General features: G+C 43.1%; 7 protein-coding genes across 10 annotated transcripts in view; 6 read left to right on the plus strand and 1 right to left on the minus strand.

The window, feature by feature from the left end:
- Positions 1-1,731, plus strand: part of LOC127585047 (protein PET100 homolog, mitochondrial) — an 11,979-nt gene extending 10,248 nt beyond the window's left edge. Inside the window, exon 4 of the mRNA XM_052042182.1 lies at positions 156-1,731. Coding sequence (XP_051898142.1) covers positions 156-251 — 96 coding nt within the window. The 3' untranslated portion in view covers positions 252-1,731. The remainder of the gene's footprint in view (positions 1-155) is intronic.
- Positions 1,732-27,586: 25,855 nt separating this feature from the next.
- Positions 27,587-76,674, plus strand: stxbp2 (syntaxin binding protein 2). The gene is made up of 19 exons (XM_052041961.1): positions 27,587-27,667; positions 39,307-39,356; positions 42,306-42,387; positions 43,485-43,561; positions 48,966-49,044; positions 51,244-51,347; positions 51,795-51,943; positions 53,099-53,183; positions 58,737-58,867; positions 59,724-59,831; positions 62,082-62,139; positions 64,924-64,989; positions 66,271-66,351; positions 66,597-66,735; positions 67,838-67,944; positions 68,686-68,784; positions 69,547-69,632; positions 70,193-70,350; positions 72,802-76,674. Exons 1-19 carry the CDS (start codon positions 27,631-27,633, stop codon positions 72,879-72,881), a joined length of 1,776 nt encoding a protein of 591 aa, XP_051897921.1. The 5' UTR covers positions 27,587-27,630; the 3' UTR covers positions 72,882-76,674.
- Positions 76,675-93,903: 17,229 nt separating this feature from the next.
- On the plus strand, positions 93,904-107,371 carry LOC127585068 (Purkinje cell protein 2-like). Of its 2 annotated transcripts, none has more exons than XM_052042218.1 (4): positions 93,904-94,292; positions 100,953-101,094; positions 103,455-103,601; positions 107,019-107,371. In XM_052042218.1, exons 1-4 carry the CDS (start codon positions 94,179-94,181, stop codon positions 107,033-107,035), a joined length of 420 nt encoding a protein of 139 aa, XP_051898178.1. In that variant the 5' UTR covers positions 93,904-94,178; the 3' UTR covers positions 107,036-107,371. The 2 variants fall into 2 exon arrangements, with proteins under 2 accessions (XP_051898178.1, XP_051898179.1); XM_052042219.1 differs by having other exon boundaries at positions 103,458-103,601.
- Positions 107,372-109,345: 1,974 nt separating this feature from the next.
- On the plus strand, positions 109,346-173,860 carry xab2 (XPA binding protein 2). Its single transcript, XM_052041824.1, has 19 exons — positions 109,346-109,458; positions 116,968-117,116; positions 120,440-120,563; positions 121,909-122,106; positions 127,472-127,606; positions 129,499-129,663; positions 133,012-133,156; positions 135,995-136,146; positions 137,642-137,761; positions 138,798-138,929; positions 144,991-145,122; positions 148,892-149,005; positions 158,253-158,415; positions 161,378-161,568; positions 163,027-163,149; positions 166,156-166,327; positions 169,662-169,788; positions 170,663-170,772; positions 173,540-173,860. Exons 1-19 carry the CDS (start codon positions 109,423-109,425, stop codon positions 173,599-173,601), a joined length of 2,550 nt encoding a protein of 849 aa, XP_051897784.1. The 5' UTR covers positions 109,346-109,422; the 3' UTR covers positions 173,602-173,860.
- Positions 173,861-174,145: 285 nt separating this feature from the next.
- Positions 174,146-373,466, minus strand: camsap3 (calmodulin regulated spectrin-associated protein family, member 3). Of its 2 annotated transcripts, XM_052041822.1 has the most exons (19): positions 373,089-373,458; positions 314,645-314,904; positions 242,105-242,266; positions 240,876-240,959; positions 232,816-232,848; positions 227,734-227,781; positions 218,159-218,297; positions 214,385-214,524; positions 211,245-211,338; positions 208,662-208,710; positions 204,223-204,299; positions 201,241-201,316; positions 196,144-198,268; positions 189,989-190,113; positions 187,160-187,362; positions 182,915-183,011; positions 180,291-180,406; positions 179,955-180,073; positions 174,146-177,607 (listed from the first exon to the last, which is right to left on the minus strand). In XM_052041822.1, the coding sequence occupies exons 1-19, from the start codon at positions 373,366-373,368 to the stop codon at positions 177,311-177,313; spliced, it is 4,524 nt and encodes a 1,507-aa protein (XP_051897782.1). In that variant the 5' UTR covers positions 373,369-373,458; the 3' UTR covers positions 174,146-177,310. The 2 variants fall into 2 exon arrangements, with proteins under 2 accessions (XP_051897782.1, XP_051897783.1); XM_052041823.1 differs by lacking the exons at positions 227,734-227,781; positions 232,816-232,848 and having other exon boundaries at positions 373,089-373,466.
- Positions 373,467-405,125: 31,659 nt separating this feature from the next.
- LOC127585085 (dedicator of cytokinesis protein 7-like) lies at positions 405,126-538,428 on the plus strand. 2 transcript variants are annotated; one of them, XM_052042247.1, is made up of 50 exons: positions 405,126-405,196; positions 434,946-435,036; positions 439,863-440,038; positions 441,146-441,214; positions 443,155-443,284; positions 443,827-444,039; positions 448,450-448,535; positions 450,086-450,152; positions 451,268-451,417; positions 451,587-451,667; positions 452,405-452,561; positions 453,641-453,765; positions 455,330-455,423; positions 456,225-456,387; positions 462,064-462,181; positions 465,353-465,423; positions 468,108-468,246; positions 470,049-470,150; positions 471,933-472,019; positions 472,933-473,164; positions 474,879-475,043; positions 478,270-478,445; positions 482,612-482,716; positions 484,281-484,370; positions 485,598-485,693; positions 487,279-487,419; positions 487,695-487,808; positions 489,966-490,136; positions 491,996-492,135; positions 493,431-493,600; positions 494,738-494,892; positions 495,938-496,120; positions 497,636-497,762; positions 499,087-499,171; positions 500,305-500,401; positions 501,040-501,174; positions 501,653-501,805; positions 504,882-505,040; positions 505,803-505,903; positions 506,010-506,202; positions 508,114-508,257; positions 508,872-509,003; positions 514,502-514,516; positions 519,265-519,390; positions 521,533-521,622; positions 526,218-526,454; positions 529,665-529,808; positions 531,816-531,922; positions 532,653-532,820; positions 534,726-538,428. In XM_052042247.1, exons 1-50 carry the CDS (start codon positions 405,150-405,152, stop codon positions 534,766-534,768), a joined length of 6,360 nt encoding a protein of 2,119 aa, XP_051898207.1. In that variant the 5' UTR covers positions 405,126-405,149; the 3' UTR covers positions 534,769-538,428. The 2 variants fall into 2 exon arrangements, with proteins under 2 accessions (XP_051898207.1, XP_051898208.1); XM_052042248.1 differs by lacking the exon at positions 484,281-484,370.
- A 15,343-nt stretch (positions 538,429-553,771) lies between these two features.
- LOC127585086 (KN motif and ankyrin repeat domain-containing protein 2-like) overlaps positions 553,772-576,716 on the plus strand; it is a 142,470-nt gene continuing 119,525 nt past the window's right edge. The window contains exon 1 of the mRNA XM_052042251.1: positions 553,772-553,914. The gene's annotated coding sequence lies outside the window, so the exon portion shown is untranslated. The remainder of the gene's footprint in view (positions 553,915-576,716) is intronic.

Raw genomic sequence — 576,716 nt, forward strand, 5'->3', positions numbered from 1 at the left:
TTTGAGGGAGACTGATATTCAGTGCATCAGTTATAAGTTGTGAAAGCTACGTTTGCCACATCATCATCCACAGGGGATTTTTATATGCCCTTACGTGTACACAAGTGCTGCTCTCCCTCAGGACTGATTCTAACGGAACTTGTTTCTGATCACAGCGAAAAGAACTAGAAGACTTCAAGGAACGGATGAGGAAAAAGCAGGAAGAGAAACTCTTGCGTCAAGCAGAAACCCAGAAGGTTCAGGAACACTAATACAGATTCAATACTGCAAAAGTTGCCAGCACTAGCTAGCATATCTTCAATTAATCCAAGCTGTTGGAACTTTGCAAAATTATTTTTTCTGTCTTCTGGGAAACCTTATCAGCAGTGATTACCTTGCCAGACATTTCTGTTTTGACCTGATCGGTATAAGTTATTTTTTTACTCAATAAAATCACTTAAATATAATTATGATGCAGGAGACAACTGTTTGACAGACTTCTACATATAAGTTGCCCAGGATGATCACCATTTATGCTTGCTTTTGACCAAAAGGTGTTTTTTTTTGGAATTTGCATTGATGCATTAACCTCATTGGCATGTGGCGTGGCAACTTCCTGACCTGGGATAATAATATAAAGACATGGTTGTACTTTGCAGGGCTTTAAACTGTGTTTCTGTCAACCTAGTTTTGGTTCCTGTATTAGTAGGTGTTGCAATATTTAAAGGTTCAAGTTTCCTAGTATTCCTCCAGTTCCAAAGTGAAAGCAAATGTTCCATTAGCTTTATCTTCAGGAGAGCAACAGACCCTGCCAGTGGGAGTTGTTGTCATTTACATAGCTGTGCCACTTTCTGAAGCAATTTACTATTGCAAAACAGTCACAGTTTCTAAATACAGGTTCCTTTTTAATGCTTCTATTTCAAGGATGTCTTTGATCCATAACATTTGTGGCCCATTGCACAGCACAAATGTGTCAGAATCCAAAAAGCCTTATTTCCATAAGCGAGAGCAAAGGATCAAAGAAATAACACCAAGCTCTTATGTAGAAATTTAAAAAAAAGTTGGCTCCAAAGTTCTTTTGATAAAAGCTACTCATTGGGCTTTGATACCAGACTACATTGAATTACTTTTGACATTTAGCTTGGGTAACATGATAGAGGAAAAAAATGATTGAATACACAAATGTTCAGTGGTTGAGCCGTGAGTCAGGTGATGTCCTAAATATTAGAAACATATAGGGAACCAGGAGAGAGCACTGGTGACAGCAACTTGCATTTGTATAATGCCTTTAATATGGTACAATGTTCAAGGGAACGCTATCAAATAAGATTTGACACTAAGCCACATAAGGAGATATTAGGCCAACAAGATATATTTTAAGGTGTGTCTTAAAAAGGAGCAGGGAGAGATGAAAAAGCTTACGGAATTCCAGAGCTTGGGGCCAAGGTAGCTGAAAGCCCAATATGGAGAGACAGAAAAGATTAGGAAGCAGTCACAGAGTAAACAGTAAGAGAAGTCTTATAATTAAAAGTTTCTCGTGTATCTGCATGTGCAGAAACTCATCGAATAATATGAAATGTGGGGAAGAAATTTGTTATTTCAGAACAAATTAACAAAAGCCACTACCACATTGAGGAGACTGAAAAGGAAATGTTGTGGTCTGTATAATAACTAATGTATTTGGTTAATGACTAATTGATCAGGGAAACGTAGAATCAGAACTGGGAGAGCAAAATAAATCTTTGAGTTCAAGTGTGTGCTTACATGTTCTATTTTCACCAAGGTAGCAAAATCATAAGAAATAGTTATTTGTTGTTCCCAAGCTCTTATTATCCAAAAATAACACATTGTGGTTTTGCCAATAGGGATTGCATTTTAAGGAGGTGTAATTACTGTTTTTATCCTTTCTGTTGGAAGTGTTTCATTGACACCTTCTAAACTAAGTGGCACCAAAGGCTTTGCATTCATTCCATTTTCCCCTTCTAACTACATAGAGCATCAAACGTTATCATTGCCTCTGCGGGGTAGTACATCTCTCAGTCTACTAAATGATAATGTGTCCTTTAAAATAATTTGCTTGTTCTGAACCTTTTAAACCAGTGTCTCAATTAAAACAGTACATGAAACATTGCATTAATTATCACTTTCTCTCTGAAAGGCTCAGGAAACATTTCCATATGGAAATGGTAGTTTATTTTTAAACAAGCTGCACTGAGCTATTTGTACAGCCTTTATTGCTGAAATTAATTTTGCAGCAATAACCTGACTGGTTAATCTGCTGGAACAAGCATCACAGGTATGTGATAATAGTTTTCAGCCGTGAAAACCCTTCACAAACACGGCTTACTCTGTGGCCCCTCTCCCCTATATGGTTCTCTTAAGCATTATTCACTGCTCCCTGTCCCCACCAGCCTCCCAATTCCCTTAAATCATAATTATTGTGGGTTACTTCTGTAACAAATATTTGTTAGAATTACAAGAGCAGAAATTTAATAGTATGTCCAAAACAGAAAGTTGAGCAACTTCTCTTTTGACTCCACTCACTTCCTCCACGTAAAAAGTTGCTTAAAAAACTGGGCAGTTAAAATACCTGTTTTGTGAAACATCGAACAGTACAGGAACATGTGGATGTCCTGATTGTGGTTCAACTCAAACTCCAGCCTCATCTTTCTCTGGTACATTGATAACTGTTCCAGTGTCATTTCCTTCTTTGAGAGATCTTTCCTCCAACATCATCGAACAGCCCTTCCCTCTCCACTTCTCCCTCCAAAGTGTTCCCTATGTGATATCCTGGTCTACTTTTCATTTACATTCAGGAGCCCCTCTGCATCCATGCTACATTTGAAAGTGCAGGAGATGCAACAGCTGCCCTTTCTCCTTCCGCTGTCCAGGTGAAACATCAGTTTACATACTGCTTTCAATTTAGCACACTACTTGCAGTTAATGCTACAATCGCGCCCCCCCCCCCCAAGTTTTCGGAACACCTTCATTAAGCTTTAGGTGTGGCTCTGAACTTCCAGTTGCTTATAACATTTATATTTTAAACCAATCTGTTGGTCAAACAAAGCACAAGGAACAGCTTTTTGATTGGTTACTTAAAAGACCTGCAGATTCCATTGGCCCTCAATGATTTCAGAATGGTTGCTGGGAATGATTCTGCTTTTGTTACTTCTGTAGAACATCCTGGAACCTTTTCTCACCCCTCTCGCTTTGCACCAGTGCCCATTTTGCAATCAAATCTCTCTAGTCTTCCACATTGTCGCATATTTTCTCTCTTTTTGAATGTTTACTTGCTTAAAAAAGTTAACTAATTCCTGATCAAAGGAATCATTGTGAAACATTAAGCCTGTTTCTCAACAGATGCTGCCTGACCTATGGAGTATTCCCATTTAAATTACAATATACCAGGACTAAAGAATTTCAAAGTCAAAGTTGAGTTTATTGTCATCTGCACAAGTCCACGTGTGCACAGGTGCAATGAAAAACTTGCAGCAGCATCACAGGCACAGAGCATCAGATAAGCAGCATTCACAAGAAAAACATGAACACAATTTTTACAAGAAAACACAATTAGAACAAAAAGAAAGTTCATTTTAGTGCAAGGTGGTCCATAGTGTTACTAAACTGCAGTGATTAGGGTTGTGCCGGTTGGTTCAAGAACCGAATGGTTGAAGGGAAGTAGCTGTTCTTGAACCTGGTGGTGCTTTTGACACTGCAATGCTAGCATGGCATGTGTTACACCAATGTCGCTGAGATGCCTTAGCAGGGCTCCTAAGAAGCCAAGGATCCAATTTTAAAATATAGAAGGAAAGAGGTTAGATTCTGCTCATAGAATTTCAACCAGAGCTGGATAGTGAAAAACTACACTTCATAAAAATCCTCTTGAAACCCAGCTCCCATCCAAACATACAGAGCTATAAATCCACTGTGCCCATAAAAACAATTCTAGTACACAGCTAATTGTACTTACTTTCAAAGTCAATTAAGACAGGAGATAATGCAGAAATCATTCAATTCGTGATCCAGCTGGGCTTCCAGCCTCAAGTTCCTTCTCCATTAAGAGAGCCATGAAATGCTCTTTGAAAGGCAAGTTGGGTTGGATGATCACGTGATAAGTCTGCAACTTTTTTGAATGAGAAAACAGAGAAAACACATTTTTCTATATAATTAAGGACCCCCATATAATATTGCATTGTGATGCAGGATGTGCACACAGGGGTTCTTGTTGGTTGACTAACTGTGGAGGCAAAATGATTGGCTGGTTTATAGGCAGTCTTTTATTCACTAACAGGAATGTTGCTCCTAAAGAGAGGTTACAAACTTAAATTTGATCATGTGTCACCAGGTTAGTTTTTGAAAGACTGCAGATTGCAGGAAGAATAGGAAAAGGAGGGGTGGAAAGAGGGAAAATTAGAATTAAATAAATCGCAATAATAAAGTATGATTCATTGCTAGAAGTACTTGATGGTCAAAATATTTCTTTTATATTGGTAAAGAAAAAAATAAAACAGTTAAATAAATTATATTTATAAAGCACCGTTGTCCAAGCACTTTAGAAGCAAAGTCATTCCGAAATGTAGTCACTAATGTCAGAAACACCAAAGCCAGCATTTTTCTCAGTGCATTCTCACCTGAGGCAATGAGTAACACAACCAGATAATCTTTTATTTTGTTGTTGATGTTAGTCAAGGAAATGCAAGAGAGAACTTCCCTGCTATTGTTAAAAACAGCTGTGGAAGCTTTTATGGCCATTTGAAAGTGCAGTTAATTTCTCTCATGAACGAGTTTGATCTCAAAAATGATAAAACTGGTAAATTGGTTTGTTATTGTCACATGTACTGAGGTACAGTGAAAATCTGCTTTCCAAACAGATCGATTCATCACATCAGTGCATTGAGGTAGTACAAGGGAAAACAATAACAGAATGCAGAATAAAGTGTTGCAGTTACAGCGAAAGTGCAGTGCAGGCAGACAATAAGGTGCAAGGTCAAAACGAGGTAGATTGTAAGGTCAAGAGTCCATCTTATCATACTAGGGGACTGTTCAATAGTCTTATAAAGCGAGATAGAAGCTGTCCCTGAGCCTGGTGGTACATACTTTCAGACTTTTGTATCGATGGGAGGGGGGAGAAGAAAGAATGTCTGGGGTGAGAGGGATCTTTGATTATTTGGCTGCTTTACCGAGGCAGCGAGAAGTGTAGACAGCCCATGGAGAGCTCCCACAGTGAGGTCCCTTCCTAGCTGATTTACTCCAGGAAAGGGAAATTACTGTTCTGTAATGAGTCAGTGAAAGATGTCAGTGAACTGAAATCCATTCCCAATCAGCAGTACTAAATTTGCTGTCTGGTAGCTTTGTGAATTTAATGCCAGTCCCTGAAATCCACTTCCATTGAAGTCAGAACCAAAGTGTGAAGTGCAACTGCTCTTGGACAGTGTGTTCAATGATACTAAACCAGTATGGATAATTCTTGCCATTAGCTGAGTAAATATATATCTTCTCATAGATGTAAGATGTCAAATATAACTAATTTATAGCTGGTTAAAGATAGCATAAACTGAATACTTTATGAAAAATTACACCAATATTAGTACTTAACCAGCAATGACACATATGGATTGTATTAATTATGCTTTTAATTAGAGTTATTGTTAGACAAAGGCTCTCTGCTATTTGGGTAGTGTAATTTAGCTGTTATGTTCTGTGTTCATTAAATCTATACAACGAAAGATTGAGGAGCGTTGGTTTCAAATGTGTATTGTCAGTATTCACCCAGTGGTCTATCTTTGTTGGCGATGAATTGAGCATTGTGTAAAGCAATTAGGTCTCAAATGAAACCTTTGGTTTTGAAGACTCTGTAATGAGCTTTGTTATCCTTTTGCCCTGCAGCTGTTAGACTCATTGGATTTCTGCACATTGCAATACTGAAAGCAGTTAATTAAAATTCATAAATTATTTTTCTAAAGACTACAGGGCAGCTTGTCATCACAGTTATGAGAGCTGCTGCCTCACAGCTCCAGTGGCCCAGGTTCAATCCTAATTTCCAGCGCTGCCTTTGTGGAGTGTTGACGTTCTCCCTGGATTGTGGGTTTCCTCCAGGTCGTCCACTTTACTCCCACATCCAAGGACCTGTGGGTTGGCCACAGTATATTGCCCTCAATGTGTAGGTGAGGGGTGGAACCTAGGGGGAGTTGATGAAAACGTGGGGAAAATGAGATTACTGTAGAGTTAGTGTAAATGGGTGCAATTGATGTTTGGTGTGGATTTGATGGGCGAAAGAACCTGTTTCCTTGCTGTATGGATCTAATACCATATGACTCCATGACCATTGATCTATAGAATCATAGAGTTATACAGCACGGGAACAGACCCTTCAGCCCATCTCCTCCATGCCAACCAAGATGTCCATTTTTGCTGGCCCCATTTGACCCATATCCCTCTAAACTGTTCCTATGCATGTAACTGACCAAATGTCTTTTAAACATTGTAATTGTTTCTAGAACTTTGTAATTGCGTCTACAGCCTTCTCTGGCAGCTCGTTCCATGTAGCCACCACCCTCTGTGTGAAAAGTTGCCCCTCAGGTCCCTTTTAAAAGTTTCCCCTCTCACCTTAAATCTATGCCCTCTAGTTTTGTACTCCCCTACCCTGGGGAAACGACTGTGACCATCCACCTTATCTATGCCCCTCATGATGTTATAATCCTCTATAAGGTCACCCCTCAGCCTCCGACACTCAAGGGAAAACAGTCCCAGCCTGTCCAGTTTCACCTTATATCTCACAGCCCTCCAGTCTTGGTAACATCCTCGTGATTTTTTCTGCACCGTCTCCACCTTAATAACATTTTCCTACAGCTGGGTGACCAGACCTACACACAAGGATGTCTCTTCACGTAATGTATATGAAGCAAATTTTTTGTCAGGAGAAGCAAAGGGTCTGTTGAAGTCCTTGCATCTTCAATATATATCTACCTCTCTTTCATTTAGAAGCTGATGAGGAAAAACATCAGAGCAAGAGGAGGTTTTGAGGTCCCTTGAACCGAATCTGCCAGCTCCATCCACTGAGTGACTTTGTGGAGTGAATTATAGAATCCTTTCTCCCAACTTTAAGCAATACTTATATAAAAAAATCTTGTCTACTGATCATGAGCAATGGTAAGATTAATTTACAAGCAATGTATGATAGTGGATTGCTTCCTTTTCTGACATATTGTAGACAGTCACTGAGTACAGTCAGGAAATGGGAGCTTTGCTCAGCAAGTCTCTTGCACCTGGTAGTTGGTTCGCATTGGCCTGAGGAAAAGCTCGTGGTCAGTCCTAGGGTAATACAAGCCCATTAGTTCAGTTACACTTCCAGTGAAGCTGAAGGATTTTAGAGCCATAGATTCACACATCATGGAAGCAGAGCCTTCAACCAAACTGGTCCAAGCCGACCAAGATGCTCATCTAAGCTCGTCCCATTTGCCTGCATTTGGCCCATATCCCTCTAAACCTTTCCTATCCATGTACCTGTCCAAGTACCTTTTAAATGTTGTTAATGTACCTGCCTCAACCGCTTCCTCTGGCAGCTCGTTCCATTTACTGACCACCCTCTGGGTGAAAAAATTGCCCTTCAGGTTCCTGTTAAATCTCTGCCCTCTCACCTTAGGTGTATTCTTAATTCCCCAAAAGAGGTATGCATTCACCCTATCTATGCCCCTCATGAGTTAATACACCTCTACAAGGTCACCCCCTCATTCTCCTATGCTCCAATGAATAAAGTCCTAGCCTGCTCAACTTCTATCTATCTCACTTTGTGGAGACAGTGTTGGTGGTATCCTCCTGGTGCCTGCAGCAGGTAGTTTAGGCCTCAGAAGTATATTGGAGGGCAGGGATCATTGCTGCCTGGTAGACCATGCCAGGTCAGCGATCCTGGTCTTCAGGCTTGCTTTTCCTCATCAACCACAGGCTTTTGGGGTATTGAAGTCATTGGTGGATTTCATCATCAATGTCTGCCGTCACTAACAGGTGGCTCCTAAGATATGAGATGCAGTCTGTGTGAAAAATAACTTCCCAAGCATTTAGCTAATGACTGTTTAAAGTGACCTTGCTTATAGCGAGCCAGAGCAGAGATGATTGGGTAATTCCCCTGTCAATCAAGCTTGGTGACTGCCTTGCTATAAGTGATAGAGATTGATTTTATGTGCATAATGTATATGTACCCTCCAACTGCACCATTATTTCTAGAGAAATTATCCACTTTTATTTGGAGAAGTTGCTGTTGTTTCCTTTGTCCTTTAAGGACATTTTGTTTGAGGTGCAAGATGACCTTTGGTGTTTGTTATGTCACATGATCTGCCCACTACCTACATGTTGCCTGTCGCAGTGCTGTCAATGAATAAGCTGCTGCTCAATTCACTTTGGAAGGTGACAATTCAATCTGTATCCACCACCCCTGTAAGAGAGTCCAGGGTTCAATTCCCACTGCTGTCTGTAAGGAGTTTGTACGTTCTCCCCGTGTCTGCATGAGTTTCCTCCGGGTGCTCCGGTTTCCTCCCACATTCCAAAGACATATGGGTTAGGAAGTTGTGGGCATGCTATGTTGGCGCCGGAAGCGTGGTAACACTTGAGGGCTGCTCCCAGAACACTCTCTGCAAAAGATGCATTTCACTGTGTTTCGATGTGCATGTGACTAATAAAGATATCTTATCAAACCCGATGAAGTATTTGACCAATATTTTGATCTTGAATTATTTGGTGATGTTTCTACCTTTGTATTTGTGGGTGGCCAGGTTGACATTACATACCCAAACTTCCAAAAGTATTTGACGAGATTCCACCATATTTTGATACAGGGCTGTGAGATTGATGATCTCTTGAGTTGGTTGACAATTTGATCGCATTCTCAGAGTTAGTTGTTCTTATATAAGTTGCAGTGGTCCTGTGTGGCTACCAGTTACTGCCGGAAATACTCATAGTTCAGTGTAAGCACATTGTTCTTCAGCACCATCAGTAATCAGAAGACACAAGAGACTGCAGTAAAAGACAAACTACTGGAGGAACTCAGTGGGTAGAGGGAAATGGACAGTCGACGTTTCAGGTTGAGACCCTTCATCTGCTAATTAAGAATCTATCTAACCCTGCCATAAAAATATTCAAGAGGCTCCTACTTCTATCGATCCTTGAGGAAGAGAGTCTCAAATTGTCCAACTGAGACATTGGGTGTAGGTTTGATTCTGTGGAAACCAGATGAATAATCCGAACCAAGATACTGAGGAACTACCCATTAGCTCAGAGTTGGTTCAAAAAATTGTGCAGTTTAATTCAATCAGAGGACACCTATGGAGTCACAAGCGACTGCAGATGCTGGAATCTGGAGCAACAAACTATCTGCTGGAGGAACTCAGCGGGTCAAGCAGCATCTGTGGAGAGAAGGGGAATTGTCGACGTTTCAGGTCGAAACCCTGCATCAGGACTGGTGTGGAATTTCAACCCGAAACGCCAACAATTCCTTCTCCCCCACAGATGCTGCTTGACTTGCTGAGTTCCTCCAGCAGATTGCTTGTTACAGCTATGACTAGTCCAGGTGTGATGGACTGAATGTGAAAGTTAACACCTTATGACACAGGCCATGTGGCCCATTGTGTCTTTGCCAATCAGAAAAGTGTTACAGAAAGTGATCCCTAACTCTGCAGATCACAGAGCTTCTGGTACACATCAATTACTTTTTTAAGATTCTATGCTGGTGAGAATATTATTCAAAAGTGTAATAGCAATTATTCTTTAAGCTAATGTGAAGATTGCCCATACACATGACATTTAAACAAAGATCTTTATCAAGAATTGTCTTTTCTCTCTATCTGAATGTCAGCTGTTAACATCAAAGGATAATTTCAAAATTCAGTGTTTTCAAAATGCAGCTTTGAAAAATGTTAATTGATTGCCTAATGCATTCAAGTTTTTAGTCAGTTCTTCGGGTAAATTTTGTTTGTACAATTCGAGCTGAGACTGCAGGTGATATCTGGACAAAGGTTCTTAAAACCAATGGCGTGAAGAAGTGGGTTTAGCATCAGTAAACAATCCCTAATGCACTGTGTTCTAACTCTCTTATCATTTAACTGAACACATCTCTCATACTTCTTTGAGCTTTAACTCTTCACAGATCATGACTCTGATAAAGCCTAAAAGGAACACTAGGGCCTCCAATGAATCTTGCATCAGTCCACATATTTGTTGTCTTTTTGTGGCACTGTTTGTGACCTCAGAGTGTTGCAAAGTGTTTTACAGACAATGAAACATTTTTGAAGTCTAATTACCACTGTAGGAAAAGCAGATAGAAGACACAGGACCATAGATCAAGTCGAGTTTATTGTCATCTGCACAAGTACATGTGTGCACAGATGCAATGAAAAACTTACTTGCAGCAACATCACAGGCACAGAGCATCAGAGACACAACATTCACAACATAAATTAAGCATAAATTACACAAAATTATACAAGAAAGAACATAATTATAACAAAAAAAGTCAGTTGTAGTGCATAGTGGTCAAAGTGGTCATAGTGTTGCTGCACTGAGGTGGTGATTAGGGTTGTGCCGGTTGGTTCAAGGAACAAACGGTTGAAGGGAAGTAGCTGTTCTTGAACCTGGAGGCTTCTGTACCTCCTGCCCAATGGTAGCCGCGAGAAGTTGGCATGGCCCGGATGGTGGTGGTCTTTGATGATAGGTGCTGCCTTCCAACATACGAGTTAGGAACATGAGCAGGCCACTCGGCCCCTCAACCCTCTGCCATTCCATACATTCATGGCTGATCTGATTATAATCTCAATTCCACATTCCGATCTACCTATGGTTACCTTTTACCCCCTTGCTAATTAAGAATCCATCTAACTCTGCCTTAAAACAGACTCCTACTTCTACTGCCCACTGAGAAAGAAAGTCTCAAACTGTCCAACTGTGACATTGGATATGGGTTTGGCTTTGTGGAAATCAGGCGGCGTCTGTAGTCTATGATCCACTGCCAACCAACTCTGGCCACTGGCCACTGCCAACGTTCCCTTGCATCACTGGACATCACTCCGAAAGCATTTACTCCTCATCATTTTTCATCCTGGTCTTGCATCCAGTGTACATTGATTTCTTCAAAACCTTTGACCAGGATTTCCCATTGCAGGAGACTCTGAAAGGTGATATTGGATGACAATTGGTATTGGTATTGGTTTATTATTGTCACTTGTACCGAGGTACAGTGAAAAACTTGTCTTGCATACCGATCGTACAGGTCAATTCATTACACAGTGCAGTTACATTGAGGTAGTACAAGTAAGAACAATAACAGTACAGAGTAAAGTGTCACAGCTACAGAGGAAGTGCAGTGTAGGTAGACAATAAGGTGCAAGGTCACAACAAGGTAAATCGTGAGGTCAGAGTCCATCTCTTCGTATAAGGGAACTGTTCAATAAATCTGTCTGGAAGAATTGAACTGTATTGTGGAGGTTAGTGGTTTCTCAGTATGGTTGTAGGCTATTCCAGTATTGTCACTTTAGCATTTCTTTTTGCACTACTTCAGACTGCACGACAATCTTTGCACCATTCTGCTGTTTTGTGCTTGTCACTGTATTTATTGTATTTATTATTACCATGTACACTGTTTACTCTGTGAGCTCACACGAGCAAGGAATTTCATTGCGCCCTGGTGTATATGATATTAAACTAATCTGAATCTGAATCTGAAGTGGGTTTTAGTGTCTCTTAGTCCTCTGTACTGGAACTCTATGAATAAGAGATGGCACAGCTTATGAAGCTGCTGCCTCACAGCTCCAGTGACCCAGGTTCAATGCTGACCTCAGGTGCTGCCTGTGTGGAGTTCTCCCTGTGACTGTGTGGGTTATCCCTGGGTGTACCAGCTTCCTCCCACATCCCATGTGGTTGGTAGGTTGTAAATTATAAATTCGAATCATTGAGTTATACAACATGATAAGAGAATTAGAACACAGTGCATTAACGATTGTTTACTGATGCTAAACCCATTCCTTGATGACCAAGGTGTCTATCCAAGCTAGTCTCATTTGCCCGTGTTTGGCCCATATCCCTCTCAGCCTTTCCTATCCATGTACCTGTCTAAATGTCTTTTAAACATTATAGTTGTAGCTGCCTCTACAGCTTCCTCTGGCAGCTTGTTCCATAAACCCAGCACCCTCTGTGTGAAAAGGTTGCCCCTCAGGTCCCCTTTTAAATCTTCCCCCTCTCACCTTAAATCTATGTCCTCTAGTTTTAGACTTGCTTCCCCTGGGAAAAGACTGTGATCGCCCACCTTATCTGAGCCTCTCACGATGTTGTAAGGTCATCCCTCAGCCTCCTATGCTCCAGGGATAAAAGTCCCAGCCTACACAGCCTTTCCTCATAACTCAAGCCCTCCAGTCCCAGTAACATCCTCATGGATCATTTCTGCACCCTCTCCAGCTTAATGACATCCTACCTATAGCTGGGCAACCAGAACTGCGCACAGTACTCCAGGTGCGGTCTCACGAACGCCTTGTACAGTTGCAACATGACATCTGAACTCCTGTATTCAGTGCCCCAACCATCAAGGGCAAGCATGTTAACTGCCTTTTTCACCACCCTTCTAGTGTGCAGCTGAGTGGGAGAAGCTGTGGGGAGTTGATGGAATGTGGAAAGAATAAAATGGAACTATTATAGGGTTAGTGTTTGGTTGCCAACATAGATTCAGTGGACCGAAGGGCCTGTTTCCATGCTGAAAGTTTCCATGAATCTAAAACCACTGCCAAAAGTGAAGCAATCAACATGACCAATAGCCTGTCCTGGTCCAACCAAATTGACACCACGGCCAAGAAAGCTCACTAGCACCTTCAGGAAACTAAAGAAATTTGTCATATCACCATTGACCCTCACCAATTTTTATCGATGGACCATAGAAAGCATCCTATCCAGAGGCATCACAGCTTGGTACGGCAACGGCTCCGCCCGTGACCACAAGAAACTGCAGAGAGTTGTGAACACAGCTCAGCACATCATGGAAACCAGCCTCCCCTCCATGGACTCTGTCTGCACTTCTCGCTGCCTCAGTAAAGCAGCCGATATAATCAAACACTCCCTTCTGTCTAAAGTTTGAAAAGATGAGCATAGTTGTCCAAATATAAATTAATGAATTCTCCTTGATGTTCAAAAAACCTTCGAATTTGTATTCACCTTTATATATCATCAAAGCCACTTTAATGGATGTTGTTGTGTAATTCATTAGAAGTTACCTAATCTCCTGTTCTGCTGCATAAGTGAACTGATGTGCATTGTAAGGTAAGATGTTGGGATAAAAGCTTCATCTTTTTAAGTTATGTGACTCATGAAGAAGTTATTGAAATAATAGTTCAAGAGTAGTGGGCCTAAAGGTAGACGAGTCCCCTGGCCCTGATGGGATGCATCCCAGGGTACTGAAAGAAATGGCGGAAGTTATAGTAGAGGCGTTTGTGATAATTTACCAAAATTCTCTGGACTCTGGGCAGGTCCTGTTGGATTGGAAGACAGTGAATGTCACACCACTGTTTAAAAAAGGATGTAGGCAAAAGGCAGGTAACTATAGGCCAGTTAGCTTAATGTCTGTAGTCGGGAAAATGCTTGAAGCTATCATTAAGGAAGAAATAGCGAGACATCTGGATAGAAGTGGTTCCACCAGGCAGACACAGCATGGATTCGGGAAGGGCAGGTCCTGTTTGACAAACTTACTGGAGCTCTTTGAGGATATAATGAGCGCAGTGGATAGAGGGGAACAGGTGGATGTTGTATACTTGGATTTCCAGAAGGCGTTTGATAAGACGCTGCATAAAAGATATCCTAGGAAAAGGATGCATGGAGTCGGGAGTAATGTATTGGCATGGATTAAGGATTGGTTAACCAACAGAAGGCAGGGAGTTGGGATAAATGGGTGTTTCTCTGGTTGGCAATCAGTGGTGAGCGGGGTATTGCAGGCATCAGTGCTGGGCCTGCAACTGTTCACAAGGTAGATTAACAATTTGGAAGAGGGGACCAAGTGTAGCATATCTGATGTAATTAGTAATTGGTAACTGGTTTATTATTGTCACATGTACTGAGATACAGTGAGTCCCTGCCATCCAGACAGGTGATTCTGAACATAAGTACGTCAAGGTAGTTCAAAAGGAAAAACAACACGGTGTGCAGAATATAGTGTTACAGAGAAAGTGCAGTGCAGGTGGACAAATAAAATGCAAGGGCCATGACAAGGTAGACTGAGAGATCAACACATCATTATCATCATATAAGATGTCCTTACAAGAGTCTTATAACAGCAGGATAGAAGCTGTCTTTGAGCCTGTTGGTACATGTCCTCAGGCTTTTGTAACTTCTACCCAAGGGGAGAGGGGAGAAGAGAGAATGTCTGGGGTGGGAGGGGTCTTTGATTATGTTGGCTGCTTTACCGAGGCAGCGAGAAGTGTAGACAGAGTCCATGGAGGGGAGGCTGGTTTCCATGACTACTGATGTCTGGGCTAAACCATCCAAAACCATACAGTTCACACTATATTAAAATGTCTCGTTGAGAGTTTTACACTTCCTGGGGTATAACATTTATTAATTGCTGCTCTTATATATACAGTAACTTCACTGGAGCAGTATTCAAAGATTTGGACCAATGATTCAGACACACAAATCCCATCACAACAGCTTCAGGAATTTAAATATTAGTAACAAAATTAATCTCAAATTAAAATGTCTTCTTTTGACAATGGTGATCAAGAAACTAAAAACAGAGTCACTAATGTATACCTACATCTGCCAATAGATCTGAGGCAGAGATTGATAGATTTTTGATTGGTAAGGGAGTTAAGAGATATGGGGAGAAGGCGGGGCAATAGGGTTGAAAAAATCAGCCATGATTGAATGGCAGAGCAGACTCGATGGGCAGAATGGCCTAATTCTGCTCCTATATCTGATGACTGTATGGTCTTACATAGTTTAGCCTGTATACAGCTCCAGACTCATCATTGTGATTGACTGTACTGTCAAGTCAAGTGGAGTCGAGTTTACTGTCACAAGTACGGTGAGGTACAGGTACAATGAAAAACTTGCTTGCAGCAGCATCACAGGCACATGGATTCAGACAACACACAGAACATAAGTTATACATAAATTATACAAAACAGTGAAGAGAAAAAGACTGTGCAAAACAAGACATTAGTGCAAAAAAAAACTCTATCAGAGACAAGTCCACGGCAGTGCAAGAGGTGGTCCGTAGTGTTCCGTTGCTGAGGTAGGGTTAGGGTTGTGCAGGTCGGTTCAATAACCTGATGGTTGTAGGAAAGTAGCTGTTCCTGAACCTGGTGGTGTGGGACTTCAGGCTTCTGTACCTCCTGCCCGATGGGAGCAGCAAGAAGAGGCCATGACCCGGATGGTGGGGATCCTTGATGATAGATGCTGCCTTCTTGAGGCAGCACCTCCTGTAGATGCTGTCAGTGGTGGGAAGGCCTGTGCTCATGATGGACCGGGCTGTGTCCACTTCTCTCTGCTGCCTCTTGCGTTCCTGTGTGTTGGAATTGATGTACCAGGCCGTGATGCAGCCAGTCAGGATATTTTCAACAGTACATCTATGGAAGTTTGTAAGAGTATTTGGTGATGTGCCAAGTCTTCTTAAGCTTCTAAGATAGTAGAAGCACTGGTGTACCTTCTTCATGATCATGTCTGTGTGCTGGGCCCAGGACAGGTCATCCAAGATGTTGACACTCATGAATTTGAAGCTGCTGAGCCTCTCCACCTCTGACCCACCAACACGGTCTCCCAACTTCCCCTTTCTGAAGACAATGATTCGCTTCTGCGTTTTGTTGATGTTCAGTGTGAGGTTCTGGTTTCAGCGCCACTCAACCAGGTGTTCTACCTCACTCCTGGGATGCTGACTTACCACCTGTGGATGAAGGGACGGGGGAGAGGGAAAAAACTGCTACCTTTACCGGTGATGTTCACTTCTGGTTAACAAGTACAAAACATTTCAGTCATCACATTTGAGATTTTGTTCTGCAACTTGCTTTTTTGCACGTTCTGTGGCTAGATCATAAGCAGAGACTTTCTAAACCTAAGCTGGCAGGGGAGATTACTCACTCTTCATTGCTTTTCAAAAACCCTGCAGCTTAGGAAGGCACTAGTCCACTTTTACCGTTCTTAGATGCAATGTCTGGTTAAGCTTCTTATTGCTTCTAGAGTTTTCATATCCTTTGCAGACCCCAGTGACCCAGTAGAGAAGTAAATAAGGTGAATCCAAGTCAAAACAAGAAATTGAAAAGGGGAAGGAAAAATCAGATTAAGGGAGAGTAAAGGAATTGAAATATAAAGAAAAACATTCAAAATTTTGTTCCAAAAATCTTTCATAACAACGGTTTAAATTGTTCCATTTCTGCACCGAGAGATGAATAGCATCAGAATCAGATTTACTATCACTGACTAGGATGATGTGAAATTTGTTGTTTTGCAGCAGCAGTACAGTGTAAAGATATAAACTTACTATAAATTACAACAATAAATAAATAGTATAAAATAAAAGGAATAACGAGATGGTGTTCATGGGTTCATGAACTGTTCAAAAATCTGATGGTGGAGGGGAAGAAGCTGTTCCTGGATCTTTGAGTGTGGGTCTTCATTCCCCGATGGCAGTAACAAGAAGAGGGCATGTCCCGGATGGTGAGGGTCCTTAGTGATGGATATCACCTTCTTGAGGCACAGCCTCTTGAAGATGTCCTCGATGGTGGGGAGGGTTGTGCCCGTGATGGAGCTGGCTGGGTCTACAACCCTCTGCAGCCTCTTGTGATCCTGTGCATTGGAGCCTCCATACCAGGCGGTGATGCAACTAGTCAGAATGCTCTCCACCATACATCTATAGAAATTTGTAAGTCTTTGTGATATACTGAATATTTGTCTGAAATCATCAAAATGCCTTTATACAGCTAAGTGCCAGCTTTACTTTCTAGACCAGTTTAGTTAGCAATTAATGTGCAAATGTTGGAACTTCATGAAACTCATGCACTGTTCCTTTTTTTTGCAACGTAGTCCAAGTCACCGATTGATTCTTGAAGAATTTCCCCCTCACTGCAAGTCACTGGGCAGCATACACATTGGTGAGCAATGTTAAACAAAAGATTATGCTGACAGTAAAATTTGAATTGTTGTACTTTAATGCTACCTGTCATCATTAAAAGTGAATTCTTAAATATTTTGCAATAGATGCACCAGGAACCAACTCCCAAAAGTGCTTAATGTTCAATCAGGAAAATACTTGACTGTCTAAAATCTCCTTGAAGTGTTAATTTTAATTGAATTTAAGTATCAACTCAGTTGGAAAGTGTCATTATTTAACATGCATCATGCAAATGAAGCCACTGAGATGATTTAGTGGTCGCATATCTATGAAATTGCCAGAAGGGAAAATAATCCACAGACATCATAAAATTAAGACCATTCATTCAAGGAAATCTCTTCAAGTCTGAAGATTCAAAAATCAAAGTGCAATGACATTTAATTAAATTTCCATGTAATTAAATACTTGAGAAGAGAAGGCATTCCGGTGTAACAGTGCTGAACCGCTTCTGACTGTGGATTATTTAATGGGTCTGCTTTATGATCACAGCACAGAAAGAGGCAATTAGGCCCAGCAAGTCCCTGCTGGCTCTTTGAAAGAGTTGACCGATTGCCTACTGTTGCCTGAACGAATGCTCTCCAGTCACAGTTATATGTCAGAAAAAAATAAAAGGCAAGGAGCTACTATCTTGCTAAAAGTAATAAAGAAAAATGAGTCCTATTTTCAATGTCTGGGGACAAGAATCAGTATCCTCTTTTCCATTTTGATCATAAATTGGTAAATTGGTTTATTATTGTCACATGTACTGAGGTACAGTGAAAAACTTTGTTTTGCACGCCATCCATACAGATCATTTCATCACATCAGTGCATTGAGGTAGTACAAGGCAAAACAATAACAGAATGCAGAATAAAGTGTTACAGTTACAGAGAAAGTGCAGTGCAGGCAGACGTGAGGTGTAAGGCCATGACGGGGTAGATTGTGAGTTCAAGAATCCATCTTATTGTACTAGGGAACCGTTCAATAGTCATATAACAGCGGGATAGAAGCTGTCCTTGAGCCTGGTGGTACGTGCTTTCAGGCTTTTGTATCTTCTGCCCGATGGGGGGGGGGGGGAGAAGAGAGAATGTCCGGGGTGGGTTGGGTCTTTGATTATGCTGGCTGCTTTCCCAAGGCAGCGAGAAGTGTAGACAGAGTCCATGGAGGGGAGGCTGGTGTCCGTGATGTGCTGAGCTGCGTCCAGTGGATGATCTCTAATGGATTGGTCAAAGTGGCACAGATCAGCTATCATTTTTTTTTACTTTTCCTTCAGTCGATTCCAATAAGGCAACTATTACATGAATTCTCTGCTAAAGCAACCAAGAAGCTTCCTCACAATTTCAAATACAGAGCACCAATTAGTGGAAGATGAGACATTAGACAGCAGGACCAAGTCTGTTGATGACTTGGAAAGACTGCACCAGCCTTGGAGTGATAGAGTTGTACAGCACAGAGTAAAGAGCATGGAGTAAATGCACGTGGTCATAGGAAGAACATCCAAACTCCACACAATACCCTGATCTCCAGAGCTGTGAGGCAGCAGCACTAACTGCTGCACTAGTGTGTCTATGCTTAACAAAAGTGGACCTAAGATTCCCCCATATCCCTGTTCTCCAGCCACATGCTTGTTAAACATTGTTTCCCCTTGGTTCAAAGAATTTCCCCTAACTGTCCAACAAAGATCACCACATCCCTAAAACTGGTCAGCTCCACAAGATCAATGGTGAATAGTCATTGGCTCAGGAGAAACAGGGTGGTGTTGGCCAGGGGAAGTTTCGTTGATTGGTTGCCTCACCCCCTCCGAAGTCTACGTTATTGTACGGGAGATTGAAGTGCTTGCTTTGCTGGTGCAGTCCTTCCAAATCATCTCCAAACTTTGCCCATGTACACTAATCCCATTTGCCTGCATTAGGGCCATATTCTTCTATGCCTTGTCTTTGTAAGTGTCCAACTGTCTCTTAAACATAGTTGCTTCTGCCAGAGAATGGCTAACTATGTATTTAGTCCGTCATAGGATTCCTTTCTCATTTACAAAGCAAGTCTTCCAGCCTCCGTACAATAACGGGGACTTTGGAGACTTTGCAGAAGGTGAGGCCGGCAACCAATGAAACTTCCTCTGGCCAACACCACCCTGTTTCTCCTGAGCCCATGATTATTCACAATACTTCTTGTGAAACTCATCAGTTTTATAGACATGTGATCTTTGTTGGACAGTTATAGGGAAATGCTTTGACTCAAAGGGAAATGACATTTAACAGGCATCTGGCTGACCACATGAATACACACGCCTGAAGAATCAGAGTCACAATCAGGTTTATTATCACTGACACATGTCATGAAATTTGTTGTTTTGCGGCAGCAGTACAGTACAAGACATAAAAATTACGATAAGTTACCAAAAACAAATAAATAAATAGTACAAAAGAGGAATAACGAGGTAGTGTTCATGGGTTCATGGACCGTTCAGAAATCTGATGACAGAGGGGAAGAAGCTGTTTCTAAGACGTTGCATGTGGGTCTTCAGGCTCCCTGATGGTAGTAACAAGAAGAGGGCATGTCCCGGATGGTGAGGGTCCTTAATGATAGATGCTGCCTTCTTGAGACACCACCTCTTGAAGATGTCCCCGATGGTGGGGAGGGTTCTGCCCATGATGGAGCTGGCTGGGTCTACAACCCTCTGAAGCCTCTTTTGATCCTGCACGTTGGAGCCTCCATACCAGGCGGTGATACAACTTGTCAGAAACCGTACATCTGTAGAAATTTGCAAGAGTCTTTGGTAATATATCAAATCTCCTCAAACCCCTAATGAAGTAGAGTTGCTGGCATGCCTTCTTCGTGATTGTGTCAATGTGTTGGGCCCAGGATAGATCCTCTGAGATGTTGATGCCCGGGAACTTGAAGCTGCTCACCCCTTCCACCGCTGATCCCTCAATGAGGACTGGTGTGTGTTCTCCCGACTTCCCCTTCCTGAAATCCACAATCAATTCCTTGGACTTGCTGACATTGAGTGCCAGGTTGTTATTGCAACACCACTCAACCAGGCGAGCTGTCTCTCCTGTACGCCTGCTCATCGCCATCTGAGACTCTGCCAACAACAGTGATGTCATCTGCGAATTTATAGATGGCGTTTGAGCTGTGCCTAGCCACACAGTCATGAGTGTGGAGAGAGTAGAGCTGGGGGCTAAGCACGGATCCACCTGTGTTGATTGTCAACGAGGAGGAGATGTCACTGCCGATCCACACTGACTGTAGTCTCCCGATGAGGAAGTCGAGGATCCAGTTGCAGAGGGAGGTACAAAGGCTCAGGGTTTGAAGCTTGTTGATTAGTACTGAGGAGATGGTGGTGTAGAACGCCGAGCTGTGATCGATAAACAGCAGCCTGATGTATGTATCGCCGTTGTCTAGGTGCTCCAAAGCAGAGTGAAGAGCCGATGAGATTGTTGTGGCGGTAGGCAAATTGCAGTGGTCCAGATCCTTGCTCAGGCAGGAGTTGATTCTAGCCATTACCAATCTCTGAAAGCACTTCATCACAGTAGATGTGAGTGCTACCGGTCGATAGTCATTGAGGCAGCTCACCCTGCTCTTCTTGGGCATCAGTATGATTGCTGCGCTTTTGAAGCAGGTGGGAACCTCCGACTGCAGCAGTGTGAGGTTGGAGATGCCCTTGAACACTCCAGCCAGTTGGTCGGCACAGATTTTCAGTACCCTGCCAGGTTCACCGTCGGGGCCTGACGCCTTGCGAGGGTTCACCCTCTTGAAGGATGTTCTGATGTCGGCCTCTGAGACAGAGATCACAGGGATGTGGGGTTAAATGTGGACACACGGTGCAGCAGTTAGTGCTGCTGCCTCACAGCTCCAGAGATCCGGGTTCAATCCTGACGCTGGGTACTCTCTGTGTAGAGTTTGCATGTTCTTCCTCTGACTGCGTGCATTTCCCTGGGGTAGTCCGGTTTACTCCCATGTCCCAAAGACATGCATGTTGGTGGGTTAATTGGCTGCTGTGAGTTATCCCTGGTGCAGGTGAGCGGTAGGAGGAGGAGTTGATGAGGATGCAGGGGAAGAAGAGAATTAAAGCAGGTGGATGCTTAATGTTCAGTGTGGACCCAATGCTAGGAAGGGCCTGTTCCTATTCTGTATTACTGTAATTGTCTGAATGGCCTCCTTTTGTAAGTCAATAAAAAGAACACAGACAGGTCCTCCCCAGGTTATGGCAGGGTTCCATTCCAATGAACCATAAGACCAGAAGCTTTAGGAGTAGAATTGGGCCATTTGGCCCATCAAAACTGCTCTGCCATTCAATCACGACCGATTTTTTCTCAACCCCATTCTCCCACCTTCTTCCAGTAAACCTTAACCCCCTCACCAATTAAGAACCTATCAATCTCTGCCTTAAATACACCCAATGACTTGGTCTCCACAGCTGTCTGTGGCAACAAATTCTGCAGATTCACTACCCTCTGGCTGAAGAAATTCCTGCTCATCTCAGTTTTAAAGGGATATCCATTTATTCCGAGGCCTCAGATCCGAGACTCTCCTACTAATGGAAACATCCTCTCCACAACATACATAAAATGCTGGAGGAACTCAGCAGATCAGGCAGCATCTATGGAGGGAAATAAACAGTTAACATTTCATGTCGAGACCCTTCATCGGGACCCTCTCCACATCCACTCTATCCAAGCCTTTCAGTATTCAGTAGGTCTCAATGAGATCCCCCCTCATCCTTCTGAACTCCATTGACTACAGGCCCAGAGACCAAACGCTGCTCATACGTTAAGCCTTTCATTCCCGGCACCATTCTTGTGAACTTACTGTGGACCTTGTCCAGGGCCAACACATCATTCCTAAGATACAGGGCCCAAAATTGCTCAAAATTGGAAACTGTTCATAAGCCAAGTCGGAATGCAGCAGCGAACCAAATTCCCATCCGGCAGAAGATATCTGCAGCACTGCAGCAGCTGGAAAATTCATCCTGCCGGTCTCCCAAATGCTCACTTGTATGTACGGGCTGTACATAGATCGGGCCTTTGTACACAGAGCAACATAGAATATAGAACATTACAGCACAGGTACAGGCCATTCCGCACACGATGTTGTGCTGAATTAAACTAGTAATTAAATGCCTAATTAAACTAATCCTTTCAGCCCACACAATGTCCATATCCCTCCATTCCCTGCACATTCATGTACCTATCTAACAGCCTCCTAAATGCCTCTATCGTACCTGCCTCCACCACCACCCCTGGCCGCACATTCCAGGCACCTACCACCCTCTGTGTAAAAAACTTGCCCTGTACATCTCCTTTAAACTTTCCCCCTCTCACCTGAAGTGCATGCCCACATTTCCACCCTAGGAGAAAGGTACAAGCTGCCTACTCTATCTATGCCTCTCATAATCTTATAAACTTCTATCAGGTCTCCCCTCAGCCTCTGCCGCTCCTGGGGAGGATCTGTAATAGTTTTAGATGATTCATTCTTGGGTTGGACGATCAGAATTTGCTGCCCACCCCTAATTACCCTCATGTCTATCATGTTTCAGCTGGAAAACCCCATCCTAGAGGGCAGAGTATCAGCATGAAAAAACTGTCAGTGTGCTGAGAGTGGAGGCTCTTTCTCTCACATGGCCCTTACACTTGGTGTCCTCCAATCTCCATCTGGGTCCTTTTAACATTACCCACCCTCCACATCGTCCTGGAGTCACCGGGAACTAAATGATAACCTCCTCGAAACACTGCTGTGAACAGTCAATAAAATCTGGCGTTTACTATTCCTATTTATTTAATACATTTTGGAGACAAGGTAAACAGCCTTTTCAGATTCAGATTAGTTCATTGTCAAATACACCAGGGTAGAATGAAATTCCTTGCTTGCTTGAAGCTCGCAGTGAACAGCGTACATGGTAATAATAAATACGGCAATAAATACAGTGACGAGTACAAAGAAACAAAATGGTGCAAAGTATTGTCATGCAAACTGAGGTAGTGCGAAAAGAAATGGAAGTAACTTGTTGGAGGGGCGTAGGTGTTGTATGGTAAAACAGGCAGGCTTTGATCCAACCAGATCAGGAGATGTCAACAGGAGTGTGTGTGTGTGTGTGCGCGCGCGCTGCGTGCATGCGCATGAGTGTGTGTGTGTGTATATATATATATATATATATATATATGGGTATGCGCACAAGTATATGTGTGTTGACATGTATAGGTGTGCATACACGTGTAGGTGTGTTTGTGGTGTGACTGTGTGTGTGTGTGAGTGTGTGTGTGAGTGTGTGTATATACGGAGGTGTTCATGTGGCGTCTGTGTGTGTGTGCATATGTGTTATGTGCAGATGTGTGCGTGTGTTTGTGTATGAACATGTTTGGCTGTGGATATCCATGTGAGAGAGCAGGACAGAGAGACTGTACACAACAGGATCCGACTAATACAAGTAAAATTAGAATCATAAAAATGTTGCAGAAGAGAAGGAGGCCATTCGCCCCATCAACTTCATGCCGGCTCCTGGTAGAGCAACCCCATCACCCCTCTCTTTCCCCGCAACCCGCTGGTCATTCTCTCTCAAGTACCTATTCAATTCCACTTCCCTCCCAAGAAGAGACTGACGACGTTAACCAGTCTCTGGATAACAACGCTTTTCCTCTTACTCCCCCTCTGCTGCAAATTTTCACCTTGTGTTCCCCGGCCCTTGGACCATCCGCTGATGGGAACAGCTTCTCTCTAAACCAGCCCTCCTCCAGTCCACCTCCATGAACTCTCCTCTCAAGAACAGCCTCTTTCACTGGATCAATGTTGGTGGATCTCTAATTATAAACATGTTCAAATATACTGTCTTTTCTCTCAACTTTAAAATGTTATTGAATTTTACCTCCTGGAGCCACCTCCCTCTGGTGGACAGATGTATCATTGTCTGTGAGCCTGCAGTTCACCTTGAAATGTGAAGGACACTTAATAGGTCATTGTTGTAAAAATCATAGAGTGATAAAGATTTTATATTTTTGATTTATACCCAATGCCGTTAAGCATTTGGAGGCAATCTGTCCCTAGCATGCTTCTGTGGAGAAGAATTCCTTTCCTGAGTTCTTTTCCAGCTTCTTTATAATCCTCAAGGGCTCTGTTTGATTTTAGTTTCCTAAACCTTACATACGCTTCCTTTTCCTTCTTGACTAAATTCACCACCCCTCTTGTAATCCAAGCATCCTTTACCTTGCCAGTCCTGTCCTTCCTTCCAACTGAAACATACCTGTCCTGTACTCTGTGCGGTTGGTCTTTAAACACTCTCGAAGGTTGAAATGGTTGAGACACGGTAGCATAGTGGTTAGCACAATGCTTTACAGCGCCAGCGACCCAGGTTCAAATCCAGCCGCTGTCTGTAAGGAGCTTGTTCGTTCTCCCAGTGTCTGAGTGGGTTTCCTCCGGGTGCTCCGGTTTCCTCCCACATTCCAAAGACGTACAGGTTAGGAAGTTGTGGGCATGCTGTGTTGGCGCCGGAAGCGTGGCGACACTTGTGGACTGACCCCCAAAATCACTACGCAAAAGGTGCATTTCACTGTGTGTTTTGATGTACATGTGACTAATAAAGATCTTATCTTATCTTATGTCTAATACTAGAGGGAATGCATTTAAGGTGAGAGGGGGCAAGTTCAAAGGAGATGCGCAGGGCAGGTTTTTTTTACACAGAGAGTGATGGGTGCCTGGAATGTGCTGCCAGGAGTGGTAATGGAGGCAGATGCTATAGAGGCATTTAAGAGACTCTTAAATAGGCAGATGAATGTGCAGAGAATGGAGGGATATGGACATCGTGTTGGCAGAAGGGATCATTTTAGTTCGCCAGTTTAATTAGTTCAGCACAACATCGTAAGTCAAAAGGCCTGTTCCTGTGCTGTAGTGTTCTATGTTCTATGTTCTAATAACGGCTGAGTTACGGTCATTTTGTTCATTTTAACTTCTTGGCATCAATATACTGTACAATTACTGCTTAAACACTGTCATATGCAACTATCAATCAAGTCATGTTAGTAGGTGATGTCCAGTTAGCTTATAAGCACCAGAATAATAGTTTATCATATAACAATATCATAGCAAAATACTTCTGATGTTGTAAATCTAAAACAAAAGCAAAACATTCTGGGAATTGGCAGCAGGTTACTCAGCATCTGTTGTCAGACCTTACATCAGAAATTTTGCTTTAGCGTTGGAACAGTTTTTTATTATTCAACTTCAGGAGATGGACTTCACTAGAAAGGTCGCTATTGTTCTCCCCTGAGAGGGTGGCATGACTCTCTTTGTGAGCTATTACATTGGTTCTTTGTAGCGGGTTGGTAGAATTAAATGGATCACCAGATTAATTAAGCAGGCAGCTCAGAGAGAAAAGGTGGGCCAGATAAGACCAGTAACACACAAAGGAGCTGGAGGAACTCAGTGAGTCAGGCAGCATCTATGGAGAGAAGTGGACAGTCAACATTCTGGGTCAAGACCCTCACCAGTCCTGATGAAGCATCTCAACCTGAAATGTTGACTGTCCATTTTCCTCCATAGATGCTGCCTGACTCGCTGAGTTCCTCCAGCTCCTTAGTGTGTGGCTCCAGATTTCCAGAATCGGAAGTCTCTTGTGTCTCCAGATAAGACCAGTAGGTTTCTTCTCTAATTAAAAACAGAAAATACTGGAAGTACTCAGCAGGCCAGGCAGCATCTGTGGAGAGTCAAACAGAGTTAACATTTCAGGTTAATTGTCAAAACTGGAAAGAATGATAAAACAAGTGCATTTTAAGTTGCAGAGAGGGGGATGGGTGAAGAGGACAAAAGAAGTATCTGTGGTAGCTGGAGACCAAGGTTGTTGCTGGTGACACGGTTGGTTTTGGGTGTTATCTAGTTAATTATTGCCGATCCATCTGGAAGATTGTAAATAGAAGGAGATAAATGAGTGCAGTCGGAGAGAAAGACAAACACGCTGGAACTGTGAGATATGGAATACAGTAGTTGCTGAAATCTGAAGTAAAAGAGAACGCCAGAAATATTCAGCAGATCGGGCAGACACAGAGAACTGCAAACAAGGAAAGGCACGGATTCATTTGATAACCCAGATCAGGGTTCAGTGCATCTACTCCTAGTCATTTACAATTCTTGGCAAAAGGGATCTGTGGAAAACCTTCTGTGTTCAAAGAATGGTTATGATCGGGAACTTGTTGCCTGTATGGGTGAGGGAAACTGGAGCTTTCAAAAGGGAATTGGATCAGCAGTTGAGAGAAGGTTGCAGAGTCACAGGGAAAGAGCAGGAAAATGGAACATTGACTTACTCCGCAAGAAACTGGTGCAGACTGAATGATGTGCACACATATAGCTTACAGTCAGAGAGAAATACACAAAGATCCCTGTGCAATAGTGCATGTTACTAGACGGCGATCTCTCAACCAAGGAACACTATTCCTTCATCTGTCATCATTGGTTAGTGGGATCTTGCTGTTTGGCAATTGGCTGCTTTACTCATGCTCTAGATATCAGTGCCTGCACTTCCAATGGCTGTGAATTTGAAATATGTATGTCCTTGGCATAGGTGTATGTACTTCCTTAGGCGTCTGAGAAGATTCAGCTTGTCCACGAGGATTCTATTGATGTGCTATAGAAAGTATCCTGATGGGTTGCATTTCAGCCTGGTATGGCATCTGCTCATCTGCTCTGCTCTGGACTGACAGAAGCTGCAGAGAGCGGTAAACTCAGGAAGGCTAACTCAGGAAAGCTGACAGTATCATCAAGGATGCCTGCCACCCTGGCCATTCCCTTTTCTCCTTTCTACCTTCTGGGAGAAGATAAATGAGCTTGAAAGTCCGGATGACCAGATTCCAGAACAGCTTCTTCCCCACTGCTGTCAGACTCCTGAACCAATCACCTCTTCCACATCCCATTCCCAGTGGTGCTGTCACGTTCTCCAACCGTTAATTCTACCTCTCCCATTATTGTCACTTTAGCATTTCTTTTTACACTGCTTCAGATTGCACTAACACACAAAATGCTGGAGGAACTCAGCGGGTCGGGCAACACCTACGTAGGGAAGTGGACAGTCGACGTTTCGGGTCGAGACCCTTCTTCAGGACTCGGCCCGAAACGTTGACTGTCCATTTCCCTACGTAGATTCTGCCTGACCCGCTGAGTTCCTCCAGCGTTTTGTGCGTTGCTCCAGATTTCCGGCATCTGCAGTCCTTGCGTCTTCAGATTGCTCTACTATCTTTGCACAATTCTGCCGTTTTGCTTTTGTACTTATTGTTGTAAGTACACTGTTTACCCTGCGAGCTTCACACCAGCAAAGTATTTCATTGTGCCCTGGCGTATTTGACATTAAACTACCCTGAACCTAAATCTGAATGCCCAGGGACGGGCAGGGTGCCATTCCAATTCAATGCCAGGTTGCTCCATCACTCCAGTTGTATCTAGTGACGTCACATCACCCGCACCCATTACCTCATTTCACCAATCGATGACGTCATTCCGTGCGTGCTCGCTGTGTGATGTCATAAAGGGAAGTGACGTGGACTTACTAGAGACGCGGAAAGGCTAAGATGGCGCCGATTGGGCTGAAGGCGGTCGTCGGGGAAAGTGAGTTTCCAGGGCGTTAGATTTTCTCTTTTTTTAGCCACTCTGGGGAAATCCACGGTTTAAATACTTCACTGCAGGAACCGAAAGAGCGGAAAGGATGCGACTGACACCGGGGGTTTTTTTGAACACCCGATTTCCCGACGCGTTTGACAGGGGAGAAGGGAGAGGGTCCGCCCCTTCTCCCGGATTGGTCCTTCGGCCTGTCACTCCCTCCGGTTCTCGCCCCTGATTAGTTGCTGTCGCTGTCAATCGAGCAGCACTCAGCATTTCCTGCTGTTTTTCCGTGCTCTGGGGCTGTGTGAAGCTGCAAGTTCTGGGGTTTAAACAGCTGGGGAAGGGCGTGGCGCCTTGGGCTGCAATCTCTACTTTTACACTGCGCTTTCAAACGTTTTTTTTTAAATTTTATAGCCACTTAATTGAGTTGCATTGCTTTGTTTTGCAAAAAGGGGAAGGGGTTGGATCAATCCTGTGGTCATTCCTGATATGTCGTATGATAATTCTATCGGCTCTCAGTTCGTGAAGTTTCCTGTTTTGCAAAACTTGTGAAATGCAACGCCATTAAATGACACTTAAAAAAACAAATACTGCTTTAAAACAGAATAATCAATTGGGGATTGCAGTGGAAGAATACCTTTCTTTCCTGATGTAAGAGGGAAATGTTTACATCAGCTTTGAAGGCTGTTTTTTTCTTTAATGGGGTGTGGTGCAGTTGAAAGCTGCTCATATCAACCACCGTTTTGTTGAGTGGCTTTTATTTTCATTTGGAAATTCGATAATTAAGATTTCATGTTTAGAAGATAACTTGTCTGCCTCAGAACGTTGATAAAATTACTTGGGTGTAACCTCTTGGATGGAGATTGAATTGGCTGGAAGAACTGAAGAGTTATCCAATGTTTTTAGGGTTAGAAATTGGTTGATAGAGTTGACGCAGAGATCTTTATTCATAAGAATGAAGGACTAAATGAAGTTTATAATGTCCGTAAGGGAGTTCTGGAAGGTTTGCTTTATCATATAGTGGATTGAATGTAGAATTTGTGACCACTACAAGTGTTTGCGATGAAGAGCATAGATGTATTTAAGGGAAAGCTGAGAAAAGATTAGAAATGTGTTATTGGGGAAGGTGAAGAAGGGTGGGTGGGGCTCAATGTAATGCATAAACACTGCCACAATGCTTGTCAGACCAAATTTCAGCTCCTGTACTGCAAATACCCTACAATTTCTGCTCTTAAATTTATGGAGGGAGGCAGTTATTTAAATATTTAATATCAATCCACATCTTTGTCAGTTTACTTCAATCTTTACTGATTTAGAAGAAAGAACATTTTAAATATGCATCTGTATATAGAATGACTGCTTCGTTGAGAACTGAGGCTTTAATAGCAAGGACTTGCCCTTTTGTTGTCAGTGGACTGAAGAGGTGAAGCAAACAGTTTACTGTGGAAATGTGTTCAGGCAGTTAAATAGTCAGTGCTAAACTTGTGTCTGTAAAGTATAGCATCAATTTAGTGTACTGTTTGTTTGCCATTGACAGAATAAATGTGGGGACTGAAGGTGGTACTGATCTGAGTATTTGGTTATTGGAAAGTTCAACACTGAATTGAGAAAAAGAACTCTGATAATTTGGAAATGGTAGAAGGGTCAAAAGAGGGGACTATGAGGTTAATCTGAATTATCAATGACGTCTGAAAATGCCGTATTTTCACATTTTTCTGAGGGGTAGCTTATGGATGAGAAATAGAATGGTCAGATGCTGAAGGTGTGGAACAAAATGGAGTCCATATGTGGCCAGGTTTTACTGCCTTCTAGTTGAGGTTGTTAAAGTTGGATTGGAACTCCCAATCTCTGGCTACACTACTGTACCCACAATAGCAAAAGGAATGGTACAGCTGCAGATAATCTGTTTAAAAATCCTTGCTCTTGTTTTCACATCACTCCTGGGCCTTGGACCATCAAGCCACAGGCTCCTTTGTGACCTTGGATTCCAAATAGTCACATTTTATCCCATGACTAAAGTTTTTGTTATTACTTCCCCAAAACTTTAATCGACTTCAGCTCTTCCGTCTGAAGTCTCCTTAAGATCCCCCTCTCGTTAGTTTTGCTTTATTCTGCTCCTGAGTTCTACTCCGTCTTTTTTCCCTGTATTACTTGAGATATGTCTCCCTTTATGATATTCGGGCACTATTGATGGAATAGATAAACTATTTGTTCATCTATTCCATCAAGAAGTATTTTTAACAAGCTAATCCTTTTGGAGGCAATTAATAAGTTGACAAAGGAAGAATCATTGTTTCTATTGCTCATTAAGTATTATTAATAAAGTGAACAATTCAGGCAAGATAGAGTAGCCCTCCACTTTGTTTTGTGAAACCTTTGCATGTAGCTATTAAACATCTTTGGGATTTGGTCAAAATTCTGCTTTCAATCAATTTAATGCACTCTTGAAATGAGAATGGTAGGATGAGTTTGGTCCCAAGTACATTAAAATGAAGCTGTTCTACAACTGAGGGTAGTTATCCTGCACAACTTGGTCATGAACCTCTGGAGTATATAAAACACATCTGCAGATGATCGATCATTAATGGTTTTCTCAAACCATCAGGTTTGCCGCACTGTCAGAACTTCAAAAATTTGCAGGTCAATGTGTAGAGCTTGTATATTTACAAATATTAGAAGACACTTGTTGAGAGCTTGTGTCCCCACATGTAATCGCACATCTAGGTAGAAAAGCATGTTATAATGGGACCTTGCCACCTAAACCTGATGTTCTGTGGTTTACTTCTGATCGGTGGTGCTTTCTTTAGATTTGAAGAAGCTACATAACAGTTGATCTTCATTTCTATCTTCTACCATTGTGATGTTGTTATACAAGTACATGTGTGCACAGGTGCAATGATAAACTTATTTGCAGCAGCATCACAGGCACATAGCATCAAATAAGCAGCATTCACAAGAAAAAAAATAAATTAAACATAACTTGTACACAATTTTTACAAAGAACACAATTAGAACAAAAAAAGTTCACTTTAGTGTAAAGTGATCAAAGTGGTCATGGTGTTGCTAAACTGTACTTAGAACATAAAACAGCACAGGAACAGGCCCTTCGGACCACGATGTTGTGCTGAACTAATTAAATTAGTAATCAAATGCCCAACTAAACTAATCCCTTCTGCCTAAATAATGTCCATATCCCTCCATTTCCTGCACATTCATCGGCCTATTTATGAGCCTCTTGAATGGCTCTATCCTATTAGCCTCCACCATCCTATTTTGTCCTCTCCTTATAGCACATGCCCTCTAATCCAGGCAACATCCTGGTGCACTCTTCTGCACCCTCTCCAAAGCCTCCACATCCTCCCTGTAATGGGGTGGCCAGAATTGAAGGCAGTACTCCAGATGCTGCCTAACTAGTTCTATAAAGCTGCAACACAACTTCCCGGCTCTTGTAATGATCGGGGTTTTGCCGGTTACTGTTAGCAAAGTGGAGAAAACTTGATGAGTGAGAGATCAGGTTCTGAAGTCTCAGTGGCTTAGTGAGGAATGGTTCACTGATGGAGAGACTTTAATATAGGTGACAGTGTAGGTGAAATGTAGTATAGCTTTTAAACATGATTCATCAGGATGGACTGTAGCCAGATGCCGCCCTTCAATGACATCCTAAACTTTTTCTCTCCTTGCTGTGTCCACTCAGACTGTCATTCTGCTGTCCATTTTTTTATATCTACTTTGTTTGTCAACATTGAACCATTTAATTTCTCAGTTGATCTTTCCAATTTCACACGGTCTCTGCACTTGATCATTTGGTTCTTGATTGCATGAATCACCATTTCTTCAGTTGTTGATAATTAGATTTTGTCAGTCATTTCTATATTGCTTGAACAATAAAAGGATCAGGACGAATCTCTCTTGCATCTACTAGATGTCATGCAGTTGCATGAATGGCAAACATCTGCCTCTTTGGAGTCACTTCCTGGTCCATTTTATGGCTGCTAAAAACCCAATAAGCTATGCTTAAAAAGTCATGCTGAATCCAGGGTAACTGTTACCTATAAAAGTTTCCTTTTATTTGCTTGTGTTCTTACCACTGCAGATAATTTCAACTCACCCGCTCTGTGTACCTACTTGATTTTCCTTCCCTTGTGATTTCTGACTAGATGTTTCACAATATCCTTTAACATTTTATGCAAGAAAATTGCAAGATACTTAACTGATCGTAAAGGCTTTGAAGTATCCTGAAGTCATTTGAGATGTACATTCATTGCACTGAGAGCAATTCTGTGGGAGCCTTGGAGTGCTGAGCCCCAAGGTGAGATAGGTACTGAAGACCAGAGATCTGCCATGGCAGAGGCAGAACATCTTTCAGTCAGTTCACTCTTCATACAAGATCCTTCCTTGAACAAAGGTCTTGAAGTACAACTTGAGAGCATTATAATGTGCTTGTCTATCTTGCAGAGAGGAATGCCTTTACCATGCTAATTGTATCATGAACTTCCTAAGAATGCACCCAAGCTGGATAGCTGTTAGTAGAATCTCAGGATTAGTGATTCTCATGCTTCACTAACTGACTGAAGTTAGCACTTAAGGGTCTTTCTCAATAGCTTAGTATATCAGTGTGGCAAAATACTATTGAAACTAAAGTGCTTTAATATTGTATGGGTTAACTGTAGCATTCTACTTCAAATTACTCCTGTTTGGCACCACAAATCATACACCTATCACCAATAATATTTGCCCCCTCCCTTATGTTCTCTGGACATCAAAATTCCAGATGATCCTTGGAATTAATGTTTTTGCAGTGCAAGTGGATATCTTGAGGCTGCTTCATTATCATTTTGGAAATTTTAGTGACTATGTTAATGTGAATTGTGGGGTAGCTGAACTTAGCAGGTTAAAGAGACAATTTGCTATAAATATTATTATTATTATTTCTTTATTTGTCATTGTACTGTTGCAACAACAACACAACGAGATTACGATGGCACTCCCTTGCCTAGTAAAAACCAAAACAGTAAATTGATAAGAGCAATTATAACTATAAAATAAAACAAACATACTTACACAAATATAAAATATAAAAAAAGGCAGTGTGCAAATGAACCATGATAATAATGATAATCAGCAGCATATCAATATATTAAATAACACCATAATGAGTCCAGCCAGTAAGGGGGGGGGGGGGGGGGGGGAGACATAATATGTGTGTGTATGTATGTATAGGAGGTGTCAGTCCATGTTCAACAATTTAACAGCTTTGGGGGGAAAAAAGCTGTGTTTCAGTCTTGTAGTGTGTGCATGTATTGTCCTGTATTGCCTACCAGAGGGGAGTAGTTTAAAAAGGTGGTGAGCTGGTTCTCGAATGATGTTTAAAGCCCTGCTCCAACATCGAGCCCGATAGATGTCCTCCATTACTGGTAAAAATGATGTTTTGGACCGTCTTGATGACCCTCTGCATATCCCGCAAACGTTTCAGATACTTTGATTCTATGACTATTTGGTTTAAGACAACTATGGAAAAATAAATGGCTAAGGGCATCAAGTGTGCTGCCTATATACTCGTTGACTCTGAGTTGGTGACTTTGCAACTTCTCCCTTCCCGTAATTGCTTATGAATAAGCAGGAGAGAAGAAATATGAACCTGATTCTTTTGTTTACTAATGTCGTAGTAAAGTCTGTCTTCACTAAGTACTTAGTTACTTACACCTGAGCTCAAACTTCTTTTAGTTCAATGTGTGGTTTTCCATTTGTTGTTCCATTTTACTGAATTCTACCAACTTTAAACCACAATTTGAAATTGCTTTCCCAGCTATTTTAATGGAATATTTAAATTGTCTGTTAACATAACTATCTTACAACTTTGTTTAAGATACTGTGCAGATTTATAATGGTTTTGACAATTCTTATCACATGACTTTAATTTTAGAAACACTTCCTGGAGATATTTCAGAGCTCTTGCCATCAATGTTATCATTAAGATCTTGGTGGCAATTGTGTGATGTTTTCATTAAATGTTTGTTTGAACTGCAAAAACACCAACAAGGACATTTGTAAATGTCTGCATTTGTAAACTTAAGAGTTAGCACAAAACATTTAAATTATAGCATTTCACGGATGTTGAATTACCCTCTCTTCCCGAAGCAAGAGATTGATTAAGAAATCCTTCCTGAATTTATCTATTGTTAACTGCCAACAATGAGACGAGCTGGTGGAATTGGCCTGTTAACTTTATCTTCAACCTCCCAGGTGGTCTGGTTCATAACTTTGAATCCTGCTGCCTTTCTTTCATCATCATTGGGTCAAAATCTCAGAATTGGGTGGAATGTATCAGTTCAAAAATTTGGTTTTGCCATGAGCTTATGAAATGGGTATTGGTGATTAGTGCTGGCTTCCTCAATGATACTTGTGTTTCATCAGTGCTTTTTTTTAAAATAAAGACACATTTTGAGGTGGTTCTTGAACATTATTGATGAACGATAGTAGACTGTTAAGGAATTTCAAAGTCAACGTCATTTGAGTTTATTGTCATTATTGAGGAAGATATTTTCAGTGAAATTAGAATAGGATGAAGCAGTTTAGTGAAAATGTTCCACGGCAGATCCTGCATAAAACTTTGCCTTTAATGGAGTAAGTATGGAGGAATGTATAGCTATCCATAGGTGCTTGGTGTTTGCATATTAGCAGATGGGGTTGCAGACCTAGGGTGGGATATTGGCATGGTAAGCTTTGAACTAGGATTTGGAATTTTATTTCATTATTGAAAGTGAGGGTAGGTGTGATAGTGAAGTGGGATTTAGTATAAAATAGGCTACAGCCATGCAGTTATTGAAGTTCACATTGAGTGGATGGTTAAAATGTTCAGCCTTTGTACAGGTACTGAGTTGTTAGAATAAGATGGAAATGTGGAATAGATATGGATGATCAGCTGTGGCATTGAATGGAGATAGGATGGGAACAAGAATTAAGGTAAATTATAATTGAGCTGATTTAAAGTAGCCATCAATTCACTCTTGCTCTTTTTTCCTTATACTGCGAGTTGGTGTTGAGTGTATTGTTTTGTATTGCAAGCATGGAATGTTTATTTCCCCCATCCGCTGATGTCTTTACCACCTGGACTGCTTAGTCCAGTACCAGCGGCTCATTCTTCACTTTGGCTTGGAAAGGAATATTATAAAATAATCTCCTTTGAAAGATGTTCCTTGGACAAAAGATTGTAATATAGCCACATTCCTGTGAAGCACTACTCTTTAATTCTTTTGACTTTACTTTCAAGGCTTGTACCCTCTTGTAATCGGCTTTTAGTAATCTCTCACATGTAATGTCACTAGGATTTTAGTGGAGATAATGGTTGCCTTGAAATATCCTGAATAATTAGAACTGAGACATGCTGGCAAAATGACATTTGTTTTCTATCTTTCCTTATTGAATTGTACCACAATAGTATTCTGGTGTGGTATAGCAGTTCCACTGCTGCCTCTCAGCCCCAGCAATACAAATGCTGTTTATGTGGAGTTTGCACTACTTAGTGATTGTGAAAGTTTATGAAGGGTGTTTTTCTCCTCCCACCCCTCCCCACATCCCAAAGATGTGCTGACTATTAATTTAGAATAAGTGGCAAAGGATTCAAAGCGGAGTTGATGGTCAAGTGAAGGAAGTAAGAATGAATAAGTTGCAGGGCTGGGGGGAGGTAAAAAGGAGTCGACGGGTGGTAGGGCTGATGGGAATTGTTCTGGGAGTTTGCGTGGACTCAATGGATAGAATAACGCTCTCCTCAGTTGTAATAAGTAGGTATTTGGGGTTTATATAAAATGTGAACAAAGGGCTTTCATTTGTATTGCTGGAAGTCTTGAGACTATTAAGAATTGCAAAAGCAGTTTGAAATGAATCATTAAGAATAAAGTACAATATTGAAGGATGTTCACTTTTGTAATTTTTTTTGCTATATAGCTTGTTTTATCATAAACTCTCATGTTTTGATGAAGGGACTTCAACCAGAAGCATGTACTGTTTTTCTTTCCACAGATGATTCCTAAGCTGCTGAGTGTTTCCAGCATTTTCTGAACTCATTTCAGATTTCCAGCATCTGCAGTTTTTTTTCCTTGATTTTTCAACAGCCTATTTTATGTTGTCTGAATTCCAAATTGATTTGTGTTTGGTTAAAAATATTAAGTATTTTAGTTTCTGCAGAAGTGTGATTGTTTAGTCCATTTTTCAAAAATGATCACAAAGAACATTGTGTCCTGGCTAAAGCAAGGAATAGGTACTACTGTCAGTCAATGTGTTAGACATCTAATAATATCTTTATCGTTAGTTTTTGAAGAGCTTTCTTCCACTTCATATTCCCGTCAAAGAAGTGCGGGTGCGTGAGGAAATCGATCTTCCCTGGAGTGCATCTTTTGTGTAGCCTTTTCTGTAAATTCAGTAAAAGTTGTGGTGAAAAGTGCTACTGATTTTGTAGTGGAACTAACTAACCTGTTGCATCAACTACCATTCATTCCCTCCATTGAATTTAATCACCACCTTGAACCACTGCAATCTAGTGAAGGTGTTGGTGGGGAGATTGAGTATTCTATTGATGTAATGATATATTTCCAAATTTATTGCATTTCAGATAGTAAAACATTCCAAGGCCTCAAATTAATGCCTCACCACAAAGGTGGTATAGGGGCAAGTGACCAATTGTGCATGGTCAAAGAGGCAGGATTTAAGCTATAGAAGAAGGTAGGGAGGTTAAGGAAGAGAATTCCAGAGCTTGGGGCTCAGAGCTGAAGGCTGGGCTAGCAATGGCAGGGTAACACAAATCTGAGGCAGTAATGCATCCAAAACTACAGGAACTCTTATCTTTGAGCAGGGTTTGAGAGGGGAGGGCAAGGTGAATGGATATTGAGGCAGAATAGGGGAATCAAAAAAGGAGGGGGTTAGCTTAGGAATGGACAGCTGAGGGTGTTGCTAAAGCTTGTATGTTTGTTTCCAGAAGAATGTGTGTGTGTGTATGGGCCAGAGCAAGTGTAGGCTTATGTCTGTGGGTGTGTACCAAATCTGCACAGCAGAGCTTGGTTCAGGCATCTTGGACTCCTTGTCATTGGACCAAGACCTCGCTCTGTGTAGATAGTGTGATAGCTGATGTGCCATGATCGCTGCATATTATAAGTGACACATTGTCATCTGTCACTCTTCAACCCAGTGGTACTGCCTAAGTAGAAGGTGGTTAAAACTTGTTAAAAGAGAAGGGCTCCAGATCACAATGTGCTTTTGTGCACTGGACTCAATACAGGAAGTTGTACAGTATATCTATTAAATTTTGTACAATAAACTTTAGTTCATTGAGCATACATAACATAGTTTAAAATATTGGCATTTAAGTGTCTGGAGTAGCTTAAAGGATTAATGCGGCACATCTTGAGCAGGAGTAGTCATCAGCTTTTCTTTGTAGCAAATGAACAAGAGCTTATGCAACACTAACATTATATATATTAGATAACAATTGCTAATATTTGCATGTTAACTTGTTATTCAGTTAAGCATTGCAGGATAGTACTGAAATATATTCTAACTTGTTGGAGATGAGTCGTTGCCAACTGTTTAGATATATCCTGCATTTCTTGAGGGTGTTGAAAAACACAGTATCTTGACCTTTAAGTTTGAGGTTTTCTGTTGCTTCTGTGTGTTTTAGATACTGCTGCTATTGACATTCCTATTTAAATAACAAAAGAAATGTCCTCTTGCTGGGTAATGGATGTTTCAAATGATTGAGTTTAGAGATGTTTGATAGAGCGTTCTGAAATCCCCCAGTTATGGCAGTTGTTCTTGATTTAATCTGAATGTCCATCTCATAATTGTCATGAATGTGAATGTTCTGCATTGTGTGCATTCCAGCTATTCATCAGCCTCTCCCAGTCATTTTTAAGGAGTGTGTCACAAGGCATTGTTTAATGATCTCGAGATTGTGACAGCTGAGTGATTGGGGACGACCAAGATGGACATATAGAGTTGGAGATTAGACTAAGGAGGTATTTAAAAGTCGAGGCATTGCTTAACCAGATCAGTAAGGTTAGATTCAGTAGGTCAGGAAGCATGAAAGTGGAGAGAGAATGCGAGTTAGCACACAGGCTACAGAATTTTGGATGAACTCGAATCTGACAATAGAACATGGGAAGAACGCCAAGGATGCATTCGAATAGTCAGTCCTAAAGGTAACAAGTGTCTGAGGGTTTCTGCAGTAAATGATCTGAGGCAGGGACAGCATCAAATGACACGATGAGATGTGATCTTTGCATTAACATAATCCATTGATAATGTTGGGGTTAACTTGGGGAACTCTGAGTCATCAGCACAGAAATGGGCCCTTCGGCCAACTTCATCCAAACCTTTTGTAAATACACATCTACTAGCACTTGGTCCGTAGCCTTCTATATCTTGGTGAATTGTACTCATTCTGATACCTTTTTAAATGTGTGAGAGGACCGACCTCCACCATCCACTCGGGCAGTACGTTCCAAATTGCAATAATCTTCTGAGTGGGGAAAAGTTCCTCCGTTCCCCCCACTAACCCTCTTAGTCTTCACCTTGAACCTATGCCTTCTGGTATTAGATGTCTCTGTATGGGGGGAAATGTTCTTGTACCCACCCTTTCTATGTCCCTCATAATTTGGTATACACTTTTATCTGCCTTTTTCAGATTTGGATTGTTGCTGGACAAGCAGAGTGATTTAGTGGCTCTGGAACTATGATAATAAGGCTTCCTATTTTAACTCGTGTGTTCTGATTTTAAAAAGTTATGGAATCAATTGGGTGATTTAAGGTAGCATCATGTTTTGTAAAGTTTGAGGTTTCTACTATTTCAGATTTGTACTGTAATTTCATTGCAGTAATTTTCCTTTTTGTAGGAATCCTTTTAAAGTGTTTGAGCAGCTTTTTATCAGGGTACAGATTCCCATTTCATACTTTTTAAAAGAAAATACAATGAAGGGGCTCGAGGTTCCTGCTGTTTTTCAAGGATTATTTCTGTGTAATGGCGCTCAAGCTACTGGTCATGCATTTTTCCCCAAGAATGTGGAGACACTATGTAATTTCACCTCTAATTTGACAAATTAACAGTGAAATTTTGGAGTTTTCCATGCATATATTTACTGCTATATTTTCTCCAAACTGGAGAGAAGGCTTTGCAGAGGGGGAATTATATTGTCACAGGAGGAAACTAAATGTTTAATTTGCATCTCCTTTGTACCGTTCAGTGTGACAGCTATGTGTGACTGATTTGTATTGCAGCTAGCAAGAACCTTTTAAGGTTCCACTGTGTGTGCAATACAGATTATATTACGTACAAGTACCAATCTTTGTAAAATAATTGATTCAATTCTAGCTGATTCCGTCCATTAGAAAAATATCTACTCTTCCAGGGGAAAAAAAATTGAGAGGACCTGAATCACAATTTCTTGAGGGTTATTTGAACATTTAAATTCTCTGTATTTTGATTTGTTTGCCAAATGTTTATAATTTGATTTTTTTAAATATAACTTGTCCATGGCCCTCCATTATTGTTTTAATATCACCCATGTCCTTGTTGCATTGCAATGTAACATCAGCAAAATAAAGCCTTTCCCATCTCTTCAATTTTTGGCAGCTTAACTTTTTTTTGTCTCTCATAGAAATTTTAACTGGAGTAATCAAGAATTTGAAGAAGGACGGAGAATGGAAGGTTTGTGACAGTTTGTATCTGAATAATGCAAATGTTTTGACATGGAGAGACTAGCGTTGTCTTTGGGCATTGGGTTTAGTCATTTATTTGAACGTCATTGGTACAAATGTTGCACACTTTGGAACTGGTGCAATAAGAGTCTAAATTTTGTTGGTTATGGTGGACAATTGAATGGCTGTCATTAAATGAAAATGTGTGGGGAAAATATGTGCTTGAATTAGCAATATTTCCGTTGTGATTCTGTGGTTGCATGAATTTGTTTTTGTTTTAAAATGAAAATCTTATTAACTGACCCTCGTGACAAACTGGCTTAGTGTGGACAGCCCATCTTCTGGGCACAACTTTACATTTGTCTCGGAATGTGGCTTTCTAATTTGATAAATGTTCATGTCCAAAGTTGAAATACTTGCTCCCATATCTTGTACCTAAGTGGGAAGATAGTGAAATTTTTCACAATAATATAGAATGCAGAATGTATTAATCTTTGCACACCTCCAGAGGTGTTAGATCACATTCTGCATGATGTGCTGAAATATAAACTTAAGGTTGCCATGATTTAAAAGAAAAACATGTGAATGAGTTGATGCTTAGAAGAGAGGGTAAGGTCCTTGCTAAGAAGCTCAGGACATTTCAAAGGACCCAGAATTTGTGAGCAGGCAGAATTGAAATTAAAGTGCAAGGAATTACATGTTGAAAGAGTGAATGAGGCAAATACATTCAATGAATCAGCTTGAGGTAGATGAAGTGTTGAAAGATCTATAGATATGTGCTTGTTGAAGGAAGTTAAACCAGGGCAGAACTTAAGTAAATGCCAGGGCCCTGGGGAGTGTTGTAGAACAGAGAGACCTAGGAGTACAAGTACATAGGTCCCTGAAAGTGGCGACACAGCATAGACAAAGTGGTGAAGAAAGCTTCTGGCACGCTTGCATTCATCAGACATGGCACTGAGTACAGGAGTTGAGATGTCATGTTACAGCTGTATAGGATGTTGGTTAGACTGTATCTGGAATATTGTATGAAATTATGCTTGCCATACTATTAGAAAGATGTGATTAAGCTAGAGGAGGTGCAGAAGAGATCCACGAGGATATTGCTGGGACTGGAGGGCTTGAGTTATGAGGAGAGACTGGATAGGCTGGGACTGTTTTCCTGGAGTGAAGAAGGCTGAGTGATGACCTTATAGAGGTTTATAAAATCATGAGGGGCATAAATAAGGTGGATGGTCACAGTCTTTTTCCCAGGGTAGGGGAGTCTGAAACTAGAGAGCGTACATTTACGGTGAGAGGGAAGGATTTAACGGGGACCCAAGGGACAAGTTTTTCCACAGAGGGTGGTGGGTACATGGAATGAGCTGCCAGAGGAAGTGGTAAAGGTGGGTACAATTACAACATTTAAAAGACACCAGGACAGATATGTGGATAGGAAAGGTTTATAGGGATATGGGCCAAACGCAGGCAAATGGGATGAGCTCAGGAAGGCACCTTGGTCAGCATGGGCGAGTTGGGCCAAAGGGTCTGTTTCTACCCTGTATAGTTCTATGAATGCACATAAGGCGATATGTGACAAGATTACTGCTGCGTAATATTCTGAAATTCAGCAGACACTGCTGAAATTGACAAGTTTTCTGGTATACCAACAAAGCCTCAGAGTCCAGGAAGTGCTGCACAGAAGCACTTTGTCACGGCAGCCCACATCACTGCCAACTAGACAGTAGTGCAAGTGGACTAATAATGATCCAGAAGCAAACTTTCAGCCTTCGGATGAGGATTCTGAAAGTTCATAAAATACAGAAGAGGAAAAGTTAAATCTATTACACTAAAGTTGAAATTTTAAGTACAGGGCACTGGAACGCGAATACAACTCGTCAAAGGATGCAAATAATCATGAAGCTATTTCATCAAATGGTCAACTGAAGCAAGTTTCTTAATAAAGTGACATTATCCTGAAACATTAACATTTATTCACAGATGCTGCCTGACCTGGTGGGTATTTCCAGCATTTTCTATTTTTATTTCAGATTTCCAGCATCTGCAATTTTTTAATACTCGGTGAATATGTTTGGGATGGTTCTCCATTACTCCCCCACACAGAAGACCCTGTATTGGAAGAATAAACTAGATAAGCCTAATGACCTCCCTCACTTTCACTGATCTTGCTGTTTAAGGTTCATTGTGGCTAATCATGCACAATTTTGCAGTGTTTAAAACTTTTTTTTTGTTAAAAGTTTAGTGAAATTGAAGCTTTTATAGCCAAGAAGGGAAGAATACCTCTTACTAAAGGAGGAAGGCAGCATATTAATGAGGAAAAAGAAATAAAGGGCTTTTCTATTGCTGCTTGATGCTGTAAATTATTCCAAAAATAATCACTAAGCAGCTTCACGGAATTTATTTTGTGAGGTTGTACCCATCTCTCACAAAGGACACTTATTAAAACATCTGCAGATACTGGTAATCTGAAATATAAACAGAAAATGGTGGGAAGACTCAGCAGGTCAGGTGGTATCTGTGGGAAGAAAAATAGACTTAATGATTTAGGTCGATGACCCTTCATTAGGAAAGATTGAAACAAATTGTTTTTCAGTTACAGAGAAGGTGGGGGAAGAATGGGCAAAACAAGGGGGCCATCTCTGACGGGATGAGACCAAATGGATTAATGTGGCAGTTCAAGCATTATATGCTGCTTTGTGTTTGGGACATTGCCGGCAGGCCAGACTTCTACTGATACACGAAAACAAGTTACCTAAAGTTGGAAAATTCAGTATTGAGTCCAGAAAACTTCTGTTTGTTGTCTCCCATTGTCCCATACTTAATTGTAGGCCTTTCACCCACACACCCACACCCCCCTTGGATTTTTGTTTAGATTTCTACTTTTTTTAAAGTAGAAAAAGGTAGATTTTTATTTAAAGTGTCAAAATTAAGTTTGATTTAACTTTGTCTATACTTTTACTAGGTGCTACTAGTGGATCACCTGAGTATGAGGATCTTGTCTTCCTGCTGCAAGATGTCAGACATAATGGCAGAAGGCATAACCAGTAAGTAGAGCAGAGCTACGATATAACTAACCATTGACCTGATTCCATAATCATTGTCTATTGAAAAGCAGTGAATAATCTTGTGATTTAGAGAAGGAACTTTTACAGTCATGACTCACTCTTTAATCACTCTTGGCGTGAAGTACCTGTCACCAAAAGGAAGAGCTATTTCCAGTATAAGCCTGTATTTAACTTGGCAGGTACTCATTTTAGACATTTCATTAACCATTTTTACATCATAAGATAAACATTTTGTAATTTAAATGAAATTAATGAACTATAATTGACTAATTGATTTAAACTTTAGAGACAAATATGGTGCCAACTTCAGAAAGTAATTATTGGCATATCAACATTAAGAGTAGTCAAGTTGCCTTACTTAAAATAGTCACAGATATAACACACAGTCTTAACCAGTAGTAAAATACTAAAATCCATACAATAACAAATAAGGCTGTTATTCAGTTACCATTAATCCTTAAACCATGATTATAGGGAAAGCATCCCCATTGTATGTTGTAGATTACCTCCTGCTTTTTCTCTTTGTGCCAAGTTTCAATGTACATTCCTGAAGGGAACAAACTTATTGAACCACTACTTCCAGCAATAATTAAATAAAGTGAAAGGAATTATAGTGTGAAATAGGAAGGAGAGAAAGCAGACTATTTGCATGTTGCAGTGTTGTATAACGCTATTTAAAGAGAGGCAGATTGATGGAAGTATTAATGCAGTTCCCTGCAGTTTTCAATTTGGGATCTTTTAAAATTAGTATCTAAAATTTTGCAAAATTACGATTAATATTGATATTTTCCCCTCTAGTTTATTTTCAGCAATCTTGTGTGAATTTATTAAAGACAATGTACAGTTTCTGCCAGGATAAGCTCTTTTTGCAAAAGAAGTACTGTATGCTGCTGTGAAAGATTAATACCAAAAGTTCTATCCTTAATCACTGAATATTATTTTCTCCTTGGCTATTGTGTAATAAGAGTCATTAACAATTTCTATGTAAAAAAAAATAAGTTGCCCCCTGCACAATGCAGTGTGAACATACGGTGATACTTAAAACTTTCTTACAACGTTGATCCATTTTGTTCTAGTTGTCGAAGATATCAATAAACGGCGGGAACCGATTCCAAGTTTGGAAGCTATCTACTTGATCACACCATCAGAAAAGGCATGTGCTGAATGCAAGCTGCAAGTGTTAACACTGAGTATTGCCACACAGGCCATTATGGTTATTTCAATGTGTTCTGGGTGTGGCACAGAGCTATTGCAATGTATCTTTTTATAATTGCCTAAGAATAAACCTCCACCCCTCCCAAGAAGAAATGCCACAGTGGTCTCCTAGTAGGGGCGTTGAATAGGTTTGATTTGCACTGCAATTATTTAAATCCAAGAAATTCTGTCTGTGTTGGGTGAAGAAATCCACTTACCACCAGCATGAAATTCATGTCATCTTTAACATGGTAAGCTAGTGCTCAAGACACTTCAGGAGTGATTATCCAGCATATTGAACTGCTAGCCACATTAAGCAGATATTAGGAATGAGATTTTAGGAGCCTCCTGGAGGAGAAATATGTGGATGCAGTTTCATTTTGGGATGAGGCAACCGAGAACGTAATAATCAAAGGTGGGATGAAGAATATCAGGGATGTGGTAGAGGCTAGAATTGGATTGCAACATTTTAAGGTTTGCAGGGTTATGGGAGGAAGTATGTAAGGAGGGAAACAGTCAAGGAAATATTTGAGAGCAAGGATAATTTTACAATTTAGATGTTGTTAAACGCAAAGTTTATGAAACTCAGCACAGTTGATGGGTTGAGATAGAGAACAGGGGTTTTGACTGTGAGTAGGGGAAATCCTCTATGCTGCACCAATTAGAATCAAAGGCATGATTGCTTCATTTCTTGCATAACAACACTCTGCTGCAGTATCCTTACTTTGAGTTTTTCAAAGAAAATGTGAAATAGTAAAAAGTCTGTAACAATGTAGCATGCCATTCTGTCATGTGCATTTCTCCCTTGCTGACTTAACTATGCTGGGAAACTAATTTCAGATTCCTTTTTCAATGCTCAGTTCTGTCCCTTTCTACAGTACTCCCAAACTTGGATAACCCAGTATCTGTTTAAACCAATTACATTTTCTGTGATTCTACAACATCGACCATTCATTTATGTGTTTGTACTGGTTGGATAAAGTGAGCAACCCAGCCTAATCCCACCTTCCAGCACCAGGTCTGTAGCCCTGAAGATTTTACTGAGTCCGAGTACTTTTCGGATGTCATGAGGATGTCTACCTCGACCACACTTCCAGGCTCCCAGCATCCTCTGGCTGCAAAGATCTTCCATTACCATCTCCAGTCTTTCTGGTAATTCCTTTAAATCTATGATACCTGATGATTGACCCCCTTAACTAAGGGAAGTACATTTTTACTATTAATCTAAGCCCCTCTTAAGTTTACTCTGCAAGGTCTCCCTTCTAGTTCCAGAGAAAACAGTCCCAGCTTATCCTATCTTAGTTATGACTCATAGTTCAGACTTTCCAATCCTGGCAATATCCTCGTAAGTCTCTGCTGTACCCTCTCCAACACATCTTTCCTGTAATGTTGTGTTGTGTACAGCTCTAACATAATATCCCTGTATTCTATAAAAATAAAGCAAAATTCCAGCGGCTAGAAATCTGAAATAAAAACAAAGTGTCTGTGGAAAATGAAACAGTTAACATTTCAGCTTGAAGACCTTTCAATAGAACTGGAAAAGATAGATCAAGTTTGAAGATGCAGAGAGGGTGGGGGAAGGATAGTAGGACAAAAGTGAGGCCAGCGTTTTTTGCTGTGTTGATAAAGCCATTTGGTTGATAGATTGAGGAGGGCAGTTAGAAAATGAAAAAATAATCAAATGAATTTGCAAAAGCTATGAAATTGAGGTCAGAGCTGCAAGGATTGCCCAGCAGACAGGCAGTGTCTGGGGAGAGAGGAAAAGCTGAATTGATCTTACAAATAACACTCAGCAGAACTAGCCAGTTCTGATACAACAGCAAAAGCAAGTTACCTGAAATTGTTGAATTTAGTCACTTGCTTTCCCTGTTTATATTGGAATTTTCTTGTTTTCATAAAAAAATAAGGTGCTTAAAGTATTCAGCAGATGGGCAATATTTTATGGAGAGAGGGAGGGACAAGGTTAAACTTTCAGGTCAATGACCCTTCATTGGAACCAGAAGAGTGTTCTTAAGCTGCAGGGAGGGGTTGGAGTGGAAAGAACTAAGGAGGGAGGCCAAGGTTGTCCAGGTGATGCAATGCTTCCGGAATAGTCAAATTAATAGCTGAACAAGGGCAGTGAAAGAGAACGAACAACAAAAGGACTTGGTGGACCTGAGAGACAAACACAACAGTTGCTGGAAATCTGAAACAAAAATGGTGCAAATACCCACCAGGTTAGGCAGCGTCCTTGGAGAGAGGAAAAACTAAATTAAGCTGGACGATCTTGCATCAGACTGGACAGTTCTGACACAAAAATAGGAAAAATGATGACTTGTAATTGAATTAATTATTGAGTTCTGCTGGCTGCAACATGCCAAGGTGAAAATTGAGGTGGTGTTTCAGAAGCCAATACTGGGTTTCATTGGAACACTACAAGATCAGAAGGCAACAGATCCACGTGGGAATGGTTTGGAGAATTAAAGTGGCAAGTGATTGGAGGTTTTCTGCAAAGCATTGACACACATCTGTTTGGTTTCTCTGATGTAGTGAACACCACATCGTGAGCATTGAACGCAGTTCACTGGATTCAACAAAATATAACTGAATTGCTGCTTCACTAGAAGGAAGGTTGAAGTGTCTTCGGTCTGAAACTTTAATTCTTACACTTTCAACACTCACTTCCTGACCTTCTGAGCATCTCCTGTTTTTCTTTTTTAATTTCATATTTCTAGAATCTGAAGTCTTATTTTTCATTTTAGTTTTCAAGTGAAACTTGGTTTCGCTTTTTTTGGTGAAAAAAATCTATGATTTAAAAAATAATTGGCATTGCCCCAGCATGTTCTGGATGAATTATTTTTCTGTTATGAATATGTTGGAGGAAAAATACACAATCTTTAAATAAAGTCTCAGAATGCCAGAAATGGGTTGACTTCTGTGTAAGTGAATCTGGAGCTAGTATATAGTAGTAGTCCTGCTTATAAATAATGCCATCTGAGCCACTATCTGCAACATTCATTTGAAGGGCCAGGTATGCAGTTTGAGTCATGAAGCAATTCAGCACAGATACAGGCCATTCATCCCAAGGAGTCCATGCCAACCATAGTGCTCACTCAGCTAGTCCCAATTTCCTGTGTTCAGCCCATATCCCTGTAAGCACTGCCCCTCCATGTACGTATCCACGTGCTTCTTAAATGATACTATTGTTCCTGTCTCAACCACTTCCTGTGGTAGCTCGTTCCATATACTCACCACCCTCTGCATGAGAAAGTTGCCCCTCAGGTCCCTTTTAAATCTTTCCCCTTGCACCCTAAATCTGTCCTCCTTAGTTTTGGACTCCCCTACCCTGCGGAAGAGACTGTTATCGTCCACTTTATCTATGCACCTATGCCTCTCATAATTTTAAACACTTCTCATTTTCCTACGTTCCAAGGGATAAAGACATAGCCTGGCCAACCTCTCCCTATAACTCGGTCCCTCTAGTCCTGGCAACATCCATGTAAATCTTTTCTGCATTCTTTCCAGTTTAACCACATTTTTCCTATGAGAAGGTGACCAAAACTGTACACAGTATTCCAAGTGTGGCCTCACCAATGTCTTGTACAACTACAACTTTGTGTCGCAATGAGACTTGAGGTTGATTTTTCTCTTCCTTTCATACCTTGTTTCCACCCCCTCCCCTACTTTAAAAGAAGTATAAAAATGCAGTTTCTTGTTGCAAGTCTGCTCTCAATTTTTTTGGTTAAAGCCTTGGAGACAGGCTAGACTGCTATTAGCAGACACAGGCATTTTGCTTTCTGGTTGTGTGGCACCTAGATGTCAGAAGCCAATTTTATTATTAGATGTGCTAAGCAATATAAAAGCAGCTTAAAAGTGCTTGTCATGCTCAATTGTTTGTGGAGTTTGCTGCATCAAGGGTTGTAAATCTCTCAATTAACTTCTTTACAGAAGTTGTGAATAAATATTTGGTGAAGAACAGGTAAGGTTAAATATTACTGTAGAAATTCAAATAGTACACAGCTATAAGCTTCAGGGATCAGTAGGAATTTAAGAAATGCATCTCCTAGTTAAGGCTGAATAACAGATTGTAGGTTTTGATAAGTTGGCGATTTCACTTGTTCAAACTCAATAATAAAGCCATCAACTTTTTTTGAGGTTTTTGAAGGTTTCAGTGCTTCAGCTGCATTCCATGCAACCTTTTAAGCAGTAGATTTGTTTGCTTTGCTCCCACATTTATCTGCTCTGCGTTTCAACTGCATCATTGAAACTTTGGTACTTGTAGGTGAAATACAAAAAAAATAACTCCCTACAATTGGTGGGTTCCATGAAAATGTGGGTCTCCAATTTAATCTGATCTATATTTCCCGATCTTAGTGCGACTGGTGCTTAAATAACTTAGATTGGATAAAATCACAATGTAATCTGTATCCACTTTGGTGGAAGGACCTTAAACTCGGGTGATCTTTACTGATTTTGTTCTGATTTATTGCAGAGTTCTAGATTAATTAATTGCTAGTGTAGTCATGTAGAATGTGTACTTGTCCTGGTAGATTTTTGTCTCAGCGTACAGCAATCTTGTTTTAAGATCTTGATCGGAAGCTGATAAGACTTGTACAGGAATTGATAGCAATCTGTTTGATAAGTTTGTTTTTATACACTGGTGTGTTGTCATATTCTGTTAGTGAGTCTTGAGCCTCTTGATGGAATTTAACTAGTAAATTGCTTTCCTCTTGTTGTAGTGGAGATGCAATTTTCCAAGGTCTGTAGATTTTCCTTCAATTGATTGTCTCAAACGTGGATCTAGTTGCCTTAAAGAGGGACAGTCCTTAGACAAAATATTAAAATAGGAGTGAGAAAGAAGAGTTGAACTCCTGGGCCCCAGTATTAAAGTACTTTGTAAATGAATAACCAAGCTGGGTTTAACTCCTGATCACCTGACTGGAAGCCTACATAATTTCTATGGCTAACTTTGGCAATCTGAAATTCGTCAGAAAATGCAGGAACTATACAGTACCTCTCCTCATCTGTTCTTAGACAAGTTTAGTGTTTTGAATTTGGAATTGAAAGATGAGAGAAATTAAAACAACATGCCAGTTAGCATTGCTAAAAGAACAAATGGATTATGACACATTGGGTCTCAATGCTGTCCTGACGAAAGACATATACCCAACTGTTGTAACCGAGCAAACTTGTTGGACTTTAACGACGGTGTGATGGACATCTTATGGGACCCTATAGGATTTGAATTTGCAACCTTTGTGATACCAGGCTAGTACCATAACCACTAAACTAAGGTGCCCTAATAACTCATGGCCATACACAATACAGTATGTGCAAAGTACACATCTGTCTTTTTGCCCTGAGTTCTATTTCTTTTCTTGTAGTCTGTGCGAGCCTTGATTAATGACTTCAAAGACACTCCAACGTTTATGTACAAAGCAGCCCATGTGTTCTTCACTGACAGTAAGTATTAAAGTTTCTTAGTTGTGTTTCTTAAGCTCGCAGGAGCCAATACCAGTTTAAATATTTGTGCAGCAATGTCTCAACACTTTGTAATATTGAATCTAGAGCACAGGGCTATCTGTGCGAATGGTTTTTAAATATAATACGGTTGAGTTCCTTCTCTTTGGAGGAAGAAGAACGTATGTTTCTCACGCTAATATGTGCTTTTCAGATCCTGGAAATTGTATGTCTTGTTATCTTTTGGTTAATTAGAATGGTTATTACAAATGACTTGATGGAGGGCCTAATATCATTTATAAAGGAAATGAAGTATTTGAAAAGAATACAAAAGTATATGGCAAGAAAAAGTGTATGTATTTAGAGTGAATGACTCCAATTAAAGTGTTTCTACCTGATAAAATAGTTTTGAACAGAAGGTCTCTGTTATTTCTATGCTTAATTAAGATATGCTTTGTATTCAGTATTCAGAATGTAGTCTTGCTTTGACATTTCCTTTCATGTAGAACCTATCTGGCCCAAGTTGCTTTACTCCTGGACTTAATGCAAGTGCAAAGTTCCTCATTTAGACATCTTGTATCTGTAACTACATCTGTGAAAATTGCTTGTCATTGATTTCCTTTTCCCCACCTTCACCATCCTTGCCAAAAACTAGATATACTAACTTCAACTGCTTGAATATTTACACTTATTGGAAATGTTATACAGTAAAACTTTGATAATTCTGTACCCTCAGGACTTTGGTGCTGGGCTAGCAGATTTTCTGGACTCTTTGATGTTGTTCTAATACCCAAACACTTTTATGTCACTTCCTTTATACATGTTACACAGTGGTATAATAAATTTTCCAGTGAGCCCCGTGAGTTTAAAGGGAATGGGAAATATGCCCACACTCACTCCAGCTCTGGCACAAACGTCCCCACATTACTGACCACTGGTGCTCTGGAACCCAGTCCTGGTCCTAATTACACTCTGGACTCACAGTTCTGGCCGCACACCCCACTAGCACTCTGGGCCACTGTCTCTCATTCTGGACTAATGAGCAAGCCAGATGTTGAACCATTAAGATGTCCGAACAATTGGATGCCAGATTATTGGAATTGGTTTATTATTGTCACGTGTACTGAGATACAGTGAAAAGCTTTTGTATGCATGCCATCCAGACAGATCATTCCATGCTAACTATATTGCGGTAGTACAAAGGAAACGATGCAGAATGTAGTGTTGCAGTTACAGAAAAAGTGCAGTGCAGGTAGGTTGGAGTTGTGCTGTACTTGAAGATGAGTGCTGGCATGTTTTGGCACCATTATGCTAAGTAGTTTTTGAAGTATTATTTTTCCTACCAAATTTTTCCTAAAAGCAAAAATTAAGAATGTTTTAACTCCTGATAAGAAGGTGTAGTTGATACTGGTATTGGTTTATTATTGTCACATGTACCGAGGTACAGTGGAAAAACTTGTCTTGCATACCAATCGTACAGGTCAATTCATTACATTGAGTTAGTGCAGAGTCCATTGAGGTAGTATAGGTAGAAACAATAACGGTACAGAGTAAAGTGTCACAGCTACAGAGAAAGTGCAGTGCAGGTGCAATAAGGTGCAAGGTCACAACAAGGTAGATTGTGAGGTCAGAGTCCATCTCATCGTGTAAGGGAACCGTTCAATAGTCTTATCACAGTGGGATAGAAGCTGTCCTTGAGCCTGGTGGTATGTGCCCTCAGGCTCCTGCATCTTCTATCTGATGGAAGAAGAGAGAATGACCCGGGTGGGTGGGGTCTTTGATTATGCTGGCTGCTTCACCAAGGCAGCGAGAGGTAAAGACAGAGTCCAAGGAGGGGAGGCTGGTTTCCGTGACGCGCTGGACTGTGTCCACAACTCTCTGGCTTCCGTATAAACTCATTCTGCAATTGTGCATCGCCCAGAGTAGTGGTTTGTAGGATTGTGAAGAATGAAAAATAAATAAATTCAAATTTTATTGTAAAACATCTGCAAAATCAAACCTTTTATAGTACCAAAGGCAGTTTTTGTTTGTCTGGGCTTTCAATTTTATTAGTTTGGTAGAGGTCACATTTTTTTGTGTACTCTGCGACTGTCCTTTTATTCTGTTATGTCTTTGCATCAGCTGATGTAATCTACCTGAAATATTAGGATAAGCATTAATCAGAATATTTCAGTTTGTCTCAATCTCAATTCTTTATCGCAGCCTGCCCCGGGTCCCTGTTTACAGAGCTTGGAAAATCACGATGCACAAAAGTCATAAAAACCCTCAAAGAAATACATGCGTCTTTTCTTCCTCTTGAATCCCAGGTGAGTAATTGCAGCAAGCCTGCTTGAACTATGCGTCAATTGAATCTTGTACAGTAGTTTTGATGGTACAGTATGTGAGAATGAATGGCAGTCACATTTACCATTAATGTCCTTTCAGTTTGAGGTAAATTAAAAGATACTGTACTCTGAGGAGCTGTCTTTAAAGTTTTTTCTGCAACAAAGTTTAAAAGTGATGCTGATTAACTTGCATCAAGTAATATTTAAGTGCAGCATTAAATAAACTAGAAAAAAGTAACCTGGATATTCTACAGGACTTTTTTTGCTTTAATTTTAATTTAAAAATTTGTTGTATTGTCAAAAGTATACTTTCATACTTCATATTTTTCTTGAATAAAACTGCACTTCACTAATAATTTGAATGCAATATAATGTCTTTGCAGTACTTCTAGTGACTAATCCATGTTCTGTGTGTGTAATCTCCAAAAGGTGTTCTCACTGGATTCAATGGATTCGTTTTATCACCTCTTCAACTCTCACACAGCAAATAGCAACAGTGCCTTGCTGGAGGATATGGCTGAACAGATAGCAACATTATGTGAAACGCTGAAGGAATACCCAGCTGTGAGATACAGGAAGTATGTATTTAAAAAGTTGCCTTGTTTTTGATGTATGTGTTCTCCCATGGCCCAGAGTACAGGACATTATTGTAGAAAGGGTTGTGCAGTTCTGAAATACCCTTTCCCCAAAGAGCTGAGTGGATATTAAATTTCATTTGGTTACCAACCAAGGTAGATAGATGGGTTTGTGGTACAGATCAATCATGCTACAGTATGATTGAATAAGGAAGAAGCTAGAGAGACATAATCGCCTACCATACTCGTTTGTCCCTGTCACCAAGGTTGCAAAGAGCAGGACAGGCAACAAAATAGATAAGGAAGGGGTGATAAGATTACCAACAGCTCGGGTTTAAAAGTCAATTGATTATGCAAAGAAGACCATATCAATGAAAAAAGATGAAACTGTTATGAAGTTCTGGGAAAGTGAATATTCCGAAAGCAATTCAGTAACTTTTTATCTTGAGAGTTTACTGTCATTCCATTGTAAAGTCGAGGAACATGCTTGATAATTTTGGAATATTTTTAACTGATGGAATTTGCACGTTCTCCCTGTGTCTGCGTAGGTGTCTCCTGGGTGTTCTGGTTTCCTCCCACATCCCAAAGATGTGTGAATTGGTAGGTTAATTTGTCACTCTAAATTGCCCCTAGTGAGTGGGTAGGATCTGGGGGGAGATGATGGGAACGTGGAGAGAATAAAACAAAGTGGGATTAATGTAGGGTTACTGTAAATGGGTGGTTGATGGTCAGCATGGCCTTGGTGGGCTGAAGGGCCTGTTTCGGTGCTGTGTGACTCTGACAAGAAAATGGTTGAAAGTGTGTACAGATGTATTGAATGGGGAAGAATGCTTGTTTTGAAGGTTGTAAACAGCATTATATTTCAGATTCTTTCATTTGACTATGTTCGCTGACGGCCAACCAACACTACGATTCAACAATGATATTTGTTTGCATGAGGAGTGCATCAGAATTTTGATCTCTGCCGCTGAAGCATTGTGTAACAAAATGTACTCTAGCCTTTTCAATAACCCCTCTTTTTTTTTAAACCAACTACAAGGTTTGGACAAAAGTTACTCCCTCTTCACCCCTCCAGCCCACAGCCACTCATTTCTTAAAACTAGGAGAAAGCAAATTGCTTGTTGTGATTTTTTTTTTTCTCTTTCTGATTTGTTTTAGGGGCCCAGAAATCAATTCAGCTCTGGCAAATCTAATTCATGATAAACTGAATGCATACAAGGCTGACAATCCCAGCATGGGGGAGGTAAGGACTATCACTTATTTATTCAACTGATCATCCATTCTGTCATCTTAATTTGTACTTGCTGCCTTCTTTAGAAAGCCAACAGCACTTCAAAAGCAGAGGCATATTGATTGTAAAGTATTTTCTACACTATTTTAAAATGTGTACTAGATGAAGCATTTCAGTGGCACTGCAGTGCCTCTACTGATATTAAATGAAGTACAAAGTAAAAAAAAATCACCTCTCAAAGGGAATTCTCGATAACCTTCATAAAGGAGCCTGCTGAGATAACATTGCTGTGCAGTGTGCTGAAACAGCAGCCTAAAGCTATTAACTTGGGGTGTTGTAGCAATTTTTATTAGCTTTTGAGTTCTGTTTCTAAACCAATACTGTTGTCACATCTGCAGTTTCAGCAGCTGCTCCGAGTCAGAGTTACTGGTACTTAATTTTTTAAAAATTAAATCAAACAGTTTTTTTTAATGTGAGCTGAGGTTGCAATTACCAGAGAGCTTCATAATGACCTGGCTACAACTTCTAAATTAGCAGCATTAAGTTTTGCTGACTTATTTGTCAAGTGTATCCATGCCTTTTGAATTTGACATGGAATCACTGGTATTGGTGAAGCAGTTCTCAGAAGCTATGCAGCTGAGTGAGGGAAGTGGGCATAGTGGGTGGGTGGGGGCGAGGGGACGACAGGAGTGTACATCTCCCAATTCCCTGTATTCAAAATGCCCAGTTTAAAACAGTCGTCTTCTTCCTCATGTTTCATTCTCCTTTGCTGCCATCTCAGCCCCTGTCCGTTTCCCTGTGAGTAAAGACCAAGGGGAAGGTACATGGGTAGGCTGCTTGCTAATGTACAATTTCCAGAATTATGGGTGTGGAGGTGGTGCAGTGGTTAAGTTAGTAGATTTGAAATTCAGAGGCCCAAGTTCAAATCTGCCCAGATCGGTTAATAATCCGAAATTGCCAGAAAAAAACATCAGATCTTGGGTTTCAACCCAAAACAACAACAACAACAATTCCTTTCCTCCCACAGACACTGCTGAGTTCCTCCAGCAGACTGTTTGTTGCTCCAGATTATAGCATCTGCGGTCTCTTCTGTCTCCATCAGATCTTCCTAATGCTGTCCACAAAACCAGTGGGTTGTCATTAAAAGCTCACTGATTTGCTACTGCCCTTCAGGGGAAGAAATCTGCCATACTTCCCCATTTTGTATGTGACTCCATATCCATAGCGCCATGGAAAACCCTTAAGATGTCCTCCTGTACAGGCACGGTAGTGTAGCAGTTAGCATAACGCTTTATAGCGCCAGCGACCCGGGTTCAAATCCGGCCACTGTCTGTAAGGAGTTTGTACGTTCTCCCCGTGTCTGCGTGGGTTTCCTCCGGGTGCTCCGGTTTCCTTCCACATTCCAAAGACGTACGGGTTAGGAAGTTGTGGGCATGCTATGTTGGCGCCGGAAGCGTGGTGACACTTGCGGGCTGCCCCCAGAACACTACGCAAAAAGATGTATTTCACTATCTGTTTTGATGTACATGTGACTAACAAAGATAGCCTATAAAAAATGCCCTAGCAAGACGTTATGTTGGGCAGTGACAAGTTGGGTAATAATTGCCACCCATTCCACTGATCTTCATTTTCAGGATGTGAACAATTAAAAATGTGTTTTGAAACATAATGTTTACCTACAAGATTAGGTCAGATGTAATGTTCCCTGTGATTAAGGAGTTTCTCAGTATTTGCCTGTCTAGGCATTCAAATAACAAATGGCCACTTTCCCAGACTATCACCTGGGATACATAGTCTAACCAGTTATTTTCTACTCTCAGGTTTTTTTTTGTGCACAACTGCCTCCTCTGGGCTTTAATTACTGCTTTCAGAAATTTTATTTTGCCTCAGAATGGAAAAGTCCCCAGTATCTTAAAGTGGCAATCATTTGTTTAATAGATAATCAATCATGCTGATTTGAAAATAATTCCAATCTTTGAGAACAAGTATTCCATTTTTTTTTATGTGCACTCTGTGTTCATTAAAGCTTTGATACAGTGAGAAAATGTATAAAATAAAGCAAAGGCATTAACCTGGAACCCAAAAGGGGCAGTTGGCTATAATGACGGATCACCTTCAATTGCCCAGATTTGTTCAAAGAGTATTAAACAATAGTACGCCAGGTTCACAGCTAAACACCAGTCGTGCTGCAGGCTACCTGTCGTGCCTTTTTCTTAAATGGATTTGAATTTAAATGCTGCCTAGAAGTTGATGTATCATTGGGATGGAAATAATGATGAGCTCTCTGGAAAGTCTGTATGGAGTGAACCTAATGGGGTAGGGGCACAGCTTGTGTATCAGCATTGTGTTTCTTTCTTATTCTTTTAAACTCTGTTCTTTCTCATTCCTCTGGCCCATCCTTCCTTGTCCATTCCAGTTTCCGATGTTTTTTCTTCCCGGATGCGAACAATTACTACATTTCAGCTAAGGGTAAATAACTGTGCATTTGTCTGTTTACTGTGTGTCTTTTTGCAGAAGATACAAAGCCAATTCTTGATAGTTTCTGCATGCTTTGCTATTATAAATGAAAGCATCATGGACTTCGCATGCAAAACCCATTCTGTAGAATGATGCCAAACTAAAAGCTGAAGGGAAGGGGAGTTTGTGTCTTGGAAACTACATTCCACAAGAATTTGCAATTTGAAGATTGGATGGTTGCAGTTACCTAAATATGTTGTGCTACTTAATTTTCATTCAAACCACTATTTTGTTTTTTTTCTAACCAATTTGGAAGATTTTTATGACTTGGATAAATACTCAAAGATGGCTAATGAAAGGGAGGTGTGATAATGTTGATAGTCCTGCAAGGGTGCATTGGGTTCCAATACAGAACATGTAATATAGATATAGGATTTGAATTATAAGAAATAACTTGCATTTAGTGTCCATCACTTCCTCGGGATATCGCAAAGAGCTTCAAGAATTATTTTCTATTATTTTCAGAAATGCTTTGCGGGAAGTTTGGTCCCACAAGCCATAATCTGATAAGTGACTTGCTGACATGCAGTGGTATAAGATTAGAAATAAATGTTCTTCGGGGCACTAGGGGAACTTTTTGTGTGTGCCAGATAATGGAAACATTGGATCCATTTCAGGAATGCTTAAAGGAGGTCAAGAAATGGAATGTATTCTCTATGCCATATGACTGTGGAGCTAGATCATTGGGGGTATTTAAAGAGGTAGTAGATATCTTTCTGAAAGATCAGGGAATAGAGAGCAATGGAGAACTGGCACAGAAAAGGAATGAGACTTGGGCCAGGTCAACCATGATCATTTTGAATGGCGGGGCAGGCTTGTGGGATGAAGTGGACAACTCCTGCTCCTATTTCTTTTTGGTGCTGTCCGTGAAGGGTGGCTTCTGGATGGAAAGTGGGAGGACCGGACTTGGATCCTCAGTTGTTTGCTGAGGTAATGTTGCAGAATGGGAAGGGAAGCCATTTCAGGTTATTCCCTGGCTGTGACAAGGTAGATGAGAATGGAACTAGGCAGATGCAGTGCCACCCAGTTGGCAATGGGCAGATGGTATGAGTAACCATGTCAGAGGTTGGGGCTAGGCAGGAAGAGCGAGGAAGGATAATCTATCATTGTCATAGTCACATTAGTTCCCATTTGTGACGTTGGCAAAGAGTGACGAGGATAGGGACAATACCTGATTTGGAGAGAGTTAACTCCAAGTTCTGGTTATGAAGGATATTTTTAAAACAGAATGACCTGGAAGAATAGACGGGGGAAGGAAAAAGTAAATGTCATAAAATAATTAAAGATTCCTACCCAGTCCCGGTACCCCTCCCCAGATTTGATCGAGTCCAGCCATCCACTGAGGGAGGGGGATTTGAATTGCAATTTGAAACTGAAGAATCAGTTCAAATTTTTGGAAATGGCTAATGCAAACCTTCAATTTTGTGTGTGTGATATCTGCAGTACATGGTTATTACTCTACTAACAATACTATTAATTAGAGTAGGCTCCAGGAAATACTATGCAAGTGGAGGACATAGAGTTCAGGTCCTCCTCTTCAGATCTTGCCTAGGGAAATGTTTTGTATCTGTAGAAAACTATAATAATACAAGAGGGCACATCACGTAGATTCCATCTATTTCTGTTACAACATATTGTTTTCTAACTCAACTGTCATATTTATTTCTCTGTAGATCTACTAAGTACAGTATACAGTTTATGTATTTTGTATAGTCTGTTATTACCTCCTGTCACAGACTTTGATATTAAAAAATAAACATGGATTTGCAATCTGGTAGAGCCATTTTATAAAAGAAATATTTCTCAATCATTTTCATTTACTGCTGTCTGGTTACTACCATGTTATCAAAGGCTGAAAGTCGCATCCTATTCCTTTTGGAAAGTATGGTGAATATGTCAGTGTTTATTTTTCCAAACCCTATGAGAATATGGTTAGATGTTAGTAGGCTAGAGAACACCGTTAATAACCTGTAGGAGTGCAGACTGAATCAGCTATTTTCTCTGCATTAGTAAAGGCAATTTTGAGTAAATTGCTGAATGGTGATTGAAGTTTTCCCTCTATGCTCACTGTGCAACAGCACCCTCCACCTGCAGGTTTTGAGTATTGAAAAACTTGGTCATTTCTCCAACTCTTAAGCATAGTCATAACTTGCCACAAACCACCCTCCTACAGCAATAATGTCTCAACAAAAATCTAGACCTGGGCATTGCAGAGGTCTCAGTTTCATTTTGCTCAGTAGTTGTATCCACTTATAGTCTGTAAAGATTTCTTTGGAAGGTGACAGAAAGGAAAAGACTCTACCTGCTTTTACTTTGTCACCTAACAGCATTCCAAACTTCAAAGCAATTCTTGTCTACTTGGACCCATTTGAAATAGTGTCTTAGTTCAGAGGAATTGTCATTTTCCTCTGAGATGCTGCTGCTGAGATATCAGACTGGAATGACAGACCCAGCAAATGGTGCCAACTCAAGCTGCCTCAGAAACCTTCATATATAAACTTGTCTGGTCTGAAATAAAAATGGTAAAGGCTGGAAACCCTCAGCAGGTCAGGCAGCATATGAGGAAAGAGTTAGTATTTCAGATCAGAGACACTTCATCAAAACAGGGAGACGAAGAGTCTTGACACTGAAACGTTAATTGTATTTCTCTTTCTACAGATGCTGTCTGACCTGCATGTTGTTCCAGCATTTTCTATTTTAGTTCAAATTTCCACCATCAGCAGCTGTGTTTTATTTTTCATCAAACTGCTCTGAACTTGGTCAGTTTCTGGAACTGTATCGTCTGTAGTTTGGATATTAAGCAAGTTACAAGTTTGTGGAATTGGGGTGGGGGGAGAGGGAATTTATGGTGATTAAGCTGGTTTACCTCTTGTATTACTTCACTGTGCATTCAATAACTCCCAGCCTAGTGTTGCCTTTGGTAACATTAAAGACAGTCACTGAGGTTTATGAAATATATTTTGGCTTGATGTTGTTGTCTATAATTGAAGATAAATCTTGGTCCTGTATGTACCATGTTGTTTGCTCAAACTGCAACCTTTTGACCAGGGTCCTGAAAAGTCGCGTTCGCAACTGTTGATACTCGACCGGGGTTATGACTGTGTGTCACCAATACTGCATGAGCTTACCCTCCAGGCAATGGCCTATGATCTACTGTCGATTGATCAAGATATATATTCGTAAGTTACCTTTTTAACCACCTTTTTGTTTTTTTAGAGAGATTGTATAGGAATTTTCTATAACTCTCATAATATATCAGAGTCATACAGCACAGAAGCAGGCCCTTCAGTCCAACCGATCTATGCCAACCAAGATGCCCATTTAAGTTGGTCCCATTTGATCCGTATCCCTCTGAACCTTTCCTATCCATGTACCTGTCCAAGTGTTTTAATCTTGTTAATGTATCTGCCTCAACTACTTCCTTTGGCAGCTTGTTCCATATATGAGCCACCCTCTGGGTGGAAAAAGTTACCCCTCAGGTTCCTATTAAATCTCTCTCCTCTCAGCTTAAACCTATGTCCTCCAGTTCTTGATTCCCCAGTCCTTGGAAAAAGACTGTGCATTTACCCTGTCTATGCCCCTCATTATTTTATACACCTCTATAAGATCACCCATCATTCTCCTATGCTTCAATGAATAAAGTCCTAGCCTGCTCAACGTCTCTCTATAACTCAGTCCCTCGAGTCCTGGCAACATCCTCATTACATTGAAGATTGTAAAAGAATGCCTTTTAAAACTGAGGATAACAGTTTACAGTAAATGCCAACTTGAATAGTTTAAAATGTTTTTTTCATTGTGTTTCCTTTGCGATCTTTAGCTCTCCAGGGTTCCATTCTAACTGAGTTTTTCTTCTACCTTTTGTTTTTAATATTCCATCTCTCAGTACCTTAATTCATTAGGAGAGAATGGAAGCTGTTGAAACTCTATTTTGTTTGGTAGTAATGTAGAATGAAGTGAAGTTTCAACAGGATACAACTTAAGGTCTTTCAATTTTTTTGGGTACATGTTTGAAAACTTTGCTGCTTTGCTCGTCAGATATGAAACTGCAGGTGTCGCAGAGTCACGTGTTAAAGAAACTCTTCTGGATGAGGACGATGACCTCTGGCTGAAGCTGCGTCACATGCACATTGCTGATGTCTCCAAGTACGTGCTGGTTGTTTAACAACTTGCCAAATCTGTGACTGAATGGGTCCCTCATAGTGAGTCAACATACTGTTGTGTTGAAGCCTCACTCTTTGATGCTCCAGCATAAAATCTGGAGCAGCACTTAGAGGTGTCACCTTTGTAGGTGAGATGTTAAACCCAGGATCCATCTGCTGTCTCAAGTATATGTAAGGGATCTCGGTTATTTTAAGAGAAACAGAGGAATTGTCCCTGGTGCCCTGGCTAATGTGAACTATATCATTTGGTCATTATTATGTTGGTGTACCTGGGAGCTTGCTATGCGCAAATTGGATACAGTGTTGCCAGCATTTGAATTGCAGCTAAACTTCAAAAGTTCTTCATTTCTTGTGAAATAATGGATGCCTGTGGTGTGAAAGTGAATAATTTGATAACTGGTTTGGGAAAATGTTGTGTATTCTGCCTCGGTTAGTATATTTGCTATTTCCCGTGTATTCCTAATATCTGTCAGAATTTCCACACAAGTTCCATGTCCTTTGCTGTTGGTTACATATTCAGGAAGCTAGCAAAATAATCACACCTGTGTAATTAGCTCACTTCTAGAATAAAAATAATCACTGTATACATACTGTAAAACAATATCTTTGCTTCCTATCTTCCTGTGCTCATCCATTTTGAGTTGCTTACTCCATGCACAATGATAAAGGAATTATAAAATTACAAATCAGTAATTCCCCAATCTAATTTCTTCTGAAAAAAGAGAAAAACTGCAGATGCTGGAAATCTGAAATAAAACACACAATCTGGAAACACTCAGCAGGTCAGGCAGCACTGTAGAAAGAGAAACAGAGTTGATGTTTTAGGTTTAAAACCCTCCATCAGAACACAATTTTTCCTTCCTCGGTCTGTAAAGGATCCAGAGTAATTTACTAATCAGTTCCTTTTATGCCTATAGAAGCTCTTACAATTTGTTTTTGTTTCTTGCTAGCCTACTCCCTTAATCCCTTGGTACTCCTTTGCTGACTTCAGAAAATTTCCCAGACTTTAGTATTATTATTTTTTTTTGGCAGCATTATACGCCTTTTCCTGTGGTCTAAACAATCTTTAAATTTTCTTGATAGTCTCATTTCCTCTAAGTATTTTGTTTTTCTTTTCAAAGGGCTAAATTATGTATTAATTCTTTAAAAGCCAGCCATTGATATTTTATTGTCATACCTCTTTAATGTAGTTTCCCAGACCACCACAGCCAACTAATGCTTGTGTCTGGATAGTTTGCTTTATTCCTATACAAGACCCTGGTTTCAAATTGAACGAAATCACCTTCAATCTTTTCGTAAAATTTCGTCATATTATGATCAAGTTCAAGTTTATTGTTGTCATGGGCACAAATACACAGTGAATAATTGCCATGAAAATTAGCTTTTTGCAGCAGCAGCACAGTACGTTACAAGATGAGGACAAACAGAAGTTCACAAACTTGAATTAACATATTGTACATCTTGCATGTGTGTAAAATAAACATGACACCAGTGCATGATTGAGGGAGAGAAACAAAAATACTCCGAGGTAGTTTTAGGGTTTTTCAAGAACCTAATGGCAATGAGGAAGAAGCTGTTGTTGAACTGTGAGGTGTGGGTCTTCAGGCTCCTGTACCTCCTGCTTGATGGCAGCATCAATGATGTTGGTGCCATCAGCATGACATCACTGGTTGGCATGTTGGTGGCACCATGAAATTACAAATTCATTAGTGAAGGTGCTTTAACATCCCAGTGACGTAGGGACACCCCCAAAGTGCTCTAGCGTTAAAAAAGCCAAGATGTTCTGGGGGGAATTGACTAATAGCTAGGCTTTTGAAGGCAGGGTCTGAAGTAGACAGAGGCACAGTAGGCTCAGAGCATAGGCTTTGCCACTGCTGCTGAGGTGAAGACATGAATGGAGTGCACAAATGACTGGATTTGGAGGATAAAAAGTAATCCAATTACATTGTGTGAATGGTGTGATAACTGTTTGGTTGAAAGACTACTTAAGTCACACCCACAGAGTACTTTTAAAGCAATAATGATGTCTCCACTGCCTAGATGCTCTGTGGACTAAACTGTTGCAACTCTGAGACGTAAGTGTACTTCTGCAAAGATCTTGTGATTTGTGTCTGAATCCTGTGGGGCTGAATTACTAGTACAAGTGCTCTAATGTATTGATTGCTTATTTCTCTCTAAGGCTCTACATACACACTTACACTGCCTTGTGATTTCTTTCCTTCTTCACATACAGGCAAGTGACAGAGTTATTGAAGACATTCTGTGAAAGCAAAAGGATGACAACTGATAAGGTGAGCAGTGGTTTCTTGAATGTTCACAGCAAATGTATATCTTTTTGGTGCAAACCTTAACATCACTCCAGTTCAGTTCTGGTTGCCTCATTATAGGAAGGATGTGGAGGCATTGGAAAGGGTGCAGAGGAGATTTACCAGGATGCTGCCTGCATTAGAGTATGGATTATGAGGGGAGACTAAAGGAGCTCGGGCTTTACTCATTGGAGAGAAGGAGGTTGAGGGGAGACATGATTGAGGTATACAAAATATTAAGAGGAATAGATAGAGTGGACAGTCAGCGCCTCTTTCCCAGGGCACCAATGCTCAATACAAAAGAGGGCATGGCTTTAAGGTAAGGGGTGGGAAGTTCAAGGGAGATGTCAGAGGGAGGTTTTTCACCCAGAGAGTGGTTGGTGCATGGAATGCACTGCCTGAGGTGGTGGTGGAGGCTGACACATTGGACAAGTTCAAGAGATCGTTCAAGAGATTTAAGATAGAGGGATATGTGGGAGGAAGGGGTTAGATAAGTCTTAAGAGTGGTTTGAAGGTCAGCACAACATGGTGGGCTGAAGGGCCTGTATTGTGCTGTATTGTTCTACGGTTCTTTGGTATCACTCACTCACTCAAAAATCCCTCAAATTCATCTTGTTGGGAGAGAGTACGAATTAAGGCAGTAATATTTTTGGGATAACTTTCAAAGGTGGGACCACCAACAAGAGAGTCACCCAGAGTAAAGACACTTACATCTGTACACGATGGCCATGTAATCAAAGGGAATAGAAATATCTGCTGAAAGATTGAGAAGTGATAAATGGAATGGGTGGAGACTTGTTTGAGGTAAAAACAGTACCACAGACCTGTGTTGCATATCCATTTTGTTTGACATCAGAATTTTTTTACCCCCAAATCAGGGTAAAATAACTGAACAACAAATAGTGCTGCTTTTATACCTTGTCATGAGACTGAAAAATTATACCCTATTGATAATGTGTGCTTGTGATAGTAATCCTTGGTATTAGAGTGATTTGGAGATTCAGAATTTTGGCATCCTGTGCAGATGAACAGGATTTGTATTACACGGAAAATTAAGAATGCACTACAAACCAATGTTGGGACATAAAGCATGCTAATATTAAATTTAAATCCCAATCATCATTGTGTCACATCCCTATCCAAAGTTTCAATGAAAGATTCATTTTTATTTTAAAATCCAGTGGTCACTGGGGTTTCCCTTTGGAGACCTGAGACCTTCTCACAGTGTTATTGTCTCTTCATTGGATGTGGACATTTTGATTATAAACGAATACTAAATTCAGATGAGTCCAATATAACTTCATGCATATGCATACTAATCTAATAATTTGTTATGACAAATTCTAATTAGAATTAAAATTGTACTTTTCACATTTTGATTATTGATTTTGTTGTTAGGCCCACAGTGTTTTGGACATCGGTCTGTGTAATTGTCAGTATTGCAAGGTAAAAATAGGGTTGGCTTTTGTTTTAGTATGGGATAGTTATGGAAGTAATTGCAGTAGCTTGAAGTTGAGAAACTTGAGCATTAGTGTCCATTTGTACTGACCTTGAAGAGTAAATGATTATTATACCAAGCTGTTGGACCACTGAATAAGGACACTGTAGAGTATGGTGCCGGGCCAGTAAAAAGAAGGTAGCATCAAGCGGAGCAGCTATTTTGGAGCAGCCAGTGTTAGTGGGGAGCTGAGGCTTTGGTTCAAGAGGCTTCATTGTGAAGAAGCAGAGTGAGCAGAGGCTAAGGTGAGGTTCTGGTAAGGTCTCTTTCTTTCTTATTGCACAGTTAGAGCAGTGGAAAATGGCAGTCAGAGCAGTGGTGTGCTCCTCTTGCAGGATGTGGGAAGTCAGGGAGACCTCCAGTGTCCCTGATGACTACATCCACAAGAAGTGCATCTGGCAGCAACTCCTTGCGGACAGCGTTAGGGAGCTGGGTGAACCCGGGATCAATCGGGGGGCTGAGGGGTTGATAGAGACGACTTGTAGGGAGGCAGTCGCAACTAGGTTGCAAGATGCAGGTTGCTGGGTGCAGGAGAGGGAATGGGAATAGGTAGTCAGTGCAGGGTAGCCCTGTGGCTGTCCCTCTCAATAACAAGAATACCTCTTTGGATACTGATTGGGGGGGGGGGGGAGGTGGGGGGCAAAAACATCAAAGACAAAGACCTCAAATCCAGAACTGAGCTCATTCTCCACTGCTCTCCTGTATCCATTTGAGACGTGAATTCGAGTATAGTAATATTTAAGTGCACTAGTAAGTACCACCAACTCATCCTCTGCAGAGTTCTCCAAATCCATTGGGATGAAGGGTGATTCAGTGCCTTTGTTCCCTCCCAGACCAGCATTGAGACTCTATTCTCAAACAACTTCGATAGGTAGGCCTCGTCATCCAGATGCCTAACAACAGATTCCTCAATCAACCACGCTAATTTGTGCAGTAACACGGTTAGTGATTTCCCAAGACCACCTCAGAAGTATGAATATAACTGTCCAACAAGATAATGAGTGTTTTGAGTCTCTATGAAAGTCAAGGGGAAGGGCCAGGCAAGAACTCAACTAAACGAACCACCCATCTAGTCAAATTCCCCCTGGCCTTCTGGATTAATGAGAAGAATCCAATTTGGCTAAAAGTCCATGTACCCAAAGAACTGACCAATAATCGAACACTTGCTCTTAAAGCTCGTGTGTGAGGGAAGGCTACATGGTCCTCAATATTGAGAAGAGCAAGGGTGGATGTTGGAGTGAAACTGATGACAAAAACTCTCTTTCTTTCAGGCAAATCTGCGGGACCTTTCTCAAATGCTGAAGAAAATGCCGCAATATCAAAAGGAACTCAGCAAAGTAAGTAGTAAGTTTTCCATCTGTCGTAGGATGCAAGGAATAAATGAGCAAATGTATTTGTAATGTAAACTCTAGCAATCTGTCACCACAGCTAAATACTGAATGGAAAAATAACTTTTTTTTAGAATTGCAGGGTATTGGTCAGACCACATCTGGAGTACTGTGCACAGTTTTGTTCTTATTTAAGGAAGGATATGCTAGCATTGGAGGCAATCCAAAGGAGATTCACTAGGCTAATTTCTGGCATGAGATGGTTGTCTTATCACCAGCAGCTTTGGAAATTTGGATCTATAATCTTTGGTGATCAGGGTTATTGAAACATGCAAGATCCTTGGGGGACATGATAGAGTAGATGTTGAGATGTTTCCACTATCGGAAGAATCTCAAATGAAGATTTACAGTTACAAGATTAGGAGGGCAGTTAATTAAAAGTGAGGTGCATAGGAACCTCTTGCAAAGGCTGATGAATCTGTAGAATTCTCTGTGGAAGCTGGATCATTCGATGTATTTAAAGAGGATCTAGATAGATGTTTGAAAGATCAGGGAATTGAGGGCGATGGGGAACTAGCACAGAAGAGGAGGGAAGCTTGGGGTAGATTGAATGGCAGAGCAGACTTGAGCGGCCGGGTGACTTATTCATGCTCCTATTGTCTTGTTCTATAATTATCTCCACTCCACTGAACAAGCTGCACCACCTGCCTTGGCACATGTTTGATAATTAAAAGGACAAGTTCTGAGTGAAACACCCCTACTTAATAAACATACAATACTCAATGGAAGATGTGAATGGGGCAGTGCTGTAGCAAAGAGTCTGAGTGAACCTGAGTGGGCGGCACGGTAGCGTAGCAGTTAGCGCGACGCTATCACAGCACCAGTGATCGGGGTTCGATTCCCATTGCTGTCTGTAAGGAGTTTGTACGTTCTCCCGTGTCTGCTTGCGTTTCCTCCGGGTGCTCCGGTTTCCTCCCACATTGCAAAGATGTACAGGTAGGTTAATTTGGGTTTAAAATGGGAGGCGCGGACTCGTTGAGCCGGAAGGGCCTGTTACCATGCTGTAAATAAAATTTAAAATTTAATTTAAGCTTAAAATTTAAATTTAACCTTGAGCAGTGGGAAAGGAAGCAATTGCAGCACAAAGCTTGTACTTTTTTTTTAACATATAAAGATGTTAAATTTTTGTCCGCCAGACTCCTATATTCTACTATCCTAATGCTTCAGTTATTTGTATCACCTTGATAAGAATAGTTCTTGCAAAAAAAAATGTTTTTCTCCTCCTTCCAGTACTCAACACACTTGCACTTAGTTGAAGACTGTATGAAGCACTTCAAAGGCACAGTGGAGAAGATGTGCAAAGTGGAGCAGGTCAGATCATGGAGAGCACATGCTAATGTAGTTAATATTAATGGTTAAATAGTGCTGGTCATTTTCAGTGACAATAATGGTACCTGAAGTCATTTGGATCTGTGCCTTTCAAAGGGTCTCGTGTTCTGATGACTTGGGATCAATCATCATTTCAATTTACATTGTAGTTTTTCTTTACAATTGCTCTGTGTAATTATACAGAATATTCATAAGATTAATAAAATAAATCTATGGCTTACAAACAGGACCTGGCAATGGGGACTGACTCGGAGGGAGAGAAGGTCAAAGACCCAATGAAGATAATTGTGCCGATTTTACTGGATACAAACATCAAATCCTATGACAAGATCAGGATTATCCTTCTGTATATCTTCCTCAAAAACGGTGCAGTATTTTTTTAGAAAAGAAATTATATTCTGTTCATTTATTCATACTTAATAGAGGTGTATAAAATGGGGGTTTTGGAAGAGTAAATAAGAAACATCCCATCTATAGAATGGTCAAAAAAAGGAGCTTAGATTTACAGTATTGGTAGAAGGATTAGAGGAGTGATGGTGGAATTTTTTTTTTCACCCAGTAAGTGCCAGGGTCCTGGAACATGAGCCTGAAAGGATTCAAGAGGAAGCAACCCTCATCATAGTTACTTGAAGAGATTTGTGCTTTGTTCTGGAAGGTGGGATTGGATTGGGTTGTCTTCAACTGGTGCAGACACAATGGACCATATGGTGGCCGCCTGTGTTATAAGTGTTCTATGTTTGATACTTTGCCTAATGTTACAGGTACAACTTTGATCACCAGTTTTCAACCTTGCACATTAAGTGCTTGGTGTGACCTATCTCTCATGTTGCCTTGTATATGAGATTTAGTAAGATGTTGACATCAGGTAGTTGCTGGTTGTAGCATGTTGGTGAGTGACCTCAATGAAGTGGTTTGACGTTGCACCATCCGGGCCAGGGTTCCACTTAACTTCCAGCCTTCTGGCTAAACATTGCAAACTAAGAGAGGAGAAAGTTAAAAACATTATTTTGTTTTAAAATATCTTTAGTGTAGACTTCTGTTTATCTGATGATTTTTATCTCTGGATATCCCAGTGCACTGTGCAACTACTGAAATAGTTTTGAAGTGTAGTTATTGCTGTAATGTAGGCAATGCAACATCTAAATTAGTAGAGGAAGCTCCCACAAAAAGGGATGTGGTGAAAAACCAGGCCAGCCCTTCTTAGCAGTGTTGATTTGAGATATCAGGGATAACCATTTCCACTCCACTTCAGAACGCTGCTGTGGGATCTATTACACCTAGATGACAAGACTGCACTTATCCAAAAGGTGCACGCCTTCCAAATTACCCTCAAATATTAGTGTAGATCGTTTTACTAAATTAAAGAAAAATCTAGTTGTGGAACCAAGGCCATAATGTTACCTGTTGAGCCATGGCTGGCACTCAGTATATAATTTCTATAACTGAACTTGGTCTTTGTTTATTTCAGGGATCACAGAGGAGAACATAACCAAACTTGTACAGCATGCAAACATCCAGGAAGACAGCAGTATCATCCAAAATGTTCAGAACCTAGGCACTACCATCATAACTGGAGTACGTATTACCCAGGTTGACTAGTTCGGTTTTGTTTCAAGTCATTTTGGGCAACAATACAACCAATAGTTATAGATTTTCTTGAACTAAATTCTTGTTTTGTTCAGTATGTTTTACAAGTATAATTCGGTGTAAGTTAACATTATCAAGTTGTGACATGTTTTTATTATTGTATATATTCAAGTGATAACTGTCCAACTTCATCCCAAGTTCAACCATATTTTGGGTACTTTTAGATGAGTTTACTAGTGTTGTGTTACAAGTTGGGAGCTCTTCTATTTTTCTCTTCACATACGTTAATCTGTGGTGCTTCAGTTATGTGGTAATTGGGAAAGTAATAAATGCTGCATTGTGGAACTTCAGTTTGGAGAAGACTAGAACAGGAATGAGAATTTTCTCCTGGTAAGAATGGAGATAAGTAATGCACAAGTAATCATCACCTTTTATAATGGAAAAGAAATGGTATTTGGAACTCTCTGCCTTTGATTGATGAAGACCTTGGGTATTGCAAAGTCTGATCGAGGACTAAAAGAGATTATCAGTTTCTTGACTGATTTGGAAATGGAAAAGATTCCCAGGTTGGAGGAATACCCATGTGGTAACAATTCATGTTTATCCCTTTCAAAGTGGGCACAACCCTTCAGCAAGGTGATGCGATTTTTGGACATGTAAAAAGATATCAAATGCTAGCTAGCTGTAACTGAGAGAAGCTAACATCCTTTTTTTTAACTTAATTTTAAGACTGGATCACCCTCAAAGTCAAAAGTAGAAAGAAAATTACGAACAGAGTCAACTTACCAGCTCTCCAGGTGGACACCAGTCATTAAAGATATTATGGAGGTATGGTGACACAAGACTGCAAATCTGGAGCAAAAAAAAACAAACTGCTGGAGGAACTCAGTGGCTCAGGCTGCATCTGGAGAGGGAGAGGGACAGTCAACGTTTTGGGTCAAGACCCTTCATCTGGACTGAAAGAGTATAGGGGAGATGGCCAGTATGAAGGGGTGGGGCAGGAGCTGGCAAGTGATGTGGATCCAGGTGAGGGGGTGATAAGCAGATAGAGGAGGGAAGGGTAGAAATAGCAACATCTTTCAGTCCATATTGAAGGGTCTCGACCAGAAACGTCGACTGTCCGTTTCCCTCTACAGATGCTGCCTGACCCACTGAGTCCCTCCAGCAGTTTGTCTTCGCTTAAGGAGCTATGGTGTTTGCAGTGTCAATAAATGTGAATCTGCAATGCATGGGGGAACCACCTACTTGGTATGCCACATATTTGCAGATGGAAAGTGATCAGTATTTCCATGGCATGGCCTTGTGTCACAAAGAAGCCTGGGGTATATGTCTTGACTAGTAGATTAACTAGGCAGACATGGAGCACAAGCAGGAGTGTAATGTGAATCCTTAGAAATGTTGCAGCTGTAACATTTTTGATGAGGATGCTTGTCAATAAAAATGATACCCAATTCATAATATCTGTGTGCTGGATGTTGACCATCCTGATTAATGTAGTTTATTTTGTATCTGAAAGAATAGGTATCCATCCAAATCTGTTGTTTTGCAATTGTGTATGTATTTTTGTGTAACAGCTTGTGGTTTTCACAGGATGCTACAGAAGAAAAGCTTTGCAAAAAGCAGTGGCCGTATGTCTCAGACCCCACTCCAACAACAGCAACTCAGACAGCAGTGAGGTATGTGGTTAATACTGGGTGGGAAACCAGAGTCAGCTGTGGAATTTGTCACACAGATTGAAGACCAGTAAATGGCTCTTTTTTTCCCCAGCAGAGGTGTTGTGTGAAGCTAATTTGATGTAGAGATATCACTGGATTTGTTAACTATAGACCTGAAAATATAATTGTCATAGGCTCAAATATCAGCTTGAGAATTTGTGTTGAAGTATTTAAATTGAAAGCCAATTGTCATGCAGCCAAAGCCTTCACTCGTGTAAGGAAGGTGACGTACCACCCTTGCCCTGTCAGGCCGGTATGTAACTCCAGTCTCAACTTGCATGGGACCCAAGAGGGCTGATATTTTTAATTGGCTTCAGTTGTATCAAATACTTCACTGGACAGTTAAGGGTGGGCAATGAGTGCTGACCATGACGGCCAAAGTGAAGGCTTAAATCTTGCATTGATGAAGATTTAGATTTTGTACATGCATAGTGTCTATATTTCATAATCCTGAAGCAATACTTCCACTTATAGCATCTGGGAAATCCTTAACTAAAGTGAACATTTCTTCCACCTTCAAGCGCCCGCTTCGGTCATTGGCACAAGAGCAAGACTCCAACAGAGTACAGAACTGGACCCCGTCTCATTGTTTTTGTTATCGGAGGCATTGCCATGTCTGAGATGCGCTGTGCCTATGAAGTAACAAAGGCCACTGACAACAAATGGGAGGTGTTAATCGGTAAGCATGGCACAGCTCTGTTTATTTTCTGTGCTGGCTACAGTCATTGCACTTCCTGGGAATGCTTTGAGCATTTGTCCAACTATTGTAGACTCTGACATACCCTATCCGAGTAGAGTATGTGTTGACGCTGTACTGTCAGCTAGTACCTGGAATGTCAGGTGGGAATTGTGGGTTTAATTTACTCAGAAGTTAAGTTCATTGTCATGTGTGCAGGTACAGTGAAAAACTTGCAGCAGCATCACAGGCACGTAGGTACAGACAACGCAGAATATATAAATTGTACATAAAGTTATACCGTACAATGGTGGAAAAAAGAGACTGCAAAAATATGGTGAGAGGTGACATTAGGCAGGCAGTAGAACACTTTGATATTCACGTTCTGAACTTTTAAACCTCAATTCTGCAGCCAGGAGCACTGCAGTAACAAGTAACTCATAAATGGAAGTCTTTTTTTAGTCTATCAAGCTCTTCAGCACTCTTTTAACGTGTAGCTATTGTTTTGTAGCTCGCAAAATATTCTTGCTGTGTAATTCACTCTTGTAGTGTGGGGAAACAACTATCTAATTTGTATGAAGGAAACTCTTAGAAATAGTGTTCTGATAACTTGCCTGCTCTTTGAAATAATGTCATGAAATAAGTTACATCCATCTGGCTGACTGCACCTTGTCTGAAAAACTCCACCTTTGACGGTGAAGACACCAGAGACGGCAGGTGCTGGAATCTGGAACAACAACCAATCTACTGGAGGAACTCAGTGGGTCGAGCAGCATCTGTGGGGATGGCAGGGGAGGAATCGAAACCTTGCACCAGGATTGAGAGGAGAGGGAAGGTGGCCAGTATAAAGAGGAGAGAGGGTGTGGTGAGACAGGAGCCCGAGGTGATTGCTGAACTGGAGAGGAGTGAAAGATGACGGACAAGGTTGTGCCTGGTTAGGGGAGGGAAGTGGGGGTGGAGTTGGGAGATGGTGGCGAGTGGATGGTAGATGGAGGCAGACAGAGAGGGGGAAAAAATGAGGGAGGGTGGAGCGAGGTGGAGGGAGGTGGAGGAAGGTTGGAGGGTGATAAAGCAAGAACACAAAGGGCTACCGGTGATGGAATCTGATGTAAAGGAGGTGATGATGGGAACCATTAGGGGAGAGGTGTATGGCAGATGGAACCAGATAGGGTAGGGATCGGTGGGTGAATTGTGTGTATAGTGGATAGATGGAGCCAGGAAGGGGGAGGGAAAGGGGACAAAATGGAAAGACCAGAGGAGGATCAGAAGGACAGTGGTGACCCAGTCTGCACTCATGCCAGCCAAGATTTTGTACTCCGATCTCTACAGTGGCACTTGAACCACAACCTTCTGTTTCAGGCAAGTAGTTTCCACGTCTGTTGGAGATGGTTACATTACACAAACCATGCGTAAGGTTAGTTCTGTTCAATGACGAGGCAGAATGGCACAGCTAGTGGAGCCACTGCCTCTCACGGCTCCAGAGACCTGAGTTCAACCCTGACCTTGGGTGCTGTCTGCATGGAGTTTGCCTGTTCTCTCTGTGACCATGTACTCTCCTCCGAGTGCTGTAGTTTCGTCACACAACGTGGGTTGGTAGGTTAATTGGCCACTGTAAACTGCCCCTGATGTGTGGGAGAGTGGAGGAGCATGGGAAGCATAAAATGGGGTTGCTGTAATTGGCTTCTTGATGGTTGGCACAGACTCAGTTTGCCAAAGGGCCTGACTCTGACTTATGACGATTTTGTTTCAGGCATGATGAAGAGTTCCCTTTCTCCATCATGGTTGGGATATAACAGTGTTTGCAACCTATTTAAAATGGGTTTGTCCATATACTTTAGCCTCTGATCTAATCTATCCAAATTGAAAGCTGATGTCACCAAATTCTGCATGGCTTCTCCCCCCATTGCCATTCTGCATTGTTTTTTGTTTCCATTTTTGGTCCACTTAATACTTGACTACGTACATGATTCAACGTTGGAAAGATAATGGATGTTGAATAACAAGTGTATTTCTTGACTTGTTGGAATTCAGTGAAAACTTGGAATAAACTGCATGAATCATTTTGGAACCTGAGAGACAGCATTTCTGACTGAGAAGAGACAAGTTTACCAGCTTAGACATCCAGAGTAAGATAGGAACTTAGCCAGAGCTGTTTCACGAAATGGTTTTTAAGCCATGGAACAACTGACTTGTAGTTGGGCAGGAAGTGAGCTGGTATCAGTTGGGTGCATTTGAAAGAGAATGGCTTGAAAGTTACAGCACAACCCTAGTGAAGGTGTTGCACTAATCTATGAAAAAAGGACTGGCTTTCTGCAAAGGCTAAAACCATTATCCCCAAGCTTTCTGTCGGGGACCTTCCTGTAGGAAAGTTTGATCTTTCACTTGGGGCCCAGGCATTTTTTTTTATTTGATCAATGGCAGAACAACATTCTCCCTTTTTTGTCTCCACTGTAGGTTCCACTCACATCCTCACTCCAGAAAAGTTCCTGGACAGTCTGAAGGATTTAGACAAGCCTTTGGAGACCCAAAGCTGAAACAACTGTTGGATGTTCTCGTCCCTTCAACAGCTCATAGTTTTCCAACTGTAATTAAACCCACCAGAAAAGTGAATGTGACTTTAAATCAACTGGTTGTATGTTAAGCTCACAGAGATAGATGTAATTATTTATTTATCCTTCAATTAAAGTTTACAGTTGTATCCTTAATTGTCACACATGGGTACCATCAGTGCTAATTCACTTGCCATTTTGTAAGCTTCCCATTGGTTCTTGTTCTTCCACCTCAACCCCCCCAAAACCACCAACAGAAACAAAATGCCCATGCCACTTGGATTGTGATTCATTAAATGCTGCCAGCCCTCATCCAGTTTGTACACACCCATCCTTGGAATAAAGATCGGTTGTGTTTCTTCAGTAAGTGGCAGGTTAACCCTTAGGTTAAGTTTGTTATGGTGTTATGGTATGTTGGTCAGGGAGCTCCTGGTTTTGATGCCTGACCTACAAAGTATGTGGCCATGTGCTGTCAGTGACTCATGAACAGTCCTATAATTGTCCTGTGGCAAGGAGTGTAGATGCACCCTCGATACTTCCATGGATGGCTCACCTGGCCCTTCCTCCCACTCAATCTTCACTCTGTGCCTCCATATCATAACATGCACAAAGACAACCCTCCCCTCCACCACCCAAACACTCACCTTTGTCGGTAGAACCTTCTCACCAGCAGAAATTATTCCAAAGAACTGCAGCTCACCTCAGTAGAGATAAGAAGGGAGGAGAATGAGTTCCAGCAGTTGGAAAGAGCCAGAAGCTGCAGGTGGAAGTGTGAGCTGCACTGATACTACCTGCTACCTTGTGAAGTGGTTTGATTTTTAAGCTCAGCCAAAGCTAGTAAGCAACTTACTTTCTGGTTAGTTGTTTTACTTCTGTTACCAATAAGGTTGAAAAGCCTTTCTTTTAATGTGTAACTGCAGAGAGTATCTCTGTATCAATGGAAATTGCCTTGTAGACAGTTTTACTGCACTTTTGCATTACTTGTAAACTGGAAGCGGGGATCAAATCATAAAAGATTATATATTTGTAGTGTGTTGCATAATCTTTGACCTTGCCTCTTTGCTTGCACTTGTGTGAACAAGGAATTAAACTTGTGTATTTAATTATTTACATTCCGTAGGTTCAGATGAAGTACTTATCCCTTTTATCTGACCCTTCTAGAATCCCAACAGTACAGCCATCTCATCGTTGCTTTTTATAGGCACACATTATATCTGTTTAACATGTATTGAACTATATATATTTTTAAAAACAAATAATGAAAAATCAAATTTAGGACAATTATGTTTTAAGATCAGTGGGACAGATGTTGAATTTGAACATAATAGCAATAAGCACATCTAATCTGAGACCAAAAAATGTACTGCAGATTATATATACACATTTTATATCCTTAATATTTTCCATCACCAGTAATCTTCCTTAAATTGACAGCCTGTTGGTTGATCTGCTGTTGATGACACCACTGCTGTAACAGGTTCCCTGTGACTAATTCAGGAGCCATTGTGTATATTGTTTGCCCTCTTCGAATTGGGTCCTCGCCATTACCCTGGCCTTCCATGGTGAGTAGGGCATCATATACTAAGGCTATGGAGGCCAGAAAGGAAGGAAGGGGTCAAGGCTGGTTTGCTCCCTGAATTAGCCTGGGTCGAGCTTCTCCTGTTTTATTTATGCTCTTCCCTGCTGCCTCTGCCCCTGTGCCATTAGCACTGCCAAAACTAGTAGCTTTGTGTTGAATCGTGGTATGAGCCTACATCCTATCACAGAATAGCAACATGCATTGTAGATTTTGGCACAGCACAGCGTCCCATTGATGTAAAATAAGAGATGTTGAATTGATTTATCCAGGTTATTTAACCAAGTGAAGCTCGTGTATCCAAAGATATTTTTGTAGCATTTATCTTTACATCTTAAATGCTTAATACCTCAAAAGTAAATTATTATTGAAGTTTTTATTAGAATGAAGGCTTTCCTTTAGGGAGTATTTTAAATTTCTTAGTTAGTAAATTTACTAGAGAATGTGTGACAATTATTTTCTTTACCCAGCCTCAAAGTCAAATCCAACAATAACCAACATCTACAGTTGGTTATCTACATACCCAACTGTAGATGTGTTATGTTCAGTCCAGCTATTACGTAGTGAGCACAGTCCATCCTGTCGCCTGACCTGAACATACTCCAAATTGCAGCAAATGTATTGCCAGATTTCACACCTAAGGGGATCTCGTAATTATTGTAGCACAAGCCTAGTTTTTCAAAGGGTTTTCAAGAACTGCAGCTCTTCAGGAGCTCTTCGGCAGACTGATAATACCCACTGGTCAAGGCGAGGTCTACATAATTGCATGTGTTCACTTTTTGAAGCTTTATTGCACTAACTAAATGCACTGCAGCTACTCTATGAATAAGTTAATTTGTACAGTAAATGGGATTTTTTTCAATGTAGTGGATGTTTGTAAATTTGTTCTAAATCCATGCACTGGGTTTAATTCATCCATCTACATTGAGAATTTCTTTAAGGACATGTCGATAATTTGGGTGAATCCACCTGGTCAGGGATAACATTGCAGTCTAGCCTTTGTTTAAACTATTCACAGGGTAGCTAGCATGCTACTCTTCAAACTCTTTGCCTTAATCCATATGTTCATAACTTGTATCCACGTTGTATTCCAAATGGTGCCACGGTTTAGCTGTTTGATTTCCTTTCCTCACCTCCACCAAAAACCTATCTCACATCACTTGGCTCACTAGATACAAGTTTAATTACAATGAATGCTTGAATTGCAAAGCTCCCCCAACTCTGTACGATCTTAAGAGGGATGTTTAATGGAACGATACTCAATCATTCAGAATACAGTGAAGCTCTGAAATGTCTTTACAATCTGCTCTATATTGGAACATTTAAGAAGTTGACCCTGCAGAAAGCAGTTGTGGTGTCGACGTATATGGTTGAAAGTGCATTTGGGTAAATCTGCGACGAGGCAAATGTGGTAACATTTTTCGGTTTTTGTTGGGAGGGAGTTGACACATTTGGCTTCCAATCACTGCACGATACAAAACATTCGTGGCATTATCCAAGCTGCATTGTGATTTATGCTTGGCTGTAGATTTACTCTTCTGCATGCAGCTTGCCTGTTTAGAAAGATTCTGCAGTGAATTTATTGACACCAGAAACTCTGCACTTTTTAAGCCACGCTACATTAGTATTGTATTCCAAATGGTTCCACGGTTTAGCTGTTTGATTTCCTTTCCTCACCTCCACCAAAAACCTATCTCACATCACTTGGCTCACTAGAGCTCCCAAATTTGTAGTTCCCTGGATTTATTAATGCTGCTCTACTCAGTATAACTACAGTCTTCATATCAGGCAGTTTCTCGACCTGGGTTTCTTCAGCAATCAACTGGGGCTTCTCATTCTTTCTGAAGGTGGAGAGAGGACTAGGGAGGGGTTTGGTATTGCTGGGGAGGAGTGTTGCTATAATCTCAAATTCGCTGCTGTCATGGGGCAGTCAAATCACGTCTTGAAATAGAAGGGGGCTAATTAATTCCATTCTCTGCCCATAGCCACCTTGATGTAATGTGCCTATAGACAAGTTCAATGGATTTAATTGTATTGTGTACACAATTTATCTGGATGGCAAAAGTCAATGTAAATATTTCATCTTTAGTAGTCATAGCCGGAGTTTTTTGTATGTGCATTTAGTAATTACAGTCCTACTTGAGTGGTTTATGTGCTATGTGTGTAATCTGCAAAAGAAGTAATAAATTTGTCCTTTCGTTATTTATTTGAATTTAGTTTTAAATAAATGAAGACAATGCATTTTTTTTATAGCATGACTTTGGGACAAACCAAAGCACTCTTGCAATGTTGACATCCTTAAGTGGAAATGCACAAGTTGGGATGCAAACAGCAGCTAGATGGCCAGATAAGACGCTTTGGATTGTTGAGGTATAAATACAATTTTTATAACATACATGACTTGGAAATACCAGTCATTCCCGCAACTATGCTGGGTCAAAGCCCTACTCAACAGTATTTCACAGCAGAGAAGGCTGATCACCACCCCAAGACTGAGCCCCAGTGATATCCACATTTCATGATAGGATTTATTTTAAGTGACACTAGAAAAGCTTGGTACTTTTTGCCCTTCTCCCAGGTGGTGGAGTTACGAATGTGGAGATGCAGCTGAAGAACTACTGTGAATTTAGTAGATGGCAGGGACTGCAGCTGCTTATTCAGGGAGTGACCATTGAACTTTATAAACCTCAAGAAACCATTAAACCTCTTGGTGTATTATCACGTGGTCTGCTTTGCCCAAGCTGATGTTGAATGGTGTTGGAGTTGTGTTTCATTGAAACAAGTGAAGACATTATATCATGTGTAGATGGTCCAAAGGCTTTCCAGAGAAGTGGGTGACTTGCCAAAGGATTGCCAGCCTCTGGTCTCCTTGTAGCTGCAACACTTTCATGGCTTGGCATGTTTCTGGTCAAAGTGAACCCAGTGGTTGGGGAGCATTGCCAATAATGCTATCAAATGGCAAGGGAAGAGGGAAGGTGCTTACACTTTTTGAAGATGATCTCTACTTCCCATGTACCAGCTTAAGCCTAATATACTTTGGTCTTTCTGCATTTGTCCATTGCCCACTTCATTCTCTGATGAAATGAGAATAGAATTGAACAGTTGCCCATCAGCAAACTCCTCCACTTTTTTTTTAGAAGAGGTTCATTGTTGAATCAGCTAATGATGGTTGGTCCTTGAACATGTCTGATGCCTCATTATATTTCATCTAATGAACCTTTTCATTTTGTGTAATGAGATGTCTTTGTTCCTCAGTCTTTGACCAATTTTCATTTAATTTGACTTTATTTCAATGTCATCTGTTTTTAAATAGCTCCTGATTACATTAACCTACTTGTTGGATTTTTCCTTGTATAGTTCTGCTTTTAAGCCCTCTGAAGCAAGCAGGTATACAAAATATACTTCTAACGTGCTGGGTAAAAACATACTAGTGAAATCCTTGAGTCTTATAGAAACTTGTTCTTCAGCCCACGTATGCTGACCATCTAACTATATCCAGACATTAGTGTGATAGGCTTCGAGAAGATGTGGTTCCTGCAATAGGAAGGGGCACAGCTGGATTTTGTGTGTGTGTGTTGATGTGAAATTGCCTCTGCTATTCTTTAAAATGCCATGGAGTTTTTTGTATCCACCCAAAGGAAAGATGAAACCCTGGAGATGCGGGAGACCGCAGATGCTGGAATCTGAAGCAAAAGGAAAACAAACTGCTGGAGGAACTCAGTGTCAGGCAGCATCTGTGGAGGCAAAGGGACGGTTGATGTTTCAGGTTGAGACCTTCCATCAGGATTGAGCGCGTAGAGGGAAGATGGCCAATATAAAGAGGTGAGAGAGTGGTGAAACAGGAGCTGGCAGGTGGAACCAGATGGTGATAATGGGCAGATGGAGTCAGATGAGGTGGGAGAAGGTGGGGACAGAGGCTGACAGTGAAAGATGAAACCTTGGCTTGCACCTCATTCAAACGACGGGACGTTTGCAGTGCATCGTTTGATTCGGCATCAGAATAACTGGTGACTGACACTGAGTGAAATTTGGTCATCTCTTTAATAATGTGTATTGTAATGGTGTAGACTTTATTCAGAAAGATTCCTTAAAATGTGACATTGCCTCAGTCAGATCACAACTTTGGGTTGGGTACATTGTGAAAACTGTCCAATTGTTTTTTTAAACAGAAATCTGTCATGTACAAAAATGAGCAATAACCCAATTGTATTGAGGGGAAAACTAGCCCTCGTTATTGTACTGCCAAAAAAATGAGCTTGTGCTATGTCACAATGTGAGCAATTGCAGCCTGTTTATTCATATGAAAACCTCTGGAGAAGGTGTAACATATGGCTGTATATTTTATTTTACAATGCGGGGAAAGAAAATGAAATCAGTTTGTATTCGTTTATTTACGTGGCGGCTGCTTGATTACTGTCTTGGTGTGTATGAGTTCTTATTGTTTCAGAGTTGACACCTGCAATAAAGACTTGGATCAATCTTGATCTCACTGAATGGTGAAAGGATGACCTCCTGCCTACAAGGTAGCTGGGGTGTGGTGCTGAGGAAAATGCCCTGTAATTCATTGTTCCAGTTTATTGTTGTCATAGGCAGGCATACATCGGGTAAATGTCATGAAAATTAGCTTTTTACAGCATCAGCACAGCACATTACAAGGCAAGGACAAACATAGTTCACATTAACTTAAATTAACATGAATTATACACAACTTACACATGTGTAAGAACAATTTGCCATTATACATGTACAAAATAAACATAACGATGCTAGTGTAAGATTGCGCTATTGTGCAATGTTTCACGAATGTTAATTGTCCAAAAACCTTTATGCCAGGTGTTCCCAGCCTTTAAAACTGAAAGCCTCATGGGTTTGTACTCAGTACAGCGAGACCCCTTTCCATCTCCATGAACACTGGTAAGATCACACATTTGTTTATTTTTACCTTCTGACTAAATTAATATTATTAGAACTTTGGTACCCCACCTGAAGGAGTTGTGCACCCTAGCCTGGGAACCACTGCCTTCCACTGTTCATAAAGATAACTATCTAGAAAAGAAAGTTATGAAAAGGGGAGAAGCGAGAACCCCCAAATTCTGAATGGGGTCTAAATTCCACACTGGTGAAACTTGTTTCCGTTGCAATCTGTGCGAGTCGATCATTGATCGAAGGTGATTTTTCTTTTCACTTGAACTCATTAGTTTCTAAGTGTCAGGTGCACTGGTTAAGTGCAGCTGATGTTCTTGTGCTTCTGACACTATGTGCTTTGTGTGTGCAACTCGAGGTACCATACCGTCAGTCTACCACGTGGTAAAGCAGAACGTTGACCATGAGAGGCTGGAGATCTGTGAGAAGTTCTACCCAGAAAACCTGAGGAAACGTGATTTGTGTGGCTAACAGGGACAAGAGGCAGTCTCTCTGCATGGTAATTTACTTCAATGCAAGCCATTCTATTAAATGAGTTAAAAATAAATGTTGGAAATACTCAGCAGGTCAGGCAATAATGTAGAGTCATAGAGTTGTACATGCCATGCCATGCCAACTCGTCCATACCAACTCGTCCATGCCAACCAAGTTGCCTAACCGGAGCTAGTCCTACTTGCCTGCATTTGGCTCTAAACCTCTTCTATCTATGAACCTGTCCAAATATCTCTTAAACATAATTGTACCCATCTCTACAGCCTCCTCTGGCAGCTTGTTCCACATACCCACCACCCTCTGTGGGGAGAAACTTGCCCCTCAAGTCCGCTTTAAATCTTTTCCCCTCTCACCTTAAGCCTATGCCCTCTAGATTTAGACTCCCCTACCCTTGGAAAAAGACGGTGACCGTCCAGCTTATTTATGCCCCTCGTCATTTTATAGACCTCCGTAAGGCCACCCCTCAACCTAAATGCTCCAGGGAAAACAGCCTACCCAGAATCTTCTTGTAATTCAAGCCCTCCAGTCCTGGTAATGTCCTTGTGAATCTTTTCTGTACCTTTAATGGTATCCTTACTATAGCTGGGTGGCCAGAACTATACACAAAATGTCTTGTAAGGCCATAATATGGCTTTCCAACTCTTGTACTCGGTGCCCTGATCGATAAAGGCAAGCATGCCAAACGCTGCCTTCACCACCCTGTCTATCTGTGTCATCACTTTTGCCATAATGTATACCCAAGGTGTCTCTATTCTACAACATTCTCCAGGGTCTGCCATTTACTGTGTAAGCCCTGCCTTGGTTTAACTTCCCAAAATATAACACTTTGCACTTATCTGAGTTAAATTCCATCTGCCTCTCCTTGGCCCACTTTCCCAGTTGATCTAGATCCTGTTGTAACCTTGGTTAACCTTTGTCTACCATGCCACCAATTTTATGTCATCCACAAACTTGCTAAACCATGCCAACTACATTCTCATCCAAATCGTTAATGTAGATGACAAACGAGGACCCAGCACCGATCCCTGTGGCACACCACTGGTCACAGGCCTCCGATCTTAGAAACAAGTCCTCAGCTACCACCCTCTGGCTCCTACCACCAAGCCAATTTTGTATCATATTGGCTAGCTTGCCCTGGATCCATGCAGACAAAGCAGAGCAAATGGATATTGGGCAAGGATGGTATTATTCAAGCATTCTATTTAGTTGAATAAGTTGTGGTTAGCAGGTGACCTGAGATGAGCTGTATGGGAGACTACTGGTAGAATCAATATTCAATAGGACCTCCACTGTAATAGCAATTTTTTTTTTGGTTTGCTCTCAATAATCTTGCTTTTTCCAGGGAGGTTATGAAGCCTCACTCCAGTGTCAAGACAAACAAAGAAACATGGATTATAGCGGGGCAGCGAGCTTCTGCAGGCACTGCTATCACCACACTGCCCTCTTCACAAGGTACTCGCACTATGTTGACTGGGTGGAGCAGAGCACTATCTGGACAGGGAGGCCTCCCTTTCCCTTTGGACTTCCTCCCAAACCCACCGTGCCTCGCCACAAAATCGGTCACGCAATCAAACGGAACTCAAGAAAAGGAACCAGCGAGAAAATGGGAGCGGAAGCAGAAGTGGAAGAGGGGTCGTCCACACAACAACATCTTTGAAAGCAACTTATCAAAAGCACCGGGGAACCCATGGCGAATCCTCTGTGCAGTAACCTACCTTGCACAAGTTGCACTGCTAAAGTGAAAGTTGGAATGAGGCAAAGATTATTGAACTGTGAATAATTATTTTGTAACAGTACTGGATGAACAATCAAGTTCAACAAGGCATATTATGAATTGAATTCAGTAAACCTGGACTTTTGTGGGATAGCATCAGATGAAAGGACTTGGAAAGCAGAGCATTTATTGACAATGGTTCAATGAATGGGATTATCCTGAGAGCTAGTATGGACTCAATGGGCCAAATGGCAGCAACCAAAATCCTAGATCTGTCCAGGAAGTTCGAATGCTAAATGCACAGTGTCAAACTGACTGTTCATTTATGGGACAAAGCCAGCAATTATCCTGTCTCTAATTGCTCATGAGAAGTTGGTGAATCAATGCGGTCTGTACTAGAGTAGTTCCAAGGTGCTTTAGGGTAGGGTGTTCCATAACTTAGACCCAGACAATGAAGGAATTGCCATCTATTTCGAAGTCAGTGTGATGTAAGTGATGGAGTTCCCGTGCAATGAGGTCACAAGTTTGAGATGCTGTTCAGTACTGCAGTGGATCTTGTTCTTTAGCTGAATCTGCTAATCCCTTTGATTTAATTTTGTATCTCTGCCCATCATTCAAGACCCCACCATGAGCAAAAACAATCTGCTCCTATCCTTGCTGTCTCATCTTTTCATTATTTTAGTCATAGTCATACAGCCCTTCGGCCCAACTGGTCCATGCCAACCAAGATTCCCATCTCAGCTAGTTCCATTTGGCCCATACCTCTCTAAATCTTTCCTGTCCACATACCTGTCCAAGTACCTTTTTAAATGCTGTTAATAACTTTCATTGTTCTCTATCACCTGATACAATGTGTTACCCAAAAAGTCCCAATTTTAAAAGGTTTTTCGATCTTGATCAGTTGAGAGAGCTTGGTTTATGCAACAGTGAGAAGATGGGACCTCCGACTTGCAGCACTCCCACAGGACTGTGTGGAGAATGTCAGTCCAGATTACCTGCTGAAGTGCCTGAAGTGTGATTCGAGCTCATGACCTTCTGATTGGAAGCCGAGTGTCATTCCTACTATGCATGCCTGCCAATAGTGAGGTAAAGCAGTGTCGGAGAATTGTAATGTACTTGCAAGCTGAGGTGGCCTGTTGGAATGGGAGGAATTTCGGGGGGGGAGGGGGGGGAGTTTGGAAGTGAGAACCCTTTGGAGTTGATGGTGATCTGGTGCAGATCTTACTGCAGGTGGGAACCACTGTGGTTGTACACAAAATTAAAGATACCAATGAAAGTCATTCTTAATGATGATTGGAGGACAATCTGTGGTTGTAGTTAACGAGAAAAATGCATGTTAATAGCATAATTACAACAAGGGTGGTGGTGGAGGCAGATACGATAGAGGCATTTAAGAAGGCCTTAGATAGGCACATGAATGTGCAGAGAATGGAGGGATGTGGACCATATGCAGGCAGAAGGGATTAGTTTAATTAGGCCTCATTAGCTTAGACAGTTCAGCACAACATCTTGGGCTGAAGGGCCTGCTCCTGTACCGTACTGTTCCATGTTAATAGTATGAAATGTAAGTCTTTCATAGATCATAAGTATTCCCAATAAGGATTATGGGCCATAAACTAAAGGAGCAGAATTAGGCCATTCAGCCCATTGCCTGCTCTGCCATTCAATCATGGCTGATATTTTTTTGACCCCATTCTCCCACTTTCTCCCTGTAACCCTTGACTCCTTTACTGATCAAGAACCTATCAATCTCTGCCTTAAGTACATCCAATGACTTGGCCTCCACAGCCCTCTGTGGCAATGACAGATTCACCATCCTCTGGCTGAAGAAATTTCTCCTCATCTCATTCTTAAAGGGACGTAAGTTTATTCTGAGGCTGTGCCCTCAGATCCTAGACTCTCCTACTGTTGGAAACATGGAGTTGTAACCCAGTTCAACTTCCCAGCTATTTGAATCCACCACATAAATAATGCTCCTAATTTAGCTTTAATTAAGCAACCTATTTCAAAAAGACCAGAATGGCAGCTAGCTGGGGATTGAAAGTGGAGGGTGGAAACAGCAGGGCTCCTTCAATTTGGTAAATTAAATGGTACATTCTGGATTAAATTGATTGCAAATGAGAGAAGGTAGAAGTAGCTGCCCCTAATTTACTGCTCCATGGACCAGTTTAGTCTGCCTGCCCCCAACAGTAGTGCTAGGATAATCTGTTTTCTATCCTTACTATTTTAATTGGCATCTTCAGTGCCCATGAACTTTGGAAATTGCTTCTGGTTGGAGACAACAGACTGAGAAAGAAACAGCTATCGAGGTGTGAGAGAGAGATGTACGACTATCAGAATCAGGTTTATTATCACTGACATATGTCGTGAAATTTGTAGTTTTGCGGCAGCAGCACAGTGCAAGACAAAAACACAAAAATTACAAAAGTTACAAAAAGAAATAAATACTGCAAAAGAGGAATAACGAGGTAGAGTTCACGGACTGTTCAGAAATCTGATGGCGGAGGGGAAGAAGCTGTTCCTGAGTCGTTGAGTGTGGGTCTTCAGGCTCCTGTACCTCCTCCCCGATGGTAGTAACGAGAAGAGGGCATGTCCTGGATGGTGAGGGTCTTTAGTGATGGATGCCACCTTCTTGAGGCACTGCCTCTTGAAGATATCCTCGATGGTGGGGAGGGCTGTGCCCGTGATGGAGCTGGCTGAGTCTACAACCCTCTGCAGCCTCTTTCAATCCTACACAATGGAGCCTCCATACCAGGCTGTGACGCAACCAGTCAGAACGCTCTCCACCGTACATCCATAAAAATTTGTAAGAGTCTTTGGTGACGTACCAAATTAAAGCAATTTATTTAAAACATTTTCCAGTTAATTAAGAGAAGGAAGATTGTACACTTGTTTAAATGATCTATTTTTACTTTTGATTGAACAGTAAAGTAGGGTTGTTAACAAAATATAAATGCAGTGGCACATTAATAGTTTAAAATCACAAGAGACTAAGTGAAATGAGGCCTCTCTGATGTTCTTCTAAGTGCTTGGGCAACATCAGTCTAGCTGTATTCCCCGGGAACTGCAATGTGTGGCATATTATTTATTTTAGTTTGGTGGAGTTAATATTGAAGTAGTCCAGACATCAGCTTCCTGGAGTCTAATAGCTGACTCTGCACCAGCTTCAGTGTGTGAGATGGAGCGCAAGGGAACGTGGGACTTCCCTGAACCTTGCGCCAAGCTTGGGTTACTCTTCCCCTGAAATAAAAATGGGCAGCAGGTGAAGAATGAGAGAGAGAGAATGGGGAACAAATGGAAAGTTTGTGATAGGATTTCTCCCTCTTCCCCCTCCCCACTTTGTAACTTCAAGCATGTTTGATTCTAGCATTTCTAAGTTCTGACAAAAAGTAACAACCTGAAACTTTAAATCAAAACAAAACTGCAGATAATGGAAATCTGTAATAAAAACAGAAATGCGGGAAAAGCTCAGCAGGTCAGGCAGCATCTGTGGAAAGTGATCAACGTTTCAAGTCTGTGACCCATTGTCAGAACCAAGAAAGGGAGAGGTACAACGTAGTTAAAGAGAAGGTGGGGTGTGGGTGTGTAGAACAAAGGGAATGTCTGTGATAGGATGAGTTGAAATGGTTTAATGGGCGTAGTTACCAGCACATTAAGTATTTTGCTCTGTGTAAAATAAGATATCTTTATTAGTCACATGTACATCGAAACACACAGTGAAATGCATCTTCTGCGTAGAGTGTTCTGGGGGCAGCCCGCAAGTGTCGCAACGCTTCCGGCGCCAACATAACCTGCCCGCGTGGGGGTGGGGAGAAAGACTGAATGCATTTCAGTAGCAGAGGAGGTTAGGGAGGGAAGGTTAAACACAAGGGAATATCTCTGATAGGGCGAGACCAGATGACTTAATGTGGCCGTTAAGCAGTTAAGGTCGGATTTGGCTTCTTTGTGTAGTGTGTTGCTATTATAAAGGTTGTGGGGCACTCTCAGCAGACAAGACTATTACCAAAAAAATACTGAGCCAAAATAATGATATAGAAATGGCCAGTTCAGATACAGGCAAAGAGAGGGAGTTGCAGAATTCGGTACTGAGTCTGGAAAGCAGCAATGTTCCCAGACAGAAGGTGAAGTGCTGTTGCTCAAGCTTGCTTAGGGTTTTTTTTGTGACAGTCAGGATTGTGGTCATGAAATTCATTCTGAAATCTCATCTGCTGTTCGGAGAAGGGAGCTGCTGTCTTCACCTGGTATGGCCTGTAAGTGACTCCAGGTGCACAAATATGGTTGGCTCTGAGGTGTCCGTCCAGTTCATGCCTGTCTTGCCACCAGTGTCCACATCCTGCAATAAATATTGTAGCACCTGGTCACACTAATCACATTTTGTATTCTCCCCACGTTCCCATAGACACCCCCAGATTCTACCCCTCACCTGTGCACTAGGGGCAATTTACAGCGGCCAATTAATCTACCGACATGCACATCTTTGGGAAGTGGGAGGAAGATGGAGCATGTAGTGGAAATCTACTGCAGGGAGAACATGCCTAACCCTACTTCCGCACAGCAGTGAAGGTCAGGATCGAACCTGGATCACTGGAGCCCTGGGGCTGCAGCTCTGCTTAACTGTGCCAGGTGGGCACTAAACCATGTGAACAATGACCAGGACTTTCTCTTAGGTGTCTGGCCATGGTTCCTCTTTCAATCAACAGCTCTGCAAATGTTTTAACTGGTCTCCCGTCCCATTGGGATTTGTGGGATGCCTCTTGGATTCCCACCTCTGCACGAGGTCACCAGTTCTCCTGCCTGTACTCCCCTGCTATTAGACAGGCATCCTCAAGGAGCCCCAGCTTCCCAAGGAACTTGGAATGGTAGACGATTTGAATATCACTCGAGCAGCCTGGTTTCTCAGCTCCAGTATTGTTCTACCAAAGTAACTGCTGACGGCTTTGTTTCAGCCAATGTTGAAGATGGGGAAGGGTAACATCCGGGATTGTAGCAACTCATTGATTGTTACGTGCAGGTCAACTGCTCAATAAACAGCTACAGAGCAGAGGAAAGAACCTGGAAAGAAAATGCAGTAACCAGGTTGTGGTTCGGTTTTATAAAATATCAGTGAGGGCACAGGTGGAGTACTGTGTGCCGTTCCGGTCACCACACCACAGGAAGGCTGTGGCTGCACTTGAGAGGGTGCAGAGGAGATTCTTTACAACTTTTCCTTTTAGCAAAGGAGTCTGAAACCAAAGGGCAAAGTGGTAAAATAGGGGGTCAGAAGTTTAGAGACGAGAAAGATTTTTTTTTTCCACCACCTTTAAGAAGTATCTAAACGAGTGCTTGTGTCACCAGTGCGTCGAAGGTTACGGACATGGTGCTGGAAAATAGGATGAGTGTCATGGGTACTTGATGGTTAGCATGAACACAGTGGGCCGAATGGCCTGTTTCTGTGCTGTGTGTCTCTAGGGCTCTTTCCCTGTAGAATTAGGGTATTTTCTCCAGGAAATTAGATGTGCAGGAGAGCTGATTCAAAGATGTACATAAAAATCAATCACAGTCATAGACAGTAGATAAGATTGACAGGGAAATTAGCCAATCACACCTACTCATTGCCACTGTGTGCAGCCTTTTGTAAATTTAATGAAATAAGTCCAGAGATTTTTTTTAAAAAGTTAATATCGGTAAGAGTTACCCTGAAATCACCAGACTGTTGTTTAAAAACCCGTCTGTTCAATAATGCCCTTTAGAGAAGGAGATCTGCTGCCCTTACCTGGTCTGGCCTATACGTGACTCCAGACCCACAACTGCCTTTTGAAACTACCTGGCACACCAGTTTGTTTACATGGAGTTAGGGATGGGCAATAACCACTGACCTAATCAGTGATGCCTCTGTCCTGTGAATGAATGTGGAAAGGAAATATTCCTGGTGGATTTAATCTAAGTTTCCCTACTAAACTGTCCGTACTCTGACATCAGGGGAATGTTGGAAAGTTGGTCAGGTTTACCACAGGATGCCTCAAGCACTTCTACAAACAATGAAATATGTTGTGGGAGTGTGATTTTAATGTAAGATCCAGTATGGACACAGCAAACTTTTCACAAGCACAGTGGGAAATGACCGAGTCCTCCACGCTGTGTGTTGGGTAGGGAATGAAAGTGACCCAGGTCACCAGAGGGAGCCCCTGTTCTTCAAACAGTGCAGTTGGATTTACGAAGTATTATCTGGACTTATTAATTTCAATTTGCATAGTTTTATAGATGAGCTCTAAAGAACTCAATGACTTTATTCCCCTAAAGTTGGAAATCTTTGCTCTTAATCCCCAGTGTCACATTTTAAGGAGCACTTTGCAATAATCCTTTCATCAGATGGCAGTGCAGACTCATTAGCCTGTAAATCAAACTCTAGTGTCTCTAGAGCATGTGAAGGAATTTGGTCTTTAGTCCCCTGGTTATGCTGGTCCATATGTTTTCCTTACAGCTAGAGGTGTCTCTCCCATCCTGCAACTTCTGTTGATCAGGACAACAGCAACACTGCAAGGTCTTTCAGGTCACTCATCATCTCAATATAAATTCATCATTTGTTCATCTGTCAGCGTCCTGAAAATTCCCACAGGGCTGCAGTGTGCACCATCTACAAAATGCATTGCAGCCACTTACCAAGGTTACTCTGCCAAACCTATGACTCTACCACCATGGCCAGGAGGTGCGAGGGAATCCCATCACCTGATAGGTTCCCATCCATGTTGCACATCATTCCGATTTGGAAATATATCACTGTTGGATCTAAATCCTGGATCCCCCTACTCAACAGCACTGTGGGAGTATCTTCACTACATGGACAACTGCTGTTTGAGAAGACTGTTCACCACCACCATCTCAAGGATATCTAGGGATTAGCAATAAATGCAGGTCTTGTTGCCAACACTCACATCGTGTAACTGATTAAACTTTTAGAGAAAAACACCATAATGGAAACAACATCAGCACAAAGGAAGAGCCCACCACTGAGGGAATGAGAAGGTGTACAGACTGTATTGATCTGAGAACAACATTAAGTTGTGAGTCTAAATGATGTCAGGTTGGGACCAATGATGGCCTTTTTTGTCCAGGTCAAGATAATCTCGATGGGCAATGGTCGCACAACTGTCTCTTAAGCATCCACTGAATGTGAGCTCAAGATTTGTTCATGTGTGCTGGTGTCAGGAGAGAGAAAGGACAGGCCACGGCTTTCATGGTTCAAGAACGCCTCCACTTCCAGCTCTCTGCCCCAACTCTGACCCTGCCCCCCCCACCCCCCACTCCATTGCCCAACTCTCCAATAGTCAGGGAATGTCTGGACTGACACCTGTGGAGAAGCCACTTGGCTGAAACAACCAAGAGAACCTTTACCCCATCGTATCCAACAGTGGAGGAGAAAAGGGAGGAAGCTGGAAAAAGATATTTCTTTAAATGTAGGCTAAGGCAAGAGCCCAGTGAAGGAGCAATTCCTAGGATGGTTTATTGTTCATAAAAGTCGAGGTTTGTTTTTCACAAGAGTGGAGAACATTAAGTGGGAGCCTCATGGATAGGTAATGAAACATGACAGTAGTGTAGCTAAAGATAATTATTCCAATTTGTCTGGGAATTGGTAGCCAAGGAATACAAGTTTAGGATAAATTTGACCCCACTTCTGACCCTATAAAGAAAGGAAGGTCATTGATGCAACGGCTGAAGATAGTTGGGTCTCGGGCACTGTGGTGAGGAGCTGGTACATCAGTGTACTGGGACTGGAAAGGTTAACCTCCCACAACTACAATCATCTGTTGTGCAAAGTACGACACCAACCATTAGAATGGTTTCCCCTTTACTCCCGTTTACCAGGGCTGCTCGGTGCCAGAATTAGTCAAATGCTACTTAGATGTCAAGGGCTGTCACTCTTGCCCATGCCCGGAGTTCTGCTGGTTATGTTGCTGCCACAATGGGAAACCGCTCCACTGTGCTCGGGATATAAATTTCATTTTTATGTCCTGATAATGTAAGTGCTTCAAAGCCAGGATTTACTGAGCATTTACTTTAAAGCCAGGATTTATTAAATCTAAATACAAAAGTGAGGATTAGCTAAACATAGAATTAAGATGGGATTAATGCATCAGAAGCAGTAGAGTTTACCCAGCAGCTGAATTTCTGTTAATATTGTCATAAGCTTTGATTTGGGATCATCATATATGGTTAACGTCCTCTGTTGTATGAGTAGGTGTTTAACTATAATTTTATATAAATTTGGATTTTTTTTTAGCTGAGTTATCTGGTTGTTTTGAGAGATCTTTTTCTTCTGCCTGCTCTAAAGCCTTGGTGCTCACAGAATGAGGTTAATGCTGAATTAAGATTTGCTGTAATGGGAATTTCTGCCGTTTGTACAGACAAATTTAATTGCTTCATTTTATTTCTTCCCTGGCTAGTTCCCTTCCTCTCCTGAATGTATAAAAATTCTTTAAATCGTGGGACACCTTTCAGGACCAAAACTTGTTCTACATCAAGATTATAAACCACATGCAATGAGGGAAGTTGGCTACTAATTTGCATATCGCAAACTTCTAATAATATGTAATAATGTCCAGGTCATCTATTTAGTGATGTTGATTGTGAGATGATTCCCAGGTTGTCTTTGAAATAGTGTCCATGAGATTGTTGACATTCACCTTAGAAGACAAGCAGGACGAGTATCTCACCTGAAAGATGGTACCCCCCCCAGTTCTGCGCACTCATAGTGGCAGCTTAAATTTTTGTTCCCCGGTTTCTATACGGGACTCGAATCCATGACTTTCCCGCTCAGAATATTCTCCTCTCTACTGGTGATGGGCTCCCATCATAGAAGAAGCAGGAAGTGAGGAAGAAAAAATATAAACTAAGAACTGGAGTTCAACCTGCAGGAATATAATTAAAAACCTGTTCCTGTTGCATTAGACATACACAGTCTTGACTGGAACACCCATGAATTACTGTGAATAAATGTGCTCTCTATATGACTGGAAGAGGTGCAAAAAGACTGATAAAGATAGTGCTAGAATTTAGTTAATAATTAACCAGGTTTCTTTCTCAAGAATAGAGAATGTTGAAGGGTGCACTAAGCACATAGTCACACCTGTGACAGAATGGTAAATTAGAAGTTGCTAAATCCAAGAATAACCTCAAAGGGCGGTCAGAAGGTGGACATACTGACACAGCTGGTGCAAAGAGCAAAGGATGCATTTAAGGGAAAACGAAACACAACCGAAAAGAAAGAACAACGTGGTTCAGGTGGGTAACTAGAATGGAAAAATGAGATGTGGAACACCACAGGTTGGTTGGGCTAAATAAATAGTCTGTTGCTGTGTTGTAGTTGTTAGCCCATCCTATGTAATGAGGACAGATTGCAGTGTTTTTTAATGGGAGGTACAATGATTCCTGCTCAAACTGAACTCCCGTTCTCTGACCCCACTTCAACTGAAGTGTGCATGTGGTCCTGACTCCCAATGTGCAATGCTAACGGGAGGTGAATCGGTAATCAGGAGCTAAGCAATAATCAAGGTTGTTTTGTGTTGCTATTAGAGAGGTAGCAAATCTCCCAGAGCAAACAACAGCTGAACAAGGCGTTGGGACCAGGAAGAAGTGAGAGCTGAGGTGAGGAATGACGTGGTTTAGAGATACAACCATCAGGTTCTTGAACTGATCTGCACAACCTTAACCCTACCTCAGCAACAGAACACTACAGACCACCTCTTGCATGATCATGGACTTATCTCGGTGTCTTTTATTTTTGCACAGTCTTTTGTTTTCTCTCGATCTTCAGTCTTTTATAATTTATGTGTAATTTATATTCTGTGTATTGTCTGTACCTACGTGCCTGTGAAGCTGCTGCAATAAACTCGACTTGACTGCTTCCAGAAGATTTTCGAAAGCAAGGAGGGAAGCAGACTAGTTGGGAGAGAATCCTACAACATCTGGAAAAACTGACCCATTTATTCTACTAAAAATAATTAAGTCCTTATTCCTCTGACCTCACAAGCTGTCAGAACGTGTGTGTGTGTGTGTGAGACACCAGGCTCAGCAACTCTCTCTAAATTTAGCCTCTCTGACCCCTGAACTGTAAAGAGAAGGTGAGGGATTATACAACAACTAAGGAGACCATGTAAATTTTATCAAAAAGGGCACCCATGTACCTTGTATGGAAACTGATTGCCCCTAGTAATGTTATCTCCCAAGGCAAACTTATCTAAAGGTCTTTCATGAATTGACTTTACATCACTTAGACCATTCCTGGTCTAAATCCTTCTACATGGTCTGTCACGTCTGATGAAAGGTCATCAACCTGAAACATAGACTCTCGTTCTTTCTGCACAGATGCTGCCCCACCTGCTGACCGATTCCGGTGTCTCTGCAAATGGAGAAGAAGTACTGCACTGGCTGCCACAGCTCATGTTGTTCTGGGATTGGGAGTCTTGTTCATTGAATATGGGAGCAAGAGGTTGAGTGGTGCACTGTCTGTGATAGACAAGTATTGTCTATTGTGCCCTTCACATTTAAACCACTAAGTACATTAAAGGCTGAGGACTCAGCCCTGGGAGCTTGGTCTTCCTGAATAGAAACAGGAAATGTAGACAAAAATATCCTAAACTTAACTGGGATAGGAACCACTCTCCTTCCTCTGCAACTTAAAACATACTTGTTTTTTTTTCACTTTTCCAATTCTACTGAAAAATCATTAACTTGTATCATTAACTCTGTTTCTCCCTCCTCAGATGCTGCCTGACCTGGTGAATATCTCCAGCATTATCGACTTTTATTTCAGACTTCCAGCATCTGCAGTTATTTTGCTTTCAGTCGACATAAAATGTGTAGCACTGAGTTTTGAAGTCCACTCGAGTCTCTCCTCATTCCCCTGCACGTGACCCTTCCAACATATCCAGCTAGTTCTTTATTTCCATCCCAGTATCTCCTTGAATGCATTGATGCTCTTTGCCTTTGCAACAACCCTTCACTGTGTTCCTGACTTCCACATTATGTGGCTCTCCAAATGAAGAAGTTTCTCCTGAATCATTATTAGATTTGTTAGTGAGTGTCATTCTCTTTCTATCCGGGTGTTTGCCTCCCCCACAGCTGCTTCATCGAACCACTTCCACAAAGGCTACCATCAGGTCTTTTTTGTTTTGAGGGAGAGGTTTGACTTCCCCTGATTGGAATAAGCTCTCAGTTAGAGTCATAGAGTCATACAGCACAGAAACAGACCCTTTGGCCCATCTAGTCTATGCCGACCAAGATGCCTATCCAGGCTAGTCCCATTTGGCCCATATCCTTCTAAGTCTTTCCTATCCATGGACCTGTCCAACTGTCTTAAAAAAGGTTATTATTGTACCTGCCTCAACCACTTGCTCTGACAGCTCGTTCCACATACCCTCCACCCTCTGTGTGTGGGTGTGTGTGTGGGTGTGTGTGTGGGTGTGTGTGTGGGTGTGTGTGGGGGTGTGTGTGGGGGTGTGTGTGGGGGTGTGTGTGTGTGTGTGTGTGTGTGTGTGTGTGTGGGTGGGTGGGTGTGGGTGTGTGTGGGGGTGTGTGTGTGGGTGTGTGTGTGTGTGTGTGGGTGGGTGTGGGTGTGTGTGTGGGTGTGTGTGGGTGGGTGTGTGTGTGGGTGTGGGTGTGTGTGTGTGTGGGTGTGGGTGTGTGTGTGTGGGTGTGTGTGTGGGTGTGTGTGTGTGGGTGTGTGTGTGTGTGGGTGTGTGTGTGGGTGTGTGTGGGTGGGTGTGTGTGTGTGTGTATATATAAAAAAAGTTGCTCCTCAAGTTCCTATTAAATCTCTCCCCTCACCTTAAACCTATGCTCTCTAGTTCTTGATTTCCCAACTCTGTGAAAATAGACTGTGAGCATTCATACTATCTATTCCCTTCATGATTTTATACACCTCTAAAAGATCACCTCTCAGTCTCCCAAGCTCCAAGGGAAAAAGGCCTCACCAACGTCTTGTATAACTGCAACATAATCTCCCAACTTGTATACTCAATGCCCTGACTGATGAAGGTCAGTGTGCCAAACACCTTCTCCATCTGTCTACCTGTGGCTCCACTTTCAGGGAACCATTTCTAGCATCATTCTTGTGAATCTACTTTCCCCTCATTTCCGGGGCCTTTATATTCTTTCTAGAATATTGGAAACCAAATCTGTGCTCACTGTCTATTATACATCTGAAAGAGTTAATCAGGTGCTTATCAAATGTGCGTCAGAGTTAAGCTCCAGATCTCATTAATCTCATTGGGTGTTTACCAGGGATTCCTTGGGCTTGTTATGTGAATATAGGCTGCAGACTGAATTGAGGGAACTGGAGGGTTTATAACCCCACACTAAGCGACCTTCGGATTGAGCCAAGAATGCAGGTTGAAGGATCTGTCCAGGTATTCGTGTGTTCCTGATCCAAGAGCTTGGGTGGCGTGAGCTGCATACTCTCCTTCGTGAAGTGGTGATCAAGTTCCCTAAAAGACAATGACGGAGGTTAACTGAGTGGATAATTGGTGAGGATTTTGAACACAAACTCTGGTCGATTGTGTGAAGGCATTTACAGTGAACAGTGTTCAGTTGTCTCCCAGATATGAGCCATAGGGAATCAACTGAAGACGTTAATAGACTTAACAGTGCTGCATCTGATGAGGAGAAATTGCTTGAGGAACTGCCAAGTGCTGTAGGTGGTGACTGCGAACCTAATGTAAGTATTTAAGTCCCTCAAGTTCTTCCATGGTGTAGTCTTATTGTCCTGCTCCTTTGTTTCTCGCTGATTTTTTTCCTCAATGGTCTTTCTTGCCCCATGTTCAGACCCTGAGTTTCAGAAGGTCACCAACGCTCCTGTCTCTGGATCATCTGCCCTACAGCTCAGCCATTCCCAGGGTCTCTGAGCTCCATCTCCACCCCTCCCAACGACCTCAGCCACCTTGACTGTTCGCAGGGTCCCTATCTTCCTCGTTGGCCGTTCCCAAGGTCTCCAGCCTCTGTCTGACCACTCCTGGGTTCCTCAACTTCCTTAGTTAACAACCTTTCCAAATTACCGCAATTAATAAAAGGTAAATATTACCCCTCAGCTACTGCTGCAAATCAACTGCAATTTTGCAAAGTTCACTTGAGGCATGGCTTTGATTCACATCAGTAAAATGCTTCTGAAAACGTTAAGTTGTCACAGGTTTGAAATACCCGTCTTTCCTCCGACAAGCTTGCTTTCCTGCGTGTGTCTTTCATTAGTATCTGAATCCTCAGATTGTCAATGTGACATTAATGTGTGTTAATATCTCTACTAAATCATTAGAGGTTTTTTATGGGGTCACAAAGCAATTGGCAAATGTACAAGTGTGAACCAGATGCAGTGCCATGTCAGGTTTTACAGTGGCCTCATTATATTGCACTTATTTTAATCAGGATTAATACCCTTAACAAAATGTAATTGCTCGGTATAGTTCAATGCTCTCTGAGGGAGATAGTATTTTGCATGACCTTTCGTGGATAATTTGACTGTCTATCATAGTCAGATAAGAGGTACATTCAGCCTACTTTAGTGTTTTTATTGAAACAACAGGAGTTTGAAATCCAAAAAAATCAAAAACAGAAAATGCTGGAACTACACAGGTCTCAGACGTAAAACATTACTCCCGTTTCTCTCTCCATAGATGCTGACTGACCTGCTAGGTCTTTCCAACATCTCCAAAGTTTGTTTTTATTTGTATCTTTAATATTCTGAAGCACTCCCGGTGTACTTTCCAGCTCTATTTCATCTCCATCAGACTGACAAAGCATTATCGCTGATTGTGTGAGGAACATCTTCATAACAAAAATATTCTGGCCAATATCCTGCCTGTGGATCCATCACAGTTCTGAAAGGAAGACTGTCATTAAGGTAGAGAAAGTGCAAAAAGGATCTACAAGGACGTTGCCGGGACTGGAGGGCTTGAGTTATAAGCAGAGACTGGACAGGCTGGGACTGTTTTCCCTGGAGCGAAGGAGGCTGAGGGGTGACCTTGCAGAGGTTTGTAAAATCATGAGGGGCATAGATAAGTGAATGGTTGCAGTCTTTTTCCCAGGGTAGGGAAGTCTAAAATTAGAGGGTAGAGGTTTAAGGTGAGAGGAGAAAGATTTAAAGAAGACCTGAGGGGCAAGTTTTCTCTCACAGAAGGTGGTGGGTGTATGGAACGAGCTTCCAGAAAAACTGGTAGAGGTGGGTACAATTACAAGGTTTAAAAGACATTTGGACAGAGGGATATGGGCCAAACGTAGGCAAATGGGACTAGCTCTGGTAGGCAACTTGGTCAGCATGGACGAGCTGGGCCAAAGGGCCTGTTTCCATGCTGTATAACTCTGTGACTATTAGACCCAGATAACAGTAGCATATGCCAGAATGCAGTGGCTCGACAGTGCCATATTCCTGGATGTGGCACTGTAGAGCCACTGCCTCACAGCTCCAGTGACCCAGGTTCGATCCTGACCTCGGGCATTGTCTGTGTGGTGTTTGCACCACCGTGGGGGGCTTTCTCCAGGCGCTCTGGTTTCCTCCCACATCCCAAAGATGGTAGGCTGGTAGATTAATTGAACCCTGTAACTTGGTGTAGGTCAACGACAGAAAGAATCAAAGGGGAGTGGATGGGCAACGTGCGAGAGGGAATAAGCTGCAGAGTGCAGGAAGACTAACTGGGACTGATGGGGTTGCTCTCCTGAGAGCCAGCATGGACTGAGTGGGCTGAATTACCTCCTTTGTTGTTATAAGCATAAGGTTTAAAAGATCCTGTGGTTGTCATTTTGAAAGAGTCGTCGAGCTTCCCCCACTGACTCAGACAACATTTATCCTTCATTCAACATCACTGGACTGTTTCCCTGCTGATTATCACACTGTGGGAGATTGCTGTGCACTAATCAGCTGCTGTGTTTCCTGCCTGAGACTTCAGAAGGAGCCAAAAAATTGAAAATAATAATAAAAAAACAAAGCTGAGAATACCCACCGGACCAGGCAGCATCCATGGAGAGAGACAGTGTTAATGTTTCGGATTGATGATCACCCATCAGAATGCTCTCATTCTTCAGGCCCTCAGTGGCTGTGGAGTTTCTCAGGACATTCTGAGGTGCGATGCATTGGAGATGAGAGTTCTTTACTTGTCAATCTGCTTGTCGGTCCAGACAGCCTTTTTGTTTGCACAGTCCAAAGCAAATCCCACTGACTGTGCCCTGTGGACAAGGAAGCTCATGAAAAGGTTTTGGGAACAGCAAGAGACATCCAGAAGGAACGGAGCTACAAAGGTGGGATTGGAAAAAAGAGGAACAATGCAACGTGTGGGGACAATAAAATGGGTTCGGGTAGGATTAGTGTAAAGGGAGTGCTGATGGGCCTGTTTCCATGCTATACGTCTCTATGAATCTATGATTCCGACAATGCAAAGACCTAAGATGTACGCATAGAGAAAGAAAGACACAGGAAGACAGAACCAAAGAGAGTTAAAAGGCAGTCTGTATTTTCATGAGCAACTCCACAGGAGATCGAGGAGAATCACTCATTGTTGCACAGAGCGTGCAGCATCAGGAGGTATTCCAACCTAATTGGGCAGTGAGTTAATTCAATCGTCCACAATGTCGGAGGGCTCAGAGTGACGCTGGACATCCACGTGACCGTGTTCAAAGCTGGGAAGGCTTACAAGGAGAGAATGAAGAATTACGACCAGATGCAAGGAAGATGAAAGGGGAAGTGGACTGAGAATGGGTGAAAGGCTTTCAAATGGTGACTGAAGCAGAGCCAACGGAGAAGGATGGTTTCTGGAGAGGGTGGCAAAGAACTTTGTAGAATGGGGGCAGAGCAGGGCAGAGGGGACAGAGGATCAGAGAGTAGAATTCTAGGGCTAGGACTGGTTCAGCTCATGGAGAGAGGACATAATGTCCCTCACCATCCACCCTGCTGGCCAATACAACGAGCCACAGGTCCCAAAAACATCTCCTCAAATTCCAAATGCAATCCCACAGAGATGCAGCCAATCAGTGTCTTAAAGACTATTTCTTATATTTCTCATATCTCCTTGCGAATAGAGGAGGCCATTCTGCCCATTGACTCTATGCTGGCTCTCTGTATCCTCATTCCTCCACTTATTTCCCTGGTTATTCTCTCCCGTGCCCGTCATCAACCCCCCCCCCCCCCAACTCTCCAACAACCCACCTACACTACAAGTAATTCACAACGGCCAAATAACCCACCGACCCGCACGTCGTTTGGATGTGGGAGGAGTCCGGAGCAGCCGGGGGAAACCCATGTGGTCACAGGGAGAAGGTGCAAACTCCACACACAGACGCAACCGGAGATTGGGATCAAACCTGGGTCACTGGAGCTGTGAGGCAGCAGCACTACCTGCTGCACCACCGTGCCACCTGGTCTTATGTGCAGAACCCCAGGATGATCTAATAACTACAGAAAGGCTGACAGTCAAAGGCAAAGGTGAGTTTATTGTCATATGCACAAGTACATTTATGCACAGATGCAATTAAAAACCTGCTATGCACCTGTAATGCTGTTGCAAGTATCAGATAAGCAGCATTCACAAGAAAAACGTGAATTAAACACAAATTTTACATGGAAGAACACAATTAGTACAAAAAAACATTCTATAGTAGTGCAAAGTGGTTATAGTGTTGTTATACTGAGGTAGTGATTATGGTTGTGCCGGCTGGTTCAAGAACTGAATGGTTGAAGGGAAGTAGCTGTTCTTGAACCTGGTGGTGTGGGACTTCAGGCTTCTGTACCTCCTGCCCAATGGTAGCTGTGAGAAGATGGCATGGCCTGGATGATGGGAATCTTTGATGATAGATGCTGCCTTCATGAGGCAGTGCAATATATACTTTCAATACATACATACACCATACTTTCGATGATGGGGAGAGATGTGCCCAGTAGGCTGAGTCCCATACTCTCTGCAGCTTTTTGCATTCCTGTGCATTCAGATTGCTGTACCAGACTATGATGCAACCAGTCAGGATCTGTAGAGTCAGGGAGAAGTTGAGATGAATTAGGGAGAGCATGTTATAAAATATCGGGGGTGTGGTTAGAAGAAGAGAAGGGAATGGAGATGTGGAGGTCATACAGTTTTGAAGAGCTGAGATGGTGTAATGAGCAGAAACTGTGGCTCTCTGTGTACTTGGAGATTATGAGGAAAGAGGCAAGAAACTTTGGAGGACTAGTGACCATGGAAACAAGTTCCATTTGTGAAGCAGCTTTCAGGGATCCCACCAGTATATGTAGCCAATGAACAGCTTTTGAAAGGCAGTCACTGTTACCAGAGTCCCAGGGATAAGAAATAAGAGCAGGAGTCAACTACGTGGCTCCTCAGGTCTGCTACCCCACATATCGTGGCTCATCTGACCTGTGACCTTGTCAGGTTCCCCACTTGATCATTCCCCCCAGATCTCCCCAAAAGTTGAAGTCTGTATCTCAGCATCCACAGTTCTCCAGGTGAGAGCAATTCCTCCTCATCTCAGTCCCGACCTCTTGTCCTGAAATTATGCCCCTTGTGATCCTAAACTCTTCCTGGCAGGAAGAAAAATCCTTTTAGCATCTCCTCTGTCAAACCCCCTCAGAATCTTCAATGAGATCAGCTCTCGTTCATCTAAACCTCAGATACTACAGGCCAAACTTGCTCAAACCTTCTTCATAAGACAGTCCCCTTCATGCCAGGAATGAACCTTCCCAATGCCAACTTAAAGACAAATATCTCCCTCCTTTAGAAAGGGGTCAATGCACAGCAAGATCCCTAAAAAAGGCAAACAAATTATTCATTTTGGTTTTGGAGGAACTGAAAGAACGTTGGCCAGGTTATTAGTAGGGTGTCCTGCTCTTCAGAGAATCGTACAGGGTCTTTGTTCAGCGGATGCAATCTTACTCTAACAACTAACAATTTGCATTCAAGTATTGCAGCATCTGTTCAATAGCGTACTGAAAATTTACTCTAAATGATGTGCTCTATGCTGAAGTGGGCCTTGAACCCACAACCACTGGACACAAACCAAGAGGGCTATCAACGGCATCCCTCATTCTTCTAAACTCCAGAGAGTACAGCCCACTGCTTGGATGATAACCTCTCATGCCAGGTGTCAATCCAACGAATCTTCACTTCACCATCACTAAGGCAAGTATATCCTTCCATACCAACTCAGGACTATAAACTTGAGGACCTCTTGACAAGGTATTGTGAACACTTGGTTGCATCACAGCCTGGTACAGCAATTCCAATGCACAGAAATGCAAGAGGTTGCAGAGAGTATGGACATAGCCAGGTCCATCACAGGCATAGTCCTCCCCACCACTGATGGCATCTACAGGAGGTGCTGCCTCAAGAAGGTGGCATCTAACATCAAGGATCCCCACCATCTGGATCATGCCATCTTCTCGCTGCCACCGTCAGGCAGGAGGTACAGAAGCCCAAAGTCCCACACCACCAGGTTCAGGAACAGCTACTTTCCTACAGTCATCAAGTTCTTGAACCGACCTGTACAACCCTAACCCTACCTCAGCAACGGAACACTACCATGGACTTGTCTCTGTATCTTTATTTTTTTGCACTAAGGTCTTGCATTTGCAGTCTTTTTTTCTTTTTCACTGTCTGGTACAACTTATGTATAATTTATTTTCTGTGTGTTGTCTGTACCTATGTGCCTGTGATGTTGCTGCAAGCACATTTTTCATTGTACCTGTACCTCACTGTACTTGTGCGCATGACAATAAACTTGATTTGACTTCAACTGGCAAATCACCTTAAGGCAAAATTGACCGAATAATCAAGCTGCTGGAGATACTCAGCAGGTTGAGCAGCATCCATGGAGGAGAAAGGAAGGAATTGTCAGGTCTGGGCTGAGGCAGGGCCTCAACACAAAATGTCGACCATTCCTTCCCAACCCCCTCTCCCCACCCCCCCTCCGATGCTGCTTGACCCGTTGAGTTTCTCCAGCAGTTTGTTTGTTGCTTCAGATTCCAACATCTGCTCTCTCCTGTGGAACCAAATAACCAACAGACTATGGTCAATGCATGCAGCATTTTCTGATTTTTAAATCTGAGCAGTGGGATTCTCTAGGGAAGCAGGGGTAAATACCCTCACCCCCTTTGAGGCAGTGAATTTCAGATCAAAACGATATAATCGTCTGCAAGGTGGATATGTCAGTAGACAGAGCAACAGGTCTGTGGCATGTGTCAAGAATTCTTGGAGGAAATGCACTTTGCCAATGCTCAGTATTGTTGTCTAGGGAAGCGGTCAAAGGGATTTAACTTGCAGTGGGAGCAGATTGGAGAGGTTGACTCTCCTAGTCTTGTCAGTCCCAGATCTGTGCGATGAATTATTGGCTTCTGTTCTATTCACTCTAGGAAAGTGAAGCAAATGATGCAGAAAATGAAGGGTTCTTTAACATGCTGAGCCATGTGCAGAGGAACCGCATGGACGACCAGCGATGCATTCTCGGAGATAATGAGGTGCCCTCCAACAAATCGACACTCATCGAGGCCAGTGGTGAGTACAATGGCAATACTGTAACTGCAAATGTCACGCAGTGAGCAGGAGACTTCCAGGATGATGCACTGGGTCTGCTCTGAATCCAGCCCATTGGCAAATGAAGTGTTTTTTTCTCTTTACAATGTCAAGAGTTGTACTGAATGGATTACAGCGTGTTCTCAGTTAGATTGACAAGGCTCCACAATGCAAAACAGCTGGTGGTTATGCAGTATTGTGTGTGTGTGTGTGTGTGTGTGTGTTTGTCTGCTGGGTGTGTGTGTGTGTGTGTGTGTGCGTGTGTATGTATATGTGTACATGTCTCTGTGTGTGTGTGTTGGAGGGGTTGCACTTTCTCTTAACTTGGATTTGATTGTGCATTCAAAATAAATTCCTTTGAAGTTCTTTAAACTCTGTTGTAATCTTGTTTATGATTACCCATGGGTATATACTCTTGAAATTCTCCCACTGATTACTGCACTTGATCAACATTGGTTATTCTACAACAGTGGACATTGTACAATGGAAGGGAAGATGCCTAAAACAGCAACTGTTGGAAACACCCAACTAGTGGCGAGAAGGAAAGTTATTAGTCTGCTTCATCAAACCTGATTACAGGTCATTGACCAGACATGTTAACTCTGCTCCTTTCTCCACGGATGCTGCCTGACATAGGACAGGAACAGGTCATGCAGTCCATGATGTTGTGCAGAACTAATTAAACTAGTAATTAAATGTTTAACTAAACTAATCCCTTCTGCCTGCACAATGTCCATCTCCCTCCATTCTCTGCACATTTATGTGCCTTAAGAACCTCTTAAACGCCTCTATCGTAACTGCTTCCACCACCACCCCTGGCAGCACATTCCACCCCTCTCTGTGTAAAACAAAAACTTGCCCCGCACATCTCCTTTGAACTTACTGCCTCTCACCTTAAATACATGGCCTTTAGTGTTAGACATTTCAACTCCTCGGGGGGAAAAGATACCGGCTGTCTACTCCTCATAGCACATGCCCTCTAATCCAGACAGCATCCTGGTGAACCTCTTCTGCACCCTCTCCAAAGCCTCCACATCCTTCCTGTAATGGGGCAACTAGAATTGAATGCCACCTGCTGAGTATCTCCAGCATATTCTGTTTTATTGGTCTTTGGATAAAGGCATTTCTCCAGAATTTCCTATTAGTGTATTTTATATTTCTGCCCCCCTTGTTCTCGCCTTGCCTACAAGTAGAAGGATCTTATATCCACTTGGTCAAACTCTTTCTTACTTCAAAGGCAAAGTCCAGAGAAAGTCAGGTTTAATACTTAGGTCAATGACCTGTCACAGATGCCGTCTGAGAGATTGAACACTTCTAGCCTTTTCTGGAGCAACACAAACAAAATGCTGGAGGAACTCAGCAGGTCAGGCAGCATCTGTGGCGGGAAATAAACAGTCGACGTTTCCAGTCGAGACCCTACGTCAGCATCTGCAGAATTTCTTGTGTCTCCAGCCTTTTCTGGTTTTATTTAAGATTTCCAGCATCCAGTATTTTGCTTTTGTAACAGGATCTTGAATATGACAGACACTTCCAATCTACTTTCCCAACAGTGCAATGGCTCAATAGTTTGACAGTGCTGAGTCTGTGAATGGAATTTTATTCCACCTAACTTTACATATCTGTCAAAGCCAGGATTCAAGTCCCATCCATCAATTCAAGTTTCCAACATAACTCACTGGGAGCCCAGAACAGATTGAGGAACACCTCTGTGATGTTGCTGATCTCCCTGTATACACAGAGTTGTATATTCACCTTTCTTAAACATCATGCCAGAGGTTTGAGTACCTGAAATACTGTGTATAGGTCTGGTCTTCCTTCCCAAGTAGGGATATACTTGTAAAAGAGGGAGTGGGTCAAAGGTTCTGGATGGTTTGTTCTAAGCTGACTGGGCCTAAACTCCCTTAAGTTTAGAAAAAATCATAATAGTCTTGACAAAATTTATGTGGTTATGATTTTTTTTCCCTGACTGGGATGTCTAGGCCACTGTGATCTAAGATAACAGGTTGGACGTACAGGATAAAGATGAGAAGAAATCTCTTCACCTAGAGAGTGGTGAACCTTTGGAATTATGTCCAAAAACGCTGTAGAGATTCACTTGCTGAATATACTCAAGGCAATGATTGATATGTTTTTGTATATGAAGGGAATTAAGAAGCTAGTTCAGGAAAGTGACACTGAAGTAAGGGGTCAGCCATGATCTTACTGAAAGGCAGAGCAGCCTCAAGTGGCCAAATGACCTAATCCTCTTCCTAATTTTTATGAGCTCATGTTCTTTTGAAACTATATTGTATTATTATTAGCATTCATCTTGTGATTAAATGAGCCCTTCACTTTCTATGAAGCAGATAGCAGCTCTGATCGACCAATTAATGAACTCCTAGACATGCTAGCTGACAAACAAGGGCAGCGATTGGACGATCAACGGGTTACCTGTGACAACTTACCAGGCCTCCAACTATCTGAGTGTTACATGCAGTCCACTGACAAAGGTGAGAAGAGTTTTCAATGCTACATAGACTACCATGTTTCTCTTAATCTCGGGTCTGCCAAAGGGTCCCTCAACTGAAACATTGATAGTTTCTTTTTTCATAGGTGCCGCCTAATTTGCTTAGTTTACCAGCATTCACCATTTTCATTTTTATATCATGTTGACTCTGTTTTTCTATCCCACCCTTGTAAGTCTTGCCTACCGGGTTGGTAGGACCTGCCTACCATTATCAATGTATTACACAGACATACTGCCATTAAGCCATTTCAATTTGTCCTATCACAGACATTCCCTTTGTTCTACACATCCCTCCCCCACCTTCTCTCCTACTGAAAACTAACTTGTATCTCTCTTTCCAAGTTCTGGGAAGGGTCACAGACCAGGAACATTGACTGTTTCTCTTTCCACAGATGCTGCTTGGCCTGTTGAGTTTTCTGTTTTTATTTCAGATTTCCAGTATCTGCAGTTTTATTTTGATTTTCAATGTGGTGATTAATTTTCAGACCCATCAGTTCCTTCTCTGTCAATCAGTTATGTGTGACAAAAGAGGCATCAGGTTTGGCCACTGCACCCAATTCCAGTCAGAGGATGGTCTGAAATGAGATTCCTACAATAGACAACTAGTATAATGGAATTGCTCAGCACAGAAAGAAGCCATTCAGCCCATTGGGACTGAACTATCAAATAACATCACCTCTCAGTTCAGTTATTGGACTAGAAGCCTATGTTCTGGGATCATTGCTCCAGAGGAAGGCTGAGAAACCTGGTCTTGGTATTGTTGACTATGAAAGTAGTGGATTTTCATAAAACCTCATCTGGTCCATTCATGTCCTTTAAAGGAAGATCTTACCAGTCTTCCAAATGTGATTCCAGGTTGACCAATGTAGCTGAGTCTTAACTGCCTCCTCAGTTCTTGGGTTCTGGGGTCATTGGAGATGGGCAAGAAGGCAGCATTACCAGTGAATTCCACATCCAGTAACCAAGGGAAGAGTCCCATTCCCTCCCATTCCCCTTAGCCCTACCAGTGTTTTCTTTATCCAAATACCTTTCGAAGGTTCTTATTACACTTGTTTCCACAACCCTTTCCAGAAGCAATTCTGGTCACAAACACCTGCTACCCCATCTCATTTTTGTTCATTTTGTCAAATTCTCTTTAAACTCTGTCCTCTGGTTACCAACCCTCCTGTTAATGGAAACAGTTTTTCCTTATTTAATCTTATCAAAATCCTCCATTGGATCCCTTGTACTTTCTCTGTTAGAACATAGAGTATAAAACAGAGAACAGTACAGCACAGGAACAGGCCCTTCGGCCCACCATGTCTGTGCTAGCCATGATGCTATTTTTTTAAACTAATCCAATCTGCCTGCACATGGTCCATATCCCTCCATTCCCTGCCTGTCATGTACCTGTCTAAATGTCTCTTAAACATTACTATTGGAATTGGTTTATTATGGTCACATGTACTGAGGTACAGTGAAAAACTTGTCTTGCATACCATTCATACAGATCAATTCATTACACAGTGCATTGAGGTAAAACAATACAGACTGCAGAATAAAGTGTCACTGGCACAGAGAAAATGCAGTGCAGGTAGACAATAAGGTGCAAGGTCATAACGAGGTAGATTGTGAGGTCAAGAGTCTATCTTGTTGTACTAGGGAACCGTTCAATAGTCTTATAACAGCAGGATAGAAGCTATTATAAGACTATTGAATAGTACCCCTAGTATGATAAGGTGGACTCTTGACTTCACAATCTACCTTGTTATGACCTTGCATCCATGGAGGATGCTTCCCTTGGCTGAGGAGTCTAGAGCCAGAGATCTCAGTCGCAGAGTAAGGGTTAGGTTACTAAGGGCTAAGGTGAAGAGAATGCTCTTCCTTCAAAGGGTAGTGAATCTCTGGAATTCTCTAACCCAGAGAACCATGGAGCTTCGGGCATTGAGTTTATTCAAAACAAAGGTCAATAAATTTCTGGATAGTAAGGGAATCAAGGAATATGGGATGGTGAAGGAAAATGGTGATGAGGAGGGAAATCTTGATGAATGGTAGACCAGGCTTGAAGGGTTGGATGGTTACTCCTGCATCTGTTTCTTACCTTTTTACGTTCTGACACCTAATTAGCTCCATTCGCTTTTGGCCTTGTGTTTATTATGCTCAATAGTCATATTTTCCCTTGTTGTAAACAGAGGTGCAGTAAAACTCCCATAATCCGGCATCTTCAGAACTTTGGTGGTGGCAGATTGGCAAATTTTCTGGACTATTGGATGCTATTCATAATTACACCAACATATTTTGGATTCACTTTTTTAAAAAGTTACGTGGTATTATAACACCTAAAATTTCCCGGTAAACCAGGAAAGTTGGAAGGAGCTCAGGAAACCAGATCCTGGTCAGTTGAAAGAGGGCAGTGCAGACACTCCTGCTTATGTCAAAGGTGCTGAGATTGAGAGGGTTGAAAGCTTCAAATTCCTAGGAGTGAACATCACCAAATAGCTTGTCCTGGTCCAAACATGTAGATGCCACGGCCAAGAAAATGCACCAGCACCTCTACTTCCTCAGGAAGCTAAAGAAATTTGGCATATCCCCATTGACCCTCACCAATTTTCATCGATGCACCATAGAAAGCATCCTATCCAGATGCATCACGGCTTGGTACGGCAACTGCTCTGCCTGAGACCTGCAAGAAACTGCAAAGAGTTGTGGACACAGCTCAGCACATCCCAGAAACAAGCCTCTCCTCCATGGACTCTGTCTACACTTCTCGCTGCCTCGGTAAATCAGCCAGCATAATGAAAGACCCCACCCACCCCGGACATTCTCTCTTCTCCCCTCTCTCATTGGGCATGAGATACAAAAGCCTGAAAGCACGTATCACCAGGCTCAGGGACAGCTTCTATCCCGCTGTTATAAGACTATTGAAAGCTTGTACAATAAGATGGACCCTTGACCTCACAATCTACATTGTTATGACCTTACACCTTAATGTCTGCCTGCACTGCACTTTCTCTGTAACTGTAACATTTTATTCTGCATTCCGTTATGGTTTTCCCTTGTACTACCTCAAGGCACTGATGTGATGAAATGATCTGTATCAATGGCATGCGAAACAAAGTTTTTCTGTGTACCTCTGTACATGTGACAATAGTAAACCAATTTACTTTACCAATTTACCTCAAATTGATTCAAACTGAGTTTCCAGATTTAAAAGCTCCCTCTATAATCAGAGATTGTTTGCATTGTTCCCCAGCAGCCTCAGCCAACACTCAGCACCAATTCAATACCTATTTTTCACTCACTGAAGCATTTCTTGCCCACTGTGTTTAACCTAGCTAATGCTCTCCAGGGCCATGTACATTTTGTTCCAGTTAATATCATTTGACTTATAAATGAATTATTTATTTCTATTTTGTTTCAGAGCCCGAGATTGAATAGACATGTCCCCAGCCAGGATCTGTTGGGCCAGATGAAAATGCTGTTGATTTGTTTCGTCGTCAAACAGCGAGAGGAAACACTACTGCAGCAGCATTTCTTTTACATATTCTTTGTGAACTTGTTTTCATTTGAGAAGAACCCGTCTGCTCTTTGTTACGGTTTTATGACCCAGATAACTGAACATGGACGTTGGTTATTTTAGCCTGGTTGTTCGTGCAGCAATGCACCTTCCCAACATGTCCAAGCCTCTTTGAGAATTGCCTCAATGCACTTAGAACCATCATACAATAATATCTGACATCACTCGTTAACAGTTGTTGAAACAAAATGCATCGCATTGACTGTGTTTTCAATTAAAATGATACAAAAATATTAATAAATATCTAAATGTTATGGTACTTGATTTACTGATCTACCTTTGCACATTTTCCATCTGATCCAATCACTTGGGATCAGTTTATGGGGATCAGTTTATGATGAATTCCGATATAGAATAGACTGGTTTAAGTTGACTCCAACGTGGAGCATCTCTGAATTCAGTTGGCAGCCATAGTTTCAGTTCTCAACGTCCTAAACTCTGCAACTTCTCCACCTCCAGGTTTCTCCTCCTTTTGGACACTTCTGATTCTTTGACTAGGCTTTTGGTTATATGTCTTTGTGTGGTTTCTTTTATTCCTTCAAGCTCCTGTCAACACTTGGGATGTTTTAGATGCCATGAGAATGCAATTAAAGAAATAGGCATATAGCACAGAAACAGGCACTTCAGTCCATTATGTCCATGCCAATCAGCAATATCCCATTTACAGGTTCTCCCCAAGTTACAAGCGCCTGACCTATGGACACCCTGTACATACAAATGAGTGCTTGGGGGACCCGCAGGATGGATGCAGGTGGATTTAGAGTCATAGTCTGAGTCATACAGCATGGAAGCAGGCCCATCAGCCCAACTCACCCATGCTGACCAAGGTGCCCAACTAAGATAAGATTTCTTTATTAGTCACATGTACATCGCAACACACTGTGAAATGCATCTTGTGCGTAGAGTGTTCTGGGGGCAGCCCGCATCTAAGCCAGTTCCATTTGCCTGTGTTTGGTCCATATCCCTCTAAACCTTTGCTATCCATGTACTTATCCAAATGTCATTTAAATATCATTATTGCACCCGTTTCAACTACTTTTTCTGTCAGATTGTTCCATATACCCACCACCCTGTGCATGAAGAAATTCCATCAGGTCCCTTTCAAATCTTTCCCTTCTCACCTTAAACCTTACTGCAGGTTTAATCTTGGTAGGTAAGCCTTGCTGCAGTGCTGCAGGCATCTTCTGCCCGGTAGAAACAGGGCATTTTGCCGTACCTTCCCTCTCCCTTCCTGAGCCACAACAAATGGGTGCTGGGTCAAGCCGAACAGAGCTGGGAGCACTGAGCAGCCTCGCTCGCTCAGTGAGGCTGGCTGGCGGCAACTCTTCCTGTCACTCTCCCGTCATGGCCGTTTCTGTGATCCTCTCCCACAATGTTGTTGTTTGTTTATCTCTGATTTACAGACAGGTTACGAACAGATCTGGGGAATGTAACCTGGGGGCTGTACCAACATTTGGTTCATAGCATTCTATGCCTTGGTGGTTCAAGTGTTTGTCTAGATACCTTTAAAATGGCATAAAAATATGAGTAAAGGTATTTAAGTCTTGCAGAACCTGATCTATTGAACTTTACTTGCACACTTTCCATCTGAACCACCAGCTTCAAGAACAATCACTTCCCTTCAACCGTTCCGTTCTTGAACCAACTGGCAAAACCCTAATCACAATCCAGCAACGCTATGGCCACTTTAATCACTTTTCACTAAAACGGACTTATTTTTATTCTAATTGCGTTCTTTAAAGTTAAAAATTGTGCATGATGCTGCAAGTAAGTTTTTCATTGCACCTGTGCCTACAGGTACTTGTGCATGAGACAATAAACGCGACTTCCACTTGATCCACTCACTTGGGCTCAGTTTATAACGAGTTCCAATATAGAATAGACCGGTTTAAGTTAATTCCGAAGTTAAGAAACTTTCAGTCGCTTTGACCAATAAACATTGAAGGAAGAAAAACTATGGCCATCATTATCCAATCAAAAACAGGCAGAAGGACTCAATCAAGAGCTAGCATTGATGTTACGTCACGACCGTAGTCGCCAATGGTGTCAAAGGAAGAAGATAATTGGTTTATATGGACGTCAATCATATCGATTATCCAATCAATGTGCATGAGTGGTGGAATTATGTGACGTTAGGCCAGCGGGAGTCCGGGCACCCACCAATCAGTGAGGCGAGGGGGCGGGAGCTGGGCGGCGGGGCGGCGGCGAGGCGGCGCTGGAAGCGGCGGCACCGGCACCGGCGGCCGAGATGCCCGACCTGTCGCAGAAACCCGACGTGGTGTTTGTAAGTAAAGTTATAGCCGTGGGCTCACGGCTCCAACGCGGCGTCGACGACAGGCGCTGGCCGTCTTTGTGTGTGTGTGGTGGGTAGGCCCCGACTGGAGCCTCGGGCTCAAGTTGTCACCCAGCCGGCTGCTGCGTGAGACCTGTCCCGGGAGTGACCGTGGGGAGAATCAGGCCATTCAGCCCATCGAGTCTGCTCCGCCATTCAATCATGGCTGATTATTTTCCAGCCCCATTCTCCCTTAACCCTCTTTACCAATCAACAACCCATCAGTCTCTGCCTTAAGTACACCCAGTGACTTGGGCTCCACCGCCCTCTGTGGCAACGAATCCCACAGATTCACCACCCTCTGGCTGAAGAAATTCCTCCTCATCTCAGTTCTAAAGGGACGTCCCTTTATTCTGAGGCTGTGCCCTCAGATCCCAGACTCCCAAAGGTACTGGTATTGGTTTATTATTGTCACTTGTACTGAGGTCCAGTGAAAAACTTGTCTTACAAACCGATTGTACAGGTCAATTCATTACACAGTGCAGTTACATTGGGTTAGTACAGAGTGCATTGAGGCAGTACAGGTAAAAACAATAACAGTACAAAGTGTCACAGCTACAGAGGAAGTGCAGTGCAATAAGGTGCAAGGTCACAACAAGGTAGATCGTGAGGTCAGACTCCATCTCATTGTATAAGGGAACCGTTCGATAGTCTTATCACAGTGGGATAGAAGCTGTCCTTGAGTCTGGTGGTACGTGCCCTCAGGCTCCTGTATCTTCTACCCGATGGAAGATGAGAGAACAGGGTCACACAGCATGGAAACAGGCCCTTCAGCCCAACCGGTCCATGCCAAGCAATATGCCTAGCTAAGCTGGTCTGCGTTTGGCCCATATCCTTCTAAATCTTTCCTATCCATGTGCCTGTCCAAGTGCCTTTTAAATGTACCTGAACCACTTCCTCTGGTAACTCGTTCCATGTACGGGCCACCCTCTAGGTGAAAAAGTTGACCCTCAGGATCCTACTAAATCTCTCCTCTCTCATTTTAAACCCTCCAGTCCTTGATTCCCCAACCCTGGGGAAAAAGAGTGTGCGCGTTGACTCTAATCTATACCCCTCATGACTTTATATCCTCTGTAAGATTACATCTTGTTCTTCTATACTGCAATGGAAAAAAATTCCAACCTGCTCAACCTCTCTCCATAACTCAGTCTGCCAAGTTCTACGTCTCCATTTCCACTTTACCTGGGCCTTTCAGTATTCGGTAGGTTTCAGTGAGATTCAGCCCCTCCCCATCCTTCTGAACTCCAAGTACAGGCCCAGAGAACTCTCCTTGTACATTAAACCTTTCATTCTTGTGAACCTCCTCTGGACCGCCTCCAGGGCCAGCACATTTTTCCTTAGATAAGGGGCCCAGAATTGCTCACAATATGGGAATGGGTGTTGTTTTCTCAAGTCAACCCAACTATTTTGAGTTAATGCAGTAAACCAGCACTGGGTGAGGTGTCAAACTCAGGGCCAGCCCTATTTATATCCAGCGGCAGGGAGAGTGTGAGGCCCTTGTTCCAGCACAGTGTAACTGGGCTCCTATCACAGCAGGGTTGGTGTGTCTTAGGTCCGAGGGCACAGCCTCAAGTAAAGGGACGTCACTTTAGAACTAAGATGAGGAGGAATTTCTTAAGTCAGAGGGTGGTGAATCTGTGGAATTCATTGCCACAGAGGACTGTGGAGGCCAAGTTATTGCGTGTATTTAAGGCAGACATTGATAGGTTCCTGACTGGTAAAGGGGGTTAAGGATTACTGGGAGAAAGGAGGAAAATGGGGTTGAGAAAAATAAATCAGGCTTGATTGAGTGGCAGAGCAGGCTCGATGGGCCAAATGGCCTAATTCTGCTCCTATATTTTATGGTGTGAGATGCAAGACTACAGATGCTGGAATCTGGAGCATGTAACACAACAGTAGCAGTTCAGCAATGCTGTTGTGTTGCTGCTGCTTCTGGCATGAGGTCCCAGGTACCTGACGTAGAATGACATAGAACATTACAGCACAGGAACAGGCCCTTCAGCCCACCATATCTGTGCTGACCACAATGCCAAATTAAACTAAGTCTCTCCTGCCTCCTCGTGATCCATATCCCTCCATTCCATGCATATTCAAAGCCTTCACAGTCTCATCTATGTGTGGGGAAAAAAATCTCTCTGTTCCCTGCCTATTGACATATGTACAACAATGATTAGTGAAAATGAGGACGAGGTCCAAGGAGAGACAACAGATGCTGGAATCTGGAGCAAAAAACGAGCTGCTGGAGGAACTCAGCAGGTCAGGCAGCGTCTGTGGAGGCAGAGGGAAGGTCGATGTTTCGAGTTGAGACCCTGCATCAGGACGTGGTCCAGGGTTTTGATCCAGAGTGTTGACCACCCCTCTGCCTCAGATGCTGCCTGACCTGCTGAGTTCCTCCAACAGTTTGTTCTCGTTGCTCCAAATTCCGGTGTCTGCAGCCTCTTGTGTCTCATTGAACCTCATCCTCGTTTTCCTGTTTTTACTAATCATTGTTGTGTTCACATAAACAGGCAGAAACGGAGGGATGCTGATTGTGTGCAGGCAGATTAGTTTAATCTGGCATCTTGATCGGTGCAGACATGATGGGCTGAAGGGCCTGGTCCTGTGTTCTATGCTGGGGATCTCAGTGGGTTAAGCAGCATCTGTAGAGGCAAAGAGATGGTGATATTTTGGGCTGTGACGCTGCATTGGGGTTGGTGTGAGGCATTCTCTGACTAGCAAAGTGAGAGAATCTTTGCTGCTTTCAGGTGGTTAGACAGCGAGCTGATTCCAACACACAAAGCACCGGAGGTACTCAGCAGATCAGGCAGCATCTATGGAGGGAAGTGGAGAGTCAATATCAAGGGTTTCCACCCTAAACGTCGACTGTCCACTTGTCTCCACACATGCTGCTTGACCTGCTACGTTCCTCCAGCACTTTGTGTGTTGCTCCAGATTCCAGCATCTGCAGTCCCTTGTGTCTCCAGTGAGCTGATTCCTCTGCCAAAGTGATTTTTCATCTAGCATCTCCACATTCATTGAGTGTAGAAGATCATGCCACGGGTAGACATACCAACCTGATAAAGTTACAACTGGGGGTCGTGTGGGCTGAACATAAGGACCGGGAATTGGCCATTCAGTCTCTCATGCCTGCTGCACCATTCTACAAGGTCATGGCAAATCTTCTACCTCAAATGCAATTTTCCCCCTTCCACACATCCCTTAATTCTGGTCTGGTGAATCTTTGTTTGCAGTCCCTCTAAAGCAAGTACAGTACAACTTTGATAATCCAGTATCCGATGGTCTGGGATATGAGCAGAGGGTCCAGAGTGCGAGCAGAATGTGTGGCCAGACCCAGGTGCCTGGAGTGTGGCTGGGACCAGGGTCCGGACTGTGGGCCAGGACTGGGGTCTAGAGCACCAGGGATTAGGAACATGGGTTGCTTCGTGGCCGGAGCTGGGCTCCGGAGTGCTTATATTTTTCCCGCTCCCTTTAAACTCAGTGGGTTCACTGGAAAATTTATTACGCTACGCTGTAACGTGAAATAAATGTGTGTTTGGGTATTAATAGCAGTAACAGCCAACAGAAAACCAGTCCACCAAATTCCCAAAGGTGCCAGATTATCGGAGTTTTACTGCATATTGTATTTTAGGTGTGGGGGATGCTACAGGCAGAGCTAAATAAAGGCACAGTGTGTGGATCAGATCTGAGTTCCGCAAGCTGCCACATTCACTGATGAATGGTGGTGGATAGCAGGAGGAGAATCTGTGCACATCCTCGTGATGACAAGAACCTAATCTGTGAGTGCAAAAGGCTTATGCAGTCATGTTCAGCTGGAAGTGTCAAGTGGATGAAGCATCTCAGCTTCCCTGGAGATTCCTACCATCACAGAAGGCACTCTCCAGCAATTTTCATTCATTTGATGTGATGTCAAAAATCAAATGGGTGGACAGAATACAGCAAAGCCAAGGGGCTTGCCAGCACCTTGCCCATGGTGTTGAAGATTTGTTCTGCAGTGCTAGCTTTACTTGGCAACCTGGCTCACTGCAGCTTCCCTGTTGACATCTTCCTGACAATGTGGAAGATTGTGATGAGAAAAAGCTGGACACATCCATTCCAGTTTATCACTGTTTTGTTGGTCATCACCAATGGAAGTTGTGTCAAAATGGTAAAAAGTAGCACTCGCTGTTACCCTGATCGTTCCTGCTCAATTTGGATTTTGCTACCACCAGTCAGGACCATATCTTCATACAGACTTGGTATTGGTATGGATGGTGGATCTAAGCTCGAGGAAAGGTGGGCTTGAATTCAAGGGAGCATTTTACCGATTGCAGCATCAAAGAGACCTGGAGAAGAAGGAAATGCTGAACTAGCTTAAGTTTTATTATCACAAAGCAGGTAGTTGTGGTTCTTGGAATCCAATCTTCTCAGCCCCAGAATATAGCTGCAATAGTTCCTTTGTAGAATTATAAGTAATACAGCAAGGAAACAGGCCCTTTGGCTCAACTGGCCCTGCTAGTCCCAGTTGCCCCTGTTCAGCCCATAACCTTCCAAGTCCCTCCCCTCCATGTACCTATCCAAATGCCTCCTAAATGTTGCAATTGTACCAGCCTTGACCACTTCCTCTGACAGCTCATTCCAGGCACTCACCACCCTCTGCGTAAAGAAGTTATCTCTCAGGTTTCTTTTAAATCACTCCCTTCTTATCTTGTATCTGTGCCCTCTAGTTATGGACACCCCAACCCTGGGGAAAAGATTATGACCCTCCACCTCATCCATTCCCCTCATGATTTTATAAACTTCTATGAAGTCACCCCTCATTCTCCTACACTCCAAGGAATAAAGATCCAACCTCTCCCTATAACTCAGGCTGTCTAGTCCAGGTAACACCTTTCTAAATCTCTTCTGCACTCTCTTCAGCTTGACAATGTTTTTCCTATAACAGGGTAACCAAAACTGCACAATACTCCAAGTGTAGCCTCACCAATGACTTGTATAACTACAACGTAATGTCCCTGTTCCTCAACTCGATGCCCTGACTGATTCCTTAGAATAGTATCCTAGCCCCTCATCTCCTGAAATCTCATCTCCTGACATTCCAAAATCTTTCTGTCATCTACAAGATGCATCAGGAATATTCTTCACTTGACTGGATGAGAGCAACTCCAAAACCAGTCGAGTGTCTCAACACCATTTAGAACAAAACAACCTGTTTGATTTCTGTCCTATCCAAAACTTTCCCCCTCCAGTACTGGCATATTTTGGCTGCACTGCGCACCACTAACAAAATGCACTGCAGACATTGGCAGGTCTTCTTTGGCATTCTCCATACCCATGACCTCTACTGCTAAGGACAAGAACAGCATGTGTGCACCGTCACCTGCAAGTCTTCCCCAACATCATTAAATGGAAGTAAACAACCGTTCCTTTATCAGCACAGGCAAAGTCCCGGAACTACCTGCCCGACACCACGATGGGAGTGCCTTCACCTCAAGCACTGCAAGGTTTCTCGAGGTTGAACCTCACCATCACCTTTACTCGGGCAGCTGGGGATAAACAGCAGTTTGTCATGATGACAAGATTGCTCAAGTACAGCCCAGGACAATAACACTTGCTTTTGCCTCATTTCTTAGCTTTATGTCCTTCGATTAAGACCCAGCTTTAGAATAAATGAGAATTGAGGACATTTGGGATGGTGGTATAACTTTGGTCGACACCAACTTGCAGGAGGTGCTGGATGCGTTTATTATCTGCTTCATCTCCTTAAATTGCATTTGTTATCTTGTGTTGAGAGTTCCTTCTATGACACCATTAGCAAAAGAAGGTGTAGTACTTGATGGAATTTGTCCTATATCCTTTTGTCTTTGTGATTTAAACCAATTATAACTAACAGCAGCTATAAGCATCTAAAGAGGAAAAAAGCGACTGAGCTAACCAATGTGCAGAGATAAATCATGTGCCTCATGAGTTGCCAAACATTGCAATCAGGTTATCTCAGTACAGGAAACATATTAGGTGGGCATCGGGCATCCTTTTCTCAGATGTACATAAGGCTAGCTGTTCATTGATCTTCTGTCTTCTAGGTTGTTTTATCATAGAAATCTTTGGGTATGTTGTGCATATTTTTGAATAGCTAGTGAGCTTAGACCCAAATGTTATACACAATGTTGGTAAAGTTTCGCTTCCTGAGTGAAATCGTAATAACATGAAAACCAGAAGCAAGGGTAGGCCACTCAGTCCCTTAGCCTGTGCTCCAACACTTAATAAGATTGTGGCTGAGTTGACTGTAACCTCAACGCCATAATCCTGGCCACCCTAGTAACCTTTCACCTCCTTACATATCAAGAATCTCTACCTCTGCCTTAAAAATATTCAGACTCTGCTTCTGTCACCTTTTTTAGGAAGAGAGTTTCAAATGCTCAAGCAACAAACAACCTGTTGAACAATTCAGGACAAAACCCCTTTCGATCCAAAACGTCGACAGTTCCTTTCCTCCCACAGATGCTGCTCGACTCGCTGAGTTCTTCCAGCAGACTGCTTGTTGCTCCAGAATCCACTTCTCTTTTGTCTCCAAAGGCTCAAGGGATATGGGGAAAAGGCAGGGAATTGGGGCTAGATGGGAGAATAGTTTAGCTCATGGTGAAGTGACGGAGCAGACTCAATGGGCCGAATGGCCTACTTCTGTTCCTTTGTCTCGTGATCTTGTGACCTGGTGAGAGAAAATTCAGCCCCATCAATCTTAAATGGATGACCCGTTTTTTGAACTGTGACCCTAGTTCTACAGTCTCTCATAAGACACAACATCATATCCACTCTGTCAAATCACCTCAGGAACCTACATGTTTTAGTCAAATCTCCTCTTGTTCTTCTAAACCAGTGGATACAACACTGGCCTGGTCTACATTTCCTCATAAGACAATCTGTCCATTCCAGGTATTCGTCTGATAAATCTCTGAACTGCTTCCAACACATGTGCATCCTTCATTAAATAAGGAACACAGGATGTCAGCTGTGCTCTCACTAATATTCTATATAACTGAAATATAATCTCCCTACTTTTGTGTTCAATTTCCCTTGCAATAAATTGTAACGTCTTGTTAGCCTGTCTAATTACTCATTGTACCTGTATTCTAACCACTAGCAAATCATGCATAAGACACCCAGATTCCTCTGCAATGTGTCACCATTTAGGGAATTTTCTTTTTTGTTTAATGCCCAAAGCAAATACTAAGAAGTCTTTGGAAAGAAGGTTTTGAAAAAGCTCTTCACAGGTAAATTGATACCCCATGGTATAATTTTGTTTTGTGAATTTGCAGTGCTTTCATGCTGTTGGTTCGGAGATGTATTGACAAGATCAGATGTTCATTATATTCCAGTGTACAACATTTTTATACCCCAGAACTTACTGGTTCCAAATAGATTTGTGACTGTTTTGAGGGATCTTTATCTTCTGTCATTTCTCTCACCTGAACCTGATCTTCACAGGAAGAAGATGATCTGCCTTATGAAGAAGAGATCATTCGCAACCCCTACTCTGTCAAATGCTGGATCCGTTACATAGAGTACAAACATTCTGCTCCCAAACATGTGGTGAACATGATCTATGAACGAGCACTCAAAGAACTTCCTGGCAGGTATTATGAAAACTTCTCTTTTAATTACATGGCAAAATGGAGGCAGTTAAATTAAAAATAAGTCACTTGCATTCTTAAAGAAAAATTGTCATTTTATATAAATGTTAACGTTAGCATCCATCACACACCAGATTCACAGTTAGTTTGAAGAAAGTAATCCTTGATCTCGGCATATGATATTTCCAAGCAGTTCAAATGGTCCCCAAAGCAGTTAAAGAGTTACAGAATTTTTAGAGCATAGAAGGAGGCCATTTGGCCGATCAAGTTCATGCCCATTCCTTATTGAGTACCTATTCAGCCCCATTCACCCTAGTTCTAAAAAAATTCCTTTTTAGAGCATAGAACATTACAGCACAGTACAGGCCCTTTGGCCCACAATGTTGTGCCGACATTTTATCCTGCTCTAATATCTACTTAACTCTTCCCTCCCAAATAGCCCCCCATTTCTCTATCATTCATGTGTCTATCTAAGAGTCTTTAAATGTCCCTAATGAATCTGCCCCCACAACCTCTGCAGGCAGTGCGTTTCATGCACCCACCACTCTCTGTGTAAAAAAAAACTTACCCCTGACAACCCCTTATACCTTCCTTCAATGACCTTAAAATTATATCCCCTCATGTTAGCCATTGTCACCCTGGGAAAAAGTCTTTGACTGTCCGCTTGATCTATGCCCCTTATCATCTTGTACACCTCTATCAAGTCACCTCTCATCCTCCTTCTCTCCAAAGAGAAAAGCACTAGCTCACTCAACCTATCCTCATAAGACACGCTCTGCAATTCAGGCAACATCCTGGTAAATCTCCTCTGCACCCCCTCTAAAGCTTCCACATCCTTCCTATAATGAGGTGACCAGAACTGAACACAATACTCCAAGTGTGGTCTAACTACAGAGCTGCAACATCACTTTGCGGCTCTTGAACTCAATAACCCGACTAATGAAGGCCAACACACCATACGCCTTCTTAACAACCCTATTGACCTGTGCGGCAACCTTGAGGGATCTATGGAGGACATTTTCCCTTTAATGCCTTTTCTGTTCCTTTTTCTTAAAGATCTAATTGACTCTATATCCATCACTCTTCCAGGCAAAGCAAATTCCAAATCACAACCACTCTGTGCTTATAAAAATAAAGGTGATCTTCCCTGCACTGCTAGCTGTATCTTTTCTGCATCATTTTAAATCCGTCTGCCTTGCTCATCGAACTATCAGCTGATGGGAACAGCCTCACTTTGTCTACCCAATAATCAATTGACCTTTCCTACTTGAAGCTGTTGCTTCAAGGTGTGCAGTCTGACTGGTGAAGCAGCATTCTCAAAACCTAACACAATCTGCGGTCAACTGCCATGAACCGTCTAACCCACTAGGAGTCAACAGTTACAGGAGAGAAGAAAGTTGGAAAATGTTAATTGAAGCCTGAAGCTTCCTTGTACCTTGTCCCTGTAGTATCAGGTTCCACATTCTAACCATTCTTTGGGTGAATTCTTTATTGGATTTATTAACAACTATTTTATATTTTCATTTTGTAGTTTTGCCCTCCCCCCCTTGTCTTTGCATCTCTTTTCTGACGTATTATCAATGGAGCAAAAAAGGGGAAGAAAAATAGCACAATGGGGATCTGAAATTAAAGAGGAGAATATATAGAATAACTGTCCAGCAAGTTAGTACACAATCGAGAAAGATCCTAGTTCGATATTTTAACGTGTTAGCAGCACAGATGGAATTGACTTTAAATTGATTTATTATTGTCACATTTGCCGAGGCACAATGGAAAACTTTGTTTTGTATGCCATCCATACGGATCATTTCATTATATCAGTGCATTGAGGTAGTACAAGGGAAAACAATAATTGAATGCAGAATAAAGTGTTATAGTTACAGAGAAAGTACAGTGCAGGCAGACAATAAGGTGCAAGGCCATAACAAGGTAGATTGTGAGGTCCATCTTATCGTACTAGGGGACCATTCATAGTCCTATAACAGTGGGATAGAAACTGTCCTTGAGCCTGGTGGTACGTGCTTTCAGACTTTTGTATCTTCTGCCTGACGGAAGGGTGGAGAAGATAGAATGGCTTGGACGTTTCTGAGATCTATGTTCAAAGTATTAGCCTTGACTAGAAGAAAGGCTATCATAAGATTACTCTCATTCCCCAGGCACATTAATTTTTCACTTTAATTAATGGTCCTTTTGATTTTTGTTTTTGTGCATTGTGAAACACTTCTCAATTCTCTCTCTTGCATTTTCAACTGCATTTAAATGCTCAATTTTCTTATCCTAATCTCATTTGTAGCCTGTTACTCTCACTGCCTTTGAATTTCTACTTTGTGAAAATGTGGCTATTTTGCTTATCAGCACTATCTCCAGATCATTTGCAAAGATATTAAACAAAATCTATGGGAGAACGGCAGGGAACGCCTAACTAACTGGAAGTCACACTTGCAGGAAGAGAGGAAGAAAGTTGGCAGATGTTGTTTGAAACTTGCAGCTTTCTTGTATCTTTCCCAGTAATAATGGTAACTGGTTTATTATTGTCACATGTACCGCGATACAGTGGAAAAACTTTGTTTTGCATTATTCCATGCAGATCATTTAACAACATAAGTGCATAGAGATAGTACAAAGGGGAAAGCAATAAGAGAATGCAGAATCTAGTGTTACAGTTTCAGAGAAAGTGCAGTGCAGGCAGACGAGGAGGTGCAAGGGCCATGATGAGGTAGATTGTGAAGTCAAGAGTTGATCTTTATCATTTGAGTTTGTTAACAATGGGATAAAAGCTGTCCTCGAGCCTGGTGAAATGTTTTCAAACTTTTGTACCTTCTGTCCGATGGGGGGAGGGAGAGAGAATGTCCGGAGTGGGTGGTGTCCTTGATTATGTTGGCTGCTTTCCTGAGGCAATGAAAGTGCAGGTGAAGTCCATGGAGGGGAGGCTGGTCTTCGTGATGGACTGAGCTGTGTCCACAACTGTCTGCAAATTCCCGTGGTTTTGGGCAGAGCAGTTGCCGTACCAAGCTCTGATGAATCCAGATCGGATGCTTTCTATGATGCATCTATAAAAATTGTTGAGGGTCAATAGGGACATGCTGAATTTCCTTAACCTTGAGGAAGTAGAGCTGCTGGTCTGCTTTCTTAGCCATAGTGTCTACGTGGTTGGAACAGGACCAGCTATTGCTGATGTTTACGCCGAGTAACTTGAAGCTCTCCACTACCTCACCTCAGCACCATTGGTGCATACAGGAGCATGTGCTCCGCTTCCTGAAGTCAATGACCAGCTCTTTTGTTTTCTAATAAATTCTAATATGTTAATTCCGCTCATTCTTTCCCAGTTACAAGCTATGGTACAATTATCTGAAGCAGCGACGGAAACAGGTGAAGGGGAAGTGCATCACAGACCCTGGGTATGAGGAGGTTAACAACTGTCATGAGCGAGCCCTGGTTTTCATGCACAAGGTATTTATGTATTGGCTTGCCCCAATCAGCAATACTTACTATTTTGTGAATCGAATCCATTACTTTATTTAATAGAATCCATTATTTAACTTTTTTTATTAGTCAGTTGCAGTCATTAATAAGTGAAACTAATGCACATGTTGTGCAGATAGTTCCTTCAACAGCATCGAAAGATTCGTAACTTGGAGTTAGTCCATCAGCAAAGTGACATCTTTCTGTCTACATACCCGTTATCATCTCTGATACGAAATCAATCTCCACGCACACTTCTGCCTCTGCTTCTCTAATGATTATTCTAATGCACACTTCATGCTGCAGGTATATATTCAGAGTGCTGATGAAATGTAAATGAGGGGAGTTGTGGCCACTGAGGGACTAATGGTTTGAGATTTGAGTTTAAATCCCAGCTGGGCAGTTGGGGAATTTAAACTCAGTTAATTAAAGAACCTGAAATTTAAAAAAAAGAAATAAAAATTTAATCTGCTTTGAAGTCTTCACCCTGAGTATGTTTTCAGCAGCTTGTTGGATGTGTTATAGAACAGCTTAAGATTTCCCGTTATCTTGGTAGAAGATGCCAACCTGCAGTAAACTTTACCGATGCTAATCTCAGTCAAGGAGGTTCTTGTGGTAAACTTGATGTTGTTGCCACTGGGCTGGACATGAAGAGGAGGGGAACGAAAGCCGCTTGGGTTCTTCCACCAGTGCCTCTCAGTTGACATGTTGTGCCTGTCCACAGGCTCTGCACAGGATCAGAAGCAGATTTATTTTCACTGACTTAGATGATGTGAAATGTGTTGTTTTACGGCAGCAGTACAGTGCAAAGACATAAAATTACTATAAATTACAAAAATAAACAAATAGTGCAAAACAAGGAATAATGAGGTAGTGTTCATGGACCGTTGAAATCTGATGGCGGAGGGGAAGAAGCTGTTCCTGAATCGTTGACATTGAGGCTCCTGTACCTCTGCCCAATGGTAGTAACGAGAAGAGGGCAGGTCCCGGATGGTGCCACCAAGGTCTTGCTGCCTGTTTGGTAACATTTATATATCCTGTTGAAGTGCATATGGAGGAGCTCCTCATTGAGTGATACAGCACGGAAACCAGTCCTTCGCCACACCTAGTCTGCACCGATCATTAAGCACTCATTTTTACACTAATCCCATTTCATTCTCCCCACATTGTCATCAACACCCCCCCCAGATTCTACACATAGGGGCAGTTTACAGTGGCCAATTAACCTACCAACCCTGGGTAGCAACTCTTCAGAATGTTACTAGATGAGTTAGCAACTCCAGAAGAGGTGAGATGGTAAATAGTCACCTTGTGTATTTCCTTTCATTTTCAGATGCCACGAATTTGGTTAGACTACTGTCAGTTCCAGGTCGATCAGTGTAAGATAACGAGAACCCGCCGCACCTTTGACCGCGCCTTGCGGGCCCTCCCCGTCACACAGCACTATCGCATTTGGCCAATGTACCTGAAGTTTGTGCGCCAGTTTCCAGTGTCCGAGACAGCGATCCGGGTCTACAGGCGTTATCTGAAGGTACGAGAGTGAATGAGGCACATATTAGAGCCTCGTACTGCAGCGTGTATTGGAGTGGATGGCACAGTAGCGGTTAGTGTAACGCTTTATAGCGCCAGCGACCCGGGTTCAATTCCAGCCATTGTTTGTAAGGAGTTTGTGCGTTCTCCCCGTGACTGCATGGGTTCCTCCCACGTTCCAAAGACATACGGGTTAGGAAGTTGCGGGCATGCTATGTTGGCGCCAGAAGAGTGGCGACACTTGCGGGCTGCCCCCAGAACTCTCTATGCAAAGTGATGCATTTCACTGTGTGTTTCGATGTTCATGTGACTAATAAAAATAAGGTACCTTATTAGTCTTATAAATATATTTATTTTTATCTTATTAGTCTTATAAATATCTTATTTTCTCTAGTATTTTACTGGCTGGTTCATTACCTATTGATCCTCAGAGCTGCTGGTCAGAGCAGTGTGTGTTGGAGTGCTCATTCTTTGTTTTCAGGAGGTTGGTGACACTGGCGAAGCCGTGTTTATTGCTGCCGCCCTGTTGTCCTGTGAAGGTGGTGTCGGGTCTTCAGCCTGAATTGTTGCACTGTGAGCATACATCAGCTGCCCTTGTCCTTAGTTGGTGGAGGTGCTGTCAAATAAACTTGATCTGCTCAAGGGTGAGATTGTTGGGCACCGAGGGAATTGGAAGACATTAGGATAGAGGAAGAAAGTGGAGCTGAGGCAGAAGATAATTCGTCTTGAATCACATCTTTCGGGTTGAGTCAGTAGTAAAGAAGGCAAATGCAATGTTAGCGTTCATTTTGGGAGGTCTATATTATAAAATCAAGGATGTACTGCTGAAGCTTTATAAGGCGTTGGTTAGACCACATTTGGAATATTGTAAGCAATTTTGTATTGAAGGAAGAATGTATTTTGTATTGAAGGAAGGTTGTATTTTGTATTGGCCCTGGAGAGGAGCCAGAGGATGACCAGAGGTTCACAAGAATGATCCCAGAAATGAAAGGCTTAACATATGAGAAGCGATTGATGTCTCTGTGCTTGTATTGGATGGAGTTCAGAAAGATGAGGGGGGATCTCATTAAAACCGACTGGATACTGAAAGGCCTGGATAGAGTGGATGTGGAGAGAATGTTCCCATTAGTTGGAGGGTCTAGGATCCAAAGACTCAAAGGGACATCCCTTTAAAACAGAGATGCAGAGGGATTTCTTCAGCCAGAAGGTGGTGAATCTGTGCAATTTGTTGCCAAGGAGGGCTGTGGAGACCAAGTCATTGGGCGTATTTACAGCAGAGATTGATAGATTCTTGATTAGTAAGGGGGTTAAGGGTTATGGAGAGAAGGCGGGCGAATGGGGTTTAAATAAAAATCAGCCACGATTAAATGGCAGAAGACTCGATGAGCTGAATAGCCTAATTCTGCTACATCTTATGGTCTTATAGAATGACTGACGTAAGGGACTGGTGTTTCCCTCTGTTCCTGTATTTTTTATGCACTTACCCATTCAATGAAACGCAGCCAAATCCACATCTGCACATCCAATAACAGAATACATTGGGGATCCTTGAATACTTTGATCAGCTTATAACCTGGAGCAGGTGTATGGAATTCCTAGAATTATAGAGACTTACAGCAAGTAAACAGGCCCTTCGGACCACTGAGTTCATGCTGACCAACCAACCATTTACACTAATCCAATTTTTAAGTGGCCAATTAACCAGTGCCATGCGTCTTTGGATGTGGGAGGAAACTGGGGCATCTGGGAGAAGCCCATGTGGTTGCGGAGAACGTGCAAACTCCACACACACAGTACCCAAGGTCAGGATTGGATTTGAGCTACTGGACCGGTGAGCTAGCAGATCTACTAGCTGCACTAATACGTTTACTTAATAGGACTTAAACTCCTCAAAAAGAGGGCGATGGGTTTACTATCCAGTTTTTTTAATATAATGCTGGCTAAGTTGAATCATTGCCATATGTTGGCACATGTGCAGTTGGTATATTGGTTTATTATTGACATGTATAGATGCACAGTGAAAAATTTGTCTTGCATACTGTTCACACGGATCAATTCATTACAACAGTACATTTAGTACAAGGTAAAACAATAACAGAATGCAGAATAAAGTGTTACAGTTACAGAGAAAGTGCAGTGCAGGCAGACAATAAGGTGCGATGTCATAACAAGGTTGATTGTGAGGTCAAGAGTCCATCTTATTATACTAGGGAACCGTTCAATCATCTTATTATATCGGGATTATAGAAGCTCTCCTTGAGCTTGGTGGTACGTGCTTTCAGGCTTCTGTATCTGCTACTCAATGGGAAGGGGGAGGAGAGGATGTCCGGGGTGGGTGGGGTCTTTGATTATGTTGGCTGCTTTACTGAGGAAGTGAGAAGTGTAGACAGATTCCATGGAGGGGAGGCTGGTTTCCATAATTGCTGAGCTGTGTCCACAGCTCTCTGTGGTTTCTTGCGGTCATGGGCTGAGCAGTTGAGGTACCAAGCCGTGACGTATCCGGATAGAATGCTTTCTGTGGTGCATCATTTAAAAATTGGTGAGGATCAAAGGGGCCATGCCAAATTTCTTTAGCCCCCTGAGGAAGTAGAGGCGCTGGTGAGCTTTCTTGATTGCAGTGTCTTCGTGGTCTGACCAGGACGGGGTATTGATGATGTTCACTTATTGGAACTTGAAGCTCTCAACCCTCTCGACCTCAGCAGCGTTGATGTAAACAGACCGTGTGCACTGCCCCGCTTCCTGAAGTCAATGACCATCTCTTTTGTTTTGCTGACATTGAGGGAAAGGTTGTTGTTGTGACACCATGTCACTAGACTCCCTATCTCCTTCCTGTACTCTTGACATCATTATTTGAGATCCAGCCCACTATAGTGGTATCATCTGCAAACTTGTAGATGGAGTTAGAGCAGAATCTGGCCATGCAGTGAGTGTACAGGGAGTAAAGTAGGGGGCTGAGGATGCAGCCTTGTGGGGCACCAGTGTTGAGAATAATTGTGGTGGAGAAATTGCTGTCTATCCTCACTGATTGCAGTCTGTTGGTCAGGAAGTCAAGGATTGAGTTGCAAAGAGAGGTGTTGAGTCCCAGGTCTAGGAATTTGGAGATAAGTTTGCCTGGAATTATAGTATTGAAGGTGGAGCTGTAGTCAATAAACAATGGTCTAACATAGGTGTCTTTACTATCCAGATGCTCCAGAGCTGAGTGTAGGGCCAGGGAGATGGCGTCCGCGGTAGACCTGTTTCAGCAGTAGGCGATTTGCAGTGGTTGGAGGTTATCTGGGAGGCTGGAGTTAATGTGTGTCATGACCAGTCTCTTTAAGCACTTCATGACGTTCGCTGAGCTTTTTAATGTCCTCTGTTGTAAATTCTTGATTTCTCTACATAAAGGGAAAGCTGCTTCTAAGTGAGAGGCATAAATCAACTGTAGTAAACAAAAGAAAATGCAAGAAACATTCACCAGGTCAGGCAGCATTCGTAGAATGAGAAACAGGACCCTTCATTAGAACTGGGAAAGAGAGGAAACAGATTGGTTTTGAGTTGCAGAGAAGGTGATGGAGGGATGAAGATGGAGTACCGTTAAAGTAGCGTTCCAGAATCCAGAGGCTTGGACCATCGACCTAAAGGCACAAGTTCTCTTCCCATCATCAGAGATAAGGAATGTAAATTCAAATTTGTAAATGAGTACAGGAAATGGAATGTGTAGAACAAAGGGAATGTCTGTGATAGGACGAATTGCAATGGCTTAACAGGGGTGGTTACCAGCATATTAAGCATTTTGCTCTGTGTAATACGTTGTTAATGGTAAGGTAGTGGAACTTGCCTGGCAGGCCAGGCTTATACAACAGGGTAAGAAAAACTGAGTCAATATGAAATATAAAAAGAGAAAATGAAAAATATAAGCAGGTCAGTCAGCACCTGTAGATAGAGACTGCAGATGCTGCCTGACCAGCTGAGTGTTTTCAACATTCTCTAATTCTTATTTCTGATTCCCAGCAGCTGCTGCTTTTTCCTTTTTGATTACATTTTCCAGAGCTGACCACAGGAATCTGAGTTCGCAACGTCAAGACAGAATGGTAGGGCGCTGGGGAGTGTAATGGAACAGAGGGACCTAGGAGTACAACTGCATAGTTCATTGAAAGCAGCGTCGCAGGTAGACAGGGTGGTGAAAAAGGCATCTGGCATGCTGGCCTTCATCAGTCAGGTCACTGAGTATAGGAGTTGGGGAGTTATGTTGCAGTTGTATAAGTTGTTGATGAGGCTGCACTTGGAGTCCTGTGTACAGTTTTGGTCACTGTGTTGTAGGAAAGACATGGTTAAACTGGAAAGAGTGCAGAAAAGATTTACAAGGTCATTGCCATGACTAGAGGGCCTGAGTTATATGGAGAGGTTGGCCAGGCTGGGTCTTTATTCCTTGGAGCGTAGCAGAATGAGGGACGACCTTATAGAAGTGTTTAAAATTATAAGAGGCATAGATAAGGTGGATGATAACAGTCTTTTCCCCAGGGTAGGGGAGTCCAAAACTAGGGGGATAGGTTTAGGGTGAGAGGGGATAGATTTAAAAGGGACCTGAGGGGCAACTTTTTCACACAAGAGGTTGCGGAGTATATGGAACGAGTTGCCAGAAGTTGTTGTTGAGGCAAGTACAAAAGTATCATTTAAGAAGCACTTGGATAGGTACATGGAGGGGTGGGGCTTGGAGGGATATGGGCCAAATGCAGGAAATTGGGACTAGCTGGGTGGACAATGTGATTGGCATGGACTGGTTGGGCCGAAGGGCCTGTCTCCATGCTATATTGCTCTATGACTCTATAATACTGTGACATGATGGTTTAGTTAGCGTTCCAGAATGTTGATCCAAAGACAAGATCTCTTCCCATCATGGTAGATGAATGTAAGTTCAAGTTTGTAAATCAGTAATAAGAACAGAAAATGCTGGAAACACTCGGCATGTCAGGGAGCATCAGTGGAAAGAGAAATATTTAACATTTCAGGTCCAGGATCCTTCATCAGAATTCATAGAGGAAACGGGTTAGTTTTCAGTAGCAGAGAAGATTAGGGTTGAACAATGGAAATATCTCTGATAGGGGGAGACCAGATTACTTAATGTGGCTGTTAAAAGCAGCTTATGCTGCTATTTATAATGTGTTGCTAAAAGCAGGGCTGTGGGACATATCTGGAGTATACTAATTTCATATTTCCAGCATCTGCAGCTTTTTTAATTTTCATAAACCAGCTTTAGTCACTTGAATCTAATATCAGCCAATGGTGTAGGCTAGCAGCCTGTTAGCCCAATCCTTCTCTCTTTTCCCCTCCATTTCTGACGGAAAACTTATTCCTTCACATTACTAAAAGTCATTTAATATTTATAGCTGTCCCCTGAAAATGCAGAAGAATACATTGATTATCTTCACTCAATCGACCGGCTGGATGAGGCTGCTGTCCGGCTTGCTGCCATTGTCAATGATGAATCATTTGTCTCAAAAGAAGGGAAATCAAATTATCAAGTAAGTCAGTTTGCAATTGGTCTGCTTTTTGTTTGGGGATGAAGCTGACCCAAGGTCTGCTGGAAGTAAAATCTGCATCTTTGTTTCTTCATGTACAAGCACAGCCGATGTTAGAATGGGAATTGTTCTAATGCTCAGAGTAAAAATTTATCCAAAATATTGTGTTTTGATGGTATCAGCTACCTTGCATTTTTGGTTAAGTCAGCCGTTGGTCTCCACTGTGACAAGTAACAGGTTTCACATGTTTGCCCTGACATTTGGTTAGCTTTTCGCCTGTCCTTCTGAAGAAGCTAAATGTTGCTGGTTCTTAGGCCCCTGTGGGCTTTCGATACCTTAATTACGTAGTCATTTGTCATGTGCGTGTGTTGAGACATTTGACTTTAAACCAGATATTCAGTGGGATCACATCTGGGCTGATTTCGTTCTGTATCCGAGTTTACTTTTTGGTAAGGTTCATAGCCATAGAGCACAGGCCCTTCAGCCCACCTTGTCCATTGCTAACCATTGTACTTGTACTGGTTCTATTTTCCCACATTTGGTCTGTAGCCTTCTATAACTTGGTGAATAAAATGCATGTCTAGATGCCTCCTGTGTTGTGAAGTGTTGTGAGAATACTTGTCGCTACCATCACCTCCTCAGGCAGCACATGCCAGATTCCAACCACCCTGAGAGAAAATACCTCTCAGATCCCCTCTAAACCTCATACCTATGCCCTCTTGTTTTGGACACTCCCACCAACATTCTCAATATCTACCCTATGTATCATATTCCTAACTCTCGTGGAACATACAACAGTACAGTACAGGAACAGGCCCTTTGGCCCACGCTGTCTGTGCCGAAACTGACGCCAAATTAAACTAAAGCACTTCTGCCAGCATGTGATCCATATCCCTCCATTCCCTGCATGTTTATGTGTCTGTCTAAAAGCCTCTTAAACACCAATATTGTATCTGCTTCCACCCCTGACAGCAAATTCCATGCACCTACTACTTGCCGTGTAAAATAAAACTTGCCCCACACATATCCCTTAAACTATCCCCCTCTCACCTTAAATCCATGTCCTCTTGTTTTTGACATTTCTACCCTGGGAAAAGGATTCTATCGACCCCATCTATGCCTTTCATAATTTTATAAATCTCTATCAGGTCTCCCCTCAGCCCCCAGTGCTCCAGAGAAAACAACCCAAGCTTGTCCAACCCCTCCTTATAGCTCATACCCTCTAATCCAAGCAGCATCCTGGTAAACCTCTTCTGTACCCTTTCCAAAGCGTCCACGTCCTTCCTGTAATGGAGTGACCAGAATTGCACACTTGGGCAAAGTTAGCTAACTTTGTACCAACGAGAGTCTAAGTTTGGAATTTATATTGCCCATCATTGTGTAAGCCATCATTCTGTATCTGTTTCTTTCAGCTTATTTTCCTCCTAAGTTCTAGTCCACCTCCTCTTTCTTCATTTGACAGGTTCCATTGTGGAATTGACATCTTGTTGCTTGAGTTAGTTCCGTTTATCAAATTTTGATAATTTTTAGAAAGTGAAGTTTGAACTTAATTTTTGTTTAGAGCTTGTGATGGTGCAGGAATACAAGGTTGACATAAAGGGCTGATTGGCATCTCAGGAGTATTGGCAGAAAGCCCAGTATGCTTAAAGTTCCAAAGAAACCCGTCCTCTAATTAGGTGCCGTACATTTTCCATTTGCAATTTGTCACATATCAATGGAAAGATAACTAGGCAACTCTCAATTTTGGAACACACTCGAAGCTTGGGAGAATGAGAACAAAAGTGTACCCGTCTCCCCTTCCCCCACCAACCTGTATGAGTGCCTTTTTGGGAGAGCAGTGGAGGTCTGTTCCCTTCATTTGAGAGAAAAGTAATAAGGTATTTCTTTTTCCACAGCTGTGGCATGAACTTTGCCATCTCATTTCCACAAACCCAGATAAAGTGAAGTCCCTGAACGTTGGGGCTATTATCCGGGGAGGTCTCACTCGCTTTACTGACCAACTAGGGAAGCTCTGGTGTTCCTTAGCTGACTACTACATTCGAAGTGGCCACTTTGAAAAGGTAGGAGTTCCTTATCAAGCAAGACTCTACTTTAAAACATTTAACGAATCTGTAGAACCATTTTCAACAGCAAATTAATTTTGTTTTTTTTTGTTGAGTGTTATATATATAATTTGTGTAATGACAATTCTGGCATAATTCCAGAATTGAGGTGTTTATGCAGTAGCAGACGGGCAAGTAATTAAGAACCTTGGCACAGAGTTCACTATCCCACATTACCTTGTTGGCTAAATCCTGCAGTTAAGAGTTCTATTTTTGTCATACTTAGTAGTTCACAGTAATGCTTCTAATGACCCACCAGACTGCCTGACAACCTGTTACGTAAAATGTACAGTGCAGAACTAGGCCATTTGGCCCAACTGAATTATGCTAACACTCGCTCCAATCACCATAAATTTTCTATTTCCTCATATAGTTGTTTTGCTTTCCTTCAAAGAAATCAGTGCTATTTATCTTGCTTATTTCCACATTGGAGCAAATTGCATTTTCTCACCTCTTGGGATAAAGAAGTTCAAGTTTATTGCCATGGGCAGACATACTGAGGGTATAAATGCCATGAAAATTAGCTTTTTGCAGCACAGTACATTACACACATGGCAAACGTAAATTATATTAAATTAACATAAATTATACATAACTTGCACAACACAATAAACAAAAAATAAACATAATGACGTTAGTACAAGTTGAGGGAAGCATAGTCTGAGTTAGTGCTGGGGTTTCTCAGGTTGGTTCAAGAACCTGATGGCAGTGGGGAAGAAGCTGTTGTTGAACCGTGAGGTGTGGGTCTTCGGGCTCCTGTACCTCCTTCCTGACGGCAGCAATGAGAAGAGGGCATGGCGCAGATGGTGGGGGTCCTTGATGATGGATGTTACCTTCCTGAGACATCACCTCTTGTAGATGTCCTTGATGGTGGGGAGAGCTGTACCCATGATGGAACTTGCTGAGTTCACCACTCTCTGTCGCCTCTTGCGTTCTTGTGCATTGGAGTTCCCATACCATCCGAATTGCTGGTTATTGGATTTCTGAGCATCCTCCTTGTATTTATTGCTTCTGTATCTTTTCTACATCTAACTTTCAAACTCATTCATAATTTTAAAGATTTCTATCAGGTCACCCTCTTAGCCTTTTATTTTCCAGCAAATAGAACCCCAGACTGTTCAACCTTTTCTGCTGGTTTTAAGCTGGGCTTTGCACTGGTTGGAGTTATGATTGCAGCACATATCCAGCAGTGCAGTGAGAGTACCACCTCCAGAAGGGTGGTAGCGTTGCAAGCAGGTGGATCATCATAGCCTTTTCGAGGCCTGCAAATTAATGTTGGAAGAAATGTGAATTGCAATAGGTTGAAAAGGGAAATTAAAAAGCAAAGAACTACAGGTGCTGGAAATCTGACATAAAGCAGAAGATGTTAGAAGTACTCAGCAGATCTGGCAGCATCTGTGGGGAGGGAAACAGCGATAACTTTTCTTCAGAACTAGGAAATGTTAGGTACGAGAGAAGTTTAAAGTTGCAGAGAAGGAGGGAAGGCAGAGAGAAAGGAAAGGAAATATCTGTGATTGAGTCAAGTTTATTGTCATATGCACAAGTACAGGTGCAATGCAAAACTTGCTTGCAGCAGCATCGCGGGTACATAGAGTTAGAGACACAACATTCACACAAGAAACATAAATTATACAAAATTATACAAGAAAGAACACAGTTTGAACAAAAATAAAAAAAGTCCATTGTAGTGCAAAGTGGTCATAGTGTTCCAGAACTGAGGTAGTGATTAGGGTTGTGCAGGTTGGTTCAAGAACCGAACGGTTGAAGGAAAGTAGCTGTTCCTGAACCTGGTGGTGTGGGACTTCAGGCTTCTGTACCTCCTGCCTGATGGTAGCTGCGAGAAAATGGCATGGCCCGGATGATGGGGACCTTTGATGATAGATGCTGCCTCCTTGAGGAAGTGCCTCATAAGGATACTTTTGATAGTGGGGAGAGCTGTGCCTGTGATGTATTGAGTTGAGTCCACTGTTGTCTGCAGCTACTAGACCATGATGCAACCCATCAGGATGCTTTCAACAGTATACCTGTACAAGTTTGTTGGAGTGAAGACTAAGAAATTAAATGACACAGAGTGTGATGGAATTGACTGAGAGAAGGTGGTGAAGGCATGAAGATGATCCCTCTGGAGGATGGTGACAGAGAAAAATAAAAATGTTCAAATTTGTGGGATATAAAACACTACAGTTGTTGGAAAACGGAACAAGAGCAAATTCTGTAAATACAGCAGGTCAGTCAGCATTCACAAGAAACTAAGTTAATATTATGTTACAACCTAGCTAGTTGTGAAGCAAACTGGAAAGGCTAGTTATCTGAATTTGTTGAATTCAGTGCTGAGAACTGTCATATGTCCAGTCACAGAATGAGATGCTCAAATTGATCGGCATAGTGTGATAGGTCAGAGTGGGACTGAGATGGAGAATTCCAGTGGTAGGCAACTAGAAACTCATTGTCACCCTTACTGAGCAGAGGTGCTCTTCAAAGCAGTCACCCAGTCTACCTTTGGTTTCTCCAGTAGATCGGCATAAGTATTCCTATCTGTTCATGTTAATTCTGGAACCCATACACACTAGGAGTACGAATACGTAGTTCCCTGAAAGTGGCATCACAGGTAGACAGGGTGGTGAAGGTGTTTGGCACACTGGCCTTCAGTCAGGGCATTGAGTACAGGAGTTGGGACATTATGTCGTTATACAAAACGTTGGCGAGGCTGCACCTAGAATGTGTGTACAGTTTTGGTTACCCTGTTATAGGAAAGATCTCATTAAGCTGCAAAGGGTGTAAAGAAGGTTTACAGGAAAGTTGCCAGGGCTCGAGGGCCTGAGTTATAGGGAGAGGTTGGGCAGGCTCAGACTTTATTCCTTTAAACGTAGGAGATTGAGGGGTGACCTGACAGAGGTGTATAAAATCATGAAGGGTGAATGCTCAGAGTGTTTTTCCCAAGGAAAGGGAACCAAAAACCTATGCCCTCTATAGGTTAAAAGTGAGAGGGGAAAGGTTTAAAAAGGGACCTGAGGAGCAACTTCTTCATGCAGAAGGTGGTCCTTGTATGGAATGAGCTGCCTGAGGAAGTGGTTAACGCAGGTACAATAACAGCATTTAAAAGACACTTGGACAGGTACTTCCATCCTTTATTTCAGCCCTGGGTGTGTGCACATGACTTAGTTCTTACTTTCTTTTATACATTCCTTAATCTTGGTCCCGGGCAGACACGGGCACCTCTCCATTCCTTCACCCTCATTGTGTTGAGTTGCATCTTTTTTTTACTTAAATGCAGATACAATGGAGATGCTTCTGTTATCTTTATAGGCTAGAGACGTGTATGAGGAGGCGATTCAGACCGTGATGACTGTCCGAGATTTCACTCAGGTGTTTGACAGTTATGCCCAATTTGAAGAGAGCATGATTGCAGCTAAAATGGAAACTACTGCAGAAATGGGACAAACTGAGGAAGGTGAGGTTCATTTTTCTTGATATTTTTCTACTTAAAATATTTAGTCTCTTGAGTATGAATGCAGGCACTGGCTTGTGCTAATTCAAGACTCCAAAGACACCCAGCATGATGCTAATTCCTCTAATTTGGCTTTTATTTGGCTTGAAACTCGGAAAGCAGGAGCAGAAATCCTGGCTGATTTTACTTTCCCTTTTTTTTATATAGCCCAGGAAATTGAAGCCATTCAAATGACAGGATGAGTTGATGCAGAAGGTGTCTATTCACTTCACTGCATCTATGAAAGAGCTGTCCAATTGATCTCAGTCCCTGCTCAGTTTTTTTTCCCCTTTACAGTTGCAATTCTTCTTCAGACTTCTAAATCTGCTCAGAATCAGAATCGAGTTTATTGTGACTGACACATGTCATGAAATTTGTTGTTTTGCAGCACCAGTACAGTGCAAGACATAAAGATGTAAAAATTACCATAAGTTACAAAAATAAATAAATAGTGCAAAAAAGCAATAACGAGGTAGTGTTTATGGGTTCGTGGACTGTTCAAAGATCTGATGGCGGAGGGGAAGAGGCTGTCCTGAAATGTTGATTATGGGTCTTCAGGCTCCTGTACCTCCTCTCTGATGGTGGTAACGTAAAGAGGGCATGTCCCGGGTGGTGAGGGTCCTTAATGATGGATGCAGCCTTCTTGAGGCACCGCCTCTTGAAGATGTCCTCGATGGTGGGAGGGGTTGTGTCTGTGATGGAGCTGGCTGAGTCTACAACCCTCTGCAGCCTCTTTCGATCCTGCGCATTGGAGCCTCCATACCAGGCGGTGATGCAACCAGTCAGAATGCTCTCCATCGTACATCTGTAGAAACTTGCAAGGGTCTTTGGTGACATACCAAATCTCCTCAAACTCCTAACAAAGTAGAGCAGCTGGTGTGCCTTCTGTGTGATTGCATCAATGTGTTGGGCCCAGGATAGATTGTCTGAGATGTTGACGCCCAGGAACTTGAAGCTGCTCACCCTTTCCACCGCTGACCCCTCAATGAGGACTGGTGTGTGTTCTCCCAACTCCCCCTTCCTGAAGTCCACAATCAATTCCTCGGTCTTGCTGATGTTGAGTGCAAGGTTGTTGTTGCAACAACACTCAACCAGCCGATCTGTCTCACTCCTGTACGCCTCCTCATCACCATCTGAGATTCTACCAACAACAGTGATGTTATCGGCAAATTTATAGACGGTGTTTTAGCTGTGCTAGCCACACAGTCATGAGTGTAGAGAGAGTAGAGCTGGGGGCTAAGCATGCATCCTTAAGGTGCACCTGTGTTGATTGTCAGCGAGGAGGGGATGTTACTACCGATCTGCACTGACTGTGCTCCCAATAAGGAAGTTGAGGATCCAGTTGCAGATGGAGGTACAGAGGCCCAGGTTTTGAAGCTTGTTGATTAGTACTGAGGGGATGATGGTGTAGAACGCCAAGCTGTAATGGACAGCAGCCTCACGTATGTTTTGCTATTGTGTAGGTGCTCCAAAGCCGAGTGGAGAGCCAGTGAGATTGCGTCCGCTGCAGACCTGTTGTGGCAGTAGGCAAATTGCAGTGGGTCCAGGTGCTTGCTCAGGCAGGAGTTGATACTAGCCATGACCAAACTCTCAAAGCATCACAGTAGGTGTGAGTGCTACCGGGCAATAGTCATTGAGGCAGCTCACCCTGCTCTTCTTGATGACCTTTTGAAGCAGTTGGGAACCTCCGACTGCGGCAGTGAGAGGTCGAAGATGCCCTTGAACAGCCAGTTGGTCTGCACAGATTTTCAGTACCCTGTCAGGTACACCGTCGGGACCTGATGCCTTGTGTGGGTTCACTCTCTTGAAGGATGTTCTGATGTCAGCCTTGGAGACAGAGATCAGAGGTCGCCAGATGCTGTGGGTATTGACACAGGTGTAGTGTTATTCTCCCTTTCAAAGCATGCATAAAAGGTGTTGAGCTCATCAGGGAGTGAGACATCACGGCCATTTATGGTGTGAGGTTTCGCCTTAGGAAGTAATGGCATGTAAACCCTGCCACAGCTGTCATGTGTCCGACTTCTCACTGAATTGCCTTTTCACTCTCACGATGACCTTCCGTAGGTTGTACCTGGACTTCTTTTAGGGTTCTGGATCACACCACAGATCTAGACCTCATGAGACTGTGTATCTCCTGGTTCATCCAGGGCTTCTGGTTTGGGAAAACTCGGTATGTTCTCGATGGCACACACTCATCCACACAGCTCACCGCTTCTCTCAGGTAGTGCATTGCATCTCATAGTAACGAGTTTAAAAAAAAATTTCGAAGACTTCTTTTTGGATTTTCCCTAAGAGTTTCAAAACTTGCTCAACACAGAACTACGTTTGAAGCCACTACCTTCCTGGTCATTGCTCCTGGTTCATCAATAAAATTTGACTCAACATTATTTGTAAACACTAGGCTATATTTCTATTAGTTTAACAAGTATTATAGACTATTGAATGGTTTTCCTGCAGGACTGCTTACTTCCTCAAATGAGATTGGCATCAAAGTGACCATTATATTATAGCATTAAGATCTCCTGGATGAAACAAAAGAAAGAACACTTTTTCTCTTCCCACTTTGTAGACATAAGTGTTTCATTGTGGTTATCCAAATTATCATTGCACACACTGTAAAGTCACAGTTCAGACTTTTCCAAAGGCAACTAAACGACCAAAGGCCACTTGCACTTTTTTGTGTAACTTGTATGTTGATCTGAATCTGGGATGCCTTTCATTAAAGGGGTTTCCTTGTGCTAACATTGATGATGAGACGACTAGACATAACTCACATTTCTATCTGTCCTTTGGTTCTAACAGATGATATTGACCTGGAGTTGCGACTGGCTAGGTTTGAGCAGCTGATTACCAGGCGTCCCCTCCTTTTGAACAGTGTACTCCTTCGCCAGAATCCTCATAACGTACATGAGTGGCATAAGCGGGTTAAACTGTATGAAGGAAAGCCACGAGAGGTGAGGAATGTTTCTCACGTTAACCTAAACCCTGTGGTATTAAGTGCAACATGTAAAACAGTACCTGTTAAAGGTGTTTCTCTCTTGTACTGATAAATCTAAGTCCTACACCTTCTTTTCCAGTGGCTGTTTCCTTTTATTTTTCTCAGTGTTGAAATGTCTCACCTGCCTGTTTATCCCTTATACCTATGTTGGACAACTTACTAAACTTGGCATCACAACATAATTCGTTTTGTCTTTTTTTGTTTTGGGCCTTGGCTACTTACTCTGCCTTAACAAAGAAGGTTTGTAATGTAGATGCAGATCAGAAAAGGCAGTAATTGTTTCCAATTTTAAAGGGGTGTTTTGTTAAGTTTATAATTAGTCTGCTGTGATCAGAAACACAATATGCTGTCATTTGAGTTAGAGCTGCTTTTATTCCTTGCAAGAGCTTGTACATGGACTTGTTGCCAAACATTGCTGGATCCCAGTGACGCCCAGTTGTTAAAGACGGCCCACAATTTGCCTTGCCCTTGGGGTCTGTTTTTCAATATTATCTACATGTCCAGCTTCAGTAGGGGTCTGGTAAAGCTAAGATCAGATGTAGATAAATTGATGGTTGTCAGCTGTAATATAACCACAAAGGTAGACCAGGTATCAGCTCATGGTGACAGTCAGTGTCACATAGGGGTCATCTACCAGGCGACGGGTGGCTTCATAGAAACAAGGAGTCAAGACCGGACGCTTCATCCTGTTCTGCCCTTCAGTAAATTTGTGGCTAATGCATTTTCTACTCCCCCCGTCTAATTACCACTTCATGCTGGATTTAAGAATACAGCACAAGAACAGGCCCTTTGGCCCACCATGTCTGTGCTGACCATGATGCCAGTCTAATCTCATTTGCCTTCACGTGGTCTTTATCCCTCCATTCCCTGCCTGATCATGTGTCTGTCTAAATGCCTCTTAACTGTTACTATTGTATCTGCCTCCATCACCTCCGTAAATTGCTAAATCTCTTTTAAACTTTCCCCTCTCACCTTAAACCTATGCCCTGTAGTATTTAACATTTCCACCCTCTGTAAAAGAATGACTGTCTACCCAATCTACACCTCTTATAATTTTATATACTTATATCAGGTCACCCCCTCAGCCTCTGACGATCCAGAGAAAACAGTCCAAGTTTGTCCATTCTCCTTATAGCTAATACTCTCTAATCCATGCAACATCCTAGTGAACCTCTTCTGCACCCTCTCCAGAGGCTCCACATCCTTCCTGTAATGCAGAGACCTGAACTGCGCACAATACTCCAAATGTGGCCTGTCCAAAGTTTTATACAGGTGTAACATGACTTCCTGATTTCCTTTGATACACCTGATCTTGGGGGCATCTTGTCAGTTGTGACACTGCTTTAAGATTTCATACCTGTTCAGACCACATCATTTTCTTTGTAACTGGTGGGATATGAAGCTTTGGAAGATGAATTGTATTTTTAATCATTGTTTTTTCTGTATTGTAGATCATAAACACTTACACAGAAGCTGTGCAGACAGTTGATCCATTGAAAGCCACTGGAAAACCACATTCATTATGGGTTTCATTTGCAAAGTTTTATGAAGAAAACGGACAAATTCAGGATGTAAGTTGAACCTTGGTTGTATCCTAAGAAAACTTTGGAGGGGCTGCATAGTGCAGTGGTTCAATACTGCCCATTCATCAGTGCTGAGATTAATATGGAAGGGTGGCCATTGGTTGGTGTGGACATGTTGGGCTGAATGATTCTATGACTCTATCTCTCAGACAAGGGTAGAAATATGGTTGAGACTGATGGAGTCCTTTGTGAATTGAGTTGCAATCAGATTCTGCAATGGGTGTGCAGTTCACTGCAAAACTGGCCTGATTGGCAGTCCAACAGAGGGTTCAGTAGATGTAGTAAGGGGTGTGTTTCTGAGGATCCATAGCTCAGACTCTAAAGGGGCAGGGTAGAGAGGGAGCTTTACCTCACCTGGAAGTAAGGCCTGGTGCTGACTATGGTTAAATGGGAAGACTTCAAATTTTCAGCAATAATAAGCTTGTAGTGAACACTGGTTTAAATAAAGGGTGAAATATGGCAGTGGTGGTAAAGATATTCTAGCATCCTTACTTCAGACACGTTCTATGAAGCTTGAACCATTCTGGAGGAAGTGGAGTGGAGATATGATGTGATTTTTGTATGCTGAGAGTTCTGAAGAACTTCATAACATTTCGTATGTGCTTTGTACTTTCTCTTCATCTGAGAAAGATGCTGAACTTTTACTGGTCTTGTTTTGAGTGGGACCACTTGATCCCAGGTGTCTGAATCTGGTAAACCCATCCTGTCACAGTTGGTAGATCATTAAAGGTTGCTGTAACCTTGTCTTATCCTTGTCTAACATTCAAACAGACTTTCTCCCTCTTTCGCTGGCTCCCCTGCTCACTTGCTATTTTGCTCATTCATCGTTAAATAATAGTCTTTTATTTTGTTTTTCATTTGTCTCTTTGCTTCCTAAGGCCAGTTAAAGCAAGCTGCTAACTCCACAAGAACAGAACCTCGCAGCTTCCAGTTTACGTTGTCACATGATGGTGCCATTACCCACTTGGAGCTCCTGTGGCAAGGGAACGAACTTGTTAATAGGCGTTTTCATTTTCTGTTTCAGGCCCGGACTATATTTGAAAAAGCCACAAAAGTAAATTTCAAGCATGTTGATGATTTGGCTGGTGTTTGGTGTGAATATGGGGAAATGGAGCTAAGGCATGAAAACTACGACGAGGCACTTCGATTATTGAGGGTATGTTGTTGAGTGTTGTAATTATTCTTCAAAATTGTTTCCTACCCAGTTTAGCCTCTGGAAACTACGTCCTAGTGGTTATATCGAGTCTGGTGATGCTGGAGACTTCACAGTAGCTGCACCTCACGGTGGTATCACTGCACCAGCCCCGCAGTCACACTTATCTCTTGCTGTGGTCATTCTACAAGGAGAGTGGGCTGTGGGCCACAAATTGGCTGCAGTTAGCACAAACCTGGGCTATCCTGATGTCCTTCTGATAGCTCACCCTTACCACAGGCCTTTTCACTGTTTCCAAATCTCTCTGATGACCTGAAACAGTTGAAGTAAATATTAATTAAAAAATAAATGTGCTAAAATGCCCTCTCACTTCAAACCTATGCCCTCTAGTTTTTGGTTCCTTTGACCTGGGAAATGACTGTGCATTCTGTGAGGGGAAAACATCTAAAGGAGACCTGAGGGGCACGTCTTTCACAGAGTGCGGTGGGTATGTGGAACGAGCTGCCAGAGGAAGTGGCAGATGTGGGTGCATTTACAACTTTTAAATGACATTTGGACAGGTACACGGATAGGAAAGGTTTAGATGGATGTGGGCCAAATGTGGGCAAGTTGGACTAGCTCAGGTTGGCAACTTTGTCGGTATGGATGAGTTGGGCTGAAGCAACTACTTCTGTGCTGTATAGCGCTGTCTCTAAGTTATTATGAGTCTGGTATATATTTCAGCCCCCGAAAAGACTGGTTTCTCATTCCAAAACTAGGCATTGCCAACCTGAGATGCATTTGGCATTGGAAAATAGATGCTTTAGTACGTCTCCTACCCCACCCATCCTCCTGTTGGGACTTAGATTGTGATGCATTACACTGGAGCCACCAGGTGGCAACATTGAACTAGCTGGAAGCATTCCTGCTGGAAATGGATCATAGACACTTCATTCCACTGAGATTATACTGATCGTCAGGCAACATTTACACCAATCCCATTCTTTTTACTTTCCATCCACTCCCATCAACTCCCTCCAGATTCTACTGTATACTTACACCACCAGGGTTAACTTACAGTGGCCAGTTTAGCTGTCAACCCGCATGTCTTTGGGATGTGGAGGGAAACACAGTCAAGAGGAAATCTCCCACAGACAGCACCGGAGGTTAGGATCACACCTGGGCCACTAGAGCTGTGAGGTTAGCAGCTCTACGAATTATCCACCCCACCAGCTTGCTAACTCGTTGGTCCTTTTTCAAGCTGCTGATTGTTTTTTCAACCAGTGGTTTCTATATAGGATATTTTCGCCTGAGGTGGGCAAACAAGCCTCCAAAGTTTGTCTTTCGGTCAAATTCTAAGTATTTTTTTTAAAGTAAATCTTATTTGATTAAAAGCCAGGAGATAAAGGAAAGGCTACAAAAGTGGTTTATTGGTATTAGTTTATTATTGTCACTTGTACTGAGGTACAGTGAAAAACTTGTCTTGCGTACCGATCGTACAGATCAATTCATTACACAGTGCATCGAGGTAGTACAGGGTAAAAACAGGAGTAGAATACAGAGTAAAGTGTCACAGCTGCAAGGAAGTGCATTGCAGGTAAACAGTAAGGTGCAAGGTCATAACAAGGTAGATTATGAGGTCAAGAGTCCATCTCATCGTATAAGGGAACCGTTCAATCGTCTTATCACTGTGGGATAGATGCTGTCCTTGAGGCTGGTGGGAGAGGAGAGAAGAGAGAATGACCCGGGTGGGTGGGGTCTTTGATTATGCTGGCTGCTTCACCAAGGCAGCGAGAGGTATAGACAGAGTCCATGGAAGGAATGCTGGTTTCCGTGATGTGCTGGGCTGTGTCCACAACTCTGTAGTTTCTTGCAGTCCTGGGCAGATCAGTTGCCATACCAAGCCATGATGCATCCAGATAGGATGTTTTCTTGCTTTCTATGGTGCATCGATAAAAATTGGTGAATGTCAAAGGGGACATGCCAAATTTCTTTAGCCTCCTGAGGAAGTAGAGGTGTTGGTGAGCTTTCTTGGCTGTGGCATCTATGTGGTTGGACCAGGACAGGTTATTGGTGATGTTCACTCTTAGGAACTTGAAGCTCCACCTGAAATATTTCACTGCCCCCATTGTTTTTCTTGTAATCTGAAGCTTTCAGCTGCTATACCACTGGAGCTGCTCCCTCACAGCTCCAGCGACCCAGGTTTGATGCCGACCTCCAATGCTGTCTTTGTGCAGTTTGCACATTCTCGCTGTGGCTCTGCAGGTTTCCTCCCACATCCCCAAGGCGTGCTGGTTGGTAGGTCAGTCGCCTGCTGTAAAGTAGGCATTGTGTTGGCGGGTGTTAGGAGTTAATGGACGTGAGAAAGAATAGGTTATCGGCAAGTAAGTGGGAGAATGGATGGATGGAGTTGGGGTGGAGTTGCTGGGCCAAATGATGGCCAAATGAATGGAGCAAACTGCTAAAGGAAGTGGTAGAGGCAGGTACAGTTACACTGTCTAAAAGACATTTGGACAGGTACATGGATAGGAAAGGTTTAGAGGGATATGGGCCACATGCAGGCAAATGGGACTAGCTCAGGATGGGCCGAAGGGTCTGTTTCCGTGATGTACAAGTCTATGACTCTAAGTTATTGTGGGTCTGATTTCTACTTCAGTCCCCGAAAAGATTTTGTAAGGAAAATTATACAATTACTTCGTGGTATCTTTTCATCGCTGGCAAAGTGGGAATGTATTGTGCATGCTCTGAACTGGATGGCTTTATAGGCCACTTCAAAAGGCAGTTTGGAGTTAACCACATTGTTGGATCTGGAGACAAGCAGAGCCAAGACTGGATAGGCAGGCATGATAGGTTTTCCTCCATGGAGGGTATTGATGAATGGCTTTTACAACCATCGGCTATTTCAGGGATACTTTTACATTCTGGAATAACGCAGGTACTTGAATTTAATTTCCTCGATTGCTATGTTGGAATTTGAACTTGAGTGGATCAGTAGTCCAGGTCATGGGTTAGTTATCCAGTAACTTAAACACTTTGCGTGCTGTACCTGGATTTGTTAACAAATCTGGTAACTTACAAGATCATATTTTCTTTAGATGGCATCAACTCCCCAATTATCCATAAAATCTGTTTCAAGGGTCAGCTTTTTAGATTTGCCAAACTATGAGTGGTGTGTCTGGGAGCTGACCAGGTCAGTCCCAGACATTGACACACCAGACACGCCATGCTGCCGGGGTGGTGATAGAGGCAAATACGATGGAGACCTTTAAGAGTCTCTTAGATAGGCACATGAATGTGCAGAGAATGGAGGGATATGGACATTATGTGGGCAGAAGGGATAAGTTTAGGTAGGCATCTAATTACAAGTTTAATTAGTTCAGCACAACATCATGGACCCAAGGTCTTGTTCCTGTGCTGTACTGTTTTATGTTCTATGTTCAGATTCTGCTCCAAGACTCCAAGAACTACACTACCGAGCCCTCCACCGAGCTGCTCTGGCCTCAAATGGGCACCCTGGTTGGCGTAGGCTGGTTGGGCTGAAGGCCCTGTATCTGTGCTGTATTGCTCTGTGACTCTCTAGGGCTCTAAATATGTAGCTCTCAGTCTACTTTGCAAATAAATTACAGATATTTTCCTACATTTCATTCAGCTTTAAAGCATTTTACTGTCCTAAAATTGCAAGTCTTCTACAGTGTTTTGTCAGATTGGGCTGACTGTTTGCTATGTGTCTGTAAATATTTACATAAAATTTACATACTTTTACATTTTTTTTCTATCCATTTCCACCTCGTACATAACCTAGCTCCACTTTGTATATCTCTGCACTTTGCTTCAGTTGCTTCATACAGTAACAGCCTTAATTTACTCGCTGGGTGAAGAATTTTCTCCTGAATTCTCTCTTGGGTTTATTAGTGACTCCAGCTTTGTGCTCTGCACACAAGAGGCACTATCATCTCTGTGACTATCCCATCAAACACACTCACATGTTTATGACTGCAATCTTTTCCAGTGCTCCCTGTCCTTTCTTAAAATAATTATCAGGTTTAACAGCTTCAACCTCAATAATCTATGTGTAAATTATTCCATGTTTTACTAAATTCTTTGTGAAGAAAATTTAACTGCTCTCGTCACTCTCTTTATGATGGCTTTAAATTGATGATCCTTGTTGTCCTGAAGCAAATATTACATTAGATTCATTATTTCTGCAATCACTTGCTCATTGAGTGTGCAAGTTACTCAGGGGTGCAGTGCTGCACACAAATAGGAGATGGTCACTAATCCAGATACCTGGACCATCATTCGAGAGGCCTGGGTTCAAACCACATCCAGACAGCAAATTTAGAATTTAAATTTAAGTAATACTCTGTAATTTGCAGCTAAAAATCAACTAATCTTAGTAGTGATGTCCACATAAGCTACCAGATTGTCATTAAAAAAACACATCTGGTCAATACTCTGTAGTTAATACTCCGTAATTTTGTAAATAAAAATCAACTAGTCTTAGTAATGATGTCCATAAACACATCTGGTTCACTAATGTCTTTCAGGGTAAGAAATCTGCCATTGATGTGTGGTCTGATATGTGACCCCAGACCCATCCCATGTAGTTGACACTTAAATGCCCTATGAAAAGGCCTAACAAGCCGCTCAGCTGTATCGTTGCTGCTGTGTTCAAATAGAAATAAAATTGGACAAGCCACCTAGCATTTGACTGCAGTGGTTCAGGAAAGTGACTCATCACCATATTCTCAAGGGCATTTGGGGTTGGACATTGTCTGTTGGCCTTTTCAGTGATGTCACACTCTGAACAAATAGAAACAAAAATAAACATATCCCAGCAGCCTCCAAAACTTGGCAGGTCGCAGTTGTCTCTTTCCACCAGGACTTGAGATCTATTATTGAGTCATAGATGGTCACAATGATATGGTTAAGAAAGATGCACCACATCCCGTTGGTCAAGCAGCATGCAACAGATGAACAGGTGAGTCTGCTTGCAGCTGTGCAATGAAGAAAAACCTGTGCATTTATGTGGTATCTTTCAGGACCCCTGGATCATCCCAGAGTGCTTTGTAGCAAGTGAATTACTTTAGAAGTGTAGTCATTGTTGTAATGTAGGAAACACAGCAGCCAGTTTGTACACTGCAAGCTCCTACAAGCAACAGCACCATTAGGACCAGGTAACCTGATTTGCTTGAGGCATAAATATAGGCCAGGAGGGAGACATGCAGAGGTGCTTAGACCAGACATTACAAAGTAGAATGAATTTTTCATGTATTGAGATACTTGGCTCTTTAGGAAACGAGGTTACAGGGTGGCATGGTAGGTAAGGACAGTATAGGGCCAAGTGTAAAATGTAAATGATATTGCACTGTCTAACTTTCATTTTCTCTATGTACATCTGCTAATGTACAAGTGTAGAGCGAGACAATGCGATGTGCAGATTCTGACTTTATTTTACAAGACATCTTCACTAATAAGTACAGAAATTCTGAAGTTACTTTCACTGCTGCCATATAATGTCATTGTGTGAAGATCGACACAGTCTTCGAAATAAACTTAATCTCTGTATGGGGCAGTGCAGTGGCACAGCTAGTCGAGTGCTGCCTCACAGCTCCAGTGACCAGGGTTCAATCCTGACCTCCGATGCTGTCTGTGAGGAGTTTGCATGTTCTCCCTGTGACTGTATGGGTTTCCTCTGGGTGCCCTGGTTTCTTCCCACATCCCAAAAACATGCAGGTCAGTGGGTTAATTGGCCACTGTAAATTGTCCCTAGTGTGTACGATCTGGGAGAAATTAATGGGGATGAGGGGAGAATAAAATGGGATTAGAGTAGGATTAGTGTAAATGGGTGGTTGATGGTCGGCGCGGACTTGGTGGGTTTCCGTGGAATGTGACTGTATTGACGAAGCACTGCCATCATGTGCATGCGTGTGCGCACGTGTATGTGTGTGAAATTTACTGCATGTATGATTACTTGTGCCTTCCTGCATGTTTCTATCTGTGCCCGGTTCTGGCTTTGTGTATATAAACATGTAAAGAGCAGAGGGGTAACAATAGTCTTTATTCTTTCGTTTTACCTCCACAGAGAGCAACTGCAGTACCAGCAAAGAAGGCTGAGTACTTCGATTCGACAGAACCCGTCCAGAACAGAATCTACAAGTCGCTGAAAGTCTGGTCCATGTTAGCAGATCTGGAGGAGAGTCTTGGCACTTTCAAGGTGATTTATGAAAAAGTTCTTCCTTGGATGCAATTATTTTTTGCTTTCCGTGCAAATGTGTTTCTGATGGGAGAGTGCTTAAATGTGACTTTTAATCGTGTGGTTTATTACTTTGTTTTAATTTGTCACTGGTGTTAATACAATGGGATTCAGTTTATAGGCATTAGCTCAATGTATTCAGGATAGGCCACTCAGAGTTTACATTCCCTTTTATCAAATTCCAGCCCCTTTTTCTTGTGCATGGAAAGAGGCTATTCGATTCACTGAGTCTATGTTTGATCTCATCAAAACAACTCCAGTGGTCCCTCCTAATTTTCCAATAGCCCTGCATCTTGTTCTCTCTCACATGCTGATCAACTTTCCTTCGATTCTTTTGCTACTTAAGCTAAGGAGTAATTTACTGCAGCCATCTTGATTGGTACACTATCCACCACCTTAATATTTCACTCCCTCCACCACCAGCTGCAATGCATACCGTCTGTAAAATGCCCTGCATTTACTGGCCCAGGCCGCTCTGACAGCACCCTCCCAAACTGGTGACTTTGACCATCAAGAAGGACGTGGGCAGCAGACTTGTGGGACACCACCAACTGCAGGTTTCCATCCAAGTCGCACACCATCCTGTCTTACAAGTATATCACGGTTCCTTCATCATCACGGGATCTAAATCCTTGGAATTCCTTTCCAACAGCGCTATAGGAGAACCTTCACCTGAAGGACTGCGGTGGTTCTATAAGGCAGCTCAGGTTGGGCAATCGATGTTGGCCTTGCCGGGAATGCCCAGATCTCAAAAATCAATTTAAGAGAAACTGTCCTGACCAGGTGTTTCAGTGATGGTTTGTGCACACTATCAGTATCTGGGATTGTTAATTTGCTGCTTTTTCATGGACAACACATATCTTTGGGATGTCTCCTGCTATGTTGCATATAGCTTTTAGCACTTACTAATTCATAACCAAATTTAGAGTTGGTATCAATGTAATCAAGGCCAAGATCTGTTTCCATCTTGCTTACACGTCAGTTTATGAAACAGGTTCAGGTGGAAACAGTGACAATGTGGAGTTTAATCCGAGCAAGGCTGAGGTGTTGCATTTTGGGAGGTTAAATGTGAGGGGAAAGTATACAGTTAACAGCATTGTTGTACAGAGGGATCTTGGGGTCAAAGTCCATAGCTCACTGAAAGTGGCCACGTAAGTAGATAGGATGGTAAATAAGGTATATAGTATGCTTGCCTTCATTGCTCGGGGCATTGAGTAGAAGAGTAAAGAAGTCATGTTGCAGTTGTATAAAGCTGGTTAGGACATACTGATAGTATCGTGTGCAATTCTGGTTACCCCATTACAGGAAGGATATGGAGGCTTTGGAAAGGATATAAAAGAGCTTCACCAGGATGCTGCTGGATTAGAGGGTATGAGCTATAAGGAGAGGTTGGACAAACTTGGATTGTTTTCTCTGGAGCATCGGAGGCTGAGGGGAGACTTGATATAAATTTATAAAATTACGAGAGGCATAGATAGGGTAGACAGTCACATGCCCTCTTCTCATTACTACCATCGGGGAGGAGGTACAGGAGCCTGAAGACCCACACTCACCAATTCAGGAACAGCTTCTTCCCCTCCGCCATCAGATTTCTGAACAGTCCATGAACACTATCTCAATATTCCCTTTTGTTTTGCACTATTTATTTATTTTGTAATTTATAGTAATTTTATGTCTTTGCACTGTACTGCTGCCACAAAACAGCAAATTTCATGTCATATAAGTCAGTGATAATAAACCTGATTCTGAATCTTTTTTGTAGGGTGGAAGTATCTAATACCAGAGGACATGCATTTAAGGTGAAAGGGGGAAAGTTTAAAGGAGATGTGCAGGGCAAGTTTTTAACACGGAGCGGTGGGTGCCTGGAACGGGCTGCCAGGGATGGTGGTGAAAGCAAATACACTGGTGGTGTTTAAGAAGCTGTTAGATAGACACGTGAATATGCAGGGAATGGAGGGACATGAATCGTGTCCAGGTAGAAGAGAATTAGTTGAATTTGGCTTTGTGTTCGGTACAGACATTGTGGGCCGAAGGGCCTGTTCCTGTGCTGTACTGTTCTGTATGTTCTTTCTTGGCTTCCACATTATATTCAGATGAACCCGTGTATTAGATGTTAAAGAAATCTACCATTTAGGAAGTAATGAAAAGGTTTAAAGTGAATTAATGCAAAGGGGTTGGAGATGTTACCGGCTGCTAATGACACCAACAGGTGTGGTTTTGGTTTTTCTATGTTTAGTTCATTCTGTGGATTCTGACAAAGAGAGGCCTGTATTGCCAGTTTCAGGAGGGTGGAGCTGCAGTCTGTTGTCCAGTCAACCCCTTGAGGTACCAGGGTTTTAGTTACACTAATTCAATTTTGCATCTCCTGTTGCCAGAGTGCTGTTACATGCACTGGCTGTGGATAGTCGGGTGGGGAGAGGGAATAAAAGACGTGGAAAAACTAGATTTCCATGCTGTGAAATCCTCTCCTAAAATTAAACACGTGTCACTTATGCAAAGTGCCGTGGCAATTTAATATGTGAGATGCATGTCTTTTAAAAGGGTGCGGTTATCGAATGAATATCCCTGCTGCAGCACAAAGTGGGTCATCTGCTCGCCATGTAAATGATATGCAGCTCCTGTACTACAGTGGCACACAGCTCCTGTACTTGCCTGCATACTAATGCCTGGCTTTGCACCTGATGTGCATTGTGGCTGCTATCAGAGGCTTTTTTTTCCAGGAAATAAATGGAAGTGAAATTTGAATGAAAATTAGTTTCATACCACTTTTATCTGTCATTTTAAAATCGTGGACAAAGAACTTTAAGACTTTATCATTATAAATAGTGGGAACCTAGAGTTCAAAATCAGATTTATTATCACTGACTTATATGACATGAAATTCATTTTGCTGCAGCAGTACAGTGCAAAGACATAAAATGACTATAATTACAGAAATAAACAAATAGTACAAAATAAAGGAATAATGAGGTAGTGTTTGTTCATGGGTTCATGAACCGTTCAGAAATCTGATGGCAGAGGGGAAGAAGCTGTTCCTAAATCGTTGAGTGTGGGTCTTCGGGCTCCTGTACCACCTCCCCGATGGTAGTACTGAGAAGCAGGCATGTCCCGGATGGTGAGGGTCCTTAGCGATGGATGCCGCCTTCTTGAGGCACTGCCTTTTGAAGATGTCCTTGATGGTGAGGAGGGTTGTGCTCACGATGGAGCTGGCTGACTCTACAACCCTCTGCAGTCTCTTGTGATCCTGCCCCTCAAGCCTGTTCAGATAAGATCTTTATTAGTCACATGTACATCAAAACGAGTCAACAGCATTGTGACTGCAAGAGACACCATGGTTCAGGGACCCTGCCAGACAAGTTAAGAACTAGGGCTATTCAAATGATAGGACTGCTGCACTTCTGCTGTCAGAGACAACCCTGTGGTATGAAGTAGGATCCATCACCATTGTGTAAGAGTAACGGTCTTTGTTCTGACTGCAGATCAGTGATGTGTATCACAAGGGGGGGGGCTTTAGGTTAAGTTTAAAAAGTAATTGTGAAATAGAAGATGAAGGCAAAAAAAACCCCACTGACCTATAGGCAGTTGAAATGAAGGTAGCCAGAAGCAGGGTAAATCTCTCCGCAAAATAATTTGCGGTATCTGGCAATAGAATGCATTTTAAAATAAGAGGATATTTTTTAAGAGTCATTTTTATAATCTATTCATATTTATAAATTTTATTTTCATTTAGTCCACGAAGGCAGTGTACGACAGGATTATAGATCTCCGAATTGCCACACCTCAAATCATCATCAATTATGCAATGTTCCTGACAGAGCACAACTACTTTGAAGAAAGTTTCAAGGTGAGTCACTGTTTTTTGTTAATCTGATTGGCACTCTTGCACCATTGAGAGGCACTGAGGTTTTGTTCTTATGGTCTAGTTAGGTCTGTAATGATTGATATGTAAAAGAAAATTCTGTGAAGGATTGCATCTTTGAAAATTCAAACACCACTGGTTTATAGTCCAGTGAAATACAGCAGCATTGTTGATACAGTAAAGTAAAGGCTCTAAGACCCATGATCTCCCATCATCCTTTATTTCCCCCACACCCCTTTGGATAGAAATAGCCTCAGTCTTGAGACCCACCAGACGTGGAGTCCTGGTGATAGTTAGAAACACAGACCACTTACATGGTGGTGATGATCTTTCATGGTGACTAGTTTGGCAACACAGTAATACAGAGCATCACGGGACTCTATAATAGTCCAAGTGAGTGCTTTCATGAAATGAGGGAGAGAATTAGACCAATACTGCAGCACATTCAAAGCAGTTGGGTTGTAATAATTGTGTTAAATATCACTATTTCTTGACTATTGGATTTGGTGCTTCTGTTAAAACATTATTTTACAAATGACTCATAGCTTGAGTCTAAGTCCTGCAAGTCTGAGTGAACTACCTTTGTCAGGCTATAAATAGAACACTATACGTGCAGACTTCCAAATAAATGCCACCCAGCTTATGAGCCAAGGAGCTATGTAGGTGGGTGTAACCAACATTCATTGCAGATTCACTTCAACTTTCTGCAGGTACTTTTCAGACATAGAATTATGATGTACCAAATTGCATTTTAAATGTCAATAAATGTGATTCAGAAAGTGGCAAAAGCAGATTTATTTCTACGTGTCTCCAATATTAAATGTCGCCTCTTTCCCTTGTGCAAAATTTTATTACTGTATCTTAGCAACCCTATTTAAATCAAATCAATAATATTTTAATGATGCCTAATTTATCATGAATTTCAGTTTCATGATAGATGAATCCTCTGATTATATTTCTTGCTCCATGGTGTGTTGTGTTTTCAAAAGGTGAAGAAAAAGGGAGAATTTCACATTGAAACTGTACACACCCCATTCTTACTCACGCAGTTCACAGATGTGTTGCCAATGTTAAACTAAACCAGTCAGTGCAGAAAGACCCCACCTCAGTACATGCATCACACACTTAAAGCCCACTTCACCCAGTGCTTTGCTGTGAAAGTTGGTGTCAATGCCTCTTTCATAACACAGTGCTGCACAGGGAATGTAGCTTGAACCAACTAACTAAGAGGGGCAATAGACTGGGTTGCTGTGCAAGGAGTTGGCATAAACTCGATGGGCCAAACCCCTTCCCTCTTTACAGTACAATTCTGTGTGCTGTCTACGACACCACAGCCAATGGAAACTGCAGTCTCTTATTTCAAGGTTACTCAACTTAAATTATCTGATATTTCAATTAGTCATAGAGTAACACAGCACAGAAACAGGTCCTTTAGCCCAACATGTATCTGCCAACCAAGATGTCTATCTGAGCTAGAGCCATTTGCCTGCATTTGGCCTATATCCTTCTAAACTTTTCCTATACGTCTACCTTTCCAAATTAATTTTAAACATTGTACTTGTACCCACCTCGACAGCTTCCTCTGGCAGCTCATCCCATGTACCAACTACCCTCTTTGTGGCAAAAGTTGCCCCTCGGGTCTCTTTTAAATCTTACCCCTCTCACCTTAAATCTATTCCTTCTAGTTTTATTCTTCCCTATCCTGGGAAAAAGACTGACTATTCGCCATATCTACACCCCTCATGATTTTATAAACCTCTATAAGGTCACCCCTCAGCCTCCTTTGCTCCAGGGGAAAACAGTCCCAGCCTATCCAGCCTCTCCTTATAACTCAAGCCCTCCAGTCCCAATAACATCCTTGTGAATCTTTTCTGTGCCCTTGTCCATTTTTGTCATTAAATTCCCAAGTTATTATTTTATTGAATTGTTTGATTCAAATTATTGTACATTTTAGGAAAACACTCTTTAGTTATCTCAAAGAAGAGGCCATGTATTTTATTGTTTTATTTCCCCTTTGAATTGCAGCCATTAATCTTGTGCACATCATCCTAATTGCAACTACGTTAACCCACAATGATTAGTCGGTTCAGAACTTTTTGTATTTCTACACTCTCAAACTTGCAAATTCATTTGCCTTTTGAAAAAGACAGCTTCTTTCTTTGCCTAATCAGAAGATAAATCGTAGATCAGAGCAGTCTGATAGCATCATTAATTTAAGACATTGACAAATCAATGGGCACATCAGTTGTATGTGTGACCCCCTGACATTTGTGATGCATAACATATGAGTTAAGATTGCTCTTTTTTAAAAAAAAGCCTTCATTTATCACAGCTCGGATAATGATGTTAATTCTACGGCTGACATTAAGGTTAGTAAGGGTAAAATAACTTGAGCAGCCCCTCCTGTTCCCACCCCATTGAATTGTGCATGTGTTTACAGCCAGTAAATACAGTATGGGGCTCAGTTTGGATTCACCCTCTGACAACCTATGAATGTATGTCTAAGCTCAAATTTGAAAGAATGCCTCTTGTTTTTTAATTGAACATTAGCTTTCTTTGGACTTGGGCATGCTGGAAAGGCATCACTTATTGTCCAGCCTTAGTTATCTTTGAGAAGGTGGTGTTCCGGTACCTTGAATCGTGGCAGTCCTTCTAGTGAAGTTACTCCCACAGAACTGTTGTGGAGGAAGATCTAGAATTCAGACCCAGTGACTATGAAGGATTGGTGATATATTTCCAAATCAAGATAGTATCGTAGAACATAGAACAGTACAGCGCAGGAACAGGCCCTTCAATCCACGGTGTCTGTGCCGACCATGATGCCAAACTAAACTAACCTATCATGTGATCTGTATCCCTCCATTCCCTGCATGTTCATGTGGCAGTCTAAATGCCTCTTTCTATTGTGTCTGCTTGCACCACCACTCCTAGCAGCCATTCCAGACACCTACCACTCCTGTGTGTTTTAAAAAACACTTACCTCTCACATCTCCTTTAAACTTTTCCCCTCTAACCTTAAAGCTATGCCCTCTTGTATTTGACATTTCCACTCTGACAAAAAGGACTCTGAATATCTACCCTATCTATGCCTCTTATAATTTTATAAACCTCTATCAGATCTCCCCTCAGCCTCTGACGCGCCAGAGAAAACATTATAGCTAATACTCTCTAATCCAGGTAACATCCTGGTGAGCCTCTTCCGCACTCTCTCCAAAGCCTCCACATCCGTCCTGTAATGCAGAGACCAGAACTGCACACAATACTCCAAATGTGGCCTGACCAGTTTTAAACAACTTGGATGGGAACCCTTGTACTTGGCAGTAGAGGTTTAGGGTTTGAGAGCTGCTGCTGGCGGGTAACGGCTGTGCACTTTGTAGATGGTGCACACTGTAGCCATTGTGTGCCAATAGTGGTTGGGAAATAAATGTTTAAGATGGTGGATGGGGTACCAATCATGCAGGTGGTGTGAAGCTTCTTGAGTGCTGGAGTTTAGAGTTTTGTATTGCACAGTAGTGCAGCTAGCAGAGCTGCTACCTCACAGTTTCAGTGACCCAGGTTCAATCCTCTGGAACAGTCTAGGTGCAATTTGCATGTCTTGCCTCTGACCGTGTGGGTTCCCTCCGGGTGCTCTGGTTTCCTTCCACATCCTAAAGATGCTCATAATATGTGTATGAGGGGTAGAATTTGGGGCGAGTTGATGGGAATGTGGGAAGAATTTTTTAAAAAATGGGGTTGGTGTAGGATTGTTATAAAATTGTTATACTTGATAGTCGGAGCAAACATGGTGAGCTGAAAGACCTGTTTCTGTGCTGGATGACTCGATATTTATAATATTTCATCACATTTGACTTGTGCCTTCTCGATTTTGTAAAGGCTTTGTGGTGAGTCACTCACTGCAGGATATCCAGCCTCTCAATGCTTTTGTGGCCACACTATTTATGTGGCTTATCCATTTGAGCTTCTGGTCAGTGGTGGACCCCAGGATCTTGATGCAATCAGCTTGCTGATGGAAGTACCATTCATTTTCCGGTTGGGTTCTGCCTTGTTGGAGTTGGTCATTGTCTGGCACCTTGGTGGCACGGATGTTCCTTGCCACTCATCAGCCCATGCCCTGATGTTGTCTAGGTTTGCTGCTTGTAGACGTGCCTGCTTTGTTCAATGAGGAGTAGTGAGTGCAATTGAGCATTGTGCAACTATCAGCAAACATCCTGATCTTACAACAGAAGAGTGGTCATTAATGAATCAACTGAAGATGGTTGGACCTAGGACACTGCACTGAGGAACTCTTGTTGTGATATTTTGGAACTGGATGATTGACTTCCAACATCCACACCCATCTTCCTTTGTGCAAGGTGTGACAACAGCCATTATAGTGACACACAAAGGAGCTGGAGGAACTCAGCGGGTCAGGCAGCATCTATGGAGGGAAATGGACAGTTGACATTTCAGGTTGAGACCCTTCATCAGGACTGGAAAGAAGGAGGGGAGATAACCCATATAAAACGGTGGGGGGAAGGGATGGAACAAGAGCTGGCAGGTGATAGGTGGATCCACCTCACCTCTGGAATTTGGCATCTTGGTCCATGGTTGGACCAAGGCTGCAATGATGTCCAGAGCCAGGTCATCCTGGTGGAACCCATGCTGGGCATTGGTGACCAGGTTATCAGGGTGCAAGTGCTGCCTGACAGCCCCACTGATGACACCTTCCGTTACTTTGATTACATGTAGATTGATTGGCTGGTAGTTGCTTTTTGTGCATTGGACAAACTGGGGCAATTTGCTGCATTTTCTTGAATAAGATACTGAAAGGCTTTGAACGATACCCAGCAGTGCATCGATGTCTTTGGAGGGGAAAATGAAAGAGGCTAACTAAATATACAGCAAAGTTGCTCCTATCCAGTCTGTAGGGTTTGGAATCCTCCCTGCTGTTAGTCAGTGTCTCTGCTTCTGCCTTCATTGATTTGGGATGTTTAAATACAGATTAGTGATTCAAACACTTGCCTTTATCCCCATTGTCATTGACACACCAGATGACTGTAAATAGTGCATACGGCCTTTAGGTAGCTACACCTGTCATAAACCATACAGATTGTTCTTGTTTCATGTATTTACGAACATTTATTTCTAAACATTAGTCTGTTAGCACAAGCTACCTTTTTGGTTTTGCTCCCGTTTATCGAGATACAAATAAGCAACTTAGAGTCATAGAGTAATACAGAACGGAAACAGGCCCTTCGGTCCAACTGATCCATGCCGACCACAGCATCCTCCCTGATAGTCCCAGTTGCCTGCCTTCGGTCCATATCCCTCCAAGCCACTCCCCTCCATGTACCTATCCAAATGTCTCTTAAATGTTGCAATTGTACTGGCCTCGACCACTTCTTCTGGCAGCTCATTCCAAGCATTCACCACCCTCTGGGTAAAGACCTAACTATTTATTACCCTCATTTCTCTGGCATCCATGATATTCTCCTTAGTAATCACACAGGAGAAATGAACATTAAAAATCTTGGCCGTTTCCTACGGCTCCACACATGGTCCTCTTAAAGACCATCAGAGCCAACTTAGTCTCTCCCTAGTCACCCTTTTATTGTTTATATAATTGAAGAACCTCTTGGGATTATCTTTAACCCTGCCTGCCAAATCCATCTCATACCCTTCTTTTGCCCTCCTGATATCTCTCTTAAGCCTGGTCTTAAACTTTTTATGTTTGTCAAGTGATTCATTTGTGCCTAACTGCCTAAACCCGATGTAGGCTTCCTTTTTCCTGACCAGAGTCTCAATATCTCTCATCAGTCAGGGTTCCCTGAACTTGATATGTCTACCCTTCACCCTAACAGGAACATGTTGCCCCTGGACTCTTGATATGACTCTTTTAAAAGCCTCCCAATTGCCAACTGTTCCTTTGCCTTTAAATAGAGTCACCTAGTTGACCCCAGCTAGATCCTGCCTAATGCTCTCAAAGTTGGCCCTGCTCCAGTTCAGGACTTTAACCTGTGGACCTGTTTAACTTGTTGACTTTCTAGTAGCTGTCTGCCACTCAGTTTGATGTCGAGTGTGAAAAGCAAGAACGTGTATGGCAGTCCAGTTCATTGTCGCCGTATGAGGAGGTGGTGGAGGTACATACAATGTTTAAAAGGCATTTGGACAGGTACTTGGATAGGAAAGATGCAGAGAGATAGAGGCCTAATGCGGGCAAGTGGGATTAGCAATGGGATTAGCAATGGGATTAGCATTGATCAGCATCGTGGTTGACATGGACAAATTGGTTGTACAACTATGTCTGTAAGATGATGCTCACTAATGATTACTTGTACCAATGGTGCTATCACTAATCGAGAAGAATTAGATTGAAAAATTGTTTCAATTCCCGTTGTGTTCTTACTTGATCCATTTTGATCCCTTACAAAAATGTTTTAAGATCAACAGTACATAGTTCCAAAGTTTCAAACTAGGTTTCTGACTTGACCTATGATGCCATTCATGTGCTGACAGTGTAAAATAGGTCTCTGGAAAGTGGTTCTGTCAAATGTCCACCACAGCTGGCTGGACCAGATCCGAACATCATTGTGAAAGGATGAGTGGAGTTGGACTGTCACATCAGGTAAACTGATACTCCTGGTGCTTGGCAAAAACTTGAACATGTCTTTTACACCATGGTTGGGAACACTAACCTCCCATGCGATGTGTTTTATTTAACTAGGCTGCTGAAATTTAGCTAGGTAACCTGATAAGAGAAAGAATCCAATAGTTGCTACAGAAATGAGAATAAATTACAGTCAGTTTTACAAGGCAAATCATCTAAATGGATTCAGGTCGAACAACTCAAATGCAAACTTTGAATAATATCTAAATATCCTGACTCCCTGAGGTTATTTTACAGTCTAGAAGTCACACCCTGGCAATTGGTACCTAGATTTTATTTTAATGAATGGCTTCTTTCATAGGAAGTACATTTATGTTTTTGGTTTGTGCTGTTGCTGGCACCAGCTACCTTTCCACTGAATTCTCTGTACTCAACCTGGTGGTAACATAGACAGGTGGTATGCAGTTTATTAAGGGAATGTAATCAAGGAGAACATGCAAAGCTATTTAAAAGGTGGGAGGGTTCGGGTCAAAGAGACAAAACCTTAACATTTAAACTAGGTCATTCAGGGTGAAGTTAGGAAATGCTTCATACAAACAGTACTGGAACTCTTGAGTCCCACCACCACTGTGTGCCTAGCCCCACACCTGTTGACACTGGGGATCTTTCTTTCTTATTCTAACCATTCGCTCAAACAGGATCATGCTGACTTTCAGGGGAGTGATTCCATCAGTCCCATTTTGCCTCCTTATTTCCCTGTAGTCCTGCAACCTAGAGCATGGAAACAGGTCCTTTGGCCCAACTCATCCATGCAGACTGTGTTGCCCAGTGAGCTAGTCCCATCTGCCTGCGTTTGGCCCATAGCCCTCTCAACCTCTCCTAACGACATACTTATCTAGATGGCTTTTGAATATTGCTAATGTGCCCACCTCAACTGCTATTTCTGGCAGCTCATTCTAAATACGCACCACCCTTTGCGAGAAGAAGCTGAGAAACATATTCTTTCTCACATGCCCATCAATTCCCTTTTGATTATTTTGCCACTTAACTATATTAAGAGGTTAATTAGCTACTGTAAGTTACCCATCAGCAGATCTTTGGGACATGGGAGGAAACAGGAGCACCCAGAGGAAACCTATGCGGTCATGTAACTTGAAACTTCATACAAACATCCAAGGGCAGGATCAAACCTAGGTCACTGGAGGTGTGTGGCAGCAGTGCTTACTGCCTTGCCCAGTCAACTGAAACTGAAGGGTGGGGATACTGAGGGCTAAATGGGTAATCACTGATAAATCCAAAGGAAAATTCGGGAGGATCATCTTTACCTAGAGAGTGGTTGTAATTTGGAGCCATGAACACAGGAACTGGTTGAGGTGACTAGTATAGGTATATTTAAGGGGGGGGGGGGAAACTAGATTAACACAGGAACAAAGGAGTGAATGCTAAGTAAGATGAAGAGGGGTAAGAGGAGACTTGCACAGAGAATGAACTCCTCTCTGGATTTCTGCTAGCTCTCACCACAGTCACTTACTCCCCTCTGAATTTGGCAGGACCTCTCACTTCTTTATGACTCCCTGGTCCACTCTTCCATCCCCATGGCACCTTCCCATGCAACCGGAGGAGATAGAACACCTGTCCACTCACCTCTCCCCTTCCCTCCATCCCGGGACCCAGATAGTATTGCAGGTGAAGCAGCGGTTCACTTGCACTGCTTCCAACATAGTGTACTGCATTCAGTGTTCACAACGTAGGCTCCTCTACGTTGGAGAAACCAAATGCAGATTGGTAATCACTTTGTGGAGGACCTCTGCTCAGTCCACAGAGGTGAACCTGTTGCATGTCACTTTAATTCTCAATCTCACTCCCTTTCTGACCTGTCTGCCTGCAGTCTCCTCACTGCCATAGTGAGCCCCAACATAAACTAGAAGAACAACTTCTTATCTTTCGTCTTGGTACTTTAAACTTCTGCTATGAACATTGAATTTTCCAGTTTAAGGGAAACTCCCCATCATTTCCCATCATCGTGGTTTTATCCCTTTCTGATGTTCAGTACTCCTACTTCTCACCTGCTCTGTCTTCGCCTATCTCCATGTAGTCTTTTGTTTAACACATCTCCCTCTCCCCCTTACCTCTGCTTTGAAAACTGTAACCCTCCACTCTCTCCCCTTCGCCCCAGTTCTACGGAGGGGTAATTGACCTGAAACTTTAGCTGGTTTCTCTCTCCATAGATGCTGTTTAACTGGCTGAGTTCTTCCAGCATTTCTGTCTTAGTTACCTTTCTGAATCATTTGGGCAATTAGCTTGTTTGCTGGACATTTTGTGCAGTTCTGTGTTTCAGCCTGAATGATGAACTTTGGTAGGCTTGCAACTGAGGCAGAAGGCAGTGGGTCCGACCCTAGAGTGTCCTGGAGGGATGCTGTCATTGGAAAGCTTGGGTACAGAAAGACTTTTCTAGTTAGGCAGCCGAGGGGTTAGCTAAGGTGCTCCATCTGCCAGATCAGCTAAGATCAATTACTTCAGTACCAAACAGGAATTAAGCCTAAAACACGATTGCTTTTTCTGGCTCAGTCGCAAACAGTTCATCAATTAAGCCAGCAGGTTGGAAGGGTTTCGTCCTATTTAATTAATTGTGCTTTCTTGTTGCAGGCTTACGAGCGAGGGATTGCCCTGTTTAAATGGCCCAATGTGTATGATATTTGGAACACTTACCTAACCAAGTTCATCGATCGGTACGGAGGGAAGAAACTCGAGAGGGCGCGGGACCTGTTCGAGCAGGCTCTTGATGGATGTCCACCAAAGTTTGCTAAAAGTCAGTGCTTGCAACCCTGTTGTTGTAATTCTATTCTAGTTTAAACTCCATTGCCTATTGAAGCCCTGCCAAATGAAGCAACTCCCATTTACAATGAATGATGCAAGCCTCCACAAAAACAGTTTCCAGAAGATAGCAGTAAAATGTTTTTTATCTTTTGCCTATAGGTTCTGCTGCATGTGACAGTTTTTGTTTTGGATGTGACTACATTTTTATGGGTTTCAATCAAACTTCCTTGGGCATTTTCCATTTTGTGCAGTGACTGACTTTTAATTGTATGAACTATGGGCAGGTAGTAATAAGGCTTGGTTTATTACATGATGTGGTCTATTCCTTCTCACATATAGTGACACTTTCCCTACATTCTCAGGAGGGAAGAAACTTGCTTTAGATTTCAGTAAATTGAATAAGAAATGTGCATGGTTTGTACTGTTCATTTTCTAAGCTTTGGCATGCCTTCACCAGGAAGTTGTGGATAGTTATCTTCCTCAGAGACCCGGGTTCGATCCCAACCATGGGTGCTGTCTGTGTGGAGTTTACATGTTCTCCCTATGATGGGATGGGTTTCTCCAGGTGCACCAGGTTCCCCTGACATGGCAAAGATGTGATGGCTGATTGATTAATTGATCACTGTAGTGTAGGTTAGTGGCAGGAAAATTGGGGTGGTGGGGGAATGGAATGGGGGGAAGTAGAGGAAAAACGGGATCAGAGCAGTTAGGTGCTTGATGGTTGGCTCAGACATGATGGGCCAATTTCCCTGCTGCGTGGCTTTATGATACATTGTGCCTACATTTTGCCTTTCAGAAGGATGGTGGGGGTGGGGGGGGAGAAGAGAATCAGAAGGCACAGTCTCAGAATAGATGGATGTCCCTTTAGAACTAGTCCCTTTACCCTGTCTAGACCCCTGGGAATCTTACGTGTTTCAATAAAATTCAACTCCAATGAGTAATGTCCCAACCCTCATAAGACGATCACTCCATATCTGGGATCCACCTGCTCTAATGAAATAATATCTTTCCTTAAATAATGGTGCAAAATTGTTCTCAGTGCTCTAGATGTTGTCTCACTAGTGCCTTGTAAAGTTGTCCCTTCTCTTTAGATTCTTACCCCCTTGAAATAAGGGCCAGCATTTCATTACCTTCCTCTAATGCCTACTGTACTTATGTACTAGCATTCAGTGTTTCATACACAGGGAGCCCCAAATCCTTTAGTGCTGCAGTTTTCTGCAATTTTACTTGATTTAAATAATACTCTGTTCTTTTGTTCTTCCTTCCAAAGTAAACAACTTCACTTTGTCCCACATTATACTCTCAATGTCAACTTGCCCACTCACTGAACCTATCAATATCTCTTTGATGGCTGTTTGTATCCTCCTCTCAACTTCCTGTTATTTCTGTGTCGTCTGCAACTTCGGCTATTTTACATTTGCCTCCTTCTTCCGAGACACACACATTTATTGCAATCCTTGCAATCACATTATTGTGGTATAACTGTGGTTCCCCATTGGTTGTAGGTTGCCAACCTGAAAATGGCCCCTTTATCCCTGCTTGCTGCTTCCAGCCCATTACGTAATCCTCTTTCCATATTCCAGTATGTTACCTCCAACACCATGGGCTCTTGTCTTGTGACTTAATCTTTTGTGGGGCACCTTGTCAAATACTTTCTGTAAGTCCAAATACATTTATGAGTTCCCTTATGTTCATCTGGTCTTTAAGATTGTCTTTATACTGAATTTACTCATCTGTTCCTCCTAACATGGAAATATAGCCGGCAGTAATTAAAAACAAAGTCCATTTGCATTGCTGCAGCACAGTTCTATTTCTGTAGCTCATGTCCTAACCGTGTGAAACATTTCTGTTCATTTATCACTCTTGATGAGCTACTGTGCCCCAGACAGCATTTCCATTCCATTTGTGATCCGATAGTTCAAAAGCAGGTGTCCATTCATTCCAACAGCAATTTGCATTTATATACCTTTTTAATGTAGAAAGTATCTTGACATTTTAGCAAACAAAATTTGAAAGCTATTGGGAATCTTTATACCACTCAGGGAGATGAGCTTCTGATTGTGAGTACACAATTTGGTATTTAAATCTGAACTATTCTGCACATGGATCAGATGCACTTATAGGTACCTGTGGGCTAAATTGGTGCTGGTGTAGCTACTTCTCGTTATCAGTACTCTGGGGCTGTATTATTGCATCCAATTCAATCAGTCTGCCAGTTGAGGGTTGCTAATGTATTCATTAATCAGTGAGAAATGTGTACCCTGCCCTCTAGTATCCCAGTCCAATTCTCTCTCTGCTTGCAACCTAATGGTATCCATAATATAACGAGCTGGGAGGTTGGAAAAGGAAAGTGTGTTTTCTAAGCCTTGGTTCCTGTGTCTCCAAAGCAAGAACAAAGTTACCTGTTGCTGTTCCATTCCATGGAGACACGAGACTGCAGATGCTGGAATCTGGAGCAACACACAAGGCGCTGGAGGAACTCAGCAGGCCAGGACAGTCCTGGACATCTGGACAGTCCATGAAGGGTCTCGACCCGAAGCGTCAACTGTCCATTTCCCTCCATAAATGCTACCTGACCTCAGGAGTTCCTCCAGCGCTTTGTGTTCTGTTCATTTCTATGACTGAAAACATTTATGTGGATGATAAACATGCTTCTGATCAAGTAAAAAATCACCGGAGCTATTCAGCGGATTAATGGCATCATTGAAACTTGTTCCAAAAATTGCATCATGAAATGAGGCCATCTGGTTCTGTGTAACATGCCTCCATACCACACATATCTGTGCCTTCCCTCTTGGATGCTGGTCATGTCTGTTGTTTTTAATTGCTGATGAATTTTCAGCATTTATTTTCCTACATCCACTGTGTAAGCTCACTTGTTTTGTCAGAGATGAAATAATAACAGACACTATTAATCAGTCACCATTATTTGGCTTCAATCTTATCTCTTGCAGCTCTGTACCTGCTGTATGCCAAGCTGGAGGAGGAGTACGGGTTAGCTCGACATGCCATGGCTGTGTATGAACGAGCAACCAAGGCAGTGGAGCCATTGGAACAATACGAGATGTACAACATCTACATTAAGAGAGCAGCTGAAATTTATGGAGTTACCCACACACGGGGCATCTACGAGAAGGCAATTGAGGTACATCACATTGCACAGTCAAAAGTCTGCCCTATGCCTCAGTTCTTGTACTGCTGCTGAGAGCTTGGGTTGAACCAGAACTATTTTAATGTCACAGTAATGGATGAGCACATGGGATCCTTCAGCTGATAGGGGTGCTCCAGTGAGAGGTCTGTGGAAAGGTTTTCTGCTGAAACCTTAATAACTGAATATTGTAGAATGGGCTGCATTGTGGAAATTTGTGGAGAACATACAATGGTCTGTTACAAAGAATTACATTTTATTCCGATTGCTAAATGAATTGGGCCCCGTATCTAAGGAAAGATGTGTGGGCCCTGGAGAGGTCCAGAGGAGGTTCACAAGAATGATCCCAGGAATGGAAGGCTTCACGCTTGATGTCTCTGGGCCTGTACTCGATGGAGTTCAGGTGGACGAGGGGGGATCTCATTGAAACTGACCAGATACTGAAAAGCCTGGATAAAGTGGATGTGGAGAGGATGTCTCCATTAATAGGAGAGTCTAGGATCTGAGGGCACAGCTTCAGAATAAAGGGACGTCCCTTTAGAACTGAGGTGAGGAGGAATTTCTTCAGCCAGAGGGTGGTGAATCTGTGGACTTTGTTGCCACAGGGGGCTGTGGAGGCCAAGTCATTAGGTGTACTTAAGGCAGAGATTGGTAGGTTCTTGATTGGTAAGGGGGGAGAAGGCAGGAGAATAGGGTTTAAAAAAAACAGCCATGATTAAATGACAAAGCAGACTCGATGGGCTGAATGGCCACATTCTGCTTCTATATTTTATGGTATGGTTAAAAAAGTGAAACAGTTTGGGGGAGGGGATGGGACATCTGGTAGTTCCAAGCACAAAACCCTGGTATCTGAGCTCACTCCTGCCTCCTTTACTTTGATATTTGAAACTCAGTTCTGCTTAAACTTTGTCGTTACATGTACCCTCCATTCTGACCTTTGTATCGTTTACGTGTTTTTCAACTGGCACAAGGCATGGTGTGCAACATCTCCAAAGGTGGCAATGATAGGGTTGAAGAATTGGAGTGAGTAACTGCACACTACAAAATCCCTGTTCATTTGTGGCAAGGTCAAAGTCAAGTTTATTGTCACATACACAAGTCCATGTGTGCACAAGTGCAATGAAAAACACACTTGCAGCAGCATCACAGGCACAGAGCATCAGAGACGCAACGTTCACAAGAAAAATATAAATTAAACAAATTTTACAAAAAGAACACAATTAGAACAAAAAAAATCAATTTTAGTGCAAAATGATCAAAGTGCTAAACTGTAGTGATGAGGGTGTGCAGGTTGGTTCAAGAACTGAATGGTTGAAGGAAAGTAGCTATTTTTGAGCCTAGTGGTGTGGGACTTCAGGCTTCTGTACCTCCTGCCCGGTGGTGGCTGCGAGAGGAGAAGTAATGATTTTGAAATGGTGATTGCAAGTGTATTTGCAAATATTTGTTTTGTTCTAGGTGCTGCCAGACGAGCCCGCCCGAGATATGTGCCTGCGATTCGCTGATATGGAATGCAAGCTGGGGGAGATCGATCGGGCAAGATCCATTTACTCCTACTGCTCTCAGCTATGTGATCCAAGGGTAGGTCCCCTGAGCTGGCATCTAGCTGTTGTCTGGACCATTGACAGCTTTGTATTTAATCCACACTATTATTTCATATTTTTTGACATTAAGGGAATCGACTACAATAAACGTAGAATGTGGAACAGTGCAGCATAGGAACAGGCCCTTCGGCCCACAATGTCTGTGCCAAACACCATACCAAATTAAACTGAATCTCTTCTGCCAGTACATGATCCATATCCCTCCATATTCATGTGTCTATCTAACACCACTATCGTATCTGCCTCCACCACCACCCCTGGCAGCCCGTTCCAGGCACCCACCACTCTCTGTGTAAAGAAAAAACTTTGCTCCACACATCTCCTTTATTCTTTCCCCCTCTCACCTTAACTTGCAGGCCCTCTAGTACTTGACACTTCTACCCTGGGAAAAAGATCCTGACCATCAACCCTATCTATGCCTCTCATAATCTTATAAATTTCTACCAGTTCTCCCCTCAGCCTCTGACACCAGAGAAAACAACCCAAGTTAAAAGATAAAAGATCAACAGAGATCTTACTGAATGCTGGAGAAGGCATGAGGGGCTGAATGGCCTACTCCTGCTTCTGTTCCAGATGTTCAATGAATTTATTCTGTGCAGGAGGAGTATTGTTTACAGAACTAGCTTTCTCTTACTCTCCCCTTTTGCTGTTCCAAAAGAGCGGTTTTGCTGCCTCAGTGAAATAGGATTTCTTCTTTATAACTTACTTATTCTTTTGCTAGTTCAGGGCATTGCTGATGAGGTCAATGCTTATTGCCCATCATTGCCTGGTGGTCTAGTGGTTAGGATTCAGCGCTCTCACCACCACAGCCCGGGTTTGATTCCTGGCCAGGGAAGTGTGTTTTGATAGGGTTGTTAAGAAGGCGTACAGTATGTGTCCTTCATTAGTCGGGGAATTGAGCTCAAGAGCTGCGAGGTGATGTTGCAGCTCTATAGAACTCTGGTTAGACCACACTTCAGAGTATTGTGTTCAGTTCTGGTCACTTCATTATAGGACGGATGTGGAAACTTTAGAGAGGGTGCAGAGGAGATTTACCAGGATGCTGCCTAGATTAGAGAACATGTCTTAGGGAGGCTGAGCAAGCTCAGGCTTTTCTCTTTGGAGTGACGCAGGATGAGAGGCGACTTGATAGAGGTGTCTAAGATTATGAGAGGCACAGATAGAGTGGACAGCCAGCACCTTTTCCCCAGGGCGGCAGTGGCCAATACCAGAGGACATTAGTTTAAAGTCAGAGGAAGAAAGTTTAGGGGAGATGTCAGAGGTAGGTTTTTTTTTACACAGAGAGTGGTGGGTGCCTGGAATGCACTGCCGGGGGTGGTGTAGAGGCTGATACAATAGGGGCATTTAAAGGACTCTTACATGGATGTAAGTAAAATGGAGGGTTATGGGCTGTGTAGAGGGAAGGGTTAGATTGATCATAGAGTAGGTTTTTATAGGTTGGCACAACATCGTGGGCCGAAGGGCCTGTACTGTGTCTATGTTACAATTGGCCTTGAGAACATGGTGACGAGCCATGGCCTTGTACATCTGGTGAAAGTTATGGGAGGGAGTTTCAGGATTTAAACCCAGTGACAGTGAAGGAACAGGGATGTATTTCCAACTTAGGACAGTGTGTGACTTGGAGAGGAACCTGCAGGTGGTGGTGTTCCTGTGTCCCTGCTGCCCTCCTGCTGCAGGTTCCATGTTTGGGAGGTGGGGAGCACCTTCTCAAACCACTCATTGATGCAGTGGAGCAGCTATCCAAGCTGTTTCAGGAGATGCAGTCAGATCACCATCGACCTGAATGAACCTAGTTCAGGACCGTGAAATGAGATTCTCTGTCTAAGATATTGCAGGGTTGATTTTATCTCTAGTGCTCTAGTCAGACTGTAGAAATAAACGTTAAATTCAACAAGGGTGCACACCCTGGATGAAGCCCCACATAATGAAGCTCAAGACAGACATAGACCCAAATTCTACAGGCTTTTAATAAAAATAAGAATGATTTAATACACTGGAATTTTTTTTAGGTCAAGAACTTTCATTTATTTAATGCCGTTCACACACTGAGGTCGTAAAAAGTGCTTCACAGCCAGCGCAGTGAGACACTGTTGTAATGTAGGGAACAGTAGCCATTTTGTGCATAGTGAGCTCCACTAAGGATATTGCAATAACGACCAGGTAATGTTTTCATTTTGCGTGAAAAGACCAGGGAGAGTTCCCCTACTTTTCTTCAAAATATTGCCTTGATGCCTTTTTGCCACTTGAGGAAGCAGAGAGAGCCTTGGTTCAATCTCCCATCCAAAGGTTGGGTCCACCAACAGTGCGATGTGCAGAGAGAGCCTTGGTTCAATCTCCCATCCAGAAGTTGGGTCCACCAAAAGTGCGATGTGCACCCAAGCTCTGGACTGAAACTTGAACCCACAGCCTTCTGAATCGTTGCCGCCACCCACTCGTCCCTCCTCTCTCACCACCACCCCCACCTTCCTTCCATTTGAGGAATACGAACATAGAATAGTATAGCACAGAAACGGGCCCTTCGGCCCACAAAGTCTCTGCCAACCATGATGCCAAATTACACTAAATCTTTTTTGCCTGTACATGATCCATATCCCTCCATTCCCTGCATATGCATGTGTCCATCTAACAGGCACCCACCACTCTCTCTGTTTAAAACAAAACTTGGCTCGCACATCTCCTTTAAACTCTCCGCTTCTCACCTTCAATGCATGTCCTTTAGTATTTGACATTTTGACCCAGGAAAAAAAAGACTCTTGACTATCTACCCTATCTATGCCTTGTATAATTATATAAACTATATCACCCCTCGATCTTCCAGAGAAAACAGCTCAAGCTTGTCCAACCTCTCCTTACAGCTCATACCCTCTAATCCAGGCATCATCTTGGTGAACATCTTCTGCACCCTCTCCAAAGCCTTCACATGCCATCTGTAAGGGGGTGACCATATTTTTAATGTATTTCCTGTATACCTGTCTAATTTCAGATAACACCATCATTCTGGCAAACCTGGAAGGAATTTGAGATCCGGCACGGTAACGAGGACACGATTCGGGAGATGTTGCGGATTAAGCGTAGTGTGCAGGCCACGTACAACACCCAGGTCAATTTCATGTCCTCGCAGATGTTGAAAGCCTCCACCAATGCAACAGGCACAGGTAAACGATGCTGGTCGAGGTTGATTTTAGATCTGAAGCTCATCTGGTTAATCCAGCACTGTTTGTCCACCAAACCAGTCTGGAGATTCCTTGACCAGCTACAATGTTGGCGCAGTAGTTAAGTGACCAGACCAGTAATCCAGAGACCTGGACTATCAATCTATGTTTCTGAGTTCAAATCCCACCATGGCAGCTGGGAGTTTAAATTTAGTTAATCACCTGGGACTTGGCACAAATAATGTTAGTAATGTTGACTGTAAAAACTACAGACTGTCATAAATATCCCAGCTGTTTCACCAGTGTCCTTGAGGAGAGGGAATCTGCTGTCCTTAGCTGATCTGGCTTGTATGTGACTTCAGACCTATCTGAATGGTTGACTACTAGATGCCCTTTGAAATGGTTCTGTAAGCTACATAGTTAAGGCAAGTAGGGTTTGCCAGTGATTTTCTGATACCAAAAAAAGTATCGGTTTGCAGAGAGGGTTCTTGGATAAGCTCTGTTGTCAAAGCTGCTACTGTCTCTGGAAGACAACCGCACTGAGGATGTGTTCATTGAAAATAATAAAAAACAGATGCTGGAAATCTGAAATAAAACAAAGTTCTGGAAACACTCATCAGGTCAGGCAGTGTCTGTGGGGAAAGAAACAGTTAGCGTTTCAGATCGATGACTCAAAAGCAGGATGTATTCATTGTCCTGCCCTGTACAGGTGGTTGCTGATTTGGGGGCCTCTGATGTCTTCCTTGTACTTATGTTCAGTGGAGTCAGTGTGGCACCTGGTGCAATGAATGGGTGAGGTTTCATGTTTCCCTTAAGGTTTGATAGATGGGATTCAATCAATAGCAAGGGTGGGTACATGTTAGCAAAATGCTGCAGCACCTCAAGACCCAAGATGAAGGCCTGGTTGTTTGCTGCACAGTCTCCCTGGGGCTTTCAGCTACTTTTACAGAAAGGTGTTTACGTCATATAAGGTTCTGAAGGAATTACACTGCTCTTCCTTTGCTCTGGATCTTACCAGTACATTTGTTTTTACGTGTGATTTTATGAAAGAGCTAGTACAGGCTTTAGAGAGGGAAAGGCTCATCTGTGTTGTTGGATATTAGGTGTTATATGGTAGCCAAGTGACTGAAGTACCAACGATAAGCTGACACTGTCAGTGTTCAGAAACCAAAGTAACTATACGTGATTCGGACCCACTATTCTTCCTGAATGGGTTTACAGCCCCCATATTGTTGTACCCCATGCTGGTTCTTTAATGTTGCCATAGTTTTTGTTTCTGTCATTAACCAATCAGGAGCCCATTCCCTGCACTGATCATTTCTTACATAAAGAACTTTCTGATGTTAGTCCTAAATTTGCCTCTAACTATGGCTCTTCATATTGAATAATTTTCTGGATTTACTGTTGTAAAAAATCTATGGGCATCTCCTTCCAAAAATAAAAAGTTCCCAAGTTTTGTGAGTTTTTATAACTTTGCTGTCTAATACCAGAGCTCTCTACACTCTCTGTAGACCTTTAATGTTCGAGACACAAGAGACTGCAGATACTGGAATCTGGAGAAAAAAAAACTGCTGGAGGAACACAGCAGGTCAGGCAGCATCTGCGGAGGGAAATGGGCAGGTTGACTCACTGAGTTCCTCCAGCAGTTAGTTTTTTTTTCCGTTTATTGCCCTTGAACAGGACTGAACACAGGAGAGTGTGCTGATTCCATTTGTTAAAGTTGGGGAAGATTAATGGTCAGGATAAATAATTTTCATTTTTAAATCTTTTGCTTCTATATTCATTATTTCCGGCTTTGTGCCTCTTTCCTACCTCATTTCCAATCCTTGTTCTTTAGCTTGGCCTCTCTATGTCTGTCATTTTCACCTTATTTTTTTTCTATTTTTGTTATTTGTTATTTTTCCCCCAATTGCTTCTACTTTCTGTTGAATGTGCCCCACTGTGATGAGGTTTTTCCTCTTTCGCTGAGTCCATTTCCACATTCTTTCTTTGCGGTAGCTGTGTGAACCCTGTACAACGTCATCCAAACTGGTTATAACATGTACCAGATGTGTGTTTCCTGCAAAATAGGTGGATCTGTGTGCATTAGGATTTCCTGGACTACTGGAGGCACTGTGGTTGATCTTTCCTTGGCATAGTAGGCAATGATGCCACCCCTTTTACTGCTCCATGTAAAATCAGCACCCCACACAGGCCGGGAATTGAATTGGATGTTCCTCCTCAGTTTATTTTAGAGATCATGGTTGATACCGAATACTGAGGGGCCTGGATAGAGTGGACGTGGAGAGGATGTCTCCATCAGTAGGAGAGTCTGGAATCCGAGGGCACAGCCTCAGAATAAAGGGACATCCCTTCAGAACTGAGATGAGGAGGAATTTCTTCAGTCAGAGGGTGGCAGATCTGTTGAATTCATTGCCACAGAGGGCTGTGGAGGCCAAGACATTGGGTGAACTTAAGACAGAGATTGATGGGTTCTTGATTGGTAAGGGGGTTAGGAGCTGCAGAGAGGAGGCGGGAGAATGGGTGTAAAAAAAAGAGAAAAATTAATTCAGCCATGAGTGAATAGCGGAGTAGTCTTGATGGGCCGAATGCTGCTCCTATATCTTATGTGACGCCAGATATACCAATGTGGTTGACTCTTAACCACCTCCTCGGTTCAGTCAATTAGGGATGGACAATGAATGCTGGCAATTAGGGATGGAGAATAAATGCTGGCAATGTTCACATCCCATGAACAAATTATAAAAGTTTCCCCTTTACTCTTGAAATCTTTGGAAGCCTTGGCACGGTGTAACCACTATTTCTTGATTTGTATCCAACACCTCTCTTTCATTCTTGGATGTGTTTCCTGCACAGCCGTGGCCCTTCACCTAGATATTTTAATGAATACAATCTACCCAGACTGTGGCAGTGTTGGCCAGAGGTAGCCCTGGGGAGCAAGTCTGGCCAGGGTTTTACCAAACATGCTGCTAGCCTGATGTTTTATTTTCAAAGCTGTGACTCATTAGGAATAAGCTGGAAATAAGCCTGAGTATACTTGCTTAATAAACTGAAATCATGTAAAACATTCTGCCAACAACTCTCACCTGTGTCCTGAAGCACAGGAATAAGAAAAAAATTCTTGCTTGTGATGGTGTGAAATAGTAATTTTTGTAATGTTTTTAAAAAAAATTAAAGAAACATTTTTTCTGTAAAAGGTAATTCATTTGCCTGATAGGATATCAGTATACCCTTGGTGAAAGCTGCATCTGAGGGAAATTTAATAAACCCAGGACCATCTGATAGTCCAGAGTGACACATTCAATAAACTTGCCTGTTTATCTTGCATTTATTGCAGTGTCTGATTTGGCACCTGGACAAAGTGGAATGGATGATATGAAGTTACTGGAGCAGAAAGCACAACAGATAGCCGAAGAAGTCGAGAGGGAAAGACCCAAACCTAAAGGCAAAATTCTGTTTGTCAGGTACTTTGTGACTCGGGCAGAATCTGAATTAACATTGACAGACTTCTTCTATGCTAGCCATCTGGAACCTTATCATGTTGGGCAGATGGCCCTTTGCCATCTCCTTTGCTTCTGTGGTTCAAGAGGTGGTGTGCAGTCTGCCTCTGACCTGAACCCTTCGCTTGACCTCTTCCCACCTAATTTCCTTTCTGCCTAAACTGTTGATTCTTCTAGAACAGTTGAAGTTTTGGACTTGAGTTGGTTCTTAATGCCAAGGTGGTGGTGGTAAAGTGCAGTTTGAACACAGCCTTATTGAAATGGGCTGAGATTGAGTGGCTGAAGTTCCCAATACAGTAAAACTCCGATAATCTGCTGTCCAACTATTCAGAAATCCTGGAAATTCGGCGTCTGGCTCACCAGGTAATGTTGGGCGCATTCCCCATGTTGCTAACCTGGGCCCCAGTTCCTGTGCTCCCTTGAAAGTTACTGGGTTAAATATCACTGTATAACATCTTTTAAAATAGTGAATTACAACTGTGTTGGAGTATTATCTGCTAGTCTAGAAAATCTGGTAATCCAGTACCAGTAAAACCCAGAGCATGCCAGATTAACAGTTTTACTGCACACAGATGGCTTCTTGCTAAAAGGAAGTTTGCCCACGTCGTCTCTTGTCAGAAGTCCTCTAGAAGTGGCCACAACAGCTGTAAGAGTGTTTTTCCAAACACAACCTCTACCACAACATTTGTCCTTTTTATTTGTGAATAAATTTGATGGGTTGCAACCTTGTTACCTTTACTGTAAAATAAAAATCACTCAGGATATTTGGGGTCAATGTTGTAAAGGTTAAAGAGGTCTATGTACCCCCTCTCCTTCTCACATACATTCTCATCTGCAGGAGTGATGCGTCTCGCGACGAGCTCGCAGAGCTTACTAAACAGGCGAATCCGGATGAGATTGACATTGATGATGGTGATGATGATGATGATGATGGTGAAGAACCAGATGGTATGTGGCATTTACAGACTTCAAGCATGAGAGGATATGGTGGATCCACTTTTGACATGTCCTTATTAAAACCTTTCATAGAACATTACAGCACAGTACAGGCCCTTCAGCCCATGATGTTGTGCCGACATTTTATCCTGCTCTAAGATCTAACCCTTCCCTTCCACATAACCCTCAGTTTGTCTCATTCACGTGTCTATCGTGAACTTCCTAAACCCCCTTCTACCTTGGAAGCCCCTCATCTCGCCTTCAACCTCTTACTTTTACCTTCTGCTATGTTCCCTAACTTGTTATCTCTCTTCTTGCTTGCTCTGAAGTCTTTAAGATGTCAGCACATTAAAACCACAATGCAATAAGATCCTGGTAGTTTCTGCATAAGAATGTTGGTGATAGATTTTAAATTAGCTGGTATGTCTAAATGGATTAACTGTGTAATGATGCATGGATACTATCTAATTAAGGGTCTCCATGGAGTTTTCAAAAGAAACAGTGGTGTGTATAATACTGTGTCCTGTTCTGGTGACTTAACTGATCTTGCTGAGGCAGCATTATGGCCACATTATTGGTCCTGAATGACTGCAGAATTGGAGGCAGCCACCCACTTAACCGGTATCCAGTGTGATATCAAGTACAGAAAGATAGTGATTGAAAGCAGTAAGGTGTCATGGCTCCCTGCCCAATTATTGGAGATGGAAGTTCGGCAGTGTCTGCAGACCTATCGCAGTGGAATGGCTATGTCAAGAAATTTAAGGGAATAAAAGGTTTAAAAGGACTATCAATCAAAAAAGATGGGTTGCGTTTTAGTTTAAATGAGCTATTCTTTACGTGGGATTGGCTTGAAGGAAATATTCCAATGGAGCCAACACAGTAACATTGACAGAGGCTTCCTTAGTTTATTGTGTGTGAAGCCATTTCCTTACACCATCACACAGACTCATTGGAAATACCGGTCCTGTACTCCTTACGGTTACTTTCCCAATACAGGAGACCAGTATAGACTCCAAAAGCCAAATGATGTTCTGTTTAAAGGTTGGAACATTTTTGTGACAATACACATGCTGGTATGGTTCTAGGAATTAGGAACGAGGATAGGGAAAAGGTCTGCTATTTCCTCTCCCTCCCAGTTGGGAGACTGCCCCAGTTGTCCACAGCAGCAGAGCTACAGTATTGTGTGCAGGGGAGGTTTTGTGTATTTGGCCATGCCATTCCATAAAAGTAATGCTCAGGCCTCATCTCAAAGCTGAAGGAGTTAGACTAGAAAACTCTGGTTAAACCATACAGAGTACTGTGTCCAATTTCTGGTCAGCTCATTATAGGAAGGATGTTGGAGAGGGTGCAGAGGAGATTTACCAGGATGCTGCCTGGATTGGAGAGTATGGATTATGAGGAGAGACTAAGGGAGCTAGGGCTTTACTCTTTGGAGAAAAGGAGGATGAGAGGAGACATGATCGAGGTATACAAAATATTAAGAGGAATAGATAGAGTAGACAGCCAGCACCTCTTTCCCAGGGCACCAATGCTCAATATAAGAGTGGGGGCAGGTACGTTGGTCAGGTTCAAGAGATTGTTAGATAAGCATATGGTGGAATTTAAAATAGGGGGATATGTGGGAGGAAGGGGTTAGATAGTCTTAGGCGTGGTTTAAAGGTCGGCACAACATGGTGGGCTGAAGGGCCTGTATTGTGCTGAACAGAAGATAAAAAAAATTAAGTGGATATAACAGAAAAAGCACAAGTGCTAAGAGCCTCTGAAGATAATATATACTGGTACCCTGCAGTGATAATTCATTATAAACAGTCTTGCTCCTGGAGTTTCAAGATGCACAGGTACACATCCCTATAGTTTTTTTAAAACAAAAGCTTGTGCTCAGGCTGTGCACTACGGTGCTAGGAACCCATTGAAATTCCTGCACAGTACATTGAGGATGGACCATTTACTGGGGTCCAGTTGCACCTGCTTCATATGTTGATCCTTCATCCTCTCTCACCTCCTTGTGTTGGAAGCTATTGGAGATTTCTCTGTGATAACAAACTCAACTCGTACCCACCACGTAGCTGAGGAAAGGGGAGGGGGAAAGACAGTGTTAATTAAGCAGGATAGTAGTGTACAACAGTGTTTTTAACATTTATGTTGATGATATCGATACTTACACCAAGCTTTAACATTGTAGAAAACCAGATATGTCAGGTTGGTAGTTGTTGCTACAATAGAATATCTGAACTGAAAATTTGCAAAACTGGGATTCCACTGGCCAGCTAAGATGCCTTGCATTGGAACTTTGATTATAAACACTTGTACCCCTCCAGGCCTGGTAACATAAGGAGAAGCTTGATAGGCTGGGACTTTTTCTCCCCTGGAACATAGTAGGCTGAGGAATGACCTTAGCGAGATATTAATATCATGAGGGAAGTAGATAAGGTGAATGGTCACAGTTCTTTTCCCAGGGTGGGGGAATCTAAAACCAGAGGGCATGGACTTAGGTCCCTTTTAAATCTTTCCCCTCTCACTGAGGGGCAACTTTTTCCACGCAGAGGGTGGTGGGTGTATGGAACGAGCTGCCAGAGGAAGAGGTGGGTACAACTGCAATGGTTAGAAGACATTCGGACAGGCGCACGGATAGGAAAGGTTCAAGGGATATGGGCCAAACGAGACTCACCTGGATGGACATCCGATTGGCCTGAAGACCCTGTTTGTGTGCTGTACAACTCTGACTCGAAATAATTTCCATCACCAGTAATTAACCTATTGTTTTGGTTATCTATTGCAGAGGTACCACTTGAGCAGAAAGTAGTCCCCACAGCAGTGTTCGGAGGTTTGAAGGATGACTGAGCCACAGCTCCCATGCAAAGTGCTGACTTACCGTCTGCCCTAGTCTTCAATAGCTGCAAAGGGTGCATATTGACAGAAGCTGCCATGTGTTATTTAAGGTACCAAGTTGAACTGATGCAAAGACTTACAACATATTCCAGGTTACCTTGACTTGTACCAATGAATTACCAGGCACCAATTTTACTTCTGTTGCAGGATTCTGTTTACATCTGCAGCAGGATTCTTAGTCATTTAAATAAAGCTAAAATCTTCAAAAATAGCCTAAGATGGGTATTTTCTGGTTAGGATAGATTACCATGGCAACTGCTATAACAAATTTTTACTAACTTTGTACTTCCTCCTCCATGTATTTTGTACAGTACACTTATTTTCAACTAAATATCAATCAATACTGCCAACAATGCATGATCCTAGCTCACAAGGGAGAATAATCCACAATCTCACCACAGATGATCGACATCAAAGTTATACGAAATATACCGTTAAGGTCAGGCTCTTCCCTTCAGTCTGAGTTAGAACAGAATTCAGGCAAAGACAAACTACATTTGTGTAAATTGTTTATTAAATTTCAAGATTTTTCTCATGTTATTCCTTCTAGTAATACAGATCCCAAGTCCTACAGCTGTAGACACATACACCAGAGCTCAAATCTTGTACGGTACCATATGCAATGTTACATTTTTAAACTTTGTTTGGCCCCCATACCCAATAAGGTCTAACTTTCAGCCCAGGCTTATGTGTGGATTGTTCACTGCACTTCTCCCCAAAGGGACTCATTAACACCTCATTGGACGACCACAGTACCTCTTCTTCAGCTGTTTCCAGTTTTTTTTAAATCTCTTGATAGTCTGCTAGATTGTTCACAGTTTCGAAGATATCCATGAAAAACAGGCACTGCCAGCAAATCCCATGCAAACATCTACTTTTTCCATCTCTATAATTGACGCAGAGCTTATTAGGAGCTCCACCAACCTCTGGTCCATTGTCAATATATTCCACGGATCCTGCAGCAAATCGCCATCTATCCTCACTGCTGTCTCTGGGGTTTGTATCCTGATAATTGGTGAATACTGAATCCACAGTGAAAGTACAATGGCAGTGGACAATGCAAATACTAAAAACCAAAGTGGGGGGGGGGGGGTGGTGGGGAGACATGTTTGCTAATTACTAAAGATGGTGTCAAGATTAAACATTGTGCATTTGAAATGCTCTCGGATTTGTTCAGATCCCTTGACTCTACTCCTGTCTGGTAACACACAAATACACACACACTCGGACAACCATTCTTACCAGATGGTAGGTCATATTTTGGCAGTGACATATAGAGGTGGGCAAGATTACTAGCAGCCTCTTGCTCTTGTTCAAAACTGCAGACACTTTGCAGCAGAGCTACAGCAGCTCAACCACTGCTACCCCGAGCAGAATTGGGCATGACATATGGTTAATAATCATGTAGGACCTTAAATAAAGAAAAAATACACAATCCTTCCATCTGTTGGAATGTTACGAGCAGAACGAAGATCCAGATACTTGGTTGGAGATATGAAATAATTTCAACACAGGACTAAAAGCTAACTGTTCACAATGCAATTCCTAGAGGGTTCCAGTTCACCTTTTCAAGAGAATTGTGCCAAAATAGAAATTTTAACTTAAATAAAAGTGCATAATTAGTTCAGCAATTCATGATTCTCAATAAACACAAGTGTACAAACTCTCTCCTCCCATTTGCTCAGCACACCTCAATTCCCCTCCCCCCCAATCTGATCATCCAGTTCACACCCCAGGCCACCTCACAAGTCTGTGCTTTCTTGACAAAGCAGCCACGTGTACAACCAAGCAGCCAGGCAAGAGGGCTGGAAGCTGGAAGATTGTGACAGATAACCAGGCCTTCACTGAAAGCGATGCAAGCAGGGGGTATAGGAAGACACCAACTCCAGGAGGTCACAAATTCCATCCAAGTGGCTTTTCCACTGATTTTCTGTCACACTGGAATTGGCAGGATTGACAAGTTTTGGCAAGGTTTCAATGAAATGTCACAGAATAGAAGAGCACATGTTATTTTTACCTTGCTGGTGGGCGGGGGGATGTTGGTGGTAGGTGGAAAGATGAGGGATACTGGTGGTATGTAAAAATCCCAAACAAGTTCACTGAACAGTACTCAGTGACACTGTAATGACCAAGGCAGCTCAGACTACCTGCTGGTACACATTCCCTCACGCTGCAGCTATATACATTTTCACAGGGAAGAGAACCAAGTTTAAGAATTCTAAAGAAATAAATAACATTTAAAAAATAATCATAGATATGGTTTTCTACATTGATGTTCTAAAAGACAACAGAACTGCTGCAGAGACCACCACATCGTTGAATGATGTTGCAATGGATTGGACACCATAGTCGGACTCATTCCAGACTGGATGTTGTGTCAATGCAAACCTGAGCCTCTTGCATGGAATACTCAGCAGACCCAAGACTTCCACATGGTGCAGATACAACGTTACATGGAATCCGAGCTTAAATTCCAGACTGATGCCGGGCTGGATTTGAACTGAGTCAATCCATTAGGAAAGCTACATTGAAACATTGCCAGCTTATTCAGAAACCCTTTCTCTGACAGCAAAGCAACACAGCTGACATCTGAACAATTGACTGGTCAACATCCAACCCTCCCAAAGACATCTTAAGAGGGTCAGAAGAAGGAATTCACAAGGGGTAGCTTCCCAGGATTGAATGCACTGGCCTCCATGTGAACTGGTTTCATCAGCTCAAACCCTACAATAGGAAGCGACCTGCACGTTTAAATGCTAAAGCAATGCAAACTGAAGACCTAACAATCCAGCCAAATTAAAAAATTTAGACACAGCCCTGGTCAATCCTGGACAAATTCAAGCATTGATGCAACTACATAATGTGCACAGCTTGAACTTAAAATTCAACCATGGGGCTATCCTGACATTCACCATCATCTGTTGAGATAGTTTAGGTCTGACAACATAGAGCTTATCAAGCTAGCGATTAAAGATACTTAGTTCATTCTTCCAACAAAGCAGGCAGGTAGGAATGGTTTCATTGATTATTTGAATAATAAAACCTCAACAGCACTTAGTTTTATACACCAAATACTGCAACAAGTTATGTACAGTAACTTGCAAACTTATCATTTTCAACACCCAACCATTCTTTCCAATAAGCAGAACCTTAAATATTTCATCTATACAAACAGCCAAATCATTTAAATAGATCTAATATATATACAGACAATATTTCAGTCGTCAGTAGTAATCATCAGGAATCAAGCTTCAAAAAAAAATTATACATCTAGATTGTTTTTAAAAAACATTTTTGACCTTTTTAAAGTTCTTACCAAATCTTTAGTGCTTATAGTTTTGGATAATATCCTCCAGTGCTCCCACCTCCATCGTTTTGTGAATCCTTTGGGACAAATCTCTACAGGTGCCACGATGTCAAACTTGTAAACCCCCTTAATCCAGGTGATACAAACATCGACTCGCTTGTTCGAACGGTGTCAGGTGAATGGAAACAGCATGCAGAAACGGTGAGAGGACACTGCCCCAGCAATCCATGAGAAATAGTAGAAAAGGGTAGGGAGGGCAAGGAGGAAGAAAAAGCAAATGGTCGGTTGGCAAATTAAGACCTAAAAGTTTTTTCTCGTCCGTCTGTACAGAAGAGGGGATGAGGAAAGAGTCCATCATTTGGATGGCTTTTTGGGAGTACCCGGCCTCTTGGTCTGCCACAGGTGCCCTTGGATGGTAACTGCGTCAACACTGGCGGACAGCGTCTTGCTGGGGATCTGGGTGAATTGCTTCCGGTCAGAGTTGTACTTGTAGATCCCCTCGATCATGTTTTTGGTGATGATCTTGGGTCCAACTCCAGCCACACGATGCATCTCCTCGGACTCTGGGGGGAACGTGTACACTGCCCGAAACTGGCAGCTGTTATCGCGGAACAGGATCAGATAGTGATTGGATTTGCTCTTGTCAATCTCCTGTCAAGAAACAGAAAGTGGTAGGTGAAGAATCTTTCTGCAGTACCCCCAATGGAGAATTTGCCATGAAGTTGGGACACATGTTACTTCCCAACAAACTAAATACCACCTTTAAATGCAGAGTTGCTTTCAATCAGACTAGAACCTATAAGTCCAGTTATTGATGTCCAAATTTACTGTCAAGGTAAGATCCAAAGCTAATTATTGTTGTTTAGGGAAGTGTGTTTGCAGGGTCACCAACTCTTCAACTTCAAGAGACACCAAATTAATAAGTTCAGCAGAAAACAAGTGTTTCTACTTTTACACGATCAGTAAATTGGTTTATTATTGCCACATGTACCGAGGTACAGTGAAAACTTTGCTTTGCATGCCATCCATACAGATCGTTTCATTACATCAGTATATTGAGGTAGTACAAGGGAAAACAATAACAATGCAGAATAGAGTGTTAGAGCTACAGAGAAAGTGCAGTGTAGGCAGACAATAAGGTACAAGGCCATGTGAGGTCAAAAGTCCATCTTATCGTACTAGGGGACCATTCAACAGCGGGATAGAAGCCGTCCTTGAACCTGATAGTACGTGCTTTCAGGCTTTTGTATCTTCTGCCCATGGGGGGGGGTGAAAGAGAAGAAAGAATGTCTGGAGTAGGTGGGGTCTTTACATTGGCTGCTTTACCGAGGCAGCGAGAAGTGTAGACAGGGTCCATTGCTGCCAGTGCCGAGGGAAAGGTCACCAGGAATACATGTCTAAGAGTCAGGGAAGTACAAAGGTTCTGCAGGGGGGTAGAGAGCCGGAAATAATGAGGTAGAGGGGAGAGATTTTAACACAAAGGTGAAAAATTTAAAGCGGAGATGCTCTTGCACCAGGGGCTAACGTAGGACAGAGAGCAGAGGGGTGAACAGGACTTGGTGCGACTTGGGACAAGGGCACCAGAGTCTGGATGAGCTAACAGAAGATGAAACTTGTCCAAACTCTGCTGCCTGTGACTTCCTCTCACTCTCCAGAGCAGCTAGTGAAGACTGAATGTTGTAATCTTGTATCGTGGGTGGCCCTAGATGGTATGGGAGTGCATAAACTTAAACGGGGAGCAAATTCAGAAATCAGAGCTGCAAGGGGACTTGGGAGTCCTAGTGCAGGATTCCCTAAAGGTTAACTTGCAGGTTGAGTTGGTAGTAAGGAAGGCAAATGCAACGTCAGCATTCATTTCAAGAGGACTGGAATATAAACGCAAGGATGTAATGCTAAGGTTTATAAGGGTTGGTCAGACCACATTTGGAGTATTCTGAGCAGTTCTGGGCCCCATATCTAGGGAAGGGTGTGCTGGCATTGGATAGGGTCCAGAGGAGGTTTACAAGAATGATCCTGGGAATGAAAGGGTTAACATATGAGGAGCGTTTGATGTCTCTGGGCCTGTACTCAATGGAGTTTAGAAGGATGAGGGAGGATCTCATTGAAACCTACTGAATATTGAAAGGCCTGGATAGAGTGGACGTAGAGAGGATGTTTCCAGTAGTGGGAGAGTCTAGGACCAGAGGGCACAGCCTCAGAACAGAAGGAGGTCCCTTTAGAACTGAAATGAGGAGGAATTTATTTAGCCAAAGGGTGGTGAATCTGCGGAATTCGATGTCACAGACGGCTGTGGAGGCCAAGTCATTGGGTGTATTTAAAGTGGAGGTTGATAGGTTCTTGATTAGTAAGGGTGCCAAAGGTACTGGTATTACCAAGGCACTGTGAAAAACTTGTCTTGCATACTGATCGTACAGTTCAATTCATTACATGGTGCAGTTACATTGGGTTAGTACAGAGTGCATTGATGTAGTACAGGGAGAAGGCAGGAGAATGGGGTTGAGAGGGAAAATTAAATCAGCCATGATCAAACGGTAGAGCAGACTCGATGGGCCGAATGGCCTAATTCTGCTCCTATGTCTTTGGTTATTAACGCCCAGTTTATGCACTTCAATCGGGTGCATACCCAGTCCATTTCTTTGATCTCACTTTTATTTCTCACCCTTCACCTTGCGTCTTCTGGGACTCCATCCCAACCAATCCCAGCGAACGTTTCTGCATCGTTTCCAGTTGTCCACAGGACAGAACCAGCACAAGTGGCACCAGCTGGCCTCGACCTGTGCTGTCTCCTCGAATGGAGCCATCCAATTAACCCTACTTCCACAAGGGCACCGAGAAGTACTGCATCCAGTTCTGTGTGGGAAGTTACTACTCCCACCACCTTGTCATAGGACATTCCGAACTGCAATTACTCACTTGGTTCAAAACCAATTCCCAGCCATCCCTGAGCAGCATGTCTAACTGGTGGCCAGAGGCATGACCGAAAGACAATCAATCTCACCTCCAATATCTTATTCTTCTGGGGCTCGTTCACCTTCCCTGCCAGACAGCAGCGAGTGATTGCATTCTGTATTATATACTTATTTGACTTGGCACTGGGTTCCTTGTAGAGTTTTGGACCTGTGAAGGGAAAGGTAATTTACTTGGGTTAAAATAGTGGAACTTAAGTTCGGTGGAACTGGGCATCAGTATGATGAGGGCATATCATTAGCCCTCCTGAAGCAGCCTATTCTGGACAGAGAAACTAATAATGGGCACTCTATTCTATAAATTACTTTGGGGTCCAAACTTCAGCAGGAATAATGTATGTTTGGGAGAGCTCTCAACGCACGCTCACCTGTATACTCTGGGATCGAGGCTGGCGAGGAGGCTGTTGATGCATTCTCCCAGTCCTTCTCTCCATTGTGGTTACCCAACCGGTTGGGAGACTGGAGCCCAGAGGGGGACTCTGCCCTGTGGGGCAGAATCAATACAAACTTTTGTTTAATAACATAGAAGAGAATTGCTCTGTCAACAGCAATGAAAACAACTACTGACATCAATCTGACAACCTACAGCGCCACAACCTTCTCATTTAAAAGGGAAACAAATAGTTGCGTACATAACAGACCCAGGGGCACAGATCTCCCCAGCATGTGGAACAAAAATTGGATGACTAGCAAAGAAGTTTTGGGAAAACTAGTGTTATTACTAGGTAACCTGGAGGTACAGAACCTTGAAGTCCCACACCACCAGGTTCAAGAACAGCTACTTCCCTTCAACCATTTGGTTCTTGAACCAACCGGCACAACCCTAATCACTGCAGATTAGCAGCACTGTGACCACTTTTCACTAAAATGGATTTTTTTTTTGTTCTACTTGTGTTCTTTCTTGTTAAAAATTGTAGCGTAACGCTATTACAGCGCCAGCGACCGGGGTTCAATTCCGGCCACTGTCTGTAAGGAGTTTGTACGTTCTCCCCGTGTCTGCGTGGGTTTCCTCCCACATTCCAAAGAAGTACAGGTTAGGAAGTTGTGGGCGTGCTATGTTGGCGCCAGAAGCATGGCAACACTTGTAGGCTGCCCCCAGAACACTCTACGCAAAAGATGCATTTCACTGTGTGTTTCAATGTACATGTGACTAATAAAGAAATCTATCTAAAAATCTAATTTATGTTTTTCTTGTGAATGCTGCTTATGATGCCATGTGCCTGTGATGCTGTTGCAAGTAAGTTTTTTTTTATTGCACTTGTACATATGACAATAAAATTGACTTTGATCTTTAGTAACTGTTTCATTGCATTCGTCAGCAGAAAGCATTCAGGATCTGAAGTTTTGACAGACCCTGGTCGGAGATGCCAAGAAATCTTGCACCTTGCCAGTGGTCCTCAAAGGAGGCCAACAGCCTGCTATAAAAGTAACTGAAGCACAAGTTGCTTGGAACTAGCGGCATCCATGATCTTCAGACATCATGCACTTCACAGACAACAAAGTACATTTCGAAGTGTAGTCACTATTGCAATGTAGGAATGTGGAAGCCACTCTGTGCACAACAAGGTCCCACAAACAGCAATGTCGCTTGCATGGAATGAAATACGTACAGGGCCAATATTTATCCAGTTTTAAATCAGTTACTGGATAGCAATCACGCCGACTGATTTATGGTTTCCATCACATTTGCTTTGTGATGACATGGATTGCAGGAGACACCAGAATCTGCAGGTGCTGGGATCGGGATCAAAAAACACAAAACTGCTGGAGGAACTCAGCGGGTCAGGCAGAATCTGCAGAAGCAGAGGGATGGTCGACGTTTCGGGTCAAGATCTTGCGTCAGGACCATCATCGACCATCCCTCTGCCTCCACAGATGCTGCCCGACCAGCTGAGGCTCTCCAGCAGTTTTCCTTGGATCATGGATTCCAGAACTTTGGGGACCACATTCCATGACCGTGCCCACCTTTCCACGAAAAATGCAAACTATTAGCCCAGCAATTAATGGACATAAAATACATCATCATTTTATGTAGAATACAATCACACACAGTTGGTGCAATGAGACCCCACAAAACAGACTACACTACGTGGTAGAACTCGTACTCAGAACACTTCCATAGGTGGGAGGAACAGGAGTGAATGGAAGAATCCGGAATGTACGCAGCATTAAGCAGCTCCTGCCTCGCCTTTGTCTTTCACTAAGCAAACAGCAACTACTTAAAAGCTTTGTAAGCACTCGGATTTTTACCATGTTTTTAAATATACCTATTCAGTCCAACATGTACTGCACTAGAAGAGAAGCAATAGGAAATATTAGACACATAGTATTGCCTGGCTATTAAACTTTGACAAATTATTTGACACAGTGATACAGCACTCAAGTCCACGTTGACACAACCACCCATTTACACTACTCGCATTTTATCCTCCCCCACATTCTCATCAACTCCTCCCCTCTCGGATTCTACCCCTCACCCACACACTAGGGGCAATTTCCAGTGGCCAGTTGACCTACCAACCTGCATGTCTTTGGGATCTGGGAGGGAACAGGAGCACCCGGGTGGAACCCAGGCAGTCGTAGGGAGAAAGCGCAAACTCCACACAGGCAGCACCGGAGGTCGGGATCGAACCGGTGTCTCTGGAGCTGCGAGGCAGCAGCACTACCTGCTGCGCCACGGTGTCGTCATGTTTGATCATCTATCTCCGTGATGCACAAACGTCACGGATTCAAATGTCTGGTAAATCCTTGAGTCACAACAAAACACAATGACAAGTTCTGCAATGGTTGTCCCAACATTTATAGTTTTGCCTTCCCGGGGAATCCAATCACTCACAAGTTGCAGTTTAAAGAAGCAGATAGCCCCAAGACAAATGTACGGACATCCTCAAAGTGACTAATAGCCACAGGGGTGGCGAGTCCATCTCCCCATGACCCCTTACCTCCACACCCACCCTGTGCACAACCCCAAACAGCAGTAGGAAGTTGGTACCTTGGGCTCTTCTTGACAGACAGGCTGTTGGCCGAGTCGTTGACCATGGTCGAGAGTGAGAGCGTGGACCGTGAATACACTTTATTGAGCCTGGAGCCTGAAAGTATAAACAGAAAGGGAGCTGATCATGTGAAGGCATCCAGTAAGAAACTTTAAAAGTGCAAGGGCAACATTGCAGCCTCCACAGCCGGTGTAAGCTGCAACACTCTCTGCCCTCAGCCACTAACTCAGGGCAATTGGAGCGGTGGAGGCTGAGGGGACACCGAAGTTTTGTAAGATTATGAGAGGCATAGCGAGCTGGTGTCTTTTTCCCCAGGGTCAAAGTGTCTAATGAGAGTCACACAGCATGGAAACAGGCCCTTCAGCCCAACTCGACCATGCCAACCATGTAGCCCAGCCAGCTGGTCCCACATTTGGCCCATAGCCCTCTAAACCATGTACTTATCCAGATGGCTTTTAAATATTGCTAATGTGCCCGCCTCAACCACTATTTCTGGCAGCTCAATCCAAATACGCACCACCCTCTGTGTGAAGAAGCTGCCCGATGTCCCTTTTAAATCTCTCGCCTCTGATCTTAAACCTATGCCCTTTTGTTTTTAAGCATCCCCTCCCTGAGAAAAAGACTGGGCTCTCACCCTGTCTATGCCCCTCATGATCTTATATGCCTTTATCAGGTCACCCCTCAATCTCCTACGTTCCAGAGAATAAAGTCCTGGTCTACGCAACCTCTCCTTGCAGAGGACATGCATTTAAGGTGGGAGAGGGCAAGTTCAAAAGGAGATGTGTGGGGAAAGTTTTATTGAGTGGTGGGTGCCTGGAATGTGCTGCCAGGGGTGGTGGTGGAAGCAGATACAATAGAGGTATTTAAGAGGCCCTTCGACAGGCACATGAATGTGCAGAAAATGGAGGGATAGGGACATAGTGCAGGCAGAAGGAATTAGTTTAGTTAGGTTTTTAATGACTAATTTAATTAGTTCAGCACAATATCGTGGGCCATAGGGCCTGTTCCTGTGCTGTACTTGTTCTATGATCTAAATTATTCTGCTGAACCTTGCAAAAAGAAAATCTCATTCAAGTTTTTAAAAACTTCAGTGAACATGGAACCGAGGGCTGCAGTAGGAGGGAAGGGTAGTGTGACGGCAACATCAGCTTTGGAATCTGGGTTCAAACCCAACCAAGGGTTAAGAGGTGCCTGCAGGTTCCTATGCACACAGTAAAAATTCTGGCCCCCCAACTCTGCATTGATCTGGATCCAATGAACCCATAGGTTGTCCAAAGTGAGAAGTGACCAGGCTGTGCTATTGGGACACGTTGTTGTGATTGGGAGAGAGACTGGGAAACGTGACTGGTTACTGCATCAGGTCACACTAAGCATGGGAAGAGTTGAGGGGAATGGATGAATGGAACAAATGGGTTAAAACATACTTATGTGATAACAGTTTGTTAGGATACTAGAAGGAACACACAATTTACTGCTCGATGTTTAAAGTCTCTTCACATCAGTGCAATTTAGTTTATGTTAGAAATTGCACTCAATAAAAGACACTTTTTTTTGGATGAAAGTGCACTCTGCAGACTTGAAACTAAGTCACGGCTCAGGACCCCAAGTATTCATCCGTCATGTTTTACTGCTTTATGGGTCACGCTCCTTATTTGGAATTCTTCTGTCTGACAAGGGCCACCTGCCCCACAGTTGCAGTTGAGGATTTCTGCCACTGGGTGGAGCGCTGAGCAGGTCATTCAACGTGACACTGCAGAGTTGGCAAAAAGCAGTCTCATCTTTACTGCCAGAGGATCACGATAGAGAAAATGCAGCAGCCAATTTGTACACAAGAAGATCCCATAAAGAGGGACAGGACAATGGCCAGAATATCAATTTGAGATCCAAAAGTAAAAGTTGGTTAATTGGTCATTTACATCAATTGTGTTAATATCAACGGTGCTGAGGTCGAGAGGGTTGAGACCTTCAAATGCCTAGGAGTGAATATCACCAATAGCCTGCCCTGGTCCAACCACGTAGAAGCCATGGCCAAGAAATATCACCAGCACCCCTACTTCTTCAGGAGGTTAAAGAAATTTGGCATGTCCCCTTTGACCTTCACCAATTTTTATTGATGCACCATAGAAAGTATCCTATCTGGATGCATCAGGGCGTCGTATGGCAACTGCTCTGCCAGGGACTACAAAAAACTGCAGGGAGTTGTAGACACACATCACAAAAACCAACCTCCCCTCCATGGACTCTCGATGCCTCAGTAAAGCAGCCAGCATAATCAAAGACCCCACCCACCCTGGACATTCTCTCTCCTACCACCACCGCACCCCCCATAAATCAGGCAGAAAACCTGAAAGCAGGTACCACCAGGCTCAGGGAAAGCTTCTATCCCACTGTTATAAGACTATTGAATGATCCCCCAGTATGATAAGATGGACTATTGACCTCACAATTACCTTGTTTATGACCTTGCACCTTATTGTCTACCTGCACTGCACTTTCTCTGTAGCTGTGACACTTTATTCTGCATTCTGTTATTGTTTTTCCCTGTGCTACCTCAGTGCACTGTGTAACGAATTGATCTGTACGATCTGTATGCAAGACAAGTTTTTCACTGTACCTCGATACGTGTGACAATAATAAACCAGTTTACCAAATAGGGATTGGACAATGACAAAGAATATCAATTTGAGATTCAAAAATAAAACACCGCTGACGTGGGCAACCTGCAAACACTCAGCAGGTCGGGCAGCATCCGTGGAGGCAGAGACGGACTTCATGTTTCAGGTTGACGGCCTTTCATTAGAACTGGGCAAAGTTGGAATTCTGATGAAAGGTCGTTGACCTGAGACACTGACTCCGTTTCTTTCTCCGTGGATACCGCCTGACCCACTGAGTGTTTCCAGCATTTTGGTGGTTTCTTTTTAAAGACATTATAGAGTCAGAGTTGTTCAGCACAGAAGCAGCACAGAAGGCGGCCCAGGAGATAGCTACACTACTCATTTGCCCACATTATGATCCTTTGTGCCTTGCCTACTTAAGTGTCTGTCCAAATACCAATTAAACACAGCGATTGTATCCGGTTCCACCTGCTCCTCTGGCTGCATGTTTCAGATATCAACCATTCTGTGTAAAATAACAGATCCCCTTTTGAAACTCCTCCTTCTCACCTTAAACCTACACCCTCTTGTTTTTGCTACCAAGGGAAACAAAAGATTTTGACCATTTACCCTATCTATGCCTCTTATAGTTTTATGCCTCTCAGGTCACCCCTCGGCCTCCTCCGCTCTGGGGAAAATAAGCCCAGCCTGTCCAGTCTCTCCCCATAACTGAGGTCGTCCAATCCAGGCAACATCCTGGTGAGTCTCCTCTGTACTCTCTCTAACACAATCACATCTTCCTTCAGTGTGGTGCCCAGATCTGCTGGCCAAGGCAATAGGAAGAACTCCCCGGCTTGTTGAAAGTGTTGCATCTTTTTCTGTCCTCCTGAAGCATCTCATCCAATAACACACTCAGAACTGCACAAGGCAGCCTAAATTACTGGAAGCTTTGACCATCTGGAAGTTTAGGCCAAGGATACCAATGGGAAATTACTTTGGAACGGCAGTGGTAGACCAGCCCTGCCAGTCTCCTTTCCAAACGGAGGATATTGCCTCTTGTAGATCCATCTTCCTCCCTCTGGATCTCTGGGAGACGATGGAACATAGAACAGTACAGCACAGGAACAGGCCCGTCGGCCCACAATGTTGCGCCGAACCAATTCCACTAGTAATAAAATTCCCAACTAAACTAATCCCTTCTGCCGACACAATGTCCGTATCCTACCATTTCCCTCACATCCATGTGCTTATCTAAGAGCTTCTTGAACACCTCTATGTGTAAAAACTTGCCCCACACATCTCCTTTGAACTTACACCCTCTTACCTTAAATGCATGTCTTCTGGTGTTAGATATTTCAACCCTGGGGAAAAGATACTGGCTATCTACTCTATCTATGCCTCTCATAATCTTATAAACCTCTATCAGATCTCCCCTCAGTCTCTGCCACTCTAGAGAGAACAACCCAAGTTTGTCCAACCTGTCCTCATAGCACATGCCCTCTGATCCAGGCAGCATCCTGGTGAACCTCTTCTGCACCCTCTCCAAAGCCTCCACATCCTTCCTAATATGGGGTGACCAGAACTGAATGCAATACTCCAAGGCCTAACTAAAGTTTTATAATGGGAAGCCATTTGGGGCACTTCACTCACCTAGCAGACCCTTGACGGGACTCCGAGTCAGTACAGAATCATCGCGGAAGACTGAGGATTTGGGACGGGGCTTCCTCCCTCTGCTCGCTGGGGACTTTGCCCTCAGAACCTTGTCCAGGTCTTCCATGACTTTGAGCTGCTGCCGCCGGAGGTATTCCTGTTTGGTGAAGCTCCTCTCTGGTTTCTCTTCCTCCACTTGTTGCCTTAAAGTGAACATCACAAGAATTAACACTCAGATAGGAACTCTGCCAATAACTTTACACCCACTCCCCTAGAAGAGCCTTTGGTTTGTGAATCCACAGAGTACCGTTAAACCACAGGGAACTTCACTGTCATACGACCATAAGATACAGGAGCAGAATCGGACCATTCGGCCCTTCAAGTCTGTTCCACCATCCAATCATGGCCGATTTTTTTTCAATCCCATTCTCCTGCTTTCTCCTCATAACCCTTAACCCCCTTACCAATCAAGAACTTATCAATCTGTCTTAAATACACCCAATGACTTGGTTCCAAGTCTTTCCAAATGACTTGGAATTTTTGTTATTCCAAGGTTGCGAACTGGACTTTTTTTTTTATTTGTAACTGACAGCAAAATGTCTCCATTTGTGAGCTGTAGGGAGATAGTTGATGGTTGGCATGGAATAGATGGGCAGAAGGGCCGAAAATGGACGTGGGGAGAGTGGCCTGTAGGACCCATCAGTCAGACACTTGCAGCCCCTTTTGTCAGAACTCGTGTTGTTGATTATAGGAGCAGAATTAGGCCATTCGGCCCATCGAGTCTGCTCCGCCATTCAATCATGGCTAATTTTTTTTAACCTCCATTCTCCTGCCTTCTCCCCTTAACCAATCAAGAACCTATTAATCTGTCTTAAATCCACCCAATGACTTGGCCTCCACAGCCATCTGTGGCAACGAATTCCACAGATCCACCACCTTTTGGCTAAAGAAATTCCTCCTCATCTCAGTTCTAAAGGGATGTCCCTTTATTCTGAGGCTCTGCCCTCAGATCCCGGACTCTCCTACTGATGGAAACATCCTATCCAGGTCTATTCAGTAGGTTTCAATGAGATCTTCTCCCACATCCTTCTGAACTCCATCGAGTACAGGCCTAGAGACATCAAACGCTCCTCATACATTAAGCCTTTCATTCCCGGGATCAATCTTGTGAACCTCCTCTGGACCCTCTCCAGGGCCAGCACATCTTTCCTTCGATACGGGGCCCAAAATTGCTCACGTTATTCTAAATGCGGTCTGACCAACGCCTTAAAGCCTCAGTCAGTTTTATCCTCACCCACAGAAGTGTCACAGCAGAGGCTATTGAAGCGAGTTCCCTGGTGGGACTTCAATCCAGCAGGACTGCTTATGACCTTACCTAGGGAGAAGGTAGGCAACGTTCAGCCACGGGATCCACTGTCACCAGTGTGGGGCAGACTAAACTTCTGCTTGGCATTTTCCTGTTTTCCGATCTCCTCATTTCCACTTTAGCCTCAGGCAATTCCCCCAGCACAAAACAGAGTCAGAATCAAGGGCTCGTCTCATTCACCAGGGCCCTTAAAAACTGCTTTGCCTGTTGATAACTTAAACCCTGTTATACACAGCTGGCACCATTAAATACTCTAAACGTGCCTGGATGAGTGCAGCCCTAACAACTCTCAAGAAGCTCAACACCATCCAGATTGGCACCCCATCCACTACTCTGAGCATTTCCCTTCCTCTACCACAGTGCATGGTGGCTGCAGCGTGCACCATCCACTGCAGTTACTCACCCACGCTACTCCGACAGCAACACCCAAACCTGCGACTTTTACCACCGAGGAGCACAAAGGCAGACAGGAACACCAGTGAGATGGATTAGTGCAAACAGAGGCGGGCTCACCGGACCAAAGGACGCATGTCCCCGCCAAGTCACACCCCACTGGGTTCCCATCATTGCTGGGTCCAAATTCTGCATCTCCCACCCCAGCAGCACTGTGGGCGCACCTTCACCAGAGGGACTCACCCCCACCTCCTCAAGGACAGTTAGGGATGAGAAATAAAATAGTGGCCTTGGCAGGCTAGGTCCTTGAAATGGATTTTAATACATTACTTATCAATTCAAGGTGACAATGATCAATTAGATATTTAATTAAAAGTTCACATTAGTGATGAATATTTGGGAATGTATAGGTCCTCCCCCAGGTTACAATAGGGTTCCATGCCCGAGAATGGTTTGTAACCCAGACAGGTCACGAGTTGGAAACGTGGCCACGAACCGAGTTCCCACCCGGCAGAGGATACCCCTCAGAAGTCAGCAAATCCATCCCACCGGTCTCCCAAACTCTCACTCATATGTACAGGGTGTACATAAGTGGGCCTCTGTAGGCTGGGGAGGACCTGTAGTTAGAACGTAGTCAGAGACTTTTTCCCGGGGCGATAACGGCTAACACAAGGGGACATAATTTTAAGGTGATTGGAAGAAGATACAAGGGGGATGTCGGGGTAAAAGAGTTTTTTTTTTTACACAGAGTGGTGGGCAGTGCGTTCCACGTACCTGCAGAGGTTGTGGGGGCAGATATATTAGGGACATTTAAGAGACTCTTGGATAGACACATGAATAATAGAAAAATAGGGGGCTATGTGGGAAGGAAGGGTTAGATAGATCTTAGAGCAGGATAAAATGTCAGCACAACATTGTGGGCCGAAGGGCCTGTACTGTAGTGTTCTATGTTCCATATGTTCATACTGGGAACTCGAGTGTTGAAAGCTGTCAGGACCTCATCTGGAACGATGGTCACAGACTTGCTCCAAGCTAACGCAGGCTGGAGCTGGCTGGCAGGGATCCCTCACCTGCTCTGTTCTTTCTCCGCATCCAACCACAGGCGACGCTTCCTAAACTCTTCTGTTCTTTTTTGCTGCTTCTCCATCAAGGCCGCTCGCTTTAAGGCCATCTCCTCTTCTGCCTTGGCCTCATCCTGGGGCAAGTTGGTAGAGAATTGCAAAGCATTTTAGAAATACTTCTACAATAGCTTTAGGCTTCAATTTAAATGTAGCTGATGGCTCAGTATTAGGTCGACTGTGGACCAGCTCAAAGGATGTGAACATAAATGTCTTAGATACAGAGAATGGTGGAAACACTCAGGAGGTCAGGCAGCATCTGTGGAGAGAGAAACTGACTCAATGTTTCAGGTCAATGACCTTGCATGGGAAAGTTGAATGGTTCCAATGAAAGGTCATCAACCTGAAGTGGTAACTGTTTCTCTCTGCACAGACGCTGCCTGACCTGCTGAGTGTTTCCTGCATTTTGTTTTCATTTCAGGTTTCAACGTCTGTAGTTTGTTTTCCAGTAACTGAATATTTTTACAGATATACTGTATAGTATTTGGCTATTGAGTAAATCTATCACATCTAATATAGGTCCCCTATTCAAGAAAGGATATAACAGCACTGAAGACAGCCCAGAAGAGTTTCACTAGGTAATTCCTGGCAGTGATAGGATTGCCTGAAGTCCCACACCACCAGGTTCAGGAACAGCGACTTCCCTTCAATCAGTCGGTTCTTGAACCAACCGGCACAACCCTAATCACCACCTCAGTACAGCAACACTGTGACCACTTTGGTCACTTTACACTAAAATGGATTAAATTTTTTTGTTCTAATTGTGTTCTTACTTGTAAAAATTGTGTATAATTTATGTTTTTCTTGTGAATGCTGCATATCTGATGCTCTGTGCCTGTGATGCTGCTGCAAGTTTTTCATTGCACCTGTGCACACATGGACTTGTGCAGATGACAATAAACTCGACTTTGGCTTTGATTGTCCCATCACAAGTGTCTAAAAAAAAGCTAGATCTGTATTCTTTGGAATTTAGAAGAACGAGAGGTGATCTTACTGAAATATACAAGGTCCCACGGGGTTACAACAGTAGATATTGAGATGTGTCCACTAGTGAGAGAATCTCAAGCAAGGGGACATAGTTATGCATTTAAAACGGTAATAATCTATTATTACTGTATTTAAAATAAAGGCATTCAAGAATTCGTTCCTATTTTTCACCTGGACGGTCTACATTTAGATGGTATGAACATTGAATTCTCCAATTTCACGTAACCAGCTGCCCCTCTGTCCCTTTTCTCTCTCCTCCTGATCTACCCAGCTCCTCTACACCCACCACGCATCCCTCCATCACCCTGTTTCTTTCCCCTTCCCCCACCCACCCCTCCCACTGGGGGTCCTCCCCCAACTGTTACCATCTGCCCTCCCCACCTCCTCCCTTATTCGGTCCCAAGCTCAAACGTCCTCTCCTATCAAATCCCACCATCTGCAGCCCTCTGTCACCTCCACCTCCCAGCCTCTGTCGCTACCTCCACTCTCCTGTCCTCCATCTACCTATCGCCCCTCCTCACCGGGATCCACCTTGCCCTCCCCCTCACCTCTTTACACTGACCATCTCCCCTCTTTCAGTCCAGATGAAGGATCTCGACTTGAAAAGTTGACTGTCCATTTCCCTCCACAGATGCTGCCCGACCCGCCGAGTTCCTCCAGCAGTTTAATCATTGGCTCTGGATTCCAGCATCTTCAGGCTCGCGTTCAATCTGAAAGGAGGCCTCTTTGGAAACAGCAGCAACTTCACCCACCGACGGGCAATCACCGGCCCTTCCTCAACACTGGGTCATAAGTTACCTCACACCGCTGTGGGAGGATGAACTACAGACCCTGTGATGGTGAAAGGAAAAAAAGCCCCATCACCTCAGCCAGTGATGGACAAGTAATGCCTAGCCACAGCACAGCACAGAATGTACACTTCACTGGACAGTCAATTATTTATTATTAAAGAACATGGTTTCTATTCAGAAAACACCTTCCAAAAACAGAGAATCTTTGATCCAAGAATATTTTGGCTAGAGTCATACGGCACGGAAACAGGCCCTTCAGCCCAACTCATCCATGCCAGCTATGTCGCCCAGCGAGCTAATCCCATCTGTCCACGTTTAGCCCGTGGCTCTCTCAACCTCTCCTATCCATGGACTTATCTAGATGGCTTTTAAATGTTGCTAATGTGTCCACCTCAACCACCATTTCGGGCAGTTCATTCCAAATACGCACCACCCTTTGTGTGAAGAAGCTGTCATGATAACGCAACTTAAGAATACCTTTTTCACATCTAGATTTAGTTCCAATAATCAACATTTCTATAGAAAGTCTTTATGAATTTACCACTAGCTTCTATTAGCCAAACACATTGTCCATTTATTCCAAATTAAGCCACATGGGATCCATGAAGACCTGGTAGACTGGATTCAAAGTTGGCTTGACCACAGAAGACGGTGGTGGGGGGGTGTTATACTGACCAGAGGTCCGTGACCAGTGGTGTTCTGCTAACATTGGTGTCGGGACCTCTGTTGTTTGTGACAGAAATGATTTTGATGAAAATGTAGATGGGTCGATTTGCACGTTTGCAGACGGCATGAAAATTGATGGAGTTGTGAGGAAGGTTGTCCAAGGATTCAGCAGGATATGGACCAGTTGGAAATGTGGGCAGAGAAGCGGCAGATGGAGTTTAATCCAGACAAGTGTGAGTGGTTGCACTTTGGGAGATTGAATGCAAGAGGAAAGTATACAGTAAATGACAGGGTACTTAACAGCATTGATGTAGAGGGGTCTTGGGGTGCAAATCCAAAGCTCCCTGAAAGTGGCAACACAAGTAGACAGGGTGGTAAAGAAGGCTTGTGTTCGGTCAGGGTCTTCGGTATAAAAGTTGGGAAGTCACGATGCAGCTGTACAAAACTTTGGTCAGGCCACATTGTGTAGTTCTGGTCACCTCATTATAGGAAGGATGCGGAGGGCTTTGGTGCAGAAGAGGTTCACCAGAACGTTACCTGGATTGGAGAGTATTAGCTACGGCAGGCACGGTAGTGTAGCGGTTAGCGTAACGCTATTACAGCGCCGATGACCCGGGTTCAATTCCGTCCGCTGTCTGTAAGGAGTTTGTACGTTCTCCCCGCGTCTCCGTGGGTTTCCTCCGGGTGCTCCGGTTTCCTCCCACATTCCAAAGACGTACGGGTTAGGAAGTTGTGGGCATGTTATGTTGGCACCGGAAGCGTGGTGACACTTGCGGACTGCCCCAGAACACACTACGCAAAAGGTGTATTTCACTGTGTGTTTCGATGTACATGTAACTAATAAAGATATCTAATCTTATCTTGAGAGGTTGGACAAACTTGAATTGTTTTCTCTGGAGGATGAGGGGTGACCTGATAGAAGTTTATAAAATAAGAGGTATAGATAGGGTAGATTGCTAGAGTCTTTGTCCCCAGGGTGGAGATGTCAAGTACTAGAGGGCATAATTTTAAAGTTTAAACATTTATGGGGCAATTTCTTTTTAATATACACAGAGCGGTGGGTGCCTGGAACGGGCTGCCAGGGGAGGGGGTAGAAGCAGATAAAAAGCAGTGTTTAAGAGGCATTTAGACAGACAGATGAATGGGCAGGGAATGGAGGGATATAGACCACGTGCAGGCAGATGGGATTAGTTTGGATTGGCACTGCAGTCAGCACAGACATTGTGGACCGAAGGGCCTGTTCCTGTGCTGTACAACGTTCTGTGTTCAAACTGTTTACAAATGAAATCCTGTAGAACAGAAACCCCACTGGTGAAATAATTCACCTGCATGTACGTGCGATTGTAATTCAGCCTTGTTTACTAAGTGAGTGGGCGCACATTTAAAGAGATCCAGAGGGGAGGTATGGAGACACATTGAGGCAACAAATTGGTATCAGGAACACAGAGCCTGACATAGATGCAACAGGTCTCTACTGGACCTGCGGCCTGCTTCCAGCACCACCTCCCCTGCCTGGACCTTCCAGGCACCCGTCACTCTGTGTATATTAATTGAAATTTTTGGGGACATTGAATATTAACAAGGGGGAGAAAGAAAACTCAAGGCAAGCCAGGGAGAGGGGCAATCGGTAGTTCTTCCATTGGGTCTGGAAGGACGGACTGCCTTCCCATGTTGTATGGTTCCAAAATAGCACTTTACTTCAGAAAGACATCCATTTGTTTTTCCCTGCACAGGCTATCCCTGTATCCAGTGGAGTTTAGAAGAGGGGGAACTTGACTGAAACATCAAGAGGGGCCACGTTAGGGTGGGTGTGGAGGGGTTTTAAGTAAGATCAGCTGCAGTTTTATTAAACAGCAGATCAGACTCGAGGTGCTGAGTGGCCTATCCTTCTCCTAATTTGTCTGTTCACATGTGAACGTGACAGACACTATATGAATGCAGGATTTTCCTTGACACAAAATAGGTTTAATCAAAAGATCACGGGTAGGAGGAGCAGAAATCTCAAGCCCATGTTGTAATTCTTCAAGATCCATCCCCCTTGCCTCACCCCCAACACACAATTTCTGGAGATTCCAAAAAAAAACACTCCCACATTAATTTCAGGACCGAATATATTTGATAACTGAAGAGGTGCAGATTCCTGGGGGACTGATTCCAGGATTCACTACCCTCTCAGTGAAGAAATTCCTTACCCGAAGTTCCAAACAGCCCCTCAGTATCCACTGTTCAATCCCTTCAGAACAGTGTTTCAATGAGACCAGATCTCATTCTAAACTCTGGAGAATACATTAAATGCCAGCTGATGCTACCATGTCACTGAGCATCTGACGCAAGGAACTCGCAGTTATTTTGCAAGCTTAACAAGATCCATCGAGTATAGTTAATGACAGTTGCAAATAAAGTAATAACATTCCTGGCAGCAGTTTCATTTATTAAAGCCACACTCAGTCATTAATTTTGATCTCACTACCTCAGAGGCAGAACCCATCCCATTAACTGCCTCTCATTATAATCAATGCCATTAATTTAATTTTCTCATCAAGTGTTTCTTGTTGGGCTGTTGTGAACTTCACAGGGTTTTTACGCAGGTTACGGGCACGTACAGCATCACAATTCCCTCTTCACAGGGCAAGAACCCAACAGCAGCCACGGCGAGATCTCTCAACGTTGACCAGGTTCATCCAGTTAAATTAATCTGAAGTATTTCATTCATTTTGGGTCACCCCATTATGGGAAGGATGTGGAGAGGATGCAGAAGAGGTCTACTAGGATACTACACGAATTAGAGGTCGGACAAACTTGGGTTGTTTCCTCTGGAGCATCGGAGATTGAGAGCACAGGGATAACCCAACAGTAGCTTAAGATTATAATTAAATGCTGTTTCTGCAATACTTTGGAGAAGAAACTGTTGAAAACAAAATTTACCCCGGAGAGAGATCTGTGGATAGATAACCAATGGCTTGGTTTGAGGTAGGTTTTTTTTAAAAGAGCTTCTTAAAAGGAGCAAAGCGGACCCTATTCTGACTTTAACACATTCAGAACTGGTCACCTTGCTATAGGAAGGATGTCGAGGCTTTAGAGAGGGTGCAGAGGAGGTTTACTAGGATGCTGCCTGGATTAGAGGGCATGTGCTATCAGGAGAGGCTGACAAACTTAGGCTCTTTTCTCTGGAGTGGCAGAGGCTGAGGGGTGATCTGTTGGAAGTGTATAAAATTATGAGGGGCACAGATAGGGTGGACAAGCAATATCTTTTTCCCCATTGTTGAGCGATCCAATACCAGAGGGCATGCATTTAAGGTGAGAGGGGATAGGTTCAGAAGAGACATGAGGGGTAAGTTTTTTTTAAAACTCAGAGTGGTGGATGCCTGGAATGCGTTGCCTGATAGGGTGGTGGAGGCAAATTCATTGGAGGCTTTTAAGAGGGGCTTGGATGGGCACATGAATGAGAGGAAAATGGAGGGCTATGGGCATTCTGTACATAGAGGAGGGATTAGCTATGTCAGCACAACATTGTGGGCCGATGGGCCTGTTCGGTACTGTACTGTTCTATGTTCTATGTTCAAAAATAACCCTATTCACATCAGAAATGTTTCCAAGCCCCACATTCCCCAGTCTTTTGAGCAGAAGGTAATGCAGCAAGAACCAGAGGAAAGGGTCACCAACCTTGAAGAAGAAGCCAACAGACCTCTGCTCCATGTCCATCTGGTCGTTTGTAGAATCTTCAATGCCCTCTTGGTCATCTTCACCATCGTCGGGACCCTTCAAGGAGGACAGTGGTATCTCGATTAAACTAGTCCTTTTAACAGAGGAGGGATTTTCCTTCTTTCCGACATCAGGCTGGCCATCCGGTTGCTCGGTTGCCTTTTGAGGTACAATCGGTCCTATCGGTCTGAGGTTGCCTTCGCTTTCCAGGTCAAGGGCAGGGCTGACAGGATCCGCCACCGAGGGTTCACTCGCTTGGCTGCCGACCCTCGTCACCGGTCCAACCGGCCTCAGCTTTGGCCTGGCGTCAACGTCTGGCTCCTCTTCCTGATCATCGCCAAAGCAAATGGAAGACTTGGTCTGCACCGTCACCTGGCTCGGGGAGAACTTTCGGAGGTGAGGCAGGGAGTCGACATTCTGCGGAGGGGTAAGGACGCGGGTTAAAGGCGGGATCTTCAGCTCCACGGGACGAGAGTGCCGTGGGCTCTTGGGAGGGGTGGGGTTTGCCTTCTTCTGCCCTGCCTGGGGAGAGCGGGTAGCAGAAGGAACTGGCTTGCGGGAGGGTGATGGGGAAGGGGACGAGAACTCGGCAGACCTGGGGGGCTGGAAGTCGCGCGTTGGCCTCTGTGAAGTCGGCTTGTGGGCAGGGATCACCCACGCCTGTGCGTTTTTCTTCTCCATCAGCATTTCCTGCTGCTGTTGTAGCCTCTGCATGTCGATCTGCAGCGAGGACAAGGCCGAGTTGAGCTTTGCCACGGCGTTGTTGTACTCTCCGATACCCGCATCCGTCTCAGGCTCCTTGGGCGACTCCGGCACATTCAGTTTCACGTGCTTCTCGCTGTGGTTCTTGCCGAGGCTCTCCTCGCCCTTCTCCGCTGCCTTGCCACCTTTCAACTGCCCCGGGCTTTCGCTTTCCTCCTCGTCTTCGATCTTGGACAACCTCTCTTCCAGGGACAGCTTCCTCCTGTCCCCGTCCGCTGAGCTCCCGTTCTCCGACTCCCCGCCGTCCTCCTTCTTCTTCAGCTGCAGGAAGGCGCTCTTCCCCAACCTCTGGCGGTGCTTGGCGAAGATGGCCTCGATCCTCTTCTTCTGTGCCTCGATGGCCCGCCGTTTCTCCTCCAACCGGATGCCCAGCTGGGTCATCTCAGAGGCCAGCGCCTGGTTCCTGCTGGGACTATCATCCGACTTCTGAGCCCAGGAGGCCATGGCCTGGTCATTCAGATCCACGCTGTCGGGTGTCGTCTTCTGTGAGATGGTGGACTTGGGCTCTGCAGGGCTGATCATCTTCATTTTCCTCTCCGCGAAGCTGGTCATCTTCACCCCAGAACCCGAGGAGGCCACGCTCTCCGCCTGTGAGCTCAGAGAGCTAAGACACGATGTGCACTCATCCTTGCTGGTGTAGTCCTTCTCCAGGGCAGGCCTGGAAGAGTCCTCCACATCCGAATCCAGACTGTTGTCTCTCAGGACTGAGTCATCATCCCGCGAAAAATTCCCATCTTCTGATGGGACTTCTCCACTGTTTGCCTGGTACCCACCTGGTGCAGGGATCCCAGAGTCCTTCACTGGGTTGGTGGACTTGTGAGGAGGGTCCAGGTCTAACTTGGACTGGTTCCCCTTGGGCTTCATAAACCCTTCTGTCACACTGGGCCCATGGAGGAAAAAGCCATCCGGTGCTCCTTCAGGACGGAGTCTAGGTTCAAGCTTGTCCGAGTTGTGGATTATCTTTAATGCTTCTTCAATGGTTGGCAACTCCATGTAGTTGCTATGGTCATCAACCACCCCGTTTTCAACGGGCTTCTGGTGCCCTGGATACTCTTTGGCCGACTGCAACAGTTTCTGAGGCGCTATTGGCGACCTCACAAGTCCATTCTCATTTCCCAGGACCTCCTCCTTGCCTGGGTAACCGGCGGTGTCTTCAGCGCAACCGTACGGCGCTCCCGGGAGACTGCTCTGCGACCGGTAGGCGTTGCTGGTCAGGCTGTCAGAGCTGACAGACCTCATTAGGCCGACAGGATTGCCCATGACCACGTCCACGTCGCTGTCCAACCCAAAGGGGATGCTGAAGGAGATGGCTTGTGACAGCGGTCTGCACAGGAGAGAAGGTGATCCCAGTCAGATTAAGTGGGTAGATGCTCGTACACAGGGCAAGTCATGATTGGATGCCCTGGACTTAGTCACTAAACAGCCACTAACAATTGTAGAGGCTACCAGGTGGGGAAAGGAACGGTTGTCACTCTCAGTGAGCTCAGGTGGACCATGTACTGTTTCCATGCCAATGGTTTGGCGTGGAAGGAGGCCATTCGGCCCATCAAGTCCACACTAGCTCCCAAGTAAAGCAATCCCATCTATCCCATTCTCCCCCACCCCCACTAATTATTCTCCCATCCCTATCCAATCGGCCTTTGAAGGCACCGCTTGATTTTAGTCACACCATACCTTTAAGCAGTGATGTCCAACTTATAATTACTCCAAGCGAAAAAAGGTTTTCCTCACATCTGCTTTTGTATCTCTTGTCCAAAATATTCATCGTTCTCCTTGGTCCTTGGAGTATTGGCTAATGGGGAGAGTTTTTCTCCAACCCCCACCTTGCTACTCCATCCACCTCCATCAAATCTCCTCCTAACCTCCTTTGCTCCAAGAACAACCCCAGCTTTTCTCCAGTCTCCAGCACCCCTCGTCGCTTCATCGACCACGTACCGAGGACCTCATGTGCCGATGTCAGCCCATTCCCAAATTAATCTCACCGCCCACACCAGAAGCAAGGATTCCACTTCTGGGATCTTCTCAGCTTCCAGCAAACAACAGGAACACTTACCCTTTCAGCGTTCCCAGCTTCCTACAGCAGATAAACTAACTCGAGAGACTCGCTACTGAATTTCATCTCTTGCTCCTTCGAACAACAGCGATGAATTCAATTCTTGCAGTGAGCAAAAATCTTAATTTAGAAAGCAAAACCAAAATGCCTTTGTCGCTTCAGTGCCCTATTTCCTCAGACATTAAATTAGGCCATTTCTCACAGGGGTAGAGAGATCCTTAACAACCTTCCATAGCAACAGAACATGTTAAATTGGGTACTGCTTCTCTTTTGCTGAGAGTAACAAAACTTCACTTAGAAGGGAATGCAATAACTAGCATTTTGCTGACCTTCAGCTCCTGCACCCACTGTAAGTATTACTGACATTTGACCTTGGCCCCAAGCACACACTCCACCTGTAGATTTTACACCAGTATAATCACTGCACAGTTGCTGGCTCTCAAGAGGAAGCAGAACACTGTCCTTTCATAAATAAGCACACTGTCCTTTAGCTTGTGCTCAAAATGGCTCTTCCATCTGCGGCCATTTCTCTTCTCCCCCCTCCCATTGAGCAGAAGATACAAAAGTCTGAAAACTCATAGCACCAGCCTCAAGGACAGCTTCTATCCCACCGTTATCAGACTATTAAATGGACCTCTTGTATGACAAAATAGACTCTTGACCTCACAATCTACCTCATCATGACCTTGCACCTTATTGTCTGCCTGCACTGCACTTTCTCTGTAACTGTAACACTTTATTCTGCATTGTTATTGTTTTCCCTTGACCTACCTCGATGCACTGATGTGATGAAATGATCTATATGGATGGCATGCAGAACAAAGTGTTTCACTGTACCTCAGTACACATGACAAGAATAAACCAATTGCCAACACAATCACAGCAGCAGGCAACTGCTCTGCCCCTTTCTGATTCAACATAACATGCAATGTTATCATACTTCATAACACTTATTCCTCTAAGATTGGACCGTAGACTTCCAGACCAGCACTTGAATAACTTAGGAACAAAAAGCCACAGGTCTAGTGCTGGAAAATGGTATTGATGAAGATTGGCACAATGGCCAGGATGGACAATGTGGACTGAAGGGCTTGTCTCTGGGACGTGTAGCTCTAATGCTTGGAGAGGATTGGACACACCCATTATTTCCAACCATGGCAACAATGAAAGTACTCACACTTCCATCATCTCATGGAAACCTACCGCATACTGAAAGGCCTGGGTAGAGTGGACGTGGAGAGGATGTTTCCATCAGTGGGAGTGTCTAAGATCCGAGGGCAGAGCCTCAGAATAAAGGGACGTTCCTTTAGAACCGAGATGAGGAGGAATTTCTCCAGCCAGTGGGTGGTGAATCTTTGGAATTCGTTGCTATGGAGGAATGTGGAGGCCAAGTCATTGGGTGTATTTAAGGCAGAGATTGATGGGTTCTTGATTGGTAAAGAGGTTAAGGTGAGAAGACAGGAGAATGGGGGGGGGGGGGGGGTGTAAAAAAAAAGCAATGATCGAATGGCGGAGCAGACTCGACGGGCCGAATGGCCTAACTCTGCTCCTATAATCAACAACACGAGTACTGACCAAAGGGGCTGCAGGTGTCTGACTGATGGGTCCTACAGGCCACCCTCCCCACAGCATTTTAGGCCCTTCTGTCCATCTTGTCCATGCCAGCCATCAACTATCCCCCTACGACTCACAAATGGAGACATTATTTTACTGTCAGTTGTTACAAGTAGAAAAAAAAATCCAGTTAGCAACCTTGGAATAACAAAAACTGAGAGAAAAGTCCTGATCAGCAATTCTCAAGATTAAAGTAAACTTTTAAGGAAAAATATACAAGTGCAGTTCCTATTGCAAGTAGACTTGCCAACATCCACTTGGGCCCAAAACAGTGCTGAACAGTACTGACTTTGTTAACTGGACGAGTTTGGAAGCAATGGCAATCATTGCACTGGACAGTTTTATTACCAAACATTAGAAGAGGAGATTAGACTGAAGAAAAAAATGACTTGTCAACACAAGTCCTTGGCCAAACTGGGCTGGAAAGGAATGGGAATAGAGTCAAGGAGATGCTTCTCAATTCTCAGTGCTGCTTTAGTTAATTAACATCCTCAGTCAATTCCTTGCAGAGCAAAACACAGCAGGTTTAAAAATGAAACACAGTAGAATTCAAGCTGGCCTTGTGTAACAGGCTGAGTTAGTCTGTGTTATAGCTTTTGTTCCCAACATTCACGCCTGGGTATAGTTACCTCTTCAGCTGTTTCTTCGTCCATGCCTTTCCAAAGGAATCGACTTGTGACATTGAGGTAGAGTGATGCAGAGGACCTGGGAAGATAGGCAAAGATTTTCAGGGTTTGCATTTAAAAGATGCACAGAGCTGCTTCTCATTTCTTTTGGTCTAACTACATTTCCTGATTGACTGATAAGAGGAGCCATTAAAACAGACCAATATTTCCCCTTCAGTGAACCACAACCCGTGGAGCAATGTTGAGGGTTGGTCCAACAAGCAAAAGGACCATCTCAAATGGCAGCCACCACCAGGCAAGCATGGAGTGTAGGTGCACGATTGACCATTTTAACACACTGCTTCAAATCAGGGCACATTGCCCATCTTATTCACGCGGCAGCTTTATAAAACTCTAGTCAGGCCGCATCTGGAGTACTGCATTCGATTCTGGTCATCCTATTATCGGAAGGATGTGGAGGCTTTGGAGAGGGCGCAGAAGAGGTTCACCAGGATGCTGCCTGGATTAGAGGGCATGTTCTTACAAGGAGAGGTTGGACAAACTTGGGCTGTTTTCTCTGGAATGGCAGAGGCTGAGGGGAGAACTGATAGAAGTTTATAAAATTATGAGAAGCATAGAGTAGACAGCCGGTATCGTTCCCCCCGCACGGTTGAAGTGTCTAATACTAGAAAGCATGCATTTAAGGTGAGAGGGGAAAGTTCAAAGGAGATATGTGGGGCAAGCTTTTTTCAAAAACACAAAAGACACTTTTTTCTGTTATTTGCCACCTCACAGAGCAGCAAACAGCTGGAATGTGTTGCAGGTGTTTTCTGGTTTTGAACATCAAAAGACTGGGAGATGATTGAAACTGGGGAAACTGCATTTGGCCTCAATGCTTTCTATTCGACTTGAATCTGGAAGATCTGAAGACGTCTTGTTCTTCAGATCTCCAGGATTGCTATATTGTCCCAGAAAAGAATGGAATAACTTCAGGGACAATGTAATTATCGAGGGGACCGGTTTCGGTATCCCAGGTCTTAGCTTAAAGACTACACACATCCCTGAGGAAGAAACGGATCCCATTCATTCAGGCTCATTCAAAATGGCTGACTAGAATTGTGCCAAAGCACACTACGTCTGATTGCGTCTGTTACTGCGTATTGCTTTCTGCAAATAAAACCTTTCATTTCCACAGGATCTCCCACCTGCCTTTCACACCCACAGATCTTCAGTCTGGTTACAATGTGGAAGATGAGGCTTGAGCTCATGTAACATCTCCCTCAGACACCAAAGGGCACAAGAAGCAGTAATCTGCTTCTGTGATTGAGAATAATTATTTCCCTAGGCACAGGGGAATATCTGTCTTGCTCCTAAATATTTCCACCTGAGAGAGCATGTGTGTTTAGGAAGAGGGTGCCTCTAACAGTGTAGCACTCGCCTCAGTACTGCGCTGGGATTTTGTGCCTTCCGAGCTTCCACTGTAAGGCTTGAACATACGACCTTCCAGCTCGTGATGAAAAAGTTCTCCCCGCCAAGCTACGACTGATGCCTTAACCACACATCAAAAGGCAGCCATTAAGAGAAATAATATTTTCCCACATCAACAGCTGAGTTTGCTTCTGTCAAGTTCTCCCTTCTCAATACACTGAGTTTTAGTATTTCACCTTAGAATTGTTGACTTTTAATCCAGTGAAGAACCACCTACCATTTGATATTTTACATCAGTACATTAACTCTTGGATGCCAGGAGAAGTCTGACCCACAGCCGAGCATCAGGAAAACAAAGCTTCACTGAAAACTGTGATGTACTATAATGAATCATAACGTATTTCTTTTATATTGCTCTTATATTTAAAATCTGTCAAATACAACCTGGAAGTCAGCCTAAAAAAATTGAGATTCATAACTTTTTTTTATTACATGTAAAAGTTAATTTTCTGTGATATTTTTCTTGGAAACCAGAGATAAGTCAGTCACTAAAGTAAATCATTGTATCTTAGAGTCACAGGGTTGTACAGCACAGACATGAGCCATTTAGCCCATCATATACATCTGACCCTTTTTGCCCAATTTTATTTGATATTCCCTCTAAAAGAAAATCTAAAGTTTATGCTCAGAACAGGAACAAGTGATGTAAACGTCACACTGTAATTACACACTCCCACCTGTAGAGGTACTACAGATTTTATAGAGGCAGTCGGCACTAGAACGGAACGTACAGGCTGGGCCAGCATCAGGAAGTGGGGACAAATGTTAGGGTGTTTAAATTACATTTTAAGTGATCCAGCATCAAAAATGCACAGATTCTTGACAGTTTAAATAAAGTCATCAGTGCAAGTTTACTCCTTTGCTGTTCATTTGTGAAATATCCCGTGGGTGTGGAGTTCTAACAGCAGGTCATAATTACAGAATAATAGGCAACTAACAGCAAATTGCAAGGAAGTTCAATGGAACTGCTCTAATGACATGCTGCAACCACAAAGCAGCTTATTATCGTGGACGTATGGCGGAGCAGAATTACTGCAGCACACTTAGTGCTTTTAATTTCTTCTACCAAATAAGTTGTTTCAAATGGAATCCTTTTTCTCACTCAGGAGGCAATAATGTCACTATGCAGCTAAGACAATTCACATTGCCTCCAACATTTCCCCACACAAGTTTACTATGTCAGCTATTGCAACATGTTACTTACTGCTGGCTGGAACTAAGGAGAAAGTCAGAGATTCCAACTGCATAGAAAAATACACTGGATGATCGTAAACCTCAATGGATTTTGAGCATTGCCACGGGTAAATTACTGTTACAAATGTCACTGCAATGCAATTATCCAAACTAAGAAAACATCATTAGCCTTGAAGCTGCGCACAGACTGTGCTGCTCACAGCAGTGTTACTGAAATTAATCTTCAATTCCCACACACTCTAGGATAAATCCAAGCAGACGGCACTTTCGATTTTTGGGCCAAATACCTCGAGGGAAAGCAACGGTGACAGAAAGTTCCATTACCTGCGTTGCTCCTTCCCAGAGAAGTCTGTTGGACCACAGGCAGAAATGGTTGCTTCAGCAGGAAGGCAGGAAGATGGCTGAAATAAGCAGATAGGTTAAAAATCAATGAAAGCGATTAGCATTTGTCACGTGGTCCGAGCAGGCTGGGTAAAGGCAGACGATTGCTTTGGGCATCCACTCGCTCTGTGGCTGGGCCAGTTCATTCTAATAAACCCAGCCACTGATGCAACATAGGGGATTGCAGGATACGGGAACTGACCCAAATCCAGGACCTCTGCAACTCATGTTATTCGAGTGCTGTGGATGCAGAAAATGGCTTGAAGCAGGGCACAAGAGTGTTAACAAACAGAACTTGATGGTGAGCCACACAGAATATACGAGCAGCAATATCTTGCTACAAATTTATGAATTATTGGTTAAGCCACAGTTGAAATACTGTCTGCAGTTCTGGCTATTACTCTGTAGGAAGGATGTGACTGCACTAGAGAGGGTGCAGAGGAGATTCACCAGGATGTTGCCTGGGATGGAACGCTTTAGTTACGAGGAGAGACTGAATAGCCTGGGTGTTTTCTTTGAACCAGAGGAGGCTCAGGGAGAACTTGGAGGTGAACAAGTTATGAGACACAAAAACAGGGTAGTGAGACCATAAGATAGAGGAGAATTAGATCATTTGGCTCATTGAGTCTGCTCTACCATTCAATCATGCCTGATTTTTGTTCTCCACCCCTTTCTCCTGCCTTCTCCCCATAACCCTTAAACTCCCTTACCATCAAGGACCTATCAACCTCTGCCATAAATACACCCAATGACTTGGCCTCCTCAGCCCTCTGTGACAAAGAATTCCGCAGATTCACCACCCTCTGGCTGAAGAAATTCCTCCTCATCTCCTTTCTAAAGGGACATCCCTTTCTTGTGAAGCCGTGCCCTCAGGTCGTAGACTCTCCTGCTAATGAAAACATCCTCTGCACCACACATTAGGGAGCTCAGTTAAAGTCACAAGTTCTACAGGATGAGGTTGTTGTTGTTGGTGGTGGTGGTGCCGGCATTTATTGTCCATCCCTAATGACCCCTGATCTGAGGAGGTAACTAAAGGTCAACTGTGTTCATGGGTCTGGAGTCACATATAGTCCAGACAAGGCAAGGATAGATTCCCCTCCCTAAAGGGCATCATTGAAAAATCTAACCGGTTCACTAATGTTCTAGCAGTTTCATTCAACAAGACTGGATTTTAAAATTCATGATTTATTGAATTACTTGAATTTAACCATGGTGGGCTTTGAACTTGCATCTCTGGATCAAGGGTCCAGGATTCTGGCCACTAGTCCAGAGGCAAAACCACTGCACGTCTTAAAAGGAAAAAAAAAGAGATGGAGAGGAGCTTCCAGAATTTAGGACCTGGGCAGTGGGTGGAACGAATTAAAGGGACCGAGATGTTGAGGGTTATAGAAATAGAGGAGGTTGCAAATATTGGGATAACAAATGGATTATAGAGTTTATGATGGCACAGCAGGTAGTTCTGCTGCCTCACAACTCCAGAGACCCGGGTTCGATCCTGACCTCGGACGCCGTCTGTGCAGAGTTTTCACCTTCGCCCCGTGACCATGTGGGTCTCCCTCGGGTGCTCGGATATCCTCACACATCCCAAAGACGTGTTGGTAGGTTCATCAGTTCCTGTAAATAAACCCCTGGCTTCAGTGGATGACAGGAAAGTGGGGCAGGGGAGTTGTTAAGAATCCGAGGGACAACAAATTCAAGGGAAATAAATGGGAGAATGGGATTGATGGGATAGATTTGATGGGCTGAATGTCCTTCTATGGCGTAAGTAAATATGAAATGGGGGTATTGAGGTATTGCTGGAAAAGGAGCCAACATTGGGCTGAGCTCTGAGAAGCCACTGGAACGGAACAGACCACGAGCTGGGACTCGGACAGAGGAAGTTTAGATAGCCTCAACGTTACAAAAGGAGGCTGGCAGAGTAGGTACTGGAACCAGGTTGTGGGAATTCAGGGCAAAGGAGGACATTTGGCCCATTGCTTTCATACCAGCCAAGAACAGAGCAAGTCCATTGTGACTACAGCCCATAGAATCACACCATGGTTCAACACCACCTCACACCTGCACAGCCTCTACCACAGGAGAGGAAATAACAACAATACATGCCGAATCCACTGGCACAGCGTGTCATGAGGAACATAATTCTGATCCTTCATTATCACTGGCTCAGGGTCCCAGAACTGCCTCCTGCGGATACGTCACTACAAAGCCTCCGGTGGTTAAAGCAGTTCACCAACACCTTCTCCAGGTAATACAGAGGGGGATGTATGGCCCCTTGTCCCCATTTCCACACTGTGTTGGCTCAAAAGCCAGTTGATTAATACATTGGATTATTTATAAAACTTTCAAAAAAAGTTCTGGTTTCAGACCTACACTTTGTGCAACTTGTATCCCAGTTCAAATTGTCAGAATCAAACTCAACATGAGGCAGATGTCAGCAAAAGAACACGAAGAGTCAGGCTAGAGTGAGGGGCCAGGTTAGGAAAGGGAGCCTTTTTATGATCCGTGTCTGCTCCAGTAAATGATTAGGCACTTCACATTGTCACCAGCTCTCTCCGCTGAAGTGCAACTTGACAAACATCTGTTTCCACAATAACATTTACATTGCAGAAAGATGCAGGTCAGAGGGGGGTGAGTTACACATTTCCAAAAATCCTACAGGCTGGCAACTGAAAGTAACAGCCCTTGACACCTCCCCGCCTCATCCACACCACCCCCTCCCAATTAACACTACATTCCTTGTCAGGTAAAAATGTTCCACACCTCTCCTCCACCTCCTCCCAATGCACAACACTGACGATCTCTACATTGAAATGCAGGCTGTGCGAGTCAAACCTGGCATTCAGTAAAAGGAGACTGGTTTTTGAAACATTGCCAAGTTGCCCGTCTCCATCCAACCAACAGGACTTCGATCTGCAGCAATGTGATCAATGTTCTGTGATTGAACACTGATTGCACTGGCAGGGATCCAGTTCAGGTTTACATCTTTATTTAAGGGACCTAAACTGGTTTGTAATGGAGCCCCCTCCACTGTTCCCATTCAATAATTCGACAATAGAATATCCCAGGCTGCGAGCTGCAACTTGAACACCTGATGAAGGTCTCAACCCGAAGTGTCAACTGTTCATTTCCCTCCACAGATGCTGCCTGACCCGCTGAGTTCCTCCAGCAGTTTGTGTGTTGCTCCAGATTCCAGCACCTGCAGTCTCCTGTGTCTCCACTTGAACACGGTTGTCTGTGTCGCACATCTTGTAATGGGTGCCACGATTCCACGGTAATTATCCAGACCCCATTCCCAACTCAACCCAGATTGCATGAACCTGTCTTCTTCCTCTCCTTCAATACTCACAACTAAAGGCTAAAGAGTTCCTCCAGCATCATCGTGTTTTTCATCTAGATTCCAGCATCTGCAGTCCTTTGTTTCTCAACTAAACGCTACCGTTCCCCTCTCTCACTTTTAGAGGGAAGCCAACACTTGTTCCTCGGGATTGCCAAAGCAACAGTGCTTTCACCCATACGCAGCCTTTAACACACAGGGTTCAAGACCCAAAACTGAATCAACGTCTTGCATCGACACAGGAAAGGACAGTTGAAAAATTTTGGCTTCAGCCCCAAGTCAAGTCTCCATGTTTCGTCTTCGTAATGCTAAACTTCCGATTTTTTTTAAAATTTAAGGCTATATCTTCTCAGTCATATCAAAACAATATAAAAATGCAACAAAAATTGCTTCACGCAGCGCCAGCGACCCAGGTTCCATCCTGATCTCCGGTGCTGTCTGCGTGGAGTCTGCACATTCTCCCTGTGACTACGTGGTGCTCTGGTTTCCTCCCACATCCCATGGACAAGAGGGTCAGAGGGTTAATCGGCTACTGTAAATTTCCCCTAGCGTCGGTGGGAGGTGGGAGAATTTGGGGCGAGGGGAGGGATGATTTGATGGGCCATGCAAGAGAGAAAAGCTCACAGGAAACTAAGAGGGGAATGGGATTGATGGCACGATGGGCTGAACAGCCTCCCGCATTGCAAGGCGATACAAGAAAAAAAACCAAGGGCACATACCTGTCAATGGGTTTCAATAACTGAAATGCCAGCAAAATTCCGAAAATGCAAGGAATTTCAGGGGAAGGACAGGTGAGGGCAGGACTAGTTGGAAAGTGCTTTCATGGGTGTGGTGGGCGGTGGCAACCTCCTGCAGTGCTGTGCAGTTCCACAGTGGAAACCTCTGGGTTGCCAGCTGTAACTGGGGTCGTTCCCCCAACTATCAGTGCTGCCGAGTGCGTGGTGGCAGACAAGGTGTTCTCCTCACTCCCCCTCCGTGCTATCCCTGGATTTAACGCAACTTGGGAAGTTCTGCTGTGCTGCAAGGACCACCCAGACTGAAGACCTACCTGCTGCTCTCTGCTCCTGTGGGCGTGTTGGGTCCACTTCCTGGCAGTTCTGCAAAGGGAGACATTGGGTTGATTCTCACTACCACACATCGCAGAAGAATCACACAGAACGCAAGCATCACCTTAAGATGAGCGGAGTCAGTTCCCCCATCACGATTCAGAGGGGATTATGTTCCATTGCATCTGCCTCATTATCAGGTTCATGGCAGTCAATGAGTTAGACTGCAGAAGAGTGAAGTGATGCATTTTGGAAAGTCAAACCAGCATAGGACATACTATGAATGGTGGGACACGTCATGGAATAGAGGGACCCAGGAGTACAAGTGTATAATTCATTGAAAATGGTGTCACAGGTAGACACGGTGGTGAAAAAGGCATTTAGCACACTGACCTTCATCAGTCAGGGCATTGAGTATAGGAGTTGGGACATTAATTTTCAGTTGACAGTCATTGGTGAGGCCATACTCTTGAGTACTTAAACTGGAAAGAGTGCAGAAAAGATTTACAAGGTCATTGCCAGGACTAGAGGGCCCAAGTTATAGGGAGAGGTTGGCCAGGCTAGGTCTTTATTCCTTGGAACATAGGAGAATGAGGGGCGACCTTACAGAAATATTTAAAATTATGAGAGGCATAGATAAGGTGGACGGTAACAGTCCTTTTCCCCAGGGTAGGGGAGTCCAAAACTAGGGGGCATAGATTTAGGGTGAGAGGGGAAAGATTTAAAAGGGACCTGAGGGGCAACTTTTTCCATGCAGTGGGTGGTGAGTATATGGAACGAGCTGCCAGAGGAAGTGATTGAGGCAGGTACAACAGTATCACTTAAGAGGCACTTGGATAGGTACATGGAGGGGCAGGGCTTGGAGGGATATGGGCTGAACATAGGAAATTGGGACTAGCTGGGTGGACAACGTGGTCGGCATGGACTGGTTGGGCCAAAGGGCCTGTATCCGTGCTGTATTGTTCTATGACTCTATGAGGACACTGGAGGTTGCTATCCAGAGTTTACCGCAGAGGTGCATCGTTTGCCATCCATATTAACAATTTGGATGGGAGCGTAGGTGACATGATGAGCAAGTTTGCAGATGACACCAAAATTAGTGGTGTGGTGGACAGTGAAGAAAGTTGCCTGCAGTTACAAAAAGATCTCCATCAGCTGGGAAAGTGGGCAGAGCAATGGCAGATGGAATTTAACTCAGACAAGTGTAAAGTGGTGCATTTTGAGAAATTAAACCAGGGCAGGACATACACAGTGAATGGCGGGGCCCTGGAGAGTGTTGTAGAACAGGGAGACCTAAGGGTACAAGTACATAGTTCCCTAAAAGTTGTAACATAGGTAGACGGTGAAAAGGGCGTATGGCACGCTTGCCTTCATCAGATGGGGCATTGAGTACAGGAGTTAGGATGTCATGTTACTGCTGTACAAGGTGTTGGTGACACAGCACCTGGAGTACAGTGGGCAGTTCTGGTCATCATACTATAGGAAGGGTGTGATTAAGCTGGAGCAGGTACAGAAAAGATTCTCAGGGATTTTGCCAGGACTGGAGGGCTCGAGTTATAAGATATCTTTTATTAGTCACATATACATCGAAACACACAGTGAAATGCATCTTTTTTGCGTAGAGTGTTCTGGGGGCAGCCCGCAAGTGTCGCCACGCTTCCGGCGCCAACATAGCATGCCCACAACTTCCCTAACCCGCACGCTAGACTGGATAGGCTGGGACTATTTTCCCTGGAGTGCAGGAACTCGAGGAGCAACTTAATAAAATCATGAGGAGCAAAGACCACAACCATCCACCTTATCTTTTCCCCGGGGTAAAGGAGTCTAAAACAAGAGGGCATAGATTTGTGAGAAGGGGAAGATTTAAAGGGGACCTGATGGGCAACTCTTTCCCACACAGAGTGGTACGTAAATGGAAAAATCGACCAGAGGAGGTGGCAGAGGCAGGTATCATTACAGCATTTAAAAAGACATTTGGACAGGGACATGAATAGGAACAGTTCAGGAGGGACATGGGTCAAACGTGTCTAGATCAGGTAGGGACTCTGGTCGGCATGGACGAGATGGGCCAAAGGGCCAGTTTCTCTGCTCTGTCACTCCATAATTTCATCAGCTGAGGGGGGTTTTGTTGCCGTGTTTGACCTGATACTGTGAGAATATGGAACCTCAAGTCAAACGTGATAGACTCCAAGGGCTACTCCCTTCCACCCTGTACATCACTGCGCCAGCCCTCTGGTGGGTCTGTCCTGCTGCTGGGATGGGTACGGAGAAGGAGTCTGATACCACAAGTAGGATTATGTCAGGTTATCATTCGACAAGTCTGTGGGATAGCTCTCCATGCAGACACCAGTCCCCAGGTGTTTGTCGAGGGGGCTGGGAGCAACTTTGCCGTGTTGGAATTCGGACGCCTGGTGGTCTGTCCTATTTAATTCTCTCTGCTTCAATGTAGTGGTTACAGTATATGTGGAGTGACTTGCTGGGTCATTTCATCTTCCTCAGTGGCTGGAAAGTGCATCTCATAGAACTTCCATTTACCTCCAGTAGGCTAACTAGTTACCATGACAGCCAACGACAACATTGCTTACCTTCCAGATCCGGAACCTCTCTTGGACGGACAAATTCAGGCTTCAGGATTTCGAACCACCAGAACAGCTCAGCCACAAATGTCAAGATGTTAATCTGTGAAGGAAGACAGACACTTGAAATGCATCAGTCCAAACCTCCTAGTCTACTCACAGCACAAGGCAAGGAAGGAGAATGGAAAAAGAGATTAGGTTCCTCTCTCTATGCCATGTACTAGCTACGCACCTTGGGGAGAAGTCATCCACAGACCTCGACTTTTCTCAACCCCCCATCAAATAGGACTCCAGAACATTCAATAATCCTCATCTTAAATTTGGCTTTCTGTCCCCCAGATTATGTCCCCTTCCTCAATACCAGAGAAACCTTGACCCATCTGCCATCCTAAAGAACATCAGTAGATTGCATCTGGTGGGAGTCATTGCAAGAGCTGCAGGTCTTTGGGAAAACTGGAAGAACTTTGCCAGATTACACACACATCGAAGGTGTTACAGTTCAGGTGAAACTTTGGTCCAATGTCTGATCTGGGTGTGCAAGCTGAGGGTAGCGACCTCACAGCACAACTGGGAGGGTGGGGGAGCTGATCTGATTATATCCCCATAGTGATCACTAAAAGCAGATTAACTGGGAAAATCACCCATTTTTCTTGACAGGGATATGAGAACTGGGCCAGACTAGGAGCATCCAAATGGCACCAATGTCTGGGAAAGGTTCTCTCAAGTTAAGAGGTTTGTGAGAACCCCACTGATGGTCGATGAGGTCTGATCCAAATCTGGCTTCCTCTTCCAACCATCTTAAATAACAAGGGGGCCCAGCCCAGCCCTGCAGGTCACAAGCCTGCACCCCAAAGGGGGTAAGCACAGTGACATAGCAAGTAGAGCCGCTTCCTCACAGCTCCAGCGACTGAGGTTCAATTCCGACCTCAGTATTTTGCAACCGCGTGGATTTCCTCTGGATTGCTCCAGTTTTCCACCCACGTCCCAAAGGCGTGCTGATTGATAGGTTAATCAGACACTGCAAATCATACCTAATATTGAGTGGTAGGATTTGGTGGGGTGGGGGGGGGGGGGGGCTGCTGGTTCATGTGGTAGGAGAATGGGATTTCTCTGAGCACCTGTGTAGACTCGATGGGCTGAATGGCCTCCTCTTGTATTGTAAGGAAATATGGGGGTAAAGAAAGCTTTACAGCACCATAGTTACCCAACTTCCCATAGCCACCTACTGGAAGGGCTGTTTACTGGGGCAGGGAAGGGGGTATTGTCACTGGATACTGAAGCTCAGATTTTGCAATGAAAACATTACAAGGGGGGGTCTCCCCACCCCCCAATATTAATCTGCCCCACTGTGCAATGAGGCAGCTGATCTCAATTCTAACCACCTACAGAACAGCAATAGCTTCACTGCAAACATGCACATTGCTTCTAACAAGTCTTGGGTTGTTCTCAGACTGCATTCTACCTACTTATTTTCATTCCATATCCCCTAATGTCCTGCCTAATAGAAATTCAATCGTCAGTTTTCATGCTCTCAGTCAATCCCCAGCCTCAGTTTTCCTTATAAAAAGGGGAGAAAGTTCCAGATTCCCCCACACCCATTGATGAGTGATGCCAGGAAAGATTTCATACAATGGTGAAGTTGTGCCCATTGAAATCCTCCCACTGAGGAAACAATTGCTCTCCATCTACCCTGATCACCCTTAAATCTTCAAGATTCAAGGGAATGCAACAACTGAAATGGCCACCGCACAAACCCTCATCTCTGGGACCATTCCAACACACCTGATCTGCGCTCTGCCAAGGGAAACTGCATGTTGGCAGTCAATGCCGCTGCCTCACAGCTCCAGAAACCCTGACAGTCCCAACCTCAGGTGGTGCGTGGAGTTTGCACCTTCTCCCTATGACTACGTGGGTTTCCCCAGGGTTGTTCCGATCTCTTCCCACATCCCAAAGTTGCACTGGCTGGTAAATTACCCCTAGTGTGTTGTTGGGTTACAGGAGAGTTGGATGGGAGCTGATGAGCATACGACAGAGGATAGGTTGCAGCGAAAGAAGTGGGGGAATGAGGTAGCCCCAGGAGCCAGCACAGACTTGCTGGACCAAAAGGCCTCATTCCATATTACAAGAAACAAATGTTTGAGCAGAGCTCGTCAACCCACACCAGGAACCATCAGACAAACCCTTAATCAATGCCAATGAACAAGCAACTGCATCTGCCACTACCCTACCAGGCAACAGCCTGCACTTTTGTACCACAATTAGCTCAGTAAAATGGGCCAAACTGCTTCACAGTAACACTAAATACCACCAAACACACAGTCAAACACATCTCAAACCAGCTTTTTAAAAGGATGTACGAGAGGAACAAAGTTCAGGGAGGGAATTTCAGGCCCAATCTGTACAAACAACTGGCCCACATTGTAAATGATCTTAAAAGTAATCCACAGTTATTAAAACTTTGGGAAAAATTTGAGGTGATAACATACACAGCTGTTCTTCATTTCTGAGTCAATAATTTGAATAAATTTGGAGCCAAATTGCCTCAAAATTGAAGAAAATTAAGAGAATTACCAAAGTGCAAGTTGGGTAGAAACAAAACCAACCGAGCTCTAAGCAAAGGAGTGAGCAGGCAAAACACAAGCATTGCACAATCCAAAATTATTCGAGCAAGGGAGATTAGACTCCGCAACGCCTCAAAGGCTCAGGACAAAAATAACAGATGTACAAAAATTTATGGAATGAAATTAGGTACCCATCATGCTGTTATATTTCCTTATGACTTAGTAGATCATCATTCGTTCCACTGAATATATGTTGGCTCGCAGAGAAATCCCACCAATCCCATTCCTGAATTATTTCCCTGTAACCTCTACTCTCACACATGCCCATTAACAATCCTTGTTAACCAGGTTTAATTTCTCAGTTCTGGGTGGGGATTACCACTCAGAAGGACAGCAAAGCGGGAGATTCCTGTAAGCCCTGGATCAACCAGCTCAGCCCCGTCCTCATTGACCCAACTGGTTGAAGTGTTGGGTGTGTCACTGTGACACCAACCTCGTGCTGCTCTGCACTATCTAGTGCCCCAGGCTCCACGCCCATCACCAATGCTACCATTGACTGATGTGGCCTTGCGCAGACCGACCCATTACCTTTAACACTGGTGGGGTGTACAGCATGTCCTCCAGACCCAGGTGGCAGCAGCTGCCCAGATACTCCTGCGTGAAGTCCACAATCAGCTGCAGGTTGTAAAGGCTGTCAGCTACAGACATCGTTTCCTTCAAACAAATATCTGCAAAGAGAGAGTGAGAAAGGGGAAGGAGGGGAGGCAGCAAAAACGTTTGAAGAATGGTCATTACAAATACTAACATGCAAGCAGTAATCTACCACCTAGCTCCGAGACAACCAAGTACTAAAGAGACCAGGGAAACCACTGTGCACAGACCTTCAACCAGTGTTCAGTTCTCCCATTTACTTTACCTGACGTTCTTTAATATCAAAAATAAAATTTCATTAAAAAAGGAAATACAATAATCAGCACATCTTTCTTTACAGTCATATGTGCCAAACCTATACAGTCTATCTACCATGCATCGAAGCCACTCATGTTTGAAAGTGTACATCGAGAAAGTGTCTGAGAGAATGCTACACAGAACCCAACCCCTGGATACACACCATTTACAAACCAGGGTCCAAAAACATGGAGGTGGTGTCTGGTAAATTCACAGGGTAATTTGGGCAAAACTTCTTTAACCTGATGATTGTTAGAATGTGAGTGTGTACCACAGGGAGAAGCTTGAGGCAAATCGCATTCAAGGGTAGACCAGATACACAAACAGACACTCAATTGGGTTCTGAAGTGGGAAAGGGGCTTCATAGGAAGATGGAAGTTGACCTATGCAGAAGACCAATTCAGGGTCCAAAAACAACTCAGCTTAAATCATCCCAGGAATTCTAGGCTGTCTGTACTCTTTGGATACTGGTCATTGGCTTCTACTGAGGAGTGAACTATACATTCACTATTAGCTGAACTAATCTGCATCACGATCAAGTATTTGCTCAGTGAACTCAATGGAGCCAAGCTTACTTTTCATATCAACACTTGGGTTCCAAAAACAAAATTTTAGTTCACTGATTTTACCACACAACAGGTTCATGCTGGGGTTTGAACACTGCACCAATCCACTGCCACTCCTCTTCAAAATCCATCCACGTAATCCGTTCTTTTCTCCCTCTCTCTCCGCGCACGTGTTTGGTTTCCTCCCCTTTAAATGCCTCAAGATCTCTCTGTGGTACACAGACTTCCATTCAAACCACTCTCGAGGTAAAGAGGTTTTGCTGAATAACCCAGTAGATTTACAAGAGACCATCTTTTGTGTTTTGAGATGAGGAGAAACTGCTTTCCCCAGACAGTAGTGAATCTGTGGAATTCTCTATCCAGGGAAGCAGTAGAGGCGACCTCATTAAATATATTTAAGACACAGTTAGATAGATTTTTGCATAGTAGGGGAATTAAGGGTTATGGGGGAAAGGCAGGTAGGTGGAGCTGAGTCCACGGCCAGATCAGCTATGATCTTATTGAATGGCAGAGCAGGCTCGGCAGGCCAGATGGCCTCCTCTTGCTTCTATTTCTTATGTTCTTATGTTTTTGGACCCCAAATTGCTCTTCTGCATTGGTCCACTTCCAACTTCCTATGAAGCCCTTTCCCACTTCTGAAGACTCCTATCAAATCTGCCACCTCTCCTGCCACAGATGAATTCCATGCAGTTGGATCTTTCCAAGTCACTACAGAGGGTTTTTACTGCAATATTCTTGTGTTATGTAGAACTCAGGCCTTGTGAAATACAGAATGGTCGTGGGAAAGTCCTGCACTGGAAGGTTTTAGGATTCAGGCCCATTTCATGGATCATGGAGGTGGTGTCAAGAACTTTAGGGGGTGAAGTGGGGTATGGAAAAAAAAACAATCAGGGCTCGGAGGGTAGTGTCTGGGCAAACGTGGAAGGTGAAGAGTTGTCAATAATCTGTTGTCAGGGGAGGTGGGGTTGGATCGGTTACTGTGTGTGGGGTGGCCAGGGTTGGGAAGTCTACATCCCACCCAGTGAAGGGACCCAGCTGAAGCAACCTCCCATCACCAGGCCCCACAATCTAGGACCGCTTTCAGCAGGCGGCATTCTCTAACCATCAATGAAACAGATCTCACTTGCCCTATGAAACCTTTTCTACTGGAGGGTCCTGTGCCCTCCAAATGCATGTGTGTCCACATGTGTTGGATAGCTTTGGACATCCGAACCACTGTATCAGTGCATCAGATGTAGGGAGAACCCAGGGACTTCACGGTCCATGCACCGTTGCCCATTTTCTTTCACAACAGACTTTCCCCTATGGAAAACCACATCCCATGGTGCACGGAATCATCGCGCTTGCTGACAGAATGCAGTGGCGCAGCAGGTAGTGATGCTGCCCCACAGCTCCAGAGACCCAGGTTCAATCCTGACCTCCGGCACTGTCTACGTGGAGTTTGCATGTTCTCACTGTGACCGTGTGGGTTTCCTCCGGGTGCTCCGGTTTCCTCCCACAGCCCCACGTACGTGCGGTTTAGTAGGTTCATTGGCCGCTGTAAGTTGCCCCTGGTGTGTAGTTGGGTGGTAGAATCCGGGAGAGTTGATGGGAACGTGGGGAGAATGGGTTACAGGGAAAATTAGTGGGGCACTCAAATGGGCTGGATGACCTTGTTCTATGTTATAAGGAAACACAAAATATCAAAGGTCAATTAATACTTGTTCTTCTCTTGCGACCTCCACCTCACTGCCTCAATGTCTCCTCTCACCTTTCCATTTCTGAGGAAAGGTCGTCGACCCGAAACATTGACCATTTCTCTCTCAATGGGTGTTATCTCAGCTGCTGTGCCTTTCTAGTATTTCTAACCACCTCCTGCCCAAAACTAGTTCCCTGTAAGACCCCATTGGAAGCGTTCATGATTATTTTGTATTCATGGCCCAAGTTTTGATGTCTTTTCCCCCAAAAATGGAAAGCTTCATGTTCCTGGGCATAAACATCTCAGAGGATCTATCCTGGGCCCAACACATTGATACAAGGCACACCAGCAATTCTACTTCGTTAGGAGTTTGAGGAGATTTAGTATCTCACCAAAGACTCTTGCAAATTTCTATAGATGTACAGTGGAGAGCATTCTGACTGGTTGCATCATAGCCTGGTATGGAGGTTCCAATGCACAGGATCGCAAGAGGCTGCAGTGGGCTGTAGACTCAGCCAGCTCCATCACGGGCACGACCCTCCACAACATCGAGGACATCTGCAATAGGCGGTGCCTTAAGGAGGCAGCATCCATCACCAAGGACCCTCACTATCTGGCACATGCCCTCTCCTCATTACTACTATCAGGGTGGTGGTACAGAAACCTGAAGACCCACACTCAACAATTCAGAAACAGCTTCTAGAGTAGCCGTTAGCGTAACGCTAATACAGCATCAGCAACCCAGGTTCAATTCTGGCCACTGTCTGTAAGGAGTTTGTATGTTCTCCCCGTGCCTGTGTGGGTTTCCTCCAGGTGCTCCGGTTTCCTCCCATATTCCAAAGATGCATAGGTTAGGAAGTTGTGGGCATGCTACGTTGGCACTGGAAGCGTGGCGACACTTGTGGGCTGCCCCCAGAACACTCTACGCAAAAGTTGCATTTCACTGTTTCAATGTACATGTGACTAATAAAGATATCTTCCCCTCCACCAACAGATTGCTAAACGGTCCACGAACACTACCTTGTCGTTCTGTGTCTTTGTACTGTACTGCTGCCGCAAAACCACAAACTTCACTACATCCAAGCTGGTGATAATAAACGCGATTCTGATTCACCTCCACAGTTGGATTTTGCTTAAATCCATTCCCAAGAAGATACAGTGCTCACTCACCTTGCAAACGTAGCACATCAGGACAGTAATGGTGTATCAGCGCTGCTACTGCACATCCATTGGCAAGGTCCTTCAGCTGAGTCACTGAGGGGAAGCAGGGAATCTGTTTGGTCAACACCTTATCCTTCCTATAACGAATCTGGTTAGAAGGGAAACAAAATCTCAGGTTTGGAAACAGACCAGGTGAGGTAGGGTTGGTGGTGGGGTTCAAGAGGGAGACAGCTGCCAGTAACAAGGATTGAAATAGCCACTAGTATAACTTCAGAAATAAGCAATCCAACCGGATAAAACTAGCAATACATTGACAAGCTAAAGGTCCAAGGCTCCAGTCATTAACTCTGTAGAATAATGTGCCTGTAATAAGATCATGAATACTGTCCTAACCTATTAACTGACTGGGAAGTTCATCTCTCTCAAAATGCTGGAAGCTACAACCATTAAAATTAACTTCAACAATCTCCTTTAAATTCTCCCAGTTTATTCAATTGTATTGGGAGCTGGTCTGTGCAACGAGGATGTCCAATGAACTACATAACTAACTTTCTGCTCAAGTCAACCAGTGTTACAGTTGTGCCAAAGCTAAAATGAACAACTTAACACATGTCCAGTGCTGGTGAGAACAGAGAGTCTGCTGCACAAGGGACTTGCTGTATAACTGAAGGTGTAGAAACATTACTAAGCACACTTCAGATGCTCTTAAACTAAATATTTTCAGGGAATCTCTTGCATAAAAGTATAATACATTAGAACTTGGTTAGCAAAAGGAAACCCGCATTAAAAAAATAGTTCTCTTAATCCAAAGCTTCCCATACCACCTCCTAAGACTCTAAAGGTGCACAATTCTGAATAGGTTAGAGGTTTCAGGGGCACTTTGTCCTTTTATACCCATTTTAACCCCTAATTTGGATCAGTGGCACGAAATCTGTCCACTCACACCACCATACACAAACAACCTCCAAAAGGCTGAGGGGTTACAAGCTGAGTGACCTTGAAGCACATACAAAGTTCCTTTACTTCAGCAGATCAGGTGATGCATGTATGGGCAAATGGGAGGCAGAATTCTCTCAAATTACAGGTTTGGCATCCAGACCAGTTGGCTGATTGGCTAAGAACAAGGTGAGAAATCAAGAGAAAAGTTACAGAGAGGCTTAGAACAAATCTCCTGCAACTCATCAGTATTAAAAGTAAGAAGTGACTGTTTGGAGGGGCTGCTTAGCCAAGACTCAAGGATGATACGATCTTCTGTAAATGCAAATATGCAATGAGTAATCATACTGTGATTCACACCGTGATTTTCTGCGGCGTACAATCTGCTTTGGGGCAACTCACTGAAACATTTGCAGGGACATTAGACAAACTGGGTCTAAATCTAAACCCTGACACTCCCTGTCCAGCAATGCTCCGGAAGTATCAATCCCAGATGGACTCCATAAACCAAAGGGCAGTGTTTACCACTATCTTTCCGAAGGGAAAACTGGGAACAGGTAATAACGGACAGTGAGTTCCTTGTTCTGTAAATGAATATTTGAAAGAACATAAAGGAGAAAGGAGCAGGAGGCTATATGAGATATATGGATGTGGAAGCTGACAGTGGTTGGGTTTTAACTTTATTCCTGATCAGACGACAAAGTCAGAGCAGTAAATGCTGATCTTGCTAGCAATACCCACATGGTAGAGTTGAGCTTTCAGCCCAAGGTAGGTAGGAGTCATCCCATCTCTGACTGTGCAGAAGAGGACAGGCACAGACCAATCAACCAAGGGATGCCATCAGCGTGGGGGTGGGAGATGGGAGGGCAAAGTGACAAGAACAAACCCATCAATGGGTGGAGCCAAGGTGATCTTCATCAGCTGGGTAAGTAGGCCGAGGAATGGCAAACTGTGTTCAATCCAGATATGGATGACATGTTACATTTTGGGAAGTCAAACCAGGGTAGGACTTTAACAGTGAATGTTAGGGCCTCAGGGAGGGTGTAAACCAGAGTGACCTAGGAGTACAAGTACATAGTTCCCTGAAAGTGGCATCACAAGTAGACAAGGTGAAGGCAGCTTTTGCATGCTGGCCTTCCCTCAGGGCATTGAGTACAGGAGCTGTGACATTATGTTGCACTTGTACAAGTCATTGTGAGGCTGCACATGTTTACGGTTTTGGTTACCTTGTTATAGGAAAGACTTCATTAAAGCTGGAAGGAGAGCAAAGAATATTTATGAGAATGTTGCCAGGTCTCGAGGGCCTGAGTTATAGGGACAGGTTGGGCAGATTAGGACTTTATCCTTTGGCACGTAGGAGACCGAGGGGTGACTTTATAGAGGTGTGTAAAAAGATTGGGTGAATGCACTCTTTTTCCCAGGGAAAAGGAATCAAAAACTAGAGGGCATAAGTTTAAGATGAAAGGGGAAAGATTTGAAAGGAACCTGAGGGGCAACTTCTTCACACAGAGGGTGGTGATTATATGGAATGAGCTGCCAGAGGAAGTGGTTGAGGCAGGTACAATAACAACATTTAAAAGACACTTGGACAGGTACATGGATAGGAAAGGTTTAGAGGGATATGGGCCAAATGGAACTAGCTTACATGGGCATCTTGGTCAGCATGGATGAGTTGGGCCGAAGGGCCTGTTTCCATGCTGTATTGCTCTATGACTCATGACCCTAACTCTGTGACTATGATATGCTTCCTTTGAACAGGACTTGTTCATCAAGATGTGACGGCAACCAAGCAGCAAGATACCAGGACAACAACATGACCAGGACTACTATTTGACTCCTGTCACTCATTGGGCAACTAACAATCAAAGCAAGTCTTGAAGCTTCAAATACCAAAGCCAAACTTTTCTAAAAATTCAGGTTTTCTGAAAAATCTTGGTGGTTAGTGGGGAAAATTCTTAACTTCACTGAAAAGAAATTTAGGCACCCATTCACATTGAAGTTCCAAAAATGTCACTGATACACGGGGAAAGGAGCAGGAAATGGGGACAAATTAGGGAGCTCTTTCAAGGAGCCGGCTCAGGTAAGAGGGCTAAATGGCTTCCTTCTTTGCTCTGATTTGAGTGAGGGATTTGCTCCTTGCTTCATGTGGTTACAACATGGTGACCATCCAAAGGGGAGATGCCTGGGTAAATCACATTTAGTGACTGCAACAAAGTGATAATTCACTTTAAGTACAAAATTTATATCTCTGTGTCTGTCACTCACTGCGCCTTTCTGGACCAATTCGCTCACTTTCATTGGGACATGCTGCTATCGTTTGTGTTTGCTCTTTAAACTTATCGAAAATTAACCTTGCTCACTGTACTATGAATTGTCTGCAGAATCTCAATTCCACCAGAAACCAGGGTTTGATGAAATGCTGTCAATACCGCTGCTAAAAGTGCATTCAGAAACCAGTTGTTAGATACCCTTGAAGACCTAATTTCACCAAAGGGCCATTTAAGAAATAAACCAATCATAATTTGTTCCAACATGCATTGATTTGTAATGCTGTGGCTTTTTTTTTTGTTCAGAGAAGCACTTTAAGGGAGGACTCGTTTGGTCGAGTCGGTGTACATGTTACAAATAAAGATAGGGGACCAAGAACAGATAAAGATAAGAAAAGGAAATTGATATAAAAATAGAAAAAGCTATCAATACTCCTCAGGCCAGACAGCTGTGTCACCTTTTCACGGATGCTGCCTAGCCTGCCGAGATCATCCAGCCTGTATTTTTTAAGCTTTTAAAGCACAATTTCAGCATAAGCTTTACTTTTTAATTTTAAAGGAAGGAATCTGATTGTTTTTCTGAGCTCTCCAGTTATAGTGGAACAAAAATTGCAGGTTCAAGCTGGTGAAAGGGAAACTTAAGACTAACATGAAGGACTCTGTTAGACTAGAGAAGTTCGGATTGTTCTCTTTGGTGTAAAGAGGAGATTTGTTAGAGGTGGACAAGGTCTTGACAGGTTTAGAGAAGGGGGAACAGAGGGAAGGTAGGAGAGGACTCAAGGACAGGACACAGATTTAACATTGTAGGCAGAAGACACAAGGGCATTTGAGGAGAAAAATTTTAAACTCCCTGTAGAGCCAGTGGAAACGGAAGTTGTGGCTTCAAAAGAGAACTGGACAGACACTGGAAAGACAAAAAAAATGGGATTGACAGGATTTGTCAACCTGGAGATGATCCAATGAACTAGATGGCCATCTTCCCAGCCTTAATTCTATTCTGCATTAAGAATAACCAATTTGGACAAAGAACACAGCCAGGATGCTGCTTAAACACATTAGACGTTTGGACATTCCTACAGATGAGGGGAGAGTGGTGGAGGTCTTTTGATTGAAGCAGCAGAAATGGTAAAGCTATTCTTGTTGGTCACGTTAGCTCAGAAAGATAGTCCAACGTGGTGCAAGGGGAACACATCCATCCATGAAAACAGAAAATGCTGGAAATACTGGGCAGGAATTTATCTGTATGTTTCTCTGTAACTGTAACACTTTATTCTGCATTCTGTTCCTGCTTTCCCTTGTACTACCTCAATGTACTGTTGTAATGAACTGATCTGTATGGATGGCATGCAAAACAAAGTTTTCCCACTATATCTGTGACAATAATAAACCAATTTAAATGTCAATTAAGCTCCCAGAGACTAAACATGTTCAAAAGTAACACCAGTCTCAATTTGAGCAAATTGTAATAAGCATCAATGTGAGAGACGGCTACAAAAATCACTTGTAACCAATTAAAAAAACAAGAGGTTTTCAGAATCAAAATTAGTTCTCTATTCGAACTGAGCACTTGCAAAGATGAGAATGAAATTAATATTGGAGGCCAAACGTTTCTGCTATACAAGTGGCTCTGAACATGGGGGTAAAACACTCCTCCGTTACATTCAATACCAGTGGCTTGGCTGTTTCAAACCTTGCACAGTTCAACAATTTAAACATTAATTCAATACAATGTTCATTTAAAGGTTAGTTGTTTCTTTTTAAAAGGAGGAAAAGCAAAGATATGGTCAATGACACTGCAAGACAGTAGTTACAGCATTCCAAAAAAAAAGATTAAAAATTGAAAGGAACTCTCACATTAACTCCTGGTGTGATAGAGTGAATGGTACATGCATTGGGATGGAAAAGACACTCATGGTCACTCTGCAAGCCTAAAAGGTACTGCATGGGGCACAGAAATAAAATCAAAAAGGATTTGTACATGACATGAAAAAGTAAAAAGATGCCATTCCACGTTGGACTGCATTATTCCTTCGTAAGCTACAGTTGAAAGACACTTTAACAAGTATCAGAAGGCAGCAACTTGGTTCAGAAGAATGCCCAGTTAATCGCTTCTTCTGCTGTAGGTACCACTTTCCCTGAAGTATTTCATTTTGTACGTTCACTTAAATGACCAACTTTATCCACCACAGTGGCCTGGTCACTCAGAATCTCTGAGTGACTCTGCAACCCCCAGTGCACCCTCTACCAGCACGGATATTTGGGTCTAGGAAAGGAGGGAAAATGGAGCCTCCTGCACTGTCCGCCTCAGCAGTTTGGTCTTTTTACACCTCCTGGAATAGTGAGTGCTCAGGTTGGGCAAAACATGGACAGTGAAGTTACACTTGACTTCCATATGTTCCAAAACTCTACTACCAATAAGGTGGCTTTGAAGTGTAGTTGCTATGGCGATACCGAAATTGTAATAACAATCTGCACACAGCAAGCTCCCACAAATGGCAGGGAAGAACCAGCAAATTAATCTGCTTGAGGTGATTTTGGTTGAGGGAGAATCATTTCCAGCACCTTGAGTAGTGCAGCGGGATCTTTGCCTTGAGGTACCACCACAGGGAATTCAGTGTAACATCTCATCTGAAAGACAACATGTCCTGCAAACACACCACCAGGACTTCACTTGGAAAGATTTTGTGCTCAGGTACATAGCGCGAGGCTTTACACCACAAAGTGTTCAACAGACAACCACCACTCACTCAGCCTCCAATGACTGCCTTAGCCCCAACCTTCAACAGTCCTATTGTTGAAGATGAACTCTTGGCCTCACAACCCACCTTGAATGGTACTGTCTCTGTAACTGTAAGAGTAACACTACATTCTGCATTCTGTTACTGATTTTCCCTTGTACTATCTCAAAGAACTTCAGTTTTGAAATGATCTGTCTGGATGGCAAACAAAACTTAAGTTTTTCCACAGTTCCTTGGTACATGTGACAATCATAAACCAGTACCAATACCAACCTGCCAACCACCGAAGTGTTTAGGAGTTTCAGCTGTAGTGTCACATTGTACCCCAGTAGGATTAAGGAACTTCATGCAAAGACTTAAACTTACATAGCAAGTTACTGCTTCGAGAAGACGTTAATATTTTGATTGCCACCTTATGCAGCGATTCAATAGTGCAAATCCCCATAACACGACTGAACAAGCCAGGCGAGCAAACACAAGAAAATCTACCAAAGGGCTAGTTCCTGGATCCGTGGCTATTATCAGTCCCACAGCATTGACAGAATATTTGTTTCCCTCCAGTAAGCCATGACTGTATTGTGCTCTGTGCAATAATGACATTTAACAAGGAGATTTGCTCTATGGCCTACTGCCCACTGATGGATTTGCAGTTGGCTCAATTTTGCTTTCACTTAGAAAGTACAATGAAGGTGGGGGAGGGCGGGGGGTTTAAACCATTAGTTCAGCCCAGAGAGTAAAATTGTACATCCTATACACCCATTATACCACCAAGCCAAATATTACTTCATACTTTTTCCAAATTTGTGTTTTTAAAATATATTTCAAGAACTAAAACCCCACGTATATACTTCCAACACAGCCTCAAGGGGCAAAACCAAGAGCCAAGATTTCATTGCCACCAGGAGGGGATCTGCTGACACAAACCAGTTACAATGCATGAAGCCAGACCACAAATCAGACAATGGGCTCTGGCAGGTTTCCTGAGATCTTCCACCCAGGCAGTCTTCTGGGCTTCCCTCACCTAACCAGGAACCAAAGTTTCCAGAGGGTTGCCCACTGAGCTTCACCCCACTGAAGCACAAATGTTTACCTCTCAAACGTAGAGAGAAATCTGAAAATTAGTGATAGATCCAGATCTTTTCTTCCTTCCTCTAAACTTGACAATCTCTCAGGGTGGGAACTGATGGAATATCACACCCTGACCACAAGTGGGACTGTTCTAGGATCAAGTCTGATGGTCTAAATGGGCTTTTGGTTCTGTATGGTGACCCAGACATTGAGATCCTCGAGGTGAGGGAAAAGTTTACACAACTTGTTCTGTCGCTTTGCTGAAAGCTCAGGGTGCAGGTGACTGGATCACAGGAGAAGATAGTTTGCAGACCACTGCCAGTGGTTGCTTGTTTCATAGACAATCGTTAATGGCCAGTGTAAGAGGATGGGATGGGGGAGTGCACTGATCAACGTGCTAGAGAGGATGCCCAGCCTAATGGTTCTGCCAGTACCACGGCTGTCTGGAGGCAATATCAAACAAGTCAAATGCAGCAGCAAACTGCAAAGAGATGTAGCTTGCAGTCAACATTAGAAAGGTCCTTCAGAATCAGCCTTAAAGAAATGTGAATACTTACTCAAAATGCTCGTAATTTGTTCAAAGTCGTGATCTGGTCAAATGTACAATTATTCACCTTCTTCCCACAGCCTTCCAGGGAGGGGAAGTTTTGGAATTTCGACTGTGGAATGCATTGGATGGTCGGGCAGCTATTTTGCCAAGTCTATTCTGAAGGGGAAGTCAGATAAGCTACAGGCTGGAAGTTGAAAAAAAATTATAAAAATAAAATAAAAGTGATTGTTTGAAACTTCGGATTCAAAACATCAGTGGTCAAAACTGTAATCAGTCCAGAGAAGCTTTGAAAAGCAGGGAGATTCTCCTGACTTCCTCACTGCATTGATTAATTGGCTGTCTCATGGCCACTGGTGGGATGTCATCGCAGTGACGCTGCAGCAATTGTTACACGAACTCATCATGTGTTACTAACATGATAAACTGTGATACAAAGACACACCTTCACCATTTCACCTTGCAACTACTTTCTCTCATAGAATGAATCAAAGCTTTAAAGCTACGTTGAACTCAAAGTTCTACAAGAGAAGGCCATTTACCCCATCAGGTCCATGCCAGCTCACAACAGACCAATCCCATTCCCTCCCTCCTCCTTATTTCCCCTGCACCCCTTCAACTTGTTCTCTCACCCACCCAACAACTCCCCCATGATCATTTTTGCCATTAACCTACACTGAGGAGTAATTTACAGTGACCAATTAACCTACCAGCACCTCTTGACTTGTGGGAGGAAACTGGAAACTCACGTGGTCACAGGGAGAACGTGCAAACTCCATGTAGACAGCACCAGAGGTCAGGATTGACCCTGGATCACTGGAGCTGTGAGGCAGCAGGAACAACCACTTCTGCATCCTTGCCCATAGCAACTGAACAGGCAAAGTTTGGTCATCTACATTTACATTCAACAGATTAAAATTTATTCATCAGGAGAACGAGGCATGAACTGCAGGATTATGTATCGAGGGCAATAAAACGTGAAAACAGACGATATTTGGCTTGTCCCCTATAACTCTCACCAACTTTTACCGATGCACCATATAAAGCATCCTATCTGGATTTATCACGGCTTGGTACGGTAACTGCTCTGCCCAGGACCGTGAGAAACTGCAGAGAGTTGTGGACACAGCCCAGCGCATCACGGACACCAGCCTCCCCTCCTTGGACTCCGTCTTTACCTCTCGCTGCCTTGGTGAAGCAGCCAGCATAATCAAAGACCCCCACCCACCCAGGTCATTCTCTCTTCTCCCCTCTTCAATCGGACAGAAGATACAGGAGCCTGAGAGCATGTTCCACCAGACTTAAGGACAGCTTCTACCCCACTGTGATAAGACTATTGAATGGTTCCCTTATACAATGAGATGGACTCTGACCTCACGATCTACCTTGTTGTGACCTTGCACCTTATTGCACTGCACTTTCTCTGTAGCTGTGACACTTTACTCTGTACTATTACTGTTTTTTACCTGTACTACATCAATGCACTCTGTACTAACTCAATGTAACTGCACTGTGTAATGAATTGACCTGTATGATCGGTATGCAAGACAAGTTTTTCACTGTACCTCGGTACAAGTGACAATAATAAACCAATACCAATTTGGTGACCAAAATTGTGTAAGAATGCCCCAACTAAACCACAATTAAAGCAGCAGGTGGGCACTTCTCAATATTATCACTTTTTAATGGGCTCATATACATTGCGTGCTCCATAGTTTGGCCAAGCAGAGTCACTTTCTCCAAACAAAAATGTAGCCCAGTTGGGAATAAGTACTTCTATACAAGAAAGCTCAACACTGAAGTTTCTGGATCATTAGCGAGTTATTTCTCCGTGGTAAAATTTCTCATCAAGTTTAAGCATGGAAGGTAGATACTTTGGATTGTCCTGAAGCCAACTTGGGCCTGTTGTTTAGGAAGGAATAATGCAGTCTCATTCATACCCATCCTGCTTCAACACCCTCCCTGCAACCACCCACCTCAAAAAAAGAAAATTAAAGACAGATTGATTGAACTAATGAGATACGTTACCATAGGAGGCTTTTTCTCAGACTCCTTCAAACAAAAAGCGATGGCATGCTGAATGCAATGGCAAAAAAAGAAGCATAAACGCATTGTACTAGACTCAGCCACAAGAGAAAGAGCCGAGATCTGTCTGGTGACCAGCATGCAGTCTGTGTTTGGCTAAACAGGGCGAGACAGTGAGGGAACAGACTGGTGTCTCTTAGTGCAGTCCATTAGTGGTGTTGACGTCGAAGGGTCTCACCCTCCGACTCTTCTCAAATTGCACCCAGCAACATCCAATTCATTAGCCTGAGGGTTGACCCTGCTCAAGAGAGGGCAAGTGCAGCAGTTTTCTTCATCATATCAATGCACCCCAACAAAAATACAACCACCCACCTCTCTTCTGAAGGTATTGACTTGATTTCTCAGATCGGTGGCCTTCCACCATCGTCCCAAATTTGGCAAATTCCACGGTTGGGAAATATGTTTGACGGGGGGGGGGGGGGGGGGGGGGGGGATTTTGACTGCCCCTGACCCCACCCGTACCTCATGCTCCCAAGTACTCATCAAAGTCGAAGGAAGAGAATCAAGCCCAGACTGAGGCAGAGCTCTTTGACCCAGTGGTTCGGAGATCAGCTGCTACCCTGATGTCAGAGCAACAGTAGAAGCCAATCAGACTCTGCCCAATTCACCTGGCTTGCATTATAGTCACTGGAATTACAGAGGAGTCAATAAGCAGTTTTCTTCCCCTGATGTATGACTAGCTGATAGGATTGCAGACGACTCCTCAGTAAAACAGAGGGGTGTAGGGGAAGTGGGGCGTTAGCTAGTCATTAAACTAAAGTCCGACATTAATTACATTAATTTCCATGCCTCCCTTTGTTTTTATCTTGTATTGAAGCTGTTATTCATCCCCATTGGATTTGGATTTTGAAGACCCCTTCCCCAGTGTCTCATTTACCCTGGCTCCAATGCTGATAAGGGTGACCCTGACGGGGCATTTGGCTCCGAGGACATTAGGGTTTGGACTTGAATCACACGCAGGCAACCGGTAGTCTCCCCAACAGAAGATTAGTTGGGTCAAGGTGCCTGACCTGAGTATTTCCAGCATTTCCCATTTTTGAACTTGCGATTCCCAATGCGGGAAGTTTTGTGCTTTTCGGGATGCGGTTGCGAATTGCTTTCTTTTTCTAAAATGACAGCGTGGACATTATACACTTCACGGTACCTGACATGGTGAGTCTGGACACTTGCCCCACTTCCAGCCCTATTTCAATGCACTGCCGTATTTCACTAATAAAACACTCATCTTAAAACGGGACTGCAACGTGCGCGCTTATTGGGCATCTCCACTCTTAGTCCCGATGCAGGGTTTTTGACCTGGAACATCGACAATTCCTTTCCCCACACTGATGCTACTTGACCCGCTGAGTTCTTCCAGCACATTGTTGGTGCATGGCAGGATTGTTTTCTTTGTTCAGAGAGTTTTTATTCCCCTCTGCCAATTACAAACAGAGCCGTGACCAGAAAAGAATGTTCTTCGATTGAATTCAGTCCCTAACTTGGCAGAGGAAGTCTGCCCAATCTGCTTACTGGGATAAGCGCTCTAGAACTCCACAGCCCTTCCCGGACAAGGTGCAGGCAAACTTTCAGTCCCAATCTCACAGAGCAGGTTCAGTTCAAGGCAACATCCAATGGAATGGTCTAAGAGACACACCAAACAACTTTAAAATGTATTCAAATCCTAACAAGGACATAAAGTATCATTAGCATTCACTCTCAAAGCAAAGGATTCTGGGATTGCCAACTCTGCTTGCTCAATGCCCACAAATAGATGGCCAGTTTTAAATTGGCTGTCAGAATGGATGACACTAAATGCGACAGGTGTATTTTTGTTCTGTTGTAATAGGTACGCTTAATTACAGTGAAGTTAAAATTCCTTGTTCTTGCTCTGGGGTGCCATCCTGTTGCGTTAAGCAGGAGGCAAAAGCAATGAAGTCTGATGCAGAGAAGCAGCAAATTCTGACAAGCAAATAACTCTACTACACTTTCAAAGTGGCCGTCTTCACCAGAGCGCTGCTCATTAAATCACACTTAACAGTTGCACACTCCCATTTACCAAGAAATTTGGAAAAGGTGTACAGGCCTCTGCACAACTACGTTTTCTACATAACTTCATATACCAATGCGGTAGAAAGCAAGAACCCAACAACAACCTGACTAAATCTGAACTCGCCTACCAATCTGAGATTAGCATTAAATGGGTGCTTGATAGCTGGCATGGACTCAGTGGGCCTCAGGACTCCTTAACTCTCTACACAAGACGTTGGTGAGGCTGCATTGGGAATATTGTGTTCAGTGTTGGTCGCCCTGCTATAGGAAAGATGCCGTTAAGCTGGAAAGAGTGCAGAGGAGATTTACGAGGATATTGCTAAGACTCGAGGGACTGAGTTATGGAGAGAGGTTGAGCAGGTTGGGGCTTTATTCCTTGGAGCGTAGGAGGATGAGGGGTGATCTTATAGAGGTGTATAAGATCATGAGGTGCATCGATAGGGTGAATGCGCAGGTGATTATGAAGTGTCTTTTTCCCCAGGGTTGGGGGAATCAAGAACTAAAGGGCACAGGTTTAGGGAGACAGGGGAGAGGCTTAATAAGAACCAGAGGGTAGTCTGTATATGGAATGAGCTGCCAGAGGAAGTGGTTGAGGCAGGTACATTAACATTTAAAAGACACCTGGACAGGTACTTGGATAGAAAAGGTTTAGGAAGGATATGGGCCAAACGTGGGCAAATGGGACGAGATTAGATGGGCATCTTGGTTGCCATGGACCGGTTGGGCCGAAGGGCCTGTTTCCATGCTGTACGACTCCATAATTGGATTACGACAGGATCTGCCCATCGACAGTAATAGAGATCTCCAGGCTGGGTTAGTGGACAGACTGTGCTGGAGTCAGCTGTGGCAAATTCAAAGCTCAAATTGACCCCAGCTGCTGCAACTATACTAGGGAGCAGAGGATGCATTAATCAGGAATCCTCACAAGGGAATAAATCTTCTCCCTCCAGCCCAGCCATCCTGAATCCCTGGCCAAAACATACATAGAGCAAAGCGAGCTTTGATTGCCAACCCCCAATGGAAGTCCTGCAAGGCTTGTATATGAACGTTAAGTACAGTCACCCTGGCTGAGAAGCCCCTTATGACGATATCCAGGCCAGCAGAGAAGGATAGACCAGAACATCAAGAATCCTCCACCTCAGTTGCAAGTAAAGAGGTCACCAGTGGAAGTAATCGTGGGCAGAGGAAGGAAGATGTTCCATGGAAGGATCAACTGAATTTAGGATCCCTGATTCTAACTGTAGTGTTTCAGAGGGAGACGGAAAAGAGGAGAAAAATGGAATATAGCAAGAGACTGGTACTGGAATAGGTGCTGTCAGCATTGAGTTAGCACAGAACAGCCTTCAGTGCCTAGCTCCCAGAATCTAGAAATTGGACACAAGAAATGACCACAATAGTTTTAGCTTTACACATTTTCACCTGCAATAAAGGTCCCTCTCTATTGCAGGTAAACCCAAGGGGAAGTTGCACCAATGCCCAATTCCCAAGTGCAGCCACGAGTGTAGTTCATTCTGGGGACAACACACTACACAAAATGAGATCATTTATAGCACTCTGGAGCATTCAGAATTGGCCAAAATGAAGAAACATAAATAATTCAGCAGGAGTGGAGCCCCACTGAATCATCACATCCTAGGAAGCAACACTAATGTGAAGATCGTGGAGATATAACTGGATACTAATGTAGCATCAGTAAAGATGTACACCATCAATAATTGTTAATGGAGAACAAATTACAAACCCAATTAGACCATATAATCCTTCATCTTTTAGGTACTTTTCTTCTCTCCTCTTCACAAATTTGTATTGCAATATCATTGGTCCCATTCAATGGTACACACCCGTGCTCAATTTTTGGCTGTAATTATCCCAGTGATTGGGACAACTGGTGCCGTCAATTTTTGGGTTGTTGGTTTTACCCGGTCAAAAAATTATGGGGCAAGAGAGATCGCCTCATTCCATCCTTTTTTTGGTCTTAAGTTCCCTCCGCCAATATGCTGGAGACACTTCAAGTGAACTGCAGGCTCACGAACTGCCCCTCACACAGAGGGGCGACTAAGCGAACAGCCAGCCAAGAGCAACGGGAATCATTTCACGAGCTGCATTGTGTACACACACCCTGCTCGTCTCAGTGTGACTTCTTCCCACTGAAGATACTCCTGGCCACTTCTATCTGCCACAGTAAAATTTGACCAAAACACCTAATGATGGGCTTGTTTTTGGAAACGTTTGCTTGGGGGTTGGGAGTGGAGAAGAATGATGAACAGTCCAACATTTTCCCCCCTGAACTCCCTACCACAAACCTCATGAAGATCGTACACCTTTAACAGGAGATTTTTCTTTCACTGAATGAGGAACCACACAGCCCACCACATCCATGCCCACGAACAAATGGACCAGGTCATTTCCTGTTCCCAGCCCTTCAGGGCTGGGTTCTTGGAGTGTTCACTCAGGCACTGTTATACGTGGGAAAGATTTCTGACTCCATCACCCTGCAAGGCAACAAACTCCAGAACCCCAATACTCAGAGTGAAATAACTTTGTCAGATCCTTATCAATTAATTTAGATCTAAGCTCCCTTGTTATTGAAGTAATGAATTAATTTGTTAATGTGCAGAAGAGATGCCCCATGTAAATCAGCCACTATTCTTCAACAATAACTTGCATGAAGCAACACAGAGTGACACGATTCCACTCTGTGCAAAATTCAAGTTCGTTTTTACTTTTAAAACTGGCACAACCAATCCCAGCTTCCTTTGCTTATCAAGAGTCACGTCATGCAGATTCCCCCATCCCCAAAGGGTCATTAAATCAAAAGGGAGAAAGGTCAACACATACACACACTTTGCAACTCTAACAGTTTTACATTGTCCCGATAAGATTCAGTCAATCAAAGTTGGCTCCTTTCTTTTAAAAAAAGATAAAAGGGACAGGAATTGATGGGGGGGGGTGGGTTTCAGGAGGTGGGATGCAGTAAAAGCTGAGAGGTGGACTTACAGGAACTAGCTTCCAATACCACTTGGTGGGACACTGTTGAGGACAGTGTGTCACGGGGGGGGGGGGGGGGTGGGGGGAGAGAGATCAAAGGGACAAAGAGGGGGGGGAGAAAAAGAACAGAAGCAAGTGAGTTCCTTAACATTAAAAGTGCTTCAGATGTCAAGCAGGTACTACAAAAAATATTAAATACATGTTAAATATTCTGACAGATTCAAAGCTTAAAAACACAAGGTAGGTAGAAGATTCAGATTTCAACGCATGTGAATCAAAATGTACCCATTCCTCTATCCCCCTTAGCTTGTGTAAAGACAACTACAATATTGCACCTCAAGAAATAAAAGTCCAAGTTAGAGATACACAATAGAGGACACTGTGGCATAACTAGTAACGTTACTGGTTGGGTATCCAGTGACCTGATGTAGAGCTGTTGGTTTGAATCCCTCTGATGACAATGAGGGAATTTAACTTGAAGTAACAAGATGCAGAATAGTTTTAAAAGCGTTAGTCTCAGTGGCCTTGAAAGCTACCAGACTCTTGTAAAAGCCCATCTGGTCCAGGAATACGCTTGATATAAAGAAAACAGCCTACGTGCAACTTCTCCACCCAGCAATGTGATCGACTCGTTTGGTCCCTGAGATGGCCTAGCAAGCATCTCCAAGGGCAATTGAGGATAAACAGTAAATGCCAATCTTGCTGATGCCTTTATAGGCAACAAATATATCTTTAAAAAAAAGAGGGCTGGTAAACAACTGAAACACTGAGGTCCATTTCAAAAGGCACAGAATTCAGAAGCAAAAAAGCTATTTTAAACTAATATCCAACCGGATTGGACCTTGTTTGGAGAGAAGCACAGAATTCCGATCCCCGTATCGCTGATGTACAAGGCTGACAGCAGATTTGAGAGTTTACACCAAGCAATAGGTGGTCCCTCCTCATAAACTAAAGGGCAAGGGGATGACTTGATAGGAAACAAAGGTGTCAGATACCCTAGAGATGAAGGAAATGCTTCTGCTTATATGACAAACTCAAAGCTAGGATCTGACTATACAAGAAAATTACTAAATCCAACTGGGATTTCAGGAGAAACTTCTTTAGCTAGGGAGAGATTAGAAATTAGAACGCCGCATCACAAGGAAGTGGTAGGCAGAACAACAGCGATGCATTTAAGAGAAAGGTGACTTTCTTATACCTCACTTCCTCACAGTAGTTCCCCTCTCCCAGAGTTCCACAGCAGAGTAACCCACTGCCAAGTTGTTGGTCACTAGGAGACCCAATGGAGATGGTCCTTAATTAAAGACATTGTTACACAACACAGAACACATCTAAATGATCAATGCCTGTCACCTGACGGGGTGGGCACCTTCCAGTGTCCAATAATGCAGGTAAAAAGACCCATTTAGCTACCCAAACCTCGTGTTCCACTGGGCAAAGCCATTCCATCCCACACCCTGAAGTGAACGCTTCCCCTTGCAACTTGAAGACATGAATGAAAACCAAAAGCCTGCCACATCTCATTGGTCCATCAGATAAACAGTGAATTATCAGTGACAGGTAGTTGGGTTTTGGGGAGACTAGCGGGGGTGGTGGTGGGGAAGGGTTTGGACATTAATCAACAAAAAAAATGGAGAAAGTTATCTGGAAGAAGATGGCAAGCAACTTTGCTGGAGTAATTCATGGTCTCATGTTGGGGCAGAGGTTAGGATTCACATTTAACTGCCACAGGGAAGGGACTACAAGACAACAGTTAGTTTTCAATAGCACCCCTCCAACAGTCCACGAACCAGGTGACTGTAACCGAAACAGACTCCCTCCCAGTAGTGAACATGGAGCATCATTCCCCGATTACGGAGCTTGCCATCACAGTTTCCTCCATTCCTAAGGTTTGGACCCATTGGTTCGTGAACAAACTACAACCCTGACCTATGGCAATCCAGCACTAAGGCACGCAGTAAGAAAGAGGAAAATTACACTAAATTTTTCCACGCATGTGGCCTCAATCCACTGGATTACTAACACTCCTCCCTTCTGTATCCTCCCTTTGTTTTAATTTGAAGCCATCTATCTCCCAGCCAACTACAATCATCCTTGGGACTGGAGAAGCTGGGATGGTTCTCCTTTGTGCACAGTTTGAGAGGAAATTTTGTAGAGGTGGACAGGATTATGACTGGTCAATGGAAGCGTTCCCATTACTGGATGGTTGCAGGACTGGAAGGGGGAGATGGTGGGACACAGAACAATTTTTTGGGTACAAGAGACTGGGGGGGGGGGGTTGGGAAATGGGAGGAGAAATATTTTATATAGCAAGTAGTTAGAATCTGAAATTCCCCATTCAGTGGGGTGGTAGATAGAGATCAAAATCAGGGTTTGAGAAGGGAATTGGATGGGCAGTGGAAGGAGAATAATGTACAGGCTCTGGAGAAAGAGTGGGAAAGGAACTGATGGGATTCCTCTACTAAGAGCTGGCACAGACTTGTTGGGTTGAATGTTCTCCTCAGTTATAAGGATTCTGCAGTGCCATCCCTGACCTACATAGCTTGGCTGTGGTGAATTGAGAGTTGAAGTCCTATAGTCACTGTCCAAACATTTTCCTTATTATTTATTCCGGGACTGTGCACAACATGATGGCAAGCAACTGTTGTCTAACCCCTGATTATGAGCTGCATGGATACAGGTACAAATAGAAGTGGCGTCTTAAGTCCTCTTGGTGCTTATTGCTGAGACAACCTGCCTCATCCCAAGAAAAGGAAATGATCAGGTCCTCCTGAACAAATTTACAAGGTCGTAAGTGCAAATATTGGAGAAAATCCTAAGGGAGCCACAAGCCAAATGGGAAGAACAGAATAATAGGTTGGTTAGCGACTCACCGTCCGAGCAAGCGAACCGGCTCGGCAGTCGGGTCGCGTGTCATCGGAGCGGCGAGGCCCAAGATGGAATTGGGCCTTCGTCTTCCCCAAGCGACGGGGAGAACCCGCACGCGGGAGAAGTTTGATGACGTAGCGCATACGTCATTTCCGTTTTTGGTGGGTGGGAACCGTTCCTCTTAAAAGGCCCGCGCAAGGCGGGAAATAAATCAGTTTTTTTTCTGCAGCCCACTGACTAGTGTCTTGCTTTCACATCGCGGTAGCAGCCGCTACAGTTGGCGATTTAAAATACAAAGTGAAAAAGTGTCTCTAATGACAAAACAATGTTGAAAGAAAATGGAGCCCATAACACCGCACAAAACCTTTTGCATTCAGCCACCCAACTTTCAAAACAAAAATACACACAAAGGGCAGAATAAAAAGTCAGGAAATTTGGCTGCAACAGTACTGGGTGCTGGTGAGATCACACCCGGAAGTACGGCGTACAGGTTTGATTTCTTTAAGGAGGAGATTCACTGGGCTGATTTCTTGGATGAAGGGGTAGCCTTACTAGGAAGGGTTGAGCAAATTGGGCCTGCATTCACTGGAGACTTGAGGAATAAGACATGATCTTATTGAAACTTGCAGGATGTGAGTGGACTTGAAAAGGTTGGTGCCCAGAAGAGGTTTCCCCTGATGGGGAAAATATAGAATTATGAAGCACCATTTCTGAGTAGCAAGTCCACCCATTTAAGATGGAAACAAAGAGGAATTTCTTCTGAGGATTGGGAATTGCTGGGATTCTGTGGAGCCAAAAATCATTGAATATATTCACCAAAATGGAGAGCTTTTGGACTTTGGGGGACTCAAGGATTAAGGGGAACAGAACGATCTTATTGACTGACAGAACAGACACAGGGAAATCCTGTTCTTACTTCTCATTTTCTTAAAATCTCACACTTGGCTTCATGGGATTGAAACAAGTTCAGTAACCCTAGGCTCCCTTTCACTTTTAAAGATAAAAATCTGTCGCTTAACAACAAGGGCGGTGAAACCTGAATGTCCTCAGGGGCAACTTAACCCAGCACACCGTTCTGACCAAGTCACTCATACACATCGTGGGTAAAACTAACATCGATTACAGGGCTGGTCAAAATGGAACCAATGATAAAGCTCCCACTCACAGTTCAGCAGCACATTACTCCCAAATGAACCAAGAGTCAAGTCATATTGAGGAGGACCTCTACACTTCAGTGAAACACAATGGGTATGACAAGAACACTACACGCACACCAGTTACAGGGAACGTCGCTCTGCATGAGTGTATTAAGCTGGCTAAATGGAAGATCGAGGAATTATTGTGCCTGACTCCCCATAACATAAAGGCGACAAGGAGCAGAGAGTTTGTTGGAGGTCTCCACCATCTCTATTCCTATTTGGAAAGCACCTTGGGCTGCTTGAACTCACCGAGTGATCTACTTGTTTTCTCCAGCTGGGATAAAGAAGTTTCTCCTTCCTAAGCAACAGAAGCAACTTGGCACTGAACAGGATTGAGGAGAATACAAAGGTCTCACTATTCGCTTGCTGTATGAGTAATTTGTGTAATGGTCTGGAGATTGTAGAGGGTGAATTAAACAGGAAATCGAACAGTACAGCACAGGAACAGGCCCTTCAGCCCACAACATTGTGCTGAATTAAATGGTAATGAAATGCCCAACTAAACTAGTTCCTTCTGCCTACACAATATCCATATCCCTCCAGTCTCTGCACATTCATGTGCCTAAGAGCCTCTTAAACACCTCTATCGTATCTGCCTCCACCACCAGCCCTGGAAACACATTCCAGGCACCCACCACTCTCGGTGTAAAATAACTTGCCCCGCACATCTCCTTTGAACTCCCCCCGCGCCCCCCCCCGACTTTAAATGCATACTCTCTAGTATTAGACATGTCGACCCTGGGAGAAAGATACCAGTTGTCCACTCTATCTATGCGTCTCATAATCTTATAAATATGAACATGAAAATAAAAACAACTCAGTGGGCCACCATTTGCCAGCCTGATATAACCACTGATCTCAGAGCAGATTCAAACCGATCCTTTTCCCTTCTTGTGGTTACAACTCCTAGTTTTGTTCCTGTAGAACCACCCAGACAGATGTTCTTGTAAGAACAGCATCAACTTCAGACACAGAAGCAGAACTCTTCCCACTACTCCAGTCACGGTATTTTCTGTACCCTCTGGTTCCAGCCTTTCCCTCATTCAGAAAGGAATTTGGCACACTGGCTTTCATCAGTCGGGGCATTGAGTGTAGAAATCGGGACGTTATGCTGCAGTTGTACAAGATGTTCGTGAGGCCGCACTTGGAGTATTGTGTTCAGTTTTGGTTACCCTGCTATAGGAAAAATGCCAGTAAGTTGGGAAGACTGTAGAGGAGATTTACAAGGATGTTGCCAGAACTTGAGGGACTGAGTTATGGAGAGATGCTGAGCAGGTTGGGATTGTTTTCATTGGAGCGAAGGAGACTGAGGGGGTGATCTTATGGAGGTATACAAAATCGTGAGGGGCATAGATAGGGTGAACACACACAGCTTTCTCCCCCCAGGTTTGGGGGATCAAGAACTAGAGGGCATAGGTTTAAGGTGAGAGGAGAGAGATTTAATAGGAACATGAGGGGCAACTTCTTCACCCAGAGAGTGATCAGCATATGGAATGAATGACCAGAGGAAGGGGTTGAGGCAGGTACATTAACAACATTTAAAGGGTAGTTGGACAGTTACATTCATTAGTAAAGGTTTAGAGGGACATGGGCCAAGCATGGGCAACTAGCTTAGATGGACATCTTGGTTGGCATGGACTAGATGGGCTGAAGGGTCTATTTCCGTGCTGTATGACTATTCCAAGTAGGAAGGTCATGGTTCTTAGATCTGTGGCTATTGCTAAGTTTACCCTTCCATGGCCTTAAGCAACTGCTGGCAACAAATAGTCAATAGGCATCACAATGCAAGTTACTGGGGCAAAGTTATCCCACTGTAGGACAGTCTGAGGACTTCCTCAACACTACAGCCAATGAGGCCTCCAGTTGCCTGCCCTCAATGTCTTTTCACGACTAGAGCTGACCTTCCAACTGGGATACGGGCTCTGAGCGGACTTGTGATGCTCACCGTGGTGCAGTAGCCTTCCAGCTGCAAGTAACCAGCTCAGCCTCTAGAAACACACCAAAGAACCAGCTAAGCCCTGCCCAACAGGACTGCCAGCTGTCGAGGGGATTGAATGATTCTAAGTGTCTCTGGCACAAAGTGCAAAAAGAAATTAAGAATAAAAAAAATAAAACAATATAAGACAATTAAAAGCAACTAATCCAACTAAATTAACTCTATTAAGTCATAGAAAGAAGTTACCTCTACTTACCCTTCTGTTTACCAGTACTCCTTCCCATTACAATCAATGGACTGCTCGAGATGCAGCTTACTCAGCCTAACTGCTAGGAAAGCATCTACTTCCACCACATCGATTGTCCTTTTACTTAAAACACTGAGTAGCCGGAGGGAGACCTGGGGCTTGGGTATGATTGCCTGCACCTTTAAGAGGGAGTAGTAAAGGCAGAATAGGCAAGTGAGGGGCAAGGGGTGGTGGGGTGGGGGGGTCTGTGATTCGGGGCTGGATAGAGGAAAGAGGCAGTGAAACTGGGGAAGAGCTTCCCGATCTTCTGGCACGGCGTTCCCGGGTCACGGACCCCACCGACTCATCTGTAGTGGTGAAAGGTGGACAATTCCCAGTCTATTCTTCTCTTGGGTTTCCTAGACATCCCAAAGCATCTGGATCCTGTGAGAAATCCAGTCCTCCTGGATAATGCTGGAAGGATGGTCGGTTTTCCAAAACATATGGGAGGAGAAAGTTGCAGGGGGTTGGAGGAGATGGGGGTAGGTGGGGAGACAGGGGAAGACACGGGGGTTGAGCAGAATTTTAGAAAAAGTTTGCACTCCCCGACAACACTCTGTCCAGTTACAGAGGCAAAAGGTGGCAGTTCCTAGCTGCCTGAAGTGGAATATTCAGTCAATGTCACTGCAGTGCAACACGATCGCATTGGAACTACCCACACAGTTCAGTGGCCATAGTGTTCAATCCCAAGACATCTCCCCATTCTACTCTGATTCACCTCAGAATCATTTACAACTTCCTCGGAAATATTTTGCATTGATTCAGAAGGGCTCTTCTCCGAGCCCAGTTCTCACCCACCTCTACTCAATATCCCTTATGAATACTCAACAACTCGCTTTGCAAAGGCTTTAACAAAGAACAGCAGCTGCTCTACTGATTAACAAAGACAAGAAATGCTGGAAACACTCAGCAGGCTAGGCAGCATCTTCGGAGAGAGGAACAGAGATGACACTTCAGATCCTGTTCTGATGAAGGGTCTCAGACCTGAAACATTAACTCTGTTCCTTTTCCCCCACAGACGCTGCCTGACCTGCTGAGTGTTTCCAGCATTTTCTGCTTCTGTTTCAGATTTCCAGCATCCGCAGGTTGCTTGATCTTCGCTCGTCTCTCCTGATTAAAATTAATATTTCATTTGCGACTGTCACAGAAAAAAAATCTGCCATCCACCAGCTTTGATCTAATGTCTGCACAACCCCAGGGCCCACCCTGCAGACAGAATGACAGGGCATGGAACTGGGTTCACTTCAAACGGGAGAGAGAGCGCGAGAGAGCACCTATATTGAAAGTGGAGTGTGTTTCTTGCAGAAGTAGAATAGGGATTGTTATTTACAAGTTTAAAACTACAAGCTTACAGAAGGCTCAAATGATGCATTGCTTTACAAATGCGTCAAGTATCGTATGGTAAGTCTTCGTCCTGCAGTCTCGAACTCAAAACCTCTTTAAAGCTTTGAAGTGATGATTGTGGTGCTTCATTTACACCTCATCTCTTTTCTCCAAAGCGTTTACTTTTTTGTTTGCAGAGCCAAGTTCAAGCCTCAATCAGACCACCACACATTGGGGACCCGGGTCCTCTTCCGTTGAACTATGGACTCTTTCCCCACCTAGCACCAAATAACAAGAGTCAATATGACAAAAATTCCTTGGGACAGAGGAGACAAAAGCAGGAATTAAACCAAGGCAGAAGTCACCCGAAAAATATCACCAATGGTTTAAAGCACCAAGTCTGAACATCCTAAACATCTGGTGTCAGAGTTCAACCATTTACCACATGAACACTTACCCCTTGGTTGGTTGGATTGTCCACACCAGGCTGCTGCCTGAGCTGGTGCAAGCGTTCAGAGACGTCCTTCAACTTCTGGTTTATCTGAGAAATGAGAGTGGGTAGCCAAAGACAAAGAAAAAGGGGTGAGTGGGGAATGGAAGGGAGGAGAGGAAAAGAGATAGTAGGAGAGAAATGAAAACATTTCTACATTAACGTCACATCAGGTCCTCAATAACCCTCAATTCCTCCACACATCAAAAATCTATTCCATGATTCACAGCTCTGAGGGGTAGAATTCCTAGGGCTCATGTTCTCTTAAAATACTTCATCTATAAGCCAATCCTCTCAAATCTGGAATCATCTATACAAAGCACCTCTGGTTTCTCAATATGCTTTGTACAATATAAAAATCAGGGCAGCACAGTGGCACAGCTGTAAACCTGCTGGCTCACAACTCCAACGGTGAAGGCTCGATCCTGACCTCAGGTGCTGTGTGGGGTTTGTCTGTTCTCCCTGTGATGCATGGGTTCCCCACGGGTGCTCTGGTTTCCTCCTGCATCCCAAAGACACATGGGTTGGTAGGTTAACTGACTGCTGTTGCCGGGACTCAAGGGCCTGAGATATGGAGCGAGATTGAGCAGGTTGGGACTTTATTCATTGCAGCGTAGATGAGGGGTGATATTATAGTGGTGTACAAAGTCATGAGGTGCATAGATAGGGTGAATGTTCATGGTACTTTTCTCCAGGGTTAAGTTTAAGGTGAGGGGGGAAGAGATTTAATCCAAGTTTACCTGAGGTGCAACTTTGTAAGCGAGTGGTAGAGTGATTGCGCTGTGAATTTGCATTTACCTTAACAACTTGCTCCATTTGTTTAAGGAGCAGTACAAACAATATACAGCTCAGAAACTGAACAGACAGGCCCAATGGTGCACACCACCCTCCACTCTCTCGCCCACGCACCCACACCCCACCCCCCAACATCTAACCCAACTAGTACTTGACGTCTCCCAGCTGTGACCACCTCATAACCCCAAGCAGGACCACAGCAGGCCTTCACCTGACCATGGGCTGCATCTGGAAAAGATCAAACGCGCCGGTGATTGGTGCTGGGATACAAACCTGCTCCCAGGGAGGACACGGCACAAGAGAGTCACCTAAAGCATCTGTTCAGGTATTACAGAATAAAAACGCTTCCAACAGCACAGATATGTTCATCAAATCTTTACGTGGTTTTATAAGCTCGTTACCTTGTCAACCCAGAGAAGCAGCCTGAACTCGATGCTGGCTGGCACTTGCTTTGACGGGCTCAGGCTTGCGATCTCCTCCGTACCCGCTGCCAATTTTGCCCCACTCAGCGTTTCCATCATGTAGGCAGTCATGAGGGCATCGATAACAGAGAGGTGGGCGCCCTGTGGGCAGAAGCGGAGGACTGCATTATTCCACTAAAACCAAGAGATTTATCTCACAGATTGACACATGATTCGACTAGCTCAGGGGACAGTAAACCACAAGGAACAATCCTCAGCATCCCGATTTGAAACAGAGCTCTCTAGACCTGCTCTGTGGAAAACTGAAGGTGAAATCTCACATTGAGCTCAATGCATTGAGCAATTTTCAACAATATCTTTAATTCAGCACTGTAGACGATGGAACGTTGGGCACTTTGCTGTTGCTCCTTCTGCCAAGCCAACTCTACTCTGGAAGTGCAAAATCTATACTCGCCTCCAATGACACCTACCACACACTGGCCCCAACCACTACCCAGACACGCACACACAAACCACTACACTCAAATCACCCACAACCATCAGACAAAGCCATCAGCTTCACCTCAGAGAGATCTTCACCTCACCTCCCAAAACCCCACAACTCCCACCAACCACACAAACCCCAAGCAAACTAGCACCTTCACCCAACACCAGCCACCCACAGTCTGCTTGTGTACGAAATTAAACCCTATCCAACACCAACATGAGGACTTGTATTGATTCCCAATCCAACCCAGCACAGGTAGTCACGTCCCATCAGGCTGGGATGGGGTGGCCAGGTTCGAGAGGGAGGGGACGCTGCTGTGGCCGAGGTTCCCGCAGTTCGACAGCTTGTAGTGGGCTTTTCTCCAGCCAAGATCCTCAGGATCCCTTCCCCCAGGGCCATTCCCCTTTCCCCTCTTCACCTGGATCCACCTATTGCCTCACTTCTTTATATTGGCCATTTCCCCTCTACTCTTTCAGTCTATATGAAGGTTCTTGACCAGGAACATCGACCATCCATTTCCCTCCACAGATGTTGCCTGACCCACCGAGTTCCTCCAACAGTTTGTTCTTTTTTGCTCTGGATTCCAGCATCTACAGTCTCCCATGTCCCCCTACCCATCCAAGGGCCACCCCCAGCTTCTACTAGGATCGCCTCCCAGTTTCACCGGTGTACAGAGCCCCTACCCTGGAGACGGTACACACACCAGTAACCAGCAACGAAGGCAAACACCGTCACTTAGTAAAATTTATGATAAACTGGGTCTATCCAAGTCAAATGGTCCTGTCAGGGGCTAGAGTTGGATAGGTAGGCTCCACACCCAACTACCACCACCCCCAACACATAGAATCACTCCACCTCTTCATAGAGATTTTGGTGACAATCCCAAGCAAAGTTTAGCCCAGCTGATGTAGATTTTGCTCCATAACCCATTTTGGTTGATGCACCTGACCAGATCAGCTGACCATTTCATCCTCCACATCAACTAGATCTATTACTGGGGTGGGAAGGTTAGGCTACACGTTGAGATCCAGTAGAATGCCCTTCTGGAATTAAGAACGAGAAGCGTTTTCATTGAAACGCATTCGATTCCCAAAGGGATGCAGAGGTGAGGTGCAGAGATGATCTTTCCCCTGGTCAGAGTATCCAGAACGGAGATCAGTCGAAAGGAGAAAGTCGGTCACGTCTTGGGAGCTGGGGTAGTCATTTAGAAGGAGCAGGAATACGCATATCCACAGGTGCAATGAAAAGCCTACTTGCAGCAGCATCACAGGCACAAAGCATCATACAAGCAGCATTCACAAGAAAAACATAAATTGAACATATTATACATAATTTTCACAAGAAAGAACACAATTAAAACAAAAAGCAATGTCCATTTTAGTGCAAAGTGATCAGTGTTGCTAAACTGTAGTGATTAGGGTTGTGCCGGTCTGTTCAAGGACCAAATGTTTGAAGAGAAGTAGCTGTTCTTGAATGATTTGGGCAGAATCCATGACTCTCTGCAGTTTCTCATGTTCCTACGCATTTGAATCGCCCTACCAGACCACGATGCAATCAGTTGTGAACTTTGGGAATTATCTACCCGAGAGAGTTTCCAAGTGTGGTTAGTGCTAAGGTGAATAAAATGTAGGACACTGAAGGAATGGGGTGGGAAAACAGGTTTGGAGAAGATCAGTCTTGTAGTTAGCCAATTCCCATCACCTGGATTTGAGTTTAATTTTAACCAATGCTGAATCAGACAGCCACTTCCCCAAGTTATGATCACATTTCTGAACATAACCAAAGCGAGAAATGTTATTCAAACATTTAAACTTGGATCTCCCACCAAAACAAACCAGCACGTTCCTCAAAACTATCATGCAATCAGATAGTGGATTTGGATAGGATTCATATGGAAACCTCTTACAAATTTGGCAAAAAGAGTTGAATATACACGTCAGTTGATGTAGAAATGTTATCCAGAGTACAAAGCTCCCTGTCGTTATCTGAACAGTCCAGTGGGACCCTGAATGTCCTGAGACATGCAAGATCAGCGACTGATCTAATTCACAGCAAGTGCGACAATTCAACACTCCAGAGTGCAGGACATCAAACTTCAGTAATGTGGCCCGAACCCAGAATTTCCTCACACACACAAGATGCAAGGATGAGAAAGATTGGTCAGAAACACCAGCTGTCTCATGGCTCCAACAAACCAGGTTCTGTCCTGACCTCCGGCGCTGCCTGTGTGGAGTCTGCACATTCTCCCTGCGACCACCTGGGTTTCCCCCAGAGTACACCAGTTTCCTCCCACATGCCAAAGACATGTTGGTAGGTTACTTGCCATTGTGAATTACCCCCCGGTACAAGTTAAATGGGAAGAAGCATCAAAGTGTTGACCGGCATGTGGGAGAAACATTAAGCTGGAGAACAAGAAATACGAGGAGCAAATGGTACCAACAGGATTGTTCTGCTGGAAGCCAGGATGGAACCAATGGATCGAATAGCCCCCTTCTGTGCTCGAATCAGGTAGGTAGGCTTTAAAGAGCATCTATAAAAGCAGAGGTCAAAAGGCAAAGATGTTTAGGAACCGTGCCCCTCCCAGTCAAGGGCCCAACAACCAGTGGTGGAGGGAGTAAATGAAAGGAAGCACAGAAGACCAGAAATGAAGTGTTGAGCACATCTGTGTCCACTGCACTACCTGGAACACATGGTTAAATGCCTGAGCGCCGTGATCCTCAGAAGGACCCCAGGATGATCCCTATAATTACCATCTTAAGAAACAACCTCAATAATTTAGCACCCATGTGGAGATGACAGTTTCCACCTCCTAAATAAAGATCAGCTGGACAATGGGACACCACTCAGTGAAACATGGTTCTAAATTGCTCAGGTAGTTGACACAGAAATAGAACAGTACAGACCCTTTGGCCCACAATGTTGTACCGACATTTTATCCTGCTCTCAGATCTATCTAACCCTTCCCCCACCACATAGACACATGAATGATAGAGAAATGGGGAACTAACCAAGAGTCTCTTAAATGTCCCTAATGTATCTGCCCCCACAACATCTGCCGGCAGTGCGTTCCACACACCCACCACTCTCTGTGTAAAAAAACTTACCCCTGACATCCCCCTTATAACCTTCCTCCAATCACCTTAAAATTATGTCCCCTCGTGTTAGCCATTGTCGCCCTGGGAAAAAGCCTCTGATTGTCCACTTGATCTATGCCCCTTATCATCTTGTACGCCCCTGTCAAGTCATCTCTCATCCTCCTCCTCTCCAAAGAGAAAAGCCCTAGCTCACTCAACCTATCCTCATAAGACATGCTCTCCAATCCAAGCAACATCCTGGAATTGCACCCAATAAAACCAGCTTCAAGATGTCAAAGCAGTAAGTTTTAAATCAGCTGTGGTGAAACAAACTTTGCACTTGTGTACAGATGATAACCATCACCCCATTTGTCCAGATATCAAACATGCCAACAAGCTGCAGACAGAAGGGATTGCAATGCTCCACCACACGCACAGAATGTGAAAACAGAAAATGCTGATTACAGACATTTCAACAAGCATACACATCCCAGAAATAAAAGCCAGACCGATGGATGGTTTTGAAGGAAAAATTGGATTGAGGTCAGACAGAGAGGACCCTCCCTCATATCGCAAATAACCAGTCGTGTTACTTATCCAGAATGAAATGCAAACTTGGTCTATCCTCTTGCAATGTGGATTGCAAAATAAGGAAATTCTTTTTAAATCTGTTCACAGCTTCTTGCGCAAAGACCTTATGTCATGTGACATGTTCAGTGTTTCATGCAAACCTCTAAACTATGTTAAGTAAATTGGTTTATTATTGTCACATGCACAAGGTACGGTGAAAAACTTTGTTTTGCATACCATCCACACAGATCATTTCATCACATCAGTGCATAGCGATAGTACAAGGGAAAACAACAGCAGAATGCAGAATAAAATGTTACAGTTACAGAGAAAGTGCAGTGCAGGTAGACAATAAGGTGCATGGCCATGACAAGGTAGATTGTGAGGTCAAGACTCTTTTCATACTAAGGGAACCGTTCAATAGTCTTATAACAGCAGGATAGAAGCTGTCCTTGAGCCTGGTGGTTCGTGCTTTCAGGCTTTTGTATCTTCTGCCCGATGGCGGGGTGGGAGAAAGGAGAGACAATGTACATATTGGGAAAATAATTTTAAAATGGATTGGAGAGGGGGTGATTTGGTTGTCTTTTCAAAAAGGGAAAGGCACAGAATTGCCTCAGTTTTTCCCCATGGCAACCACAGTCAAAGGTTTTACCAAGCATAGAAACCAGATGATCCATTCTGCTCTAACTCCATTTACAAGTTTGCAGATGACATCACTGTCATGAGCCAGATCTCAAACAACAATGAGTCAGAGTACAGGAAGGAGATAGAGAGCCCAGTGGCACGGTGACTTGACAACAACCTTTCCCTCAATGTCAGCAAAACAAAAGAGCTGGCCATTAATTTCAGGAAGAGGGGTGGAGTACATGCCCTCAACTGTACCAATGGCGTTGAGGTGGAGATGGTTCAAGTTCACTAACAATTTGTCCTGGTCCAACCAAGTGCATGCTATGGCCAAGAAAGCACACCAATGCTACTTCCACAGAAGGCTAAGAAAATTCAGCATGTCCCCAATGCCTCTCATCAATTTTTATAGATGCACCATAGAAAGCATCCTTTGCAGATGCATCACAGGTTGGTATGGCAACTCCTCTGCCCAGGACCACAAGAAATTGCAGAGGGTTGTAAATGCAGCCCAGTGCATCACGCAAACCAGCCTCCCTTCCACTGACTCCGTCTATACTTCCCGCTGCCTCAGGAAAACAGACCCCTCTCACTCTGGTCACTCTCTCTTTCTCCCCCCTCCCATCGGGCAGAAGATGCAAAAGCTTGAGAACACTTACCACCAGGCTCAAGTTAAGACAAGATAAGATTTCTTTATTAGTCACATGTACATCAAAACACACAGTGAAATATGTCTTTTGTGTGCAGTATTCTCGGGGCAGACCACAAGTATCACCACGTTTCCAGCACCATCTCCAATTTTTATGTATGAGAGCATCCCATCCAGATGCATCAACCTCTACTTTCTCAGGAGGTTAAAGAAATTTAAAGACCATCACCAATTTTTAATTGGTGTACCAAAGAAAGCATCCTATCCAGATGTATCACGGCTTGCTACGGCAAATGCTCTGCTCACAACAGCAAGAAACTGCAGAGAGTTGTGGACACAGATCAGCACATCACAGAAACCAGCCTCCCCTCCATGGATTCTGTCTATACTTCTCATTACCTCAGTAAAGCAGTCAGCATAATCAAAGGCTCCACCACCCACTGCTGCCCCCCCCCACCAACCCAGACATTCTCTCTTCTCCCCCCTCCCATCAGGCAGAAGATACAAAAACCTGAAAGCACATACCACCTAAGGACAGCTTCCATCCCTCCACTATAAGACTATTGAACGGTTCCCTTATACAATAAAATGGACTCTTGACCTCGCAATCTACCTCGTTAAGGCCCTTGCACCTTATTGTCTGCCTGCACTGCACTTTCTCTGTAACTGTAACACTATATTCTGCATTGGTATTGTCTTCCCTTGTACTACCTCAATGCACTGTTGTAATGAAATGATCTGTATGGTTGGCATGCAAAACTAAGTTTTTCACTGTATCCTGCTATATATGACAATAATAAATCAATTGACCAGTAAGCAGAATGGGACCAATGTGGGTTGCTTCGGTGGAAACCAGCAGGGACACAAAATGGGCCAAATGGCCTCCTTCTGTGTCATAAGAATGACAGACCAGCAACAAGAAACAGACATATGAACATGGGCCGAACAAAACAAAATAGAAGCATCATCTCTTGCTCTTTCCCTCAAGTCCTCAAGAACAAGACAAATGCATCGCTCTCAAAATAGAGGGAGCTTGTCACCTTCTGGAAGGCCAGCATTGCAAAACCAAACCTCCAGAATGCAGGTGAGGATGTCACAATGGGTTAGCATCTGCCCTACCAAGTCAACTTTTTTTCTAAATGGATGGAAACCATAAAAACTATTGGGCAGGATATCATGCAAAAAGATTAGCCTCAAACGTTCTTGGTCCTGCCCTTATCCTCCACTGCCCTTGCTTACAAGGCCTCATTCCATAAATGGAGGAAAACAGCAAGGCCAGCATTTATTACCTGCCCCTAATTACCCTTGAGAAGGCGGGGGCAAATGCATGCTCAAGTCCATAGTGTCGACGTGAAAAAAGGGTAGCATGGACGTGATGGACCAAAGGGCCTATTTCTGTGCTGTATGAATAAATCAGTGCAGTCCTCATGGTGAAGGCACACTCATTGTCTTGCTTGGTATGGAGTTCACAGATCTCGACCCTGGGCTCAGAGATAATCCAAATCCTGTTTCAGGTGGTCTTGGCTGCCTTTATTGGTTATTTCAACCGAGTAGTTGTTATGGACACTGGTCTCTGCTGTAGATCTGGTGGAGTCACAGAGGGCAAGGATCGCACACTCTCGAATCACAAACCTTGACGTAGTCTAACCCAGTTTTTCAGGAATCCACAAAACCACAGCGTCTATGCATCTCCTTCCCCTCTACCTTCTTGCTGAGGGCAGCAAGAATCGTTTTACCCCACCCAGTCCCACGTCTCCACAATCCTTGAACAGGCCTAAGAGGCAGACATTTTGTGAAGGAAGTGCAAGCAATGGTACCACTGCTGGGTGAGGTGAAGGCCGCTTCCAGAGTCAGGTGGTGACTCCAAGGTCCACCGCAAAACCTGGAGCCCCAAGTCTAGGCCAACAGTGCACTACACAGGGAATGCCACAGAGGCAGATGTACCGGTTTACACATCGGTATCAACCTGCCCATGGAGGGCGGTAAAGAACAAAAGGGGGGCAGGGGTTGGGGTCAAAATCCAACCCTCACACTCATAATTGGTCGCACCATTTGATATTTCTGGGGTCTTGCTGTGCGCAGGTTGGCTAGAACATTTACTTCAAATAGTGACCAATGCCTTTACTTCAAAAATGTATGTAATTGGCTGTGGTTCCTTGTACTACCATCACCAGACCATGGTGGATCTCTGACCTCAGTACCACTTCACCTGCACCAACCCCATATCCCCAGATTCCCTTAATACCTATAACTTAATCAATTTCTGTCCTGAATACACTCGGTAGCCTCCACAGCCCTCTTGGGCAGAAAATTCCAAGAATTCACCACCTCCTGGTGGAATAAATTTCTCCTCGTGCCTGAATGGTCGACCACTCACTTTGAGAATGTGACCCCACTCCAGCCAAGGGGAACATTCCAAAGAATTTTATATGTTTCAATAAAATCACCTGCCTTTCCTCTAGCAAATATAGGCCTGACCATTTTAGACCATAGGACATAGGAGCAGAATTAGGCTATTCAGCCCATCGAGTCTGCTCCCCCATTCAATCATGGCTGATTTCTTTTTCCGTTTCAACCCCATTTTCCTGCCTTCTCCTCGTAAACTTTGACACCCTTATTAATCAAGAACGTATCAACCTCCGCTTTAAACATACCCAGTGACTTGGCCTCCACAGCCGTCTGTAGCAATGAATTCCAAAGATTCACCACCGCCTGGCTAAAGAAATTCCTCCTCATCCCTGTTCTAAAGGGATGTCTTTCTATTCTGAGGCTGCGCCCTCTGGTCCTAGACTCTCCCACTACTGGAAACGTCCTCTCCACGTCCACTCTATTCAGGCCTTTCAGAGTTTAATCTCTCCTCTTGTGACAAAAGCGCTCCCCTCTCACGTGGGATCCACGGTGAGTTGGTAAATTGGATACAAAATTGGCTTGGTCAGAGGAGACAGAGCAGAGGTGGAGGGGTGTTAGTAAGCTTGCAGCTGACACAATTGTGAGGAAGTTTGTCAAAGGATACAGCAGGATACAGATCAGTTGGAAATCTGGGCAGAGAAATGGCAGATGGAGCTTAATCCAGAAAAAGGAGGAAAGTATACAGTAAATGACAGGACCCCAAGGAGCATTGATATAGAGGGACCTTGGTGCTCCCTGAAAGTGGCAACACAAGTAGACAGAGTGGCCAAGGCAGCCTACAGGATGATTGCCTTCAGTCAGGGTATTGAGTATAAAAGTTGACAAGTCACCTTGCAGATGTACAAAAACCCTGGTAAAGTTACATTTGGTCACATGTACATTGAAACACACAGTGAAATGCATCTTTGCATAATGTTCTGGGGCAGCCCACAAGTGTCGCCACACTTCCGGCGCCAACATAGCATGTCCACAATTTCCTAACCCGTACGTCTTTGAACCGTGGGAAGAAACCAGAGCACCCGGAAGAAACCCATGCAGATACACGGGGAGGACATACAAACTCCTTACAGACAGTGGAGGGAATTGAACCCGGGTCGCTGGTGCTGTAATAGCGTCACAATAACCGCTACACTAACGTGCCACATTACAGGAAGGATGAGGCAGCTTTGGAGAGGGTGCAGAATAGGTTCACTGGGATATTGCCTGAATTAGAGAGTATTAGATATAAAGAGAGTTTGGACAAACTTGGATTGTTTTCTCTGGAGCATTGGAGTCTGAGAGGTGACCTGATAGAGAGTTAAATTATAAGAGGTGGAGATAGGGTAGATGATCTTTTACCAGGGCTGGAAATGTCACAGATCAAAGGGCATAGTTTATCAGTGAGTGGGGACAAGTTTAAAGGAGATTAGTGAGGGAAGTTTTTTCTGAAAGTACATACAACGTGGTCAGTATCTGGAATGGGATGCCTGGGGAGATGGTAGAAGCTGATACAATAGCAATGTTTAAGACGCATTTAGACAGACACATGAATGGGGAACACACGGATACAGACCACATGCAGACAAATGGATTTGTGAGATTGATTAGGTTCTCGATTGGTAAAGGGGTTAACGGTTACAGGGAAAAGGCAGGAGAATGGGGCTGAAAAAAAAATCAGCTATGATTGAATGACGAAGCAGACTCGATGGGCTGAATGGCCTAATTCCACTCCTATATCTTATGGCATCGTGGTGGGCCGAAGGGCCTGTTCCTGTGCTGCACTGTTCTGTGTGTCCCAGGAATTAAGATGGATCTATTACCAGTGGTGCTCCCTGTCAGAGTGTCCACTGAGATTACATGCAGAGAATTTACACAGGCCATTGTCTGACTTAGAGCCAAGGACACTGCCTCCTAAGGCACGATCGAGACAGTAAACAAATGTACATCCACTGACAGTCAGACAGACCGAGCAAGCACCATCCAGATGCTCAGTAACACGATGACGTGGTGTTACAATGTCAAGGGCAGCGCAAGATAGCACAGGTACTTGTAGACAAAACAGGCCGCCTCCGTCAAGTGCCAAGGAACCACAACTGGAGAGCGGATAGGGAAAAAATATTCAATGAAAGGCAAAATCTCAACGAAGGGCTGGAAACAACTTCATCCACACTGGATGCCAAACACAGCCCCCTCAGGATACACATTAAAAAAAAGTTTCATTTGCACAAATCAGTTACAAATGGTTCTCAAATACAAGGATGTGGTTGAAGTGTACAAGGGTCCTCAACTCTGATTGTTCCGCCTTCTGCAGACTAACCTCTCATGTCAATTAAAGCCAACATTTCCAGCTCAAAGTACACAAACCATCTGAAGCAAAGGATCAAAGTCAGCCTTGAGATGAAGAAACATACCATAAAATCCAGTGTATAAGTCACTCCTCGCTTTTGGGGACTTGCATTTTTTTTAAAGCACTTTCTTGGATATAAAATAGAACGTAGAAAATAGAACATGGTTGGCATGGACCCATTGGGCCAAAGGACCTGTATCTGTGCAGTACAGCACAGGAGCAGGCCCTTCAGCCCATAATGTCTGTGCTGAGCACAATGCCAAATTTAACTAATCCCTTCTGCCTGCACATGATCCATATCCCTCATTTCCTACATATTCATATGTCCATCTAAAGGCCTCTTGAATCCCATTTTTCCAATAAGATTTCTTTATTAGTCACATGCATATCGAAACACAGTGAAATGCATCTTTTGCATAGAGTGTTCTGGGGGCAGCCCATAAGTGTCACCACGCTTCCGGCGCCAACATAGCACGCCCACAACTTCCTAACCTGTACGTCTTTGGAATGTGGGAGGAAACCGGAGCACCCGGAGGAAACCCACGCAGACACGAGGAGAACGTACAAACTCCTTATAGACAGCAGCCAGAATTGAACCCAGGTCGATGTCACTGTAATAGCGTTATGCTAACTGCTATACCATCGTGCCTACCATAAAGACCACAAGAGTTAGGAGCAGAATTAGGTCATTCGGCCCATCGAGTCTCCTTGGCCATTCAATCATGGCTGATGTTTTTAATCCAACTCCATTCTCCTGCCTTCTCCCCCTAATCCTTAACCCATTTACCAATCAAGAACCCATCAATCTCTGTCTGAAATACGCCCAATGACTTGGCCTCCACAGCAGTCTGTGGCAACACATTCCACAGATTCACCACCCTCCGGCTGAAGAAATTCCTCCTCATTTCAGTTCTAAAGGGACGTCCTTCTGTTCTGAGGCTGTGCCCTCTGGTCCAAGACTCTCCCACTACTGGAAACATCCTCTCCACGTCCACTCTATCCAGGCCTTTCAGTATTCAGTAGGTTTCAATGAGATTTCCCCCCCTTCATCCTTCTGAACTCCAAGTACAGGCCCTGAGCCATCAAACGCACCTCAAACATCAAGCCTTTCATTCCTGGGACTTGCAGTTAGCTTTTCTGCTACTTATTCCATAATGTTTTACACTGCCATTCATTCAAAACTAGTGAAATAGAAAAAAATGACAATCCAAAATGCAGGCAGTGTTTTGAATAAAGTCATGTTTTGCCAAGCCTGATGTTTCTCATGTGCAAACACTGGTGTACAAGTCACAGCAGTGTTCAGATTTCTCCCTTATCCAATTTCAAACAAATAGCAGACATACACCAGTTTTTACAGTAACTGACCCTTGACCTGTGCTACTCTGGAGAAATAGACTTTCTCCAAACCTCCTCTTCCAACTTTTCCTTCCTCTCATTCCGGAGTCGGAGGGGTGGGAGCAAGAACCAGCAGAGAGCAGAAACAGTAATAGCAACAATAAAGAAAAACATGAATCTAATTCTTGCCGGAATTCACAACCCACTTCCCTGCAGCTCTGTGTTGGAAGTGGGCGAGAGGGAGAACTGAATCTCAAGACTCAAACCCAAAGCAGGCTAAAGGGAAAAAGATACTGCCTTCGAAAACAATCAAGCTTCGAGCTGGGATTTAACAAATTAAGCAAGCAGAGGGGTGGTAATAACATGTAGCACTTCACACGTATTCACAGGCTCAATTATTTAAAGACCTGAGACAGTTGTTTTTGTCATCTTATTTTTGGAAAACAAAGTGTGTTTATTGGAATTGGCTTATTATTGTCACATGTACCGAGGTACAGTGGTAAAACTTACCTTGCGTACCAGCCGTACAGATCAATTCATTATACAGTGCATTGAGTTAGTGCAAGATAAAAGATCTTTATTAGTCACACGTACATCAAAACACACAGTGAAATGCATCTGTTGCGTAGAGTGTTCTGGGGGCAGCCCGCAAGTGTCGCCACGCTTCCGACGCCAACACAGCATGCCCACAACTTCCTAACCCGTACATCTTTGGAATGTGGGAGGAAACCGGAGCACCTGGAGGAAAACCACGCAGACACGGGGAGAACGTACAAACTCCTTACAGACAGCGGTTAGAATTGAATCCGGGTCTCTGGCACTGTAATAGCGTTATGCTAACCACTACACTACCATGCTGCCACAACAACAGACTGAAGAATAACGTGCAACAGCTACAGAGAAAGTGCAGTGCAGGCAGACAGTAAGGTGCAAGGTCATAACTAGGTAGATTGTGAGGAGAAGAGTCCATTTTATCATATTAGGGATTCATTCAATAGTCTCATAACAGCAGGATAGAAGCTATCCTTGAGCCTGGTGGTACATGCTTTCAAGCTTTTGTGTCTTCTGCATGATGGGAGAGGGGAGAAGAGAGAACGTCTGGGGTGGGTGGGGTCTTTGATTATGTTGGCTGCTTTACCGAGGCAGCGAGAAGTGTAGACAGAGTCCATGGAGGGGAGGCTGGTTTCCGTGATGTGCTGAGCTGCGTACACAACTCTCCGCAGTTTCTCATGGACACGGGCAGAGCAGTTGCTGGAGGCCGACATACAATCTCAGTGGATGTTCCCCCGAGAGGAAGCTCCACTAAAAGGGGACCCATCTCGATCGCTGGGGTGAGGATCTTTTTGTCACACGAGGAGGGACTAAGGACCACTGGGCAACAAGCAACCCCAGACTACATATGGCACTGGACTGAAACTGCAGAGAATTGTGGACACAGCCCAGCACGTCACGGAAACCTGCCTCCCCTCCTTGCTCTCGCTGCCTTGGTGAAGCAGCCAGCATAATCTAAGACCCCACCCACCCAGGTCATTCTCTCTTCTCTCCTATTCCATCAGGTAGAAGATACAGGATCCTGAGGGCACGTACCACCAGGCTCAAGGACAGTTTCTACCCCCACTGCGATAAGACTTTTGAAACGTTCCCTTATAAGATGAGATGGATTCTGACCTCATGATCTACCTTGTGACTTTGCATCTTATTGTCTACCTGCACAGCACTTTCTCTACAGCTGTGACACTTCGTACGGTTATTGTTTTTACCTGTACTAACTCAATGTAGCTGCACTGTGTAATGAATTGACCTGTACGATTGGTATGCAAGACAAGTTTTTCCACTGTACCTCAGTACAAGTGACAATAATAAACCAATACCAAATCAAAAACAGAGCCAACCCCAACATATAATTGGGTATAGCCATGCACCCATTTGCAGACTACATCATAGCACTGTGTGCATGTTATATACCAATTCAATCTCAATTTGTCTGATGCGCTGGTTTAAAATATCTGCTTCCAGGGTTCATCTGATCTGCAATAAATTACCTTCCCCTTTAACTGAGAGTCCTGTGATCACATACTTCTGATCTTCCTGCTCAAAGTCCAGGAACTGACAGCAGTTAGCACTGACACCTGCTGAGCTGCTGAGATAACACATTTATTTACATGTTTAACTGGTTTAGATATCAAAGCAAACAAGTAGCTCCAGTAGGGCTGGTAGATCGATTTCCAAGGCTGGACAGGTTAGTATCCCTTCTATTGAGTCCATGGATCAATGGAGGTCATTTAGCAATGGAAATCTCAGAGGTCCCTTTGAACTTAGTGTATTAAATGTCCTATTATTGGACTTAACGCATTCAATCACCAAACGTTGAGGGATGACCAGCTGTGTGGGGAATCTCTCTCTCTCATTTCACCAGTCTGAGCAAAGCACATCCAGAACGGAATTAAAATCACAAAGAATTGGAGGAGGAGTTGGCTCCACAGGTCTGTGAGCTGCTCCGCTGGTCTGATCTTGTTCTCAGTTGCACTTCCCTACCAGTTCTCCTTATCCGTCGACTCCACTGTACACCAAATACATGCCCAACTATCTGAACCTTGATTATATTCAATGACTCCATCTCCCTCCCACAGTTCTCTGGCATAAAGAATCCCACAAGTTAGCAAAAATTAATGTAAACTGCAGATGCTGGAAATCTGAAATAAAACAAAACAGAAAATGCTGGAAAGACTCAGTAGGTCAGGCAGCATCTGTGGAGAGAGAAACCGTTAACACATCAGGCCAGAGACCCTTTTCTGATCGAGTGTCTCAGACCTAAAATGTTAGCCCTTCCTTTTCACAGATGCTGCCTGATCTGCTGAGCATCTTACTAATTAATTCTGATATCTGACAGTCCTCAGAACCAATTCCTCCTCATCTCCACATTTAACTTGTGAACCCTTATCCCAATTCTAGATTCCCCCCCACACAGGGAAAAGATTCAGCATCTACCCTGACAAGCCCCCTGAATGTTGTGCTTCAACAGGTCACCGCTCATCCTTCTTGTGAATCACAAGAAGATGGATGTGATGACAGTCTGCATTCTTCTAAACAGGACTATAGACCCACCCTGTTCAAGTGTGCATCATACAATAATCTGTCAACTCAAGAATCAACATTTGAAACCTTCCTTGAGCTGCTTCTAAACTAAATACATCCTCCTCCTCTCAATAATGCAGCCAAAACTGTACTCCAAATGTGGTCTTGATAACAATGATTTCCCCATTTTCTTTTATTTAAACTCCGTCTTTACAACAAAGGGTAAAATTTCATTTGCCTTCCTAATTAATTGCTGCACGTCACAGACTAACTTTGTTTCATAAACACAAACTTGCAGATCTGTGCGTGGTGGGCTGGTTTAATGGGTCTCCCATACAATTAGAGGATCTGATTCAAGAATAATTTTTTTAAAAAATATCTTCTCATTCAGAAAAAATAAAGCTCACAAGGCTAGTAGCCAATCATGTTCAGTTCTTTGATGTTGCCTGACCCAACCAGAGCAGATGGCAATTAAAATTCTGCAGTTTATCTCATTAATGGGGCATTAATGAGGGAGTTACAATAAACTTTGGCATACAGAACAAAGAAGAGTGGAGTGGGGGGGGGGGGGGGGGGGGGGAGGTGCAGGGTTGGTGGGGAGTAGAAAAACATCCAGAGATCAAGCCACTGGCTGACTGTAAAGGACATCTGTGTGCTGGAATGCACTTGGCCAGGATTCACAGTGGTTGAAAACTCTGCCAAGGCTCAACACAGCGGGAGACATTCAGCTCCTTCGACCTATAGCTGGCTTTCCTGGCACAAGCCGAGGATTTTTTAAAAACTTGCTGACGTTACATTAATCTCACTGGGGGAAGATGATCTTAACTTAAAGCCGCTGCTATAGATTCCACTGTAGTAACACTCAAAGGAGCTGGAGGAACTCAGTGGGTCAGGCAGCATCTATGGAGGGAAATGGACAGTCAATGTTTCAGGTCGAGACCCGCTGAGTTCCTCCAGTCTCCATATTTCGCCCAAATCCTTTTATACCTCTAAGTAATTTTAAATCTGTAGTTATTAGATTGACAATGGACCAAACATGAACTGCTGTTTGTTGTAGTTAAAGGAAAATAAACTTATCTAATGAACCGATATATGTGAATTTAAAACACTAAATTCTTAACAAAGCTAAGTTCAAAATTCACCTCTTCAGCAGGACTAAAATGATTTGGAGAAGTTTGCGTCTGATTATAAAATGAGGTGGAGAGAGAAAGGGCAAGGACGAAGAAAGAAAGAAGAAAATAGTTTTAGGGTGAAAAGTAATTAGAAAGATTTAAACCACGTTAAAACTTTTAAAAAATTCATACTATTTAACTAAGGCATCTTCATAAGCTCTCCCACAATAATGACTCAGGCAACAACAGTGAAAGTTCCAATTGTATGGCTAGCTGCCGGCAGCAAATGCTTGGGGAGTCTCAGCTGGGGCTATTAGTGCTCTGGGACATTAACCTCATTTGAAGAAACTGATGAACTGGCTGCAAGTTTCCATGTCTCTTCATTTCAAGTATTCTGCTGAAGTCACCCCAGTTCCCCCAGCAGGTTGCTGCTTCCTGACTGCCACAGGTCTCCTGAAGTCCTGCAGCAAAGAACTGGTAGATGTTGACACGGGCTTCCTTCTGGAACAGAGTATCACTGCAGGGAACTACGCAGCACATGAGGCTGCATTTGGCCTATTAAGGCTCTGCCAGCTCATGGAAAGAGCTGTTCAATCAGTCCCATTCTCTAACACAAACCCAACATAGTTTATAGGGAGGTTGGGCAGACTAGGACATTATTCACTGGAGCAAAGGAGAATGAGGGGCATTCTTATACAGGGTATAAAATCATAAGGGGCACAGATAAGGTGAACGCATACAGTCTTTTACCCAGGGTTGGGGAATCAGGAACTAGAGGGCATAGGTTTAAGGTGAGAGGGGAGAGATTTAATAGGAACCTGAGGGGCAACTTTTTCACCCAGAGGGTGGTCCATATATGGAACGAGCTGCCAGAGGAAGTGGCACTTTAAAAGGCACTTGGACAGGTACACGGAAAGATTTACAGGGATACGCATCGAACACGAACAAATGGGACTAGCTTTGATGAGCATCTGGGTCATCATGGGCCAGTTAGGCTCATTTTGTTATTACTCTATAACAGTTCACCATTGCAGGGGCTGGAGTGCATCCTGGACAAGAAGGATAATGTTTTAATTCGCAAATGCTGTAAATGAAACTTACATTTTTTAAAAAAAACTAACCAAAATAAAACAAAATGGATGGGGACCTGGGGAATAAAGGTCAAAGGCTGATTAACAACAAAAAGGGGCTGAACATCCACACAAGAGACCAGAGCTTGAAACCTATGCCTTTAAACATAGGTCATTCAGTTAATTAATGTCATGTTAGTAAACCAGATGGATTTTTACAACAATCCAGTTGTTTTATGGTTGAAGTTACAGAGAATAGCATTTTCATCCCAGATTTATTTAATTACATATACTTAAATTCCCAAGTTGTTCTGGTGAGATTTGAACTTTTGCCTCTGGATCACTGATAGAAGCCTCTAGATGCTAATCTAGTGGTTTAACCACTATGCCAACACATCTTTACAGGTGTTTAGGCAAGAGCAAAAAATTTGGGCAATTATATTGGTCAGATGATTCATAAGGTAATTAGTTGATATAGATAACCAATTCCTTTACTTCATAGTTCAGTAACAAATCACTTTGGTATGTGTGGAGTTTATTTATCCAAACCAGAAAGTTCGTATGTCCAAAATAACAGAACAGTACAGCACAGGAACAGGCCCTTCGGCCCACGATGTCCGTGCTGAACATGATGCCAAATTAAACTAATCCCTTCTGCTCGCACGTGATCCACATCCCTCCATTCCCTGCATATTCATGTGCTTATTTAAAAGCCTCTTGAACACCACTATCGTATCTGCTTCCACCACCACCCCTGGCAGCGTGTTCCAGGCACCCACTGCTCTCCGTGTAAAAACAACACTTGCCCCACACATCCACCTTAAACTTTCCCCCCTTACCGTCAAAGCTATGCCCTCTAGTTTTTGACATTTCTACCCTGGAATAAAGATTCTGACTGTCCACTCTATCTATGCCTCTCAATTTTATAAACTTCTATCAGGTCTCCCCTCAGCCTCTGACGCTCCAGAGAAAACAACCCAAGTTTGTCCAATCTCTCCGTATAGCTAATACCCTCTAATCCAGGCAGCATCCTGGTGAACCTCTTCTGCACCCTCTCCAAAGCCTCCAAATCCTTCCTGCACTGGGGTGATCAGAATTACACACAATACTCCAAATGCGGCCTAACCAAAGTTTTATACAGCTGCAATGTGACTTCCTTACTCTTATACTCAATGCCCCGACCAATGAAGGCAAGCATGCCGTACGCCTTCTTTACCACCCTATCTATTTGTGTTGTCACTTTTAGGGAGCTATGGATGCACCTTAATGCTACTAAGGGTCCTGCCATTGACTCTATACGTTCCCATCTGACAGCCCAAATTCCAACACCCCACTAGCCCTGATTAAGCTCCATCTGCCATAACTGTAACTGATCTATATCCTGCTGTATCCTTTGACAACCTTTTTCCACTGTCCACATCTCCACCAATTTGTGTGTCATCTGCAAACTTACTAACCCACCCCTCTACATTTTCATCCAAGTCATTCATATGTATTACAAACAACAGAGGCCCCAGCGCTGATCCCTACAGAACACCACTGGTCACAGAGCTCCCTTCCACCACTACCATAGAATACAAAATATAAGCCATAATTTGTATTACCCCAATTTCCCTTCTTAAACAGGAAGTTCCAAATACAATTGAAAGTGCAAGTGAAGATGGGTCCATGAAGAGCACCTCAAGGCAGGGGGGGAAAAGAACGCAAAAGCGATGATTTTTACCCAGGACTTCAGTAACAGAAAAGGCTCACCTTTGCTTCCTGAGGAAGCATCAAAAGAATTCACAGAGAGACAACCCAACAGTAACATCAGTGGAGTCTTCAATCTCATTTCGTGGCCCCTGTAAATAGCCAAGAGTGTACTACAAACCACCACACACCAGAAAATTAAGCCTTTAAGGTCAAATTTACCTACTCTAAGATTTTATATAAAATACTTTTTAAAGCTGAATCCTGCTTGTATCCTGGTCCTGGTGTTTACTCAAAGTGCTTGACGGTCAGTGTGGACCTAGGTGAGCTGAAGGACCGGTTTCCATGCCGGATTACTATGACAGGATGGTAGAAAGTTAGACCGCCTAGATTGTGAACACATTTATTGGAATGTGCTGCTGTGCAAGTGGTCGGTGTTGTAACCTGCAAAGGTGATCCCACTTTGCTTCGTTTGGTCCCAATCCGCTGGCAATGCCCTGACATTGCAGCATTTGTCAAAACTAGGCTCACTGGAAAATGGGAATGGCTCAGTTCGATCCGCTGTTTTCCAAGATAAGCCCATCCTTCCCAGAGGCATCATGGCCTGGTATGGCAATTGCTCTGCCCGAGACCACAAGAAATTGCGGAGAGTTGTGAACACAGCCCAGTCCATCACACAAATCAGCCTCCCCTCCATTGACTCCATCCACATAATCAAAGACCCTCCCACCCTAAACATTCTCTCCTCTCCCCTCTCCTGCCGGGCAGAAGATACAAGAGCTTGAGAGCACGAACCACCAGGCTCAAGGACAGCTTCTACCCCGCTGTTATAAAGCTCCTGAACGGACCTCTTGTACATTAAGGATGGACTCTTGGTTTCTCAATCTACCTCGTCGTGGCCCTTGCACCTTATTGTCTACCTGCACTTTCTCTGTAACTGTAACACTATATTCTGCATTCTACTTTCCTTTTTACTACTTCATTGTGCTTACGTGTGGCATGATCTTCCTGGATGGCAGACAAAACCCTTCACTGTATCGCAGTACATGTGACAATAATAAACCAAATCTCCCATCTCCCTTCAGGTTAAGACTCCATCATGAATGGCCTTCCTTGCCCCATCCATGCTCCATCCCCACTGACTTGTCCATTAGTCTTCACCACTTCAACTGGATAACACTGACCCTGCATCACCTGAAGGACAGAACACGTTCACTGCACCCATTTCCTGGACTGACCCAGACTAGCAAAGTCTGGATCATTTTCAGCAACTTACTGATCCGACATCCTCCACAGAAGGGAATAGAATTTACAATTTCATCCAAAAATCAACCAACGTATTTATTCCATATGGTACTGATTGTTAAATATTTAAATATGTTTGCATTCAGGTACCATCACGCCACAAAATGATAATCAGCATCAGGCCAATCCATCCAATTATCCCACACTGATGATTCAGTCCTATTCAAGCTCGTTCTCCATCTCTCATCAACCACCCTTCATCCTTCAAATCTCATCAGAATCCAGTCTCCCCTCTTCTTGCCTCCATCTGCCCCTCATCCCCCATCTCACCTGGATACCCCCATCACCCACCAGCCTGCCCCTCCTCCTCGCCTATTTACACTGGCGATCTTCCCTCTACACTGTCAGTACTGATAAAGGGTCTTGACGCAAAACGTCAACTATCCCTTTATTGTCCACATATGCTGCCTGACCCAGAGTTCCTGCAGCAGTTTTGTTTTGCTCTGGCTTCCAGCATCTCCTGTCTTTTGTGTCCCTCCCACTTCCCATTCAATGCATCCTAAAGCTTTTCTTCACAAGTTCCACAGTCTCACTGCTCTCCAGTTGAAGACATTACTTCTAAATTCCACATTTGATTTCTCGCTAACTATCTTCTGATGCTTGGTTATAACACATCGATTGCCTGCCCCCTCTCTCTAAAGTTACTTGAACATAACTTTCCAATCAAAGCCAAGATATCAGGATCATTGGGTTTCCACCTCTCACGTTGACAGGATGAGGGCTCAGTTAATACTTTTAAGTCCAAGATTTCTCCAAACCATTTTTTTCATGTTCCTCAAAACCTTAGTTTTCTCTGGCTGAGGATATTTTGGAAAATGGAGCCAAAGCAAGTGGATTGTTTTGGGATAATAATCCCCCCTCTAAATAAACGATAGAATGGGTTGGGTGGGTCAAATGGCCTTCATGTATACCCATCTACAAATTGCAATTCTCTGCATACAAGCACAGTTCCAGCATTCATCTGGCTAGAGATCCAAATGCGATGGAGGCATCCAATCCCAGAATTCATGGCACTTCGGAAAATGCTCTATTACATAACCTCTGAGGTCTTTAGATACACCTTTGAATTCAGTTTCTTTACCATATTAAATAGGAGGAAGGGAGAAAAGAACAGAGAGACCACACTGCAATTATGTGAATGAAGTGAGCTTTGATTCAGAACTTGAGTCAGTCAGCACATGGGTTCAAACAGTGAAATCCACACCAACACATAAATTTGACACAAAAGGTGCCATGAAACCTTTACAAAACAACAGGGACCTCTGGCCAAAGCTCATCCTCAAAACAGCCCCAGCAAACCCCAAAAATTAGTAATGGGATGTTGCCATGCACAAATTGTCCATTGTGCTTACATGAGACTTCGAAAGACTCTGTACATTTCACCTTAAAGCAGTGAAAGGGGCTCCATAACTATTTCACCCAGATATCCGACAACTCAAGAAAGAGCAACCCATCACTTAGCCCATTGGTCTATCTTGGGTAAGTTAACGTTGCAAAGATTGAGACCCCACTGTAGACAGCTCAATCACCAATTAGCTGCAGCCCAGTACAAAACTTCCAGCTAATCCCATCCTCCCGATCCAGCCATGACCTACAAATCATTGCAGACCAAAAACCACCACCTGCATCATGGCTTGTATGAAAGCCAACAGGGTGAAGCACAGTTCACTCCCAAGGCTAACCTTGGAATAACCTTCCAAGTAATCTTATCGTTACCTTGCGAGTCCCTCTAACACAACGACTGTGAACATACTCCGGCATCCGCCCAAAAAAACAATTAGTGTTCCAAATATAGTAATTCACCACAAATTTATAAGATCCAGAAAGACTTCTAGAAATTGTTCTAGTTAAATCCATTTAAGAGTTGGGAGGCTTGGGAAAGGGGTGAAGCAGTTGGCCTTTGGATGCAACCAATATGGTAACTGAGTTGGAGCTTCCAATTTCCCCTTTGTGACTATGTTGGAAAATACAAGACAACACCAAGAGCATGGAGGGCCAGGTAACATCCCCAGCTTGGCCCTCTCCATACCCAAGTGAGCCTCTATTCCCTTGAGTACAGAAGATCAAGGGATGATGAGAATACTATAAACCATTGGGGGGGGGGGGGGGGGGGTGGACTACATTGAGAAATGTGAAGTAACCATCACCTATAGTGGAGGAAATCAATAACTAGACCCAAAGGTCTGGACCTCCCTGGCAGACGGCAACAATTCCAAAAGTAGTCATCAGAATTTACCCACATCAAGTCTGTCACTGAACACAATGGAGCATAGTTCCTATGCTCTACACATCACAACTGGATCTTGCCAAGATTCCCCAGAGTTTACACTGGGAGAAATAATAAAACAACTTCTTGATCCAACTCCAGGCCACGCCCAGTGCTGGATCTAGGATTTCACTGGATAGTGAGGGTGTGGTGACGAATAGCCAGGAGTGGGCAAGATTCACTTTTCAAAAAAAAAACAACACATCAACTGCTTTATTTAAAAACACGTTTTGAGTGCTTTTGACCAATTTTTAAAATCTTTAACACAAAACTAAATCAAACATTTCTCAATGTCTACTTAGTTCTCCCGACTGCCCCACAATGTTAAACATTTCAGGGAAACACTGACAGGAGCGCAAGAATGGTTTCAAAGCAAACTAGCAGAAAGCAACAAAGATTCACACATCAGCTTGTTCCAGCAGCATTCGGCCCTCGAATAGTGTCAAGTACAGTTTATTGTCACATACACAAGTATGGAGAGGTACACGTGCAATTAAAAACTTGCTTGCAGCAGCATCACAGGCACATTAGTACAGACAACACACAGAATATAACATACATAAAATTATACTGGAGAGAAACAAAGAATGCAAAGACAAGGCCTTAGTGCAAAAAAGACAACAAGAGGCACACAAATCTCTGGAGGAACTCAGTAGGTCAGGCAGTGTCCCCTTTGACACTCACCAACTTTTATCGATGCACCATAGAAAGCATCCTATCTGGATGCATAATGGTTCGGTATGGCAACTGCTCTGCCCAGGACAGCAAGAAACTGCAGAGAGTTGTGGACACAGCCCAGCACATCACAGAAAGCAGCCTTCCCTCCATGGACTCTGTCTATACCTCTCACTGCCTTGGTGAAGCAGCCAGCATAATCAAAGACCCCACCCACCCAGGTCATTCTCTCTTCTCTCCTCTCCCATCAGGCAGAAGATACAGGAACCTGAGGGCACGTACCCACCAGGCTCAAGGACAGCTTCTACCCCACTGTGAAAAGGCTATTGAACGGTTCCCTTATACGATGAGATGGACTCTTGACCTCACAATCTACCTTGCTATGACCTTGCACCTTCTTGTCTACCTGCACTGCACTTCCTTGTAGCTGTGACACTTTACTCTGTATTCTGTTATTGTTTTTACCCTGTACTACCTCAATGCACTGTGTAATGAATTGATCTGTACAAACTGTATACAAGACAAGTTTTTCACTGTACCTTGGTGCAAGCGACAATAATAAACCAATACCAGTCTGTGGAGAGAAATGGACAGTTGACATTTCGGGTCGAGACCCTTCCAGTTCAGATGAAGGGTCTCAACCCAAAATATCTACTTCCCATTTCCCTCCACAGATGCTGCCCAACCCGCTAAGTTCCTCCAATGATTTTTGTGTTGCTCCAGATAGCAGCATCTGCAGTCTCTTGCATCTACAATCAGAGACAAGTCCACTGGAGTGCAAGAGATGGTCCGTCGTGTTCCGTTGCTGAGGTAGGGTTAGGGTTGTGCAGGTCGGTTCAAGAACCTGATGGTTGTAGGAAAGTAGCTGTACCTGAACCTGGTGATATGGGACTTCAGGCTCCTGCACCTCTTGTGTGCAGGCATTAGCAACTTAAAAACCTTTTTGTCTTCAAACATGTTTAAAAACTCTATACACATTTGTATCTAAAAGTAGCAAGGGTTAGTCATTCAAAGATCACCTGACTTCCACGTTGTGTGTGCAGCTAAATTTTAAAAAATACCTCACCCTATACCTATTAATTTTCAGCTTGCAAGCCAGAATTCTTCACATTTCAAGAAAATTACCACACATTATGCAGGGCAATTACTCTGATGCGGTAGGGTTGGCAGGTAACACTCTTCACACCTCTGCTGTCGGAAATTGTAAAAATATCTTGGAAACCAAAAACTAGCAACAAAAATCTCCGCTGGATTGGAAGCAAAACTCAACTAGTTCACCACCAACTTCAGGGAAGGAAATTTATTGACCTTACTGGAGGGTAGTATGACTCAAGAAGAGCAGACAACTACACAGGTCCGCTTGGTGACACAGTAGCGTAGCGGTTAGCGAAATCTATTACAGCACCAGTGACCCAGGTTCATTTCCCGTCGCTGTCTGTAAGGAGCTTGTACGTTCTCCCCATCTCTGCGTGGGTTTCCTCCGGGTGCTCCGGTTTCCTCCCACATTCCAAAGACATACAGGTTAGGAAGTTGTGGGCATGCTACGTTGGCGCCGGAAGCATGGCGACACTTGAGGGCTGCCCCCAGAACACTCTACACAAAAGATGCATTTCACTGTGTGTTTCGATGTACATGTGACTAATAAATAAATAGATAAATAATCTTATCAATAATTAAAGTTCTTCGGATGGATTGGCTCCTTATAAATAGATGTGTGAAGGCTCAGGATTTTTAGAAACAAATGCACCACTTTATATACAAATACACGACTATTAGTGAAGGGTAACTGCAGTGTTAGGGCGAATGGGCACAAGATTGTGATGCGTGCTGGGGCCAGGACTCTGTGCTGATGGTAGGCTGGCGTTTGGATTGGCCGTGGTCAGGACAGTTCGGTTGGTCGCTTTACTGCAAAGCAAGAGCGAAGTCCTGTGTGGGCCAGACGTCAAGGATTCAATATGCAATTGCGCATCAATCCCAGCTGATCTTCAGAGAGATACAGCACAAAAACAGGCCCTTTAGACCACTGAGTCCATCCTGACCTTCAACCACTCATTTACATCAATCCCATTTTAGGTTTAAATTCTCTCCCCACATTCCCATCAACTCAGCCTGGGATTCTACTATGCACTAGGGACAATTTACAGTGGATAATTAATCCAATGTGGGAGGAAACTGGAGCACCCAGAGGAAACCCACGTGGTCTCAGAGAGAACATGCAAGCTCCACATAGACAGCACTGAAAGTCAGGATTGAACTTGGATCCCTGGCACTCAGTCTGTGGCTCTACTCCTACACCACCGTGTCATCCAGAACAGGGGGAACAAACCATTCAACTGCAGCAAATACATGGGGCAACATAGGACAGGCAGATGAATATCAGCCATGAAACTGTTCTCCAGCAGATGTCAGAGCCTCTGGGGGGCCAGAACAGAAAAAGCAATACATCTTGATGGACTGAATGGCCTCGTCCTGTGCAATCATTCTCAAATTCTCCTTAATGCTTAAGGCCTCCAGTAACAATAGCTCTTCCAACATGTTCCAGGGTTGTGAGGCAGCTCGTGATACATCGCTCTTTGCCCAACCCTGAACAATGCCACAGAAAATTCACACCAACAAAACTGGCATCCCTCTGTGCCCATGGGACCTCAGTCAGCCCATTGGGATCACAGATCCTGTAGTAATGGTGGCAATGAGAGAATCTCCTCACAGGAAAGTCATCAAAGAGCAAGGGGTTAAATTTTACTTTCAGATGTGCTGTCAACTGACAGTTCCATGTTGGTTTGGACTCCGAGAAACTCCATTCTTTCCCTATCCTTGCTGCAAATGTTCTCACATACACCGAAGGGAACTGGTGCACCCAACACAGTGGCAACTCGGACACTGCAACCCTCCTCCTCCACCTGCACTGAAGTACAAACCAAGCTCACACCCCCAAATCTCCAGGAGTACAAATTGCAGACACAACCTCCAACACAAGAGGCAGGAGGTGTGACATAAAACAGTAGAAAGAAAGCACTTTATTTTAAGTCAATATTAATGTTCAGTTTGCAGTCCTCAATTTAGCTACCTTTGTTACACCCAACTGATATCTTTAAATGTCACAACAATATGAAAATTAATAGCAAGTAAAGCTTTCTTTTATTGAACGGAAACTAGGCTAGCCGACAGTAAAAGTAATGGGACATTGTGGACATCAAGCATTCTCTAACAACTTCAAGGCTCATCACTTCCTTGCATCCTGTCCATCCTCACAATTTCAGGAAGGCTAATGGTATCATCAAGGACGCCTGCCACTCTGACCGTTCCCTTTTCTCTCTTCTACCTTCTGGGAGAAGATACAGGAGCTCAAAAGTCAGACATCAAGACTCAAGAACAGCTCCTTCCCCACTGCGATCAGACTCCTGAAACAATCACCTCTCTCACATCCCCTTCCCGTCGTGTTGCCAGTTCTCAGACTGTTGATACTACCTCTCTCGGTTATTCCACGATTGTCACTTTAGCATTTCTTTTTGCATAGTTCAGATTGCACTATAATCTTGGCACCATTCTGTTGTAGTTATTCTGTGAGCTTCAATGCAAACAAGGAATATCAGTGCACCATGACGTATATACAATAAACTAATTTAAACTAATCTAAAGGCACTACACATGAAGGATACGACTAGATTTCTCTCCACATATATGTTTTTATTCACTAGCAAGGTCTGGCATCACTGGCAAGGCTAACACATTATTGCCATGGTTAATCAGCCCCGATTACTCAGCGAGATGACAACATTGACTCCTAAAGTTCAAAGCAAAGTTCAGCAAAACACCCAGCCGCTGCTTCAAACGGCACTCAATGCCAAACATTCCCAGCCACGTCCCCCAAAGAATTCCTGGTGACTGACATCAATCATCAACAGAGAATGAGTCATTGTCAACACTCACTCTGCAAGCTCCTGGCTCCCATGTTTGAAAATAAACAGTTGAGGGAATATTTATTAGGCAGATACTTTCAAATTGGAAGATTGTGCAGGCAGGAATTAGGCAAGGGTGTGTTAAACATTCACACCAAGAATAAGATATGACATTTTCATTAGTCACATGTACATCGAAACACCAGTGAAATGCATCTTTTGCATAGAGTACTCCGGGGGCAGCCCGCAAGTGTTGCCACGCCAACATAGCGTGCCCACAACTTCCTAACCTGTAGGTCTTTGGAATGTGGGAGGAAACTGGAGCTCCTTCCCCCCCCACCGCCCCCAACTTCTCTGAAGACACTCGGCTCCTTGTTAGCATATCATGCCTTTGACCCCAGCAACCTGATACACTTTAATTAGCTACACAGGAGCCTCATTCAAGTACTGCTGCAATCACCAATAATTCTGTTAGTCTGTTCCTTCAAGTGGATGTTTGAGAGGTTAAGTCTCAAAGCCTATCCCTATTAAAATCTCAAGTTGTTGGTTGCAAACTTATGGAGATGTGCGCAGGAGAAGGCACAAGATAAATCTGTGTTACACACTCTGGGTTTAAGCAGTGCATTCTGTCCAACGCAGAGAGCCAAACACTACCTAGACCACACGCAGGGGCTCCAGAAACACTTGAGGAAATCTGCCTCAGCTAGACCTTCCATGGTCAGTGCTAGGGGAGATTCACTAGTTGGAAGAAAATTGGCTTGGTTTTTGGTTAATTATTATTGTCACATGTACCAAGGTACAGTGAAAAATTTTGTTTTGCATGCCATCCATACAGAGTATTTCATTACATCAGTGCCTTGAGGTAGTACAGGGGAAAACAATAACAGAATACAGAATAAAGTGTTACAGTTATAGAGAAAGTTCAGTGCAGGCAGACAATAAGGTGCAAGGTCATACCAAGGTAGATTGTGAGGTCAAGAGTCCATCTTATTGTACTAGGGGATGTCCAGTAGTCTTATAACAGCGGGATAGAAGCTGTCCTTGAGCCTGGTGGTACGTGCTCTCAGGCTTTTGTATCTTCTGCCCAATGGGAGTGGGGGGAGAAGAAAGAATGACTAGGGTGGGTGGGGTCTTTGATTACATTGGCTGCTTTCCCAAGGCAGTGAGAAGTGTGGACAGAGTCCATGGAGGGGAGGCTGGTTTCCATGACATGCTGAGCTGTGTCCACAACTCTCTGCCGTTTCTTGCGGTCACGAGCAGAGCAGTTGCCATACCAAGCCACGATGCATCTATAAAAATTGGTGGGGGTCAAAGGGGACATGCCAAATTTCTTTACCTCCTAAGGAATTAGAGACGCTGGTGAATCAGAAGCATACAAGATCAAAAAAGAGACAGACATCCATTAGAAAGACTAAAGATTAAACACTGAGCACTAAACTCCCTCACTTTAGGCAACAACGTGAAGGAACAAAAGCTTTCATTTGAGCTCCTTGTAGTTTACTCGAGCACTTCTAAATACCACTGTGTAATCTGATCTTAAATGATAACTACAATTTTGATTGAGCAAATGATATTGATAAATAACAGGATCTATTGGGGAAACTATAACATTGTGCAGTCCCAGTTCAATCTTCAAGTCTGTGATTTGAGCTCCCACTCGCCAACTGTCCCAGAAATTCTTCAACCCTACCTTTCCTTCTGGATGGACGTTCAAGTAGTGTGATGGAATCTTATAAGTTTATTTCTCATTGACCTCTGAGTCAGGACACAGAGTCAAACGGCAAATATTCACAACTCGCTCCACTTGAACAGCTGGGTACGTTTCTGCTCTGTGACTGGTGATACAATCCACTGTTAGATAAGTTAACTTTACAAAACCTGCAAAGGATGGTGACTGAATTAGGCTGAAACTTGCCCCACATGGCCACCTAATGGCTAAAACCTGCAAATATGCTTGGACAAGGAGCAAAATTCACAGAAAATGGACAGTTACAATGAGACAACAGGAGAAGTGGTTTAGGGGTAGAAAAGATTTGGCAAATGTACTTTAATACAATCTTCCATTGAACAACCTCTCTCTAGACTTGAGAGCGGATCACTCAAACCTTTACTCTTCAGCAGACCTCCTGTCATTTGGGAGTTTAGTTTGGGACCATGCAAGGTCAAGTTCTTTAACAGACTATTATCCAAATGGAGAGAGGTTGCAAGTTATAGAGTCAGAGTTGTACAGCATGAAAACAGGCCCTTTAACCCAACTCCTTCACACCAACTAAAATGTCTGTACAAGCTGGTCTCATTTGCCCACATCCCTCTGAACCTTTTTCATCCATGAACTTCTCCAAGCATCTTTTAAACATTGCAATTGTAACCACCTCTACCACTTCCTCTAGCAACTCGTTCCACCGTGTGTGGGGGAAAAAGGTTGCCCCTCAGGTCCTCTTTAAAATCTTTCCCCTTTCAAGTCTGCTCCCTCTAGTTTTAGACTCCCCTACTCTGGGAAATGAGTTGAGTGCAGAGGGATCTAGATGTTGGTGTGCATAAATCACAATAGGTTAGCAGGCGAGTACAGCAGGGTGGTTAGGAAGGCAAGTAGCACATTGGTCTAGATTGTAAGGAGGTTGGAGTTTAGAATACAAAAGCATTGTTACAACGGTACAGAGCAATGGTGAAGCCATGCCTGGAGCACTGCGTAAAGGTTTGGTGCCCTTGTGGAACGAGCTGCCATCTGACGTGGTAAATGTGGGCTCACTCTTAAGTTTTAAGAATAAATTGGATAGATACATGGACGGGAGAGTTCTGGACGGTTATGGACTGGGTGCAGGTCAATGGGACTAGCAGAATAAAGTTTTGACAGACTAGAAGGGCTGAATGGCCTGTTTTCTGTGCTGTAGTGTTCTATGGTTTAAAGGAAGATTCGCTAGTGTGGGAAGCAGCTGAGTGCTGTCTTCCGGACAAAATCCTGGGATGAGCGAGCTGTCCCATCACGAGCAGCCAAAGGTGGTGGATCTGTATTCTGTGGAATTTAGAGGAATGAGGGGTGATCTTATTGAAACACAGAAGATCCCAAGGTGTTGAGAGGTTTCCACTGGTGGGAGAGTCTCGAACAAGGAGACTTGGTTACAAGATAAGGGAGCCTGTCATTTAAAGTTGAAGTACGCAGGAACAACTTCTCACCAAGGGCGATGAACCTGTGGAATTCACTAACCCAGAGGCTAGATCACTGGAGGCAATTAAAAAGTAAGTAAGCAAATTTCTAGGAAGAAAATAAAATCAGGAAATTGAGGGCCCTATCTCGATACATCACAGCTTGGTAGGGCAACTGCTCTGCACAAGACCACAAGAAATTGCAGATAGTCGTGGAAAACAAGAGTTAAGGAAAGCACGCCAGTATCTTTACTTTCTTAGGAGGTTAAGGAGGTTCGGCTTGTCACCGAACACTCTAACAAACTTCCACAGATGTGCTGTTGAAAGTGTCCTGACTGGTTGCACCATGGTGTCACAGATAGATAGGGTCGTAAAGAAAGCTTTTGGCACTGTGGCCTTCATAAATCAGCGCATTGAGAACAGGAGTTGGGATGTTATGTTGAAGTTGTACAAGATGTTAGTGAGGCTGAATTTGGAGTATTGTGTGCAGTTCTGGTCACCTACCTACAGGAAAGATATCAATAAGCATGAAAGAGTACAGAGAAAACTTACAAGGATGTTGCTGGGACTTGGCCTGAGTTATAGGGAAAGGTTGAATAGGTTAGGACTCAATTCCCTGGAGTGCAGGAGAATGAGGGGAGATCTTATAGAGGTATACAAAATTATGAGGGGTATAAATAGGGTGAATGCATGCAGGCTTTTTCCCCTCACGTTGGGTGAGACTAGAACTAGAGGTCATAGCTTTAGGACGAAAGGTGAAATATTGAAGGGGAATCTGAGGGGGAACCTCTCCACTCAGAGGGTGGACGAGCTGCCAGCGGAAGTGGTAGATGTGGGTTCAATTGTAACATTTAACAGAAGTTTGGATAGGTACATGGATGGGAGGGGTTTGGAGGGATATGGTCCGGGTGCAGGTAGATGGGACTAGGCAGAAGATCAGGTCAGCATGGACTAGATGGGCCGAAGGGTCTATTTCTATGCTGTAATGCTTTATGGTCTGATATACCAAATCAAATGCACAGGAATGCAAGAAGCTGTAGAGAGTAGTGGACTCCGCCCCATACATCACGGGGACATCCCTCCCCACCATCGGGAGTATCTACAGGAGGCGCTGCCTCAAGGCGGCAACATCCATCATCAAAGATCCCCACCGTCAGGACCATGCCATCTTCTCACAGCTACCATCAGGAGGTACAGACGCCTGAAGTCCCACATCAGCAGGTTCATGAACAGCTACTTCCCTTCAACCATTCAGTTCTTGAACCAACTGGCAAAACCCTAATCACTACAGGACAGCAACACTGTGACCACTTTGCACTAAAATGGACTTTGTTTTTGTTGTTCTAATTGTGTTTTCTTGTAAAAATTGTGTATAACTTATGTTTATGTTTTCCTTGTGAATGCTGCTTATCTGATGCTATGTGCCTGTGATGCTGCTGCAAGTAAGTTCCTCGCTGGATCCGTGCACACATGGACCTGTGCACGTGGCAATAAATGTGACTTTGAGAACTCATCACATCACACAAACCAGCCTCCCCTCCATGGACTCTGTCTACACTTCCCGCTGCCTCCATAAAGCAGCCGACATAATCAAAGACCCCACCCACCCCGGACATTCTCTCTTCTCCCCCCTCCCATCGGGCAGAAGATACTAAAGCTTGAAAACACTACCACCAGGATGAAGGACAGCTTCTATCCCACTGTTGTAAGACTCTTGAACAGACCTCTTGTACAATAAAGATGAACTCTTATTCTCTTACTCTACCTCATCATGTCCCTTGCACCTTATTGTCTGCCTGCACTGCACTTTCTCTGTAACTGTAACACAACATTCCACATTCTGTTCTTGCTTTTCCTTTGTACTTCCTCGATGTACTTATGGAGTCTGTATGGATGGCACGCAGTTTTCATTGTACCTTGATACATGTGACAATAATAAACCAATTACCAATAAACCATGCAGAACTGGCACAGAAGAGACAAGGCCAGAGTCAGATCAACCGTGACCATATTGAATGGCAGGATAGGCTTTGAGGGGCCGACTGGCCTACTCCCGCTGTTCTTTGTTGTTCCTTGACTACCTCACTTTTCTACAGGACTCTATACCACGCATCTCACAAAAGAACACTGTGCACAAGCCACTATTGAACGGTTCTCTTATACGATGAGATGGACTCTTGACCTCACAATCTACCTTGTTGTGACCTTGCACCTTATTGTCTACCTGCACTACACTTCCTCTGTAGCTGTGATACTTTACTCTGTACTGTTACTGTTTTTACCTGTACTACATCAATGCACTCTGTACTAACTCAATGTAACTGCACTGTGTAATGAATTGACCTGTACGATCGGTATGCAAGACAAGTTTTTCACTGTACCTCGGTACAAGTGAAAATAATAAATCAATATTTGACTACATTATAAATGATCCAGAAGATGGAGGAGCAGAATTAGGCCATTCAGCCCATCCCGTCTGCTCCACCATTCAATCATGGCTGATTTTTCAGCCACATTGTCCCGTCTTCTCCCCCTAACCCTAAACCCCCTTATCAATCATGAACCTATCAATCTCTGCCTTAAATACACCCAATGACTTGACCTCCACCACCCTCTGTGGCAACAAATCCCACAGATTCACCACCTTCTGGCGGAACAAATTCCTCCTCACCTCAGTTCTAAAGGGATGTCCCTTTATTCTGAGGCTGTGCAACACCAGTGATCCAACATCAGTGTGTTCTGCCAGGCCAACATCTCCAGCCTCTGAGGCCCTTAGTTACACTGAGTTAGCTTCAATGGGCAGCTCATGTTGTTCACATGCCCAACAACCGACTTCCCAAACAGCTCTGCCCCAGATTCCCTGGAGATTGTTAGGTGGCCAGAAGAAAAAATTCACGAATATTCTCAAAGCTCCCTTTAAACGGTGACACACTCCCACCAACTCATGGGAACCCCTGGCCCACAGCTGCTCAAAATGGAGAGGCAGTGTTCGGGATGGCAAGCAGAAGCCCCGTATAAATGGTCCAAGGAGAGCACCACCTCCAAAAGTCCATGGTCCCCCTAGAGTCTCATCAGCCACGGTTCGGCATGGTAGTGTAGTGGTTAGCATAATGCTATTACAGCACCAGTGACCCAGTTTCAATTCTGGCCGCTGTCTGTAAGGAGTTTGTACGTTCTCCTCATGTCTGTGTGGGTTTCCTCCGGGTGCTCTGGTTTCCTCCCACATTCCAAAGACGTACGGGTTAGGAAGTTGTGGGCATGCTATGTTGGCGACACTTGTGGTCTGACCCCAGAACACACTAAGCAAAAGATGCATTTCACTGTGTGTTTCGATGTACACTTGACTAATATAGATATCTTAGAACTCATTAAACCAACATAAAAGCAAGTCATCTTCAACACTCAGGAAGTACCTCAGATGCAAAAGGTATCAGTGCAGTTCTTGGCCATCTTCACCTTTAGTACCAAAGTGCTTCTCAAATGCATGGGCATTCATCCTGCCAAGCAATGGATTCTACATCATTACTGCCCTGTGCATACACAGTAACAACATCTAACATAGTTCAATGTTACACTCAAGCTGGAGCCCATATCTTCTTGCTGTTGGGTTTGAGGTTTTGCTACGAGTTGCTCAGTTTATGCCTGTTCCTTTGAAGGGGAATACCTCAAAACTGCAGCAAAGGGAAAAACTGTAATGGGGCAAAGAGGCACAGTGGTATCTTTGGTCTTGGGTTCCACCAGACAGCACCGAACTGAAACACGACTATTTGTTCAACTCCTTCGAACTTAGCCCATTTAGTTGTCCTGTCCCCTTAAAAGTGAAACCCAGATTCAACCCTGCCCTCTGGTGCTGTCTGTGTGGAGTTTGCAGGTTCTTCCTGTGAGCGCTCAAGTTTCCCTTGGATGTTCCAGTTTCCTCATCTCCGAAAGACATGCAGGTCAGTAGGTTAACGAGGAACTGTAAATTGCCCCTAGCGTGTAGGTGAGTTATAGAAGCTGGGGGGAGGGAAGTTGATGGAAATGTAAGGAGAATAAAACAAACTTGGTGTAGCATTAGTGCAAATAGATGCTTGATGGTCAAGGCCCAGTTCCACATCACATGACTCACTCCTATGCAAGGAGTGCTCTGCAGAACGGGTGGAACCAAAAACGTTGTTTGCGTGGTTAGTTTCAGATGAAACTGCATAAATATTGACTGTCGCAACAATAGGACACCTCAGGGTCTGTCTCTCTCTCACACACACACACACACACCCCCAGCTCAATAAATCCCCAACATCCGTGCATCCTTCTGACAGGAATGGACTGACACAGGATTTTGCGCAGAGCAGGACCCCTCACATTTTCAGCTAATGTCCCTGTCCAAGAACCTTTCTGCAGAAGCACTTTTATGATGCTTATTGAACTTTCACCGTCTCGTGACATCCCGAAATACTTCACAGGCAAAGTATTTCCTAGAATGCAGTTGCTGCTGTCACAAAAGGCAACTGTCAATTTGTGCACAGCAAGCTCCCACAAACAGCAGTGCGATAATGACCAAATCACTTTAGTGTCGCAGTTGGATAAATATTGACCAGGTCACAAGGGAACTCAAAACAGTGTTACTGGAGTATTTGAATTCACTCAAGCGCAGATTTAAAAAAAACAAAATACTGGAGATACTCAGCTGAGTTATTTCCAGCAATTTTTTGTTTTTAATTTCAGTTTCCAGCATCAGGAGGGTTTTTTTTGCTTTTCAAAAGGAAGATAAGGCCTCACTTTAAAATACTTCACTGGAAAGACAACATTTTCAAGAGCGCAGCACTCCCTACGGTAGTGTAGCGTTTGGCGTAATGCAATCACAGCGCCAGCGACCCAGGTTCCATTCCGGCCGCTGTCTGTAAGGAGTTTGTACGTTCTCCCCGTGTCTGTGTGGGTTTCCTCCGGGTGCTCTGGTTTCCTCCCACATTCCAAAGACGTATGGGTGAGGAAGTTGTGGGCATGCCACGTTGGCGTGGGAAGCATGGTGACACTTGCCCCCAGAACACTCTAAGCAAAAGATGCATTTCACTGTGTGTTTCAATGTACATGTGACTGATAAAGATAACTTATAAATTACAAAAATAAATACATAGTGCAAATCAGTATTTTGCATCAGTATTTACTCAGGAAACTGGCATCGTGGATATGGAAGGAAGGGAAACAAGCACTAGTGTCATGGAACATATAGAGATTAAAAAGGAGGTACTTGATGCTTTACAGCGAATAAAGGTAGATAAATCCCCAGGGCCTGACAAGATATTTGCTTGGACCTTGAGAGAGACTAGTGTAGAAATTGCAGGGGCCCTGGCAGATATATTTAAAATGTCCTTAGCCACAGGTGCGGTGCCAGAGGACTGGAGGGTAGCTCATGTTGTTCCATTGTTTAAGAAAGGCTCGAAGAGTAAACCGGGTAATTACAGGCCAGTGAGCCTGACATCAGTAGTGGGTAAATTATTGGAAGGCGTTGTGAGAGATAGGACATATAAGTATTTGGACAGCCAAGGGTTGATTAAGGATAGTCAGCATGGTGGCCTGTTTTCTGTACTGTAGTTTTTCTACGGTTTCTATGGTTTCAAAGAAGGAATAACAAGGTAGTGTTCATGGACCATTCAGAAATCTGATGGCGGAGGGCAAGAAGCCATTCCTAAATCATCAAGTGTGGGTGATTTGTGCGTGGTAGATAGTGTTTAACGAATCCTGTGGTTTTTTTTGAGGAGGTCACTAAGAAAGTAGATGAAGGTAAGGCTGTGGATGTTGTCTACATGGACTTTAGTAAGGCCTTTGACAAGGTCCCACATGGGAGATTAGTTCAGAAGGTTCAGTCAATGGGTATCCATGAAAAGGTTCTAAACTGGATTCGAAATTGGCTGAATGGGAGAATGGGAGAAGACAGAGTGGTTGTGGATGGTTGTTTCTCAGATTGGAGGCCTGTGACTAGTGGTGTGCCTCAGGGATCTGTGTTGGGGCCATTGTTGTTTGTTGTATATATCAATGATCTAGACAATAATGTGGTAAATTGGATTAGTAAGTTTGCGGATGACACTAAGATTGGAGGTGTAGTGGACAGCGAGGAAGGCTTTCAAAGCTTGCAGAGGGATCTGGACCAAATGGAAAAATGGTCCAGAAAATGGCAGATGGAACTTAATGCAGACAAGTGTGAGGTGTTGCATTTTGGAAGGACAAATCAAAGGAGGACATACACAGTAAATGGTAGGGCACTGAGGAGTGCGGAGGAACAAAGGGATCTGGGAGTTCAGATACATAATTCCTTGAAAGTAGAGTCACAGGTAGACAGGGTTGTAAAAAAAGGCTTTTGGAATCCTGGCATTTATAAATCAAAGTATTAAGTATAGGAGTTGGAATGGTTTGGTGAGGTTGTAAAAGTCATTGGTGAGACCAAATTTAGAATATTGTGCGCAGTTCTGGTCGCCAAACTACAGGAAGGATGTCAGCAAGATTGAAAGAGTGCAGAGGAGATTTACAAGAATGTTGCCGGGTCTTCAGGATTTGAGTTATAAGGAAAGATTGAGCATGTTAGGACTTTATTCCTTGGAGCAGAGAAGAATGAGGGGAGATATGATAGAGGTTTATAAAATGATGAGGGGCATAGACAGGGTTAATGCAAGTAGGCTCCTTCCACCTAGATTAGGAGAGAGAAGTACGAGATGACATAGCTTTAGGGTGAAAGGGGAAAGGTTTAGGGGGAACATTAGAGGGAACTTCTTCACTCAAAGGGTGGTGGGAGTGTGGAATGGGCTGCCATCTGATGTGGTAAATGTGGGCTCACTCTTAACTTTTAAGAGTAAATTGGATAGATACATGGACGAGAGGGGTCTGGAGGGGTATGGGCTGGGGGCAGGTAAATGGGACTAGCCAAATAATGTTTCGGCACAGACTAGAAGGGCCGAATGGCCTGTTTTCTGTGCTGTAGTTTTTCTACGGTTTCTATGGTTTCAAAGAAGGAATAACGAGGTAGTGCTCATGGACCATTCAGAAATCTGATGGCGGAGGGCAAGAAGCCATTCCTAAATCACCAAGTGTGGGTCTTCAGGCTCCTGCATCTCCTCCCCAACGACAGTAACAAGAAGAGGGCATGTCAAACCTTCAAATATTCTGTATCACACTGTCAAAATGCCAAGAGTTGCTTGCAAAGTCTGACTGAATGCAAGCAAACAGCACCGGTGCCCCATACATGGCTTTCCAACAGTATCACTTAATCCTTGGTGACAAGCAAAGGCAATCACTGGGTCCACAATGGAGCCCAATCACTCTATAAGCAAATGATTTTGCATTGGAATTTATTCAGGTCAAAGACCCTCAGGTGGGGAACACGACTGCAGGTGGGGAAGGGAAGTTATTCTACAGAAGTTGTTTAGCATCTGGAACTCACCACCTACACAACTGGCAGAAGGAGCGATGATCGAGTAACATACATGAATAACACATTACACAATAACCTCAGCAACGTGTTAGCCAAGGTACGGCACACTGTAGCACCTCATTTAATGCACCACAGGCCTGATGTTTGGTAAAGAGTCTTTTCAAACTTTGCTCCAAATGTTTCCAGATCCAAGAATTGGGTATTCCTGTAGTATGGATTTAAGTCACAGAGTCAGAGTGGCACAGCACAGAAACAGGCCCTTCAGCCCAGTACATCTATGCTGACCTTTTTGTCCATCTACACTAATCCCACTTGCCTGCATTAGGACCGTATCCTTCGACGTCTTGCCTTGATCTCAAATGCAAATCAGATGGGCAATTGATGGAATAAATCCACAGGGATAGAGTGGAGGAAGGGACTGACTGGATTGTTGTACAGAGAGCGAGCAAGGACTCAATGGGCCAAATGTCCTCTTCCTATTCCATACGGAACAAGAATGACAACTTGCATTTATATAGCAGTTTGAATGCAACAAAACATGCCCTCATTCATCGTGGCATTTCAAACATCTCGTTTTCCATTCAGCCCATCGTGATTATGCCAGCTCTCAAAGCCTGCCATTCCCTGCAGCCTGTGCTCTCTCATGTCCATCAACTTCCCCCTCCTCTTCCTTCAGGAGAGACCAACACATAACTGGGGATATCAGCAGCTAGCCTGTGAGCGACAGAGATAGTCGTACGTACTTACCCCAGCTCTCGTAGGCACCTTGGCCAACATGGACAAGTTGTTTCCATGTTGTATTGCCCTAGGACTATGTGTTGCTGTACAAAATCACTGCACCTCAATTAACCTACAAACCCACTCATCTTTGGGATGTGGGAGGAAGCAGGAGTCCAGAGGAGGGGGTGCGGGGGAGTGGGTTCACATGGTCAAAAGGGCAAATATGTGAACACATTTAATACCCAGAGCCCCAGAAAGAGCAGGTCAGATGGTCAATATGTCAGTCAAAGAGGGAGCATCTTTGAACAAGAAAGGGAGGCACAGATTTAGGGAGCAAATCCCAGAATTTAGGGCCAAACTTCTGAAGTTTAGACTCAGCTTTAACCATTATAGTCTGCAGTTGAAAGAAGAGTTTTCATTCTGTATGCTTGTGGGATTGAATTAAAAAAAACACTTTGCAAATGTTATTGACAACTGGCCTGTACAATGGCTTTCATATCCATTGTGGAAGGGGTTCCGTTTCAAATTTAAACAAAATAAACCATTCTGATTCTTAACTCTGTATGACCACGTAAAATATTCATGGTTAAAAAGCTTCTTATACAGGCAAACAAACATAAAAGAAATAAATTAAGAGACTGCAGATGCAGGAATCAGAGCAAAAACAAACTGCTGGAGAAACTCAGCAGGTCAGGCAGCATCTGTGGAGGGAAACGGACAGTCGATGTTTCAAGTCGAGACCCTTCACCTAGATTGAAAGATAGAGGGGAGATGGTCAGTATAAAGATGTGAGTGGGAGGGCTGGAGCAAGGGCTGGCAGGTGATAGGTGGATCCAGGTGAGGAGGGGACATAGGCAGATGGAGGAGGAGAGAGTGGGAAAAGCGACAGAGGCTGGGAGGTGAGAGGGCTGCAGATGGTGGGATCTGATAGGAGAGGAAGGTGGAGCACGGAACCAAATGAGGAAGGTGGCAACAGTGAGAGGAATGTGTGTGTAATGGGCGGATGAGATAAGATTTCTTTGTTAGTCACGTGTACATCGAAACACAGTGAAATGCGTCTTTTGCGTAGAGAGTTCTGCGAGCAGCCCGCAAGTGTCGCCACGTTTCCGGCGCCAACATAGCACGCCCACCACTTCCTAACCCGTACGTCTTTGGAATGTGGGAGGAAACCGGAGCACCCGGCGGAAACCCACGCAGACACGGGGAGAACGTACAAACTCCTTACAGACAGCGGCGGGAATTGAACCCGGGTCGCTGGCGCTGTAAAGCGTTACGCTGACCGCTACACTACCGTGCCTGCTGTGGGTGGAGGAGGGGAAAGAAGAAGGGTGATGGGGGCTGGGATGGGTACAGGAAGTTACCCAGAATTGGGTAAACTCTCCCTGTCCCTTTCTCCTGGGTCTACCCAGTTTCTCCGACACGCTTTCCTTCAGCAGTTTGTTTTTATCTGCCCTAATTGCCGGTTTTAGCTTATCTGGGACTGAAAGGGTGGTGCTCGCTCACTAGTTTAGAAAGTGACACCAAACCTCACGCTAAAATCGCCCAGAGGGAGCAGTTGAGATGAACAGCGTGGTTGCAATGAAGGGGAAGATGGATAACCACCAAGAGGGAAATGAATAGGAAGGAACACTGATAAGGCAAAATGCAGAAGTCATCAACCAGCTGAGGAAAGTGTCCTGTTTCCACACTGCATTCACTGTGCAGTAAATTGCCAGTAAGAATTCTAAAAGTCAGGCTCAACCACAGTCTACAACTCGTCTGAGAACCACAGGTCAAAATTAATTTAATTGCACCTTCCCCTCTTTGAAAGCAGAGGGTGGATAGTGAAAGCTTGAAGCTCCTGAAAAACAGCACCATTACCCTTCCTCCTCCTTCCCACCCTCCTCCCCCCCCACCCCGTTACTGGGCAGACACGGTAGTGTAGCGGTTAGCATGACACTGTTGCAGCACCAGAGACCAGGGTTCAATTCCCGCCGCTGTCTGTAAGGCGTTTGTATGTTCTCCCCGTGTCTGCGTGGGTTTCCTCCCACATTCCAAAGATGTACGGGTTAGGAAGTTGTGGGCATGCTATGTTGGCGCCAGAAGCGTGGCGACACTTGTGGGCTACCCGCAGAACACTCCACGCAAAAGATGCATTTCACTGTGTGTTTCGATGTACATGTGACTAATAAAGAAATCTTATCTTATCTATTGCTATCACCATCTCCACTACGAATAGCTCACCTGGGGAAGGAAAGGACTGTTTATTTTCATTGCACTGAAGTGATGAGAAAAGCCATTGATTTAGGTTTTTACTTAGACAAAGAGGGAGGAAAATTCTTCAAAGCAAGAAAGACAGGTCACTCAGCAGCATTCAAACAGGATAAGTTGTTTTAAAAATAATTGCTATCACACATCAAGTTTGACCTTTGCCATATCCTTGGCTCAAATTACATGCCTTTCTAGGAACACAGATAGAACGAGTTAGCCAACCAGCCCTTCAGGCCTGTTGACTGTGTGATAAGGTCGTGGTGGATCCTCTAACTTGCCACTTTAACATCCGATCCCAACATTGTTTAAAAACGTATTGATCACAGCCTCCAATCTGTGCTCAGTTAGCATCGTTCCTCAACTTCAAACAGCCCAGCAATACTAACTGCTGAACGCGTGCAATGAATAACGCATTACACAATAACCTCAGCAACATGTTAGCCAAGGTAAGACACACTGTAGCACCTCATTTAATGCACCACAAGCCTGATGTTTGGTCACGACTCCTTTCAAACTTTGCTCCAAATGTTTCTGCATGCAAGAATTGGGTATTCCTGTAGTGCAGGTTTAAGTCACAGAGTCAGAGTGGTACAGCACAGAAACAGGCCCTTTTTGTCCATCTACACTAATCCCATTTGCCTGCATTAGGACTGTATCCTTCGATGCCTTGATCCCAAATGGAAATCAGATAGCAAAGTCAAAGTCGAGTTTATTATCATCTGCACAAGTCCATGTACGTACGGGTGCAATGAAAAACCTCCTTGCAGCAGCATCACGGGCACAGAGCATCATAGAAGCAGCATTCACAAGAAATGTGATGGAATAGATCCACATAGATCGAGCGGAGGAAGGAACTGACTGGATTGTTGTACAGAGAGCTGGCAAGGACTCGATGGCCAAATTTCCTCTTCTTTTTAATGACCAACAACAACTTGCATTTATGTAGCAGTTTTAATGTAACAAGACATCCCAACATTCATAATGGCATTTCAAACTTCTCAAATTTCTATTCAGCCCATCGTGATTATGCCAGCTCGCAGCCTGCCATTCACTGTAGCCTGTTCTCTCTCATGCCCATCTACTTCCCCCACCTCTTCCTTCAGAAGAGACCAACACATGACTGCAGACATCAACATCTAGCCCGTGAGTGACAGCATGTACTCATCCCAGCTCAGGTGGCCACCGTGGCCGACATGGACGAGCTGGGCCGAAGGGCGTGTTTCCATGCTGTATAGAGTCATAGACTTGTACAGCATGTAAACAGGCCCTTCGGCCCATCCCATCCATGCTGACCAAGTGGCCAACCTGAGCCAGTCCCGTTTGCCTGCATGTGGCCCATATCCCTCTAAACCTTTCCTATCCATGTACCTATCCAAATGTCTTTTAGACAGTGTAACTGTACCTGCCTCTACCACTTCCTTAGCAGTTTGCTCCATTTATTTGGCCATCATTTGGCCCAGCAACTCCACCCCAACTCCATCCATCCATTCTCCCACTTACTTGCCGATAACCTATTCTTTCTCACGTCCATTAACTCCTAACACCCACCAACACTATGCCTATTTTACAGCAGGCGACTGACCTACCAACCAGCACGTCTTTGGGATGTGGGAGGAGACCTGCAGAGCCACAGGGAGAATGTGCAAACTGCACAAAGGCAGTGTTGGAGGTCGGCATCGAAGCTGGGTTGCTGGAGCTGTGAGGGAGCAGCTCTAGTGATATAGCAGCTGAAAGCTTCATATTGCAAGAACAAACAATGGGGGCAGTGAAATATTTCAGGTGGTGTTTAAGCTAGCAGTGACCCTTGAGAGCTTCAAGTTCCTAGGAGTGAACATCACCAACAGCCTGTCCTGATCCAACCATGTAGACGCCACGGCCAAGAAAGCTCACCAGCGTCTCTACTTCCTCAGGAGGCTAAAGAAATTTGGTATGTCCCCTTTGACACTCACCAACTTTTATCGATGCACCACAGAAAGCATCCTACCTGGATGCATCACAGCTTGGTATGGCAACTGCTCTGCCCAGGACTGCAAGAAACTATAGAGAGTTGTGGACACAGCCCAGCACATCACAGAAACCAGCATCGCCTCCATGGACTCTGTCTATACTTCTCGCTGCCTTGGTGAAGCAGGCAGCATAATCAAAGACCCCACCCACCTGGGTCATTCTCCCTCCTCTCCCCCATCAGGCAGAAGATACAGGAGTCTGAAAGCACCTACCATCAGGCTCAAGGACAGCTTCTACCCCACTGTGATGAGACTATTGAACGGTTCCCTTATATGACGAGATGGACTAACTGTGACTATTTGTCTATGTAACAATTACTGCATCTCAATTAACTATTCCTACTTAAGCGTCTGTCTAAATGCCATTTCAACGTAGCAATTGTATCCGATTCAACCACCTCCTCTGGCAGTGAGTTCCAGATATCAACCACTGTGTAAAATAAACGTGTACTCCTCAGATCCCCAAGTACATAACCAAAAAGTCAAAGCAACTACTTTCAGTATCCACATATCTTGCAGAATCTCTACCAGACAGGAAGGGACAACAGTTCAGACAACAATGGGAGTAAAATGGTCTGGAATAAGCCACCAATTTCTCGTTTTGCAGCCCATTAGTCATTAGGCTACGTTCTCTGTAATAGAATGTGTTTCAGTAACACTGAATGGACAAAAATACATTTTTAAAAAGCGCTTTCTACTCATCGACAATGCAAAATGCCAGCACACAGGCTGTGGAAATTCGTCCTTGAACCTAACGATTTCCTTCCCCAAGGCCTTTTTTAAACCCAAGCCATTAAATTACTGGGCAAGGGGTCCATGGACAGCTCCAGATTTAAATTCTGTGAAATAACCTAGACAAGTTTTTAAAAAAAAAATCTCAGTAATTATGAAACCTTGGAACAAAAACATCGGGTTCCTTCGGGGAAGGGAATCGGACATCCTTGGCTGGTCCGGCCCATGACTCACAGTACTTTGTGGCTGATTCTTAGCAGCCAACACTTCCAACCAGCCATCCAAGTGCATCAGAAATGGCTACTCTGCCCTGCAGTCGTTCAACATCATCTGCGGACAATTACTGATAGCTTTCACCCCGAGAAATGGACGATAAATCTTCTATTGATCAAGTTTTGTATCACCCTACGTCTGATCTTTTCAGTTTCCTCTGGGTGCCATTCAGCCCATCGAATCTTCTCAGGCTCTGAGAACAATTCCATCAACCTTGTTCTCCCACTCATTCCCCTACAACTCTCTCACACACCACCCCCTCTGCTGCTCCCCCCACCCCCCACAATTCTCCGACCACCATTTACACAAGGATCAATTTACAACCGGAATTTAGCCTACCAACCTATGGTTGGGGTATGGGAGGAAATCCATACAGTCGCAGGGAGAAGATGCAAACTCCACACAGACAGCAGCAGAGGTCAGGATTGAACCCAGGTCACTGGAGCTGTAAGACCACAGCACTACCTGCCATCCTAAAGCTGCTTCCTCTGTCAACTTTAGTCTGAGGGCACTCCAACGTTCAAGAGGTCTTAATACATTATCATATTAAACAGGCTCCAAGTAAAAGGGCACTTGATCAACCGTTTGCTGACAAGCGGTGCCCAGGTTTGCAAGTGAAAGGGGAAAAAAAAGTTGGGATCCTGAAGAGTTGCCAAGGAAACAATCCTGAGACAAGGAGCAACAGCTTTAGCAGACAGAGGATAAAAGATGTGAGAATTTGTTGGATAACAGTCGGAAATAAAACATTTGAAAGGCTGAGAAGGAAAACGTAATGACAGACCCCTCTGTCGAGACTAATGCCTTAGAAAGCACTCCCTGGCATCTCTTGTAATTATACATTTTTTGCTGTCAAATTACTGGAGTTAAAGAGTCACAATATTAGTGATTCAACAACCAGCAGTAACAATTAAGCAATAATTTACTAAGCTTTAAGCAGCCAACTACACTGCAGAGAAGTGCGACAACTTTAGTTGGGATCTTTATGTTCAGCCTGTAGGAAGAGCTTGAGCCGCTTGCACTTGATGGAACTAGTAATGGAGCAAAAGAAACTCTTCAACAGAGGCTAGATGCAGATTAGAGGAACAACATCACATTCCATCTTGGGAGTCTCCAACCTGACGGCATCAACATCGATTTCTCTAACTTCCGGTAACCACTTCCCTGTGTTTTCCTTCCCCCCCCACCCCACTTTGTTTTCCCTTATCCCTCTGGCCCCATCACCCCTTCTCTGCCCTCACAACCTGACTATCCCCCACCCCTTCCTCTCTCTGGTTCCCCACCTTCTTCCCCTTTATTCCACCGTCTACTGTCCTCTGCGATCAGATTCCATCTTCTGCAGCCCTCTGCCTCTTCCACCCATCACCTCCCAGCTTCTCGCATCATTCTCACTTCCCCTCCCTCCCCCTCCCCACCTACCTTCCCCCTCTTCACTTGGACTCACCTATCACTCACCAGCTTGTGCTCCTCACCCTCCCTCCCGCCCCCCCACCTTTTTATTCTGGCTTCTGCCCTCTTCCTTTCCAGTCCATCATGAAGGGTCTCGACCCAAAACGTGGACTGTTCATTTCCCTCCACAGATGCTGCCTGACCTGCTGAGTTCCTCCAGCATTTTTTGTGTTGCTCCAGATTTCAGCATCTGCAATCTGTTGCGTCTTCAAGAAAGGGTGGGTGGGGTCTTTACAGGCATTCACAGCTGATGAGTTGTCCTTCCACTACAACCCCAAATACACTTCAAAATAAAAATACTTGGTCTATTGTAAAGTGATTGGTGATTTCTTCTTAAAGCAGGGAGTTGTGGACACAGCTCAGCACATCATGAAAACCAGCCTCCCCTCCATGGACTCTGTCTACACTTCTCGCTGCCTTTGTAAAGCAGCCAAAAGAATCAAAGACCCCACCCACTCCAGACATTCTCTCTTCTCCCCCCTCCCATCGGGCAGAAGATACTAAAGCCTGAAAGCTCGTACCACCAGGCTCAAGGACAGCTTCTATCCTGCTGTTAAGACTATTGAATGGACCTCTTGTATAAGATGAACTCTTGATCTCACAATCTACCCTGTCATGGCCCTTGCACTTTTTGTCTGCCTGCACCGCACCTTCTCTGTAACTGTAACACTATATTCTGCATTCTGTTATTGCTTTTCCCTTGTACTACCTCAATACACTGATTCCAATTTCTTGAGATTGTTAATGCCATTATACAAAAACTCTTCATTTTATATATAATGTACAGCTACTGTTGCTAAGGAACCCAGCAGCCAGTTTGTGCAAAGCAGGACACCACAAACAAACAGCAAGTGGTTAGGTAGTCAACTCAAGTTTATTGTCATGTGCACAAGTACAGTGAGGTACAGGTACAATGAAAAACTTGCTTGCAGCAGCTTCACAAGCACATAGGTACAGACGATACACAGAACCTAAATTATACCAAACAGTGAAGCAAAAACAAGACATCAGTGCAAACTAAGTAATAAGTTAAATGGTAATATCAACGCGTACTTTACCGGACTATTAATCCCAAGTTCTGGACCAGCATTCAAGGCAGAATAGCAGCAGGGAAATATAAATTTCAGATTACTTAATTAACAGAATTTAAACAAAGATGGTCTCAGTAAGAGACCAGTAAATAACAGTACAGAGTAAAGCTGTGACACTTTTCTCTGTACTGTTATTGTTTTTACCTGTACTACATCAATGGACTCTGTACTAACCCAATGTAACTGCACCGTTTAATGAATTGACCTGTACGGTCAGTATGCAAGACAAGTTTTTCACTGTACCTCGGTACAAGTGACAATAATAAACCAATACCAATAACTGAAACTTCTGGATTGCCATGTAACCTCTGGTTCACCAACATCCTTCAGAAAAGGAAGGTGTTCCCAATCTGGACTATGCATCTTCAAACCCACCAATGAGGTCCACTATCTTTGAAATAGCCTTTTGGTATCCTAACTGCACAGTTGTACTGAAACAGAAATAAAAAAATCAAAATTCTGGAAACACTCAGCAGATCAGGAATGGAAAACCGTTAACGTTTCAGGTTGAAGACCTCTGGAAGAAGTGAGAAGTTAGTTTTAAGTAGCAAAGGTGGCAAGGGAGGGAGGGATAGGACAAAGGAAACGTCTCTGATAGGACGAGGCAGGTCTGTTGTGGGAATAAGTTGTAGAGGTCATTGGATTGATGGGTTTATGGGGGCAGTTAGAGAGGAAATGGAACAAAAGCATTACCTCAAGTAAAAAATAAAAACAGAATTCTAGCATCACACTAAGGGCTGGAGGAACTCAGCGGGTCAGGCAGCAACTATAGAGAGAAATGGACAGTCGACATTTCGGGTCAAGACCCTTCATCTGGACTTTTGTCCATTTCCCTCTGTAGATGCTGCCTGACCTGCTGGGTCCCTCCAGTGGTTCGCGTGTTGCTCCAGATTCCAGCATCTGCAGACTCTTGTCTCTCCAGAATTCAAGCATCTTGTGCCAAGGATTTCAGATGACACAAAAATATTAGTGTTGTAGACAGCAAGGAGGACTGTCATAGGCTACAGATTGGTATTTAAGTGCAAAATGATGCATTTTAGAAGATCAAGCATAGTAAATAGTACAGCCTCAGAGTACTGATGAACAGAGGGACTTTGGAATACAAGACCATAGATCCCTAAAGGTGGCAGCACATGTAGATAGGGTGAGAAAGGTGACTTATAGGATGCTTGGTTATGGCATAGAATACAAGATCAGGGATTTATAAACTTTATAAAACATTGGTTACACTGTACTTGATAGTATTGTGTGCACTTATGGTCACCACACTATAGGAAGGAAAGGGTGCAAAGAGATTCACCAGAATGTTGCCTGGATTGAAGCATTTCAGTTATAAGGAGAGATTGCATGTTTTCTCCCTGGAGCGGAGGAGACAGAGATGTGACCTGATAGAAGTATACAAAATTATTAGGGAAGATAGCATGAACCTTTTTTCCTTGGTGAATGTGTCCACAACGAGAGAGGGCATAGGTATTAAGGCGAGGAGGTTTAGAGGGGACCCAAGGGGGACAAGAGTAGTCAGAATCTGCCCAAGGTGATGGAGAGAGGTACTCTCACGACGTTTAAGCAGCATCTTGACAAGCACTTGAATCATCAAGGCATAGAAGGCTATGGACCGGATGCAGGTAAATGGGACTAGTATTAGATAAGTAGTGGTTGGCATGAATGCAATGGGCTGAAGGGCCTGTTTCTGGGCTGTTCGAGTCCAACTTTAATGGGGGAAAAAAAAGACAGCAGAAGAAAGGAGCAAATGTTCACATCACTCCCATACGAGTCAGTACTCACAACCCTGCACAAAACAATTCAGATCAGAGCGTTAATTAACTGCCAGCTGTAAGTGACCATTAGGGTTTTGTTCCTGTTCTCTCATTAGTTTTACAGAGCATAGAAAAGCTGACTGTTCAATGAAAGATGTCCCTTGTAATCATATTTAGCTCAGGAAAGCCTCTCACGGCTATGACTAATGCAGTTGGAACAAATAAATCAATGCGCACAAGAGCCATCAGTGTTATTACTTTGCTCATGTTGCATTGCATGTGCATATTCAATGAACACACTGCAGTAAGCAACAAATTTAAATTTTTTTTTTAATTTTATTTACAGAGTGGTAACAAGCCCTTCCGGCCCAACGAGTCCGTGCCGCCCATTTTAAACCCCAAATTAACCTACCCGTACGTCTTTATAATGTGGGAGGAAACCGGAGCACCCGGAAACCCACGCAGACATGGGAGAACGTACAAACTCCTTACAGACAGCGCCGGGAATCGAACCCCGATCTCTGGCGCTGTAATAGCGTCGCACTAACTGCTACGCTACTATGCCGTAACAAGGGTTAGCCTTACAACACACCTCCATAAACAGAGAAATAACTCCAGATGCAGTGGGTGAAATGCAAATAATTAAACAATTTCTGTTAAATCAACCAGGCAGGCAACAACGGGATCAACTCCATATATGTGTTTTGCTGTCCTTCAGAACTGATTTATTCGGTTTCAGTTTAGTCTTTTCTTCAATAGACAATTGCTGCAATGGTAGAGTGATGGAAGAAGACTTGTTCCCTTAGCAACAGTCTTCCCCTTCCTCCTCCTTGGTCTCCCGTCCACCCCAACCTCCCCATTCTGCACCCACTGCCGAGCACTACCACAGAGCAGAGGTGGGGGAAGCAAAAAGCCGGGATGAACTGGCAGGGAACTAGAATCAAGTCTCTCACGTGGCTGCCAGCAGCCAGTTCAGAGTTAGGTTATCAGGAAACAGGAGCTTGTCCTGAAAAAACATGGATGGACAGAAGCAAAGAAAAACCTCCAGATGTTTGCTGCACGTAGCAGCTCGTTCAACAGGATAGGGAGGGAAGGAGGGACTTGGATTCATACACAAATTTCCTTTTGTGATGATCCAGTTGACTTACCTGCCAATCAAATATATTTAAAATGTAGTCACCACTGTAAAGTAGAAACATTAGCACCCAATTTGTGCAGAGCAAGCTCCAAGTAACAGGTTATCTAAACATCATCACAATGTTTTTTTTAAGAAAGAAAGCGATGTTGATTAAGGGATAAACAATAGCCAGGATACCAGGACAAACACGCCTGCTCTCTCCTTTAATAAAGTACCATGGCATTTGTCCCAGAGGACAGCGATTTAACATGCAACTGAAAGGCAGCTCCTCAAACAATGGAACACTCCTTCAGTGCATCACTGACATGCTGGCCTCCATTTTTGTGCTCAAGTCCCTGGGGTGGGATTTGAACCCATGACCTTCTGACTCAGAAGTAAAATTGGTAAATTGGTTTACTATCATCACATGTACCGAGGTACAGTGAAAAACTTGTCTTGTACACACAATCAGAATCAGGTTTCTCATCACTGACATATGTTGTGAAATTTGTGGTTTTGCAGCAGCATTACAGCGCAAGACATGAAAATTACTATAAGTTACAAAAATAAATAAATAGTGCAAAAGAGGAATAACAAGGTAGTGTTCATGGACCGTTCAGAAATCTGATGGAGGAGGGGAAGAAGCTGTTCCAAGAAACACTGAGTGTGGGTCTTCAGGCTCCTGTACCTTCTTCCCGATGGTAGTAACGAGAAGAGGGCATGTCCCAAATGGTGAGGGTCCTTAATGATGGATGTCACCTTCTTGAGGTACCACCTCTGAACAGATCAATTCATTACAATAGTGTATTGAGGTAGCACAGAGAAAACAATGACAGACTGCAGAATAAAGTGTACCAGCTACAGAGAAAGTGCAGTGCAGGCAGACAATAAGGTGCAAGGTCATAACGAGGTAGATTGTGAGGTCAGAGTCCATTTTATCATGCTAGGGAGCTGTTTAATAGTTTTTAACAATGGGATAGAAGCTGTCCTTGAGCCTGGTGGTACGTACTTCCAGGCATTTGGATCTTCTGCCCGATGGGAGGGGGGAGAAGAGAGAATGTCTGGAGAGGGAGGGGTCTTTGATTATGCTGGCTGCTTTACCGAGACAGTGAGAAGCATAGACAGAGAAGAGCTACCAACCAAGCCACTTTAACTGATAACCAAGATCCAAGAAAGATTAAAGCAAGCTTGCACCTCTCTTTAGATCACCCAGTGTGAACTCAGTAAAGAAAGATGCTGAGTAAAAAAGCTCCCAGCTCCTCCCCATTACCAGAACCTCAAACAGCAGGGACCTGGGGCTAAAACCCAAGAGTAATCAGGAAAATAATCAAAAAAGAAATTTGCATGAATTTACAGCATAACCCTCAACAAGCTACTGACATCAAAATCTTTTGCAGTCCACATAAATTGAAAGAAACTACAGCCCTGAGCACAGATAGGCAGTAGATGAAGGCACTGGGACAATGGTTCAAATCACATGGGTTACAAAGCCAGGTTAATCTGGTGAAACCGCTTTAAAATCATCTGGTAAATTTACATTCATTGCCCTCCCCAATTTTTAAATCTCCGCTCAGCCAACTACACAGCGATGAATGGTTCCTTTCATCATGTTCCTAAGGATTAGGCTTGGGTCTCCTCTTGAACCCTTCTGACTGAAGGATTAAAGTGGTTACATAACTCTGCAGTTGCACTAATTACAAAGATTAAATCAAATTATGGGCAGTCAGTGCTTCCAGTCCCTTCTGCAAGTACGAGGTCACCAAAACCCCGAACACCAATCGCAAGATTAACAGCATGGGCTGGAGCCCAGCTATTGCCCAAGTCTTTGCCAATTCAACTGCTCAGTCACATCAACTGTGGCCCAGTTGTTAGCACTCATCCAGTCAGGGAGCTGGGAATTCACTCTGGTCTTGAGGGAAAACAAAACCTATGCTTTGTGGTACAACTGCACTGTTGGAGACCACCTGTTAGGGAGATATCAAACTCAGGCACCATCTTCTCTCTCAGGGTGTGAGGGGGCATAAACCTCTCCAGGCATTATTTTGAGGAACAGCATGGGAGTGTCCTGGCTAATGTTTATTCCTCAATCACTATCTAAGAGATACTTCACTGAAGAGGGGGTAGGTTCAGAACAGACGTGAGGGGTACGTTTTTCTTTTACTCAGAGTGGCAGATGCCAGGAATGCGTTGTCTGATAGGGTGGTGGAGGAAAATTCACTGGGGACTTTTAAGAGGGGCTTGGATGGGCACATGAATGAGAGGAAAATGGAGGGATATGGGCAATCTGTAGGTAGAGGAGGGATTAGCTATGTTGGCACAACATTGTGGGCTGAAGGGCCTGTTCTGTTCTACGTAGCAGAATATGGTTAGCAGTGAGCTTACTATGCACAAAATGGGTTTCTACATTGCAACACCCACCACATTTCATTGGCCATAACGCACTTTGGGATGTCCCAAGGTTACAAAAGACCCTACAGAAAAGGCAAAATCTATCTATTATCTTTTCCCTAATTCTGCTCTGTGCTTACATATTTGAACTACTTGGGACAGTCAAAGCTGACCGACCTTATTCCTGATCATCTTCTCAAATGCGGCAAGTTGAAGATACAAATCTTGCTTGTGTCAAATTTCCCTCACCTGCCTCACTTTACATTGGTCTGAAGACCAATTACAAAATAATTGAATTTATCACCTGTTGCTCTAAAGTAGGAATGTGGGTCTTTTCTCCAGAAGGTAAATCTGTTTGCTGTTAGAAGAATCTGCACATAGAAACGTTTCCACTTGAGAAAAGACCATAACCAAGGCTCATCTGTACGAAATAGTCACAATAAATCCAATAAAGAATTCAGGAGTGACCACTGTTACAGTGAGTGGGTGAATTGTGAAATTCACTACAAGGAGTAATTGAGGAAACCAGATAACCAAAGGGAGAAAGGGACAGGGACCAATGGAGTTAGGTATGGAAGGGTGGGTGAAGGTTCATGTGTAGTCCAACCACCATCGTGGACCTGCAAGAATGATGGTCCATTGTTATGCTGTAACATTTAGTAGATTCACAGACCCCCTTCTCAGAGAGATCCCATGGTCTGAGTCCTACTCGAGCAATAAAGACGCCAAGCTTGGAGATGATGAGTTCTCGTACCTGCCAAGGAAACCGCAGTGAAGTAGAAAACTCTTCAAAAGCAAACAGCCTCATCAAAATGTCCAGCGGAACCTCCAGTGAAAATTGGTGAAAATGAATCGAAACCATTCCTTATAGATTAAGTTCGAGTTTCAGTGAACACCATAGGAAGGTTATAACTAACTCAAACTCCATAAATGAGCTTTTATCTTCAGTCAATCATCAGATGAGTTTCCAACTGTCCATGACATCACATCTACAAGTTGGCCATTGCTGGTTAAAATGAACTCTGATAAAGGGCAGTGCAGTAACATTACTGGCTCATGGCTCCGGCAACTCCTGATCGATCCCAACCTCTGGTGCTGTCAGTGTGGAGTTTGGATCTTATCCCTGTAATCACGAGAGCAAGTGCAGTATAAGTCCATTGCATTTTCTGCAGCCTGTTTGACTACAATGCTTTAAAATAGTAACATTGTGTGTTCATGCTGTGGATAAATTGATGGTTGCAAGTTTGGACGGGGTACTTACTAGGGTAGATCGGGAAAACTGGAGAGATAGTAAATGCATCCATCTCCAAGACCCAAAAACCATACTGCGGAATGAAAGAAAATTTCCTACAACATCACCTACAAAGCTTCAAACAAGAACCATCATTGACAAAGCTAACCTGAAGTCATAAGATGGTACAATGGAAATGCAGACTTTTAAAAATGTTTTTTTCATATATGCAATGCCTCAGCATAAACAGCTACACAAAGAAAGTTTGCATATAAAAAAAATTCAACACTGCTGCTTAATTTAAATTGGCTCAGTTTCAATATCATCTCAGCCACAAACAAAGATCACATCAGGAAGCCTGCAATTGACTGCTTCCTCCAAAATTCTTGCTGATCATTGGAGTGTGCATATACTAGACTTTTAACTCCCTGCATGCTGAGAACATTTTCTAAAATATTTGTTCCATCCTTACTGTTTAGCAAGGCAATGTAATTACTTCACTTACAACTTAATTTAACTTAATTTTAGCTGGAATACAAATCATCCAGCTATGAGATTCACTATCATTCTAATTGCAGTGGGAGACATTCTATGGGGTTCAAAGTATAGTAGATCAAAACAGAGATTGCATATTCTGCAGGGTGGTATTCCACTGAAAGGGTGGTGTTCAGATAGGTTTTGTGTGGTAGAAGTTTGAGGGTGTCATGGCAAGCGGGGAAGAAAAGGCAGATTTTGAAACGTGCATCTACATTGTGCCTTTCATGACCTCAGGATATCTCATTACATTCCAAAGCATGTACATGCCAATGAAGTTAATTTGAACAATAATCATCATTTCAATGGAGACAAGACTGCAGATGCTGGAATCTGGCGCAACAAACAATCTGCTGGAGGAACGTCGACAATTCCTTTCCTCCCACAGATGCTGCTTGAACCACTGAGTTCCTTCAGCAGATAGTTTGCTGCTATCATTTCAATGCAAGAAACTTGGCAATTTACAGACAGCAAGCTCCATTAACAGCACCCAGACCGACGATTAGGTCATGGTTTTGTGATGTTGGTTAAGCTGCAATCTCGGGATAGCAAACAGGAATAACAACACCCCAGAAATGCAGAAGTGGATCTCTTAAACATCACAGGAGAAGATCAGCCAGCTCAGAGACCAGGACCTGTACCTGGGACCTCTCACCACAAGGGTCAGTACTTTACTGATGCCCTTAGATGAGGTATTGATTATATCAAACTCTCCAGGAATAGAGGACCCACGACAAGAAAAGTGCTGGGACAAACACGAGGGACTGAAATTCTGGGAGTGTGGAGAATAAAGTTCTCTTTCCCCCTTTGGACATTGTGCATTAGTTCTAGAAATATTGGAAACAGGGAAAGGGTTGTGAATGTTTAGGACTTTAGGAGGCACAACAAATTCTCCACAAACAAATCTAGAATGACAATTCTAGTCCTCAGAATCATTTATTATCACTGACTTATACAAAGTGAAATCTGTTGTTTTGCAGCAGTAGTACAGTGCAAGACACAAGATTGCTATAAATTACAAAATAAATTAATAGTGCAAAAAAAGGAGGAATAACGAGGTAGCGTTCATGGGCTCATGGACTGTTCAGAAATCTGATGGTGGAGGGGAAGATGCTATTTTTGAATCGTTGAGTGTGGGTCTTCAGGCTCCTGTACCTCCTCCCCGATGGTAGTAACAAGAAGAGGGCATGTCCAGGATGGTGAGGGTCCTTAGTGATGGATGCCGCCTTCTTGAGACACTGCTTCTAGGAGATGTCCTCAATGGCAGGGAGCATTGTGCCCGTGATGGAGCTGGCTGTGTCTACAACCCTCTGCAGCCTCTTGTGATCGTGTGCATTGGAGCCTTCATACCAGGCGGCGATGCAACTAGTCAGAATGCTCTCCACCATACATCTATAGAAATTTGCAGGATTCTTTGGTGACAATCTTTGTGATTGCATCAATGTGTTGGGCTCAGCATAGATCCTTCGAGATAACAAATTCCGTAAATTTCTCTGGCAACTGTGTGGAGTTTATGTTCTCCTGTGACTCTGTGGGTTTTGCTCGGGTGTCAAAGTTATGCAGCACAGAAAAAGGCCCTTTCACCACCACGTCCATGTGACCAGCAAGTATCTATTGTAGTCCCATTTACCAATACTTGTTCTGTAACCGACAAAGTCTTGGCAATTCAAGTGGTCATCCAGATCTTCTTACGTGTGTGAGAGTCTCTGCCTCTATTATTTCTCAGGTAGTGCATCTCAGATGGCAAGCACAGTCTGTGTGTCTTTGTGTGTCTGTCTGTGTGGGGGGGAAAAAAAGAAAAAACTTCCTCTGATCTCCTCCTACTCACCTTAAACCTCTGCCCTCAGACTTGTGTCTCAGAGCAAAGCTTTTACCCTATCTTTGCCTCTCATAATTACTCTGGTTTCCTTCCACCTCCCAAAGACATGAGCGTCAGTAGGTTTAATTGATCATTGTAAGTTACCCCTAACGTTCAGGTGAGTGGTAGAATCTGGGGTGGGAGGGGAGATAGCGAGAGGAGAATAAAACGGGATTAGCATTGTAAACGAGTGCTTGTATAAATTCTGTTATTAATGTTGTTTATTTATGTTGTTAACTTATGTTTTTCTTTTGAATGTTGGGTCTCCGATGCGATGCGCCTGTGATGCTGCTGCAACTAAGTTTTTCCATTGCACCTGAGCCCTTGACAATAAACTCGACTTTGACGATCTGAAGGGCCCATTCTCATGTTGTAGGACCACAAGTCCATCCCCAAACTTATAAATGCAGCAAAAGCAGTCGCTCATCTGAAGTCATCGACATATCCGCCAACCTTCTAAAGTTGGAGCCAGAAAATTCAGAAAACTTTCCCACGGAAAAACTATCCAGTCAAGCCCTTGGTCTCTTGTAAAGCTATCATATTGCAAAATGATCACTCCCACTCTTAGCAGTGTGGAGGAACAGGGGGATCTTGGGGTCCACGTCTATAGATCCCTCAAGGTTGCCACTCAGGTCGATAGGGTTGTTAAGGTGGCGTGTGGGCCTTCATTAATCAGGGTATTGAATTCAAGAGCCGCGAGGTGATGTTGCAGCTCTATAGAACTCTGGTTAGACCACACTTGGAGTATTGTGTTCAGTTCTGGTCGCCTCATTACAGGAAGGATGTGGAAGCTTTAGAGAGGATGCAGAGGAGATTTACCAGGATGCTGCCTGGATTGGAGAGCATGTCTTAGGAGGATAGGTTGAGTGAACTAGGGCTTTTCTCTTTGGAGAGGAGGAGGATGAGAGGCGACTTGATGGAGGTGTATGAGAGGCATAGATCGAGTGGACAGTCAGAGACTTTTTCCCAGGGTGACAATGGCTAACACGAGGGGACATAATTTTGAGGTAATTGGAGGAAGGTATAAGGGGATGTCAGGGGTAAGTTTTTTACTTACAGAGTGGTGGGTGCGTGGAGCGCACTGCCAGCAGAGGTTGTGGGGGCAGATACATTAGGGACATTTAACAGACTCTTAGACACATGAATGATAGAGAAATGGAGGGAAGGGTTAGATAGGTATTAGAGCAGGATAAAATGTTGGCACAACATCGTGGGCCGAAGGGCCTGTACTGTGCTGAAATGTTCTATGTTCACTCATTCCCACATCCAAAGTCACAGCTTCATAAAATGCAAAATGGTCGCTGAGATTGGTTGTAGTTACAGAGCAAGCCCACAGAAAAGGGCAGAAAAAATATACAGGAATGCAACAAAGTTTAAAAGAGCTTAAGGCAATCAATGCTCCAAAACAGATTTAAACCAAGAGGGTGCTTTTGAACTCCTAAACAGAAGACCTTCAACAAAGCAACTTACACAGAGCAATTAAGGGGCTTAAGTAGAGGCAGCAGAAGAGGGCATTTAACCATCAATCAAACAAGTGCCAGCCCTCCACAGTGGATCATTATTAAGCCAAATCACGCAGTATTTGAGCCAGATTAAGTCAAGTTCACAGACTTGAGCAGAATCAGCCCTCACTTTTGTCTGAAGTAAATTCCTTGCGCAGTTGGACTGCCCAGTCTGTGGAACATTAATCAGGAGAATGGTTAGGTAGATTAATGCTAAGGACAGAGGGTTTAGAAACCGCACAGATTCCAGGACCAAACCAAATCTGCTGTTAAAGAGAAACAGTCATCAGTATCATTTTCCTCAAAATGAGCATAGGAGGGGAACCATATTAACCACACCATGCACAGTGCAAGTTAGCAAGACATAGGTTGCACATTCCAGCCACGGAAAAGGAATACAACAGCCTATATTCCAATAGTTTCCCATATCCCTTACAAATCAAATTCCACGCAATTGTATGCATTTGATATTATCGAAGTGTTCTCAGATATCATTAAGAAATAATTTGGTTTTTCCAAACTCGCATGTACCAGTATCGTGGAGACACAGGGTGTGTGCACATGGTGGGTACAGGGAATTGTGGCCAGACACACGATCTTCCTTTTGGAACTTCGGAATCAGAGAGTCATCCAGCACAGAAACAGGCCCTTTGATGCACTGAGTCTGTGCCAACCACTAACCACCCACTCATGTTAATCCTACACCAACTCCATTTTATTCTCCTCACTTACCTATAAACAACCCCCAGATTCTACCCCTCACTGACACTCTAGGGGCAATTTGCTGTGGCCAATCAATCTACCAATGTACACGTCTTTGGGATGTGGGAGGAAACACAACACTTGGAGAAAACCAATGCATTTCCAGGAGGAATTTGTAAACTCCACACTGAACAGCACCAGAGGTCAGGAGTGAACCTGGGTTGCTGGAGCAGAGAGGTAGTGGCTCTACCAGCTGTGCCAATGAGCTGCTTCACAATGCAGAACGTGGTCCTCCATCTTTTCATCTGATTCCACTGCCTCTCGACTTCAAGACTTAACACAAGCGACTGGCAATTCAGAGAGGAGGACGACGAGACAAAATCTGCCAACCGACCTGCTTTTGTGAACCGGGGTTCCTTCTTTTCAAGGGACAACAATTCTTCTGGAGCTAATCCCAGGAAAACAAGGATATACATTTACCCTAGAATAAAGGGGTCAAGATTTAACAACTAGACAAAGTCCTATTAATGAAGCACAACGCATCAAGCAATGGGCCTTCGTAAGGAAACCAATTTACCCCTGCTAATTATAGTGCCAAAAAATACCTCTGTTATTTGATGCATATGATAATGCCCAAAATAACCAACAGGACAAAGAGAATTTTGGCAACAAAAACGTTACCAAGCAGTTTGAATGAAGCAACTTTGAAATAAGAGGATTCGCCTAATGGGAACACCACGCCGATGTTCCAGAATCTTGTAGGGATGCACAGATTGATGGACTTACACACATTATCGATTCCCCCAAGGAAAATTTTCAATGGAAATTTGTGCAAGACACACTGCATTGCCAGAATGATAAGATAAGAAATTTATTTGTCACAGGTACATCGAAACACACAGCGAAATGCATCTTTTGTGTAGTGTTCTGGGGGCAGCCTGCAAGTGTCGCCACAACTTCCTGACCCGTACACCTTTGGAATGTGGGAGGAAACTGGAGCACCCGGAGGAAACCCACGCAGACATGGGGAGAGCGAGAAGATGGAATATTCAAAATAAGAGTCCATAAATGGAGGGGTGGACTGCAAGGTCTTCTCTGGGTTAGCAATGAGAAGCAGTAACATTCAAGCATTTCAATGAGCTTGCTGATGCATCATCATCAACCGAGGAGATGAATAGACTGCAAGCTGTTCAGCTTCACACAGCAAGGAGCTGGTTATAGTCTTAGTGTGAAGCAGTGAACAGTGACTGACAACATCTTACCACACCAACCCAAACATCAGGGTTTCACATCAAATCCCTTCGAAGTCCTGTGATCTTGGCCAGGTCATGCAAATGAACAATTAAAAAGTTATTTTGGTAATGTTGATTGGTCTGGAAGCACCAATCGCAGTTGAACTGGACCGGCCTGCTCAGAACCTGAGTGGGAGGCGCTGTGGGGAAACCAGGTGCAGTTAACCCAAGCTGGAGGAGGGGGAGCACCAAGTCTCTGCCTGGGGGGCACTAATGATCAGAAGCATATTGCAGTATCTAACTGCCTCTGTAGCCCCACGACTGACTTTGAATATTGATTGAGGGAGAAATGATAACCAGAATCTTGAGGAACTACTCCTCAAACTGTCAGAGTGTCACACGGCACGGAAGCAGGTCCTTTGGCACAACTGGTCCATGCCGACCAAGAGTCCCATTTGCCCCATCCCCCTAAACCTTTCCTATCCATGTACCTGCCCAGGTGCCTTTTAAATGAATGTTTATCGATTACAGCTCAGCATTCAACGCCATCATCCCCTCAGTAATAATCAACAAGCTTCAAAACCTGGGTCTCTGTACCTCCCTCTGCAACTGGATCCTCGACTTCCTCATCAGGAGGCCAGAGTCAGTGCGGGTTGGTAGTAACACCTCCTCCTCGCTGACAATCAACACAGGCGCACCTCAAGGATGCATGCTTGGCCCACTGCTCTAGTCTCATGACTGTGTGGCTAGGCACAGCTCAAATGCCATCGATAAATTCTCCAATGACACCACTGTTGTCAGATGGCGATGAGGCGGCGTACAGGAGTGAGATAGATCAGCTGGTTGAGTGGTGTTGCAACAACCACCTTGCACTCAACGCCGGCAAGACCAAGGAATTGATTGTGGACTTCAGGAAGGGGAAGTTGGGAGAACACACATCAGTCATCAATGAGGGGTCAGCGGTGGAAAGGGTGAGCAGCTTCAAGTTCCTGGGCGTCAACATCTCAGGATCTATCTTGGGCACAACACTGACACAATCACGAAGGCATGCCAGCAACCCCACTTCGTTTGGAATTTGAGGAGATTTGGTATGTTACTAAAGACTCTTGCAAATTTCTATAGATGTACAGTGGAGCGCATTCTGACTGGTTGCATCATAGCCTGGTATGGAGGCTCCAATGTGCAGGATCAAAAGAGGCTGCAGAGGGTTGTAGACTCAGCCAGCTCCATCACGGGCACAACCCTCCCTGCCATCAAGGACATCAAGAGGCGGTACCTCAAGAAGGCAGCATCCATCATTGAGGACCCTCAACACCCAGAACATGCCCTCTTCACGTTACTACCATTGGGGAGGTGGTACAGGAGCCTGAAGACCCACACTCAACGATTCAAAAACAGCTTCTTCCCCTCTGCCATCAGATTTCTGAATGGTCCATGAACACTATCTCATTATTCCTCTTTTGCACTATTTATTTTTGTAACTTATAGTAACTTCTGTGTTTATGTTTTGCACTGTACTGCTGCCGCAAAACTACAAATTTCATGACATACGTCAGTGATAATAAACCTGATTCTGAAATGTTAATGTTCCTGCCTCAACCACTTCCTCTGGCAGCTCATTTCATATACGGACCATCATCTGGGTGAAAAAGTTGCCCTTCAGGTGCCTATTAAATCTCTCCCCTCTCATTTTAAGCCTTTGTCTTCGAGTTCTTGATCCCCCAACCATGGAAAACAGACTGCAAACATTGACCCTGTCTATGCCCCTCGTGATTTTACACACCTCTAGAATATACACCTCATTCTCCTAATGCTCCAATACAAAACAGCCCCAACCTGCTCAACCTCTCTCCATAATTCACTACCTCAAGTCCCTGTGCTGGGGGAATAGTTAAACTCTCGTAAATGGATAAGGTATCTTTATTAGTCACATGTACATCAAAACACACAGTGAAATGCATCTTTTGCATGGAGTATTCTGGGGGCAGCCCACAAGTGTCGCCACGCTTCCAGCGCCAACTTAGCGTGCCCACAACTTCCTAACCTGTACGTCTTTGGAATGTGGGAGGGAACCAGAGCACCCGGAGGAAACCCACGCAGATACAGGGAGAACTTACAAACTCCTTACAGACAAGAGAGGGTGTGACCCACTTTAAACATCTCATACAAAGGACAGCAAACGTTAGACATTGTGGAGCGTGCTGGGTTAGTACAGAATGTGCACTCTAGTGTAGCACATCTATTTCAATGGCTCCTAATATACCTCCACTGCCAGATAAATAAACTTGACTGGTGTGTTTGCAGCACCAAGCTGCCCCATTAACAGGGATCAGCTGCTATGAAGCAGCTGTGTTTCCCATTTTCCCCTCACTGCTCCCAACACTTCATTGTTTTAATGCCAGCATTCGGCTGGCTTCTAACAGCCGGGTGGATTCTAGCTGACAGTTCTTCTGTGGCCTGGAGGCAGTAAGGGATACAGAACTGTACTGTCTCCCACCGTGACTGATCCGGCTCCTGCCGCAGACTGCCCGAGGCCTGAATGGCAGGGACCCAGAACCTGTGCAATACACAGCTGATGCCAGGTCTTATAATCTATATGACAAGTCAAGAGCTCAGATATAAAGAAGTCCTACAGCCCTCCGATCTCCACTCCCCCCCCCCCCACCCCCCATTTCTGGCTGAGTTTGTATTTGCCATTCATTTGCCTCTACAGTTGATGGTTGCATCTTTTGCTATCAACATCCGAAAGCAGAAACCCTTCACCAAATGTTAGTCGCACCCCATCTCTCCACACTCCTCTCTTTCCCCACACAGAACCATTTCACCCAGCGTCTCCTGTCTCACTGATCTTTGCAGAGTGCCACGGATATCACAGGCATTGAATATATTCAAGTGGCTATAATGACTGAAGAGTGAAAGCACATCTTGAACCACAGCTGGTGCTGCAGCCCTTTCTGCTTCTAATGCAACACTTCTGGTTCCAACCTTGAGTGTTTAAAGCAGAGCAGGGGGTGGAGGCAGGAGATTCCATCTTTTACATCTGATGTTAGCTGTACATCGTTCAGGACTCCCCCCACCACTCTCGCCAAGTACACTTATCAGGTACAGAAAATTCAACACCACAACTCTAGCCGCAGCCCAGCTTTGCTCCTCCTACTCTCCAGTCTTGGATTTAATCAAAACCTAGCAACTCTAACTGGATTCATGCCAAATGGAAAATTAACACACACTAGTGCTGGGAATATGCATTAACCCTTGTCTCTCCAACACCTTGAAGTCAAGTAGTATTAAGTTGCCCATTCTCTGCCAGGGTAAACATGTACATAATACAGTACAGCACAGGCCCTTCAGCCCACGATGTTGTGCTGAACTAATTAAGCTAATGATACCCAAACCCTTCTGCCTGCACATGGTCCATCTCCCTCCATTCTCTGCATATTCATGCACCTTTAAGAACCTCTTAAACACCAAGATGTATCAGGTCAACCAACCATGCAGAAGGCCGGAAGCCCACATATGCGAACACAACATACAACTACAACAGAGGATGCTGGAAACACTTGGCACGTCAGGCTACCTTAGTAGAACAAGAAACAGTTAACAATTCAGGTCAAAAGGGAATGATAAAATTGAGATTAGTGTAAGTGGGTGTGGACTCAAGTGGGCCAGAAGGCCCTGTTTCCATCCATTTGACTATGACCTTTCACCAGAACTGGAAAAGGGAAAACCAGTTATTTTATTCCCCTCCATCCTCCCAGTCCCAACAAAACATCATTGACCCGAAACGCCGACACCATTTCCCCTTTCCACAGATGTGGCCCAACTTGACGGGTGTCTCCGTCATTTTATATTTCTCAGCTTCTGCCATTTTTGATTTTCACTACAAATATAACCCTCACTGATCTACCGTGCTCAGGAGTTTCCAACTGTTTCCTGGAATGGATGGAAAATAATGCTGGTTGTAATCCAATAATGATCCAATCCAGGCTTTGTGAAACACCACTGTTGTCAGCTCCAGAGTCGAGGACCCACACATGGTGGAGGGCAGATGAAGCCCACTGCAATATCACAGCAATCCAAATGGACAGGTCCAAACCTTCAACATCAACCATTGTCAAAGGAGTCAGTGGAGCAGTTTTACTTTCATTGGTTTCCCCTTTGAGATTATAGCATTAAACCCATTCACGTTCTGGTGAATCTGCTCATTCATAGCCAAGGTTCATGGACATCACTGGTTATTGGTTAGACAACTGCTCTGCCCGAGATTGCAAGAAACTGCAGAGAGTTGTGGACACAACTCAGAACATCACAGAAACCAGTCTCCCCTCCATGGACTCCGTCTACATTTCTTGCTGCCTCAGTAAAGCAGCCAACATAATCAAAGACCCCCCCCCCCCCCACCCCGGACATTCTCTCTTCTCCCCTGCCAATCGATCAGAAGATATAAAAGCTTGAAAGCACATACCATCAGGCTCAAGCACAGCTTCTATCCTGCTATTAAGACTATTGAATTGTCCTCTAGTACGATAAAATGGACTCTTGACTTCACAATCCACATCATAATGACCTTGCATCTTATTGTCTGCCTGCACTTTCTCTGTAACTGTAACACTTTATATTCTGCATTCTGTTATTGTTTTCCCTTGTACTATAAAATAAAATATATTTTGTTATATTAAATTATATTATTTTATATTAAAAGAAATAAAATATAAAAACTTCTACTTGTACCTCAATGCACTGTTGTAATGAAACGATCTGTATGCATGGCATGCAAAACAAAGTATTTCACTGTACCTCGGTACATGTGACAATAATAAACCAATTTTAACACAATCCATCAATCTCTATTATTCAGGACCCAAACCTCTATTTCTTGCCCCTCATCATCAAAATCTTACCACAGTGAAAGCTTTGCACATTTGTCTAATGGTTTGCATATTGCCATTGGTGACAATCACATCACATAATACTCACTGATGGACTTCCTGCCCTCTTCCTTCAGAAGAAGTTAGCATGTAGCTGGAGATATCAGCAGCTAGCGTGCGAGTGACAAAGATAGTTGTACATTCCTATCCCAGCTCAGGTAGGCACCTTGGCTGCCATGGATGATTTGGGCCTGTTTCCATGCAGTACCACTCTTGGAATCTACGTGTCTATGTAACAACCACTGCAGCTCAAAATGTAGCTCCTGAACTGCTTTGAGAGATTTAGACAATGTGATGACAAGAAAGAAAGAAAGACTGTAATAAAAACATACTATAATATAAAAAGAAAATGCAGAAAGACTCAACAGATCAGGCTACATCTGCGGAAAGAGAAACAGAGTTACAGATCAAAGACCCACCATTAGAACAAGGAAAGAGAAAAACAAGTTAGATTTAAGTTGCAGCTTTGTGGTTCTTAATACTTTTTGTCCCCCGCTCTTCAAATTATTTATATCCATTTAAACTGTTTTGAAATATTTTTCTCCAGGATGATTAGTACCAGAGGCTCCTAAAGGGAGATGAATCAATGGAAGAGTATGGACTGACAAGTGTGGGCAGTGGGCTGCATGGAACATGGTTGGCCCAATGTCAAACACTAACAGAACGTTAAAAGGTCTCAGAACTTCTGTACAAAATCCAACCCTCCTCACTTGTGCCCTGATCTGGTCAATAGCAAATAGTTGTTATTAACCAAGGAACTACCACCCACAATCTAGCAATCTCTATTTGCAATGTACAAAACTTAATTTAACTGCAATTCAGATGCAATTGCTACCATTCATTGGCCTTCAACATCCCACCCTGTCAAACCTTGGTGAAAAAAATCTCTCAGGTATCTTAAATCAGTGCACACATGTGCAATGTCTCTCCACATACGTATGTACATGGAATCACAGGTACACACACACACGTGTGAATTGGAAGGAGCAAAGCAGTGGCAGTGGGGAATCCACCGTGCCCCTCTCCACACTGACAATGAAGGAGCCTCAGGAAGGGTGTGACAACAGAGCAGGGGTTGCAGAGGAAATTTACCAGGACTTTACCAGAAAATGGAGAACTATATATCCAAGGAGAGACTGGTTAAATGGGGATTATTTACTGTGGAACAGAGCAGATGGACAGATGATCTAATTGTGTGTCAAATATTATCAAAGACATTAAGAACCTACTAAGTTCTGTAACTAGGACGTAGGCATTTGTTAATCAGTAGAAAGATTAGAGGCAAGTTGGGAAAGCATTATTTCTCTTGACAGGCAGTGGGGAGGGGTGACTGGGAGTCATTGCCTGGAAGTGCAATGAAGGCAGAAACCCTCTCCATATTTAAAACAGGAAGAGCCATTACCTCCAGGGCTGCTGGGCAAGGACCTAGAAGTGAGATTAACCCAAAGTCCATATCTAGCCAACATCGACAGGATGGGCCAAACAGACTCCATGCCATGCATTTCCATGATTTCACCTGTACCAATATTTGCTCTGCCCCCATAGTTATTAGAGGAATGCAAAACACAGAGAATCGAGGAGGAAGAAGTTTGGCACTTAACGAACAACAGAAAGTCATACTTTAGACCCCAGGTGTCTACACCAAGTTGGAAAAGGAAAAGTCACATTCAGTGCTTTGTTCCAAAAGTTGAGCAAAGAACCATTTGTGAAATTCAAGTTGTTACTGGGGAGGCAGGTGGTTGCAGAGTTTGAAAAATGGCTCAATTCCAGACATAATAACCAAAAAATTTACTCTCAGTAACAGCTCAACTATTTTCCAAACTAACTTTGACATTATTCCAATGTGCCTGCACACTGTCATGTCAGGTTGGCCCAGTCGCATTTAAGATTCCAAATCCTGTATTTGACCTTGGTGAGAACTTTGGTGTAGTACTGAGTGTACATCCTCTTTTGCAACGAGACATTAAATTGAGGACATGCCATGTATTTTGTGCATATTTAAACTTTGAAGAACAGGAAAGTTCACTCATTGTCCATGACATCACTTACCCTACAAATAACAGATATACTGCTCATCCCCCTGCTATTTTGGGATCTTGCTGTGTGCAGATTGGCTACCTTGTTAATACAAAGTGAAAACATTTTTTAAAAAAACTCAGACTGTTGAGCTCTTTAAAGTGCAGTTAAATGAAAGTTTTTCTTCTACGAACTTCAGAATCAGATTTATTATCACTGACATGTTGTGAAATTTATCTTGCGGCAACAGCACAGTGCAAAGAAAAAAAATTACTGTAAGTTACAAAATAAATAACTACTGCAATAAAAAAAAGGAATAACTAAGTACTGTTCATGGTCCATTCAGAAATCTGATGACAGATGGGAAGAAGCTGTTCCTAAGTCATTGAGTGTGGGTCTTCAGACTCCTGTACCTCCTCTCCAATGGTGATGATGAAAAGAGGCCCCCAACATACCACAGCCTGGTACGGAAACGCCAGTGCAGAGGAACGCAAGAGTCTGCGAAGAGTGGTGGACTCACCCAGTTCCATCACGGGTACAGCTCTCCCCACCATTGAGGACATCTACAAGAGGTGATGTCTCAGGAAGGCGACATCCATCATCCAGGACCCCCACCATCCGGGACATGCCCTCTTCTCGATGCTGCCATCAGGTAGGAGGTACAGGATCCTGAAGACCCACACCTCAAGGTTCAACAACAGCTTCTTCCCCACTGCCGTCAGGTTCTTGAACTGACCTGTAAAACCTTAACACTACCACGAACTATATTTCTTTCTCTCTCTCAACTTGTACTGCTGCTGTTATATTTATTTTGTTGTGTAAATTATGTATAATATGTTAATTTAAGTTCGTTAACTTAATGTTTGTAATGTACTGTGTTGTTGTTGCAAAAAGCAAAGTTTCATGGCATTTATACCCTTTGTATGTATGCCTGTGACAATAAACTTGAACACCTCAAGACATTTAAGCTCTAGGTATTATACAACTAAGCCTGTCTTCATACCATTGATAGACATCCTCACAAGTAACTGATTGAGTCACTCTCTCCCCCACCCTCAAAGACCATTAATGAGTCAGGACTCCAGCCATGGTTACTGCATATGCGACAAGCTAATGCCTTGAAATGGTTGCCAGCTCTTTCTAACATCCTTTGTGAAGTGCCAACTTCAACGTTGTAACTGTTGAAACAAGAAACGTCACATTTTGTCTTCAAATATGCTGTGATTTCTCTTTCCTGGGTTGCTCATAGCAACAGCCTGGAGAATATTTACTTCCTGGAGATCTTCAGGCAATCCTGTAGTGTTGGGAATACCGCACCATGGGTGATGTGGCTGGCTGGTGTCACAACCTCACCCTAGGGACTCGACAATGTCAAAAGCTGAATAAAGCAAGTGGCTGCAAGCTTGGCATGACTACACACCAGAGAGACCAAGACTGTCAGCATTGCAGATACTTAAGGACTGACATTTCTGATTAGCAGAAGAGTCACAGACTGCAAGCATATGGAATATGTTAACAACAGTCTACATTAAAGTAGGTCACATTGTTAAAACTGCAGTGAGGGATGGCCCCATCTACAAGCAAGACTTAGCAACCCAAGACTAGTTATCGAGATTCCCTTGACAGATCTGCAAAGATCTCTCTCCAAAGGATGAATAACAGGCTCTTGTTTCCTCTCAATGTCCCAGAAACTAAGGTGCACTTCATCAGCAGTGGGCAGCACAGCTCACAGAACTGCTGCCTCACCATCCCAACAATGTGGATTCAATCCTGACCCTGATGCTGTGTGGAGTTCACACGTTCTCCCTGTAACCATATGGGTTTCCTCCAAGTACTCTGGTTTCCTCTCACATCCAGAGTGTTCAAATTGGTAGGTTAATTGGCCAATAGAAATTGCCCCTAGTGTAGGTGAATGGGAATATGAGAAGGATGGGTGACCAGGAAAATTTACTGGTGGAATGGGATTTCTCTGAGAGCTAACATAAACTCAATGGGCCAAATGGCCTCCTTTAAATCACAAGGAAATTATTTAGTTAGTTAGTCATGTTAGTTTGCTAACACAAGGTGGCATAATTTTAAGATGATTGGAGGAAGGTATAAGGGGGATGTTAGACAAGTTTTTTTTCTACACAGAGAGTCGTGGGTGCGTGGAACGCACTGCCACCAGAGGTTGTGGGGGCAGATACATTAGGGACATTTAAGAGACTCTTAGATAGACACATGAATGACAGAGAAAAGGACGGCTATATGAGAGGGAAGGGTGAGATAGATCTTAGAGCAGGATAAAATGTCGGCACAACATTGTGGGCTGAAAGGCCTGTACTGTGCTGCAGTGTTCTAAAAAAAACAACGTATAGTTAAACTACTCCTCTTCTGAGATCACCTCTGTCATCTGTGAGTTCATGCAAAACATTGAACAAGGATGGTGGGGAAGAGTCAGTCAGACTGCACCACCATGTCAGTCAGTCAGACTGCTTGCATGTGCCACATCACCACCAGCCCCCACTACTTTCTTTTTGCTGACCCCAACAGAAAGAGTTCCTGGCCATACTCCTGCAGCAAGTAGCGCTGCCCAAAGCAAGACAGCCTCTACTTCCCAACCTTCAAATAACTGGCTCCATGAGTAAAATCAGTTCCGCCCTCGAGGCCCAAAACAAAACTATTTTGGTTTCTCTTCAAATTACAATTTGGCAAAAGCACCCAGCCACTGGTTAGGCAATTCTTAAAGCAACAACACCTGACAATCAGATTCAGTGCTCTTGGGTTCAAATTCAACATAACATACAATTCTGATCCATTGCATAGAAATTATATCTTTAATTGGAGTTTTTCCAGGAAACTTTCTTTCACTAAAGATCAGCATAAAGTTTATGTTTGAAGTGACCTCATTCCAAACTTGGAATGCAAGGCACAGATTTAAGTGTGCTTATCAAAGTGATGAGATATCATTGGCAAAGAATCATAGAGTAATGCAGCATGGAAACAGGCCCTTCAGCCCAACTCATCCATACCGACCAAGATGCCCATGTAAACTAGTCCCATTTGCCCACATTTGGCCCATATCCTTCTAAACCCCTTCTATCCATGTACTTATCCAAATGTGTTTTGAATGTTGTTATTGTACCTGCCTCAACCAGTTTCTCTGGCAGCTCGTTCCATATACGTACCACTGTGTGAAAAAGTTGCCCCTGAGATCCCTTTTAAACCTCTCACCTTAAACCTATGCCATCTAGCTTTTGATGCCCTTTCCCTGGGAAAGGGACTGTGTGCATTCACCCTATCCATACCCTTCAATGGGACACGAGGCTCAAAGGGACATTTTTTTCTCCCCAATTCCCTCACTCCTGACCCAAACGTACACAAAAGCCGTCACTTCTGCAACAACAGGTACAAAATCAAAAAACAGCTAACAATTTGAACCATGACAATAAGGAAGATGGTTGGTTTCCCCAGCTTTAAATTGCTGATTCAAATTCAGGAGCAAGGTTGAAATGTCATAGAGCACTACAGCACAGAAACAGGCCTTTCGGCCCATCCAGTCCATGCCGACCTGATCTTCTGCCTAGTCCCATCTACCTGCACCCGGACCATATCCCTCCAAACCCCTCCCATCCATGTACCTATCCAAACTTCTCTTAAATGTTATAATTGAACCCACATCTACCACTTCCGCTGGCAACTCATTCCACACTCGCACCACCCTCTGAGTGAAGAAGTTCCCCCTCAGATTCACCTTACATATTTCATCTTTCACCCTAAACCTATGACCTCTAGTTCTAGTCTCACCCAACGTGAGGGGAAAATGTCTGCATGCATTCACCCTATCTACACCCCTCATAATTTTGTATACCTCTAAGATCTCCCCTCATTCTCCTGCGCTTCAGGAAATAAAGTTCTAACCTGTTCAACCTTTCCCTACAACTCAGGTCCTCAAGTCCCAGCAACATCATTGTAAGTTTTTTCTGCACTCTTTCAAGTTTATTAATCTTTCCTGTAGGTAGGTGACCAGACCTGCACACAATATTTTAAATTCGGCCTCACCAATATCTGGTACAACTTCAACATAACATCCCAACCCCTGTACTCAATGCACTGATTTATGAAGGCCAAAGTGCCAAAAAGCTCTCTTCACAACTCTATCTACCTGTGACACCATTTTCAAGGAACCATGGACCTGTATTCCCAGGTCTCTTTGTTCTACCACACACCTCAGAGCCCTACCATTCACTGGATAATAACCAGGGTTGGAGAGAAGAGTTGGCCAAATCCTCCAACTATAAAGTCTTTCTTTCATCCAATCTGTATCAAGACCAAAAGAACCTAAAACCATGTTCCATCCATTGAGTGTAATTCAAAAAATGTGTCAACGTGAATAAGACTGGAATCCCCACTTGTCAATTTGTGCAGAGGAAACTCCCACAAACAGCAACACGATCAGGCAAGTTCTTTCTCAATGAGACTAGTTGTAGGACGAGTGGCTTGGACATCAGAGAGAAATCCTTGCTTTTCAAAAGTGGCAGCACAGTACCTTTCCCACTGCGCATTGTGGGTGCTCAGACCCTTTCAGGGCACATCCTATTGGGCATGCAGTCAATGAGATGGACATAACGGGTTCAAGTGCTCAAAGTCACAACCAACAGGGTTTAGACAAGGTCAGTGACCTTCCACCTCCAGGCACTGGTCACATTGACTGATCTATTATCAAACGCCTATTACCAGCACATAGATGCAATCACAAGGAAGGCGCGCCAGCATCTTTACTTCCTTAGGAGGTTAAGGAGGTTCGGTTTGTCACCGAACACTCTAACAAACTTCTACAGATGTACTGTTGAAAGTATCCTGACTGGTTGTGTCATGGCGTGGTGCGGCAATTCGAATTCACAGGAATGCAAGAAGCTTCAGAATAGTGGACTCTGCCCAATACATCACGGGCACATCCCTCCCCACCATAAGAAGCATCTACATGAGGCGCTGCCTCAAGAAGACAACATCATAGATCCTGATCATCCAGGTAATGCCATCTTCTCGCAGCTACCATCAGGCAGGAGGTACAGAAGCCACACCACCAGGTTCAGGAACAGCTCCTTCCCTTCAAACATTCAGTTCTTGAACCAACCTGCACAACCCTAATCACTACAGTTTAACAACACTGTGACCACTTTGCACTACAATGAACTTTATTTTTGCTCCAATTGTTTTCTCTTGTGAAAAATTGTGTATAATTTGTTTTTCTTGTGAATGCTGCTTATCTGATGCTATGTGCCTGCGATGCTGCTGCAAGTTTTTCATTGCACCTGTGCACACATGGACTTGTGCAGATGACAGTAAACTGACTTTCTCCTCCAGCTCCCAAGACTAGAATACAGGTCAGGCTCTTTATATCAGCGACTACCAGTGGTGGGGGAAAACCTGTTTTAACAACAACTCCATCCAACATTACATTACCTGCGAGATTATTAATTGGCTCTTCAATGGTTCGGCGGAGGATGCAACTGTTTCACATGGTCAGAGCGTGAGCATTTCAATCTTGTGGTATATGGTACCTGTCCACACAGACACTTTGGAATACGAGTCTTTCGTTTACAAAGCTATTTTTCCCACTATAAAGAGATAGCATGCTACACTCCGCACATTGGAATGCATAAAATATCTATTATCCATTTCACCCAGTATCTTGAGTAAACATTTTGCCTACTGAAACACTTCCAGCAACACACGCACTCGTGAATCAAGGATCTAATGTATCTAATGTTTAAGTTGGGCTGTGATGTCCTTCGTTTTCTCTTTCTATTCATTTGGGTCTGACCAACTGAGTCCCATCTCTCAAAATGCACAGAATCACTGAGGACAAAAGGGGGCCATTCAGCCCAGTGAGATCCTGCTTTCAAGTACAGAATGCTCTCCCTTTCATTGAAACCAAGAACTGAACAGGGTGCCTCATATCTGGTCCAATGGGTTTCTTTGGACAAGGAAGCAGCATCACAGAGACAATCTTACATGCAAGCAAATATAGTACTCAAAAAAAGATGCTTCAGAATCCACTCCAATTTCATTACCTACACTTGACCTCATCCACCAATCCCTTAACAACATTCTCTTCAAAAGAAAAAGCAGCTCCACTAGTTCACACTAAACAACAACATAATAAGAGCCTGTAAAAACATTGATGGATTTCTTCATAATTTAAATTTTAAAATTTTCTAAAATATGCCCATTACAAATTCACACAACTCCCACCGTGGGGAGAACGACATCACAGTGTGGGTGCACTCACACTGTGTCATGGTGAGCACTAATGACTCAGATCAGTTCCACAGCCACCAGAGACCCAGCAGAGTCACCACAGTGACCTGGTCTGGCACGGTTGTTCCATTCCAGTCACTTGGTCTCCACAGCCCTGCACCTCCCCTGACAGACTGAGTACACAGAGAACGTCCTCCCAAGACGGGAATTATTTGTTAACGTTAAGTAAAAGCTCCTAAATCACCCCAGACAATTAATAATCATCCAGAATCCCATCTGCCACCTGCTACCAGCCACCCAATAAACAGCTGCTATTCACTCTACTAATAACCTTTCACCCTTCAGGGGAGAAAAGGGACAAGCAACATTTCTTATTAAAAAATAGGCACCGGGAGCAAGGAAAAAGAATCTACAGTTATTGGACCAAATTAGTTCACAACGTGATTGTAAGAGACTAAGTATATAATACATTCCAGGGGAGGTAATTGTTACTTTGTTCTTAAGTGTAACGCTATATTTTGCATTCAGTTATTGCTTTTCCCTTGTACTGATGTGGTGAAATGATCTGTATGGATGGCAAACAAAACAAGGTTTTTCACTGTACCTCGGTACATGTGACAATAAAAAACCAACACACTTTACAATGGGATTTAAACTCAAAAGCCCATTGCCCCAGCTGGGAGTAAGCAGCCACAAGACTGGGTGGTTTCAAGTCTGAAGTCAGCGCAGCCACCACACTATCAAACCAGGAGCGTTATCAGAGAACACAGTTACTTCTGAGGACAGTTGGGTTAGTGGGGGTGGAAAGGTGAGGGTAAAACAAACAGCCAGAGTTCTTGTATCTATTCTGCGGAAAAGCCCATTTGATAGAGGCAAGAGTTAGAGTACCAAAAGGGAGATTACCAAAAACAGGAGGACAGAGATGAATACAGGGAGGAGGATGAGGGCGAACGAGAAATGGAAAGCAGCGGATAACAATTGACCTAAAGAAGAAAAGATCAGTGGAGATAGTGAGAGACTGCGAGAAAGAGTTATAAGATTGAAGGGAAACACCGCAAGTGGTCAGTCACAGGTCCCAGCATCCTCTCCTATGTCCAACAGTACTTCAGGCAAGGTCATCTTTGGTCACTGGAGCAAAGCAAGTGTATTGGGCACCAGTTGTATTCACCCTATTCAGTTCCACTGATCAGATTGCAACAGTATATTGAGGTAACAGCACAAATAGTGAGTAAGGCACCCCCACATATTCACACCCTGAGCAGCAGTGCAGAGATCCTTCAACATAAAATGACCTGGATCTCTGAAGCAGCTACTGTGCGCATTACAAATTGCCCCAAGGGACACGGGTCCAGTTGACACCTGTCCACGCATTCAACCCTTACCATTTTGATGGGCTTCTTCCGGAGATCAGCCTCCGTCACCACCACCTCTTGGTCCTTCACCTGGAGTCCTCTCCGCAGCAGAGCCTGGAGAACGGCGGTGTTATCCTGTGGTGGGCCGAGCTCATCGCGCGGCAGTGTATGACCACACACCCGGCAGTATATGTCCGAGGAAAGCAGCAGGCGGATGACTGGAGGCTTGATGTGCTCCTGGTCATATTGGTCAGTGTAAAACGGCTCCCTCAGCTCTTCTGGCACATTCTCTGCAAAGAACAAGATAAGGGAACATGAGCACTGCAGTCTCCCACTTTTGCTCTTCTTTCTACATCTACATTCAGCCCAAAGTTGGAGGCTCCAACCCTTTGCTTTAGTCCAATCAGGTGTACGTAATGTTTTGTCGAAATGATTATGGCTCAGTTGGTGCAACACTTGCCATTGCTGGGAGGTTGTGTGTTTAAGTCCCACACCAGATGCACAATCTCAGCTAACCTTCCAATGCAGTATTGAAGAAGTGCTGCCCTGCGTTGTGGTAGGATTGCTCACCAAACCAAGGCTACCCTCTGTAGTCAGAGCAGGTCGAATGGGGGAAAGGCTGGAGATAGCCCCTTTGCCCATCAGCATTCTGACCAATTCTTAATCCCTCAATTACTAGACTAATCTATCTACCTCAGACTATATTTCTTTCTTCTCTCTCTTTCTTGACCTGCACTAACGTCATTATATTTTGTTGTACATGTATAATTTATGTTAACTTAAGTTTGTTAACTTATATTCGACTTTTCTGTACTGTACTATAAAAAGCTAAAATTTTCATGGCATTTATTGGTTTGTATGCCTATGACAATAAACTTGAATCACATTCTCACTTCAGTAATGACCAACTCTGAATCTGTCCAGGGTGACCTGCTGTTGAATCCCTCGACCACACCATCCCTGCCTCCAGCACTGATTAGTCCCCTACACTCCTTCTTCATTCTATTCTCCACAAACTTGACATCACCCAAAACAAACATCACCCAGCCCATGATCTGAACTTAGACTGTCCAATTCACCCATCACCTTGAGCTTACATTGGTTTAGTCATGATATTCTGACCCTCATTTTCAAATCCCTCCATAAACTCGCCCCTCCGTTTCTGCAGCTTCCTCCAATCCTACTACTGTTAACTGCAACCCTCCAATTCAGACCTCATGTATCCCGGAATTTAACTCCAGCACCACTGGGGGTCCTGCCTTCAGCTGCCAAACATCCTTCTCTCCACATCCCTTTCCTCCCATGGTAAAAAAATACGAAGGCAAATTATATTTTTTTAAATAAAAACGATGACAGATTAAGTGCTGTTGGTGTTTAAAAGGGACTTGGGAATCCAGAACACAAATAAAATTAATATGCAGGTACAGCATGTACTTAGGAAAGTAAATGATATGTTGGTCTTTGTAGCAGGAAGGTTTGCATACAAGGTTAAGGACATCTTACTTTAATTATATCGGGGCCCTGTAAAACCACAGCTGGAATATTGTGCGCAGGTCTGGTCTCCCTATGAGGAGGAGGATGAACTCGTATCAGAGAGAGTTAATTCCTGGGGAGGTGGGCATTGTCAGAGGTTGAGTAGACTGACCCCATCCTCCAGTTTGGAAGACCATGAAATGATCTTACTGAAACGAACAAAATACTGACATGGCTTAACAAGATATATGCAGGGACAGACTGGGATGCCGAGAACCAGGAGTTAACAGCCTTAATGCAAGGAGTTAGCCATTTGGGGCCAGAGGTAAAAAAAAAATCACCCAGAGGGTGATGATTCTTTGGAATTCTCCACGCCAAGGCTGGTGAGGCTCATATTCCGACATCAGATTGTTTTATATTAGAGTCTTACAGGAACAGACCCTTCTGCCCACCACATCCATGCTGACCTTTTTGTCCATCTACATCAATCCCATTTAACAAATTAGGACCGTATCCTTCTATGCCTTGCCTACTTAAATATCTGTCTAAACATAGTAATTGTCCTAGGATAGCACAGGTTGGTGGTGCAGAGGTGAAAGATCGTCCAAGATCTTACTGAATGACACATCCTTCCTCCATCTCTTATGCCCTTGAAAATCTTCCCATCTGTTAGACCTCTGTGTGTGACAGCATGAAATTTTCATTTGGCTATGCTCCTGGGCTACTGTGGCTACAGTAAAGAGGGGCTGTGCAAACACAAGTTGCTTCCTGTGTTGCTGCTTTCAGATGGGAAATCGGCTGCCACATTTTGGGACTGTAAGCGTTTGGAGCCCACCAAAGGCTGTAAGAAGCTTCCATGGAAATGCAGGTCTGACTCCACACCCCCTGTAAATCCTTCCCAACAGCCTTGTTGGATTCGACTGTCTTAAGTAGTTTTTGTTTAAACATGTACGGTGTTTAATACGCCTCAAGCGGCTGCATGAGGAATGGCTGCGTCCTAGCTTATTGGTTTGTCCATCAGGTGAATGTGTGTTTTCTCATTGGTTGGTGTTGCCACAGGTTTCCTGATTGGACTATTGTTAGCTAAGGAGTACCTCTTATCTCAGGTATAAGAGACGTCATTTTTTGTTAATCTCTCTCTTGCCCTCTCTCCCGCCCTAGCTCATCTTTAGTTCCTTTTGTCTCAGCTCATCTCCCGGTAGTAAAGTTAGTGCCATGTGCTCTGTGACTGTTTCTTTGTTTTAAACTATTCCAATAAGACTTTGTGAAGCACCAAGTTGTCTTCAACTCATTCTTGGACTCCTGAAAGAACCTGCAGATTTGAAAATATCCAGATCCAACAGCCCCAACTCAGCTGATTCCAACCCAAAGTCAGAAGGTCATTGGTTCAAGTCCCACCTCAGACACATTCACAGAATCACAGCTAGCACACTTGCTGCCAATACTAGGGAAGGCCCATCTCTCAGAAAACATGTCAAACCACCTCCCCTTTGGGTTTAAGTAGGGTTACTTCAAAAACCAGGAAAGTTCTCTCCTGAGCCCTGACCAATATTATTCCCTCAATGAACAACTAAACATGGATGCCACCATCATTGCAACTTGAGGTTTTACTGTCTGACTGGGTTGACAGATTCATACATTGCAGCAGCAATTACCGTACAACAGTACAAAATAGTTTTAACACCCTTCGCAACATCCCAAGAACATAAAGGTGCTACATAAATGCAAGCCCTCCATACCTACTGCCAGGCAGGGAGTTGCCATTCTATAACATGGTGTCATTCAGACCTTAAGCAGAGCCTGGTTTCATTACTGGTTAAGTACTGATGCACAAGCCAATTTTTGGCTTTAAGAGGATAAATTGCAACATGTATGCCCCAAACCAGGGAGCCAGCAACAGCTCAATGTTCAGGCTGAACTTCTCCACTCAGCAAGTCAGAGGGAAAGTTTTAATCCATTTAGGACACCCCAGCTGCTACTGGAGAGCAATAGCAGAGAATCCTGAAACCATGTGTCTATTCCGATCTCCACATTTCCGGTTTGAATCCATGACACCATTGATGGCTGCACCTTCAGGATTCCAAGATATAGAGGGATAGGTTTAAGGGGACTGAAGGAAGAATTCTTTCACCCAGTAGTTGGAATCTGGAACACGCTGCCTAAGGCAACGTGGAGGCTAGTAGTCTCACGATATATCAGTACTGTCTAGATAATCACGTGAATCACAAAGCCAAGTGCCAGTAAATGGAATTAGTACAGATAGGTGCTTGATGGTCAGCATGGAGAGATGGGCTGAAGGGTCTTTTTCTGTGTTGAATAACTATGACCAAGCTTTTAGTGACCTCTTCCGGTATCTCCACCTTCAGCTCACTTTTGCAGTGCTTTGACAAACCAGATGTATATGGCTCCAAACCTCTCACTGACCCTCTCCCACTCTCTACATGCTGAGCATATGTCCTGGTTACACAGTGGGAGCCCAGCACTGTCTGCAATCTACAGGAAGGAGCAGGACACCAGGATCCACTCTCCTTGGGGAGGAGCGCTAGGAAAAGGCCTGTTACAGCATCACAGATCACGTTAATGTGAAACTGAGTCTAGGGTCCTGGCTAACACTTATATCTCAAATAAATAAACACACCTCTGATCATCTACCTCAGTGCTTGAGGGAGCTTCTCATCAGCAAATAGGCTCCCATCTCCAGAAGCATTACATCAACTACAAAGTGCTCTGGGATAGTGCAAGAATGCAACTGGAGTTGCATTGACGCAAACTATTTCTTTCCTTCAGAATTAGTACACCAAGTTATGACAAAGCTACAAGGTGGGGAAGTCAGTTCTGGCTGCAGTCACTGCCAGCATTTCGATCTCCCTCAGCCTGAACCAAACCTACAAAGTCATTAATACCTCAGGGCTCCAAGGCCAACCAAAGCCAATTTATACAGGCTGTCTAACAGCCTCTGAATGTAGTGCAGTTCAAGACTGGGAGATCTTCCCCTGTGGATGCACAGTTGATGTGGAAGAAAGCAGCAATTTATAAATGTTCTAAACACAGAAAATGTTAGAAAACCCAGCGGGTCAGGCGATATCTGTGGAAAGAGAAACAGTCAACATTTCAATACGATTTAATGGCAGCAGTTACCAGCACATCGGTCTGACCAAGAAGCTTAACATTCTGGTAACTGCTGCCATTGAGCCATTTCAACTCATCCTATCATGAACATTCCCTGTGTTCCACACATCCCCACCTCCCCCTCCAATTGAAAGTCTGCATCTCTCCCTTTCTCAGTTCTGACAAAGGGTCACAGACCCTTGGCGTTGGCCATTTCTCTTTCTGCAGATGTTTTCCAGCATTTTCTATTTTTATTTCAGATTTCCTGCATCCGCAGTTATGATCTTCAACTTCTATTGTATACACGTCTTCACAACTATAGCATTTTTCAAGCAATGAAACATCTTCCCAATTCTTCCTCCCTATCCCTTGTACGATAAAGAACTCCTGACCTCACATTTTATCTCGTTATGGCCCTTGCATCTTATTTGGTATTGGTTTATTATTGTCACTTGTACCGAGGTACAATGAAAAAACTTGTCTTGCATACTGTTCGTACAGGTGTTCGTTCATTACACAGTGCAGTTACATTGAGTTAGTACAGAGTGCAGTGAGGTAGTACAGGTAAAAACAATAACAGTACAGAGTAAAGTGTCACAGCTACAGAGCAAGTGCAGTACAGGTAGACAATAAGGTGCAAGGTCACAACAATGTAGATTGTGAGGTCAGAGTCTATCTCATCGTACAAGGGAACCGTTCAATAATCTTATCACCGTGAGACAGAAGCGGTCCTTGAGCCTGGTGCTACATGCCCTCAGGCTCCTGTATCTTCTGCCTGATGGAAGAGGAGAGAAGAGAGAATGACCCGGGTGGGTGGGGTCTTTGATTATGCTGGCTGCTTCACCAAGGCAGCGAGAGGTAAAGACAGAGTCTAAGGGAGGGAAGGCTGGTGTCCGTGATGCACTGGGCTGTGACAACACAACTCTCTGCAGTTTCTTGCGGTCCTGGGCAGAGCAGTTGCCATACCAAGCCAGGATGCATCCAGATAGGATGCTTTCTATGGTGCATCGATAAATGTTGGTGAGTGTCAAAGGGGACATACCAAAGTTCTTTAGCCTCCTGAGGAAGTAGAGGCGCTGGTGAGCTTTCTTGGCCGTGGCATCTACGTGATTTGACCAGGACAGGCTGTTGGTGATGTTCACTCCCAGGAACTTGAAGCTCTCAACCCTCTCAACCTCAGCATCGTTAATGTAGACAGGTGCATGTGCACCACCCCCTTTCCTGAAGTCAATGACCAGCTCTTTTGTTTCGTTGACATTGAGGGAAAGGTTGTTATTTGACTACCTGCAATGCACTCACTCTGGAACTGGAACACCATATTCTGCATCATTATTGTTTTTCCTTCAGTACTAGCTTTATGTAAGGAATGATCTGTCTGAACAGCATGTGAGCAAAATCTTTTCACTGTACCTCACTACATGTGACAATGATAAATCAATTACCCATACACCTCATCTATACTGCCACAAGTGAGGTCCCTGTGTAGGAATATGCCAGAGAGATTGGGGACAACTCAAGAGCTGATACTTTGATGTTAATCTTCTGAATCTGAAGGAAAATAGCAGCAAACAACTGCATTCACGTCCAAGGTCAAGTCCCATTCTGCAACTAGGGCACACGGCTGATTCTCCAATGCAGTACTGATGGGGTGCTGCACAGTCAGAAGTGCTAAATTCAGCTCTGGTGAGAAGATGGGAAGCAGCTTGTGTGAAACATGAAGAGCAAATAAAACCAACTGCTGGATGAACTCAGTGGGTCGAGCAGCATCTACAGAGGGAGATGGACAGTCAACATTTCAAGTCGCGACCCTTCATATTAGCCCAGTCCTGATGAAGGGTCACAAGCTGAAACATCGACTGCCCATCTCCCTCCAGGGAATGTTCATGATAGGACAAGTTGAAATGGCTCCATGGCAGCAGTTACCAGAACGTTAAACTTCTTGGTCAGACCGATGTGCTGATAACTGCTGCCATTAAACCATGTTGAAATGTTGACTGTTTCTCTTTCCACAGATATCGCCTGACCTGCTGGGTTTTCTAACATTTTCCGCCAGCTCCTGGTGTGTTGCTCCAGAGTTCTCCCAACAGTTTTTTTTGCTCCAGATTCCAGCATCTGCAGTCCTGCGTCAGCATCGATCTGTAGGGTCAAGTGGCTCAAGCACATTGGGTAGCCACGAACTAAAATGTATCTTCTCGGTCACAACAGCTTGGGGCAACATCCAACCAACTGATTCACACTTTCACCTGAAGGCAACTGGTGGTCAGGTACAAGTAGTGAGCACGGTCGCTAAACATGTTGTGCAATTACCTGCCTTGAGGTAAACTTCAAACACAAAAGGGAGAGAAAGCCAGTTTCACAACTTGTCAGCACAGAGAATAGGAGGCAGGACAGCAATCAAAGGGTCAAAATGAAATGTTTCCATTGAATAACAAGGCAGGTTAATAAGTAAACAGAGGACAGGCTCTGTACTTATTCCAGGGGCCGACTGCTGGTGTGTGTTTTTTTTTCACAGACTTCTCAAACGTGATTTTTGGCAAACAGTCGATCATTAAAAAAAACTACCAGCCCCAACACAGCAGTGTGTGTGTGTGTGTGTGTGTGTGTGTGTGTGTGTGTGTGTGTGTGTGTGTGTGTGTGTGTGTGTGTGTGTGTGTACACAAAATATTTGCAATAGCTTTAATACTTTGCAAAACAAAACAGCTACAAGAGGAACTCAGTGGGTTGAGCAGAACCTGTAGGGACGAGATAGGAATTGTCAATGTTTCAGGTCGAGACCCTGCATTGGGACTTTTAAAACTCAATCAGCCCGAGGACTTGCACTTCTGTTCATTGATTCCATCCGGGACTGACATGTGGCTTAAACCCTTTGGCTGCGTCAAGGTGACACAAGGCAACTAAAGCTGGAGTTCAAACCCAGAGGAAATTACCTCAAAATTGGAGTTAGGTCATCTCAAGCTGGTTCGTCATACAAGGGCGAGCAGGAATCTGGAACTTGCTTCATCAAAAGAGATGATGTTGAGGCCAGGGAGGGGTTTGCAGGATGTGGGTGGGGAATTGAATTAAAATTGCAAAGCTGAAATTTATAGGCTTTTGTTAATTCATAAAATGTTTGTGAAATCAAAGATACTTTTGTCAGACAAGGTGGTGAAGTGTGACAGGAACTAGGCACGCAGGTGGGGCTAAAGTGCACCTTAACTTGCTTTTCTGATGCAACCAGTCTACTGCAGAGAATCAGGTCCTTACAGCCCACATCAGACACCTATTTACACTGATCCCATTTGTCCATCAACTGCACCCCCTACATTAGTCGACACGCCAGGGACAATTTACTTGGCCTTTTAACTTACCAACCTGTTCAACTTTGGGTTGCCAGAATCAGATTTATATCACTGACTTATAAGATGTGAAATTTGTTGCTTTGGGGCAGCAGTACAGTGCGAAGGCATAAAATTACCATAAGTGACAAAAATAAATGAATAGTGTGAAACAAAGAAGAATAACGAGGTAGTGTTCGTGGGTGTTTCAGAAATCTGACGGCGGAGGGGAAGAAGCGTTTATTGTGGGTCTTCAGGCTCCTGTACCTCCTCCCCGATGGTAGTAATGAGAAGAGGGCATGTCCCAGATGGTGAGGGTCCTTAGTGATGGATGCCGCCTTTTGAAGGCACCCTCAGTGGTGGGGAGGGTCACGCACGAGATGGAAACGTGGGAGGAAGCCAGAGCGCCCAGAGGAAACCCACACAGTCACACAGGGAGAACGTGCAAACTCCATGCAGACAGCACCAGTCGACATCAAACCCATGTTGCTGAAGCTGAGAGGCAGCTGCTCTACTACCTACACCACTGTGCTGCCCTGATAAAATGTTACCAACTTGGAACGTCACCTCTTCTCTCCTTTGCTGCTGCCTGACCCACTGAACATTTCCAGCAGCTTTATTTACTGGGCTACGAAGCTACAGACAGGCTACAGAAAAATGATTCATAGGCCTAAATTTATCTACACGGTTACCATAGGAACATTCACAAATTGCACTCTCTGACAAAACTGGTCACAAAGCTGCTCCTCTGTGGTGTATGCGTATGCACACAAGCACAAATGTGCAGAGTACCTTTAAGAACTGGGAGGAATGATATATTGTTGTACCGAGTCTTAGTGGAATTGCTGCTTTTAATAAATGATGCCATTTACATCTCTACCCATTCAGTAACTGCACACAGAAGCTACAGTGACCCAACCTTGGTCAACGAGGTTGGATTTAAGGAGCATCTTAAAATGGCAGAAAAGGGACAGAGCAACAAAGACATTTAGGAAGGAAATTCCAGAGATTATTTTTACTCATTGATGAGTTGTGGGTGTCCCTGGCAAGGGCAGTATTCATTGCTCAGCTCCCATTGTGGTTTGCCAGCTATTTCCAGAAAGCAGCAAGGAGTTAACCCCATTACTACAGGTTTGGAGTCCCAGAGGCCAGATCTAGTGATGACAGATTCCCTGAGAGACTTCTGTAAACCAGTTACACTTTCACAACAATCTGGCAATTTTACAGCCACTGTTACTAATGGTAGGTTTTTATTCCAGATTTACTTAATTAATTCAAATTCCCAAATACCACAATTGGATTTGAACTCATATCTCTGCATTGTTAGTCGAGGATTCTGGATTTCTAGTCCAGTACGGCTCCCAGACACCAGATGCCAAGGTCATCTTAAAGTTCTTTACAGTCTGTGTGGTACCTAGCCAGATTGTGCACAGTAAGCTCCCATAAACAGCAGTGTGATAATGAACAAATCTGTTTGGTGGTGTGCACCGCGTGATATATTTGGTCAGGGCACAAGAGATACCGCCCAGCCTCCAGGGAATTTTTACATCCATCCAGGGACTGAATTTACAAAATAAATGAGGGGTATTGATAGGAGAAATAAAGGGAAACTTTTCCCATAGCAAGTGTGTCTAAAACTAGAAAGCACAGGTTCAAGGTACTAGACTGGAGGTTTAGAGGGAATCCAAGGAGGATTCTTTTCCACCCAGATGGTGGTTGGAATCTGGAACACAATGCCTACAAAAGGGTGGGTCTCACATTTGAGTACTGAGATGAGCACTTGAATTGCCAAGGCATAGAGGGTGACAGACCAAGTGCTGGTAAATGGGATTGGTATTGAAATGTAGTTGATGGATATGATGGGCTGAAGGGCCCATTTCTGTGCTGTGTGACTCCATCTCATGCTGAAAATGGCACCTCCAATATCTCTCTGTTGGAAAGGGTGCAGAGGAGATTTACCAGGATGCTGCCTGGTTTAGACAGTATGCATTATGAGGAAATACTGAGGGAGCTTGGGCTTTACTCTGGAGAGAAGGAGGATGAGAGGAGACATGATAGAAGTGTACAAAATATTAAGAGGAATAGATAGAGTGGACAGCCAGCACCTCTTTCCCAGGGCACCGATGCTTAATACAAGAGGGCATGGCTTTAAAGTAATGGGTGGGAAGTTCAAGGGAGGTATCAGAGGGATTTTGTTGTTTTACCCAGACAGTGGTTGGGGCATGAAATGTGCTGCCTGGGGTGGTGGTGGAGGCAGGTACATTGGTCAAATTCAAGAGACTGCTAGATAAGCATATGGAGGAATTTAAAATTGAGGGATCTGTGGGAGGAAGGGGTTAGGTAGTCTTCGGCGAGGTTTAAAGGTCGGCACAACATTGTGGGCCGAAGGGCCTGTATTGTGCTGTACTGTTCCATGTTCTATGTTCAACAGCGCAGCCCTCCATCAGCAGTGCACTGGAGGACTAACCTGGAATTTTGTGAGTTAGTCTCTGGAATCCCAAACTTTGACCCACGAAGAGAGAGTGCCACTGCACTTAGCTCACATCAACCTGGTGATTAAAACAGGGGCACCAGAACCAGAGGAACACTGACCTCAGGAAGCTTATCAAGTACAACAGTTGCAAATGGTTTGGTTTGGACTTCACCCACTGACACAGCGAGGTGCAGTTTGTGGCCAGGAAGCGCTGCAGGCAAGGACTGAAGACAATGGTTTCAATTTTCCCCAAAAATTTAAATACGCAAAACAAAAGACAAAAACCCTTTCAGAGAAACAAAAGGTGTACAAAATCATGAGAGATTTAGATAGGGTGAACGCACATGGTAATTTTCCCAGGGAAAGGGAACTCTAGTTTTTGAGGACACAGCTTTAAGGTGAGAGGTGAAAGATTTAAAAAGGGACCCAAGGGGGCAACTTCTTCACGCAGAGGGTGGTGCATATATGGAATGAGCTGCCGGAGAAGGTGACCGAGGCAGATACAATAATAGTTAAAAGGCATTTGGATAAGTACATGGAGGGAGGTGTTTAGAGGGATATGGGCCAAATGGAGGCAAATGGGACTAGCTTGGTGGACACTGTGGTCAGCACAGATGGGTTGGGCTGAAGGTCCTGTTCTCCGATTATGATTGCAGATACTGGAATCTAGATGAAAAACACAATGATGCTGGAGGAACTCAGCAGGCCAGGCAGCATCCGTGGAGAAAAGCAGGCGGTCAACGTTTCGGGTCAGGACCCTTCTTCAGGACCTGAAGTTCGTCCTCCTGAAGAAGGGTCCTGACCAAAACCCCTTCATGTTGAAAGGGCCACAGACAACGTGATCCCGGTCAACAAAAATAAAGGCTATTCACCCTTCCCAACCTTCAGTCACATCAGGTCAAATTCACCTCAACTCCCATCACCCACTTTGGCTTCATAACCTTTGACTTCTTGTCAACAAGTTCAGTTGTAGGATACATGCGTTTGTGGGACAGAAGTCCACGTCCCAAAACTCTGAAAGAAGATCCCTCATTTTCCTTCTATAAAGGCCTTTAAGTAGAAAAGTCTTGTGCTGTATTTGCATCATTGTAATTACAGAATAGGCCATTCAGCCCATTATAGCATGCTAGCTCACAACAGGCATTGGGTTAGCACCACTTTCCAGCTCTGCAAGTTACAGCTCTTCAAGAGTCCATGCAGATGCCTCGACTGCTCTCTCACTTCCACAACCTCACCCCCGCTAAAGCAAAATAAAACTTTCCTAAATTTCCACCACCTCTCTCCAAATCCTTCTGCCAATTAACAAATATGTTCCCTTAGTTACTGACCTCACTGCTATAAGGAAAATAAATCTTCTAGTTTATTCCATCCAGACCATTCAACCATTGTTCATTAACAATGCAACCTGGACATTTGTACTCCATTCCCCCATCAAAAGGCTGAAGTTTCTATATACCTATCCCACCTAATTAATTTAAATTCTTAGATAATCCACAATTTTGTTTTATTTATTCATTCAATTTTCAGGATCTGGGTATCATTGCAAGGCCTGTCCTTAAATGCTCGAGAAGGTGGTGATGAGCCGCCTTAGAATTGTAGAGTCATGTAGTTATGGAAACAGGTCCTTCAGCCCAACTGGTCCATGCTGACCAAGATGCCAATTCAAGTTAGTCCCATCACCTTCTGAACCTTTCCAATCCATGTACCTGTCCAACAGTCTTGTAAATGTTGTTATTGTACCTGCCTCAAACACTTCCTCTGGTAGCTCATTCCATATATGGACCACCCTCTGTGCACAAAGTTTGCACCTCAAGTTCCTATTAAATCTTTCCCCTCTCACTGTAAACCTTTGCCCTCTAGTTCTTGATTTCCCAACTCTGGGGAAAAAGACAGAGTTCATTCACCCTATCTATGCCCCTCATGATTTTATACACCCCACTGTCTCATACTCTCCAAGGAAAGTCATCCTAGCCTTCTTGAACCACTATGGGCCTTCTGGTGAAGGTGCTCCCACAGTGCTGATGGGGAGGCAGTTCTGGGATTTAGATGCATTTATGAAGGGGGTCTGGCGATGTATTTCCGAATCAGGATGGTGTACAACTTGGAGGGGAAGCTGCAGGTGGTGGCGTTCCTGTGCACCCTTCTTGGTGACAGAGGTCACAGGTTATAGAAGCAACTGGAGTGCATCTTGTAGATGATGCACACCATAGCCACTGTGCACCAGAAACAGAGGGAAGGAATATATAGGGTGGTGATGACGTTAGATCAAGTGTGTTGCTTTGTCAGAGTGAGTGGGCAGGCACGGTAGTGTAGCGGTTAGCGTAACGCTATTACAGTGCCAGCGACCTGGGTTCAATTCCAGCCACTGTCTGTAAGGAGTTTGTATGTTCTCCGTGTCTGCGTGGGTTTCCTCCGGGTGCTCCAGTTTCCTCCCACATTCCAAAGGTGTACGGGTTAGGAAGTTGTGGGCATGCTATGTTGGCGCCAGAAGCATGGCGACACTTGCGGGCTGCCCCCAGAACACTCTGCGCTAAAGATGCATTTCATTGTGCGTTTCAAATGTACATGTGACTAAGGTATCTCATCTTATCACAGCACAGAAACAGGCCCTTCGGCCCAACTGCTCTATGCTGACCAAGATGCCCATCTAAGCTAGTCCCATATCCCACTAAACCTTTCCTATTCATTTACCTGCCCACATTGCTTTTAAATGTTGTTATTGTACCTGCCTCAACCACTTCTTCTGGCAGCTCGTTCCATATACGGACCACCCTCTGGGTGAAGTTGCCACCCCTCAGGTCCTTTGTAAATCCCTCCCCTCTCACTTTAAACCTATGCCTTCTAGTTTTTGATTCCCTTTCCCTGGGGGAAAAAAACTGCGAGCATTCACCCTATCCACGCCCCTCATGATTTTATATACTTCTATAATGTCATCCCTCAGTCTCCTATGCTCCAAGGAATAAAGTCCTAGTCTGCCCAACCTCTCCCTATAATAGGCCTCAAGTCCTGGCAGCATCCATTGACCTGGATGGTGTTGAGCTTCAGGAGTTGCCCTCATCCAACCAGTAGAGAAAATTCCATAACTCTCCCGACTTGTGTATTGTAGATGACTTTGAGGTGTCAGGAAGGGAGAAAGTCACTCATCAGAAGATATCTGACCTCTGACAGCCATGGTATTTATGTGGCTGGCACAGCTCTGTAGAACTCTATAGCTCTATAGAACTCTGGTCAGACCACACGGAGTATTGTGTTCAGTTCTGGTCGCCTCATTATAGATGTCAAAGCTTTAGAGAGGGTGCAGAGGAGATTTACCAGGATGTTGCCTGGATTGGAGAGCACATCTTATGAGGATAGGTTGAATGAGCTAGAGGTTTTCTCTCTGGAGAGAAGGATGAGAGGTGACTTGATAGAGGTGTACAAGATGATAAGAGGCATAGATCAAGTGGACAGACAGAGAATTTTTCCCAGGGCGACCATGGCTAACATGAGGGGACATGATTTTAAGGTGATTGGAGGGACATACAAGGGGGATGTCGGGGTAAGTCTTTTTCAAAAAAAAGTGGTGGGTGCCTGGAACACACTGCCAAAGGTTGTGCGGGCAGATACATTAGGGACATGTAAGAGACTCTTAAATAGACACATGAATGATAGAGAAATGGAGGGCTATGTGGGAGGGAAGGGTTAGATAGATCTTAGAGCAGGATCAAATGTCGGCACAACATTGTGGGCTGAAGGGCCTGTACTGTGCTATGTTCTATGTTCAGGCAATGGTGATCACCAGAATCCAGCCCAAGTGTACGTAGCCTCCTCTCATTAATTTAACACTCTCACCCTTGGTGATCATTCTGAAGTTGCACCAGTTCTGACACAAGGTCATTGACCTCAAACCTGAATTCTGCGTCTCTCCCCAGAGGGAGTTTGACAGAATATTTCCAGTATTTGCTGGTTTGTGTAAATCCACCCTCCTAGACACATGGAGCCCAGAGCTGAACACCGTGCTTCTGCTAAAGCTGCACTCCTCCTGCAGTGGGCTGGGTGGATTACATTTGCTGTCTGAAATTTAAACCCAGATAAATAGCTTTCTTCACAGGAAACAAAACAGCATTGTATTCTGACCTGCCCTCCCATTGAATTTGAAACCGCTCACTTCCAGAAAAGGACACCTATCACACAAACTCTGTCAACCCAACTGCATTAGGCAGGGCAAGGTCTTGAGACCTGGTTAATTCCACTGCATTCCCTGTGACACCCTCCCCACACCATGGTAGTGTAGCAGTTAGCATAACGCTATTACAGCACCAGCGACCCAGGTTCAATTCCAGCCACTGTCTGTAAGGATTTTGTACGTTCTCCCCGTGTCTGTGTGGGTTTCCTCCAGGTGCCCTGGTTTCCTCCCACATTCCAAAGACGTACAGGTTAGGAAGTTGTGGGCATGCTATGTTGGTGCCGGAAGCGTGGCGACACTTGCGGGCTGCCCCCAGAACACTCTACGCAAAAGATGCATTTCACTGTGTGTTTCAACGTACGTGTGACTAATAAAGAGATCTTATCTTATTTACAGAGCATCTCCATCCACCACCCTCTCCTTGACAATAATAGCAATGCATCCCCAACAGATTTCCACCCCACCCCAACTTAAAGGTCTGTATGTTCCTTGCGACTCCCCACCACCCCTCGCTGGACAAGTACCAACGCACACACCGTGCAGAGCAACTGGTAGGGTCAATGCCTCACTGCTTCAGTGACCCAGGTTCCATCCTGACCTCAGGCACCCTCTGCATGGAGTTTGCACGTTCTCCCTGTGACCATATCGATTTCCTCCAGGTGCTCCGGTTTCCTCCCACATCGCAAAGGCGGCAGGTTGGTAAGTTGATTGACTGCTGCAAATTTCATCTAGTGTATAGGGATTTGCGGGATGGTGGGAATAAAATGCGTAAATAGATGCAGACTCACTGGACACAAAGGGCTTGTTTCTGTGTTGTATGACCATGCCTAGCCCCTGGCCCTATAAACACCCAGTGTATTTCTGCTGTTCCCCACATCTAAATACTGGAGCACTCTCAAGCACACCCTGCAAGTAAAAATTCTGAGACTCAGTGATGACCCCACCTCCCCCCCCCCCCCCGCCCCACCCAGAAATACTGGTGAGCTCCCAAAATCCTCGGACCTTATTCACGCAACAGCAACCACTGACCACAGGAAAACCAAAACACTCACAGGAAGCATGATCCATGTGTAACAGGAGTAATTGGTACCAGCAAACAGAAGAAACCATCCCAGGTGAGGAATTTGTCATGTGCTTCATAGGTGTTCCAACTCTAGAGCAAGCAGAAATCTGATGACCTCTGAATCTCTCAGGGTCAATGCTCAGCAAAACCACACTGCACAATTGCTAGAGAACTTCTCCAGGGCACTAGCAACTCTTTTATACACCCACATGATATTGTAATAAGTCACCGACCTGCAGCGCTAACCATTTCACTCTCAGCAACCACTCCCTCTGTGCTGAGTAAACTCAACATTATATGTTCTTGCTTCAGGGAGTTTATTTGGTTAAAGAGAAAAGCTGTGTGTAAAGCTCAGGCAACACAATCAGGTTACAAAACATAAACCCGTCAGACTTCAGCAGGTGACGAGCCAAAATTCCACAAGGGCAGTCCTGTTTGTTTCTAATATCAAAGGCACTGTTGTAACCTTAACGCAGAGATTCAGGATAAACAACCATTGCCTCCTGCTAGTTAGTTAACAGATAACAGCTTCAATCTTAACTGGAAGATTTGAACACAGCAGAGTTCAAGGATCGGCTTATTTTTGAGACCCTGGGAATTAATCAAAACCCTCTCTCACTTTGCCCAACAACAACCTTAAAAAAAACTTTGTCTTAGGTCAAATCCTCAGCCTCGACAGGATTCAAATTCTGTTTCTCTCGACGATTAGCTTAATAACAATCATTAATCTGCTGTGGCTGCTGGTAATTGGACCACAACTAGAATTGGTTGGATGAGGCAGGTCTTTCCCTTTCTACCCCAAGAACCCCTTTCATTGCACAATCTCTGCCGGGGTAGATCTTGGCTCCCACCACGACGGCACCTGTTGAAGGCAATGGTTCACTGTCATCTTCAATACCTGATAGAAGCTTAAAAAATTATGAGAAGCATTGATAGTCAGAAATTCTTTACCCAGGGTAAAAATGTCTAGAGGGCTTACATTTAAAAGGTGAGGGGGGGAAGTTTAAAAGGAGATGTGCAGGGCATTTTTTTTTATATAAAGCACAGAGAGAGTGGTGGGTGCCTGAAACAGACTGCCGGGGTGGTGGTGGAAGCAGATACAATAGTGGTGTCTAAAAGCCTCTTAAACAGAGGCATGTATGTGCAGAGAATGGAGGGATATGGATCGTGTACAGGCAGAAGGCATCATGTTCAGCACAAACATGGTGGGCAGAAGGACCTATTCCTGTACTGTTCTATGTTCAGTAACTGCGGTCTCAGCAGCAATAGAAGCATAAATGAACATTAGATATCAGTAATGCTGCGTAAACCCACATCTAAATACAGAGGAAAGGCTGGGACAGGGAGGGTGGGGATGGAAAACATCTCAAAAATTAATCACAGCCAACGATTTTGGGGAAAAAAAAATCTTTGTATTAGAAATAGGAAGATCAAATTTGAAGACAGAATACAAGGTTAATGGCAGGACTCAGCAGTGTGGAGGAACAGGGGGATCTTGGGGTCCACATCCACAGATCCCTCAAGGTTGCCGTGCAGGTCGATAGGGTTGTTAAGGCATCGTATGGTGTGTTGGTCTTCATTAGTTGGGGTATTGAGTTCCAGAGCAGTGAGGTCTTTTTGCAGCTCTACACAACTCTGGTTAGACCACACTTGGAGTATTGTATTCAGTTCTGGTCACCTCACTGTAGGAAGGATGTGGAAGCTTTAGAGAGGGTGCAGAGGAGATCTACCAGGATGCTGCCTGGATTGGAGAGTATGTCTTATGAGGATAGGTTGAGTGAGCTAGGGCTTTGCGCTTTGGAGAGAAGGAAGATGAGAGGTAAGATGAGAGGTGACTTGATAGAGGTGTACCAGATGATAAGAGGCATAGATCGAGTGGACAGTTAGAGACTTTTTCCCCCAGGGAGAAAATGGCTAACACGAGGGGACATAATTTTAGGGTGATTGGAGGAAGGTATTGGGGGGCGGGGGGGGGGATGGTGGTGGATGTCAGAGGTAATTTTTTTTTTTACACAGGGAGTGGTGGGTGCGTGGAACGCACTGCAGGCAGAGGTTGTGGGGGCAGATACATTAGAGACATTTAAGAGACTCTTAGATAGACACATGAATGATAGAAAAATAGGGGGCTATGTGGGAGGGAAGGGTTAGATGGATCTTAGCAGGATAAAATGTCAGCATGACATCTTGGGCCAAAGGGCCTGTACTGTGCTGTAATGTTCTATGTTCTAAATACTTCTATAATGTTGGCACTTGTGCCTGAAATAATCAAAAAGAATTTTCAACTGCTCACACATTCTTCTCAGAAGATGATATATGGGGGGATATAACGGCAGTACTGTTGAATCATTCTGAGAGCTTTGTAAGGAAGCTACCCAGTTTCCCAAGCAATGGAGAGAGAGGCTGCAGCTGCCAAGCACTGGGACTTCAAAAAGGAGTTAACATAATTTATACATTTCAGGGATCCCAAGGGGTTTGGCTGATGTTCTTCGAAGAAATAAATTAACCAAGTCTGCAATGGGTACAAAGCACTCTCTCAACTAGCACCCTCTTCTAAGTCATAGAGCAGCAAAGACAAGTTCTGCTCAGAGGGCCAAGGAACAGAGAGCAAAAGTTCCCAGCGCTGTTTGTGGAACAGCAGCTTTCTACTTTCCAGATCTCCTGCGACCTACCCATTCCGGCTCAGTCAGTATCACTCGAGTAGAGTACCAGCATTGTACATAAAACTGCAAACACAAAATGATGACAATACAAACTCAAATGGTGCAATTTTAAACAGGGCGTGTACAGGGGAACCCTTCAAAGCAGCAGGGCAAGACAGGAAGGGCATGAAAATGGAGCATGGAAAAAATTACACTGCAGTTTTATGAATCGGAGACACAAGAGACTGCAGATGCTGGAATCTGGAGCAGCACACAATCTGTTGGAGGATCTGTGGGGGGAGGGCAGCATTGGGGCGAGGAGAAAGGAAAAAAAAATCCTGATGCAGGGTTTTGACCCGAAATGTCGACAATTCCATCTCCGTATATACACACACACACCCCTCAACCCACTGAGTTCCTCCAACAGATTGTTTTTGCAACTTTCTGAACCCATTAGGTCTCAGTTGGAGGACTGAATCATCAGCCCATAATGAGTCTCAAAAGGGAGGTTGGGAGTTGGTTGAAGAGCAGGGCAGGTTAAGGGGAGATTTGAATCATCATATTCTATGGACTTATTTGTGTTTAATACCTTTACTGAAGAAAAAAAAATCCAGCATGCTTCACAGGGCAACAAACACTGTGGCTCAATAGACCACAAGCACATCCATCCTCACCATCAAAAATGTCTACACGAGGCATTGCCTCAAGAAGGCAACCTCTAGCAAAGATCCCCACCATCCGGGCCACGCCATCTTCTCACAGCTACCGTACAGAAGCCTGAAGTCCCACACCACCAGGTTCAAGAACAGCTACTTCCCTTCAACCATTTGGTTCTTGAACCGACCAGCACAACCCTAATCACTACCTCAGTATAGCAACGCTATGACCACTTTGCACTACAATGGACTTTGTTTTTGTTCTAATTGTTTTTTCTTGTATAATTTGTTTAATTTATGATTTTCTTGTGAATGTTATGTCTCTAATGCCACGTGCCTGTGATGCTGCTGCTGCTGCAAGTAAGTTTTTCATTACACCTATGCACACATGTACTTGGGCACATGGCAATAAACTTGACTTTGAGTTGATGCCAGGACCAGGTAGCCAGAAGTTTGTTCAGGGTGGGCTTTAACGAGTGCCCTAATGTCATAGGGTTTAAGGATGGAATTGCAGTCCAGAAGGCTTGGGTCCCTAGAGGTGAGCTGAGTAGCTTCGGAGATGATCAAGAGCCACACAGGTACCTCAATATTACGGGGCTGGAGGAGACTATAGGAAGGGTTGACGAAGAAGCAAAGGGATTTGAAGACAATGAAGAGAACTTTAAAATTAAGACATTGTTTTGAAGCATAATGATGAACATAATAGGCAGGTTGGGACCCAAACACAGATTTAGGACAATGGGTTAAGAACGTGGGAAGTGTTTTTGGCAGCAAGTTGGGATCTGAACTGGACTGAAAATTCAATGGAAATACTAAAATGTTTGAAATATGTAGAGGAAAAATATATATATAGGTTTAGGAGGAAAACCAGAGCTCTGGAACAAATTAGCTGAAGATCTGGCAGAAAAATACCCGTGGCCAGTTCCAGTATTAGTGTGGTGGTATACCACAGCAGCCTGATATTACCGAACAGCGGGGCTTGTTGTTCCAGTAAGCTAGCCTTTATGTTCAGTGCAGTCACAGGTCCAATTTTGCCCATTTTGGATCTTTAAAAGCACCTCCCACTGCACTTAGAACTTTAAGAATCCCTCCTGACAATACACACTTACCCAACAGGGAGGAACCTAATGACTAAAATTATGTGATGAATTTAGAGTCCACCTCATAACTACCAACATTCTCCATACCAAACGTGGTCCTGCTTGGTACAAAGAGTCTGCCTTCACAAAAATACACAACCACAAAACTTTGTTTAAAGAATTCTTTTGCAGGTAATGGGCACTGTTGGCATGTCCTGCAGACACTATCCTGAGAAGTCGGTGGTGGACATTACCCCAGAAGTGTGTGGTGATTAAACAAATTTCCACAGTGCTGGTGGGAAGCAGCTACAGGGTTCATACCGAGCAAGGAATGGAGATATGGCTCCATCACAACGGTTATTAAGATGGAAAAAGGTGGTGGTCCCATGTACCTCCTGGCCTTACCTTCCTGGGCAGTGAAGGTCATTAGTTTGGGTGGTGGGAAGGTACATTACTCACTGCAGTACCAATGATCACAAGCCCTTCATATTCACCTGTTCTCCCAGTCCAGCCAAATATCATCTACCTTCACCTTCTGCAGTTTTTCGATCAAGAGGCTGCCACAGTGTACAAGTCCCACGTTTGCTTACCTCACTGGCACATTGCCAAGGTAATGGCATTCTTGTCACACTGCCCTTGTCCTACCCCTCCCACGGCCTTGTTGGCAGCAGAGGCAAACCACAGGATCTTCTGATCCAGGTGACCCATGGATATTTATAATGGAGTCATTCATGACAACGCACTTAACAACCGATTCATTCTTTCAAAGTGTAGTCACTTTTATAAAGTTTGAAACACAGCAAGGAATTTACCCACAGCACACTCCTATAAAGAACAATACGATAATAACCCTACCATCTGGTTTTGAGATGCTGACTGTAAGATAAGCAAATCGGTCAGGACAAGGCGAACTCTTCTTTGAGCTAGTATCACGGGATCTCACACCTCCACCCAGGAAAAAGCTTTGGTGGAATGCCTCAGCCAGAAATCTGTACCTTCAATAGTGCAACACTCCCCTCAGCCCAATGTCAGCATGCGCTCCGGGTTCTAGAGTAGAGCTAGCAATTCATGGACTGTTCACACATTGACAGGACCCAACTGATTGTGCTTTAACCACACCGAGTAAAGTCAATGCTATTTTGTTTGCAAAAGATTCAAAACATTTACCACACAAGATAGCCATTTTAGTAAACTGCACTCATTTTGAACAATGCCCCTTTTGAACAAGTTGTAAACGGAGAGGTACCCTGAAGGAAATTCACTAGGAATCCTGTCCATACACAGTGGCAGTATCTAAATATTGACATGCCTTTCCGTTCAGACACCTCCCTTTCAACCCACTTCTTCCTGGATAATATAGTCCAGTCACAGTAGAGTTGTTTGTGCAGAGATCAAGGCCAAAGCAAATCCTCAGCCCACGCGATCCAGAGAACGAAGACCAAGAAACAGAAGCCATGCACAAGAAAAAGCTAACAGGGACGGGCTGACCAGAGACAGCACAGCTATAGGGGGCAGGAGTCCCCCATTCTCTGGGCACTCAGTCACCAGACAGAAGCACATTACTAATGCAGCCCACATCATTAAACTGAGAGCACAACACCAACACTAGTTGTCAGTCAAGAATATACTTTTCTACATCATGTGATATGCACTGGAACTTGTGATTCAGACATTTCTCAAAAGACATTTGTGTCTTACACCAACCTATTGACATTCAAGATGGATTCTGGGGAGTCTCCAATGGATTGGAGGCAGGTCGAGGTCAGATCGGCCCAGAAAAGGTGCAACTGGAGAATGACGAAGACTGGGGTCATTCTCTTTGGAACAAAGGAGAGGCATAATTGAGATGTAGAGAATAACCAAGGAGCTCTTGTCCTCCTTATATATATATATATATAGGTGCAACATCTAATGGGGGGTCCAGAAGAAACCCTCTCTACACATGTACCACTAGATGAGTCCTTGAAGAGCTGTGACCTGCAGGGCTTACAGAGCAAAAGCTGGGAGATGGGATTAGCCCAAGAACACAGGAAAATAGGAGGAGTTGGCCACTCGGCCCCTCAAGCCTGCCCCACCATTCAATACAATCATGGCTGATCTACGCTGGCCTCAACTCCTCTTCTGTGCCAGTCCCCCACAACCCAAATCTTTCAAATATTTATCAATCTAATAATTTGGCCTCCACCTCCCTCAGGGACAGAATTCCAGAGATTTATCAACCTCAAAAGAAACCCAAAGTCTCTAGTGGTCCAGCATGTACACAACAGGCTGAATAATCTTTGTGCCATGAATGTCTATCTTTCCAAATACTGATATCACACTGCTGTTCTCTGAACAAAGCTATCAGATGTCATCCCATACACTACGTGCTCTGCAGTTAGCCCCAATATCCTTGCGCCAAGGGAGACAACAATATAATAAATTCCATTCCCAACTGCCGGATACCTCCGTGCTCCCCTCAAATCGAGTCATTAAAAGGTGCTTTCACTTTTCTATCACACCCCTTTATAAAAAGTTTTTGTTTCCCCACCAAACTAGTTTTACTCATTCCCCACAATTTTCAACATACAAATAAAAAGCTGAAAAAAAAAATTTGGAGTTTTGAAATCAACCCCTGGTTAAGAGATTGCAGCTTCAGCCTCTAACGTCAATACAGGGGGTCAAGAAAGTGACCCTAAAAGGTGAACACTCAGGCAAACAAGTTAATATGGTCATATTTGAACAAGATACGGATTAAGGGAGGTCTTGGCATTGAATCACTGGAATTTGAAGCTAAAAGCAAGTGAGATCTGGATTGCAAGTGGGTTTCCATGGTTACCACAGTACCACACATACCACTTGAGTGCATCTCCTAATAGAAACTCAATGGTACCGTTGGCCATTGTTGTCTCAAAACAAGAGGGGTGGGGGAGAGAGAAAAGGCAGGAGAAAATAGTTGAAAATATTGACTCATCCATATCAGCTCTGTGGATTTCAGTTCTCATTGGGTTTTAAAGCTGCCTCACAGCCCAAATCATCCATCACTGTTCAGCCAATGGTTGCAAACACAATATCCTTTAATAACCTTCCCCACCAGAACACTCTGTCCAATTACCACACCCAAGAGTGATGCTCACTGCAGTCCCACTCGGAGATAACCAGTTTTATGTACACCAAGATAGCGAGCAATTCGTGCAGACAGATCACACCCTACCTACCATCCAGTAACCAACAGGAACAGGACCATGTTCACTTCTCTTCACATCCATCAACACCCACAAAAATGCTGGAGGAACTCAGCAGGTCAGGCAGCATCTACAGAGGGAAATAAACAGTCAACGTTTCGGGTCAAGACCCTTCATCAGGGCTCGGCCCGAAATGTTGACTCTTCATTTCCCTCCATAGGTGCTGCCTGACCTGCTGAGTTCCTCCAGCATCTTGTGTGTGTTGCTCCAGATTCCAGCATCTGCAGAATCTCGTGTCTCAGCCCATCCGTCTCTGCCCCATACGTCCCAGTATCAAATTCGAGATTTACCTGACTGGGCCAGTATTATTTTGTTTGCACAGCTTTCCTTATTAAAGACTTCAGGCCAGTCTCAACAAAATTTACTAATCATCTGCAATAATCCTCAACATTGTGATGAGACAGATGCACAAGGACAGCTTAACGTAAACACTTGCAACAAGTAACCAGCAGTCAGGGGATTTGGGTTTTTTGTGGCGATTGCCATCTGTGTAACCTTAAAATTAAGGAGGGGTAGAGAGCACGGGGCATGCACGAGGGAGAGACATTTCTGCAGCTCATTCTTCACTCAATCACCAGCTACTTTTCTGCAGCAGCAGAATTAAAGGCCAGTGAGCCTTATATCAGTGGTAGGGAAGTTATTGGAGAAGATTCTTAGGGACAGGATTGATTCGCAAATGGAAATGCATGAGCTCATTAAGGATAGTCCGCATAGTTTTGTGTGGGGGAAGCCCACGTCTTACAAACTTGATTAAGTTTTTTTTTTGAGGAGGTGACAGAGATGATGATTGATGGCGGTAGGGCAGTAGATGTTGTATGCATGGACTTTACTAAAGTATTTGACGAGGTCCCTCATGGTAGGTTGATCCAGAAGATTAAGATACATGGGATCCACGGTGATTTAGTAATTTGGATTCAGAATTGGCTTGGCCACAGAAGACAGAGGGTAGTGGTGGAGGGCTGTTATTCTGACTGGAGGTTTGTGATCAGTGGTGTTCTGCAAGGATCAGTGCTGGGATCTCTCCTTTGTGTGACAAAAATGTAGGTGGGCTGAGTCTGTAGACGACACAAATATTGACGGAGATGTGATTAGTGAGGAAGGTCGTCAAAGGATATCATTCAGTTGGAAATATGGGCGAAGAAAAGGCTGATGGAATTTAATCCGGACAAGTGTGAGATGCTGCACTTGGGGAGGTCAAATGCAAGGGGAAAGTATAGCAGCAGGACTAGCAAGATGGCGCCGGAGCGTGGTGACTCATTGCAAGCTGCTCTCTACAGATCTACATTACTTCTATTAGAATCGTTCTACTCTTTAAAATTTAATTTCTGTCTCTATTCTGTTATTGTTTTTACCCTGTACTGCCTCAATGCACTGTGTAATAAATTGACCTGTACGATCTGTATACAAAGACAAGTTTTCCACTGTACCTTGGTACAAGTGACAATAATAAACCAATACCAATAGCTGTACAGAAGGTTCTTGAGGCGCACAGAGAGTGCTGGGTGCCCGGGACACACTGCCAGGGGAGGTGGTGGTGGAAGCAGATAGATAAGATATCTTTATTGGTCACATGTACATCGAAACACAGTGAAGTATATCTTTTGTGTAGAGTGTTCTGGGGGCAGCCCGCAAGTGTCGCCACGCTCCTGGTGCCAACATAGCACGCCCACAACTTCCTAAACCATACGTCTTTGGAAAGTGGGAGGAAACCAGAGCACCCGGAGGAAACCCACACAGATGCAGGGAGAACATACAAACTCCTTACAGGCAGTGGCCAGAATTGAACCTGGGTCGCTGGCATGGTAATAGCGTTATGCTAAGCACTACACATAGCAATGTTTAAGAGCAACTTAGGCACATGAACAGGCAGGGAATGGAGGGATATAGATGGGAGGGACATATGCAAGCAGAAGGGATTAGTTTAAATTGGTGTCATGGTCAGTGCAGACATCATGGACTGATAGAACTGTACAGCACAGGAACAGACCTATGTTCTGACAATATTCATCCACAGGAAGATCCCACAGCAAGATGACAAACCAATTTATTTATTGGCTGAACAACTGAGTGAGGAATAGGCTCCACAAATCCCAAACTTATTCCCAGCTGTGAACCTCCCAAGTTATTTGCACGTTTACAAGTGTGGGACCAGGCTCCGGGGGGGGGGGGGGGGGGGGGGGGGGTTGTGTGGTGGAGAGAATTCTCCAAATGTTCATACAGCTAAGTCATTCAGCATCATAACATGGGGATCCTCTACCACTCTACCAGGCACAGTAACAGACACCAGCTCCCATGCCAACCCATCTATTTACCAAGTCAGACCTCTCAGGAGACGTCAAAACTTTGAAACATCACTTGCTCAAAGATGCAGTATGTCCCACAAGATTTCAAGGCAAACTTAAGGGCCAGTATCTGGTTTTATTTAAGCATAACCATGTATTTCTTGCCTGCCCCTTATTGTTCCAAAGCAATGGGAGACAGAAGGTGCTGGCTGGGTCTTCTCAGGTCAGTCTCCTCACACTGGGGGATCTTTCTGTACCCAGTCAGTAGGGATTTCAGGTTAATGACTCAATGATTTAAAGGACAGCACATTAACATCCAACCCCAGGGTATAACCATTTTCAAATGGCCCAACTACTCCTCCAAGTCATTTAAATACATCACAAACAACAGAGGTGCCTGCACAGATCACCGTGGAACACCACCGGTGCCCACTCAGAGTAACACCCCTCCACCCCTACTCCGTGATCTATGACCAAGCCAGTTTTGAATCTAATCTGCCAAATCTCCATGAATCCCCTGTGCCTTAATCTTCTGGATTAGACAGAGAAGCAAGGTGGTAAATCTCTCCACCTGTTGCCTGGATTGGAGAGCATGATTTATGAGGATAGTTTGAGTGAGCTGGGCTTTTCTCTTTGGAGAGGAGGAGGATGAGAGGTGACTTGACAGAGGTGTACAAGATAAGAGGCATAGATCGAGTGGACAGTAAGACTTTTTCCCAGGGCGACAATGACTAACATGAGGGGGCATAATTTTAAGGTGATTGGAGAAAAGTATAGGGGGGGAATGTCAGAGGTAGGGGTAAGTTTTTCTTTTTACACACAGAGTGGTGGGTTCATGGAATGCACTCCCAGCAGTGGTTTTGAGGGCAGATACATTAGGGACATTTAAGAGACTCTTAGATAGACACATGAATGATAGAGAAATGGGGGGGGCTATGTGGGAGGGAAGTGTTAGATAGATCTTAGAGCAGGATAAAATGTCAGCACGACATTGTGGGCCAAAGCGACTGTACTGTGCTGTAGTGCTCTATGTTCTTTCTACTTCTCTCTGCAAGACTTTATGACCATACCCGTGATCACTTGCCCCAACACCAGGTCCAGCACAACATTCCAATAAAAAACCTGAGGACTTTTTTTTCAAAAAGTGGTGCTATACAACTGCAAGTTCCCTGTAACCTCAGCAAGTTACTGCACACTGATTATACAAAGGTGAACTGGTAATGAATGACTGGGGAGAGAAAAATATAATTGTTTTATTTATGAGGTGAAGGCAGCACTGTTATTCCGTGCACTGTCCACAGTCATCAACCACAGATCCACCATGCACACTATCAGCACAAACCACACAGCAATCAGAGCATTAATTTGGATTTTCCACAGGGATAATCCCAAACATTGCCCCTATCCTGCCCCTCCGGCAAGTCTCCATGGCAACCAAGCTGCTGTGTGGGGCAGACGGTACAGAGAGCCTTGCATTAAATATACAAGTGCAAAGACAGGTAGCCCAAGGCTAACAGCATTGGTTAGGGGCAAGGCTCAGGAGAAGGAGCTCATCAATGCAAACCGTTACAATAAGCACGGTTAGGAGAGAGAACCATCACCCATCTACCCCGCCCAAACTCTCTCCCTGTTATCCCACTGCCAAAAATCAGCTCACATCTTATTCTTAAATTCATCCAAATTTCTCAAGCGATTGATGATATACACGTGACCCTATCGTGCCTTCTCTCACACACCGCAATGCATCCCCAGAATGGGTTTAAATTTATTTTTACATGCTCCTGCAGCTTACAGACAAGACCTGGAGACACACACACACACACACACACACACACACACACACACGCACAGAAATGGTGAAGTGTTGGAAAAGAGAGAGTCTCACACCTTCACTTGCACCACACGCTGCCATGGCAACAGATGTAGTCTGCAAAAAAAAGGGGAGGAAACTAGGGAGGGGACAGCAGTTCCCAGTTGGATACAGGGCAGCTGCACACCCAGACTGTTTATTTAATATTAATTCAAGGATTAATTGCCAATAACCTATCAAAATTGGGTCCAAAACAAAAAGGGGATATACAACAGAGGAGGCAAGAGAAGCCCATTAGATCCACGCCTGCGCCCAGAGGAGTAATCCCGTCAATCCTATTTCTTGCCCTATTTCCCTGAACCCCTCAAACACAACCCTTTCTCCCTCTCCCACACCCACCCGTCAACGAGCTTTAGATTCCTTTTTGCCATTAAGCTGCACTAAGAAACAATTCACAGCAGTCAATCAACCAATGCACACGTCTGTAGGACGTAGGAAGAAACCGGAGCACCCAGAGGAAACCCAGTGGTCACAGGGAGAATGTGCAAACTCCACACCGACAGCGCCAGAGGTCAGGATTAAGCCCTAATCACCAGTGCTGCAAAGCAGCAACACTACCTGCTGCAGTGCTACAGATCCAGTGTTGTTACTAACATTCTGGATTATGGTCTGGGCAATGCCTGGCCTTCAGAACTGCTCGGTCTTCATCTCCAGACAAGCCCAGAAACTGCTGGCAGTGGCATTGTACCAAGACAAAGTGAGAGGGGCTAGACTGGCCCAGGGCAATGGGGATCCCTTCCCAAACCCACTGCACTTTGAAGTAACCCTGCCCTCGCATGGTGGCTATGTAGTTGGACAGACAGAGACCCTCCCATGGGATTTATAGCTGGTTTCAAGCTGGTTTCCTGCCAATGCTGTTGTTGGTAACTTCTGTTTTGCTCTTTGGGGGTACTGCTGGATACAAGTTTATTGCTCTGGTTGTGGTCTGACCACCTTTACACTCAGGAGAGTGCCTGAACTGTGCAAATTGTAACACGGCACAACACATAACTGGGTTTGGGAATCATTGTGTCAGGACTGGAGAGAAGTGCAAAATGCAGGATAGGTTGAAAATACATCATGTAAACGAGGAGAACATTTGGAACTCCTCTGGCAAAGGCAATTGATTAAATCAGTTGTTAAATTTTAAATCTGGGACTTCCAGATTTCCCTTAATCAACCCGAATTGTCAACTATCCATTTTCCTCCACAGATGTTGCCTAACCTGCTGAGTTGCTCTGGCATCTCAACTTCAGACAGTACCCAGTGTCAATGCCCAGAACAGAGACAGGCTTGGCTGACTAGGTGACCATCCCCTTTTCTAAAATTGGAAAGGCCATTCTTCACACCCCCCCCCCCCCCATCTTGTAGAGAGCTCATCCACTTCCAGATGAAGTTACCACCACCATAAAACCAGCTCTGGTGCGAACTCTGCCAAGTCAGACACATTACCGTCCCACTTGTTATTTTAATTGTCAACTATCCACCACCTTGACATCATAGGAACATTTACCTTTAGATCAGAGGGTTCCACTGGTTAAATATTCAGAGGGCAACTTTACTTCATCATTAACCACCTTGGTCATCAGTTGAAACTGATTATTAGTAACAGGTGGGTTATTTCATCAGTTTGTACTGGAATCAGGCCGGCCAATTTTAAGAGAGAGATGTTACTTGGAAATGTTCACATCTGCCAGTAGCTGGTTTTATTTACTAGTGTTTATAAAATTTAATTTTATTCCCTGAATAGCTCATTCACCCACCAAGGTTATAACTAATGTCTAGGGATCAGAGAGTGTTGGGGGTTATAACCAATCCTTTGATGTCAGGACACTGAAAAATTAAGATTCTGTTCTCCGAATTAAACCGAGCCCAAGCACACTTCAGGACAAGATGATCCGGTGCTTCCTTCTCTCTGCTGTCACCTGTCCAACACCACCCCCACCCTCTCGCATTTAACACTTCACTCTCACACAGCTCAAGTGCTCTGGCAGATTGGCCAAGTGCCAGAGAACCAAAGTCTTTCCCGCCCCCACCAAGAATGATACGGTGTCGCCCCAGGGAATCAAGGGAGCAGCCACAACCAGCACTGGAGCACGCTCTGCCCTTCCCCCAACTCCACCCTTCCCCCCTCCCCGCTCTTCCCCCCCCGGTACCACAGTGACAATAATAAATAAACCAATACCCCACGGTGATAAGACTATTGAACGGTTCCCTTACACGATGAGATGGACTCTGACCTCATGATCTACCTTATTGTGATCTTGCACCTTATTGCACTGCACTTTCTCTGTAGCTGTGACACTTTTCTCTGTACTGTTATTGTTTTTACCTGTACTACATCAATGCACTCTGTACTAACTCAATGTAACTGCACTGTGTAATGAATTGACCTGTACGATTGGTCTGCAAGACAAGTTTTTCACTGTACCTCAGTACAAGTGACAATACTAAACCAATACCAAGGTGTCTCCTCTGTATCCTCAATAATATTTAATCCTCAATCAACATTAAAGAGAGATTTGCCATTTAATAATAAAAGAAATGATTGCTGTCAATGCCTCAGGATATTTTTTCCCAATTAAAAAGTGCTAGTTAAACTACAAGTATTTGTTAGCAAATTTTTAATTAAAGATGCTAGTTAAACAAGGTCATCATCACCAGATGTTTAATACATTATCAGTATGTTTGCCCATGATGTGATAAGCCATTATAACAGCACGGAATTCTGTAAAATGGACCCCACAGTACAAGAGCAAGTCACAATGGATGTTTACTGGCTCGGCCACAACTGGGAAATCGTACCCAGGTCTGGATCATTAAATGAAGAAATGAAACCCTTGGAGATGGGTGCAGAAGAGATTTGGAATCGGAATATTATTGTCACATGTACCGAGGTACAGTGAAAAACTTGTCTTGCATACCGTTCATACAGATCAATTCATTACACAGTGCATAGATGTAGTACAAGGTAAAACAATACAGAATGCAGAATAAAGTGTTACAGTTACAGAGAAAGTGCAGTGCAGGTAGACTGTGAGGTCAAGGATCCATCTTATCATACTGGGGACCGTTCAATAGTCTTACAACAGCAGGATAGAAGCTGTCCTTGAGCCTGATGGTACGTGCTTTTAGGCTTTGGTATCTTCTGCCCGATGGGAGGGGGGAGAAGAGAGAACGTCCAGGGTGGGTGGGGTCTTTGATTACATTGATTGCTTTACTGAGGCAGCAAAAAGTGTAGACAAGAGTCCACCAAGGGGAGGTTGGTTTCAGTGACATGCTGAGCTGTGTCCACAACTCTCTGCAGTTTCTTGCGGTCACAGGCAGAGCAGTTGCCGTACCAAGCCGTGATGATTCCACGAATCAGCATTTTCAGTTCTGTGGACGGACTGGGGAAGCTGGGACTGTTCTCCTCAGGGCAGGGATGCCCAGAGAGAATCTGATGCAGTTATCGCTGGGTGTAAGCAGATGCTGCCATTCCCCACATGGACTCCACTGGCTACAGGTCACTCCAAGGAGGGAGTGAAAGATTCGATACAAATGCAACTCATTCTTCAGGGAAGAATTCCCAAGGTGCAAGAAATGCCAAGTCTTTTAGGCCTAGGCCTCTTTGAAGCCTGGACCCATGGAAGAACAGCTTTTCACTCAAACATAGTGCAGCTAAAGATGTGGCCTTGCTAGCACCATGGCCCAAACACCAGTCCTTCCTCAGGCTTTACATCAGGTCATTTTATGGTGTAATTGGTTTACATATAGAGGGAAAAAATGCTTGCAAATCAAAACCACTGAAGGTCAAGGCTCATCATCAGTCCCCCAAGGGAGGAGAAAACTCTTGTGCCTCAATGAGCACTTGGTTTGTGCAACAGGTCTCCAGTTGACTGTATCTACACAGACACCCAGTGCACAGTCACAGAGATATTACAGGCACTTGGACCACTCCAGAGCTCAAACACAGTCCCAAACCAACCATCAACCACCCCCCCCCCCCCCCCCCCCCCCCCACCGACGCACCACACAGGGACAGTACTGTGATGAGCCACTACTGGGCAGTAGTCTCCAGCAAACTTCTCTTCAAAACTGCTGTGAGACGCGGAAATCTTCGGCATTGCCGATGTAGTGTGTGACTGGGTGGCAGAGATATTGTACTATGCCCTTAAGGTTGCTCATTCATTTCTGATCCCCATCCTGTGATCCATCATCCTTTTAGACAGTTCCCGTGGATCCACCAGACTTGACAGTGATTCCTACAGCAGTTGAATAGTCTAGTCTGTTGCAGCCATGAGCAAGGTAGATTTAGCAATAGTACAATCAAACTGGCACAAGTCACTACCTTTAGCTTGCAACTTAAGGTAATTGTCAAAACAAAGTTGTACAAATTCTTGTCTCATCATCCTCAATGACCAAACTTCCACCTTCACGTGCCAGCGGCATTCCCAGGAATGATCCCGTGGTCCGGAGCCATGGCTGGCATTCCCCAAACTTCACCTTCCCCTCTGGAAGGGACTAACATTCTCCCTCAGCTGGGTTCCTTGAGGGTGGCCTGTCCCTTTAAACTCAGGGAAGCTGCAAACAATCAGGAGGCAGCCAAATTAAAGTTGAAGTCCCGGAACCATTGCCAGCTGCCTCCCCCTCAGTGCCTGCGAGAGATCCACACAATTGAAAAACGCTGGCTAGATCCAGAGCCACTCTGGTTGGGGCCAAGGCAGCTATCGGTTGCTTAACACAGAGAGGGACTTCAAATTATATAGCGCCTTTCATCGTCATGACTTCCCAAAGAACTTCGCAGCCACCGACCCAGTTTTGGCCTCATGCTGGAGAACATGGTAGAGGCAGGTACAGTAACAAGTTTTAAAAAGACACTTGGACAGGTACATGGATAGGAAAGGTTCAGAAGGTTATGGGCCAAATGCTTGCAAATGGGACTAGCTTGGAAGGGGTACCTTGGTCGGCATGGCCCAGTTGGGCCGAAGGGCTTGTTTCCATGCTGCATGACTACAAAATGAAGTTCCCATCATATAGCCACACCAGCACCACAATGTCACCCAACACTGCCCTCCCATTACTGAAACCCCTCTCCCTGCCATTGTTACTCTGCATCCAAATAAACTAATGCACTCCAAGCTGGCTTTACCTCACTCTGTCTTGTTGTGGGCAAATTAACCATTGAGGTTGCAGTGGTGCCCATCGGCTACCAATAAAACCTGCTGATTGGTCCGAGAAGGTGAAGATAACATTCCCGCCCACCCACCATCCCCGTGGGCCCCAGGCCCCACCTACCCAGCACTGGGCACCAGGTTAAACCACCTCTCTGTCCACATTTCACAGCCCACCCCCTCCCAGTCCAACCTTGAACCCCACAGACATTTCTTCACTCCTGGAGTGGGAACACCCCATCACTGGTGACCTGGCTTTTAGCAGAGTAGGCTCTATAATTGATACCCTCCCCAACCCCTCACACCACCCCCCCTTTAACAATCTCCCCAAAACCCACTCCTTTGCTTTCTTGTCCAAATCTCTCCTTCCAATAAATTGGATAGATATACTGTATGGAGGGGAGAGGTCTGGAGAGTTATAGACCAAGGGCAGGTCAATGGGACTAGTGGAATAAAGTTTCAGCACAGACTAGAAGGGCTGAATGGCCTGTTTTCTGTGCTGTAGTGTTCTATGGTTCTATTATGTGGTCAGAGGAATGTGACATCATCACATGCCAGGAACTCCTTGACGTTAGAGTTACAATTAACACACTTGTTTGAAGTTCCCATGTCCTGTAACTAGTACTTTAAAGTAGTCGTTACCAGAACGCTAACAGTGTCCAAAATCTGTTTTGAAACATGTTCTACCTATGAAGTGCCTCGGGACATTTTATGACAATGTGGAAATACAAGTTCTTTTCCTTCAAGGTTTGGGAGCTGTGGGTGTGGCTGACAAGGACCGAATTTATTGCCCATCCCCAATCATCTTACAAGGCAAGCCTTCTTGTTGAATCACTAAAGTCCTGGTGAAGGGGCTCCCAGTGCTGTTGGGGAGGGAGTTCCAATAACAATGAAGAAACAGCGATACAGTTCCAAAAACAGGACTGGTGTGCCTGTAGATAACAGTTCCCACCCACCTGTGGCCCACGTCCACTAATGTTGGGTCGAGTTTATTGTCACAAGTGTATGCACAGGTGCAATGAAAATTTACTTCCAATAGCACCACAGGCACATAGCAACAGTCACAAGAAAAACACATTAAACATAATTTAAGAAAGAACACAATTAGAACAAAAAAAAGTCCATTGTAGTGCAAAGTGGTCATGAGGTAGTGATTAGGGTTTTGCCAGTTGGTTCAAGAACCGAATAGCTGAAGAGAAGTAGCTGTTCCTGAACCTGGTGGTGTGGGACTTCAGACTTCTGTACCTCCTGCCCAATGGTAGCTGCAAGAAGGTGGCATGGCCCGGACGGTGGGGATCTTTGATGATGGATGTTGCCTTCTTGAGGCAGCGCCTCCTGTAGATACTACCGATGGCGGGGAGGGATGTGCTTGTGATGTATTGGGCAGAATCCACTATTTCTACATTTCGGAGGTGCAGAGAGAGTGGAACAGGCGAGTGAATGCATGCATTTTTTGATGGCAGGCTGTGCAGCCTATGCACTAGTGATAATCACCCGTGCTGTAGAAGTTATTCACTATGGATTCACCAGGAAAGCTCTCAGGAGCAGCACATCACCAAGTCGCTGCTTCATGTCCGAGTAATACACAGCCTTGATTTGTGGTCGTCCACCCTTGAATGGAACCTCAAGCATGGTGTAGCAATGTTTTAAGAGATAATCAGGCAATGCACCTTCTCCAAAGGAAACAGCAACCAATCAGCCCAAGGCAGCGGTTTACACAGGCTGCTAATGAATACCTCAGAACCTGCAGCAGTCAATTTGCTCAACAACAGGACATGACATCCAGGGGACTTTGATCCTGGGGAGCATCGACTTTACGTCGAGTAACCATCTGGGATTGTTCAATTCCACCCGAAAAGGCAAGGTGGTCTCGGTTCAAGACCTACTCTAGTCACACCTTGAACAATGCCACACTCCCTGAACATCGAGGCGTCAGGCTACATTATTGCAGTCATCTTTCACTGGGCTGGGACTTGAACCCACGACCTCCAAACCAAAAGGGCAAGTGTGCTACCAAACAAGCCAAGGATTTCCATCTTCAGCAGCTCCATTAAGAAGATGCTGTTGCACTCAAAATGCTGCCGAGTTCAATATTTCCAAAGCAGCACTAAAGTGGATATGCCTGTCAAACCAGAAAAGGTGGTTAAGAACATTCACACAAGTTTGACCTCGAAGTATTTTTACTGTGTTAGTGCTGCAGGATTCCAAAGTACAGATCATGAACAAAATGTACGAAGCAAACTTGCAATTACACAGTTCCTCCCATAACCACAGGGAGTCCCAGAGTGTCTAACAACCAAAGTAGTTGGAAAATAGTCACCTTTAATCTCTGGTTAAACCCACAGCCAGAGTCAAGAGTACAAGCATTGAACCACAGCTGACACCAGGTAGAAACAACTAGAGACTCAACTATAACTTTGTCAAAGTTGTACAGCACGGAAACAGGCCCTTCAGGCCACTGGATCCATGCTGACGTTCAAAGACCTATTTACAGCCATCCCATTTTATTCTCCACACATTCCCATCAACCTCCCCTAGACTCAAATCACTCACCTACACACTAGGGGCAATTTACAGTGGCCAACGAACCCACACGTCTTTGGGATGTGGGAGAAAACTCTCACAGCTGCAGAGAGAACGTGCAAACTCCACACAGACAGCACCTGAGGTCGGGATTGAACCCAGGTCTCTGGAGCAGAGGGGCAGCAGCTCCCAATTCTCTTTTTTATTATATATATATTTTGTTAAATCTCCATGGCAGCATCCTGGAATACAAAGATCAGGAAGCCCTGCGATTTTTGGGTTTAAGCAGCCATCGAATGCCTTTGGCTTGAAGGATAATCCACTAAATTTACCACAGAGTGCTGATGTTACTGGAGGAGGATTGGCGGAAATAAATTCAGATGTTTTATTAATTCCTGGAGATCCAATCCAAAGATTCTCCATTCTTTTCAATCAACCTCAGTTTTAGATGGTTGCCAAGGCTCCCAACATCAAACCAAAAAACTGCAGACGCTGGAAGTTTTAAATAGAAGAGAAATTGCTAAGAAATATTCGACAGGTCAAGCAGCATGTGTAGAGAGAAAAACAGAATTCATGCTTAAATCAGAACGCAAAATGTTAACCATTTCTGTCTCTCCACAGATGCTGACCAACCTGCAGAGGGTTTACAGCATTTTCTGCATTTATCTCAACAACACAATTCAAGTTTACGTCCACCTCTTCCAGACTCCTCCACAGAAAGTGACAAATGATCTCTCACACCCATACGTCAAAGCGAAAATTTCAATCTCATCCCCCAATCCAAAACCTAGCACTGGGTATTGTCCTGGAACACACTGGTAAAGAGCCTTGGGATATCTCACTATGTTAAAAGACACTGCAATACAAATGCTGGACTACTGATGTCTGAACTATGGCTTCATCCCCACCATGTGTAGTTCAGGGACAGCATTCAAAAATCCTGAATGCTTGAAACACACCAATCTTTAATCCATAGGTGACACGGAGCTAGAAAATGAATCCTTTAATCTCCTTTCACCAGACTAGCACGACAAAACTAAGTAGACAGATGCTTAACTGAAGTCACCTCAGCAAGGAGCTGCAGGAAATCCCTGACCTTTAACCCATTTCAAAACCTTGGCTATTATATTTGCCCTGTAAAATGTTTTAAATGTAAAAATGTACTTGTCCTTATCCTAACTTAATTACAATGTTCTACCATTTCCTCACTCTCAATATGAAAGCTCTAAAGGCGGTGGAAAAATAATGTTTCCACTCAAGCTTGGCTCTGGATCAAAATCCCAAAGGTCAAAGACATTACCCATTTTACATATTTAAATATTCAGCTCCTTTTCCCTTTGGGCCACACAAGTAACCTTGACTGATCCAAACCTCCACATCACTTGATTCGCTCTCTGGTTAATCATTCACTTCTGCAGCCTGCATTGACCGTCACTGCTACCAGTCACACAAAGACTTCTCCAAGTAAAATTATGGGCTATCCTAAACACAGGAGGCAGCCATTCAGCCTATTGCACAAGTGCCTCCTTTGCAAAAGAGCCACTCTGTCCTTTTCTTCCTCACTTGAAAGTAAATCCATTTCTGTTTTTTGACAATAATTCACTTCAAGGACAAATCAAAAGGTAACAATTCTAATATCAGAAACAGAAACGTCCTACTAATCCAGACCAGGGAGAACATAACGAAAAGATACAAAGTCTTCAACGAAAGGTTAGGGTGGGTTTTAATTATTTATTTCTGAACTGAGAATAAACAACCAGAGTAGAGGAGACACAAGAGGCTGCAGATGCTGGAACCTGGAGCAACAATCCACCAGAGGAACTCAGTGGGTCAGGCAGCATCTGGAAGGATGCAGCAAGGAATTGTGAAAAATCACCCTCCAGTCTTGATGCAGGATTATCAGAAGAGTGGTTATCGGTTTCTCCTCTTCGCTCCTGACCTGGAAGCTCTCTCTGGGACATCGCTCTTTCTCCACCATCCCCGAATCTACCACTTTCTACTACGGTTCACAATGCAAGTTGGGGCTTCTCGTTCCTTGCTGGACAAGGATGCTCCTGTATTACTTCATCCCCCACCCCCAAATACAAAAAGGAATGCATAGTTACCACTTCCATGCTCTCAAAATTCCCTACAGCCTCTGAAGTACTTTTGAAATGTGGTTACCATTGAAACGTGGTAGTCAATTTATACAGACCAAGATCCCATAAAGATAATAACCAGATCATACTTTTTTTTAATTACTTCATCAGTCTGGACTGTCCATTTCCCTCCATAGATGCTGCCTGACCCACTCATGTTCCTCCAGTGTTGTGCGTTGGATGGTAATTAGAAGATTTTTTTTATTATTAGGTAGATAGAAGTCTCACCCAAGGAACAGCATCTCCAAAGAGTTAATGATAGGCACGGTAGTGTAGCGGTTAGCGTAACGCTTTACAGCGCCAGCAACCCGGGTTCAAATCCGGCGACTGTAAGGAGTTTGTACGTTCTCCCCGTGTCTGTGTGGGTTTCCTCCAGGTGCTCTGGTTTCCTCCCATATTCCAAAGACGTACAGGTTAGGAAGTTGTGGGCATGTTATGTTGGCGCCAGAAGCGTGGCGACACTTGCGGGCTGCCCCCCAAATCACTACGCAAAAGATGTATTTCACTGTGTGTTTCAATGTACATGTGACTAATAAAGATATCTCACCTTACGTTAAAGATTTGAATCCATCACATTACCACATTCTCTCTTGGGGAGCTGAAATTTATAAATTAAATGCACGTTTTCTTTTAGAAAACCACCCCACAGTATTTTCCTGCGATAGTGACAAGGAGACAAAGTAGAATATGATACCAGAATTAACAACCTAATCCTAGTCATTACTTCCCCATTCAACCATCATTCATTTGTTAGCTCTCAGTACAATGCCTCCAATAGCCAATGTTACCTGAAGCTTATCATCCAACCCAAATCATTTTTGTGCAAATGGTTCTTTGACGTTCGCTGGTGATTGACTGAAGGAACGATTTGATGCAACAGAAATAAATTGCATTCAGAAAGTGGCATCAGCCCAGGTATGTGGCCCAAGGCTTTTCCACAGAATCAGATTTAGTATCACTGACATACGTGAAATGTTGTTTTGAGACAGCAGTACAATGCAAAGATATAAAAATCTATAAATTACAAAAATAAACAAATAGTGCAACAGAAAAAAAAAGGAATAACGAGGTAGTGTTCATAGACCGTTCAGAAATCTGATGGCGGAGGGGAAGAAGCTGTTCCTGAATCGTTGAGGGTGGATCTTCAGGCTCCTGTACCTCCTCCCCGATGGTAGTAAAGAGAAGAGGGCATGTCCTGGATGGTGAGGGTCCTTAGTGACAGGAGAGGAAATGGACAGAGACCGACACCAAAGCCAAAAGACAGTGGAGATGGGAAGCATGGCTACAGAGGCAGTGAGAGTGATCAACAGACCTAGTCAACTGAAGGCCAGCCTCCAACAGTAAGACAAGGGTGCAGGAGATGTTTAACAAGCCAGAGCTCGAGGAACACTGAGTTCTGGGAAAAGGTTTGCCAGGAAGATAGGGAGGGACGAGGCCATGGAAGGATTCATTACATTGAATTTGCAGGCGAGCAGTAATTTTGTTTTAAATCAGCAGCTTTTGTTTTTCCACTCAAGCTTAGAAAGCAACATCTGCTCAAAACTAATATTCCATACATGGGCAAACAGGGAACAGTTTATCTTCTGAAGGACAGCTATAAATGGTGCTAAGTATTTGATGCAGCAATCTGCACCTACTGAATATAACGTACTGTACAGTTGCATTGTGCAAGACCACTTTGTTCAGTGGCTTAATCAGCGGACCGCATTGTTCACTCCCGACATAGAAACTCCACAGAACATTGACATCACCCACTACAATCCATCCTAAGTCATTAATCACCTACACATTGAACAATTTCTTTTATACAGAAAGGAGATGTGCAACCTCTACCTCCTCCAAGGTCTCAACACATCTTACAGCCAACGTTTTGAAGTGTAATAACGGGGGAAAGAAACCGAAGGTCTGATGTGTGCACAGGAAGCTCCCACCCATCAGTAATCTGTTTCAGCAATGTTGCTGGAGGGACACTGGGAAGAATATGCACATTCTTCAAACTTGGGTCACGCGAATCTGTGCGGACATTTTCTCACCTCAAGCCAGACCATCACAACCTCAAAGGCAGAGACTCCACATATGTTTAGACCAAAATTCTGAAAACGCCGCATTGTCAGAGGTCCCATGGTTAAACTGAGCCCCCATCTGCCCTCTCAAGAGGGAACAAGTCATAGATTCAGTGTTATACAGCATGGAAACAGGCCCTTCGGCCCAACTTGTCCATGCCAACTGAGGTGCTTTCCTGTGCTAGTCCCGTTTGCCTACATTTGGCCCACATCCCACTAAACCTTTTCTCTCCACGAACCTGCCCAAATATCTTTTAACTATTGCAATTGTACCCACCTCTGCCACTTCCTCTGGCAGCTTGTTCCACATACCCACCATTCTGTGTGGGAAAACTTGCCCCTCAGGTTCCCTTCAAATCTCTCCTCTCTCACTTTAAACTTATGGCTTCTCTACAGTGTTAGACCTCCCTACCCTGGAAAAAGACCGACTATATACCCTATCTATCTCCCTCATGATTTTTTAAACCTCTACAAGGTCATCCCTTCAGCCTCCTTTGCTCCAGGGAAAACAGTCCCAGCCCAACCTGCCTTATTGATATTGGTTTATTGTTGTCACTTGTACCGAGGTACAGTGAAAAACTTGTCTTGCATACTGATCGTACCAGATCAATTCATTACACAGTGCATTGAGGTAGTACAGGGTAAAAACAATAACAGAATACAGAGTAAAGTGTTACAGCTACAGGAAAGTGCAGCGCAGGTAGACGATAGGTTGCAAAGTCATAACAAGGTAGATTGGGAGGTCAAAAGTCCATCTCATCGTATAAGGGAACCGTTCAATAATCTTATAACAGTGGGGTAGAAGCTGTCCCTGAGCCTGATGGTATGTGTCCTTAGGCTCCTATATCTTCTGCCTGATGGGAGAGGAGAGAAGAGAGAATGACCCAGGTGGGTGGAGTCCTTGTAATGTTGGCTGCTTCACCAAGGCAGAGAGAGGTATTGACAGTCCATGGAGGGGAGGCTTATAACTCAAGCCCTCCAGTCCTGGCAACATCCTCGTGAAACTTTTCTGCACCCTCTCCAGCTTAATCACATCCTTCCTGTAGTATGTACTTTAAAGTTCAGAGCCAATTCCTCCAGCAATATTTAACCACTCAAAAATGTTACCAAGATCAATTATCTGATTATCACATTGGTGTTTGAGGCATCCTACAATACAGACAGGCTGCTTTGTGTCTCTACGTTACACTAGTAATTCACAGTCAATAAAACTCCTTAAAAGAGGTTATGAAAGGTGTGATGTAAAGGCAAATTCCTTCGTTATTGAAATTAGTGGATTAAGACTTTTGCAAGCACGTTTGCAGTTAACTAGGTGTTATGGTCATATGTGGATAATAGGAAGGTTTTAGGGATAGCTACCTACAATCTTCCAAGGAGATATACATATTTCCCAAATTCTTTATTCATTTTGTTGTCGGACTAACCCCTTGAGGTCAGAAATCTGTGCAAACAATGGTCCCAGCAGAAGGAACATTTAATATATGTTTAGTTATGTGTGAAGGGGTCTGGTCATACTGTGACCTCCACACAAAATCTGACTACACTACATTATCCCAGGATGCCACGAAAAACCAAGGAGACTCTCTAACGAAATTTTAAAAGCAGGTTGTGTACTGGAAAGTTGCAAGCTTGCCTTCCTTCATTGGATCTGGTTTTATCCTGACTGGTTGCATCATGGTCTGGTATGGCCATTCGAATGCACATGAATGCAAGAAGCTGCAGAGAGTAGTGGACTCAGCCCAATACATCATGGGCACATCCCTCCCCACCATCGATAGTATCTACAAGAGGCACTGCCTCAAGGCGGCAACATCCATCGAAGATCCCCACCATCCAGGCCGTGCCATCTTCTCACAGCTACCATCAGACAGGAGGTACAGAAGCCTGAAGTCCCACACCACCAGGTTCAAGAACAGCTACTTCCCTTCAACCATTTGGTTCTTGAACAAACCAGCACAACTCTAATCACTACAGTAATGCAACATTACGACCACTTTGCACTGAAATAGACTTTGTTTTTGTCTGTTCTAATTGTATTCTTTGTTGTAAAAATTGTGTATAATTTATGTTTTTCTTGTGAATGCTGCTTATCTGATGCTATGTGCCTGTGATGCTGCTGCAAGTAAGTTTTTCACTGCACCTGTGGATACACGTACTTGTGCATCTGACAATAAACTCGACTTTGGAAATGTTAATGCTTGAAGCATTGATGAAGTGAAACCCATTCATCAGTTCTCCAAAAATGCTGAGAATCCCAGAAGTTCCTTTGTGTAGAGTGAAACCTCCAACAGAATGACATTTCCTCAAAAGCAATGAACTGGTCCACTAAATTGGTCAACTTGTGGATTCACAACAGGATAAAATGAGGATTCAATCAAAAAAGAGGGAGCTGGGTAAATGGAGTAGCAAAAAAAAAATTAGGTGAATGCAGAAGGAAAGTCACCCAAGATATTTCATAACACAAGGTGCAACTCGTTTTTGAGTCTGTGAACTATTGAACTGCAAATGCAAGACTGACATGGGTATGATGGTGGTTTGAGCCGAATTCTTCTGTTCTCAGTCCAAGGGGTCTTCAGACTTAAACAAGCAGAATATGCAGCAACACAGGAGATGCTGATGGAACTCAGCGGGTCAGGCAGCATACGAGGGAAATGGACAGTTGACATTTCGGGTTGAGACCCTTCATCTGGACTAAAAGATAGAAGGGAGATAGCCGGTATAAAGAGGTAGGTGGGGGAGGGGGGGGCAAGAGCTGGCAGGTGAGAGGTGGATCCAGGTGAGGAGGGGTGATCGGCAGATGGAGGAGGGGAGGGTGGGGACAGTGACAGGGGCTGGGAGGTGAGAGGTGGAGGTGACCGAGGGCTACAGGTGATGGAATCTGATAGGAGAGGAAGGTGAGGCTTGGAACAAAGGGAGGGTGGTGCGGGGGGCAGATGGGAACAGTGGAGGGAGGGGACCCAGTGGGAGGAGTGTGTGTGGGTGACGGGGAGGGGGAGCTGCAGGAAGAACCGAGTAGATTAGGAGAAAGAACAACAGACAAGAAGGGCAGTAGTTTACCAGATGTTGGAGAATTCAATGTTCGCGCTGGTCGGGTTGTAGACAGCCTGAAGGCGGGGTCACGTTTAACTAGCTGGAGGTGGGGAAGCTGGAAGACAGCTGATAAAGGCCAGAGTTCGGTCACAAAATATAGGCTGTCAGTTACAGAGGTTGTGCAGTCAGGAAGGCAATAAACTGCTCAGTCACCAGAAGACAAACACCTTCAGATCAGATCACAGGGGTGTCTACAGTACAGACAGTTCAGGTCACAACTTGAGGGTGTCACAACAGCAATTCTGACAAGTTATTCCAACCTCTCCTGCAGATTATCACAGAAGAAGAAATTCCGGTTTGTCATCATTATATCCTGGAATCGGGCTCCTGTACAGCTGGGAGCTTAATCCCCGCCCACAGAAAACATAGGTCTGTGTGCTGGAGATACCAGTCCTAAAGCAGCTGCCCATGTGTACACAGGGGTTAGGACAAGGGGCTGATTTGAGTCGATGGAACAGGATTACATATCTATGAGGTAATGGAGAGGCTCGGCAGTTATTCATCACATACAGGAGGTCCTTAACCCTTCTGTTCCCTCACTGCCACATGTTAGCAAGCTGGTTGGAGATCCAGAGCCAATGGATGTGCAGTGTGCATGAGTCACGGATCACTCTCCGAATCGTACCCAACAAATATTGACCGACCTCTTTCCTCGCTAGGGTTTCCAAGCTCAGGTGTGGCTGCATGATTGTCCATCAACAGAGAGGAGGCTACCCGTGTTAAAGAGCATCAGTGACCTACTGAGCCACAGGAGACTGCAGACGCTGGAACCTGGAGCAGGGAACAATCTGCTGGAGGAACTCAGTGGGTCGAGCAGCGTCTGGGGGGGGGGGGGGGGGGGGGTGGAGTGGACAGTCGACGTTTCAGGCCAACACCCTTGATCAGGACTGGAGAGAAAGAGGGGAGATAGCCGGTATAAAAAGGTGTGCAGGGAGGGGGGGGCGGTGGGGGGGGTGGGTGAGGGATGGAGCAAGAGCTGGAAGGTGATAGGTAGATCCAGTTGAGGGGAGGTGATAGGCAGATGAGGGGGAGGGGGCGGGGGAAGATTAGAAATGCTGTCAGAAGCTGGGAGGTGATAGGTGGAAGTCACAAAGGGCTGAAGATGATGGAATCTGATAGGAAAGGAAGGTGCAGCATGGAATAAAGGGAGGGAGGTGGGGAGGGGAACCGGTGGGAGGAGTGTGCAAGTGATGGGCAGGTGGAGAGGGAGGGAGAAGACAAGGTGATAGGGACCAGTGGAAATCAGAAGAGAAAAAAGAAAAATGGGAGAAAAACGAAAGGGACAGAGGGGGAGCAGTTACTGGATGTCCCTGCCGTCAGGTTGGAGACTGCCCAGGCGGAATGAGAGGTGCTGTTCCTCTAATTTGCATTTATTGAGTCATGATTGGCTTCAGACCGGATCACACTCTCCACCAACATCCACACACAGTGACCTGGAAGCAAACTTCGCTCAATTAACAGGTGCAAGAAAAGTGGAACTAAACTTCTGGAGGCAATAAGGATGAAGTTACACAGAGGCAGGGCCTTGCACCATCTCAGGACATCCTAGACCCATTTCTACGAGCAATGGGTATGTTCAAAGTGTAGTCACTTGTAATGCAGAGAAGGTAGCAGCCAATTTGTACAGAGCAAGATTCCTAAATGAATAATAGGCCAAATGAAGCAGGGATACAGACAGAGCCACGACTGTCGCTGAGTAACACCAGACCTAATCTACGCCTTGCTTACTCAAGCGTTTGCTGGGCTCCAACTCCACGAGAAAATGGGCTTAGGCCACCAGGACCCTCAAGCCTGCCCCACCATTTAATATATAATACAAAAGCCTGAACAACAGTAGATTGAGGTAGTACAGGGGAAAAACAATAACAGAATGCAGAATGAAGTGTCACAGCTACAGAGAAAGTGCAGTGCAGGCAGATAATAAGGTGCAAGGCCATAAAGAGGCAGATTGCGAGGTCAAGAGTCCATCTTATCGTACTAGGAGACCACTCAATAGTCTGTTATAAGACACTGCACTTTTTCCTGTAACGGTAACACTTTATTCTGCATTCTTTCATTGTCTCCCCTGTACCAGTACTTCCTCAATGCACTGTTGTAATGAAATATCTGTATGGATGGCATGCAAGTTTTTCCACCTTATCTGGTACTTGTGACAATAATAAACCAATACGATCATGGATGATTTACCTGGACCTCAGCTTCTCCTCTGTGCCTGCTCCATACAGCCCTCAATTCAAAAATGCACCTACCTCTGCTTTCAATGCCTCCAAAGCCCTCAGGACTGGAGGATTCCAAATATTTACCACCCTCAGCAACAAGAAATTCTTGCACCACTCAGTATTAAATACTGGGGAGGCGGGGGGCGCGGGTGGTGGGGATGTGGGCAGGGAAGGAACTGTAGACATTTCAAGTCAAAACCCTGCATCAAGTCCTGTATTCAACCCGAAACGTCGACAATTCATTTTCCCACCCCACCAAAGATGCTGCTTCAGCCACTGAGTTTCTCCAGCAGACTGTTGTTTAGGATCATACACATTTCAGTAAGATCACCCCCTCAGAGAACCCAGATTCAACTTCTTGGGCTGCTGGTGATAGGACAACACTCCCACCCCAGGAATTAGCCTTGTGAATCTCTTTTGGACTGTTTGCAACGTTGGTATCTCTTTCCTTAAGGGTACCAAGCCAGCACTCACCAGTACTCTAGCTGCGGCATCACCAACACCCTATAGAGACACCAAATGCCCCAGCTAAGCATCTACTCAGTGGCAAGTTTACAGGCCATGGCAGAAAGAACAGCAAGGTCTTCGCAAGTCCTTTTGCAATCACAACATCCACATTTTCTCTGGAACTGCTGCAAGTGCAGGTCATTACATCTCATCCAAGTCACCTCATTAGTGGCCTCAATGGGCAGGAGACGGGGGAGGATGTAGAACCCTCTACATTTGCCCCTTTGATTGGACACACAACATTCTCTCTCTCACACACACGACTATCAGTTCCCCTTTGATTCTTTTTTTTTACATTTTTAATTTCAAGCAGCCAATTAACATACCAGCTCACCTTTGGGATGCGAGAGGAAACCAGAGCATCTGGAAGAAACTCATGTGGTCATGGGGAGAAAAGGAAAGCTCCACAGAGGTCAGAGTCAGACCTGGTCCTGGCTGGTGTGAGACAGCATAAACTCCTCACCCACTTGATCTCAAACACTGCAAGGGTCCATTTACCTTCCAATCAAAACCGAGGCAATATGCAATAACAGGACGATAGTCAAAAACGTAGAGACGCTAGAAACCTGAAGCAAAATGCTGGAAGCACTCAGGTCAGGCAGCGTCTGTGGAAAGATAGATAATGTTTTGGATCAAACTCTTCATTGGAATCGCAGAGTCTTCAACCCAAGAGGTTCTGGACACAAAACATTAACTATTTCTCTTTCCACAGATGGTAACCAACCTGATGAGCATGTCCTGCTTTAAAATATCAGCAACATGCACATAGCATTGACTGAAGGAGAAAATTCTGCTCAAGTAGGGATTTTAGGATGAGTTCACCCTTCCATTCAAATCAAGGTTTGAGAGACCCGAAGCATCAACTGTCCACTTCCCTCCACAGATGCTGCCTGACCCGCTGAGTTCCTCCAGCAGTTTGGGAGTTGCTTGAGAGATTATTGGTCTAGTCTAAGGCAGGCAGACCAGTGACTTCCTTCCATTGCTGAATCCCTTCCTGCAATTCATCTGCCTTTTCCCCCTTAAGCAGTAACAAACTTGATAATTAATGAAGGTGTGATTGTGACAGTGAAGTTAATTTTTGCATATGATCCATGCAGTAACCATACCAACTGTTCAGAAGCTCAGTCTACATCACATTGCAACATCTAAAATTAAAGAGAGACAAAGAAACTGTTCACTATAAAGAAAATTTCCTTCCTCAGTGTTATAACTATAACATGCACGCACAGGCTCAATGTGTTTGGATGGGGGAGACAAGGTTGAATTCAGAAACTCCACTTGAGACAAAAGAAACTGGGGCTGGTTTCTTTATAACAAAAGGTTACAAGGAGATCATTGTCTAGATGAGGCAAAAAGGACAAATCATTTTTAACCAGTCAGCAACTCATTAACTAGAAGACAAATCTGAAGATCTAATGTAGGATGAGTGAGAGAATATTTTGTTATGGAAACAATTAATATTCCATCACAGTAACAATAAAACACACACCTTTAAAGGAGAGCTGTAAATTCATTTTCAAAAAAGAAACAATTTAAAACAGAAATGGCTAAAGGCTCCAAGTGAACACAGAGCAAAGAGGTCACACAGATGCAGTGATTCTACTAAAATGCAATCAAATTCCCACCCTCAAACTCTGGTTGTGCACAAGATTGCTTAGTGAGGAGGATAAAAGAACCACAATCCATGGGCAGGGACAACTCAAACCACTGAAAAATGCCCGAGAGCACAGACCGTGTATTCAGTTCATGCATGCCAATTCTTCTATTCCTCGAAATTGGTTCCAAGAAAACAGGGGATGACTTGGCCCTGTCAAAATTCATTGAATTAAATCACATGCCGGACCATTGTTACATTTTAGATGCAAGTGGTTGTTGCAACCAATAAGCAGACTTTGAACCGTGTGCAAGAACCCACACTTGTGTTCTGTGTGCAAGATGGGAACAGTCACCTTACACTATCCAAAAACTTGGACATTAATATTCATCCGTTAATACAGATTTCTAATAAGGATATCTGTATCAGGACTCCCAAGATGAAAAATGTCAGTCAACAGTAGTCTAACCAGTGTTTTTTTTAAAATATACAAATGCTTTTAATTTGTTTTTAATGTAACTACTGATTTCTACTCTTGGACTGCTCCCCAAACTCCATGGGTAGAATTCACAGTGAGGGACAAATTCCTGGAATTTAATAGCACTCTTTGATAACTTCTATAGAGAACTGACTTTCTTTCTATACATTCTGTGGGATTATGTTGCTGAATTTCCCCTTTAAGAACACTGTATTACCTCTTTAAGGACACACTAAGCGAGCACACTAATATAGAAAGCTGCCTTGTTTCAACTGTACTCAGCAGTCAAATCACTGTGCAATAAGCAATGAGCAACACTAGGACTTTCAACATCATACTATCGAAGAAAACACAAAAAGAAACCCGAAATAAAAGAAAACAGAAGACAGTGGAAACACTCATCAGGTCAGACGGCACCCATGGAGAGAAATCAGAGTTTAATGTTCCAGGTAAATGACCCATCAAAAATTTGAAAGATTCTGAATAGTGGTCATCAGACCAAAATGTTAACCATCTCTCTCACCGCAGATGCTGCCTGACCTGCTGAGTGTTCCCAGCATTTTGTTTTTTGTTCCCATTTCCACTAGCTGGAGAAAGTGATCAAGGAATACATACAAATACCTACTTCCGAAGGGGTTTCATTCAATCTCATTCCAACTGTTGCATTTTCCCCTCTCCAAACTTCTTACCAAACATACCTCATCACTATACAGGCTGCATCTCTGAAAGTGGGTCCGTGGCTGAACTACAAAGTTGTTTAACATTACGGGGAGGTAACTGGATCTCCGCACTCTGAGCAGAAGAGAACACAGAACTAATCAAAGGCTCAAGCTCAAAACAGCAGCTCATGTACCTTAGAGAAAAAATAAATCCACTGACTTATAGCACTTGGCTTAAAACAGCAAAACCTTTTACCCAAGGATATTTACTCTGATCAGTGAAGCTACTTTCGTGAGTGAACCCAGCCAAAAGCTGCCATACTCTGCATCAACCAATGAAGCCATGAACCAAAAATCAAAACAGTTACAACAATCAGAGATTTTTCATGCACTGCAGTAACTTCAAGCAATACTAACTGTATCAAATAGAGAAGAGGGTCACTCACAGCATTTGAAGTAAATTATCTACTTTGCCTTAATCTGCCCCCATTGACCAGGAGGATTTTATTTTAAAGAAACACTTTTCAATTCAGTATCCTTTTAAAAGTGACAACTCCACTTTGTTTCCAACACGCAGCAGACCCCAGAGTACAAGATGTGCCAGTAAAACTCGAGTCTCTTGTTAACCACCTTTTGGTTATGACCTCTACGTAGTAACGACACCTACATTAGACTATTGTGTATTGACTACAGCTCCACCTTCAATACTATAATTCCAAGCAAACTCATCACCAAACTCCGAGACCTGGGACTGAACACCTCCCTCTGTGACTGGATCCTTGACTTCCTGACCAACAAGAATGCAAGGAGGATAGGCAGTAACACCTCTGCCACAAGTATGCTCAACACTGCTGCCCCACAAGGCTGTGCCCTCAGCGCACTACTCTACTCCCTGTACAGTTGTGACTGTGTGGCCAGATTCTACTCTAACTCCATCTACAAGTTTGCAGATGATACCACCGTAGTGGGCTGTATCTCAAATAATGATAAGTCAGAGTACAGGAAGGAGGTAGAGAGCTTAGTGACATGGTGTCATGACAACAACCTTTCCCTCAATTTCAGCAAAACAAGAGAGCTGGTCATTGACTTCAGGAAGAGGGCGGTGCACATGCTCCTGTCTACATCAACGGTGCTGAGGTCGAGAGAGTTGAGAGCTTCAAGTTCCTAGGAGTGAACATCACCAATAACCTGTCCTGGTCCAACCACATAGATGCCACAGCCAAGAAAGCTCACCAGCACCTCGACGTCCCCAGGAGGCAAAAGAAATTTGGCATGTCTCCATCGACCTCACCAATTTTTTTTAATATAAATCGATGCATCTAGATAGGATGCTCTCTATGGTGCCTCACAGCTTGGTATGGCAACTGCTCTGCCCATGACCAAAAGAAACTGCAGAGAGATGTGCTGAGCTGTGTCCACATCACAGAAACCCACCTCCCCTCCATGGACTCTGTCAACACTTCGCGCTGCCTCGGTAAAGCAGCCAGCGTAATCAAAGACCCCTCCCACCTGGGTCATTCTCTCTTCTCCCCCCTCCCATCAGGCAGAAGATACAAAAGCCTGAAAGCACGTACCACCAGGCTCAAGGACAGCTTTTACCCCACTGTTATAAGACTATTGAATGGTCCCCTAGTACGATAAGATGAACTCTTGACCTCACAATCTACCTCATTGTGACCATGCACCTTATTGTCTACCTACACTGTACTTTCTCTGTAGCTGTAATCATTCTGCGTCCTGTTATTGTTTTACCTTGTATTAGCTTGATGCACTGTGTAATGAATGGATCTGTATGAACAGTATGCAAGACAAGCTTTTCACTGTCTTGGTACATATGACAATGATAAACCAATTCCAATTCCCTTCCTACAGCCCCACAAATAGAAATAGCTCTTCCTCATTTGTCTGCCCTCTCCATTATTTTTTTAATATTTACTCTATCTGTAACCTTCTCTGCTCCAACAGAAACAATCCTGGACACTGAACTTAGATGAAAAGGTCAATATCAGTGGGTCCTCCTGGCTGTTTTGAATAGTATCCCTTTGTGGCACTTTTGATTCTACTTTTTAAAATCCCCTTCAAAATCTGAACAAGTTACTTACCAACATGGGCATTGATAAACAACTAACAAGAATTAGGAATAGATCATTACCTCATGAAATACAATAGTAGACTGATTATGATACAGAATCGGTAACACAGAGGTTCAATATATCCAAGTAGTAGTTTGAGGGCAGCACGGTAGCATAGCGGTTAGCATCATGCTATTACAGCATCAGCGACCTGGGTTCAATTCCTGCTGCTGCCTGTAAGGAATTTGTAGTTATCCCTGTGTCTGCGTGGGTTTCCTCCGGGTGCTCCGGTTTCCTCCCACATTCCAAAGACGTACGGGTTAGGAAGTTGTGGGCATGCTATGTTGGCGCCAGAAGAGTGGTGACACTTGTGGGCTGCCCCCAGCACATTCTTACCAACACAAAAGGACATATTTCACTGTGTGTTTTGATGTACACGTGACTAGTAAATATCTTATCTTAAATATGACCATAGATGTTACTGTATTGTTGGAACTACACAACTAGTTTGTTAACGTCTTTCATACCTCGCCCAGCTTACATGTAGCATCTACTACTCTGATTCCTAATAACATCTGAACAATCTAACAGTCCCCTCACTCAGTCACAATGAACTAAGAGGTCCACATGCAGAGGACAATGGGAATTGGGGAAAGGATGGATCATCACCAGAATATGCCAAACCCCAAAACAAAATAGCCACGTGTCCTTTTGAGGGGTTAACCTGACCCATGCATATTCAGTTCCTTCCAGATCTACCACAGTCACACAGCATGGAAACAGGACCTTCAACCCACCCAAGTACCCATCAGTCAGTGGATAGCATTCTCAACTCAAATCATAAAACTCCTGGTTCAAACCCCATTCCAGAAATGGGAGCATAAAAATTTAAACTGACACGGTCTGGTTCAGTAGTATCTCCCAGGTGTGGTGCCAAGAGAGGCTCTCTGTGCCTTCCTGAGGTGGGGACAAGAGATCCAATGGCCCTACGGTGAGAGCAATAGAGCTTTCACCAGCATCCTGGCAAATATTTCTCTTACACAAGATTTCAAAAACAGCTGATCTAATTATCACATCACTGTTGGTGGGAGCTTGCTGTATACAAACATCATTCCATTTCCCCTCGTTACAACTGTGACTGCACTTCAGTGACTGGAACACTACAAGGGATAGGAAAATTAGAATGGAAATCCCACTATTTTTCCCCCACTTTCCCTTTCTCTGGTTGCTTTGTCATAGAAACTAGACAAGTCTCTAGATATGTAGGTGGTTAGGAGCTAATTCCATTGAAATGCAAAATGTTAAGGGGAGAAGATGAGATTGAAAGAGACAAACTACTTCCACAGATCAGTGAGTGTGGGACAAAGACCATGAGACATAGGAGCAGAATTAGGCCATTCAGCCCATCGAGTCTGCTCCGCCATTCGATCACGGCCGATTTATTTTTCCCTCTCAACCCCATTCTCCTGCCTTCTCCCTGTAATCTTTGACACCCTTACTAATCAAGAACATATCAACTTCCATCTTAAATACACCCAATGACTTGGCCTCCACAGCCATCTGTGGCAATGAATTCCACAGATTCACCACCCTCTGGCTAAAGAAATTCCTCCTCATCTCTGTTCTAAATGGACATCCTTTTATTCTGAGGCTGTGCCCTCTGGTCCTAGACTTTCCCACTGATGGAAACATCCTCTCCACATCCACTATATCCAGGCCTTTCAATATTCATTAGGTTTCAATGAGATTCCCCCCTCATCCTTCCAAACTCCAGCGAGTACAGGCCCAGAGCCATGAAACGCTCCTCATACATTAGCCCTTTCATCCCCAGGATCATTCTGGTAAACCTCCTCTGGACCCTCTCCAATGCCAGCACATCTTCCTTAGATATGGGGCCCAAAACTGCTCACAATACTCCAAATGTAGTCTGAGAAACACCTTATATATCTTCAGCATTACATCCTGGCTTTTATATTCTAGAAATGAATGCTAACATTGCATTTGCCTTCCTTACTACCGACTCAACCTGCAAGTTAACCTTTAGGGAATCCTGCACTAGGACTCCCAAGTCCCTTTACCCAAAGAGACAGAGTCTGGAAATGTGACCCAGGACTCTCAAGATTAACAACGCAAAATATAGTCTGGTAGAACTTAAGCAATCAACAAACAATGAAAAGTCAATTTTCATTTCATAAGACTTTTCAAAAGTCTTAAAATCTGAGATTTTCTTAAAATGAAGGGACACAGAGAAAGGCATGCATCAGCTCCATCTTATGGAATGGTGGCTGAGCTGGGAACAGGGTCAAGGACTTTATGGCCAATTCCTATTCATATCGCAAACACAATCGATGGAATCTGTTGAGATTAACATCCACAGTTTGCATGAGATTGGAGATCTGCCTTTTGCAAGTCCAAATTCTCAATCCAGCTGCATGCATTTGATTAAAACCTTCAGCAATTTGAAAATGTGTACATGAATATCTGTGCCTTTCATACCCATGTCACAGTGACCAGTCTAATGAATTCTTTCTCCTACTTTAAAGACAGACAGATGGGAAATGCATCATAATGACTAACATTATTTGTACTAAATCCCCATCAGTTTCATGGAAGCAATCATTTAGACTGTCCATACACAACTGCTTTGATTCCAATTAATCAACAGATGCAGGGGACTCAAATTCAGAGCCATCTAAATCTGCTGCACAATCACAGGTTTAGCCACAAATTGACTGCATCCAGTGAATTAACCAGAGTTCTAGGCTACTGGAAAAACAAAGGACTGCAGATGCTGGAATCTAGATGAAAAACACAATGATGCTGGAGGAACTCAGCGGGCCAGGCAGCATTTTTTTTTAATTTAAATTTTTATTTACAACGTGGTAACAGGCCCTTCCTGCCCAACAAGTCCGCGCTGCCCATTTTAAACCCAAATTAACCTACCCGTACGTCTTTGCAATATGGGAGGAAACCAGAGCACCTGGAGGAAACCCACGCAGACACGGGAGAACGTACAAACTCCTTTCAGACAGCGACGGGAATCGAACCCCGATCGGTCCTGCTAACCGCTAAGCTACCATACATCCTTGGAGAAAAGCAGGTGGTCAACATTTCGGGTCAGGATCTAACCGGAAACATTGACCGCCTGCTTTTCTTCACAGATGCTGCCCGGCCTGCTGAGTTCCTCCAGCATCATCGTGTTCTAGACTACTGGATCAAGAGATGAAAGTTCAAATCTCACCATGATAGCTGAGAAATTTAAGTTTAATTAAATAAGAATCAGGGTTTAGAAAGAGCTGGCCTTGGTCACAATAACCATCAAACCTCCAGATTGCTGGAAAAACCCATCTAGTTCACCGACCTCCCGCATGGAAGGAAGCCATCAATCTTCGCCCGATCTGGACTTGTGACTCCAGACCCACTACTTGTTGAATTTCAGCCACTTCCTTGGGCCAGTTGGAGAGGGATGATTAACATCAGCATCATCAGTGAACGAATAAATCAAAATGACAGCACTTTAAGAGATTCATTTGCCAATACAGGAATGAGGATTGACCTCACTTTGGAGACTACAATCCATCCTGCCTGACACCCCTCACTCCTCAACCAAACCAAAGGTGGGAAGGAGGGGTTAAGGCACCAAGAAACACATTACCCTACAAAAGGAATGAATCAACTCTTTTCAATTGACTGCTGATACAGAAGTTCAGATTAAATTTTTTTTAAATGGACATTTGAAGTCAAGTCACAGACTTTGAGACTTGGCCCAGTCAAGTATTAGATCTTCCACAGAGAATACCAATTTTATTTGCTTTTGTTGCAATTATTTTCTGAATGTAACTACTGTATAAGCAGCAACTCAGTGCTTCCTGGAAACAATGCTGATAGGACAAGTTTGTGCTGTCAATTACTGATAGTACAAGATTACTTCAACAAATCACGTCAAGTTTAAGACAACTGCAGAAAGTTTGCAACACTGAAGGAGGAACCCATTTATCCCATCATATTCATACTAGTCAAATAAGGTCTACCCCACCCAATCTTAAATGTAATGAGAGTTTCTGCCTTTCAAACCAGGGTCGGGCTGTACAGTGAATGGTAGTGCCCTGGGGAGTGTTGTGCAACAGAGGGACCTAGGAGTACAGGGACATGGTTCGCTGGAAGCGGCATCACCAGTAGACAGGGTGGTAAAGGCAGCGTTTAGTACACTGGCCATCAGTCAGGGCACTGAGTATATGTTGCATTTGTACAAGACGTTGGCGAGGCCACACTTGGAGTATTGTGTTCAGTTTCGGTCACCCTGCTATAGGAAAGACGTCGTCTAACTGGAAGGGTTGCAGAGAAGATTTACAAGAATGGTGCCAGGACTCAAGGGTCTGAGTTATAGGGAGAGGTTAGGCAGGCTAGGACTTTATTCCTTAGAATGTAGGACACTGAGGGGTGACTTTATAGAGGTGTACAAAATGGGACATAGATAGGGTGAATGCAACACAGTTCCTCCCACCCAAGGAAAAGGAACCAAAAAACTAGGGGGCACAGGTTTAAGGTGAGAGGGGAGAGATTTAAAAGGGACCTGAGGGGCAACAACTTCACGAAGAGGGTGGTGGGTATGTGGAACAAGCTGCCAGAGAAAGTATTTGAGGCAGGTACAATAATGACATTTAAAAGACATTTGGATAAGTACATGGATAGGGAAGGTTTAGAGGGATATGGGCCAAATGGGACTAGCTTAGGTAGGCACCTTGGTCAGCATGGACGAGTTGGGCTGAAGGGCCTCTTTCCATACTGTGTCACTCTATGACTCTCCCATCCTTCCAAGCAGAGTCCCAGACCCCCATCAGCCTTTGGGGGAGACAACTTTTCCCTTCATCCACCACTTCCATCAGTTTAAACCTCCACCCGTGATTGTTGACCCGTGAAGGAACAAAGGCCCTTCCCATTTACTTTATCCAGACCCCTCTCCATTTTACACACAGCAGTAACTCTCTCCTCAGCCTCCTCTGTTCCAAGAAGAAAACAGCCAAAGCTCATCCAATCTTTTCCTCACAGCTACAACTTTACAGACCCAGCAACATCCTCGTAAATCTCCACTGCACTTTCTGCAGGGCAGTCATGTCTTTGCTGTCATGTGGTGACCAGAACTGTACTCAGTTCTCACGCTGTGGCCTAATTACTGTCATGGACAGTTCCAACATGACAAAGCTAAATCCCATGCCTCAGCCAGTGAAGCAAAGCATTCCATCTGCCTCATCAAATAGCTTATTGGCCCGTCCTGCTACTTTCCAAGGATCTGTGCACGTATATCCCAAGATCCCTTTGTTCCTGAAGCTGATCAATCTCTTCCCATTCATTGTAGCAATGAGAAAGATTGAGTTCCCTTGCCTCGTCATTCCTCTCTCAATGCAAGATCTCCTGTCTAAATTCCAGTTACCATTTTTCTAGCCAAACTTTCTTTCCCCCTCAACTTTAACCAGTTTTAATAACTGGGTTTACAAATGATAACCATCTTTATTCAGTCATTATAAAAAAGGCCAAATTCAAAACTTTAGTTAAAAAGGTCATGCTCTTGCATTAAAATTTAAATCACAAGACGAGCTTTTTCAGCCAAACCGATAGTCCATTAGAACCCAAACTTCCTGAACATCAGCCCAACTATTTCCTGTCACAGCCTTGAGTACCTTCTGACATCAGTCCAGTTCCCTCACTCGATCACACTTCCTAGTAACCAGTTCCAACTCGTTGGTTACAGTCACACAGCTGGCCCTGTAATCAGCAAGCCGATGAAGCCCAAAACAATCTCCCATCACAGGTTCTCCAGTAGTACTGACTGCCACGGCTTAGTCAATTGCAGGTACGATACTACCCTACAACTCTGTAGGCATGTTTGCTCAGAGCTATACATCAGATAATCATTGGCATCATAGGCCCCAGTTCAATCACTGGTTCAAACCTACAACTTGTAATGAATATTGAAAAGAATGTACTGATGTAGTTATTCAATCTGCATTGTCAGAAGTGCCCCCTTTTCTTAAGTTGCAAGTTTATCAACTTCCAGGCAAGTTGGCATTTTGAGCTCATCCCTAATTACTCAAGTAGGGGGCAAGCCACCTTCTTGAACCACTGCAGTCCTCATGGGAAAGATATTTCTGACGAGCACTGTTGAGTAGTAAGCTCAAGGATTTAGACCCAACTGCAATCCTATCGGGCAGAAGATACAAAAGCCCGAAAGCATGTACCATCAGGCTCAACGACAAGCTTCTATCCCACTGTTACAAGACCCTAGTACGACAAGGTGGACTCTTGACCTCACAATCTACCCTGTTATGATCTTGCACCTTATTGCCTGCCTGCACTTTCTTATGTAACTGTAACACTTTATTCTGCTTCCCTTGTACTACCTCAATGCACTTTTGTAATGAAATGATCTGTATGGATGGCATGCAAAACAATGTTTTTCACTGTACCTCAGTAAATGTTACAATAATAAACCAATATAATATTTCCAAACAAGGACAGAACACAACTGAGAGGGGAACCTGCAGGTGATGGTGTTCCCCTGCACCTGCTGCCCTTGATCTTCTAGGTGGTGGAGGTCATGGTTTGGGAGGTGCTGTTGGAGTGACCACAGCAAGTAACTGCTAGGATTGTACAGGTGACACACACTGCAGCCACAGAGAGCATGGTGGAGTGTGTGAATGGTCAGGGTGGTGGGCATCAAATCAGGTATCTTAATTGCAGATTAATTATCTCAAAAAGGTCTGGCAATTGTGCATTGAGGGACTCCCTCAGGACCAAATCCAGTGATATCCCTCCATCATGAAACTAGAACATTAATTATCTGACAATATTGAACAGGTGTATAAAATTATGAAGGGCCTGGACAGAGTAAATAGGAAAGACTTACTTCCCTTATTGGGAAGCATCAAAAACCAACCAGAGGGCATGGAACTAAAGTTATTTGTGGACAGGTCAGAGGGGAGATGAGGAAAAATGTTTTCACCCAGAGGGTGGTGAGAATCAGGAAGACACTGGAACTCCCACCACATTTAAACTATGCATGGAGAGCTGGGAGTTGAAGGTCTACAGACCCACTATAGAGGTGCGGGCTGCTCTTTTAGGGACTGGCACGAAAATAATGGGCCAAATGTCCTCCCTTCCATTGTTAAGCTTCCTCCCATTCCCAGATGCTATGACTCACCAGGCAGTAAATATTTTAAACATCCTCCATAAATATACAAGGCAATAAAAATACATTGATTTATCATCTGGATTGCGATGCAGTTAAATATAGTAACCTATTTAATTAGGATACAGTGAACTTGTGATCATTTAGAGGCCACTCGGCCTCCAGTTTATGCTAGGATCCGATTGGATCATGGTTAGGTCACCAACTTTTGCCAAACAAATCTGCTGCAATATCACAAATCGATACCAGAACGTCCCCAGCCACCCTGGTCTTGGAGATGCAGCTATGCTCTATCAGCTGACTAGCTGCCTCACTGCTCTCCACTTAAACACCATAGGTTCACATCAAGCATTAACAGCTGGAAGCGATTAAAAAGTATGATCTAATTCAGTGGCCCTGTGACCATTATATAAACCGTATCCAACGCCTCTCTGTTCGAGAGCTGCTGGTGGTTTAGGTTATTCCAAACATCACAGTAGGTGTTATTCAAATAAGGACTGAAGTATTTTTAAGTGATAAATATTTGGAACCAATTTTAAGATTAAACGAAGTGTCCAGTTGACTTGTCACTAGCCAGGTGTAGTTAATTTCCCTCAACCCCAACTGCTTGAGTCACGGTCAAACAATAATTTACATGTGATGTGTTAACAATATGGTGATGTCACGGGGAGGGGAGGGAGCGCGTCAACACAAAAAAAAAGGTCTCCAAACCAGGATTGAAGTGGTTAGTTAATATACGCCACGTTCACTCCCTGAACCGCTTGGAAAAGCCACAATAACGTTCGCCCTGTAAGTGCAACCTGTCAGTTTCACTGAAATTGACAAGGCTCCAATCACCACCCCACTAAACCCCGACATCTTCCTCTGATCAGCGATAGAGGGTCGCCTGTTGGAAGCAAACCCCTTCATCAGTACAAAAAGGACATTTCATTTCACCAAGACCGAGCCGGATTAAAAAAAAATCCCCCAACCCGCCGGAACCTGGACCAGGATTCCTTAATCGCTCTTAATTAACGAATTAACAGATGCACTGGGGCCTTTAACATGTCGTTAAACAAAACACGTTTGTTCTGGGGGGAAAAAGCCATCGTGCAATTAGTGTTTTTCCCTCATTCAACAAACCCAGGTTTGGGTCCATTGTAAGACAATGGCTCGGAGAGAGAAACGAGTGCGTAAATTCATTAAATTAAAAAAAAAGAAACAAGGTCACTGATCCAGCGACGCCTCGACACAGGCAGATAGTATTGGTGAGGAATTATGGTTTGGGTACAATGCGTCTACGCTTTCAATCTGTTCCAGGAGCTTCACATTGCAAAACAGGTTCAATGCCGTTGGCTAGTTTTAATGAGACATCTTCCGGCTGCGCATAGCCTTTCACACACACACACACACGATCACAAAAAGAGCGGGTGTGAGAGAGAGAGACCCTTTGCGATATTATCAGACAATAGGGGCTTCAGTCTGTACCTGATCCGTAGGATCGCGCTATCAGCCACGACAGGCTCCCGGCGATTTTCGCCCTGTAGAAATCGTAATGATCCAAAGGTTTGATCTCCGGGACGAGGAACGTCTTCCTCATTTCATCTACATCTACCATAGCAGGAGGAGAAAGGGGGCCATCCGCAGCGTCGGTGAAAAACAGGGTGCTTGAAGCAAGTCCAAAACCTGGTGTCCCACTCCCTGACCGCCCGCGGCTTCGCTGCTCGTCTGCGCGCCTGCTAGACCATAATGGTCGGGGAGCTTTCATTTAATTGCATCCCTCCCTCTTTCCGCCGGCTTTCGGTGCAGGTACTGCGCTGACTCACGGCGGAGAGTGGGCTGCGCTTTCGCTCGTCATTTTTCCAATGGGCTCAGGTGTCTTTGTTGCGTTCACACACAGCTCCATCTAGAGGAAGCCTCCCCAGATCCCCATGAACAGGCTCCCCGGCCACTTCTCAGCTGATTCACAGTCAGCCGCCTGCTCATGGTGTGGCTGTGCACTCTCACTTAATGATTAACCTGGTTAGTCTCAACGAAACAATTTGCCTATTTGGTCATACAGTACATGAATGCTTAATGCCCAATTTTAGACCATGGGGTAATAAATCTAACTGCACAGAGAACAAAAACTCCTCTGATTTGTTTCAGTTTAGTTCCCCCCCCCCCCAACATATCACTGAGTATCCTTCACATATTCAGTTGCCTTTTGGAAGTTACTCGGGAATCTGATTGAAGGCTACCTCTGGTTCTCTCTCCAGGGCTGCTGCCTGACCTGCTGAGTGTTTCCTGTATTTGCTTCACTATATCTGAGTCCAACATCCTGGCTTAGAAATAAATGCAACAGAGGCTTTGACTAGACACATGAGTATGGAGGGATATGGACCACGTGCAGGCAGAAGTCCTATGTTTGGCACATGTTCTATGTTCTAACTGCCATGGACACAATGGGCCAAGCAGTCTACTTCTATGTTGTGTATTTTCTATGATTCTTCGTAGAAGCAGTGATAATCCTGGTAACTATAGACTGGTGAGTCTCATGTCAGTGGTAGGGAAGTTACTGGAGAGGATTCTTCAGGATAGGATTTATGAGTATTTGGAAAACCCAAAGCCTAATTATGGATAGTCAGCATGGCTTTGTGCAGGGCAAGTCGTATCTTACTAACTTGATCGAGTTTTTTGTGGAGGTGACGAGGGTGATTGATGAAGGTAGAGCTGTGGATGTTGTCTACGTGGATTTTAGTAAGGCGCTTGACAAGGTCCCTCATGGGAGGCTCATCCGGAAGATTAAGATGCATGGGGTCCACAGTGAATTGGCCGTTTGGATTCAGAACTGGCTTTCCCGTAGAAGAGGGTAGTGGTCGATGGGACTTATTCTAGCTGGAGGTCTGTGACTAGTGGTGTTCCTCAGGGATCTGTACTGGGACCTCTGCTGTTTGTGATGTATATAAGTGACCTGGATGAGAATGTACATGTGTGGGTTAGTAAGTTAGCAGATGATTCAAAGATTGGTGGTGTTGTGGATAGTGTAGAAGACCGGCAAAGGATACAGCGGGATATAGATCAGTTGCAGATATGGGCGGAGAAATGGCAGATGGAGTTCAACCCGGCCAAGTGTGAAGTGTTGCACCTTGGGAGATCAAATGTAAAGAGACAGTACACTGTTAATGGCAGGACCCTTAACAGTGCAGATGAGCAGAGGGATCTTGAGGTCCAAATTCATAGCTGCCTGAAAGTGGCTACACAGGTTGATAGGGCGGTAAAGAAGGCATATGGCATGCTTGCCTTCATTAGTCGAAGCACTGAGTTCAAGAGTCAGGAAGTTATGCTGCAGCTTTATAAACCTCTAGTTAGGCCACATCTGGAGTATTGCGTTCAGTTCTGGTCGCCCCATTATAGGAAGGATGTCGAGGTTTTAGGAAGGCTACAGAAGAGGTTTACCCAGATGCCGCCTGGATTAGAGGGCATGTGCTATGAGGATAGGTTGGACAAACTTGGGTCGTTCTCTCTCGAGTGGTGGAGATTGAGGGGAGATCTGATAGAGGTTTATAAGATTATGAGAAGCATAGATAGAATAGACACCCAGGGTTTAAATGTTTAATACCAAAGGGCCTGCATTTAAGGTGAGAGAGGGTAAGTTCAAATGAGATGTGTGGGGCAAGTTTTTTACACAGAGAGGGGGGGTGCCTGGAATGCACTGCCTGGGGTGGTGGTGGAGGCAGATACGATAGGGGTATTCAAGAGGTTCTTAGATAGGCACATGAATGTGCGGGAAATGTAAGGATGTGGATATTTAGGTGGAAGGGATTTGTTTAGTTGGGCATTTGATTACTAATTTACTTAGATTGGCACAACATTGTGGGCCGAAGAGCCTGTTCCTGTGCTATGCTGTTCTATGTCCTACATTGTAAGTGCAGGACACCACCTTCTTAAGGACACTTAGGAATGAGCATAAAATGCTGGCCTTGCCAGTGATGCCCGTCTTGTCAATGAATGAAGGAACCTCCCAATATAGAAACATAGAAGCATAGAAAACCTACACAGCACAGAAACAGGCCCTTCAGCCCAACTCATCCATGCCAACCAAGGTGCCCACTTCAGCTAGTCCCATTTTCCCACATTTGGCCCATATCCCTCTAAACCTTTCCTATCCACGTACTTATCCAAATGTCTCTTAAATGTTGTTAACTACTTTCTCCTGCAGTTCGTTCCGTATACGCACCACCCTCCACGTGAAGAAGTTGCCCCTCAGGTCCCTTTTAAATCTTTCCCCCTCACATTAAACCTATGCCCTCAAGTTTTTGGTTTCCTTTCCCAGGGAAAAAGACTGTGTGCATTTACCTTATCTATACACCTCATGATTTTATACACCTCTATAAGACCACTTCTCAGTCCGCTACGCTCTAAGGAATAAAGTCTTAGCCTGTCCAACCTCTCCCTATAACTCAGTCCTGGCAGCATCCTTGTAAATCTTTTCTGCACTCTTTCCTATAACAGGGCAACCAAAACTGAACACAATACTCCAAGTGCAGCCTCACCAACATCTTGTATAACTGCAAGATCACGTCCTGCACTCAATGCCCTGACTGATGAAGGCCAGCGTGCCAAATGCCTTCTTCACCCGTCCTACCCATGGTGCCAACATCTCAAGAATAAATTAAACCATTTTCTGCTTTGTCAATGAATGGAACAGTGAGCTGAAGGGAGATACAAGGAAGGGTGACCAAAAGCTTAGTCAAGGAGATGGGCTTCAAGGAATGACTATGAGAAGGGAGTGGAGAGGTGCAGATATTCTGGAGGAAATTCACAGGTACAGAAACCAGGAAGGCACAGCTGACAGCGGTTGTGTGGAGGAAATACACAGGAGGTCACACTTAGAGAAACAAAGAGTCTGAGGGAGGGAGGGCTCCAGTGCTGGAGGGGGCAACTCAGCTAGAAAGGATGAAGCTTTGAGGAGGCAGCACCAGGACTTGTATGAGATGAAGTTGAGAGAGAATGAGGTTCAACCATATACCCCCGACTTGGACAGATATCAGTTTGTCCATAACCTGCGGGTATGATTACCAGATGTGGTGACTCAAGTGGGTCCACCATAACCTTTGAAACAGAATAATGACACTATAGTGTAAGTGCGGCATGCACAAGGTAGCTCTGAATGATTTCTGCCTCCAAGCATTTGCAAGGGAGGAGCTGAGTGATATGACCTTCCTAAATTGAGATAATTGCACAGGCTAAGAGGATAAATGGCATGTATTCCCAAACAGAGACAATGAAGGAGAACATTGAGCAACAGCGGGTGATTATGAGGGAGTTGATTGTCAGGATGGAAAGACAATTTGATAAGAAACAAAGAGATGCCATTCACATAAAGTGTAACAACTCAGCTTCAGGAGCAGGCAGCCCCACTGGAGTGAGTACTGGAAGGGCAATGGTTTTGTAATGGGACAAGGGATAGAAATTCTATTGGGTTATGCATCCACATTGGGAGATTTGAAGTTGGAAAATGATTGCTACATGTCATTAACAGTTAATGTGCATGTGCCATGGTTTGGGAGTGTGCCTCAATCCTTCCTACATGTGACATACTAACACATGGAAGTCACTGAACACACAGCAGCAGCAGAACCTGACCTGCAGGGCCCACCAGATGCTGCAGTATTATAGCCATCACTGTGCCTCAGGAACACTCAAAGCCTTCAACAGGATGGAGAAGGTCAGGGGTAAATTAGAAGGTCCATCAGTCTCTGTTGGAGACACAGGAAGACTGCAGCTGCTGGAAACTGGAGGAACACACAATCTGCTGGAGGAACTTAACAGGTCAAGCAGCATCTGTGAGAGGAAAGGTCCTGATGGAGGATTTCGACCCGAAACGTCGCCAATCCTTTCCTCCCACAGATGCTACTTGACCTGCTGGGTTCCTCCAGCCGATGGTTTGTTAATCCCTGTTGGAGAGTTGGTTATCAGTTTTTCTGGGATGGATGTCCCCAGTGTTTGAGGTAAGGCCTGCAACTTTTTTTTGCAGAGAATATGTAGATGGAGAGTGGGGCAAACATTGCTCCAGGGCTCCACCTCCAATGCCGTGGTCCCTTTGTCTATCCAATATGTAGTGTCTATCTTTCAAGGCAAAAGACTGCACTGGTTGCCAATGAGGGAAAAGAGTTATACAGTTATACTCCACAGAAACAGGCCCTTCAGCCCAACTGGTCCATACTGACCAAGTTGCCACCTAAGCTATCCCCATTTGCCCACATTTGGCCCATATCCCTCTAAACCTTTCCTGTCCACATATTTGTCCAAATGTCTATTAATACTGTAACTGTACCTGCCTCTATCATTTCCTCTGACAGCTCGTTCCATATACCCACCACCGTCTGTGTGAAAAACTTGCCCCTCAGATCCCTTTTAAACCTTGGTCAGGAGGAGGAAAGTCCACTGCTGAGTGAGGGAGGTAGAAATGTGGAACTTACTTCGTCAAAAGCCAGTCACCCCTTAGGGAACAATTGGACCTATCAAGGATTGTGTTTGGTGACTGTTTGGGGCAGTAGAATTAAGCCAGGGAGATGAAGGGGGAACAGATCAGGCACACTCTTACTGAGTGCTGGAAAAGGCCCAAAGGACACAATGGTCCCTCCTCTTCCTGTGATCCCCTCACTCACTACTCTCCTAGTTTCAGTTCCAAATGGGTACACTGTGACACTCCTGCCTGTTTCTCACTTTTCCTTCTGGTTCTTCCTTACACCTTTAAGCATTCACCGGTATAAGAAATCTTGGGGATTAGTGGGAGAGAATTGCTGTGGAGGGTGTTTAATTGTCTTTGTGGCTGGTGTAGGTTAGATCCTTTTGATTAGAATTGGGAATACCATTTTGTGGTTTTGCCCATGTGGGTGTTACTCACTTTTGCAGATCTTGCTTCACTCTTACCGACCTCAAGCTTTCTCAAGTCTCCCAGTTGATGGCTTTCATTATAATGAGCTGCCTAATAGCCTCGGGAGCGCCCTCTGCAGTCCAACTGAACCAAAGCAATAATTTGAAACCTCCAAAAGTCTTTGCATAGATGGTAATAGCTGATTTTGCCCACAGGGCCCACAATCCTTACATCTTGTAAAGTATCAGGCCTTCAGGAATAGAGGGTGTGAAGAAAATTAAACTCCCTTTTAACTTGACTGTTCTATAATCCTTTAAAAGAGATAGCGCGACGCTATTACAGCGCCAGCGATCGGGGTTCGATTCCCGTTACTGTCTGTAAGGAGTTTGTACGTTCTCCCGTGTCTGCGTGGGTTTCCTCTGTGTGCTCCGATTTCCTCCCACATTCCAAAGGCGTATGGGTAGGTTAATTTGGGTTTAAAAAGTGGGCGGCGTGGACTCGTTGGGCCGGAAGGGCCTGTTACCACGCTGTAAAAATAAAAAAAAAGTCTTGATTTGAATCTTCGACTTATTTTTACCGAAACATTGAGTGGTTGGGATAGCATTTGGGTAGGAGGCTAACAGAACATATGAACTGAATTCACATGCACACTCCTGGATCACCTCAGATTAATGGTGATCGCTATCAGAACGGTAAGGATTTAGACCCATCACAGTACTGGTATCACAGTGTAAATAAGGAATACCTTCAGAATGTGTTGAGAGAGCTAGAGAGAGAGAGAGAGATTGCTACCTGAGCCACGTGCAAATTGGCACAGGGTCAATAAGATCAGAGAGTTAAATGTGTGGATCAAAGATTGGTGCAGGAGAAGTGGGTTTGAATTCGTGGGACATTGGCACTAATATTGGGGAAGGAGGGAGCTGTTCTAATGGGACGGACTCCACCTGAATCACACTGGGACCAGGGTCCTGGCGAATCGCATAACTAGGGCTGTGGATAGGGCTTTAAACTAAATAGTAGGGGGGTGTGTTCAACAGATTGGAAAAGTATGGATAAAGGGACAGAGGGTGCAGGAGAGGCTACTGAAGTCTCCAGAATAAGACAAAGTTTAGAAAGGGATAAGAACTTCAGGCAACATGGAGAAATTTGAGAAGGGTGGTGAATACAGGACTGAAGGTGCTATTTGAATGCGTGCAGTGTACAAAATAAGGTAGATGAACTTGTAGCACAGTTAGAAATGGGCAGGTATGACGTTGTGGGCATCAAGAGTCATGGCTGAAAGGAGATCACAGCTGGGGGCAAAACCTCCAAGGATACACATCCTATTGAAAAGACAGGCAGATGGGCAGAGGGGGTGGGGTGGCTCTGTGGTTTTAAAAAATGAAATCAAATACTTAGCAAGAAGTGACATAGGATCAGAAAATGTAGAATCCTTATGGGTAGAGTTAAGAAACTGCAAGGGTAAAAAGAGCCTGATGGGAGTTACATAGAGACCTCTGAATAGTAGCCAGGATGTGCAATACAAATTAGAAAAGGCATATAAGAAATGCAATATTACATCGTCATGGGGGACTTCAATATGCAGGTAGACAGGTTAGCACTGGATCCCAAGAAAAGGAATTTGTTGATGGCTTTGAGATGGCTTTTTAGTGCTGAGCCCACTTGGCAAAAGGCAGTTCTGGATTTGGTGTTGTGCAATGAACCAGATTTGATTAGGGAGCTGAAGGTAAAGGAACCCTTGGCAGGCAGTGATCACAATATGATAGAATTCACCCTGCAATTTGAGAGGGAGAAGCTAAAATCGGATGTGTCGGTGCTACAGTTGAATGAAGGTAACTACAGAGGTATGAGAGAGGAGCTGGCCAAAGCTGATTGGAAGGGGACCCTGGCAGGGATGACGGTCGACCAGCAACGGCAGCAGTTTCTGGGAGTAATTCAGAAGACGCAGGATCAGTTCAACCGTGTCTGACAAGGGAAGTCAAAGACAGCATAAAAGCAAAAGAGAGGGCATACAATCTTGCAAAAATTAGCAGGAAGCTAGAGGATTGGGAAGCTTTTTAAAACCAACAGAAAGCAACTAAATAAGCATTAAGGGGAAAAAAGATGAAATATGAAGGCAAGCTAACTAATAATATTAGAGGATACCAAAAGTTTTTTTCAGATATATAAAGAGTGAGAGGCAACAGCGGACATCGGGCCGCTGGAAGATGACACCGGAGAGATAGTAATGGGGAACAAAGAAATGGCGGACAAACTGAATAAGTATTTTGCGTCAGTCTTCACTGTGGAAGACATCAGCAACATGCCAGAAATTCGAGAGAGTCAGGGGGCAGAAGTGAGTGTAGTCGCTATTACTAAGGAGAAGGTGCTTGGAAGCTGGAAGGTCTGAAGGTGGATAAGTCACCTGAACTGGATGGCCTCACCCAGGGTTCTGAAGGAGGTAGCTGAAGAGATTGTGGAGGCATTAGTAGTGATCTTTCAAGAATCACCTGAGTCAGGAATGGTTCCGGTGGACTGGAAAATCGCAAATGTCACTCCACTCTTTAAGAAGGGAGGGAAGCAAAAGACAGGAAATTACAGGCCAGTTGGCCTGACTTCAGTGGTTGGTAAGATGTTAGAGTCCATTATTAAGAATGAGGTTTCGTGGTACTTGGAAGCTCAGGATAAAATAAGCCAAAGTTGGCATGTTTTCTTAAGGGGAGATCTTTCCTGACAAATCTGTTGGAATTCTTTGAGGAAGTAGCAGGCAGGATAGACAAAGGAGAGTCAGTGGATGTTATTTACTTGGATTTACAAGGTGCCACACATGCGACTGCTAAACAAGATAGGAGCCCATGGTATTACAGGAAAGGAACCAGCATGGACAGATGATCGGCTGACTGGCAGAAGGCAAAGAGTGGGAATAAAGGGGGCCTCTTCTGGTTGGCTGCCGGTGATGAATGGTGTTCCCCAGGGGTCGGGGTTGGGTCCGCTACTTTTAACATTATATGTTAATGATCTGGATGACAGAATTGATGGCTTTGTGGTCAAGTTTGCGGATGATACAAAGATAGGTGGAGGGGCAGGTAGTGTTGATAAGAGGCATAGATCGAGTGGTCAGTCAGAGACTTTTTCCCAGGGCGAAAATGGCTAACACAAGGGGGCATAATTTTAAGGTGATTGGAGGAAGGTATAAGGGGGATGTCAGGGGTAAGTTTTTTTTACACCCTACCTTATTGGTATTGGTTTATTATTGTCACTTGTACCGAGGTACAGTGAAAAACTTGTCTTGCATACCAATCATACAGATCAATTCATTACACAGTGCAGTTACATTGTGTTACTACAGAGTGCATTGAGGTAGTACAGAGTGCATTGATGTCTTTAACTGAAAGTAACTTCTAAGCTTTTGTATCGGGAAGTAAAGAGTCAATAATGTTGTTACAATAGGAACCAAATGGTATTGTCAGTTACTGTTGGGAGTATTTTGGAGTATTGTGACCACTTTGATCACTTTGCACTAAAATGGACTTTACTTTTTTTTTGTTCTAATTGTATTCTTTCTTGTAAACATTGTGTATAAGTTGTGTTTAATTTATGCTTTTCTTGTGAATGCTTCTTGTCTGATGCTATGTGTCTGTGACGCTGCTGCGGGTAAGTGTTTCATTGCACCTGTGCACACATGTACTTGTGCATATGACAATAAACTTGACTTTGACTTTGAGACTATTTACATGTTGAGTCTCCGAGCTGTTACTGCAACCTGGATTTGTGTGAAATAGTTGCATTGTTGAGGTTTGCACAGCACATGACTGCTGTCCAGCATAAACACAGCACAGTCACAACAATGCAGCAACTTCTGCCAATGAGGAGGGACTAAGGCTTGTCCCTCTTGAGTTTAGAAGAATGAAAAGTGATCTCAATGAAACAAATTTTTATGAAGCTTCACAGCCTAGAAAAATGGTAAGGGTTATGTTTCTAGGATAATCTTCTTTTTAAAAAAAAATTGATCCGGCAGAAATGTTTAGGAAGGAAATTCCAGAGTTTAGGAATCAGTAGAAGGGAATGTTGGTCCCATGGAAACTAAGAGGGAAGATATCATAAAGGTGAAAAAATATCAAAGACATTAGATAAATATTTTTTGTCTGCCATCATAACTGTGGGAACAAACTGGAAATTCTGGAACCAAGAATCTAATGAGAGTGAGGATCCCTCCCACTTCAGATTGCACTACAATCTTTGCACCATTCTGTTGTTTTGCCCTTGTCACTGTATTTATTATTGCCGTGTACACTGTTTACTCTGTGAACTTCACATGAGCAAGGAATTTCATTGCACCCTGGTGTATTTGACAATAAACTAATCTAATCTTAAATCATTTAATATTGGTGAAGAAGAATACAAGGGCAATTAGTGGGACCAGAAGTCAACAAATCTCCAGGATGCAATGCTAATTCCCCAGAGTTTAAAAGCAGTGGCAGTAGAAGCAGTAAATGCATCAGTTAACCTTCCAAAACATCTTGGGTTCCAGGGCTGACCTGCAGATCGTGTTCTTTCTTGTAAACATTGTGTATAATTTGTGTTTAATTAAATGCCTAACTAAATTAATCCCTTCTGCCTACACAATGTCCATATCCCTCCATTCCCTGCACATTCATGTGACTATCTAAGAGCCTCTTAAATGCCTCTATCGTATCTGCCTCCACCACCACCCCTGGCAGCCCGTTCCAGGCACCCACCACTGTTCTTTAAAACAAAACTTGCCCCTCATATCTCCTTCAAACTTTCCCCCTCATCATAAATGCATGCCCTCTAGTATTAGACATTTCGACCATGGGGAAAAGATACCGGCTGTCTACGCTATCTACACCTCTCATGAACTTCTATCAGGTCTCCCCTCAGCCTCTGCCACTCCAGAGAAAACAGCCCAAGTTTGTCCAACCTCTCCTTGTCGCTCATGTCCTCTAATCCAGGCAGCATCCTGGTAAACCTCTTCTGCACCCTCTCCAAAGCCTCCACATCCTTCCTATAATGGGGCGACCAGAATATTCGAAAGAAAACAGAACGTTGCTTGAAAATACTTGCTGATCTGTGGAGTATTTTCACCACCTTATTAAAATGGAACATTAACTCTGCTTCACTTTCCACAAAGCCATGGATGTAAATGAACCATTTTCAGGATGTCAAAACAGAATGTCATAAGAACTGGTTTTGGGTGTCAGCTATTTACACTTTATATCAATGAGTTGGATGAGGAAGTCAAGTATTACAGCCAAGTTTACTCATGTTACAAAAATAGCTGGAGATAGCTGCTGTGAGAAAGAACCCAAAGGGATAGATTAGTTAGAGGATTAGAGTCATAGAGTTGTACAGCACAGAAACAGGCCCTTCAGAACAATGCATCCATGCCAATCAAGGTACGTACCTGAGCTAATTCCATTCGCCTCATTTGGCCCATGTCCCTCTAAACCTTTCCTATATTCAGATACTTTTAGATGCCTTTTAAACATTGTAATTGTACTCAGCTCTACCACTTCCACTGGCAGCATGTTCCATGTATCCACCACCCTCTGTGTGGAGAAACTTGCCCCTCAGGTTCCCTTTAAATCTTTCTCCTCTGAACTTAATCTTGCGCCCTTTTGTGTTAGACTCCCATACACTGGGGAAAAAAACTGTGACCATCCACCTTATCTATGCCCCTCATGGTTTCAAGAAAATCTCTGAGGTCACCTCTCAGCCTCCTTCGCTCCAGGGAAAACAGTCCCAGCCTATCCAGTCTCTTCTTGTTAGTCAAGCCCTCCAGTCCAGGCAACATCCTTGTGAAGGCAAGAAGGTGGTACATATCTATTATAAACACATTCAGCCCATGCCAGTTCCTAACTGAGCAACCTCTCTCCCACTCTCCTTATTTCTCTGTAGCCCAACAACTTGATCTCTCTTGCATGCCCATCAACTCCCCTTTGATTCTTTTCTGCCCTACCAACACCATCTTTGGGATGTAGGAGAAAATCAGAGCATCCAGGCACAACCTACACAGAGAACTTACAAACTCCACATAGACAGCACCTGCAGTCAGGATTGGGTCCTGGTCGCTGGAGTTGAGACAGCAAAAACAACTGATGTACCACCCTAATTTGTGGAATTAGTGCCTTGGAAGAGTATTCTTTACAAGTTGAGAATAGTGAATGCAGTCTTCCAGAGGGATTGTTCTCCAATCATAGCAGGTTAAATAGCAAGTACAACAGGCAATTACAAAGATAACTAATATATTATTCTTTATTGAACAGAATGGGGGAGTTGCCGGTAGTGTTGAAGAAAAAGGGTAAAATCATCTTGGATTATATTTACTGAGACTACACAAAGGGTACAACACAGTTTTGGTCTCTCAGGAAGACAAGGTGTTTTGGTGGATGGATTTCTAGAATGAGGCTGCTGTAAATGGGGAGACTGAATAGCGTGAGCTCAGAAGAGATGAGATCATCACATCAGCTAACAAGCAGATGCCGCTTCCTCTGGTTGGAGAAGTATAGGACCAGGAGTCAGTCTCCAGATAGGGGGAGCTTTTTTGCAATGCAGGGGTTTGTGAATCTTTAAAATTCTTTACTCCGGAGAGCTGTGGATGCTCAGACATTGAGAGATGATTGGGCTTGAAGGGTATGTGGAGATGGAGATGTGTGGAGGTCAAGAATCGGCCATGATCTCATTGGGCAGGTCATAATGTGGCCTACTCTTGCTTCTGTTTTTTAAAGTTACAATGAACAGTTTTCCTTTCAAAGATGATCACTGCGCCATTCGGGTTTTCAGTTCTGGTTGGATGTTCTCCTGGAACTGTCATCACTTGCCTTCCTACCTCCACTGCCCTGCCCAGTCAGGTCAGCCTCTTATTTTAAACTCTGATACTTTTATGGAAACGTCAAATGGAACTTTTAAGAACACGTACTACAATTTTGAACTATGATTTCTACTTTCCAAGTTGTTAGTAGCAACACCCTAAAGATAAAAGTTTTGCATTAAGGACATCTTCAAGAGGCGGTGCCTCAAGAAGGCGGCATCCATCACTGAGGACCCTCCCCACCCAGGACATGCCCTCTTCTCGTTACTACCGTCGGGGAGGAGGTACAGGACCCTGAAGACCCATACTCAACGATTCAGAAACAGCTTCATCCCCTCCGCCATCAGATTTCTCAACGGTCACTGAACCCATGGACACTACGTCATTATTCTTTTTTGCATTATTTATTTATTTTTGTAATTTATAGTAATTTTATATCTTTGCACTGTACTGCTGCCGCAAACCAACAAATTTCACGTCATCTAAGTCAGTGACAATAAATCTGATTCTAATTCATTGCTGTAGACTCCAGCACAATCCCTGGAGCCAGTTACATTATCCTCTACAATGGCAGAACACATTCCAAGTGACTGGGAGGGAAACTCCTGGAATGAGAGGGATTGTAATGACAGAATTCCCCTCCCCTCCCCTCCCTCAGACGTTGATTGTCCTCACCAGAGCTGTTCAAACCATTCTGGTGAAGAAAGTATGAAGATGGAGTGAGCTACGAGCACATATTCTGAGAATAGGGAAGGAATACAGCAAGAAGGGTTTGCCATTCAGGGCCCTGAGCCCAATCCATACTCAGTTGGATTGTGGTTGACCTGAATCCTAATGGCATTGACCCGGTTCAGAGATCTGCTTGGTACAAAATTAAACCCCAACCTGAAACCCAACCCAACCAATGTCAGCCCAAACCCAACACATCTGGCACAGATCAGGCAGCCGTGCTCCCATTTCTTTCATGCTCTTGTCTAACAAAAATCCATCAATTTTACCTATGAAAATTTCAGCTTTTGAGGAAAATGTGTTCTAGATGATTTACCAGGATGTTGCCTGGACTTGGGGGGCCTGAGTTACAAAGAGAGGTTGCATAGACTAGGACTTTATTCCCTGGAATGTAAGAGATTGAGGGGTGACTAGTGAGGTATATAAGATCATGAGAGGTGTAGACAGGGTGAAAGCACATAGTCTTTCCCCAGGGAGGGGGTGCTTAAAACAGGAGGGTAAAGGTTTAAGATCAGTGGCGAGAGATTTAAAAGGGACATCAGGGGCAGCTTCTTCACACAAAGGGTGGTCCATATTTGGAATGAGCTGCCAGAAATAGTCGTTGAGGTGGGCACATTAGCTACATTTAAAAGCCATCTAGATAAGTCCATGGATAGGAGAGGTTTAGAAGGCTATGGGCCAAACGTGGGCAGATGGGACTAGCTCGCTGGGCAACATAGTTGGCATGGACGAGTTGGGCTGAAGGGCCTGTTTCTGTGTTGTATGGCTCTGTGAACCTGTGTGTGGTGAGGTGCTTCATGTCAACCCTGAACACGACAGCTCTGGTTATAAGGTTACATTTGCTTATTCTGGACAATTCTACAAGAGGAAGTAGCTTCTCTCTATTTACCCTTAAGCACAGTTAGATCACCTTTTCAATGAAGAAAACAAACCTGTGCTGTGCACTCTGCCTTCTGCTATAACCAGCTGGAGAACCGCTCACTCACAGTACAAGGCAAAGATGCTGGCAACACAGAACATGGTACTGTTCTCATAAATGTGTGAGACAAATGTGTCAGCATGGGAGTCCCAGAGAGCGCGGCTGGTCAGCAGGACATCCTCCTGGCACCTCTCGCCCACTGTCACGATGCACACCAGCTTGTACCTGGGCGGCAGTGTCCCCTTGACAAACTCCTTGATTCTGTCGCTCATCTCTATTGCGAGCTTGCCGGCAATGTCAGGACCATAGGACACGTCGTTGAGCTCCCTGGGCAAGTATTCCTCCAAGAACTTCTGAACGGGGAAGGTGGAGAATTTCTGAGGGGGTTTCGAGGAAAAAGGTGGTACCTAGAATTGGAAGAAGCAGTTTGGGGTGGAAATATTTACTGTGTCCTGGCAATTCTGTAATTATATTGGATTCTCTTGCAACAATGTCCTTCTTCACTCTCTCCCACCCTCCCCCCACCCCCGAAAGGATGTTCCCGCCATTGGAGCTTCCAAGCCCAAGATCGATGGATTTTTGTTTGACAATGGTGTCGAGAGATTTGGAACATGGCCAAGGTAGCTGTTCACAGGTCTAGGTGGCGGGCAGTTGAGCCGATTGCCTGCCCCTCTTCCAGTGTTTTGTCCGTGCCCGTGTGTCCCTGGAGAGGGAGCACGCGGTATCCACGGGTACAATTGGGGATTTCCAGGACCAGTGGGCACCACAGGGGCTCAAGTGTGTTCTGAATAGAGATGGCCGTGTGGTAATTTGAAACTATAGCGTGAATCATGAAGCACTGTAATATGGTAATAATGTGATGCTGTAATCACTGGATAAACCTCCTTTGGAAAAGGAAAAATAAGGATTTGGAACAAAGGCAATTAAATAGGGCCGGGGTAAAGGTCAGTTGTGATCTAAATGCAGAGGGGCTCTGAGAGGCTGCACCTCCACCTATCGTGGTTCTGATGTTTCATTTGAGTAGGTGAGTTGATTGGGTTGCTGAGCAATTAAATAATTTCACATTGCCTCTACACTGTTTCATAGGTCAGGTGGCAGGTGGTGCAGCTAGTGGAGCTGCTGTCAGAGATGCAGGTTCGATCCTGACCTCAGGTGCTGCCTGCATGGAGTTTGCACGTTCTCCCTGTGACTACGCGGGTTTCCTCCGGGTGCCCTGGTTTCCTCCCACAATCCAAAGGAGTACGGGTTGGTTAGTTGGCCACTGTAAATTACCCCTGGTGTGTAGGTGAGTGGTGACGATGGTTAACGAGAACATGGAGAGATGGTTAACGAGAACATGGAGAGAATAAAAATATGGGATTAATGTAAATGGGTGGTTGGTGGTCAGCACAGACTTGGTGGGCCAAAGGGCCTGCTTCCATGTTGTATCTCTCTCTGCAACTCTGTGTCAGCCTCACTCAGTACTAGTTAGATTAAATTCAAAATTTTCAGCTCTGTGATGCCCGAGAGCATCCCCAAACTATGTACCATTTCCCAGAGTCAGTGGTGACCCGGTGGATAGCCCTTTTCCCTCTGAATCAACTGGACTCTGGGCTCACCTTCCACCCCAGAGAACTGAGTGGTTAAACCTCAGCTGACACTCCAGTGTGGTACAGAGGGAGTGTTACACTGAAGTCACATCTGCTCTCTCAAGTGAACACAAGCAGCATCTAGACATCACCTAAATTGCTAAAGCATCGAAGGCTAATGCGGGTAAATGGGACTAGCATAGATGGGCGCAACTTTTGGCATGGATATGTGAGCTGAAGGAACTGTTTCTGTGCTGCACTGACTCTATAAGAATTAGGAGCAGGAAGAGGGTCTCTGGCCTTTCAAATCTGACCTGTTCATTTATGATCTTGGTGATGACCGGTTTCTTGGCAGCTATCTTCAAAGCTGTTCTTTCCTTCCAATACAAAAACAGAACTTGGTTATTTATTTCTTCAGTGTAAGCTTCTAATTCTTTACTAATGGAACTAAAATCTTACTCACCTTCAAATTCTTTGTCAGTCTCCGGGCAACGAGAAGTCCACTGATGGTAAAAGAGAGAGGATGTGCTTCATTTAAGATATTTCCCATTGAACTTCTCCCTTTCACTGCTCCAGTCTGCAAATAAAAAGGGAATTAAATGGGCAGCACTAAAAAAGTGATTAGCATAGATAGGTGTAACTGTCAGCATGGGTGTGTGGGCTGAAGGACCTGTTTCTGTGCTGCACTATAACAATTAGGAGCAGGAAAAAGGTCTCTGGCCTTTCAAACCTGACTGGTTCATTTACGATCTTGGTGACAACCAGTTTCTTTGCAGCTATCTTCAGGGCTGAGAAATGGTAGATGGAGTTCAACCTGGATAAGTGTGATGCGATACACTTCGGGAGATTGAATTTGAAGGCAGAATACAAGGTTAATGGCAGGACTCTTAGCAGTGTGGAGGAACAGAGGGATCTTGGGGTCCACGTCCATAGATCCCTCAAGGTTGCTGCACAGATCAATAGGGTTGTTAAGAAGGCATATGGAGTGTTGGCCTCCATTAGTCGGGGTATTGAGTTCAAGAGCTGCGAGGTGATATTACAGCTCTGTAGAACTCTGGTTAGACCACACTTGGAGTATTGTGTTCAGTTCTGGTCACCTCATTATAGGAAGAATGTGGAAGCTTTAGAGAGGGTGCAAAGGAGATTTACCAGGATGCTGCCTGGATTGGAGAGCATGTCTTATAAGGATAGGTTGAGTGAGCTAGGGCTTTTCTCTTTGGAGAGAAGGAGGATGAGAGGTGAGTTGATAGAGGTGCACAAGATGATAAGAGGCATAGATCGAGTGGACAGTCAGAGACTTGTTCTCAGGGCGACAATGGTTAACACGAGGGGGCATAATTTTAAGGTGATTGGAGGAAGGTATAAGGGGGATGTCAGGGGTAAGTTTTTTTTACATAGGCAGAGGTGGGTGCATGGAATGCACTGCCTGCAGAGGTTGTGGGGGCAGATACATCAGGGACATTTAAGAGACTCTTAGATAGACACATGAATGATAGAGAAATGGGGAGTTATGTGGGAGGAAAGGGTTAGATAGATCTTAGAGCAGGATAAATTGTTGGCACAACGTTGTGGGCCAAAGGGCCTGTACCATGCTGTAGTGTTCTATGTTCTAAAGCTGTTCTTTCTTTCCTCTTTCTGGTGAAGAAGCTACAGCCAAAATGTCAATAAAGGAGGCAGCAGTGATATTGAGTAGAATAAAGCGGATTAAAGAGAGGTGATAAAAGTCACCTAGTTCCAAGGGACTATATCCTTGGTTACCAAGGGAAGGATAGGAACTGTGTTGGTCTGCCCATGATGTGCCAAACCTGTCAGACACAGTGTGGTGCCAAAGAAATAGAGGGCCACAAACGTACAGAGAGAATAACTTTAAATGTGCGCCTTCACCACATTATGTTAGTGTTGTACCTACTGTCACATGCTTTACCTCGGGTGCTGTTTTGTCATTGGTTCTTGCTTTAGTGGACGTGAGCACTCTTTTCTCTGTGGCTCTGGCAGTGACCAGACTCTGCCTCCTGCTGTCCATGTTGGGATGTACGGATGGTCAGCGAGACCTTGGCCCAGAGACCTGCTTGTCCCCTGTCCCTGCAGCAGAGAAAGTACCTTCATCATAGGGCAAATGTCTCCATAGGTCCCTGCCTGCTGGCCTTGTTGATCAGTGCTTAAATTAAAAGCAAAAAAAAAGATTCTGGAGGAACTCAGCGGGTCAGGCAGTATCTGTGGAGGGAAATGGACAGTCGACGTTTCGGGCCAAGACCCTGCATCTGCTTAAGTTAGAAAGTTAATTGATTTAAATTACTTTAGATTCAGAATTGTACAGTACAGAAGCAGGCCCTTCAGAACAATGCATCCATGCCAAGCAAGATGCCTCCCTATGCTAATCCCATTTGCCTACATTTGGCCCATATCCCTCTAAACCTCTTCTATCCATGTACCTGTCCAAATGTCTTTTAAACGTTGTAACTGTACCCACCTCTGCCATCTCGTCTGACAGGTTGTTCCATAAACCCACCACCCTCTGTGTGGAAAAACTTTCCCCTCAGGTCCCCTTTAAATCTCTCCCCTCTCACCTTAAACCTATGCCCTCTAGTTTTAGACTTCCCTACCTACCTATCTGTGTGACTATCTACTCTATTTATGTCCCTCATGATTTTATAAACCTCTATAAGGTCACCCCTCAGCCTCCTTCGCTCCAGGGAAATCAGACCCAGCCTGTCCAGTCTCTCCTCATAACTCACGCCCTCCAGTCCCAGCAATATCCTTGTGAATCTTTTCTGCACCCTCTCCAGCTTAATCAGATCCTTCCTACAGCAAAGCAACCAGAACTGCACACAGTACTCCCAGTGTGGCCTAACCAATGATTTGTGCAACGATTTGATGTTGGTAGGATGATACAGACAATTGTGAGATTGTATTATGGAGGGAACAACTTTCTCAAGCAGGAGTTTTGTTTCTGCTGTGGTCCTGGTAGAATTATTTTTTTGCACATTTGTTTCTGGAGTAAGAACTAGGAGGAGGGGTAAACATACAGCTGTTCTAGTCCTGGCCTCAGTTCCACTTTCCTGCCTGTTCCTTCTAACCCCTATAAACTCCTGTGTCACTTGTCCCTCTTGCAATTTTACCCCATCCTTCACTTTTAACTCTTGCTCCTATGTCCTCGGTCACTCACATCTTCAGATCAATGGTTCAGCACTCTTGATGCTAGTCCAGTATGTTAACCATTATTAAGTTTGGTGAATTTCGAGGCACATCATGCCGGTACACACCACAGCCTCGGTGTACGTACAGTGCTGCAGGCAGAGTGGAGTTTTGCACTCTGTAGAGTTCACATGGATAAATTCAGCACAACAGAAATAATTTATAGAATGTGTGTAATCCTATAAAAGATAAAAAGGATTTAATCCTTGTAGAACCTACATATTAAAACAAATGAGTTGGTTGTAATAGCATTGCTGTGTTCAAATTCAACGTTACCAAAGCAACAACACTTCTAAAATACTTTGGGACGTCCAATGTTTATGAAAGGTGTTGCAGAAATGCAAGCCTTTCTTTGACAAAATGACAAATGTAGCAAAGTCTCTCAATCAAAAGAAACAATTAAGTCATACCATTCACTTGTAGCTTCACAATTGAAAATAATAACATTCTGAAAACCTCTACGATTGCTTTAAACCAACAGGCAACAATTACAACACACTCTCTGTGACCTCCCTTGTCCTACCCTACGTCATCCAACTCTGTTGCCTGACTCCTAACACACACCAAAGACAGATGACCCCAGTGTCCTCTGACCCACGAAAGTTCCCAGTGAATTCTCACCTTAATTATAAAATTCTCTTCCTTGTTTTAAAGTTTCCCTGTGGCTGGCTTTAAACTTAGCCCTCTGATCGTGCCCAATTTTCACTGTTAACCATGCTTTCCACTCCCAAGGCCATTTGGCTCCTCTTAAACTCTCTGCCTCTCCATTTCCTAAGATCCTATCTGTTTGACCAAGATTTTGGTGAAGGGACCTTGCATTTCCTTGTGTGGTGCAGTGTCAAGTATTTTGATAGCATTGCTGTAAAACTCCGTGGGAAGTTGTGTTACTTTAAAGGTGCTGTACAAGAAGAACATTGAACGACACATCCACAAATGTTTAAAGGCAGCAGGACAGGTCCACAAGTGGTGAAGCGGTTAGCATAACGCTATTACAGCGCCAGCGACCCGGGTTCAATTCCGTCGCTGTCTGTAAGGAGTTTGTACGTTCTGCCCGTGTCTGCGTGGGTTTCCTCCGGGTGCTCCGGTTTCCTCCCACATTCCAAAGACATACAGGTTAGGAAGTTGTGGGCATGCCATGTTGGCGCCGGAAACGTGGCGACACTTGTGGGCTGCCCCCACTCTACGTAAAAGGTGCATTTCACTGCGTGTTTCAATGTACATGTAACTAATAAAGAAATCTTACCTTATAAAAGCCAGATGGAATTTTTTCTTTTATAGCCCAAGGCACAGAATATAAGACCACGGAGGTTGTGCTAGAAATGTATACACTAGTTACACCACAGTTTGAGTACCGTGTAGAGTTCTGGTCACCACGTAATAGGAAGGATGTGATTGTACTGGAGAGGCTGCAGAGGAGCCTTACAAGAATGTTGTCCGGAATGAGAAATTTTAACTTTTGGGGAAACATTGGACTGGCTAAAATTGTTTTCCTTGGAACAGAAAAGGCTGAGAGGTGACTTAATTCAGGTGTATAAAATTATGGCGGGGTGGAGATCTAAGTAAAATGGACAAGGTTATTTTACTTTCCAAGGAATCAAAAACCATTGATTTAAGGTAATTAGCAGGATTAGAGAAGGGATAAAGAACAATATTTTCACCCAGGAGATGGTAGGAAAAATTTTCTCCATGTTTTAAAAGTACTTAGATGTGTACTTCAAGAGCTGTGACCTACAGAGCTAACGGACTCAGCACTGAAAGGTGGGACTAGACGGTTAAGCTCTTTTGTGACTGGCACAGATATAGTGAGCAGAGTGGCCTCCTGCTGTGTTGTAACTTTTCCATGAACCTGTGATGCTGTGTGTAAGTTGTTCCTGCTACCACACAAAGTTCCCCTGTCCATTACCATTCAGGCTCTGTCTCCTCCACTGTGGTGTAACAAGTGCATACACTACTAGCACAACCTCCGTGGTCTTGTATTCCGCGCCTTGGTTGTAAAAGAAAGAATTCCATCTGCCTTTTTTAACCACTTGTTGACCTGTCCTGCTGCCTTTAAGTGTTTGTGGCTGTGTCGTCCAATGTTCCTCTTGCACCTTTAAAGTAACACAACTTCTCAAGGAGTTTTACAGCAATGCTATCCAAATATTTGACACTGAACCACGCAAGGAAATCTCATTGAGCTTCATTTTAGTTGATGCAGTGGTCGCCTCTGAGGCTATTCTTCTTGTCTGATCCTTCATAGTGCAGCTATTCCACTGTAAGAGCATCACACCCAGGCCTAATTCCGTCCTAACCAACATTCGCTCCTTTTTCCTGCAGAATAGCAATCAGGAGGGCGTAATCTTTCTGAAGTTTCCCGCAGGAAATCTGTGACCAAATGGGGCGTGGAAAGGGGACACCTCAACACAGACCCATGACCTTGGTCTGTAGTGTCCAGGAATTAGGATCCAGAGAGGTCCTTACCGGGATAGAACCCTCACACTCTCCAGTGCTTAGAAATGCTTTGCTCCTTTATTGGCCCCAGATCCCTGGAGTCTAGAACTCTGTGTGGAAGAGCACACCGAGCGCACGGTCACCACACAGAAGGCAGTGACTCCAGCAGTTTACCCACCACCATCCTCACAAAGGCAAAGGGTTGATCAATGTACACTGGGATGTCCACTATTATCCAAAAGAATGATTTCTTTTAAGCTTCCACTTCATAATTCTTACCTGACGCTCCAAAGCAAAGTCCGCCTGACCTGTATCAACTTCAGAATCTTCCACTGTAGAAGGGCAGCTCAAAACTTCAGAAGTCAAGACTAGGAAATTATAATGCTTTTGAGGTTTATTCACTGTACTCAGGGCCAGCGTCACAATGCACCAGCCAGGAACTTTATACAAGATCCCAGACTAGAATGGCAGGTAGGATCTCGGTTCCAGTTGGAGGAAGGTATGGTTAGAAACGGAGGAGGAGAAGGGGGAGGGCCACTCAGTTACACAAGGATACACAAACGAGATCTTAAAGACAATGTTTACTTCGAGTGTTGTTAACAACTGTAATACTTGGAAAGTAATCCATCAGTGGCTGAATAGGATGGGAGAGAAGCCTTGTTGGCATCTGTCAAGCAGTCAGTCCCCAGTCAGAAGTAAATATTTACCCTCTTTGGAAAGCGAAATCATTTCAGTTATTGAGTAGATAAATTTTGAACAATCCAAACATAGAGCAGCCATCTCAGTATTCAGTCAAACCCTTGATTACAGCTGTCATTGACAAGTTCAGCTAAAGGGGACTGACCCCAGGTTCAACAACTGCTCAAAAATTAAATATTGAAACTGAGTAAACATGATACATTTAAATGGAGAGTGTCCTTCCTTGATTAATTGGACCATTGTGGAGGGTATTTATAGTGATTCCTGTACACTTGGTATGTGGTAACTAACGTAAACTCAGCCCAAACCAACAACTATGAAGAACTCACAGACTTCCTGGCACGAAGACTAAGTTTTCAAACATCAGCTCCCCCCCCCCCCCCACCTTGCCTTGCCCTTTCCCCATTTCTTCTAATCTCCCCTCAACCACTCACCTCCGGACTTACCTTTGCCTAGTTTCTGATCTTCCCCAACTTTACCTCATCCTTGACTTCCACCTCCTGCTCCCATATCTACACAGTCCTGCTAAAACTGGCTTGCCCATAGAAGACAGAGGGCAGTGGTGGAGGGATGTTGTTCTGACTGGAGGTCTGTGACCAGTGGTGTTCCGCAGGGATCAGCGCTGGGACCTCTGTTGATTGTGATGTATATAAATGACTTGGATGAGAATGCAGATCAGCTGATTAGTAATTTTGTCGATGACACAAAGATTGGTGGAGTTGCAGACAATGTGAGTGGTGGGTGCCTTGACGGTGCTGCCAGGTGTGGTGGTGGAAGCAGACATGTTGGTGGCATGTAAGAGGCAATTAGACAGACACATGAACATGCAGGGAACGGAGGGATACGGATCAAATGCAGGTTGAAGGGATTAGTGTAATTTGACATCATGTTCAGCACAGACATTGTGGGTTGAAGGCCTATTCCTCTGCTGTACTGTTCTATGTTCTAAAATGAAGACCACTCAGCTTCCATTTCTTCTCCCTACGTGAATTTGCTTTCCTACGTTCGCCTTGCCCTAGACATGGTCACCCTTCCTTTCCAAACTGCAATTGTCATTCTTTTGACAAAAACGTGAAGAGCCCTCAACTCCTCTGTGGCTGTAATCTACGTCTTCATCTTGCCATTTTGTCACCTAATATAAAGGGAGTCATTCAGCCCATCAATCCTATACTGGCTCATAGAGCTATCCCATTCTCCCACTAAATTTCCCAGTAACCAATTCTTCCCACATTCCCATCAACTTCCCCCGAGATTCTACACCCACCTACGCATTAGGGACCATTTAACACAGACAATTAACCAACCAACCAGCATGCCTTTGAGACATGGGAGGAAACCAGAGCACCTTGAGGAAACCCATGGGGTCACAGAAAGAATGTGCAAACTCCACACAGACAGCATCAGAGATCAGGACTGAACCTGGGTTGCTGCAGTGTGGGGCAAGACCACTGCCTGTTGCCACACTGTGCCAGCCCCTTTTCTCTCGAAATTCCTTGACCACTTTGGCACTTTCAAAATCTCCATCCGATACTCCAATTAAACGTTTAACCTCTGCACAACACTATAATGGTTCTACTTAAAGTGACAATATGGAATTCTATGTATTTGGCCAGAGCACATCTCACGTCCATCATTCACCTGACCATGGGCATCATCTGTCCTTGCGTGGCGTGGCTTTCCTCCCACTCCATGCTATCCTCCTCCAGGGCTTCTCCTCGACAGACGACCTCATCGAGACCACCTTCATTTGGATCCCTGCTCAAGTATTCAACCACAGCCAGATCACCTTTGGCACTGGCTTCCTTTTTCACCCATAAATCCCCATCAACAGGCAACTGGTTCAGAACGTGAGCTGCAGATGTGAGATCAGCTTTGATGCATATATCGAGGGCACCCAACTCGAGCTTCCTAGCACATCGCTTGACCATTGGTATCATCAGCCTGCTTATCGTAGTCATACAGTCATTAAGCACAGAAACAGGCCATTCCGCTCACTACATCCATGATGACCATTTTTGCCCATTAATCCCATTTGCCTGCATTAGGACCATATCTTGCCTATTTAAGTATCTGCAATGATTGTATTTGATTCAACCGCCTCCTCTGGCTGCGCATTCCAGATATCAACCACTGTCTGTGTAAAAAAAAATCTTAACCCATCAGATCCCCTTTAAAGCACCGTCTTCTCACCTTAAACCTACGCCCTGTTATTTTTGATCTCCCTATCGTGGGAAGAAAATTTTGACTATCTACCCTATCTTTGCCTCTCATACACTCACTATCAGGTCACCCCTCAACCTCCTCCGCTCCAGGGAAAACAAGCCCAGCCCATCCAATCTCTCCCCATAACTAAGGTCCTCCAATCCAGGTGAACCTCCTTTGCACTCTCTCCATTGCACACAATCCAGAAGGAACTGCTCTTTCCTTCAGCCAAATGTTTATAAACCGGATTCATTGATTCAGCCCCTGTCACAACTTCCAAGTCATTGCCATTGTTCTCAATCCAAGTTTTTGACCCAGCGGACTCCTGACTACAGCCACTGTGTTCCCAATGATCTCTCATACATTCTAATGTCAGGTTGTGCAATTGTTCATGTTTGGGAGGTAGTTGGATATATTCAAACTGTGCGAACAAGATTAGTCTAATCTAGATGAATTGTCTTGGGATGGGCTGTGTAGTTCTGGTTTAAATTAATCTTAAGAAGTTACTAGGCATGAAAGATTGCATCAGTTAGTAGGCACAGTACTACATTTTAATCAAATTTTGTCATGAGATACATACAAAGAAAGTGCTTGCAATAAATAACTATAATTGACATGTTCTTTTATTTGATACTACAACAGTAACTGGCTCTTCAATAGCTGAGAAACGTGGACGTGATACACAGAACGTAGCAAAAAAAAGCTCCGGCCCCAGATATCAAAGCTGTTAAGATTCTTTGTGTAAGAATAGCAGTACAGGTTGACAAGTGTATCGTTTCCTTACTCTCCTCCAGGTCTTTCCCTCTGTAGTCCAATGCAGTGAGACCGCATTCATTAGAATCACCGCTTAAGTATTCAATCATAACTAGAGCGCCTTTGGCACAATACACTTCAATAAATGGTGCTGGTATTTATTCATGGGAATGTTGATTAAGAAGAAAAGTCTAGGCTGGCTTAATTAAGTCGAACAAATGCCAAACCGTGGTTTCCCATTTGATTCTTGAGGGACAGGCACTGCACAAATTTTGGGATGATTGTACAGAAGATTGCATGTCCTTTGGAGGCTCAATGGATGATTGGGAAAGGATTACGCACCACTGCTCTGGATGGAACAGGTTTGCAGGTGGAGTGAGGCCTCAAGAGGTGGACTGGATAGTTTAGATATGACCAAGCTGGAGGAGCAAAGAAGCTCGGAACATTGCTGGTTCATGGGAGATGCCCACCAGTGGACATCGCTCACTTTCATCTAATGAAAGGTTGTTGACTTCAAGTTCAAGTTTATTGTTGTCATAGGCATACATACCCATGGTATAAACACCATGAAAATTAGCTTTTTTCAGTAAAAACACAGTACATTACAAACATGACAAACATAAGTTAACATAAATTAACATATTATACATAACTTACACTACAAAATAAACATAACGACACCAGTGCATGTTGTGAGAGGGAAAAAGAAGTATAGTCCGAGGTGCTGTTAGAGTTTTTCAGGTGGGTTCAAGAACCTGATGGCAGGGGGAAAGAAACTGTTGTTGAACCTTGAGGTGTGGGTCTTCAGGTTTCTATACCTCCTGCCTGATGGCAGCATCAAGAAGAGGGTGTGGCCCGGATGGTGTCCTTAATGGTGGTGCGGAGAGCTGTGATGGAACTGGCTGAGTCCACAATTCAAGGCCCATTTTCACATGTCTTCAATGACACAGCAACTATGAACACCTACCAGTAAATTAGATTAGATTATTGTCATAGACGCCAGGGAGCAATGAAATTCCTTGTCCGCATGAAGCTCACAGTAAACAGTGTACATGGTAATAAATCAGGCTAGTATCCATGTAATGAGTTAACAAGCTCCTTTATCTTCTTCCAGAGGGAAAAAGAGAGAAGAAGGAATGGGATCCATGATGACTTGGTAGTTTGGATTCACAATTGGCTTGCCGTAGAAGACAGAAGGGAGTGGTGGAAGGGTGTTACTCTGGCTGGAGGTCTGTGGCCAGTGGTGTTTTGCAGGTCACCAGTGTTGGGGCTGCCACTGTTTGAGATATATATTTTGACTAGGATGAGAATGTAGGTGGGTGGGCTAGTAAGTTTACAGATGACACAAACATTGTTGGATTTGTGGAGTGAGGAAGGTTGTTAAAGGATACAGCAGGATATAGATCAGTTACAGATATGGGCAGAGAAATGGCAGATGGAAGTTAATCAGGGCAAGTGTGAGGTGTTGCACTTTGGGAGGTCAAATGCAAGGTCAAAAGGTATATAGTTAATGGCAGGACCCTTAACAGCATTGATGTAGAGGGATCTTAGGGTCCAGTTCCCTGAAAGTGGCCAAACAAGTAGATAAGGTGGTAAAGGCGGCATATGGCATGCTTGCCTTCATTGGTTGGGGCATTGAGTACAAGAGTAACAAAATCATGTTGCAGCTGTATAAAACTGTGGTTAGGCCAAACTTGGAGTAGTGTGTACATTTCTGGTCGCCCTATTACAGGAAGAATGTGGAGGCTTTAGAGAGGGTGAAGAAGAGGTTTTCTGGATTGGAGGGCATGTGCTACATGGAGAGGTTGGACAAACTTGGGTTGTTTTCTCTAGAGCGTTGGGAGGTTGAGGGGAGAGCTGATAGTTTATAAAATGATGAGAGACATAGACATAGTCAGAATCTTTTCCCCAGGGTAGAAGTGTCAAGTACTAGAGAGCGTGCATTTAAGGTGAAGGGGGAAAGTTTAAGGGAGATGTACAGGGCAAGATTTTTAAAAATTATATAAACACAGAGTGGTGGGTGCCTTGAACAGGCTGCCAGGGGTAGCGGTGGAAGCAGATAGTGGTGTTTAAGAGGCTTTTAAATACACGTGAATATTCAGGGAATGGAGGGATATGGAACATATGCAGGCAGAAAATGTTTAGATTAATTGGGCATCGTGTTCAGCACACACACCGTGGCCCAAAGGACCTGTTCCTGTGCTGTACTGTACCGTTCTTTCTGCTCCTATCCCCTTCTTAGGCAGTGAGCTCCAGAACCCTACCATCCTCATGGTGAAAGGATTTCTCCCATTCCCCTCTAATTCTTTCATCAACCACTTTAAATCCATGCCCCCTGCTTGTTGACCCTTCAGTTAAGAGAAAATTCTGGGATTGGAAAAGACGTAGAGAATCTGACATACACTAGCTGTAACAGTAAAATAAAGCAGGTGCTTTTTAAGAAGTGTGCTTCCTACTGTGTAAAAACTAGAGCTGTGAGCTGCCTCAGCCACGAGAGGGCAACAGCTGACCACTTTATGCTTTTCACTTGCTAGTGCCCTGGATATTACTCCTGAACTTTCTCAGTGGTTTCTGTCCGTTGACATAATCTATTCAGACCAGTTGCTTTTTGTGGCTGAACTGTGGATCTTCAGCCACTGCTATTGATCCAGTTGCTAGGAGCTACACATCGGTGACTGATGATAACCTTGCCCTTGATCTGTCAAAGCTCTGATATCGCCCAGTTCACTGTTTTACAGTAAAGTTTAAAGGAGAGTCCAAGATCCAAACAATTTATTTTCTCTATATTCACAAACCATTTCTTCAGTTCATGTGTCTGTGAAAAGTTCAAATTAGAATTTGTGTACTATGAGTTGTATGTTGTTGGGTATGTTCTTAATGAGTTTAAGTTGAAAAAGAAAAAGACCTTATTTATGCCATCTCAGGATATCTCAAAGTGCTTTACAGTCAATGGTATACTTCCAACATCATCATTATTTGCAGCTTTGGAAAGTACTTGCCAATTTGCACGTAGTGAGTTCCCACAAGTAGTGATATCACAATGAATAGAACAGAATTTTCTCTAGCGATGTTGAATGAAATATGGAGCAGGAAATCAGGGAGTATACCCTCCACTTGTTCAACAGTGTCGAGGGCTACCTCAAATCAACGGGCAGGACCTCTGAAGCCTCAGACTGTGAAGCACTCTCTCAGTATCTGATTAAATTTTACACACAAATCCCTGGAGTGGGAATTGAACCATGAACCCAGTGTCAGCCATGGGCCATGGCTGACAGTAATAATAAATAAGGGCTGGGTTCACAAAATAACATGTTTAAAAAAAAGTACATAAGAAAATGCTGTCATGATCTATTAGTTACATAATTTGATAAAGTCAGTAAAGCAATTTTCTGAGCAAGGATAATTTCAGACCGATTCCTCTGGAAATACAATTTGTTCTATGTTATTTACTTTCACTTTACAATTCACCTTCCGTCAAAATCCATTTTTCAAAATCCGACATTTATCCAATTGCCTCCAGAAGACCACGATGGAACCTGTTTCCACCATGCCTGCAGGTAGTGCATTCCAGATTCCAACCACACATTCCACGAGACTGGTTTGACACACATCATTCTTAATTCTGCCTCTTTATTTCATACCTATGATCTCTAATCCTGTCCCCTCCACCAAAGAGAACAACCTCCCACTACCTATTCTGTTCAGACCCCTCATTATGTCATACACCTATCAATTCTCCCCACGAAGCTTCTCTTTTAAAGAAAACAGTCTCAGCCTCTCTAATCCATCCTTGTGTCTGCAGTCTCTCAGCCCAGAAACCATTCTTCGACATCCTTCCTGTAACGTGGCAACTGGAATTGAACACAATATTCCAGATGAGGCCAAACCAATGATTACAAAGGTTTAGTGCAACTTCCCTGCTTCTATACTCTATGTAAAGGCCCCAAATTGTAGATGCTTTACTAACTGTTTTGTCAATCTACCCTCCACTTTCAAAGGTTTGTGCAGCTGTACTCTCAGGTCTCCCCACTCCTGCATCCTTTTTACAAGTCTCTCCTTATTCTTCATTCCAAAATACATCCCCTGGCAATTCTCTACATTAAACTTCCTCTGCCCGTTCCACCAGCCAGTCCACATCCTGCTGTAATCTACCACCATCTTAACCAGGCGTTCACAATATTGGTCAGTTTTGTATCATCCAAAATTTAGAGATTGTGGCATGCAAACCCAAATCTGGTTCAAAAAAAACAAAGCATTGGTCCCAAAACCAGTCTTCTGACAACACCCCCATTCATCTTCCCCCAGTCTGAAAAACAAACATTCACCATGACCCTCTGACTGTTACTTTGCCAATCCAAGTATCCATGCAATCAATGTCCCTTTTATCGTGCATGCGTCAATTTTGTTGAAAAGCTTTCCAGAAGCCCACTTACACCACACTATCTTTCATTGCCCTTATTAACTCTCTCTAGCACCTCATCAAAAAATTCTATCAAATTGGTCAAACACAATTTGACAGTCTCTTGCCCTGCGCCTCACCCACACTAACCATGTACATGCAACAGGGCTCACACCAAGTCCATGCTGTCCTTTCTCCCCAACAGATGCTGCTCGACAGGAGCTGCAGAGAGTAGTGGACTCAGCCCAGTACATCATAGGGATATCCCTTCCCATCACTGGTAGGATCTACAGGAGGTGCTGTCTCAAGAAGGCAACATCTATCATCAAAGATCCCCACCATCCAGGCTATGCCACCTTATCGCAGCTACCAATCAGGTGGGAGATACAGAAGTCTGAAGTCCCACACCACCAGGTTCAAGAACAGCTACTTCCTTTCAACCATTTGGTTCTTGAACCAACTGACATAACCCTAATCACTGCCTCAGCAACACTGTGACCACTTTGCTCTATAATGGACTCTCTTTTTGTTCTAATGGTGTTCATTCTTGTAAAAATTGTATATATTTTTATGTTTAATTTATGTTTTTCTTGTAAATGCTGCTTATCTGATGCTGTGTGTCTGTGATGCTGCTGCACTGTTATTGTTTTACCTTGTACTACCTCGATGCACTGTGTAATGAATTGAGCTGAAAAAAATTAATCAATTTTTCATTGCACCCATGCACACATATACTTGTACATATGACAATAAACTCGACTTTGACCCGCTGAGTTCCTCCAGCAGATTGTGTGTTGCTCCAGATTCCAGCACCTGCAGTCTCTCGTGTCTCTATGCTGTCTCGTCCAATTCAACCCTTTCAGCCATGTTATCATCAGGAATTTGGTTAGAATATTCCCTCCTCGAGCTCCCAGCTTTGTATCTTTGTCAGTCCAATTGAACAGCAACATGGAACTTACAGCACAGAATGAGGATATTTGACTCAGTCATTTCATTCTATTGTTTGCAGTGCACTTCAGAATCCTTCATGATCAAACCCTCTGCAATAACCTCCTTTCCTTCTTATGCATAAATGCATCCATTTACCCTAACTACTCGCAGTGAGAGGAAGCTTCACATTGTCACCACTGGGTAAATATGAAGGGTCTTGGAATCAGAATATTATTATTATATGTACCAACGTACAGTGAAAACCTTGCCTTGCATACCGTTCATACAGATCAATTCATTACAGTGCATTGAGGTAGTACAAGGGAAAATAGAATGCAGAATAAAGTGGAGACACAAGAGATTCTGCAGATACTGGAATCACACACAAAATGCTGGAGGAACTCAGCAGGTCAGGCAGCATCTATGGTGGGAAATAAACAGATCGGGTCTTGACATCCACTGTTTATTTCCCTCCATAGATGCTGCTTGACCTGCTTCCTCCAGCACTTCGTGTGTGTTGACGCAGAATAGTGTTACAATTACAGAGAAAGTGCAGTGCAGATAGACAGCAAGGTCATAAACAAAGTAGATCGTGAGGTCAATAGTCCATCTTATCGTACTAGGGAACCATTCAATAGGAGCTGTCCTTGAGCCTGGTGGTACGTGCTTTCAGGCTTTTTTGCCTTCTGCCAGAGGGGAGAAGAGAGAATGTCTGGGGTGGATGGGATCTTTAATTATGTTGGCTGCTTTACCAAGGCAGCAAGTATAGACAGAGTCCATGGTTTCCGTGACGTGCTGAGCTGTGTCCACAACTCTCTGCAGTTTCTAGGGTTCACAGGCAGAGCACTTGCCGTACCAAGCTGTGGTCTCAACCCAAAACATTGACTCTCCATTTCCCTTCATAGATGCTGCCTGACCTGCTGAGTTCCTCATCGTTTTGTGTGTTGCTCCAGATTCCAGCATCTGCAGTCTCTTGCATCTCCAAATAAATTTCTTCTGCTGAATTTACCGATAGTAATCTTATATTGCTAGTTTTTAGTTTTGCTCTTAGCCATAAATAAAAACATGCATTCTATATTGTCTCTATTAAAACCTTTAATAGTTTCTGTTTAGTCATACTTCACCCATCTCTTTGCAAGAAGCCAGTCTATTTATCCTTCTCTCCTGGGGCTACTTGAACGAAGAATACTTTAATCATAGCACTGGAAGAAGTCATCCCTCAGGTAATCAACCTACCCACCTCTTACCTAGAAGCGGTCTGACGGAGTCATTGAGAAATAGACGGAATCCTCCTTTCCTCATATGGTTCCACAAAGTCCGAAGAGTTTGAAACAATTCTGTAAAGTTTCCTCCAAGCACAGAATATATTTCAATTGGGAAAAAAGATCAAGTGTTCCAGTGGATACTCTGCACTTGAAATTAAATTGTCTTCCCCCCCCCCCCCCATTTACCTGGAAACTGTATTTTACTATTGATTAAAATAATCTTGTGTAAAAAAACATTGGTATCTAGTTGCCGGAGATTGCCGAGGCCCGAGCTTCCCCCATCCCGGCTCCCGGAGATTGCCGAGGCCCGAGCTTCCCCCCCCATCCCGGCTCCCGGAGATTGCCGAGGCCCGAGCTTCCCCCCCCATCCCGGCTCCCGGAGATTGCCGAGGCCCGAGCTTCCCCCCCCCCATCCCGGCTCCCGGAGATTGCCGAGGCCCGAGCTTCCCCCCCCATCCCGGCTCCCGGAGATTGCCGAGGCCCGAGCTTCCCCCCCCCCATCCCGGCTCCCGGAGATTGCCGAGGCCCGAGCTTCCCCCATCCCGGCTCCCGGAGATTGCCGAGGCCCGAGCTTCCCCCCCATCCCGGCTCCCGGAGATTGCCGAGGCCCGAGCTTCCCCCCCATCCCGGCTCCCGGAGATTGCCGAGGCCCGAGCTTCCCCCATCCCGGCTCCCGGAGATTGCCGAGGCCCGAGCCGAGCTTCGATCCCGGCTCGCCGAACGTTCCCGAAGATTGCCGAAGCGCAGAGAGGGCTGAGCCGCCGCTCGGGTTCGTGTCGGCGGTACCATGGCCACTTCAACCGAGCGCCGCGCGTTCGCTCAGAAAATTAACCGGTGAGTTGGCTCGAACGGCTGGGAGGGAAGTTTTGCAAATTCCTCCGGGCGGCAACTTTTCTCCGGCTTGAGGAGCCTTGGCACCTGGTTGGGGGGGGGGGAGGGGAAGGGAAGAGGAGTTAAACTGTGGGAGTTTCAATTCAGTCAGAGGAATCCCGAAATTTACCTCAGGAGCGGAAAACAATGGGGGGAAAGCGGCGGGAGCCGGGCCGGGCGGGGAGCGGGGCCCCGGCCGCCTCAGGTGTGAGCCGGCTGCCTGTACCTGAGCGGCCGGGAGCCGGGACCGTTTCCTGGTGGTGGCTCCCGGGGATGAGACGCCCATGGCAGCAGCCCCGCCGCTTTGTTTACAGCCGTGCCCGGTGCTTTTCCCCCATCCCGGGGTAGGCTGGCTGCCTGCACCGGCCCCTCTGCTGGAGAGCTCGGCCAGAGAGAGAGAGAGAGCCCCTGCTCCGTCTGATTAACCGTGCCAGATTAAGTAATGGTTGAGAACTAGTTTAGCACAGGTGAACTCAGTTCTTTTCTCCAGCCGTTCCCTTCCTCAAGATTCTTTCACCCATTCCTTTTCAGTGCTTGTCACCACTATTCTTTCCCTTCACCTTCTTCCCAGCGCTTTATCCCGAGAGTCTGGGGTTCGGTCCAAGGATATTGCCACCTTTTAGAATCATCACAACACTGGAAGGGGCCATCTGGCCTATTAAGTCCATGCCTGCTCCTCATGCAGCAGTCTATTTGGTCTTATTTTGCTCCTTGTATCCCTTGAAGTTATTTTCCTCATCCTAACCAATTACTTTATGAGAGCCCTGATTGACTGTTTTCACCACCCTTAGAGGCAGTGAGTTCCCGATCATAATCGCCCTCTTTATTAAAAGAAGTTTTCTCTCTTCTGCCTTTCTCCTTAAATCCGTGTTCCCTAATTCTTGAACCTTCTGGAAACAGCTTTTGTCTAGTTACCACTCATGATCTTGTACATCTCTGTCAAATCTCTTTTCAACCTTTTATTCCAAGGAGAACAGTCTTCCGATTACCTTACTGGTAGCTTCCATTTTTGTTAATGTGACTCTTGTATCAGATGTCCAATTAACTATTGGAACCGTTTCAGCTCAGACCCTCTACAAATGAATATGGCACTTGCCAGCTGGAAAATTGATTAATTTAATCCCACCCTTGTTTCTGGTGACAATTAGCCTTCTAGCTAAATTTTAGCAAATTTAGGATGAGATTGTGGATCTTTCTTAGTTGATGTGGCTCATGTTGACACTCATTGCACGTACAAACATATATCAGGGGAAATAGTGGCTTGATTTATATTAAAATGAGGAAGACACAAAAAAACTTATCATTGAATTATGTTCATTAGACAAGCCTTTCTTACATAGCAATGTATCTACAAATGTTATTTTCATTGCGACACAAGAAAGAAAAAAAAATTGATATTTTGAAGTATTGTGGGGAATTTTAAAGGTTCATTTTCTTTTAAGCTTCCTTGCTTCTGATCAGGCATGTCTTTCTGTTGAAGTGAATAGATTATTTGCAGAAGATTTGATATTACATAATTCTAACAACAATGAAGTAGGTTATTGAATTTCTAAGTTTCTGTTAGAGGTTCATAGTTGAAATTGATTTTAAAATATTAAATATAGTTTGAATCCAATGTCGCATAAAGTGCTTGAATCCTTGTTCTTCTAAACCAACTTTCAAGCTCATTATAGGGTGAAAGATATCACCTGTACTCATGTTTACTATATTTGAGTTTGTGTGATGCTAGTTATTCTGATCCTGGGCTGAGCCTCATTGCCTTGCTGTTCAAAGAGAGTTAAGTAGTTTTTGTTTTTAAATGTAGAACTGCACCCCATCTCCATGGCTTCCTCTACCCCCAAATCCCACAGATCTCTGCCTACAATTCTAGCCTCTTGCACATTCCTGATTTTCATCGTTATACTGTAGGTAACTTCTTGACTCTTTCTGAGCTTCTTTAAGACTTAGCCTAACATTTATACATTTTTTAATCTGATTTTGGGTTATCTGTCCTAATGTTTCCTTATGTGTAGTGGTATCAAAGTTTGTTTTGACTTCTTCCTGTTTTAATATGTTAAAAGCTATATTTAAATGAAAGTGGATGTCCTTCGTAATGTTAAATCTCACATGAATTATTACAAATATTTTATCTGTTTAGCTATTCTCATACACTCCAATGTAATTCAGTTTGACTAGAACATATTCAACTGCATCCTTGCTTCTTGCCTTATTTGCATAAATTAACAGGCAAACATTTTAACACTAGTTATACCATTAATAACGTTGTCTGTGCAACTCATGCTTTATTTAATACAGCAGTATTAGAGTCCCTGATAATCATAGAAACAAATGCAAATAATGATCGCTTGGGAAGCTTTGCTAAGTGGTTGTAACCTCAGAATTCTAAAACAAAATTAAGTCTCCCATTTACCATTATCTTTTATTTAATGTGCCATTTAATTAAAACATTGGTGAGCCATTTCTGATAACAGAGCTAGTCTGTGCGAATCCTAGAAGCACAGGAGGTTGCATTTGATTTAAGTGCTCCTGGATTAACAAGGGAGAATTAGTCCTGGCCAGAATACAGCAATGCTCTTGTGAACATGGATATGAAGCACACTGGCGAGGACTGGTTAGGACTTGGTGGTTATGCCCTCAAGTGATCAGTGCCTGGTTTTGGTTGAGATTCTGGAGCCTACGTAGCATTCTTCAGAAAGGAATTAGACTTTTGAGAGACATTAGCAAAATGATGTTGAATGATTCACCTTTACTGGACCTTGTGATACTCATCCTACTGTGGCACAGTCAGTAACAGCAGGCTCCTCTAATGCCATTTGTCCATTGTCAACCCAAGTGAAATCCCCTCAACTTATTCCATACAGGCCTATACAGTCATAGCCAAGGAATATACTTCCAGTGGGTTCTTGCCCTTCTGCAACCTGTTACCTGTGGAATATTCCAGAGATTTGTCAGTGGCTTTCACCACTTTTGTTTTTCATTTCTGTGCTGCTCTTTGGTGACTCCATATGTAGACATGATATAAAATTCTATGTATTTAAGACACCAAACTCAGTACCACCACAGATGCCAACTCCTTAACTGCCTCTGCATTCTTGGCTTTCTTGCGCAACATCCAAATTTATTGTCATATTTTACTGAACTAAACATTGGATATATAATTTCTCTTTCCCTTGATATGTGTCGCACTTTCCTTCCTACTGTTGTTTCAGGTTGAATCAGGTTAGTTGCAATTTCAGTGTTTTATCTAACTTTGAAGTGATCTTCCAATACCAGATTGTCAAGGTCACTGACATCTACCTTTGTAGCATTACCCAGCTTTACTCTTGTCCAGCCCACCTGCTGCCCATGTACCCTTATCGCTCATTATCTGTAATCTCTTCTAGTTGTATATCACCCTGAGATCTCTTTTACTCCAGCTCTGTCCCCATCCCTTCTTTTGCCCCAGCATTTACAGCCTCCTTCTAAAATTCCCCTCCTAAAACTCTCTGTCTACCTCTTATCTTTGAAATTGTCTCTCAATAAGCTTTTTGTTATCTCTCCAAATGTTCTCCTCTTTGGCTCAGTCAGTTTTTGAGTGATCATAAGATCAATTTCCTGCATTAGAGGCTATGTAAGCAAGTAGTTGTTTTCATAAATGCCATTATCAGGGTAATTTTTTAACTACATTTAACTGTCATACATAACTCTAGTTGTTTCATTGAGACAACACATCATCAAATTTGTGGATGGTGAGCATTGAGTCTTGAGGTAATGAAAATAATTTTTGCCTCAGCCATCTGGCTGAGGAAGAATGGTGAATGATAGAGGGAAATACTTTCTAGTCACTAGATGAGAACTTCTGTATTCTCAACATAACCTGCGGTTCAGAGTGTGACTCTGTAGGGACTGCAATTTTATGGTTCTCCCAGCTCTGTGTGAAGGACCAACAAGAAAATATTTCTGATTGGGTGCTTTTTATCAAACTCATATTTAAAATTATTCCAGCAGTTTTATTTCTAAGATACAAGTTCTATACAGTAAAACTCTGATAATCCAGCAGATTTTCAGGACTATTAGATATTATTCCTATTAGTACTCCTAACACAATTTTAATCTACTTTTTTAGATGTTACATGGTATTATAATAAATTTTCTAGTAAATGTGATAAGTTTAAAGGGAGTGCGGGAAACGGTCCTGGCCAGTTTAAAGAAACCAGGGCCCCCATGAGCTGTAAAGGATTGTGGTGAATATCATCCATTTTTTAAACAAATAAATGGTCTATTAACATATTTCCAATATTTACAACATTCTCAGTTCAGTATTTAGAAAATGAACATAAAGTTAAAATAATGCCATCCTTGTTCAGTCCATGTTGTGCCCAATGGTCCCAGAAGGCCTCCAGGGAGCCAGTGGACACCACATGCTCTCTCCCCAGGGATACCCAGACACAGACGTATCCTCGGACGAGGAGCAGGCAGTTGGTTTGGTGAACCCTCAACAGCATGATGGCTGGACCTGTGAATGACCACCTTGGCCAGGCACAGGAGCAAACTGATGAGGAAGTCTCCCAAGTGAGTCCATGAACCAACTTAAAAAACTGTTGCAAGGCACTGCTTTGTGCATCAGTCTCCACCCTAGGTCCTGATGTGAAGGAGGAGGACTCCTCTAGAGGGACCTCATCTCGGGACCCCCCCACTGCCAGATAGCAGAATGGATCACCCTGGCATGTCTGGAAGGCAGATGAGGGTGAGGAAGTGGAGAATGTGCAGGAGCAGCTGGTACTGGAAACACCTCCATGCAGTGTGGAATGGCATGAGGGCATTTCCAAGAGATGACTTATGTAATGTGGGACTGGCTCTGAGGAGGTTTTGGGAGCTGATTCCAATGAGCAACTTTGGCCGAGCAGAGAGGTCAGCCCAGTTGGGATCACCCCACACTCACAAGCCCTGGTGGCATGCAGCTCACTCCTCCACTATCTGATCCATCCCTTTGTCTGGCTTCCCTCGCAGCCAGGGTTCTTCCTTCCATCAGCGGGGGAGGCAACTAGGTCCCAGTCTCTGAAAAGGTCCCAGTAAAAGACAGGCAACTCCTGCAGATGCTTGCCATTGAGAACTGCATGTCATCCTGAAGGCAGTGCCCTGGCAGAAAAAAATACATTGCTTGCATACACCAAATGGGAGGATGCTCAACGCACAGGCAACTCTGCAGAATCCAAAGGCGAACCACTGGGTTCGGACATACACCAGTGACTGACTGCCCTCAGTCAGGAGACCCAGAACTGCACCAGAGACTCAGAGCTTCCTCGAGCCCCAGAAGAAATCCACCAGCTTCTTCTGATGGCAAGTGACCAAGCGTTAGCAGTGAGCCAGATGTTGAACCATCAGGAATTTTGGATAGCGGATTATTGTAGTTTTACTACACTTCTTTCTGGGATAGCTTGTTTATCCCAATTCTGATTATGTGGAAGCTTTTCTAACTTATCCAGAATCAGTAGAAATGTAAATGTGAAATGTAAATTCAGTTTTACACCTATTCCCAATGTGCAGATTCACCCTAACATTCCACACTGGCCACTCCTTTCCTTTGAATTGTTATAGTAAAACTACTGACATTATGACATTAATTGGTTATAATGGAATCACAGTGGTGACAAGGGGTGAAATATGGGAGGATGCTTGCAGTATAAAGGCAAAGCCACTGCAGTCTATAAGTTGGAATGTTATAGTTAATTTTAGTCGATTAATTTTAAATACATGATATAAATGAACACATGAAGAATTATGCAATACTTTATGTACTTAACTTATGCTGTGCATTCCTTAGCACAATTCTAAGTCATATCCCTGTCTTGTTTTCATTGTATTCCTTATTTCTCGCTTCCAGTTTAAAGGAAGTAACGGTCAACATGAGCAGGATACATTGTGCCTTTTCAGCAATGCGTGCTTCCTCAGGTCAAGGGAGGGAAAATCAGAGGAGTTGGACTCTTTCCTTTTATCATTATTAACTTGTACACTGTATCTATTTCCCTTAACCTCTTCTAAGCTTTGGATTTCAAAACACATTAATTGGATTTTCATATCTTTACTTTGCCACATTCTTCCCAATCTCTGTAATCTTCAGCGTTACAATCATGATGTATGTCCTTCTCCAGATCTTCCCCAAATTTAATTGCTCCACTATTGGTAACCTTGCTCTAGGAATTTGCCTCCTTCCCCTCTACCTCACTTTCCTTCTTTGAAAATCTTTTTGAAACCTCCTGCTTTGATCAAGATTTTGGTTGTCTGTCCTAAGATATCTTGTCATAGTCATATTTTCTTTGGTAATGCTCTTACGATGTTTAGGTATGTTAAAGTTCTACATAAGTGCAAGTTGTTGTTAGGCAAGAGTAAGTTGTTTCATCTATGCTTCAGGAGCTGCTTAATAATGACATGGATAGATGCATAAAATGCATTCTTTTTTTCCATGGTTGATTTAGAGAATAAAAGTAAATCCTCATTCTAGACACAGAAGCTGCTCAGAATTTGTGGAAGTTAGAGTTAAGGACACACCAACCCATTTGTTCTCAAATAAAACTGCAGCATTTCAACAGCGAGTCAATGACTAATTATCAATACAGCTGTGTTTTTGTTTGCTGCATGGCTTCGAATGGTTGCACCTTGTCTATATTTGCAGATGTTCTGAGAATGCTTTATAGTTTACTGTAGCTTGAATGATAACTGAGGCTGTTGAGGTTACAGTATGTAACTGTTTTTGCTTCTCAGCAAACTAATTTGAACTCCAAATAGTGTAGAAGCAGACCTGGAGCACGTCGAAGTCTGAATATCTCAGGCAGACTTCATTGAAAAAGGGAGAATAGATAAAATTAGTGGAAGCAAAAATTGGTGGGTCACTTCTAGCAGATAATTCAATGGAAAGTGTATGGTAGTTGTAGATTGTTGAACGTAAGATGGATGAGTGGCCTCCTTCATCCATAATAATTGTGGAATTTATGAATGTGGGTCTTTACTCTGCAGATTCATTAAATATCCATGATAAAGTCTTTGAGATTGCAAAGAGAAGCTGAGGATGTTCTCTTGTTCCTTCAATTTTCTGCAGTCCTGACAATGAGATTGAATAAATTTAATCCCAACTTTAAACTATATGGTAAAATTCCAATGATCCGGCATCTGATTGTTCGGTAATCCTCCTGGTCTGGCATCTGGTTGATTCATTTGTCCAGAATATGAACTGGGGATCCAGACCGCAAGTGGGGTGCACTGCCAGAGCCGGGGATCCGAGGTCTGAACCGTGGGCCGTGGGCAGCTGAAGCCCGGGTTGGTGCCTGGAATACCAGGAATCAGGAATGTGGGTAGACTTGTAGCTGCGGCCAGTGACTAGAGTGCTTGTATATTTTCCCCTCCCTTTAAACTCATGGGTTCATTTGAAAATTGATTATACTATTGTATAACATGTAAAAAGTGAAATAAAAGTAATGTTTGGGTACTCATAAAAATAGCATCCAATAGTCTGGAAAATCTGCTAGTTTGGCACTGGTAGTCCCAAAAGTGCAAGATTATCAGAATGTTACAGTACTCAATTCTAATTGTGATCATTGCCTGCTCAATTCCAAGTTGCGTAAGTATTCTATGATTCTATGTGTTAATCATTAAATTCCCACTTTGCTGTTTTTACATTGCTTAATTAAATTGAATGAATAATTGATATCTCATGCAAAAAATGAATTATCAAGAATAAATGATCTTTATTTTCATATACTGTCTGGTCATAGTTTTGTTTCTTAGTATGTTGTGTGGATATAAACCATTTGTCTTTGATGTTTCACATTTAACAAAGCTTCAAGTAAATGTATGAGCTTAGAGGAGAACTATATTGTGAAAATTGGTTTAAATCCTTCATATTTAACAAAACTTTTAGTTGCTAATATTAGTATATACTGTGCTGTTCCCTATTTTGACTGATTAATAAAGATATTCCAGTCCCTCTCATTTTATTTTAAAATGATTTTCAAATGCACAGAAATTATTTGTTTTACACCAGTTCCGTTTCATTAAATAACTGAGCACTGCAAATTGACAACATGCTTTTTCGATATTTGGTCCATGCTGAGTTGGCCATTTGTGACTAGGGATGGTGGTGGCGGCAGTGCTGTTAGGCTGAATACATCCCTGGCTTAGGAAAATCAGCAGCACAATTCTGTCAGCAGTACCAGCTTCTGATACTAAAGGTTCACAGATCCCGCTACTGCAAAGGACTTGCCATTCTGTTTTAGATTAATTTCTGCCACCTATCATTTTAGCTACCCAGCTTTTTTTTGTTGGACAGACACACCCATTAGAGTCATAGTGGATGAGCGGATACATTAAAGCTTGCAAATTGAAGCGCAGTGACAAAATAAGGACACTGATGCTATTTTAACGCAAAACCATATAGAGGTTTTCTATATAGCTCTCCATGTGTTGTCACTTTACAGCTCACTTTGTGATGCCTTTTGTGGAGTATCTGTCATCACAGGCACACTCACTTTTGTCGGGCCATTTAATCTCTGTGGAGGTTGACAATTTGGGTCTGGGCTTTGCTGCCTGGTATTCCTCATGCAGTCTTCCTGTAAACCCTAGTGTAATATGCTATAGAAAGAGACATAAAGAGTACTTTTTAAAGAAAGTAAGTTTTGCATTTACATGGTACCTTTCAAACCATGGTGAATTCCAAAATACATTGTGTCCAATGGTGTACTTTTGAAATGTAGTCACTGTTAGAGGCTAGCAAGTGGCTATTAGTTGTGTGTGGAGATGTATGGGATGTGCATATTGTGGACAAGTGGAGGAGGAAGATGAAGTGAGCTAGGGTCATAGGGAGGTGATGAATGAATGGATGTTTGTGAAGTATGGAAGGAATCCTTGGAGGGGTTGCAGATTGTGCGTGGTCTTGGATGTGAGAAGAAAATACAAATACATGTGTCTTTATTGAGAGAGATGTATTGTAGTGCACCCGTGTGAAAACATACTGAAGGAGGTGATGGAGGACAGGGAATGGAGAAGGAGAAACAGCATAAAAACAGAAAACGATGAAAACCCTCAGCAGGTCAGGCAGCATCTATGGAAAGAGAAACCGTTAACACTTCAAGTCAAAGACTCTTCATCAAAACAGCACATCTATTTTAGTGTTCCCTCTCTGTCTCTGACTTTTTTATATGGTTGATCTCATTCCCTTTTTAAAAAAAATACATACTTTTGATCAGATGGTCTTTATTCCTTGGAATGTAGGAGAATGAGGGACAACCTTATAGAAGTATTTAAAATTATGAGAGGCATAGATAAGCTGGATGGTAACAGTCTTTTCCCCGGGGTAGGAGGAGTCCAAAACTGGGGGACATAGGTTTAGGGTGAGAGGGGAAAGATTTAAAAGGGACCTGAGGGGCAACTTTCTCATGCAGAGTATATGGAATGAGCTATCAGAGGAAGTGGTTGAGGCAGGTACAATAGTATAATTTACAAAGCACTCGAATAGGGATACAGAGGGAAGGGGCTTAGAGGGATATGGGCTGAACACAGGAAATTGGGACTAGCTGGGTGGGCACCGTGGTTGGCATGGACTGGTTGGGCCGAAGGGCCTGTATCTGTGCTGTATCGTTCTATGACAGGGCTAGGTGCTGATCTCATTGTCAGGGGAATTAACTGAACTTGACTATGTGATGGAACTAAATGCAGATGCTGTTATTTCAGTGTTCTGTTCACACAAACAAGGTGCTAATTAATGATTTTTGTTGTATCAAGGCCAGGCTTCCTGATATTGTTAGCACTTACTATTTAAAACTACTTAGGGAAAACACAATACAAATTGCCAAATTGAATGCTAAAAGTTAATTCTTGAAATTGTGGAACTGAAATGATTTTTTTGAGTCATTTGATTAGTTAAGCTTCTCTTTTACAATAGTTGTCCGAACCTAATTGGTTTTGATTCCTAATTGGTTAGTTGACTGTACGTTTCCTTTCTGTAGATGTGATATTTGTATCAGCATGTGGAAGTGTGATGCGTACTGTGCATTTAATGTACAACACTTCAGGATGCATGTGTTTCAGATGTACCATTTTATAGATAGATTTAAAAATCTTGTGTTATGTTTATATAAGAGGTCACAAATTACTTTTATAAAAAGAAATGAAGTCAGTCATTGAGCTGAAGGCTAAAATTTACCAACCTTTATATGGCCATAGCAATTTACAACCCCCTGCAATTATCTAAATTACTGTAATGCATGACGTTAAATCTGTTAAACCTCACAACTGTTTGTCAGAATCTAGACCATGCATGAGCAATAGGCGGCTGTCCCCTATAACATATATATTTAAAACATATATCTGACATAAGGCAATTGGAAAGAATGTGATTCACACTATGTGGATGGAATGCAGGAAATACCCTCAGAATGGGTCTGTTTTTGCAGACTTGTCCGCAATCAGCACCTCTCCCATCAGCACAGCTACCCATCCATTGGCACTTAAAGGGTAAGGAATACAACTGTTACAGCTTGTAGTATAAGTGGCCTCCCTTCACTCAAGCTCATGACCAATTAATTCCCTGAACCATATCCTTGGAAGCAGCCTTCTCTTTGCCATTGGTGATTCGCAGCACAAATAACCATTAATCGGTTAACTCTGTCAAGTGCCATGCAATCAGTGTTTAGTGGCTTCAGAAAATATGAAGATGTCTTTTTCTTCTTTGGCAGTCCCTCAGGTTTGAGAATGACTTGCTTCCACTCTGGTTTGTGGTTTCTGAGGTGGCTAATGAGACCAATTTGGGAACTGCATATTCTCCCATAAATGGGGCCAGGCAGATATGTGAAATGGTGCAATCCCTCCACCACTCTTGCAGGGTTTCTGCATGTTCCCAATTCATGACCTCAGGTTCTTAATACCATTCTGGTATTGATGGTAGGGTATGGACATTGTGTAGGTAGAAGGGATTAGTTTAGTTGGGCATTTTATTACTAATACAATTGGATTGGCAAAACAATGTGGGCCGAAGGGCCTGTTGCTGTGCTGTACTGTTCTATGTTCTATCCTGAATGTTTCTTCTCCACTCTGAGTGTTCATAGCCAGAGTTACACAATAGTTAGTGGGACGTTGCATTTCTTTAAGGAAGCTTTGAGCATATCCTTGAATCTTTTGTTTTCTGTCTGACTGGTAATCCCCTCTCAAACCAGAATTTAGAATAGAGCATTTGCTTTGGGACTGTGGTGTCAGGCATGTGAACACTGTCGTGTGCCCAAGGTAGCCATCTAAGAGTAACTAGGGATTCAGTGCTGGGGATGTTGGGTAGAGAGAGGGTGCTGACATTGATTCACTTATCCTTCAAGTGAATTTAGAGGATTTTGTGAAGTCACCATTGGGAATATCCTTCCAGTGCCTTGAGATCCCTGCTTTGAGATCCCTGTCTTCTGAGACCTGTAGTCCAGTTCTCAGAAGACCGGGATCAATGCTGCCCAGCAGACCACGAGTTTTGTGCCATGCTTGAGGTCTTGATTTTCAAATACTCATTCACTCAATTGATCAAAGGCTGCGCTGGCACATTGAAGGTGATGGTGATGTAAATGTACTGTTCCATAACTACACAATGACCTCATGAGTATGACTGAGTAAACAAGTGTATTGGATGTGATGATTTTAATGTGTCCTCAGAATCCAGGAATCTTTTATAATTAGTGTGAACTATTTTGCTGTGATTTGGGATTTCATACATTACATCATCTTAACCAGCTTCTAAAATTGGCCAATATCCTATTTGTTTCTGACCATGACTGGCTCACTTGCCTCCTTTCTATTCAATCTTAAACTGCATTTAGATTGGGCTTTGTGATGTGTTGGCTTTAGAAACTCTGACAGTTTAGAGATTTCTGCAGGCAGTATTTTGGAAATTAGTGCCATTTGCATCCTGTTAAAGCGGAATGAAAATCGTTTCAAAGGCATGCAATAGTCGACCCTATAAGATTGTTGGAGCTGTAACCATCTCTCAATTTGTCATGCAGAAACTTGCAAAAGACCACAGGATCTTTAGCATCTCTACCTCCTACATAAACCCTTTTCACATTTCATTTTGATCTTAATGTAATTTTTTTGACATTTGTTATTTAACTATGGGGAATGAAATAATCGAACCCTTTCCCTAACTCTTTCCGTACACTGATAAGATATATTTGGAATCATATGAGCCAGAAAAGTGATATATTTCATAGTTTTAAGTTAATGGAACTTCAGAAATGAAGTTGAAGAATTTTAAGCATTTATTAAGACTTGATGGCTAATAACTCCATTGCGTTAAAATTTGTTGTTGCAAAGGGGTATTCCACCAGATAACCAGTTGCTCCTGATCCAATGAGACAAGTGGTTTGAGTGGCATATGATTTCCCCCTTCAGTTTCAGATGGTATGTTTCCAGTTTCAGCAAGGCTATCTGATAAAATTGGCAGTAATCATAAAAGTCAACCTCTCATGTTACTGCAGACTTGAAGATAACCTGTCAGACCAAAACACTTTCTCTGACTTATTCTGTGTGTTGGAGAAGAAAGAGCAGTTGTTTAATGTACTGGGGAATGAGATCTAAAATTCAACCTTAATGATGTCTTTTGGCCCTGACGTGAAGTACTCCTATATGTGTTTGTGATTGCTTGTTTTATTACTGACTAACATTTGATCTGATCGAAGCGGTGTTCTAATACTTTTCCAGTCTGTGCACCCATCACATCTGGTTATAGTCAAGGCAGGAGCACAACCTTCTCAATCATTGAAATTGCTGTCGAGTATATGAAGTGTAGATGTATTTTAAACGATGTCAGAAGCTATTATCTCATGAAAATTAAATGGGAAAAGTTCACACATTAACCAAATCTTCTGATAGATTCCTTTAACTTCTCACCCTTGGAGGTTTAAATTGTATATAATTTTCGATAGCAGCTTTAAATAAGCTTCTCTGCAGAAAGTGAAATCTAACTTGTATAGAGGGCTTCAAAAAATTATAACCTAAATGATTTAAAGAAGGATCCAAAAGACAAGGCAGACACATATTGCAATGTATTTACAAACGATATTCGGATACCTGGGATTGATTACAGGCTACAATCCTATTGAAGGTTTCATTTGACGTGATGAATTCCTGGATTTGAAAGAAAAAAACTGAAAGTGCATTCACTAATCTGAAGAAAAAGTGTTGCTGCGCTTTTAATAGTCGAGTTAACCCAGAGTAGAGCGATTTATTATACATTTCTAGGTGCCTTATCAGCTATTGGAAAATGTATCTTTTCATCTTTTGGGGTCTTCACTCTTCCAGCACTTTCTCTCTGTCATTAACTTCCCTCCCCTCTTCCCCCCCTTTCCCATGACATAAGCAGCTGTACAGCACACAAAACATGTCTGCACTGAGTTTCATCATCACTGGTCTGAAAACTTGTTGACTCATAGAACAACCACCTTTTCCTAACACAGTCTCCCCTAAAATGTGTTACTTAAAGGGCCAAGACTTGAACTGCACTGTCTGTGCTCACTGAGATCTTTGGCCTCAAACATAACCTCGTGTTCTTTGACTGCTTTGTCCATGGAGTCAGTGTCACAGTCACTCTCAGGAGAACTCTAGGCATTACTGGTGATCTTACACACAGATTGCTGCTCACTGCTGTATTAGGGAGTTCCTAGCAAACTTCATATTCTAGGAAGAAGGACTTCATTCACCTTTTCTTCACCCCATAGAAACAGGCACAGGCATTTTCCTGCAATCTCAGTAGGCATTTGGACAGTGAGCTCAAGTCCATTCTGGAATTGCACTTGTGCCCTTTCAAAGACCTCCTTACGGCATTCCTTGCAGAAAACTTAGCATTAGCCCAGGAGGACCTCCCTGGTCCATAAGCACAAAGAGCATTGCTTCTGCAGGCATTGTTCTTCCCATCTTGTTCAGGTTCCTTTGATCTCTTGGAAGCATTTATCTTTCACCTCCCACCTACCCTGGACTTCATGGCAACATCTCTTCATTCAGTGACAACAATCCCATGTAGCATTAAGTATTTTGCTGGTATTGTGGTATTACAATTTAAAACCTGTTTCATGCAGAAAACTGCAAGAATTTGCATCAATAGACAATGACAGTTTTGTTCTGACAACATGGAATCCTGTGAAAGCCATTCTGTGAACTTGCAGTTGAGGTTCTCAATCTTTATGCAACTTTAACAAGTTGTACTTGACACCAAGAAAGTAGCATGGATCAATTTCTAAGCTCCAGTTTCTTCTTAGATGGAGGTATGATGACAGGTGACAATCACCAGCAAACTTTGAATCAGCTAGATTTGCCATCTAAATTTGAAATGTATTTCCCTCTTTGGGACAGTAGTCTGTTATTTTGAATTATCATTACACTGACAAAATATGTCATAATTGATCAGGTCAGTACCTGTTATCTGAAAGAAGGAAAGATGATGCCTTTCATAACTTCAGGATATTCCAAAGTGCTTCACAGTTACTGAAATACTTCTGACAAGTAATCACTGTTGTTGGGTTGGAAAGAAACATGGCAGCTAACACACATGCAGCAAAAAAACATTGTGATAATGACGGGATAATCTATTTTTTTAATGATGTTGAATGAGGGGAAATAATGGTCATGACTCCGCTGGTAATTTTTCAGCTCCTTACTGTTTGCGCATCGTGGAAATTGCATTGAGAGTTCTTTTGCATTCACCTGGAAGAGCAGTTGTACTTAATGTCCCTTCTGAGAGATGCCATCTTCAATAGTGCAACACTCCCTCAGTACTGACTGGAGTGTCAGCCTTGATATTTGAGGTGAAGTCTCTGGAGTGGTGCTTAATCTGTAACTTTCTGACTCAAAGTTGGGAGAGCTACTGACTGAGACCTGGTGATTATTGGTGGTTATTGTAATGCAGTGTCTTTTTATTGAATTAAACGTTAAATAACTGGCTAAATTGCAGCTTTCTTTCAGCAAATCTACAAATAACTGCAGGATGAATGCTGAATATTTCATTTGGAGATCTCAAAAGGAAACCTTCCTTCAACCCGAATGTTTACACAAAGTGACTGTCCTCCTTGACTGCAAAGTTTTCCTTCAAGGTCTCTTTATCCTTGTAATTTCAAAGATTCTGTGAAGTTCAGAGGTTTCCAAGATTTTTCTTCTCAACAATAGTTGATTATTCCTTACAATAGTCAATCTTTGTTGGGCAGCTGAGAAACAGATATTTTTCTGACCTCTGAAATACAAGTTGTCATTTATAATTTGCATTCTGGATTATGCTTGCATTTCAAAGACAGCAATTCATCATTATTGCATGTTGACAAGCTAAGCCTGTACTTAATCAAGCAGTTCTGAATTTCCCTAAAATCTTCTTTCACCCTTCCTATTTGTCTCTGGATAACAATCATCACCTGGTTTGGAAGTAACAACTGAAAAGTATTTTGTTGTGTAATTGGTCTGTTTGATGTTAAGATTCCCACAGAACCTGCCTGTGCTTGGCAAATTTTCATATTTTAAAATTTGAGTAGATATGCAGCATTATATGCTCCTATGTTCATTATGGGTATTGGTTAGTATCATTGCGATTTGTAGCTTCCCTATTAAAATGAGTGGAAACCTTTATGTGGTGTGAAATTGAAATTTATTTGTTTCCTTTCCCCTTTGAAAGCCACTCAAAAGTGCTTAGACTTTGATGCATCATTGACATATGAGTGTAAACATAAAATGCAGCACTTCTACTCCTGCGTGCATCAGTTGGGCAGAAGCTTTTGAAGTTATTATGATGACATTGCTTTATCTTCCAGAGTTAAAGATAAAAAGACACAGCCCCGGTTTGCTCTTCCCTGGAAACTTAAGCTCTTCTTGTCACGGCATTCAGCTACCTCTTGAATGGTTTGAGGTTCTTCTACTTTAACCCAGACTCCTCCGGGAGTTAACTGGTTTCTGATCCCAGTCTGCTTGCCCTTGCCGGTTTGTACATAAACAGTATTTGCCTGCAGCACCACTTTAAACTGTATGTTTAATGGGCCAATGTATTGAACCAAAGATGAAAATACTAGACAGTGCATAAAAAAAACTTGCATGCTTCCTGAGTTCATTGAATTTTCACAGATGCCTCCTGTGTTGCATGATCATATTTAATTTCAAGGCGGTGTGGGTCTTTCAAGGAGTTATCCATTGAGTTGTCAGATGAAGGGATTTCGAACTGAAACATTAAACTCTTGTTTCTTTTTCCACAGATGCTGCCTGACCTGCTGAGTTTCCAGCATTTTCTGTTATTATTCTGCAGTGTGAATGTTGTTTCACCTGGTGATGACACTGTCATCAGTTTGCTTATCATAGAATTGATCTTGCAGTTCCAAAGAACTGACCTACCTCACCTAAACATTGATGTGAACTGTGTAAATTATATATTTAATTTTATTGTGTATATTTGCTCATTATTCCCTCCAAACACTAATGTGTTTAAGGTGATAGAGAGGTGACAGAAGGGCAGAAATTTATTGAAGAAAACAAGTTTAAAGAAATGCAAGGTGCATTGTGATTAGAGTCATTGTACATAATACAGTACAGAAACAGGCCCTTCTTGCTGCTGTTTTGCACCACTATTTTTTTGTTGCATCATTGCATAGACATCTCCTTCCTCTTAGGCAGCCCTTGGGATCAGGGATGACTTGTTTCCATTGTGGTTGGGTGGACTCTGAAGTGACTAATGAAGCTAATGTGGGAATTGCAGATGTCTCCACAGATGGGCCAGGAAGTGTTTGACAGTAGGTACTTTGTGAGATGGTGCACTCTTATTTACTCAAGGCTTCTTTGTACTCCTGACGTGTTCTCAATGCAGAATCAAACGTTCCTTCTTCACTTTAAGTGGTCATGGGCCAGGAATTTCCATGAGTCAGTGAGGTTGTTGTACTTTTCACAGGGGCTTCGAACATATTCTTGCACCTTTTCTCTGTGGGCAGTGCACAGAATAGAGTATCTGTTTCAGTGTCAGACATGTGAATGATGTGGCTGAACAATGTGGTCTGCCCCTGGAGTCAACAGTGTAATTAGGGCTTTAATTCCTAAGGAGGACACTGTCATCGGATTGCTTATCTTAGAATTGATTTTGGAGGATTTTGCATTGGTGGTATCTTTCAAGTGCCTTGAGGTGTCTGCTGTAAGTAGTTCAGGTCTACAAAGCATGTAGGAGGGCATGGTTCACGATTAACCGGGCAATCATTGTACCTATTGTCAAAGCACATCATGAACTGCAGCGTGATGCGTTAATGTGTGCATTGAGTGTACATGGTTATTGTATACTGTATCCTATACACTATTCTGTGTTCAGTTTGCCTGAGCTTTTGGAGACAGATACTTTTATCTACTCAAATTTTGAATAGTATTTTAAACTCTTTATCTCTCATGTTCCACAGTTTATTTAAAGGATTGCTTTTCAGTTGTTTCCAAACCAGATGATGATTGTTATCCAGAGATAAGTAGCAAGAGTGAAAGAAGATTTTAGGGAAATTCAGACCTGCTTGATTAAGTACAGGCTTGGCCTGTCAACATGCATTAATGGTGAATTGCTGCCTTTGAAATCTGAATATAATCCAAAGAATAAATGATAGAGCTCAGGAAAAAAATCTGTTCTTCAGTAGGTCAACAAAAGATCAGCTGTTGTAGGAATGCATGTGGAAAATCTCAGAAAACTCTGGACTTCACGAAATAAAGCGAGACCTTGAAGGAAAGCTTTGCAGTTAAGGAGGTCAATCACATTGTTCAGGTTGGAGGAAAGTTTCCTTTTGATGTTTCTGAGTGGAATGTTCAGCATTCATTCTGTAGTTGTTTGTAGACTGGTCAAAAGGAACTATGGTTCAGCTGTTATTCAGTGTATAATTATTTAAAATGTATGTGCTAATGGTGGCATTGAGAAGTATTTTTCTTTTTTCAGGATGTAGATGTATCTGGCAAGGCAGGCATTTAATACTCATCCACAATTGCTCTTGAGGAGGTGATGGTGAGCTGCCTCCCTTGAACCACTGCAGTCCATGTGGTAAAGGTGCTCCCACAATGCTGTTGAATAGCGAATTCCAGGACTGAGAGCCAGTGATCATGAAGAAACAGTAACATATTTCTAAGTCAGAATGGTATGTGATTTAGAAGAGAACCTGCAGAAAATAATCTTCTGCTGCCTTTATTCATCTTAGTAGTAGAGATTGTGGGTTTGGGTGTACCCTTGGTAGGTAACTGCACTGCACTTGTAAGTGATACACTGCAGCCATGGTACATCATTTGTGGAGGAAACACTGATATCATTCTGGAAACACTGGTATTACTTTATTCATGCAAGACCTGCAACTGTAAACTAGTTTTTAACAGTTGTGTTTTTAAAAAATATTTCCTTTATCTCAATGATCCACCAATTTTAGTGCATCTGCAATGGTATTTATAGAGTCACTAACATTGTAAAGCATCCCAAGACATCTCATGGCAGTGCAATCAGACAAAAATGGACATCAGTCCAAAGGACAGGTGATCAGAAGCTTAGTTGGTGGTATGCTTTGCGCAGCATCTTAAAGATTCAGAAACATTATTCCAGACTTGTGGAAGAGATAGTAGAAACATGGCCCTAGTAAAAGGGCAAAGGAAGTGTGAGTTGAATAGGGATGTGCAAACAACTCAAACAGAAGATCACACTTCTTAGCAGTTTGCATTGCTGGGGCTTAGTGATAGGGAGGGCCTAAGACATGGTAGATGGATGATGTGGAAATACTAGCAAGCAATTTACAGATTCTGGCCTCCCAGAATCCAAACTTAATGGAACCAGTGTGATACCAGTTTCATGTTAATAGTTCAAAGATTCTCCAAAACCTGTGGAACTAAGCACAAAAGTACAGTGTGTTGAGGGCTCTTGATTCAAGTAATAATCAAGCAGGCATTGATTACTAACAATATAGCCAGAGTGGAAGCCATGGATTCATTCTAGGGCAGAAAACATGCAGTGAATTAAGTAATGTCTTGATGTGATTACAGATGTTGACCAGGATAGCAAGAGCCCTGAATGGCAGGAAGCAGGCAATGGTTTCCTGACAATAACTTGACTGATAAGAGTTTGACTGAACAAACACATTGTTTCTGATCGTGCTGTGTTGACCTAAGTCCAGGATATCCCCAAGATTAACCCATTAATTGCCAAAATTTAAAATTGTTTCAGTGATAGGCTGGATCTAAGCATTCCTTGTTGCTCAGTGAAGCATCTTACTCAATATGGAATTAAGTCATATGCACAGGAAAGTCCCAAGTTTACGCTCAATTCCTAGTTCTTTGAAAGACTTTGTCTGAGCTCAGTGCTCTTAGATTGTTGGAAATCAGCCAAGGTTTCTAGTTTCAGTTGCTGTTATTGGTCGCTGCTGTTGTATGCACACTGGCAAGAATAGGATTGTGTTCAACTGTCAGTCCCTCAGTGATAAGTAACCAGTGACTCTCATTGGTTAGACTGTCTGATCTGTGTAATATATGAACAGAGTAGAGGTAGCAGTTTGTGAATATGGAAAAAATGCACAATGGTACCAATCTGCTGAATGTAGCACAGAGCGAGAGAACTGAATGTTTGTGGGAGAAATGTTGTCTAATGAGTCTGAAATGTGGCAGAAAACCCTTTTCCTCTGAGAACTACTGCACTCATAAGTATCAGTTAGGTTGTAGTTTAAAAGTGCCTCTTTCCCTGCAATGGAATCCACTTTCCCATCAAGCAGCTCATATTCTGGTCACATTGAGTCACATCGAGTGCTTGTGTCAGAAATTTATTAAGGACCTGATATTTATGCATGTACAAAAAAGATAAGGATCTTTAAATTCAGTTTTATTTGATACCTATTTAAATGCCTTCGTTTTTGCATTTTGTTCACAAAATCAGCAACAGAACTTTTAATAATCTGAGAGAGAAGCAGTAAAATAAAGTTTTTGTTTTGACCACTACTGTAACTCAAGCAAGAAGAAAACAGTCAATCTAAGTATCGTAATTACAGTCACAATTGTTAATTCTGTGTGCTTTATCATCAGATCCTCATTTCATTCAGTTAAAAACAAAACTGGAAAACCCATGTTTATTTTGGTCCCATTCTCCAAACTGCCATCATGACAGTGGAACATTAACAGTTGGGCCATTATTAAGAGGAAAAAAAACTTACTTTTATTATTTGGCATTTGCAGGATGACCAGAGCTGGCCAGTGACTCCAGTCTGTTTGATCCATCAGCATTATCATTGTGCAATACTATCTTTGCAATGTACTTAATTAGGACAAAGGTTGTCATTCACTGCATAATAAAGAAAATGTTGTTTGCATGATTATCATCAAATCATGCATATTCCAGACCTCAAGAGTCTTAATACACCTTGGGATCTGATTTTAAAAAGGATCACCAAACTTTTTGGGATGGAACCTTGCATTCAATCTGAAATCAGCAACAGGAAATGTTGGTATTTTTATAGAGTACAATATCCCACAGGAGTGTTATCAAACATAAATTTGACATCAAGCTACGTGAAATATTGGAGAAGGTGATCAAAAGTTTGGTCGATGTGTCGATTTTGAGAAGCGTTTATCAGGATGAGAGTGAGGTAGAGCAGCACAAGAGGGAATTCCAAAGCCTAGGGTTTAATAACTGAAAGAGCAGCTTCCATCAAGCAATTAAAATTCAGAATGTTCAAAGTGCTAGGATTGGCAGAGTGCAGATATCAAGGTTCTGGAAGCAAAAAAGGGATTCTGACTTTAAAATTAGAATTTTGAAATCATGATGATGCGTAACCAAGAGCCAATGTGATTCAGCAAGTATGGGTGACAGTTGCATTCACCTCTCAGCTTCTTGCATCCCCCTCCCCCACCCACCTACCTTCCCCCTCTTACTTGAACATGCCTGCGTGTGTTCCTCCCCCTCCCCTGACCTTCTTATTCTGGTTTCTGCCCTCGTCCTCTCCAGTCCTGATGAAGGGTCTCGGCCCGAAATGTCGACTGTTTACTTCCCTCCATAGATCCTGCCTGACCTGCTGAGTTCCTCCAGCACTGTTTGTGTGTGTTGCTCCAGATTCCAGCATTTGCACAATCTCTTGTGCCTGCATTCATATTGATGTGTGTTTGGACATTAGTGATCAGATTTACAGGAATGATCAAAGTCAATCAGGAGCATAATAGATTGGAGACAATTGAGGCATGAATGAGGATTTCAGCACAGCAGACGAGCTGTTAATTGGGCAGACAATGTTAGAGAGCAGGAAGTTGGCATTCTTAGTGAAGTGGCATTCATAATCTGAAGATCATTTTACTGATTCATTACCAAAAATCCAGCAAATCATCAGTGAAATGTTATTTGGTCTAGCAGCAGTGCATTGATGGGAATTACTGTTTTGTGACTGTGGATGAGCATAATGCCCCATTAGTGACTATGCAAACCAATCAGCAACAATTACTGCTATGATTTGTTGTTCAGAGAAGTTAAGGTTCTTTCCTCCCTCCTGCAACACTAAGGGAAACAATTTAGCTGATAAAAGTGTATATGCTGATGATATTTGTGGGAATTCTAGTGTAAAATTTGTTTCTGTCACCCAAGCAGTTTGAACATTGAGCATGAGTGCTGGACTAACTTCATACAAGAACTAAAAGGGCCTGTGACTAATTTATTTCCTGGAAGAGGTGACGTTTGAGGTCCTATGTTATTCATGTTAAGAGTATGTTGGTAAGGAGCCACTGAATCCTGAGATTTGAGCCAGATTCTTGCTTGGCTTGTCACATGTTACACATGGGATTTTAGTGGAATAATACCAAATCTGCATTTGTTTTTCTCACAATATGATTGTTAGATTTTATAAAGAGTTTGGAAGAACTAAGAAAATTTTGTGGAAAAGCATTTTTTGCTTTTTTTGCCTTGGTTCTTGCCAGACAATGAATCAGTTCCTGTTGCAAAACTAACCAACAAGACAATGAATTTAAAATTATTGTTTTGATTCACTCTTCTGGAAAAGATCTGACAAGGTAGCCACAGTTGTACCTAAATTAGTGGCCCAGGATTGTGCTTCACAATGAATACAAGAAGACACTAAGCCAAGACATTAAGGATAATCTTGAATTTCACAGATCAGTTTTTATCCATCTGTCTTTTTCCCACTTTTTTGTCTGAGTCAGGAACAGTAATGTTTTTGGACAATCCATTGCACCATTGTTCCATTAAAGTTGCTTCACAATGATGTAATTAGATTACACAGGTTTTGGCAAGGGACCTATTAGTTCTGGTTTTGGGTGTTGATTCCAAAGATTCCAACTGATATATTTTTGTAGAGCAGTCTGAAAACTGAGTAAGTCCTTCACGGCTTGTATACTGGAATGTTTCTTCCTTTTGTTTTGTAGTTCTGGTCAGTTCTAACCCTAGCAGGTGAAGGTAGGAAAACCTTCAAGATGTCAGGGATTGTAGTGCTCAGAATGAATTATGTTGTCCAAACCTTAAATGTCTTTGGGCACCACATAAATTGTCGATATTTAAATCTTCAGTAAAAGTTTGTAACTGTTCTCTCAATTAATACATAAGCATTAATACAGCAGGGAAACCGGCCCTTCAGCCCACCAAGTCTGTGCTAACAACAATCGGAATACATGGTTTTAAAACTCAAGTTTAGCAAGGTCTAACCAATGTTTGATGTATTGCTTCTTTATTCCTCTCAAGCATGTTTAGTCAGCCTGCCAGGTTTCTTAATGAAGAAAAATCACCTCATTTGGATCTAGTCTAGAGTTGTACAGCAGGGAAACAGGCCCTTTGGCCCAACTTGTCCATGCCAACCAAGATGCCAATCTACGCTAATCTCATTTTCCTGCATTTGGCCCATTTCACTCTATACTTTTCCTATCTATGTACGTGTGTCCAAATGCTTTTTAAATGCTGTGATTGTACCTGCCTCTTACTACCTCGTTCCATATACCCCCTGTAAATTTATCCTCTATAAATCTACCTATGCTCTCAAGTATTAGACTCCCCTACTCCGCAAAAAAAACCATGACCATCTACCCTATCTATGTCCCTCATAATGTTATAAACCTCTATATGGTCACCCCTCATCTTCCTGCGCTCCACTGAGAATAATCCTAGCAATCTTTCTCATCTAATCTCTCTGATGTTCCAACTCTTGTGCTCAATATCCTTGCCTATGAAGGCAAGCAAACTAAACATCTTCTTCACTACCCTACCCACCTGGGTTGCCACTTTTAGGGAGTTATGAGGGAGCTCTTGTACCCCAAGGTCGCTCTGTACATCAACGCTTCTAAGGTCCCTGCCGTTTACCTTACATGTCTGGCCAGTACTAGTTGACCCATTACCTCGCACTTGTCTGAATTAAATTCTGTTTGCCACTGCTCCACCCAACTTTTCAGCTGATCTGTATCCTTAGGCAACCATCCTCACTATCTACAACTCCACAATTCTCCATATTGGCAGCAAACTTGCTTATCAGACCATATATATAAAACAAACTACAGGGGGCCCAACATCAATCCATGCAGTACCCCACATTACAAACCCAGTTTACCAAAACACCTTGGATCCCATGTGCACAGCCTACTGTGCAGGACCTTGTAAAAAGCCTTGCTAAAATTCAGGTATACCACTTCTACCACATTGCCTCCATCAATTTTCTGAGTAAGCTCCTCAAAAAGCTCAATCAGATTTGTGAGGCAGGATTTCCCTTGCAAAAGAACATGCTGACTCCCCCTAATCAGTCCCTGTGCCTTTTCAGTCCTGCCTGATCATAAATCCTATCCCTAAGAATTTTTTCTAATAGTTGCCCTACTACTGTCATAAGGCTCACCAGCCTGTAGTTTCCTGGCTTATCCCTACTGCTCTTCTTGAAAATGGGGAAAACATTAGCTACCCTTCAGTCTTTTGGTACCTCACCTGTGGCTAAAGATGATGCAGAAACCTCCATCAGAAACCCGGTAATCTCCACCCTTGCTTCCCATAACATCTTGGAATAGATTTCATCAGTCCCTGGGGATTTGTCCATCTTGGTGTGTATCAATATCTGTAAGACTTCTTTCCTGATACACACTTGTTCTCTCGGCGTACACCTCCCCTAATTCCTCATCCTCCTCTTTAGTGAAGACTGACGTAAAATATTCGCTCAGGATACCACATATATCCCCAGGCTCCACTCACTTTAATTCTTTTGGCCATTTCATGTCCCCTTTTTGCCTTCCTAACTGCTTTCTTAAGATCTCTCTAATATCCTCTGTAAACCTCAAAGGACTTGTTTGATAACAATTTCCTATATTTGGCACTTCTTTTTTCCTGATCACACCCTCAATTTCCTTTGTTAACCAAGGTTCCCTAGTCTTACCATGCTTCTTACCCTTACAGGGACATGCTGATTCTGAACTCCTACTATAACATATTCCTACTATAAATGCCTCCCACCTATCAGATGTTTTCCTCTCTAGCAGCTGCTCCCAATCTACTTTCACCAGGTCCTGTCTTATACTGTTGAAGCCAGCCCTTCCCCAGTTTAAGACCTTAATTCTAAATACAACCTTATCATTTTCCAAGACTATTCTAAAGCTTACTAAATTATGGCCACTGTTTGCAGTGGATTCCTGTACAGACATTTCCACCACTTGACCATCCTCATTCTCTAAAATAAGATTAACGTTTCCCTCTTGTAGGACTTCCCACATACTTCTTTTAAAACCCTTCCTTGATGCATGTAATGAATTTTACCCAAACCAGGCCCCTTACACTAAGGCCATCCCAGTCAATATTGGGAAAGTTAAAATCTACTACAACCCAATTGCTTTTATTAATTACTTGCATCCTACTACTGTTTGCCTGGGGAGAAGAGAAGCCTTGTTAAGTTCAAATAGCCATGAAAGTTGCTGTAATTCCTTTAAAGTCAAACGACTGTACACTATGACACCATGGTTGCTTGGGTATTTTCTAATAGTCTTTTCACAGAATTTACTGAAAAGGCTATGAAGATACTTTTAAGGAAAAATGATGAAAGTATCAGCCTTGACTCAGTTGTTAGCTCTCTGTGTCAGAATCTACAGCCAGAAAGTTATTGGTTGAAATTTCTAGTGGTTTAAGCTTATAATCTCAGTTGGCACTGCAGTAGAGTACCAACGGAATGCACCACTGTCGAAGGTGCCAGCCTTTCAAATGAGACTTTAACCTGAATTCCTGCTGGCTCTGTCAACCAGACATGGAAGAGACAATTGAACAATTGGAATAACTCCCTCTTTCTTCTATCTGTGTCCTGGTCAATACTGCAGTCTTCTCACTGCAGACTGAAATATTGCCTTACACAAATTAGCTGCTGCATTTCTGCATTATGCAACTGCTTGATAACCCATGAAGTGCATAGGGGCAGCCCAAGATTATAAAATGTGCATTGTACAAGCAGGCTCTTTTGTTCTCGCTTTGTGACAATTTTGAACAAATGCAAGTTCTTTCTTTCCTGGTGGCTGTTGATAAGATGGGTTGTAGCAGAGTTTTAGGAGCCAAGTTAACCAACTGCAGTATTGAAATGCCTTCTCCAGTCCCTTAACTGCACAGAGCAAAAGGAAGAGTGTATGACTTTCATTGAGAATTTGCTTGAGAATTCTTTCTTTCTCTGAAGATGTAGATTGGTTGTTCCTGTCATGTTTTCTTGTTGAATTTCTTGCATTTCTTCTGATTTCAATGGGGTCAATGTTATCACTATCAAAGAATCAATCACAGGAATAAAGGGACATAAATGAGTACTCTTTCAATTCCACGTGGTCCTTATGTTGTGGGTCAGACAATTAATGACTGTACCAAAACTGGTTATTTCAACATCCAGTTTCCATGTTTTTGTATACAAATAGACTCTACGCCAGAATAAATAAACAAAATAAATATTTGCAATTATATACTGCTCGTTATCCCTTTTAAAGTTAAACAATGCACATTGCAGTGAATGAGATATTTTTGTAGTAACTTTTTTTTGAAATAAATGACAAAGCAGACAAGACTTTGGTGTAATCTCTTGTCTGAAAGACAGTGCTGCATTTCACTGGTGTGGCAGTATTGTTTATTGGACTCAAGTCTCTGGAGTGGGGGTTTGAACCCAGAACAAAGCAATAATCACGCTTAACACTAAAAATACTCTAATGAGAAAAAGGGCAAAAGTTAAATTTAAAAGTTCCATTTCGTTAGAGCCTGAATAATATTTCAGTTATATTATAAAAGTTTAAACTCTCTGATGGTTGGTTTGTGATACTGAGTTATACAGAAGGAAGTCAGCTTCACCCACAGATGATGAAATATGAGAACCTCATCTTGTGGACAAATCCCAGTGAGAATTGAGGCCTCACAAGAGAAGTGAAGAAATCTTGAAAGAATCCTAATGAAAAGTTTCATGTAGTGGTTTGCTATTCTTCAAACTCTCCAGATCCAATGATACTCTTTAATTCACCAGGATGTTGCCTGAATTAGAGAGTATTAGATATAAGGAGAGGTGGACAAACTTGGATTGTTTTCTCTGGAGCATCAGAGGCTGAGGGGCGACCTGATAGAAGTGTATGAAACAATGCAAGGCATAGATAGGGTAGATGGTCAGTCTTTTTCCCAGAGCGGAAGTGTCAAGAATATTTCCCAGGGCATAGCTTTAAAGCAAGGTGGGAAAGTCTAAAGGATATTTCCAAGGCGAGTTTTCTTACATAGAGGGTAGTAGCCAGGGGAAGTAGTGGAAGCAGATATGAAAGCGAGATTTAATAGGCATTTAGATTGGCACATGCACAGGCAGGGAATGGAGGGATATAGATCACGTGCAGGCAGATGGGGTTAGTTTGGATTGGCATCATGGTCAGCACAGACTTTGTGGGCCGAAGGGCCTGATTCTGTGCTGTACTTTTCTATGTTCATATGTTCTATGTACTCTGACTGTTTATGACAAGAGTTTGGGGAAAAAGAGTCTTTGCTGTTGTTTCAATCGTAAATGTATCTTTGAACTTGGCATCAGAGTCCATTACTACTGGCACACTTGTATCAATGTCAAAAATAAACATCATTTATATAGCATCAAATTACATGGTATTCTGCAGATTAAAATAACAGTTCTGATGATTCCCAAGAATTTGCTATGGTAGGATCCTTAAAGATCGTTTTGTTGTGTTTTACGAATACTAATTGCAGACAAGTAGATTTGAAGAGAACATTTTGAATTGATAAATACTCAGCTGTTATTTAAAACTAATATTTAAATATCCATACTTAAAGGCAGTGTACAGGAAAGCCACCCTGCCTTCTTTGTGATTATTTTATGGAATAGTGCATTTATTCAACTTTTTTTTGTGGACGTGTTCAAGCCTGAGTTGTGTCTTTCCCAACTGGGCTAATGGGCCAGGTCAATAGCAGAGTGATAATGACCCGTCAGTTGCAAATATATGACTAAATATGTCTCTGAAGTGGTTTGTGGTGCAACTATGGTAGCATTTGAGGTTAGCACACTATTAGACGAGCAGTCAGAGGATATGGGAAGGTCTGAGAGCTAGTGGAACTACGAAACTGTTTTAATCAACCACTGTGAAATGAGGCAGTTTCATTTTGTAGAGCTGCTTGTTGCAAAATGGTTTAATTTGTGTGAGCTGTTTCCTTTAGAATACTGTCTTTATGGACAGAATCAATCAACCTTGTAACTGGGACTTGTACACCTGATCTTGATAGTACCTACTCAGTGATTTTTGGATGGTCAATGCACATTTATTAATTAGTCAAGGATCATAGTAAATGATTGACTCCTGTTTTATGATGCTGCATTGTGGATTGTCACTGAAAGCCAAGCCCTGATTACTACAACAAGTGTCAGGAGGCTGGGAAGAGTCTTTTACCCTCTTTATATAATCACTGTTAAATACCTGTTCGGTCTGAAATACACTATTGACAGTAGTCACATTGAAAACTTTCACATTTCTGATGCTGACATTAAATATTGAAGACATTTTGCAGCTCTGAAGATAATAAGACGCATATTGGGAGTGTTGAGCTGGTGCTTTAATAATGGTGGCCTTGCCTTATATTTAATACTTGTGTGTTGAAATGTAGTTAGATACTTTTATAATGTAAAAAAAGTTGCTGTTTGAAATGGCTACCAGTTCCTAATCCCTAACTGTTGTAAAGTGCAATTTTTGGATTTGTCTGGGTACAAGATTGGATTTATAGTCATGGAGTTATACAGGACAGAAACAGGCCCTTCAGCCCAACTCATCCATGTCTACCTGAGCTAGTCCCATTTGCCTGCATTTAGCCCACATCCCTCTACACCTATCCATGTACCTGTCTAAATATCTTTTAAGCATTCTATCCACCTCTGCCACTTCCTCTGGCAGCTCATTCCACATACACACCACCTTCTCTGTGGAAAAGGTTGCCCCTCAGGTGCCCTTCAAGTTTTTCCCCTTTCACCTTAAATCTATGCCCTCTAGTTTCAGACTCCCGTAACCTGGGAAAATGATTGTTACCATTCACCTTATCAATGCCCCTCATGATTTTATATACCTCCTTAAGGTCACCCTTCAGATTCCTATGGTCCAGGAAAAAAGCAGTCCCAGTCTGTTCAGTCTCCCTATAACTCAAGCCCTCCAGTCCCAGCAACATCCTTGCGAATCTCTTCTGCACGCTTTCCAGCTAAATGACATCCTTCCTATAACTGGAAGGCTCCATAACAAATGTTAAATAACATGGGTCTAAGGAGTGTAAATATAAATTCTTTCCAAAGACTAATCTTGAATCTGAAGCTGAATTGGAGCTCAATAGGCTAAGGCATGATTGAGATGGAGAGCTATCCCTGGTGCTAAACCAAATTCAGCAGGGATCCTGAGGAGTTGATGATAGGGAAGCTCTAACAGCAGTGTGAGAATTTTCAAGGTAGCGTTCAGGCAAGGCTAAGAGTATGTTCAAATTTGATCTGAATAATATGTTTCCTAATCATTATATAACAATTCTGATTGAGTTAGTGAAAGAATCGCTAACATGAAGGTGTCAGCCATTTTTAAGAGGTGACATTCTGCTGGATAATTACCTTCCCCATTCAAGCTGATGGTAAAATATTTTATGTAATATCTTTGAAATATGGATTCAAGATCTGTAACAAACAAGCTGGAGTCAATCGTTAGCTACATTGGTGTCCTTGATTTTTTCCCAGCTGTTATAAGTTTTATCTCCTGCACATTAGAGAAGTGGCTCTGACCTTGATGTTTGTAACGTAGTGAGTACCTGATATCTATTTCTCTGGAGAATTGCTAAACTGAGAATTCTGTAACATTCACTGAACAACCATTTAGAGCAACTTGTCTATGCCAGTGATTATGTTTCTCACAAAGTTGTTTCAAGGACAGCTTTAGGAAAAGAAAGGCAAGATGATCATTAACTACTGCACTTCCTTTTACATCCTAATTTCTATAGGAAGATGCACAGCATTGAATTACTACCCTGTCCCTAAAGAATGTCTTGCCCCATTGGTTTTTAGCAGTGCTGAATTATTTGACTATTAAAGTCAGAGCATGAAGAGATCTTTACAAAGCACTCATTTATCTGCTCTGGCTTCATGTCATAATTTTTCTGGATAACTCTCAAATGGTCTGCCATCAGTTTGGCTCACTGAGTTCTGATCTTGCCATGTTAGCAGTTGTCAGATTTCTCATCATTGTGAAATTCGTTCAAACAAATTGCCATTCTTTTTTGCAGGACTGTGGCATCTGAAGTCAGGAAGCAAGTATCCAGCCAATATAGCAGCTCGCCGCAGCTGTCCAAGAAACGCAGCGGCTCCCATCAGTTGGTGAGTGCACAGCTGTTTCAGCATAACCCTGTCAAGGCTGAAACAGATTGATGCTAGGGCAAGAGATTGTTGCTATGGAAAAATAAAAATTAGAGGTAGTTCTTTTAAATAGAGGTGTACCAATAGGATAACGTAACAGTAAGCACAGTGATGCTGTTTGAGTAACAGTCACACAGAACATGAAATAAAATCCCTCCAACGTAACCTGGAACCTTGCTGGATCTTCAGATGTCGATGTGCAAATACTCAGCAAGATGCATGTGTGGGTTAAGAGAAAGAGTCTCTAATGATTGACTATTGCAAACATTATGTTAATAACTCTGGGGTAGTCTAAATGATCAGAACAGAATGCTTGTTTGAACTTAGTTTGATGTCCAACAATTTTTGCACGTGGTTGCATTCAGTTATTTATTTTCTATTATTCATTCCATGTCTCGTGTGTGTTGGTTATTTTCCCTCCCCATCGAAGTTTTCCTCTGTCACAAAATCCATCACCAGCTGACTTAGTAAAGTGCCAGCACGGTTAACTGAGGGAGATTGTTAATGCTGAATGAGGAGACAGGTTGGTTCTTGTGGGTTCTCGTCCATAAGAAATATGCCTGGTCAAATTCACTTCCCGATAGCTTTATTGCCAGCACAGAGATGAGATTTATTTTTGTCCAAACATTTTTTGGTTTGGGTTGACTCCAGGCCCCAAATATGAAAGCCCAATATCAAGCAATGATATCCATCAGCTCCTTGCTGTTGTTTTAATTTCATCTGTCCTCCATTTGTCTTGGAGGAAAATGTAGTTTTGCTGCATTCCATCATGACCCAAGAATCATGCCTTTGGGACATTTGGGCTGTTTTACTATCATTAGCTTGCAATTTCTCAGTGTAAAATTGGCAGGAAACAGCTCCAAGATACAATAGCTCCAAGCTCCAGACAGTGAGCTATTGTGGCCTTTTTGTTTTATTTGTTTTCTTTAAGTTGGACAGAAAAACATGTTGACCCTAATAATATGCTTTGGACTGACTAACTGAATTTCCATTTCTCCTGTTTTGCAAAGTTGTACTTTATCGTCTAGTCCCTGTTGCCCTTTTGCATTCATGTACTACCCTGCTAAGCAATGGGCTGATTGCTTTTATAAAGTATTTGAGAGCCAACACTCTTTATTTTTCACCTAATAGATCCATTTGAACAGAAACTTAAGGACATTAATCCAACTGTTGTGGAATCCATGGCTCATTATCTCTGATGATCTATGTCATCCTCCGTCAAGGTGGACTAGTTTGTGGACATTGAGGTTAATTGAATGATAGGGTCAGTTGGGGTGAGATTGAAAAGATTCCTATGAAACTGAAAGCTTGAAGTTCTTGGACTGAGCAGTCTGTGGATGTCAGGTCTCCAACTGGGTAACATCCAGTTAATGAGCATTAAATTCAGCATGAATCCTGTGTTTCACTTTTCTTTGATCAGAGTTTGCCCTTGTTTCTTGGTTGGCTCTGTAACAGAGATAATGAGGAAATGAGTGACTGAACCTGCAAGAAATCTAGTCCATCATTTGATGAAATGGGACTAGACCACTAGAGCCTATGTTTCACCATTCAGTGGCCAATCTCTATATAGCTGCTTTTTCACCATATTGCTTAATACCTTGGGTTAATCTAAATCCATCGTCTTTAAAATTAAAATAAACCAGCAACAACTTATTTGCAGATGAGAGTTTCAGATTTCTAACATCCTTTGTGTGTATCTCATTCCTAAGAACTGAAAAGCGTGGGACAAATTTGTACATACACCAGTTGGTCCTAGATTGCGCAACCAACAGAAATATATTCTCTATCTTACTTGTCAGTTTCTCTTAATGTCTTGAGCATTCCCTTTAAGGCCAATATATCCTTCCTAAAGTTTGATGCCCAGAACTATCTTCAGTACTTAATATGTTCACTAGCTAGTGTTTTGTATTGGTGTAGCATAACCTCTACCCTTTGCATTCCAGTCCTCTTAAAAAAAATAAAGGCTGGCATTCCATTAGCCTTTATTATTACTTTTTGTACCTAACCACTACATTTTAATGATCTTTGTGCATGGATCTCTGTCAGACCTCCACTGCTTTTAAGTTAAACATTATTCAGCAAGTGCTCTGATCTTTCAGTTAATATATCCACAAACAATTTTCTGCGTCACTCTATCATTGATACAATCAACTGGACCATATTGAAAACTACTTGCCATAGCTTTTCCCATTTAATAATCTGTTAATATCTCCTTGTTATTTTATGCCTCCACATATACTGCTTGGAGTGTCATCCTTTTCTGATATCAGCAAACTTGCATATATAGCTCTCTATTGTCTATGAGCTGCTAACAAAATAGTGCATAGTTAAAGCTCTTACACAAATCCTTGGGTATATTGTACTAGTTGCATCCTGTCAATTAGTACTAGTCTATTATCCCTCATCTCTAGTTAGTTCATCAGTTAAGTTATTGACCAATTTAAAGATTACCTTCAATTTTGTGAACTTCAACTTCAGCCATAAGGAATCTATGAGGAACTTTTTTCTGAACGTGGATGTAAATAACATCTGTAGACATACTCTTGTTCATTTAGGCTTTTTATTAAAGAGGTCAAATAATGGTGTCCTCATCACCTTTTCAAGTTGTGACTAGATTGCCCATGAGCAGCACCATTGTTTACATCTGATCTCCAAATGAAGCCAGCAGACCACAAGACCACATGACTAAAGAATGCCTGAAGCTTTACCAATGAAATGAACCTTTAACAATAACTTTGCCTTTTTAAAGAAAATATTTTATTCATTTTTTTGTGCTTAAGCAACTAGTGAAACTGAGAGCCTAGGGAAAGGAACACTTTCTTCTTCAGACATTTGATGCCATGGTAAACTTTGTTTTAATCGGTGTTGTCAATGGTAAATCTTGCTTTAAGAGAAATGTAGGCTCCAGTGTTGTTTTACCAGTGCAGGTAAAGAAAAAGAGTGGGGAAGAAAAGCTGCAGATGCTGGAAATCTGAAATAAAAACACAAAATGCTAGAATCACTCAGCATGTCAGGAAGCATCTGTGGAAAGAGATGAAGGATCTTCGACCTGAAACTTTAACTCTTTTCCTCTTTCTACAGATGCTGCCTGACCTGCTAAGTATTTCTAGCATTTTGTGTTTCCGTTTTTATGTAAGGTAATGGCAAGACCCTGGGGAGTGTTGTAGAACAGAGGGACTTTGGAGTACAAGTACTGAAAGTGGAATCACAGGTAGACGGGGTGGTGAAGAAATCTTTTGGCATGCTGGCCACAAGTCAGGGCATTGAGTATAAAAGTTGGGAGGTCATGGTGCAGTTGTACAGGACACTGGTGAGGTTGCACTTGGAGTATTGTGTTCAGTTTTGGTCGCCCTGTTATAGGAAAGAGTGCAGAAAAGTTTTACAAGGATGCTGCCAGGACTGAGTTATAGGGAGAGGTTGGACAGGCTAAGTATTTATTCCTTAGAGCGTAGCAGACTGAGAGGTGATCTTATAGAGGTGTATAAAATCTTGAGGTATATAGATAAGGTAAATGCACTCCGTCTTTTTCTCAGAGTTGGGGAATCAAGAACTAGAGGGCGTAGGTTTAAGGTGACGGGAAAGATTTAAGAGGAACTTGAGGGGCAACATTTTTACACAAAGGGTGGTATCTGTGTGGAATCAGCTGCCAGAGAAAGTGGTTGAGACAGGTATAATAACAACCTTTAAAAGACAGTTGAACTGGTACATGGATTGGAAAGGTTTAGAAGGTATGGACCAAATGCTGGCAAATGGGACTAGCTTGGATGGGGCATCTTGGTCGGCATGGACCAGTTGGGCTGAAGGGCCTGTTTCTGTGCTGTATGACTCTATGACTCTAAAGCCCAGGTTAAATTAAGAAAAAAATCTCCTGTTACAATGTACCATTGCACATTCCCAAGTATAGCACAGGTTAAAGAGAGTGTAAAGTTCTCTCACAATAACCTGAAACACCTATAGTTCAAACATAGCGCAGGCTAAGTATAGAACAAATTTTCTTCTGTTCAACTACAGGTGTAGTGTGCCAGTTACAGACATATAGGTGTGAGGAACATTGAGTTTATATCATTGGAGTCCCCACTAACATGACATAAAAGTCTTTTTAATCACATTGGGTATAAGCAATGAAAGCTGGTATGGAACCTTTTTCAGATTATATTTGGAAGACAGAAACGTCGAGAACTTAATCACTGAAATCTTCCCCACGTTGTCCACAATTATATTGGTTGGTGAATTCTAGGATATTGAGTAAGGAACAATGAGAAAACAGCGATATGTGATCTAGGTGACCTGTAGGGGAATGTCAGTATAACAGCTTTTGTCCTTGTCATTGTCAAAAAACCACAAGGGAAGGAGATGCTGCTGTAATCAGCTTGGCAACTGTGCAGAATTTCCCATAGATTGCACATATTATTCCCTTGAAGAGAATGAATATCGAATCCAGTGGCAGACACACTGATCAGGTTGATTCTATCAACAGTGAAAAAGCTATAACTAGCAGCCTTTCCCCCTGTGTAATATGTGGTAACAAAGGAGCAGCAGTAAGCTATTTATCCCCTCAAGCCCATTCCATTGTTTACTTATAGCTAAACTCTTTTAACTCCGTCTTCTTGCATTGGTTCCAACCCTTAATTCTCTTGACTATCAAGAACAAGAATATACTCCTCTGCTACTTCAATTGTAAATTAACATTACACTAATTTATTTTTTATCACAACTGGACAGAATGAAAAATTCACAAACTACTTTTGCACTTTGACTCCACAGTGATTTATTATATCTCATTGCAGGTTCCTCTTTCTGAAGTGGTAGAGCCTGTGGACTTTGAGGAATACCTGACAACACATCCCCCTGCTCCAGAACCAGGCCCACTCCGAGATCTGCTCGAGTTTCCTGCAGACGATATTGAGGTAGTGTACGAGCCACGAGAATGTCGAACTGTCGAGCCTGGAGTTCCAGAAGAAGTGTGAGTATTCCTACATGCCAGTGGTAAGGCCTTGGGTCAAGTAGTAACAACACAAAAACAAAATCTACTCTTCAGCTCTCTCAGCTTCTCTTTGCACAGTATGGAGGCACAGGGACACAGATTTTTGTATACCTGGTGTCCTTGGCACTTGATCAATCACCAGCAGGAGCCCAGCTTAAATATGGTGAACCAGATGGTTAAGTTTATTTTCATCCTTGTAGGGAACATCTCAGTCCCATCACAGTAGCAATTTGGCACAGGTTTCCGTACTTTCTAACTATAACCTTCTCTGACCTCACAATCTCTTAGGTTTTAGCACTCTTCCATTCTGGCAACTTGTGCATTCCCAATTTTCATTATTTTACTATTGACAGCGAGACTGCCTGATCCCCACGCTCCTTCAAAATGTCCTCCCGGTTCCCGAGTACAATAAGATGGACTCTTGACCTCACAATCTACCTTGTTATGACCTTGCACCTTTTTTTCTACCTGTATTGCACTTTCTCTGTAGGTGTCACACCTTATTCTGCGTCCTGTTATTGTATTACTTGTATTACCTTGATGCACTGTATAATGAATTGATCTGTGTGCAAGACAAGTTTTTCACAGTGACAATAATAAACCAATTCCATTTCCAATTCCTTTGTACCCTTCATCTTTGACCAGGCTTTTGATCGCTTGTCTTTGTGGCTAAGTTGCGTTTGAAATTGCATTTGTCAATCCTCCTGTAAGGTTTCTTGGGATATTAACTACATTAAAGTTGCTATATAAAAGCAACTTATTATTGAAACAAACAAACTTGTATGATAGACCTACGCAATCTCATTACTTCCAGGATGGAACTTGCAATCTCAACAAATCATGTTAGTTAAATTAGGTGTCATGCTTATGCTGCTCTGAGTTCAAATGTCTTCTTGATTACAGGTCACTTGTTTTCTGATTAAAACATCTGATGAGAGAAAACCCTATAACTTCGGTTAAACTGGATGAGTAATGCAGCAGGTTGATTTTTGACAAAGAAAAATGGGTTTGTTTTATTCCAGCACAATAGGACTGTCTGTAGCTGTTGAATTTTCATGAATTATTGTATCCTTTTTTTTCTTTCAGGGGAATGGACCCTCGAGTAAGAGACGCTATACAGATCTACACCGAAGACTGGGTCATTGTTCACAGAAAGTGGGTTTCTTGTGGTTTATCTTCATAAATTTTGTTAATGGGTCAGTCTGCTCTGTTCATTTATTGCAAGCTGTTTGTTTAACCTATGGGTGATATGCTGCAGCTATGGGATACACTGAGGAAACTAGCTAGCTAGCCATTTAGCATTTAGGTAGAAAAGAGCAGAAGTGAGATTGTACAGGTGTAGAGTGGCAAAGGATGCAGTATTCAAAAGTGTTCTTGGAATCTCAGAATAAATGGGGCTTTGATATTTCTAGGATTGGGATCACTACTTTCATTGTATCTTATACTGCAACCCAAAATGTGGACCAGTAGATGTTAATTTAAGAACAAAGATCTTTGCTCAGGTTATGAGGGAATCTCATCTGAAAATTGTAGGAGAGAAACACTATGATGCTGGAGGAACTCAGCAGGCCAGGCAGCATCCGTGGAGAAAAGCAGGTGGTCAATGTTTCAGGTCAGGACCCTTCAGGACCGAAGATAGGAAAATGGGAAGCCCAATATATAGGAGGGAAAAGTGGACAAAAGATGGGAGGCGGGGTGGGCGCAAGGTGGTGATAGGTAGATGCAGGTAAGAGATAGTGATTGGCAGGGGAGGAGGGGAGAGCAGAAAGCAGAAGAAGGGTCCTGACCCGAAATGTCGACCACCTCAGAAGGGTCTTGACCCAAAATGTTGACCGCATGCTTTTCTCCACGGATTCTGCCTGGCCTGCTGAGTTCCTCCAGCATCATTGTGTTTTTCATCTAGGTTCCAGCATCTGCAATCCTTTGTTTCTCTGAAAATTGTAGGATCTTGGACAACCTGAAATACTGCAATTTAACGTTCACAGTGCAAATGTGTGTAGGGCCACAGTTTCTGGTAAACAAGTTAAAGTTGATATTCTTCATTTTAAAATTAAAACTACTCCTTTGACATTTTTTTCAGTAAGTTGAGAACCTCAACACACTAAAAATGTGATGTGTGTCTGCCTATATACTCTTATCTTTGTTCATTTTTCATATTTAGAACATAGAACCATATTGCACTGGAACAGGCCTTTTGGCCCACAGTGTCTGCACTGAACATGATCCAGAATTAAACTAAATCTCTTCTACATGTTCCATATCCCTCCATTTCCTGCATATTCGTGTGTCTATCTTAACAGCCTCTTAAACACCGCTGTCGTATCTGCTTCCACCACTACCCCTGGCAGCATATTCCAGGCACCCACCACTTTCTGTGTAAAAAAAAAACTTGCCCCACACATCTCCTTTAAACTTTCCCCCTCTCACCTTGCATGTCCTCCAGTATTTGACATTTCTACCCAGGGAAAAAGATTCTCACTGTCTGCCCTATCTATGATTTTATGAAGTTCTGTCAGGTCTCCCCTCAGCCTACGACACTCCAAATTTGTCCAACCTCTCCTTATGGCTCATACACTCTAATCCAGGCAGCATCCAGCTAAACCTCTTCTGCACCCTTTCCAAAGCTTCCACATCCTTCCTGTAATGGGGCAACCAGAATTGCGCACAACACTCAATACTCCAAGTGCAACCTAACTAAAATTTGATATTTAATCAGTGATTGACAATCTTTTTACCTTTTGGGAATAGTTTTCAGGCTTGATTGGAACCTATAGTAACATTGTCCTGTAAATGGAAATGTAAGTGGGAGAGCTCTTTGTTGACACGAAGCATTGTGTAATGGAGCCTTCATGCTGTTGAGCCACAGCTCTTTTCTCATTCAACCCACTGATACTGTTAATTTCCACCCACTTAAGTAAAATCTGGGTTGAGAAAGGGTCATTGACTCATCATAGAATCATACAGAACAGAAAACAGCCCTTTTGCTGTTGATGTCCATGCTGACAAGAAATGGATACTCTAAGTGTCACCCATGATGATTTCAGCATCTCTCGTTCACTGTTGTAAACTAGTCTTTGATTTATATTTGGGAAAAGGTATCAAAAGATGAGCACTGCATTTAATGCCAACACACTGGAGAAGCAGCGTGAGAGACAACGGGGCCTGCCCAAGCAGATCTTTGAGTCTGATGAAGTTGTCGATGACCGAGGGACCCAAGATGATCAGGTTGGTGTTAGTGTTGCTTCAGTGTTCCTCAGCTTTCAAGTAGGAAAATTTCAATGATTTGCATCTGATGTCAAGTTTCTTATGTAAACCATACCATCACAAAAAGCACAGTGTTTAAATTCTTGTACAGATTGCTCTGATATGTGTGGTATACCATGTAAAACTTGTGTAAGTCTAGTATCATTTGTAAATAAAGAAAAGGAATAATGTTGACATTTGATGCACAACTTTCGGAAGGGAAACAGGTATCCAGTAGAATATGTACAAGGCTATGGGGAAAGAGCATGGCGCTGGACTTAATTGGATGGCTCTTAAAAGAGTTAGTCCTGAGAGAATGGCCTCCAGTGTTATATTTTATGATTTGTCCCAGTCAGAACTAATGTCTGTAATGTTAACATTTCCTTTCTCACAATGCTGACTTTACCTGCTTTTTGTTTCGTCCATCTGCTTCCTTGGATTGGAAGTGCTGCTTGACTCTAGGAGCAAATGAGGAATATTCCATAACAAAAGTTACAACTAACTGACTCCCTGTTCTTTGGTAGGATGAATTGAAGCGGAGGTCGGTGTCTCTAGATGATACTCCGAGGGGGAGTTGGGCTTCCAGTATCTTTGACCTGAAGAACTCCACCGCCGATTCACTCCTGCCAAGTCTTCTGGATCGTACGGCCATTGAAGAAGTGGACAAGCGCAATGGGGAGCAGAGGAAAGAAAACCGACACCGGGAAATGCTGGCACTCTTCCCGCCACCAGATGAGGTAAAGTAATTCCTTTGGGTGGGGAGGGAAGTGGTAATGTTGTGAAACACCTGTGTAACCTCAAACATGTGGCTTAGCATTTGCTTGTGGTCCAATCTTCATGCCTTTAGAACTCTACAGTCAGAAGTAGGAATAAATAGTGTTAGAGCAGTATGAGTAGATTCAGTATAGTTTTCATAGGGGATTTGAACAAATAGCTGAAGGAGGAAAGGAATGTAGGAATTTGAGGAAAGTTTGTGAGCACTGGGAATGGGATTTTTATAGGAAAGAGTCAATGTAGGTTTGATGAGTTGTGGGGCCTCTTGCATCATCACACTGCTGATGTTTGAGGCACAGCTTTCAAAAGAGAAGCAGATATACACTGGAAAATGTGCAAAGCTTTGAGGAAAGAGCATGGTGCTAGACTTAACTGAATAGATCTTAAAGGAGCCAGCATTGTGAGATTCTGATTCAACTTTCTCCCTTCTATTCTGCAGTTCAGCTTTTAAATGCAGCTTTTAAGCTTTTGAGTTCAGTTTTTCTTACCTCAGTGGTAGGCAAATTACTGGAGAAGATTCTTAGAGACGGGATTTATGGGCATTTGGAGAAGCATAGGCTGATTAAGGACAGTCAGCATAGCTTTGGGAGGGGCAGGTCGTGCCTCATGAACCTGATTGAATTCTTTGAGGATGTGACAAAGTACATTGATGAAGGTAGAGCAGTGGATGTGGTGTACATGGATTTTAGTAAGGAGTTTGATAAGGTTCCTCATGGAAGGCTCATTCGGAAAGTCAGGTGGCATGGGATCTAGGGAAACTTGGCTGTGTGGATTCAGAATTGGCTCGCCCATAGAGGGTGGTGGTAGATGGAGCATATTCTGCCTGGATGCCGGTGACCAGTGGTGTTCTGCAGGGATCCGTTCTGGGACCACTGCTCTTTGTGATTTTTATAAATGACCTGGATGGGGATGTGGAAGGCTTTACGGATGACACGAAGGTTTGTGGTGTTGTGGACAGTGTAGGAGGTTGCTGTAGATTACAACAGGACATTGATAGGATGCAGAGCTGGACTGAGAAGTGGTAGATGGAGTTCAACCCAGAAAAGTGTGAAGTGATAAACTTTGGAAGATTGAATTTGAAGGCAGAATACAAAGTTAATGGCAGGACTCTTAGCAGTGCAGAGGAACAGAGGTGGGGTCCACGTCCATAGATCCCTCAAGGTTGCTGCGCAGGTTGATATGGTTGTTAAGAAGGCATGTGGTGTGTTGGCCTTCATTAGTCGGGGTATTGAGTTCAAGAGCTGCCAGGTAATGTTGCAGCTCTATAGAACTCTGGTTAGACCACACTTAGAGTATTATGTTCAGGTCTGGTCGCCTCATTATAGGAAGGGTGTGGAAGCTTTAGAGAGGGTGTAGAGGAGATTTACCAGGATGTTGCCTGGATTGGAGAGCATGTCTTATGAGGATAGGTTGAGTGAGCTAGGGTATTTCTCTTTGGAGAGAAGGAAGATGATAGGTGACTTGATAGAGGTGTACAATATGCTAAGAGGCATAGATTGAGTGGACAGTCAGAGACTATCCACTCAATGGCTAACAGAAGGAGGCATAATTTTAAGGTGATTGGAGGAAAGTATAGGGGGGATATCAGAAGTAAGTTTATTACATAGAGAGTGGTGGGTGCGTGGAATGCACTGCCCGCAGAGGTTGTGGGTGCAGGTGCATTAGGGACATTTAAGAGACTCTTAGATAGACACATGAATGATAGGGAAATGGAGGGTTATGTGAGAGGGAAGGATTAGATAGATCTTAGAGCAGGATAAAATGTCGGCACAACATCTTGGGCCGAATGGTCTGTTCTGTGCTGTAATGTTCTATGTTCTAAGTGGCTTGGGTGAAAGGACACCTTCATGCATAGCACAGACACTGAGATCATCTGGTTATTCAAGTGTGGAGGTGTCATGTCCAAGTCTTTTCCTCTACTTTAAAAGAATCTTAATTCCACTCTTCAGCATACTGCTGCAGTTGCCTTAGCAATGACAGTGATGGAGTGCTGGGGGGCTTCTAGACTGGAGTGTGATCCCAAGAAGGGATTAACCCATGTGTAGTGCTAAAGCTATATTTGGTGGGGGTGGGGGGGCAGATACTTGCCAAAAAAGAAGCAGAAACCATCAAAAATATGACCTCTTAAACTGCTTTATAGAACTTATCTAATTTCTGTGACAAATATCATTTTAAGTAACATATATAATATAATTCTGCCATTTTACAAAATATTGAAGGGCTCTGGTACCCCGAAAAAACTCTTTAAAAGAATTTATAACTCCAGAGATTGTGCTTGGCAACTTAATATTGGGAGCTTTGATGCCACCTAGTGAGCAACACAGTAAATATTATTTATTTGATGCATGATCTTAACCCCACCACAAAGCGTATACACTTGTGTGCACACACGCACCCGTGACAATCGCTATTACCCAGTATATTAAACTGTAATCTTGCCAACAAGCATGAGCTTCTAGTAGAATTAAATTGTGGATTATTCTGCCACAAGAGCTCCTGTATTATTTCCCTTAAGAAGGCTGTTTGTACCGAGTGTGTATTATCCAAATTCAAAGTGTTCTATCTATTCCTTTGAGCTCTGGTCACTGAAGCTGTGATCAGCAACTCTCAAAGCAGAATCAAAGTTACCTGGAGCCTGCCATCTACATCATTATTTGTGGCCCTTCCTCCTTGGGATTAGTTGTCCAAATAAAATTATCCCATTCAATGAGAAATGCCCATTGCAATTTTTTTTGTTGCAATAATAGTCTGTCTCGGTAAAGTTACAGTTTAATATACTGGGCTACTGATGCAGGGTTTCGAAACATCAACAATTCCTTTCCTCCCACAGATGCTGCTCAACCCACTGACTTCCTCAAGAATTTGTTTGTTGATCACAAATCAGTTTGTTTGAAAATGTCCTGAAATTTTTTGTCCATTTATATGAAATGATTTATCCATGCAATCTGTTCTCACCATTGAAGAATGCTGTGGTAGCAAGGAGTTATTACTGTATGGCCAAATGATGCACATAATTTACCCACTGCATATATTTCAAAACCTGAATACTAACTCTGATATCACAGTCACTTCAAAGAAGTCTGTCACTTTCTGTTCTAAGGCTTTCTGAATGCAAAGCAGAAAAAACACAATTCAGTAAATTCTGTCTTTTCTTCATTACCACTAAAGAGAGAGATATAGAACCTGATATGGTGATGGTTAACCTTAGTGATAATGGCATCTTGGACTGTAGCACCCAGCAGTGTTTTCTGTGCTGGCTTTTTCTTCCCCACTTGCATGTTTGTTGAATGACATTATGTCTGCTCTGAGTTTCTTCAATGCATTAAATATAAAAAGAGTGGTGGAGAAGTATTGATGTATCTGGATTTGACTTTGAATGATAATAATATGCAATAGACATCCAAAGTATTAGGTAAATACGTATGAAGTTATGTATTGAGCTTAGGAGGTTAATGAATGGTTTGATAGAGATATTAAATAATTAACAGATAAGTACAGAGTAATTAGTTCTGAAAGGAAGAATTAAGAACAAGGAATCATAATTTTAAAGTGGCTCTTTATGAGTGAGTTCAGGAAGCACTTTCTCACACAAAGGAAATCTGAAACTCCCTGAAAATACTGTGGCTGCTGGGTTAATTAAAATTTAGAGCTGAGATTGATAGGTAAGTAAGGATATCAAGAGATATGAAATAAAACACGTTGGTTAATTACAGATCAGCCTGAATCTAATGGAAAACAGAACAGTCTCAAGGGGCTAAATGACCTACTCCTGGTTCCCTTCAAATGCTAAGTTCCCTTCAACTTTCAGATTAACTGGGTCAAAACCTTTCTGGTGTTGCATTGTAACAGTATGTATGGATTCCAACATATTTTTAATGGGAAGTTTAATCAGAAAGATGTAGTAATCCAAGCATTCTAATGTCACCTTGGATGTTGAGCACAAAAGCAGTAAAGTGCTAGCCTGAAGATGAATTGCACAAATAGCCACCACTGATCCCGATAACTGCCCATATCCTGTGCCCTTACTGTTCTGCTCTGAAACAATATTGCTTTTGTTGATATGGGAGCAGGAAATATTGTGGCAAGAACATACCTCTCCCTTAGCTGTCTAAGCATTAACAGAATAGGTCTGACAGCAGGTATTCCAAATCTGGAAGCATGCCTTCTCGAAAACCTCTAGACTCTGGGCATTTAATTGATGACCAGTGCTGGCTTCAACATCTAAACAGAACTTGGAAATAGGAACAAGCAAATAATTCCAGCCATCATGAAAGAATATATTTGGTTGCCAGGTTAATCTTTATTAATTTATAAAGAAAGCTAACACATCCATTTATTGAATTCCTGAGCTGATTCTATTTTATCCATGGCAGGACGAAGCTGTAGAACGATGCTCTCCTCCTGAAGTCCCAAAAGAACATTTCGGGCAAAGAATTCTTGTGAAGTGTTTGTCATTGAAGTGAGTAAATACCACCTAAGAAAATGTAATTTCTCCCCATGTTGTGTTGAACAGAAAGTGGGACTTTACATATTAACCTATGAATAATTAAATCACAGGCTTGGGTAAAGCTTGAGTAAATGTTATCAGTAGCAAGCCTCTATGTGTGATATTTCATCCAGAGTTCAACTAATTCTGCAAATTATAATTTATTTTCCCCTTTTCCCAATGATAATTATACAGCAAAAACTAGACACGACATGTTTTGCCTCTTTCCTTTGCTCATCTAAAGTTTCTGCTTCATGTTAAGATTTAATTGTACCAGCAATTCCTGTGTGAACTTGGGCAGTGGACGTCTGCAGGCTGTTTATCTGACGGGTGTGAAGGTTGTGGCCAAACCCAGTCAAGTTCTTGTCCAACACGCACACACCCACTTGCTGAAGTTGCTGAATAGTTAGGAGTCCTGATGATTTATTTCTTATCTTTAACTCATAATAAGCTGCTTTTGAGAGTATGAATAACGACCCTCCCTTTCCCTGGGTGGGTCAAACATTCCTACTATTACTCATTGTTCCTTTTAATATCACCATTCTCTTCCTCAGTTGCCAGTAAAACTGTTAGTTTATCTTTGTCAATGCAGAACCTACCTGGTTGAAGAATTTAAAAAGATATGGGTTTCAATTTTTGGTGGCTATTGTCAATATATGTCGGTAGTGTAGCGGTTAACGTAAGGCTATTATAGCGCCAGCGACCCAGGTTCAATTCCGCCACTGTCTGTAAGGAGTTTGTACGTTCTTCCCGTGTTTGCGTGGGTTTCCTTCGGGTGCTCCGGTTTCCTCCCACATTCCAAAGACGTACGGGTTAGGAAGTTGTGGGCATGCTATGTTGGCTCCGGAAGCGTGGCAACACTTGCGGGCTGCCCCCAGAACACTCTATGCAAAGATGCATTTCACTGTGTGTTTCGATGTACATGTGACTAATAAAGATATCTTATCTCCTATCTCTAGAAAGCTGTAGATTAGCTGAGGCGAAGGTTACATTTCTACCCATTTTAAGATTATGACTGATGCCAATTCTCAGATGAATGGCATTTCCATTTGGGATGGGATTACCAGTTTCTGTTATTTGGTGCTGAACTTTGAAACTGAACTCTCTAGAAACCAGAATGAGACTGCCCAAAGCCCTTTTTTACCTGGGACTGGGCCAGTGAGATGCTGTGGGTAGGGGGTAGTTGTGGGAGGACAGGAGTCAGATTGATTGGAGATCCAAGCTCTGACTGAATTGTGTGTCTTGTAGCTTCTATAAGAATTTAGTCAGCATACTTAATAACTGAAAACTATGAAGAATATTTTGCTGTTTGTTCAGGATAATAATATGTTGTACAATGAAGACACAACATAATATGTCTTGCTGGTTTTTTGAAGTTTCATCTGGTTCTTGTTCATTTGCCAGGCACGCTCTGTCTCTTTCTCAGATAACTGATAGTCCTGAATATCGCAACAGGATTGCAGGCTGTAGGAAAAGATGCTCTTCCTGCCTCTAATTTCTGTCTTCTGCTCTGTTTTTCAAAGGTTTGAAATTGAAATTGAGCCTATATTTGGAGTTCTTGCCTTGTATGATGTGAAGGAAAAGAAGAAGGTTAGTGACTGAAAATAAAACCTTTCATTTATATTTAGTCACGTTTTTTTGCATGAAATGGATGTCAGACTGGTCTTTGATGGAATTTGTGGGATTGAGAGAAAAATCTCATTCTGAATGGTAAGGATCTAAAAGTATTTGCAGGAAAGGGAACTGTATTATCATTAACTGCCAATACAATGTCCCTAATCCGCTTTAGTTGGCGAGCAAATGGTTCTTCAGGTAGATACTGATCACTCTTTCTCTATTTGTCTAACCTCAACCCTATCCTCTCTGTATCTGCCATTGCTGCTTTGCCAACAGCAACTGAAGACCTTACACAAGAGATATTTGTCATAAGTCAGGTGCTCCCATGAAAGGAGTGCTGCTTATCAAGGTACAAAGAAAAAGAGACTTTCTCTTCACATTATGAAGATGTGCTGCATGCTTTGCAGTCAATGAAGCACTGTTGCCATTGCTGTGTAGGAGATTTTGCAGCCAAGTAGCCCACAGCATGTTGTCATCACTAGCAATGAGATATTGACCAGTTATTTTTAGATATTGGTTGAGGGATAAAGATTGGCTGCATCATTCACCTTTCAAAACATCGTTGTAAGATTGTTTACTTCACCTGTGAGTGCAGATGGCCTCTCCCTTGGTTTATTATCATATCCAAAAATTAGTACCTGCAACAATGCAGTACTCTCTCAGCATTGCACTGGAGTGTCAGTGTGGACTTTTGAGCCCTAGTTTCTGAGATGGGACTTGAACCCACAAAGTTATGACTTAAAATCTCAGCCACAGTGAACACTAACCAGCTGTGCATTTTGCTGCCAAAGAAGCTTACTATAAACAAACCTGGCAGATGTAACGGTGTAACCATCCAAGTGTAACGGTCACAAAATCAGGTTCCTAGAGGAATTATGTGATGTCATTATAAATCTGAGTTTAGATCAGGAATTTCACACTGTTGCATCCCATATCCCAATGTTAATTTAACCAAAATTGCTCACATTGTTAATGGAAGAACAGTTTAATATTACCAAATAAAAACCACTTGCGATCTAGTTTATAAAGATGTAGCTGTCAAATTGTTTTGATTGAACTGATGCTGTTATTCCTGCCATTTACTGTAGATTTCTGAAAACTTCTACTTTGATTTGAATTCTGACCAAATGAAAGGCCTCCTCCGCCCTCATAATCCCCACGCTGCTATCTCAACGTTAGCCAGGTCTACCATCTTCTCTATAACTTATCCTTCTACTGACATATTCCTGGTAATTAAGGTAAGAACTGAGTGTCTTCATTTGTTAATCCCTTCTTAGATGTGGACTTGAACTTGTTACACTGACCATTAACGAATTGTCATGCTCATTGTCGTTGCTAAACTTGGTGTTAAACTCGCTAAATCCAAAGCAATCTTCATTTTGGCCATGATCTTTCTTTCCAATACAGCTTGAGAAAGTTCTGCAGCAGGGTGACATTGGGGAATGTGCTGAACCCTACATGGTTATGAAGGAGTCTGATTCCACCAAGGTGAGAAGGTACACTTGTTCAATCTAGAGGTTTAAATATATCCAGTATCTACGAGTAAATACATTTTACTTCAGTATTATTGTTTCTTTGCTGAATAGATAATCCAACAATGAGTTTGTAATAAATCACTTTATATTCTATTGTTGTGTTTTTCTTTTCTAATACTTGGTACAGTAATGTGGATAGTCACTAAATACATTCCTTGATATAATACACATTGCCCTTATCACACTGTTGGCAGCATTTACCTCTGAGAAGGGACCTGTGGTCAAGACTCAGCGTGGTGTAATACTGATGGAGTGCTGCATTGTTAGAGGTCCCCTTTTCATCAGCCTGCTGCAACAGTTCAGCTGGACATGAAAGATTCCATGGCATGACTTAGAAGGAGCAGGGAGTTTTTTCAGTGTCCTGGTCAATGTTCCTTCTACAGCCATAACCTAGAAGCAGATTAAGTGTTCATTCACCTGAATCTTTTTTGTGAGATTTGGTGTGCATGTAACTGATATGCATTTAACTTGATAGCACGTAAATACTTCATAAGTGAGGTACTTCCAAGAATGAACTGTTTTGTAAAATAGTCATCCTTCTATCTCTCTGTCAGTTTTGTAAGCTCTTTCCTTTTCTTCATCCATGTCTTTGTTTTCCTTTCCCTTGTTCTTCCTTCTCCCACCCTCCCTGGGCTGACTGGGGGATAAAATGATGAACGTTCTTTTCCTTGTTTACATGCCTGTTCCTAGCACAAGGAGAAGGTGGAAAAATTGAAGAATCAAGCAGAACATTTCTGCAACAAATTGGGCAAATTCCGAATGCCCTTTGCCTGGACTGCCATCCACCTCATGAACATAGTGAACAGTGCCGGGAGCCTAGAACGTGAATCCTCCGATTCAGAAAGCGGTGAGATAATGCTTGCTCTTAAATTGTTGGTCCTTTTCATAGACATATATATTAAATGTAGTTTGTTTGATGCATATCAATCCTTATATTAGCAATCTATCTGCATTTCAGGAACAAACTTCCCAGCTATATCTTGCATTCATACGCACCTTCAACCTGTTAAAATGTCCCAAGGTAGCTCACTGCATTAATGACAAAATTTGATGCTAAGTGGCAGAAGAAGATATTGGGACAGGGTCTAAATCTGAGTTTGCAGTTGCGCTTGAGCAGGATTACTATTGGATCATTACTTCATCAGTAGGTTAAAACTAACCTGGATGATGCCAGTTCAATTCATGAACAATCCATTACTTTGTGAATTTTGATTTGCAGTGGAAAGAACTAATATTGAAGGTTTTAAGGGATGTCAGAAGGGGAGAGAGAGGAAGCTGGCAGAAAGGTTTAGGAATAGAATCTCATTGCTTCGAGCATGGACTGTTTAAGGAAGGGCTGTTATTAGAGCGAAGAAGGAAATCAGATTGTAAGAGGCTGGAACTGGAAGAATCTAGAGATCTCAAAATATTTCAAGGCTGAAGAGATTAATGAGAGAGGGATGGCCAGGCCACTGGAGTAATTTGAGTACAAGAATCTCATGGGATTACCTTCATTTTTTTATATAGTTTCCCAAAAACCTGCTTGAATTCTGTTCTCTGGTCAACAGAGGCTGGACATTTCCATTGAACTGCAACTTTTTGCTTCCCCAGTCCAGGCTGATAAGGTGGCTGGACATGAACCAGTTTAGTATTCCCATTCTACACTAGGTTCCATGAACTGGTCTGACAGCTTCTTCTATCAGATATATCAGCAAGCTTGTTATGATATGGGACCACCTCAGAACCTTCTTGCTTGGTAGTTCATAAAAACAGGAGTTGCTTCATTAAAGTGGGAATTAAAACAGACACTGATCAAATAAACTGTGTTGGGAAAAGCTTTTGAGAGATCCAGATAAAGCACTGGTGCAGGCCACCTGGCATTCGTCATTGTTATCATTTAACATTTGATTATTGCCAATGGTCATTTTACTCTGATATTGTTTCTAGAGCGAAAGGGAACGTGGACAGACCGCAAAAAAAGGACATTGGAAAGGATGAGCCTTGGGGATGATGCCTGTAACTACACCAACTTTCGTCCAGCTACCCTGACCGTCACAAACTTCTTCAAACAGGTAAATAATAAAGAAAACCAGTACGCAAAAGAAACATTCCAAGACAAGGACTTTTTTCCACATTGGAACCTCATTAGACTCTTTGTTTAAAAAAAAGCTGCTGATCTGGAAATTGAAGTTCATGTCATTTCCATTGCACTTTGAAACTTCCAAACTTACAATTGCAGGTAGCTTCATAACTTCAACTGGACTATTTTTGTTCTGCAGCAAATCCTTGGGCCTTAAATGACCAGATCAAACTAGCAATTAAATATCATTGCACACGAATATTTGGAATATCAAGCAATGTCATGGGAGATCTGCTGGTACCGCTTAATGTGTTACGTACTTCGTCAAGGGTCATCTCTTTCACAGATCATAGAACCAAATATCTCTCATTATTCCTCATTATTTGTGATTCAGCATAATAGAGTTTCGTGTAAGTTTTGCTGTGTGGGGTTGACTTTGGAAATGTACCACCTAACTGATAAGTATCAAAAAGTACTTGAATCTGATACCCCACTGTTATTTCTTAAAAGTGCTATATCATGTTTGTATGCAGCTTTTAGAAGTACCAATTAGAATATGGCAGCATTGATTGAAGGAAAATTCAAGGTGGTATCTTAGCTCTGAAAAGCAAAAATCTACAGATCCTGAAAATCTGAAATAAACACACAAAACATTGGAGATACTCAACAGGTCAGGCAGATCCATTGAGGGAGATTGTTTAGTTAGAACTGGGAGAAAACAAGTGTGTTTGAGCTTCAGATAATGGAGAGAATTGGAGAAACAGAGGGACGGTCCTTTCCACACTCCTGTTATTTGATAAAGGCACTTCACTAAACTTGTTGCTTGCTCCAAGATCTTAATGAAAGACATTTTAATTGAACAGCACTCAGGTTAAGGAAAGCATACGAAAGAATTATTAAGCCACACAGCCTCAGTACAGTACAGAATTCAAATGAGGCTCTCCACAGAGTCATACAGCACAGAAACAGGCCCTTAGGCCTGTACATCAATCACCCATCTACACTAACAACGTTTACCAGCACTTGGTCCATCACATTCTATGCTGTGGCAGTTCAAGTGCTCATCTCCATTCTTCTTAACTGTTGTGAGAGTCTCTGCCTCCGCTGCCCTCTCAGGCAGTGCGTTCTAGATTCTAACCACCCTCACGGTGATACAATTCTGGCTCAGATCCCCTCTAAACTTCCTCCCCTAAACCTAAGCCCTCTAGTTTTAGACCACCCCAGTTTCTCCACTCTCCCCACCTCCACCTAATACACACATTGTTATTTACAGAAACATGAAAACTATTTTGTGCACAGGTCAGAGCAAGTGAGAGGCTGGCAGCTACTAAAGTCATAAACCTTCATCAAACCATTGTCCGTATGGCTGAAGCCAAAGGGACAAATCACGCCTGGTGTGTATGGTCAGTGAACAATGTGTTTGTTGACTCATTGTTTCCTTATTGTATTCAGTGACTGTCTGGATTCCATGATAACGATGTATTTCTATCCTTGTCTAACAATGAAGCATTCTCAGGCTCCGGGTCTGATGTACCATCTGTCTTTTGTTTCATCAGGAAGGGGACCGTTTAAGCGATGAAGATTTGTACAAGTTTCTGGCAGACATGAGAAGACCCTCTTCTGTTCTGAGGAGACTACGCCCAGTGACAGGTAACTACCCCAACACTGACGCATCAAGAAGCATAATAAGTGACGATAATGGCTCCCTATAATGAGGGAATGTGCATATTGCAATTTTTGTTGATGCTAGCATTATTTAGCTATGCCCGGTACTGGTTCGACTGTGTTCACATTTGAAGTTATGAGTTTGCTTTACAACCTATCCAAACTCAGTGGATATAATATCTAACCCTATTTGTCCATCCGTGTGAAATAAACTAAAAAAGAGTTTAGACACCTAAATGTACAAAACTCGCTGGTAAATCTCCAAGGTGTAACCTCTCTTGGGCAATTAATGGATCACTGCATACTGAAACTTGTAGTTCTTAGAAACTGAGAGGTGGTAACATAAGATTGGTTAGATTGCAATTAGAGAGTAGATGAATGGGCACCCAAGTAGACTACCTAGCACGTTGGCTGTGAGTGGTTCATCAATCCCTGTCAGAGTCACTAGGAAACTAAAGTATGGTATAACAGAGGTTGATATTTGACATCTTCTTTCAACCTCTAAAAGTATTTGGCTTGGGTTGGAAGTTTGTACAGGAATATCAGGATCAAATTTCAGTCATCCAGAGTTATTACAAAACCACTATAACCATTGTTGTTTATAGGAGGTGGGTACAGTAAATTCTTGTTTTTCCAGTATTCATGCACCCGGAATTCTCATGCAACTGACAAAAATTTGCAAAGGCTCGCATCAACCTCACGCCAGAGGAAGGGGAAGAAACGTTTTGTTTCATGCATTTCTTTGCTTTGTCAATACATTTTGAAATAGTTCTTCTCTGTTTGTAGCTCAACTAAAGATTGATATATCCCCTGCTCCTGAAAGTCCACACTACTGCCTCTCCCCTGAGCTGCTACATGTCAAACCATACCCAGATCCTCGAGTCCGCCCCACTAAAGAGATCCTGGAGTTTCCAGCGAGAGAGGTGTATGTCCCATACACTGCTTACAGGTGATAATAAGTCTTATTCGTATTAATTTGATAGTTTGTGTCATTCCCATTGAAATGGAGCAAGTAGAAGAATCTTGACGATCTTGTGTTGTGCAGTGGTATAATGTCTACTAATGTTGCATCTACACTGCACTTATTGCTTCCTTACAATGTCCCAAAGTTCACAGGACCTTACTGAGTGCAACTAAACTATTGTGTTTCCCTACTTCTCTCTCTTCTATAATATAATGCTTGAAATACTCAACAGTAGTCAAGCTGCAGTTTCTTTAATTGTCTTCATGTCAGAGCTCTCTCTCTCTCTCTCTCTCTCTCTCTCTCTCTTTCTCTCTCTCTCTCTCTCTCTCTCTTTTCTCCCCCCCATCTTTAATCTGGCACATTAAAGCTGTTTCTGTTTCCACAGATGCTCCCTGACCTGCTGAGTATTTCCAGTATTTTCTATTTTTATTTCAGATCCCCAGTGATTTTTTGATTTCCTTTCTCTTCTAGCTTTGTTCTCTCAAGAATATTTAATTGTCAATGAAGCATTATTTTTGAATTGTAGCTACTTTTATGGGGGAAAAAAAGCTAGATAATTGTGTATGTCTAAGTCCCATAAGCAACTTGAGTAGGTAATACTTCTAGTGGTGTTGCATGCACAATCAATGATAGGTGGAGGATCTTTCCCCCACCTTTCAGAATAATTCCATGGAATCTTTAACATCCACCCGAGAGGACAGCTCAGGGCTCAGTTTAACATTTTATCTCGAATGCTCACCATTACAGCACTCCCTCAACTTTTTGATTGAGTTCTTTCAGCTGAGGCCCTGTTTGCTCTTTGGGATGTGAAAATCCATTGGCATTATTTTGAAGAAGGTTTGGAGCTGATCCCCTTGTGACATCCAGTATTTAAAATAAAAGCAGAAAATGATGCAAATACTCAGCAGGACAAGCCGCATATGTGGGGAGAGTTGCGTATACGGTGAAAGGTTTTCAACATCCAGTATTTATCCTTCAATCAGCATCATTTTTGTTATGGAGTCATACAGCAGGGAAACAAGCCCTTCAGCCCAAATGGTCCATGCTGACCAAGATGCCCCATCCGAGCTCGTCCCATTTGCCAGCATTTGGCCCATATCCCTCTAAACCTTTCCTATCCATGTACCTGTCCAACTGTCTCTTAAAAGTTGTTATTGTACCTGCCTCAACCATTTCCTCTGGCAGCTCGTTCCACCCTTTGTGTAAAAAAAAAGTTGCCCCTCATGTTACTCTTAAATCTTTCCCCTCTCACCTTAACCCTATGCCCTCTAGTTCTTGATATCCCAACTCCGGGGAAAAAGACTGAGTGGATTCACCCTATCTATGCCCCTCATGATTTTGTATACCTCTATAAGATCACCCCTCAGTCTCCTACTCTCTAAGGAATAAAGTCCTAAAAAATAATTATTAGTGTTAAAAAATAATTATTATTAAATCACTCTTTGTGGGAGCTTACCAGGCAGAAATTAGCTGCTGTGTTTTCATGCTTTAAAGAAAGAAATTTTATACATGTCCTGAAGCTATTTTAAATGCAGTTCCTTATTTTCAGTCACCTCTGGCCCATGTTTCACCACTCCCCCTCTCCTCTTCATACTGGCTATCTCCCCTCTCCTCTCTTGGTCCTGATGCAGGGTTTCAATCCAAAACATCAACAGTTCCTTTCCCCCACAGATGCTGCTCAACCAACTGAGTTCCTCCAGCAGATTGTTTGCTGCTGAAGTCTGTCTGGATTATGTGCCGTAAATTCTAGAATTGGTCTTAAACCCATGACCACCTGAGTCAGTACTTAACTAAGCAAAATGGACATGCAACCAGCTATCTGTGCTGACAATGGTCAGGTGCTGTATGTAGATAGAGTGCAGGAGCATTTGATGTACTCGATGGAGTTCAGAAAGATGAGTGGGGGATCTCACTGAAACTTACCGAATGCTATAAAGGCCTGGATAGAGTGGACGTGCAGAGGATGTTTCCATTAGTAGGAGAGTCTAGGATCCAGGGGCACAGCTTCAGGATAAAGGCACGTCCCTTCAGAACTGAGATGAGGAGGAATTTCTTCACTCAGAGGGTGGTGAATCTGTGGAATTCATTGGCATGGAGGGTTGTGGAGGCCAAGTCACTGGGTGTATTTAAGGCAGAGATTGATAAGTTCTTGATTGGTAAGGGGTTTATGGGTTACAGAGAGAAGATGGGAGAATGGGTTGACAAAAAGATCAGCCAGAATTGAATAGCAGAGCAGACTTGATGGGCCGAATGGCCTAATTCTGCTCCTATGTGGTGAAGTCTATGGTCTAATGTAGTACTACTGGTGTTCGATCACCAGGTGTCCTCAGAGGTTTGGATTGACCACCCTCTAGTCGCATTACATTGATAATGCAACCTCATCTCAAGCAGTCCTGTTCAGCCAGGCTTCACTCCTGTTGAACTTTCACTGTTTCCATTGAGAAATAAACAAGCTTATACGTCAGGTCTTGCTGGATTATGCCTTATTAGTTAAACTATTTTCTTAAGATCTTTCAGCCGTATTTAGTCGATGGTGCTGGTTGATATCAGGGTGACCACTGTGAGCAGAGGATTCAGAAAGAAAAAAGTGGACTGTTAATAATGGAAGTTTGGTCATTTAGGTACATAAAGCAAGGGTTAACAGTTAAAATTGTACTGGTGTTGTCAATTGTTGAGCATAACCAGCAGTGATAAGTGACAAGTTTAATGGTCAATTAATATGTAAATCTGGAAAATTCAGAAGTAACAGCAGAGGTAATAGAGAGCTACCATTTGTCTAAAGCAGCAGAGAGTGAGCATGTCGACAAGCAATGTCTGGAGATTCACAACTCACCTCTCAATCCTTTGACTTTACTTGCTGATGTGCACATTTATAATGGCACGCTTAATTAACACATCATTCTGAATTTTTAAGGTAGATTTGGCCATTACCCTGAAAGTATGACTTAAGAGAACTATTATCAGCAAATGTTAATTTGTATTAATTTTTGTCTTGAAATAAATTGAGTGCACTAGTGGACGTGCATTGACTCCTTTTGAGAGCTATAAAATATAAGCATGTTTCCCTGCATAAGGGAGTCAGGAGTTGACAGATTTCACAATCTGTAAATGGGATAAAAAGAAACTATTTCAAAAGCTTAAAATAAGCTGCAAGATTAAAATCTCAATTATGTTTAATTCCAACAACTTCAGTTTTGTGTGCATGTGTCTAGGTCTACAGATGCTCCAGTTTTCTAAACTCCATCTGTGTCGTGTGTGCTTTTAATGGTCTTTTGCACAAATGTAGAAATCTGGGTTAATGTGACGCCCAGAGACTGTTTTGGGTTCAGTACATGTTGTACTGAAGCCCTTCAGGCATTTTGAACAATGGCAGCTGTTGGAGCAGATACAATACAAGCTTTTTGAGAATTTATCTAATGTGCTTATAGCAGTAGAAAAGTCTGCTTTTAAGTGTTTGTGCTCCTGCATAGAGTAATACAAACTTGAATGCCTTTCAGGATAATTGTCAGGAATTATTAACATTAACTATAGTGAATGAGTGCATTTAATCCAACGGGGATTGAATATTTGTCAGGTGATGGACACTAATGTACTGAAAAACTGCATGAAAAGAAATGTCTTTTCGTTCATTTAATCTTCACTCACAATGCATCATATTTTCAAAGGGGAAATGATAATAAATGTCAATACTTGCAGAAGATCCTTAGTATTTTACCATTTAAGGGATATGTTCAATGGCTATGTTTATAAGTTCTTTCATAATGCAGAGGATTTAGGATTACACTGAATAATATTGCCATGTAATGGTGTTTTAGGATCAGCTTTCACATGTAATTAAGGCAATTGAGAAAGAGCAATAAATGCAGACCTTGCTAGCGTCACCCAAACCCTGTGCTTGAGTAATAAAATTATCACACAGCAAAGCAGCAAAATTGATTTTTCTTTGTGTATAGATTTTTTGTCCATTTTTCTGTTTTGAGTTCCAAAGCTTTTACTCAAGTGGTTCTCACATGCTTAGTCCCAAAAGCCACTTTCATGGAATGGCTCCTGAAATAGCCCACTAATTTGCCTTGTAATTTGATCAGGAGAAAAGGAAACCCAAAATATATCTTCCAGAATCAGGCTGCTCATTACATGTATACATAAAAGCATGTTAGGTCTACTTTCAGAACATATATATTGTCTGCATATAATATTAAAAAATGCAGAATGTGAAACATCTGAAATAAAAATAGTAAATACTGTAAACACACAGCAAGTCAGACAGCATCTGTAGATGATTTTCCAGGTCAATTACCTCTTAGCAGAATTGGATTAATAACAAATAATCTAAACCGAAACTTCTTATTTGACAAGAAGTTCCACTTAATGTAAAACTTTAATAAACCTTCATGTTTGAAAAAAACCTGTTGAACACATGAAGCTACAAATTAGTAGCTTATAACTGCATTTCAGTCATAGGTAGTAGAAAGGTAACAGCATAATTTAAGTTGTATTTTCCTATCAGAAAGAATGTTAAAGGAGCTGATGTTGTGTTTTAGACTGTAATTCATTCCAAGGATTGTGTGTGTGTGAGGGGAGGAAGAAAATGGTGCAGGGTGATTGTGGCAATGACGTTATTTAGTATTGGACTAAACTGTTAATTTACCCTGCATTTGTTAAAAGTCTGCTGTGCATTACCTTTATCAATGAGAGTGATTAACAAAGTTAGTTTGTGAAGCTGATGTAAGGCAGCACACTAGGAAATGGCTCCTTGACCATTTTAGTATTCTTCCACCTGCCAAAACAAGAAGTGAGTCAGTCACAAAGTGTCAGTTTGGCAAACACACTTTATACAAATGAGATCAGTGGTGCCCGGGTATTACTCCTCGGAGGTTTCCACAATAATATAACTTGCAAAACTGAATTTTGGCAACAGTCTAGTCCCAGAATTGAGAGTTACACCCTCAAACGTATTTTTAGCTCTTTTATTATTCTTCCCAGTATTGTGATAGGTTTTTGTTTGATATGTGCCTCTATTGTTGCTGCTTCTAGCTGTTACATTACAGTCTTTAGCAATTAAATTGAAGTCTCATAAATGCAACTGGCATTTGTTTTTAACTATAGTGTGGTTCTAAAGTTTACTTTCAACTACATTAAGATGAGAGGAGTTTCAATCCAATGGCAAAAGATATGGGTTGACATTTATTAATAGATGCTAAAGGCAGCCTTTGGGACAGCCTAACTTCAAGGAGGGATGTTCCAAACAAATGATAGGGCCTTATTTATATATACTGATAGCACATTCTGCATTTAAGGAATAGCTGTTTAAAGTATGTATCTGTAAAAGCAAAACTGGCCGCTCTTCAGCCACATTCATTGGAGGATGTGAAAGGAGCTGTATAAACAAGGTTAATTTGATTTTCTTTACAACTTTTGAATATTGGAGGCGAACACAGGGAGGTAAATTACTTGGTGTTGATAGTTGTGCATCTTTGTCTCCCTGTCTGAAGAAATGTCACATGAAAGGGGAAACCTTATTTCTGAGATTTACTTTTGTCTGTTTATTTAAGTAACCAATAACTAGTTAGTAACTTGGGATAAGCATTCACCAAGTCTGGTCTGTGGCCTTATTTTGAATGTGCGTTGTTTGTCCTAACCGACTCTCATTGTTGCCCTTAGGAATCTGGTATACGTCTACCCACAGAGTTTGAATTTCAGCAGCCGTCAAGGGTCTGTGCGGAACATTACAGTGAAAGTCCAGTTCATGGCAGGAGAGGACTCCAATAGTGCCATGCCGGTAAAAATCATCTTGCATCAATGCTTTACAGCTCTATTCTGTAAACGTATGTTAGCACGACACCTGTTTAGTCATGCCATCAAAGCACATATTGCAAAAGCAATGCAGTTCTTATTCATTACTGAGAAATCCCCAAGTGAAGGGCATAATAACTGAGAGCATCACCATGGCAAAAGGGGTAAATCAGGCTTGATGTTAAGAAGCTTTAGTTCTGGGACTTAGGATAAAAGAAGGTAAAAAAAAATACCTTAGTTCTTTAGTGTTTGGTCTCACAAATATCTAGGATTACTTAGTGTGCAGTTCATTAATTTTGAAGTACTGTCACAATGTCAGAAATTATATTCAGCATTATGACACAGATAGCAAGGCAGTAAGTGAGCCATTTCTACTGAGTCAGTTTCTATTGGCATTAATTGTGTATGAGATGTTGACTGTTACAGAATCTTTAATTTTCATCACAACAGGGTAATGGGACTATGGCTGAATGTCTAAAATGAAGAGCAAAGCTCCTTCAGTACTGCCAAAGCTTTGGGGTGTTAGGAAAGATTACACGTGGGACAGTACAATAAAATCATGATTTGAAAACAGGGAGGAAGGGGAGTGTCAGAAATTGGCTCCTGCACACAGAGGAGGAGGACACAGGTTTTGAAAAGCAACTGTTATGGACTCAGTGAAAGTCCCTTTAAGATAGAGAGTGTGTGTGTATGTGTGTGTGGGGCGTGCTTACGTCAATAGAAGATAAAGGACGTAATGACGTTGAAGAAGAAGTTAGAAGAAGAAGAGAGAGAGAGAAGGGAGAGAGACACCAGCCTGCTTGTTTTCTCTATCGATGGATGAGAAACAATAACTGTGTTTGCCACTGAAATCCATGTATGGAAGTTGGAAGTAATCCGGTGGAGTTCACTTTGTTGCTGACCTGTAGAAGGAAACAGGTATTTGTGTGTGGACGACCACGGTTCGGATGCTTTTCGGGGTGAGCAAGTCACTACCGAGTAAACACTGAAGTGTCGTTTGGGTTCCATCGTGGAACATTTGGATTTCGTATGTACTCTCTCTATGTTTTTCTACATCTACATCTTATCTTCAGACAACGGTGGTTGTTGAAGAAGCCCTTGCTCATGTTTCACCTTATGGCTTGCGGAACTGAACTTTAAGAACCATTCCGGAACTGGGAGTTTTGGACTTTGTCACACACACACACGAAGAGTTTAGTTTTGGGGTTAACGTTCGAGGTTTAACATTTTTGAATTCTAACATACTAACATTTTTACTTTTATTTTACGTATTACCATAAGTAGTGATTAATAAAATAGTTTTTAACGCTGAATCATGCTCAGTGTGTTTCTTTTGTTGCTGGTTTGTGACACAACAAACATAATATCAAAATAACGACCAGGAACATTGCAACTGGGGAGAGGTGCTGGAAGCCAGAGGTATTTAGTTCAGAAGCTTTTCCAGACAATGGCTTCTGTGTTTTCCACAAAGTGGGTTAGACTTTTTCGGGGTTGAACTTTGGGAAAAGATTTATTTAATGCCAAACACCAAAGTCTGTGAATTTCCCACGTTTAGTGAGAGTCAGCACGCCCCTTTCACACAGATTTCAGCCCTTTGTTTCTTGACACTAAAAGAGTTATATAACAAATTTTCACCTGCATTTGTACATTTTTGCAGAGTAGGTACTTAACAGAGAAGAACATATTGTACCGGCTGCAGAGCCAAAATTATTTAAAGCGTAATCATTGATACAAGAAAATTGCAAGAACTTTTACTCCCACAGGATATTGGACTATAGATTCCTCTCTCTGTGAGACATCAAGTGTATTCGTTAACACATCGTCCTTAGTATTCTCCATTTAAATGTTGAAATGATAAACTACCTCAGATGTTACAAGAGTTTTTGGTGTTTGTCTTCGATTGTTGTCTGCAGTGAAACTTAGAGTCTTCGTACAGCTCAAGGTTTATTCTTCCCATTTTACTCTTTTCTGCTGATAATGCTGACACTTAACTAGGGATCACTGGTTACTTGCAGCTCCATAACATGTCCAAGCATGGTGGTTTTGTCCAAGCATTGTTGTCACAAGAGCTCGTGCAGTGAGGGAGGCCTGAGACGCAAGCCTAGAACGGACCATGGTCAAGATTTGCACATAAAATGACAGCATAGCTCTATTGTAACTAGGAGCAGGCACCCGTACCTTCTTCACACCTCTAACTGCTTCTTTTTCTGTTTCTCCCCTCTCCAAGCTCATTTCTTTTATAACAGAAAATGCTGGAAAAATTCAGCAGGTCAGGCAGCATCTGTGGAAAGAGAAACAGTTAACATTTCAGGTCAAAGACCCTTCATCACAGTGGGAAAGAGAGAAAACAAATCTGACCTGTTAGTCGAACGTCGACTATTTCTTAGCCTCCATAGATGCTGTTTGACCCGCTGAGTTCCTCCAGCAGTTGATAGATTCCAGCATCTGCAATCAGAATCAGAATTAGATTTATTATTACTGACTTAAATGATGTGAAATTTGTTGTTTTGCGACAGCAGTACAGTACAAAGATATAAAATTACTATAAATTACAAGAATAAATAAATAGTGCAAAAAGAAGGAATAATGAGGTAGTGTTCATGGGTTCATGGACCGTTCAGAAATCTGATGGCGGAGGGGAAGAAGCTGTTCCTGAATCGTTGAGTGTGGGTCTTCATGCTCCTGTACCTCCTCCCCAATGGTAGCAACAAGAAAAGGGCATGTCCTGGGTGGTGAGGGTCCTTAGTGATGGATGCCGCCTTCTTGAGGCACCAGCTCTCGAAGATGTTCTTGATGGTGAGGAGAGTTGTGCCCGTGATGGAGATCCAAGTTCAAAGTCTTGTTTCTCGTCATTCCTTTCTTTACTGTTTAATGTTGGCTTTAAGTATCCATCCCACTACCTTTCCCAACTACTGCATTGCACTTAAGACGTCCTTATCTTTAAAAGCCTTCATGGCTTTACCGGAACCTATCTGTGTAATCTTCCAGTTTTACATCCACTTGATTCTATGTCACCCTGGTAGGGTGTTTCTTTCAGATGCAAGGCCACAAATATATTACTTGGATTTGAATTCTTTTGCCTAATCTGCATCAGCTGGAGCGCTGCTCCTGCCCAGTGCTAATTAATAATTTGTTTCTGTCTTCTGTATAAATGCAGGTTATCTTTGGGAAGTCCAGCTGTGCTGAATTTTCAAGAGAAGCATATTCTGCTGTGGTGTATCACAACAAGTGAGTGCCTAAACTTAAGTCTTGCTAGGGCTTTAGGGGCCATACAGATGTTTCTTGCATCTACTTGTTATTATGAGTTGCTGTGGCATCAAATATAAACTGCATCCTTTTTTGTCAGTGCAACTTTCTCAGCAGTCCTGGAAGGTCTTCAGTTATTTGTTTCCACGGAAGGGCTAAGTTCTATGCATAGGGCATCCATTGCATGATGCAGCCAAAAAATGAAGAGTGAACATGGTACTACTGTTATGTGTCCTTGGCAACACTTTAATCTGTGCATTGCTAGAAACTGCCAGTTGTTTGAAGTTCTGTAAAGGACTGAATCAGAACTATCCATGACAACCAAACCTTCAGCTGAGTCAACCTATGTAATATCTTTGAGTCTTGTTTATGTAATCTGTAAATGTGAAAAGTAGTCAGCTCACAGACACAAGATCACAAGTTGAATCAATAAAACTAGCAATCCTAATGACATTGCCTGCAACTTACACATCACAACTAAGTGTAGAAAGTAGTTTTGTGTCTGCAGTCTCATCTTGTCCAGTTATCAGCAGCTCAGTAGTCACAGCTTACCATTAATTGTTCTGTTGCATTATCTTCATTCCAATGCTGAACATTTTGTTCGTGATTCATTGATAGACTTGCTTTATAATGATGAACATTGATGTAGAATGCCCGAAGAAGATATCGGGAATTAAAGTTGGGAATTAGCTAAGTGGTGAGATTTATTGACAGGGACTCACTTCAAATATTTCTTCAGAGTAGCTGTGGAATTGTCTTTTTTTGAGGTTACTCCTTTTTGAAAAGGCAGCCACTTTTTCATTTGGTAAATATTTCCAAGAACCAAATACCAATTCCTTATATGTGAGCATGGATCATCAGTGCCAACAAACCACTTGGGCATTTAAGTTGATCTTAGTTCTGGCCTCATCCCATGACTAAACACATACATATTCCAACAAGACTCACTCAATAATGATGAGAAAAATTACAGGGGTGGACTTAAATACCATAATAGAGAAGTAGTATTAGGCAAACTAGCAGTGCTGAAGGCTGACAAGAACCTGGGAGATGATGGATGTGGCTATATAGATAGTGAATGCATTAGTTGTAATATTCTAAAAGTTGTTAAATTCTGGAGAAATACCAGAAGATTGGAAAACAGCCAAAGTGATAGTCTTATTCAAAAAGGGTGGGAAGCAAAATGCAGGTAACTAGTCCAGTGGTCTGATATCTGTTAGTGGTAAAATGTTAGAATAATCTCTTGAGGAAATAACCCCAGAACATTTGGAAAGTCATAATGTTAAATTAGAGTTAGCATGGCTTCATCAAGGGGAAAAGACATCTGACAAATTTGTTTAAGGAAGTATTAGCTGGAATGGTTAGAAGGGAACCATTTGATTTGGTTAGTTTAGAAGATTGGAGCTCATGGTATTGGAGGTGATACATTATCACAGGTAGTGGATTGGCTAACTCGCAGGAAGTAGCGAGTAGGGATAAGGGGATCATTTTCAGGTTGGGGACAAGTAATCCTTGAGTGCCACAGGGATCAGTGCTGGATCTGCAGCCGTTTACAATATATATTAATGGTTTGGAATTTGAAGACATTACAAAGGTGGGTGTAAGGGTAGGCTACGAGGAGGATGCAAACAATTTGCTGAGAGAAATTGATAGGTTAAGTGTGTGGGCAAAAAGTTGGCAATGGAGTATAATGTGGGAAATTGTGATTATTATTAAATAGAGATTATTGCTAAAATAGAGAGACTGCAGAAATCTCTAGCATAAGTGGATATTGTGACCTTGTACATGAAACAGAAAGCTAGCATACAGATGTAGCAGGTAATCAGGAAGGCTAATGGAATGCTTGCTTTTATTTCAAAAGGGTTAGAGTATAAAAGCAGATAAATCTTGCTACAACTGTACAAGGCAGTAGTGAGACCACATCTAAAATGCTGTGAATAGATTTTGTACCCTTATTAAAGGAAAGATGTATTATCATTTGGAGATAGTCCAGAGAAGGTTCACTAGGATGATCCCAGACAAAGGGATTGCCTTAGGAGGAAAGGTTGATCAGGTTGGGGCTATACACATTGGAGTTTAGAAGAGCTTATTTGATTGAAACATTTCAGATTCTTAGGAGTTAGTGTAAATACTGGGACAATATTTCTTCTCGTTAAAGAGCCAAGAACTGGAGGGCATAGTCTCAGAATGAGGTGAGAAAGAATTTCTTCTCTCAAAGGATTGTGAGTCTCTGAAATTTGTTGCCACAGAATCCCTGAATATATTCACAGTTGAGATACTTTCTTAATCAGTAGGGGAATCAAGGATTCTGGCCATGTCCAGGAAAGTGGATGTGAGAAGTTGGATCAGCCATGATCTTACTGAATTGTGAATCAGGCTCAAGAGACCAAATGCCTACTCTTGTTTCCATTCTTTATGGTCTTATCTCTATGGCTCGGTAGGCACTGAGTTAACAGTGTGAGTTCAGTGTTGCCCTGATCACAGAAGAGATTGCCTTCACCCATCACATTTAGTGAAAGATTTATGTACCTCCTTTGTAAGAGGTTGATGGTAGGAAAAGGCATTTTTCAAACTGTTGGGATGAAAGTGAGTGATGAATCTATATTAGTATTTGCACACTTACCAGAGCATCAGGCAAAATCTGACACATTGTGTGATCATTACAGATCTCCAGAGTTCTATGAGGAAATTAAAATGAAAATCCCAGCTAACCTGACAGATAATCATCACCTGCTCTTCACCTTTTACCACATCAGCTGCCAGCAGAAACCCAGTTCTTCACTGGAGACACCTGTGGGCTACACAGTAAGTGACTAGGAATCATTAAATTGACCAATGGAATTCAAGGCAGGGCTCCAACAGGGAGTTTTCCAATCTGATATAATGATTAAGGCCTTAGTTATGTTTCTCATGTTAATTAAATATTGGGTGGTGTTTAACATTTAAATTGGTGAATTGGAATTGTTTCCTTTTTGGAACTATTTTCAACTTCCTTTTGGATACCTGTCAAAAACACTGAATGTTGAGAGACCCATTCTACTGACATAAATTCAAATAGTCTTGGACCTAAGTTTTCCAGTCCTTACATGTTTGTGCAGTTAACAGTTCCTGTCGGGATTTTGTGTCATTGATCTTGCCTTTACTTGATATTTCATAACACTGTGGAGTTGGGTCCATCAATAATTCATAGTAATAGTGCAAGTCAAAACCTCTGGGCTCAACAAACTTTGCAATATCATTACCAATTCTGGATGTTATAAGAGTAATAGAAGTACCCCCTGATGAGTTGGACGGGGAGTGTGGGAGCCAGGTCCCCAGCGATTGGACGGGGAGTGTGGGAGCCAGGTCCCCAGCGATTGGACAGGGAGTGTGGGAGCCAGGTCCCCAGCGATTGGACAGGGAGTGTGGGAGCCAGGTCCCCAGCGATTGGACAGGGAGTGTGGGAGCCAGGTCCCCAGCGATTGGACGGGGAGTGTGAGAGGCAGGTCCCCAGCGATTGGACGGGGAGTGTGGGAACCAGGTCCCAGTGAATAGACAGGGAGTGTGGGACTGGGGCTCTGGCGAGTGGACTGGGAAGTGTGGGAAGCATCGCTGGGAATCACAGGTAATGAACTGTTGCTTTCAAGAAGCATCATCTTGGGCAGCTGTACCTTTCCATTTGCCACATTCCTTTCTTTCGCCAGAGCCAGATGGTGAACCATCTTGATTTCAGATGGCGAGCAGATGCCAGCCATCAGGATTTCTGAATAGTCAGATACCGGAGTTTACTGTACTTAGATATAACAAGCAGTTGCCGTAAGAGTGGCCCAACACTTCAGCACTTTTGTTTAAATAAAAATTCCCTCCAACTTTGATGCCTGGCATGAGTCAGTGGATGGGTTGAAAGACGCACATCAAGCACAGACTGATCCTGATAAATTAAGCACAGCAGTGAACTTGTTGTAGGTTGCAATTTAACTATAATGAAAAATTACAAGAGATGCCAGTTGACAAGCTAAACTGCTTGTCTTCAATTATTACATACTGTACTCCTGTGCCTATTATTGTGATTCAAAAGAGAAATCAAGTATATGAGCAGTATGTTCTGATTCAAGTATTTATTCCCTGTTGTGTCTTCATAGCACCCTGTTTTTAAAAAAAAGTATTGTTTAATTATTTGGAGAAAAGTACAAGTCTTTCAGCAGTCTCTTGCCTGAGTTCTTCATTCCTTGCTACTTGAATCACTGGGAGAAAGATAATGTTCCCATTCTTTGCAATGGTATGGCCAACCGTATTAGGTTTAGGAACCTATCTGGCTTCAGGAAAGCATGTACTTAACTACACTCTTCTTGTAAATGCTTCCTGGGGAACAAATTCACTCTTCAGTACACAGTGAAACAGGGGCTAACTTTTCCTAACATCTGTTGGTTTGAGGGGAATAAATACATTTAAAGTGAGAGTTATTGTGGGGTTTCAGGCAATTCTATTCAGTCCTGTTATTTCTCCCAGTGTTGCTGGTAATTTGCTTGCAATAGTGCAGCATGAAAACTCGAGTTGAAGAGCATGCGCCCTGTGCTGCTGCTATTAGTGTGATCTCTAATTTCAAACTTTATAACTCGCTTATTTAGTGGATCCCTTTGATGCAACACGGCCGCCTCCGAACAGGACAATTCAGCCTTCCAGTGTCAGTGGACAAGCCACCTCCCAGTTACTCAGTCCTTACTCCTGATGTAAGTATGATCAAATACTGCATTACTTCATCTCTCTGGGTGGTTTAACTGCTTCCGACTCATCCCTGCATTTTCTGTTGAAATAATAACTCTTTGCACTGACTCCTTACTTTTCTGTCTCAGCATTCAACCTCAGTCTACCATTTCTCCTATTCATCTGTGTTTTTAAATGTAAGTTTGATGTCACCTAATTACTAATGTCTGACTTAGCTGGTCACCCCTTGTTAGCCTCAGCAGTGCACAGCATTTTCAATCTTGGTTGACCATTGGCTATTTGTGCCCATTAAAAATATGCAGTGAAAGCATATTGGGGAAGTTTAATGAACCTACAGTTTTTGGTGTCATTGACTCAGGGCAGAATGCTTTGAACCTACAGTTGTGAAGTGAAATTGAGTTCATGGTATTGGGTAGGAGAAATAAAATTGAATTGTCAATTCTTGAAGTAGGAGTGAAATAAATATCCTTAAGGCTGCTTTGCTTTGTAATTGGGAACTTGTCCAATAGTGTCTAAAATAAAGTGATCAAACTGAGCAGGGTTAACAGGAAACCTTTCTAAAACCTTTCATTTATTTTTCCAAACCTGTTGGTTTACAGCATTACTATACTCTAGCTCTGGCATGATGGCATTATTGTCATGGTTTTCTTAACTCTTTCGGCTTTACTCTTTGGAGAGAAGGAGGATGAGGGGAGACATGATAGAGGTGTACAAAATATTAAGAGGAATAGATAGAGTGGACAGCCAGCGCCTCTTTCCCAGGGCACCAATGCTCAATACTAGAGGGCATGGCTTTAAAGTAATGGGTGGGAAGTTCAAGGGAGATATCAGAGGAAGGTTTTTTTACCCAGAGAGTGGTTGGGGCATGGAATGCGCTGCCTGGGGTGGTGGTGGAGGCAGGTACATTGGCCAAATTCAAGAGATTACTAGATAAGCATATGGAGGAATTTAAAATAGAGGGATATGTGGGAGGAAGGGGTTAGATAGTCTTAGGCGCGGTTTAAAGGTTGGCTCAACATCGTGGGCTGAAGGGCCTGTATTGTGTTGTACTGTTCTATGTTCTAAAGGCTATCTTCATGTATTGACCACATGTTCAATCTAAAGGGTGTTAGTAAAACACAAATATTTTTGTGAGGGAATGTTAAACTTGGCCACTTGTTTACAGTGATTCTTAATGTTTTACTTCCTCTGCCAGATGACATTATATTGCATTGTGTTAAAAAGCCAGCTGTAGGCTAGGAGCTAGTTTCTCCCAGCTGGTGTGCTTTGACATTTTGTCCTTTTTCAATGGGAGGAAGGCAGAAAGTTGTGGGAGAGGGGACATGTGTTCCATTCTTTAAGTGCCTGCAGATTTTTTTTTAGAGGAAATTGCTTGTTGAGCTATCTGCTTCCTGGACATATTGTCCTCCTGAGAAAGTTTTATTTAAAGAGGAAACTGTGAAATATATGGGTTTGTGGGATAATCAAGATCCATTAATTCAGAAGATTAGGTGCCACATGAGGTTGAATTTATAGTACTCACTACTGGGATGTGGGTGGTTATAGCAATTAATATGTCCTGAATTGTCCTGGATGCTTGTGATGAGCCACGGTCTCATGTCATGGTAATTCTTGTGCTGAAGGTATTCCCACAATGCTATTGGACAGACATTTCTAATACTTCGACCTGATGATTGCTATATGCCACACTCATTTTAAATGAACAGTTCTTGCTGTGTGCCTCATGGGCATCTAAGTTCACATCTATATATTTATAAATGTTTTACTCTTAATTTATGTTTGAAAAGGTCCAGCTGCCAGGTATGAAGTGGGTCGACAACCACAAAGGAGTTTTTAATGTGGAAGTATTGGCAGCATCATCTGTCCATACCCAGGTACATCCATCTTACTTGGCTGAGCCTGCACTCTGAAAGTTCTCAAACCACTCTGTCAAAACATTTTACTCAGAAATTTCGGGCCAGGAAAGCAGACTTATAGAATTCATAAATGCAAACAATTGTCACATAAACGACTTTGAATAAAGGTTACAATCTTTGTACTCTTGTTAACTGCGAGGGTGTGTAATTCGTGGGCCATTCAGCATCAGTACAGTTTTATGGCTTCCCTCACCCCTGAACCTCCAGCTGAGTCTTGTAACACAGCAAACTCAGCTGCAAGCAGCCATCAGAATAATCTCCTCTCTAAATGTTTATCCAGGCTGAATGTGCAAACATCCCAAAAATATAAACTCTGGACTGAATGGAGAGTTACAACCTGTCTCTTGGGATAATTTCACCTACAGTTGAAAACAGGTTTAAGATAGTGGACAAAAATACCAGTGACTTGTTATGATCTGGAATATATTGGTGAAGTGATAGTTGAGGTTGATTCAGTATATCCTCTTGAAAGGAAATTGGATAAATACTTGAAAAGGAAAACTTTGTAGGGAAATAGGTTGCTCCTGAGCTGCATCATTCTCATAAGTAAGAGAATTCGGAATTATTGTGAATTTACAATCCATTAAAATTCCTTGTGAAAGTAAATGTGAAATGGAACTCTAACATTCTCCCTAACACTGTTTGCAAAAGGCTCGGCCTTCCTTTCTGTTAAAGGTTTTCCTTATATTCATGGGTCATGGGTATTTATTCTCTCTCTCTAATTGGCAATGAGTCAAGAGTTCACTTTGATTAAAAGGAGATTGCTGTGGATCTGGAATAAAAGGGAGACCTGGCTGGGTATGAATGGGGAATCATTCAGAGAAATGTGCACACTGCTTGATTAATCACTAATTCTGCTTTCAATTCTTAGGACCAATTTCTGGATAAGTTTTTTACTCTAGTGCACGTTCTGGAAGAATATTCATTCCCTTTTCGACTGAAGGACGTGATCATCACAGAAAATAATGTGGAGACAGAATTGAAGGCCAGTATAAACAACCTGCGGTCAGCGAAGATGGAGCCACTTCTTCGATTTGTCCACCATGTCCTCAACAAGCTCATCCTCCTAATTGTGCGGCCTCCAGTCATCAGCGGGCAAATAGGTATGAGCAGGCTTTCTCCCCAAAGTTCACATAAGCTATGTATTATCTAAAGCAGGCGACACAAGAAACTGCAGATGCTGGAGCCCTGATGCAGGGTTTCAACCCAAAATGTAAACAACCCTTTCCCACCACAGATGCTGCTGGATCCCTGAGCTCCTCCAGCAGATTGTTCATCGCTATTATTTAAAGCAGACCATTACAGCTCATCACTTATTCTTCCACAGAAAATACCTGTAAAAATTTTACCATTTGTTAAGCAATGAAACAAATGGGCTTTTAGCAATGCAACAGCAGTTGGTAGGAGACTAGAGACAATTGTTGAATAGTCCATCTCATTGGCGTTCCTGGAAAAGTAGTTGTAAATGGAGGAAGTGATCAGACGTCTAATTATTACTACCTTTGTTTTTCAAGTGGAGAATTTTCTTTGAGGGAATTCTCAAGGAAATGGCTTTTGTTCTTTCAACATTTGCTCGCTGCTACCATTGGGCAGGAGGTACAGAAGCTTAAAGTCCCACACCACCAGGTTCAGGAACAGCTATTTTCCTACAACCATCAGGTTCTTGAACTGACCTGCACAACCCTAACCCTACCTCAGCAACGGAACATTACGGACCACCTCTTGCACTACCATGGACTTGTCTCTGATTGTGTTTTTTTTGCATTCAAGTCTCATTTTGCATACTTTTTCTTCACTATCTTGTATAATTTATATACAATTCATGCTCTGTGTGTTGTCTGAATCTACATGCCTGTGATGCTGCTGCAAGCGTGTTTTTCATTGTACCTGTACCACACCATACTTGTGGACATGACAATAAACTCGACTTGACATGACTTTTAACTTCCTAGCTGTAAATCATGCCAGCCCACATGCCCTGGGCAACTTTAACCTGTCCATTCATGTGATTCTAAGGCTCTCAGCTGAAGCCCAACAGTGGTGGGGCCCTTGACCTGTCTTTCTTCATTCCCACCTCCTGGTGCCTGGGATCTTAACTTCCCCAGCAAAGGATATCAGGAAAAAAAACTTTAGGAAAACTCCACTGTAATATGAACATCAGCCAAGTTCAGAATCAGTTTGCAGTACTCTGTCACTACATTGCAAAGCATTGTGAAGCCATGTCGTGCAAATCACCTACTTTAGCAGAACTGGCAGCATCCACAGCTTTGGCTCCATCTGCAGTTTTTGTTTGCCAGGAACAGGATTTACCCAGCTGCTTCACTTATTGTCTGTTTTGCTAGCTTTTATAGCTGATATTACCTCACACCTCTCTTGTACAATATACAATATGCATTCAGATAGATCTTTAGCAGACTGTTGAAGTACCACCATAGATAAGTAATCTATGGAAAATTCTAAATCAATGATGGTAGCCTGCCACAATTTGGTCTCCCTAATGGTCTCACTGGCACAAACTTAAGATATTATAAATCTGGAGAAATCAAATTTGCCAAATTGTATTCCGGATGGAACTTCCACATACCATGATCTGAGAGATGAGAAAGATGAAGTCACACTGTCACACTTATGGCATATCAATGCACCATCTTTATATTTTTAAATAAACATGTTAATAAACTATCTGTAAATGATATTGTCAAGGCAGAGGAATCCCAAATTGGCATATTAATATTTTGCGGTGTTGTCGTCATATAGCTTAATTTCACTCCCTAGAAACCAGTATAAGGATAAAGCCTCTGAATTTTTATATTTCAGTAAATCTGGGTCGAGCTGCTTTTGAAGCAATGGCTCAGCTCGTCAATCAAATCCACAAAAACTTAGAAGGGAATCAAGACCAACATGGACACAACAACCTGCTGGCATCCTATATATATTATATGTTTCATCTTCCAGACACTGACCACTATCCTCAGTTCCCTGGTATGTATAAATTTGAATGCTGCACTTATCCCAGGATAATATGTGATTACTAGAGTCATAGAGTCAAACAGCATGGAAATGGCTGTTTGCCCCTCAGTCCAACTCATTCATGCCAAAAAAACTCCTACAAAAATACACCTGCCTTAGTCAGGATGACTCTTTAGTCCACTTGGTGGAAACTTAGTGTAAGATTGTTTGAAGTATCTATTATTAAATATAGATTAGGCATTCGTAATGGAAATATAAAAATAAGGAAAGCTGTTTGACTTTGAATTGAGGACTTAATTATATGTGCCAATTATCTATGCTCTCTAAACATCACTTCACTTGAAGAATACACAAGCAGTGCCACGGAGCACAAATTAGTGTTGTGTCCATGTTAACTTTAAAGCACAGAGTTTGGACTAAGTTTATGAATTGGATTGACATGTGCTGGAGAGGGTACAGAGGAGATTTACCAGGCTATTGTCTAGATTAGAGGAGAGAGTCTAGATTAGCTATGGGGAGAGATTGGCTAGGCTGCACTTGTTTTCCCTGGAGTGAAGGAAGCTAGGGGGTGACTTGATTGAAGTATATAAGATTATAGGAAGTGAAGATAGGACAGATAGTCAAAATCTTTTTCCCATCAAAAGCAAGAGGGCGTAGTTTTAAGTTGAGAGATAGGAGTTTTAAAGGGGATCTGAGGGGTAAGTTTTTTTACACGGTAGTTGCTATGTAGAGCACACTACCAGAGGAGGTGGTGGAATCCAGTACAATTACTATCTTGAAGAGGAATTTGGACAGATCTTGTATGGGCAAGGCACCAATGGATATCGTCCTAATGGGGGCAAATGGGATTAGTGTGAAGTGGCCAAAAGGTCAGCATGAATGTGTGGGTTGAATTACTGTATGCCATTAAATAACCATTTGTAGAACATTGGGCACAGACATCCTGAGTGCTGTTCACGTTGTCTTCCTCTACTAGTACACAGATCCCAAATTATATTTAAGCTTTGTCTAATATATCTGCTTTATTCACATATTGCTGTCACCAGGGACTGTAGTCGGCTCAACACATTTAATGTGGGATGTTTCTGTTGTTGTTACATCTATATTTGTATTAATCTGAAGGTGTGGTGCAATGCCAAAGGTCTGTTAAACCTTTGCAATGTTTTAGGTTACTGTTAATCCTGTGATTGTTAGGGAATTCATCTGACCAATATTTATTTTCCTTAATTAATGTCAGAAAGTAAAGACGAAAACATTTTTAACTAGTAAGAGTGAGTTCATAATTTTTGCATGCAACTGTACTAATCAATTTAAAGGTAGTCACTTACACTGGGCTAAGTTACACAAATGCAAGCTAGCAGTGAAGAGTTTTACAAAAGATTGGATTAAGGAGCAACAGAAAGCTTCTGTGGTATAACAAAAGTTAGCTAACAGATACCTCCATGCTCGCACTTCCCTTATTCTTGGGTACCCAAAAGATCCACATTCAGCCATTTTAATCTTCTTGACTTTGTGACTTTCAGTCTTTAAAAGATGGTTATTTATTGTTTTCTTGCAATTTACTTGCATAAAAAGTTACATTTTGATAGTTACTTTCAGCACATGATTCATCAGCAAATTACACAATGTTCTAGTTTTTATTCCATAAATAAATGTGTTCCACAGTTAAATGCCAGTTGACAGAAGTGTTATCTGTCAGTCTTCAGCAAAATAAATCCACTCCTTACATTCAAGACAACAGTTTTATCTGTTGACAATGCAGATACAGCATTCCTGTGGTTTATATCTTCTTCTCAGGTTTTTTTGTTAGATTGTGGAGCCTTCAACTACTCCTAGGATCTGTCATTATTCACTGGTCACATTGGAGAAATATCCTGCTTTTGGGTACCCAATGATTGGAATTTATATAGAGTTATCATAGGATTCTGAATAAAGTATAACTATGGCTGTGTGAATTTTTTATGCTGTGTTTATTTACTCCCTGAAAAAACTGGCAAGGTAGGTTGGGATGCAGAACTATTCAAGCTCTACAAAGTTAAGAACAAGGTCTGTTTCAGCTGTTTAAACAGGAAGACCAGACCTTATTTTAAGAGGTGATCAACAGCACTTTTGACAACGCTTCTGTATTCCATTACACTTCAGCAGTTGAATGCACAATCCAGACTAATGCAATCTGGATAGGTAGTTTGACAGATTGTTGTAGGTGTGGTGCATTGCTAGAAGTGCCAGCCTGTTAAGCCTTTTGTTAATCCTATGACGGTCAGGGATTTCTTCTGGCCAATATTTGCTTCGTCATCCAACCCCACCAAGGCATGTTAATTCCACCTTATTGTTCCCTGTGGAATCCTAAATGGATGCTATTTACCAATCCAATCTTCGCTGCATTACAATTTATTTTTTGATATCTTGCCCTCATTTTAATTGCTTAGGCCAGTATCTACGTGCTTCTCAACTGCTTTTCCTTTAAGATGTTCTAAAATCCTGCCTCTTGTGCGAAAGTCAAGACCTTACTCTGATATCTCAGCCAATCAGCAACTTTTAATAGATAATACTTGCATTTATAAAGTTATGGGACATTAGAAAACCCTTTTTAATGCCCTATATCTATCTGCTGTGACATGGGTTGGGAAAGTTGTTTGAGAGATTTCCAAAAGATGCAGTGTAAACTGCAAGTCTTTTGTTTCCTTTTGCATTGAAGTATTGGTATAGACTCTACCCCCCCGAGTTCTAGAGGTAAAGGGAGTTGGAAAAAAAACTGTAGATACAGCAAATCTGGAAAAGAAATGCTGGAACTGCCCAGCAGGCAGGTAGCACCACTGGATAGGTTCTGATGAACTGTCGTTGACCTGGAGCATTAACTCTGTTTTTGTCTCCACAGGTGGTGAGTATTTTAGATATTCATGTCTTTACTTCTGTTTTTTAGTTGAAGTACAAATGTTGGATAGGACACCAGGGTGATCACCCCTTTTTTCGTAAGATCTTTTGAGTCTTTCTGTGAGGTCAAGCAAGGCCTCTGTCCAACATTTCATTCAAAGGATGGTTGTGCTCCCTCAGTCCTGTATGGGAGCACTAACTAAAGTTTGTGCTCAATTACAGGAATGGATGAAGTTATGGTGAATTAAGTATTAAGGTGTATTGGTTTAATGTTCACCTTTTCTACATTGATTTTTCACCAATATACTGAACAAATGTAATAACTGGCCAGTCACTTATTTTTTGATATATTCTACCACTACAGGATCAAGCAGTCCATCATATGCAGGACCCATTCAATATGCCACTTTGTCTCGTGCTGCTACCAGGCCAACCAGCCTAAACCTGTCTCGTTCAAAGAGCATCAGCAACAGCAATCCAGATCTTGCCACAACGCCAACAACACCAGATGATGAGGTGAAAAAAATCATGGGTTGCAAAGTAAGTCCTAATAATTTTGCAGTGAAACTCTTTTTAAAGAAATGGACTGCACCTTACTGATGTGTTGGCCTGTGTATGTATGTTCCTAGTGGTTATTGATACGACTAACATCACTGCTTTTGCCAGTGGTTAAATGACCCTGCTCCATTATAGATTCCATAGATTTATGTCTGTGTTCAGGAAGAAATTGTACAGACAAGTGTATGTGCATTTTTGTGTTTTTCTGACTCTATTCACAATGTTGTGTATGTTTCTATAGATTACTAACTCCAGAGATAGCAGGATATATGTTTCTCTATGTGATATGTTTCTCCAGGATATATGCTAAGTTCCTGTAAACCTCTGATTTTAAATGCTTTGTGACACTTCCTGTTTGAGGATTGTTTTGTTTCTTGCAGGTTTAAATTCCTGGTAACAGGAAAGACCTCTTCAAACATTGCTTTATTTAGGGTCCATATTGTTGGGCATGTTTTAGCAATGATTTAAGTCAATCCATTTAAGTGTTATTGTAATAAGAGATACCATTGCAATGTGTAGAGGGGATAGAAGTGCACCCCAGTACAACAGTCTTTAGATTTGATGGAGCATACCTGATTCACAGGGTTAAAGAAGACAATGGAACTTGAGGCAGGACCTAGATGCTTGTATGCTTCATTGCTCTTTGGGGAGAGTGACTGTTAGCCATCAGGCTCTGGATCGATTGTAGGATGCAGAGAGAACTGGGGGTGGTTTTAGTTCTTTCATTGAAGTCGAAGCTTCAGTTTTGATTGTCAGACATGGTGGAAGAAAAGGCTTTGTTCTGAATTGTAACATAGATTGAAATTTATACAACAAGGTTTGTATATGCAGTGCTGTTTATGATTTGACAACAGGGTACAGGTTCTGAAACTCTTGAAAAGCTTTCGGGTAGCTGTAACTGTAAAGGTGCTTAAAGAAGGCTAAATATTGGTCCGTTTTCAGGGTTTATGCTGCTGTACTTATGCAACTTTTACTGTAACGCAGTCGTACCAGAATTATAATACAGCAACCATTTCTGGTCGGGTGTTTCGGGGATCATTGTTGCAGAAGTCTGTAATTTTCCCTTTTTTGTGGGGTAAAGAAAAGTAATGTAAATTTTTTCAACCCATTTGGTGCAAACGTAATAAACATTTTTGCTTGGTTTTTGGATCAGCTTTGGTAACAGATGGATCAAAGTGCTGCTGAAGAGGAGAGCCATTGGATGATTGTGGACATTTTATTATTGTGTAAAATCTGAACAGTCTGCTCCATATGTTATTTTCAAGACTTCGAATACTCTATAACTTGTCAGTTTTAATCCAGAAAGTAGGGATTAGTGATGAAGTGGCTTTCTTGTTTCAGAAGATGGGTAGTTAAGGAAATGTCATTTTTCACAGGTCTTTAGCTGGAAGTTGGGTATTGAAGTCTAGAAAATGGTCTCTATTCCATTTTGATCTTGGAAATCAGGGTCAGGTTCTGCACTAATAACAATTCTAGAGCTCTGGAAGTGATTAGAGAAAGATACATGAAAGCCAGCGCAGGAATGTGCAATAACTGTCTTGGAATCTTTAGGGACCTGTTGCGTTGGTTGCCGGTGATCATGAAAGGGGCTCACGTGTGTCTGATATTTACAGAAAAATGACGAAAGACTTTTCAATGTCAAAAAGTAAAAGATCTTGGGGTGATGGAGAAATCAGTAAATTGGATAATATATTAATAATTCCAAATTATTTTGCTGTATAATTATCAGATTGGTCCAGAAGTTGAAAGTTGATTTGAATTGAATCACCAAAAGCTTTTCTCACACTCTTATGAAAAATATAAAGGGTTCATTGACCTGTAAAACAGAATGTCACATGCAACTTTACGTTTCCAGTGACTGAAGGCAGAATTCTTCAGCTGTGGTATTAAATGTTTCTGCTTATTGGGAAGGACTGGAAACAAAAATGCTGTAAAGTTGTGGTCTACAGCAGCATTGGTGTTTTTGTGTTGACATTAAGTTCCCACTTATTTTATAGGGTTGAAAGGCAGTAGTGGGGTGAGAGGAAGACAGTGTTTGTGTTCATCTTCTCCAGTGTTGCAGGCCAGATGTTAGTTATTAGCTCTTATTGAGTGAGAGAGGCCATTGCCTTCTGCTCTGTAGTGAGCCTGTATGTAGACTATACCTGAATATAGTGTGATTCAAAGGGCAAATACTTTATGAGTAACTGAATGGGGTAATAAGGTCTGAGAATAATGCTTAATTCTGACACTTCTGTCTCTCGGTTGCTGACATTCAAGGCTCATTGTTTAATGTTGCATTACTCTTAATGGCGGTGAAAAGATAAAATAGCTGACGGTAAAGGTTATGGCTTTTCTTTTTCTGATAGTCTACTGTATCTGGGTGCCCAGGTGGAATTGCATGCCTGTCCAAGCATGGGATGGTGGGCACTAACTGCTCTGGGATTAAGGGATATCACGATTATACTTTGCCCTTTGTGATGTACAACATCCAGTTATTGATTTATGTTTAAATTATGAGCTTGATAAAGGAATTTATATGCAAATAAGGATATAAAATTGCTATCTGCTTTTCAAATGTTATTGTTAGTGCTTTATGATTAGAATACAACACAAAAACAGGTCATTCAGACCATGAAACTGAGTGTTTTCTTAGATGTGAGCAACCTAATCTAATTCCACTCTTCTAACCATGGCCCATGTATTTTTTTTATCTTTCTCCTTCTTAAGAAGTAATTTTATTTTTAAAAGATGTTATAGATTGTTTTTAAACAGTGTTTGGCAAGTAGAACAGATAACCCCTCTCTACAGGACTGCCAAGAAAAGTCGTTGTTGAGCCAAGTTCTATCTTTTGAGATGGGAGACATTTGGGAGGAAAATGTAAAACACTGAGTTTGCTAACAAATATTTTTACAATTGTAGGGAGGTAGATCAGAAGCAGAACAAAGCTGAACATTGTATTAAATCAGACTTAAAGATTTCATTTTAATTTGAGGCAGACTAGTAGAAAGAGAGACCACTTGTCCCATCAAATCTTCCCAGTCCAATCTTCTTGATAATCATAATCTATTATTCCACTTTACATTATGTGTTAATTTATAAATTAGATTTATAGACTAATATAGTCAAGAGACCCAAATCAGAGTTATCTGCTTTGTGGATTGCATTCTCCGGGCCAATCATATTGAGGTTACCTAGCTTGGTTGCTAATTATTGTGGACTGCAGTATAATGGCCAATCTTTAGTAAATAGGGAATTAACATACTGAGACAAATTGAGGATTGTAGTTAAATATACAGATCCCAGAAAACAGGGACAAGGTTTTCTACATAGAGGATGGTGGTTATATGGAATGAGCTGCTGGAGGAAGCGATAGAGGCGGATAAAATTAAAACACTTAAAATACATTTGGACAGATAGTTGGATAGGAAAGGCACAGGGGGATACAAGCATAATGCAGGCAAATGAGATTAGCATAGATAGGCATCACGGTCAGCATGGACAAGTTAGGCTGAAGGGCCCATTTCTATGCTGACTCCATGACCCTATAACAAAGGTTAAAAATTATGAAGTGAAATTAGGCAAATAGTTTCATGCAAAAGGAAATCAAAATTTGGAGTATGTTAAACCTGCAAAAGGTAAACATTCTGGACAAGTTAAGTGGATGAGAGATAATTTGTGTGTTTGTACAAAGAGGAACATGAGGCTGAGGAAGAATAAATGGGATTGAGCTGTGAAATTGAATAGGCCTGCCTGCCTTAATGGTTTTGCCAATTCCAGAGGATTTTTCTCTTAAATGGATAAATTTGAATTTCAAATGTGTTAGCTCTGGCGAGGTTCTAACACTACATACCCAGCATAATGCCCTTTAAATTAGTGTAGAACCTGTGTTTTCATCATGTTTTGTTGACTAGAATATTGTTGCAAAGTGTTGTCCAGTATTTTGTTATGTGGCAAACCACTGCATGCAAGTTGATTCAGAAGAGATGGATGTGGAAGATTGTCAGAGTAAATCAAAATTAAACTGGCCATTTTAAGTACATCCATGATGGGAGTTTATCGTGATATCCTGCTGCAACTCTCTGTTCTCACTGTGAATGATTGTGTTATAGCTGGACTCTCGTTTTCACTTTGTGTTTCCTCCTTGTCCTGCCTCCTTTACCTGCCAGGGGATCGATCGTTCACACTCCTGGGTTAACTCTGCTTACGCTCCCGGTGGGCCAAAGGCTGTCTTGCGGAGAAACCATCCCAATTCAAGCTGTGATCTCAAGCAGGTGCAGAACTGGTGTTTTCGTCTTAAAACATTCATCAAAGCATCATCATCAGTCTACACATTGATTGCTTTCTCATTTTGCCATTTTCTACCAGGACAAACAAGTGCAGTCCAAAATCACATCTGATTCATTTATCTTATTTTCATTCTTTCTGTTCCACTGATAGGTGATGGGGGCAGCAGCTTCATGGAAAGAATGCTCTGATTCCAACCCTAAGCCTTTCTTCTGCTCACCAAATTGAGGCCAATCTGGTATAGCTCCACATGCACCAGTCTCATCTTAGCATCTGTATCATTTGTCCAGTTACTCAACTATACAAACCAAAGCAGAGTCATGACCTAGATTTGGAATTGCTTGCCAAAGTGATGTCAAAAGATACAAGTTTGCGTTACTTGGTTAGAATGAGGGAAGACATAAGCATGAACATCTGAAAACAAGGCTCGTAACCCAGTTCAGCAGTTGCTATATTCCTAAATGCAATGTGTACTGCTAAATCGGGCAAGACATGATGGAGCTTTTGTTAAGTGTGAAACAAAAACTGACATGTTAATATTTTGCCTCTAACAGACTTGTAGCATCCCCAATTCTTTTGCTGCTGAGCTGAGGATGAAGTTAGTGTGAGAGCACCAGAGCAGTGCCCTATAGTGAGTCTCCATGTCCCTGCAGCTGAGAATCTATCATTATTTTGTGAGCTTATGCAACCCTATACATGGCTGAGGTATCCCATGATGGTTGTTTCAATCACTACAAACTCAATATCACCACAAAAATGCAAAGTGTTAGTATTTATTTATACAGTAATAGTTGAACCTTGATTAGACCATATGAAGTATTCTCTATCATTCTGGTCTCCATTTCACAAAAAATGACATAGAGGGGAAATTAAAAAAAAGACATCAAATCAGAGAGATTACGCATCTCTAGAAATACCGAACAAATGGAATTCTTTCCTTTAAAAAAAGTAAATGGTGATATTTTTTAGATTGGAAGGGGACTTCTTTAATAAGATAGACTGAGAGATGTTTTTGCTTATGGGAGAATCGAAATTGAGAGGTTATGAATCCATCAAGAAATTCAAGAAAAATTCTTTATCCAAGGAGTTGTTGAGAATGTGCAATTTGTTACCTGTGGAATAGTTGAGACGATTAGTAAAAGAATGTAGGTGTTGCAAAATGCAGAGCAGGAAGACATACCTGACAGATCAGACGGATTGAAAAGAATAGGTTGAGAGGAGGCTTTTGTGGAGGATAATCACGGCATTGAATGGTTGGGCCACATGTTCCCTTTCTTTGCCATAAAACCCATATAATGTTTAATATGTACACAAAGTGGGAAGACTCTGTTGGAGAATCTGTACATCCTCCTCATGAAACCAGCTCATCGGTTCAGAAGTGTCTTCCGTTGGCATTAAATCAGCTTGAAGGCCCAAATATTGTGCCTTGGTTAACTTCATCCCTCTTTCTTGTTTCATACTGACTGTTTATCTTATACTCACCATCTCATTTTTTTCCCCATCCACTAATATCTGCTCTACACCATCTTGCTCCTGTCCCTCATTTCACAGGCAACTGAGCGGAGTCCCAACCGCATGTCCTCATTTTTGGACGGCTTCACTCATTCACAGCCCAGTCAGCCAAGATTTTCAACAAAAAAGGTAGAAGTAAAACAAATGGTTTGCATTAAACTGGGAAAATAAAATTATCAGTGCATGGTGAGGAAAGGATGGTAATGGTGAAGTACAATCTGAATATATAGCCAATGGTTTCCTGTAGATTTAATAAAGTGATTGTCCAAATGTTTTCTGGGCTTTGTGATGCACAACACTTCACTTAGGTGATTCGTCAGCACAATGTGAAATGACCATTGATGAGGTGTTCTGATATCCGAGTTTACATAAGGCAAAGATTATACTCACTTGGTGACAGAGAGCCTCTGGTGGAGAAAGACTCCGAACCACTTGTTCGCAGCTTTTCAGATTTTCTACTGACCATGATCCTACGCCAAGTTATTTAGTCTTTAAATGCTTCTGAGGACCTTGTGGATGTCACTCAAATCCCATCAAAAGTTGCACTTAGTACAAATATGCAACAAAGCTACCAACTGGTACTCACTATTTCTGGAGATCAGAGTTAAAAGATTTGTCAGAATTGAAACACCAACCCATACACTGAGAATGGAAGCCACTGTCCCAGTAGAACATTTGCTGGTCTCCTGAATATGAGTACCACAGTTCCATCACAGGACCTATTAGATTCCTTGTTCTGCCATAAGTTTGGATTTGTACATGCTTACAAAAGTAACCAAGTACATTTATATTTTATTATTAAGCAGTCACATTTTGTATCCATGTCAGTTTTGCTCCTATTTCAGTAATGTGTGTCCAGCTGCTCTGTATCAGTGTTTGCAGGCACACTACTGAGCCTACATTTTTATAACACCACAGCGACCCTGCAGTGTGTCTGTTAGAAGAAATGAGACCATAAGGCACAGGAACACCATTTTCCAAAAGCACTTAGGCAGATTTCTGATTTGCCTCAAAGACAGGCCCTCCCATTATTTCAGTAAAAGCAAAATGTACTTGCAAATGTCCTGTAGGTTAAAAGAAAAATATTGATAATGTCAGGAATATCATGCCAAGTGATGTATTCCTTTGGATTTTTGCATAAAATGACCTGTCCCACTTAAGGCCAGAATATCTGTTACTAAACATTATTCAGTGTGTTAAGTTCTCATTCTTAACATTGTAGCAGAGACACCCTAGGATACTTTAAGCTGTTTTGGATTGGTACTAAAGTTAACATCTTTTTTTAAAGAAATGTAGATGTTTTCAATTGCTTCAAATGACCTCTGCCTTTTAGTAACAGTTGTTTCTGTTCTGCAGCTTCTCCATGAGGAGCTGGCCTTACAATGGGTCGTCAGCACCAGCAGCGTGCGGGAGGCAGCCTTGCAGCAGGCATGGTTTTTCTTTCAGCTGATGGTAAGTGGAGTTGATGATTCAGCACTCTTACTCGTTCTCTCAATTAGTCTGAAGTGGAGGCGTTGAAGGTGACTCAAATCCTGACGTCTCTAAGTCTATTCAAGGACATTGAAGTGCATCTAATTCAAAAAAACAACCTATTTTTTCAGGGAATTGTAGTCTTTTAGACAGATTTATTGTCATTTATTAGCATCCCACTTGCTCTAAATACAGAATCTGTACAGAAAATTTCTTCACATCTGACAAGAAGTAAAAAATAGACACTGCAGCTTTGAATGAGGCCTTGTCCTCCACACATTGGATGTAACTAGTCTTTCTCTTTGGTCTAAATGGTGACAGGTATGCTGTATATCTTTTGTACTTTTCCCTTTTATTTCTAATTTCTCTTATTTGCCTGATTACTTATTATTCCCCATCACTAGCTGACAGAGCACCACGTTACATGGGGGCTATCACTGACTGACAGTACCCTATTACACGGGCACTGCCACAGATTGTTACAGTGCCCGAATTCACGTGGACTGTAGCTGATGCAACCCCTGTTACTCGGGGAGTGTTGCTTACTGATGCAGTACCCTGTTTCAAAGCAGCAGTCACTGATGGGCACAATAACCCATTACATGGGGATTGTTACAGCCACAAGACCCTATTACACTGACAATGATGAGCTGCGTTGGTGTATGAAAGGTGACAGAAGAGACAAATGAATGAATTTCTGAACTCTAATGTAGTCAGAGAGATTCTCCCAATGGGCCACATTGCTCAGTGCTTTATCCCTATCGAGAATACAGCTGACTGCCTACAGAATGCAACACTGAGTTGGGGAGGGAGGTAAGTTAAATTGGAAATACTGAAGTTTTCTGTAGCCTTTTCCAACATGTCCTTCAATTGACCTGAGCCTTTCCTGAACAAGAGAAGGAATAAATCAACCCCGGTTTCTGTTCTTGATGTTCCCTCGTGACCTTTGCTTACAAGTGCATATGTGTTGATGTTGGCTGAGATATTGAGCCCACTGTGATTAAATAGTCTGCCAACAGGATACTGCAAGTTGGGTAACAGAGCAGCAGGCACATATGTAGCACAGTGCTCACATGGATTAGATAGGGTTTCAGTGAAGTTTATGTTTGAACTGCGTGACACCATTTAGTGATGTTTGTGTACCCTGCTTAATTTGCATTAAATGTTCTCATTCATTCACATACTGGAACTTAGCTATTACACCTCAGCAACCAGCATCTCTCCTATTGTTCGGCTGATACTTGCAGCTTTCCATGTGGAGAATTAATAGGGCAAATCCCCATTTGCCACTTGAAATATAATCCATTGTGGTTGCTCGTCAATTAGTAATTATTAATTATAATCAATTTATGTATAACTTATGTTCTGTCTGTTGTCTGAATCTACGTGCCTGTGGTGCTGCTGTAAGCAAGTTTTTTTGTAGTACCTGTACCTCACTGTACTCACGCATATAATAATAAACTTGAACTAGTACAATCACTGTATCCTTCAGTTTGACTTTGTGTAGGAATGGTTCTGGAGGCCCACCCCACAATGTGTTGATTTTGTTATGCATGTTTTGAAATAGGTGAAAAGTATGGGCCATCATCTCCATCTTTCAGACAAGCTTGAGGCTCCACGGAAACTGAGATTCCCGGAGAGATTTGTGGATGATATAACAGCTTTAGCCAGCATGATCACTGCAGACATTGTCAGCAGGTTTCAGAAGGTATTCTTAAAGTTCTTTAATAGTTTGCTTCACTTAATATTATCAGAAGATAACTCCAGGATGAGGTATGGATGGCATCCTAATTAGTCACTCCACAGCCTACAGCATTGTTCAGACACTCCAGTATCTGTATTCTCAGTGTTCAATTCAAACTAGGCCTTTTATGTTGGAAAGCAGTGCTTGACACTGTGAATGTTTGGGATGCTTTGAGTTTTCTGTCTTAGCATTTTCAGTATTTGTGGTATACCTTGTATGTGTATATGCATCTTTTTCAGGACGTTGAGTTGGTGGAGCGGCTCAATACCAGCTTGGCATTCTTCCTCAACGATTTACTCTCCCTGATGGATCGAGGATATATTTTCAGTCTCATTCGCACATACTACAAACAGGTATTTTACTGTGTATTCTGGAGACCTGTGGTGGTGGAAGTCTGTAAGGATTCAAAGTAGTTCCAAATTACACCCCTGTAACAATAAGGTTATCTCTCTGGGATATTTGTAACTTGATTCAAGTTTCAGGCTATAAATGCATATTTTGTGCAGAAGCAGGAATGAAGCAGCTGAAGCTTAGAAGGGGAGGTGATTTGATTAAAACTTTAAGGCAAAATATGACAAATAAGAGCAATCTGAAATATAAAACAGAACATATTGAAGACACTTAGCAAAAACCTGAGCTAACAGCTTATCAACCTTTTGTCAGAACTAGAAAATTTCCAATTCTGATGATTAAAAAAAAAATGGGTTGAACTTTGAACCACATCCCTTCCCATAATATCAAAGAACCGCAATACATTGCCATAACATCACCTGACTCTGCTTATATCTGGCTCAAATGTTTCTGAGTCCCACATGTAGCCCATTGTTACCTGTAGGGTTGACTATTTCAAGATATTCTAGCTAGTGCCTTCTGTTCTATTTTCTATAAACTTGGAGTTCTCCCTTGACTGGCTTAACTCCCAGAGTTTGCTGACCTACTTTGGTTTTTGCTTAGAAAACATTCCAATTTTAAAATTCTCATCTATGTTTTCAGATCCTTCCTTTTCCCATCACTAATTGCCTCCAACCCTATAATCCTCCAAGAACTCTGCACTCTTCCAATTCTGACTTACTGATCATTCCCAGATTTAGCCATTCCACCATAAGTAGCTACATATTCAGATGCCAAGGGCACAAGTTCTGGATTTCTCTCCAAAAGTATCTTTACTACCCCTCTTTTTTTCTGCTAAGACCCTCCTTTAAATACTATCTTTCTTCCTAATTGTTTGTAGAATCTGCATTGATTCTGCACTAAGACATTCCCAAGTCACCCTTCAATCTGTCACTCTGGTACAAAAAATAGAAAATGGTATTTAGTGCACTGCCTTTAGAGGATTTGAATACAGGACTTGGAACATTGTGCTCCAATTATGTGGAGCAGTGGTAAGGCCAAATGTAAAATGTAGTGTATAGATCTCCCTACCTAAGGAAGAATATGTGAGCATTAGAGGGACTGCAGTGAAGGTTCATCAGGTTGATACCTGGGATGGTGGGTTTGTTGTGCGAAGAGGTACTTACATAGACTTGGCCTGTGCTCTCTTGAGAATGAGAGATGGTCTTGTTAGAATGTGCACAATTCTTTTGGGACTTAACAGGATAGATATGAAGTTGATGCATCCCCTGGCTAGGGTTTTTAGTACTGGAGTCACAGTCTCAGAATAAGGGGTGAGCCATTCAGGGCAATGATGAGAAGAAATTTCTTTTCCCAGGGTGTGGTGAACCTTTAGAATTCTCTAATCAAGAGTGTTGTGGAAGCTCAGTTGCTGTGCATATTCAAGACAGAGATCGATACATGTTAGATATGAAGAATCAAGAGAATAGCGCAAGAAAGTGGCACTGAGGTAGAAGATCAGCTCTGACCCCATTGAACGGTGGAGGAGGCATGAGAGGATAACTTTTCTCTTTCCACTATTTCTTTATGTTCTTTATCCAAGTGTTTGGTCATCCACACAAGTATCTCCCTCTGTGGCTCAGTTGTTAAATTATGTTGACCTTTTGCCTGTGAGGAGCCTTGTGATATTTTCTACAAGTTATATAACCACAAACTATTATTCTTCCCAGTCTATTAATTTTCTCTCAAAGATGGGACAGGCATTAGGAAGAAGAAAGGGTTCCTTGCTAGGTTGCCAATGTTAAAGAGACAACATCACAGGATCCCCAAAGCTAATATCACTCGTTAATTATTCAACATTATTAAATTGAGGAAAAGGAGAGTATTTGCAGAATAATTTCGCTTCATGTCTTTCCACAAAGGTAGATATCTGTCAGTCCATTTGGGAGAATGTTCATTTTGCTCTCACCTTTTTACAAATGGTGCAGGTCAGAAGTTGAACCTTTATGGAAAGCAAGGGTATGTGATCTTGTCTGACTGGGTCTGGCTTAAGTTCTACAGCCCTTTGTTGGGCGTTTGATTCCACTTCAATGATGATGGAAGGTTTTAAACATGTGGATAACTGATTGATGCTGTTCTTGGCTTGTGTTAATGCACTCTGTGCTTTCTCTTATCCAAAGGTCAGCAATAAACTGCAGACAGCACAGAACCCAAATGCCCTTATTGCTCTACGGCTGGACTTCATTCGCATTATCTGCAGCCACGAACACTACATCACACTAAACCTCCCATGCAGCACTTTGTCACCCCCTGCATCCCCATCCCCATCAGTCTCCTCAGCTACCTCCCAGGTAAGCATATTGATGATGATGCTCCTTTAAACCCTGTTGCAGGGTGACACTGACAGAGGTTTAACTACAAATGCCAAGCTAGTGAAAAAAGTGAAAGGGCAAATTAGAATTGAATATGCTACTGGGAAGAATGGTGGAAACAAATTCAAGAACTGCATTCCAATGGGATTTGGATAAAAAGGGGGAAATTAGTAGGGAAAAGGCAAGGGAATTCAACTAATTAAATAACTCTTTCAAAGAGTCAGCACAGTAACACTGGTCTGTAGCGTCATTTTTTGTTGTAAAATTCTATAAATTTCATCTGTTTTGGGAAATCAACTATTCTATTAATTTACTTCTGGAGACTTTGGGGAAAGACATCTTTACCAATGGTTTTGGCACTGAAGATAATCCTGTAAGTGATTTGGCAGGTTTGGAGGGATGTCTTTTTTAAAGAGTTACTTTATAATGTTGTATTTAAAATATAACGTTCTCCTTCTGCCCTTTTTTTGTTAGGTAATTTTTCCCTCTATAGTTTTCCCTCCATTTTCCTGACAACATATTCAGACTCATCTGCCTTTGGTGCCCTCAATTTCTCAGTTCAGCTGTTAAAAGCATCACAGGATTATCCTGTTCAGTGATGCCCAAACTTTAGGGCTTGTAGACCCATTTTCAGGGGGAGAAGCAGCAGTCTACAGGCCAGAATTGTTGCTGGCACTTTCGTATGGGTGAAGCACTAGCACAGTGTCTGCAGGGTATACACAGTGGTGTTAGAGATCGTACACCTGTAGCCATGAACACTATGTCACATTAGATCTTCCATGAAGCACTCTGTCAAATCCCCATCTCTGTCGCAAATGGAAAGTTTTATTTTGCATACAGGGAGACAACTGAAGAAAGTCTTAACCAAAGGTTAAAGGCCAGCTTTTCCATTGGTTAAGATCTGCATCTGGCTGAAACACAGTTGAGAGCACTGAACCAGCTGGTGGCACTGTTGAACTTCCCAACATTACAGATCACTTGTATCCAAACCACCCACCCCCTCACTGCCATTGTCCTCATGTCCTTCATTTCACCTTCCCCCGCAATCATCTGTCCAGCCCCCAGCCTCAATGCAATCTTCTCCCCAACATCCACCCTGCTTCTACAAAATTATTTTTCTGAACCCTCACTGTGTGATCCTCTAATCATCACCCCTCTCTTCCACTCAATCTTCTCCCCAACTCAGTACTTTCCAGTCCCTGCAATGATTGGACAAGACAGGACGGAGGGCCCATTTTACTGAGCACAACATCTTAGGCATGATTGGAGACTGTTCAGCTAACCAATCCAAGTTGCCACATTGTTGGTCACAACTTATGCATCACTGACCTAGTTCATATTGGGTACGGTTCAACAGAGTCATACTGCTCCAGCTGTGGGGTCACTTGGAACATTTAGGAGCAGTCACTGTCTGATTCTATTTTCCCTCTAATCTAGATGCTTGGCACAGAGTTGAAATTGAACATGGTACTTTTATTTAGCAATGGCTTTTGTTTTTGGCGCTCAGCCATGTACCTATCCCAGAGGCCAAGAGTTGGTGTGAGTTTCTGATTTTCATTTGGTTGTGCAAAATGTCAGTTGAATGTTGTCTGATCCTGTGATGCTTTTAGAAGCTGATTTAAGGGCAACTCCAGCTGAGTTGAGAGCCCATGCTGTCTGCACCCTTGACTTAACAGCTAACGGTGAAGTGCTTGTTAGGTCTTTCAGATCTGCCAGTTGCAACGTTTCTTGGAATTGTTATATAAATAATGCGAGGAATTAGCATTGTCATTTGAGACGATAGTTTGTGAATTCTGAATGATTTGCTACTGATACAGGCATTGTGCTTCAATTTTCAGAGTTCAGGCTTTTCCACGCTCGTCCAGGATCAGAAGATAGCCAACATGTTTGAGATGTCGGTGCCTTTTCGACAGCAGCACTTTCTGGTGGGGTTGCTATTGACTGAGCTAGCCTTGATCCTAGAACCGGACGTTGAAGGGTAAAAGCACCTAATTCTCAATTACCAAACAGAGCAAAGGAAGCATTAATTATGTGGCAATACAGACTCACTCTGGTGTCCCTTTTCAGCCCCTGTTAGAGCCACAGAGTCATACAGCACAAAAACAGGCCCTTCAGCCCAACTGTTCCATGCTGACAGATTCCCATTGAAACTAGTCCCATTTGCTAGTGTTTGGCCCATATCCCTCTAAATCTTTCCCATCCATGTACCTGTCCAAGTACCTTTTAAATGTTGTTAATACAGTGTGTGTGCTCTGTATTCAGTAGGGGTCAGACAATTGGCATCAGTTGCAGGTAAAGGCCAAAACGTAGCCCAGGATCCAGTTCCCAATTCATTGCCCAGCAGCACTGAGGGTAGGATTGCATTCAGCTGTGATGACCCCATCATGGCTTGTCTTTGGGCATCTCAAAGCACTTCACATGGAAATGTGATCACTGTGTTTAGAAGTCCCATGGCTGGCTTTATCTTCAAAACGAGCAACTAGACAATAACTTTGTGGCTGTTTGTGGGATACTATTGACACAAAATGTTTGCATTGTTAATCAGTACAACAACATGAAGAAATGTAAATTTGCAATTCTTTATACTGATGCTTCATCTTATACTTGTACTAGAACATTGAACAGTACAGCACAGGAACAGGCCCTTCAGCCCACAATGTTGTGCCAAACTAATTAAGCTAATGCCTAATTACACTAATCACTTCTGCCTGCACATGATCCATATCCCTCCATTCTCTGCATATTCATGTGCCTACCTAAGAGCCTCTGAAACACATCTGTATTGTATCTGCAATGTGAGCTTTTATACAAACACAGAAGGCCATTGGGTCCATGCCAGCTGCTGTGGAGCAATCCCATCAATCCAGTCTCCCCTTTCCTTATTTCCCTGTACTCTAGCAACTTACTCTCTTTCAAACATGCCCATCAACTCCCCTTTGATTCCCTTTGGTATTAACCCACACTAAGGAGCAATTTACAGTAACCAATTACCCTACCAGCACAGCTTTGGGATGTGGGGGCGAAATGCAGCATCTCGAGGAATCCCATGCAGTCATGGAGAGAAGATGCAAACTCTACATGGATAACACCCAAGGTCAGGATGAAACCTAGGTCCCTGGAGATATGAGGCAAGGAGTGGGCACATTACAACAATGACGCAGGTCCTCCATAATAGAGAGTCTTTATAAATCATTACCAATTACTTGTTAAAGGCTTCGGTTAGGTTGATTTGTTTTCCTGACCCTTTTTGTGTGTATACTTTTTCTTTCCCAGCTTATTCTTTCTACATAAGAAGGCAATTGGTGCAATCCACAACCTGCTGTGCAGTCATGACGCAGACCCTCGGTACACCGATTGTGAAGTAAAAGCTCACGTTGCAAAGCTCTATTTACCTCTAATTGGCATCGTGATGGACACCCTGCCTCAGCTGTACGACTTCACAGGTAGGAAAGAAATTAATGGAAACTAGTATTGTTTTGCAACATTGCTTAGTGATCAGAGTTAACCATAGCTCAAGATTCAGTATGTTGAAGCACAGTGCCGTGAGGGTTTGACCTCCCGTTCTGCCCACTGTAGGTGAGGCTCTTGTTCACAAAACATTTAAGAGCAAAAATGACAACTGTATGCACTTATAGTCCAGCGAAGCAGCCTGAGACTATTTACTATTTGTAGCAATGTTACCAAACACAGTTTGACACTGACAGATTAAGAGAGGTAAGCAAAAACTTGGTCAAAGCAGGCAGTTTTTAGGGAATGCCTTAAGGAAGAAGATCCCTTAAGGCATTGAGGGAAATAATTTCAGGGTTTAGAACTAAAGACTGAGCCTCCAATGGTGAAGCAAGCCTAAAGCACGTACCACCAGGCTCAAGGACAACTTCTACCCCACTGTTATAAGACTATTGAATGGTTCCCTAGTACGATAAGATGGACTCTTAACCTCACAACCTGCCTCGTTATGACTTTGCACATTATCGTCCGCCTGCACTGCACCTTCTCTGTAGCTGTGACACTTTACTCTGCATTCTGTATTGTTTTACCTTATACTACCTCAATGCACAATGTAATGAATTGATCTATATGAACAGTTCACTGTCCCTCGGTACACGTGACAATAATAAACCAAATCAATTCAATTCAATTCAAGAAAGATCAGGTGTACATGAGAAGTCAGAATCAAAGGAGCACAGATGTCAGAGGACTGTAGAGCTGGAGGAATTTACAGAAATAGAGAAGGTCAAGGCACTGGAAGTGTTTGAGATGAGCTTTCAGATGTACCAGGAATTATTCACTGGCAATTGAAGGAGGGAGGTGGGGGAAGATGATAGAATTTCATATTTTCAATATGAAAGGATAGGAGGAAGAAGTACAACAAAAAATTGAAATGTGGTTCAAAGGTATGGAGATTGAGATTCTTGTGAGTAGTGTGAGGCATTGAAATGTCAGGAATTGTGATACCTATCCATAAATTTTGTGATCCCAACAAGTGAATGCTGTGGTAATGTGACAGGAAGTGTATTGTGATCACTGAAAGAATTGGCTTTACCTCATTGCAAATACTTGCTGTTTCTGTTCCTCAACAGAAAATGGCAACCAGAAGGGACGTCTGACTGCTTCAATGATGGACGAAGTAGACAACGAGAACAGCAGCATGATCAGTCAGACCATCGCCATGGCAATAGCGGGATCACCAGTGCCCCATCCAAACAGAAATGCCCCTTTTCAGCTCCCTGTCTTGGTAGGATACCAAATGGTGATGGCAGAGTAGCTGAATGAGCTTGTTCCAATTAATGCTTATTGGTTTATTTATTTGTGTTCATCAGTTAATTCATTAGAGATAAAGACAGGGAAACCCATAAAGTGGGTGATGCCTGAGTTAATCATGTACCCAGTTTTGCTAGGATATAATCTCTCTGACTGATTATTGGATCATTATCATAGCTGGCTCTGGTTCTTCTGCCCACCTCTGGGTTGTAGGTGATTTTATTTCTCCAATAAATTTGTCCAAGCATTTAACATCAAAGTCAAGGTTTCCCTGGTCCAGCAACAAATGTAAGCCAGAGACCATTTTAAAAGTACAGAAGTAGAAATTGTGAGGATATACAGTAGAAAAAAGCATCAAGTTTCACTTCCTCTGCTTCTGCACTTACTGTTCCCTCCAGGTGTCATTCCACAGTTGAAGGGACTGACAGGTTTCTTCACCAGCTCCCCGTGACTGTATGGTTTTGATATTTTGTTTGAATTGTTCTAGAAAAATTTGTGAAGACACTTCTTAGGTAAGCCATAATGATAAGTTTTCAACCAGTGCAGGAATTTCCTCAGTATTCAACAAATGGAATGGACTCCTGAATGGAACAGTGAAGTTAAAACACCTTGAAATCAGTTGATGGCTAGCTGGATTTTATAATGGGATGAGTGTTGGTTTTCCAAATGAATGCAGAACCAAATGAGTATCCTTATTTATATTGTTTCTTGCCCTTTCCAACTCTTGACAGCAAGGAAGGAAATTGTGACAATAAAATCATTGTCTAACTAACCTGCTGTGCTACCAAACCACATGTGACTATCAGCAAATATGATCGTAGTTGGTACAAGCTTATTTCTACTTAAAGAAGAGAAAATTATTTTAAATAAAAGGTTTTCAGTTTTATCCAGATTACTTAGGGTTATCAAGTAAAACTGATTTATTTGTCTTTATGAACCACTTTGTTGTTCAACTGCAGACATTCCTCCTAAAGTCATGCAGCTAGATGAGTTGTAATGCAAACTCTGTGCCTTTGTAGCCCAGCCGGCAGTATGCCACACTGTCAGCTGAATCAAGTCGCATCCTCCTCATCTGTTTCCTCTGGGTCCTGAAGAATGCAGACGAAGAGATCCTGCAGAAGTGGTTCACAGACCTTTCAGTGTTCCAGCTAAACCGTCTGCTAGACCTATTGTACCTCTGCATATCGTGCTTCGAATACAAGGTAAACTCGGAGTTCTAGGGACAGGATTATCTGTTCTCACAATGCATTTTCAATAATTTTACTTTTAATTGGCAGGTCTGATAGATGATCCATTAAATTATGGTGTTGTATTTGTTCTTTGCCCCTTGAGTCTGCTATAACTTGTATTTATGTGGTGCCTCCAAGTTAAAAGCATCACAAGCGGCTTCATATGAGTGTAATCAGAAAAAAAATGTTCAAGTGGTGTCCTTAGGATAAGGGGGCCACAAGAAAGAAGTCAAATTCCAACAAAAGTTTTATATTAAATAATTTATATTAAATACAGGTGACCTCATGTTACAACATTTCAAGTAACAGAAATTTGCCCGTACAGAATTCACAAATCACTACCAAAAGATCTGAGAGATTGAATAAAATGCACTCTTATAAGTGTGAAAAATAATTAAATAAATACAATTTTTTTTCAACTCACATTTCATGACCCATGCTCAGTTGATGTGATTTCACATTACAGAAAATTACAATATAGACAGGTTTCTAGGAACACAGGTCGCCTGAAAGAGATGGTCAGTTGTAACCATCATTAATCAAGACCATGTTTGGAATTGTAACTGGTATTTTTGATCAAATGCCATTCTCTGACACGCCAGCCTTCTAAAGTTAAATAAGACAATTTATATAGACAAAAATATTAAATGAGATGTTACAAGATCTGAAGTGTAATATTTTTAAACTTCTAATTTCATGTACTGCTGTCAATATCTATTGATGTAAGTACCTCGTAGTCAAAGCTAGATTCCAAATATTCATACCATAGCCAAAGTGCCTCTGAGAAATTTCTGAAAGGGCCAAAGTCAAATACAATATGTTATCTGCATATCTTTTGAGTTAGAACCAGTACCTCCACACGGTGAAAGTTTTAGTGTATGTGGTAGAGTGTATATTATGAAATGCTGCCATTCCCTCCTGTTGGAGCTTTAATAATGTAAAAGGCCTTGGTTGGAACAGTCTCCCTGATTGATCTGACAATTCTGGGGATTAGAACTTCTCAAAGGTTTTTATGACTGAACCCTCAATCTTTGTTTCAAAGGCCCTAAGCTTGGCACCATAACTTAATCATCACTTCATACTGTACCATCACATCACTTGTTGTTTTTGCCCTGGCTATGTTTCACACTGTAACATTTCACCTGGATTTCATAAATCATTGAGGCCGTAATCATCTGTTTAGCTTATGGTGAGAAAGATCTCCCAAGTAGATCTTGGATGAAATATGTCTTTATTAATATTTGGCTCAAAGTTGCTGAACCAGACAGATTTTTAAATATGTGATTATAAAATCTTCCTAAGACAGAAAATCAGAATTGAGGAACTCCCAAAAGTGAACAACTGCACTGTTGCTTCCTTGTTGCAGAAGGTGCTCCTCCATTTCTTCAAATTAAAGAAGGCAAGAATAAAACAGCTTACTGCAAGAGTTAAGGAAATCTTACCATGGCTATTATGATTTTCATGGGGTGATTGATTTGTTGGTTTCAGGGTAAGAAAGCTTTTGAACGGATTAATAGCCTAACATTTAAGAAATCTCAAGATATGAAAGCCCGGCTGGAAGAGGCCATTCTTGGCACTGTAAGTGCTCGGCAAGAGATGGTACGGCGCAGTCGAGGTATGCAGGACTCTTTGAATTTTTTTCCAATTGATATGTATTTTTAGCATTTATCCTTCAACCTGCTTCACATGAACAACAGTCGTTTCTGTTTCTGTTCCTTGTTGAAGTGGTTACTTTTTATTAATAAACCTGAACTGTGAGCGTCTTCATCTAATGCCTGCACTCATCCACTTCTAGAAAAGGTCATTGTGTGGTCATCCAGTATCCTGACTAGCTTTCCCTTCTGTAGTGAGGTTAATTGTAATGTCCTAGCTGAGATCTGGGGTACAAATGTACAATACATCCTACTGATTCTAAATTGCTTGACTACCCAAAACTTAACCGTCAAAACTAATGGAAGAAGGTGATGAAGTTGGTTGTACATTTGTACCACCTAAATGTACTTGAGACCATAAGACAAAGAAGCAGAAGTCGGCCATTCGGCCCATTGAGTCTGCTCCGCCATTCTATCATGAGCTGATCCATTCTCCCATTTAGCCCCACTCCCCCACCTTCTCACCATAACCTTTGATGCCCTGGCTACTCAGATACCTAGCAATCTCTGTCTTAAATACACCCAATGACTTTGCCTCCACAGCCGCCCGTGGCAACAAATTCCACAGATTCACCATTCTCTGGCTAAAGAAATTTCTCCGCATCTCTGTTCTGAATGGGCGCCCTTCAATCCTGAAGTCGTGCCCTCTTGTACTAGACTCCCCTACTGTGGGAAACAATCTTGCCACATCTACTCTGTCCAGGCCTTTTAACACTTGAAATGTTTCTATGAGGTCCCCCCTCATTCTTCTGAACTCCAAGGAGTACAGCCCAAGAGCCAGCAAATGTTCCTCATATGTTAACCCTCTCATTCCTGGAATCATTCTAGTGAATCTTCTCTGAACCTTCTCCAACGTCAGCACATCCTTTCTTAAATAAGGAGCCCAATTAGTGCTAGTTTATTCTGTATATGATGAGTTGAAACTGGAAATCGGCCCTTCATTGTCTTTATTCACAGAGCATTGTTTGGATTGGTGTTTGTTTTTATAGTCACAGACAGCAGCTTTCATCTCATCCAACAGGAGGTTGGAAGAGATTGTAGGATCCCTACAAGACTCAGCAGTGTGTCAGCTAGGGATCAAAGTCAAAGTTGTAGGAAACATTGTGTGGCCTGATATTTTCCGAGGCTACTTAAACTGGTGGAATGGAGGAAAGTAAAACACAAGACTATAACTGTTACAGTTAGTTCATAGCCCCTGTTTCAAACAAGTTGAATCTTGTTAATGATTAATAGAGAGTGTAATCTGTTACAAATGGTCCAAATCAATTGTTTTCCAACCTGTTTTAGAGAGGAGCCCATATGGAAGCCAAGAAAACGTTCGCTGGAGGAAGAACATCACCCACTGGAGGCAGAATGCTGATAAGGTTGACAAGTAGGTGGCTGCTTCTACAGATTTGAGTTGTTGTATCTGGAAAAGCAATTAAGGTTTGAGGCTTTTGAAATAATGAAGAACGATAACACGAAAAGGGAATAGTAATTACTTCCAATAAATAGAAGGCAGAACAAATGCATAACTTTGTAATTAAACTGCATGGCCTTTGGCCCTCTATTTCCCCGAATACCACTGCAGTCATTGTTTTGCTCAACTTCTTTTGTATCTCCAATGAAAATAAAAAACATTTAGATGCTGGAAACCAGAAATGAAAACAGAAAATGTTGGAAACACTCAGCAGGTCAGGCAGCATCTGTGAAACATTGACCCTGTTTCTCTTTCCATAGATGCTGCCTGCCATGCAGCTGAGTGATAGAGTCATAGAGTACTACAGCACAGAAAGAGGCCCTTCGGCCCAACTAGTTCATGCCGACCTGATCTTCTGCCTACTCCCATCTACCTGTACCATATCCCTCCAAACCCCTCCCATCCATGTACCTATCCAGAATCTTTCCAGAATTTCTGTTTTTATTTCTATTGTTTTTCCATTTTTGGTGTGTATGATTCTTTTAGATTAAACAAAAACATTCCCATCTGGTTCCCATCCCATACCGTATGGTTCCCCTGTTTGCTTTTGCTTATTCCAAGTTCAATGTGCATAGACTGAACTTATCTGGCTTGCCACTGAATGAGATGTTGTTATCTTATGTTAATGCAATGGGGCCTTGCTCTCCTACCATAATTCTTCCACTACTGGAGAGTTACTGTTGTGTGCAAGCAAAACCCACATGCCTGCCCTTCACTACCAACCATATGTCTTCCACTTGCCTCCAATGGAAAGGCTACAGAGCTTATCAATTCCTTTATCTCAAAAACAGACCATCCAGTGAGGTCCCACTGCTTCTGCACATTATTTCCCCAACCCATACTTTTCTTGGCCAATATGCAAAGTCAGTTAAAATCTTTTAAAGGAAGATGGTTACTTTGGGAGTGTGAACATTAAGGGGTATGGAGAACCAAAATGTTTTCTTTAGTTTTCGCAGTGACGATCTGCTTGACATGTCCAACTGGGCCATGGTCTGTAAACTCTCCCACTTCTCCCCCCTTCTCTACCTCTCCCTCACACACTTTAGGACAAAGTCTGAAATGGAACATGATGCCTTGGTGGATGGGAACCTGGTTACTGAAGCTAACCTCGTGATTTTGGACATACTTGAAATCATTGTGCAGGTAAAGTTTGTGGTGCCCAAGCTGTAGTATTAGTGTAAACTGGTATTAGAAGTAGTTTTGACATGATTAGCTTCTGGTAGCGTCAGAGTAAGAATCTCAGATGCTTCAATTAGATGAGAGTAACATAAAGCAGAAAGCAATCTCAGTTTCATGTCTCTTAGTTAGTTGAAAACAGACAATGTTTTTGGAATCACAGCCATTTGATTGTTTTTAAAAAAACAATAAGCAAATCTGCCGTGTCATTTTCAGGATGTGTTGGAGCTCAAAATCTGTTAGAGTTTAGGACAGAATGCCTTGTAGTTTGCAGTGAATCTGCTGTGCCATTGGTGAAGGAATTTGGATATTTTGGATTTTAGCTGTGAAGCACTCTGGATTGGAGCCACTGCTCTGTGCCTAGAAGGGAATGGTTTCTGAGTACCAGGTCTTGAACAGGAATGAATCAAAAGCATTTATTAAATCCTAGTGCGAAAAGCTGGGTTAATGAGAAAGAGATGTAGAATGGGTAAATAACATATGAATGAATTGCATAGAAACAGATACAATTGAATAAGTAAATGAAATATTGTAGTTTGGCTGCAACTATCTAATTCTAATTTAGACTGTCTCTCATATTGATTGTACTATTGTACATTTTACAGACTGTCATGGTGACAGAATCTAAAGAAAGTGTGTTGACTGGAGTGTTGAAGGTCATTTTACACAGCATGGGCTGTAACCAGAGTGCCCTCTTCCTACAACACTGCTTTGCCACCCAGAGGGCACTTGTCTTTAAGGTAAGCAGCATGATTCACTCTTGTTAACCTTAGGTACAACTGCTTTAAGTTTAAAATTAGTCCTGTGCCAATATTTAGCTGCCCTCAGGATCCATGGGGACCATGTACAGCCAGTGCCAGGGGATCATCTGATCGATCCCTGTGGTCCAAGAGTGAGTCTAACTCAGCCAATAAGTAATCATACAAATGTACAATGCTCTGCCAGACGTCATTCTTTGCACCTTAAAGCACTGTGCAGTTTATGATTTGAATTCTGTATTATGGTTTATAATCCTAAATTCTTAACATTTGATAAAAACAGATGACTCTTTTTTGATATGTCTTTTAAATAAGCAAGTAAAATATTTTCACTGAAGTTCACTGATATTCATTTCCCACTCCAGCATTAAAACACTTTGTAGTTGCAAGTCAGTTAGAATGTGATGAGGTGATCCCTTTATCCTGCTGCTCTATCTGTCTTTTGAATGTCTTTGTGCAGTTTCCCGAAATGCTGTTTGAGGAGGACACTGAGCTTTGTGCTGATCTGTGTTTAAGACTCTTGCGTCACTGCAGCAGCAGCGTCGGAACCATCCGATCGCATGCGAGTGCTTCACTCTACCTCCTGATGAGGCAGAATTTTGAGATTGGCAATGTAAGTACATCAGTTCCTTTCTATGTTGAATATGTGAGAGCAGTAACTGATTATAAATCAAAAGTAATCCAAATATGGAGTTAATATGTTGTACTGAATGAAAGTTTCTTCTGTCTACGTGTAAAATGACATACTCGCCCCTAGATCTATATTCTTTAGCAAGGAGAAACATAATCTTTACATCCATTCTGTCTAGATCCCTCAAGATCTTACATGCTTCAGTTAAATCCCCCTTGCTGTCTAAACTCCAGCAGATACAAGCCTCGCCTATCCAACCTTTCCTCATGAAACAAGCCACCCATTCCAGGGATTAGTCTGGCAAACAATCTCTGAACTCTTCACGACACATTACTATCCTTCCTTAAGTAAGAAGATCATTACTATACACAGCACTCCAGATGTGGTCTCACCAATGCCCTATAAAACTAAAACACAACCTCCTCACTCCTATGTTCAGTTCTCCCAGCAATAAACAATCATATTCTGTTAGCGTTCCTAACTATCTGGATGTATCACGGCTTGGTACGGCAACTGTTCTGCCCAGGACCGCAAGAAGCTGCAGAGAGTTGTGGACACAGCCCAGCACATCACAGACACCAGCCTCCCCTCCTTGGACTCTGTCTTTACCTCTCGTTTTCTTGGTGTAGCAGCCAGCATAATCAAAGACCCCACCCACCCGGGACATTCTCTCTTCTCTTCTCTTCCATCAGGTAGAAGATACAGGTGCCTGAGGGCACATACCACCAGACTTAAGGACAGCTTCTACCCCACTGTGATAAGACTATTGAACGGTTCCCTTATACAATGAGATGGACTATGACCTATGACCTCATGATCTACCTTGTTGTGACCTTGCACCTTATTGCACTGCACTATGTCTGTAGCTATGACACTTTACTCTGTACTGTTACTGTTTTTACCTGTACTACGTCAATGCACTCTGTACTAACTCAATGTAACTGCACTGTGTCATGAATTGACCTGTACAATCGGTTTGCAAGACAAGCTTTTCACTGCACCTCGGTACAAGTGACAATAATAAACCAATACCAATACTTGCTGAACCCGTATCCTAGCCTTTTGTAACTCATGCACTAGGATACCCATATCCCTCTGCACCTCAGGAGCTCTGGAACCTCTCACCATTTAGATGTAATGCTTTCTTTTTATTTTTCCTCTCAAAATGAACACATTGTCCAACATCATGCTCCATTTGCCGGATCTTTGCCCGTTCATTTAACCTATCTGTATCCCCGTCTTAGCATCCTTGTGTCCTTTTAACAACTTATCCAACTATCTTTGGGCTGTCAGCAAATTTAGCAGCCACACCTTTTACGCCTTCATCCATTTATACATAATTGTAAAATATTGAGGCTCCAGTACTGATCCCTGTGGCTCACCACCAGTTATATCTAACAAACCAGAGAAAGACATATTTATGCTTACTCTCTCATTCCTGTTAGCCACCCACTATATTACCTCCTACACCGTGAGCTTTTATTTTCCACAGTAAGCTTCGTGCATGTACTATCTATGGCACACGTTACACCTTTGAAGAACCTCAATCAATCAATCAAACTTGATTTCCTTTTCATAAAACCATGTTAACTTGGCCTGATTATCTTAAATTTTTCTGTGTCCTGTTATCATATCTTTAATAATAGCTTCTAACATTTTCCCTATGACAAGTGTTATGCTAACTGGCCTGAGTTTCTCGCTTTCTGTTTCCTTACATTTATGAATAAAGAAGTAACATCTGCTACTTTCTAATCTAATGGATCATTCTCTGAATCTTGGGAATTTTGGAAAATTAAAGCTTAACACATCAACTATTTGATCAGTCAGTTCTTTTAAAAGTAGGGGATGATGTCTATCAGGACTTAGGGACTTGTTGACATGAAGCACTAACAATTTTCTCAGTACCACTTCCCTGGAGATGGGAACTTGGGAAAGTTACAATCCCTTTCAGTTTTCAATTTACTGCTATTTCTGGAATGTTACTTGTTTCCTCCTTAGTAAAGATTGATGCAAAATACATGTTTAGTTCATTTGCTATCTTGTTTTTAATTATTAATCCCCAGGCTCACTTTCTGTAGCATCAACACTCACTTTTTCAAATATCTACGGTAACTCTCATTATCAGTTCTTATATTTCTGGCTATCATTACCAAGGGCTCTAATTTTTCCTTTATTATTCTTTTGGTTATTTATTGCCATATTTTATATTCTGTTCAGTCTTCTGACATTTTGCGCAATCTTTTGCTTTCAGGGAAGTGCTCAGGACTTCAAATTTACTGTGCACATGCATGGTTAATGTTAGAGGTCGAATATGTGTATCCTTAACTTTGCATATTATATAACTAGGATTATAGACTCGTCCATCATTGCAGTTCTGAAACATTAACTTTGTTTCTCTCATTGCATATGCTGCCCAACCTGCAAAATATTTCCAGTATTTTCTGTTTTTGTATCAGATTTCCAGCATCTGTAGGTTTTTTTTTGCTTTTCAATACAAATTATGTATTTTGGGGAGGAGCCAAGCCCCTGCTTGGTTTATTATCTAACTCCCCTTTGTGATGTGACGATGAGCCAAAACTGAGTGGGTGATCTGATGGTGCAATGTGTTTAAAGAGAATTTTTCTGATTCCTGGTGAATCTGGACTCACTAAACAAAATAATTCATCACTTTGAGTCTGCACGGAGTTTTAGTTTGAACCTTGTAGTCCCATAGGTCTGTAGAGGAACCAGTGATATCCTAGAGTAAGCTCAGCGCTTGCAGTTCACTGGTAACCTCACTGTCTCCACTGATGGTTCATTATTACACTGTTTTGTCATGCAGAGGCTGCCGATGAGGTCTTAAGCAATGTTTATACTACAGCAGAGACCATTGTTCTGGTAAGAGCAGAAAAATATCCCCAAAACTGTAGTGCTAACAGAAGAAACTAACCTGATGATCCACTCCTAGTGATTGTATGTGCACCCACTGTAGCATAATATTTGCTGGGAGTTTGTCTCACATAATTGTATTTAAATTCACATCCAGAGAAATTGAACCAAGCATTTTGTTTTCTTTAAGAACTTTGCTCGAGTGAAAATGCAAGTCACCATGTCGCTGTCCTCACTGGTGGGAACTTCCCAAAACTTCAACGAAGAATACCTTCGGCGCTCACTGAAAACAATTCTGACATATGCAGAGGAAGACCTGGAGCTGCGAGAAACCACCTTTCCCGAGCAGGTAAAACACTTTGCTTGCTCTGTGCCAGGTCTATAATGTGGTCCTGAAGATTCAATTCACATTGTAAAAGTTACCTGAGAATCACCAAACACTGTTGAAAACATCTCCTGGCATACTGACAAATGACTAAGGATCAGTGCAAAAATTACTTCTACATAACACTAATTTTGACACTTCTAAAATTAAAAAGAAAATGAATTTGATTAAGGGAGCATTTTAACCCATTTTTAGCTCAACCATTGGGAGAGAGAGAGCTCAATTCTCCTGTCTGCTGCTTCTGATCAGTCATCTTTGTCCCAAATATTAATCACTCTTTCTGTGAAGAACATCCTGACAATAGATTTTAATTTGTGATTATCTGGCTTGAATCCATATCTTGTATTGCTCTTGAGAATCGTAGTCTTTCATTAGTTTCGGGTATCCTTGTAATAGTGGATAGTATTTTAAAAATTCATTATTTTTCTTATCTGCATAGTGATTTTCCATGTTCAGACTTCACTAGTGAAGTCTTGTTTGTCCCGAAGTGGGGTGAGCAACATGTGTATTTAGCAGTCAGGGACACAGCTATGAAAGCCAATCTGAGGTGATGACAGAGTATCAATTCTCAGCCAAATGGGTCTCTTGACCGCATATTTAAGTGCATGCATATTTTTTATTTAATGGAAGAACGTCCAAAATCTCTTTTTCCTTCGTGATTTTTTTTGTGTGGAATTATTTGTACAAGTGTGGGTGTGCTTTGATGTATTATTCCTTTCCTGTCAGGTACAAGACCTGGTGTTCAATCTGCACATGATCCTCACAGACACAGTGAAGATGAAGGAGCACCAGGAGGATCCGGAAATGTTGATGGATCTAATGTACAGGTCAGGGTACTTTTATGTCCCTTTTCGCAGCTTGTGTCCTGTGCTTTTGCTTTACCCAAGCTCAAACATGTCTGCTTTAGGGTAACACTGTGTCTTAATTTAATAGAATTGCCAAAGGCTACCAGACGTCACCAGATTTGCGCCTGACTTGGTTGCAGAATATGGCAGGGAAGCACTCGGAGCGGACTAACCATGCTGAGGCAGCTCAATGCCTGGTACACTCTGCGGCATTGGTGGCAGAATATCTCAACATGCTGGAAGACTGCCGGTACTTGCCGGTGGGTTGTGTCACTTTTCAGGTAAGAGGGCGAATGTTGTAAGAAAATAGATAATGCTGGGAAACACTCTTTAGGTCAAGTTACGTGGAGAAAAACAGACAATGGTTTGGATCAATAATTTTTTCAACAGAACTGCATGATCTGACAAAATGCTGTTAACCTGAAATGCAGTTAAGATACCCGCTTTAACCTTCAGTCTGTTGAAAATCTCTAATCAAAAGAGGACTGCCTGTAATACTGACAGTAGGGTTCTTTTGTCATTATAGAGTCATAGAGTAATGCAGCTTGGAAACAGGCCCTTCGGCCCAACTGGTCCATGCTGACCAAGGTGCCCATCTAAGCTAGTCCCATTTGCCCGCACTTAGCCCATATCCCTCTAAACCTTTTCTATCCAGGTACCTGTCCAAGTGTCTTTTAAATGTTGTTATTGTACCTGCGTCAACCACTTCCTCTGGCAGCTCCTTCCATATACGCACCACCCTCTGCGTGAAGTTGCCCCTCAGGTCCCTTTTAAATCTTTCCCCTCTCACCTTAAACCTATGGCCTAGTTTTTGATTCCCTAGGAAAAAGACTATGTGCATTCACTCTATCTATACCCCTCCTGATTTTATACATTGAGTAATTATGTGTGCTTTTGGATGAAAGAGTCTGATCTCGCCAATCAGCTGATGAAAATTTGGTACAAATGTGAACTTTTATGAAGGAGTGGTTAATGTTACCACCAACATGAACGACTTCCAGTTGTATAATACTTTTAATGTCCCCAGCATATCACCCAGCAAAAAAGAACTAAATAAATGAAAACAAAAGGCTGCAGTTGCTGGAGATTGGAAAGAAAATGCTGGAAACACTCAGCAGGTCGGGCAGCATCTGTAGAAAGGAAAACAGATTTAACACTTCTGGTATGAGGCCCTTTGTCAGAACTGAGGAAAGGTCTTGGATCTGAAAGACCTTGGACCACAGATGCAGTCTGCCCTGCTGAGCGTTTCCAATATTTTCTGTCTTAAAATTTTAAAAAAAAGCAATGTTAACACCAATCTGTGTGAAATATTAGAGCAGGTGATCAAAAGCTGGATGGATGAATGAGGTAGGTACTTATGGAGAGTCTTAAAAGAGGAAAGGGATGTATAAAAGCAGATGGGTTTAGGCTGACCTTCAGTGCTTTACATCTGACAATATGATTGTCGGTGGTGGAATGATTAAATTCATTAATCCCAGGGCTGAGGGAGATTGTAGAGGAAGAAAACCGAATCAGAATCGGGTTTATTATCACTGACGTGTCGTGAAATTTGTTGTTTTGCGGCAGCAGTACAGTGCAAGACATAAAAATTACTATAAGTTACCAAAGTAAGTAAGTGGTGCAAAAGAGAAATAACGAGGTGGTGTTCATGGGTTCATGGACCGTTCAGAAATCTGATGGTGGAGGGGAAGAAGCTGTTCTTGAAACTACAGAGAAATTACAGAGGAATTTGAAAATCCATTGCGGCAAAAAACAAGCACTGGAGGAAATCAGCAGGTCAGGCAGCAATCTGTAGAGGGAAATGGACAGTCGACATTTCAGGTCAAGACAATTCTTCTCCATAGAACGCAGTGTCCAGATGAAGGGTCTCCACCAAAAATGCTGACTGTCCATTTCCCTCCACAGATACTGCCTGACCCGCTGAGTTCCTCCAGTGGTTTTTCTTTTGTCCAGGTTCTAGCATCTGCAGTCTCTCGGGTCTCCATTTTAAAATTCATTGTTTATGTGAGAGCTACTGCCTGGGGATTGGTGAATGGGATAGTTAGGATCAAGGTTTAGACCTCAGGTTTGTAGAATGAGGAAGGCCAGTCAGTAGTGCATCATTTGCAATGGTGGGTAACTGTAATACTCTGCCATGCTTAACTGATAAATTAAGCCTATGTTTTTAATTCTGTGTACTTTTCTCCATAAAGAATATATCATCAAACGTTCTTGAGGAATCAGCTGTATCGGATGACGTTCTTTCTCCTGATGAAGAAGGAATTTGTGCTGGGAAATATTTCACAGAAGCTGGCCTGGTGGGATTGCTGGAGCAGGCAGCAGCATCCTTTACAATGGTACATTAATATGCTCCATTTCTTCTCTTGCTTTGTGATATTAAGCCAACTCCATCCTGTTAATTCTGTGAATATGTCTCTTTATTTTTCTTCTGCACACTCTCTGTTTTTAATCTCCCATCTTCCCCTGACCCTCTACTCTTCCCCTCCCTAGGTACCTCCCATTCTCCCACCCAATCTGATCATACCCTAAAGAGGAAGGGAGTACCCTTTTTTTGATGCAGCTATTCATTGACATTGTTACTTCTGAACATTTCAAGCCCACTGCCCCGCAGGGTATTATCTAAGCTACATTTCAAGATTTTCAAGTGTGATTAAAAATAGTGATGTGAAGGAAAGCCTCCTTGTAACACTATTATGCTCTTAAGATAGAGTACCACTCCATAGAACCACACTGTAGAAATGTAGTCCTGATGTAACTTGATGGATTTTTTCCAGCACAGACTTTTTTCTTCATTTGGACACTGGAAGTCTGTCCAGGATTTCTGGAGATCTTAAGAATAAGAGACTATTGGCCCTTATAATACTCCTATTGAGTTCACTGATGAAAAAAATCTTTGTCCTGCTGCTCAGTTCCAACGTTGAATACCTGATTTTTTTTTTGACCCCACCAGGCTGGGATGTACGAAGCTGTGAATGAAGTCTACAAGATCCTGATTCCAATTCATGAAGCCAACCGGGACAGTAAGAAACTGGCAACAATCCATGGAAAATTGCAGGATGCTTTCAACAAAATTTCTAATCAGGTATTGAACGCCAACGTAGTAACTGCCTTTTAGTAATTGGACTATGTGTGAAATCTGTTATTCAAACTTGCTGAATATTTTTTAGAGTTGGGGTTTGGGGTGGAAAGTTAAGATATTCTTCCTAACCAATACATTTTCTTTCACTTTCTTTGCCCCTCACACAGTTCACACTGTAAACTAGGACAGGGTTGGTCAGTGATGCTTTTGAGTTGGCTGCAGTTTTTGTAAGTTAAACTTCCCTCTTTACCCATCACACAATTGGGAAAAGAGCCTCACCTGTGCTTTTGTCACTTCTCCAAATCTCCCTGAATCACATAGTATTGGTCAACACTAACGTGCATATTTGAGAATCAAATTAATATGGTTTCTTGAACACATCTTAATGATTTTTCAGCATGGAGATTTGAACCACAACACCATTTTAAAACGGTAAGATACCCTAAGGAGTTTCGCAGAAGTATCAGCAAACCATGTTTTATACCAAACCACGTAATGAGATATTACATAGGTTTGAAGAGACATTTCAAAGGAAAAGAGAGGGGTGAAGAGATTAGAGAGAGTGTTCTAGTTTAGGGCCTGAACATCAGTGCATTAACGACATAGCAACCAAAGGTGGATATGTAAGGTCAGAATGGAAGACACACAGAGATCTTGAGGAAAGCCACAGGAGAGGCCAAGAAGAACTTCTGCTCCAATCTTGGAAAAAAGCTCATGGTTCACATCCCAAAGGGGAAAAAGACACAGCCCTCTGGTAGGGAGAGAATAAGGAAGGTTAACTCCAGCAGGGTCTTCCTCCTGACAAAATGCTTGGACTGCGGTCTTGTCATAACCAAATCCCATTTTTGTAGGAGAGACAAGCATAGGATCTCATGGAGACATCCCTGGTCCAGGCCCATAGATTTTATCATTGTCTGGGTGAGGGACCACAAAGATGTCCACATCACCCTCACTACAACAAGTACTAGTGACTACTGGACTGATCACCACCTATTCCTTTCCGTTATCTCCATCACCCTGGCCCAAAAACACCAGCATCAAAAGAAACAATGTTGCAATAAATTTAATGATTGAAAATCTCAAGGACCTTATAAAGTTAATTCTTATTCAGTACCTCAAGCCATCCTGTCAACTTTCAGCCAACAGAAGCCACAGAGTGTCTACAGTGTCTGAAGTGTCCTCAATTCCACTAAAGTTGGCATCTGTGTTGACATTCTTGGTACCTCTCCAAGAAGGAGCAGGACTGGAGATACCAGTCTGGTGCAGGATTTCGACCCAAAACATCAACATTTCCTTTTCCCCTCGCTCATGCTGTTTGACCCACTGACTTCTTCTAGAATTGTTTGTAGAACCAGGACTGGTTTGATGAGAATGACTGGAAGATCGAGGAGTTAACTAACCAAGATGCATGATATTCCTGGATTGGAAGGTCCACCATGCCACAGGAGAAGAGAAACAGCACTACGGGTACCTGTAAGTTAAGGTCCAAATCTATGACCTAAAGAACAGATGGCAGGAACGCAGGAGGTTCCACAACTCGCTGACATTCAGAACATATGCTGATTTTTCAGTGCTGGCAAGACCATCTATGGCCCAAATCCCTAAGTCCCCACCCCACTAAGAGAAAGGAATGGAGGTTAATTTCCTCCTCAGCCACGACTCTATCCTTGATACCAGTGTAATAAGTCGCACTAATCACTGTATCCTCACCAATGGATCCACAAAAGACACGATCTCAATGAAAATTAGTGTCAAGAAGACTGTGTCTGACACTTTTTTGTTGCAGTGCTGCTCTTTGCCTCCAACAGTCTTTCCTTTGGAGTGAAGCCAATCTACAGGACAAATAGGAAACTATTCAACGTAAAGAGGATGCCTACCAGCAAAATGAAGGTCACTTCAGTCCCCAGAGTTGAGCTGCAGTATGCTGATGACACATGCATATACGTCCATTCAGAGGTCAAGTGTCAAGTCGTTTGTTGACTCGTTTACTGAAGCCTTTTAAAAGATGGGCCTTACACTCAACATCCACAAGACAAAAGTGTCGACCAAATTGCCCCCACTGTTCGACACCACCCTTTGACAATGAACTTCCACTGGAAGCTGTGGACCATCTCTCAGTGAAGACAGACGGCAGTGCTGAAATTTACTGTCACTTTCAATGTGCCATAGCCTTTGTTTAACTGCAGAGATGGGTGTTTGAAGATAAACACCTCAAATCTAGCACAAAATTCATAGTCCTCAGGCAGTGATGGTCCCTGCTCACATTTATGCTTTCAACATTTGAATGACCTCAAGGCACTGAAAAGATATCACCAATGCTGCCCCCACAAGATCCTCCAAATCCATTGGAAAAATAAGCAACCAAAACTGGTGTCCTGTTTCAGGCCCGCATCTCTGACACCAAGGTCTTAATTACACTTAGTCAGTTATGTCTGGCAGGTCATGTCATTCGCTTGCTTGATATCAGACTCCTGAAATTAACAGTATTCTGTCGCATCAAGAGATTACTAGGCAGCCTGAGGCAAAGATTCAAGTAACCACCTTAAAATAAATGCAGTATCCCCACTGATCTGGGAACCCATGACTGCTTAAAATGAGAAAGAGCAATAGGGAAGCCACTTAGAACCTTCAATCCATGTGTTAGTGATACACAGAAGCCCAATGTAAACAGCAGGAGTGCATCACCTCACGAACACCTACCCACCCATCAAGCACCTCCTCCTCACCTGTGGAAAAATCTGCAGTTCCTACATCAGCCTCATTAATCACCTCAGAGCCCACTAAATCCAGGTGGGAGCAAGTCATCTTGATCGCCAGGGATTGCCTGAGGAGAAGGATGGGCAAATGGGACATTACAGATTTAGATATAGCCAAATGACTTTTAAATGAATTCAATTACACATTTTTTTTAGAGCCAACAACCAGAGATATGGTAACTTTCTGCCCTTCACTGAAACTCATGCAGTGCAAAAAAATGCAATTATCATGAAAAGCTCTGTGATTGTAGGTCCCCAATCGTGCCACTTGGTGGTGCACACGTACTTTCTTTCATGTTTTAAATTGGTTTATGCATCAATCCGGTTTGCAATCAGCTTCCCAAGTGTCAATACAAGGACCTATAAACATAGCAATGGAGGTTAGAGCTCCATTTAAAATTCTTTGAGCCAATTCCAGGAACCCCACACTTGAGTTGTGGCTGATATTAATTTCTAATACTTTACTTTTCTCATAGTGTTATTGTAGGATTTAAGTGCAGTTCAGCGGAGTGGAGAAGGGAGCTATACTAGAACATTGCTTTAAATGTTCAGCTCCATCAGTTTACAGCTGATTTGAATCTGAACAATCAATCCTAGTTTAACAGTGAAACTCATTTTCACATGAGGCACCCTTGAAAATGTAACCCAATTCTATGGGGTTGCCATCTGTTGTGGATCATAAATCTTACTCCCTCTAGTGATAGCTGTGAGTTAAAAGTTCACGGTGTAAGTAGGTGACTGTAAGCTAATTTTTAAGAAGGGAAAAGTGATCAGTTTGTGAGCCATAGCAGAAGGTTGCAAAAACATCCAACCAGTTTGATATTTGATATCTTTCAAACACGGTAGGAAGTGTTGCTGAAGTATAGCATAACAACAGTACTGAACTTTAAAATCAAAACATAAGCCAAAGGTTTCATGGAAGAAAATATTAAATAAAATCCTGATTATTAATATTTTCAATGGGCTGGATCTAAACCACACCTCTTTGTCATCTCTGCACTAGCTCAAGGCCATGCTAACTCATTGTGGTCTCATGGCTGTCAATGACCTTGAGGCCTTGCTCATTCTATCAGAAGGCCCTTTCAGATTTGCCAATTGTCTCTAGTGATAAGATATTTCAAAACAGTTGAAAAAAAAATTAATAAAAAAAACGTAAAATTTGTTAGTGAAAAAACATTCACTTAAAATAACAATTTAAGTTAATTAAAATGTTAATACTAACTAAAATAAAGTAGGAAGAAACAAAACAACTTACCTTGTAATGAAGGCCGATGGCCCCATTTGAATGCATGAGGTCATTCTAGACGCACCAGCTGCGGCTGACATAAAACTGAGGGGCCAGATACAAAGTGTATACAATACCTCAGCCTGGGTTGCCATTGGAATGCCCCATGTGTCAGTGGTACAGGTCTCAAATGCACTGATGCACCCGCTGAATCTAGCCAGTGGTTCTCTACAAAGTGGCTAGCAATCAGTGTGGTCTGGCCCAAAAGGTTTTGCCTCTTTCCCAATTAGTCCTAAAACATGATTAACTCCAGTGGTTGAGGAGATCAGATAGGTTCAGTACTCAGTATGTGAGATTGCTTAATGGTAATGACTGTAGAGTTCCTGTTGTCCCAGGCCATAGTTAAAGATAAAGAAGTTTAGCTGCCATCCCTATCTGGACTTCACCTGGCCATGTACCATTGCCCAACCTTCACCATTTTACATCCTCTTCCTTTAATGCGCAGTAGCTCAAATCTTAGAAATTATAACTTTAAAAGGGCACAACTATATGAGTTCCATAAAGCAGAATTTATGACCTTTGTGCTTGCTTTAACATCAGGCTGAATGGATGAGATATGAGGATTTTATAGGGGTTTGACTTGATAATTGCAGGAAGTGGTCTCAGATGGGGCTTTCTCATTTTCTGTTGATGAAGGGAAAAAGATGCTAAAGATGCAGAGCTTCATAGAGCACTCTTGCTGTGGTGTTGTATGATATACAACTTCAATGTGCAATTTCTTTCCTTTCCTGTACCAGAGATATTGATCAATTCCCCTCACATTTAACATTAACATGTACCACGCACCGTGATGCTGACTGACATATTCCATCACTGATGCCAACTGACGTATACTCCTCATCATGAGGCTGACTAATATGTACCTCTCAAAGTGATGTTGATTGACATGTACCCATGTGACACTGACTGACTGTGTACTCCTCACTGTGACATTGACTGACTGTGTACTCCTCACTGTGACATTGACTGACTGTGTACCCCTCACTGTGATGTGACTGATGTGTACCCCTTACTATGAGACTGACTGATGTGTACGCCTTACTGTGACATCAACAGGCATATGCCCCTCACTATGATTTTGAATGACTGTGTATCCCTGACCGTGTCTGTGTATTTAACTGTGTACCCCTCACCATGATGCGGACAGATGTGTGCCCCTCACTCTTGCTGACTAATGTGTACACTTCTGTGGTTTTAGTTTGTCATGATGTTTGTTAGATTTGCGACACTGCCAGATATGTGCCACACACATTACTGTTGTTTAAAACTCCTCTTTACCAGAATAATTTTGTAAAACACACCCTTGAAAACAAACATATTGATTGCACCATCACTGCAAAGGTCCTGTATAGCTCAAAACTATGTGTACAGCCTCGGATCTGTTTGAGCATTCATTGATCGGTGAATTTTGTCTCTCTTTTGCTTTATCTCTCCCCTTACCCCTCTCTGTCCACATGCAGAGTTCTGGCTGGGAGGTAGGCTGCATGGACTTGGTGTGGATTGGATTGTTTGTACAATGATATAGCTTTTGCATGTCACCGGCTGTGTCACGTGAGGAGATAGCACACACTCTAGCTGGGAACTACTCCCATGTTGTCACTAATGTTTCATCAGCTAACTCTGAGTGTAGACATTAAACATCACTTCAGGCAGCCATCTGTTGTCTAGTGGGAGGGAGGAACGAAAGCTCATTTACATCTATTGGTTCCACTTTTATCCCACCTTCAATGATTTCCTCCAGCCTTTGTGTATCCCTCTTCGTATATAATTTTCTGGTTGGGTTCAGCAGAACTTCTGCTCCCGGATCTTTCTAATTATTTTAAAGAGGTAGTTAATTTGTCTGCCCTTGTACTGCCTCATTGTTAATGTTTAGTTCCCACTAACACTCACAACCTAGTTTCTACCCCACATTACCGTGCTTCTCGTATAAGCTTAGACAGTAGTTGTCTGCAGTCTACTGTGGCAAAATGGGGGCCTAGCCTCTGTGCTGTTCTCATTTGCCATCTCCATGCATAAGGAGTTTTGAAAGCTGGTATGCAGGAATGGTGACTTAAGCAGATTTTTCTCTTCTTTGGCCTAAGGAAGCAGAATCAAAAGTGAGGACCCGCAGTGGTATTCCAATGTAGGTCAATTCAATTAGCACAGATAAAGACTCCAACCGGATCACTTCTGATCTATATAGTAGCCACTCATTGACTTTACAAATCTGGGAGTGTGGGTTTCTCAATCCTGAACTTTAGATGGAAATCACAAAAGTAAAATGCTCTCCAGTCCCTTCACTCCTCCATCCTGGGAAAGCATTGTGTTCATTAATAATGTGCTTAAGGTCACCAAGTAAACTGCATGCGAATTGATGATTCTAGATATGTGTCCTCACAACATAGTGGTTTAGGGCTGCTGTCTGCATGTGTGTCCTGCATTGGAGTGTGTATATTCCCAAGTCATGCTACTGTGGCCAAAAGGAAATAAATTAACCTGCCTTGGGATGATTGAACGGGGTGAAGCACAGTGCAAAACAATGAGTTTGAACCCCAGCTCGGAGAAACTTTCTGCATTTGGGCGTCCCTTGAAAGGTGTGTTTTTCATCTCTCAGGTCACATGTGTAAGAGGTGAGAAAACCTGCAGAGGAAAGGGGAGTCCTTTGTGCACTGCTAACCCAAGCTGATCCTGGAGCAGTACTGTGATGGAAGCCTCTGCCAGTTTCACTACCTCAACTCTCAGATTAGGGAGGACAGCTAAGATCAGAAATAATGGGAATTCCGAAGCATTTGTGGCAGATTATCAGGTGTTTAATTTCCCAGCCACATGCTTTCTGGGGAAAAATGAGCTCTCATTAAGGATTCTTAGAGAGTGCTTCAGTGTTCTTTAGAGAATACCACAATCCAGAAGGCTGCCTGAAGGCTGTTAATATTGCATTGCCTGATAGTTCCATGGTCATTCTGTTTTGCTGACTATTGTTTCCCAACAGATCACAGTTCATTATTCTGACACTCAAGCCATGTTATAACCAAATAACTTCCATCAAGGCATGCACATTCTGTGTTTACAGAATACCTGATAATGCAACTACAGAAGTCCTATTCATTTGGTGGGAGTGGGGCAGAGAAGTCAATGTGGGCAAAAGTACAATTAAACTTTAGATTGATTTAAGCCATGAAATAACATTCTGTTACATTTGATCCAGCTACTAGATGTGTTAGAAAACGTCAACAATTCCTTCCCTCCATAGATGCTGCTTGACCCACTGAGGTCCTCCAGCAGATTGTTTGTTGCTCCAGATTCCAGCATCTGCAATCTCTTGTGTCCACACAAAAACTGCAGTCCTTGAGTTGCAAAACACATTAATCTGTAACTGTCAGATGTAGTGATGTTTTACCTGCTGGAGGCTGCAGTTTACTGAGGAATTCTGGCGAAAACTTTTGATTTTCTTCCCACAGATGCAGCCTGACTGCTGAGTACTTCCAGGATTTTTGGAGGTTTTTTTGATTTTCAGTGTATTGAGGAAAACCAGCAGGTTCTATGTTAGAATGGAGCTTTAAAGCACAAGGCAGGACGTTTGCCACTAACTCCTCACCACCATGACCTCCAGCAACTGCTGGTTTAAAGGTTGCTGGGGTGTGATTATCATCTGGAAAACGGTTCAGGGCGAGTCTAAGAGCCAAGCAGTCAAGGATATTGTCCTGCTAAATATCTTACTGTTCATTTTGAGTCATAGATTGTGCCTTTTATGGACATTTGAAATATGTCTGCATTTCACAAATGTATTTCTGGATGAAGTAACCATTATGGGGGTAGAGATGGGCTTTTGTAACACAGCAACCTTCACTTCTGGTGACATCAACCCTAAAATTTTGTAAGTTGGACGCATTAAAGGTGAAGGCTATGGGAGTGACTGAGGGTTTTATTGCCAAGGCATTGAGCTCACCTGGAACCCTGGCTCTCGTTCCTCTCAAACTTTAGGGTTGTGACCTGCCTGTACTAGAATGATTTCAGACGCAGGTGTAGATGCCTGTGCTTTGTGATGTAACCAGGCCGCGGTATGTGTGCCACTGAAGCTGACACCCCTTGCGTTCTTGGTCAGGGAGTTTCCTGGTGACATCCACTGTGGTGAAGCTACTGCTGCTGCTCTGAAGTAAATATGGTCTGTGCTCAAAAGTCTAACTTCCCAAACAGGGAATGAAGTGTGTCCACCTGGTTGGGACTTGGTCATCTGCTCGTTCATCATCTTGTGGATTATGTTGAGGTATCTTTTAGGGTGGGTTGTCGGGAGAATGAGTTTAAATGAGATATGTCTCTGTATTATAATTGAACTGCTGGTGATTAGTCACACATTTTGGCAGCAGTGTAACACCTTGATGTCACAGGAGACCTCCTGGAACCTGTACGTATAACAGTGATTGGTGTTTAGTCTGTCAGTTGATGATTCTCTCTGTCTGCTTTCTCCTTTATTGCACTTGCTGCTGATCACACTGTCCCCTCATTACACCTTGCGGTAAGTTGCGAAATTTTATTATTAATTTACTATGACTTTTGTAATTTGCACTAAAGATTACTTAAAATGACCTGATAATTCCTTCCAAATGTTTCTGGCATTCAGCCAATTGCTTCAACTTTCAATTCCATGAGATTTCTTCAATTTTCAAAAGTATACGAGTCTGCTATCTGATCTTAGATCTGGAAAAGTGGCTTTTCCTTTTGATAGAGTAGAATTAAGGAAATCTGGAAGGGAAGCCCCCCCCCCCCCCCCCCCCCCTTTGTATTACATATCAACTTTTCATCTGTGGAATCTGATTTGAAGCCCTCCCAGAACAAGGTGATGAAAGTCTCCTCTATCTGCCACCTTGTGTATCTTGTGACATAAAGTCAGTTGACAGTTGTCTCTAGCTTGAGTATGTCCCAAAGTCTAAAGCTGCCATTTGGTGCAGGTGTGAATTGACCCGTTGGATCTGCAAATAACACATAAGTGGAAGTATTGAAAAGTAGGGTTGTGTCAAATATAGATGATGTAAAGGAAGCCTTACCTCACACTTCTATTCGATATTGATTTTCACTTCCAATCCTTGTCACAGATTTGCCTATAAATGCAAAGTAGGACATAATTAACATTCAGAAGTTACAACCTGATGACAACGTAGGCATTTTAAATTGAACCATAGATCAGGGTGGAAGCCTGCGATGGGAGACTCTAATTCATTAAGCTGCATTGAAGATCAATTCCTTTTAGCACTCCTTATGGGCAAGGAAGAGCAAGAGAGGTTCACCCCTGACTTCATAAGGGAACTTGCAGTCAATTCCACCAACACAAAGCTTCTACCGTCACAATGCCCATTGACTGCCAAGAATTATTTCCAAGGATCCTGAGCTGTGGCCTCTTGGGGCTATTTCTCACTGCTGATCAATCTGATCGGCTTCCAGGTAGAATTTTCAGCAATGTTATTCAAATCAGGAAGGATCCCACCTCCCTGGCCATTCACGTTCAATACTGGTGATGTGGTTTCAACCTGGATTGTACTTCCATCTTTTACTTTCAATTTCTGCCACAGCTCAATTTATCTCAACTCCATTGATCTTCAGTGGGATAAAAATATTCCTGTACATTCCCAGGATGTGATCTAGCCTTGTCATGTGTTAGTATTCTAAATTGGCAACATGAGATGCTGACGTTTTCCTTACAGTTTCCTGGCTGTTGTGTTTATGTCAAAGTATTTTCCATAGAGTGAAATGAGTGACTTGCCTCAGACTTGACAACTTCAGTCTAGGTACTAGATACCAGACATTACAAAAACAGCTCCAAATTTGGTGAAATTGGGAAAAGCTTGAGGGTGGTGTGGGAAATCTAAAAATGCCATGCTGCTGCATTAGGTGACGTCCTTCTAAAGAAGAAATGACCCCAATAGGAGAAAGAGTTAATATATGCACCAATTAATCTGAGATGAGAGCATCTTAACAAGGATGAACAAAGCTAATGGCAGCCTTCAAAGAATGTCAGAGCTCTAATCAAAAATAATAACAATGATAAATTGCTCTCTCTATACATTTATTAGACCTCTTTTGTACAAGTGGACCATAATGAGCAATTCAATTCAGGGGTGCTTTTTATAAACCACCTTAGTTTTTAACCAACCATTTTAAAATAAAAGAATAGAGGTTAGGTGGAGGATTGAACAAGTTGCTAATGCATTTGGTAACATTCTTTCCTCAAACATTTCCACAGGACACAAAGAGGATGTTTGGGACTTATTTCCGAGTGGGTTTCTATGGTTGTAAATTTGGAGACTTGGATGAACAAGAATTTGTCTATAAGGAGCCCTCAATCACCAAGCTGGCAGAGATTTCATACCGTCTTGAGGTAAGTAGGTGTGCCGGATCCAATATTAAATTTCCCAAGAATCAGAGCTAGGTACATTTCTTTTCTTAAGGATGTGGACTTCCATGTATAATTTTCAAATTTGCTGATGATGCAGTACTTGGAGGTGTAGTTATCAGTAAGGAAGATAATAACAGGCTAGAAGGAGATAGACAGGCTGTTGAAATGGGCAGATGGGTGGCAGACGAAGCTTGATGCTAAATAATGCTCAGTGTTCCATTTTGCTGGAAGAACGAGAAGAGGCAAGATAAGTTAGAGTGCATATTCTAAAAGGGGTACAAGAACAAAGAGATCTAGGGATATTTGTACATCACTTGAAAGTTTCCAGGAAGGTTACAAGAAGGAGCAGAAGAAATTTACTGAAATAATTTTAGGATGGAGGATTTTTGTTAGAGAAGCTGGGAAAAGAGAAACAAAGGACTGCAGATGCTGGAATCTAGATAAAAAACACAATGATGTTGGAGAAACTCAGCAGGCCAGGCAGCATCCATGGAGAAAAGCAGGTGGTCAACGTTTCAGGTCAGGACCCTTCTTCAGGACTGAAGATAGGAAAAGGGGAAGCCCAATATATAGGAGGGAAAAGCAGAGCAGTGATAGGTGGACAAAAGAGGGGAGGTGGGGTGGGCACAAGGTGGTGATAGGTAGATGCAGGTAAGAGATAGTGATAAGCAGGTGTGGGGGAGGAGGGGAGAGCAGATCCATTGGGGGATGGGTCAAAGGTAAGGACAGAAAGAAAAAAAGAGGCTGGGAAAAGGAAGAAGAGAAGAAGCAAGGTTGTTGGGGGGTGTTGGTGGGGAAGGGGAGAATGAGAGGTGGGGATTACCTAAAGTGGGAGAATTCAATATTCATGCCATTAAGCCGCAAGGTTCCAAGATGGAAAATGAGGAGCTGGGATGTGGGGTTGTTCTCTTGGAACTGAGGAGGTTACAAGGGTATCTGAAAGAAATATGTAAAATCACGGAAGGATATAGACAAAGTAGAGAGAGAAAAACTATCCCCACTGGTTGAGGGTCAAGAGAGAGAATGAAGGTGTTGGCAAAAAAAGCAAAAGAGGCATGAAGAAAATCTTTCTTATGAGTGGTTAGGATCTGGTATACTCTGCTAGAGGTAGCAGTGGAGGCTGAGTCAAACATAGTGTTCAAAGGGGAACTAGGTGAAGTATCTGAAAGGAAAGAATTTGCAGAGCTATGGGGAGAGTGTGGACAGTAGAACTGGGTAGATTACTTTTACATAGAGCTGGTGAAAACCCTTCCCCCCCCACTTTCTGCCATTCACTGAATTTTTATTCAGCTTCAGAGTATTCAAAATTTTCCAGCCAATGAATTATTTCAAAAGTGTAGTTACCCTTGTGAGACAGGAAACAAGACAGCTAATTTGCACATAAAACAGCAGTGAGTTAACAACAAGTTAATCTGGTTAAGTGCTGTTGATTGAGTGATAAATGTTGGCCAAGATGATAGGGAGAATTCCCTTGCTCTTCTTCAAATATAGCACAATCGGAATTTGGTGTCCATATGAGAAGCTCTTTAACAAAGAGTACCTCTGACAATATGTGCAGCACTGACTCAAATTACACAGGTTTATCAACCGAGATCTTACATTCATTTTTGGAAAGGTGTTTGAGAATTTGACCTTTTACTTAGAATGAGAGTGTTTCCACTGAGATACAAGTGACATCACTACCTCTTACAGCTCTGTAACTTGGGACTTCAACATTTTAACTAATGCAATGTAATTGAATATTATGTGTTCACTGGGAATGCCCTCACAGTATCGAAGCTCAGCTTCAGTCAGTAGAGGAAGGCTGAGGGCAGTTATTTCCTGATAGTCAGATACCAACGGCGTATTGATTGTAAGGAGTGTAACATACTGGTGCAAATGGAGTGGGGATGGATCTGTAACAGTAACACCAGGGGACTTGTTTGATGGCGGTGTAGTTTAACTGGAATTTGGCACTTCCCTGCACTGTAGTACAGTGGTAAAACCAGTAATTTATATTTCCCTGTATTGCTGATGTTGGGGCTTAACAAGATTTCAGCTCTGCAGTATTGGTGCAGTGGTAAAATGGGATTCTGTATTGTATTCTTGTTCTCCCCAAATTTATACTGTTCTGTATTGTGGCAGGAGTTCTATCGGGACCGGTTTGGGGAAGAGGCTGCTGAGATTATCAAAGATTCTAATCCAGTCGACAAAGCTAAACTGGATCCTAACAAGGTAACAGCAATTTAGATGGTAAAATTACTGACCATAGAAATGTCAACAGTTAATTTAATACCAAGACACAAAAAATTCTGCAGATGCTGGAATCTGGAGCAATACACAAAAGGAGCTGGAGGAACTCAGCAGGTCAGGCAGCATCCACAGAGGGAAATAAACAGTCAACGTTTCGGGCCGAGACCCTTCATCAGGACTGGAAAGGAAGAGGGTAGAAGCCAGAATAAGGTGGGGGGAAGGGGAGGAGCACACTCCCCCCACCACCTTATTCTGGCTTTTGCCCTCTTCCTTTCCAGTCCTGATGAAGGGTCTTGGCCCGAAACGTCGACTGTTTATTTCCCTCCATGGATGCTGCCTGACCTGCTGAGTTCCTCCAACACCTTTAGTGTAATTTAGAACCAATGTATTTTACTTAGTACAACCGCCTTCTTTGCCTTGAATAGGCAAAGTATAGAAGGATGCAGAGCTAATGTGGGCAAATAGGGTTAGTGTAGATAGGCAAAACGGTCGGCATGGTTGCAGTGAGACTAAGGGTCCATTTCTGTGCTGTATGACTCTGTCTAGTACACCGCATTTGAGCAGTTATTACTCAGGTGATCCAGTTAAGAAGTTTTGGTGCTGGCTATGTATCATTTCTCATCACTAACTACCACCTTTAGCCACTTCCAAGACAAATGTACTTTGGTAAATTCCATGGATCAACCATGTGCCTTTGTTCCAATCTCAGTAGTCCCTTTATTGTACCAACCTAAGATTTTCCACACCTGCCACTTTCTGTGAAATTGCTCATTCTGTACCAAAACAGGAATCATGCAGTGGACGAGAGACCTGCTCAGGCGTAAAATTAAAACCTGACCTGAACCCAGTCCAACCATGGCAAACCGAGCCTGAGCCAAGCCCAAGTAAACAATTTTTTTTGATACCCAACCGGAACCAAACACAACGCATAGTTGGGTCTTGTTGGGCTCAAATTACATAATGAAGTTCTATGATAGATGTATATCTACCAGAGATTGCATTAAAATTATTCAGTCTCATTTTATATTGTACCTATGATGAAAATCTCTTTCATTGACTCTTAAAGCCCATCAGCAATTTAACAATATCCCTCCTCCCCAGATCTAGAACTCTATTGTACTACAGCACCTCTTGGCCACTCTGTCAACACTGGGAGAGTTTATGTGCAGCATTTGTGAAGCAGCAGATTTTTCCCCTGCCATCAACATGTGAGGATTGTGTTATGCCACAACTAGAAATTTCACAATTGCTCACGTACTTGAGGAAGTGTGTTTAATAGACAATAAATTAAAATTGTCAAGGATACTTAAAACTTAACAACTTTGTCACTTCATATTGAGGAAAAGATAAATCCTAAGTTGGTTAAAAGCAAGCTGATAAGCAAGGTGATAAGCAAGAGGAAAGTATTAGGGAAATAAATCAAAGAAGGAAAAATAACAGGCTCTGATGATATGCAACTAAAGATTTTGAGGAAAACAGAGGAAAAAACAGTAGAATGTCTGATAATTATATTTCAGGAGCAACACACAAAACGCTGGAGGAACTCAGCAGGTCAGGCAGCATCTATGGAGGGAAAAAGACAGTTGATGTTTCGGAACCAGATGAAGGATCTCAACCCGAATCGTCGACGGTCCATTTCCCTCCACAGACACTGCCTGACCGGCTGAGTTCCTCCAGCGTTTTGTGTTGCTCCAGATTTCAGCATCTGCAGTCTATTGTGTCTTCAATTATATTTCAGGCTTTGGTTGAGCAGGACCATGCCTTCTGTGAACCCTTTCTGATAAAGGGAATTGAAGAGGATTCAGAGAGGATGCTTGGGGATAGGATTTATGCGCATTTGGAAGACCATAGCTTAATTAGGCACAGTCAGCATAGCTTTGTGCAGGGCAAGTCATGCCTTATTAACTTGATTGAGTTTTTTGACAAGGTAACGAGGGTGATTGATGAAGGTAGAGCTGTGAATGTTGTCTACAGATTTTAGTACAGCGTTTGACAAGACCCCTCATGGGAGGTTCATCCAGAAGATTAAGATGCATGGGATCCACGGTGAATTGGCTGTTTGGATTCAGAACTGGCTTGCCCGTAGAAGACAGAGGGTAGTGGTCAATGGGACTTATCCCAGCTGGAGGTTTGTGACTAGTGGTGTTCCTCAGGGATCTGTACTGGGACCTCTGCTGTTTGTGATGTATATAAATGACCTGGATGAAAATGTACATGTGTGGGTTAGTAAGTTTGCTGATGATACAAAGACTGGTGGTGTTATGGATAGTGTAGAAGACCGGCAAAGGATACAGCGGGATATAGATCAGCTGCAGATATGGGCGGAGAAGTGCCAGATGGAGTTCAACCTGGCCAAATGTGAAGTGTTGCACCTTGGGAGATCAAATGTAAAGAGACAGTACACTGTTAATGTCAAGACCCTTAACAGTGTTGATAAGCAGAGGGATCTTGGGGTCCAAGTTCGTAGCTGCATGAAAGTGGCTATACAGGTTGATAGGGCAGTAAAGAAGGCATATGGCATGCTTGCCCTCATTAGTCGAGGCATTGAGTTCAAGAGTCAGGAAGTTATACTACAGCTTTATAAAACTTTAGTTAGGCCACGTCTGGAGTATTGCGTTCAGTTCTGGTCACCCCATTATAGGAAGGATGTCGAGGCTTTGGAGAGGGTGCAAAAGAGGTTTACCAGGATGCTGCCTGGATTAAAGGACATGTGCTGTGAGGATAGGTTGGACAAACTTGGTTGTTCTCTCTGGAGCAGTGGAGGCTGAGGGGAGATCTGATACAGGTTTATAAGATTATGAGAGGCATAGGTAGAGTAGATAGCCAGTATCTTTTCCCCAGGGTTAAAATGTCTAATACCGGACGGCATGCATTTAAGGTGATGGGAGTAAGTTCAAAGGAGATGTGCAGGGGAGGTTTTTACACAGAGAGTGGTGGGTGCCTGGAATGTGCTGCCTGGGGTGGTGGTGGAGGCAAATATGATAGGGGCATTCAAGAAGCTCTTAGATAGGCACATGAATGTGAGGGAAATGGTAGGATACGGACATTGTGTAGGCAGAAGGGATTAGTTTAGTTGGGCATTTTATTTATAATGTAATTGGTTTGGCACAACATTGTGGGCCAGAAGGCCTGTTCCTGTGCTGTACTGTTCTATGTTCTAAGTCATCCTGGAAAGCTACAGTTTGCTGAAAATCTGTTATGTCAAATGTAGGAATCATTAATTGACAATTAAATTGCTTAATATCCAAATGAGAAAATAACCAGTAGCACTCCATACTGAAAGGGAGATCATCCATGACATGTCTGATAGTACCATAGGCAATGAAGAACATGCTGAATATGGTATTTAAGAAGCCTTTTAACAAGACACCACACAGTAGCTGCTGTAGAGGGTTAAGAGGTGTGGAAGAAGGGGAATGGTAGCAAACTAGGTTAAACAAAAACTGCTTTGAAGGGCAAAATTGGTTGAAAGTGGGTCATAGTGTTCAACAGGATTCTGTTCTGGGGCCACTGCTTTTCACTGTGTGAACCATAAGATATAAAAGTTGCAATGTATTAATGCAAAAACTTAGGAAGACCACAGTTGGAGAACTCAATGCACTTTTGTGCTCCACTCTACATGAAGAATGTTAAGGCAGTAGAGGGGATACAGTGCAGAAGGAATTTGATTACAGGAATAAGGAAACCTGACTGCAATTATAAAGGGCCTTGATGAGACCACAACTGGAATATTGTGTACAGTTTTGGTCTCCTTGCCATTGAGCAAATGTAGCGAAGATTCACTAGACTGGTGCTAGGGTGGCAGGTGTGCACATGAGGAGAGATTGAGTAGACTAGGCCTGTATTCTCTGGAGATCAGAAGAACAGAAAACATTCTTACAGGACTTTATAGGCTGGATGCAGGAAGAATGTTTTCCCTGGCCAAGGAATCTAGGAGCAAGAGTCAGAATAAGGGGTAGTGTGTTTCAGATGAGGAGAAATTTCTTAATTCAGCAGAAGAATCTATGGAATTCTCCAACCCAGAAGACTGTGGAGGCTCATTCACTGAGTTCATTAAAAACAAAGATCGTCAGATTTCTGTATATTAAGAGAATCAAGGGATATGGGTTTAGTGCTGCAAAATGGTGCTGAGATCAACTGTGATGTTGATAAATGGCAGAGTAGACTTGAAGGGACTATCTTGGTGGGCACCATGGTCAGCATGCAGGAGTTGGGCCAAAGGGCCTGTTTCCATGCCGTATTACTCTATGGCCTCCTGCTCCAATTCTGTTTTTATGAATGAAAGGATAGGACATGGTAGTTATTGAGCTGAAATGGATATAAAATGAAATGCAGGAAATTTAGGAAACAGAAGAGAAGAACGTTGAGAGATTGTAGCGTTCACTGCCAGGTCTGCTGACATGAAGGGAGATGGAGAGAGGAAGAATGTGACATGGGAACGTGGGATGCTGCTCATCTGGAGCACCAGCACATGCTCCTTAGGCTGATCAACCTTGTTTTAATCGTTATAATTCCCTCTTCAGTATTTTAACTTGCTAAATTTGTAACCATTAGGAAGTATCCATTTTTCTTTCCAGGCATACATACAGATCACATACGTTGAACCATTCTTTGACACCTATGAAATGAAAGACCGCATCACCTACTTTGACAAAAATTATAACCTGCGCTGCTTCATGTACTGCACGCCCTTTACATTAGATGGCCGTGCCCACGGAGACCTGCATGAGCAGTACAAACGAAAGACGATCCTCACAACTTCACATGCCTTCCCCTATATCAAAACCAGGATCAATGTCATTCACAAGGAAGAGGTAAGGTTCTTGTTCCAAGATAGATTTCAGTTCCAGCTCTGTACAGGTTTTGCTGCATTATGCTGCGTTATCTCCATCTTTGAGAAAGATTGCTAATGGCTTTGTAACCTTGACACTAATTTGTAAAGATCCTGAGGCATGTAATTTAATACTCGTCAGACCAGGTTCACAGCTTTATCCACTGATAGCATGTAATAATTCTAAAATGAGCCAGGAAAAATGACTCTGCAAAAAAAAATCTATAAGCTAACAACGCAACTTCATTGACCATAACTCTGAATGTTTAGGTAGCATTCCTGGTCACTGATAACCTACATTATTGCTAGCAAATTCCTTACCTGTTTTCAGAAATTTCCTTTTTTTTAACTTATTCGTTTATTACCTATCCCTAATTGCCCTTGAGAAGGTGATGCTGAGATACCTTTTTGAACCATTGCATTCTTTTTGAAATGTTGCAATCATTCTGGTGGAGACAATGCTGTTGGTAGGGAGTTCCAGGACTCGGCAACAATGAAGGAGCAGCAATATATGAGACTTGAAGAGCAGCTTGCAGGTGGTGGTATTCCTATGCATCTGCTGCCCTTGTCCTTCTTCATGGTAGAGGTTGTGGGTTTGGGAGGTTCTGTAGGATTAATCTAGATGAGGAACCGCAGTGCATTTTGTAGATGGTACACGCTGCATCCACAGTGTGCCAGCAGTGGAAGGAATGAAAATAGAGGTGGCAGGCAATGGGTGGATCCAGGTGGGGAGGGAGAGGGGGTGATAGGCAGGTGAGGAAGGGGAGAGTGGGAATAGCGCTAGAAGGTGAGAGGCAGAAGTGGCAAAGGGCTGAAGATCCAAAATGCAAGCTTGTTATAATGTGATTGATCCCGTTGCATTGGGCATCCTAGAGAAACAAACACACACTGTTGAAGGAGAGGTAACCAGTATCATTTCTGACACTATCTTTGCTGGAGGTGCAGTCCACTGCCCTTAGTCTTGCTATTCTCCCCAACAGTTGTCACATCAGTAATCTCGTGATATAAAAGGAATTGAAGTAACTGGTTCAGAAAATTTATGATGAAGGAACACGAGAGGGGACAAGGACAAAGAAGGGAAGTCACAGAGTCACACAGCACAGAAACGGGCCCTTCGGTCCAACCAATCCATGCTGAACAAGATACCATCCAAACTAGTCCCATTTGCCTGCATTTAGCCCATATCCCTCTAATCCTTTCCTGTCCATGTACTTGTCCAAGTACCTTTTAAATGTTGTTAATGTACCTACCTCAATCACTTCCTCTGGCAGCTCATTCCACATACTGACCACCATCTGGGTGGAAAAGTTGCCCCTCAGGTTCCTATTAAATCTCTCCCCTCTCACCTTAAACCTATGTCCTCTAGTCCTTGATTCTCCAACCCTGGACAATAGACTGTGTGCATTGGCCCTCTCTATGTCCCTCATTATTTTATACAGCACTGTAAGATCACCCCTCATTCTCCTACGCTCCAATGAAAACAGTCCCAACCTGCTCTGCCTCTCTCCATAACTCAAGTCTTGGTCAGGGGCATGTAGCAACAATGAATGGCTGTAGCTATGTTAATGGGACTGGGCAGCTCTACAGAAGACAGTTTATGGTCCCAGAAATGCAGTGTCCTTCGAGCCCTGAGAAAACCAAAGCTCCGAAGATACGAGCTGTGAGGACAAAGAGAGAAAAATGGAGCCGTATACCTGACCCAGTGTGATTTTTTGACTGTACATAGAGTTATCATTTTAACCACAGTCGTAAAATAGGCTCCCACTTGTCAAAAACTATAGAACCAAGGCCTATTGAGAAAAAGCCCTCAAAGGGCATTTCAGTTTTGCGAATAAAGTAAACTGCTGTATTGGGACCTGTGTGTATGAGCAGAGAGCAGGTATTGGGGGGTTTCCAGTTTCCATTTCCTCACTGGTTTGTACCTCATTGTGAATACATCATTTTATATTTCCACTTGAAACTTAAGACGTAAGATATCTTTATTATGTACATCGAAACACACAGTGAAATGCGTCTTTTGCATAGAGTGTTCTGGGGGCAGCCCGCAAGTGTTGCCATGCTTCCAGCGCCAACATAGCATGCCCACAACTTCCTAACCCGTACGTCCTTGGAATGGGGAAAGAAACCAGAGCACCCGGAGTAAAACGTGCATCACCATTGTAATAGTTGTAAAACTTACCCCGAGATCAAAGAGTAAGCTGCAGTTCCACTTGTTTTATCTTAAAGGTAAGAATTCTCAGACACAGAGGCTGTACATTGAGAAAACATGACCTAGTCAGTCACCAGCAGATGTTGGCAGGTGAGCTGCAGATGGGGAAGTCTGACCTGTTTGAGCAGATCATCAGCAGATCAACCATCAGGGACAAGCCATGAGTGTATGCAAGTTTTATCTCGTAACATGAGGGTGATGAAGAGAAAGGGCACAGAATCCTAATATCATCCATAACATTAAGATTACTGTAATCCTTCAAACCCCTCCATGGACTCTGTCTACACTTCTCGCTGCCTCAGTAAAGCAGCCAACATAATCAAAGACCCCACCCACCCCGGACATTCTCTCTTCAACCCCCCACCCCCATCGGGCAGAAGATACAAAAGCCTGAAAGCACGTACCACCAGGCTCAACAACAGCTTCTATCCCGCTGTTTTCAGATTATTGAATGGTTCCCTTGTATGACAAGATGGACTCTTGACTTCACAATCTACCTCAGTATGGCCATGCACCCTATTGTCTGCCTGCACTGCACTTTCTCTGTAACTGTAACACTTTGTTCTGCGTTCTGTTATTGCTTTTCCCTTGTATCACCTCAATGTACTGATGTGATGAAACGATCTGTATGGATGACATACAAAACAAATTTTTTCACTGTACCTCAGTACATGTGACAATAATAAACCAATTTACCAACCTCAAGTAAAGGTTTCTTGTCATTTACTAAAAATCCTCAGTCAGGATTCCTACACTGCCGGCTGTAATTCGATTGTTATAAACATAGATCGGCAGGGGGAGACACCAGTCCTACAGGGACTTGTACTGAGTCTTCCACCAGCGATACCTGTCAAGGTAAGGGGTATCTGATCCCTGCGCTTGATTACTGGGGGTTGCCACTGAGGAGGCAAATGCAAGAAATGATTAAAAAGCCTTTCCAGACGCAATGTTCTTAAATTCCCTTTCCTTTTCTCCCATTTTCAGATTATATTAATTCCAATCGAAGTTGCAATCGAGGACATGCAAAAGAAGACCCAGGAGTTGGCTTTTGCCACACACCAGGATCCAGCTGATGCCAAGATGTTGCAGATGGTATTGCAGGGAAGTGTGGGAACCACTGTCAACCAGGTAAAGTGTCTGTGTCCTTCTTGTGTTTGAATAAAGTGTCTATGTTCTTGCCTTTTGAATTAGTGTTATGTTCTCTCTTTTGGAATAAAGTATTTTTATTTTCCATTTTGGATAAAAAGAATTGTGTGCTCATTAACTTCTGGCAGTTCCTGCAGTGTGGGTAACAGTGAGTGCAGTGGAGCATTTTTCGGTGGTGAGAAAATTTGGTTTTTTTGGCAGCGTGTATGCATGCTGTAGGTATGACATGTATATAATGTGTTTTGCATGGAAGCTGCCAAGGAGCTGAAGGAAATTGCCATTAGCTCAGTGGCATTGATGCAGTTCCTTTGCTCCTTTTCGCAAGTGGGGTATGACCCTTGCAAACCATTTACTTCACTCAAAATACATGCCTGAATTCACATGTATGCTGGATTCCAAATATGCATCATCTTGAATGATCCTTAAGCTAGCCTTGTTTATTCATAAATAAGTGTCATGAGCAATTGTTATTACTATGCATTTTCAGTGAGAGTTCATATCAGGTCCTATAGCAATATAAATTAAAGATGACATCTCAAAATTGCTGAAACTCCCTAATTTAGAAGCTGTCTGCAGCCATGACCTGCCTGAGTTTGATTCATGAATGCGGGTTGATGTAGTGGAAGACCATTTATTTTTCTAACTCTGCTTCATGCTATATGCGGGATAGCTCTAAGACTTAGTTATATTGTGATAATATTTTTTCATCTGATTGTTATCGGACATCATATCACAAAACTAACAATACTTCTCAATCATGAGTACTGACTCAAGGGCTTATAGTTGGTTGAAACAGCACTGTCCCTGTTTAAACCTCCCTGTGGTGCTATTTTAAGCTGCATTCGGCAGACTGGCTACAGAAACAATTGCTCTTTGCGCAACTTTCTGCTTATTTTTTTCCCAGCAGTTTCTAACAATATGTAAAGTTTAATTATTATAAAAATGTCAGCTTTGTATGTTTTATATTTTTCTTGTTTATCTGCTCCTACCCTCAAGGGTCCAAAGTCACTTCTACTCCCTGGCTGAATCTTGCTTGCAAACTTAGCCTTTGCTTGCTCTCTAAATTCAGCCGAGGTCACACCTCTTGTGCCTGTAATTGTTCTTGTCCCCTACTTGTCCCAGAACCTGATTTTGGGCCTCCACACCACAAGGTTTTGGGCAACATAGCTCACTCACTCCTCCAGCAGTGCAGTTAGGACAAACTGGAATACTCCCCCCTACCAGCAGCTTTCACTGTGTGTTGGGTTAATTCTGCAGCTGGGGCTTCTGAGCCTGCAACCATTTAAAATGTCAATTCTGATCTGTAATGTATGACTTTACTACCAAACTTGCATGTTGAGGTACATCTTTTGATAGAACTGTTGGCCCTTGAAAGATGAAGCATGAATGACAATGTAGATAAATCGCACTCTGCAAGCAAGTACAGAGCATTCCAGACACACACACATTCTAGGTCTGCTTCCTGTCCTCTGCGCAGTTATTTGATCTCAGGCTGGTGATTGGTAGGCATTTTATAGTTGACCTTGAAGACTCTGGTGGGGCAGGGAGGGTTCAGTGACATAGGAGGGAGGGTAAAGAGCACTTACTAGGATTTCTGCTACTATCCAATGTAGACCTTGAATGGGCACAGGTTTGCACTTGGCAACGAAGCCCTGGCAATCAGAACCCCTCGCTTGTCTATGAAGAAGACCACTGTTAAAAGCCTGCGCTGAGGGAGCAGCTGCTATCCATGCAGCCGTATTCGAAAAGAATTAGTGTGTTAGTAGGACAGCTGGGAAAGTGGTGGGAAGGAATTAAACTATAGATCTTTTAAACTGTATCCTGTGTATTCTTAGCATTTTACTTCCAACCTCTTATAGCCCTTCACCTTTGAGTTATAGCATTGTCAAACCAGCTCATGGTTGAAAGTAATGAACAATCCTTCAGACTGTAGAGCTGTAACAGATGTGTCATTGAAATAATACTGGTTTTTCTTTGGAACTCTCTCAGGGGCCTTTGGAAGTGGCCCAAGTTTTCCTGGCAGACATTCCAGATGACCCCAAACTCTTCCGACATCACAACAAGCTACGGCTCTGCTTCAAAGACTTCATGAAGCGGTATGTCGATGTCTTTGTGTCTACACTGTGCTGATTAACTCTGCACTGCCGTTCACAACTTAACTGTGCGAACACCAGATGTGCCCCTTTTAAATTATCCCTTAAATTCCTCACAACATCTGCTGTCCTGTAGCAGAGACAAGCTTGATGAACCCGCTTCTCATGCTGCACAGTTATGAGTTAGCATCTGATTGATCAGTGTATTTTTTAGATGAACAGCAGCTGCTAGTTAGGTAGTGGTCACTCTTACCTCAATGTGAGGAGCAATAGACCTGCTGGTGCTCCAGATGAGCATCATCCCACGTTCCCATGCCAGCGACCCGGGTTCAATTCCCGCCACTGTCTGTAAGGAGTTTGTACGTTCTCCCCGTGTGTCTGCGTGGGTTTCCTCCGGGTGCTCCGGTTTCCTCCCACATTCCAAAGACGTACGGGTTAGGAAGTTGTGGGCATGCTATGTTGGTGCTGGAAGCGTGGCGACACTTGCGGGCTGCCCCCAGAACATTCTCAGTAATGCAAAAAGATTCATTTCTCTGTGTGTTTTGATGTACACGTGACTAATAAATAAATATCACATATCACGTATAACCTGACAAGAAGTGCAGGCTGAGGATCAAACTTACCCTGTGTTGCTGCAGCTAATATCAGATGGCACTTGCTGCCTTGAAAGCTAATTTTACAATAGTGAAAAGTTAAATAGGAATGCACTTGAATAAGTAGTGTTTGTCTGTAGATGTGATGATGCCTTGCGCAAGAACAAGACTCTGATTGGAGCAGACCAGAAGGAATACCACAGAGAGCTGGAGCGTAACTATCACCGACTGAAAGAGTCTCTCCAGCCCATGATCAACAGGAAGATTCCCCAGCTATACAAGAACCTTATACCCAATACAAGTCACCGGTAAGCGACCTTCATGCAGTTCTCCGGATTAAGAGCAGGGCCTTGTTGGCTAAATTAACCTGTTCTGAAACTCAAGTTTCACTCACCCATACCGCACGGTCTCTCTCTGACCGTCATCCCCCCCGGCCACTTCCATTTCCTTCTCTCAGTTCCAGCAAATGATGTTCTTAAAAGTTCCTGCTGTTCATGATTCCTGTTCTCCCAGGTCTGTGGACAGCACCCCCCCCCCCCCCCCCCCCCCACTGCTCACTCACACCCTCACCCCTCGTCCCACACTGCTCCTCACCCCCCACCCCTCTCCCCCTCCCCCACACTGCTCCTCTCCCCCTCCCCCCACACTGCTCACTCACTGCCCCCCACCCCTCGTCCCACACTGCTCCTCACCACCACCCCCACCCCTCCCCTACACTGCTCCTCTCCCCCTCCCCCCCACACTGCTCACTCACTGCTCCCCACCCCTCCCCCCACACTGCTCACTCACCTCCAACTCTCCCCCCACACTGCTCACTCACCTCCAACTCTCCCCCCACACTGCTCACACTGCCCCCAAACACTGCTCACTCACTCCCCCTACCCCTCCCCCACACTGTTCACTCACCATCCGTCCCCCAAGACTGCTCATTTACCCCCCAACTACTCATTCAGCTCAGACCCAACCTCCTCAGTCCTCCACCCGACCTTCTCATTTCACCCATCTTGTTCACACCCCCTCGACCAACCTGCCCCACACATCACCACCCTGCTCTCGCCACCCCTCAACTTCAATATAGTCCATTACCCCTACCACACACCACCAACCTCCTCACTCCCCCTCTGACTTAGGGGCTCCCACCATCTGCAGCTTCCCCCATAACCTGATCAACTGTCTGTCTCCCTTGGCCTTGCTCTTTCCTACTTTCTCTTGATCTCCATTTGCAGTTCTTGCTCCTCTCTTACTAGCTTCCCCTCCCCTCACACACTCGCCTCTCTGTTCCCACCTTTATTGCCTGCTCCTCCACAGAGAGCACAATGGAGGTATAAGATCACACTGATCTTATTGATTGGTGCAGAGGGCTCAATAGCTCCTATTTCTTGTCAATCTTAAGATATTTAGTGTTTGCAGTCACACACAAAGAACTGTATCTGCATCTCCCCATTGCCAGTCACTTCAACTCCCCCTCCCACACTATCACTGATATGTCAGTCCTCAGCCTCCTCCACTGCCAGGAGCATTCCAAGTGTAAACTGGAGGAACAGTGCCTCATTTTCCATCTTGGAACCTTGCCGCTTGACGGCATGAACATTGAATTCTCCCACTTTAAGTAATCCCCACCCACCTTCCCCACAACCCACCCCCCCCCCCCCCCCCCCCCCCCACCAGGCTTCTTCTCTTCTTCCCTTTCCTAGCCTCTATTTTTCTATGTTTTTTTCCTTTCTCTCCTTACCTTTGACCCACCTCCCAGTGGATCTGCTCTCCCCTCCTCCCCCTCACCTGCCTATCACTATCTCTTACCTGCATCTATCTATCACCTCCCTGTGCCCACCCCACCTCTCCTCTTTTGTCCACCTATCACTGCTCTGCTTTTCCCTCCTATATATTGGGTTTCCCCTTTTCCTATCTTCAGTCCTGAAGAAGGGTCCTGCCCCGAAACATTGACCTCCTGCTTTTCTCCACGGATCCTGCCTGGCCTGCTGAGTTCCTCCGGCACCATTGTGTTTTTCATCTAGATTCCAGCACCTGCAGTCCTTTTGTTTCTCTAAAGAACTGTACCTTATGATCAGATCACTAGAGAGCTGCTGTACTGCACAAATGAGTCAGGATTTTCATGATGGATTTAAGATCAAAGAGTACTAAGGAAAGACAGTGTTTGTTAGTTGACTGTAATGTTCCCACAGCCCTTAAACCTTGCTTTTGCTTTATTTCAGAAATTCTTTCAGTAGATCGAGCTTACGTAAAGTGGAAATCTAAAGAGCTGATGGAGGCTTTTTTTAAAATGTTTGTTTTATCTCTCGACGATGAAGGACCTAGTATGAAGGATGAATGTAGAAGGATCAAGGCCAGAGGATAGAGAGTTTCCTCTTTTTAAAGCCTCCTTTTCAGGACCCGTTCAACTTAAGGCAGTTGTCTACGGAATCCAGACCGCACATAACTGCATCTTCAGCTTCACAATCCTGTCACAGGAAACCATTTTCAAAATTAGAATCATAGTTCCACGTGAGTCTGGCTGATTGATTTGCGTGAGATTTTCTTGTGTGGTCATGACATCATTCCACGATTGATTTGACATTTTAGTAGCCCGAGTATTTAAAACAAAATTGTCTTCATGTCTTGTGTCTGCACCTAGACGCTGACATAGGCTGTTGTCTAATTTGATGTCCTTTCCTTGTCCAATGCACTTGTGCCCTGTACAGTATTATATGGTGCACTCTCACACTAAAAAAGCCACCGGCAGCAACCATAAAGGTTTGACCTACAGTAAGATGTGAAGAGGTGGTCACTGATCTCTCAGAATTTTTTGTTTCCTTGTCGTGAATGTATCTTTTGAAATTCAGGAAGGATGCACTTTGGCACTGGTTAAGTTGGCAGCATGATACTTAACACAACCTCAGTCGACACTGTCACAAAATCAAATACCAATATCTTGAAAAACAAACTGGACCACTCTGGTGCCTACCAATCGCTGCCTTAAGTCATCCAATATCTGTTTTTATAATTTATTACTGGATTACTGTTTCCATTGTGCACATATTTTGTGTATTAATGACATTTTAAGAACCACTAAATAATCACCCTATCATTCCAAATGTTAACTCCTTTTCATTAAGTATGAGTTGGAGTGGTTTAATACAGCCTCTTGAAGAATGACATCATTAAGTTATTCCCTAATGAAAGGTGTTGTTTCTTTCCTGCTCAGTTCTTGCACTGCTTTCCTCCTTTGGAGTTTGTTTTAATGATATAATTTAGTCGTTTGGATGACATAACGGCTAATGTGGCACCAAGTGACACTAGAGAGAGTCTGACATATCAGTTCAGTCCTTCACTTTGCAACCTCAACTGACACATGAATCCAATAGGCCCCCCTCCTTTTCAAAGATCTGCTTGTTGGAAGGTATGTGATGGTGTCACCGCTTGTCAGACCAGCTGATGAGGGGAAGTTGTGGCAAACCAAGCAGCAGCTTCATTTAAAAGTAAAAGTTACTCCTAAAGGAAGATAGAGAATATATGGAGGTGCAAAACATATCTTAAGAGATGGTTTTGTTTTTTTAGGATCTTCTTTGCTTCTATCTAAATTGTCACTTCAAAAGGGGAATGACCAAATGCAGTGTTAGAGGTCTGATCTGCATTTAGTGATGCAAACTCAATGTTTAAAGTTTTTGAAGAATATTTTAATCAAAAACGTCATGGTCTTACAATAACAATTGTTTAATGCTCATGCCTGTGTTCAGGGGTTTAACTGACAAAATAGGGACTCTAAATAGAATATAAAAACATTAGATGGTTAAACTGGTGCCTGCAGTAACATATCACCTCACCTAAATCCTTAGAGAAGCACCTCTGCTCAAATGTAACTCCAAATAAGAGCATTGCTCTTTATTAAATCCATTGCAAGTTTAACCATTCAATCCATTACTATATTTTATGACTGAAACCCTCTGGGCTAGGCATCTTTTATCACATTATTATTGCTGTTAAATGATGTGTGCTTTGTATGTCCGTAATTGTCATTAAGTTAAAAGCGAACAAATTCCACTGCTCTCCCTTCCCCTCTTGACTTCAGTATGTGTAAGGAAAGGTCCAGAAGTAGGTGAATTCCCAGATGTTTATCTTTTACACCAGCTTCTTCCATTACATGCTGTGATCAGATTCAGGATAGAGGCAGCTCCCTTTACAACCCCATTTAATGTTTGATGCAGATTAGGAGGCAGTGCTGGGTAAACCCACCATCCTCCTGTTGACTCCAGATTGCCTTTTGTTGTTGCTGTCATGTGTTATTTGAAATCTAATCCTGCTGTGTAATTTCAAAAATAGATGATTGTAGACTTTACTCTTTTTATATGATTTATTCTTATTTATTCAGATTATTTAAAGATATAATGGGATATTTTACACAGAGCATGTTTATTTAAGATTGATTGGTTCTGACACACTTTAAAAATTCCAATGACCAGGGGTTTTATTCAGCTATTTGTTAGGCTGGGTTTTTTCTCTACTCCCAAAGATTTACCAAACGTGTAGAGAGATGTGTGTTCCATAGCCCTAGCCTCCTGAAACAGGAGGGAAAGACTACGTGTGCTGTGTTCAGAACACCCAAGCAATTAAGTTGATGGCGGTATTGTCATTTGTACCTCTCCAAAACATCAGCAAATTACCACTTCTCCAGTGTAACTTCCCACCACAAATGGTAGTGCACTGGTGAAGGATAAGGATTATCATTGTTGATTCTGCTGTTCTCTCCACACACAACGCACACACACAAACTTGCAAAACGTGATCAGACATTTGTGGCCTGTATTAGAGAGCCATAATGTGCTAAGGAGGGAGAATTTAGATCCATATCACTAGTGTTAAAGGTTATAGAACAGCACCTTTTCAGAGCACAGTGGGATTGGTACCATTCTGCTTTGCTGATTAAACTCTAGAAGAGATTAGAGAGGGCCTGAAATGTTGGATTCTTCCGCATTTCTTTTATTGTGCAGGAAGTGGATACAGATCGGATGTACCATAGTAATGGCTGCATTGGTATATTTCTGAAAAATTGGCAGTCCTGAGATGCAACTAGTACTCAGTGACACTAAATATTATCAATTTGCTTTTTTTTATTGTGTCTTTTATATTAGATTTCCTTATATGTCATTAACATATCAAAGTTACCAGCAAGACTGTCATAAATACATCATTGATTGATGCAACCACTCAATCTTTGAAATAAGAAAACTCTGTGAATGCATTTGCAGGTCAATGAACAAGAGTGATGTGCACTAATATGGCATCTTTCACATAAGGCTCATTAGACACCTTATTATTGGGGGCATTATTCAAGACCTGGTAATAAATAGTGTAAAAGTTTTTCAGCGAATTTCCGTCTGTTTTTGTTTTAGTTAGGATACAGGCACATGCATACGTTAAAGTGCCTCTCGGTTGTATACGCGTATCTATTCACTATATTATCAACTAGTCATGAAGGAGAAGACCCCCACTGATTGAGAATGCTAAAAGAATATGTTGCTGGACTGAGACTTCACCCTTAATGCTCATGATTTATTTTTAATTGAATGAAAGTTGCTTATGGGATGGAACTTTTTGTTTACAGCAGATTTACTTAATTCTGCACTGTTGATAATGCTGTTGTACCTTGGAACACAAGCACTCTCAGTCAAAATGGAATGAAGCTACGGGCCATCTCCAAAGCACCATCACTGGGAGTTCTCAGGTTCCAATGTGTTACCCACCTATCTTCAACCTGCTTTGCTCAGGTTGATTTATTGACTCTTTTTTCCCTAGACTACCTTTGCACTTTGTTTTGTTGTGGAAGGGGAGTGGGTTGGGAATGGATTCGAAAGGGTGAGGGGTGTTGCATCATGTCTTTGAAATGATTTTTTTTCTTTTCAACTTGTAATAATCTATGTTGTCAATAAAAAGACCAACCAATTCAGTCACTCTTTTAATTCTTCCCATACTTTACTGATCACCAAATTGATGATTCCCAGCTGCAAACAGTGGTGGATGGCCCATCTGCAATGCTTCACCTCCCTTCCCTGGAAATATCCTGTGAAACAAGGCTGCCTGCATTCAATTTACTGATGCTGCTCAATGTAAGCTCTTTATTGATCTCTTCAATGCAAGTAGCAAGTTCCGTATAACCAGACCAAGCTAAAAATAGAGACTTTGATCTTTGAAAGATTTTGCCTCTGAAAAATATTTCTGTTTCAGTTTATTTTTTGAAGATCTCTGTGCTGCGTATTGTTCCTTGGGTTTGAGGATGCATGCACACCATTCCAAATGTTTCCAGAGCAGACCAAGATGTGTGTGTCTAATGGAAGAGACTCAGTGTCTCACCAAGGTGATGCAGCCTAGATTGGAATTTTTCAACAGTGGCAAGCCATTTGTACTCACCTCTGACCCACCTATTAAGTCCTCATTGGAACAGATTCCTCACCCAGAACTTCCCAGCACTGCCATAAACTATATTGTCAAAGCCCTTTTCAGCACGGGACCTTCCAGTTATAGCAACCATTGTATGGCTGGGCCAGAACAAGCTTCACCCACAGTAATGCTGGAAAAAAACATTGGCTGCCTGCAAAGCCACACCCTCTGGCTTAGCAGGCTGTCAAAATTGTGAAACATGATGAATTTTCTGTAAGTCTCTGATATGGAGAAACATTCAATAATTGTTTTGTATTTTATGAACATTAACTTGATTCAGAAAAATATTCATTACCTACTACTTAACATGGGTCCCTTACGGTTCTTCACCTCCATTGAAATGAGTGGTGTTTCTGGCCGTGCACCAGTTGCAAACTGGCAGAGCTTCAGCGGACAGATTTCCTGGCAGAAGTGCCTGGGAGTTGCAAAGTTTGCACTGTAGTGGCGAGCACCTGTCAGGATGTTCACTATCTCTGCATTTGCACAAGTCCCAGACTTCCAGACGCTTGGGGAGAAATGCCAACAATTCCAAGCAGCATTTTATCAGGAAAATTGGACCAAATGTTAAGAATTGATGACACCATCTTGATTTTTACAGTTTTGAATGATATGTTAACAGTCTAGAACTGCTCCATCTGGCACATGTCACAGCTGTAACACTAACTGCCTAACTCAGTCTGTCATTCTTACAATGCTGTAGTACCTGACAATGTCACAGTTAAAGCCCCCCCCCCAAAAGGTAATGGTGTGTTACAGCTTTAACACTGCACCATATGACTGTTAAAGCTTTCCACTGCACCATCTGACTATCATAGCTCCAACAGTACACTGAAAAACTGTTACAACCTCAGTACTACGCTCTCTGACATTGTTTTACATTTCCAACAGCACAATGGATAACAAGATGTTACAGCAATCAACCTCAAATATGAATCAGAATCGGGTTTATTATCACTGACATATGTCATGAAACTTCTTGTTTTGTGGCAGCAGTACAGTGCAAAACATAAAATTACTATAAATTACAAAAATAAATAGTGCAAAACAAAAGGAATAACGAGGTTGGGTTCATGGACTGTTCAGAAATCTGATGGTGGAGGGGAAGAAGCTGTTCCTAAAATGTTGAGTGTGGGTCTTCAGGCTCCTGTACCTCCTCTGCGATGGTAGTAATGAGAAGAGGGCATGTCCCAGATGGTGAGGGTCCTAAATGATGGATGCCACCTTCTCGAGGCTCCACCTCTTGAAGAAGTCCTTGATGGTGGGGAGGGTTGTGCCCGTGATGGAGCTGGCTGAGTCTACAACCCTCTGCAGCCTCTTGCGATCCTGCACATTGGAGCCTCCATACCAGGCGGTGATGCAACCAGTCAGAATACTTTCCACCATACATCTGTAGAAATTTGCAAGAGTCTTTGGTGAGGTACCAAATCTCCTCAAACTCCTAATGAAGTTTCTTCCTTGTGATTGCATCAATGTGTTGGAGCCAGGATAGATCCTCAGAGATGTTGGTACCCAGGATCTTGAAGCTGCTCACCCTTTCCACCGCTGACCCCTCAACGAGGACTGGTGTGCGTTCTCCTGACTTCCCCTTCCTGAAGTCCACAATCAATTAGTTGGTCTTGCTGACACTGAGTGCGAGGTTGTTGTCACAACACCGCTGAACCAGCCAACCTATGCCGCTCCAGAACATCTCCTCGTCGCCATCTGAGATTCTGCCAACAACAGTGGTGTCATCGGCAAACTTATAGATGCTGTTTGAGCTGTGCCTAACTACACAGTCATGAGTGGAGAGAGAGTAGAGCAGTGGGCTAAGCACGCATTCTTGAGGTGCACTTGTGTTGATTGACTGTGTTGATATGGTGCATTTTATTAAGGTTCATTAATGCTCCATTTATCTGATCATTTTTCAGATGGATATTTGAGGATTCATTGATTCTGAAGTTCAGGTGCTGGAGCGTAGTGACACGGTGCAAGCTGCAATACCAAGGATGTTGCCTTCATTTGCAATCTGCTCTCAAATAACACCAAAAGAAATCTCATTGCAAGTTCTGGATATTGCAATGAGTAAAATGGCTGGTGCATAACAATAGCCATAGTTTCTACCAATTCTTTATACATTTCCATGCTTGAAGCTGTCTGTGAGATATCATGAGGTTCTTTATGAAGCAGTCATTACATTCCATGGAACTTGGCAACCAGGTACAAACAGAACCCAGGATGTTCCAAGATCAGGTAGCTCTAGGTAAAGTCATAAAACTTTACAACAAATCAGGAGACTGTTCGATCCATGATGGCAGTGCTGGCTCTTCAGAAAAGCATTTCTGTTTAGTCCCACATTCCTGGTCTTTGGTTGTAACCAACTGAATGCGTCATCCTGGTTATTGCTATCAACTTTCTTTTGAAATTATTTACAGAATCTGCCTCTATCACCATTTCAGGTTGAGCATTCACGAAACTGAAAACTAGGTAAAACATCTCCCACTCGTTCTTTAGCCATTGATTTTTAAACCATGACCTGGTTACTGGCCAAATCACCAGAATGACTTGCAACCTCAGCAGTTATTGGAATAAACAAAATTAATTTGAACTGCCAGCATCTGGCATCCTTCTGTATATTTAAGATTGTTCGTGAGACATGGATGGTGATGTTAACAGAAGAAAATAGGAGCAGGAGTAGGTCAGAGACCTCTCAATCCTGCCCCACCATTCAATACCATCATGGCTGATCAACATATGGCCTCATCTCCTCCTCTGTGTCAGTTCCCCATAATCCTCAATTCCCTAATCTTGCAAAATGTATTACCTCCACTTTAAGTACTTATGATTCAGCCTGCACAACTCTCTGGGGTAGAGTTTCCAAGATTTACTACCTTCTGTGAGAAGAAATTCCTTCTTCTCATTACTACCATCGGGGAGGAGCCTGAAGACCCACACTCAACGATTCAGGAACAGCTTCTTCCCCTACACCACTGGATTTCTGAACGGTCCATGAGCACTACCTCCTTATTCCTTTCTTTTGCACTATTTATTTAGTAATTTATGGTAACTTTATGTGTTTGCACTGTACTGTTGCCACAAAACAACAAATTTCACGTCAGATACAGTACATCAGTAATAATAAACCTGATTCTGATTTTGAAGGCATTTCTATATACCTCAGTTTTAAATAACTGACTCTTTATCTTGAAACTATGTCCCTTCATTTGAGACCTTTCCACTAGGAGATAAAATTAGGGATAGTAGTTTTGCTCAATCCATGAAAAACAAGTGGTTTCTCTTCACAAAACAATGTGCTTTGAATGGAGAATACTGGAGTATTGGGCAATCAATGATAGAGAAGCACATGATATACCACTTGGAGGTGGTAGTGTTCCTATGATAGCTTTGCTTGTTCTTGGTAAGGCTTGACTGCCAGGCCAAAGTAATCCTGGAGCATCACTACAGAGTGTTGTGAAGGTACGACAGCAGTTACAGCAGTGCCGTTTGTAAAGGGAGTGGATATTGAGGTGAGGGGTAGGGCACCAAATAAGAATCAGAATCGGATTTATTATTACTGACTTAGATGATGTGAAATTTGTGGTTTTGCAGCAGAAGTACAGTACAAAGTTACCATAAATTACTAAAATAACTAAATAGTGCAAAGAAAAGGAATAACAAGGTAGTGTTCATGGGTTCATGGACCGTTCAGAAATCTGATGGCGGAGGGGAAGAAGCTGTTTCTGAATCGTTGAAAATTACCTTCCGGATGTTGTGTTGTGGCTGCAGCCATTATGGTGAGTTATCCAACACAGCCCTGACTTGAGCAGAGTTACTGTAACTGGGCGATTTCGTGGCCTTCCTGGGCAAAATGTGTGACAGTGCATCAGTACTTTACCATTCACGGCTGGTTAAGTAGTGTCGCAACAACAACCTCACACTCAACGTCAGCAAGACCAAGGAATTGATTGTGGACTTCAGGAAGGGGAAGTCGGGAGGACACACACCAGTCCTCACTGAGGGGTCAGCGGTGGAAAGGGTGAGCAGCTTCAAGTTCCTGGGCATCAACATCTCAGGATCTATCCTGGAGCCAACACATTGATGCAATCACGAAGAAGGCACACCAATGGCTCTACTTCATTAGGAGTTTGAGGAGATTTGGTATATCACCAAAGACATTTGCAAATTTCTATAGATGTATGGTGGAGAGCATTCTGACTGGTTGCATCACCGCCTGGTATGGAGGCTCCAATGCACAGGATCACAAGAGGCTGCAGAGGGTTGCAGACTCATCCAGCTCCATCACGGGCACGACCCTCCCCACCATCTCCAAGGGGTGGTGCCTCAAGAAGGCGGCATCCATCACTAAGGACCCTCACCACCCGGAACATGCCCTCTTCTCATTGCTACCATCAGGGCGGAGGTACAGGAGCCTGAAGACCCACATTCAATGATTTAGGAACAGCTTCTTCCCCTCTAACATCAGATTTCTGAACAGTCCATGAACCCATGAACACTACCTCATTAGTCCTTTTCTTGTGCACTACTTATTTATTTTGCAATTTATAGTAATTTTATGTCTCTGCCCTGTACAGCTGCTGCAAAACAACAAATTTCACAAACTATAAATCTGTGCTAATAAACCTGATTCTGATTAAAAGACACACATGCATTTTATCATAGAGATGGTAAGAGTACCTAAACAGAAAGTCTTCTCTTCCCTAATGCATTGCATTATTGGGCAGAGAACGTTAGATGTGTTTGAAAGGCACTGATACAGCAACTCCTCTATATTTTGCTATGACATGGTACAGCCAGTAATTTGCTTGCTATTTTTGATATTGTGATTGCGGAGCAATAAAACAATAGAAAGGGGGAGTTCGATGCAGTGGTAGGAAATCACAACAACAGTCTAACTACCCAGAAGCCATCCAGGCCACTGATTTGTGGGATATCAACTCAATAATCTACCATAAAAGTAAATGAAATGTGAACCACAAGGTCCCCAGACCCTCCCTGTACTTGGGGGATGTCTCAAAATATCCATTTACGTAAAGTGTAAAATAATGCCACATTTCCCATCCTTCGTAAAGAAGCTTTGGGGATACAACCCAGGCTATTTCGTACCCGGATGCTAACAGGCATATCACCAATGGGGACGACGCAGCCAAGCGTATTATATCCTAATGCAATATGGTATCCTGCTCCTTCTGACAGGATTTGCTGGTTCTTCGGCAAGAACTGGAGACAAGCCTCAATATATCCCTTCCCTAATCAAGACTTAGAGGCACATTGTGGCATATTTACTGAGTGACTATCATAACCTAACAGCACTGAATACATTTTAAATCTGTGATTTCCCTATCTTATATAGATCAGTATAAAATTATCATTCCTTTAGGGATGAGTGTCATAGAGTCATACAGTGTGGAAATAGGCCCTTCGGCCCAACTTGTCCATGCCGACTGTGTTGTCCAGCAAGCTAGACCCATCTGCCTGCATTTGGCCCATAGTTCTCTCAACCTCTCCTATTCATGTACTTATCGAGATGGCTTTTAAATGTTGCTAATGTCCCCTCCTCAACCACTATTTCTGGCAGCTCATTCCAAATACACACCACCCTTTGCGTGAAGAAGCTGCCCCTGATGTCCTTTTTAGATCTCTCGCCTGTGATCCTAAACCTATGCCCTCTTGTTTTTAGCACCCCCTCCCTGGGAAAAAGACTATGTGCTTTCACCTTGTCTATGCCCCTCATGATCTTTCCATTTTTTTCTTCGGGTGTTTTCCCTTTATAGAAATTAATTCCCAGGGCATCTTTATTGATCTGCCAGAGCTGCACTTAAAAATAGAAGCAAGAATAGGCCCCTCAAGTGTCATCCATTAAAGATCCTGTCTGATCTTTTCCCTCCATTTCCTCTCTCCTGCCCTTCCCACATGACCCCGGATGCTTTTAGTGTCCAAAATCGATTGATTTCAGTTGAATGTATTCAGATTAAGAGGCCACAGCTTACTGGAATTGAGAGTTCCAGAGGGGTTTGCTGAATGAGTGGTCTTCCACCAGACAATGTTGCGTAGGTGAGTCTCTGGTTGATCTGAGATTTAACCATTCCCATAAAATGACCGTGATCAAACTTCCCACCCCATCTTCTGAGAAGAAAATCTGCAACCCTGAACTTCCAGAATCAGAATCAAAATCAGGTTTATTATCACTGACATATGTCATGAAATTTGTTGTTTTGTGGCAGCAGTACAGTGCAAGACAAACATGACTATAAATTGCAAAAAGAAAAAAAAGTGCAAAAGAGGAATAATGAGGTCGTGTTCATGGACCGTTCAGAAACCTGATGTTAGAGGGGAAGAAGCTGTTCCTGAAACATTGAGTGTGGGTCTTCAGGCTCCTGTACCTCCTCCTCGATGGTAGCAACATGAAGAGGGCATGTTCCGGGTGGTGAGGGTCCTTAGTGATGGATACCGCCTCTTGAAGATGTCCTCGATGGTGGGGAGGGTTGTACTCGTGATGGAGCTGGCTGAGTCTACAACTCTCTGCAGCCTCTTCTGATCCTGCACATTGGACCCTCCATACCAGGCTGTGATGCAACCAGTCAGAACGCTCTCCACCGTACATCCATAGAAGTTTGCAAGTCTTTGGTGATATACCAAATCTCCTCAAAACTCCTAATGAAGTAGAGTTGCTGGCATGCCTTCTTTGTGATTGCATCAATGTCTTGGGCTCAAGATAGATCCTCTGAGATGTTGATGCCCAGGAACTTGAAGCTGCTCACCCTTTCCACCACTGACCCCTCAATGAAGACTGTTGTGTGTTCTCCCGACTTCCCCTTCCTGGTCCACAATCAATCCCTTGGTCTTGCTGACGTTGAGTGCGAGGTTGTTGTTGCGACCCCACTTAACCAGCCGATCTGTCTCACTCCTGGACGCCTCCTCGTTGCCATCTGAGATTCTGCCAACAATAGTGGTGTCATTGGTGAATTGTGTTGGGGAGGGCTCAGGGTCTGGGCAGCCAGCATCTATGGGAAACCAAGCAAGAAAGAGATGAAAACACTACTTAGAGAAGCATAGAAAAATCCAAGCCAGTAAACCACAAAGGCTGAAAAATGGGTTGCCAATGTCAAAGCACCAAACACAGTTTGGTGCAAAGAGCCAACTAGCCAATCACTCATATCAGAGAAGGGGCAAGTTCCCAGTCTTCTAGACATAGAATGATGATGGAAACTCTGACCCTGCCTCAGATACACCACTGCACAACTGAAGTCCCTGTTTGGATGTTGATTGATCATCTACAGTGTGAGGCCTGAAGATGATAAGTAGTGATTGTCCACTGTGTGGCTTAATGTAGTGAAAGATAGACAAAGAGGAAACCAATCCCCCTTCCTGCTGCAACATTTCTGTAAAAGAGCTGAAAAGCAAGGGGGAAGGCATTGAATGTTGGGCATTGCAAAAGGAGTGGAAAATTAAAGTCAGTTTAGAGAAGTTATGTATTGCCCATGCTGGGATCCTGAAGGAAGCGGCTCGAAGGCCAAGTGGTTTGGCTGGGGTCCCAGAAAACAGGGCCGGAGCAATTGGAAAGAAATGGGAATGAACAATATAACCAGAGAGGAGCAGAGAGACTGGGCTGCAGTGATACTGTAGAGTTCAATCAACACAGGAACAAAGAAGAATTCGAAGATGAGTAAGAATTGTGAGCTTAGTACAGAGAGTGTCAGGGGAACCTGACAGTGCTGAATGTGTAGGGTAGGATTGGCATTGCTTTAGGTGGAATGTGTTGAAAGGGAAGGCTGTTGGGATACATAACCATATGTTCTAAACCAAAACCAGTCACACACAGGGTGGGAGCACAGAAAAGTAGCCAAGAGAGAAAGTGCAGCATTGCACAGTGGCGAGGTAAGGGTTTTTAACAGCTGCACACATCCAGTACAAATGCAAAATATAAATGTGAATATGATTACCAGAGCTGTGACTTCATACTTCTGAGGTATACTTCAGTATAGCTTATAAATAATGCAATGTTACAGTTCAGGCTATCATTGCACTGTGCAGCTGGATGCTGGGCAGCGTCTGAGGAGTTTGGTGATCTCGTTTGGTTGTGCATTCTCTTTGGAGTGTCAACTAGATTGTCTCCAGTTATCTTTCAGTCTGCTCCTAGTTTCATTGTGTCACAATCCTGGAGGTTAGATTTGCGGCTGTTATTCAGAGAGAAGGACAGAGGGTAACAGCTCAAGAGTAGCACCACTATTGGGGAAGAGTTTCATGAGCTAGGCTCTCACCTGGATGCTTTGTGTGTCTGGAGAAATGTTTCTCATCCAGGTAATTAATATGTGTGGTCTCTCTCTATGTTAGGAGTACTGGTTAGGGTTGAGGAGGGAAAGAGATCTAATCGCAACCAGGCAAGTGAACAATTTAACCTTGTCAACTGACTGGTAATGTATTAGCTATGGGCTAAAGTCAAATTAGAATCTTAAAAGGAGGCCGTGAAGCTGGAAGGTTGGTGAAAGTGGGAGCCAGAAGCTTGTGGCTGCTGACAAGAGCAAAGTGTTGTTATCACAGACATTGGACCTGCTCTCTCTCTCTCTCTCTCTCTCTCTCTCTCTCTCTCTCTTTTGTGAGCCTGAATAGCCCGTTAATACTTTCATCTTTTTTTCCATATCACTTAATCACTTTGCTTCCCATGGAAGTTTCTGTTTCCGCCTTGGTAACCTCAGTTGATGATGCATCAGAGGCAATGCCCTCTACATTCTTGCAGCTTGTGTAGATGGCAAGAATGCTGTTTTGAAACTTCTCTTCACTAGTTTTCTTTAAACAAAGGTTATGTGCTTCCTGTTCTGGATCATTCTTGACTGAGTGGTCATCACAGAGAAGAACTGTTCCTTGCAGTGATCTAAAGTCCAAACTACATCACTCCTTCTTGTCCACTGAGTAAATGCCTACACTGTCCCAAACGTGATCCTGAAGAAGTGTTGTTTTGCAACCTCTAAGAACATTTAACTCTGAACTCGGTATTGAGTAACCTGTGTCCTGTAAAGCCTCGGGAGTATTTGTAAACAAGGTGGTTTGGTTTTGCAGAATTTGAACTGAATAATATGTTGGCACATCCATGACAACCACGTTTAATTTGTGCCGCTAAAATTGCTATGATTTGCTTATTCATGATTTCTTGCTAATCTACTGCCACTGGCAGAGAAAATGCATTTCCAATTCCCACACCACTTCTCCACAGAAACCCCCACCCTGCCCCTAGCCAAACACTACCCCGATCTCCCAGCCTCTCTGTTTCTCCCACAACCAGAACAGGAACACGTCTTGCAGTACAGTGCAGGACATTAAAATTACTATAAGTTACAAAAATAAATAAATAGTGCAAAAGAGGAATAACGAGGCAGTGTTCATGGGTTCATGGACCGTTCAGAAATCTGATGGCAGAGGGGAAGAAGCTGTTCTTAAAATGCTACAACCATCGAGGAGGAAGTACAGGAGCCTGAAGACCTACACTCAATGTTTTAGGAACAGCTTCTTCCCCTCCGCCATCAGATTTCTGAACGGTCACTGAACCCACGAACACTACCTCGTTATTCCTCTTTTGCACTATTTATCTATTTTTGTAACTTATAGTAACTTCTATGTCTTGCACTGTACTGCTGCCACAAAACAACAAATTTCACGACATATGTCAGTGATAATAAACCTGATTCTGATTCTGAGAAGTTAGTAGGTGAGGTATAATGTGGTATAATGAAGTATAACACATTGATGCAATCACAGAGAAGGCACGCCAGCAGCTCTACTTCGTTAGGAGTTTGAGGAGATTTGGTACGTCAACAAAGACTTTTACAAATTCCTATAAATGTATAGTGGAGAGCATTCTGACTGGTTACATCACCGCCTGGTATGGAGGCTCTAATGCACAGGATCACAAGAGGCTGCAGAAGGTTGTAGACTCAGCCAGCTCCATCACGGGCACAACCTTCCCCGCCGTCGAGGACATCTTCAAGAGGCGATGCCTCAAGAAGGCAGCATCCACCATTAAGGACCCTCACCATCCAGGACATTCTCTCTTCTCGTTACTACCATTGGGGAGGAGGTACAGGAGCCTGAAGACCCACACTCAATGATTCAGGAACAGCTTCTTCCCCTCCACCATCAGATTTCTGAATGGTCCATGAACCCATGAACACTACCTCGTTATTCCCTTTTTTTCACTATTTATTTATTTTTATAATTTACAGAAATTTTATGTCTTTGCCCTGTACTGCTGCCGCAAAACGACACATTACATGTCATCTAAGTCAGTGATAATAAATCTGATTCTGTTTCTGATTCCAAACATGTGAGGTTTTGAACATTGAAAGCAAGAGTGGAAAAAAAACAATTTTAATATAAAAGGAAGGAGGTGACAAGTGTTGTGCACCAAATGGATTTGGTGTTCCTAGTACATGAAACACACAGAGTTGGCATACAGATGTAGCAAGTTATTAAGGCGAATGGAATGTTGGCTTATTGCAATGGTATGAGTATAAAGATAGGAAAGTTTTGATGAAACTATACAAGGCACTTGTAAGACTGCATCTGGAACAAGTATTTGAATAAGTATTTTGCGTCAGTCTTCACTGTGGATGACACCAGCAACATGCCAGAAATTCGAGAGAGTCAGGGGGCAGAAGTGAGTGTAGTCGCTATTACTGAGGAGAAGGTGCTTGGAAACTGGAAGGTCTGAAGGTGGATAAGTCACCTGGACCAGATGGACGACACCCCAGGGTTCTGAAAGAGGTCGCTGAAGAGATTGTGGAGGCGTTAGTAGTGATTTTTCAAGAATCACTAGATTCAGGAATGGTTCCAGAGGACTGGAAAATTGCAAATGTCACTCCACTCTTTAAGAAGGGAGGGAGGCAAAAGACAGGGAATTATGGGCCAGTTAGCCTGACTTCAGTGGTTGATAAGATGTTAGAGTCCATTATTAAGGATGAAGTCTCATGGTTCTTGTAAGCACATGATAAAATAGGCCAAAGTCAGCATGGTTTCCTTGAGGGGAATCCTTGCCTGACAAATCTGTTGGAATTCTGTTTCGAAGTAACAGGCAGGATAGACAAAGGAGAGTCAGTGAATGTTGTTTACTTGGATCTTCAGAAGGCCTTTGACAAGGTGCCATACATGAGACTGCTAAACAAGATAGGAGCCCGTGGTATTACAGGAAAGGTACCAGCATGGATAGAAGATTGGCTGACCGGCAGAAGGCAAAGAATGGGAATAAAGGGGTCCTCTTCTGGTTGGCTGCCGGTGACTAGTGGTGTTCCTCGGGGGTTGGTGTTGGGTCCGCTACTTTTCACGTTATATGTTAATGATCTGGATGACGGAATTGATGGCTTTCTGGCCAAGTTTGTGGATGATACAAAGATAAATGGAGGGGTAGGTAGTGTTGAGGAAGCAGGGAGTCTGCAGAAGGACTTGCAGGCTGGGAGAATGGGCAAAGAAGTGGCAGATGGAACACAGCGTAGGGAAGTGTGTGGTCATTCACTTTGGTAGAAGGAATAAAGGTGTAGACTATTTTCTAAATGGGGAGAGAATTCAGAAATCGGATGTACAAAGGGACTAGGGAGTCCTAGTGCAGGATTCCCTGAAGGTTAACTTGCAGGTTGCGTCAGTAGTAAGGAAAGCAAATGCAATGTTAGCATTCATTTCAAAAGGACTAGAATATAAAAGCAAGGATGTAATGCTGAGGTTTTATAAGGCATTGATCAGACCACATTTGGAGTATTATGAGCAGTTTTGGGCCCCATATCTGAGGAAGGATGTGCCGGTGTTGGAGAGGGTCCAGAGGAGGCTTATGAGAATGATCCCAGGAATGAAAGGGTTAACACATGAGGAGCATTTGATGGCGCTGGGCCTGTACTCACTGGTTTAGGATGAGGAAGGATCTCATTGAAGCCTACCGAATATTGAAAGGCCTGGATAGAGTGGACGTGGAGAGGATGTTTCCATCAGTGGGAGAGTCTGGGACCAGAGGGCACAGCCTCAGAATGAAAGGACGTCCCTTTAGAACAGAGGTGAGGAGGAATTTCTTTAGCCAGACAGTGGTGAATCTGTGGAATTCATTGCCACAGACGGCTGTGGAGGCCAAGTCACTGGATATATTTAAAGCAAAGGTTAATAGGTTCTTGATTAGTAGGGGTGCCAAAGGTTATGGGGAGAAGGCAGGAGAATGGGGTTGAGAGGGAAAAATAAATCAACCATGATCGAATGGTGGAGCAGACTCAATGGGCCGAATGGCCTAACTCTGCTCCTATGTCTCATGGTCTTATGGAACACTGTTTTGATATCCATGTTTAAGGAGAGATACTTGCATTAGACACAGTGTAAAGAAGGTTAATCATTCATTACTGGAGTGAAGGAGTTGAAGAGGTTGATCTGGTATTCACTGGAATGTAGATGAGGGATGATCTTATTGAAACATTACAGATACTGAGGTGGATTTACAGGCAGAAGTTCAGAAGTTCCCCTGGGGGGAGGGTGGGTATCTGGAACGAGGAGACAGCTTCAAAATATGGGACATCCATTTAAGATGATGATCATGATTTCTTTATTAGTCACATGTACATCGAAACACACAGTGAAATACATCTTTTGCGTAGAGCATTCTGGGGGCAGCCCGCAAGTGTCACCACGCCTCCAGCACCAACATAGCATGCCCACAACTTCCTAAGCCGTACGTCTTTGGAATGTGGGAGGAAACCGGAGCACCCGGAGGAAACCCACGCAGACACGGGGAGAACGTACAAACTCCTTACAGACAGCGGCCGGAATTGAACCCAGGTTGCTGGAGCTGTAATAGCATTACGCTAACCGCTACACTACCGTGTTTCTTCTCTCAGAGGACTGTAATGCTTTGTAATTCTGCACCCCAGAGAGCTCAGGAGGTGCAATTAATGATTAGAGATTGAGATATATTTGAACTGCAAAGGGTATGGGAGTCAAATGTAGGGAAAAAGTAGGAAAATGGTATTAAGGCTATAACTGGATCAGCCATGCTCATTAAATGGTGGAGCAGGTTTGAAGGGCCTCTGGACTAACTCTGTTCATGTCTTTTATGTTCTTGTTTTACCAGGAACAAATTTCTACCCATATCTCTCCCACTGCTATTTGCTCCCAACACCTTTCCAAATACATTTAATGAGATGGACTATGAACTCACCATCTACCTTGTTGTGACCTTGCACCTTATTGCACTGCACTTTCTCTGTAGCTGTGACACTTTACTCTGTACTGTTATTGTTTTTAGCCGTACTACCTCAATGCACTCTATACTAACTCAATGTTACTGCACTGTGTAATGAATTGACCTGTACGATCGGTATGCAAGACAAGTTTTTCACTGTACCTCGGTACAAGTGACAGTAATAAACCAATACCAATACCCTTGCATATCTCTGCATCTCCCCCCTTCCCCTCATTCCTCAACCCATACAAGGTACAGTTGTCCACATACCAGCTACGCTTCAATCTTTTTCCCTCTGCTCTCTATATAGTGGCCAAACTTCCTGCAAACTCAGGTGGTCTGTTAACAATACAACAAAGTCTTCCCTGTCACATCCTTGTGTATCCACCTTTCTGCAAGATCCCTGGGTGAGTTTTCCAAAGAAACCAACTTCCTTTATTAAAAGAATTCTGAACACACGTGAACATTCCAACCAGTGGACCAATGGGTATCTCACTGGGCCCACCATGGAGTGGGTCCTATCTCCGAGTGGGAAGCACAGTCTTGTCAACGGGCTTGTAGATCAAATGGCAATAGCTTGGTTGGTAGGTCCCATTGCTAGTTGAGTGTGTGAACAGAATGTGGAACGACTAAAGGGGCGGAGAAGGTGGAAAATAATTTGTCAAAATGGACATGCATTAGAAACAGAAGACTTAGCCATGCAGGGAAGAGCAGGACAGTGGTATAATTAGATTTTTCAAAGAGCTAGCACAGACAGGCAGCAAAAGGTCATTCCACCTCATGTGATTCTACAGTGGTGCAGCTGGTGGAGCCACTGCCTCATGGTGCCAGCGACCCGGGTTCAATCCCGACCTCCGGTGTTGTCGGTGTGGAGTTTGTACCTTCAACTTTTGACCTGGGTGCTCCAGTTTCCTCCCACACCCCAAAAGCATGCAGATTGGCAGGTTCATTAGCCACAGCAAATTGTCCCTAGTTTGTAGGTAAGTGAACATAGAACAGTACAGCACAGAACAGGCCCTTCGGCCCAAAACGTTGTGCCGACATGGCTAATCCCTCCTAGCTACAGAATGCCCATATCCCTCATTTTCCTCTCATTCATGTGCCCATCCAAGCCCCTCTTAAAAGCCCCCAATGAATTTGCCTCCACCACCCTATCGGGCAACGCATTCCAGGCATCCACCACTCTCCCAGTAAAAAACGTACCCCTCACGCCTGTCCTGAACCTACCCCCTCTCACCTTAAATGCATGCCCTCTGGTATTGAATCACTCAATAATGGGAAAATAGATATTGCTTGTCCACCCTATATTGCTTGCCCCTCATAATTTTATACACTTTATAAATTTTATACACCTTATAATTTTATATATTATATAAAATTTTATATAATTTTATATAGTGGTAGAATCTGGGGAGAGTTGCTAAGAATGTGGGGAGAATTAAATAAAAGAATGACTGTAGATAGAGTCGTTGGGCTGAAGGGTCTGTATCCGCGCTGCCTGACATAATCTAAAGTGAACTTGCTTACTTTATTGAATGTTTTTCTTGGACAGGAAGACCCATGTAAAATAAGCAGGGATTTGGAGCGTTGGATTAGAATTGTACACCGGTTTCTGTTGATCCTGAAGATCTCGTCGTGCGTTTGTTCCAGATGTGGCAATTTGGAGAGCGTCCCTTAGCGATCTCTCCATCGGCCGCTCGGAATAAGAATCCCTGTAACTCACTTGGAGTTGGAGAAGGAATTGGCTGCTGCAGCTGGGGAGTCAACTTTTTAATGTAAGTCATGGAAGTTTTAACGTACCATTTATTTCGAAACAATTCGATATTATTTTAATCGAGATCTTTGCAATAACTTTAATATCTGTTGTTGATACTGGGCAGTTGTGCCTTTGATGTGTTGGGTGAAAGTAAAAAAGTTGCAAACCATCATCTGGAACCAAATCGTTACAAACAGCACCCAGTTCCCCAAACATTAAACTATCTTTTGTCTAAGGTTGGCTCGGAGATCTGTTTGAAGTTTAAACATCTCTGCGCCGATTGCAAGGGGGAATGAATTGTTCTTTATATATAAAATGCATTCATGTATATATTCTATCGGGATTGAGAAAAAGTTTTAAAGGCTCTAGATGATGAGGGGAAAGTTTTGCAAAGAAAAACTTTTTTTTTTGACGCACGACGAGTTAATGTAAATAACGCTCCTCATCCATCCTGTCAGCCCGGGAGTGTGATCGAAATTCCCAGCAGAATTCTCGGAAGTCATTGGCACGGAGGGTCAACCAGAATAGCGGACTGTATAGGTAATGAAAAAGAAGAGACCCCGAGCAACTCTAACCAGAACCCACCGAGGGCAGAGAGAAGATAATTTTGTTTTATTATAAAACTTGCCAGAGATTGGTTTAGGTATCAGTTTGAACAATTTTCCATGTGTGATGGGGTTCAGCTTCCTTGAGCTGACGGGATCTGACTTTGGTGGCCCGAAGTTTATTAGACAAAAACGTTTGATACTAATCTTCGTTCCCTAGGTTTTATTTTTAAACCCCCTGAGCCCCTTGTGATCATATTCCCGGCTGAGAGTTCCTGCTTCATGGTCTTAGAGAATGGGCTAGCTCAAAGAGACATCTTGGTCAGCATGGACGAGTTGGGCCGAAGGGCCTGTTCCCGTGCTGTATGACTCCATGGCGCTCACGTTTCTCCCCTCAGCCCCATTCCAGGGTGCCCCCTGTATGTGGTGGTGTGTTGCTCCCCCACTCTACCTGGTTCAGGTTCACGCAGCTGAGATTGTTCAGGGGACAGCCTACCTTGGTGCAGATCTCCTTCTACTCTCCCCCTGGTCTTCCTGCCTTTCTCATCCCATTTTCCTCCACATTTCCTCCTTTCTGTTGCCTGGATTGGGGAGCATGCCTTATGAAAACAGGTCGAGGGAACTCGGCCTTTTCTCCTTGGAGCGACGGAGGATGAGGGGGGACCTGATAGAGGTGTATAAGATGATGAGAGGCTATTCCCCAGGGCTGAAATGGTGGCCACAAGAGGACACAGGTTTAATGCGCTGGGGAGTGGGTACAGAGGAGATGTCAGGGGTAAGTTTTTTACTCAGAGAGTGGTGAGTGTGTGGAATGGGCTGCCGGCAACGGTGGTGGAGGCGGATATGATAGGGTCTTTTAAGAGACTTTTGGACAGGTACATGGAGATGAGAAAAATAGAGGGCTATGGGTAAGCCTAGTAATTCCTAAGGTAGGGACATGTTCGGCACAGCTTTGTGGGCCGAAGGGCCTGAATTGTGCTGTAAGTTTTCTGTGTTTCTATGCTTCTCTCTCTCATTCCCAATTCCTTCACTTTCTTGCCCCATCCTCCTCCCCCCGTCCACCTCCCCCTTTCTTTCCTCCCATTCTTGCCCCCTTTTGGCTGATCTCAAAATTCCAGAGTTTTCCCCGATATTCCTGTCTCCTTGACCCCTGTGTTTGATACTGTCTCCAATCCTGCTGCGAGGGTTAACAGTTCCTGAACCTGGCATTCCTGGGGTTAAAGCTATGCAGCTTAATGGTGAACAGCACTGGCTTTGAGAATGGAGACGCAAGAGACTGATTTTGAGAAAGTTTTGTTATCTGTACAGAGTACTGGCACTCTGGTTATAATTACACACTCCTTACAGGCCACTTGGGGTGTGTTTGTGCATATATAAAAGGACCATTAAATATCTCTACACATGGTGTACTAAACTGTAGTTTCGGTATTAATGTAACAGCATTTTATATATTTCACATAGTCTTTTTTTTTGGAAGTGTGTTTGCTATTGTAGTTTTATCAAATTGTTACAGCAACCAGGCAGTTCAGCCCGCTCTATAAGAGCAATCTAGTTATTCCCATTCCCTAGTTCTCTTCTGCAATTTTATTTTGCAAGGATGAACGAATCATTTCACAAACAGCCATTGAACAACCAGCCAATTAATTTGTTCCTGCGGAGGGCACAATGGTGACAAGGTATTAGGAGCCTTCCTTCATATCCTCAGATAATTTTTATTTAACAGCTATCCTAAAGCATCAGGGAAGGAGATTGGAACCAAATTTAGGTACTCCCAGCAGTGCAGCGCTCTCTCAGTATTGGCCTGGCACAGGAGCCTTGTTGTCATTTTGGCAGTGCAAACTGAGCCAACCCAATGCATCTCCATTAGTTCTTTTTTCTCACATACTCAACACTGTGACCCTCTAAAAGCACAGAAGGAGGCATGAAGTCCATCATGCTCAAAGATCTTCACTGGTTCCAGTGCTTGAATACTTCCTCAATGATCGGAACTGGATCAGTGATCGGAACTGGATCCACTTGCAAATTTCTATAAAAGTACATTGGGGAGCATTCTGACTGCATCGCTGCCTGGTATGGAGGCTCCAATGCCCATGATCATAAGAGGCTGCAGAGGGTTGTAGACTCAGCCAGCTCCAACACAGGCACAACCCTCCCCGCCATCGAGGACATCTTCAAGAGGCGGTGCCTCAAGAAGGCGACATCCATCACTAAGGACCCTCACCATCCAGGACATGCACACTTCTCGTTACTACCATCAGGGAGGAGGTACAGGAGCCTGAAGACCCACACTCAATGATTCAGGAACAGCTTCTTCCCCTCTGCCATCAGATTTCTGAATGGGCCAGGAACCCATGAACACTACCTCATTGTTCTTTTATTTTGCACTATTTACTTATTTTGTAATTATAGTTTTTATGTCTTTGCATTGTACTGCTGCCACAAAACAACAAACCACATCATATAAGACAGTGATAATAAACCTGATTCTGAATCTGCCCAGAGCGCTCTCCAGTTTGAGCAGGGTTTTCTCCACCTTGCCCTCCAGTGTGCATTGACTGTGCAGTTCACTGTCCCATTTGCGTTGTTGATTGCTATTCTGCATTAACTAAACAGGTTAAGCATCCAATCACTCCCAAGTAGCTTCCTTTCATGACTTCCAATGCTATTCATGAAGTGCACATCGATCAGGCACTTCAGATCCTTCCTACATAGTCGGTGTCTCACCTGAAGCGCACGCTGCCCTTGACACAGCTGCAATGAGGATGAGACGATCGCCCGCCTCTTTGTGGACTGTGTGTTTGCAAAGAACATCTGGAAAAGGATGCAACGGTCTTTGTCGAGGTTTATCCCAAGCAGCTGCATACCAAAGGACTCTCTGATCTATGAGCAGTTCCCAAGGACGTACTGAAGCATGGTCCAACCAATGCATAGGCTTTGTGGGGAAGAACTGCAGCCTAAGGTCCTGCTACCACTGGACATTGAGGGGCTAAACCCTGTGTAAAAAGCATCTCAAACACTTGAAGCAACACACAAAGGCACTGGAGGAATTCAGCAGGTCAGGCAGTATCTATGGAGGGAGATGAAGAATCGATGTTTTTTGGGTTGAGACCCTTCATCTGGTCCTGATGAAATGTCAACTGTCCATTTCCCTCCATAGATGCTGCCTGACCCGCTGAGTTCCTTGCCTGGTGTGTTGCTCCAGATTCCAGCATCTGCAGTCCCTTGTGTATCATTCAAAGAGCCTCGTACACAGAATGTGTTATCACTACAAATGTGTAGACCTGATAACACTATGAATGTATAGACTGGATGACACTATGATTGTAAAGAAAGCCATGCACTGTTTTTCTATTTCTTGAATATATATTTTAATGAATAAAGTTTAGTTTGAAATTTTAAAAAGATTACACTCCCACTGAGTATTCCCATTCAAATATTTTTCCCAGAACCTGTTTTAATTTCTGACCTTCCCCCTGCCCCCACCCCATCCAGTTTTTTCACCTTCCTGGACCCTGATGCAAAGTTTCAGAGCAGGGAATCTATTTGAAGTGTAGACCTCAATAAAATCCACTCTCCTCCTCACAGTCTATCTGCTTAATTGTGTTGATCAATACCATGAGTATCTTTCTAATGGGAAAGGGTTTGTTTGACCTGCTGTGTTGAAATCTGATTTAGTTGCTGCTGTGCTTACCCTCTTCTCTAAGTACCTGCATTTTCAAAGCACTGGGTGTTGTTGTTCATTCAAAAGACTGGATTATGTCCATTTGATTCTGCTGGATGGAACTACCAAATTATTGAACTCTATTTTGGAGGAGTTTACAGAAGACAATTTCTCTACTTTTGATTATTCACTATTTTTTAGTTTCTGTTTAATTGCATTGCTGGTAAATGAATTTGGCTGTTAATATTAATAAGAATGTTTAATGATTTTAGCAGTGCTTCCCAAACTGCAGTCGCACACCGTGTAAGATAATGACATGCTATTTACATTCATCAGTTACAAGACTGCAAAATTTACCTTCTCAGAAGGTACAGGATTGTTAATAGGAACTGCCTTTTTTCTACGAGACTGAATATATTGAGCGAGAGACTGAAGTGGTGTGCCGATGTTATCTGATGTATGTCATTTAAGTTGCAACAGTGACCTGCTATGGCAACTGTGTGGGGTTTGCCAACATTGTCACTGAATGTGGTGCCTGTGTAGGTCCAGGGCAGTGATGTACGACACAATGCTGGACTCCATCATTTTGACAGCTATCCACTTGACTCATTTGGAGCTTTATCTAATTGAAATTTTCCATTCTTTCAGCCGTGTGCCTCCATGAAAATATCTCTTGTAATTTGGAATAAGTGAATCATGACTAGTTCACTGTGCCTAACCCCATGTTCAGAAAGACTGGTGAATCAGATTGGACCCATGTTTGATCCAAAGCCAGCTCAGATTGTAAATGTTGGATTTAAATGATCCCCTGCTTTGATCAGGTTCTGAAGGCTTGATCCAGGTTTAAGGTAGAGTTCTGTCCCATCTTCTGTGGAATGCATTAGGGATGTGACAAGAATCAAGATCTGGGCTGAAGAACCCTAGCTCATCCCTGTTGAAGAGTGGCCATTGATCAAGCTTGGAAACTGTCTTCGGAACATGGAGTGGAATCATTGAATTTGAGTCCGTGTTGCATCAAGTGACACATTCCCTTGCAACATACACAAGAGGCTATTAAGAGCACAGGACCCTATCCTATTTTAACAATATCCTTTTCAAACCAGCTAATGAAATGTACTCTCTCATACTTGTTCAAAGCTGCAAAAAAAACTTGCAACTATTTTCAACTGCAAGTTGTTTTAAAACTTTTATTGGGATTCCTGAACAGCAATCTCAGACTTTAATGTTTTGCAGTAATTTCCGCTGAGCTTTCTTCCCCAGTTGAAACTGTCTGCTCCCTGACCGAGAACTGGTGCTGGCTGCTGTTGTTTTGGACCGGGCAGATGTTCGCCATTATTCTAATTATTGCTTCGGCCCCCCCCTCCTCCTCCTTCCTCGATCTGCGTTTCATCTGGGGCTGATTTTGATTATTTTCTCTGCGTCGCTGAAAAAAGGCAGAGGAGGCTTGGTGCCAAAAGTCTGGAAGCAAGCAGAGAGGAGAGAGAGAGAGAGAGCATAAACGCAATGGAGAGACAGGAACAGGACAGGATGGAGAAGGAAGAGAGGCAGAGGGAAGCCTGACAGAGTATGGACTGACAGATGTTCAGTTGCTTTACATCATCGTGATAAACCCCTGTCAGATATATCCCATCCTTGTACACTTCTCAGCTAGAACACCCTCTCTATTGGAACACATTCAGCCTGTCGGTCTTGGGTGTGGCCTGAGAGCTGTAGTCTGATGCCAACAGAGAGCCAAATTAGGAGAGTATTTTGTTCGAAAATGCCCAAAGATGTACAGTTTTTAGGACTCCCGTTGCCAGCACAGATGAGAAACTCGCATCTCACTCTGGACTGGAATTTACTGGGGCTCATTGGGTAAATAACAGGTACTGCTTTGCTGCACCAAATCAAAGGGAGTTAGGGCATGATTGCCTTTTATGGTAACAGACAGACAATCATCTGGCAACATTTGGTCAGTATAATGTAGAAGAGAACTGACCAGGCTTGGGTTTGTAAATTTGTGTCCGGTTGGCACCCACACCAGTTCAGGGGAACTATTTGTGATTTGGCTTCAGAACAAGATCAGTGTACTTATAAACCAGATCCAGGCCACTCTGTCCACTGCTCTCCACATCGGTCACCTCCCACGACCCTATATTTTCCTCACTTTATTGATCTGTCCTCATTGGTTGGTTATGAATGGCAAATATCCCGCCACTGGCTCCCATGCATCTCTGCATACCCCACAGATCTCTGAGTAACATCCTCTCGTCGTCCTTCCTGGATCTTTGCACAGCATGTCCCATTGATCATTTCTGGATCTCTGTGTGGCCCCTACATTGGTCACTCCTGGATCTCTGCATGGTCCCCACATTGGTCACTCCAGGATCTCTGCTGGGCCCTACGTTGGTCACTCTGGGATCTCTGTGTGGCCCCTACATTGGTCACTCCTGGATCTCTGCATGGTCCCCACATTGGTCACTCTGGGATCTCTGTGTGGCCCCTACATTGGTCACTCCTGGATCTCTGCATGGTCCCCACATTGGTCACTCCAGGATCTCTGCTGGGCCCTACGTTGGTCACTCCAGGATCTCTGCATGGTCCCCACATTGGTCACTCTGGGATCTCTGTGTGGCCCCTACATTGGTCACTCCTGGATCTCTGCATGGTCCCCACATTGGTCACTCTGGGATCTCTGTGTGGCCCCTACATTGGTCACTCCTGGATCTCTGCATGGTCCCCACATTGGTCACTCCGGGATCTCTGCTGGGCCCTACGTTGGTCACTCCAGGATCTCTGCTGGGCCCTACGTTGGTCACTCTGGGATCTCTGCTGGGCCCTACGTTGGTCACTCTGGGATCTCTGCTGGGCCCTACGTTGGTCACTCTGGGATCTCTGTGTGGCCCCTACATTGGTCACTCCTGGATCTCTGCATGGTCCCCACATTGGTCACTCTGGGATCTCTGCTGGGCCCTACGTTGGTCACTCCAGGATCTCTGCTTGGTTCCCTCCACTTGTCACTCCCATGACTGTAAGCTTTCCTCCCTCCTTTGCTCAGCTCCATGGCTCTATGCTTCTGCTTCAAGAGGCAAAATGAAAGCTGTGTAAACTCAATTTAACGTTCAACTGCCACAGCTGTCAGTCTTGAAGGCACAGAGTCTTAAATAGCGAAATTGATGGGTTGGAAGAGGTGGGGGTGAAGTTTGAGAAGTAAATCAAGCTTGGCCTTCATCATGATGAGCTAAGTAATGATGCTTGTGTGGCCTGAAATAGAGAAAGTGGAAAATATGTTTCTATGAGTGTTGTTACATTGTCTGTAGAGAAGCTAGGCTATTTATATGTTAATGCTGCTGGGGTTAGACTCCAACTGTCACCTGGGAGGGCTTGTAACTCAGCACCGCTCCTGGGAACCTGCCAAGCACCTCTGGGGACATCTGTAAACCCAGACTGTGAGCTTCAGGAGGGTGCATCTGGGAAGGCTGTGTCTGCATTGATTTATCTGATTAATTATAAACGTGTGTTTCTGACAGCTCGCCCTGGGAGCAGTGACAAGCTGGGAGTCGAGTGTTTGCCTGTAAGATATAACACCAACCCTGTAATTCAGACTAGTGACTCCCTATTGCCCTGATCTGTTTCGAAACAAACATTCCCACCCCTTGTGACATTTTGTGGTAAACTGCAGGATTCCAGATGCGGATAACTGGTATGACCAGGGTTAGAACTTATCCGCCTCAAATTGAAAGACTTTCAAATCTCTTTGTTACAAATGTCGTCAGAATATGCCTTCATTTCTTAGCCATTAATCTGATCAGGAATCAGCACTTAATCGGAATGGGAATTTCTGATCTGATCCTGGGAATAATCGCTTCTTGCCATAACTTTGACTGCATGAGGTATAGGTGAGCTTTTAAAACTGAACGGAACAGAGGTGCAGCGTTCAAAGTCATTGGTGAGACCATATGGAGGACTGTGGGCAGTTCTGGTCACCCAGCTACAGGCATGATGTTATCAAGCTGGAAAAGGAGGCAGAAAAAATTCACAGGGATGTTACTGGGACTGGAGGGCTTGAGTTATAAGGAGAGGCTGGATAGGCTGGGACTTTTTTCCCTGGAGCGAAGGAGGCTGAGGGATGACCTTAAAGAGGTTTATAAAATCATGAGGGGCATGGACAAAGTGGATGGTCACAGGTCTTTCCCCCAGGGTAGGGGAGTCTAAAACTAGAAGGCATAGGTTTAAGGTGGGGGGGGGGAGATTTAAAAGGGACCCGAGGGGCAGGTTGGTGGGTATACGGAACGAGCGGCCAGACGAAGCTGTAGGGGCGGGTACAATTACAATGCTTAAAAGATATTTAGACAGGTTCATGGATAGGGAAGGGTCAGAAGGATATGGGCCAAATGGGACCAGCTCAGGTTGACAGCTTGGTCGGCATGGACTAGTTGAGCCAAACGGCCTATTCCGGTGGGGTGTAACTCTGTAACTCTCGATCTGCTGCCTCACAGCTCCAGCAACCCCAGTTCAATCCTGACCTCCGGTGCTGTTTGTGTGGAGTTTGCACGTTCTCCCTGTGTCCGTGTGGGTTTCCCCTGGGTGCTCTGGGTTTCCTCCCACACCCCAAAGACCTGCCGGTTGGTAAGTTAAGTGGCTTCTGCAAACTACCCATAGTGTAGATGGATGGTGAGAGATTCAGGGGGAGATTATGGGTATGTGTCAGGGAGCAGAATTTATAGGGAAATAACTGAAGGAATGGGATTATTCTGAGGCCTCCTATATCTAAGGAAATATGAAAGATATCCTGTAAGTGGGAAATGTTATGAATCTAATCTGAGAAACATTCCCAAATCTTAAGCTGCCCTGAGCTATACCCTCGCCTTGACGTCAAAGGGAGTAACCCTCTCCTGCTCGTTTTCTTTCCACTCCTATGAAGTGAATTATGCGATGCCCTGCACATCCAAGTGACCTAATCTGGATGTGAACGGCCACACCTAATGTGGTCGGCAAGGCATTTAGAGTGACTGTTTCACAGTTGCATAAACATTTACACAGTCTCTCCGCCCTGAAGTGGGAGGAGAGTCTAGATCCAGGCTCCTGAAGATATGTGGGCAAAACCAGTATCTGCTGTAGAGCTTCTTCAATAGAGGAAGGGGGGTCTGAAGGGCAGAGCGAGAGTGTGATGTTTGCAGTGATCCCTTGTGTCTCAGTATGATTCTGGTCTTGATGGCCAAATCCAAAGAATGCATTCTTGCACCACACCCCTGTGTGGTCAATGACGAGAGCTGGAGTCTGCACTCATGATGTTTTGATTTAACTGAAGAGAATTTATTTAAAAAAGAAGCATATCAAATGCCTCCTTAAGATCAGATGTTCTGCATCTCAGAGGGACTGAGGATAGTGTGTGAAACAGATTGTGATGTGTGGGAATTCGCTGCAAGGTGTTGGGTCCCTCTCTGGGAGATGCTCTTCCTTGTTGGGACACCTGGTCACCTATCTTCTCAAGAGAACATATTTGTGAGATGGCAGATGAAGGGCTTCACAGCCACAGCTTCCCTGGGTGACCGCTTCATCGAGCAGCTTCGTTCCGTCCGCCGCAACAGCCAGGATCTCCCGGTGGCCGCCCACTTCAATTTCACATCCCGCTCCCACACTGACATGTCTGTCCACGGCCTCCTCTGCTGCCACGTTGAGGCCAGACGCAGGTTGGAGGAGCAACATCTCATATTCCGCCTTGGGAGTCTCCAACCTGATGGCATCAGCATCGATCTCTCTAACTTCCGGTAACCCCACCCCTCTGTTTTCACCCCTGCCCCCATTATTTTCCCTCATTCCCATGGCTTCTCTTTCCCCTCCCCTGCTCTCACAACCTGCCCATCACCTCCCTCAGGTTCCCCACCTCCTTCCCTTTATTCCATGGTCTACTGTCCTCTCCTATCGGATTCCGTCTTGTTCAGCTGTTTGCCTCTTCCACCTATCACCTCCCAGCTTCTCACATCACTCCCTTTCAAACCCCTCCCCCTCCCACCTACCTTCCCCCCTCACCTGGACTCACCTGTCACCTGCCTGCGTGTGCTCCTCCCCCTCCCCCTCCCCCTCCCCCTACCTTTTTATTCTGGCTTCTGCCCTCTTCCTTTCCAGTCTTGGTGAAGGGTCTCGACCCGAAAAGTCGTCTGTTTATTTCCCTCCATAGATGCTGCCTGACCTGCTGAGTTCCTCCAAAATTTTAAGATAAGATATCTTTATTAGTCACATGTACATCAAAACACACAGTGAAATGCACCTTTTGCGTAGAGTGTTCTGGGGGCAGCCCACAAGTGCCACCACGCTTCTGGCGCCAACATACCATGCCCACAACTTTCTAACCCGTACATCTTTGGAATGTGGGAGGAAACCAGAGCACCCGGAGGAAACCCACGCAGATATGGGGAGAACGTACAAACTCCTTACAGACAGTGGCTGGAATTGAACCCGGGTCGCTGGCGCTGTAATAGCGTTATGCTAACCATGCCCGCCCAGATTCCAGTATCTGCAGAACCTCTTGTGTCTCCATGTTTCCCTGACATATATGTCATTAACTAGCCAACACCCTTCCCTGGACTCGCTCCCTCCCACCACACCCCCCTCCTCTATTCCAAAAAACACTAATGGAAAACCCTGGGCCTGTGGCCAAGATTGGGAATCCTGCCCAATCCCAAACATATGGGTTGTAGCATTACAGTTGCCACCATTACCAAATCTTCAACTTGCTGGTGTCTTTGTGTATTTGGGACAAAAACTTCAACCACTTCCCTTTGTCGGGAGCTGACCATGTACCAACCTTACCTGACAGTTACTGCCTTTTGTTCCGTTATGGTATTTGTCCCAAGGGCCTGTATTCCTTGGAGTTTAGAAGAATAAGGAGTAAACTTGTAACATCCTAAAATAACTTGACAAGAGTAGGTGTTGAGATGTTTTCACTCGTGGGAGAGTCATGAACGAGGGGAGATAGTTACAAAATAAGGGGCCGGTCATTTAAAACTGAGGCGTAGAAATTTCTTTCTTCAGAGGGTGGTGAATCCCTGGAATTCTCTGCCCCCAAGGGTGGTGGAGGACAGATCATTAGAAGAGGAGATAGATAAATATTTGAATGATTGAGGAACGGAGGGTTGTGGAGAACTGGTACAGAAGAGGCCAGCATAGATCAGCCATGATCATGTAGAATGGTGGGAGTGGCCTACTCCTGCTCTTATTTTCTTGTGACCAGGGTTTTCCCCAGTCCGCTGCTGTACTGTTAGAACATTGATATTTCTGAAAAGAAGTTTGAAATGTTTCATGAAGACCCATGTCCAAGAAAACCTTCTGCCTCTAAGGCTCACTGTTGTCTCTCTCATGCACTGGGCATTGACATGTGAAACCGCTGAGACTTTATGTTTAAGAGTGAGGGTCAAGGAGGGAGCTGCACTTTCCACAGATTCTTACTGGAGGACAAAATGATTTATCCCTCAGGAAAAGCTCCCAGGTCTGACAGAAAATAACTGCTTTTTTTTTGGAAAGTCAGAGTTTGTTTTTACCACAGTTTTGCTGTTTTTCTTCCTTGTCTCTCTTCCCTGCAACCCCCCCCCCCCATCGCCCCTCCCTTTCTGTCTAACCCCTGTCTACCCACCATCTCCCTCTGCCCTGTGTCCCACCCCTTCCCTCTCTGTCCCTCCCTCTACTCTACCCCCCAGCTCTGTCCTCCCTTCTTCCCTGCCCCCAGCTCAACTCCATTCCCCCACCAATCTGCCCGACTTCCCACCCCTCCGCACCGCCACCCCAGCATCTCTGTCCCGTTGCCTCTCTGAGCAAACCCTGAAACATGGATTTTTAAACAAGAGTATTTGGAGAATGTGCCTTGGGCTTTGCTAGTGTTATTGCGTATTTTTGCAAAATAAGTTCAGTCGCATGCTCTGTTAACCCGTCCCAGACTTTGAACATTCCTGTAAACCCTCAAGTATCAATTAGCCCTCTACCCTGATGCTCTCTAAGGATTTAGATTGTACTGATACAGATAACTTAAAAATTAAAAGCAGATAATAAGGTACTTATTTTCTGTTCCCATGCTATTCTGGGTCCTCCATTGTTTTCTGACCCCCCCCCCCCTCCATAGTAATCACAGAGTCATAGATTACACAACTCGGAAACAGGCCTTCAACCCAACTTATACTGGCCAATCAAGATGTCTATCTAAGCGAGTTCCATTTCCCTGAGTTTGACCCATATCCCTTTAAATCTTTTCTATCCATAACCTGACCACATGTCTTTTAAACATTGTAAATGTACCCACTTCCTCTGGCAGCTCGTTCCATATACCAACCACCCTCTGTGTGAAAAATGTGCCCCTCAGGTCTCCTTTTAAATCTTTCCCCTCTCACCTTAAATCTATGCCCTCTAGTTTTAGACTCCCCTACCCTGGGAAAAAGACGGTGACCATCCACCTTATCTATGCCCCTCATAATTTTATAAACCTCTATAACGTCATCCCTCGATGTCCTTGGCTCCAGGGAGGAAAGTCCCGGCCTATCCAGCTTCTCCTTATAAGTCAAGCCCTCCAATCCCAGAAACATCCTTGTATCTTTTCTGCATTCTTTGCAGATTATTAACTCAAAACTGAACATTGTCCCTTGTAACGGGGAATTTCTCCCAAATTTCTGGCAGATTTTGGAAATGTCCTGCAATAAGCCTTAAGTAGGTGCTGATTGGGTAAAAGGTGCCCATACATATTTCTTTCATTTGTACTTGTAAACATCCCGGTGGTGTAGCAGTTAGCGTAACACTATTACGGCGCCAGCGACCCAGGTTCAATTCCGTCCACTGTCTGTAAGGAGTTTGTATGTTCTCCCCGTGTCTGCCTGGGTTTCCTCCGGGCGCTCCAGTTTCCTCTCACATTCCAAAGGCGTACGGGTTAGGAAGTTGTGGGCATGCTATGTTGGCGCCAGAAACGTGGTGACACTTGTAGGCTGCCCCCAGAACACTCTACGCAAAAGATGCATTTCACAGTGTGTTTCGATAATCTTATCTAAAGGAAGTTCACAAACATGGTAAGGCTAGAGCTTCACCTTTCAACTGTAGCCCAGTGGTTTAAGTCAGGTTGAGTCTATATTTTGCTAAAAACCTTTCTGTTCAATTTGTTTTAGACCACACTGTGCTGGCTTGGCTTAGCCAGTTCATGATAATGTTCATTGTACTGTACCTTGATCAATAATTGTAGTTCTGATCAATAGTATGTTTGAGGTCATTAAATGTTACGCCGATACTTGTGCCAGTTCTGGATAACGTCATGAGAATGTGGCCTTGGGTCGAGTTTGGATTGGCTGTGGTTGGGTTAGGTTGGGTCAGCTGTTAATTTTATATACAGGTAGACCTATATGTCAGACAAAGTTTGACTGAACCACGTAGGTTAAGACATGGCTAAAGTCAGAGTGGAGGAGGGAGGGGTTCAGATTCAGGAGGTATTAGGACCAGTCCTGGGGTGGTAGGAACCTGTTCGAAATGTTCAGGTTACATCTTAACAAGGAGTAGGACCAACTGCTAATGTGGAGGTTTATCAGTGGAAATACAAACGACCGCAGATGCTGGAATCTGAAGCAGAAAACAAGCTGCTGGAGGAGCTCAGCGGGTCAGTCAGCGTCTGTGGAGGGAAATCGACGGTCGACATTTCAGACCAAGACCCTCCATCTGGACTGAAAGATAGAGGGGAGATAGCCAGTATAAGGAGGTGGGAGAGGAAGGGGTGGAGCAAGGGCTGGCAGGTGATAGGTGGATCCAGGTGAGGAGGGGTGATTGGCAGATGTAGTCAGGGTGGAGATAGCGGCAGAGGCTGGGAGGTGAGAGGCGGAGGTGACAGAGGGCTGCAGATGGTGGGATCTGATAGGAGAGGAAGGTGGAGCCTGGAACCACGTGAGGGTGAGGGGGAGGGGACCCAATGGGAGGAGTGGGTGGGTGATGGGCAGATGCAGTGGGTCGGGGAGGGGAAAAAAACAGGGTGATTGGAGGCTGGGGGTGTGGGATGGGTGTAGGAGGAGCTGGGTAGATCAGGAGGAGAAAGGAAAGGTACAGAGGGGGAGCAGGTTACCTGGAGAAACTGGAGAATTCAATGTTCATGCTGTCAGGTTGTAGACCACCCAGGGGGAATATGTGGTGCTGTTCCTCTAGTTTGTGTTTAGCCTCACCCCGCCAGTGGAGGAGGCTGAGGACAGACATGTCGGCGTGGAAATGGGGAAGGGAGTTAAAATGGCTATTGAGCTCCAGAAGGCCATTGTCTACACTTGGTCTCACCGATGTAGAGGAGGCCACATCGAGAGCACTGAATGCAATAAAGGTTGGAGGAGTTTACCATTGCAGCTGGCAGTGATGGACACTCTGCACATGACAATAGACAAAAGGAATAAAATGCAGGAGGGTTATAATCGAGAAAGTAGTTTAGGGTTGAACTGAGAGACGCTATGAGGAATACAAAACCAGGTTTAGGATTGGTAGATGAAAATGCATCATGCAAAATTGTGTTGAATAAGGTTGGTGGTCTGCAAATACAGAGAGTCATCTGGGATTATGATCTAGTGATGATCATTGAACATCAAAAAAAGAAGGAATTGGCCCTCCTAAACCCTTGTGGTACTTTGGAAGTGTAGTCACTATAATAATGTCAGGAATAGGAGTCGGAATGTTGAGATGAATGCCAAGGATGGATCTAAGGAGAAGCCAGACAAGTCCCCAAGGAAAGGAATGAAGGGACATGGCGACGGGGTGAGATGAAGTCGGGTTTGGGGCAGGGTGATGTTGAGCAGATAAACAAACCAGCAGTGTGCTGAATCGCCTGTTTCTATGCTGTAAGTTCTGTTTAGTTCTGTGTTACCTCATCTGGAAATCAAAAGCAGTACTGTTTATGTCTGAGCCTTGATTTAGGAAGCTGTAGGATTAGGGCAGGGCCTTGTTATAGTGAGTGTGGTAACGAACACTACTACATGTGCGGGTTCACTGATCCCAGAAGGTAGCAGGGCAGGTAGGTAGGTTAGTTAAGTAAGCGCACATGTTACTTTATTGGCCAAGGCATAGAGTATAAGAGCAGGAAGGTCATGTTAGAATTGTTTAAAACGTTTGTTAGTCCTTGAATACAATGTGGAGTTCTGGTTACCACAGTTTTGGATGGATTTGTACTGGATGGATACTGAGGAGATTTACAAAGACCTTGGCAAGGTTGGGAATGTTTGTTTATGAGGAAAGACCAGCCAGTTTGGTCCCTTTAAGACAAAGCAAGCAGAGAGAAAGTTTAGTTGAGGTGTATGTAGTTATGAGAGGCCCAGTTAAGGGGACAGGAAGGACCTGTTTCCCTTAGTAGAGAGGTCAATCACCAGGGGCATTGGTTTAAGTTAATTGGTTGAAGGATTAGAGGGGAGTTAAGGAATTTCTTTTGCCTAGAACTAGTGAGGTTAAGGAACTCCTGCAGAAGCTTCGCAACTTTTGAAAGGAACCAGGGTGAGTAGCTGACGTGTTGTAAACTACAAGCCCTTGGACAAGAGCTGGGAAGTGGAGTTAATTTGAACAGTTCTTTAGTCTGATGTGAACATGGTGGACTCTTTCTGCACCATTTTAAAAGAAAAACCTGCCTGTGGTGGAAACCAAAATAAAAACAGGAAATGCTGGGAATATAACGCAGGTAGCGTATGATTAAAAAAAAGAATAAGCATTGAAGGCGAGGGTAAACACAAACTATTGCAGGAACTCAGCGGGTCAGGCAGCATCTGTGGAGGGGAACAGACAGTTGACGTTTTGGATCAAGACCCTTCATCAGGACTGAAAGATAGACAGGAGATGGTCAGTATAAAGAGGTGGGGGGAGGGGTGGAGCAAGAGCTGGCAGGAGAGGTGGATCCAGGTGAGGAGGGTGATAGGCAGATGGAGGAGGGGAGGGTGGGAACAGTGACAGGTAGAGGCAACAAAGGGCTGCACATGATAGAGAGAGCCCCACTTGAAAGTAACTCGAACTCTCCGTCTCTGTTGGTCCTGCTGGACTTACTGTGTGAAAATGCAGGGTATCACCAGACAGTGAGAGTGTTGGACATCTGGTGCTTGATCACGTTGCTGCTTTCAGCATTGTGTTGTGTTTGAGTTCATAACATGATCTCCAAAACAAAGGGCATTCATGCTGTGAAGTACTTTTAGCAATGTGACGTGGTGCTGCATAAGGTATTCTTCCCCGAGGAAGTAACTTGAGGCCTACACAGGGGAGGGTGGGGTGGGGAGACGTCTTGCTGTGGATGGAGCAAGTCCAGCTTGTTATACAGCGAGAACGTACAGCCTCACTGATCTCTACTGGCTTAAGTAGTCTACGCAACAAACTGGCTGGAGGGTCTAGCTCTGGCTTAATGTGTGGCCATTTAGGACTGAGATAAGGGGAATTTTCCTCACAGAGAGTTGGAAATCTTTGGCATTCTCTATCCCAGAGTATTGTGGATGCTGAGTCTTTAAGTATGGACTCTATCTACACTTCTCGCTGCCTCGGTAAAGCAGCCAACATAATCAAAGACCCCTCCCACCCCAGACATTCTCTCTTCTCCCCCCTCCCATAGGGCAGAAGGTACAAAAGCCTGAAAGCACGAACCACCGGGCTCAAGGACAGCTTCTATCCCGCTGTTATAAGACTATTGAACGGTCGCCTAGTATGATAAGATGAACCCCTGACCTCACAATCTACCTCATCATGTCCTTGCACCTTATTGTCTGCCTGCACTGCACATTCTCTGTAACTGTAACCACTTCATTCTGCATTCTGTTATTGCTTTTCCCTTGTACTGCCTTGATGTACTGATCTGATGAAATAATCTGTCTGGATGGCACACAAAACAAAGCTTTTCAGTGTACCTCGGTACAAATTCCCACTGCTGCCTGTAAAGAGTTTGTACGTTCTCCCCGTGTCTGTGTGAATTTCCTCCGGGTGTCTCAGTTTCCTCCCACGTTCCAAAGACGTACGGGTTAGGAAGTTGTGGGCATGCTATGTTGGTGCCGGAAGAGTGGCGACACTTGCGGTCTGCCCCCAGCACATTCTTAGCAATGCAAAAAGGCGTATTTCACTGTGTTTCAATGTATGTGTGACTAATAAATAAATATCTTACATACCAATTTAATTTACAAGACTCGGATGGATAAATTTTTTTCACTAAACTACTCAAGGAATAATGTGATAAGGCAAGAAGGGAGGACAGAGGAAAATCAGCCGTGGTCTCATTGAACGGTAGAGCAGCAGATCTATATGACCAACCTGCACACACAATCACTAGGAATGTGACTGGCATGTTGCAGACAAAGGTTTGATATTGGTGTTCGGGGGGTTGGGTCTTTTCTTAGATCAGTACGTTCTGGAGCCAACCAGGGAGCAGGCTACACCATCGAGTGAAGGTGCCCCTGAACACCAGCAATCATGATATGATTGAATTTCACATTCAGTCTGAAGGGAAAAGAAACTGGTCTAAGACTAGTATTTTAAAATTAAATAATCAAAGACCCCACCCAGCCTGGATATTCTCTCTTCTCCCCCCTGCCTCCATAGGGTAGAAGATACAACAGCCTGAAAGCACGTACCACCAGGCTCAAGGACAGCTTCTATCCTGCTGTTATAAGACTATTGAACATTTCCCTGGTACCATAAGATGGACGCTTGACCTCACAATCTACCTCATCACGTCCTTGCACCTTATTGTCTGCCTGCACTGCACATTCTCTGTAACTGTAACACTTTATTCTGCAACAATGAGGAAATGAAAGCAGAGCATGCTGAACAGAACTAGAAAATTCGGTTAAAGGATCAGTCAACTGAGATGCAGATTTTGCGTTCATGATTGGAGTGAGACTTGAGTTCACAAAGAGTTATCAATATGAGACAAAGTTGCTCATCTACTGAGCCATGGCTAATGCCACGGTCTGAGACAAAGACATCCCTGGCAAGGTATCTCTCGTCCTGTTACTGACCCAGTGGAAGGAAGAGAGTCTTTGCACAACCATCAGATGTTCAGCATTCCACTTACTTGTCTGTGGATAGACTCAGACTGTGATTAAATCACACTGATGCACAAGACCTCCAGTTCTGGGAAGTTCAAACAGAGGATTGTTTCCTCATCTGAAGTTTGGTTTGTCGAGCTTTTGTAACTCAAGCTGGTAAAAGGACTGTTCATACCAGTATAATAACTAGTGTTTAAAAAAAGGTTCTGAAATATTCCTTCCCCGTTTTTTGCACTGATCTTTCTCAGGGTCATTAAAAAGTATAATATTCATATTATTTTTCCTTGCAACATAGAAGCAGGAGTAAGTTATTCAGTGCCTTGTGCCTTCACTGCCACTTTCCTGCACTAACTCCCAATTCTTAATTCTCTTAATATCTAAAAATCGGTCAGCCTCTGTCTTGAATTTCTCAGCAACTGAATCGCCACTGCCATCTTGGGTAGAGAGTTCCAAAGATTTGCTACCCTCTGATTGAGGGAAATTCTCCTCATGTCTGTCTTGAATGGCCGGCTTCTTGTTTTGAGACTCTGATCTCTGGTCCTGGACACCCCAGCCAGGGGAAACATCAGCTCTGCACCTTGTTAAGCCCCTTCACCACTCAGCATGTTTCAATGAGATCACCTCTCACTCTTCTCAACTCTAGAGACTATAGTCCCATTGAAAAGCAAAACCTGCAGATGATGAAAATCTGAAACAAAAACAGACTGCTCAAAATACTCAACAGGTCAGGCAGCATCTGTGTGGAGAGAGAGACAGAGACATTTCAGGTGATTGACACTCCATCAGAAGGATCTGATGGAGCTCTGACGAAGGGTTATTGACCCAAAATGTTAACTCTGTTCCTCCATCCACAGATACAACCCAACCAGGTGATTGCCTTTAGTTTTTCCTGATTTTATCTCTGTCTGATTAATCTTTCCTCAAATGTCAACTCTGCCACTCTAGGAATCAGTCTGGTGAACCTTTTGCTGCATCCCTCCATCTCAAGTATATCTTTCCATGGATATGGAGACCAGACCTGGAAACAATATTCCAGATACAATCCCACCAGGGCTCAATAAAACTGGAGCAAGATGTCTCTACCCCTGTACTCAGCTCCTCTTGTGATAAACGCCAACTTATCTTTTGCCTTTTTAATTGCTCGCTGTAGCTGAATATTAACTTGCAATGATTCATGTACAAGCACACCCAGGTCCCTTTGAACACTAGCATTTTCAGCCTCTTTCCATTTAAACAATATTCTACTTTTCCTTTTATTTCTACTGTAATGGATGACTCACATTTTTCCATATTATATTCTACTCAAATTTAACTTAACCAGTCTGTATCCTGCATACCTCCCTGCATCCTCATCACAACCCACATTTCCAAAATATCCAACAAATTTGTTCAACATAATTTTACTTTTTTAAATCCATGTCGACTCTGCTTGATCTTATAATTATTATCCAAGTGCCCTATTACCGTTTCCTTGATAACAGATTCTACAATTTTCCCTGCTACCGACATCAGTCTGTGGTCCCCACATATTCTCTCTTCTGTCCTTTCTCAAGTAGTGGGGATGCATTTGTTGCCTTGCAGTCTGTTCTAGAATCTGTGGAATCAAGCAGTGCATCCACAAAATCCATAAGATTTAGACATTAGATCCTGGGGATTTATTGCCTTTCAACACTGGTAATTTCTCCAGTACTAATTTTTCTTTAAGCTATTCATTCCCACTAGACTTTTAATTCTCCACAACCCCTGGGAGAATTTGTGTGTCCATGAAGACAGACACAGAATTTTTAATTTCTGTCTTCTCCTTATTCCCCAGTATTCCCGGTATAATTTCCTTATTTCCCGGTATAATTTCCTTATTCTCCAGTATAATTTCTCCTGCCTCCGTCCATAAGGGACCCACTCTAACTTTAGCTAACCTCTTCCTTTTTACATGTCTATAGAAGATCCTTTATGTTTCCTACTGGACTACTCTCGTACTGACCTTTCCCTTTCTCTGTCAATCCTTGGGCTTCATTTGCTGAATTCTGCAATTTTCCCAAGTCTCAGGATTACTGCTTATTTGGGCCATATTATATATTCTTTTTCCTTTGATCTTACTTGTAGTATTGTGGTCATCTCATTATAGGAAGGATGTGGAAGCTTTAGAGAGGGTGCAGAGGAGATTTACCAGGATGGATTGGAGAGCATGTCTTATGAGGATAGGTTGAGTGAGCTCGGGGTTTTCTCTTTGGGGAGAAGGAGGATGAGAGGTGACTTGATAGAGACTTTTTCCCAGGGCGACAATGGCTAACACGAGGGGACATAATTTTAAGGTGATTGGAGGAAGGTATAAGGGGGATGTCAGGAGTAAGTCTTTTTACAGAGAGAGTGGTAAGCGCATGGAACGCACTGCCGGCAGAGGTTGTGGGAGCAGATACATTAGGGACATTTAAAAGACTCTTAGATAGACACATGAATGACAGAGAAATGGGGGGGGGGGGGGGTGCTATGTGGGAGGGAAGGGTTGGATAGATCTTAGAGCAGGATAAAATGTTGGCACAACATTGTGGGCTGAAGGGCCTGTACTGTGCTGTAATGTTTTATGTTCTATGTTATTAAAGCTATCTTTAACTTCTGATGGTCATGTCTGGACCATTTTTCTTGTTGGATTTTGTTTACCTTAAAGGGACATATGATACTTGCAAATTATGTATTTTAAGTGTTAGTCATTGCCAGTATACTGTTATATCTTTTTAATGTGGTTTATTGGTCTACCATATCCAGCTGAGTCTCATGCCTTTGTAGTTGCTTTCTTCAGATTTAAGACCACAGCTTTAGATTGAATTGAATCTTTTTATCACATTTATAAACTGTCATTGCGGCGTCACAGGTAGAGTGGTGAAAAAGGTGTTTAGCACGCTGGCCTTCATCAGCCAGGGCAATGAGTATCGGAGTTGGGACATTATGTTGCAGATGTATAAGTCATTGGTGAGGCCACACTTGGAGCACTGTGTACAGTTTTGGTCATTCTGTTACAGAAAAGACATGGTTAAACTAGAAAGAGTGAAGAAAAGATTTATGAAGATGTTGCCAGGACTCGAGGGCCTGAGTTACAGGGAGAGGTTGGCCAGGCTAGGTCTTTATTCCTTGCAACGTAGGAAAATGAGGGATGACCTTATAGAGGTTTATAGAATCATAAGGTGGATGGTAGCAGTCTTTTCTCCAGGGTGGAGGAGTCCATAACTAGAGGGCATAGGTTTAAGGTGAGAGGGGAAAGATTTAAAAGGGACTTCAGGGGCAACTTCTTCACGCAGAGGGTGGTGAGTATATGGAACAAGCTGCCAGAGGAAGTGGTTGAGACGGGTACAACAGTATCATTTAAGAAGCACTTGAATGGGTACATGGAAGGGGCAGGGCTTGGAGGGATCTGGGCTGAATGTAGAAAATTGAGACTAGTTGGGCGGGCACTGTGGTCGGCATGGACTGGTTGGGCCAAAGGGCCTGTATCTGTGCTGTATTGCTCTGTGACTATTATATTATGATAGCTGTTCTCTAAAGGCTGCTAAGCTACCTGATCATCAATTAGCCCTTTCTCATTACCCACTACGATGTAAAATAGCCGTTTCCCTCACTGATAGCTCAACATGCTGATTTACAAAGCCATCGCTCCGTGGATTCATTCTCCACACTATTACTCTCACTTAATTTGCCCAGTCTATAAGCAGACTAAAGTTCCCACGATTACCCTTTTACATGCACCTCTAGTTTCCCGTTGGGAGGTCTATAAACAACCCTTCCCTCAATGTCAGCAAAACAAAGGAGGTGGTCATTGACTTCATGAATGGAGTATACACTCCTGTCTGTATCAATGGTGCTGAGGTGGAGATGGTTGAGAGCTTCAAGTTCCTAGGTGCAAACTATTACCAACAATTTGTATTGGTCCAACCACGTGGACGCTATGGCCAGGAAACGATACCAACGCCTCTGTTTCCTCGGAAGGCTAAGGAAATTCTGAATGTCCCCGATGGCTCCACCAATTTTTACAGATGTACCATAGAAAGCATCCTATCTGGATGCATCACAGTTCATATGGCAACTGCCTCTGCTTGAGACTGCAAGAAATTGCAGAGTTGTGAACACAGCCGGGTCCATCACACAAGCCAGCCTCCCCTCCATTGACTCCGTCTACACTTCCCGCTGCCTTGGGAAAGCAGCCGACGTAATCACCCTGGTCATTCTCTCTTTTCCTCTCTCCCGTCAGGCAGAAGGACAGCTTCTATCCCACTGTTGCCAGACTCTTGAATGGACCCCTTATACATACGCTAAAGATAAACTCTTTGATCTTCCAGTCTACCTCATTGTGGCTTTTGCACATTATTTGTCTACCTGCACTGCACTTTCTCTGTCACTGCAACACTATATTCTGCATTCTGTTTTACTTTTAACTACCCCAATGTACTTAGATATGGCATGATCTGCCTGGATGGCACGCAGACAAAAGCTTTTCACTGTATCTCGGTACATGTGACGATAATAAACCAGTTCCAATACCAAACAACTCACACCAATGTTCTTTTCTTGCCTGCGTTTCATTGCTTCACCCAAACTGATTCTGATGCCTGATTTTCTGAGCTAAGGTCTATACCCTCTATTTATC

This window comes from Pristis pectinata, chromosome 31 (assembly GCF_009764475.1).
Source record: "Pristis pectinata isolate sPriPec2 chromosome 31, sPriPec2.1.pri, whole genome shotgun sequence".
NCBI lineage: Eukaryota > Metazoa > Chordata > Chondrichthyes > Rhinopristiformes > Pristidae > Pristis > Pristis pectinata.

Coding starts and splice junctions, on each gene's coding strand:
- stxbp2 (XM_052041961.1), top strand. CDS start 27,631: ATGGCGCCGATTGGGCTGAAGGCGGTCGTCGGGGAAA. Junction 27,668..39,306: donor GAAGGCGGTCGTCGGGGAAA/GTGAGTTTCCAG, acceptor TGTCTCTCATAG/AAATTTTAACTGGAGTAATC. Junction 66,736..67,837: donor GTATATCTTCCTCAAAAACG/GTGCAGTATTTT, acceptor TGTTTATTTCAG/GGATCACAGAGGAGAACATA.
- LOC127585068 (XM_052042218.1), top strand. CDS start 94,179: ATGAGCCATAGGGAATCAACTGAAGACGTTAATAGACTTAACAGTGCT. Junction 94,293..100,952: donor GTGGTGACTGCGAACCTAAT/GTAAGTATTTAA, acceptor TATTCACTCTAG/GAAAGTGAAGCAAATGATGC. Junction 101,095..103,454: donor GACACTCATCGAGGCCAGTG/GTGAGTACAATG, acceptor CTTTCTATGAAG/CAGATAGCAGCTCTGATCGA.
- xab2 (XM_052041824.1), top strand. CDS start 109,423: ATGCCCGACCTGTCGCAGAAACCCGACGTGGTGTTT. Junction 122,107..127,471: donor TCTACAGGCGTTATCTGAAG/GTACGAGAGTGA, acceptor TAATATTTATAG/CTGTCCCCTGAAAATGCAGA. Junction 161,569..163,026: donor TCTACGAGAAGGCAATTGAG/GTACATCACATT, acceptor GTTTTGTTCTAG/GTGCTGCCAGACGAGCCCGC.
- camsap3 (XM_052041822.1), bottom strand. CDS start 373,368: ATGAAAGCTCCCCGACCATTATGGTCTAGCAGGCGCGCAGACGAGCAG. Junction 240,960..242,104: donor TGCTTCTCTGGGTTGACAAG/GTAACGAGCTTA, acceptor CTCATTTCTCAG/ATAAACCAGAAGTTGAAGGA. Junction 190,114..196,143: donor CTGTTGGCTTCTTCTTCAAG/GTTGGTGACCCT, acceptor AACTTGCCCCAG/GATGAGGCCAAGGCAGAAGA.
- LOC127585085 (XM_052042247.1), top strand. CDS start 405,150: ATGGCCACTTCAACCGAGCGCCGCGCGTTCGCTCAGAAAATTAACCG. Junction 490,137..491,995: donor TCTCCTCAGCTACCTCCCAG/GTAAGCATATTG, acceptor TTCAATTTTCAG/AGTTCAGGCTTTTCCACGCT. Junction 501,806..504,881: donor AGAATTTTGAGATTGGCAAT/GTAAGTACATCA, acceptor GTTTTCTTTAAG/AACTTTGCTCGAGTGAAAAT.